Raw genomic sequence first — 524,378 nt, forward strand, 5'->3', positions numbered from 1 at the left:
TCAGGAGCAAAGGTAGCTGCAGCTGTGAATGGATGTGGCTACTGATGGAAGTTTTTTATCAGTTGTTCCAAAAATCAAGTCTCAAAAGTTCCAATAGAGCTTTTACTCTTAACTGGATCCTTAAATAAAGAAATAATCTTTAAAATGTGGATCCAAATCACTTCTGAAAGTGGGACACAGGCACCTAAATCACAGAGATTTTTTGGAAATATTTATTTGTTTTTGTTAGGCATTTGTGGCTAAATGAATCTTTCCTAAGATATACAATCTGGTTTTCTTTTCCAGTCTGTGTTGCAAGTTGGGAGGAAAATGACCTGAAGGTGATGGAGTGGTGTTGAGGTAAAACAGAGTTAACATTCAAGGTGCATAATTTGCTGTGAAGGCCTGGCTTTGTGTTTCTTTCTTTTTTTCTTTTTTTTTTTTTTTTAAGAAAACAAAAAATCAGAAATATCATGGAGAAAGGAAATGAAGATTTATAAACTCCAAAGAACCTGAAGGCAATACTGGAAAACAAAAGACAACAGTATTACCTGAATACCTAAAAATGCATTAACATTGAAATCACAGTCACTTAAGTAATTTGGTGGTGTGCATATGCACTTGTATATTCATCTGAAAATGCCCTTAGCTTCCAGTGGTGAGTACGAAATGATGGTATTGCATAGAGGCTGGACTCTTGGGTTAATCCAACCACTTTACTGGCAGATCATTATGAATGGCCTGATTTTGCACTCTTAATGTTATGTTACCTTCATGTCTTATGAATTTTAGTGAAACCAATCAATTGCTTCTAAATCAACCATAAAGACATCTCATGTACTGCCATCATCATCTGTCTTTTACACATGGGGCAGTGGTCTCAAAAGCCCTCGCTATGCTACACTGCCTAAATGCATGAGCAATATCTTTGGCTGCTGGGGAATGTGGGCTGCCAACATGTGAATCTCATGTCTGAGATCCTGTGCTCTGAACCTAACTTCATAGCCACCAAATGTAGTAAGTATTGATTAATACTGCTGTAAAAGTGAGAAGAATTGGTTCCCTCTTTGAGGAGCTGAGAAATTTAAGAAAAACATGCTAATTGCCATCTGCCTGGAAACACCATGATATAGCCATTCCTGTAGTATTCTAGTGTTTCTAAAGCAAATTTCCAATATGTCAGTGCAAATGACTGTGACCTCTCTGAGTTCAGAGACAGCTTCAGTTGGTAGAGTTTAAATCAGAGGTTTGCTATTTTACACCAAATACTGATGTAGACCAGCCAAGTGTAAAAGTCTTTTTTTTTCCATTCTCCAAAGAAATTCAGGTATATTTGGAGTCCTGAACAAAGCTTTGCGGTTGATGTAACGTAAACCAGGTTAGTGTGAATGGTCTAAATAGCAAGTCTTTCCTGATCTTTTGACAGGAATGCAAATGGACGGATGTGGACGGATAATCAGGCAGACTTGGGAGGCTGGTAGCCTTAACAGGGGTCTGAAGGGCAGCTGTAGACAGGCTGTAGTCTTAATCTCTTTAACAAGCGTAGCCACAACTGCAAGGCAAAGTGTGTACACAGCCTAAGGACTGCAATTATTTAAGTATCCAAGTGTGGATACTTAGAAGTAGCATCACTAAACATCTAGTTTGTCTCTTTGGATAACTAAATACTGTTACAAAAGGGACCCTAAATTACTCCTGGCTGTCGTAAGTAAGGGGCAAGTTATACTGCTGAAAAATACACATTTAGACTCCTGGAGAGATGTTTGTAAGAAGGCAAGAAAATGTAAGGTGAGAAGAATCCTTCCCTCCAGATAGTGGTTTGCAGCTTGATAGTTTATAGGCTTCCCTAGGAGGTCAGAGGGACCCCAAGGCTCAGCAAGAGCGTGCTGCTTTGCTAATGGGATAAACTCGTCTCACCAGGCCAGGGAAGAACAAACAGGGAGCCTACACCTCTGTTTTTTTGCCTTCTGGTACAGAGGCAAATGCAAAATATAACTACTTCCCCAGTGTACCAGCCCACAGCCTCTCTCCCTTCCAAGCAAGGAGGCACACTCTTTCCCTTAAATATCTTTAGAACTGCATATTAAATAGACTTATATGCTTTACTCTTTCCTAACTGATTCAAAAAAGAATTATCCCATGGTAGGCCTGAACCTTTCTATAGTTTTCTAGTGCTGTCCATGCCCCAGGTATGGCTTCCCCTAGAGCCATGTTATCAGTGGTGACTCTGTTCCAGAGGGTTAGTGAAAGTAGAAGCTTGGAGAGGAGACTTATTGCTTAGGATAATGTGTCTCAGATCTGCAGAGTCAGCAACACTGTGCTCATGGGAAGATACAAAAGTGTCCTGATATAATGCCTTGCAGTCTTCCTTTTCTTGTCTTTGCTCTGCTCCAGACCGTGCAGCGTTTCGTTGTGTAGACAGTGCGAACAGATAATGTGAGTGTGTGATAGCAGCTGCCTCCTGGCTTTGACACTCAGATATTAGCAAACAGCAGCCATGGGCCAGTTCTGCCACTGTTGTTTGCATATCTCTGCACTGACCTCAGCGGGAGTCTTCTGTTTAGATGTAGGTAGGGTATTTCCCCACCAGGAGCTTCTGGGGGTCTAACCAGCAACAGGAAAGGAAACTGGCAGTCTGTTAGCATAGAATGCAAAGCAAAAAATTCCATCTTAAGCAGTGGTAATAGTGAAGTGAGAGATAACATTTATTTTATGCTTCTCATCGTGCAATAAACCCAAGATCGGCCTTGCAGAGAATATGCCTACATAAATACTCTTTTTCTGACAACAGTAAGAAACAAGAACTCAGACTCAAATTAATTTGTCCCTGGTTGTCAGACAGGGTATTTCTTTTCTTCCTCCTATTTTTCCCAACTCTAAAAGGAATGAGCTTGTGCAGAAGGTAGAAGCCTCCTTGCCTGCAAAGGAACAGGGTTGCAGTGTAGGTGAGAATGGCCTGGAGCAATGTACATGACTTCAGCTTGCATTTCTTTCCAGGGAGGTGGGGGAAAGCCTCTTTTCATGTTATTGCAATGAGATCAGTGGGTATGCAAGGTGTTTAATAATAGGCACCTTAAACAATTTTGATATTTTTTCCTTTATAAAGCAACAGTATTGAAACCTCTCAAGACTAATATTTCTTATGAGTTTGAAAATTAGTGAAAAATGTGCATTTATTTTCTCTCTGCTGGCAAGTGGAACAACAGGTTGAGAGTGTAGCTAACAGGATAATGTCTTATATCCCATGCAAACTAATTCTTCATTGGAAATGAGCTTAGGTCATTATGCATGGGATTTTTTTTCAGTACTATCTTCTGCGTAACTGGCCAATCCTATTTCAAGGAGAGTGGGACAGTGAGGTGATGAAAGGATGACCCCAGTAAAGATGCTAGGGCCCAGGAAGTGGGGGCTGAGGGGAGACTCAGCTTGGGAAGAGGTCTTTGGACTACACCTAGCTGTTTTCTGTTTGCCTAATGGAGCTTCCAGGAAGCTCTGGCCCTTCAATGCTGTGTGTAAATTTGTAATTGGCAGACTGAAGGGGATGCTTACACAGCATTTCATGTTTCCAAAACGATTACCCATTGTCTTTGCACTCGTGTGCAGCCCAATTTGTAACAAATATTGCATTGTTTACAGCTCATCACTCAAAGTGAACAAGCCCCTTAGAGATGGAAGTGGAGGGGGAAGGAAAGAGGAGAATGATGTAAATGACAAAGTGTGTTTTTAGGCCAGCATCTCAAGTGCTAATCCTCAACTACTTAGGTTAGGGCTTCCATGAGGCCAGGGTGAGTTTTGCTTTAGCAAAGACAACAGGGATGGGATTTTTGATTTTGTGTAAATAAATATATGAGAACTTCCAGAATCATCAGTAGCAGGTATTGTGTAGCTGAACAATTTTCTCTGTTAGGAAGATAATATCTAAATGGTCTACTTATAGCCACAGTTCAGCATAAAAGGGAAATCTCCACTATTACTCTTTTGTAGCTGTTGCAAAGTTTCAGGGTCTGAACCATGACCTCCTTGTTAATTTATGTTTACTACAAAAGTGTCAAACTTCAAACTTTTCTGTTGGTGAAGAAAATTCTCCATTCGTACCCATCCTTTCTGTGTCTTGTACTGTGAAAAACTTGCATTAGCAGTAGATGCTGTGGCCCAGACTGAAGCTAGCCATTTCACTGAGCACACCAGTGGTCCTAGGAACCCTATGGATCACAGAAATACCAATGATTTTATTCATCCATCTGAAATACAGAAAGTCTCAAGAACTTTCTGTAGAAAACTTTAGAGTACATGTATGATAATGCATTCATGTGCTCCATTCAGCTTTTCTTGGCTTCCTCAGCTGCTCTTCCATGGGTGTGTCAATACAATGGCAATACCTGAGACTTTCTAAAGAGGAAAAGTCTTTGAAAGGTGATGTAAGCCACCTGTCAAAGGCTATGTGCCTGACTATTTTTCCTTCTCATATGAAAGATGAAGAAGCTGGGATGTGGTGCAGGAGAACAGCCAAAATGCTGTGTTAACTCTGGGAAAGGCTCTGGCTGTTGCTGGAGTCACACTCCTGCAGAAATTGTGACCCAGGGATAGAAATTGAGACATGGGATGGATTGCTAGGAAGCCAGATCCTTGGCAACAAGTCTGATGCACTCCAGGACATACATCTGAAAAGACATGTTAGTCTTGTAAAGAAGCAGTCATTCAAACAAGTCTTGTTAGAAAGTATTAACCCTTTGGATATTCCAGCCAAGCAAAACAAAATTAGTTTTTAGGCACATGTCTAAACCCTTACCAGGGGGGTTAATTGAAGTGAATTGTTTCCTTCTCCTATCTGAAAAGCATTCATAGACTGGGTTACAAAACTAGAGGAAGAAATCAGTGCTATACCCCCTCCAAAGATTTAGGGGATCAGTCATGAATACCATTCAGGTTCTCAAATATGAGATTTTAATCTAAATCCCTCTAGACTGCAGCTACCTTGCCCTGAATGCAAACATCTTTATTTGGCCTGTAAGTGCCACTATTGTATACCCACTTTTCCCCAGAAATGCCCTCCTTTCACAGCTGAAATACTTGGGTGAAATCTGAGGACTTTGGACTAAGATTTCTGGATGCCTCTCAACTGACAGCAGCTGTTTGCTGCAAATATGCAGGCCACTTGCGTGGTGCATGTTCAGCAAGTTTGGTTTGCTGGAGGTGTTCTGGATCTGCTGTTCACAGCACATGCATGAGTATCTCTCACTAAAGATGTCTGGAAACTCCCTAAGCATCTTCAGACTTGTCTTAATCTGATCTCCTCAATAACTAACTCCTGTCTGAGACTCAGTGGATCCGAAAATGGAATGGCATGCATGTATCTATGTATCTTATATGTATGTGTGTATCTCAAAAAATACAGTACACTTGATTTGGTTTTCCTTCAAACCTATAACCAATGGTAACCCACTCCCACAGTCCAGTGATTAGCACAGTTGACTCCAAAATGGTCTGGATTTGTCCTCAGTTCAGCGAGCACATTAAGTCTCAAGAGGGCATCTCCCCTTGTTAGAGGTATGGTACTGTCCATCACAGGATGCCAGGTTCCTGGAGAGAGCAAGGAAAAGAGCAGGTTGGAGCTGGATTCTGTAGCCTAATCATGAGGATACTTGGTGGGGAGGAAAAGTCCTGGATCTGGTCTCCACTCCTATGTATTACTCCTACTCTACTCCTCGTGTACTTTCCAATAAATTTCAAGTGGATAAAAATCAGAGGTAATCCTAGGACTGAGAGGAAGAGTACAGGACTCCTCAGTCATTACTCCAGACAGCCATTTCTGTTCTCACTCTCTTTGCTTGCTTAAATGAATGTTTTGCATTTATTTTATACACAAAGACACAGCTCCTTAAGCAAGGAGAAGATGCATGTCCAGAAGAGCCTAGAGTCCTTGATTAGGATACTGTAAAGGTTCTGTAGTTTTAAACTTGCCATGAAAAGAGTGAGATTAAGTCTAGGCTTCTTGCTTGGGCATATGCTCCTACCACTTTTGGAGGGGAATATTGTCCTTCCTATTTGAAAAGAACGCTACATTCAGTGGCAGTCCTGAGCAAGAGCATGGATATCACGTCTGCATGGGGAACACCCACCAGGTTAGCCTCCCAGCAAACTGGAGCTAGGCTGGACTTCAGGCAGGTGGCTACCCATCAGGATCTGAGAGTCTTGACCACAGCCAGAAATGCATGTTGCTGAGGAACCCACCTGGTAGATAGCAGGGTTAGGGGAGTGAATTCAGACCTGCAGGTTAGGATCCCAGTACCTAAATTCTATTTATAGCCCACGGTAAGCATTTTGGCCTACCTTCTCATTTCTGGCATAAAGATTCTGTCATAGTCTTTATCTATACCATAGAGTACCTGTAATATTTCTAGCACAAATTTTCCAGCACAAATATGTCTTCTTTAGGACTTTTCCCTCTAATTATTGATCCTAGATGATCATGCTGGTTATATATTTTTATATATCAAATACATTGTCTGGGTATAGATATACACATATGCATGCACAAGCATGCATACATACATGCATATGTATATATGCATATATACACACACACACACATAAATATGTATGTATAAGGGTATATACATATATATGTGTATATGAATGAACATGGGTGCACATACATGCATGTATGTATGCGTGTTTCTATATATAAATATATATATATGTATATATATACATATATATATAGCTCTTCCATGTGTTGAACTTACAGATTAATAAATAGTGATTGAATTCTACTTTCAGATAGAACCATCTTTCCCTCAGGCTGCGTGTGGCTAGTACCAACTCCAGGCAGAAACATAATCTCTCCTGCTGCAAAAGACCTTGACTGTGACGCTTGCTTTTACCTCCTCTTTTAGGATCCTGTCAAACCATGTGGATATCCATTAGGAAAAGCAATCCCAGTAACAAAAAATGCAAAACCAGAAGAACCTTTTAGCAAGGCACAAATTCTGAGACAAATCATCTCTGTTCAGGAAGGGTGCATTTACACTGGTGAGTGCTCCAACCTGCACACAACACTGTACTTTGCCCCTGTTACTATGTACCTGGTGTAGATCAAAAGCCTAAAACCTGAATCAGATGCAGGGAAATAACAAAGCCAGAATATAGTCCTTCATGAACTGGTTTATATAAAGAGCATGTCTTTATAATACCTAATAAAACTTTTTATCAATAAAGTACCAGTTTGCGTTGGTAGAGTTACTGGGGTCCTATTGCTTGTATAGTAACATTTGAGACAACCTGTCAAAAGCCTCTTTGCTGGTCTGCATTTGAAGTTTTGCCCTAATATAGCTACAGTGGATTGAAAGGAAAAAAGACAGCAGTGCAGGCAAGGAGAAGGATGGTTTAGTTGCTAGAGTGTTAGAGCTGGAGAGTCACTGGATGACCTTGAGTGAGTCACTTAGATATCTGTGTTTCCATTCCCCTCTTGTTAATGGATAAACAGATCTACTCTGCCTCACAGGAGTGTTGTCTGGATAAATATATCAGAGATGGTGGAGTACAGTAAGTCAATGACACAGCATGCCATAGAAAGACCTAAAATACCCTTGCCACACAAACTCTGAAGGCATTACAGCACTTAGCTCTCCTATAGTCTCTTCCCTGTGTGAATTTCAAATGAAATTCAAATGAATTACCAAACACCACTGAATTTAAAACTCACAGTGCTTCTCTTAGCCATTAGTCACACTGTATAATGAAGATAATAGGGGTGCAATGATTTTCCAGGGAAGCCTAGTGTAGATCCAGTTTTCCTGTGAAGGGCAGCTCAGCTTTTCACCTTTAGGTCTTTAGAGCCTGAGCTAGCTTTACAGTAATCTAGATGTTGTCCTTAGTTTCTCCCCCCCACACACTCCCACCCCCAAAACGCACACACAGACACACACACAGACACACACACACACAAGCTTCCCCACCATCAGTCCTGGCTGGCAGGTTCACAGAGGCTGAGTTGCCGCTCTCATGTGCATCTATCATACATATAGGGAGGATGAAGGCTTAATCACTTACAGTCCACAGCTGTCTTCAGTCAGTTTTCTACCAAAAACTGTGCAGAAAAGCAGGCACAGTCTTCCACAGATGCCTTGTAAAAAATAACGGAATGGCTTAGTGTATTATAGTGAGAAGAACCACAGGCCAAACCTGTAGAATGTATAGGGCAAACTCATATTGGAGAAATAAATTTTTGTGAGCCACAATCTTTGGAAAAATGTTAGAAAAAATGCAGTCCTGGGAGAGACTGTGCACTGCCACAAGGCACAGAATCACAGAATGGGTAGAGGTGGAAGGGACCTCTGGAGATCATCTGGTGCAATTCCCCTGCAGGAACATTTACAGGAGGTTGCCCAGGAAAATATCCAGTTGGGTTTTGAATATCTCCAAGAATGGCGACTCCACAACCTCTGTAGGCAACCTGTTCCAATGTTTGGCTGCCCTTACAGTAAAAAGAAGTTTTTTTCTTATGTTTTAATGAGGAGTTTAAAGTTTCATGTTTGGGCTAAGCTAAGCTAGATCACTTGAGCTACCTTTGCAGTGAAGCCCTAATTTAATTAAAATTCAGCCCAAGATGATAGTGAGCAAAATATTTTTGACATCTGACAGCTTTTTGGAGACCACAAAGGGAATTTTGTGTGGCTTAACTTGGTCTCCAGAGGGTAGCTGACTGGGAAGGAAACCAGTCCATGGGCTGGATGGGCTGGAAAAATAAATCATAACTTCATACTAGGCTCGAGCTCCTTAGAAAGGGTGACAGTGTGATGGCGAAGGGAGCTGCACTCAGCCTGGCTGGGGAAGTCAGGGCAGATGCAGACGCAACACTCCACATAGAAACTCCAGAATTGTAGTCACATAATGTGTCACAAGGAGAACAACAACATTTTTTATATCTTCCCATGCATCAGCACTTCCTCCTTTGGGACCAGTATTGCAAACAGAAGTATCAGAAGCATCTTGTTGGCAGTGTTTTTAGTCAACAGTAAGAGACTCGTGTGAACTTATTCTTCCTTGTCTTTGTCCTTGTCTTTGTCCTTGTCCCCTTTAAATGCAACAGAAATTATCTAACTGCTGGACAGTTTTATGAGCAGAATTTTTTGAGGTTCCTTTATGTCTACTTCCTGATAAAATGACTTGACTACAATACTGCAAGCCTAGAGCTGACTGAAGAGACAACTACTTATTAGGTTAAGGGTATAATTTCTGCCTTGCATGCTAAATGCTTAGTCAGGTTAGAATTCCTCGAGTTCCATGGATTGCCTTATTGCTCCATCATGAATGGTTTCATACACAAAAGCTGACAAAGGAAGATGAGAGAAGTCACAGGAGAATACGGGGTGGGGGGGAGAAAGTGTGTTTATGTATAAGGAATGTTCCCAAAGGTTTCAGAATTATCCAAAAATAGATGTGCACATTCCTAAGGGCAGCGCAAGTATGAGTGGCAAGATCCTCCTGCTACTGTTCAAGGAGCACTGGCAAGGGAGGTGGAACTGTATTGGAAAATACCTTCATTCAGCTCTCGGACTTGGCTTGAGTGTGAGAACAACTATTGACTTTTATCCCACACCAGTCCAAAAGCATTACTGCCAGGACCTGTGTTCAAAGAACAGTTTGCACTTTGACATTAGCTGAGGTCTTCACCTCAGCCACATAAGGCAAGAGCTCTCTGGTCCAGTTACTGCCTGGTGCTTTAGGAACACAGACAGTTTAAGTGCTTGTAACCTCTCTCTCTTAGTTTCTTAAATCACTTTTTTTTTTTCCATTGCAGTTGCCACTTATGGCATCTCTGGTGTTATATAATACCTGTACATTGAGTCATAAAATTCCTGAAATCAAGAGTTCTTTTCACGGACTGTTCCACTAGAGTGTGGGGGCAGGGAATTCTAATCTGTCCCAGTTTTAAGAGGAGAAACGTTTTTTTCATGTTCTTCGTTTTCCTCATTATCTTTTCCTTCCTGTTCCCCCACAGTTCAGAGTGACACCTAGTGTCAATAGCCTTGAGTAACAGCAAGGGAAAAAGAAAATCTGCTTGCATTTCTGCCATGGTGGGTGCCCAGGAGCACCAAAAGACATGACTTCTGCAGTAATGTGCAGAGCTGTGTTTTGGGCTGCTTCAAACAGCCCTCTTCAGGGCTTTTCTCCCTTTGTCTTCTTTATACTGAAAAAAATGGTACTTGAAATTTTGTACCTGGACTTGACATAGCCTTGGGCTAGAGACTTTATCAGCAGAGGTAGCCAGAAGACTTGAGCTTTTAGCTCATTTTGACATACTGTCCTATATAAAAGCTCAACTTTCCGCTGTTTTGCAGAGGCCCAATCCAACTCCTTTTAAAGTCAATGGAAAGCTTTCTGTAATTTTAATGCAAGGCAGGCAAGTGCTTAATAGAATATGATTTCCTCTCCGTTTTGGTCACAGTTTCCAAGGTACATGTTCCTGCATTTCACCAGAGAGATTTTCTGGAGTGCGATCTGTTATATATTGTGGAGTTAGGATAGAGTCTGGACTGAGTTCATTATTATTGTTTGCTGTATTTTTCGTGTTCCATGTTCCCTCATTTAATTGTTTTGAATAAAGCAAAAGAAAACCAAAAAGTAATTACTAAGTATTTCCCCACATTTCACAAACTTCCTTTTTGAGTCATTGTTTGTGTACCCTCCCTGGGAATTTGGTTCTAATATCTTCTGCTTTCTTAATGACATGGTTTGAAATATTTTGAAATCTGCAGTATAATTTAACCAATGTATATTTCTTGCCCAGATTTGCACCTGGTATCATAATAGCTTCTAAAATAAGTTATCACCGAATCTCTTGGGTAAATTCTGAAATTAATATTCAATTCCTTCATCTATGAACTCCAGAAATCAGCATGAATTTTTCAAGAAGGGACTTTTTTGTATTGCTATTGAGTTATTTTTCATGTCCATTGCCTAATTAGTTTAGACAAAATAAAGGAAAAAAAGTCCTCTGTATGGGGAAGGCAGGGAGAACTGGTTAGAAACTACTTTCTGATCTTACATCTCTAGAAGTCTCAAAAGTGCTGTGTGCTATAGCCACATCCTTCATTTGTTCTTCTCACATCTATCTTCATGTTAAGAGGTCTTGCAAAAGGGTCTTCAAAGAATCAGTTTCGAGCCTATGAAGTCCTCTTTGTGCCATGAGTACTCTTCCTTCGTCCCCCACCACCACCACCTTGGAACGTAGAAGGACCTTGGTTACTGTCCCCATTGAGTGGCTCTACTGTTTGCTCTTGAGCAGAGTGATAATAAACAAAGGCTTATTGAAAAAATCAGAGCTCCAATACAGCTGAGTGCAATAGATGCAATCCTGGGAAGGTCCCACAGCTGGGAAACAGACGGCATCTCTGTGGAAGGCTGGCAAAGTCTGCAACTACAGTCTCCACTCTGTAGTAGATCCCATGACTTGATTAGCTGTACCTCCACAGTGCTATGGGAGGAAGAAAGCTATATCAGAGGTACTCTCCCTTCTGAGAGCATTGGGACATATGTTCTCCTTTTCCCTTCTCCACACTGCACACTGCTCTCAGTGCCTCATTTCTGTCCATTTCTTTCCTCAGTCATGTCTATCTTTACAGCAGCTTCCCTGTTATCATTACTTACAGCATGATGGCGCTGCTCTGGCTCTTGTTGTCCTCTAAGCGGGTGCTTTCAATGGCCAACTTGAGGAAGCCTTGGGAGGGTTTCATGTTTTTCTGAGGACTTCTGACCCAACAGTTTACCTCAGAAATGCCTGATGTGTGTGTGGTTATGTTTCTGGGCCTTGTGTTTCTTGGTTTCTTAGATTAGTTTTCTGTTGTTGGAACACACTTTGCACTGTGATATGCAAGTGCCTGGCCCTTGGCTAACCTTGATAAACCTAAATAACATCAAATCATATTCTGTCACCTTTTGTCTTACCTCCTTCTCATCCCATAGAAAGTTTCTCACAGTAATGTGCATCTGGAAGGATGCATACGGAAGGCAGATTAAGGACCTTTGTGAAAAAGCAAATTTAATCATTTTATTAATCTTCCTCTTTTAGACTGACAAATGCATGGCACAGCATAGATTCTAGTAACACAAATAGACAAAAATTAGGTTAACTTATTTTCCTCCTATTTTTTTTTCCGTATATATTGTAGGTTGGTAGAAACAGGGATTTAGATGAGGTGGCCCATGACATATAGGAATAATTTAGGAATGATTTATACTTCTTTTCCAATTCCTTGGCACTTATGAGGCTTTAAGAACTAAGACAATACTTGGTCCCAGTGAAGTCAGTGAATTTGCTCTTTGCAACTGCATTTTTTACCCTGCATTTCAGCAATAAGCTGATTTTCCAAACTTACATTTCTTTCCTCAAATCACTTTAATGACTTTATGAGTGAGGAGGGAGGGAGTAGTGGAGGGTTGGTGCATTAATTTAATATAGATTTGTGTTCTGTTTGGTTTTTATCAGATTCACTTTGAAATGGTACAGATGAAATACAATATCTGGGTTTTCTTCCATTAGTTATGTTTTACATTCACATAAAAATGGATCTTGTACCAAGTAGTTCATGTTTATGCATACAGTAAAATTAACTGAGTAGTCACTCTATGCATAAATAAAGTGTATGCTTATGACATAAACTAAAAACAAATCCCAAATGCTTCAAGTCCTATCTTAGTATCTCTTTTTGGCACATGTAGCCATGAAAGCCACTTTAAACGTGTTAGGTTTGACATATGTCTAATTATATTTCTGGTTTCTCTGTGTAAGTCTAACTGTCTAAATGGGTTGGTGGGAGGTTATGATGCTTAACTGGCAAGAGAGCCGTAAACGCAAATGTGAAAATGAATGGAAGAAGGTACAGCAGTCCGAGCACACAGCAATCAGGAAAGCCAAACCCAAGCTGGCTATAGCTTACCTGAGTGACCAGAGCTATCCCCCAGTCTTAATGCTTGGGAAAAGAAGGGGAAAGGAAAAAAAGCTCAACTAGTCATCAGTACAGGGGCTGTATGCATGCTTGCAAAGCATGGCAGTAGCTGGGCATGGCTGAGCTGGAGTTGTAGGGCCCCTAACAGATGTCCAAAATATGCAGAGTAATGGGATAAAGGTTAAAATGTTAGATTCTAACTGCTGCCACTTGCTTCTTACTGAATGGGTTGGTGAGGGGGGGGAAAGCCAGCAATTGCCTTTTCAATTAACAGTGTATGCTGTGGTCAGAAGCTGTTTATTTTGACTTGGCTGTTGGTAGGAGGGATATATGTAAAGGGTTAGGTAAGACAGTGTCTGAGTCTGAGGTTCTGCCTGTGCTTGCCAGTTATCTACTCTCCAGTCCCTAGGACTGGGCACATTGCTTCTTCACTTGTGGCTTGATACCCAGATGGAAGCCAGTCTTTCAAGGTGCAGCTCTGCTGTATGTTCTGTGACCAAAGGAGCAGTGAGCTGTACAGAAATACAGGATGAAGAGAGAGGATGTAAAAGACAAAGAGTGGCAAGGAGCAGGCACTCCAGTTGCCTCTCTGCTATCGCTGCCTGTAAAGCTTTTCTTCTCCATTCCAATGCAAAGTCAGGTTTTCACTAAAGAATATGTTCATGGGTTATAATGTAGGAAATGTCACCTCAGGGGTGACATTGTAAGGACTCTTAGAAAAGGAGCAGAGAACAAGATGGAAATCCCCATTCTGCCCCTGTACAAATCTGTGATGTACCTGTATCTGTGAGCAGTTCTGCTCTTCCCATCTTGGAAAAGGCACACAGAGCTGGAAAAAGTTCAGTGAAGGATAACAAGAGTGATCCACGGCATGGCAAGGGTGATTCTTTCTACCTATGAGAAAGAATTCATTAAGCCAGATCTTTTAAGTTTTGGAGATCTATGATGAATTTATAAACACATGTGTCTTGGAGGGGGTAACTGTTCATTCTTCTCCAATACAAAATCTAGAGGCTGCAAAAGAAGCTGAAAGGGGGAAGGTCCAGAATAGCCAAGAATGAACAGTTCTTCAAATCAAGTACGGTGAAGCCCTGTGACTCCTCGCCACTATGTGTTGTGGGTGTCAAGAGTTTTCACAGGCTCAGGTGATCATTGAACAAGTTTGCAGAAGGGAAATCCATCTTGGTTATTAAATATAAAAATACCAGGAAATTCCTGAGTTCCAAATCATTAGAGGTTGGGAGAATACTCTTGGGATAAATATCACTATATGCTTGTTCTGTTTTATATTCTTCACTAAGAATTTGCTTTTAGCCAGTGCCAGAGAAAAGATATTGGAACAGGTGGACCTTTGGTCTAATTAGTACACTCTTATGTTCACACCAGTCATCATTAGCATGCCAGCATATAAAGATTTGCTAGGGAACATTCATTTCAGAAAACTCCACCATCCTTTAAAAATACCGAGTGCCCTGTGAAGGTGATGGAGATGGTCTCTGTGGTCTTCATCAGGTAGTTCTCTGCAGTCATACCAGGAGGGTAGAGCACAAGCAAGTGTTTAACCAAAGTGTAATTCTGACAGAAGGTGAACTGCAGAATTGATGGTGGATATTGAAAAATACAGGCAATCATCCCTTTGCCATATTTGAGGTGTTCTTTTAAGTTGGTCCTCCTAATATACAGCAGGGAGCTATATAATCTCAGTATCCAAACTTAAATGTCCTCAATAGAATTCTCTCTGGTAAACACCTTGGTTTATCTGAGATATTGCATTTAAAAAAATGTAAAAAGAATAAAAGATTGCATGGAATGTAATTCTCTCAGGTCCAGGTGAATTATTTTTCCTTAGGAAAATTTTCTGCTATTAGATTCATAGTCAGCTCTTTGGTCAACCTGAATGAATTCAGACTCAAAAGCATGCAAACACATCCTTTCCAAGTGAGGGCTTTTCATTTGCCCTGGCAATTATCATCCCACTGAAAGCCCAGAAGTTTAGAGGCCATGTAGCAAGCCTTGTTCTCTCAGTGAATTCTTCTGGCCACCCTTTAGATCTCTTTAGGAGTCTTTATCTCCTAAAAGTAGGGAGGGAAAAGATCTAATAGGTCAGTTAAGTCTTCCCAAGGTGTGATGTCCAGGATGCGGCTGCATCAGTCCCACACTAATATCAACAGTGGAATCCTATTTTCTGAAGTACTGCCCATTGCCACCATTTCACTTTTATTCTTTCAAGCTCTCCTTAGGCAGGGATTCAGGAGAGTGCACCTGCATCCTTCAAACAAATATTTAAGTTCAGTTGCTCCCATGGAAAGTTGAGTATATGCATGGTTGTTTTTCTTGATACAGATCTAAAGACTTTTATTCTGGTCTCAGGTATGGGTCATATAGCCCATCATATGGTTTTGTCACAAACAGGAGCAGAAATGCTCTCTCCTTCCTTTGTAGAAAGGAAGGTTAGCTAACCTATGTGAAAGTGCTGAATACTTATAAATGGAGAAAACCCTGTGAGCTCAGTCCAACGCCCTTAACCCCTGGCAAAAACTTCAGTTCATAATGGGACTCAGAGGTGAGATTACTCTTATAATAAGAGGTACAAAGGTAAATTAAAACATGAATGTTAATTTGGAGTGGGAGTAAGTGGGTGCAACTCTTTTGAAATGGATGAAACTGCACCTGTTTGCACTAAGTCTGGATTTGCTCCCGCCTCCCTGTGAAGCCTGTGGAAGAACAGGCACCATGCTCGGCTCCAACTGTGAGCCTGGGTTTGTGTCCTGAGCTGTCAGTCCTTCCCTCACCATTTCTTTTCCCCCAAAACAAAAGCAAGCCTGGAGGAATTTCAACCTGCTGTTTTTGTTCTGTCAATAAATACCACCTGCAAACCCATTTTTCTTGATCTCTTTGTGGGGAAGGGAAGACAGTGTTAGGGAGTAGAAGATGAAGGGGTGCATCAAAAATGATATTTATAATTGTGGAAGTACGGGAGGGCTGTAGGAAGGGCTAAACAGGCCTGGTCTGGAAAGCAGTGGAGAAAGGGAGCATGACAGCAAAAATATATTAAAAATAAAACCAAAACATAAAAAACTAGCTGCAAAGAGGGATTTAGGCAAAAGTGTTTCATGTTAAGAGTCATGCACACATATGGGATAAATTACTGGGAAGGGGCATGGAAACAAAACATCTTAAATGTGTGTTTTAAAGCAAAAGAGCAACGGAGAAAAGAAGAGACAAAGGTTTTTTCTAAAGAAATATGATGAGAGAGGCTGTCTAGGAGCTACCAGGAAATGGTAGCAAAATTGTTGCCAGCAAAGGGGTTGATGGGGCCAGTTGTGTTCTTCTCTCATTGCTCCTCATTGAATATCTTTGGGGTTTAGCTTCTGCTAAAAGACAGCAAAAAAGTCTGACACACCTGAGAACATGGGGAAGGAGAAGCATGGGGAAATGAGGTTGGGAAAGTGGAGGAAATGAAGCAAAACACCCCATCCCTCACCAAGGGAGTCCCTGTGGTTGCAGGGCAGGAGGAAGAAGAGCCAGTATGCTCTGCAAAATATTCCCCTTGGCTGCCTTCCAGGAACTCCTACAGGAACCAAAGATACTTTAGGCATGTGTGGTGCTAAAGCAGACCTTATTTATTAGAGCTGCACTGGCAAGGATATCTGTCTTCAAAATTATTTCTGGAGCATATCTGTTCTGCTCCCCATGTTTCTCCACATTTTCAGCAAGGTCTTCATCATAGTTGCTGAGACAGTGCTGAACTTAACTTGTCCTTGTCTACTCTTGCAGCTAATTCACATTCAGCAGTGGTTCAACTGCTTTGGTTGCTGACACCTGTTGTAAGCAGTGGGTAATTTCTTTTTTTAGGACAAGCCTACATTGCCCTGGAGCTTAGAAAGAGGGCCTTAAATTAGACCTAATTCTATTCAGCTGTAGTTAGCAATATTTAATTAGCACAGTCCTGAAGCAAAAGTCAGTCTATTCTATGGATCAATAAAGTGCATTTGGATACTTTCCATATTGCTGTAGGAATATGACTTTTTTATTTGTTTGTTTATTTATTTATCTTTAGTCTAAGAAATGTGCTGGAGCTTTTCAAGTGTTTTCAGAGTAGGGGCCACATGTTAATAGACAGATTCCTTTGCAGATGGCTTCTTGCTTGTTTGCAATTGCAAAACTTCACTGAGGCAATTACCATGATTGCAGACATGGGAATGTGACATTAGGAAAGCATCTCAGCATCTGTTACAGTCGTACATGGTTTCATAATGGAAACCATGGGGAAATGCCAGCGCTATGGGTAGGACTCATCTTGCCTAACTTTGACTGGCTAGAAGTTTGCATCTAGTCTGAACTAAACATGTAGGTACTTTCTGAAGAGAGTCAGGCATATCCAGAGGGCAATTCATCCATCAACTGATGTCCAAGGGAAGAGGGATGACTTGCCCTCTGATGGTGCTACGTTTTCTGTGAAGGTGACTATTTTAGACCATAAACCTCATATTAGGTTGCTAAAATTATGTGACATGAATCCTGTCCTCTGTGACCATCACAGTTTTTACAGACTACCAGAAACTGTCCCTAAAATGATGAGCCAATGCTAATTGTACCTCCACAGACTGCTAACTGACAACTTTGAGATCTTTTACTTGTTTTCAAAGTAAGTCTTGTTCTGTAATACAGAGCTGGCAAAGAATATGTTCAATTCATCCTCAGAAAATGATGGAAGAGCTGGCAAGAAAACACTGTACAAGAGTAGGAAGCAACAGGGGCATATCAGCAGTAACAGGAGACAAACCCTAGCTTTTGGACTAAAAGTTTTAGCTATGTAAACCCAGCAGAGAAGGAAAACAATCAATTTTAACTTTTCTGATTCTCCCTTCCTGCTTTTTCATTCCATTTCTTACCTATTTTTCGTCCCTTGTTTCCATGGAAATGACTACAGCACATGCCAAGAATGTCATCCTCCTTAAATCCATTTTTAAATTGAGGTTCAGAAAACACTAACAAACTGCTTATTTTAAGAGCATGTTTGCCCTTCTTGGGGGAACTAGTTTTCTTTTGCACTGCATAATTAAACATTCATGAGAAAGAAGAAACGGGCAGAGACTGAGTGAGAGAATGAATAGCATTCATTTGAGCATAGAAAAGAACCAAAAATTTAAGTTTCTGAAAGTGGAACACAATAAAAAAGCCCCTTGCTGGGCAATCTTGGGAATCGAAGAGGGTGGGGACAGGCAGGATCTGAAACAGGCATGCTGTATGAGCCCTGTGCTGTGGGAGAGGATTCAGCCAGCATCTGAAAGGTTGGATTCCTCCTCATATCTGCAAAGGAAGAGCTTGGGCATCTGCATGGCTGTGGGTCTTGACAGGAGAAAAGCATTATCTGCAACCCAGACCTGGCTGCCTCCATGGCACAGACTCAGCCAGCTAAGCAGGGTATTCCACACAGGTCAATTACCCATATTTGTGTGTGTGTGTTATAGAGGTGTTTTGCTTCCCTCACCTTCCTCCTCAGGTGGATTTTGTGGCTTGCGCTAAGCTCACTGCTTGCTGTAGTATCATAGTTACTGAGTTAGCTTGCAGCAGCTGTGCATGGTGATGTATCCCGGGACCTGCAAGCAGTAGGCCTCAGGCCACTGCTTTTCATTTCAGGACTTCCTATTGATCACCTAGCTAGATCCCTGCTCAGAGTGCTGGCTTTGGCGTATCTCCTCCTTGTAGGTCTGCCCACAGCATGCAATGGAGTGGGATTCAGTCACCTCTTAGCCAGGGAAAACCACTTAGCTCCCAGGTGAGAAGTTGTATAAATGCATGGTGCTGTAACAGCTCACCTGCTTTGGGGGTCTCTCTCTCTCTGGTACTGCATGGAGACACCAGCTTGACTGCAATCCCCTCTAAGGCAGAGCACCTAGGGCTGGGGCTTGATATTTTAATGGTCAAAAGAGTTACTGCCCCTCTGCATCTTTCAGCCCAGTTGTTGTGCCAGTGCAGTTGTTCTCACTCCTGGGAACTAAACTAAGGATTAAAAACTTCTTTATCCCTCCTTTATTGCTAATTTAACCTGGAGCATTTCAGGGATCTCACTCAAACCACAGCTTGCCAAACAGCAGCTTTCACTCCCTTGAGGGGAAAGTGGTATCAGGGTGAAAACAGCTATAAATGGTGCTAGTGGAGCAAATGTAACAGTGAAGGAGATTCTAAAGGTAATTTTTAAAAATTTCTTAAGCCTAGTTTTTAAGAAGTTAGCCTGAAGTGTGAACAAATGTCATTTATGTGTGATACAGATACTGTATCAAACAAGTTGTTTAGAGCAAAGGCCCTACTGTCTGTCCATTAAATGTAGGCCTTTAATCCCCTAGCAGTGGGAGCTGGCCCCCTAATAACCCCCTAATATGACACTGCCACTGAAATACTTCTTCATTCTTCTCCAAACACTTGTCCCCCTGTGCTGTCCCAAGCACTAGATCCAGCTGTATGCTGAAATAGGCTGGGGAAAGGTAGCCCTGAGTTTACTCCTAAGTTTAAGATATTCTTTCCTTCCTAAGGAAAGGCCACTTTTTGGCCTCCATTTCCATTTTCATCAGTTGTGATAGTGCAACCTTCTGTGTGGCCAAGCTCCAAAAGGGTTATTCCTTCCCTTTCTGTTCCTCTTTCTTACTTTTCAGCATCATTTTAGAGAACCTGGTGAAGCTGAAGTGTCGTCAAGAGTCGTCAAGAGTGACAAAGTTTGGGAACCTGTTCAAGTGCCCTTGTTGCTAGTGCAACTGTAGTGTTTAACTATACACTGATGATGCAGCGGCTGGGAAGAGTGATGGGCTGAAGAGTGGGGCTAGGCAGCCTCCTGGAACAGTGTGTGCTTCTGGCAGCATGTTGTCCCCCTCTCCTTCCAGGCTTTTGGGGAGATCTGTCAGGCTGTGGGACATGTTGGCTCATGAGGATTCCAGTATGTGACATAGACCATTTTTTGCTTGCTTCTGCTCAATTGTGAAAATCTGTAAATAATTGGGAAATCTGCTCATTTAATTGGATTGTGGTGAATTTGTACAGATGGGTGAAGTCTTGCAGGCCAATATTTTCCAGAGTGACTTGGCAGTCTGTTAGCTTTGAAGTGTCCAATATGAGACACCTTAAAAGGGATGGGTTTGCAGATCTTTTTTTTAAGAAAAGCATCCAGAATGAAGTAATCCAAACCACTGATTGATCATTCAGAAAAACCCTTGACCCAGAGCCTTAAATTGAGGGGTTCTTTCATAGTAGCTTCATCTAAGCCAAATTAAATTCATAAAAATAATACAAAACATCTTGGCACAACTCTATGTGAATGTGCATGTATGTGTGTGTGTACATGCATTTATACAGAAAATATAATGCATAAATGAATATTTATGTGTATTAAGAGAATGAGAAAAGAAAGACATTTTATTTCAAGTGAGAGCTGGCTGTTGTTGTTGTTATTTTTTTTAATAAGGTACAAAATGTTACTGTGGAACAGTGTCCCTGTGTGCTCTGGCCCTTTTCCAGGCCTAGAGTTAAGTACTTACTGGGGAAAAGAAAGCAATGTACTTGACTTTCTAAAGTATATGTTGTATCACTTGTTAGAAACTAAAAGCAAAAGAGTCAAACTCAGTAAAACTGTTCAGAAATAATCAGCCTGCTGGGCCTAAGCTACAAACGTCCATTATTTGAATGTACAAAAGAAAAACAAATTATTTGAATTATTATCATTTTTTTTTTAGAAATAATATATAGGGAGACAAGAAGGCTCTAATAGATGTTGCTGTTCTTACTGAAAGATTCCATTAAATCTTTGCAAAAGGAAACAATTGGCAAAAAGAAATAAAGGGCAATTGTCAAATATTGTTAAGGATATCTGCAGAATGGAGAGTACCCATCTAAAATAATTTTAGTTAAATCAAGAGAGCTTTCACAGGCATAAAAACTATATGGCTACATGATTTTGCTGAAAATATTATTCAGAATGTGGCCTTGGAAGGCTACACAATTGTAGTGAGCTGAGATGCCCTTGTGCCAAAGTCACTCATGAAAATAGGACTTCAGCCAGTTAATTTGCTTTGCAAAGTCTTCTCGAATCCTTCTATAGACCATATATTCAAGTCACCCCTTGACCTGCCTAACCAGATTGTACCTCAATTCTCACTGCTTTGCTCTGTTGATTAGTTTTTCTCTTAAAACTTGTGGTCTAAAAGCCATGCTACTACTTGAGAGTTTTGAATCTTTCATTTCTAGCAAAATGAGTTCCTGGTACTTGTGGATAAGGAGGAAGTCTCAAAAAGTAGATGACATTAAAAAGAATCACAACATGTAGCCTTTCAGAAACCTTATCAGTTCCAAAATCCTGAAGGGACCTTATACCCTCAGAGCCTTGCACTCATTAGAGCTGAACCTCTGCTTCCCCACCAGGCACCCCAAGAAAGCTTATTGCCAGCCCATCTTCTGGAGCATTAGAAACAGATTTTCAAAGGTATTTAGACACCTGAATGCCTTTGAGGAGTTGTCCCTGACCTCTCAGCAGGCTTAATTTGGCCTGGTGGGTGGCTGACTAGCCTCTGCTGTTGATTGCTCAGTGCTGAGAGTGGTTTTTTTTTTTTTTTTTTCCTCTCCTCACTGAGCAGCCTGCATCAGAGACTCTAAGGAAGTCTGTAGGCTCAGAGTGAGTAAGGTCCAATAGTTTGTTCCAAGGATGTGCAACAGCACATCAGAGAGGGCTCCCCACTGGTCTTTGGGTGCACTCAGATCTTAACACTCTCTGGAAACTACGCAGTGCTGTGGGCCCAAAAGCTGAGAGACCCACAAGGCCAGATGAGGGCTTGGATTGGTTTTCTGGCTGGGTTTTGAGGGGAGGGAGAGGGAGACAAAGGAGGTCTGAAAGGCTGCACTGGGCTTGGAGGTCTTGCAGAGCAGCAGGAGTAGAAGACCTTCTTTTAGGACCTCATTTTGACGAGCAGATACTGAATGAAATGATAGCTTTTGCTGCTTCTGTGATTTCCCAACCACTTGTTGCAGACTTGAGGGGTGAGGTGGCAGCAGAAAAGAAGAGAATTCCAGCTGTGAAGATGTTCAGAGACTGATCTTGTTTATATGCTGAGTGGAAAACACCTGTAGCTCCTGTGTATTTCAGTAGGACATAGAAGTGCCCTGAGGTCAGGCCTAGAGACCTATAGCATGAAACTGCAGTTTTCATGACAACTAAAATGTGAAGTATTGTATTGTGGGTACAAAAATACTGCCAACTTCTGATGATTTTACTATGCCTTGTGCTATTTGGTGCCTTTGTGGAAGTTACCAAAGGCAATACGAGCTTGTGAGCATAACGCTGAAAAAAAATCTGGATTTTTCTAATCCTTGCAGTTGTGTCAGAAAGCTTTCTAGGCTTAAGTACAGAAAGTAAATAAAAGGGGAGAAAAAAGGCTTGCAATGTGTTTAAAGTTAGTTTGCTTGTTTCAGAGAGGCCTTGATTATGGATTTTGAATGCAATTTCCCATGCTAGAGTGAAGTATTTTGAATTTCTACAGTACTTGCAATGCTAGCTCTGTCTTTTCCAACCATTTTGGAGTGACAGTTGATCTCAAAAAGTCTTTCAAACTAGAGATAATGAGGTGACAAATCCTTTAAAAGTGATGCTTTCAGGTTCTTGTCAGTTTAGCTGGTGGGAACCAGAACAAAGGGAGTAACAAGGCAGCTTGTTAGAATTAAAAAACAGAGCAGATTAGGCCATTGCCCCCAAAAAACATTTAACTCTTTATGAAGGAAACTCAAAACAAATGCTGATAAACACAGAAGACTCTCTTTTTCCTCTTTTCTACAAACCAACTGAAATCATGACCAGTGAAGGGAAGGAGTATTTTGTAATACACTGGCTTCAGTGAAGTAATTTTTGCCTTTTTGCTTGCTACCTTGCTCTACTATTTTAAGCACTGTATTGATTCAGATCAGCCATGAACAGGATTACATAAAAGTGAGGCACTGATACAGATGGTAGCAGAGCTAGTGCAGTTCTGGTTTCTCTCTGGGGAGAAGGAAGGAGCTGTATGTTTAGTTTAGGGCCATGAATTCTTACAGGATTGAGAAAAGGGGAGGAATTCTCTTGAAATTGGTATGTCTTTCCTTTGCAAGTTGTTTATGAGAGTTCATCTTTAAGGAAAATTCATTTTTTAATTTTTATTTTTATGTGGTACCCCCAAAAATAGCATTTTTGGTGCCAGTATGGTGTCATGGGTACAAAAGAGCCTCTTTTCTTTTGTCTTGAAGTGCCTATAACCTACCTCATAAGGATGCTCTTGTAGCCAGGGACTTGCAGAATCAACTTTGCAATTTTCCTCTGTAATAATGCCATATTATTATAGGTTAATGCCCTGACTTTTGCATCCTGGAGCTGAACAATTCCCTTACTGGGTTTATTAAGACAAACAAGGTATGATAAACTTGAAGTGTGATTATTACTGTTACCTTTGTAATTATTGTAGTACCAGGAGACCTCAGCTGAGACTAGATTCTCACTGTACCAGGTACTGCACAAACACAACACTTTGAACAGCTTAAAGCCCAAACAGACAGGAAAAGCCTAAGAGGAGAAATACAGGTGACAAGTGTTGAAGCAATGTGCATAAAATGACCCAGGAAAGCCAGAACCAGAACTCAGGTCTGAAGCCCTGACAGTAATCAGTTACTTAATGCTATCATCTTGTTTTGTGAGTTGGGTCATCTCCCTTAACGGGTTTAGAAAGTAGCCAGACCAGTTCCTCTGTTTATATAAGAAAGATGTTTGTAGACCTCTTGATCCTAGGGCAATTAATACAGCCCATAGGGGGGGAAGAAAAAAAGGAAAAAAAAAGTTAGGCCAGATTCTCATGTAAATGACACTCAGAATACCTAAAAATTGTTATAGATGTTTCTGTTTCATGTTATTTTTTTCATGAGCACCTCTGTTGTGGTCAGTTGTATGCATCACATTTACATAGTTCTGTATTTCTGAAAACACTTAGTGCATAAGGTTGGGATTTTACCAACTGAAACCAAACACAATACCAACAAAAAAATAACAAGTTCTTCCAACAATGTTCAGAAACTGAGTTAGAGGTTAGTGCTGCATTCTGGAAAAAAAAATCAAGCATCGCATGATTTCATGCGCTAAAAACTTTAAACATTTCAGACAAACATAACATATGACATAGGGTGTTTTTATTTAATGAATGGCTTTAAAAAGTAGGGCCAGTGTCCCTTCTCACAGATGTACATCTTGTGCCAAGAGCGTTGCTGTACAATGTGTCATCACTTGGGAACCTAAAGAATTGTACTTGAGAAAACATTGCTACAAAATATCTTCTTCTTCCCAGAAAGGTTCACTTCAGGCTTTGTAGAAAAACAGAACAACTAATTTCTACTGAATATAATTCATCTATTAAAAAACTTCTTTAAAGGTATAGGTTGTTGAGCAAGTGGTTAGAAAACTGTTTAATCTCATAGTAAAAATAATGGTTCATCATTATGATTACTTCTTAGCTCTTACCTATCACTTTCTATCCTCAAAGGGTTTTGCAAACATGAAGCAGTTAATCCTCACAACACCCTGGTGAGGTGGTAGAGTATTATTAGACCCTCTAAGGGATGTGTGCAGTGGTAATCCCAGAGGTGAAGATGGAGCTCCCTGAAGTTTTGAATCTGACTTGGGCTTGTCCTTATAGCTGTAAAAGCTGGGTTTTTTACCTGTGGCTAGCTTAAGGTACAGCTACAGCAGAGGCAAGGCCCTTCAGTTCTATCATAAATGTAAAGCCTGAGACTACCATATAGTAAACTAGAAGGCTTTGTCCAACGTATTTTTACCTCAGAGTATTTTGTATGTTACTCACATTGTGTTTGGGCGGGGAGGGGAGGGAAGGAAGAAAGGAAAAGAAAAAGGAAAAGAAAACAAAACAAAAGCCAGCAGGTTGTTTACTTGCTATGGTAAGACTCTAGTTAAGATTCTTGAGAAAATTTTGCTATAGTATCAAAGTTGCAAGGGATATACGATGTATCTAAGTGAAGATGGAAAAGTCTTAATGTATACAATATATATACAAATCAATATATACAAATAAAAGTGTTTTTGCTCATACAATGTTTTGTTCAGAAAAATTAGACTACTTCACAGCAAGCAATTTCTTTACTGGCTGAGACTGCATCTTCACAATAGTATTGTTTTCTGGGACAGCTACATATGTGCATGTGTGTTTATTTTTAGGAACTATACATGAACATCCTCTTCCTCATCCTTGTATGAAAATGGAAGAATTTATTACCCAGAAGCGTGCATTGCTGCTGCCTGAGAAAGCTCCCAGCCACTCATGCTTCAAGAGCAAATTAAGCTACACACTTAAGCAAAATGAGAAAAGTGAGCCATCCCAGAGGATACTTCCCTGAAAGGAAATCAGGATCATTTATAAGAACTGCTCCTCTGGCAGGTCAAGCAAGGATGGTGATAAGCAATGAGTAGCTGTAGCTCCAAAGAAAAAAGAATGAGTAACTTTGAGTGCTAATAATTTAACCTGTTTCTTCTGCAGACGTAACTGCATAAGCTGCCCTTAGACACAGTGAGATGGGCCAAGCCCTTTTGCTAGCGCTAGGTGTAAAAAAGGCAGTTCTGACAGATTTCCAGCTTCTTAAATCAAATTCCATTAAGGATGCCTTTAAGCGCTACCAGCTGTTGCAGTTCTGATGGATCATCACAAGGGCTCAAAATCACCTAAATGGTCCTTGTGCCCTGATACAATCCAGGGTTTCATTTGATGGGTGAGTCCACATTCTGGGCCTAATCACTGTCCACCTGCAGCATGGGAAATGGCAAGTGCAGGCCAAAAAGACCAGCCCAGCAGAGCTGCTGCCTCATGCCAACAAACCATTGGAGCAAGTCCCTGCACAGGCAGAGCCTCCTGGGCCAGCCCCATAGCAGCCAGGAGACCTCCAGCCCTGCTGCTTGGGGCTGGCTGGCTGGGCACACTGGTTCTGGTGTGATCTTTGTCCTTAGGCTCCCTCTAGAGTTTATATCAAATGAGTAAAAGGTCTTAAAATTCCAGTTGGCTTCCACATCTTTGGTCAGCCTGGGGAGATGAGGTCCATGGCCAGACACCTGCAGCCCTCCTCCTACCTGGAGCAAGGAGCAGGCAGGCAGAGCTGGCAGCAGGATCAGCTATGTTGTCTGGAAACTGCACTCTGTCCCTACAGTGAGTCAGGGGACAGAGGGTTTGGGCTTCTACTTTCCCACATGCACTTTTCTAATGCTGGTCACTGGTAAAATCTATCCAAGAGCCTTAGTAGAATAAAATAGCATAGGCCTGTTTCCTCTGTGATAGGCTACTGCTAAATCTCATAGGTCACTAATCCTGCTGAAAACAGAAGGGTTACTTTTAGGCATGTTAAAAATATCCCCAGTGACCTCTGGTGAGTTCTTGGGGCCTATGTCTTGCCTCTCATGATGGCCTCATCCCAAATTCCTTGAGAAAACTAGCATTTTGCCTGAGGAACTGGAGGTATGTGGAAACCAAATCAACCCAATAAAAACTGAGTTGGGTCAGAAGCTTTCTCAAGCCTTCAGCTTTCACATGGGTCACTTCCTACCCTGCTATCTTCATCCTTAGCTCTAGAAGAAGCATTGCGTGGAACTGCTCAAGTGTTATTCACAATTTACCTACAATTTGTAAGGGAACATCAAAACTCCCAAACAATGCAAACCCCCACCCTTTATGTGTATAATTTAATGTACTTTGCAGTTTAGTTTGACAACCTTATTAAGCGCTGGGGAAGGAGAGTGGCCAAAATGAGGATGGGAAGCTTGCTGAAGCAATTTTGGAGGAAAACAACATTGAGAAGCTCTGCCAGTGATAAAGCCCAAATAGAAGAGTAGAACAGAGCAGCGGGAAAAGAGGGGACAGGGCATTCCTCGCACAGACCTCCATATAAACAGTCCTTGATCCTTCCCAGTCCTCCCCTCCATTTTTTTTCCCTTCTCTAATTCTCTAATCCTCCATTCCCAATCTTTGCCTCTCTCTCTTCAGTTTTAAATGGCAAGAGAGATGAAATGAAATGAAAGAGAGAGAGCTAGCAACTTCGAGGGAAGAGCCTAGCTCTTCCTAGGGCTCGGCTTCTCGTCATTTCTAGCCAGCTGCACGGTCACGCAAGGCAGCGTATGGCCCCTGCTCGGCGGACGCGCAAGCCCTGCTCGAGCCGGGCTGCTGTGCCTCGCTTTTGCAAGACGATGGCGCTCTGATATTTCATGATCATTACTGCGGGGCTCTATAGTATTTTTTCACGCTTCATTGCTACTACAGCAGGCGCCTGCCTCTCTCACTATTTGCTGCAGCCATCGGGGGTGCCTGACTGTAAACAAAACACTTTAGATCATGGCAAGGTCGCTGCAGACACAGCCTTTCTCCTCGCAGCCGCCGCGATTTAAGGTGGACCCGCCGCGGCCGGGCCCTTGCCCGCGGGGGGAACCAAATGCCATGCCGGGGTCGCGCAACGTTGAGCCCGCCCCGCCCCGCTTTGCTTTGCTTTCTTTTTTACACTCCCCTCCCCAACAGACTCATTTATCCCAGCGCGACACCAGCGCGCCGCAGCTCCTGGCAGGGGAGCAGCGTTTTGCAGGAGCCGCGCAATGGTTGCAAAGGGGCCGCAGCGGGCTCAGGTGCCCCCCGCCCCCCTCACGAAGGGGCCTCGCAGGCCCTTCCCTCCTTCCCTGTATCCCCTCCAACACACCTGCCTCCTCCGTGGCCGCCGGGCTCGCCCCCCCCCCCGCTCACGGAGATTAAAAGAAGGAGTGATTGCCTCAGCCAGCTGCAGACCACTCCTACTGTGCTTTCACTGCCATCAGTGGCTCAAATGATCACCTCCCTCCCCCCCCTCCGCCCCAAACACGCACTTTTTTCTAGTTACTGGTTTTAATTATTAAGGTACATTTACTACTTTAGCATCCAGGGACTTAGACCTAGACCTTGATGCCAGGGGTGGTACAAGCTGGACAAAAAAAGAAGGAACTTGCCCTAAAATTTTACTTTTTCAAAGAATGTATATAAATCAGTGCTCCTTTCTACTCTAGTCATGCTCCTGATTCCTTACCTGTGGGGTTCACAGTCTTTTTCTCAGTGCTTGGAACCAATCATTTTTGCTCTGGTGGAAGTTTGTACCCGGGTACAACATCCTACTGATGAGGGCCTTGCCTCTCTGAGTTGATTTTTGTGGACTTCTGGAGTCCTCGTGGACTTGGGAGTTGTGCAGTAGCTCCCAATCAGCCAGGGGCCAGAGACTGGGAACATCTCAGCTAAGAAGTCACTGGTCAGATCTTCAGCAGATTATCAACAGGCTTTGTTGCATGAAGGTTCCATCAGCACTATGAGCCCTGGGTGTCTTTAGAGGGGAGCCGCAGGACATATTTTGCAATTACTTTCTTAGTACAACTCTGTTGTTTAAACATAGCAAACCAAGTGTCCTACACCTGACAGAGAAAGTGAAGAAAGGTTTGAAATGACACTTCCGTACTGATGACTATGACAGTCAAAGACAGGAAAAGCCTGGAGAAAGGAAGAAATCCTTTAAATAAAGCAGATGAATAGGCCTCACTTTGCCAGCTCATGCAGTTTTATCATAGAGTTGCAACCTCAAGCAAACTCTTAAGCTCCTGCAGACATGAGAATGTCAGCTTTAATTTTCTGCAAGTGAATTGCTAGAATTTGTGGTTGCTGCAAGAAGCTGGAAAAGAACTTCTGAGTGCTAAAAAAACCCAGCAAACAAATAGAAATAACATGGCTAATATTTTATTTCAACCTTGTGGTTTTTAAACTATTTTTTTTTTTTTTTTGGCTGCACACATCCTTTTTGAATTCAAGGCTGGCAATACTGAGATTACCCTGGAGATGGTAGGCTGAGCAAGGGCCAGGGGGCTGCTACCTCAGGGTTGTTGAAGGCCAGCAGAGTGCTTTAGCTGGGGCTTGAGTTCTGTGCAACTATTACGTTCCCTCTCTTAGTGTTTGCAGATTTTAGCTCATCACTTCACAAGAGCAATTACATCAAAGTTTCAGTGAACCATCAAAACTGTAGACCCCAAGCTACTGTCTGTGTGTGACCAGTACAGCGTGAACACCTCAATGTCTTTGAGGCCAAATCAGTTGACCCTGTTCTCTCAGCCAGTTATACCTAGTTGCACTGACTTCCACCTTATCGAAATAGTGTCATAGCTGCAGTCTCCCAGCAGCAAATTTTGGAGAGGGTTGGTCTGCTCGCAGAGCAGAGAAGAAATGGGCAGACAGACCAGTTTGAAGAGCTTCCAGCCTTACAAACTGGAGCCAGGTGCCTGGAGAGGTCAAGGCCTTCAGCAGTAGGCAGCAGCATCCTGGAGATGAGCTGCACCCCAGAGCACCTGCAGTGTCCTGCAACATGTCCATGAGGTCACTCTACCTAGCAAAGGGAGATGGCTGAGGAAGGAGCTGGAGACAACAGGGTATAGCAGAGGACACTGTGTGTCTCTTATCTCCACCATACCTGCTGCAGCTAGCTGAGGAAGTAGCTTAAAAAATCCCTGGCTGTGATTCTTGGCTCATCTAATCTTCAGAGCACACAAGCAGGACAAAAACTAATGCTTTTGTTTTCTTTCCCCTGCTTGCTGAGATCTGAAATCCTGGCAAAAGTTTTTAGAGCTGTTTCTTCACCTAATCCTCTCTCTGTTGGGAGAGCAGCAAGAGGTTATTCTTCCCTCCCTGTCTTCCTCCTTCCCTCAGAGCCACCAACCTGGCTCTGCAGCGCACTGGGTTGAGGTGCTGGTGGAGAGAGGTGCCAGTCCCCCCTGCACAACACGGTGGAGTGAGCCCCATGCTAGCCCCAGGCCTGCCCAGAACACCCGACTTGGAGTGCTGTAGCACAGGAGTCCAGTCCCAAGAAGAGCAGCAATGGGCCACTTCTGTCGCAAGAACGAGTGAAAATATAACTGGTTGCTACCATTTCTCACTTCAGTCCTTTCAGCCAAGCGTCCAGAGTTTTTGTTGTTGTTGTTGTTGTTTTTTTTTTTTTTTTTTTTTTTTTTTGGGGGGGGGGGGGAGGAAGGGGAGGAGGGAGCGGAGCCCAAGCTTAGCTCAGCCTGGGCTTTGCAAAGGAGGGCAGAGGCTCTGCGGGTTGAGGGGGCCCGGGGCGAGTGGCGCCTTTCCACAGATCTCGCCTCCCGCGCTGTCTTGCCCGCTCCGTCGGCTCTGCCCCCAACCTGCCGCCGTGAGCGGGCACCAGGGGCAGCAGCCTCGCCGGGGCCACCTTTAGAGCCGGCGGCGGCTGCGAGGTAGGGCCGCGCCGACGGGGCGGTGCCCGCCGCCGTAACCAATGGCTTGCCTCCGCTGTTTAAATAGACTTGTCCTGTCAATCATTTTCTTCTTCGTCAGCCTCCCTTCAATCGCCATATTGGGCAACTGAGAAAAGGGCTCGTCTCCGCTTGTTTTTTTCCGTCTCGCCCTTACTACGCGGCCGCGGGGAGAGCGGCGAGCCGTGCGGGAGCGGCGGGGCAGCAGTGGGCAGCGCGGAGCCGCCGGCCGGGCCGCGGAGGGCAGCGCCGTTTGCAGCCTTGCGCGCTCGCCCGCGCAGCGCCTGATCCGCCCGGGCTTAGCGGCGGCGGCGGCCGTCGGGGCTCTCCTCGCCCCGGCTCGGCGCTTATGCGATTCTTTGCCGTCGCCTCTCCTCCGCGGGCCCGAGGAGGTGCCGCAGAGCGGGGCTGCGCGGCGAGGAGGAACGGAAGAAAAGCTTTCACTGCGGAGAAATAAAAGGCGGGGGGGGGGGGGGGAGAGAACAGCGAGAAAAACAACCGCCACCAGAAGAAAGAGGGTTGGGGGGGGGGACATGTCAAACGTACGCATTTCCAATGGGAGTCCTACCCTGGAGCGCATGGAAGCCAGGCAGTCGGAGTACCCGAAGCCTTCAGCTTGTAGGAACCTCTTCGGGCCAGTGAACCACGAAGAGTTAAACAGGGACTTGAAGAAGTACCGCAAGGAGATGGAGGAGGCATGCCAGAGGAAGTGGAATTTCGATTTCCAGAATCACAAGCCCCTGGAAGGCAGGTACGAGTGGCAAGCTGTGGAGAAGGGGAGCTCCCCCGACTTCTACTTCAGGCCCCCGAGGCTACTGAAAGCCGTCTGCAAATCCGCCGGCCACCAGAGCTTGGATGTAAACGGGAATTGCCAGGCCGTGATTTTTGTTGGTTCTCAGGGAATCTCAGAGGACACTCACTGTGTAGATCAAAAGACTGATGTTTCAGAAAATCAGACGGACTTTGCAGAGCAGTGCACTGGGCAGAGGAAAAGACCTGCCACTGACGGTAACGTACCCTTGCGAAACCAGCGCCACTTTTCCGTGCGGGCCCCGGCGGTGTCAGTGCTGCGGCTCTCGGCCCCTTCGCCCGCACCTCACGCGTCCTCACTCCGGGGGCGGGAGGGGGGTCTGAAGGGCACTGTTTTGGGCCCCCCACCCTCCCCGTCTCCTTTCGCCTTAAAAAGCTCAGTTACTGTTTTTACGTCCCAGGAGGGTCCCATGCTCAATCGGAGCCGGTGGGTAATTTGCAAACAAAAGCCCTTCCGCACCTAGTAACACCCTCTTCTGCGGAAACCCTGTTCCTTCCGAGTAGAGCAGCAGCACCAGGGGTTTCATAACGCCTGGGTGAAGCAAAGGGCCGACAGGGATTTTAGATAAAAACAGGAAGCTTGTCTCTTTACCTAAAGAGAAGTCCTCCTATCGTTCTCCTTCACGTAATCGATAGTTGACATGGAGAGCCGGGAGTATTCCCTCCCCAGCCCCAGCTACCTCTCCGGATGCCGAGCAAAATCTGGCAGGAAAATATTTTAATATCACTGTTCCTTCCCTCCCCCTTGTTTTTAATTTTCCCCTCCTAGATTCTTCTCCTCAAAATAAAAGAGCCAACACAACAGAAGAAGAGGTTTCAGAAGGCTCCCCCAGTGCAAGTTCAGTGGAGCAAACACCCAAGAAATCAAGCCCAAGAAGACATCAAACGTAAACTGTTTAGGTAGGTTCCCACTAGGACCTAGCGTTAGGATGGCAGTAAGGCACAGAAAAGGAAAGCGAGGGGGTATCCTGACACGGTAGGGAGGATTCAAGCCACTCCGGGCTGGCTGCTAAGGCCTTTCTCCCCCGAAACTTTGACGGTTTTCCCCTGGTGCGTAGGCGTGGGACGCGGACAGGTTTTTTTGAGAGGAATAAAACGGAGCGCGCAGGCCCGCGCCGGGCTCCGCAGCGCGCCCCGCGCATCGGCTGGTGCGGGGGGCCGCGGCGCTGCGCCGCCGCCGTCTCTTCGCATTTCGCTCGCTTAGATAAGGGAGGCTCCTCTCCCAAAGGCTGCCGGGCCTGCGCCGGGGCGGAGGGATAGAGTTTCAGACGCGACAGTTTTATCATGTCAGGTGACAAGGCGGGGGGGGGCGGGGAGCGGCTGGGGAGGCCCCCCCCCCCCCCCCCCCGATGCTTTTGCACGTAGATTACAATGTCAGCATTGTCTTCACACGGAGCAGCCAACTTTCACTCCAGGAGGGCTGAGTAAATAAGTAGGGTTGAAGAGGAATCGGGGCGTTTTCTTTAATTCCGAGCTAGGCAACTTTCCCCCCACGCACACAGTTTTGGTTTTGGTTCAGACGGTGCCAGAAGGGTGCGTTTAGAGGGAAGGAGGTGGGTTAATGGGAGTTGGTTTTTTTTTTTGTTGTTGTTGTTTTTTGTTTTAAGGTGAGGGCTGGGGCGGAGGGAATTGGTAAATTCTGCCGGCGGTTTTGGAGTGGAGGTTAGAAGAAAGGTTTAGAAACACGATTTGCGATTGTGCCGGAGAGATTAAGCTGTGAAGTAGAAATTGCAACAAATTAGTCCTGCTGGGGTGAGCGGCGGCGGAGCACGTCAGCATGCGTGTCTATGCAAATACTGCTACTACCGCCCGTTTGTTTGGGTGGGGGAAGCTACTCGGCAGTAGGCAGGCGGAGAAGGGGTTAAACCTGGCCAAGAGGAGGGTTCTCGCCTTACTTATTTTTGCTCCCGCGGCACAAAATGCGTTTGTATTGAAGAAGATGAGGAAACGCAAAGGCGGCGCCGCGGGCCCGCTTACTGAGGGCCTGCAAAGCAGCCGCCCCGCCGCGGGAGCATGACCCGGAGCAGCGGGAGGCAGCGGGGCTGCAGCCCCGACGGGCCGCATGGCCTGTGGGGGCGGCAGCTGAGGGCGCCCGCCTCGTGCTCCACGCTCCGCGGAGCCGTCTCGGTCTGAACCAGTTGCGCCTTCTGGGCGGCCGCCGAAGGAAGAGATCACGTTTCTTTCGACGTTTCTAATATCTTCACCCATCTCCTTCCCGTTGCAGAGCTTGGAAGGTGCATGTCCTTGTTCATCGGATGCCTCGGAGGGTCCGTGAAGCAAGGGAGGTGTAAACTTGTAGTAAAAATGAAAATACATATCGCCGATCTCCATCGGATGGAGATCCTGTACAAGCACTGAAAAACAACAACAAACAAAAACAAATAACACTAAAATTTTAGGCACTCTTAAAAGGCCTGCCTTTAAAAGCATTGGATGTAGCATTGTGCAATTAGGTGTTTCCTTATTTGCTTCATTGTACTACCTGTGTATATAGTTTTTACCTTATGTAGCACATAAACCTTTCTGGGGGGAGGGAGGGCATGGAAGAGAGTGACTGATTGAAACTTGCTTTCACAATCTAGCAAGTAAAGAAGCGAATGAAGAAAAGCAGTGTAGGGTGTTTTTTTGTTACTTAAAGATGTATTGTCCCTTTAAGTGGGTCGACCATGTTTTTCTTTATTCCCCCCCCCTTTTTTTGTGCACCATCATGCTAACACTGGTTATAGCAGATTATTAGAGGCTGCTTGTTAAATTTCTACTTACTAAGCTGAAGAGGTGGGAGCTGTGATGATTCCGTTATGTAACAGCAAAAGGCTTTGTTCACCCGCCTCCCTCCCCTCCCCAGCTTTGAATTCCTATAGCAAATTTGAATGCTGGTAAAAGTTTTATAAATGCATCCCATTGTTACGTTGCCTATTAAAAAACAAACAAACAAACAAAAAACCAACTAATCTGGAGGGCTTCTGCTCAAACCTTGAATATTGTTTCCTGAGCTGACCCACTTCCCAATGTGTTTGTGTGTGAGCGAAAAGGGATACTACATCTTTAAACAGTATTTCTACATTGCCTGTGTACTTGTATGTAAAAATAAAAAAAAGTTTGAAGTGTACCTGTGTACATAACTCTGTAAAGACACTGAGAAATTATACTAACTTATTTATGTTAAAAGATTTTTTTTAATCTAGAAGATATTTTCCCCATAAAGCCAAAGTGGCATGTTTTTGTGCATTTGTAAATGCTCTTATTTGGTAGACTTTTTAGTTTTTTTTTCCTTTTTCTGATAATATGGCTGTGCTTAAAGGATTGCAGACTGAGCCAATTTAATATTTTTTTGTAATGTGTGGGAAAAAAATCCAGATTGATACTGTTTCACATCAAGCAATCAATAAAGAAAACTGCCATATATAAGAAATACGTTCTTTATTAGTGTGTGTTTCCACTTCACTCTGTGTGGCACAGGAGGAGATGAGACTACTTCAAGAAATGCAGCAAGTTTCCTTTGGGTATCTTGTCCTGTGTTTTGAGCACAGGTGAAAGTAAGGAATATAGCTCACTCTCTACAACCTTAGTGCCATGCTGTGATTTCTCCTTCATTGGGAATAAGGTGTACTCAAATCAAAACTGGAATTTCCTCGGGAATATTTTTTGAGTGAAAAGAATACGTAGTTTGAGGTACTTCTCACTTTGTTGTTTGATGCAAGACAAAACCTAAGTACACTTCTGCTGTTGGTTCTAGGTCACACAGTCATCAAACCTCTGGTTTATCGTCCCAGATAGAGTGGATTTAGACTGTTCTTCCATTGGCAGTGTGAACATAGGAAGGTGTCAGCAACACTCCTCTTACCTGAAGGTTTTTCTCCTCACAATCTGGTGCCTTACCACTGCTGTTATTACTAACAAAGATGGCGTCTTCCCCTCCCCCCCCCCCCCCCGCTCGTCCCAGCAGATGCGGATGCACAGAGCTGCGGGCGCTGCCCTGGCCCTACAGCCGAGCTGGCTTTCACTGCCCCGCCGCGCACCGCCAGGCTCCACCGTCCCAGGCTTCCCCCAGAGGAGCAAGCACAGCCCCACACGACTTCTGTGCAAGGTCGGGACGGGCGGGCAGCAGCACACCCGCGCAGCGCGCGGCGGCGGCAGCATCCGCAGCGCCAGGGGCTCCACACCCGAAGCGGGTGACACTGTAGGCCGGGGAGGCCGCGTTTCCCTGCCCGGCAAAGAGCGACGAAGCTCCTCCAGACTTGCCTGGCGGCAGAGCGCAGCGGCAGCGTTTTCATCCCTCGGGCTTGCGAGCTGCGAGCTGAGGAAAAACATCCAACTCACCAACCGGGGCTAGGGGGTGAGCCCTATGCGCCTCTTACCCGTCCCTCGCTCGGGTCCTCCCCCTCCCTTTCCCTAGTGCAACGCGATCCTGTTGTTTATCCCGGCCGCGCCTGCGTTTGCCCTCTATGTGAAACCTCCCCCAAAACTGTTTCATGTTGGTCTGGTGCTAGGAAGGGACGGGGAAAAGGCACCGACTCCCCCCCGCCCCGGACTCCTCGCCTCCGGCTCGCTCAACGCAGGGCGGATGCCACCGATATGGTTGTCCCAGGACCAAGGAGAGGAGCGGACACCGCCACGGTTTCAAATGGACTTTCCTTCCTCCAGCTGTAAAGGATCGCTGAACACCCTGCCCTCCGCCCTCCCCCAGTACACTCCGGTATCCCGCCCCCCACCCCCAATTTGACTGTACACTGCCCCATGGCGGGGAAGCGCTTACAGGAGGTGTATGCAAGTCAGGCCGGATACTGGGCCGGCAAACGTGGAAAACCCTCGCGAATTTAAAACAAAACCAAATCAAAACCTTTTCTTTTCTTTTTTTCTTTTTTTTTTTTTTTTTTCCCAGCATGAAGAAAGTGATCATGATGGAAAATAAACAGCGGCGCCTCCCCGAGCCAGCCTATCCTAGCGACCAGCGCAAACGAAACCACCCCTTGCAGCCGCCGCTGGAAGGGAGTTAGGGAAAGCCGCCCGGGGAGGGGGGGGGGGCAGGGCAAACAGGGCAAGGTCAATGCCGACGGGGTAGCCCCTAGACCCGGGCCACGGCAGGTGGGGGACAGCGGCCAGGGTGCTGCCTGCCTTTCCATAAGCTATAATTTGCCTTGCCTTCCTAGCGCCCCCCTCCCCAAGAGAGCCGCTGCGAAGAAACCAACCACGTTTATATTTTTATATATATATATATATATATATATATATATACATATATATATATATATAATTGCAGCCGATGGTGCTTTTCGCCTCCTTTTCGCTTTTCTTCCCCTCCCGAGCAGCGCCGCCCCAGCCAGCGCCCCTTTTCACCTGGGGCCGCGCCCGCCGGGAACGCAACACTCTGGGGGAGCGGCGCAGGCCGCCCGCCCCCGCCAGCTTCGAGGCCGAGGAGATCCCCGGGGAGACGAACGCAGCCAACAGAAAATCAGACAAACGAAAAAAAACAGTGGAAGGGAAAGAATATACACCAGCCCTGCCCGGGGGGGAGGGGCACGCTTGCAAACCCGCCCTACTCCCCGCCCGCGGGGCCAAACGCGGCGCGCCCTGCCCCTCGGCCCAGAGCACCACGGTCCCGGGAAGCTGGGGGGGGGGGGGGGAAGGGTTCCGCATCGCTCCCCCAAGCTCCCTCCCGGCGGCGGCGCTCCCCGCCGTGCCGCAGCCGGGCGCAGAGCCGGGGGTGGGCAGGACTTCTTCCCCCCGCCGCCGGTGTCGGGGCTTGTTGTGGCAGAGGGGCTGGCAGCAGTGGAACCCCGCGGGAGGAAGCAACTCGCAGCGCCGCAGGCTTCGGGCAGATTTAAGGTGGCGCTGGGTGCGGGGCTGTGTCAGGCCTCCTGTGCCCACAAGGGCCTACGCGGCGCGTTCAATTTATATATATTTTTATTTATTTTTATATATATATATGTATGTATGTATGTATGTATATTCCCTCCCCACGCCCTTTCCTGCGTTTCCTCCTCTGGCGGCTGGAGGCAACCTTCCCTCGTTGCTTTTCTTTGGCTGGCGGTGCTTCCCTGGCCCGTTGGGGCTGCGGAAAGAAGGGGCGGGGGGGGGGGGGGGGGGAAGACGGGCCTGGGCGGGGCGGCCGCACTTTGTGCGATGCTTGTTTGGGTTGAGCCCTGTGCCGTCAGCCAGCGCCGCCCGCTGCGGTCCGCCCTGACTGATGCAATAGGGCCCAGCCGCCGCGGCCGCGAGCGCTCCCCACGCGGGAGCGCGCACAGGTGCGCCCGCAGGCATGCGCGTCTACTCTGACACCCGTGCAAATAAGCGGGCAGGCGCGCACGTACGGAGCGTCACGCGCAGCGGTGCGCTCGTATGCCAAGCCCCTCAGGCAAGCACAGGTATGGGCACCCCCCCCTCCACAAACACCCCCGGCATATCCCTACACCCCCCCACACACACTCTCCTTGCACACACACATTAACCCAGGCAGACACAAGTGTGTGCACCCATGTCTACCCCCATGCACCTACAGCAGTGTGGTGTTGCATATGTGCGCTCTGCTGCAGGTGGCAGAGGTGTCCCTGTTCAGGGGCTCAGGCTGTGACACTGGTTGGGGCATGTCCCCACCTTGCTATGGGGCATCACCTGCCCTGTTCTGCAGGACCCCAAGGGGTATCAAGTGCAGTGGCACAGGGGGCAGCGGGATATTTGGCCCCGGTGTACTTGTGTGCAGTGCCATAAATGTGGAAACTAGTGGTGTGGTTCCTGGGGAAGGGTGGTGGGTTGAGGGCAGGGGCAGGAGGCAGGAGGATATGCCCTGAGCCATGTAGGCCTGGCCATGTTGCCCACATGCCCAGGGCAAAGGCAGAAGGTGGCTAGGCAACTCGAAAAGTGTCCATGGAGCTTCGTGTTGCCATACAGGTTCCTTGGGAAGCTGCAGAGCCTCACCTTCAATGGGTACCATAAGAGCCAGCCAGGAAAATCCCCAGACCTTCGCACTGCAGTCCCTGGTTTGCACTGTGGCTAATTTTAAAGTTCCACATTTATTTTCTCCTACTTTGTTTCACCTCAGGAATTTACATTCCCCCTCTTGGTGTGTGCCAGGCGTGGGAGCGTGTGCACCCACATGCCGCTGCACCTCTTGCCCCACCATGAAGGAGTGAGACAGCCCCATGGGAAGCAGGTTATGGTATGTGCAGAGGGCACCTATATGGAGTGTGTTGGGCTATACAAAGCACACAAGGTCTTCTATAGACAAGTTTTACATTCTCTTACATAAACCTGTTTATTCACATACCAGAGCAGAAGGATAGGACTGATTCCTTGTGGACTTGGATCTAACCATTTTTTTCTAGAGCCCTTTACTGGAAGAAAAAGTGCTTACAATGTATCTGTAAAGTCAATACTAACCCCTACTGTTATCTTTTCAAATGTACAGCTCCACTACTTTTTGTCAAATAGTAAAATTAAATGAAAATGCAGTTTTCAGAGATCTATATCCCTCTATCTGTTGAGTAGTTTCAGCTGAAAAAAAACTGAAGAAACACTGAACTTCTAAAGAAAACATTCCATTTCAGAAATGTCAGCATGATTTGTTTTGATATCTTTTTATCATGATATTTTGATGATGACATTTCCAACTTTGCAGTTTGAAATGTCACATTTTTGCATTTAAAAGGTGATCTTTTTTTTAATACCCACCAAAAGGAAATGTGTACAATGTAATGGTTGAAATAAAATGTTGAGTGTGAGCTGCAGTGAAATCATAACATTATGTTGCATGAAGTGTTTTGGTTTGTCCCTAGATCAGATCTTTTCTGCTTTGATTTTACTGAAAAACCTGGAAGACTTTCTATTCTATTTTGATACTGACTTTTCCCCCACCTTCAGTGTTTGGTTTACTTACTAAGCTGAAAAAAGATATTTCTTAGAGTGGTTGGGTAGTATCTGCAGTTGTGGTTTGCTGTGTTTCACACAGGCTAGGCCACCTCCTTGATCCAGGAAGGTTGCATGCATTTCCTCTCCCTGCCTGATTCCTGCCTTGCCCACATCAATCATTTCAAGACTCACAATTAGGCAAAAAGATATAAGGAAACATGTTTTTCTTCCCTGTTTGTCTTTTCTTTTCCATTTAAAAAGGAAATCATTACTAATTTGTTTTCCTTAAAAAGTAGGTAAATGTTTTTTTTTTTTCCTGTGTTGATTTGGCTGATAATATTAAAAGTACATCTGCCTAACTAAAACAGAATCAGACTGTCTACTCTTTTAAGTTTCATCTGCTTTTGCCTGAAGAAAGCAAACCAAAACAGGGTAGCAGTATAAAAAATCCCTCTAAGGGAGATTACTGAAGATGCAAAACAAGTGCTAAAATTACAAGTGAAAGATATGTTTTTACCACAAAGCTTTGTCCCCAGCCCTCTCAGCATCATCTCACTATTTCTTAGATCCAGCTGCACAGGAGCAGCAGACCAGATGTGGTGGGGTGCCTACGTGTCCTCTCTGCCCGTGGGGAGCCTTCCCCTCCAAGCTGGAGCCTCCTGAAGAGATAAAGAGGGAGAAGTCACTGCCTGCAGACAAAAAAATATTGCTGACACACAGCAGGTGAAAACCAAGTCAAGAGCTGACCTGTTTCCAGCTCTCCTATTACAGGGTGCTCTGATAGACAAGAATCTTCGTTACTTGTTACAGGCTCAACTTCCAGCCCTAAGCAGCCATTGTAGCATGTGAATGGAGAGACCCTGCCTCAAAGAGTTTATAGTCTGAAGCGTGGGTAAGAGAAGCAATATGTAAGTCTGATTTACTCAGAATATCAGACAGATGATCTGCCTTCTGGGTGTAAAGAACCAGGGCAGAAATGTGGCTGGTTTCTCTGTCATGCATTAGGAAGCAGTAGCCATGCTTCCTGAAGCCACAGTTGCTTTCCCTTTATAGTGCACCTTCTGTTTCTCTCAGCCTAACCTGTAGTCAAAATTTTAACTTGTCTTCTTTTGCAAGGAACAGACGTGTTCACATATGTCTGTCTCCAATTGAGATATATTTGAGTTAAACAGCTACAGCTGTTCTGCAGTTTTTTTGATTTTAGTTTTTTTTTTTTCCTTAATCCCCAAACCAGTGGTGCAGCTGTGCACCACTGCAGTGCAGTTACCATAAATATTGCTGCTCAGATGGGGCAGCACTGCCTCCTGGTGATGCCTTGCTCTTCTGTTATGCCCTGCTGACATTTGAGCTGCAGAGTAACTCCTCTGGACTTCACTGCTCTCTAGCTGGGCCTGGATGTGTGCTCCTGCTGACCTCCATAACTCTTTTTTATTCACAGGTTCTCTGCAACCAAGCGGCACATACAGTGTGTTTTCTACCAGAGGTGCTGCATGATCTCCTGTGGGTCACGAGTGGTTCTGGCACTACTGCAGAAGGCTGAGTTAAAATGCCGTTGATGTGAGAGGAGGTTCACGACAGGCTGTGCTTGCTGTAGTGAGCCCCAGTGGGTCTTGGCGGCTTGGCACCTGCTCTCTTCCTCCATCTGGAAGCGTGGAGCAACACACCTTGTGGTTTAGCATTCCCTCTCCACAAGACAGGCTGTGCCAGTTCAGGCTTTTATACCTGGTCCTCCTAATGCGCCTACAGCTGTTTGGAGGAGCTAGATGGCAAGAACATTAGTTTCATTCCAGTTTTATGCTTGGCCTCACATCTGAGACTTCAAGCAAGGATTCCAGTCGTGGGTAGTCTCCCCATTTTGTGTACTCCAGACACTACTCCCACAGAGACCAAGCAAGCCTTTACACACAGGCTAAAAAAATAACCATGGCTTGGTAAAGCCTTTCTGTTATGACTGAGTCTCCCCAGATTGCAATCAGGGGCTTAAATGTGCAGAAAGGAGTTCCAATCCCTTTGGTATCTGATTGGTTGGAAGAGCTTTGCAAGCACAGGGCCATTCCCCAGTGAGTGCAGTTGCAGCTGTAGTCCTCACATTTTTCTTGGGGACAGAAGTTGGAGGTCTAGAACTGTCTGTACTGTACTGTAGATTTTTCCTGTCACATGAGAAGCTTGAAGTCAGTGTTGTAGCATGTTAATCCAGTAAACAACAGACTTTCCTTTTTGTGGAATGAAATGATAAATTGTTCGTATCTGAGCTCCCAGTTTTATCTATTTCATTCCATTTGGGGACCAGTGTTCAGAAGGAAAAAACATGTGCGCACACACAAATTTAGATACATATTTATTTATTTTTATTAGTGGATTAATAGAAGAGAGACCTCTACTGGCTAAACTTGAACAGCTGCTGTTATGCTTACTCCATGTGTCTGGCTGACAAGCCAGGGTGTACTGGCAATGGGATTTCTTGCATACTTCTTCTTCAGCTACTTTGAAAATTTCCTACTGGATCACAGACATTTCCTGAGGAAACATAAGAAGGAAATTTTCATGTTTTTCATTCTTTTTTAAAAAAAGAAAAACATAGGGAGACACTCAGGACTGTAGCAACTGCTAGCATCTGATTTTGTGGCAGAATTCAATGTAAGAAGTGGCTTATTTCCTTTAGGAGGTGATGATCTTTGGTCACTAAAACATGGGAGGGAGTTAGAGGCTTATTGGAACTCGCGAGCAAGGCAGCAGTATGTTTTCATCCACTCTATTGATTTTAACTGCCTTTTATTCCCGCTCTGTTCCTCCTCCCAGTTGACTGTATTATTCTGTATGGCGGATAACTTGGCTCAGTGCTGCTTAGCATCCTGCCTTTGCTACCAGTTGCATAGATGTTAGCTCCTACCTGGGCCATCCATACACATGGAGAATAATCAGTGGAGGCTTGCCTTCTTCGGCTGGAGAAAAATTAATACATAGATTCTTTCTAGCAAAGCTTGCTTTATTTGAGCACAAGTAAAGCAAAAGAGGTTTGATGTTTGTAAACAGAGCTGGATGAGCCATGGCTGTTCATGGAGTGCAAGGCCATAAACTTTGATTGAAAGCAGTCTGATTGCCAATCTGATTGAAAGCAATGGAGGCAGTAGTTACCACCAGAGCCTGTACTGCTTAAGTGCTGCCATAAGCATCCCCTTCCTTCCTCATCCAGTTCACTTACTCCTGCCCCTGGCATTGCTGGTGAAGTTAGATTATGAACTGGATCAAGGAACAGATCTGTCAGAAAATTTTAATCCTCTCTTCTCTATTTTTTGTTTCTTTATTTCTTCCTTTTTTCCTTCCATTCTCTGGTCTGGTTTGTCATGTGATTTGCACCAACAGCAATATCAGCACAACATGGTGGGTGGGAGTGAGCAAGTTCGCACTGCCAACATGAAATTGTAGCCTGAGAGCTAGTAGTGTCTTCCTTGATCTTCACAGTGAAGCAAAAACTAAAGCCTTGTGCTGGACAACTGATGTCCTTCCTGCAGTGATGAGGCTTGCTAGAAGTTGCTGGGCAACCTCTGACCCTGCAGCCCAAGGGCCTGCCTTCTAGCTTTCATCTCACATCTCTTCCCAGAAAAATCTGAACCACCAGCCACCTGAGAGCTGCTTAATTAGGGAAATGGATGTTAGACAGGCCTGTATGAACCTGAGCTGAAAGCTCTTACTGCCATAGGAAATCTATGGATACTGGTTTCCAAGTTGTCCGCTGGGGATCTCTATCATGGAGATACTATAAAGAGATCTATTGTGTTTTTTTTTGTAGGTAACTAACCACAATTACAAAGGAAGAGAAGGGTACTACAGTGGCTTTTGGAGCTGGAGGCCCTGCATTCTTCATTGCCGTCGCTATGAAATCCTAGCCTTGAGCAAGAAACTCCTGTGATCACTTCTGTCCCACAGCCAGGGTCATGCCTTGCTCTTGTACCCCCAAGATTGCTGTCACTGTCTTCAGCAGTTGGCCTGGTCTGTGGTCTCTGCGTGATGTTAGGTCATGGTGTAGAGGTAAAGGGTACTGTGTCCAGACAGCCTGCCTTTTAGTGGCTCCTGAGCTGATGGACCTACCAGAAGGTACAAGCTCCAGCTGTGTTAAAACCCTTCCCTGCCTGTCTTTTCTGGCCACTCATTGTAGTAAGTGCTCTCAGTGTACTTTTCCCGCTAGATCTCAATAGCAAAAGCAGTTACTTTTGTTCAAAAATACATTGGAAGAAGCTGCTGCACAGCCATCTTTATGTCCTTTCCTCCCACCTTCCCCTTCTCCATTTTTACCAGTCACTGAGTGGTTAGAGCATCTGGGACATCAATTGCCTCTTCTGCCTTGGGAGGGACCGAAGTTTGTTTTCTCCCTAGAGAGTGTCCTGGGTACTGGTTTCTTGGCTTGCCTGGGGCTTTCTGTCCTTGGTGAGCTGCTCTATTGTCCAAATGACTCATTGCTTTTTCTCCAGAAATCTTTTGGGTAGGGGCTGGAACATGAGACTTGTATTCTGAGCTGAGTGTCCCAAATGCTAAGTATAAAAGTCTGCTTTTATTTCTTTTTTTTCTTTCTTCCTTCTTCTCTCTGTCTAAGTCTTTGAGGTTGTGGTCAGAAGACACATTTGGCAGACCCAGTCAGTTCAAATCTGAGGAAGTGGAAGCCAGCTCAGCTAACCTTACAGTAGCAAGTAAAGTTGTCTGTTTTCTATCATGCTCATTTAAACTCTAACTTACAACTGGTCCCTCAGCTTCTAGTGCTTTCTGCACGTCACTTTCTCCTGGTGCTACTTACTGCCCCTGCAAATTGCCCCTTCTAACTTGTATTTGTACTGTCCGATTATTTAGAAATAGCTCTTGATGCCATCCCATTATGTCTTACTTGTCACTCTCATCTTAATGTTAGATTCTGGTCTAAAAGCAATCATACAGATAGTTTTACTTAGCTAATCTCCTCCCAACAGCACACATAAGAAAAAGAGTCTCTGTGTTCCTTTCTTGAGCAGTGGTGGAGCAGCTTATATATCCCTCATTCATAACTAGCAAGGGTGTCACAGATGGCTTTGCAGGTTGACCAGGTTGTATAGGTGGTTTAATGGGATTTAAGTAATCAGTGTTACTTCTGACAAATATTGGAAGAGAGAGAAACCTGCCCCGTGTTTTATATCTCAGGGGCTTGGAATTAGGAGTGTTATGTCAAACTCATGACTTTACCTTCCAAGTGCTCAGTGACTTGAACATCTTCTATCTAAAAAAATACGATTCTGCTGTAAGGGTCATATTCAAAATGCATACTCTTCAGATCCAGGGGACGTTGTAGACTTGTGTGTCAAGGAGACAGGTGGTTTCTCAAGGACCAAGTTCAAGACCAAATGGAAGAAAATCTCCCAAGGAGAATTACAGACTTACTTCCTTCTGCTGTAAGGTATGTTTGTCAGTATGCAAGGGTAAGGTATGCTTCCGGATGATAATTTCTGCAATGAACATCCAGAAGCACCTTAAAAATATAAAACCCTGTTGCCAAAGTGAAATAAGCCACTGAACACAAAGATGTCCTCTGAGCAAGAGTGAGAAAGAGGGAAGAAACCTCATGTGACAGATGTTAGGCATATTGTTGAATGCAACTCTGGAACCTGCTCAGATGCTGTGCTGAGGTGGGTGGTATAACAAACCTTGCTTAGACTAGAAGAGAAACATTTTTGTAGTAAGTGGAACGTAAGTGGTAGAGAAAGCATGGGAGGTAATAAATATGCTGCAGAGAGCTACCATTGGGGAAATGGTTTTCAAGGTGAATCTGCAGTGTCATGATAATTTGTAGGTAAGCTCCCTGTCACTTCAAATTTGTAGAGGACATAGTATGCTTGTGGCAGCTTTACTGAGTCACAAAACAGACACACAAAAGGCAGAATTGCTCTATTTCAGAATAAAAAAGGGATACTGCTATCACAACAGCTTGCTTTTAACTGAAGAGTCAGATTCATATATCTCTAAGTATAATTTTGCCTGAATGTCCTGAATGGGTTTTGCAAGAAGCCCTGAACAAATGTTTAAAATACTCACTTTGAGTAAGAGTGGTTAATACTTTCTCTTCAGATTTTCTCTTCATCTTCTGAACAATGTAGTGCATTGAATTCCTGTTCCTGTGAATTCTTTGCACCATTTTTTAAGAGAAAAAACTTTTTTTTTTTTTTTTGGTGAAGCAACGTTTTATAACTTTGGAGAAATTATGGAGGATAGAACTACCAGACAAATGAGTATTTTGTCTGATGAGATGAAAAATTATGATGTTTTAGAGATTTTTTGGCCATCAGGCCTTTCCTCTTATAATCTCAGTATTGAGGATGCTGTGATGTTCTCTGGGAAAACCTTGTAAAACAGAAGTTGTGCTCTCTTCCCCTTGGTCTGTTCAGAGCTTGATCTAAGAACTCTGAACTGAGTATGTGGGTATCTATAAAGATGAGGACCTTCATCAGTACATTTATTTGCAGAACTTTGGTGCTAAGTAACTGTGAGGGAATGCAGTCTCCATTTTAGGTGTGCTGTAGGAAAGAGTAGGAGAGTACAGGAAGAGAGAGGGTGGGACCATATGAATTTAAAGTTGTAGATAAAATGCAAATATTTCTTTTTGACAGTGGACAAAAGCATACCATGGAAGTTCTGAAAACCATATGAAATGCAAATAGATGGGTTTTTTTTGTTTGTTTGTTTTTTTGTTTTGCTTTGTTTTTGAAGTCTGATAAATGTAAATTTTTCTCATTTGTGACAGACTCTCTCTCAGTCATATAAGAGAACACACAGGACGGTGGGGTTTTTCCAGACTCTCAGAATGTATTTCTGTCAGGAATTCTGTGTAGAGATAAATAATTCCTTTTATTGACATGGCCTATTTATGGCCTTTCAGTAATACATTATGGTAAACAAGGGTGGCATTGTTGAAAGACCAAAAGGACACTTGAATTATGCTGACGAATCTGAACATAGTTTTCTACTTTACACCAGCCACAAAGAAACAAAAAATTACAGCTTTTCTTGGACCATGTGATGGGCAAAAAAAAAAAAAAAAAAAGCCCAACAGTTTTCATTTTTGCATTAATACCCCACAAGAGGCTGAATGCCTGTAATTTTACAGGGATGATCAAAGCTGACAGAAGGCCATTGGTATTTTCTGTGGGATCTCAGGAGAGGTAGATAACATTCTATCTTTAATTTACATTGGAGTGGATTAGAAATGATAAACATGATTTGCCAAAGAAATGGCGAAGGATTTTTTTTCTTTAAGAAAAATTACAGACAACCTGCTCCCACTCTTCCCCAAATTTGGAGTGCTTATGCCTGGAATCTGGGCCAGGGCCCTTTCAAAGTCTTGCAGGAACTCTGGCCAAGAGCGGAGGAGCCACCAATTCTCCACTTCACTGCAATTTGTTGCCTCTTTGAAAAGCAGCTGTTGCCTTTGAAGTGAACTTTTCTGGGCAAATGAATATCAACGGACAGGGTGAGATTTTGGCTGCAGATGAGCAACAGCAAATTCCCTTCATGGGGGTACTCTACTGGCAGCAAGCTTGCAGGATGGAGATTCAGCTGCTCGCCAGCCACTCTCCACTGCAAACAGGCAGCAGTTGGGAAGAAAGTGGGGGCATAACAGAGCTGCTCTGTGTTAACTGCTCTGAGTCTAACATCCTTGTGAAGGGTAGACCTTGCTGCTCTGACTAGCAGCAACTGCTGAGTCTCTTTGCTGCCTCTCTGTGCTGATTTGGAGCTCAGGTAAAGAAAACGTTTCAAGTCCAGACTAATCTGTCTTTAGAGTAGAATGAGACAGCATGTTGCGTAGATTTTTTCTGTATTTGAGCTTATTCGTCAGTGTTGAGTCATTCCAGAGAAACACCAAGTCTTGAAAATGTTCCGAAGTCTGTGTGTTACTCTTCTTTCGCTTTTCATTCCTCATCTTTTCTTCTTCATCCAGTATGTCTTGTATTTAATTTTATGTTCTTAATTTCTCTGCACTTTTTCACTCATCCTGGAACTGAACTCTAAATCCCAGACCAGGCTTGCTGGTGGTTTGGGCTAATATGCAGGGCTGTCACTTGTCACTACTGAGGATCCACACGTGTATGCTCTGCATTTGAGTGGCAGTCCCTGGCTGTGGGCGAAGGCAGGCTGATGGAATTGGGGCCACTACTGCAGGTAAACCTGTTAGAGATTGGGAGCCAGAGCCTAACTTGCTGTGTTAGGGGCTTAATTCCAAAATGTTTGTCCTTACCATTCTGAGTCTTCTGTTACCTGTGCCTGTAGAGGCTTTAAGTTCGTCAGTACTTGCTTTCCAATGTGATGGTGCTGAGGTTTCAAGGTTGGCCCAGAACTATTGAGCTTATCTGTCTTACTCCCTGGAGATCATTCTGTAAGTATCTTGTTGAATCATTCATTGGAGGTGCTCAACCTGATAGGCATACTAACCATACTGAGGTGTTGGAGAAATGTGTGGTGGTGCCAGTTCTGGCCCTGGGACTGCCTCCCTCTCCAAAGGAGTGTGCAAGGCCGTTTGCCTTGCATGCGAGGAGATATCTTTCTACAGGCCTAAGTGCTGAGGCAGGCAGAGTGACAGGCATACCTTTTTCCTTTTGCTTTCTCTTTTGCTCAAGTCAGGCAGGTTCCCTCTCTGTATTCTTGCTTTGCAGCTGCTGTTTTAAGTATGTAATTCACCTTAAAAATATATTGAAAGGCTACATACCTGGTTCAGGCACTGTGGATGCTACTAGATGGCTAAAGAATGAGAATTCAGACACTCAGGCATGGAAAGTTTCTCCTCATCATCTAGTTCGATAGAACCATAAATTTGCTGAAAATATAAGTTTATAACAGAAAATTTCAGTAGGTTTAGCTATGGATATAGCTGCCATTGCTGTGTTCGATAGCCATTTGGAAAATCAAATCTGAAACCTGCTTGGTGGTTCTGCCGATTTTGGGGTTTAACCTGTACAGGGCGATTGCTCTAACAATCTTTTTTGTGAATTTCAGGTGGGCTCTCGCTGCTTTGTTTTTATGAAGCATTTTACAAGCCCTAGATAGATAACCATTTCAAAGTCCTAGACTTTTATGAAGTCCTTTCACAAAGCCATCTTCATGACCACTCAAATTTGTCTTGACTAAGCGCACCATTGCTGAATAAAGTGTATGCATATTGTTTTCAGACAGCTATAATCTCTCCGCAAACTGTAGGGTAATTTAATCTCTTGACATGACTGTGCAACTTCTGTTATTTTTAGAGATCTACATTAACAGAAGAAAAGGTCTATTTAATCTGAAAACATATTAGCAAGTTTTCTTGCTTTCACAAATCTCAACCAGGTACTGTAGGGAATAAGCTGAAAGTCATTAGTGTGATTGCTATTTGATGGCCAGAATGAAGCAGTTTCATACCACCTCCTTACAGGCAGATACTTTAAAGCCAGCTACTACTCCTGAAACTCATCAGCAAAGATCAAAAAAGCACTGCAATTACTTACAAAATCATACACAAATTCTTGGTTGGTACCAGCAATTTGGAATCTATATGTAGAGCAGACCTCTGGATGTGTGGGCATACCAGTGGAGGGGAGGAAAAAGCCTAAAATCTCATATGGATGACAAAGGCGATGTGTTATTTCCTTCTTTATGCACTGCTGAGGATGCTGGATTCTGCTGACTCTTTTCCCTGTTGTCATGGCCTAGAGGACTGCTACTAGACTCTTCCTTTCTCCTTCATCTTATGACAGCCTCCCTACTCACTCAGGGTAAGGATGTCTGGAGCTTGTCCAACTACAGGACAGAAGAAAGTGGTGGAGAAGGTGGGTATGGCCACTTTCATGGAGGTCTGAGGGAGCCCTGGCTTTAAGCCTCCCCTTTTGCACAGTAGGGAGTGAAAGCTCCTGTATCACATGGTGGTCCCTGTGCAAAGCTGTTATCCCCATCCACATCTAAGTTGAGAGTAATGTTGCCCCTCACTGAATGGATTGTTAAAGCTGTTTTCTAAAGGAGGCCCGGATTTAGTTTGCTTTTGAATACTCCTAGCAGGCCTTGAATACTCCAGCAGGCCTTGGGACACTTGATGAAAATGGAGAAAGAGGTCGAAGCCTCTGCAGACTCTCCTAGGCTTAGATTGGGTGGGAACATGAGGTTATGTGTGGCAAGCTTTGCTTATGACTGTGCTCTTTGAATATGAATGGGAGAAAGCAAAAGCAAAGGACAAAGTGAGAAAGAAAGTAAACTGTTGAGCTTCATGGGGTGGACTGTAGCAGCTAGCAGGAAACTGTTGATTGTTTGTTGAAAAGCCTCACTAACTGTGTTTGCTTTGGATACCACAAGTCACTGGGTCATGGTGGGGACTGTGAGTCACGCTCCTCCTCGTGATGGAAAACATGGATTCATGAATATGGTGCTGTGCTCCTTGCTCAGTTGCACTGCAGGCAGCTCTGGAAGATGGCACAAGACTGGAAGCATGTTCCTGTTGGTGGAGGTTTTCCCCTCCAAAGAGCCTAGGAAAGTATTTCTAAAGTATGTTTTGCTCTTCAGAGCTTGCATCTGTCTTTTGTCCTGGGGAGAATTTTACTGGAGCCTCAAGAAAGTGGCGTACTAGAATGCACTGGTTCTTGTCTATATGTGTTGCTATGGATATTAAAGTCTGTTTTTGTGTCTCTTGCTCAAGCTTTGCTTGCATTTACAGTGCCTTATATGCATTTTTAGAAGTTGGAGGCCTGTTTTGCTCTAAGCATTAAGCAATAAAATTGCATCTTCTGCTGCTTCAGCTGGGGAGCACCCTGATGGTGATGATGTTACCCTCTCCCTTTGGCAGAATGAAATCAGGTAGGGGTTTCCTTTGGTTTCACGAGGTATTTTTGTCAGCAGGTCAGTTAAGGTTCCCGTTCTTTGGCCCTCACAGAGAAGCCCTCTGTGAAAGAGAATAATAATGCTAATAGTTGTTGAAGGTGTTGGAGGTCTAACATACAGGTCAGCATGAAAGTACGCTGCCAGGATATTATGCTGACTTTGGCCCTGAATGCACAGAGCATACAAACCACCTTTGTCTCTGTTTTCCTCAGGTCACTCCAGATTTAACCCTTCATTTTCCTTCTGCTGGAAGCATAGACACATGTACTGGCTGTAGATAAAAGCATAAGTAAAGACAATCCCTGGGTACATTTAGTAGGAGAGAAAACCTTTGTGTTAGGTGGTGGTAAGCTGTTAAGTCCTTCCTTTACTTCAGGAACATGAAACTCTTGCCTTTCTGAGGGACAAAAAAGTCTTTTGAGCACCTTTGGTCTGCCACGCATTAATACATGCCTTAGTGTTACTCAGTAAATGGTGGAATAATAATAATGTGGTTACAGGCCATCTGAAATGAAGTTGTGGGCAGTACCTGTCCCCATGGGCTGCAGACTCCTGCCTTCCATGAAAGAGCATGGGGCTAGTAAAGAAGCTGTGTGTGGTAAGAGAATAGGTGTATTTAAGGAAATGTTTTTTAAATGAGAATTTAATTACTCATTTTTGGCCTCCTATCTGAGCAAAAATAACATAAACCCCTGAAATTAAGCACTTATTTAATTCCAATACAGGAAAGAATGCCTCCAGTATTTGAAAATAATTTGAAGATAAATAGAATTAATACTTAACATATAAAAGAGGCAGCTAATGTTTTGGCAGATAAGCTTCCCTTCTCAGAGCCAAGAATATACGTTACCTTAAGGAGGAAAATCTTCCTTTGTACTGAAGATTGCCAGGAGTCATAATTAAAGAACAAAATTAGTTAAGATGAGGATGTAATGAAAAATAAAAAGATTGTTATTTCTTAGATAACTATGCAGTCATTGCAGAAGAAGCACATACAGTTGCTAAGAATTTTTTCTTGATCTGTCCTTGCATCCATCAAAACATTCACTGCAGGTTTTTGTAGAATGAAATAAAATAGAAGTTATCACTGAGCAGGTTGTTTTACCATCGGTGAAAATAAGCTTACTTGTCTTCTCTCATGTAGAGTCTCTGATGGCTAATAAAGGGCTAGTTAGTTAGTTACTGTTTTAGCCTGTCTGTTACTAGTAGCATCATTACAGTTTTTTTCCTCCAAATTGTCACCTGTTTTATGAAGTGCAAGGGTGTATACTAGCATTGAGACAACTGTCCATCTGCAGATTTGATGGAAATTTCCCTTGCAGTTTAAAAACCCTTTGGAGGGGAAGGGAAAGGATAGATAACCGGAGAAACACAGACCCACCCACTTAATGTATGATTGCATAAGCCTCATTTCTTCAGGAAACTAACCTGAAATTCTGCAGAGGATTGGACCCATTTGTAGATTTGTTATTCTGATGTTATTAATACAGCATTTTGGCGATACTTTCCCAGATGTTCCCAAATGGTAGGAAAGAATAGCTAACAGTAATGCCATGTCCAGAGGAATAGTTAACTTGAAGGAAAAACTGAGGGTTTTCTTTCTTGTGGGAGAAAACAGTATCTCACTCGGATATGTATAACACACAGCCTTCTCCATTTTGCTCCTTTCACAGCAACAAACATGTAAATCTTTTCTACCGGGAGGGAACCCAGATGCTCATTACTTTAATTCAAGTGAGCATGAAATAGTCAAATTTTCTCTGCCTGGAACATCTGCAGAAAAGTCAGTGAGGGAATTGAGCCTGTTTTTAATGTATAAAATTGCAGAAGCCTTCTCAGTTCTTTTCTGTCTAGGTTGGACCACAAAATACGTTCAGCAGTCATAGGCTGTGGCAGGTTAATAGAGAGATTTTCTCTATAAAATGTCCACTACTCTTCAAGGCAGATTTATACTGTATAATCCATTATTTCAAGACTAAGGTCACTACCAAACATGTCAATCCACAGGGATATCATAACACATACATTACATAATCAATAGCACATGTTTTCCTCCTTTCTTTACCAATTAATGGATTATTAGAGAGCTTGGCTCATATTGTTCAAATCATGCAGGACAGGGGAAACTCTCAGAAAAAAGATTAAGTAAAAACGTGTTTTCAAATACTCAATAGAAAGCTAGTGTTTAAGATGTTCACATCAAGTCTTTCTTGCACAGTTTCCAGCAAGTGCCTATCAGCTGTATTTCTCATTCTGCTTAATGGATTCTGATATGCCTTGACAATTTTATTAATTCTTTAGAAGAATTAGCATGTTCTACCACAAGATATTCCAAATTCATCTTAGATTTGTAGTATGTTTCTCTGCCAGCATATTTTTCCTCATAAAACCATCTCATTATCCTTCACCTCCTCTGTTCTCTTTGTAGATTCTGACTTGAGCATTCTTCTCATTTTGAATGGGATTAAGACCAGAGTATGAGTTATATCAGCTGACGTGATATTTCCTGCTCTTACCTCAATGTTTTTGTGTAAATTAGGTATTTCTTTTTCAAGGTAATGAGAGTTCACACCTGGCTCAGCTCTTTACACTACTTATTCTTCCTATCTACTTACTTACTAAAATATAGTAATATAGTAGAATTGTGGAACTGAGTGTTTGTTGATGTGGGTAGTCCCATCGAATTAGTAGGCATACTTACTTGAATAGGGGCTTATCGGTGCGGTTTAGCCTTAATTTCTGTTTTCTTTCAATCAATATCCAGAGCAGTGTAAGTATTATTTTATGATGCTGATAGCTGATCATATCACATAGAAATGCATTTTAAAGAATGAATAGGGAAGAAAGTCAAGCACAAGGTAATTTTTCATTCAGGAATTTGTAACTGGTGTGGGCTTGACTTTGCAATCTTTACTTTCTGCTTTTGTTTTTTTGAGTGTACATCTAGTGTTCCTAAATTAAAAACAAAACAAAAGCACCCCCCCAACTTAACCACTTCTTCATTTGTCAACTGTGTTATGTGAAGAACCTGTCTAAGCCCCAAGGCTGGTTCTTCAGCAACTTTCACAGCCCAGATGGCAGCCAGTGAAGCATAATGTGGCAATTTTCTGTGAGCTGTCTTCTCCCTGGAGTGATCACTGAAAGGAAACCTATCCACTGGTAAGTTTTGCTGTCAGCAGAGGTGGGACTCAAGGGATCATTTCTCATTCCAAAGAGACATGTACTCTTAGACTTAAGGACTGTTCACTTCACGCAGAATCACAGAATGGTTGAGGTGGAAGGACCTCTAGAGATCATGTAGTCCAACTGTCCTGCTCAAGCAGGGTCATCTAGAGCATGTTGCCTAGGACTGGAGGTTGGCTAGATGGCTTTTGGATTCCTCTCCACAGGAAGGAGACTCCACGACCTCTCTGGGCAACCTGTTCCAGTTCTCAGTCACCCTTACAGTGAAGAAGTTTTTCCTCATGTTCAGAGAGAACTATCTGGGTTTAAATTTGTACCCCTTGCGTCATCCTGTCAGTGGGCACCACTGAAAAGAGTCTGGCCCCATCCTTTTTATACCCTCCCTTCAGATACTTATACACATTGATAAGATCCCCTCTAAGTCTTCTGTTTTCCAGGCTGAACAGTCCCAGCTCTCGCAGCTTTTTCTCATACAAGAGATGCTCCAATCCCTTCATCATCTTTGTAGTCTTCTTCTGGACTTGCTGCAGTAGCTGCACGTCTCTCTTGTACTGAGGAGCCCAGAACTGGATGCAGTACTCTAGATGAGGCCTCAGCAGGGCTGAGTAGAGGGGCAGGATCACCTCCCTCAACCTAACGGCAACACTCTTCGTAATGCACCCTTGGAGACCATTAGCCTTCCTGGCCACAAGGGCACATTGCTGGCTTATGGCCAATTGGTTGTCCACCAGCACTCCTAGGTCCTTCTCTGCAGAGCTGCTCTGTAGGTCAGCCCTCAGCTTATACTCATGCATGTGGTTATTTCTCCCTAGGTGCTGGACTCTGCACTTCCCTTTGTTGACCTTCATGAGGTTCCTCTTCACCCACCTCTCCAGCCTGTCTAGGTCTCTGTGAATGGCAGTACAACGCTGTAATGTACCAGCCATTCCTCCCAGCTTGATATCATCAGCAAACATTCTGAGGAGGCACTCTCTCCCTTCATCCATTGATTATTCATTGATGAGTAAGTTGAACAGGACTGGAGACAATGTTGAGCCCTGGGGGACACCACTAACTACAGGCCTCCAACTAGACTTTGCACCTCTGATGACAACCCTCTGAGCTCTGCCTTTCAGTTCTCAATCCACCTCACTGTCCACTCATTTAACCCACACATCCTGAGCTTATCTATGAGGATGTTAACGGAGACTGTGTCAAAAGCCTTACTGAAGTCAAGCCACAACATCTGTGGCTTTCATCTGCACAGCCAGTCACTCCATCACAGAAGGCTATCAGATTTGTTAAGCACGATTTCCCTTGGTGGGTCCATGCTGACTACTCCTGATCACCTTCTTATCTTTCACATGCTTAGGGATGGCATCCATGATGAGCTGTTCCATCATCTTTCCAGGGATCAAGGTGAGGCTGACTGGTCTCTTTCCTTTCTTCTGTCCTTGTAGAAGTGGTTGCCCACCATTTATGGACAACGTGCTGTATTATACATTTCTGTACAAAAGCGGAGGCTAAATGTAATGATAGGAAGTCAGAGATTGGAGACATTGCTTCTCTGGCAAAGGGTTATTTGCAGCAAGTAAGTGTGAGTGAAGCTTTTGCAGAGCTCAGAGCTTGGGAGGACAATAGCCATCATTTCCTTCAATTTCCTCATTCAAATGAGACGTCTCCCTTCTTTCCATCATAATTTGGTCCAAGGCTGAAGCATACAGGTGGAATTTTCAAATACTGAAAAGTCTTTCCTGAGCCTGTATGGACTGAGGTGTCTAGAAAGTTTATAGCAGGGCCAATTTGGACAAAACCACAGAGGCAGCAAGAGGCCCAACTTTGACAGCATAAATGCCATATTCCCTTTTTAGTGCATGGAGCCAAATCAAAATCCCCTAAACATCTCTTTTTTTATGTATATTTTGTAACAGGGACAAAAAATATTTTTCCCCTAACCTTGTGCTGAGAAGCGACTAAACCATTTTGCTGACACTTTCCCCAGAACCACGTAGCCTGGGGCAGATGATATGAATGGAAAAAGTCCAGCCCAAACAACTGAAATGTGGCAAAGTTGAAAGCAAGCTGAAACACATTCTTCTAATGGAAAGTGTTAGGTGATCTCTGCTAAGCAGAGTTCTCCACTCCACCTTACTGAGACACACTGGCAAAGTGTTCAACTAACTGTTTGTATTTATCAGCTGGGGTGTACGTACTCTAAACAATACATTTTATGTAAAAAAATACACTATTCTACATGCTACATAGCTCCACACTACACAGGATTCTTGACCACAGATCAAATGTATTACTCTTCTTATGTCATCCTGGCATATACCTCCTCCAGTGGTGTTTTCTGCTCTCACCCTACTGTATAGTCCAAGACTATTTTTTCCTCTCTCTCTCTTTTTTTTTCTTAATGTTTAGTTGCTGCCTCTGCAGAAAATTGGAGGCAGCCTCACACATTTGTCTCTGTTTTTCATTTTGTTTTGCTACAGAATTTAAAAAGAAAAGCTTTGGAAGGACCTTCTTCAGCACAAGTGAGGAAGCAGCTGTTTACCATGAAAAAAGCCCATGAGTTTGTGCTTCCTGAGCTAGGAAATAGCTGCCATCACCACCACTGTAATTTCTTTAGACATTTCTTGTGACCTGAGAGCTGACTCGCTCTGACACTGTGCACAAAAAGCTGGAGGACAGCACCAGGGTGGGGATGGGAGACTGGGCAAAATCATGTGGCTCTGACTCACAAGAAGTTATTTTTCAAAACCTTTACTAAGACTGTATGTCCAACAGCCAGTGCTAAGCCTTGTAAGAAATCTACCCTGTATTATCATTTCATTGAAAGAAGAGCAAAAGGAAGGATCAAACACTGTAGGAATGTAGGTCAGTGAAGCTTGTGAAACTGGTGGCTATGCCATGATGGGAAGTTTTGCCATTTATATAGAAGGTGAGAGAGCAAAGCCACTGTTATTCATTATTATGGTTGGCACAGAGATGTCTTAGTAGCTTTATCAAAAATCTCCATATACTTTTTTCCAAGTAAATGGAGCTGTATTCAGCAAAGGTCCCACAGGTGACTCAGCCACTGCACCTACACAGGTAACACAAGGGCCCCAAGGAGGAGAGAAAGGCAAAGGGGGCTCTGAAGGATCTCCTGCAGTCAGGGACAAGTCAGTCTGCAAGATGTGCTTTATGTTTTCTCCTCTTTGCACAGGCAGAAACACAACAACACAGGAAAAGTTGCTCTAGTTTCCTAGTTTATTTCTAAATATACTTCGCTTCCCCGTCTGGCATTCACGCAGACAGGCTCCCATGCTCCCTTCTTCCTGCCTCTCTTCCACAGCCCGGACTAGGCTATGACTCTGCTTACATGAAGCAGCACTGAGCAGCATTACTGCTACTTACCAACAAAGAGAACATTTATGAATGACTTATTGTAGCAGTGACTGGTTCTCTCAGGGTGTGACAGAGAGATCAGACTTTTTCTGGTATCTAAGGCATCTGTATGGCTTCCTTTACTTGCTATGACTTTTGAACACATCTCACTCTCCTGAGTGTGATCATCCTTGTGATATTCCCTTTGAGATCTTTATTTATAATGTAGTAGTACCACAAAACATAGCATGTTGCCCCAAGTGGGCAGGAACTAGAGGTCTGCAGTACTGCCTGGTTCTGAGAGAAGATCCGTATGGGCAGAGCATGTTCTGCAGAATGACTCCCCTGCAGTTGCCAGTCCTGGCTGGGGACCATGACCAAAGCTAGGATGCTACGTCCTTCCCAGAGCAGCCTGCCTGACTGCTCTCCCTGGCAGGTATGATCTTAGGCTCAGCAGCCACCACTCTAGAAGTTACTCTTGGACTATTCAAAATGTTATCTGTTCTCAGCCCTAGGGAGAACCCTTAGCTTTACCTTTTTTCTTCTCTAAAAGTGTTAGCTACCAAAACAATTTCTGCCTGTAGAGGGGGAACATGGCATGCTCTGGGGCAGGTAGTAATGCTAATAAAGAGGGCAGAACTGCAGAGGATGTAAACCACCAGGGAGAACTTGTGTTGGTCTTTCCTTGTGTCGGTCAAGCACTGCAAATGAAAAGTGACTGTAGAAGAAGACTAGGCAGGGAGGATGAGGTTGAAGGTGCATATGTGCACTTGGTGTATGACCTAGTGTCATGGATCTTCAAGCATGCTTGGCCTGTGGAGCTTGAGTCAAGCACCACACAGAAGTCAAGGACAGCTTTGTGGGGGTGGAATTTAAAGTATCTGCATATATATATATATATATTTTTTTTTTGTTATGAACTCCAGTGATACCTCACAGCCTTGTGCTGGAGAAGGGGAAGGCAGACACCTGCCAAAGCAGTATGAGATCTGTTCTGATGGCCCAAGGACTGTTTCCTGTAGGTTGTTTTTGAGATTATGGAAGAAGTGCTGTGGGACAAAGATTTGGTTCTCACATGCTCTAGGTTGGTTTGATGTATGGCCTGTTCTTCTTTCTTACAAACAAGGGGCATCTACCTACAGTAGGGTATGGCAGAAAGGGGGATATAAGCACACATCTGAGAGACATGATTTGGTGTGGTATGATTTAATAACCACCACTGTGATACCAGGAAGCAGGAACACTGAGAAATCCTGCTCTTGTTATATCACACTTTCTTCTGCTCTGCCCATTGGACCCTGCCCCTCTTCAGAAGACCTTACCTGTATGTGTTTCTCAGAAGGGGCAGCAGATACTTTTTCCCTTGAGGTCTTGGTGACCAACCTGGTAGGAAAAGCACTTGCCTTTTTCCAGGAAAAATGAGATAACCATGCTGAAGAGTGGCCACCTCAACAGTATCGTTGAGAAGGTGTGATTACTGACATGATACTTGGGGTTTTTGTCCCCCCTGTGCCAAGATTAGCAGCAAAGACCATCTGTGTTGTGGGTTAAATCAGCCAGGCCCTGGTAATGAACTCTATGGACTGCACCAGCTCAAAGTCCAACATTGGGACCACTCTTCCTCTCCACAGTGCACACTTTGAACATCCTCTCAGCCATAACTTGCATAATCTACAGTGAAATACAGTGTAAAGGCTGTAGACATCTGTCAGCAGCACAACAAATAGGACACTCCATTTCAGCTTCCACTTCATTTTCCTCTTAGCAAAGAAATCTTTCTCTTGAAACTGAAGTTTCGCAATGAATGTACTTTCACTGAGATAAGATTTTCAGAGCAATTTTGTTCAGCCTACTACTGAAAACACAGTAGTTGAGTGTATTTCGAAGTATTTCCTTATCCTCTGTGGGGGTGGGGTGGGGGGGGGGAGGAAAAGTAACATATATGGAAAGGAACTGTCACATAATTACTTTTTTTTCCACAGAAGATCCTGGTGAGAAGTCCTTGAAAGAAGGGGCTGTATGGAACTGCAAGTCAAGGGAACCCAGGTTGCCAAGAGCTTTCTGTGAAAAGGGGAGGATGCAGGAAGAGATTGGAAGGAGGGAGAGAAGAAACTAGGGGGGAGCTTCTGCCTTTACCATCTGCTCTTCCCAGCCTTGGTGCATGTAGGCTGTCCTTTCCCTTTGGAAAGTTCATGCTGTCCTCCCTGGCATCCTAAGTGGGAGGGCCTCCTACGTGGGAAGAGAAGCAGTTTTCTCCTTAGTGTATGCTCCCCACACACTTGCTGCAGGAGTGAAAGAGCCATGCTAGAGTCCTCCCTTTCATTTGAGGTTGGGATCCTGGGCCCATAGGCTAGGGCTGAGCTGGTACAACCCTGCATGGAGAAGTAGCAGGAGACAAATGAGGAAGCAGTGGGTTGAGTAAAGGCGTGTACTATAGAAATCTTTTTCCAGAAAGCCATGGAGGGGGAGGGGAGGAGAAAGCAGGACACTAGCCCTTATTGCAGCAGAGTATTTTCATTGTAATGCAAATATCTTCATGTAATTTGGGTCAGGTTCAGGTTCACCCAGTTCTTGTGGCTGGAACTGAAACCAGTATGTCTTCACTTTTGCTCATAGCTCTCAATACATCTTCTCTCTCTTGAGTTGGGTGTGATCCCAGAGCTAGTTTTGCTCTTGGGCATCTTCCATGTCTCTAGAGCACAGTTGTTTGGTGGAGCACATCACTAATGTTGGTGAGGTTGGTGGGATGTTCCTTGGAGCATATTGCTGTGCTATGACACCAAGAAAATTGGGATCAATTGAAAACCGTTTTTGTTTATTCAGAGTCATTCATACTAAAGTTAGACTGAAGTTGTTTGTGGTGCCTGCAAATGTAGCATCCAGCTATTCCACACCAGATTCTAGTCATGGAGGCTCTGTCCTCAGCCATAACTGTGAACAGCTTTGAAAATAGCAACTTTACTTCTGGGAAACATGATGTACAGATTGAAACAGGAAATTTACTGCCTTCTTACACGAAACTTGACTTCTCTTTACCCCCTGCTTGCAGAGAGCCTGTTAATGTTGAAGTCATCTCACTGTTATACTGTGTGGGGTCTTTGTCCCTTGCCTCCCGGCCGTATGTTGACCTAGCCTCATTTTTCTTACAGCTCAGCTGGTGTTAAACTTTGGGGGCACAGGGCAAAGGCAGGGCTTGGTCACTTCTCTCCTGCCCCCCTCAGAGGGGCTGACTTCTGCCCCTTTCTGATGTGGATTAGTGGGGCTCCCCTCCAGCACAGGCCATGAGCAGTCACCTTAGTTGCTCTCTCCTAAATCTAATTCTGTTCCGCTTTGTCCAGATTATAATGCTTCTTGGAATTCATTTTAAATGCAGAGCAGGGTCAGAGGAGTCTTTTGGGGCCAGCTTAGATGCTGTTAGGGCTAGGACTATGCTAAAGTCACTTTAGTCCTGTTTTGCAGAACTGGCTGCTTCCTGAATGGGCTGTTAAAGAAATCACTTTCAGTAAGCTGGGCTCTCTGCAGCTGCTGCTGTCTCTCCTGGTACCTGAGCTCCCAGGCTTGGCTCTGTGCATGACTCCTCCTCCCATCCACTCTAGCTTAGACCTAAAAATCTGTGTCCCATGAGTAGAGGGTCCTGCCCTTGCCAGTTCTCCATCCTTGCCCTATCCCTTATGCTTCCTGACCCTGGCCCTGACCTGTCTGGTACTCCTTCGACAGCACATCCTGATGGGGTTCAGGGCTCATTGAGCCACTCGAGTACCTTGGATGGGGATGGAGCACAGTGTGAAGGGTGTAAAGCTCAATGTCTTGTACTTCAAAACTGCCTCTTATTTTGAGGGAGCGGATTCTGCTTTACAGACTCTCTCCCTCCTGCAACACAGGTCAATTTCCCTGCCATTTAAATGCAGCTGCTTCTAGTGTGAAGTGTGGCAGCTGCTTTACACTGCACAGGAGAACGCTTTGGTAAAGGAGACTAACGATTGCATTTGGCTGAACCTGCAGAGAGGAGTTGAGGTAGAGGGAATGGAATCATTGGAGTTTGGCCAGGAGATTGGGAGAAAACACCTGTACTTTGGTGACATATGCTATGAGATAATCATTTGCAGCAAAGGGAAGCCGACATAGTAAAGGAGTCAGTGTTGAATAAGTCATTGCTCTAGATGTCCCTCTCCATCTGTAGGGAATGAGATTTTAATGCTTTATACATGACAACTATATGAACCAATCATTTTCCTTAACAGGCACTCATATATAAAGAGCTAGTGGACTGCTCCGGTTGTGTAGGGTGCTTGGGAATGTTGTTAAGTTCTCCTGAAATAACTGTTTTCCTAGGCTTTGGTTTCACATATAGTTACAGATGAAAACAAAACTGGAGCCTTGGATCTGTATGCCTGAACTGTTAGAGATGGAGAAATAACAGTTTCCTCTTTCAAAATGATTCCCTTCCACCCTGCCCCAGCTCAAAGCATAGTAAGTAAGGGACTGAATTTGAGGGTTGAGGTGGAAGTGCCTGAGAGGTTTCATGATCCTGAGTTTTTTTCTGGGAGCAGTGTGAGATGAACTAGTTCCTTGGCCTATCTGAGGTTGAAATCATGAATAGCTAGTTGAGCTTCTCTACTGTTTTTTCTCAACTCTAGCCCTTAAACAGTGCCAAACCTAACTGGTGTGCAAACATCATCTTATTGGCCATCTGTGGCCCTTCATGATCATTTTTGTGATCCTCTAAATGTTGTAAACGCATCAGAGAGGAAAAAAAAATACCATTTTCATGTTGTGTTTTTGCAGTGGCAAGTCTGAGAAGTGGTGAGATCTCCAGGCTAACTTACAGATTTCAATATAACTATCTGTAGCTGATATTGATTCCAGTTTTGGCATCATTTTGATTGGCTTCAGGGTTAGCTTTGCCTGACAGCTTTTATTATTTGAGCTGGAATCCTTTTAAAGTGAACAATTGTATTAAGTGACCTCTCAGTAAGTAAAAAAGGAAGGAAAGCTGCTCCAGGCTTCCTATCATCACTGAGAAAGCAACTATATTTTGGACTGGACCACAGGATTGCTGTAAGAATGAGTGACAACCTTTTTTTCTTGTGGAGCAGGAAGTGCTATATTTCTCAGAGAGCATGAAGATCCTACAGAAAATATCACTGGTTCTTGGTTAAAGAGCTGCTATTTTTTTCCTAACAAAATTCAGGAAAATTCAGGGGGATTTCCAAAGAGAAGAATTCTGGCTGTAAGGATCTCTGTCCATTCCAAACAAATAAATCAATCTCTGAATACAGTGATCTTCAAGAGAAATCATGCTAGTTTCTTCCAGCTATAATTGTTATCCCCAATGGGAAGGAAAAGAAGAGGTACTTATGATGAAATACTTAGAGACAGGAAAACCCCTTGGACCTTCTTAGCATCCAAAGAAAAGTCTAATTCTGCTGAGGGGGAGGTCAAGGATTTGTACAGGCTTTCCTTAAATCAGCAGCCAAGCAGCCCAGTTAGCTCTGTTCTTTTCCTTTCACACTCTTGGGCTCTTCAAGGGTCAGGTGAGTAGAGAGAGTCAGGAGACACCTCACTCAGGGAGTTGGACAGCATGATCCCTGCCACATGTGGAAACACAGCCTTGTCAGTTTGTAGCATTAACTCATGACTGGTTGGCTTTTTCTTTGATTTTATCTGTTCTATCAAGGGAACCATATCTCACACCTGAAACATCCCAGAGGGGCAAGAAAGCCAGTGCAGTTCTTCCTTACTTGCTGAGAAAATGCTGAGCAATAGCAGTTCAGACTTTCAACACTTCTTGGAAGCTGCTTTCAGTTTCCAGGACTGCATGTTCTTGGTGATCTCCTGCATATCTCTGAAGCACACATCTCTGCCTTGTATGTAAATCTGCAGCAATACATCCTAGATTCCTGTAAGCTAATACCCCCATTCAATTAATAGAAACCCCGAGTTCCTTTTTTTGCTTCCTCTACTGACCACAACTCACGTCATGAGTAAAGTCCCGGCTGCCATACTGTCTGCCAGTGTGTGTGTATATGGTGTGCAAAACATGAACACAGCAAACCACTTCACAGCCTTGTTTTCTTTTGCCTTTTTTTTTTTCTTCTGTCAGTGGAAACTATTAAAGCCTGAAAGCCTTTGCTAATAAAGTTCACGCAGCTGCTGTTGCAGTGGATGAAATCATTATGCCACAATAGGGATTTCCAGGCAAGAATGCCTCTTGCAAAGTGCACAGAAGAGGATAATGCATTTCCCAAGCACAGAAAGCCATTCCAAAGACATCTCACTCTTTTTTTTTAGCCACCAAATCTGTAAATGAAGTAGCCTGCAAGGTTGGTCTTTGTAGTCAGTGCAGGCTTGTAGTTTTCTCCCTCACCTCTGTGCAGGACATATAGACACCGAAACAGCTCGTTCCTCAAGCTCAGCTATGCCTTTGAGAAGTCAGATTCAGATGCCAATTTTGTCCTGAAGGTGGGGATAATACAGTTCACCAAAGGCTCACATTTGGATTGTCTATGGCTGACATTTGTTCTCTAAGCTATAAGCTCCCAGTTGCCTGGTAATGAGATATTGTAATCTAAGTGCTAACACTACAGAATGATTCTGCTTCAGGACAAAGGCAGTGGGGAAGACGATGTCCATTCCTGCTTTCCTCTTTCTCTTAAACAGAGTTGCAAATGCTGTTTTTTAAAAAAATATATGTATAAATAAAAATGACCTTACAGAGCAGGGAGTGGATCCACCCAGAATGGATGTCTGGGAGGAGTGACTGGCTATGCTACAGCAAAATTGTCATTTTCTGGTGGATCTGCACATGTCAGGCTGGACAGTCTCTGTAGGATTGTAGGCACCTTATCTTGGGCAAGGGTACTTAAAGAGTAGAAAAGAGGGCCATTTCCATGGATGACAGTGTTTCTGGAATTCTTTCCCATTTTCAACACAAGCCAGCATTTACCTGTAGGTTTTGAGAGGACAAATCATTTCTTAATTGGTACCGTTTTGTGTAAATTTAGTCTGAGCAGCAGACTGTTACTGTATCAGCATACTCAAGCCATCAATGCACAGACATATGTGTAAGATTACCAAGCCACAGGACTCTCAGTTCTTATCTCTTCCACACAGAATAATTTATGACAACTGCAATAGGAGTTTGCTTTATTTTTTAGCACAAGCTATCCTACTTGTACTAAAAGTATTGGGGCAGGAAGGTCTGTGCAGGAATCAGTGAAGAGAAGATGCTGTCCTATGTTGCGGCTTCTGAAGCTTTTGCAGATCATGCCTGAACTTTGCTGTGGCTGATGGCCAGAGGCCAGCTGTTTGGGAAGAGGGAACCAGGAAGCTGATATAGAGAAAGGGGCTATAAGCACTCTGGTGAGCCATTTGAAGTACTTAGTTTTGTTACCCCCGTTTCCCCCCCTGTAATATTAATGCACATAGTTGCCAATTTGCAAAAATAAATATTTGTTTCAAGTGTATATGTCATTTTCCCACATAGTGCCTCTTTTCAGACAAGTGTGGCATTCTGATGCAGCCAGTGAAGCATGCTGTGGCATCACTGAGGGGAAGCAATAGTCTTTAAAATATGTCCTTAGTCCTGATTATTTGTCTGTTGTCAAAAAGTAGATAACTCTAGAAAATGATCTATAATAAATATTCTCTCCTTCTTGCCAGTAGTGCTTCTGAATTATTTCAAAAGCTGGTCTCTGAGAGTTCTGTTCTTTTTGTTAGAAACTGCACATTCAGTGAGATACTCCGCCAAGTAAGGCTTGAGGCTTCTGTTTCTGAAACCTGGAAATGGGATGTGCTAGCTGATGTCTGTGAGTTTGATCCTGTAGCTCTTGTTCCCTTGAAGATTTTAGTCTTGCTGCTCTACAGGGTACAGTGCAAGTTCTGATTTAAACATGATTTAAACAGTGCCTTATTTAATACTTGGCTTTCCACAGAATTTGTGGGTGAAGGGATAGAGGGAAAAGAGGACTAAGTGAAAAGAAGCAGTCATTGACTTCAATAGGATTAGGCTGTCTTGCCTGGCTGAGGACTCTTTGTTTCCCTAATGATTGCCTCTCTACTTCTGAAGTTCATAGCATGTGCTAGATATGGTCCTGATGGAAAGTGCTACCTGCAAGTGCTGCCGTCTGTCATGTCTGCTTTTTACCAGAGAAATAGACCACCTTTTTCAGTGGTTCCTCTTTTCCCTCAGCCTGCTCAAGTATGGATACAGATGTCTCTCCTCTAACCCCACTGCAAGCCTTCTAGGCCCAGCTGTAGGTTGAGCTGTTACAGATTAGTTATCATGTGCAGCCAGGACTGTGACGGCTCTGGACATTTTGAATCCTAGGGGACACTTTCTGTCCTACCAAGAAGAGAGGGCTGCACAGGTCAAAATATCCAAGCTGGATGGAGATACCTGCTACTTTTTTGGGCCTCACTCTCCTACTGAAGAAGGCAGAGGTATCTCCTTTTCAGCCTTTTAGATGCAAGATTCTAGCTGCTGGCAAAGTACTATTTGGCCTATTGCTAATCACATTTGGGCAGAGTGTGAACCTTGTATATCTTATTGACAACTTCAGTCCTCATTAGTTAGCAACAAAAATACATAAGCTTTCAGTCCGTGGGGTTCTGGTTAAAGGTGACCAGAAGGTGAGATTTATCGAAGTAAAAAACTCAAGACTCTCAGCCATTCTGAATGTTTCCTCCATTTTGAGAAAATGAGCAATTTGAAGGTGCTCTCCAAGAAGGGAACAGTGAAGGTAACATATCAGAACCAAGGTTAGACAAATACTCATATTATGTACCTTCCTATTGAGCCTCTGGATGCTGAACAGGCAGGAGCTTGTATCATTTTCATTGTGACGACTCCTGCCTAAAACATATAACTATGATGACGGGAAGTCAGAGGATGCTTAATTATTAAAGTGTTACTTTAAGTGATGTTTTTCATGACCATTTTTCATGTTTAAAATACATGCATATGATACTGTTCTACAGTAAATGCTAGCACTTTTTGGTCAGACTATTCCACTCCTAATTTTACTATATTTTCTGTCTCTTTTGCTTGGTGTTTGCTAGAATGATGTAGTGAAGTGACAAGGGGAATTCTGCAGAAGGACCCAAATACTAGTTCACGTTAACCTCACACCTTTGTTTTGCTTGGAAACCCACAGTAGGTTTGTGCCAGTAGGGTTTCAAACATGTCCTACAGCTAGATATGTGCCCCACTCAGTTTTACTAGATCAGCTTTCCCCTACCTTGCTTGCTGGGACAAGGATATCTGAGACCTTGTTTTTGCTCACATGAAATTTTTTAACCCATTTTTAACCCATAGCTTAGCTGAGAGAGTGCTCATGGAGGCTGCCAGAAATCCAGAAGTCCTTCTGCCTCAGTGGACTTTGACCTATCTTTACTAGGTGAGTGTTTTGATACCCAGAATCTTTGGTGTTCAGTTTTAGGTTTTTTCAATCCCTGAAATTGAAGCCCTTCCATTTGTATCTCATCATTAGCTAGTATTTCAGAGTGGGAACTGCATGTCAGTTATATGACACCTAGATGACTCCTACATCGTTGTTGGTGCTAGCTTTCTTCTCCTTTCCCTTTTCTCTCTTTCTCTAGGCTCTCATGAACCTAGGTGGCTTTCCCATCTCCAGCATTTAACTTCCAGTGAGCAGCATGGAGGCAGTGAAGTCCATAACTCATGACCGTGAATCCCATCAGTCAGAAACTTACCATTATGTGTTGCAATGTGAGTGTGCTGGTCTGCCTGGTGAATGTGGCTCGCCTTGCTGAGTCCAGCTCACCAGTTTAAAAAAACAAAGATACTATTTCTTCTTGGGGCCCTGCAGAATGTTGCCTCAGAGTTTTTGGGATGTGATGATATGCTGTGTTTCTTTTCCTTCTTCTTCTTCTTCTTTTTTTTTTTTTTTTTAATAGTCTTTTCTAGTCAAGCATTTTCCAAAGCACAAGCAAAAGAACCCTTTTTATTTATCTTTTTTTAGCTTTCTGCAGTGCATGAGTGAGTCATGCTGATAGAGGAGCTCAAGGCCAGTGCTGCATGAGATACTTGCACTCAGCATGAATGCTGCATGCAGATGCTCTTTGTTGCAGTGAGTTTGAGATACTCTCCTTGCAGCTGAGCCAGAAGAATCCAATCATCAATATTTAGAAAAATGGTTTACAGACCTTCTCTACTAGTTAGAGAAGCTTCTTCTGTAGATGTTAAATGCAAGGACTCCTTTTCATTAAGTGTGACCGTATTTCCTGAGCAGTTCCTTAAGGTACCCTTCCCTACAAATAACAATACAGAGAGAGGGATGGTCTGAGGTCACAGTGTAGGAGAGATCCTTTTGCTTGTAAGGTCCTGGGGTAAGTGCAATTCAGCCAGACAGCACTCAGAAATCATTTCCACTTGACAGCAGGCTTTGCAGGCCCATGTGAAATGCCTTGGTTTTTTAACGGGCTGTTTCCTTAGGATCAGGTTTTCACATTGTGAAAGTTGTTATCACTAAAAACAATATTTACCACCATTTCAGCAAATTAATCAATGCTTGAGTGCTGGCTGGTCTTCACTGTTGTGCCTAAACCAGGGCTAGGCTAACACATGGAGACAGAGCATTTTTAGGGACGTCTCTTCTGGTGCAGAAGAAAGCAGTGGCTTGATAGTGTTGAACCAGAATCAGACTATCAGAATCAGGAGCTCCACTGCAGCATCTTCACTGTTGTAAGTTTAGAAGGAGAAAACAAAAAGAACCTCATTCAGAGGTCTAATGAATTTGGCTATTTCAGGACCTGAAAAAATCCTGACCCCCTTTGAGCAGTTGCTGAGATATGGGCAGAGATTTCAGCCCTAATATGAAGAGGTGCTGTGCAGGAATAAACACCGCTACAGGCAAAGGGAAGAACTTTGCTTTCCTCCAGATCACGCCCAAAGGAGTTGGTGTATTGTGGAAGAAAGCAAATAAGAAGGGAAAAAAGAAAATAATTATAGAGAAATTAGAAAGAGAGCAGGAGATTAATTAAATGGCCAGAAATGTAAAAATGTTTTGAAAGACAAAAACAACAGGAGTATTTTTTTCCTGCTTTACAGCAGCTGTGGAGGTCTGTCTCTCTCCCTAGCAGTGAAGCCTCCTCCTGAAGGGCTTCATCACTAGGCATCAGCTTCGAGATGAAAAAGACAGGCTGGTAACTGGAAGGCCTAGCAATACCCTCTGTGGATTGCAGGATGTCAGTGAGACTGGAGCAAAGAGTGTGCCCAGATAACACGATGAGCCCCTATCAGAGCAGGAAACCCTGGGAGGACATCCATTGCTGCTGGAGTGTGTCTTCTCCAGCTACTTGCTACTGCTTTGCTGAGCTGAACGATGCCACCAGCTTCCATGTATGGGAGAAAGGATTGAGTGGATGCCCCCTCAGGGATCAGCTGGGAAGTGCAGAAAGGCAGTCTAAAATGAAGCTGTACTTTCTTTCCTAGGCTGCAGTCCCTGTAAATAAGAGCAGGGAGTGGCATGTTTGTTTGCAGGCACCGCTAAATGCACATAAAGAAGCAGCAGAAGCTCTGAATGCCTCACAAAAAGGGGAGAAAAGGGAGGTTCATGGGTCAAAAAAAGCAGAGATGAAAGACTGCTGGTCTAATGCACCCATCTCCAGGGTGCCCCACTCAGCAGGATCCTTATATGGCAGTGTTTCCCCCACCTGCACTGAGAAGCAACAGCAGCTGGGAGGAAAACGTTTTTGTGCTTCGTTGGCCTCAAAAAACAATGAAAAGCCCTAGTGGAAGAGGTTGTAGGAGAAAACAGGGGTATCCCCTTAGGAAACTTGCTTTGGCCTTTATAGTTTATGAGACATGAGCATTTCCTCTGTTGTAAGCCATCAACTATAGATAATGCTCTCTCCTGCAGTGTAACATTTCTATCCTTCTCTCAAACCTTCCACTTGCGCTGCCTTCTCTACCCTTCCGTGGATCTCTCTCTAATGTAGAGCATTTTTAACTTGTGATTTTGACTCATCCTCCTCTCTGTAGTTTATGTGTGAACCTTTCCTTCTTCTGACAGTTACTGCCACCGCATCCCTCTCTGTTTGCAATAGGGCCCTTAGCCACAGCCAGCAGCATTTACAAACCCCATTCCTCTTCTCCTCTCCCCTGGGATTCTTGTTATCCCATTGCTCTGCTTGCAAAATATGACCAAGGGTGCTGAATGTGTTAGAGACACTGAATCAGGATATCATCCATCCAAAGAGTTTGCACAAGCCCATAGTGCGGGCACAAGTCCCAGCTACCAAAGCTTTTCTGCAACACTGTTTTCCCATCCCCTTCTTCATCAGCTAATGTCCTGAGGCTTTAAAGAGGGAGGACTTTGAAATCTGAGTCCAAACCATTGGTCACTGAGTACCCTTACTGCTACAGCTGCTACTTCTTCCCCTTCCCTAGTTTTTTATTTCTTCTTCCTGGCATGGGCTTCAGCAGGCATGAGTAGTACCATATATTCAATGACTTACAAGTTTTAATTTCCTGTGGGAAACATTTCTTATGGCCTGCAGGTAGATGCTTTGTTATTCTTCCTCCCTGCTCCCCACCCTTGCCTCTTACGTCTTTCCTTAACTCCAGAGCTTTTCCATGGCCCTGACTGCCCCCTTTGAGATCCTGAGCTCCCTTTGAATCTCATTTACTCCAGGATATAACGTGATTGTTTTCAGTGGTGCTAGTTTTCGTTTACATCTCTATAACTGACAGGGGAATCAGAGTCCCTGATTGCTGTGTTTTCATTGGTGGAGCATAGCAGCCTGTCCGTGTTGATACTGGTAATTGGGAAACCTTTGGCATTGGTGCATCTGTGACTACTGCAAACAACTGTGGGATAAACAAAAAGTAATGATGTATACCATAGTAATGTATTTAATGGTCTGGCTGTTCTGGGAAGTGGAGGATGGAGGTGGGGAGAATGGTCTCACTAAGGAATGCTTCTAAATTGGCATCTCCTACTGAAGAACAAAATAGTTTAAGTTTGTGCCTCCTGTTTCATAGCTAAGGATGACACAGAAATAGATGCACACATGGTAGTGGTGCAGCTGCTGGTTACCAGCAACAAGGAAGGGAAGGATGTACTGAATTTGCATGCAGAGGGGCAGCAGCATTTTTGGACTGCCATCTCTTAGGTTTGCACCAAACCCAAAGGCTTTGGGATCAACAGAAGTGGAAGCTAACTGTAACAATAACACTTTGTTTTTTTTTTTTTTTTTTTTCCCAATCTCTGCTTTCATTTCATCCCTGTATTCGTGATTTGACAGCTGATTTCCCCAAGAGACTGAGCTCTGACCTTCAAGTGGGGGTCAGGGCAACAAACTGTAATGTGTCACTGGGCTGCATTTACCAAAGAGGCAATAGATGAACACATGGGCATGTCAGTGTAATGTTGTGCATGATATGTTTGAATGTCTCAGAGATTAAAAGAGAGGCATATGTATATACACACACGTAGAGACATCTGTATAAATATATATATATGTACAGCTTGAGGTTTGAAATACATCTCTGCCTCACCCAGATTTTTCCATCTGGGATCTCAAATGCCACTCCTGTTTCATTTCACTCCAACCCACAGTTTTTCTTAGCCCTTAGGATACAGAGTAAGACTTGGTAAAGTGAACCATTCCCTAGGACTCTCATAGTCCACAGAGTTCTTGAATACCACTTACAAAGGGAGTTCTTAATTGTGGCCATCCTCAACATGTGTTATGCTGCCTGTCAGAGAGCTGAGCATCTAGATACTCAGTGGTCTCAACTTGTTCTTCAGAGTCCTGAGACGGACCCTTCCCACCAGCTATACTCTGACTGATTTCCCTGGATCATCTTATCACTCTGCACAGTAGGTAGAAATGATGGCAGGTCTATGCCTCAGCCTGGGCCAATGGGCCCTGGCAGAGTGGCAGAAAAGGACAACTCAGCCCAGCAAGCAGCCCTAGGTGCCAAGGAGATGGAGAGTGTAGTTGCTGAGGAGGTGAGAAGGGCCAAGTGTTGAGCCTGGGTTGATGCTCACTTTATTTTCTTATTCAACCCCAATCCTGACATCCGATGGATGTAGCACTTTTTTATGAATAGTTTAGGAACACTTGGCCTAAGCTGAGAAAAAGATTTGAACCACTTGGTTTAAGTGTAGCTTTCTGACCATTCACAGAGTGCATTCACCATGCACTTTTCATTGGGAAGAAATTTGGAGATTTTTCTGCAAACAAAAGCCTTTATTTTTCTTCCCAGTTCTTCCTTGCTCATTCATTAGCTGTCTCCACCCTGGGTATCTCAGCCCAGTGCTGTATGGTGTCACACAAACTCCATGCTCAGCAGCTCTGTAAAAGGCCTGATTTTCAAATGAGCTATGTCAAGTGTCGGAGCAGGTTCCACTGGTTTCACCTCATTACCATGAAGATCTTATTGAAACCTACCAGTCAGATCCATGAACATCAAAGGCACTATGCAGATTCACACCAGATAAAAGCCTAGCCCACCCCCCTTGGGATACACCCATCATATGCGCACATATTGCAGCTTTCCCACCCAGCCCACTGCAGGTATGGGAGCAGGGTGGGACCATTGCTCAGCATGGCAGATGCTGTCTGGATTTTGTCTATTGGCAATGGAGTGTGCTGCAAAAGTAAGAGAGACTCGAGCACTGCCTTTGCCTGTGGCCACTTCTATAAAGGCAATTTTACCGTTAGCGTTCTTGTTTGCAGGCATCTGCTGGTAGTGCAGAGCAGAGGTATATGTGTGCCTGGCTGCTCATGCGAGTGCTGAGTGCTGTCTCTGCAAGCCACTCTCTCAGCAATAAATGCTACATACTGTGGAATGGTGTAGCAGAGTCTTTTCTTGTATGCATCCAGTGAAATTTTGCATGGACTGGTTGAACAGTAATGTTTTACTCACAGATTCATGGGAATCCAGGAAGAGATATCTGAACTTCTCTTTGTTTAAGCCCATCAGACTGTCCTGAGCTCAGAGCTTGGGGAAAGGAGGGAATTAGCCAGCATGCAGCCTCTTAATTTTATTTAAGTGAAAAAAGGTCTGGAGCTGACTGGGCTTCCTGTGAAACAAAATCTTACAAAAAGGGGCTGGGCCTTATCCAAAAAGGCCCCGTTGTCAGCAAAATTCAGCTCAGAGTAGTGGGGCAGCATCCCTGTGTGGCATAACGAACTGCCTACAGGCTGGAAAGGTATGAGTTTGCACAGCTTAGCTTATATAAATCGAACGGCAAGTGCCAGCAAACTACAGCCGTGTGAGAGAGTCCAATAGGTTTGAAGTGCTTCAGAACAAAGCTACTTTTATGATTTATCCACTTGCCAGACAATCATCAAATTCTTTACTGAAACTGGAGCTTCCCTGGTAGCACCAGAAGGGCTGGCCAGCCTGCGAGGAATTCTTGGCATTGGAGCAGCTGTCCCAGAGTGGTACAAAAGGCTTTGCCAGTGTGAGATGGGGCTATCAATAGGAAGTCTATCAGGGTCGACAACAGATGGGCCATGGGCTTTGCCTTCCTCTGTCTCACCAGCTCCAGTGCATGTGATATAGAGTAGTAACAACCCTGTAGACAACTCTTATAATGTTTATGTACAAGATGTGGTAGCAGCAAGCTTTGGGCTGCCAAGGGGCAGAGAGAGGGCAGGAGCAGGTTGAGGCTGGACGTTGGCAGCTGCTGATGGCCCAGATGAGTGAGGGCAGAGGCAGCTGGTGTCTGAGCTGTCACTAGCGAGAGGGTGTTTGTATGGTCTGGCAGGAGTGAGGTGTAATTTGGAGAGATTAACTCTGGGTCTGGAAGTCAGGCGCGTATATGGTTTTGCTCATGTGTAGAGTTTTGTCTTAGGTCTGTTATGCTTCTGTTTTGTTACTGAGCTGTAATCTTTCTGGGGTGCTCTTTCCTCATGTGTGAAGTGTGTATGGTAGTATTTAACTACTTTATAGCTACATGAAGCATCTTTATAAAGGCAACAAGAAACGTGAAATCTTCTGAACTTTTGCCTAGTGGGTGAGCTTTAGCCACCATGTGAAAGTGCTAACAAGTATCCTGGGTGCATGAATTAATGTTTAGGGAACACATAGCAGTACTTACATGGGGCGTGGGGGAAATCAAACCTAGTTTGTGCCTCAAACCCAAGATGTCTTTGCTAGTGCTAAGCTTGTGTGCATTAAGACTTTGTTTAGAGAACAACTCTTATTGCTGCTGTTTTGCCAGCAAAGGTCCTCTGGTTTCTGCTGGCCTTGGAGCCTGAAGCATTAGAGATTATTTTCCACTTTTGTTTGCATATTGCTCTTGTTAGCATTTCCAATAGAAGTCTGTGGGCACAAAGTGAGGAGAGAGGACACAAAATCAATGGTGGCCAGACACAGGGATGTGGTATGTGAAAACCTCTTAGCAATGTGTTTGAATATTACCATAGGAAAGGTTTTTGAGGTTGTGCAAAGGTTGTAATGATACACAGCCATAGCTGGGGTGATCCCACAGCTTTTAGCTACTGTGGGCTGACTAGACAAAAGTTTTCACTTAAAGTAAGGAAATTGTGTTAGCTTGAAATGTTTAACAGGGTGAGAATCCAACTCCAGGCTGATGATAGTATCCATGGATCTCCTGTACCTAACAAACTGTCACTGGAGAGCACCAAATATGTGCACAATGTTATATAAATAGATAATGATACCTTGGGCATGGACTTTGGTAAGCCTGGCCTGTTCCTTCCTAATTGCCCTCACAAAATGCATGCCATTTGTGATTTCTGTGTTTGCTAGAATGGCTTATTATGCAGGAGTGTGATGGCTATTATGCTTTGTGGTGGATGGGGTAGTGAGAGAAACCTGTGTCAGAACAGAAACATGTCAGGCTGTTTTGGAATGGGATGAAGTGGGGGACTGGTCCTGTTGAAATCAATAGATTTTGCCTCAGACTTCCAATGCATGTTTTCTGGAGGTAAAAGAATTTGTTCTTCCCTTTGGGAACCATTGTTTTTGCCCTGCTAACCCTGTTTATTCACAGGCAGCTGACTTGTCTTCTTGTTGGCTTTATCACTTCTCCCAGCTAATTCAGACTGGCCATGTCTTCCACTTAAAAATAATCCAGCAGTATCTTGATGCCAGAGAAAATACCAAAATTTTGCTCTCAAAGCCCCAAAGAGGTTCAATTATTTTCTAGAGATGATACGAAGCCTATTGAATTGTAAGAGATGGTTATCGGCTCTTGTAGAGGACAAGGGCTGGGAGTGAGTGGAATAGAAATCATTGTGCAGGCAGCTTTTGCCTGTGAAAGTTACCCAGCTCATTTCATAAAATGAGGTGAAGTATGGAGTGTAGGAGGAGAAAAGGGTTACTAAAAATCTTGGCACTTTCTTACTCGTACCTTTTCTCTTGCTGTGCCCTGGGCCTGGGCTCCAGGGGTTATGAATGTGTAACAAGAGCATGCTGAGTTCTGTGCAGTGGGAGAGTCAGGGACATCTCCTGTAGGTGTCCTCTCCACTGCTTCTCCTGGTAACCAGAAGCCTATCATCAGTGGGGCAAAATGCATTGACTGGAGGGACAAGGGGAACTAATTAGCTGGTTGCTTGTTTTATTAGGTGGAGGAGAAATGGTTGACTATGTCCTCAGAGAGCAACAGAAGTGGGTGCCAAAAAAATATTTTTATGCCACTTTTTACCCCAGTTTCTTATATTCCACATCAACTGTCATTTTCTGATTATGGGAAACAGGAGATGTGTTTGGAGTCCATAGGCAAACAAGCTGAGATATGAGATATGAGATGGGCTATGCTGATGTGCTTGGGAGTGAAAAAGAGGCATATGGAAGCATGTGCATATAATGCCTGTTAGACTGGACTGTCTTTGTGTGGCATTTCAAAATAGTCCAGAGATTTAATTGTGGTAAAAAAATAATCTTTGGTGCAGGAGCAGAGAGGAACTGTGATCTACTTTTTGAGATAACCTCTGTAGCAAATAATATAAGGCTGTGGAAGGAGAGTTGAATTTATTTCCCCACTTCAAGCACTTGTATTTTGGATATTCAGTAACAAAGTAGCCTTTCTTCCAGAAACTTGGGTTTTATATATGGCATCTGTACAGTCATTTAAAAATAGCATTCATTAGGTAGCCCAGTAACACAGCTGGTACAAAGAGATTGTAGCTTCTGCAATGAAGCCCAGATAAGAAAAAACTGTTTGCAGACGCATTGCCTGAGATATAGCCCTTAATCCTGTTATAACAGGCAATGGCCTCTCCAGGTCTCCTTTAGTTTGCTACTATATTTTATTTTTACCCATGTATGATTTGGGGATTACTATATTGAAAAATATCTTTCTTTTTAAAAGAAAGAAAAGGAAAAATTTCTTGCATAGTAAATGTACTTTAGCCTTTTTATATTAGCAGCTGCTGTGGCCACAGCAGGGTTAAGGAGAAAGAAGGTTCCTTTGCATGCCAATAGGTGGGGATTGGAGCTCATTTTTCAAATTAAGAGTAACTAAGGAGAGAAAGCAATACCCTGATAAAGAGTCCAATATGGTGGGAGAGTCCAAGAACAAGAGATGCTGGTTTGGCTCAGCCTCAAGGAGTCACTCTCACAGAGGAATGCATGCAGGGATGGAAGATAAAGCAGGCCTCAGCTCACAGCCTGTCTCCAAGGTCAGGAGAACAGTCCAGGAAGGTTGGGGGTGGAGCAGTCAGTCTTCCAGCCCAAAGGGTATGAAATGCAGAGGCTGAAAGGGCAAGCTGCCTACTCTTGCACTCTGCCACTTTTATTGTGTGTTGCACTGTGGGGCCCAGTCCTGCAGAGAAGCCCTGAGCTTTACTCCTCAGAAATCAATGGCATCAAATAATCCTGGTGCTGTCAGCTGCAGGATGCATTTTACCCAAAACAAACATGCTTATCCAAATCTGACCCTTGGTGAAAATTGTAAGATGGTATTTTTCTTGCCATACTCCCAGTGCAGTGTGTGCCCAGGGAGGCAATATAATGCATATGAAGATTCACTGATGAGGCTGACTACGAGACTCCTAAGACTTTTGAAGTGCAGGATCTCCACACTGAATCACAACAGTGTCCTGTATGGAGATTGCTGGGCTGAGACCTTCCTGCCATTTTAGAGATGTCTAGTAAGATCTCTTCGTGTATGATTTTGATACACACATTGGACTTGGATCTTTCGGGGTATCCTTATGCTGTGTCTGGTTGTAGCCTTAGGCAGAACTATAGTCCCATCAAAATCAATAGACTATTTCTGGTTATGTGGATGCACATGTTTCTCTGCCTTGAAAATTTGTGAAATGTAATCTTGAACTTGTAGACATTCACGTAAAGCCAATATTTTCATGTTATCTACCTTCTGTTTTAGATTAGCTAGAGATAGAGCTAAGAAAAAGCTTTCCTCCCTGGTTAGATCCAGTCGCCTGTATGTTTTTATGTGAGGATTCAGAGCCCCTGGAGTGTCTGGAGCTGAACTGTGGAGTGCTAGTGGCATTTTCAGGCTTAGGATGTAAGCCATTTTTTTGCCCACTAAAGACAGCAGGGCATTTCTTGATTATGTGGGTGTCCATTCTTCGTTTATCTTACTCTTTCAAGACTTAATTCAGTAAATGCTGAAAATGTATCAGCTGGTCCTCCCTCTGCCTACCTCCCCACCCTCACTTCCTCCAGCTATTTACTTGGGCTTATTTGCTCAGGATTTGTTTTCCCTTTGACTTTACAAGTTTGCCTTACACAGCAAAGAAACCTGCTATTTTGTTCTTTCTGGTATTTGGCAGGAAAACAAGAAGAACACAAAGAAGAAAAGGATAATCATTGTTTTTTTCCTGATGATTTAACACAAAAGTGCTCTTTTCAGTGCTACTGTTGCTTCTGTGTTAAAGCATCTTCTTTTCTTAGACTTGCCAAGAACTACTGCAGAGAGAAGAAAATAGGACATCTCTTAATTGTGTTTCCTTGGGGCTAGCAGTGGGCTCTAAGCTGAGACCTGCCCATCTGTCTAGTGCTAGCCAATAAGGCTGCCTCACATGTTTTGATCCAGGTGATGGAATTGGACAGAGCAGCTTTTGTGCTGAGGTTTGCAAAACTCTTCTCTTTGTTACTCTGCTTCAATAGAAGTTGAAACAGGTGTGCTAGAGCTATGCTATTTATAGCACTTCTGCCTTTTTGTGGTTCATATGCTCATGCCTTGTTTTATGACATTCCTCATTTCAGGTTAGAGGTGACCTTGCTCTTCTCAGGACATAGGAAATGGCTAATGAAAGCTCCCAAGTGGCTTCTTGAAAATAACTGACAAAAACTGGGTTTGACAGCAAGGCTAGTAGTTGGTTCAGCAGTGTATCTGAGCAGCTTGAGCCTCTAATTTGGGATGCATACTTTCTGGTTTTGGCCATGGGACTAGCCTCTCATGATATTTTTATTTTCTTCTTCCACCGCCAGCTGTGAACAGGAAATGCATGGGGCACAATAAATGAGCAAACAATCCAGCCAGGTCAGTTAGGTGAACTCTCTTAGGGCGCTCATTTGAGAGCTAGAAGGAAGAAAGCTGGGAATACAGAAGATGTGAGGGCTACTTCTCTCCTTCCTTTCTCTAAAGCTCTGAGTGATCCCCTTACCTTCCTACTTGTATGAGAGAAAACTAAGAGTCCCTCACCTTCATCTTACTGCCCAGAAGAGTTGAAAGATCTTGCTTGCAGAAAAAAAGAAGAAGCAGGAAGAGAAATATAAACAGCTGGGTCATTACTGCAAAAAACAGTTTGGGAATGGGAAGGGCTGGAGGGGGTTGGCCATATAACTTCAAGAGAAACCACCCATATGGCAATGGTCCTTCTCCTTGGTTTAGCTCAATTGGATAAAGCGTAGTGCTGACAATGCCAAGGTCACAGGTTTGATCCCCATATGGACCACTTGCTTGAGGGTTGGACTAGATGATCTCCAGAGTTTCTTCCAACCTTACTGATTCTATGATTCTGTGATCCTTCAGCAGAAATAGGGCTATCGTGGCCCCCACAGAGCAAGTGGAGGGTGCCAGACAGCCCTCACCTGGGCATAGTGGCAGCGTTCAGTGGGTTCCAGCTGCTGAAAAATATGTGGAAATTACATGCTGTAACAACTAAATAAACGAGAAAATGGCTGAATCAGAGAAAGTGAAGTATTCAGTTCAAATGTGATATATACTGCAAAAATGCTTAACACAGCTGGAAATTCAATGGGCGTAGGTAAACAAGAGTATAATGAGGAGAGAACAAATTAAAACACTAATTAGTCCTGTTAGGAAGTTGTCCCTATCCATCAATGATAACTCTTAAATTGTAAACTATGGAGAAGACATCTGTATTGCTGTTTCAGCCTCAGTTCTATGTCTGTCTTAATTTTGTACTTCAATGCATAAATCATCAATGTGAGAAGCTTGCAGTGGCAAGTGTAGGTTATTGCAAAATTCAGGGCTTGGTCTTCCAACACTTGTGGATAGTTCATCAAAGAATGATGTACTGTGGAAGAAGTTATGCTGGTCCAGTTTCTGAAAGGAAGGACAACCCTCATATTCCCATAACAATAGAAATGAAACAGCATTGCTAGAGGTGAAACCGATTGCAAAAACTAAGTATTGACAAGCAAGCAGTTACCGTACTAATAACCATAATGAAAAACACAAGATAGTGCTTCCAGAAGACTATGCTTTGGAAAGATGGAAAGAGGTCTCACTCAATCCATTGTCCTGCAAGTAGAGTTCAGTTTCACCAGTTACTGATCTGAATGTTTACTTGGTCTTGGCATCTCTGCTTTTACCAACAAAAGCACTCGTGGAATGAGTAGGGCAGGGGGAAGCATCCATGTGCTTGCAAGCAAGAATCTCCTAGATTTCTGTGTGAAACTGTTTATCTGTGCATCTAGAAACAACCCTCACATGTTTGTATCTTAGATTATAAATGCCTCCTAGTATTAATTGTTTTTAAAGTATGATAAATCTGAACTTATATGTGCAATGAGTCACTTCTCCTAAGAGGCAGTAACACACCTACAACAGGAATATTATCAGGACACCAAAAAGAAGCCCTTTTGTATGTTGAAGAAAGTTATCTCAGACTACCATTTTGGCCTCCTGTATTTTCTCAAATCTCTGTTTCTTGAGTTTTCTTTGGAAACACTAATTCTTATATTCTAGAAACAAATACACTGCAGGTTCCCATTCAAGCTGCTGGCCACATTTTCATTAGTGCATAAACTAAATTGCATGTGGACTTCATATACTCTCAATTATTTTGCAAACTCCAGGGCAGACAGGCAGCACCTTGGTGGAATAGTTATATTGGATGGAGTCCTACTGAGAGGAGGTGAAAGGGGCGCCTCATCCACCCCACAACCAAGGTTTACTTCCCTCTCTCCCTGATTCTACAGTTGGGCACTAGGTCTTGACATATGAGCCCCAGGTGAATGTCACCATGTATGCCTCTGTAGCTAAGTTGTCCACCCAAAACCATAAAGTATAGATGATTCAGTGATTTGGTGGACACTATTTTGGAAATGTGCTTCCAGATAGTTTTCTCATTCTGCACAGTTTCTTGAACTTTGTATAAAGCTCTGCGGAATCCACTAGGATGAAAATTTTAGCCTGTACATCACAGATCTTGTGAGGAGTTTTAGAGTACATCTTTGCTTTACTGCTTTTGAAATCACAGATAAGTTATACATTTTGAAGCAGTACTGCTGCAAAGATGCATTTGTCACTATAAAGCAACCATAAAAATTGAATCCTTAGACTTTCTTCCTTTCCTCACATCTGAATCTTTTTCTCCTCCTCTGGTGATGCACTGTCTACAATGTTTTCTTTTGCTGGAATGACCGTGACAGAGCTGTTCTGATGAGGTTGTAACATCAGCCTTGCCTTGGAACAACAGCTCTGCTTTTTCCGTGCTCTGTATCCATGTGGCAGGGTGCTGGCCTTTGTGGGAAAAAGTGGGAAAAATCACCTCTTGAGAGGCATCTGTCTCTCACTTGTAACTAAGCCCGAATGCTAAATATAGAGCAGATGCTTTACTTTTAAATAGATGGCTAAAATTAGGTGAGGCAAAAGCCAGTTTGATCGGTTTGGAGCTGATGTGGAATGATGAAATGTGTGTTAAATTTTCCATTGTTGAGATTTTAAAAAATGTTGGGAAAATTAAATACCAAGTAACTTTTCATAAATATAATAACCTAAAACAACCTTGCAAACCACTGGCTCATAGAAACAAAACATCATCTTACAGCTTTTGTGTGGTGGAGATACCTCTATTTGCTTTCCTTTCAAGATACAGCTGCAATCACAAGGTATATGTGATTTTAATGTGACACCATAATCTATCAACCCTGAGAACCAGGGAGCAAGCCCATATAAGATAACTAGCTCAAACTCACAATGATAAACATGTCAAGATACAAAATTCAATTCTTCTTTTACAGATGAGAGATAGACGTCATATAACAGGAGATGTCAAGCTAGCTGGGATGAGCAACGTTCCCACAATTAATCATACCAAATACATTATGTAGTAGTTGTTGCTTAAAGACAAAGAAGAAATAAATACTCATGTAAACATGCTAAATATGAACTCTCCACAGATGTTGACTGCTGTTCCAAATTTAGCTCATCAATACTTGGAATACTCTGTATTCAAGCAGAACAATAGCTCAGGAAAGGGCTTACAACTGTGTGCAGAGGCTGCAGGTAATACCATAGCTGCTGTTTTTTCCAGGATCCTTACAAAACTGGACATTAGGAGCTCCCCTATTGAGAGCCATGCAAATTTTGCCCTTTTCTTGAATTAGAACTGCATTGGGGCACTGGTGAACAAGAGAGGTTTGACTGCCAATACAGTGCCTTAGATACTCAAGGCAAGTTCAAGACCAACAACACTTTCAAACAAGAACTTGGTGAACACAACACAAAAATGTCCATGTATATTTCATGGAATAAAAAAACAAACTAGCTTCAAGCTGGGTTTGTGATTCCTCCATGACTTGTAAGTTTACTTTTCATTAATATTGATTTCTTCTGACCTTTGAGTGCCTCTTCTTCATTGTACATGCTCTTTAATGAATAGCTTACTGGCAGTAACATCAATGACAACAGAAAATATTTACAACTTACAGGAATAAATGTGACCTTGTGAATATAGACTTTTTTTTAATCAGAAAATCTCATTTTGGGACCAAAAATGATACTGTGTAACTTTGTATCACAGTGAATCTGACCAATATTGCATGGATTTTGATATCATAACAAATGGCTGACAATGTACAGACATATGATCCATCCTGAAAATGGTTTAGACATGAGGCTGATTCACAAGATTAGGAAGCCATAACCTGTAGATGACCCATAGGGAAACAGGAGCAAGGCTAAACTCAGTGAATAAAATGTTTGCTTAGCTCTAGCTGAAATGAAGTGCTTTTAAATTGATTTAATTTTTTCCTTCAATTTTTTACAATTGCTGTTTGATTGCTATATCATCAGCAAAACTTCCATTCCCATTAGCAGCAGTGATTTGGGAATATGGTTAGAGAGTCCTTCTGAGGCATCTGCCAGGATTTCTGTAGCTGTGTTGGTCCCTTCCAGTCCTTGGCCTGGATTTACTTCAGCTATCTCTAGCTCCTAACTAACTGCCCTGATCTCCCTCTATCATCTTGGGAGAGAGAGCTAGGCATATCTAAAGGCCAACTCATCTTTTATTTTTGAAGTACCTATTTCAGGATGGGATGAATTGCCTTCTGGAGTTGTCTTTCTCCATTAATTATAATCAGGACCAAGAGATCCAGCCTCCTACACTAGACACATCAAATACCTAGAGTTAGGTGTAGTAACACCAGGCTTTGGTGTTTCTTCAGTAATTGAATTCGTGCTCCATGGATTACTCTGTTCAGAAAGTGAAATTTTCCTAGAATGAAAAAATGCCTTTTATTCTATGTTTTCCATGGAACAGCTTACTCGCCTGTTCCAGAAGTACTTTCCCTACCCTTCTTCCCTGGGTGAATAGTTGTTGTATTTTTTGTGTTAGTACTATGGAAAAAATCATCTTTTCATAAGAAGCATTAAACCCCAGGAATATCTTAGAGTCTCCTCAAAAAGCTGCAATAAAAGTTGCATGCAAGAATAATTTCTGCTTGTTTATTTGGTGCCCTTTATTATCCCTGTAGCCTAGAGCTAGCACATATGATAGCAGTGATGGGTTGTGGATATGAGAATAACAGTGCTGTTGAAACTTCTCCAAATTACAGTACTTGTGGTCTGATTTATAAATACAAACACCATGGTGTGGCATTGATGGCATAGAAACTGACTCCAGGATTTTCAGAAGTTGAGACCTAATGCTAGACTCATATTGAACATGGAAATCCATATTAGGTGCCATTTTTTGGAAAGTGTCAGGCCCAGATGCAAAGTGTGATGATGCATGCCCCACTTTCTTAGTCTTCTTGAAAGAATCCTAGCCATGAACTGCAATAGTAGCTACTGTGAGCTTGGAGCATTTAAAAATCGTATCACTGAGATTTTCCAGAGCTTTTAAGAAGTGTTCTACTAGGCACTTAGATTTCTGAATTGTTAAGATCCTTTTGAAGCTTTTACCCATTCACTTTTAAGCATCCACTTTTGAGAAGTTAGACATAGTTAGACATAGTCTATGTTTTGGAAATCTTTCCATAATTATTTACACATCTGTGTACTATCTTGTATTGGTCACTGGTTTTTATATGGGTACATGTGGTTTGTTTATTAGTTTGTTTATAGTGTACCTACCACAAACCTCAATTCAAATACAGAAAGCAAACAACTAGGCAGTCACTACCACGTAGGGACCCTATCCAGGGTGCATGATTTGTAGAGGATGAGCATATACAATTTAAGCAGCGGTGTTTTGTAGAAGATGCACAACAGGGTGTGAAACATTACCTATCTCAGTTATTTTTACATGACAAGTTCACAGCTGCTCTTTGACTATTGAAACTGATGTGATGAGTGCTTAGTGACAGAAACAGCAAGGCTAGTGATGAAATCTCCTATTGTAGAAAAGCTTGACTTTAACCTTCCCCCATAACTAAGCTCTTTATTTATTTTTTTAAAATTCCTTTGCATTCTTTCAAAAATTATGAGGCCCCAGAGACCTGAGGGAAAATTCATACAGGTCAGGTCATTTTACCAGTCTGTGCAGCCATTCAGTCAGTAATAAACACTCTAGTAGGGCAATGATTGTTGGAATAGTAGCGGGCATTCTAACTAGCAAGCCACATAGAAATGGACAGTTGCTGAAATCAAGAGAACTACAAAGTAAAGGAACAAAAGCATAAGTAAATGAGTCATTAGGCTGGGCTCAGAGGCATGACATACCAAGTGCTGTGCCTCCTATAAATTTGGTGAGTTGATGATTTACCATAGCAGGACTTTTCAGTAAAGAAAATGAAAACTTCAGGAGGGCTCTTCAATTCCAAGAAACTGCACCAAGAGAAACATACCCTTTATGTCACAACAGCTAACTTGGTATTAAAAGCATTGATACCAGTGAATGAAGCTGGAAGAGGCTTCAGACTCTTTCATTCCTATTAGGGTTTAAAAACACTAGTGCCAGATCCTGCAGTTCTTGTTTTCAGCAAAGCTCCCATTGATTTGTTCTTAATCTGGAAAAAGTCAACATGGTTATTTATGGAGCCATGGTGCCTCAGGGCTCTAAAAAAATCTGTGCTAGACATTGTACCTATATTTAGTAGCAGCCAGTTCATGTCTCATAGAACTTGTGGTCTGCATAGACAAGAATGATAAAGCAGAAATGAGGTAGGAATTGCTGTTATTCCTGTTTTACAGATGGAGAGTGAAGGTTAGAGATTGCAGGGGGGATTTTAAAGCCAGATAGGCATGTAGAATATTTATTTCCCATGCATTTTGGAGGAAACTGGACATAGAGATCCTTAGTTGTGTTGAAAAGCTCAGCCTATCACAGTCATCCCAGTTTTTGTGGGATGATGGGAAGTCTGTGATGGATGTGTAATTAGTTTAGATCTAGACCTTCCAAGACAAATCCTAAGCCAAGAAAATCCATTTTTGGAGAGAGTTTGTCTGAAGTGAGGGCAGCAAAATTAAGACCTATGGACAATGGCTGTGGTCAATATATGGAGATAAAAACAAGTAGGTATGAAACAGAGTGAGAGGGAAATAGGAACCCACAGAATCCTGATTTCTCCAAAATCTCTTTTGACTTGGGTGCATGTGGTTTCTTCTTGCCTTTTGCAGAAGCCATCTAAATGCAACCTAGCCTGGATTTAAACCCAATGGACACCTAAGCCTAGGATGGTTAGCTGTGGAGAATGGTTCAAGTAAAATTGGCAGTTGTGTGTGGTATTTCATACTAGGTCCTTGGATACTAACCAGTCACAGTTTTTTTTTCAGGGAAGTATCTGCCAATCACCACCCTCATGTTTTGCATAATCATTCAGCCTATTTGTAACTCTGCAATAAAGGGGACCAACAACACAGGGAAAAATGTTTGGAAAATGGGAAAGCATTCACAAAAAAGAGTTCACAAAATGATTTGAAGCCTAGAAAATCTGCCTTACATTGACAGTCTAGTTCAGTCTATGTGGTTTACTCAAGATTACAAAGTGGTTAGTAGAAATATCTATATGGAAAGTGACTATTGAAAAGAAACAACTTTTTTTTTTTTTTTTTTTTTTTTTTTAAAAAAAGTCATCTGATTCCTCCCCATAAGATTCTGTGGCTGAAAACTGCCCTTAGATGAATTTAGACTAGAAATAGACATAAAATTTTACTTATTTTAAGGAAGATTAATTTAACCACTGGAACAACACAGGGATCTACAGTGTATTCTCCATCACTTAAAGACTTGACAGCAAGCCTGAAACTTTTTCAGAGCTGTAGTCTTGGTCAGGCAGAAGTGTTGAGTTTGATCCAGGAGTTACTTTGCATGGAACAAAGGATAATGCTATGTAGGAGTCAGAAAAGATGATAATTACACTTTTTAAAGTGTAAGCTTACAAGCCATGAAAGTCAAATAGAAAAAGAATTTTACCAAATACTGCTTAAAAAATTCTTTTCATTTCTCTCTCTCTCTCTCTCTTTTTTTTTTTTTTTTAAGATTGCATATTTCTCATCCTCATACAAAAGACTTGGACTGGAGCACTTGCAGTGTCCTGCGAATTTATTAGATACAACAAATTCCTAAATATAATCAAATTAAGAATGCGGTCTCTCCTAAGTCTCTCCTGTCTTTGAATGAAATATACAGAGGTCCCAAACAGGATTGTCTAATGTGTTCCAGGTCACTGTGGGGCCAGATTTTCAAAAGCACTTAGTTTGCAGCCATTCCCATTGCAATATTTGAGTTTCGGTGCAGAGCAGCATCTTCTCTGCTGTGTTCTTTTGAGAAGGGGGACTCATTTGTGGGTAATGAACTCTTGAAAAATGACTGCATGATTTGCAGATACTCTGCTCTCTACAGTATTCGGCTCTTGATAGGCATGTCATGGCACTGCTGAGTTTACTCTTACTTGAACTTCCACATCTGAAGTGCTAGATCTTTCAAGATTCACTCATTTCTAGTCCTAATTTGAATGGAAGCTTGTTTATATATGAATATTACATATAAAAAATCAGATAAAACCAGCAGTAGAATAATAGTAATAATAAAAGTTTGAATTAGCCAAAAAAGGGAATCAGAAGCATATGAATGCAAGTAATAAACTACACTGATATGTGAACTCAGAGCCACCAAATCTGTATGTGACCTCGGAGCCAACAAATCTGTATTTTTTGCTGCAGTTTACTAGTCTGTTCTTAAAATTCCCACTGGCTTCCGTGGATGAGCCCTCAATCCTACGGAAATGAAAAAACTGTAATATGTCATTTTAGCGACTTGCTTTTCTTTCCTAACATATCATCTGGAAGATACAAAGAAGGGCAAAGGTTTATTGCTGGGGGGGGGGGGAGGGAAGAAAGCCAGAGCCCCCCAAAACACTCAGGCAGCACCTCATGCATGTTGAAGGCCAGGCAGGAATGCTGTGTGCCATCAGCTGCCGGCTTCTTCTGCCTTCTGTCTAGTCCCCACCTGTTCCCCAGCCTCTTTGCAAGCATGAGATGGGATTTCAGTGAGTGACATCTTAGGGGTGGGCTGGAAGGGAGATGGGGCAAGCCAGGAGGGAGGCACATGGCCAGATTGACACATCCAGCATGAAATGACCAGGTGCAGGGAACATGAGCAAAAAAAAAAAAAAAAAAAAGATAAGACGAACACACTCGTGAGCATTCTCTCTCTCTCTCTCTCCCTCTCTCTCTCTCACACACACACACACCAATAAAAAATGTAATGCCATTCAGTCACCAGCTCTGTCAGGTGCTGACCTCTGCCCTTTTCCATTTTGCTGACTGGCACAGCTGTTAGTAAATCACCTGCTGGTGCACCTCTCCAGAGCTTTGAAGGTCATCTGTCGGTGGCTGGTGGGGAAGAGATAAAGAAAAACAGAACCAAAAAAAAAAAAAAAAAAAAAAAAAAAAAAAAAAAAAAAAGAAAGCAAAGCTGTCTGAGTGCTGTGCATCCAACCTTTCCATGCAGCCAGCTGCGCATGTTTCTGACATCTAGGGGTGCAAGACCATTAATTCATCCAATTCCTCCCTCTCTTTTATATGTATCTTTGAAGCTCTTTTATAAACTTTTGTTTTAAGCCTTTCTATCCTCTAGGCAAATCTTTAGCCCTGCTTCGACAACACTGATAAGCTGCTGGAAGTGGAGCATAATTCCTGCCAGGAGGGGCTGCGGATCCCCCTCTTTCTCTTAGGAGCTGTCCCTGTGGTGCCTGCCTGAGCTATGCTGCAGCCATGCAGCTGCAATGCCTATGTCTGACCATTTGCCCCACTGATTTGGACCTTGACCCTGTCTTAGTGACTTCATTCCCCAGCTTGATGTCAGTCCTACTTCACCACCATGGCCAGGGCAGGTAATTGGGACTCTTAGTTCAACCTAACACCAGCTGTGCTCTGCTTGTCTTACTGAAGTCCTGTGAGCTCTTGCTGGTAATGCCATGGACTCTGCCAGCCTGTTGTCATCTTGGGCATCCGGCTTCTCTTCCCTGGCCAAGTAGCCTACTCTGGCAGCCCCTTGACACTGCACACTAGGTTGTTTTTGGCAAGCCAGAAGAAGTGGCACAGCTTCAGACTGCTGTTTCATTCCAGCCATCCACAGATCTAGTGAAATGCTTCTTTAATTCAGTGATGTAGATAGGGACTGTCTATTGAGAATCAAAGATATGACTTTACTCAAATTTGACAGTGGGTTGGATGGAGGGAGAAGTTCATGTAGCAGCTCAATCTCAGGACAGGAAAGAGAATAACTGTCATAGGTGACTCCTTGCCACAGACCACTCTTTCATCTATGCTTGAAGGCATAAAGCAATTTTATGTGTATTCATCAATTCCACTTTTGTCTTAAATTTTAACTTCAAGTAAAATATTATTGATGAATATCATCTTATTTTTATGGAATGGGGACATGGGTCAGGCCCAGATAGTTTGGGAGCTTTTTTCCATCTGATAATGTCAGCCATATTTTCAATAATTTATCATTTTAATTCAGTATCAAACACATGTGACTTTCTCAGATTTTGATCCCAAGTTAGGCAGAATGTGATTCCAGGGCAGCAATTTCTTTTCTTTTTCTTTTTTTTTTTTTTTTTTGCTCTGAGTTCATTCATACATTAAACTCAAGGGAAGCCCAGGGGTTTGGGGACCTACCCAAAGCAATATCATTTGCAAAAACTGACCACAGCCATTGGGAAGCTCCCATCAATCCATCTCTATTTATTTCAAAACACATGCATTTTACTTGGAATAAAAACTGCTATATGCCATTCTAATATTTGTGGTTTGCAGGCATTGTAACATGTTGAGTCTAATCTGGAGCTCCAGTAAGGTCAGTGGAACCAGGTCTTATTTTAACCTACCACGTGTTTATTCCAGCACATGGTAAGTGAGATCAAACCAAATTTAGCTGTGGTGAATTCCACTAACTCCATTCAATTCCTATCTGCATTAAATTTAGCCTGCTCTGACCATGGCCCCACACAACCTCTCAGTGGTCTGTGTCTCTGCAGTGATTTTTATTCTTGTCCTTTATGCTCTTCCTGTAAACCTTAGGGAGAGGAATGAAAACTTCAGCCCTTTGGACTAGAACTTGACTTTTCCTGCAGTTTGTTCATACTGCTTTTATAGCGCAAGGATCTGGTTACCTGGACTGTCATGTGGGAAATAACATGATAACAAAGAGGAGATGAAGTATCAGAAAGGTTAAAAGGACATACCTGGCTCTGAGAATGGAGACTTTTTTGGGATCTTACTGCACTCTGTTGATCCTTGACCAAAGCGGTAGCCCCCTGAAAGCTGGCCAACTGTTTTGCTGGAATTTGAGAGTGATGACATTCATGGTTTAGCCAAACTGAAGAATTTGGTGCAATATTTCTGTGTCACCGAAGCTGTCTCTAGTTCTTTTTGGCCTCCTGACCTGCTATCAAATGAAGGGAAACTTGTACGTTACTATGCCAACCCTTAGAAGTAGAAAGGATAAAAAAATCCTAATTGGCAGAGTCATTTGTTTAGCTTGAAAGACATAAACTGTTTAAAATTTCAGAAAGAGGAAATTCTTAGAAATGAAAGCAAAAAGAATTAGGACACTACATCAAGCAATTGTTCTTCCACTGGAAGTGTAATGAACGGATGCTTCCTCTCCTGCCCTGCACCATGACAGAAGGCAAACTAGCACCTCAACCACAAACACAAAAGTACTTGAAGGACTCTAGTGACCAAGCTTGTAAAGGACCTATCTCTGCACCAGAAATGATAAGAGCTTCTCTTCACAAGGAAAGCAGGGGTCAGTTGGATCAAGGCTTGAAAGCTACTTGCAACGTCTCCAAGATGCCAAAATTTAGGAGTGCAGTAGCTTCATTTTACACTGCAAGATGATGGCAAAGGGCAAGCAGTAGGCAGAGAGGAACTGACACACTGCCTTTGTCTATTGTCACATCACACATAGTGTTAGAGATGAGTGAAAAAAGAGCTAGCCTACCTTAAGGAAATCATAGCTCACTTTAGTTAGCAGGGGCCAGGCAATGTGGAAGGGAATCCTCTCCTGTTCCTTCTGCAACCCATAGACTCTCAACACCTTCATGGAAAGTGGTACTCAGGAACACCCAGTGCTGTGCTACCTTGACACCCTCAGTTCAGGTACTTACACACATGGATAAGATCCTCGCTAAGTCTTCTTTTCTCCAGGCTGAAGAGGCCCAGCTCTCCTAGGTGTTCCCTATAGGGCAGATGCTCCACTCCTCTGATCATCTCTGTAGCTCTACACTGGACTCTCTCCAGTAGTTCCAAGTCTCTCTTGTACTGGGGAGCCTCACCAGGGCTGAGTAGAGGGGCAGGATCACCTCCATTGACCTGCAGGCAACACTCTTCCTAATGCATCCCTGGATAACATTGGTCTTCCTGGCCAATGTCCACCAGCGCTCCCAGGTCTTTCTCTGCAGAGCTGCTCCCCAGCAGGTCAGCCCCTAACCTGTACTGGTACATGAGATTATTTCTCTCTAGGTGTAGGACCCTGCACTTGCCCTTGTTGAACCTCATGAGGTTCCTCTCCACCCAGCTCTCCAGCCTGTCTAGGTCTCTCTGAATGGCAGCACAGCCTTCTGATGTACCAGCCACTCCTCCCACCTTGGTATCATCAGCAAACTTGCTGAGGAGGTACTCTGTCCCCTAATCCTGGTCATTGATGAATAAGTTGAACAGAACTGGCCCCAGTACTGAGCCCTGGGGGACACCACTAACTACAGGTCTCCAACTAGACTTTGCACCTCTGATGACAACCCTCTGAGCTCTGCCTTTCAGCTAGTTCTCAATCCACCTCACAGTCCACTCCTCTAACCTGCACTTGCTGAGTTTGCCTAGGAGGATGTTACAGGAGACAGTGCTGAAAGCCTTGCTGAAGTCAAGGTAGACAACATCCATGGCTCTCCCCTCATCTACCCAGCCAGTCATTCCATCATGGAAGGCTATCAGATTGGTTAAGCACGACTTCCCCTTGGTGAATCCATGCTGACTACTCCTGATCACCTTCTTTTCCTCCATATGCCTGGAGATGACATCCAGAATGAGCTGTTCCATCACCTTTCCAGGGATGGAGGTGAGGCTGACCAGCCTGTAGTTGCCTGGGTCCTCCCTCTGGCCTTCTCTGAAGACTGGAGTGACACTGGCTTTCTTCCAGTCCTCAGGCACCTCACCAGTTCTCCAGGACCTTTCAAAGATGGTGGAGCATGGCCTGGCAACAACATCTGCCAGTTCCCTCAGTACCCGTGGGTGCATCCCATCAGGGCCCAAAGATCTGTGAAGGTCAAGTTTGCCCAGAAGATCTCTAACCTGATCCCCTTTGACCAAAGGAAAATCTTCCTTTCTCCAGACTCTCTCTCTTGCCTCCAGGCTCTGGGATTCTTGAGGGCTGCCCTTAGCAGTGAAGACTGAAGCAAAGATGACATTCAGTAATTCTGCCTTCTCTCTATCCTTTGTCACCTGGGCTTCCACTCCATTCAGTAGTGGGCCCACATTTTCCCCAGTCCTCCTCTTGCTCCTGATGTATTTGAAGAATCCCTTCTTGTCCTTAACATCCCATGCCAGACTCAATTCCAAATGGGTGTTAGCCTGCCTTGCCGCATCTCTATATACTCTGACAGCATTCCTATAATTCTCCCAAGTAGCCTGTCCCCTCTTCCACATTCTATGTACTTTCTTCTTCTATCTGGAAAACCTTCGTCCTTGGGTGAAGTAGGTGTAAAATGCTACTAGGTTATTTGACTATGTTAATGCTCATGTAACAACAGATGTGACAACTAAGGTACACAGCAGTAGAGAAGAAAATCTGCATTTTAGCTGTTCATAAGGAGTGCTTGACAGGTATTTTTGAAATATGAATTTTCTTTCCATGCACTGTCTGAGGTAAGTTTCTGGCAAATGGTTAGAAAGCTTCATTCCTGAAAATTATGCCTCTTTAGTTGAACAGGGAACAAGCCACATCAGTCTGATTCAGTACATGAGCTAGTAGTTACGTTGATCACAGAGTTCAAACATCCCCTTTTCTTTAGAGCTTATGACTCTCTTCCCTCCATGCAGCTCTGCCCATCTCAAGAGAAGATCAAATAACATCAGGAAGATGAGTTAGAATTCTGTTCACAAATCCACATGTATCAAATCCAAACCCTGAGACAAACAGGTACACAGCCAGCAATCTTAGAGACACCGTACTTTTATGGAGTCATTTGGGAGCCATTGTAAAATAATAAGAGCTAAACACAACATAGTGAGTATTTTGGCAAAACAGCTCATTGCAGAGAAGATGCTCTTTGCAGTGTTACTCTTTCATGTCTGACAGACACTGTTAACCGAATGACAGGGAGAGAGAGTGAGAGAGTATGCACATTCTCAGCACCAGTAACATAAATATAATCCAGAGCTTGAGAATCACTGAATTTTAGAAAAGCATGTGGTTTGCAACGGGAAAGAGGATAATGACAACTAGCAGGGGCTTCAAAAAGTTAGTTTACTTTTTTTTTCTTGCACTGTTTAATATTTTCATCTGCCTTTGACTGTGCCTTGACCAAGAAAAGAGGTTGCTTTTCAGGCAAGCTCAGAGAAACTCAAACATTTTCCCATCTAAAAAGTAGAAAAATACCATCTTGCTCAGTTCTGTTTGCTGTGTGCTGCTTGAGCTAGAGCTCATGGCTGAGAGACATCTGCACTGTAGCTCTTCACCATGCTTTTCAAGGGCTATCATGATGACCTTAATATGTTCCCCTTTCAGGGTACTAAATGATGCAATTTTGATGGTTGAGATTGTTCACTCTAGGGCACTTTATTTCCTAAACTATGCCTTTCCTTTTAGACATAGTTATTCAGAGACTCCAATAAGATACTCTTTGAGGGGTACTGAACATGTCCTGTCATTTGGGGCTCCACCAGATACAACACATCCTAAGCATCTTGGGTTATGAGTGCAGTGCCTTTGTGGCTTGGGCTTGGATGACCAGTGAGAGGAGAAAACACCTTGAGGTACTGAAAAAAGAAATAACAAAAGAATTCTGTGCATTCTCCACAGCTAGAGAGCTGGGAGCTGAGGCATTGCCCTATGGAGGTGAAAGGGTCTTCCAACAAAGGCTTCCCTGGTGACTCCAGGTCAAGGTGTGTGGCTGGAAAACCTCTGCAGCCACTAAAAGGACTCACTTCTGAAATGGCCAGCTATGAAAGAGTGAATCTTTTCTTACTTTTTACTCTCAAGAGGTGTGCAGAATGTTCCAAATTTTGGAGGAGGCTTCTGATCTGTGACCCATATAGACTGTTTTGGGGGCTGAACTCTTAATCTCCCTCACTGCAGCAGCTTTATCATACACAGAACTGTGATCCCACATATAACTTTGGAAATATCGTCATTAAGGATCTGCATATACATTTGAAGATAAGATTGGCTCATGATAATATTACTGACTGTGTAGTTATGGAAATAAGAAAATAATCCCTTCAGACTGTGTTGTAATGACTTCTGAGCATCTTACATTATCACAGGAAGACAGTAGCCTTCAGGATGCCATGTGTTATTGAAAGGAATGTGGAAAATCTTATTCTGGTTGGTGCTGATGTCTCTAGTAAGGAAGGACACCACATATTTTCACTGCAAAACTGGATTGGATAGAAAATCATGTGATCTTTTTGAAAATAAATAGCTAGTCTTCCCTTGATCTCTTGCAGTCCTGTCTTTTGAAGCGTCGTTAGAATGCATTCCTGACAGCCACCTTTGCTGAATCCTCTTGCATTGTGGCTTTGAGGGATCTTGACTGCAAAGTCTATGTCTTTATTCTGAATGAAAAGACAATGTGAGACCACTGCAGATCTGGCTGCACAGTGCAGGTAACTTCATTGGTGCATATTGTTTCTTGGTATATTATTATTTTACAGATATGAGAAGAGCTGCTGTAGTGATGAGCTTGGCTGAATGAATTCTTTGATCTGAATGGATATATTATGTGTGCACTGTACTCCCAGCATGAAGAAATTAATATGAAGAACTTCAGATCAGTGCTGAAGTATTATAGACTACTCACTGCACTGAAGTTAGTGGAACTGGTAGTGAAAACACACGAATGCACTTCCCTGAGTATATGTTCTGTAATTTTGCCTTGTATTAGAGCCGCTGCTGAGAGGGAGCATTCAGTACATATGGTGGGACCATATAATCTTCCTGTCTCCAGAGCAAGATTTTAATTTCATTTCAATTGCATGCAAGAATTATGACAAGGCTTCCTTAGAAGAAACTATTCTAGAGGATAGATTTGGGTAGCATTTGGTCCATCCATGTTGCCTTACCCAGTTAACAAAATCTGCTGTGGTGCAGATTCTGATCTTCTGATACTGTTCACTGATGGACTATATCAGCTGATAACTTGATGAGACTCGTGACTACAAGAGGACTCCTGAAGGCTTTGGAGCTGCCTGAATCTCATCACCTGTGCTTCTCCCCTGCTCTTTTTCTTTCCCTGCATACTCAATGACTTAGATATAATGCTGTTACTACCTGTATAGTGAATGGTGAGGCCTGACAAAAATTCAGGTAGTAGGAGTCAATGATTATCTTGAGAAATCATGCTTGCTGCTGAATGTTTGCTGCTAGTGCATCTTGGTAGAGGGGCACTCAACTGCTGGTGATATGCGAATGTATTAATATGCAGTCCGTTCACTGTGCAAAAACATCGCTGCTCAGGAGAAGGGTCAGGTAATATTACCAGATGGCTGTATTACTACTATTCCTAGATGCTTTTAACCCTGGGCAGTCAGAAAGGTTTTGGTTAGATGGTAATTGATGTCTTCTGTAGCTGTGGGTATGGAGGAGATTTGCTTGACTGTGTTAAGTAAGGCTAAGCTGCGTTGCTTTTATTTTTTTACCATTAGTCTCATCATATGGTATGAAAGTGGGTGTCTCCCACCTGCTTTCTTCCTTCCTCACTGCAATTTGTACGGGCCACACCCTTATCTCTCCATCATTGCAATGGTGATGGTTGCCTTCATGTATTGTGGGTGTTGTTTGAACATGTTACACCACACAACAGTGTTCACAGTGGCCAGCCGTAAAGCGGGTGGTTGGCAGCATTGCTGGATTTTCAGACCCTTAAAGACACAGGCTGTGGCCTCACTGAGGGATCTTTGGCTTATATTTAAAAAAAAAATCACACACACACACACACACACACACACACACACACTTGCACACATTCTTTTTTTCTAAAGTGACCACAGTAGGCTTCATTATCTTTTCCTTTTACTTACTCTGTGAGAGTATTCTCTGTAGCTGACACTACTCATATTTCATCTAGCTGAATCTTCTGTGGGAGAGCATTCACTATGTTTTTTTCTTGGCTCTTTAGAGTAGTAGGTGTTACTGTATGAACTCTACTTTTGAGACTCATTAGGAAGCAAAATATTGTTGCATTAATTGGTCCGCAAGACAGTGTCTATGCATACCAGTGACACAAATGCCTGCTGTGTACTAGAAGGAAATGTCTCTTTGCCTTGACCATAAAAGTCTCTGAATTCTTCTCCTGAAGGCAGAATGGGTTGTCTTCTGACTCTTTGTGGAAAAGGGATATTGAGGGAAGTTTTCCACCTGTGGGTAATGCAATTCTATATCCCCCTTGGTGTTCAGTCACCCATTTAGTTGTATTGGCCAGAATCCCTGGAGTTACATCCCTGGACCACTCCTGAAATTCGTGGCCCTGTCCAATAGCTAGGAGCAACTCAGTGCTCTGACATTGATTATTTACCATTTTCCCATATTACATGCTGTATTTGGTTCTGTTCAGTAACTCTGTAGTAATCAGACAAGATGGAATGGCAGCTTGTCAGCTGATTTAATTAAAACCACATTGCTTTTTTATTGCCTCTCACACATCATTAATATTCTGTCTAAGATGCGCCTGCAATCTAAAGATTGGAATCAGTCTCATTGTGCTCTATCCAAGCTTGAATTCCCAGACACACAAACCTGAGAAAGAGTTTTAAAGGGACAGGTAATAGAAGCTAATTTGATTATATTGAAATGGACCAGTTATTGCTCCAGATAAATGATTACTAAGGGAAAAGTCTTTCAAGTTGCTTTTAAGTACAGCGTAGGATTTGCTTCCATGGATATGAATGGGAATAGAATATATTTAGGATTTCCCAGGAATCAGGTCTTTGCTCTGCAGACTCCTTCATTCAAAGGCTTGGTTATACAAATATATTAAAAAGACTTGAGTAAATAACACTGCACCCTTTTTACTTTGGTTTATATTTACATATTTGGCATCAGTGTTACATCGTCCCTTTTCTGGAGTGCCAGGTTAAGATCCATTTCATAGTGACAGTGTATCAGCCAGCATATGCATTCGATTAACAATCAAATTACCAGGAAAAAAAATCTAGCATTTTAAATGATATATAGCAGTTTATTTAAATAGCGATTAGCTTTCGTTAACAATGTGTACATTTTTATTTTCTTTAAGAAACCCTGCCACTCTCAGTCTTAGCTGCAGCCCTTCTGGAGTACTGTGTTACTCACTAACTCGAACAGAGCTTTGCAAACACTTTGGCAGACAATTACCATATAGGTTTCTTATGTTCAAATTAAGGCAACTGGAGTCAACAACCATTGCTGAATGAAGGTAGAGGCTTGAGAGTGTTTTACATAAGAGTCATCAGTGTAGCTGATACCTATTACACTGTTCTTGTGCAGTAAGCCTACACAGACTCTCTTGGTTGTCTGTTCCAACATGCATCTCATCTTATTTGCAACCATTTTCTTTAATTAACTGAAGCCCTTACTGCAGTCTTTCATATGTCAACCAGCCTCTGTACATTTCCATATTTTTAATCAGTAGCCTCTTGTCTTTACTTTGTCATTCACACTAGTGTATAAATTGCCCTTCTTATGATCCTCACTGCTTGGTAGAAGTCAAAACATGCTGCTTAATTTTCCTGTTCACTGATTTCCATTTGTTTCATGTTCAAATGCTGGCTCCTTTTCCCCTTTTGGGCATGCTGTGAGCATTAAACTTAGTGATTAAATGCCAAAAAAGCAGTATTTTTCCCCTTCCTCCCATGAAGGGGTCATCCTAACCCTTGCTTGAATGCTTACCTTAACAGAATGCTCTGTGCATGTGCAGTCAGAATAAATAAAAATGAGAAGAAGTAGCAAAAAGCTAGTCCTACCCCTAGGAGAGCACATAAATTTTGTATCTGTTTTATTAACCATCATTAGCTAACCTATACTAGCCTGTGGAATTCTAGTGCAGCCACCCCGTTTAGACTATAGCAGAATAGTTCATTTCACCAACACATCTGAATCCCGAAACAGCAAGACTTAAAAATAAACAGACCTAAAAAAAAATGAGATGGTAGCATGTGGTTGTCCTCTCAGTTTTACATTTTCCAGTTGACTGGGAGGGAATCCAAGGCTGTCTGTAACTGTCTGACAGGTGGATGGCTTGTCCTGACAGCTGTGCCCATGGCTGATCCCCAAGCTGAACCTGTAGCATATTCAAGATGTCATCTACCTTCTGGTCCATCTGCATGATCTGTTAAGGAATTAGAAAACAGATGAGCTGTCAAATGGTTGTACATGCATATTTACTGGTGAAAAGCTCTGTTGGGGGGGATAAACCTTGGCAGTGGGCATTGGTATCTCCAGGCCCTCAGCACCAAAAGCTGTTTCAAGTTTTATCAGGCCCCTTGTGTTAGCTAGCGGTAAGGTCAAAGAAGTCTGTGAAGTTACCAGGAAGGGTATAAAACACTGCCAAGTTGCTGCAGAAGGACAAGAGGTTGGTGGCCTCAGTATTTGGCCACTGGAGTCAGCCATTTCATCTTTCAGCGTTTTCTCAGTTGCCAACTTCTCTCAGTGATGATGCATCCTGCAAACATCTTCCCTGAAAATCTATTTCACTCTTCGATTTATCATGAGTATTTTTTTCCACTACCTCTCCCGAAACTTCACCACTCTCAGCTTTAGGACAACATGCTTTCCATTAAAGTCTTGAGAAACTAAACAGCTCCCCTCCCTTCACACTGCAAATAAATGCCTCTGCTCTGTGTCATTGTTAAAGATTCTACCAGATACAATGTCTATTCCCACTCATTGTTAGAAGGATGGCCTACTAAAACCCACACTATAATACCAATGACTTCATTAGAAAAGAACAGCCATTCTATCAGAAGCTTGACATGCTAATCTTTCCTCTCATTTTATTGCTTTCCAGCTGAAATTTCTCATGTATAGTCTCTAGACAGAGAAGTATGTATTATTATTGCTGTTACAGAGCTCAGAGGGTGGTCATCAGTGGTGTGGAGTCCAGTTGGAGGCCTGTGGCTAGTGGCGTCCCCCAGGGCTCAGTACTGGGTCTCATTCCGTTCAACCTTTTCATCAATGACCAGGAATAGGGGACAGAGCACCTCCTCAGCAAGTTTGCTGATGATACCAACGTGGGAGGAGTGGCTGATACACCAGAGGCCTGTGCTGCCATTCAGAGAGACCTGCACAGCCTGGAAGCTGGGTGGAGGGGAACCTCATGAGGTTCATAAGGGCAAGTGCGGTCCTACACCTAGGGAGGAATAACCCTAGGCACCAGTACAGGCTAGGGGCTGACCAGCTGGAAAGCAGCACTGCAGAGAAGGACCTGGGAGCGCTGGTGGACAACAAATTGACCATGAGCCAGCAATGTGCCCTAGTGGCTAAGAAGGCCAATGTTTTCCTGGGATGCATTAGGAAGAGTATTGCCAGTAGGTCGAGGGAGGTGACGCTGCCCCTCTGCTCCGCCCTAGGGAGGCCTCATCTGGAGTACTGCGTCCAGTTCTGGGCTCCCCTGTACAAGAGAGACTTGAAGCTACTGGAGAGACTCCAGCGTAGGACTACAAAAATGATCAGAGGAGTGGAGCATCTGCCCTCTGAGGAACGTCTGCGAGAGCTGGGCCTGTTTAGCCTGGAGAAGAGAAGACTGAGGGGGGGATCTTATCAATGTGTGCAAGAATCTGAAGTGAGGGTGCCAAGGGGACGGGGACAAACTCTTTTCAGTTGTCCCATGTGAAAGGACAAGAGGCAATGGGCAGAAATTGAACCACAGGGAGTTCTGCCTGAATATGAGGAGGAATTTCTTTACCGTGAGAGTGACAGAGCACTGGACCAGGTTGCCCAGAGAGGTTGTGGAGTCTACTTCTCTGGATATATTCAAGGTCCGCCTGGATGCAACTCTGTCTAACATGCTCTAGGTGATCCTGCTGAGCAGGGTGGTTGGACGATCTCCAGAGGTCCCTTCCAACCTTACTGATTCTGGGATTCTATGAATAATAACACCAACAATAATAATTTTTTAAGGAGGGAAAGAAAAACCTGGATTTTTAAGGCTTAGTCACTCTCCTATCTCCTATCACTTTCAAAAAATCCTGACCTCTATCTAGGAAGCCCAAACAGGCATTATTCCATTGTTGTATTAGGGCTTGCACTCACTGCAAAATGGCATCCTGTTCAACTTCATGTAAGCAACTGGAATTGCTTGAAATAATGCTTGAATACAGTGCAGCTTTGTGTAATAGATGATTCCAAGAAAAATGAGTATTTTTAAGAACATGAGATGGTTCACTTTTCAGTTATGTACTGTGCAACTCTGAGCCTCTGAAAACTCTGATCTGTCCCAATGGGTCTAATAAACTTTGACAGTAGACCTTTTAAAGTAATATCAGATCTAAACTGAGCTTTCATTAAAAAGAGAGAGACAGAAAAAGAGAAAGGCTCTAGCCTTTTTCTGTGCAAATATAACTTTGGAAATAACCAGTGGCAGTACAGACCAAACGTTTAGCAGGCTGAGATTGCTTTAAAAACCAAGGCAAAGAAAATCACCTTATCCACTTTCTCCTCCTTTACCTTTTCTCACTCCAAATGCCTACTCCCCTGGGGGCCCCTCAGACCTCAAGGTACCAGGAGCTTATTTAAGCTATATCAATTTGGCAACCAGTATTCCCTCCTATACAACCTGCCGCTGGCCAGGGAAAGGAGGAGTGGAGTATTTCTCCTATCTCATGAAGGGAAACACATGTTCTTGTCTCTCTTTCAAAAACTTCTCTCTCTTGAAAACAAGATTCAATGTTGTTTTCATGACTGCCGTGTTCTAGTAGAAAAGTCCCTCTCCCTCCTTCTGATCTGATGTGGATCACCTAAGGGTACAGGTTATCTCAGAAAGTATTTAAAAGCAATAAAGAGGAATTATTTATGGCATGGGTTAGACAGCGTACCCTTTCACTAAGATTTCTGCTGAAGCACTTTTGACCATGTTCAGGGTAGAGTGGGTACCATCTGTGCAATAACAAGTGCAGGGAGGGCAACGCATGCACATGTTGGAGATTTGGGGCCATTCCTACAGCACTGGCTGTGTATGTGGCCATTGCTACCAGTCCAGGCATACAATGAGTCACAGTCTAAAAGCAACTCATATATACGTTCACAGTCTTCGGTTTAGAGCAACAGACCCTCACAGAAGTTCTAGCTGGCAGAGGTCCAGCCACTTCCTGGTCAACATGACCCTACACCAGTAGTGGCAACTGGTTTTCCTTTATCTAAAGAGCTATGAAGGTGAGCATGGGTGAGGATGTTGGGGCAGGTCTCACTCTTTCTCTACTGTGGTCACTGACAGAAGCAGTCCTTTTCTCATTTCTTAGTCCTACATCAGTGAAATGGCATGGAGGCATTGCACTTGCCTAATTTTTCTACCCCTTGCTGCCATTTTCTCTTTTTCTAAAGTGTTCTGTTTCCCTCCTGACATCATCAAAGATCTTCTTTGAAGAGTGGGATTTGGGTTAGAGGGAAAAAAGGAGCAATCGCAGAAGTTGTTCTTTTCTTGAACAGCTCTCTTGAAGGAGTATGACACCACAGTGCTAGACATATGTGTAAGAAGTGTTTTCAATGTGTGGAAAAAAGGCAGAACAACTGGTTATTCTGCTAAACATTAAGTTAGTTGGAAACCTGGAAGTTACTAGTAGTTTAAGGGTTAAATAGCATGGAACTGATTTAAATACCACAGCCTTTATTTTCTCCTCCGTTCTTGAAAAGCCTGTTTGGCTCATGCTGTAATGACTCAACAAAATCTTTCTTAAGCAGAAACATAGGGCAGAAACTAAAGCAGAACTAATATATTAGAGTAGAGTAAAAGAGGTGTAGGCAGGGAAATGAGATCAGGCAGATGAAAGATCTCTTGGGGCTTTCTTTTGTGAGGTTTTGTTGATCTGCATGATCAATCTTAGATAAGTTATACCATATATTCTGTATCATTTAAACATGCTGTATTTCTCTATATTTTGCCAGTTCAACGAAAAGTGTAATAGGGAATAATTTTATGCACTTTTCTTTCCAGGAGAGGAGAGGAGTGGAGAATGTAAATATTCATTTGTAGTGGAGAAAAAAAGAGAAATACGTACACAAGGGAGTAGATGGGACATTCTGCACTTTGGTCATGCCTGTCATGCAGAGATCTGCAAATATTTCCTGAGCATTAACAAATGAAGTTTCACAGTTCTTCTGTATCAATAGCATTTTAATTTTCATTTCTGAGAACAGAAGCAGGACTCTGTAAAATTAAGACTGTATTAAGTGGCAGATCTCTTCTAATCCTTAGCTTTTTCTCTTACATACACCACTTTCTGGCTTCAAATACCTTACCATACATCTAACTGACTATGCAACTAACCTGGTAGACCTTTAATTAGACAGACACATTCTTCAGTACCTCTTCGAATTTGAGCCTATATTTGGAGGCTAGTCAACCAGAATTAAAGGGCTACAAAACAAGAACTTAAAGGTTTGACTGAAGTCAGGACGATGACTTGCAAGATTAAAGGACTTTTCACATGGGTAAAGGTTTTACAGAGGGAAGCCCTAATTTTATATTTGTCATTTAAGTGGCTACTACATTTCTTAAGTCTGCTTTTGAACAGGATGAGTTGTCAGTGTCAAATAACACATCCAGACAAGCACACAGGTAAAGGGTTAAATTTTGCAACATGTTTCTCAGCTGAGTAAAGTGAGAAGTCATCAGGGCCAGCCACTGAGTTTCCAGAGAGACCTGATATGCCCCTTGCAGGCTCCTTGGAGACAGGTGAGTTTGGCAGCTGTCCACAGGCAAATGGCAACAGAACTTTTGTTCTCCCACATCACAGAAGAGCTCTAGAGACAATCCATAAAATTGTTAAAATGTTTTTATATTCTTTCAACTGCTCTCCAGAAAGGAGAGGGCAAAAGCAGTTTAAAATATTACTCAGTTGTTATTGGGGCTATCAGGTGAGCTGAAGGAGTGTTGAAATGTATAATCATTTTAATATCCTCCATGGAAAGTGGCTGGATCCCATGGTGACATGCAGAGCTGTTACACAAAGAAAATGGCTCAGTGAGTCACAGCAAGCTGTGATGGGGACCTGGCTCAGGCAAGCAGTGGGACCCAGTATGTCTCTGCTCTTAACCATGAGTATCAGCTTTGTTTTCAGTATTTGTTATTCGTCATTGCTTTTAAGCCTGTATTTGCAAAAGCTGGTGCCCAACTCCTTATTTAAATACCTCATTTTAACTCAGTGTGTTCCTGTTGCAAAAACCCCTTGTGGTGGAGAGGAAGGATGGTAGCAGCATGGAGGAGTGGATTGTCTTATGGATTTGCCACAGACTGGCAGATTTCCAACTCCCCTGAGAGCCTTCCAATATGTGTTTGTAGGAGCACGCTATGAACAAAATGCATGTGTGGAAAACTCAGTTAGAGTAGTCACATGATCTCTCCCAAACACTCTCATTCTAAACTAGAAAACCTCCTCTGCCAGGGTTGTGTCTTTCATTTTGATATTATTTCTGGAGGCTGGAAAAGCCAGTATCAATTATGTACACAACACACTGACTTGAAATATTTCCAGAGGAGTAGGAGAAGGAAATAGTTTGCTGGAGCACTGAAGTAAATCTCTAAATCCATGAACATGCTCATCTGTTGCTAAGTAGAGCTTTGTATCAAAAACTAGACCTCACAAATCAAATAAAGTTGCTGTCCCTTCTTGAGGCTGGGCTCTCTCCTTGCCTGTAGTGGTTCTGCATGAAACAATGCAAACGGCTGAGCTGTACAGCCTTTATGAAGTTGTCTCAGTTGTCCGGCATACATGCATTTGTCTGACACATGTCTAGAGTACTGGTATCAGGGTGCAAAACAAAATGGAGGTGGGAGAGTAAACAGTCCAATTTCTGTTAGCAGCCAAAAAATGTCACAGACTAACAGTATGTTCTGATTTTGGTTAAGCTGGATTGACTTTGGCTTACTGCTTGTGTAAGAACTTGAATGAGTAAAACTGAAGCTATGTCCACATGACACAATGGATGTTTTAGTTCTGTAAGTCCCACAAAATACCCAGGCTTCCTCTTCCCAATGTGCAAACCTCATCCTGCAACAAACTGAAGATCTGAACACAGATGGCCAAGAGGCACCAAAGCACAGCATGTGACAGAAGGGGAGCAAGGGCAGTCCCAAGTTCTCTGCAAGGTGTTAGTGGAGTTTCCATCTGGTACAACAAAGTGAGCCATATCTGCTGGCCAGAGCTGCCCTAGCCTGCTGTCCCAGTGTTTGCGAATACAGAATTCCAATCCTAGGTTTCCCACACCACCAGAACTCCAGCTCAGCCCACCAAACATTTCTTCTCTAGCCTGACTCTGAGATCACAGACTTACCACATCCTCCCAAGACCCTACCATTACTTTCATTTCTAGCTTGTGCTGCAGTTCCTGGCTCCCAAGCCAGTCAGCATGAAGCAAGCTCCACTTGCTGCAACTTTGAGTTATAAATGCTGGATCTGATGAATCTAAACCCAGATGCTTGGGAAAGGCTAGACTGATGGATAGGATTTATTTTGTATGGAAAGAAGACCATATGTGAGCCTTTGTCTGCCATGAGCTAGTCTGTCTGCGTTTACTTATTTCTGACTATGCCCAGCTTGTTATCTGTGATAGGTCACCTAAGAACTAGTCTATAGGAGAAAATCATATTCATTTAGTAGAATCAGACATGATTTAGTTAAACTAGTACAATCCCTTTTATAGATGCTTCTATTTTTGACTCATATAAGATATACTGATTTGGCTTACATTAGTGATCTAGAAATTGGTGCCATTCTCTCATGCTGACAAGGTCTGTCACATGATTGCTCTTGTACCAGATGGTGGACTGATTTGATTAGATCCTGTAAAGCCTATGTTCAGTTTTATATGCACATCTGGTCTTGTAACTTCTTTCTGCCTACAGTTACATGCAATTATTCAAACGTACTAATAGCCTATTGTACAGTTTGAAGTCTGACTTGTTTGTTTTAGGAACTGCTTTATTTCTTAGAATGTTCCTATGTGGATTTATTACTACCCAAAGACTTCTTATTTTGAGAAGGGAAATCTTTCCTCCAAAACACTGTGAACCAAAATTCTGTGCAAAACTCCCTCTTTTACACCTCACTCATCCCCCATCAGAGAAATTTCGCTGGAGTGAAATGCTGAGGCCACTGAAAACATTTTTTATTTTCCTGTTTAACATGGCCAGCTAACATGCATGTTGATATAGCCTGATGTTGTGCTGTAAATAACTGTCTGTAGAAAGCAAATTGCTACACTAGCCATAGAGATCACCATCAGCTTGCACAAGCATCTCTTGTGCAAGGTGCAGAAATCTGTGGGTCTGGTCCAGCAAAGCACTTTTGTATATGCTAGCTTAAAGTATGTGAAGAGTTCACCAAATATTTAAGTGCTTTGCTGGACTGAAGCCAGAACGATCAACAGTTTTCAAGATAATACCATTAGGAAGAGCTTTCTTTGTCTTCTAAAATATTCATACACACAAATATATCTACACCACCATTTTTTTCAGTTTCTGAGAAATGAAAATTCATGTCAACAATAGCACCCTTCATGAAATGACTTAGGTATTAATGTTGATAGAGAAGTGGCAGCTTGCCTTTCTTCTTAAAGCAACAACAACAACAAGAGGGCTTTGATGAACAGGCTCCCATTAACTGACTGCTTTGGGGATGAGATGTAACAGATTTGGAACTGACCTGAACCCTAAAATGAAGCTGAATCCCTAAGCAAGGCTGCCAGATGGCATAGACACAGGGAAACATCTCACTGTGGTATGTCAGTGTCTAGTAGCCAACTACCTGCATTCCCTGTCTCAGCAGTAGCCCCTGTAGCTCCTTGCTTCATTCTGTTGAGAATGCAAATAGTGCAAAAAGACCAGCTTAAGTCAATGGGAGCTTTTCCCACTAACTTCAAAGGTGATCTAACATGTACAAGAGTAAAAGCAGTACAGAGCCCTTTTCCATGAAAGCCTGTTGTTCTGGTAGACCCAATTCTCCACTAGCACCAAAAAATATATAAACCACCAGACTTTCACATTTGACTTATTCCACGTACCCCTTGGCAGATATCAGTTGTTTATTTTCATTCCATGAATTTTATCTAGATATGTCCACAATTTTCCAGGCCTCCCTTCCTTTATCCCAAACATCTCCACCCATTCTTAGGTCAGGTGTTATAACCTTTGGTGGCCTAGAATATAGTAATCTTTATTTTAAGTATAGCTTCATTTGTTTTGCTTTCCATCTACCTTTCCTGTTTAAATGAAAACACAAAAGTCTATTCCTCTGCACTTTGTTTCTGGGGTATTTCCTGCTGGTACTGTTTCGGTGAGCATTATATTTTTATCTTTCCTATGCCACAGTTGCAAAGATGAACCTCTGCAATAAGAACTGTGTTTGTGGACTTTAGTTCTGGTGCTAGAGGTTGTTTGCTTAAGTCACTGGGCAACTCACAAGAGTTCAGCACTCAATTTCTGGAAGAGTTAGTGATTGTGTTAGATTGTGATAGCAATGTTACTGCTTTGGTAGCGGTGATCTTTTTAATGAATTCTGGCTTCCAGAGTAAATGAGGCTTACCTGATCATCTATCTGTATATATGTTCCCCCAGTAATTCAAGAGTAAGCTGGCCAGTTTCAAACACACTTGACACAGAGACACAGTTTTTACAGATGGAAAGTTTGTACAATTTTCTAGAAGTCTGGCACTTGTGCAAAAGAGAAACATTCAAATTAGTGCCTCTTTGAAGGAAAGGCAGAAGAGGAAGGTGAACTGTATTATTAGACCCCAGAGAATCCACACAAAATGCCCTGACCACAGGAAAAGCTTTATTCAGCAGTTGCCCCTTATTAGCCTCAGATAATCAACCACAAAATACAGAGCCACAGGAAACTGGGCAACATAATTTCTACTGTTCACAGAACTACTTGATTCTGGCTGAAGTAATTTGACTGGTGCCACTCATGGAGTGAACACAATGATGGCATCCCGCAGCTGCAGCTGTGTAGCAGCATGTTGCTGCTGGATGTGCTGCAACTACTGTGGGAGTGCTATATGCACATGCACCTGTGCATCTTTGTGTAGCCAAAACTTAAAACAGTTGGGTTTTTTCATGATTTTCTTCTAGTAGATAAATCAGACTTTGTAAAATGCTCTTTCCCCTGGTTTACATATACAAATGGTTATTTCTGTTGTTGCAGGATGTTTCATTCTTCACCCTTCTCACCATCCTGCTCAGATCCTCCCTGTAATCCTGCCATCTCTCTTTGTGACATTTTAGCTCAGCCACACCCTGGATGACGCACTGCTTTTCTTAGCTCATTATGTTGTGTGGCTGCAAGTCCTGCTGCAAAACCAGCATGGAAAGAAACAATATTAAAAATAACAAAGCTAGTCCTTTCTCAAAGGTGGATATGCGGCTTCTGTAAGTTACATCTTAATTTCTCAATAAAGCAAGCTTGCAATTTATGCTCTGAGATGCTGATTTTTATTTTTAAGTCTTTGAACAATACTGGACAGAGAGAAACAAGAAAAAGTAACAGTGAATATTTAAATGGTGCCAGAAGAGCATTGAGAAAAAAGTGTCATTAGCATTCCATTAGATGCATGTCGTAAGCTTAGCATTTGTAGATGGATGTGATGGACTTAGTATTTGTACTTCACCTAAGCCTTTGAAGAAATGGAACCAAGCCCTCTATGATCTGATTATTTTGCCTTTATTTTCACTTTTTTTGAGCTCTATTCAATCTCCCTTATGAGAGAAAAAAATCTTATCCCACCAGTTTCATGGCTGAATAGCTCGAACAGTTCCTGTCTTGATGAGGACACTTTGGGATGTGCTGCAGTTGGTTTGTGTCTTTCTTAGTTCAGTTGCATGGATTACTTACTCAAACTGAAATCAGTGGGTGAATTTGCTTAATCGAAGTCTGCTCACCTGACATCCAGTTAAGTTAACAGCCTCTAGGCAGAAAAAAAGGTTTCCCAGCACAACTGACAGACTGCAAATGACAAGGTGACATTTATATGCCGTGTCGCCAGTCTTGACTCACAAGTGCTTTCTGTTGACCCTCCCATTCACACACAGAGAAATCTTACTTCAGATAATCTGTCCATACTTTGCTATAGCTTGGCAAGAAAGGCAAGGTGAGAGAGGGAGTGTTATTATTGGGAGGAGCACAAGTATTATGGTGATGCTGATTTAGATAACGAGACATGTAGATACTAGAAAAGTTCCAGGCACTTCTTGTAGGACTAGGTTGGGACTCCATAAACCTTGGCTCCATACTGCTCCCCAGCATGGACTTTTTGCATTCGGAAAAATCACTTTCTGGATGTGCCTCACCAATATTTGTTAATCTCATTCATCACATGATCTGCCATTTCTTACCTTGCTGACATGAAATCACACAAAATTGGATAGGCTTGAGTCTTGATACAAAACAGAAGCCACTGATCCACAATAGATAAGAATGATCTAAAATATTGACTGAACCATTGTCTGTAGGAAGGAAATGAATCTATAATGGAAAAAAGAAGGGAAAATCAGCCCCTATTGGAAGAGGACCTGAGGAGAGAAGGTGGCTGGAGAGTGTTTTGCCCCCTCAGACCAGTGGCTGATTGTTTTCATTTCCGTGGTGCCACTTTATCTTTCCTATCCTTGGCACTTTGCGCATTGAAATGGGCATGGCAGAGCAGGGCACTGCGATCATGCCAGGGAATAAATTTAGTCATAAAGCAAAAGAATAATCTAGACATTAGAGGGTGTTACTGGGAGGCCACCACTTTGGCTTCTATTCTTCAGCTCTCCAAGGAATCATCAAACATTTTTGACCAAATTCTTTAGCAAAGCTAAAGACTGGTCTGTATGCAGATTTGTGCTGATGTCAGAAAATCAACTGCACAACACGCCTTTCAATGTTCCAGGAGAATCTCTGCCTAGACACTAATTTTCACTTGCCCTATTTCAATTAAAGTGATAAAATAAGCTTGATAGAAGTTGTGCACTATTGAAAAGCATGAATAAAAATTTCTGCACTTCTCTTCGACTCTACATGGGACAGGCCTCTAGAGTCACCTTCATATAATGAGTTTATTCAAACTCTCACACCCTCTAACAGAAGCTGCTGGTCTTGCTTAACACATGCAACAAAATTTGAAGAAGCTACAGAAACAGAAACTGGTGCTACATATTTAAATGAGGATTATGAAACACCTTTAAAACACACACAGAAACAAAGCAAGTAAAATACTATCAGACTATGCTGACTGAGGTTGTAGGAGTTCTTGATTCCTCCTGATTCAAACATGCAAAGCAAAGGCTCCACCCTTTGGTTTTAGCTTGTCTTGCTTCTCTTGTCATTTGACAGATATTACTAGTTTGCTTGTGTATACCAGGTCTGATTTACAGCGTTGCCATACATTTATTTTAAACTAATTCTTGAAAAAGTCATGGGGATTGGGTGGGTCCTGAACTGTCTGATTTGGATTTGCAGCTACAGTGACCTCACATTAAGGTTATCTGTATATCACTTCAGTCACAGTAAGCTACAGCATTTGGCCCAAATCAGCAAAGCCATGGGCATAAACTGTGCAGGAAAAACAACTGCTTAGCAAGAAATGGTTTGTGAGCTTAGATTGCTCAGCACTTGGTAGGGCCTAAGCAGGTAGATGGAGTGTGGATCCATGATAGAAAAAAATCAGTGCATAAACCAGATATAGCTACCATCGCTCTGGGTTCAGAACAGCAGAAAAGATTGCAGGGAGAATGAATTTGACTGGATTTGTCTTATTTCTCCTTCCCAAGCTGGAGAACTATTTGCATAACATATTCTGTATCTAAAGAGGTGTTTGTAGGTATTTAAAACATTAATTGAGAACAGGACAATCGGTGAAGCAGATTTTCCAAATCCAGAATCTAAATTATGGACATTTTCCTGTCTCTTTTTTTTTTTTTCCCCCTTGAAAAGTAACAAAAGAATTTTGAAAAATCAGCAGGGCTACATCCCCAGGGGAGACTCAAATAAAACATTAATTAAAGCAAAGAAAGGGAGGTGTCTTATTTGAACACTGCTGAGCTAGATGGATTACCTATGAAAGCTGGCATTGACAGGACAGCTATAGGAAGAAGCATGTGGCAGAAGTACTGATGTCTTATACAAACAACAGGAGACAGGGCGGGAGACACAAAGTCATAATTGCCAGATAGATTTCTTCCTCATGAGGCATACGCAAAGTCAGCAGAAACCTGCATGGTTTTTCTGTTGCAAAGCACTGCACTGTTAATTAAGGAAAAAAAGCCTATTGTACCTACTATCTCTCTTACAGTTCTTTGGCCTTACTTTCCAGGGAATATTGCTGAAGAGAAGCAATATTATAGACCCTGCTTGGAAAATAAACATTCATTTTTCTCTTTCATGTCTCCTTCATATTACATCATTGCAGAAAAAAAGTATAGCAATAGAAAGGGACATGTATTAACATGAACATTGAGTTGTAGGAATAAGGGAATGGCCTGCTGAGATTTCACTGTCCCAGTATTTAGTCAAATTATTTGAATGGGTGCTGCAGTTTAATTAAGATTTTGGAATACCAGTCCTTTTGAAGTTCTAAAGGTAAAACAGGGTAACCACGGAGGTCTTTACACCAATGTCTGCTGTAGGGGAAAACAAATCTTTTTTCAGGTCCAAATGCTAAAATTCATTCATAAAATAGATACTTGCTTGGACTATCCAGAACTCTATAGTTTTAATTGCTTTCAGCTTCACATCTACATTACTTTTACTGACCATGAACAATGACTTTGATCTACTGAGCCAACATAGCCTGTAATACATCACATGGCTCTAAGCTGTATTAAAAAATGCCTGTGTTATTTGTTGTTGTGCAGTGTTTCTTGCCTCTTTAAAGCAAGCTTATTTACCATCATATGGAAGTAGTTATCAATGAGAAAGAAAATAAGATTTTCTGTCTTTTAGTTAGTTAATACTTTAAAGAGGTTTCAGTTTTATATTTGAAAAATATATTTAAAATCCCAGCTGTGACAGGGGGCTCTGGGTCTGCACCAGTACAGTGTAAACCAAAAATGACTATCATCATGAATTGAGGCACTGGTTTTGGCTGCATGACCACCGTACTTGGCTTCCTTCATTGCATGGAGTGATGATCTTGCACAGCACTGAACTGGGCTAAAAAAGAGTGCTCAAGCCCTGCTGCTGCTGCTACCACCTGAAACCAGAATCAAGGATATTAGTAATAGAGGATTTTAACCCTTCTCTGGCTTTGGCTGCCATTGGCCCACGGAGGTCCGGAGGAAAAGAGTCCTGGAGCTGTGTTGTAGCTGAGATTGTGCCTTGGAGAGGTCTGCTGGAAGAGGTACCTTGTCATAAAATAAAGTCCCTGGGCAGCATCTTTTTTTAGGTTTTAATTAAGGTTACTCACAAAATAGATTTTCTATCCTGCAAAAAGATTCAAAATAAAAACTCCTTGAATGACAGAGCATCCCAAACCTGGCTAAAGGTAGATACTTGTTACAAAATGTAAATTTGAGCCTTTTTTATTTGCTTCTAATCTGCAGAAGACAAAATCACAGCAAAATACATCCCCTCCACACACAATTTTGCATTTTGAAAATACTGAAATATCAGGATTCAAATCTCATTTTCCCTGTTGTTCCTAAAGAGTTCATCCAAATCAATATAGTTTTGTGAAAGATAGCAGTTCCCACAAAATTTGCCGAGGGGAAGCATATCGACATAAAAGTTCCTGCTAGCTCCAGTGGTAGCATTTGTGACTCAATATACACCAAAGGGCATGTGGCCTTAGACGCACATGCAGGAGCCCCAAGGGCCAGACTTACTTGTGCAGCCAGTATAAAGCATGTCCTAGTGGGATCACGAGGCACCCTGGCATGCTGCATGAAAGCCGCAAGGCTGTCCAAGCGCTAATGGTCTAAAATGTGACAGACGTTCTGGGTAGCAGGGAGGAAATACTGTAGGATTTATTATGAAGGTGGGGACTGAGGAAGAGGATGGTGATTTTCACCCTTGTGATCACCTCAGCTTGGATGCAGCAAAGCCTCTATGCACTCGCTTAGGGTAAGCATGTGAGGAATCACTCAGATTTCCCCCCATGCCATTTTGTGCATAAATGTATATGTATGCATACCTGACCACTAAGATTAAATGGGCTTCTGAGTGGTTTATTTACCTGAAAAAAAATCTCTTTTTGTCTGTGGAAAAGGATATGACCTTCAGAAATCTGACTGGCTGGCATAGATAATTTTGGCATAATGTGGGTTTGCTAACTCATAAGGATTTCAAGGGAATACTTCAGAGGCAATTGAGGAAGTCACATGAGCCTTTGCTTTGAGCACTGTGCCACCAACCTGCTCTTGCTTGGCTTCCTCTACTCCACAGTCCCATGGGGATTCGGGCAAGCAAGACAAGGGATTACTCAGCTGAAGGCAGCTGTGGTGCTATGCTAGGGGTGAAGTGAATATCTCCGTACAAAACTACGGACATTTCTCTGTTCACTCACAACAGCTGGGCACTGTCAATGAATACAGTGATCTGAAATATTATTTTAAAGCTAGCCATGGTGTTCATAAGTGGGGTAGCCAGGGAAGATTAAATCCTCTTGTTAGCCACAGGGCAGCATGGTGTGGCAATTAGTATGTTAAGCAGAGTTGAGAGAGACTTTTGTAATGAAACCAAAAACTTGGCTGGCCCTCAAAATCTGCAAAGGTTCAACAACTTTTCAGTAAACCTGGATTGAGCCTTGGCAGATTTATAATTTGAAGGAGGAACCTAAAATACCCTAGTGGTGCATGATTTTGAGCCCAAACCAGGCCACACTTGGCAGTTCAGGAGTTTTACTTTGAGTTTTTTGCATACAAATCCAAAATACAATGTAGACTCAGCAGGGAGGAACCAATGCAAACCAAAACTGCTGAGTTTTGCAAAGCTCTAATTATAATCTCTTCAGTCTTGCTTTTATTTATTATTGTTTGTACTGTGGTAGCAGTGTAGGGCTCCAATCAGTTTTGGGGCTGCGCTGTGGTAGGGACTGTAAAGATAGAATAAGGAGGCAGGATCTCTGGGCTGAAGAGTTTATAATTTAAATAAACAAAATAGATAAAGAATGAGGGAAAGACATAAAACACGTAAGCAGAGTGATTAGGGGTTGGCAAGGCAACTGCTTTTATTCATTTCTCTCTCACCCACAAAAAAAGTCAGGTCTATTTAGCCTGGAAACTCTTTGGAGTCAGGGCTATATTTTCGAAAATGCAGAGGGAAGTGGAATGTGAAAAGGACTGGGAAAATGAAGAGCAGCCTGAGGCCAGCCAGCCTGAGGCTGACCACTGTAGCTGGATTGAAACAACGAGGACAGGAGCATGAGGCAGGTGATAGTGGGTCCAACTGGAGGAGTATGAATCAACTAATTATTCAGCCATGGGTAAAATCCAAACCTCAGAGAGAACTCCCATATGCTCTTCCTCTTCCCACAAAGTGCAAGTCCCCATTTTGCAAGAGAAGTTCTTCCTATGAGACAGTCACATAACCAGCAACATGCACAATATTGACTTTGGACGAGTCACTTAACCACTCCACGCTACAGCGAAGTACACAGCACTCAAATGTCAAGTAGGACTAAAAATACTTCCCTATATGGCTTAATTCCTTCATGAGGTAAACTAGTTTGAGATACTCAGGTGAAAGGTGCTAGAGGACTGCAAAGGTTTATTTTTCATGAACCTCCCCACATATTATTTTCACTGCCAAGTGAAGACCTGAAGCCAGGAATTTTAGAGATGCATACACACACACACACACACACACACACACACACACACACGTATATATATTTGTATGCATGTATGTGTGTATACTCACACATATTTATGAAAGAGAAGGTATATTTTTTTAGAAAAGAAGTTAGATTTCCTAAATCCATCTATAGGAACCTAAATGAATGACTAGATTGAAAATAGGACTTATTTGTTTAAAACTGGATTCAGGAATCTAGCTAGAAGTTCTTACAAGAAAATGCTTGGCCACAAGCTAACTGGAAATTGCATATCTTAAAAGAAATTTGTAATACCTGTTTTTTCCCTTTTTTCAGAATTTGGGTGAAGATTTGGGCCAGTTATTTTCTCCCAATTATTCGCCATTCTGTGATTATTAATTAAAACAGCTATCTAAAGTAATTTCTCACAATGGAAAGATTTATATCTTGAAACCAAAGCCTGTTTTCTCACAGTGTCTATTTTCTACACTGCATAAACATCCAAATTTGTTACTGCAACAATTACCAGTGCTATTTCTCAGCGCTTATTGCCAGGTTTGCGATATTTAACTCCAACAGAAGAGGAAAGTACATAGAATATGGAAGAGGGGACAGGCTACTTGGGAGAATTATAGGAATGCTATCAGAGTATATAGAGATGCGGCAAGGCAGGCTAACACCCATTTGGAATTGAGTCTGGCATGGGATGTTAAGGACAAGAAGGGATTCTTCAAATACATCAGGAGCAAGAGGAGGACTGGGGAAAATGTGGGCCCACTACTGAATGGAGTGGAAGCCCAGGTGACAAAGGATAGAGAGAAGGCAGAATTACTGAATGTCATCTTTGCTTCAGTCTTCACTGCTAAGGGCAGCCCTCAAGAATCCCAGAGCCTGGAGGCAAGAGAGAGAATCTGGAGAAAGGAAGATTTTCCTTTGGTCAAAGGGGATCAGGTTAGAGATCTTCTGGGCAAACTTGACCTTCACAGATCTTTGGGCCCTGATGGGATGCACCCACGGGTACTGAGGGAACTGGCAGATGTTGTTGCCAGGCCATGCTCCACCATCTTTGAAAGGTCCTGGAGAACTGGTGAGGTGCCTGAGGACTGGAAGAAAGCCAGTGTCACTCCAGTCTTCAGAGAAGGCCAGAGGGAGGACCCAGGCAACTACAGGCTGGTCAGCCTCACCTCCATCCCTGGAAAGGTGATGGAACAGCTCATTCTGGATGTCATCTCCAGGCATATGGAGGAAAAGAAGGTGATCAGGAGTAGTCAGCATGGATTCACCAAGGGGAAGTCGTGCTTAACCAATCTGATAGCCTTCCATGATGGAATGACTGGCTGGGTAGATGAGGGGAGAGCCATGGATGTTGTCTACCTTGACTTCAGCAAGGCTTTCAGCACTGTCTCCTGTAACATCCTCCTAGGCAAACTCAGCAAGTGCAGGTTAGAGGAGTGGACTGTGAGGTGGATTGAGAACTAGCTGAAAGGCAGAGCTCAGAGGGTTGTCATCAGAGGTGCAAAGTCTAGTTGGAGACCTGTAGTTAGTGGTGTCCCCCAGGGCTCAGTACTGGGGCCAGTTCTGTTCAACTTATTCATCAATGACCAGGATTAGGGGACAGAGTACCTCCTCAGCAAGTTTGCTGATGATACCAAGGTGGGAGGAGTGGCTGATACACCAGAGGCCTGTGCTGCCATTCAGAGAGACCTGCACAGCCTGGAAGCTGGGTGGAGGGGAACCTCATGAGGTTCATAAGGGCAAGTGCGGTCCTACACCTAGGGAGGAATAACCCTAGGCACCAGTACAGGCTAGGGGCTGACCAGCTGGAAAGCAGCACTGCAGAGAAGGACCTGGGAGCGCTGGTGGACAACAAATTGACCATGAGCTAGCAATGTGCCCTAGTGGCTAAGAAGGCCAATGTTATCCTGGGATGCATTAGGAAGAGTATTGCCAGTAGGTCGAGGGAGGTGACGCTGCCCCTCTGCTCCGCCCTAGGGAGGCCTCATCTGGAGTACTGCGTCCAGTTCTGGGCTCCCCTGTACAAGAGAGACTTGGAGCTACTGGAGAGACTCCAGCATAGGGCTACAAAAATGATCAGAGGAGTGGAGCATCTGCCCTCTGAGGAACGTCTGCGAGAGCTGGGCCTGTTTAGCCTGGAGAAGAGAAGACTGAGGGAGGATTTCATGAATGAGTATAAGTACCTGAAGTGAGGGTGCCAAGGGGACGGGGACAAACTCTTTTCAGTTGTCCCATGTGACAGGACAAGAGGCAATGGGCAGAAATTGAACCACAGGGAGTTCTGCCTGAATATGAGGAGGAATTTCTTTACCGTGAGAGTGACAGAGCACTGGACCAGGTTGCCCAGAGAGGTTGTGGAGTCTCCTTCTCTGGAGATATTTAAGGCCCGCCTGGATGCAATCCTGTCTAACATGCTTTAGGTGACCCAGCTTGAGCAGGGCAGTTGGACTAGATGATCTTCAGAGGTCCGTTCCAACCTTACCAATTCTGTGATTCTGTGATTCTGTGATTCACTTTCTGTTAAGCCCCAGCTCCTGGACTCTAGTGATTAGATGAGAACCTCAACTTGCTGTTAAAAAATTGAAGTAATTTCGTGCTGGACCACAAGGTTGGGGAGAGAAATGGAAAAACATGAGCAGAATGCATAGTAAATGTTCCAAATATCTGAAGGGCAGGAAAAAAATGAAAACCCCGCATGTATTATTATTTTTCAAATCTCAGGACTTTGAAGCCAATCTTCCCCTTATAATTTGGAGGGAGGTGGCTGACTCATGACCTATGATTGCCAAAGCATGGCAATGTGAGGGGCTGCTTATCGCCTTGTGGCTGCATGAAGGTTCCTCACCAAGGGGCTGCTCACCCCAGTGCTTAGCTGCATGTGTTTGTTATTGCCAAATGTTGGGTTCCTGCCACTTTTTCTTTTTTTAAAAAACAACCTTACTGAGGCATTCATTTATGAAAATATCTTGCCCAAAGAATTACACGGTCTCGGCAAATAGGTCAATTTCTGGGCTTCCCCAATCTGATAGGATCCCTTTAGCTTAAAAAAAAAAAAAAAAAGAAAGAAAGAAAGAAAAACAGAACTATTAAAAAGTCTCAGTTACCAAATAGCCAGTAAGTCTAAAACAATGTAAAGCCAATGTAAACATTATATGATAAAACATATTTTTAAAAGCCTTCTTTTCTCAGCAGTAAATGGGCTTTATATACAATGATAAGATTCATTTCTGAAGATAGCCCCAGTATATGAAACCCCTACATCACACGGTCTGAAATATATATTTTTCATGAAACAGTAACCAAAGCATCTGACTTTAGCTTGAGAAAAGCTCACTCTGTCCTTTGATTTATGAAAGCTGCACTTCTCCCTGATCTCTTCCCCAGTTCCTCATGCCTAGGAACGCTCTGGGCAGAGGAGAAAATTATGTCTGCGGTAACTGAACCTAGTTATTACCAGGGAAACTAAGGGACATTAATAATGGAAAACCAATGTGAAGAGCATGACAAAAACACAACCATGAGAAAAATAGCTATACAAGGTTGCTATTTGGAATGTCCAGAGGCCTGGTGTGCCGTGTTCATCATGGTATTACTGGGGGCCTGGCCAGTGAGCCAGGGCCCTGGCCACTCTTTGTGCAATAACCGAGTAGGTTGGGTGCCCTGCACCAACCCTGGCCAGCAGGAATGGATGTGATCATGGAAAGCCATCACCATCCCTCACCCTTCACAGCCAGAGGCCTGCAAACCAGCAGGATAGTCAATTTGTTTCTGCTGAAAGCTCTCCCTCCCTTACCATTGTAGATATTATCTGTAGTACATGGCAAGAACATCAGAAACAAAAAGGCAAAGTGGCTCCCAAAAGAAATAGTAGGGAGGAACATGAGCTTTTTGGTTGGTCGGCTGCACATCCTACCACCATGTTGCAATGGATATGGTCTACATTTACCCATTTACATGAGTACAATTCATATGCCTGTTTAGGATGTAATTAAACCTAGTGCTTTTATCTCAAGTTGTGGCTTCTGGAGTCAGGACACTTACAGAATAGCAGTGGATACAGGCACATGCAGTGCATGAATGAATTAATGATAGACACCCTGAAATCCCACTATTTATCAGAGAACTTGGCATTAATGTTTATGAATCTCCATTGGAGGTAGGCTTAGGTATGCATTAATGAACTAGTATTATCCCTACTGTTTGCCACATAACTTCATGAGCTGGTGGAAAGCAAATGTTGGACTCACTAGTGCTGTCAGCTGCCCCTGTACAGTTCAGGAATGTCATTCTTTCTATTCCTGCTGTTAATTCAGCAATGCTGTCAACAAATCATAGCGAAAGCTGTTTCACAAGTCATCATGACTACATGACACCAAGCAGCTTGCCAATGCCAAACAACCAACCCAGGACAGTCTGGGAGAGTCAAGTTCTAGTGACGATGGCAACTCGTTGTCTAGTGACTTCTCCTGCTGGGAGAAGTCCTGGGATTAAATCCTGAAGAATTGAAACATGCTTCCCAATTTTCTAGAGCCATAGCTGATCAAACCAAGGATGCAGGTTAATATAGTTCTACTGCTCTGGGCTTGCTCTCTTGGTCCAGGACAACTAGTCAGCACTGGGGGTTTCCACAGCTGATCAAACTTGTTTAGTGTCTTTAATGTGCCGTGTCTCAACATGCAGGATCTGCTAAGCAAGGTTCATCATGTCTTCTCAAGGCATCTTCTCAAGGTACAGCTGAAATGCTCTTCAGTCAACCATCACCTACCAAATGCTTATTTCTAAAAAGATGTATGAAGTTAAAAAGCTTGAACAACTTGTTCCTACTGGAAGAAAGGACATGTCAAACCAGAGCTTTCTGTCTATTATTCTTCTGCAAAAGGATCAAGGGAGAAAAGCAAGATTCCCACATAGCTTAGGAAATACCTTAGTACGGTGCTCAGGGCTGTGGGATGAGCCTTCACAGAAAAGCCCATCACTTAATGCAGTTGTTGGCACAACTATGCAATTAAACTTATGCACCATTTAAGCCTGTGAAGGCTTAAACTCAGGAATGCCAAGTCCAGACAAATTCTACTGTAAAGACAGAGTCAAAGTGAATTAGACAGATTTATAGATTAAATGCCTTCACTGTTCTGATCACTTACACCATTTTATTCTGTCCTTCACTTTTAAAGAGAGATGTTGTGTGAGCAAACAGAGCTTCAGTTTTCTTCTTGAAACTCCTGATGCCAGTGAGCCTCCACTTATATGCAAGGCAAAGCTATGCGTAAGTCATAGGGTCAATTTGTTTACCTTGTCTATGGAAAGAGTTGGGTTCACCAGGTTAATTTCAATAGTTGCTGAAAAGTCTTGAAATTTTTTCTGGTATCATATAGCTTTTGCTGTTTTTCAGAGCAGGAGGTAACCATGGATTGTTCAAAATGTAATGAAGTAAACGTTTTCATGCATCAAGTTCATCCTGCACATCATTAATTAATTTGCATTATTAGCCCTCTCAATTGCATGGAAGTCAAACAGATGTGAGCAGCCATTTAAAGATTTTAAGGGTTGTGGTTCACATCATCCAAGATTGGTTCCAGGACTACTCATTTATGGAAATAGGAAAAAGAAGGTGGAAATGCTGATATGGTGGGAATAGTGGGAGACTTTTAATTAAAGAATTTTTACACATGTCATCTGTTAAGTTCAAAGCCTTTGGGCACACTTTGGGCACACACAGCTATAGTGCACACTGATATGTGATGAACTCGTTCTTTGTTGCAGATTCCAGGACAGCTGATTTCATATTGCTGATGTGTCTAACGGGTTTGGACTACTCTTGTTATCCTTTCAGATAGTGGACCACTGAGGCTGAAAACAAATTTTCTGTCTGCTACCATCAGCTGATTTACTTTAGATTTCAAAAATTAATTAGTTCTAGTTTTTGCAGTTTTGTGTGTGCAGTGAGAAGTTCATGAAAACTAGAGCAACAAAGTTCTCTTTTGGTCAACAAGAAGAATGGCTTAAATGTTGCAAATGGGAACAAGTTAATGCTGAAATAGCTCTCTTAATAATTTGCTGTTAACCATGGCTATTGATTCTACTGCCTGTCCTTAGGAAAAAAATGCTATGTACAAAAAAACCAGCGGTAATAACAGCAAAATATAGTGTTTTCTGGCAGACTCTGCAAGCCCCCTCAATGAAGGAAGTAATAGATTATAAACAAGTTTTATTTTAATCCCTGCAGGATATATTGTGAGAGTCCAAGAACAAGAGCTATTTTTCTCAAAGCCCTCCAGAGAAAAGTTCTTGAGATCCCAATACAATATCAAAGACATTAGCTAGTAAAGAAAGAAAAACTATCTGTTCTTGGCAAGACATCTAAACATTTCCCACAAGTTTATAGTTGTCCCACAAGTTTATAGATCATCAAAGAAAAGAGTTTTGGTTGGATTTGGGGCTTCTTAGTGCTAAGAGGTGTTTTTAATTCAGATGCCTGGTATTTTGAAGAATACCAGCCAAATGACTGCTGAGGGAACAAAGATGGTCCTTACTGTGTGAAATGGGTTATCTCTGGGCTATTTTATGGGAAAAAATGTTTCTTGTGTGAGCAAAGTGTTTACTTGCATGCACAACGCAGGCAGTTACTGTGCACACAGAAGCTCCTATTTGCACACACCACCGTGCATACAAAAAATGAGAATGAATGTATTTACTGTAAGAAAACTCTAATATCTAATTCTTAAAAATGCATGAGTCTACTTATTTCTACTGTATTCTTTTTTAGGTAGGGAAATATCTTTCTCTGAAGCAATGAGGAATTAAATGGCAATGGTTTGTGGCTTAGCTGTGAAGAGATCCAGGAGCCAGTATTATAATTACTTATTTGTAACACTGTAAAGTAGAGAAGCTCAAGTCATAGGACATGGTCTTCTTGTGCCATGTACAAATACAGAAGAAAAGCCCTATGTGTTAGATATTGGTATGGTTGAAGATTCCATCAGCTGAGTTCCTGGATGAGCCCAAATTAGAAAACAGCTATCCCGAGGAGAAATGCATCATCTATGAAAAAAGGCAGTGCATTTCCTGATATAGCTTCTACCAAATTGATGAGCAAAATAATGGCAAAACCATGTTTATGCACATACAGGTGGAGCTGGCAGAGCTTTTAGCAGCAACAGGATGATAGAAAGCAGTTCTGGGAACTGCTACAGCAGCAAAGCTGGCTTTCCTAAGGGATTGCATCTCATGGCTAGGTATGTGGGCATCCAGGGTGGCATGAGCACTGAGTGAGGCTTTCCCTGCCTTTGGAGCCTGTGTAATAGCCTTGTTCCCTGCAGATATGTTGGTTTCACTGGACATGTATTGTACTCCACTCAGAGAGAGGGAAGGGGTAGGAGGAACAGAACACAAGGGGCTCCTGCCTCTGCTCAGCCAGATATTTTTATAAAACTTACAGGCACTTAATACCTATGGGACCTTTACCACTCATTTGGTGAAAACCAACCAGCAAATTCAAGACAGACAGACAGACAGACAGAGGCTTGTTTCCTTCAGAAATCAATCTGTCCTTCATCACTCCTCCCTCTATACCCTTCCAGCACTTTTTGCTTCACCCTGGCCTACCTAAAGAAGCAGCAAGAGTCAGAGGAAAGGATGAACTATGGCCCCAGCCTGGTGACAAAGAGCTGATTGAGATGCCACTGGGCACCTGACAGTTGCCCTTGGGCCGAGTAGCGCACCAGTGGCAAGAGACCAATGCACACCCTCTGTGGGCTTGCAAGCAGCCATTGTGCCAGCAGCTGGGCATTCAAACTGAATGGGCTTTCAGAGAAAAAAAGCCAAAAGCAGCAAAGAATCTCCGGTTCTGAATTAAACTTTCATTTTGAAGTCAGCTGTATGTTTCATGTCTCCTAGACAGTCATGAGGTCAAAGTGTGTCTGGGAAAACATGAGCCATGGCCAGGGCAGTGCAGGAAGGCTCATGAGGGCTCTCAGCTGAAGAACATGCCTGTCTGCAAGAAATACTGTGCCTCTGGGAGGACAGCCATAGGTGTTTTGGCAAATCTACCTTGCTGTAAGTATAGGTTTCTACCCCGGTGATGCTCTAAGGCCTCCTTCCTGTTTGCACCCAAATGTTTAGACCATTTTCGACCTTCACACAGGATAGCAATACATCTAATTCTCAGAGATGACCAAAGCAGTCACTTGAATGTTGATAGCCCCACATGCTGGAAGGATTGCAATTCCTTCCCATCACTTCTGACCCTCCTGCAAGTTGTTAGGGAGCACCTTGGTTGCAACAGCACAGAACAAACGTTTCTTGGCAATATATTCATTAGTGAAACATTGTACAGCAGTGGATGCTTGCATATGACTTTGCACAGTAGCTGGAATAACCACAACACCTGGGTTGACCCAGCCATGGAGAAGGATGCATACCCTGGCACATGTAGAGGCCATCTGCCATAAGGGTTTCACAGATAGTATACTGACAGTCCCAGCACTGAAAACTTCTCACTTCATAACCATAACAAATCAGTTTCCTTAGCAAGGATTCAGCCCATCTAACTGTAGAAACCTAACTAGAGCATTTAAATTAGTAGCTTGTTTCCTTCTACAGTCAATGGCAAAAGATGGTTGCCTATGCAGGACTGTTGCCTTCTGGAGGAGCTCCTGGTTCTCCCATGGCTGTGAGGAGCCTCATAGAGCTGAACTCCTCTCTGACGCATGTGCCCTCCCTCCCTCTCATGTCTCATTTTATCCCTGTTCTTTCTGATTCATTGAATGACGTTGATCCTTACCAATCTGGAAGCTGAAAATGTTTTATTTTCTGCCTCAAATAATAACATTTTTAAAAAAGATTAAAAAAGGGGGTTGGATGAGAATCTCCTAGGAGTGGAGATTTCAAAAAAAAAAACTTAACTCTGACGATGGGCAACACTTACTTGAAGCATTGCCAGAAATTTGACAGGCTATTATGTTTGCAAGAGTCCGGTGAGATAGCTATTCCATCTTCCTTTCAAATGTGACTGTTTCTGTCACCTGTCACAGTAAGTACTGCCATTTTGCTGCAGCCATTTGAAGTCCAAGCTGTTGAGACAGGAGTCAGAGTTTGGCAGCAGATTTGTGTGAGCAGGGAGTAAAAAAAGTACCAAAGTGGAAACCTGCCAGCAGAAAAATTACAGTGCACTGAGCAAGTGGCAGTGCAAAATTTAAGCAAACATAGGGCAAAGCCATTTTCAGAAGTCTGCCCTTGCAAGAGTAAGATAAAGGCAGATGATCTGCTTGATGTACAACTCAGGACATGGTGGTCACTGCTGTCAGACATGGCAAAAAGTGTTGAAAATGGTATGAGGCAAATCCTGGTTTCCATAACAGGATGTGTAGTTTTGTAAATTAGTGTGAGTTGCTGATTCTCAAAACTGATTTTAACTTTATTTCATCTTTGATGAATCAAGCTATGTACTTCTTCACCAAATATGAGGGAAATCAACACCACGGCAAAATTTATTCAGTGATTTTCACAAAACTTTTCCCTATGTAAATATACATTTGTGAAGGACATAATAGCATTTCATTTTGCTGCAGATTTCTTTTCTCATGTATGCTAGCTATTGAGAATGGTAAATTACCCTACTCTATATACACAACACTAAAATAATAGAAGGGTTGAAACGTTTTCGTCTAAATGGTTTTGATGAAACTATATTGGTTACTAACTTTTTTAGAGATGTAAAGTATATTCAGAATTTCCTGCTTTCCTTTTTTAAAACAAAGTACAGTTAATTCCATAATTTTCTAACTTGTCAATTTTTTAAAGTCTCTTACTAAAAATGTGGTTTTTGCATGAAAAACTTTTCTAAAAGGAAACAAAAAAGCTAGTTTCAAGTTTTTATTAAAAAGGAAGAAAATTAATAGAAAACAGATATTAACAAGGAACCCCTCCCCACTGCATCATCCCACACGTAACTGCCGTTTTTTATCAGCTCTGCAACAAAGGCAAATAAAAAGGTGAATTACAAGCATCTATGACTTAAATCAACAACATGATGTGGCAAAGTGGGTACTTACACTAGGTTTGTGCACTTTTTAAGTGGTAGAAAACTCTTGGATTTTTGCCACATGCCTTGCAATGTACGAGAAGTGCGTTGTGAGGGGTCCATGGACACCTTGAGGTAACTTGACCTTGATGGGTGCAGGCGCAAGTCACTTGCCTTGCCTTTCCACTCATGCTTTTAATGCTTACGGCACCTATATTGTTTTCTCATTCACGGGGTCTGATAATACAACTGGCTACAGTTTTAATACTTTTGTTTGCTATTTAGAATGACGTTTTATTTGACCACCAAAATTTTGAATATAGCTTAATCCTCCTCCCTGACCTGCATTCTCCTTAACATGAATAATGTTTAGGCTTCAATTCATACTCCACCAGGCAAATATAATCGAAGTCACTGAAGGCACTGCTGGGGGTGGGGGGTGGGGTAGCAAAAAACAAAAGGAGAAAAAGCCCTAACAAAGCGAGCCACTCCCTCCCCACTTCAGCCCTTTTCTGGGACAGAACAAGCATTTTATGCCTCATTCAGGCTGTCTGGCTGCCGCACTAGCTGCAGTCGGGTGTTCAGGTACAGCAACCTGTTACTGTTGCTAATAATTCCCAGGAGCTTCTATGATTTGGGGAAAGAAATTCCCCTTGGATGGACACGAGGAGCCCTCTCCCATCTCAATGCAGCAAGACAGCTTCTCTCAGCAATTGATCTGCAATGGCATGCTTTGTGTGTGTGCGTGTGTGTGCCACTGTGTGCATATTACTGGCAGAGTATTAGAAGTATTAAAAAAAGAAAAACACTTCCAGGGACAGCACAGAAAATGGTGCAAGAGTTGCTAGAGCAGTGTGCATACACTTGAGAGGAATCCCTTTCAGTTCCTTTTTTCTTCAGCTTTATTTAAAAAAGGTTTGAAGGCTGGTTTAATTATGAAAACTGGCTCTCTAGACACCAAACAAAACGTCAGCCTAGCCTAAGCTGGCACCAGGACAGATGCATATTTTGCACACTTTTCCATGCCAATCGGCTGTAGCTCATCCAGTATGTCAATTCAAGCTGTCTGTCTGAAATCCAAGTTTAGTGGCCTGAAAATATTCCAGTCCAGTTTTGCTTCATGTGGTAAACAGCCTGCTCAGGCTATTTCTTGAATGTTGAAAACAAACCCCCCCCCCCCCCAAAAAAAAAAAAAAAAAAAAAAAAAAAAAAAGTTACTACATGTTATGGTAACAGCCTCCCTTTGCATTTTACTCCACTGGGGTAGGATTTTCTTTTTTCTGTCGCTGCACATGCTGACCATGCAATGCTAGCAAAACGCATTACTTTTCTAAAGATAGAGGGTAGGCCTGATTCTGTCAAGGGATGAGCTCCCATCAAAGGCTGAATTCTAACTTAAAGCTAAATTGAATGAATCTCATAAGAAAAATTGGAGGAGGATTTAGTGTTTGCAGCTCTGCCAATGCCTTTGATCTCCCAGACTGAGCTCAGGCAGGGCCTTGAAGGTGAGCAACCATCAGTGAGACGAGACAGCTCTGAGGAATGGCAGTGATGGCTCTGCAAAGCTGGGTCTTTTGGGGGGTATGTAGAATGCAGTGGCTTCTTGAGTAAGCAGAGAAAACAATATAGGTGCCGTAAGCGTTAAAAGCATGAGTGGAAAGGCAAGGCAAGTGACTTGCGCCTGCACCCACCAAGGTCAAGTTACCTCAAGGTGTCCATGGACCCCTCACAACGCACTTCTCATACATTGCAAGGCATGTGGCAAAAATCCAAGAGTTTTCTACCACTTAAAAAGTGCACAAATCTAGTGTAAGTACCCACTCAGTGAGAGTTTATCATGATTTACCAGGGATGTAAATTCCCTGCCCTCCCTTTCCTCCACTGCTGTTTTAGTACAAATAAAGGGGCCCAGGCTCCCTAGCTGGCAAACAGGATTGAGACTGCCAAAATAAAACAAATCAAGTGCACAGAGGCTGCCCACAAAGTCCAGGCTTAGTCAGTATTTCTGAGAAAATAAAAAAACAAACAGCTTGCTGAATGCCAGTGATGGGGTATGGTTTCCTCAATAATTAAATTCAAGCAAGGACTCATCTCTCTTAGTTTCCTACTGGCTATTTCCTCCCAAAGGAAATTGAACGTCTCTGAAAACCTGAAATCTGGTCCCCACTAGCCAACTTTCTAAGCAAGCATCAATTTTCCACAGTGTACAGCTATACCCCCTGGTGACAATTAACAAGCCAATCATCTAGTTTCCACCTTTCCTGATAATTTTGCAATTGCCTTGGTGTTTGCTGGTATGTGTAGGGAATATTTTAGGAGGGGAAAAAAAGGCAGAATGTGAAGAGATGAAATAGATATCTAGCTTTTAAAAAAAGAGGTTAAACATGTCAGGGAGCCTAGAGAAATTCCTGTGAAATCAAGAAATATTCCCAACTATTGCCTTTCTTCTCCCACCTTCCTAGAGAGTAGTTACATGGCACTCAAACAATGCAAGAGCACACTATCTTTTAGTTAGCATCCTTGTGTGCTTTATATAGGCACCTCATATAGTGGAAGTGCTGTGCAAAGATTAACTTTGACTCATTTCAGCCCTTGGTTTCCAACAAAGTGACTTGGCAGGTGTGGGGAAGCAAGCACTAGGAGAAGAAATTCAGTTCCAGTTATTCACCTCAATCAGCTTGACTATAGCAAAAAAGATTATCAACTTGGAGGTGAATTCACTTGTGTCTTCTCCACTTCAAATCCATATTATGCTCTCTATACCGCTCTATACTGCTGTGCATTTTTGCCCTAGAACAACCTGTACCTTACACTTACAGAATGTAAGAACAGAAAGTCAACGCAAATCTCTGTCAATCTGGAGGTGTAAGATCTGTCCTTACCTGAATACGGCTTTACCCTTCCAAACTGCAAGACAGAAAAATAGTGTAGGTTTTGCATTTGCCTCAGCAGGTTTGGTTAAAATGTCTCACTAGCAATGGGCAAGCAGCCGTGCCCCATGATGCTGGCTGGGACAGGGAGGGGCAGATGCAGCTTTGCTTGGGAATACCTCAGCCTGTTCCCTGAAAACAGAGCATTTCTTGGACTTGGTTACACTCCCTGCTGCCTGATGGCCCCAGCCCTGCAGCTGGGGAAGAGGGAAACGATGATGCTGTGTGTGTACAGCTGATGAAATCTGTTGGTCCAGCCATTCATCTTAGCCCAGGGCAAGAGTTGGCAGTGTTAATCCTCACCACTGCGCGTGCTTCTCCCTGCCCCTCCTCCACAACGAAGAAGCATATTTCCTGCAAGAGGATGACTTTGCAGTGCCCTGAGCAACTCTCCCAGAGGCCAAGGGATTTTTTTTTAGGTATTTGGGCTGGTGCACTTTGAAAGTATGTGTTTTTCAATTTGTACTCCACAAGTTCACATGCAGTTGAAGTTGCTCTGGTGAGGAACACACAGATTTATTAGGCTTCTGTACTAATCAATTAGGCAAACACCACTGAAAATTAGGCTCCTAACAGGTGTCTGCCTATTTGCAGTCATTTTTCAGGAAATTTGTAATTGCCACATATACACGAGTGAAATGAGAACATACCTGCTTGTTGAATGAATCAGGTGGAGCTTTCATCTTTTAGGACAGATTCACTGCATGCTGAATCTCATGTGTTTTATTCCCTCGCTGTTTTCCTGTAATGGAGCATCATCATCAGATGGTATGGAAGGAAGAGGAGGGGGAAGATAGAAGGAGAAGAATAAAGAAAGCAGAAAAGAAGAATGGATGTTATTTGGCCAGCGAAGTCTAACCAGGAGGATTTGGGCTATTTAAGTTATATTGTGAGGTGATCAGTAATTTTGAAGCAACTGGAAATTTTCTGCTCCCAGTCTCAGGAACAGGATGGCAAAGCCTGTACAAGCAGAGACATCAGCCCAGGGTGAGAGTTAAGGGTGTGGTGTATCATACTGTAGTCTGTTAAGATGTAGGCAGCCTTGCTAGCTTTGGGAAACCCATCCTTCTGAAGTAGGAGAATGGCAATGAGATAATGTATCCTGTAGTTTAAAGAGGTCTATGGGGCATGGGACCTTCAGAGGTCAGTGATACAGAGCCAACTTCCATGCTGACACCATTCTTTACTGGTCAGAACTGCAGATGAAGGCCTCCTTTTAACCCAATACAGAAGCACAGCTCTAATTAGCAGGATGCACAGTCATCCAGAGTCCATCTCAGTCTGCAGAGATGCTTGTTACATTTTCTTTCTCTGCAATACCTGGCTATTCAGGAGCAGAGGCTGACCCCCACCTCTGCTCTCAACTTTCCCTTCAGAATTCAGTACTCAACATCTCTAAATGTAACTGGATTTCCTTCCTAGAAGGAGTGGGGCTATGGGAAGGGGTTGCACAGTGGCAACACCTCAATCAGCATTGAGATCAAACCTATGATCATCACCTTTTCAAGCCCAAACCCTGGGGCAATGGGCATTTAACATTACATGTGAGGGAAATGCTGCAAAGTGCTCTGCTACCACCCATTGCAGGGGAGATGGTGAAAACTCTGCATTGGAAGTGTATTAAGAGTCTACTTTCACTGAAACCACTAGTCAGTTTGCAACCCAGACGGTTAAAAGAGGCCTCTGAAGCCTTAAAGGTTTTTAATTTTGTTTTTTTGCTCACTTTTCAAGAACACTATTTAGATAACATACATAACGTAATGCACATAACAAAAAAGCCCCTTCTGCTTTTGGAGCACTACAGCTGTGGGACTTTAAGACTTTTCTCTGCAATCATGTGGACGAGAAAGTTCCTTCTTATTTCGAAAGAAAGCTGACACTCTTACACAATCACTTCCCTGAAGGAGCTTTTGTCTTAGCCCCTACCCCAATCCCAGCCCTGCCAAATACCTTGAGACTTGCAATTAAGTCATGGCTGTTGGCAATAAAATCGTGATCATTGGCAACACAGTGTCACTGAAAGAGCTTCTACTCCTGTAGCTGAAGGATTTGGGCACTCTCTCTATTTCACACCTGCACTGAAGTAGAGGGCATAGTGTTCCTTCTTTGTATAATAATGTGTTATATGCACAGTAATCTCTGCTATGGAAAGGAAATGTCTTCTCTGGCCCAAGATATGAGCTCTAAAAGTCTAGCAGATTCCATGCTAAAGGTAACTGCCTTTCACTGGCGGGAAAAATGATTTTTATATTGATCTGGCAGCGTTCTTGTAACTGAACTTCTGTAACATTTCTCTTTGAGATCCTGGGAGTTTTGCTTTCTCTAGGCCTGTGTTGCAGGGCCATCAGTTTGAAAAACACTAAAAGAATGACTGGGAGGAATGCTATAATGAGGTTTGTCAGAGAATCTTTTTGTCCTTATGTTTGGTTTCCTTTGTGATAATTGGAGTTGACTTTTGCATCTCACACTCAAATCTTTTTTGAAATTAGCAGTGCTCAACTGGACACTTAGCTCACTTGTACAGTTATGTTACTGATGTGTGTTTTTAATACATTTGTATGTGCAAATGGTTATTCCCTGATGATTTTCCTGTGTAATCAATAATATTTTTGAACACTAATTACATGTGCCACTAGCTGCAATTTAAAATCTGATCCTTTCCAAGGCAGTAGATAACATTCACCATGAGGACTTCATAAACCAGCTTAAACAGCTCTTTGCTCCCCATTCCTGAACCTGTGGGTGCTTATTTTTGCTTGACACAGAGCAGACCACACATTGGGCCAGCACAGCTGTTTTCACGGTCATGCAGGAAACTGGAAGGGGAAACTGATGCATGTGAGGGAGAATTCAGGAAACAAAAAAGGTTATTTTTCAGCAGGATCTGTTCCCTGACCTGAATCATCACATAGTCCTACAAATATCTGTGCTGGTGCAGTGAAGAAGATGGTGTAAGGGTACGACAAATTGTCCAAGTGTTCCTTCACTGCTGCCTAAGACAAAATGCAGAACCGCAGCCTGACTTACTTGTCACATATTCCTACGATTTTGTCTGATGGTGTGTTTTTAAACTTTTTTCCAAGGAAAGTTCTCACTATTAAAGAATTAACAGATTATCAGAAGCAAACATGAACACATCTAGATGTGTGTAAGAATGTACAAATCACACAGTGCTCAAGATCACACTCTGTTTTGGACCCTAAACAGACCTTGGCAGAACAGAGGGAGACAAAGACACCATGGCAGCCATTTGCTTCTGATTTTTGCTTGTACAAGTTAGACCATCAATGTTATTAAGAACAGGTGCTCCTATAGCAGTGGCACACAGTAATTTCACAGTTGCTGTGTAAGATGTACTACACAATCTTGCAAGGTCTCATGGGAAAGCCATTTAGTTTCACTGAACTTTTACTCTGTATCTTGTCTGTCTTGTTACACAATTCCATTGGGAAACTGGATTTTTGCTGGTACAACAATACCAAAAAAAACCCAAACCCACTGAAAGGAAATCAAACCACAAACAAGTATATTCAAAAAAACAAAGGGTTTGGCTGGTGCCCAAGAAAACAAGGAAATTTAAAGATAAAAAAGACTGTCCTTATTTCACCTTATTGTGCCTCAGGATTTTTGAGGTTTCCAAACAAGGCAAGCCATGATGTACCTGAATGAGTGGGAGTGTTCAGGGTGCCACACAGGGCTGAGACCTCATTGCAGACAATCTAGACTTTCCCCTTGACTCTTTAAGTGGAAAGTCATGTGGCAAAATTGAAACACTTTTGAAATTTGAAAGCCCCTCCTAGGCGTGTGTGCGGCTGGAATGGATTAGGACTAAATAAAGCCCTAAGTCATCGACAACACAAAGAATTGGGAAAGACTCAAAGAAGCTACACTTTACTTGAACTCACTCATCTGCCCAGCTCCCCAGGCCTCTTGCCTAGCTGAGGAAAAGGGGCGGTACCCAGCAAATCTATGACATGAGCTGCTGTTTGCAGCCCATGAATGGAGGAGCTGGTGGCTAGGAGCTGGTGTAGTAAAATCAGGAGGCTGCAGAGCAGCAGTGGTAGAAAAACTGTGGTGCTCAGAAGACTTCCCATCTCTGGGGCCGCAGTGACTCACAGCAGTGGACAGCCTGGCTTCCCACGGCTCACAGTGCTCATAGGGCAGGACAGGGCAGGGCAGTGAAGGTAGAATTAGCAAGAAACAAAATCCAAAATAAAGAAATCCACTTGTTAAGCAAATACTTGCCTCAATTAGTGTTATTACTGGTTTCATTATGATAATGCTTGGCGGCACAGTCTGTGCTTGTAGACCACTTTGATGTCCTATTTCAAACATGTAACATTGTGGAAGAGCAAGTTTATCTTCCCTCTTTCTTCTTCTTCTTTTTTTTTTATATATAATACTGATTTCTACTGGTTTTATTATTGTCACATGCCTCCAGAGAAACTCCAATGTCCACTCATAACTCATCATTATTATAGCATGATCTATTTTATTTACTCTTTGATATTTTGAATATCAAAAGATTTCCTTTATCCTCTTTCTGAGCCTGTGTGGCCCCGGTGAATTAAAAGGCATTGGTAGTGGCCTTGAATGTGAAGTTGTGTCAAACCATTGCAAAACAAGATACCATGTCCTCATCCTTGACATCTGCATCTCTGAGAAAGCTTCTTGCAGCTGCATGTCTCAGTACAGAGTAAAAGCCAAATATCTGATTTAGATATTCACTTTACCTACTGAAATCTCATTAAACAAATGAGCTTCATGTTTTTTTCTTCTCACTGTCATATACATTCAAGCTTTACTAATTCCTTTGTTCTGACTTGTGCCCCGTCAATATTTTCTGCCATGAAGCAAAAGACAAGCATGAAAGCTATTGAATAATCAAACCCTCTACATCTTAAAGACAGAAATTATTTCCAAGTGATCAGAACATTGCATTGACTTTTTTTTTGATACAGTATGCGCAGGGTTCAGTAATGGACTCAGGTCTAAGAGTGCTATTCATTTCTAACTGCACTTTGCACTTTGGGTGCAAAGGCTACCATGTCCTTGCTGCTCCATTGGCAGAGCCAGAAGCCCTATAATCCCAAGATTTTCAGCAGTTTGGAGGGAAGCTGGGAACTTTGAGGCCAGCTCTGAGGCAGCATTCATTGCATTGAAAAGCCAGGCTCCCTCCCTAGGTTGCCAGCCAAGAAACTACTGGAGAACCTTGCCTCTCAAGTGGGATGAGAACATAAGGAGCTAATTTGGGCCTCATATGTCCTAGCTGACAGCCTTAACTTCAGACCTGTTGGTTGTTCTGGGGTCTGGCTTTCTTTTTTGACATGCAACTTTTCAAAAGGTCTCAGTTTCAACTCAACATGAATGAGGGAAATTTGTGGAAGCTTGAAAAAACTTGGCAGGATGGAAAAGCTCTTTCTCACCCATCTAAAATCTTCTGTTTTCTCCTGGATAAGAGTAGTGGTTTCAAGATTATCTAAAATTTTCTCAGTGGAAATGGAGACTCCCACACAGTGAAAATAGCTTGCTCTTCTCACTTATCTCTTGCTGAGCCTTCAGAAGTTGTATACAGACCTCCCTGTGCTGTTGATACTGTTGAAAGAGAAGGGTAAATGTTAATATCCAGCATGGGGACTCCTGTGTTTGATTCTGCCTAGAGGGACTCCTTTACTGTGCTCTTCAAATGTCTGTATAAAGATATTGCCAATTATTAAAAGTTACACATTTTATTCTTTTGGTCAAATGACTCAATGTACCTACCAGAAATGGGAATATCTGTAGCACTAAGAGCCTTATTATTTGAAAACCTAATGTCCAAATTCCTGCTTGTTTTTACCAGGTGCTACATAAGAACACGCTTTCAGTTCCAATCATATGATGCATCAGAAGAGTGCAGTGCTTCTCAAGCCACTTGACACCTAGGTCTTATCACATATTTTTCAGTGGTCTGGTCACAACGCAAGAAGCTATGACAGTTAGTTTGAATTGGATGTTCACACAGATTATTCTGCTAAAAAGTGCTTCTTCTTGAAAGCAAATGTGTCTGGTGCCACTGTTTGCTAGAAAGTTTGCAGTGTGAACTTTCCCGAATGAAGGCTGCTTCCAAGCCCTATCTATGTATAGAAGCTGTCATGGAGTCCTCACTGAAGATGACTCAGTAGGGAGCTCATACAACTGTGTATATCCCAGGTATATAAACAAGCTTCAAGCTTCAGCTATTTTCTAGCTAACCAGCCTGCCAGCATGCATCTTAACTGCATTTCTCTAAAACAGAAAGACTAATAGGATGGGATCTTTGCATCTGTTTTTACCCTGACATTAATACAACTATCAGAGTGCCACAATGCCGCTGTATAAACTCGGTGCTTTGAGCCAAAGCCCCGACTCACTCCCTTCATGGCTCTTACTCAGCAGCATGCAGAATCTGACCTCCTCTGCAACTGGGTGATGGCTGTCTGCTTGGACTAGGATTAGGCAACCACAGGTGGCACCACCCGCTACAGAGCTCTCCCTTCTGGGTTTGCTCTGCTAATGATTCCTCAGTATTTGAAAGCCTGCTCAGTTATGGGAGGGGAAGTGCCCAATGGGCACTTTTAGCTGATCAGCAAACAGTATTGCTCACTTTTATCATTTACTGATGTTTAGCATAGCATGTTGAGCTGGATGCAAATGATGCAAGCAGTTGGCTGTGCCTATCTAGAAAGGTGGAAGGAAGAGTTACAGGTTTAGGATGATCTGTAACACTGACTATAGCTTTCTCTTTGTCACCAAATCTACACTTCAGATGGTGACGTGAACTTCTGCAGCCTCTGCCACAGCCACTACATATGAATAGTGTGTGTTAGATGCTTTTCTTTTCTCCTGTGCTTTCTTTAATGTGCTATCTCCTCATCGTGGATGGAACATCTACTTAAGCATGTTTCAGCTAGGAGAGCCTACAGCCTCACTAGAGCAAGGAAGGTATGCAATAGAAAATACTGCTAGGCTACCTTGTCTGCAGCCTGATGATTTAAGCCAGTGGTGTCACTCATTGATAAGGCCACCAGCAATGTGGCACTGTCACTGTCTGCTAACTACAAGTCCATGGCCCATTATGAGTGAAGGAACTGGCATGGGTCACTGCTGTGGAGACCAGCACTCCCAAGTGACATCTCCAGAACTTGCAACTTCCCTCAGACTTCACTTGGTATAAGACTGAATGATGAATTTATCCATAACTTCAAGCTTTGTCCTCAATTAAAAGAAAATTCAAGTAACTTTCTCACTGTAGTCACAAAATGAAAAGAATCTTTTCTACGGCACATGTGTATGCACACACTAGTGGGAAACACTGTAGATAGGATTTTTGTATTTAGTCCAAGGTAAGTAAGAGTTTGAAATTTTTGGAAAAGAATGTATATTCATTCACAAATCCCAGGGGGTTCTTAAATCCTGAATATTAAGAACTGAGCTGTAACTCAAAAGTCCTTGTCAACATGAACAATCTGGCATCATTCTTCAGAGTCTCTACGTTAGACACTTTAATTGGGATCAATTTGATTTCAATTAAGCCAATTGAGAACAGAGGAATTCCAGCAAAAACACACCTCTTGCTTTTAGATGAGTATATGTAATTTGTAATAATAATTGCAGCTGCTGTGTGTTCCCTAAAAGTCCATTTCTAAGCACGAGGACATATTGATTTACTAGCACACTTATTTGTGTGACTCTAGCGATGGCTTTATCTTGTGGGGCTATTTTTCAGTTCTCCTCATTCAGTGAGAATCCTGCAGTGAATGCTCAAGACCTAAAAATCTACTGACATTAAAATGCTCAGATTCATTTACTTCTTTGAGTATCACGCAGTGGAAAGACAAGAAAGATTTTCTTGCCTCTGGCCCAGTCCCCTCTTTCTGCTCTGAATCTGTCGGTGTTGCTAAAGCATCTTGGCATTTGTTTTATCTCATGTTGCAAAGAAAATGTTCTGTATAGTACTTTATTTTTCTGTAGTACCAAACAGCTGGATATTAAAAGGGAAAAAATATCAGTGGAGAAGACATTTGTCTCTTCTGAAGAACAATAAACAGAACTAAATATTGATCTACCACCTCCAGCTGTCCGGTAGACTAGCTGTTGTCCCAAGCTGCAGAATAGTCTTGCTTTCCAAAGTCATTCTTGAAACCCTCACATATATTCATACACTGGTTTTCCAAACAACATTGTACACATCAGGGTCAATTATTCAAATTACTCAAAAGTACCCAACACAAATTAATGCAAATATTGACAATATCTGTAGCCTTTGATTCAGTTATTCAGTTTCTTTTGCTGGTCAGTTCAAGTTATTATCCTTTTCTGTACTGTAGGTTTATAAATGAATGCCACTAAGTTAAAGTTGACAATTAATGTCAGACAGGGAGGCAAGAGGAGGAAGAAAGGATTCCACTATGACACAGCATATTTGTGTTTAATAGTACCAAACAATCCATGACTTTTGAATGCTCATTTCCTTAATAATATATTGGCATACTAACATCCTTCTTTCTTTAAGATATTCAGTTAAAAAAAAATGACTTCCTTAAAACCCAGAACATTCCTGTACTTTCTTGTATTTCAAATCATAAAAAGTCAGGAAAAGAAAATAATGAGATAGATTAATTTGGCTATGTCATACACCTCTATTTAAAAAAATCATATGATACTTCAGTTGGTTAAAAGAAAAGTTAAGTATTACTATTTTTTCTTCAGTGACAGTCTGGAACTCTCCTGAAAGTAGGTGGCACCCCTTTTCTTCCAGAGGACTTCTCAGGGCCACCTCTAAGCATAAACACAGACTGCTCCCACTTATACAAGTGCTCAGTGGTCGAGGCACCTCCTGAGGATGGGGAACACTGAGATGCGTCCACTATCTCCTTTGCCCAGGGGATGGAAACTTGCATCTCCAGTGAGGATTGCTCTCACAGTTGGGAAAAAAATTGCACTCATGCTGTCTCCAGTGTAACACATTTTTCATTGCTAGAAGTCATGCAGAGTAGGCAGAGCAGAAAGGCTAGGAATGACCTTACCCTCTCAGGATAGCCCAGCAAGTGGGACATTTGGAGGAGAAATACTTGTCTGACCTCTCAAAGGAGCTGAAATCAGATCCCCTACACCCCAGGGAATACAGTCATTATTAAAGCAGTAGTCATGCCACCACTGTCACTTGCTGTTCTCTGAAGAAAAGCCACACTTACCACAGCATTTCGTACAGAACATCATTCAACGGGTATGCTCTGAGATCACTGAATGAATTGAGTCATTTGTTTTGGAGTATGTAGAAAAAGGCCATGTCTGTGATCATGATAAGCCTAACTATGAGGCAGGCACTGAACAGCACAGTCCTGTCAAAGCTGAGGCACTTTTGGACACATCTAGAAGCACAGACAGGGGTGCATAGCGAGTATTTGTACACTTCTGGTCACAAGCTGTGGGTACAGGGTCTAAATTTGGGGAGGGAGGTGCCAAAGTCTTATTTTAGGCACCTAAATCCTTGTATAGTTCCATATATGACTACAAAAGATCCAATTAAATCCACAGAAATATTATTTTTAATGACAAGATCAAGCTACCAGCACTACACTGACCAGGACTAATATAGCTAGGGTGCCGTGTACACACTTAGATGAATGCTGAAGTCCACGTGCTGTATCTACAGATACCACCGTCAGTGACAGCAGCAGCAGCCCCTTTCAGGATGTCTGCTCAACCTCTTACTTTCCATGCCCCAACTACCAGTTAGCCCACATAACCTTCCTACTATGCATCTCCCTACAGGCTAAGTCTAAGTGTACACCCTTATCTTCCCAGCCATACATGTCTCCTTATATATCTAACATGAAGAAAAAGTTCTTTACTCTGAGGGTGACAGAGCACTGGAATAGGCTGCTCAGAGAGGTGTCCCGTCTCCTTGCTTGGAGATATTCAAAAGCCATCTGAACACAATCCTGTGCTTGAGCAGAGGGTTGGACTACATGACCTCCAGAGGTCCCAGTGACAAACTGTCTAAATACTCAGATGCCAGAAAACATTTTAAATCCATACATCCCCTTAAAAATTGCTCACCCGCAGAGCTGGGAGATTTGCTACCATTCCCTAACACAATACTAAGAAGTGGCTTATGTACTCATTAGTGAGTGAGACTTATGAGATGAAACCCCCTGTGTTAATGAAATCACCCCAGGATCAAATGTTACTAGCTGTCCAACAGTGCCTAGCAACACTCAGGCAAAAGTGTAAAGCAGTAAATGAAGACCACTGTGTTCAACAGAAATTAAAGAGCTGATGTAGGACACTCTGGTATATCCAGCTACTAATGCTGGCTAAATTCAGTATAATGCCATGTAAAAATCTGTTTGCTGTTTCCAGATGCTCATGTTTGTAGCTAGTTGATGGGCTCGGAGACCTCAGATGTAAGTATTTAACATCATGGCCCTGTTAACATTTTACTTTCTTTCGTTCTGATGAAGCGTCATATTGTAAAGCACCCAACAATGAAAAACATGCCCGTTTTTGAATTGTTTAAATATGTTAATCAAACAAACCAGAATTGATTTTAATTAATCATTTTTAACTTGTGTGTGGGAGGAGGGATTAGCTGACAGAACTGTGCAATATCACTGCCAGAAGTCCCAGCTCTTTTAATAACTGTGTATGAAATTAGAGAAAAAAATCTTTGGCTTAGTGACCAGACCAAAATGTATTTTTGCAGCTGCCAAGGTTCTCATTGAAGATATAAACCAGAATCTAAAGGGATTCTCTGTATGTGTGTGTTGCATTAAGATATCCTACTTACAACAGCACTAACATTAGTTTTGTTGGAGGCTGAATGGTGGAAAGGAAGAGTGAAGGCTTGGCAGCATTCTCACCAGTGCTCTATGAGTATATCCAAACAAAATCATTTAGGGAGATAAGTTTCATGTCACAAGTTGCTATTTTATTTAGCTTGTGCGTAAAGGCTGGAGGGGCTGGAGTCTCTGCTGTGCTCCTCCGGTGGTGCAAAGAGGTTGGGACTGGCCCGTGAGGAGGTTGGTCTCCTCTGAGCAAACTCCTCTCTGTCAAACAGACAGGCTTTGGTCTCTCAGCGCATATGTCCGCTTTCCCACCTTATCTCAGCACAGAAGAGATGTCAGATGATGTGAGCTTGGCTGCACTGATACTCTCTCTATGCTATAAAGCCTTTTAAGGAGTCTCTCCTACGCACAGTATCCCATACACTTGCATAGGTAAAGGAAAAGGCAGGGCTACCTCCTTCAGCCCAGTATTAGAGCATGATACTGCACCCTTAATTTTATACCCTCTGAGTTCTGTGTATTTTCTGGATGGGAGCCTTTCTGAATAGGATGGCAGACACAGTAACATGCTTCACAATGTCTAGCCCAGTTTAACCTGAGGAGCTGTTGTCCTCATATTTACCAGTTACCCTATTTATGTGTAGGTCTGATGTTGACTGTTATAGTCCCTCCAATCCAATTTGCAAAACTGAAGATGACAGTTACTCTCTTAGGTTGCATTCACGCTGCTTAAAATTATTGAAGCCACTATTCCATACACTGAAGTGTTACCATCTGTCTGTTGAGACAAACAGAAACAGTAACAGTGGAAAATCTTTAAAATGTTGGAGCTGGTTGTCTTTCAGCAGCAGAACTTGATGCATTAAAGTATTTCTCACAGGTCTCTCATCAAGTAGGAATGATTTTCAGAGAATAAACACATTTTGATTGTCCAAATCCAAATTTAACTGAAAGATTTGATATTCTGTGATCAATCCAAACATCTCCACCTAAAGAACAAATTTTCTTTTATTGAAGCATTTTTTTTTCTTAGGGCCATATTTCCTTTTCATTTCTGCTTTACACGCTCCAAGAATGATCAAAGTCAAAAATGGAATCCCATCTGAAAGTGGTTAAAAGAAACTGGAGATAATAAAACAAACATTTAAGTCACCTAATATTAGGCGGTCCTTATAAAAAACAAGCAATTAGGAAAATCTTTGCAAGTCCTTTTTAAAATTCCTTTAACACAAATTCTGAAGATCTAATGTCACAATTCTCAAAAAACATAACACTCTTCCTAAAAAAGCTTTGAGATTTGGGGAAAATTTTAAAAATAAACAAATGGCTTCATGACATGTATTAAATTCAAAATGCACAAGACAAAGAGATACCAGAGAAAAACAAAGTACACAATGAAAGGATAGTAGCAGATTATAAACAACAGTTTAGAAATCACAGATAACAAATCACAATTGTCCTTCTACCTATATTTTTTCATTTCATTTCTAGGGCTGATGATCTAATTCCTGTTCAAATTACCACTTGACGTATGCAATAAATCTTAAGATGACTGGAAAAAGAAGCATTATTTTGTTCTATTAATTATATTAGACAAAGCTATGGAGGATTTGAAATATTCCTGCTTAGATGAATGGAAATCAAATATCTCCCTGGTCTTTGACAGTCTATTTCTCTAACTTTTAATGGAAAAGTTCAAAGAAACAAGAAAAGACTCCGGGGGGCAACTACAACTGCAACGTATTTTCCTGGAGAAGGGGATAATTTGTTCTTTTTCTTTTTTCCTGAAAATTGAATCTGAAGCACACTTGAAAAATAGTCAGGAGCCATATGTCTGAGATCTTCAAGGAATATTAAGCAGGCTAAATGTCCGCTTCTGAGAGTCTCTAGAGGCTAAATGATGTCCAGCCTTCGAAAACCTGGATATGCTCCAAACTGATGTTTGGAGAAAAAAGCCTTAAAGAGTCTTTACTATCAGCTTCTATTGTTCAACAGAACATCTTGAGCTTGGTAAAAGATGGATATAATTTGTGAGGATTTAAACCCAAGGCAGCAGCTCTTGCCCTTGTATGCACTGCTTCAAAGACTTCCTGTGAAGCCTTGAAGATCAAGGAAAAGGGAAAGATCAAGAAGAAGGGAACAAACTATCTCAATCTGACCTGCGCTTTGGCCAAGCAGTCTGAGGAGGTGGCACGTGGAGGCTTTTAAGCCCTTCTGTTGTCAGAGCCAGCAGGGGAGTACAAGATTCATTGACCGATAAAGCCGGGTGTTGTTACTTAACAATCTGATAGCCTTCTGTGATGGAATGACTGGCTGAGTAGATGAGGGGAGAGCCATGGATGTTGTGTACCTTGACTTCAGCAAGGCTTTTGACACTGTCTCCCATAACATCCTCCTAGGCAAGCTCAGGAAGTGTGGGCTAGATGAATGGACAGTGAGGTGGATTGAGAACTGGCTGAAAGGCCAGTCAGAGGGTTGTGATCACTGGCATGGAGTCCAGTTGGAGGCCTTTGCTAGTGGCATCCCCCAGGGCTCAGTACTGGCTCCCATTCTGTTCAGCTTTTTCATCAATGACTCGGATGGAGGGACAAAGTGCCTCCTCAGCAAGTTTGCTGATGATACCAAGGTGGGAGGAGTGGATGATACACCTGAGGGCTGTGCTGCCATTCAGAGAGACCTGCACAGCCTGGAGAGCTGGGTGGAGGGGAACCTCACGAGATTCATAAGGGCAAGTGCAGGGTCCTGCACCTAGGGAAAAATAACCCTATGCACCAGTACAAGCTGAGGGGCTGACCTGCTGGAAAGCAGCACTGCAGAGAAGGACCTGGTGGATGACAAACTGACCATGAGCCAGCAATGTGCCCTTGTGGTCAGGAAGGCCAATGGTATTCTGGGGTGCATTAGGAAGAGTGCTGCCTGCAGGTTGAGGGAGGTGATCCTGTTGCTCTACCCAGCCCTGGGGAGGCCTCATCTCGAGTACTGTGTCCAGTTCTGGGCTCCCCAATACAAGAGAGACATGGAGCTACTAAAGAGAGTCCAGTGTAGGGCTATGAGGATGATCAGAGGAGTGAAGCATCTGCCCTCTGAGGAACGGCTGTGAATGCTGGGCCTGTTTAGCCTGGAGAAGAGAAGACTGAGGGGGGATCTTACCAATGTGTGCAAGAATCTGAAGGGAGGGTGCCAAGGGGATGGGGACAAACTCTTTTCAGTTGTCCCGTGTGACAGGACAAGAGGCAATGGGCAGAAATTGAACCACAGGAAGTTGCACCTGAACGTGAGGAGGAATTTCTTCACTGTGAGAGTGACAGAGCGTTGGAAGAGGCTGCCCAGAGAGGTTGTGGAGTCTCCTTCTCTGGAGATATTCAAGGCCCACCTGGATGCAATCCTGTCTAACATGCTCTAGGTGACCCTGCTGAGCAGGGAGGTTGGACTAGATGATCTCCAGAAGTCCCTTCCAACCTTACTGATTCTATGATTCTATGATTCTACTTCTGTCTTTGTCCACCTCATACCTCACTGACTATACTCTCATCAGAAGGGAGGTTGTGCTTATATACTGTTACCCCTGGGGAGATATGCTCTTTTGCTCCTGTCCATTCTCTCCTGCTCATTAAAAAAGGAAAGGATTTTGCAGGTCTACTTCTTTTTTTTACTTTTTTTTTTTTTTTTTTTAATCATATTGACCGTGAGAGAATGTTCAACTGCTATGAGAAAACATTAAGCAGGATCTGGGGCTAAGAACTAACAAGGAGGATCTCAGCTCAGGAGAAGTTTCTGGAAGCCCTCAGCTCTAATGTGTTGCAAACTGGTAAGCAGCAAAAGAATGTGGACAAGTATGGTCCATAGCTCCCTTGACTCTCTGCAGTCCTTTCAACTCTGACTGTCCATGACAGAACAGGCTGATCACCAAGGACATCTCTCCCAGCTGATCTAGGATGAGTTGTCAGACAGAGCTCACAGACTCATTTTTTGCATCAGAGCAGGAATATACTGTCAACTTTATTCCAGGGATGCTCCATCACTAGGACTCTACCCTCAAGGGTGGAGTGTCAGAGGAAACATGGTCTGACATAAAGCTGCAGGAGCTTAAGAGAAGGGGCTTGGATCTTCCCCAGCCTCCTGGCCAAAGAGACACAATCGCCCTAGGGGAGTGATGTGAAGGTGTGCATGTGCTGAATGTTTAGGGGAGGAGCTGACAGGTGCCCCCATGCTATGTGCCTGCTGCAGCTGATCTCAGGATCAAGATGTACTTTTCATTTCTCAGTATCTGAGGGCTGACCTCACAGTGAGCACCTCAGTATCTCTAGGCTGTCTGGCTGGGCATTCCCCCTGCTGAAGTCCTTGACAGCAGAGACTCACCAGTGCTGGCAGTCACCTCTGCTGCCAGAGGAATGATGAAGAAAAAGATATGAATCTACTGAACTACATGCAAAATTTTTAGTGCAGTCTTCAGAAAGATGATTAGTTGGAATGCATTATGGAGACTTAGAGTGTAGCTGAAATTACCATCAGGTTTGATTAGATGGTTGAAGGTCACCTTGAGAGGGTGAGAGGCCTAATATGTTATGAAGTCCTAAGTGATTACAAAATTTTATTAAGCCAGTATGAAGACAAACATGGAAACCAAAAAAGGAAGCTCTGCTCATGCTTATGTCTCTAGATGGTCTTGCTTCCAAGGAGATACTGCTTCTGACTATCTAAATTGTATTTAGAATGGGTTGTTTTTTATTTCTATTTTGCTTCACAGATGTCCCCAAAGTGAAAAGTACTTCAGATGAAACAGAAAAACTGATTAGCAAGTCCTACCAAGTGTGCAAAATTCATCCTCCTGAATTTGGACCAAGCCAAGAAATATAATGGAAATTTCTACTGTGTATGAAAACTATTATTGTCATAATTTCAAAACTAATCAACCAGTTTTATGTATACTTAATCTGCTTTTTTAATTTCAGTAGTATAATCAAAATATATTTCCAGTAAGTCCAACCATTACAATAAACATACATAGATTGTGTTGGCATCTAAGGCACAATAATTTGCTTGTTTGCTTTTTAAAGTATAAAGTAAGCTATGCTGCTTTTCCTGATACTCAAAGACAAACATTTACTCTTTTTCACAGAAAGGACATACCAAATAAAATAAAATTTGCTTGAGAGAGTCATAAGCAAGTAAAAATTTGTATATATATATATATATGTATGTATATATATGATAGAATGAAAATTGCATTCAGTCTTCATTGCTTTGATTTGCTGGTGCACAGCTATAATAAAGCATCTTCAATTGGCTTTGATGGAAGATGTGAATTTCTTACTCTAATGAAGGCCACAGTAGAAAAAAGCCTTAGTCTCAGATATGGAAAGGTCTCCAGCATCCTTTCTGAACAGCATTGGCCCTATACATCTGTAATTAAAATCTTTAATGCACCCATGGAAAATAATAGGAATGAAGCTGCATGGCCAAAGATCCTATCCTGCTCTGTGAAAGCATTTTGAAAAAGCTTGCTGTTAATAGGCAGCACTGAATGCTTTCATAAAAGACATGAAATCTGGGCTGTGGTATAGCCCCCGATGTGTTAAACATGAATGAGAGAGAATACAAGATTTATTTTCTTTAGGCTGGCAGCAACAACAGTGACTTATCCCTTACAGAGCTGTGCTTCTGATACCCAAATCAGTTAAAACCAGCATGGATATCTCTGCAATGGATAGTCCTTCTTGATGCTCTTAAACAAAAGGGAAAATAATCCTGTGAGCTTTCAATTCAGATCATCCTTCCACTAGGTGAAAATTAGAACCTTTCAGATCACATTAATGGTATTTATTTTGCATCATCATTGCAATGAGAAGGAAGGTGAGCATGGACCACGGGCTCACTGCACTGTGTGCTGTGCAAGCAGAGAACAAAGGAGCTGCAAGGTGACAGATAGTATTCAGCCCTGCATTGCTACACTCCTTTGTGATTTTACTTCTTTTGTTCTGCTGAGAAGAGACAGCTAGGTCTTGTTAATGTTTGGCCTTAGGAAGAAAGAGTTAATTGCCCCAGTTTTTGACAGCTGGAGAGGCTGGAGCCAAGAGAGAATTGTAGGGGGAAGCATGACAAGTAGCTCTAAGGAGCTGGAGGGGAAAGAGACAGCTGAGCCTGCCAGACGTTGTTGTTTGTGTTTGTATTTCTGTTTAAGCTCTGCTTTGAAATAAAATGTATTATTACACCTCTGCAAACCGCTGAGTTTTATAAAGCCAGCCCTGAGATGCAGCCTACAGTCTTGCAACAGCTACAGAGGCACACAGAAATACAAAGGGAGAAAAAGATAGGCTGTCATCTCAGCAGCTACTTGTGCTGGCAGGAACAAATCCCTGCATAAAAGCAAACATAGAAAAACATTCATTTCATATACTTTCCAAACTGCAGCTTGATTCAGTCAAAGTTCTATTCATGCTCAGCTCCTCTGTTTCAGTTCTACTCCAGCTTCCTTTTCAAATTGACTGTTTGCTGCAGGAATTTTGTTTTAATTTAATGGGCAGCTGGAACTTATTAAACATAGTTTTCTACAGTAGTATTTTATATCAGTACTTGATAATGGCACACCTGTAAACACCCTTTATAACTTGCACCTTTAGGCACTTGCAGGATCTGTCTGCTATAGTCTACATGTCAAGAATGCTGGGTAATAACTGCACAGCAGCTTAAGTCCAAACTTTCTTCAACATATTTTTACCTACTTGTTAATCTCTTCTGACATAATGTTGAAAGTTATTACTTAGCTGCATAAAGAAAACCATCTGTCAATTATTTACCTGTTTGCATGTGGGACCAGGTACCCAGAAGCATTTACTATAAGCCAAGGCAAATGCCCAGCTTCCAAGAAAGCAGAAATCCAACTACAGTCATCTGTCTCAATTGTCTATCTAGGGTAAGTCAATAAAAATCTATTCCCCTTCAGAGAACATCTGAGATTCCTCCAAATACCATTTTTGATATCTAAATCATGGCTGAATAGACCTTAAATGTCATTTGAGAGCTCCTGGAAAATTAGATTTTTAGAAGCTGTATAGTGAGTATTTAAATGTATGTCTTGTTGAATAGGTGCATAAATACTGTTATGCTTATCTATGAAGTGTGTTCTTTTCATGCTGTTTAACAAAAATGTTAACATCTGAACCCAAATGGGCATCCATAGTACTCCTGTCATAAGTGATCAAAGCTGCAAATTTTACTGCTTTTATTGTTTTTCTTGGTATGAAGGTTGGATTCTTCAGAAGCACTCAAAGTCTGCTGAGGGCTGTTCCTGTTGAAGTCACTATGAGTTTATCATTCATTTCAGTGGAAGTAGAGTCTGAATAGAGGGCTCTGGGTATGGGTGCCCTGATGAAAATACCCTTTCTCTCCCCCTCCCCCTTTCTACTGCAAATAGCAGACAAACTTATCAAAGGTTTGGTGAAACTCCTCTAGGAGGAGCAACTGGGGGAAAAAAACTTACTCTTGGAAAAACTTGTGTTCTTCTCTGATGACTAGTAGGTAGCATTTTGCCAATATTACTTTATACTAGATATTTTCAGCTATGGATGCTAGACCCCTCAGGTTTCTGGATTTTTTATGAGAGCTATAAGGAACTTAAAAAGAGAAAACTAGGACTCTTGTTTTAGGTTTATTGTACTTTGAATTTGCTTTAGAATGGTCTTCAGAGGATTTTTCTTCTTTTACTTTCTCTCCTCAGGGGTTCACAGAATTGAATGAATTGGAAAACCATCTTTTTAAAGCTACCTTTGCATAAAATTAAAGGGTAACTTCTGATTAAACTGAGACCCTGTCACTTACATATCTGGTTCATATTGTTATTCTTTGTCTGTTTTTCTGTTGCCATTTCTTTCTCCCTCTGGTAATCTCTAAGGAAAGGCTAGCAGTCCTGAAACATAAGAGTTGTCTAGATGGCTCTTTACTGACACCCTGAATCTAAGCTGAGTGATCAATTTGATGGGGCTGCCTTTTCTGAGACTTCAAAAGGAAAAAGTCTACTTTCCAAGATATTTGTTCTATAGGTAAGCATCAATTTTACAAGTGCTGAGGGTTAAAACATTTACTAATAGATAATTTTATGCATACGTTACTCATGTCCCTGTACAAGGTTTGAAAGCTTGAAAAACTTATTTCTCTCCCTCCCCCCACAACTGGATTGATTAATAGAACCATTTCCATTAATTACTTATGAGATACAACAGTTAATAACTTGAACTTCCAGAAATAACAAGCTAAAGATTTTGTGGAAGATAAACTCAGATTATAATTGCTACAAACAGTCAGCATTCATGCAGCACTGTGTTAGCTAATGAAATAAATACATGCTGGCCTTAACTTTGCAGATGATACTTTATTTGTGGATGCTTCACCTTCTCAAGAACAGAAAGGGGAGAAGAACAAAACACACTTAGTGCTGGTTATGATGAGACCTGTTAGGCTAATGCTGAGCATTTTCAAGCATTCCAGGTAATGGAAGCTAGAAATACTTATTGTACTAGCTGGAGAGGAAATATGTAGAACCTATAGAAGCCAGAAGCAAAATGGACAGATTAAGGCAGCATTATCAGCAGCTGCTTTTCAGTCAGAAATAGGAAGGCTTTTTAAGGAAGTCCATTGGGAATATTCCTAAAAGTAAGTGAACCCATAATAGAGAATTGCTGATGACTAAGTAAATGGAGACAGAGGAGGAAAGTTCAATGGCTCCCAAAGGATTTGCCATATTTCTTTCTAGGATTTCTTGGACAGAGGTACATGTGTCTGAGTTGTTTGTGGTTCTTTCAGAATGAGACTCTTTTTCAGACCTAGTAGGCTGCTCATATGTCGTGATGTGTGCAATGGGTCCAAACTGCTTGGTGCGCCTCAGGTTCAGTGGGCTCATGTATGCTTGTAAAATAAGGCTAAGTTATGTCCTGAAGACAGGCACCATAATGCCAAATTGCTAGCATGATGCTGGCTCTGCCTTAATCTGGGCCAGCAGTTATCCTTCTGGACAATTTGTGGAAGAGAGTTTGAACGTGTCTTCCCTATTTTGAAAGGTAAAATGGGATGAGTGGGAACTGTGCTGAGCCTATTGTTGCCAATGCAAGAGAACAGGCTCTGTCTCATTTTGTTTACTACTAAAAATATGACCACTTTGTATGGGCAGTAAAGATTAGCTGTAAAAGACATCCTTTGCTGCTTTACAGGGGGCCTGTCTGAGTTGTGCAGTAAAGGATGTTTTTAGACATTTGTACAAAATCTTCAACTTTTCCTGGGACAAAAACAGAAAATTAGAAGAGTTTGCATAAAAGATATTCCAGGATTTATAACTTTTCTTTCAGCTGTTTTTTAATGAGAGTTTTTTCAGCATCTTGTACTGTGATTGCATGTACTACATGTGATATTACACAGTATAATGCAGCAGTGAAGAAATCACTGTGTCCATACAGCATGAATGTAAGCTCTACTTGCAGGTTTAAGGGTACTCAGATCTGATTGTAGTTGCTGGTAAAATCTAGATCCTGTTGTGTTTGGCTCTTACTCCACCTCTACTATTCAGGCCATGCTCATCTCTAAATCCACCTCGCTGTCTTTAATTCTTCTTGAGACTACTTTGTTTTTACCCGCAGTGGGAGCAGCCTGACAGCACAGAGGACTACTGTCAGGGGCACACATGCTGCAAATGCCATTGGAGGCAAGTGAGCTTTTTCAAAGACATTGTTTAAATATCATCCCTACAGCTTGTGTGGCCATATGTTAAAAACAAATGGCATTTGGGGAGTCTGGAAACCAGGAGCAGCCATTAGGTGGATCTAAAATATGTGTCATCTGTTTAGTGTTGTATCCCCTTACAGGCTGTCTCTTCTCAGGCAGCCAGTCCCTCAAGATTTGAGATCAGAGAGAAATGGGAGACACGTCTGCAACCTGCTGATTAGTGAGTCATCAACAGATTATCTTGTACAAAGGCCTGGTTAATGCGCTGAGGCCAGCTAAGTGCATATATGGTAATGAAAGCACCTGTGCAACAAAGATGGGAAAGACCAGATGACTGACTTCTAGGTAGGGCATCTTTAAAAGGAATGAAAAAGAAAAAGAAGTGTGGGATTGGTGGGTGAATCACTCCAGAATAGTTGGTATTGATATCAAATCAATGGGTTTAGTCTGGTCATGCATTTTCCTTTCTTTCTGGCATGAATTTCTGCAAGCTGGAGGAACTGGTGGGTGTATGGTATTTGCAACCACTTTATTTTCTCTGAGCTAAAAATACTCTGCAAACTTTGGTTTTATTTTCCATTCCTAACAGCTGAGTCCTGGTCTGGAGGGCTCAGGAGGGCTGGAATGTGTTATCCCACTGCGAAAACATCTAAGCAGGTGGAAAGGATGAGGGAGGGTAGAAAGGGAGGGTGGAGAGAGAGAATCTGGGTTTAGGCAAAAATCCCATTTCCTTTCTTAAAAAAAAAAAAAAAAAAAAAAAAAAAAAAACGACTCCTGCAGGTTATTTTAAACTAGAACTTGAAAACTCCCCTTCTCCTCTATTTGCATGTGTGAAAGAACCTTATGGTGGGAGAAACCAGGAAGAAAATGGTTATGGAGACATGGGCAGAGTATTAAAGTTATGGGTACGGGCAGAGTATTAAGGTTATGGACACTGTGCTACTGTTTTAGTCAGGCCAAATGACCATTCTGCCAGCAAAGCTCATTTTTTACCTGTAAGTTCTCTATTATGCCAGCTGGAATTTCCCATGCAGCTTTGGTAAAGTGCTTCTGTTCTATGCTCTTTATGAAAATTATCCTAGTTCTGAGACAGCTCTGTCTAAAGTATCTCAAGGCTGTCTAATTGTGCTGTTGATTTAGCCCTCTCTGTGTCTCAGCAAAGAGCAAACTTATCAAACCAGCTGAATTGTGCTAAATATTATGCCATTTTTCACTATGGAGGCCTTTTCCATTGAGAAGTGTTATCCTGCCTGGCAAAGCTTTTTAACTTGAAATCCAGATGCAATGGGAACCAAGTCTGCAAAAGTAAAGCTAATCCATTCTGGTACTGTATTTTATATAGAAACTTTTTTAGAAAAGAAAAATGAGAATAAAGGTCTATATTTGAACAATATACAGTGTAATCCAAAAAGCTGTTCAAAGTTTTACACAAAAGCACACGCAGAGATGATTAGGGCAGAAACTTTAATACACTGAGGTTTAGAAATGAGGAATTTCTTAAGTACCACCTGAGATTCTTCTTTCTCCCCCCTCCCCCCCCCCCGCCCCGATCTGTAGGGCTTTGTGGATTGTAAATCATTCCAAAACACTTTTTCAAGTCAAAGTTGGAAGAAAAAGAGGAAAGGAAAACCAACTGAAATTTAATAAACATCCCTAAGAATTCAGCCCCTTCAGGGGTCATTGACTATTGTCCAAAGTCCTCCCTTAAGTGAGGTAAGTTGGTAAATAATCATAAATAGTGGGGAGAAAAAATAGTGCTAGTGAGAAGAACAAAGCTGTGCTGGTTTCGGCTCCATTACACCTGAACCTTTGCATATGCTTTAGATTTCCTTATTCTTATCATTGATACTTCTGCATACAATGTAACAAAGGCTGGCTACAGTTCCCATGTGCCCTTATTGAGGGACAAGTTAGGGCTGTGCTAGCCCTGGATCTACCTTGTCTGACTGCAGTTTTGTATCTTTCAGGGAAGGCAGCTAAGATAGGGAAAGGCCAATGGGTCAAGCATGAAATGCCAGGCACTTTGCCTCTGGCAAATGAGCACAGTTTTATGGGTACTCTTAAGGGCACTGAGTTTTTTTCAACACAACTACCAGTTGGACTGCACTGGAGCCAGCCCTGCAGGCTTGCTAGCAGATTAGAAACACAGATGAGTGATGCATTTGCCCTCTAGTTTAGTCTCAAGACCATAGTTGCACACCACTGTTATGCATGAAATCTGTAAGTCTTTGCAGCTTCATGCCAGCACTGGTCTGGAGGGGAAAAGCCCAGAGGTTGGCATGAGGCTGCGGTAGCTCATTGCCTCTTGCTCACATGCAGCTGTCTTGCAGAGTGCTTTTGGCCCAGGGATTTTGGCCACACAAGTGGCTCTTTTGTGTGACAATTCACCGGACCTCAGATGTGTGTCATCTTGGTGAATGATGATTCCCTCCTACATCTTCCGAAAAATGAATGAGACTTATGAGAAAGTGGAGACACTGTGGGGCCCTTGTGAAAGATGGTGTCAGGAACACATATTACCTTGTGACAATTGTTACCACTGTTATCATTCTTGGATCCTCTTGGGCAAGGGCAGAGAGGACTCTCTAGCATGCATGAACTATGCAATAAATGAACAGAAAGGCACATCTAACCTATATGTTATACCTAGCCTTTTGCATATGTTGCATGTATTTTATTTGCAGTAATATTGACACCAGACTTTATGTGCTCATATAAGTTTTCTGTATTATATTCATGCAGTAGGTCTGGTGGCAGAATAACAAAGAAGCCATGATATATGATCTTCCCGTTCCACCAGAGTAATGTCTGTGGCCTCTCTTGTTGAAAAAGAGGGATCTCTCTGATGTAGATCAGTGGGGGTTTTTAAAATGGCTTGGTTAGGCTGGGTACGTGATCTACAGATGTCTTGAATAGCCATATTAACTAAAGACTTGCAGACTCGGTAATTCTGTGAGATTAATCTGGAGTTCACTTCAAAGTGCTCCCAAAAGCCCATTGGCCCAGCATGGTTGGGGATGACTGATTTAGGCTTGCTTGGAGTGTCCTATCTGCTTGCGGGTAAGGAAGGACCTGTGTCAGAGCTCCTCAGAGAACGCTTCTGCTTTGTGCAAGCAATCAGAGCAAAAGCAAATTGGCAAGTGACTGTTACTGCTTTTGGAAGATCAAGGGAGAGTTCAAACTCCATTACAGAGCCGTGTCACTACTGGTCATTGAAACAGATTCAGAATAAGATCAAATAAAGTACAAGCAGAAGAACTGTTTGGTTATGTCAGTAGCAACAGCGGTGTTTTGACTTCTTCTTGATTATAAGTACTGAAAACTGACATTCTAGAGGACACCAGTGAATTAGGAATCAAGGAAATGAAATATGGGCAGAGCATGGTATAACTAGTCATTCAGGGGAAAGCCAGGAAGCAACTGACTGAGAAAGTAAAAAGGAGGAAAACTGCTGGAGGGGGAAAAATGTGAGCAGGGAAAATGATTTTGCTGCTTGACTGCTGGTTTCAAGGTCAAAAAGGAATGATGAAATCAAAGCATCCATTAATTCTAACTATTTAATATAACTTAGTTTGCTAATGCTGCAAAATCACTGGTTCACTTTTATCTAAAATTGAAAAGGTATAATTCAAAGCCTGTTCAAAGAGCATAATGAGATAGCCTGGAAGACCAGTAACTAAAAACCAGTTACAATTACATGTTGTCTCCATGGACTCGAATTTATTATTAGTTTGCTTTTTGCCCTTCAGGGCATCAGACAAAGGCCATCTATTTGTTAGGTTTTAGAAGAGAGCTAAAAAGGAGCAGATCTGGACAGAGTGCAAGGCAGGGCTCCCATATCTCAGTCTGGGATTTTCTAGAGTGATGTAAGCATGCACGATTTGTGCAGCGTATCTGCCATGTACATGTACTACAACAATGAATTGCAAACACATAGTTAGACTTGGCTGGGGTTTGTAGATGTCCCTGTGTTGGTTGTAGTAATAGTGCTGATTTGTCTGTAAGACTTCCAGTGATCCCAGATAAATGGCCAAAATTGGTTTTCTACCTGGGCAAGATTTCTGGACAGAAAAACTGGAATTATGGGGTGGATATGGGGTGGCTACTGTACCTCCCTGTTGGTTAATTAGCACTTGTTCTTGTGAACTGGTTGCTGCCTGAGAATCTTGTTTAAGTTACATATATAACTGTGGTCAGAGTATTTTATGACTTGTGTAGAGGCAGTATAAGTATATTAAATCCAAGTCAGTTCATAATATATTGGACAGTTGAAATCCACTAATTCTTACTTTGCCAATCATAACCCAGTCTCTCTCTCTCTGCAGCTGTGATTTAGTAATAGGGTACTGTTTTGCAGCCTCAGATGACTATGGCTTTGAGTACAAAATCAATTCCCTACGTAACTCACTTAAAATTAATGGATTGGTACTGACAATTTAATGTTAAACATTTTATAAAGAAAGGAACATGTTTAATGGTATATTTGATTGTGTGCTATGGAGAACAATTACAATGATTGATTGAATTACATTATGAAAAAAAGATCAGGACAAGTAGCATCTTGGCTATTATCACTGTCTTTATTTTGTTTGAGTCCTTATGGCCTTCACTGGTTTAAGTTGCCTTTGCATCAGATAGTTACTAATTCATCATCAAATCCCGATGAAAATTACAAAGGCAATTTCACTGTATATGAGAATCCCCTAATCTTCTGGGAAAATGTTTGGTTTACATGGTAAACCAGAGATCTGAGAGTAAGTTCTGAGGCCACTTCTGACACCTGTTAAAAATAGTCACTTATCAACCATCTGATGTATTTCCTTGCTACATTGCTAATATAAGGAAAAGTACATCATGTCTAAAGCCACTGTTAGGTAGCCATTGGTAAATAGTGGCTTTCAGTAGGCATCACTACAAATAAAAAGACATGTAAAATCCTGTAAAAAAATCCATTTTAGACTAAAGAAAGACTAAAGAAAATGACACTGAGAAAAATTTAAAAACTGTTACTTGAATGTCTAGTGCTAACACATCACATGTGAGAGGGTTCCCTTTATTTAAGCTGATTAAAATAAATAGTGCTATGGATCTGGACTACATGAGCAGATACAAATTTCTCAGTGCTTTCTAACACTTGAAGATAGATCTAGTAGGAACCTCAGTCCAAAAAAAAAAAAAAAAAAAAAGAAAAAGAAAAAAAGAAAGAAAAAAGAAAAAAGAGAGAGAGAAGAGAAATAACCTTTCTAAATTCAGCTCCAGATGAAGGTGAAGGCAGATTGGGGGTAGAAACAACTGCTCCAATGGCGCTTTGCATGTGAGATCACGTGCTGTCACTGTTCTGTCGCTTGGCCGAGCTAGACTCTTACACATTCTGGCCTACGTGATCAAGCCAAGTATTTCTTCCACTTGATCGTTGCTTCTCCAAAAATATCAAATCACAGTCTCAGGGGAGAATATAGAGTTTTCTTTATTTTTATTGCACAGATGATTATATTTCACATGCCAATTACTGGAAACCTGTTTGAAAACCTATAGATCCCCACAGAGCAAAAGCCAGAACCCAGATCCAAAAATATCTCAAAAGGCTGCATAATGGCAAATGCTGTGTCATTCTGAAGAACACGCGAACCATGACTGTTATTTTACTGTGCTAAAAATCTTAAAAAAAAAAAAACAAAGAAAGAAAGAAAGAAAAAAGGGGGGGGGGAAGAGAAGGACCACAAATAACAGGGATGAAAGCCTAATCTTTGTCAAAGATCCAGACACTGACTGTATTGTAGTTTCAGCATGGGCATGTGTCTGACATAAAATCAAGGAGGCAAATAAAAAAAGGGCAGTCAATGGATTGTGCAAAACTGGGATTTAACCCTTTTTCAGCCTAGTCAATCACATCCTGGAGTGAATGGTGACCCTGTATTTTGTGAAGGAGTTATTGTTTTTGTTTTTGTTTTAAAAAGAGAATTCAGATCAGCTGAGTTTGAGCCAATACTGAAAACAGAGCTGCCGAATTTGTCACTGACCAGAAGATTTTTATGGGACCGAAGGAGATTGGTACAGAGCGATTAGAAGCAGATTATCAGTGTGCTTTTAGCTTTATCTTTTTCTAGAACCAATTAATTAGCCTCAGATGCAATCTCAGCTTTAAATAAGTTTTCAAATATTAAATTATTGGCATGAGAAAGACTGATAAAAGAAAAGTTATAGAAAATATTATTTCTGCCAAAGGAACTTCTTTCTCAGAGGTATTCATTTCAATTAGCCTGGTTTCTGTAACACTGATATATTTTTGCCAGGAAAGACAGTTGTAAGAAACTCAGTTTACAGTGTAACCTGCCTTAAGAGAATGGAAAGAGGAAGCAGTTCGGACATCAGAAACTGGCTCATTTATCTTCTGGAGTTTTGTTACAAAACAGAGGAAAAACGATGGTTTCATAATGAAGTGGAGAAAACCTAACGGCTTTGTAGTAGACCAAGCTGCTTGAGTCATTCTAATTTCTGAAGTGCCCATGAACCAGAAAACTCCAACTGAAGTGTGGTGACTGGGGCTCTGCATGAGTCACACCAGTTTACACTGGACTATGTCAGAGCCCAGGGAGTGTGGAAAATGCATTACTCCTGGAAAACACTGGCCTTGCCATGGGGGCTTATCCCACACACAAGGAGGCTGCTGCTGATGAAATAAGCATAATGTAACTGCAAAATTATATTCATTTGTCATGTGGGGTACTAAATTTGGCCCAGTGATGATTTTGATAATGAAGGACATGCCCATGTTTTGTCAGGAATATTCAGGTTTCATTATAATATTGTTGGCAACTCAGATATTTGAGCTTAAGCAAGCTTATAGAAAACTTTATAAAGTCTTGGTAACAGTGGGGGGGGGAAAGAGTTATCTGATTTTTAAACTGCTACGTTTCCATTTTTTTCAAAGCAATGAAGATTCAAATCATTTCCTTATGCTCTTTTCCCTTCTGATGGTTTGAAAGACTCAATGATACAGTTTAAGGGCCTTTCTGGAGAACAGGGCAAAATCTTTTTTCATGTTTAAAAATTATAAGCTTTTACTGGAAAAAAATGTATTTAAAAATATGGTAAAAAATAGGTTCAAACTTAGGCAAAGTGATATGGCTAAATTAGAAATGAAAGAAAACTTTGTACACTGGTCTAGACACCACACGTGATCTTTATAAGACAAATCTTTATGTTGCTGGAGGTCTTACTCTGAAGAAAAAACCAACCTGAAGAAAAAAACAGGCCTTTTGACCTACATAATGGGCTTTTTTTTTTCTTTTTTTTTTTTTTTTTTTTTTTTTTCCCCAAACTTGGGCATTGCTGGCTGTGTCCAGCTAAATACAGATTGAGCTCTTCTTACTCCTGGGAAAAGGTTTATCCGGTACTATTCTGTGTAATAATATTATTATATTGTTCTTCCCTTTTGTTAAGGAGAGTGGAGATCACCTTAAATGACAGACCTTGATGCAAGATGTAGTTGTAATTATCTCTGTGACTGGTGATCAGTGCTCTTAATTTCCCTGAGCACAGTGGAGCTTTCTGTCTCCCTTTGGCAGTTCAGTCACATATGGTGATTTATGAACCAACTACTGCTTTTTTTCCTGAACTGTTTTGTCTTTTAGGTTCACTGAGGTTTTAAATCCTGAAGTGACAGGTTCAGTGGTAAACACGGGGTCCAGCACAACATTATACTTAAGGCACGACCTGGCATGGTAAAGACTTCTGTGAATGCCCAGTGCTTGCTTGGGTTGCAGCATCATACAACAGCATAACCAGTGCTAGCTTCAGAGCGCTTGACGTGGCTTCCCCATGGAATAAAAACAAAACCACATTTCTTAGTTATGGTAAAAGTGTTTACAAATCTGTGCCCAAGTGGTGATGGGGGGGAAAAGTTGACACAAACGGGGCCTGACGTATGCCAAATATATGAGCTGTTCTAAAAGTACGATGTGTCATGGGCTCATTATTCATCAATGCTTCATCACACTGAGTTTATGGTGGCATTAAAAGTGGAAGAAAAAAAGATGTCATTTACATGAAACACTGGAGACACTCCCTCCACCCTTTGATTCCTTCAGTAAGCTGGAAGGAGGTTTGTGTGCTCATGAGAAAGTGTGCTATACAATGCCGGCCTTTATTCTCTTTCTGAATTACTCATACTGTGCAGTATGTAGCCAAAAAAGAAAAAAAAAATGGGGGGACTTATTTTACTCTTAAGAAATAACATTAAAACACTGGAGCAAAGCTATAATGTGAGCTGATGCAGTGGACAATTTTGGTGTTTATTTTGCTGGTGTTTTTTTGAGTGTTAGTATCTCTTTCTGTGAACGTCTCACAGTGTACTTTGTGCTGAAAGTTGTTACTTTCCTACATACACAGGAGAAGCCAAATTCCTTCCCCAGCCCCCAAAGTCTTGACCTTGACAAAGGAATTACTGTTGTCCCACGGCACAAGGTTGTGCAGGCCGTTAAGCAATCAAGCTAGAACGCGTGGGCCAAAAGGAGCTGGCACTGATGAAGATGCTGGAAGTTTGGGGCAAGGTGAAGAGCTTTACATTAAAAAAATCTAATCATATTGTAATTGTCTAGCAGAGGACTTAATTCAGTAGCTGAGCTCCTTCTCTTCTTTTGTGTGTTTTTTCCATCCAATTTTCTGTGTTTTCGCTCCTGGAGAAAAGAGGCACACTTTAAAATTCCATCCACCCAACAGAACAAACAGAATGCGAGTGCCTGAATTCAGTGGGCTTGGAATGGGAAGGAGGCCTGAGACCTCATGCAGTCACCTGAAAGATTAAACCAGGGGTGTGTGCATGGATATTTACATCTTGTACTGACTTCTACCTTAAAAAAATCAAGTGGGTGTGTTCTAATGGAGCTGTCTGGACATCAGTGCAGGTTTTAAGATCATTCAATCACTCGTTTCAGAGGCTGTTTAATTTTTCAAAATTCGTTTCCAAATATAGGCAAAAGACTAAATATTTTTTCAAACTTTTTTTTTTTTTTTTTTTTTTTTTAAGAGGAGAGAGCCGACTTCTACTATCTATGGTATTATCTTTCTGAGCTTTCTTGAAGCTCATGCTCTAGTCTGACATAACACAATAGATTGGGCTGGCTCCAAGGGAGTTTGTTTAGTACCATATACAATTATCACCTTGTAAACAGGATACACCTTTAAGTTACAATTTAAATATGATAAATGGAGTTTTATTGTCCCAGGACACAGTTATTACCAATTCAACAGGAAACACCTGTGAGTTATTGTTATAATTAGAGATGGCTGAAAAACTGAGAAATCATTTTTGGAAAAAAGAATTACTGAAGTTATTTCCATTTTGAAAGCTTCAAATGTATGCACAGTGATGCACTGCAGCCAAAGCAAACTGCATTAACAAAGGCCTACTATTTAAATGTAATAAATACATGTTATTTGGGCTGCCCTAAGATTTAAGGTGCTCACATAATCAGTTTGGCAGGAGCTTGGAGTGGAGTAATCTCTGATTGCAGGGAGGCTGGAGGTGACAATGTTGTCATGGGAGGAGAGGGCATCATCAGCCTGTCTCACTGCCGCCTGACTGACTGGCTGCTATAAGTAGTTGTAGTGGAGATGGCTTCAAACTTCAGCCTTCCCTCCAAACCTCACATGTGCTGCCTGGTTTTGGAGCCCCACCATTTCCTGCTAGTCATTGTCATCCCTGACCTGAAATGCTGTTCACAACAGGAGTTGTTACTAGTGATAGCAGACAAGAGCAAAGAGAGAGATTATAGCTTCCTATGATGGCAGGGACAAAAGGCCAACCTGGAAATTAGTCTTAGTCTTGGAATTAGGACTCAGACAGGAGTCTCAGCTATGGGAGGCATGAACTGTAGTGCAGAAGATTTTGGCATAGCCACCGTGGTCAAGAAGCAGATAGCCATCTGCAGTCATTAAGCAAGGGGGCTTTCCCAGTAACTCAGAGTTGGGATTCTTCTTCTTCTTCTTTTTTTTTTTTTTTTTTTTTTTTTTTTTTTTTAAAAAGCTGTTTCATTTCAGAAGCTTCTACAAATGAAAGCTTTTGGCACTTCAAGGTTTTACTTTCATATTGTTTTACTTGATGTACTACATTGATCATACAGGAGCTGAAATAAACTATTTTATTTTAAAATCATGAAGGGTGTGCAGATTTATTATGCTCTCTTCCAGATTAAAATGCCTACTGTGTATACTGTGCGATAGGAGGGCATGATATACCTTGTCTCAAAGTTCTTCTTAAATTTTGCTGCTGCATTAATGTGCCATTGTCAGAAGTTTGTCAGATATATATATATCACAAATGCACATGCATTTAAAATGACACTATTACTCTAAACATTGTGGGAATGAAATGAAATATTTAATAGAAATATTTTTCTATTTTTTGAAAGAAGGTTGCATTGAATTAAGGGAACATTAATAAATTAACAGTGAATACTGAAAAATACTTAATGTTGTTTTAATGAATGGCTCATCAATTACAATAGACTATTGTAGAGTCAAACAAATATTTACTTATGACCTTTTAGGGATAGGCTTTTCCATGCTATAAAGTTTTGAATTTATTAATACTTTTTCAATAGGAGAACAGGACACAGTTTGTGAGCAATTTCATTTAAAAAGTCTTTTAGAATTAATGTAATATATCTGCAAGGAATAGTTTTGAAAGTCTATGAGTCTTACTAGACTTTCATATACCTGGGTCACTTAAACATGGGACTGAGGCCTATCAAGTCACTAGAAAACTTTACAGATGGTAACTGGCATGTATTATTTATTCCCTCTTCCTAGATTAGATTAGGAAGAGTATATTTTATAATTGTACTTTTAATATAAATTGCATTACACTAATTTAAAGCAGGATTTTGTTTGGATGAAAATACTTGTCCTTTTTGTGACACCAACAAAAAAGTCACTCTATGTGAAGATGAGAAAGCCAAGCAGACTAGAAATTGCTTGAAATTGGTTGAAAATGCAATAGAATTATCTGTCCTTTACCTCCTGCATATTTAATTTGTCATTTCCCTTTAAATTCAGATTCCACTCCTAAATGTATAATGGTAAAATGTCTTATTACTCCCTCTTGTTATATTATAATTATTGACTTTTTGGTTTTGCTACAACTAAATGGTGAATAACAGAAGTGACTTGAACACATGCTGCTTCTCTTTTCTGTGGTACCATCAGACTTTCCCATTGTGCATGCATACGTGGAAGAGACCATGACTCAGTAATCAAAATGAGTCACTTTCTATCTTTAGTGAAATAACCCTCTGTTCAGCATTCCCCCTTGCCAAGTAGCAGCCAGCAATTGCAAGTAGGTAATTGCACTGCTAACACATGCCAAGGCTCAGATAAGAACCAGTCTGGGTACACGCGGCGTATTAACAAATTCTCAAGCACTGACTCTCCAGAATAAGACTCAGCATTTTTGTCCATGATAATATGCTCTAATTAACCTGTGCATGGCACTTTACACTAAATTCAGGGCTTGAATAGTACTTCGGGAATGGGATAATGGAGGCTTATTAGGTTAATAAAGAATCATGTGTTTCAAGGCTGACTTAAATCACGATTAGACTTCCTTTAAAATAGGCCAAAGTATTTCAGATTTAATCAATCCCCTGGAGGTTATTGAAATTATGAAATAGGTTTGGCAAATGATAAGTGACATCATTTATGCTGTACAGAAAATGGAAATGCTCCGAAAAACACCAGGAGATTTGGTGGCTAAAAGCCACCTTAAAGTTGCCTCAGAGACTGAATGTTTTTTGCCCAGCATTTAGACAGAAAACATCTTATCACAAAAGTGAGAACTAGTCTTTAACGCTGTGTAAGATTTCTATGACAGAAGGGAGGCTATATGTTATGCCATTTGGCTTTGTTAAGATTACTTGTTATTCATGGTGAAGATTCCCCCTCTAGGTCTTTGACTTGAATTTATAAACCATCACAAATGACTTTGAGAAACTCTGCTCAAGTCTAAAAGACACAGAGTGTGTTCTGAGATGAGGTTTACTAGTTCATATTAGTTAAGTCTAGATATCTGGTCAGAGGATGTTTTCACCAAAGCAAGGAACTTCCACTACTTGGATGAATTAATGACATCTTGCAAAATTCTTGTGTATCGTTGCTCTTTTCTCATCAAACTTTTAACTAGAAAAACTATATAGTTGTTTAATGTAGTTCTGTGGGTGAGTTTTGGATCATTTGATCCTCAGCTTTCTGTTTCCTAAGTGGTCTGCTGTCTGTGACCCACTGCTATGATACTGTGGTTATCTGCCCACTGGCCTATGCTCGAGACTGTGGGGCATCTACCTGATATCGCTGGGGTGCCTTCAGATGGACACAGACATCCAGACACGAAAGTCAAGGCGCAGGGAGCCCATTTCAAATTTCTGTGCTAAATTAGTAGCACTTCCTGAATGTATGCAAACACTCAGAGGACTTTGTCCCATAAAATATGGAAAATTTACTTTCTCTTATCAACTTTCTCAATAGTTATGATAAGCATGAAACAACTGACAGACTTAAAATGTGTGACATCTCAATTTTCATTTGACAGAATTGTCTAAATCCCTCCTTGAGTCTTCTACTGTGCCTGGATGACATAGTAGCATGTGCCACATTAACAACCTATTTGGTTTTGAGGGAGCAAGTCTTCTTACACATGCACTCCGTAATGTATTTGCTATGCCAGTGGCCTGTGCCATTAACTACCTACCTACATTTCATCAACTCAAATTTTTCTTAGCTGATTACACTGCAAGCAATGAGCCAGGAACCCCAGAGCCTGATCATTAGGCAAAAATCTCACTTGAAATCAAAGGGAGTTATAGCTCATGCTCCATTGAGATTTATAGGACTATCTGTTATGAATATTGAAAAACATTGTCAAAATGTATCATGCCATCAAGTATGTATAATCTGAAAAGCTAAATGTGTTTTAGCATTTTTAGTGGAAAAAGTATGTAAAAAGAAAAATACTGGGAGGGTGGGAACATATCTGAGGAAATAGTCTGCTAGTAAAATTTGGCTCATGTGATTAGTTTCATACACTTACAGGGGATTATTTGTAGAGCTAGAGCTGGTAGGATTTAATCTTTCTTTTGCAGATCTCAGATCAATGTGAATTTTCTCACACTTGTTTATCAAATATTCACTCAGCTTTTTTCAGTTTTTCTCCACTTATCACCCATCTTCCTCCATCTCGGCTGAAATTAATCTCTAGCTGACCCATAACTAATATTTGAAAGATTAACTCTCAATACTAGGGAACAAAATGTCTTAGAACAGTCCAGCCTGACAGGGCACAAACTGTACTCCTACTGAAGCCCACAGTGTCTCTAAAATGTGATGGAGATATTAAATTCTAGGATACCCATACACTTTGCACTGAGCCCTAATTTCACCGTATATTGTTAACTCTTTATACAGGCAGATCAGTTCTGAAACTCTTAGCTAAGGGATATGGAGACATCAAATGCAGATTTGACAGATTTAGCACCTGAATATTATCCATGAATATTTTCCATATACCTCATTGCATCCCATTATAGGAACAGATATGAACAAAGCTGTCCTTAATGAGGAAAAACCCTTAGGGAAAACATTCCCTAAATTATGTACGATTTCTAGAATTATGTTAATAATTTTCAAGACGGTAAGAGTTATTCTTAATCATGCAATGTCACCCTCTTTATATCAGCTGTAGAAGAACTAAAATAACAAAATCTATAGTTGTCTTCTGTTTACCTCAAATCACGTTAGAATACAATGAGATAAGCAAGCAAACCTTGCTTTCATCTTCTTGAATTCTGTTTCCATCTTCAAATTACATGTTTGCTAGGAAATAGTGACTTAGGCACGTTTAGAAGGTCATCATCAGCCACTTTGTTCATACAACAAATGTTTGTATAATGTTTTACTAGAGGGGGGGCTTTTGCTCTTTTTCAGGGCATCATAACAACTGTCTTTGGAAAAAATGGAGAAATACCACTGAGAGAAGGCACTAACTTTGCTCTCCTTTTCTCCTTGCTCTCACAAGTTATATTTCTGTAGCTAAGTCTTACATACTAATAACAGTGGTGATTCCTGCAGGCAGAGAAATTTGATTATTTTGTTCTCATTAATATTCTTATTTGTGTCAAGAGCAAACGTTTCTTTACAGGGAAGAATAGGCTTTACAGGCTGTGTGGGCCCCATCCTTAGGTCCTTGCATTTTGAAAGGACACTCATGAGGGATTAAACCCTTCATGTTCAGGCCAGTGGAGCAAGGCTAGTTCTGCTTGGCCAGGTCTGGAGGGGGCAGATTGCAACATCTCAGGTCTGACCCTCTTAAGTTCATGCTAGCCCTGATCCACTGCTACACAAATTCTACTCTTAGTTTTATATTCAAGGCACTTGAATGGCTGTTAAAGTCTGTTCTGGCCCCAAATGGTCAATCTACCGCTTGTTTTATTCTGTCACAAAAACTTGGAGGGAAAAAGTTATCCTATACAGTGAATTAAGCAGAACTTGGGCCCAAATTCTCTTACTATTGGGTGCACGTAACTAAGCACATGTTTCTACACTGGGGCACTGGTCAATTCAAAGTATCCTTCCCTCAACAGGAAAGCCAGGCATATTCATAAGGCAGTAGAGGTCCTGAATCACTCCTTGAATGTATCTTTCTTGAGTATATAGGGCACATGCTTGACTGAACTGGGAAATGTTGCCTGGGTAGAGGTCATGAAGTTCACCTTTCTTGAGCTTGTGTTTTAAAGGCCTGTGCAACCGTGTCACTCCTACTTTATCTGCTTTTATCTCTTCTGTGCTGCCCCCACCAAAGGGGTCACTTTTCTGTCACTGACGACAGTATCATCTGTCATCAAGATAGGAGAAGCGAAGTCCGCTGATGGTGATAGTCCCATATCCCCCAAGTCCCAGCGATAACATACTTGTTCAAATGCTGTGCTGCCAACACATGGCTGTTGCTCATGGCTAGTGTTCAGGATGATTTGCTTGTGTAACACAGCTTTTGTTCCATTGGCTGTTGATTTTACAGACCATCAGCTCTGCGGAACAAATGATCTTCCTTATGTCAGACTAGGGATTGCTGAAAGGAGCAGAGGTATAATAAGCAGGAATGATCTTACCAGAAAAGAGGAAGAAACTCATATGAATAATAGTAAATGGGAAAACGAGAGAGGGTGAAAGTGGCCCAGGACATCAGATGATGTGATGACAGTAATGACACAAACCACTGTGCAGGACCTGGTGTGAGCATGCTGGCTGCACTTGCTGCAGGAATGGCTCAGATCCAGATGCAAAGGGGCAATGCCAGCTACCTATCATGTGTGCTCCTCAAAGCTCCTTCCCTGTACCCTCCAGCTGCTCAGCTGAGCTCCATGGGTTATCCTGATGTCAGGAATTAGGCCACGAGGGAGCTCTCCATGCAAATCCTGCATGCAGCACACTTCTCCCATCGTTCCTGAAACTAAATAACAAGTCTGGATATGAACTGTAGTGGTTTTTGCTCAGAGAGCCCAATCTTACGAGGTGCAAGAAAGAATATTCAAACTCAATTAAGAGTTTTCAAGAGGCAAGATTTTACTCTTTTCCTGTCTGTAATTCTTCATCCTGACTCTTTTCAGCTGAAGCCAAGTCAAACATCCCTAAGATCCAAGACGGCTGCGTTCAGCAAAGCCACATGCAGCAACTTTTTAAAGATGCAACAAGCCTTTTACCCCCTCTCTGTTCTGTGGCTACATTTGGGGCCCCTTTTGTTTTTGAAACATTTCAGATCTCAACATCTGGAGTTCCGCAATGCCCCGCTGGGAGAGGCGGGAAAGGAATACGTTTATGGCAAGTGTAAGCATAAATATTTACCAGAATTCATCTGTAACAACAGAACAGGAAAACTATTTAAAAACAACAACAACAATAAAGAAACCAGCCAAGAAATAATAGAGTTGTTAATCCTATTAGTTGGATGGATCTATTTTTATACTAGAAATAACAAACAGATTCGCAATGAATTGTACTTACTATTTTCAATATAGCAGCGCCAAGGGCTTCTGCTCAGAGATCAGAGTCTCACTCAAATCTCTTGATTTTATATTCAGACCAGAAACATCATTTTCCAGCATAGACTGTGAATGCTCACAAAACAACCAAATGCTGAGGATCCCATTAAAGTGGATTTTAAAGCTTCCACTGACGTATGTGGGAGTTGGATCAAAGCCTATAGCAACTGCTTATGCCCAGATGCAACATATTGCTGCTGCAAGTGGGGATAAGCTTTAGATTTGTATAGTGATGATGATATTTTATGATATTTTATTTGAGGAATCTGTGTAAATTTTAGCTGGTTTTTCAGAACTGCTTTTATCCTTCAGTCTTATAACGACCTTTTACTAGGCTCCTACCTTACAGACTGTAGGTTGAGGGGGGAGTGAATGCCACCAATGTCTCTGATAAGGAATAGCTAAAGCATTAAAGACTACTTGTATTCCAGTTGTACCAGGTGCAGAAGAACAAAGTAGAAATTGCTCCCTAGATAGAGCCATTTTGTCTGAAATTTTTGCACTGAGAACAAGGATTTGAAGAAGCGGAATTTTCCCAGAAGGGAGACAAAGGATTCAGATGTTCAAGTCAGAATTTAAAACCTCAGAAGGACTTTCAGAGACAAAAGGGAGGATGGTACAGTAAAAAGGCACCCCCCTTTTGGGGAGGAACCTGTTAGAGCTTGAGGAATCTCATTGCAAGACTCAAGGGGAGATATGGCAGCCATATAAACCAGGTCTGCTGTGATTGACCTGAGATGACTTGAAATCTTTAGAAGATGCTGGCATAATTCACAAAGAACACTAGTGGATAAAGAGGAAACAGAAGAAGAGTGTGACTAACAAGTGTGTCTTAATTTACCCAATCTGTACACTTTTATGCTACTTTTAAGAAAGGAATAATTGCATTACAGGCCTTTTGCAAAGTCTGTTTCAAAGCTCCAACTAACATGAGGAAATTTGTAAGATGATCCTTTTAAAAATGGAGAGTATGCCCCAAGAATAGAAAGAAGGCTGCATTTTAGGAGATCAAATGTCCACCTACTACATCTTATATTTCCAGCAGTGACTGGCAGCAGATGTTTAGGGGAGACTATAAAATGGAGGATGTGCAGCATTATTCATTTCCTTGTATAGCCTCCTAGTTTTGGGTAATCAGCTCTTCAGGGACTTCCTGAGGTAGGAGGTTCCTCCTGGCCAATCATGTCCCACTGATGCAGCTTTCCTATGCAAATTTGTCTATTGTCTTTTTGAACTTATTTGAATATATTGAATATAACCCTCTGGACTGTGCCATGGCAATAGGTTCGACAAACTTACTACATGATGCCCAATGACATATAGAACTTTTTTTTCCCCAGACTCTAATGCCATTTTTTTGTGCCCTGATATTTGTATTGCAAAAGTTAGCGACAAGTTGTTATGTGTCCTCTTTCTGTCCCTGTTTATGAATTTAAAGACTTCTCCCATGTCTCCCCTCAATCAGCTCTTTTCCAGAGAGAAGGCTCCTACTCTATTCTGCTTGTGTGGCAGAACCTCAGACATCTTTGCTCCTCTTTATGTCCTTCTCTGTATCTTCCCTAGTTCTCCTGTCTCCTAAAATGGGTGGGGATCAGATCTGCATGTAGTATTCAAGCCTTTGGAAGTGTTTTTAAGGTATTGGTGAATTTGGAAATGCTGGCAGCAGCCTGATGGCTAAGGTAGCAGAACAAGGCTTCAGCTCCTACAGCTGCCTGAGAGTAGGCCCACAAATCTGGAGGCAGCACTTCACAGTTGCTCAGGTTGGAAAATTTTAGTGGGTGGGAAAAATTTGCTTGGAGAGCCAAGACCTCCTTGATCTAAGTCCACAGTAAAATAATGGGAGGCCTTGTCCTAGAAATCCTAAAATACAAGAATTTGTCTCTCTGGAGATCCTGCACAGAGCAGAGTGAAGACAGAGGCTTCTGTCCTTCTCAAATTTGGATGTGTGGAATACACACAACGTTTCAGGCAGTATTATTGGTAGCAGCTTCTGTTCTTCCTTCCAGTGAACCTGTGCCTACAGCTAGGTGCTAGGGAAAGAGTTAAGCCATATTCCAAATTTCTTGTCATTTTTTTTTCTTTCTTTTTGCTAACTGCTTCCATTTGATCTGGAGTTGTGAAGTATATGTAATTTTGCCCAAATATTAGTAAAGATATTTATCTTATATGGATCATCCTGATATAATTCATCCATGATAAACTCTTTCCTGCGTGATATCTATAAGTCCAAATTATGTTCCCAAGGATCAGTAAGTTCAAGTAAGGCCCTTTGAGCCCAAAGGTATTGCTGATGTCTTCAGAAAAGGAAATGCCCATGGGAGACAGAGAGAAATCACGTAAGGGAAATCCTAGAGTGTATGACTGAGAGTCTCAAATTCAACTTTTGTATGACTGTGGAAAGAGCTATAAAACATATTTTTTTTTTTAAAAAAAAGAGGAAAATAATAATTTGCAAAATAGTATTTAAAAGGGATCCAATGACCACTAAACGCTCATGATTTCTTCACTGTTTTGAGCTAGCTAGTAATTTAAGTAAAGAAGGTAGAGAATTCAAATAATGGGAAGACTGCCTTTTCCCCACTCTTTTATAGTTGATTCAGAGTCCCAACCCTGTTTTCTTGCAACTCTTTAAATTCTAATGTAATTCTTTGACAAGATACAGTGTGGAAAAACTATCCTGAAATAAACAGGCTCCTATATTTATACATATTCTGCTTTGCTTACAATAAAATTGATCAAGAAGATGCATGTTTCTGGAAATCAAAACATTCTTTTCAGAAATAAAGATTAAAAAATGAAAGAAAAAGGAATCCAATGTTATGTCAGTGGTTGAAGGACAGAGAATGGATAGCAAACAAATTTTGCTCAGAAGTTTGATAAGCTGTGGAAAAGCTATGTAGTAGTAAAGCACAGAAACCCACCACTATCCATGTGATAATGACATAAGCACACAGGATAAACAATGAATAAGTAAAAGTTTATGTAGTTAAGTGAAGCTCATATTATCTTCCTGCAGCATTGACCTATTAATCTGTCCCACTATCCTTTCCCTTCCAACTCCTACCATTATTCATGTCTCAATGAGTTTACCTGTCCTCAGCTGCGAAGATTGCATATAATACTTTCTCTGTTTTGACCAGTTTTAATTACATGTTTTAATTGAGCATATGACTGCTCTGATGAAGGACATAGATGGATATTGCAAGTTGCTGAGTAGCAGACTTGGTATTTCTGGCATTTGCTTCAGTGTAACTCAGCTACTCAAGTCACGTCCATATGGGAAGACTAGTTCTCAGGTGGTCTTTGCAACCATTTATTTTAGATTTCCATAAAAGCAAAGAAAGAAGTAGCAGCGCTGGAAACAAAGCTTCATTCATTATTACCCAGTGTTTTTGTCAGGATTATAAACCTGTTAGTCAACTGTTACTTACTGTTCATCATCTCAGACCAATGGAAAACACTGAGTAGGCTTATTACCTATTAAAATTTATATAACCAGAAACTCCTGGCAATATTTAAATCATTGAAGGAAAATTCTACTGTCATGATCCAAATTAGGTCATTAGACATATAGAAGAGTTACAATAAAGGTTATTGTTGGTCTCTTAACACAATAATAAATGAAATCTGTCTCCTGGTGCAGCTATATAACCTTACTGAATTCAGCAGCAGCTGAATGAAAATATTGCAGGACAAAAACTAACCAGTGTTAATGGAAGAGAATAATATCCCCCAAATTTAAGGATATGCAAGTATGTAGCCATGCATATTATCTGGAAATGGACAGAGCCAAAGAGACATAAAACTGTAGGACAATACTTAACTCCAGCCAAATAACTAATAATGATTTGTATAACTAATTTTTCCCTTAGTGAAAGAATATACTCTTACTGTTACAATAAGTCCTAACTGTGGCCTTCTGGCTATCAGGAATAGCCAGAAGTGACTCTGCTCAAGACAACAGAATTGTGTTTGTAGAATGTGCTCCCTTAGAGTGAAGTAAAGACAATGTCTTTATTTCTAAACAAGAGCAATTGTACCATGATACAGTTCTCTTACAGATGCTATACTTTTCTGGCAGGCTAACTGGACAATGTTTTTTTTTTTTTTTTTTTGTTTTTTTTTTTTTTGTTTGTGTGTGTGTGTGTGTGTGAGTGATTCAGTTTTCCAGCCACTGGTGAACTGCTTCTTTCTTATCTAGGAAGCAAATCATCATCTTTGCAGCATTGAAAACAGAAACTGTTTTGCCATCTGAGGTGACAGAGAACTAAGCAGAGGAAAAAGTTACTGCATGTCTGGGAAATATAAGAGGCCGTAAGCACACACACACAGAAGCAAGTAAGGTGATACTTTGCACACAACCATATTTAGGACTGCGGTTAGTTTAAAAGAGAAAAGACAAAAGATGGCAACTCAAATCCAGATTGCTTTAGAATTGAGCTGTTTCAGGAGCAAGTTCTCGAGATTTCTCAAACAAGAAAACAAAACACCCTCAAACAAACAAAAAATGCAATGAAAACCAATCTTAGACCCATATTAAATAATAGTAGTGTCTTGAGACAAAAGTGTATTGGGGAGAAATTAGAAAGGTCATCACCGTAGTTATCTTGAACAATGGCATTCCTAGCTATCCTATGGTTTTATTTTCACAGGATCCCCAAATTCTAAATTTACATTAAATAATGCTTAAATCACTCTCAGATCATCTCCCATAGGAAAGGCATGAGTTAAAAAGAGAACCAGAAAACATAAGCAAACTGAATGGTGCAGAATGGTAAATAACAACAAGTAATGATCCTAAAGGAATATCTGAGGATTTCAAGGAGACATGGACTCATGCAGGATGTGAGTAACTCCCATAGACTTCCCACTATCTATAAGTGGGCTCCCACTGACGTTAGTGGTATCCTGTGGTGAGAGAACAGGACCCATATTTTTAGATTTGTGTACACTAGCTATTTTCTGGAGTTGTTACCACACTCGTATATTTTTAGTGGTTCGTTATACTCATCAGCAATGTCTTTGTGTTGTGTTTTGTCATATCCACTGTGTGAACTTCCTGGCACTCCTCTGTTTCTTTGATCCTAGGAGCTACAACAGAAGTTGCACTGACTCACCAGCCACTGCTATTTCTTCCGTAATAGGCATTCCTCAGGTAGACTGAAATGTGCCAAATAGAGGAAGGTACCAGCCATATTAGGTCTGAGCCCTCATATACATGCAGTTCTGATACTCTGATAGCAACGAGAAATTCCAGGCTGGGTGCTGTCATTTTTGCTTATGGATAGGTGATGAGGTTTATTATACAGACTACAATGTCTGATGCTTATTTACAGCTCATAACTGAATACATCTTGATTAATAGTTATGCATAGAAAAGTAATATTCAACATAGAAAGTCATTTCTAGGCTTTTTTCTTTTTTAATGTATGTTTCCAGGAAAGATTGATGGTCAGGCTCCCTTTGTAAAGTTTCTTTGAATTTTCCCGTACTTACCCACCTACATTTGTTATTCACAGTAACAAAAATACGGACTTCTCCTCAGTTTATATTTTTCATACTGCCTTTCTTTTCAGCAGAGAGCACTTAATTTGTGTCATCAATTTCATAACCTAGCTCTAAGACTAGAAGTCAGATAAAATTTTGCTGGAAGCTAGACAAAATTATACAGTACTTCATGACTTAGAAATACTATTCTCCTCTCAGTACTATACAGGGGATCCATGATGACTGCTGTTTAAGATACATTGTGCTGATTTTCTCTATAATGCCAAGATCCTGTGTGAATTGCCTAGAAAACTAACAGAATATTATTGTAAATTTTGAAAACATAAAACTAACTGAATTCTAATGTACAAAGTTTTGAAAAAAGTTATATTAGTATAATTTCAAGCACTAAAAGAAAATTTGCAAAATACAGTCATTCAAGAAAGGAGATCACACAATGTATTTTAACACTTACGATTCTTAAAAATATTCAGTTTTAATACATTTTTTAGCCCAAATACATCAACATAGTGTATCTGAAAGTCCTTCTGTAGTCTATGAAGCAATGTGACTATTATCTGACTCCTTATCTTTCCATTTTGCTGTACAGCTTTCTTTCTTTCATTTTTATTTTTATTAGTGTACGTTGTGATACAAGTTTATATCAGAGAAAGAAGAACTGAAAAAGAACACCTACTTTTACTTGGAGCAGCAACTGATGAAATCTGAAGTAAAGCAACGCTTCAGAGACATGGATGAGTGGACAGTGAGGTGGACTGAGAAGTGGCTGAAAGGCAGAGGACAGAGCCAGAGCTCAGAGGGTTGTGATCAGTGGTGCAGAGTCTAGTTGGAGGTCTCTACCTAGTGGAGTTCCCAAGGGCTCAGTACTGGGTCCCATCCTGTTCAACTTATTCATCAGTGACCTGGATGAAGGGACAGAGTGCCTCCTCAGCAAGTTTGCTGATGATACCAAGGTGGGAGGAGTGGCTGATACAGCTGAGGGCTGTGCTGCCATTCAGAGAGACCTGCACAGGCTGGAGAGCTGTGCAGAGAGGAACCTCCTGAGGTTCAACAAGGGCAAGTGCAGAATCCTGCACCTAGGGAATAACCCCATGTACCAGTACAGGCTAGGGGCTGACCTGCTGGAAAGCAGCTCTGCAGAGAAGGACCTGGGAGTTTTTGTGGACACAAATTGACCATGAGCTGGGCCTGTTTAACCTGGAAAAGAGAAGACTGAGGGGGGAATCTCATGAATGAGTATAAGTATCTGAAGGAAGGGTGTCAAGTGGATGGGACTAAACTCTTTTCAGTAGTGCCCAGCAGCAGGACAAGGGGTAACGGCCCCAGCTGAAACACAGGCAGTTCCACCGAATATGAGCAGGAATTTCTTTACTGTGAGAGTGACAGAGACTGGAGGAGGATGCCCAGAGAGGTTGTAGAGTCTCCTTCTCTGGAGATACTGAAAACCTGCCTGCACACGATCCTGTCTAGCATGTTCTAGGTGACCCTTCTTGAGCAGGGCAGTTGGACTAGACAATCTCCGTAAGTCCCTTCCAACCTCAACCATTCTGTGATTCTGTGATTCTGTGATATGAAAGCAATAAGTTATCCTGGTTGAAAATTTTTTAAGATACCATTTTCATTGGTTTGCAACTAAGAAAGGTTGGGGCTTGTTAGTGCTTGGATGGGAAATCTCTGAACAGCATTAAGATTTATTTCAGGAAGTGGCATTTGTGACTTAGTAGCTGCTACTTTGAATCAGTGGTAACTCAGTGTTTAATATGTTGGTAGGGAGAATATATTGTTATAGATAAATGGCCAAATTATCAACTTCTTCACACAGTCCTTGCTTCAGTGTAAGGAAGTCCATTGACATAATTTCTGATTTTCAGAAAAGTAAGAAAGAGAAAAATCAGATCCAGAATCTTAGAGATGAGAGAGAATCCTGCCCGTGTTTTACCCCCAGTGTTGCTATTTAGAAGTACAGAGGAGCTTTTATTCTAGTGCTGTCGAAGCCTGTAATTGGGTTCTTCCTATCCATGAATCTAGTTTAACACAGAGCTTGGGTCAATCTAAAACCATGCTGCTGCTGTGATGTAGTGGATCTGATCTCCCCTCCCAGCTCATGGGCACACACTCCTTATGCTAGTTAACTCCAGCTGAAAGACAACCCTACAAAACATGTAAGTAATGCAGAAATGATCAGCTGGATCAATGAGCTGCCCAAGCGGAGCATGCAGCTATGTGATTTACTAGTGCCAGTGCAAGTAAAGTGGTGGGGAGCTGTGGCTGGGAGCAAAGCAGGGCTGTCTGCTCTACTGTGCAAAGGATGTTCCTGTTCTGCAAAATGAAAGACCTCATTTTCTCCTGCCTTTGTTTTCATAGCAGCAAAATCCACTGAGATCAGAGAGCTCCACTAAAAGCTGCTGCAGTCTCTCTGATGGCCCTGCAGAGAATACTAGAAACCACCCGGGTGAGCTGTGACACATTGGTCCTACTTTGAGCATAGGAGCTGCCACCTTGTTTTTTCAAAATGCATCAGGACTCCAAAATGTCTTGCAGTGCATATGAGCTGTCTGCCAACAGGCTTTTCCCCCCTTTAGGCTCGTTTCTAGGGGAAAGTCTGAAGTGCCCTGACACAATACTTGTCCTCATAATATGTGTATCTATGTATATAAATAAATAAATATATATATATATATATAAAAAGAAGCTAGCTAAAGAAGCAACTCTACCAGTATATGCAATGTAAAACTTAAATAGCTTTTTCTGAATAACTTATTATTTCTTTGTTCTGCTTTGATACACATCAAATTCAACCAAAAAAAAGGGGGGGGGGGGGGAAGGAAAAGCCCAATTAGTGATGGAAATGGAAACATCCCTCTGTTCCTTCTAAATATAATCTCCAGACCAGTCTTCCCTCACACTACTCTTTCAGGCAGCAGTATGTTGAAAACATGTCATAACAGCTTCAACTGTTTTTTCTATGCACAGGAGAGATTTCTGATCTCAGCTGTGTAAATGTTTTAACTGAGATTCATGCTTGGCTATTCAGGTTATTACTTTCTTTTCAGGCCCACACAAGCAAAAATGCATCTACATAAGCATAAAGTGTCCAAAACTAACACAGTATTTTTCACTTGAACATACCCATAGCACATGGCTCACTCAAAGTATAAGGTACAATGCCAGGCAGTTTATCTGTAAATTCACTTGATATGAACTTAGTATGATATATAAAAACATGCAATAGCCCTGTTGCATGGCTAGCCAAATCCAGTTTGGCAGAAACCCTCTTCAAAGAAGGAACCCAAACAAACCAAACTCTCAGTCCTGCCTTAAGAAAAGGAGAGCCTAATCATTCTCCTGTAGGAACGGCTTTAAAAAAATATAATTTATGTTCATGATTATTATTTATTTGTATCTGAATTCAAGTAATCTATGGTTCTTTAACTGTGTTGAATGGAAGAGCATAATCATTCTCTCTCTGCTGTTTTGATCTTATTGCATAAAGGTTTTAGTCACACCTTGAAACTCAATAGCAGTTAAATGACTAAAACACCTTTACCTACAGATAAGCCCAGCGAGCTCAACAAGCAGGTTTAATCAATGCACAGATTTGTAGAGATTGTGTTCGCACATTTTCTCATTCTACTTGGAATTCTTTGAAATGTGAAAGGGGGATAAGGAATCCCAAGTCACCTTCTCCTCTGGTACCAACTCTCTCATTCCATGATGTTTGCCCAAGCTTTTTTTTTTCTAAAAATCAATTTAATAATAAGAGCAGGAATTCAAGTATTATTTTTACTAAATTTAATAAGAAGGTCATGAGGTTTTTCTTAGTTTAAACTCGATGACTTTCTAAAGTCAACATTTAGCTGTTGAATTCAACCGAATTTCTGAATTCAACTCTTTCACTGTTTGACTTCTTCCTTGTGGGGTAAAGAGACTACATTTTGGGAAACCAGAAAGTGGTTCTGGTGTTTAAGTTGTTAATTCATTGCCACACATACTTATTCTTGTTGCTGGCTGGTCAGTCCTTGAAACTGTAAGGCATTTAACTGACTGTTGAGCACCCAGAGAAAGGTTCCCAAATGATGGTCAATGAGGCCACTGCTTGCAGCTGGTTTGGATTTCATGCAGGCCTCACTGACACATGAGTGACTGTGCTACTGCCATACCCTTGCAATGGGACTGACAGCCCAAACATCTCCAGCACAAGGCAAGCAAGGCAAAAAGGCTTTTTTATTGTTTGAGAGACTGAAAAATAAATCTAGGTGGCCATAATCTTGGTATTAGTGCTTTTACTATTTTAAGTTTGAGAGTATATACATAAAAAATTAACACTGTTCTGCTGTTGATCTTGCAGAACAGGAGGGCTTTCATCTCTCCTTAGACTTGGAAAAACAGTGAAAAAAGGAAAGATCTAGAGTGGAGAGATTGCTATAGCTGTTTTAAACCAGCTCCATCTGTCTATCATTTTCACTGCCACCATTGCCACAAACACTCCTTTCTCTTTGCCAGCTGCAGTCTAAGGAGGGAGACGGTACATATGAGCCTCACCTCCCTAGGACAATCAAGGTGTCTTGCCTACAGCCTAAGAAAGGCCCTAGCCATTACAGATACCTTTAAATAGTTGATAAGATGTCCATATTTTCTACTCTAGCTTTGTAAATTTATTCCATATCCATGTTCTATCATTATACTTTTTTCTAACAGTAATTTGAACAAATTTGAGTCAAAGCTGGAAATAGCTTTGGCACAACATACTCCTCATTTCAAGCACATCTACAGTTTAGCAGAGGAAAAAACCCCAAATATTTCTTTGCTTTTGATAAGGGAAAAGTTGATCTGATCTCAAGCTAGTCCAAAAGCACATTTGTGTGCTACGCTATAAGGATATAAATGCTTTCAGGAAGCAGAATAACATTTATTTGCACTGAAAAATGCTTACTTAATCTCCTTTCAAGGTAATGTTTACTCACTATGCACCTTACCAGCAGCAGGGAAAACAAAGTATTTGTTACAGGTAGATATAACTGCTTCAGGTGCCACAAGAAGTAGATGATTGACAGAGGGGTCCAATTAAAATGTTGATAATAGAAGAGAATAATCAAAACAACAAAGAATAAAAAATGTTTTTTCTTAAGTTCCTTTCCTCCACGTAAAATTAGTTCGGCTTTTATGCTGACATTTTAAGCCAACTATCATATTTCCTCAACTCCTTCAACTCATAATTGCCTCAACGTCTTCAATTCACTATGTACTTGTAACAAAATATATTAATATGGCCTTAATGCTGAGATGGATTCAAAATGCTATACAAGGGCAAATTACTAGAATGTGAATGAAAAATACATTATGTTTCAACTTAACATTGAGATATGATATACCAAGGGAAGTTTGCGTTGGTGCAGAGATACAATGTGCTGTCCTCAAATTCCTTTTAGTTCTACTTGATTGCTTTTTTTCACATCACTTAGGTACCAGTCGCCACCTTTGATTTAGAAATATGTGATGCCCAGACACTAAGAATAGCCACAAGAGAAGACACAACTGTATAGCTAAGTCCCTTTTACTATTTTTGGCTAACTTATAGAAAAGCAATAAAGCCACCCAACAGTTCATGAAGTAGCCCAGTTCAAACTGACAGGATCATTTTCGTAGGTCAATTCACTTCTGTGAAGACCTGAATATGTATGCTGCCTGTATATCCATAACTAAATATGGAGGAGATAGAAAAAGTGAAAAAAGCAAGCAATAGAAGTGGCTATTTGTTGATGTGCTCACTCAGCAGCTGGGACTGGTTGGGTGACTTGCCTAGAAAAAGGCCGTACACTTTCCTGGTGCAGGATCTGTAGTCAGAGCAACACCTCTACATATTTTAACTGAATCCCAGGGTTCTGTTTCAACTGTTTAATCACTATTTTTCTGAACTGCTTTGTTTGTCATTTTATACCTGCTATGCTTTCTCATCTTCATCTCTTTTTTTTTTCGTTATGATGTCCTTTGCCAGGAAGATTAATCTGCTCCTATTTTGCCCAAATGCTTCACTTTGCACTAGCAAGATATTTAAACTCTATTGTTATTTCTATCTGAACCTAAAGTTTCACATTGGAATTTTTGGAATAGAAAAGGAACCAAAAAGTTAGTGTGTTTTCTATTCACATCCAATCAGTTTTTAGTCAGTACATGTAATGCTGTCTTCTAACAAATGACATAGCAAGTCATGCTATCACTGTTTCCCTTATAGCAACAGTGAATGATACATATATACTGTGCTGAGTGCCATGGAAACTCACTTGTCCTAAAGGTTTTACAGAGCCAAGACTAGCGGAGAGTAAAAGGAAACTTGGACACCCTTTTTATGGATATAAAATCAAAAATACGAAGTTGTTTAGAGGTTTTCCCAAGTTCAGATGGGAGGCCTGTGTCACAGCTCTAGTTCCATTAATGCCAGATCAGTGTTTTATTCACAAGAACTATCCTTCTTAGGATAGTTCTCTTCCTTCTGAGAATGCACTGTGAGCCAGGTCAATGAATTTGGTAGATGTTCCCCAAAACAATATGTACTTTTTAAAATGTAAGACAGCTTATCATTCTCCTAGAGGTAGAAATGAGAGATGTTATACTCGAAAACCTGAAATTGATTGTTTCTGCTGTACACTCTCTACTCCGAAACCTCTAATGCAGCAAGAAAATAATAGGAAATTTCATTTAATAACTGTGATATATGTTCTGACTACCACCACACCCACAAAAGACTAAGTGAGTATAGCTCTTAAAATGAGCCAAATGTAATGAAACATGCAAGCTGAATGCCCCTGCCCCCACCATACTTCACTGGGCTTTGTCTTAATTTGAGCTGTGAACTTTTCCATGCAACAAAACAGCCATGAAGGCACATGTTTTACTATGGTCCTAGGGGAAAACATACTATTACTATTACCACGCTGATTTGGAGAAGATGGCAGATGTGCAGAATACGTTTGCAGATTGGAGAGCTGATGTCTTAGGTAGGATACACATTGTGAAAAATCTAAAACAAAAAGAAAAGAAAGAAGATGCTAAGCCCCCCTTAGAGCTACTTTATCAGTCACACATTGCATGCGAGTAAAATGCATAACCTATACTCAGACTATTGTCAAGGTATCTTTAAAGGAGGGAGAAAGAAGAATACAAATCTGGTATAGAAACTAACATAGCCAAGCAGTCAAACTTCCACTTAACAAAACAGCAGCAAATTCTAAAACTGCTGACAAGAAAGCCTATAGAAAGTGTCAGAGATCTAGGTGAAGCAGATAAATCTGAGAAAGAAAATACAACAGCACATTGTTACAGGTAAGAATATCCTAGGTCCATATAAGCAGACATCCTGTATCTGACAGCATCTAGGAATAGAAAATGAAAAAGAGTTTGCTTTGCTATTCCCTCCCCCCCAGCAAATTGTCACCAAAGGGTGTATCCACACCACCAGAGCACTTGCTACATCATTCTTCTGTTAATTGGTTTAAATTATCTTTCTGAAGTCATTTATGCATATCTAAAGCATCTTACAATGGTGAGTTCAACATGCTAGTCATGAACATGGTATTTCCTTTGTTTAAATGACTAACTATTGTCTTCATTTGCTATCCTTTATTTCTTATACAATTAGAAGGAGGGGACAGTTATTACCCCTTCTTCTTTCACATGTTCTGTTTGATCTGATGGACCCTCTTCATGGCCTCTTTTCCTTGCTGAAGGGTCTTGGTCTATTTAATCTCTTGTTTGCGCAGAAACCTCTCATATTTTGATCATTTATGTTCTCTCTGTGTATTTTTTTTCCAATTCTACTATACTCTTTCTAAATAGGGTGATTACAACTGCATGTAGGATCCTCAGTGTGGTGTCATCAGGGATTTATATTGCAGTAAATTGATGCTTTCACTTTGCTTTCCTTTTCTCTCCCACTAATTCCCAAATGTCTTTTTCACTGTTACACTGAGCTGACTTTTTTGGGGAATGGCACAAAATGACTCCAAAGTCTCCTACATAAAAGCTTACTGCTCATGCAGCACCTTCCCTGTGCAGGAATTTGTAGTGTTCTTTCTCTTCATATATATTATTTTACACATATTGATGCTGAAATCAGTCTGCTGTTTTATTTTCCTGTCAATTGGGGCTCTTCACAATCATTACAGTTTTGGATACCTTGAATATTTTTGTAGCCACAAAATCTCTGTCACCCATAGAACAATAAATGATCTTAAATTAATGTTTTTTTGTTGCCATTACTTACAAGAGAGAAGTGTCTCATTAACATGTTTATCACATTAACTGTATATTCTATCAAGCCATCCTTTGTGTAATGCAGTGAAGGAATAGATAAACAGAAAAACAGACACACTGTCAGAAGAAAATGTCTGTACTATGGAAATGATTTGCCTGTGGCAGCTCAAGTTTGTCTGAAACAAAAACAAACAGCAAAACAGTCAGTGGTGCAATTTAACTATATCAGCATGTATTAGTGGAATCCAAGGATTTCTCTCTCCATCTACCATGGAAGTTCAGAGGAACTTGATGTATCTGCAGCTCCTAAGGCCTTGCTTTGGTTCATACACACAAAACTGTTGTCCCAAACTGATCTTGCTGAGAATTATCACCACCAACATAATAATCCTCCTTAATTTGTAAGCCTAATATGCTGGACTGTGTGTGTGTATTATCCATTGCGTAAGAAGATAAACCTTTGCTAGGTAACTGTAGCAACTCTTCAGCGACTCCATTCAGAAAACATGCAATAGAAACCTTGTGTTGTGACTGCCTCTGATTCTTTTATGTAGTTAAAAAGCAAGAAATTTATTCTGTTGTTCGGCTAACTCCTGCTTCTTATCTTCCTGACAACTAGTTGTGATATCTGTCAATGTTTGTTTAAGAATGCACAAAAATACAAAGAATGCTAAGATAATTATTCTGAGCTCGTATTGTCACAATGCTCTTGTCTTGGCTTTGGGAAAAAAAAAAAAAAAAAAAAAAACATGTTCAATGGGAATAAGATAAGACCATGTGACTTTTTTATGGTTTAGAAAGTGTATGTTGGCAAAGGCTTCTCTCTAACAAATGCTGTTCCTCCTTTAAATAACATCAGGGGAAAGCTGCATCATAACTTACTTTAACTATTGTAAGACAATAAGCTACTCTACCCAAATATGGCATCTTTCTTATTTCAACCTGCAGTATATCTATTTGGCAGACTTAATAAGTCCTCTGAGTCACAGGGGGGCAAAACTGACAGATACAAAGCTCAGGAAAGTAAAATGAATATTTTTCAATTGTTTCAATGGAGACAGATCTTGTCAAAAGAAGGAATTATCCTTTTCCTTCTTTTAAGATGATGGAATTCCAGTTGATGGAGATAGATGGTCCTTCTGCTGCTGCAGGGAGCCTAATGTTTCTACTGCTAGCTGCAGAAATAGGTTTATTTCCTGAAGGTTCTTTCTGTTGTGTTTTTCAAATGTTTGTGAGGTTTGGGGACAGTTCTGTTTTGATGCTTACTCAGTGCTGAGAAGACAATGAAAGTGCAACTTACTTCACCTCTAAACTGACAGCAAATTCAATACACAACAGATCCTTTTAAAAAAATTTTTTGGAAGTAACTCAAGTGTCAAAAGTAGCAATTAAAAACACAAATACGAACAAGCAATTACTGTTGAGTATCATGAGAGCCCCAATTCTGCACATATTTACGTAGCAGAATCTGGAACTGCCTCCTGCAATAACTGCAGTAATAACTGCAGCTGACAGAGCTGACAGGCCAGAAGCATATTTTATGTGGGACAGTTTGCAGGACTTGGGCATTAATGTACATGTTGTCACAAATTATGACATTTCCTCATTGATCTAAGCCTTTATCCAAAGCCCAGGAAAGCTAATAGAAAAGCTCTGTCTGCTTGAGAAGTCAAATTAAGGCCTTCAGAAGGCCCCCTCTTAGGTATTCAGCACAGCGCCATGTGTCCACACCTTGGATTGTCCCATTTAGAGCCTTCTAAGAAGGCAAATGTACTCTGGATGATGGTTAGGTAGGGCTACCCAGAGTCTGCAATCCAGTACAGATATTTCCAAGCTGGGTGGATGGGGCTGGAGACAGACTCTTTTCAGTGGTGTTCAGTGATGGGATGGGAGTTAACAGGCACAAACTGAAATACAGGAAGTTCCCTCTGAACATGAGGAAAATCTTCTTTTTGTGAGGGTGTCTGAGCACTGGAACAAGTTGTCCACAGAGGTTGTGCATCCTTGGATGAGATATTCAAGGTATACCTGGACACAATCCTGTGCAATGTGCTCTGGGTGGCCCTGCTTGCGCAAGTGAGTTGAACTATGTGATCTCCAGAGGTCCCTTCCAACCTCAACCACTGATTCTTGCTGCATCCCTGCAGGGCCCTTACTTTGGAAGACGTGAAAGGGAAGAGGTGGCCCCATTGCAGCTGCATCAAAGGCTGAAAAAAGTTCAAATGTTTGTGAGGTTTGGGGACAGTTCTGCTAATTGTATTGCTAATTGTATCTATAGTTGCCAAATGTATCTACAGTTTAAAAAATTATCAGAAAGTCCAAATCCCCAAAATTCTACAACTAAACATGCAAACGATTACCAGGCTTGTGTGTCTGTGTGGGTGCATGAGCTGGTGAGTGTGTATGTCAATGCTCACAGCAAATCCACACCCACCTTTGCAGCTATTCACCACTCTGTGCATAGGCATTCCCAACTCATGAGGATGCATGAAGAGAACAAATTTATGGTTTTGCCTTGTGTCTGAATGCATCAAATTACAATTTTTTTTAAGTAGTGTTTCTTCACCGAAGAGACCTTTGACAACCACACAATTGTACCTATTCCGTTTACACTGTTTCATAGGCTGATAGGTAGAAACTACTGAAGATGTAAACTCTGTGTGATAGAGATCATTTATTGTTACAGATGCCCATGGCAAGCAGAATCCTATTTATGGCCAATGGAAGAACCTGGGATTAGTCCAATACAGGGCTCTCTTCGGTCCAATTTGGCCTTTTTGCTGTCTCTGTCCCTAAGCATGACACATGTTTAGATCTCTTATGTCAGACTGCCTAGTTCATATATTGATGACAGTATGAAAAAATACAGAACCTATAGCGATTACCTGAAGGCATTTATACTAGAAATTCTGATTTTTGCCAGAAGGCTAGTCAAAACTCATATACCCATCAGCATTCCACTCCATGCAATTCTTTTGGAGCAGCCCAGAGAAGATAGATGCTATGCAGTGAACGAATACCAAGCAAATTCAACTATTACCTACATAGGCAGGAAGAACAGTAGAGGGGAGTTGTTTAAGCAAGGCTAGGGGCTGACCTGCTGAAAAGCAGCACTGCAGAGAAGGACCTGGGAGTGCTGGTGGATGACAAACTGACCATGAGCCAGCAATGTGCCCTTGTGGTCAGGAAGGCCAATGGTATCCTGGGGTGCATTAGGAAGAGTGCTGCCAGCAGGTCGAGGGAGGTGATCCTGTTGCTCTACCCAGCCCTATGAGGCCTCATCTCGAGTACTGCATCCAGTTCTGGGCTCCCCAGTACAAGAGGGACGTAGAACTCCTGGAGCGAGTCCAGCATAGGGCTATGAGGATGATCAGAGGAGTGAAGCATCTGCCCTCTGAGGAATGGCTGTGAGAGCTGGGCCTGTTTAGCCTGGAGAAGAGAAGACTGAGGGGGGGATCTTATCAATGAGTACAAATATCTGAAGGGAGGGAGTCAAGTGGATGGGGCTAAACTCTTTTCAGTAGTGCCATGTGGCAAGACAAGAGGCAATGGGCAAAAATTGAACCACAGGAAGTTCTGCCTGAATATGTGGAGGGATTTCCCCACTGTGAGAGTGGCAGAGCACTGGAGGAGGTTGCCCAGAGAGGTTGTGGAGTCTGCTTCTCTGGAGATATTCAAAGCTCACCTGGATGCAACTCTGTCTAACATGCTCTAGGTGACCCTTCTTGAGCAGGGAAGCTGAACTAGATGATCTCCAGAGGTCCTTTCCAACTTTACCGATTCTGTGATTCTGTGAAAGTGTTTTCGCATTAGCAACCACTGGAGAATCTAGCCCTACATTTGGATATTTCAGGATGGAAAACTATGTTCCAAGTACAGCTAGCAGATTGACAATCTCATCATGTGAGTCCTAGAAAGCACACAGAGTATTAACAATTTTACACATAGTAAGTTGAAAGTTCGAATGCATCTTCATCCACCATCCTTTAGTGGATGATAAGAGACCTTACTGTAGAAGTCATTACTATTTTGCTGACAGATATGCTCACTTTTCTGTTTTATGTGAGAGATGCTTAAGGGACAATCTGGAAAGAATTGCCCTGAATCTCTGGCTGACAACAGCTTCATATTGGTAAAATTTAGGCTCAGTGATTTCAGGGGAGCTTACTGGAGTCAGTCACGTTAGTGGTCTATATCCACATCAAAGAGAAAAAGAATTAGGATTCAGGTATGATGAGCTCGCAGGAGTTTTGCTTTAACAGAAGATATCCTAGACTACACTAATAGTATTTCCTTGTTTGGTCCTCTTCTCTTTTAGTCTGCACTTATGCTGCAGGGGAAAAATGCCTTTTTTATATGAGGTCAAGTTATCAGGTTTTCAGAATGTATGAGCACTGTATAGGGAAAAAAAAAATAAATAAATAAAAGAAGTTCTCAGAGACTGCCTAGAATAACCCAGAGACTGCCTAGAATAACCAAGATACTTTACAGAAAGTATAATGATTAGATCAAATTCTTAGGAGACTTGGTGGAACTTTTGTTGCCCAAACACAGGTATGATTTGGTGAGACTACTGAAGCAAATCTATACCGAGGTTGTGTGTGACACCCTGAGCAAGAATATTAGTGCTGTAAAATGCCACCCAAATATCTATATTTAAGGAGATGGCAATCCAGGGTTACAGATCATCTTCGTGAAAATGCAGTGGATAACACACCACAAGCATCATTTAAAATAATCTTGACCCACTGTGAAACCCACTTTTGTTCTTGTTAGTGCCTAAGTTGTATTTTTAAAATTTTTATATCACGCTCATATGGATACGATACACACACATATAAATATATTTGAATGTAACAATATATTGCACATATGTGTATATATATCTACTTCCATGTGCCTATATAATAGCTGCAAAATAAGGAGAACCGGTATGTGCTGGTATTAGGATATCAACTTGGATATGAAATAATGATGGGGCACCTGAAGTGGTTAAAGATCAATTTCTTCAGAGCAGCTTCACTCAACAGTTGGAAGAAATGCAGAATAGTGAACTATCTGGAAACAGTCTCAATCTCTGTTGCTCCCCAACTACCATATTTGGAAACCAATTGTGAAGCATACAGAAGATTCGGCATCATTTCTCATTTTGACTGCTTAATGTTTCCAAGAAGTAAGCTATAGACCTATACACCTGGATGACACCATATCCAGTAAAATAAAAAATGGAAACTGCTTGCCTCTGACTCTAGCAACTAATGATTCACTCTAATGACTAACATTTTGAAGATGTAAAATTTCAGTAATACTGTCTAGCTGCTAGGACACCCTAAATACAGTACCCAGAATCCTGTTTCTAGCCTGTTACTTTATAATTTGTCAAAATGTTAAAATGCTTTTTCACTCAGATATTAAAAATATTAATTTTCAGGAAAAGTCTTCAGAAGGTTTTCAGCTTTAATGTGTTTCACAGAACACTCAGAGTGGAACAAAGGTGCAAAAATCCTGCCAAAGGCTCAGTGAATGGATGAAGTATTAGAGGTGAGGTGTGCTTTCAAAACACATTAGATAGTATGATTTCAAATTTAGGACAGGACATTCTCCCCTTTTCAAGCCAAAGGCCAAGTGTTAAAGCATGTGGGTAGACTGTGCTGGACAGACTTCATCATTAGTCTTTCCCAGGTAAGATATTCAGAGGGTGAAATGGATAGGACAGGACAGATGCTCAACCTGGGCTTCTTGAGATCATATATTAAACCTGGACAACTGTCCCTATACTTCTCTTTTTTAAATGCCAAATACTAGTCTATCTCTATCATAGTAAATGAGTACATGTTCTGATTTATATATAGATTTCAGTGTTCTCAGGCATCCTGCTTAAACGTTGGGTCACATGCCTATTCTTCTATACCAACAATATTCACTGAAAGTTGATGGAGTTACACCATTTTCATCTGGGATAAGAGAAGAAAGACAGACAAACATGAATGTGCTCAAATCCATATTCTGGATTTGAAAAGTTGGAAGGCTGGTGAGGACGGAGCAAAGCCAAAGTCTAGATGTGAGTTTTGCAAATGGTACAAATTCCAGCTCAAAACACTCCAAATTTTTGGATATTCAAATTCCACTTCCAAATCTGCTGCTGTGCCTTGAGCATAACTTGAATCTGAAGTGAGTGATACACCATGATATACTTCATGATAGCAAGAAAGTCTAACTTCCCTTACATTCAATGAGGTTGTTTTATACCCAACTGTTCTTGATACCTGCCTTTCAGACAGCATTTGTAGCTCTCTGTTTCCTAGAAACCCCTGTGGCTGGCCATTGCACTTGATGTTTTCTTCCTAGCCAGCAGGGAATGCTGGTATATGGAAGTAATTCTCCCTCTCCCTAACGTATGCAGACATAGCTCTTCATTAGTTAGGAGAACACAGAAAACATTCCCCATGCAATCTGGGATGCATTTGTTTTTGGAATAGTGGTGTTCAGAGAAAATTCCAAACTGGTTTTCAAGCGCAGAATATGTTTACATTAGTCTACCCCTCTTTGCTAGGGTTTCTAGCAATCTTAAAGCAGAATGTCCTATTTTACAGCACTAATGTTTCAGCCAAGAAAGATCATTGTACTGCAGTAGTAGAAAACCTCATTTGTCTCCAGACTGGATGACATACTGGCCTTTAGCTTGCCAGCCTTATGTGTTTCTTTAACACATAAATGGTCCAAAGATCTCTCAGAGTTTGACATGATATGACAAAGCAGAGGTATTTATGTTCCATGATTATTCTCCCTTGTCAGGCTCAGTGAAGATAACATACAGATGTATTTTAAGACCTTCAGTAGTCTCAAGAGAGAAGGCACTTTTGGCAGGCATTCTTACTTTTTCATAAACATAAGGTTTTTCTAGATTTTAATTTACAGCACTGAAAGTTAGTAGCTTTTCCATTCTGTAGTAATGGTGCTGAAAGCTGGAATTTAATAGTACCATAAAACAACTAAAGCCTTATTTCCAAAACTTGTATGCATTCTTTATATTTTACAAATGAGAGGATATCTGGGAGCAGATTCTCCAAAACAGCCCCAAGAGAAATTTTCATGGGGATATTCCCTTCTTTGCACTCAAAAACCATAGGTCCCAAGAATAAGTTGCTCCATACTTACTGTGCCCCTGAAGGGTACCAACTGGCAATGCCTCCTAAAGAGAAAGGAAAGAAGGCAGATACGGCTTTTGGGTGACAGTTGCAAACTGACTGGAAGGGAAATGAGGCAGAGCTCTTACTATGGACAAGTGCAGCCACAGGAAACATGGCAGTTTTATCTGACTTACCTTCTCAGATCATAAATCTGCTGATCTTGTTCTGAAAAAAAACATTTGCAAACCTCTGGCAAGCACTGGAATAGGGATCACTGTCAATATCTACAGCAGCAAGGGTTCTGATTGGAGAGCTTGGCAAGGAGTGGCAGAGTTTCTATCACCTTGGGTTTTTTTGCTTCTTTCTCAGCTATGGTACCTCCAAATGCTGAGGGAGAAGTCAACTAGAAGAGTGTTCAGGGTCTCAAACACTGTATGAGAGATGCAATGCCACATGACAGGGGATGTGGTTGCTGCATGCGACCATGTAGTAGCAGGGGCCATGCATCGCATGTGGTCAAGAAGGAGGTGCCACAGCAGAAAGGAGAGAGAGTGTTGTCTCCTGATGACCCAGGCCTGAGACTGGGTTCCCAAAACGTCAGGCACTCCAGCTGTAATGTCACAAGGACACTGTCCCTATTCACTGCATAGATGAGGAAAGTACTGCCCTTCCCCATCCTTCCCTTTGGATTTGTTACTGTCTGTGGTGGAGATGGCTGATCCACACATCAACAGCCATGATTTAAGCAGCTAACTCTCCAAGTTTAACCCACGTGTACTTGTGAATCCACAAGCTCTTCATGAGCCTGCCCAGATCTGAGCAATTGATACTGTGCCCTGACCCTTAGGCTGCTTGGTGATAAAGCAATTGCCCTAGGGGAAACATCTCAGCTGGGCATTATAGTGCTGCATTACATATTTTGCAAACTGCATTCTGGGCCTTTTTCTGAAGCATTGACACTGACAACTCGGTATGCTCCAATTATATTTCAGCTGAATGAAATGTCATGAAAAATGCTCTTCAGTGCCACTCACATACTGAAAACATATAGGAACATTTTATTCTGGGGCTGAATGATCAGGGGTAGATACTGCTCTAGAGGAGGACCATAGACAAGGAAAGCAGATACATGCTGGACATTCAATCTCCTCTGATGCTAGTGACTAAATATCTCCATGATACCAGAAGTTTTAATTCATGTCTGAATAGCCATAACAACTCAACTGGTTTCGCTAGCAAATAAGCAGAAAACTTTACACTTTGTTATTGGTTTCAAAATTGACTATGCTTTTGCTTGCTGCTGTTCACATCACCATGGAAGGAAGCCAAACAACTTTAAAAGGTCTGTTTGTGAAAAAATGTAGGCATTTATCAACCTCATAACACAGGGCAACAAGATACATACTGTCCGAGTGTTTCATTCCCTGCACTGTTTTCCCTCTGAGCCTCCATCCTGTCACTCACAGCCTTCCTGTGACTTTTGGAGCACCAACCCTGCTACAGCCATTTTCCTACGTGCAGGTTACCTTCTTCTCTTGCTGCATACTCTTGCCAACAAGGGTAGACCTGTAAGTGCTAGGTATGAAGGCTTCACCCAAAGAAGGATGAAGGATTTTCCAGTTGCTTCTGAACCAAATGAAGGATGCCTTTATTTTATTTATTTATTTATTTATTTATTTATGAAATTTCTCTATCTGAATAGGCCACACTTGCACAGACAAGTAGTGGCCAAGAAAGACCATAATGCTCACTACTGCATCTTTATATTTTTAAACACTTATCTTCTATCCTGATGGAGGTAGCTAGTCAGAGATAAAGTTAAAGAGCAGTTTCTATTAAACTGTGCTCTTAATTTTTCTGATAGGATACTGAGGAAAGCAGTGTTAAATTTTAAATGATCTAGTTTAGCATATCAGTAAAAAGTAGTTCTAATTAGTCTCTGATTAGCTTATTGTAATTACTTGCTACAAAGCAAACTATCAGCCCAGAATACTAATTAAGATGATAGCAGAGAAAAAAACACCAAAGGTACTACATTTAGAACTGTTTTGGGGAAATGAACCTAAACTGGAGCTAAGGAAGATCAAAAATACTGGAGCTAGATTTCTGTAAGTTTATTCAGATGCACATCTGGTTGGAAAAGCTCAGGTAACCTTCGCTCTCACTGAATTCTCCTTCTGCCCCCTGAGATACTACTTTCCTGGGTTACTCCATGGCATAAGCAATTAGGCCACAGAAACAATTACTTATATCATACTGGGACTGCAGTGATCTTCTTGCAGCCTAAAAATTAAATATTGGGGTTGCTCTGAGGGAAGGAGCTGTCACTATTACTCTATAGATGAGGAAGGTGAGGAAAGTGTCAGAGAGACATTTGTTCAGGGTCACAATCATCACAGGGGAAAGACTATGCCAAGCTATGAAAGTGAGTTTTATTTCTTTTCTGACCCTACAGTTTAGCAGTTTTGGTGGTATTCCACACTAAGGAAACTTAGTGATATATGTTAAGCTCTTCAGAGCATAAAATATTCTGTTGTATGCTTATATTGCAATTGGAGATGCAGCTCCATGTGTATGCATGTGCCTAAACTATGCTAAAGCTCCCTCTCTCAGCCCTGCAAGTGGAGTGGTAGCAGCCCAGAATTCAGTGTGCACCGCCTGCAGTGGTAAGAGGCACTGGAGCTTGGGCAGGCTCCCAAATTTAGCTTGAAGTTAGCTCAGAGGCTGCAAGTGCATCTCTAGGTTACAGCTTAGATGTTCTGGATGCTCTTTACCTACTCTTTATGTTGTTGAAGCCTTGTACATGTACAAAGTAACATACACATGTGTTACATTATATACAGATCACATGAACTCATTGCCCAAAGTAATATAGCCTGACTTCCACATTGATATTGAGCCTCCTTTGCACTGCCTTGGAATTAAAAATTAAAGCATGTAAAAAGATTAATATGACTGAGTTCTGAACAGCTGTAGTTTTCAAAGCTGACAAAATGCAAGCTGTCTTCATGCAAAACTCCTTTGTTGAATCAGTTACACTCAGTTATGAATAATCTTCATTGTTAAGATCTCTTAATGATTTTTTTGTTCAATAGTAATAGCCAGAAGGCCTAAAGTTCCCATCTTTCTAAATAAAATAGTGTCTTTCTTAAAGAAAGGACTTGACCCTGAATCTTCCACACCTCAAAGAAATGCTGCAACCAATCTCTCACTGTCTCTGAGAGGAGTGGAAACCAGGCTGAGAAGAGGGGATATTCAGAGAAGCCAGTGCTAAATTCCAACAAAAGAACAAATTTGCAGGAAGTCAATATGGTGTCATGCAAAGCACGTTTTGCTGAAAAAATGGTTACCAGCTGCAGTCTCCCCATTGCCCAGCCCCAAAGTCCTCTGGCTTGTGGTGGTGGGAGGCAGGTGATGTGTTGTAAAATCACTCGTGTGCTCTGGCTGCAAATCCAGCATGTGGGCTGATTATCGTAGAGGCACACATCCTTCTTCAGTGCAGAACAGAGGGACTTTTCAGCAGAGGAGTAAATCTCTCAATCATTCCTGTGCTTTCTACAGATTCTTTTTCCACCTCTTTTATGATTTATGAACAACAAGCTAATGGCACTGCCCACATAAAAGGCTATCTAAGATTTTATATTGCCAGAGAGAAATTAATGTATAAGTTCCTACAAAGAATTTAAGAAAGGGTCCTTGAAGGATGCTTCCTCTGCATGTACACAGGAGTGTCAAAGTGTTGGAGAAGAGCACGAGTTCATGGAGCACACACCTTTGTTAAAAGTCACCGAAAAAAATGTCACCCACAAGAGACTCTCCTGAGTCAGAGTGCACACACATGATATCTTTACTGACATTGCCTATGTTTCACTAGTTCTGCAAATAAGCAGATAAATTTAGCTTTTAGGCTGTTAACTTTTCACAAGCAGTCAATTCTCACTGAAAATGCTCAGAAACTTTCCTCTCATAAAATGATTGTAATAAATGAAGCATTCTTACTCTAACAGAAGAGCATATCATGCTTTTTTTTTATAAAAGCTTTTTTTTTTTTTAAAGTCCAGAAAGGACTTAGACCAAAGAGTAAGGAAAAATAAAGGATACTGAATACTAAGGGCTCAAATGTATGTGAACAATAAAAAAAAAAAAAAAAAAAAAAAAAAAAAAAAAAAAGAAAGAAAATGCAACTCACTTTGGAAAAGGAAGGTGCAAGTTGGAAGGTTGTTTGTGCATTAACTTGTCATAGTCACTTTACAAGTGGGTACCTGCCTGTTTATTTATGGATGCAACCAGAACTGTGTTTTTCATGGCAGACTCTGGACTGCAGGTAAGAAACACAGATAGCTAGTATTGTGTTGAGAGAAAAAAGCATCAAAAACTGTGGGAGCTTTGGGGTTTTTACAAAATGTATTTTAATGAGGAAAGATATGTACAACAACAAAGTCATCCTACTAGTAAGTATTTAACATTTCTCCTAATTCCACTAACACTAATTCTTACAGCAGGAAAGGCTGGCCTAGTTCATTTGGTTTTAATTAGAGGGGTGAAGTAATAGATGACTAGGGCTTGCAAATCAGTCAAGTTGTTTTGATAAGTCTTCAAAAAGTAGTTTACAAGATATTTTCTTCTTGCAACTTGTTCTCTTAAGAAAAAAAAAGGAAAAAAAGAAAAAGAAAAATCTATTTAAAGCATGCTCCCTAGCTTAAATGAAGCTTGTGATAAGCATTAAGGATGAAAGAACAACTTTAAGTGCATTAGAAATAATTATAATTTTAATTTTCTTTTTCCTGTTTCAAGTTTTTGTCCAGGCTTTATGAGCTCTTTCCAATGCACGTTTTCAGTGCCCATCACCACAACATGGTCTTCTCAAATATCAGCCTGTTCAACTGACAAGGAACACAAGCAGTCACCCACTTTACCCATTTTTCTTAGTGTGTTTTTTTCTATATTGTGTGAGCTGTGATTAGAAAGAGTGAGAAGAGAGTGTTTATTTTGCTGTTTAGGACCTATACGTCCAAGCGAAAAAAAAAAAAAAAAAAAAAAAGTAGTTACAATGAAGGCCATAAAGTGATTTTACTAGAGTTCAGCTCTTGGTCAATTAGATTCATGTTTGCATATATACCATTAAACAGCCAGGATCTTGTAGCAGGTGTTCAGTGGGGCAATACTCAGTGTTATGATGGTACCTGTGCCAATAAAGTCCTGTTGCTGTTGGTCCTGTTGGTCCCAACCATCTGAAAGGGGCTGAGAAACACCAGGAATTTTAGCACCATGGAGACATGACAGACATGTCCTTTGTCCAGCTGCTGCTGTGCAGTCAGGGGTTGTGCTGGCTCCAGGAAAGAATCGGCTAGGCAGAATTAATGGCAAAGTGGCTCTTTCCTCTTTTCCTTGCAACAACAGCCAACAATGAGCTTTTTGCCTCACCCTGCCATCCCTGCACAGAGATAATAGCCAGATTTGGCTGCAGCTGGCTAGTGAGTGGACATAAAGCTGAGCACTTGGGGAACAAAATTTGCAGGAAGGGGGAAGGGAAGGGTTATAGAGAGAGGGTAGTCAATAAAACACAACTCAGGTTGGGGAGGCCTTCAAAGGGTGCATGCAGCTGGGGATGTGCATGTGGGACATGGCTATGAGAGACCCTCCCTGCACCCTTCCTGGGAACCTGTAGGCATGACTGCCTCTCTGAAATGCCTATACACCAATGCACGCAGCATGGGGAACAAACAGGAGGAACTGGAGATCTGTGTGCTGTCGCAGGGCCATGATCTCATTGCAGTTACAGAGACATGGTGGGATAGCTCGCATGACTGGAATGCTGTCATGGATGGCTACATGCTTTTTAGGAAAGACAGGCCAGGAAGGTGAGGTGGTAGAGTTGCTCTTCATGTGAGAGAGCAACTGGAATGCATTGAGCTCTGCCTAGGGATGGAGGAGGAGGCAGTCGAGAGCTATTGGGTAAAGATCAAAGGGCAGGCTAACACGGGGCCCACAACCCTGTTGTGGGTGTCTACTACAGGCCACCTGACCAGGAAGAGGAAGTCGATGAGGCCTTCCACAGACAGCTGGAAGTAGCCTCATGATCACAAGCCCTCGTTCTCATGGGAGGTTTCAACAACCCTGGTATCTGCTGGAAGGAAAACACAGCAAGGCACAAACAGTCCAGAAGGCTCCTGCAATGCATCGATAATAACTTCTTGACACAGGTGGTGGAGGAGCCCACAAGGAAGGGTGTCCTGCTGGACCTTGTCCTAACCAGCAAAGAAGTAGTGGTTGGAGATGTGAAGGCTGGGGGCAGCTTGGCTGCAGTGACCATGACATGGTGGAGTTCAGGATCCTGCGTGGAGGAAGCAAGGCAATAAGCAGGACTGCAACCTTGGACTTTAGGAGAGCAGACTTTAGGCTCTTCAGAGACCTTCTTGGAGGAATGTCATGGGTTAGGGCCCTAGAAGGAAGGGGGGTCCAGGAGAGCTGGCTAGTATTCAAGCAGCACTTTCTCCAAGCTCAAGAGCAGTGCATCCCAAGAAGAAGGAAGTCCAGCAAGGGGGGCAGGAGACCTGCATGGATGAGGAAGGAGCTCCTGGTAAAACTCAGACAGAAGAAGAAAGTACACAGAATGTAGAAAAGGGAACGGGCTACTTGGGATTATAAGAACGCTGTCAGAGTATGTAGAGATGCAACAGGAAGGCTAAGGCCCATTTGGAGTTGAGTCTGGATGTTAAGGAAAACAGGAAGGGCTTCTTCAAATACATCAGGAGCAAGAGGAAGACTGGGGAAATGTGGGCCTGTTACTGAATGGGATGCAGAGGCCCTGGTGACAAAGGATACAGAGAAAGCAGAATTACTGAATGCCTTCTTTGCTTCAGTCTTCACTGCTAAGGGCAGCCCTCAAGAATCCTGGAGCCTGGACGTAAGGGAGAAAGTCTGGAGAAAGGAAGAATTTCCTTTGGTTAAGGAGGATAGGATTAGTGATCTTCTGGGCAAGCTTGATGTTCACAAATCCATGGGCCCGGATGGGATGTAACCACATGTGCTGAGGGAGATGGCGGATGTTGTTGCCAGGCCACACTCATCTTTGAAAAGGTCATGGAGAACTGGAGTGGTGCCTGAAGACTGGAAGAAAGCCAGTGTCACTTGCGTCTTCAAAAAGGGCAACAAGGAGGACCCAGGCAGCTACAGGCCAGTCAGCCTCACCTCCATCCCTGGAAAGGGAGGTGAACAGCTCATTCTGGATGTCATCTCCAGGCATATGGAGAAAAAGAATGTGATCAGGAGTAGTCAGCATGGATTCACCAAGGGAAAATCATGCTTAACCAACCTGGTAGCCTTCTATGATGGAATGACTGGCTGAGTAGATGAGGGGAGAGCCATGGATGTTGTCTACCTTGACTTCAGCAAGGCTTTCAACACTGTCTCTCATAACACCCTCCCAGATAAGCTCAGGAAGTGTGGGTTAGACGAGTGGACAGTGAGGTGGATTGAGAACTAGCTGAAAGGCAGAGCTCAGAGGGTTGTCATCAGTGGCATGGAGTCCAGTTGGAAGCCTGTGGCTACTGGTGTCCCCCAGGGCTCAGTACTGGGTCGCATCCTGTTCAACTTATTCATCAGTGACCTGGATGGAGGGACATTGTGCCTCCTCAGCAAGTTTGCTGATGATACCAAGGTGGGAGGAGTGGCTGACACACCTGAGGGCTGTGCTGCCATTCAGAGAGACAGGCTGGAGAGCTGTGCAGAGAGGAACCTCCTGAAGTTCAACAAGGGCAAGTGCAGGGTCCCACTATAACCCCAGGCAAAATAACCCCAGGCACCAGTACAAGCTGGGAAAGCAGCACTGCAGAGAAGGACCTGGGAGTGCTGGTGGATGACAAACTGACCATGAGCCAGCAATGTGCCCTTGTGGTCAGGAAGGCCAATGGTATCCTGGGGTGCATTAGGAAGAGTGCTGCCAGCAGGTCGAGGGAGGTGATCCTGTTGCTCTACCCAGCCCTGTGAGGCCTCATCTCGAGTACTGCATCCAGTTCTGGGCTCCCCAGTACAAGAGGGACGTAGAACTCCTGGAGCGAGTCCAGCATAGGGCTATGAGGATGATCAGAGGAGTGAAGCATCTGCCCTCTGAGGAATGGCTGTGAGAGCTGGGCCTGTTTAGCCTGGGGAAGAGAAGACTGAGGGGGGATCTTATCAATGAGTATAAATATCTGAAGGGAGGGAGTCAAGTGGATGGGGCTAAACTCTTTTCAGTAGTGCCATGTGGCAAGACAAGAGGCCATGGGCACAAACTGAACCACAGGAAGTTCTGCCTGAATATGTGGAGGGATTTCCCCACTGTGAGAGTGACAGAGCACTGGAGGAGGTTGCCCAGAGAGGTTGTGGAGTCTCTGGAGATATTCAAGACCTGCCTGGATGCAACCCTGTCTAACATGCTCTAGGCGACCCTTCTTGAGCAGGGAAGCTGGACTAGATGATCTCCAGAGGTCCTTTCCAACCTTACTGATTCTGTGATTCTGTGACATGGTAAGCCATTTTTCATCCAATACTTCCAAGCTTCCCCTTCCAATCATTTTCTGGGTATAGCTGATACAGAACAGAACTATTTCCTGTCATGGACCATCTAGATTTTCCCTCTAGCTGCACTAACTTCAGGGAATATACACTCACTTTTCTGAACGCCCCCTTCAACTACCACTAGCATACTGAATAACTATAAAGGAAGAAATCCCTTTGTAAGAAGACAATCCAGAAACACCAGAAAATACTAGCATAAACTGAAGATTTTCTAACATCCTGGATGTAAGTGTTAACCCAGGTTTCCTGTGTAATGACGTCACCTATACCTACAAAGTTATTCACGCACTTCCTTTTGCACCAGACACTCTCCTTCATGTACCACAGAGACTTTGGGCTCCCACCACAAGCAATCAGAGCAAAAGAAAGATTTAACAGTGGGGAGAAAAGTAAAAAGAAGAAAATATTGAAGGTTATTTAAAAAAAATAAAAGAGAGATGGACACAAAGTGCTGGAAAAAGTGTCTAGAAGGAAAAGGGTTTGAAGTGGAAAGGAAAGGGGAAATACAGCAAAAAAATGTGTAAGTCAGAGATCAGCTAGCCAGTGCAGCTCCACTGAAGTTAATGAAGCTGAACTGATTTCAAAGGAGGATCAGTCCTAGTCAGTTATAATAAAGAAATCTAGAACAGAAAATTTACTTTATACAGAAACTTAAACTTTTGAATTAAATGTGATTTAGCTGGATTCTAGAAAAAAGTCAGTAAGAACTCCCAAATGCCCACCATTCTATAAATGATATCCAATTAGATTGACTGTATTTCACAAAAGTTGGTGTGTAGAGACTCTGGGTTATTCCTGAGGGTGCCCAGGTGTGAAGCATGAGTTTCTGCATGTGTCCAAGTATATCAGGGAATATCTGCAGGTAAGCAGAGTGGGATTTGCAATTTACATCTACACATTCAACACAAATCACATAATTTTTTCCTAAACCTTGATGTTTGAACTGCCAATCCTCAAGTTTATCACAGCAGACAGAGATGACAACAAATCATACTTTCTTGTTAACTGTTGCTGTACCAGCTCATTAGAAAGTTTAGCAGTGCTGCTATCCCAGCTTTGGAGGATAGTTCATAGGTTAAATCATAAATCAAATAAAACAAGACCCCATAATTAAGTCTCATATAAAGTTGCCCTTCTTGAAAAGACACTATAGACAAGGCTAAAGCCAGCCCTACTTTCCTCTTGGGGTGGCGGAGTCCCCCTCTGGTGCACAGCCTTTCCCCTCACTGCCCTCCAGCTGCTGCATGGTGGCAGCCATCCATCCACCTGGAAATGCTCTGAAGTTTGGAGAAAGCTCCAGAGTAGCAATGCACAGCACTCCTTCTCACAGCCTGGGGAGCTGAGCCAGAGACCACGTTCAAGACCTGAACAATATCCCCCTTGGCTAGTTGTTTGAACACAAAAAATTAATTTACAGCCGAATTAGGGAGGAGGGGTAAAATTCAGAGGAATACTGAAGTCCCTGGAAGCTTGGCAGAAAAATTCATAGTGCTGCTGCTGTTGCAGCAGTTGAGATTTCCACTTGTTCAGGTAAACAATTGCAAAACTTTATGCACACGTACTCAGGTAGCCAAAACTACTGTACACATCACACAATAAGCTGTCACTGTGTGCACTAGCTGAGTACTGAGGGCATGGTGCAACTTTTCACTATAACTATGCTTAAAGTTAGGTCTCCTTTCTGATCTACATGACAGGTGTTTAAAATGAGGAAAACACAGACCTGCTAAGAACGGTAATGTATTACGTTCAATTGCAACACATGGAAATGCATCTTCATATTAAACACAAAGGTAGGTTCAAGAAGGTCTTTTCCTAGAGGCTAAGTGCAAATTCTCAGGCTCCTGGAGGATAACTAGTATTTCTCATAGGCAAGCAGAGCAGGAGTGTCTGGTACAGTCTTGTACCACGTTTACATGTACATCTAGCTGCCTCTTCTGTTTCAGCACATTTAGACAGCAGAAGCACTGCCGAACTGCTATGCTCGAGGAAAACATCTGCAGCCGGCTCAAGTGAAGAGAATTATTCTGGCAGGTTCAGCTTTGGTTTTAGCATTTCTGAAGTAGCCTCTAACATTCAGCCCTCCATACGGAGACCAAGGTCACTGTGACATGAAGCACTGGGAGCAAAGGGAAGAGGGGAGGTTAAAGACACTTGACTAAAGTAAAGGGAGATGTTAATGATTTCCTGGGGGAAAACAACAGCTATTTCAACAATAAAATCTTGACATTTTAGTAAGGTACAATATAGATCACTGGTCAAATATGAAGAGTGTCGAGTGAATATTTCTGAAGAACTTTCAAAACATTATTTAGTATTTTTACCTAGATGGCCTATAAACATAGAGATGATGCATGTTTTGGCATTGAAATATGGCACAAAAAATTCTTCAAAATTAATTTGACTTTCTGCATTTTAGGATTAAAGAAGAGATTTTGAAACTGCCAGCTGAAAAGAACCCACATTCTTGTCCATGAGTACACGGCCACTAAAAATAGTGGCCTCCTGACTCCTTACCTCATTCATTGCTCTTAAAAGATGCAAGGGGGACTGTGCACACAGCCCTTGCTTGCAAAAGGTGTGCCAAGACTGTTCAGAGGAAGTTGCTTGTGAAATAAAACTTTATAGCTAAAAATAAAACCAGCTTTTCTCAAGTGCCTTGCTTAATATTTGCTCTGTTATTATTCTAATTATTCTTCCTGTTACTTGCATAGTTGAGCCAATGTTTCCAGGAGATACTTGAAGGTACTCGACATGAGACATGAGGTATTATGAACGATGATTTTGATTCTTATTTACACTACAGCCTCACTTACACCCAATTTTAAAGTCTCTTCACACTCAAAGTGGCATGGAGGAGCTTTTTGTAACAGCATTAGAGGCTTCCTGAATGTATCATCATACTATTATTATTTTAAATCATAATCTCTACTATTAAAGTTTTGAGATTTTTCAGAAAGAACTCAGTCCTTGGTAAAAAGTCCACAGAAATAAAGGGCATGATGAAAGGAATGATTTTGGCCAATTCTTTTGATTATTTTTAATAATTTTTGTACTGCATGAAATAAAACTGAAGAGTGATGTAATACAAGTTAAGGTACTTAAAGTAGATTCTTTCTAAAGTGTATATGAAGGACTCCTATCAGCTTTTCCATACTTGCAAGAAGAATTCTTAATCATATTAATTCACTCCATAATTTACTCATATTTCTCTCAGGTGAAGACAAATTATTAAATGACCTTTCAGCCTAAAGGCAAGAAAATTTTCCCTCAGAAACTGTAGCTTTTTAAAATTAATCTTTTAGTTAGCAGTGCAGTTGCAAAGTTAATCTATCCGCGCTCCCTCACCTGTAAGCCTGCCTCATCTGGTTTCAACTGGCCAGTATATCAGAACTACTCTCCTTCCTTTTTATAACTATTGGGAAAAATACAAGAAAAATAATGTTTACCTGTAATGATATGGTTTTTTTTTGTGAATAAAATAATCTTATGACATTTAAGGTATTTTTCTACTTAAACATTGCACTAGTATTTTATTTTAAAACTTCACTATAGATAAAAACAAAAGCAGATATCTGAAATTGCTGTTTTTCTATCCAATTTTCATAAATATCCTTCTCTTCCTGTGCCTTCTACTTCATTCTCTATCTCCCTCCCTTTTCCCCTCCCTTTCTCTGGCTGCTGCAAATGCACATTCCCTTAACATGAGAATCTCTCTTAATGAGAACTCATGAAGGTTTTTTAAACTATTATTTTCATAGGGATATATTGAGTCCAATAAACATGACCATCCATGTGGAGATTTTATTTAATGATATAGTATGAAAGATGTCTTCTGTTTGAAGATAGTCATAGGCTGAATTGTGCTCACATCATATATTCCAGTAACACTTGCACTGTAAGGGATGACATCATCCGAAATGGACTTTTGTTACTGGGAGAAGAGCTGGTTAAGAGCATGGTAAAATGGAGTCACTCTACTGACCTCAGTGGACTGATGATCAAGTCCTTAAGCATCATCTGTAGAAGACAATTTCAAAGCACTCCTTTTGTTTAAAAAAGCTTAAAAACTCTCTGGCATACAGCAAGGCTTAAGAAACATGCATACACTCAGTAGGCATGTCCCTCTACCTGGTCACATCGTGTTCTAAGGCTGCAAATTGCACTCAATGTTTATTTGTCTAAGAAATATCAGAATAGTCATTGTACCATTTTGACAGCTGAATGCAGAGTCCCCTTGAGTCAATAAAATATTGGTAATGTGCCAGAGGCTGAAAAGGCTTTGCTCCACTTTGTCTTTCTATTCCTACCAAATTGTCATTCACATTTCAACAAAATTAAATATCTTTCTGTTTATGTGCCAGCAACTGATGGGAGCAATAAAAGAAGTTAATCGAAAGCTATTGGCTGTTATACCCAAGCAAGATTAAAAAAAGAAAGAAAGAAAGAAAGTAAAAGAAAGAAAGAGAGAAAGAAAGAAAGAAAAAAGAAAGAAAGAAAAAAGAAAGAAAAAGGAAAAAGAAAGAAGAAAAAAGGGAAAAAGAAAGAGAGAAAGAAGAAAGAAAAATAAAAAGAAAGGAAGAAAGGAAGGAAAAGAAGGAAAATAAAGAAAAGAAGAAAAGGAAGGATGGAAGGCAAGAAGGAAGGAAGGAAGGAAAAGTCATGGTTTCCTAAAAGCAGCAACACAAAGTTACTTAGGAATATAAATTATAAAATCCTCATGTTCTATTATTGGGCTGTTTCATTACCTTGACTCTTTTTTTTCCATTTAAACAACTTGTTTGACTTTACAGTAATCTGTCTCAATTGCAGCTTATATGTCAAATGTCTCCCAATACTGTACTGCTTACTGTTTTGAATTTTTTTTCCTCTTATACGAACTAGCACAGGGCCAGGTATTGCCCATCCTTACCCATGGTGGTAAATTTCCTCCTCATCAGTTATTTCTAGTGAAAGACAAGAGTCTGTTTCTAAAATGACAGGCAGCTCCTTTTCAGAGGGAAAGGAGACAGGATTAGGCCCAGCAGCTGGGCAGAGGATCCCCAAGGCATCTGGTGGAGAAATGCCATACCATGGTGCTGCAGGGAAATGTGAGAAGCACCAGTGGAGCAAAGCAGGAGGGAGAAACTAGCTGGGGAGAAGGAATAATAAAGGCCCATTACCCTCCTTCCAATAAAAGGATCTCTGTCAGATCTTTAAGGTCCTATTATTAGCAGTGTGTAGGGAGACTGCTGCACCCTTGTGGAGCATCTCTGAAACTCATTGTGCACAGGCAAGTCCAGGACTCAACCCAGACAGCTTTGCAGCCCGTTGGACTAAACAGTCAGGAAAGCACCATGACCAGTAGCAAAAGTTTGTGAGAATAGGCTCAAAAAAAGCAGTTTTACCAGGAACAATTTTAAACTACATGCTTTGGGCTTGAGACTTGGGAACAGGGAAGACAGCTGAATGGGAAGGAAAAGCAGATTAGACCTAAATCTGTAGCCAAACCTATGAAATTCTGCAACATGTAGGAGTCAAGCAGAAGATGACTTCATGTAGGCCTCTGGTTGTCTTTGCTCGCTGCTGCTGTGACTTGCTGCTGCTGGGACTCTTGGCTAAGGATGAAGCTGATGCTGATGGAGCTGCTTCTTGTCCCTGCTTTGTCCTTGTGTCTCTCAGGGCAACCTTTTTGAAATAGGAAGGTATGTGTTGCTACAGGAGAAGAACAGGAAAAGGAACAAAATAGAATAACAGAAGAAAAAAAGAAGGGGGGAACTAGAAAAAGAGAAGCAAACTGGGATAGAAAAAAAGGAGTTGAAACAGGTGAAGGTGACAAAGTTTAAGGGCATCATGAATATCAGCAAGGTAGTTATCTCTGAGCCATTCCTGGAGGCAGAAGAACAATGAAAAGAGCAAAACTGAATGGAGTTTTAACACATAGTTTTACAGAATATAATAACTGCTATATATAAGCTTTTGCCTTAGGTCTCTGAAATGAATTTCAAAAGCAATTTTATAGTTCAGCACAGATGTTATTTTCTTTCTTTGTTATACTTCACTGTTCAGGAATTTAGCTGGACTTAGTCCTCCTTCTTCTGCACCAGTACAACTCTATGCATTTGGGTTTTCCCTGTAAGACTCACCTTACAGAGCCAGACCGATCCTCACAGGTCCAGCTAGTCCTAGTCTGTCTGACCCTAGCTAGCATCAGCTTTCCGAGGAGAGCTCAAGAAATCCTGCAGAAGGCAGCTATGCTCTGGGTTTTATGTTCCTTTCAATTTTTAAGACTGTCTATAGAAATTACAATTAGCAGTATACACTAATACCTTCTTTGAGTAGTGTTAAATTCTCAGCAGCTTCCTGTGGCAATGAATTCCATACTCTAATTACACAACATGTGAGTAAGCATTTCCTTTTATCAGTTTTGAATATGCCGCCTTTCAGTTTCACTGAGTCTCTCCCTGTCCTAATATTTTTAGAAAGAACTTCACTTCAATCAAATGGTTTAAACTCACCAAATCAGCTCTGCACTTACAAAATATACACAGACTGCAAGAAGACTTCCCTCTTTCTCCTCTTGGTCTTGGAATTTTAAGCAATAAAATAAATTTTGGGCCATTCTGGCAGCTACTTTCTGTGTCTCTTGGGCCATTTGTGCTTAGATAATCTGGACTACTTGAGAGTTTTTTCTTTTTTTTTTTTTAATTTTAATTCAGTACTTGGCTAAGTGAAAAGATTAGAAACATTGCATAAGAAGGACTGATTTAATTTCTAGTCATGGGTCTGTAATATTCTGGTTTATACAAACTATTTAGCAAATCTTTGAGAGTCTCGTCAGCCTCCATATGGCCAAGAATTCTAGTTACATCAGTGGTGAAAAAATACCTCATATGAAAGTTTTGAATCAGAAACGATCAGAGAAATAAGCTCTTTGCATATTGAATGATCTGAAGCTGTTGAGAGCCTGAAATTATTCAGCATCTCCACCTACATTTTGCTATTATAACCAAAGACTTACCTGACAACTTTGTAGCCAAAATTGAGGCTTGTTACTAGTGTACCTTATAATCTGGCCATGGCAGAAATGCTGATTTCTGTTTGACTAGTATTCAATCTAGTACTTCAGGATTTCTTCATATAGGGCTACTGCTGAGCATTTAGATTTTTTTTTTTGAGGGTTTTATGTTCCCTTCAATTTTCAAGACTGTCTATAGAAATTACAACTAGCCATATATATATACACTAAAGGCCAGTATAATTCTCCTAAAGGCCACTGTAATTCTTATGCGTAGTATAGGTGTTTGTTAGAAGTTAATAGGTTTCATCAGTTGATCTCACTTTACGACAACAGCTGCCAAAAGATCTGCAGTTTCAAGTAGGAACTTATGCCTCCAAGGAAGGGCAGGGCAGAGATGGGACACTAAGACTGGTTCAGGTTGACAAACAAGCTTGTTCTCTTTTTACTCATGATATAATCTGTTAAAACACTCTGTTTCAGTATCTTAAACATCACAGTGAGAAAACAATGAAGTTAGATAACTAGCTACATTACTTATTATTAATATTAATCTGTTCTATGCTTATAGCTCTCAGGAGTCCAATACTATTCGATATGCTCCCAGAATGTTCATTGAAATGTGTCCAATATTACACTAAGAGTTAAGATGGATAAACTAGTTATTATAAAGTGAATTTGTATGTGAACTTGCAGCAGTGCAATAACTGTTGCGTACATGTGGCAGCTTGTTTAGCTGACCATACCTCAAATTATTGAAGATCAGTCTGATTAAGTAAAAGATTTTTGCAAAAAAGCAAAGGCAAACTACATAATCCTCTGTACAGAATCAGCAGCCTCCTTGGAGTTTGTAAGACAATCTAAGCAGCTGGTTTACAAACAAACAGAATATATCTTAATTCAGTATGATGCTTTTTAAATGAGTTTGTTTTAAACAATGAATTATGATCCTTGAAGTACACTGCTCACTACTTTTCTTTTTGACTCCAGCAAAGACAAGCTCAGGTCTGGATGGACTACTCTTGGGGTTATGGAAGACAAAATTTCTTTTTTTCAAGAGATTGAGAGACTTTACAGGAAAAGGGGACAGGAAAGAGTAATTAGAAATCTCTGAAACTGGAAAAGAAAAGCTTTCTTTCATAAATTCAAGAATGAGGGCTGGAGGAGATGTATGTAAACTCCATTCCAGGTCCTAGTCCACAGAGCACATGGAATAGAGGAAGGCATTACAATAGCTAAAAGAACATGAGAAAATACATGAATGGACAGTAAAGATGAGAAGAGTACCCACATAGATTGTAGTTCGTGATAGGTACGGCCAACTGGAAATAAAAAGGAAAATTTTGTACAGAAATCACGAAGATATCTTGAAACGAAGAAACCAGAACATATGATGCAGGACTGCCAGCAGATTTTTGCACAGATAACTAAAACCTGGTATAATAATGGCTGGAATATGGACTATGGTTGAAGCACAGCTACAGCAGGTACATGCTATTCCACAAAAACAGACATAATGATAAAAGCCATGGGTAACCCTGTACATTTAGAGCTAACGTGGATAAACAGAAAAACTATGACTGTCTGGTTACAACCATCTCAAATGGAGATGGGAAAAACCTGGGTTACTGACTGGAGTTATATTTTGATATGAATAAAGATCCGTGTAATGCTAATAGAGAAAGAAACACTGCTAAGCATTGTCATGTTAAGATACTGTAACTTTCCAAATATACGTTGAAGAAAATTCTACCAATAATGTCAGAGCCCATGGTGGTACTTGACAGGCCAGCAAGAGGAGATCTTAGACTTAGTTTTGGTGAGCAGTGAGAAAATGAAAGGCAGACAGTTCAGAGAAATAGCCATAGCCTGAATGTTCATGAGTATATAAAGAAGGACAAACTTCACAAAGTAAGGGAAACAGTGACATAGTCTAAGAATGTCTAGGATTTGAACGTGGAGGAAAACTAGAATATCTTTGCATTAAGGTACACAAAGTTGTCTGGAACTTGTGTCACACTTGTGTTTGGAGAAAGGCTTCACAGCCACCTCAAGACAGGATATCAGGAATAATCAGAAATCCTGAAAGATACAGAAAGAAGGATCCATCTTCAAAGAAGATGTGTCAAAGAAAACTGTTGTAGAACTGGGGAATTGTAGGGCAATTATGAAAATTTCCCAGTAAGCTTCTTTCAGAAAATTCAACTAATTTAAAATTTGACTACTTAAACAGCAAAAGACTCCTCAGCAATGAAAACATATGAGAGGATAAGGGAAAAAGTTGTAAAACTTCTTTGATTAAAAATAAAGTAGGTATGTGATAAAACAAAAACTGCCAGAGATTTTAGCAAGTATATGGCATTGACTGTAGTGCCAAAGGCAGGAGGGGGAAGGGATGACTGGTTTGGAGAATGTAAAGAACATGGAAGTATTTTCTAAATTTACATGTTCGCTGTTTTTCTACCTTTCAGCGTGATATATTAGAAACAGGAATAGGTTAAAGCCTTGTCCTGAGGTGAGAGACAAGAAGTCTGGAGATATTTGAATCTCACTGTTTTACTTGAAGTGGGACAAGCCTTCAGACTTGAATAGTCCCATTACCTGATAGAAAACATTTTTTTTCTCATAGACAATGATTGCGCCATTCATTTGACGTTACCTTTCAACAGGGTATCCCTGGAGTATGGATAAACCCCAGTCATCTGAAAGACAAGTTACGTAAGGAGAGAACAGGGAGGAGGAGATGCAGAGAACAGCTAAGAAAACACAAGAATGCAGAGGATACTGGATAAGCTGGAGCCTGCAAGAGAGAGATGCTGACACTTGTTCTGTGGGTTTTCTCAAGGACCACAAACAGTTGTTCTCTGATTTACAAAGACCTTTCTAAGATGGCTTCTCACTGAGGACTCTATTTCAGAAAAGTTTTCTGGCTAGCTGTAACTTCTTTCTTAATGATAATCCATCTGGAGGGGCCTATGTTGATTCAGATTTCTTTCTGGTAGGACCATGGAAATTGCATGCTGTGACAATCACAGCAGAAGTTGTCAGGCAGAGTCCTAAGTCCTGAAAGCTGTAGCCAACTTTGAGTTACGCGAGGAGGTTGCATCAGTGTTCGAGTCAAGAGAAAGATGCATCTTTGTCACAAATGCACAATGGGAATTACCACATCACAGGTGGATGCAAAAACATTTCTGTGCCCTACTGAAGGGATTAGCTTTTGGGCTGATCTCTTCAACTATTTTCATGAATGATCTTGGCACAAAAATAGGAATGTAAAGGAATGTATTAATCAAACTTTTTGATGAAAATTTGGGATATTGCCAGTACAGCAAAGGATCAAATTGTCATATGTGAAGAACCAAACTAATGATGAGAATAAAAGAAGTGTAGTAGGTCCTGCACTTATGAACTAATGATAACAGTTGCTGGTCTAAACTAGGAACTCTTCACTAGAAGACAACTTAGGAAAGCCTGAAAATGCTGGTCAATATCGCACAACCAGGACCCACCATGTGAGGCAGCTATGAAGAAGACTGCTATAAGCCCATGACATCTATTTCCATTCAAAACAGGAAAGTGTTAGTACCACTGTAGAATGTGGGGGCAACTCCACACAGTCCCACTCAATCCCACACACTTTCTTGTGCTCATGCAACCATGTAGTGAAACACAACAGGTAAGAAACAACTTTTGAGGCAAAGATTATCATTGTAAGATTTCAGGATGCAGTTCTTGTGGAACACACAACACTCACTGACATGTTTTGCTATTTAGGAATTTAAATTGATTGATTTTTAGGGATATGTAGCACTCCTTATTTTAGTGAGAATTTCAAATGTTCAAAATCACCCCCAAAAATATTAACTACCATTTTCCCAAACCTTCTCAGCAATGGAAACAATGTGAAAACTGTCAAAGAGCTGAATATCCATTAAGGAACTGAAAACAGAAGTGCCTTGTACCATCCTTGTTTTCTCTTCAGATGGAAATGGAGCACTAGAAAAAGCTGAGTACAGACAACTTCTGACACTAGTCAGTTCAAATAGCAATGTTAATTGTACTGTTAAAGAAAATGAGTCCCTTCATTACTCTGGTGGCCTGCATGGAAACTACTGAATGCTGGTTTCTTATGAAAATCTGGTCCTCTAATGGATGGCCTGGGTTCATGAAAGGATCAGTAATCAATAAACAGGGCTTATGTAATGTCCTGAAAACAGTTTCATATAATACATAATAATATGTAAACAAATACATCACAAAAATCAATTAAGCTGAATATTTTAGCTCAACACCTTAGTAAAATCCTATCCCCTCCAAAATAAGGCAAGTATTTCTGCCTAGGATGTTTAAACCTGAGATTAATAAGTGTAAAAAGGTTAATGCCCAGATTTTTGTAGGAGCATAAGCATTACAAGTCCTTAGATTAGCTCCACTGCCTCCCATTATGCAACAGCAAGGGACATGAAACAAAATCATCAACTAGTAGCACAGAGAGAGCAGCTCATGTGGCACATAGTTAAACTGTGATACTCTGCCACAAATCGCTCTGGATGCCAAAAGTTAACACAAGTACAAAAGGTGGCTAGACAAATATATGCAAGAAAAGTCCAGCAAGAGTTTTGCGTTTAATACAAAGATAGCATTTCTTTCTCAGGAAGTTCCTGTGACAGGTTGTTGGAGGCTTAGAAAATGTTAAGGGAAATATCATTATCCATTTGCCCTGATCTAACATTCTTCTCTGGGCATTCGCTACTGGCCCCTGCTAGAGTCAGGATACTGGGTTAGTTGGACCTTTGGTCTGATCTAGAACAGCCACTCTTACATTTTCGTGGAACATAATTAAGATAACTCATAACAAAGAAAACAATAAAACTGTCTCTCTTGCCGAGCCTTTCAGAGATAAACTTATTTTCCTTCCTAAAACAAATTAGGCTGCATGTATTAATACGAACTTCAGACAACAAACAACATCAACATATTAATGGAAAGCTTATAATAACAATTAGCAGGTGTAAAGCAGTAGCTTGTAATGCCTTCTAACTTCTTCAAGAAGATCCACATATGCAAAAATTATTACAAAGATTCTCCCCAGACCCCCAAAGTCCCTAAAGATAGCCTCCTAATTCCGTATCTAAGCATCTGTCATTTATTTAGAGGTGGCGAGAATCCAAACAACTTCAATTTTCTCCATTTGTTCTGTCCAGTAACTGGTCAGTTGCAGCCTGTATTAGGAGTCTAATTACTAGTTTAACACAGAAACTTAGAAGCAGGAACAATGCCTCTTTACCTGGTCATGGGGAATGAGCAAGGAGAATAAGAAAGATGAATATTACATAGTTATGTTGCTGAAAAAAATGGATTTCCTTTTCCCCTCAAATTTGATAATGGTTCAGCTGTTTTCTTTTCAAATTATAGAATAAAGCTGTTGCTTTAATACTGATAAGTTATTTGTGTACAATTTGCTGTCTTTAATCATGTTGCATATGGGAATGTATTCATGGAAAATAAACCACTCCTACAAACGAAATATATGTTTGCAGGGTTGATGTTATCTTCTGCTTCATAAATAGCATGCCCTCCTGACAAGCTCTGACAAGGTGAAACAAGTGTCCATAAAAATGTTCAGCCTGGGAAAAATCTGATTTTGAATTTAAAAGATATCTGTTATCACAGCACTGGACAGCAATGCAGGCTGCACTTTCAAGACCACTGTTGAGCACCTATGTTAATAGCAGAAATGTTTCAAGGCAGTGAAACTCCAGTGCAAGCACATGAATAAATGCTGAGCTCTCTGCAAAGCTTGACAGCAAGCAGGAGATGCTGGCTGTTGTATAAATATTGAAAGTCAGGCCTTTGTTTAAGAAAGAATCAAAGATTATGAAAAAAAATCGTCCTATCTGTGGGTTTTAGGAAGTTGCAAAGGTGGTCCTTTACATGCACGTTAGTATGCATCCAGAATGTCTTTCTACCTCAGAACCTCAGAGAAGGTTGTGGTGGTGGCATATAAACAAAAGAAATCTTGCTTTGTAAGGCTTTTTCCCCTCTCTTGTTTGTATTTTTTCTACTTTCAGACTAGCTTCTTAAAATTAGACAGCTCTGAAACATATATGCTTTATCACAACAAATTTACCATATATTCACTGACCTATTCATTCTTTAAATGAAGTCATTTATTGTAATAATCAATATGGATTTTTATAGATCTACTGCAATCCAAGTTGGGAAAAGTTTCGGGTGCCAGACTGTATCATGGTATCATAACCTAAGTGCCACCTTACTAGTGTAATTTAAAGCAAGGTTTTCTCTAACACAGGGAGGACTTTGTGTTAGAGCCTTCTAATAGTCATTCATGTAGATATTAAGCATGATACTGTAAGCCTGCTGCATGCCTGAGACTGAATTAGAGGACTACTGTATAAACAATAGTAATAGTAATGCTATATGTTAGATATAACACCTGGTACTGTAACAGGCCTATTCCCATTTTGTACATGTAGAGCCAGCCAGCTGCTGTAATCTGAGAAGAAACATCTGGTTCACTAGATTTTGCTCTTTATTTTCTAATTGGGAAGGGAAGGGAAGGGAAGGGAAAGGGAAAGGGAAAGGGAAAGGGAAAGGGAAGGGAAAAGGAAAGGGAAAGGGAAAGGGAAAGGGAAAGGGAAAGGGAAAGGGAAAGGGAAAGGGAAGGGAAGGGAAGGGAAGGGAAGGAAAGGGAAGGGAAGGGAAGGGAAGGGAAGGGAAGGGAAGGGAAGGGAAGGGAAGGGAAGGGAAGGGAAGGGAAGGGAAGGGAAGAGAAGGGAAGGGAGGGGAGGGGAGGGGAAAGGGATGGGAAGGGAAGGGAAGGGAAGGGAAGGGAAGGGAAGGGAAGGGAAGGGAAGGGAAGGGAAGGGAAGGGAAGGGAAGGGAAGGGAAGGGAAGGGAAGGGAAGGGAAGGGAAGGGAAGGGAAGGGAGGGGAGGGGAGGGGAAAGGGATGGGAGGGGAAGGGATGGGAGGGGAAGGGAAGGGAAGGGAAGGGAAGGGAAGGGAAGGGAAGGGAAGGGAGGGGAAGGGAAGGGAAGGGAAGGGAAGGGAAGGGAAGGGAAGGGAAGGGAAGGGAAGGGAAGGGAAGGGAAGGGAAGGGAAGGGAAGGGAAGGGAAGGGAAGGGAAGGGAAGGGAAGGGAAGGGAAGGGAAGGGAAAGGGATGGGAGGGGAAAGGAAGGGAGGGGAGGGGAGGGGAGGAGAGGGAAGGGAAGGGAAGGGAAGGGAAGGGAAGGGAAGGGAAGGGAAGGGAAGGGAAGGGAAGGGAAGGGAACCCTTCAAAACCCCACTCCTTCAAATGCCCATGGAAGTGTCCAATAACAATCTGTCTTTTTAAAATTAGCAGAGAATCACTTGGTTGTGATTAAACTCATTTCAAACCTGTTCCTCAGGAAATGTCACTATTAAATTCTGTGTAATTCTTTGGGTGAATCCACTTAGCATGCAATAATAGAAAAATACATTTGTTCCAGGTGCTTTCTTGCCAGAACCTGACATTCGAGTCTGTTTATCCTTTCTACTATCTCCCTAACCTCCTTCAGATTTTGTTATTCTATAATCCTCCAGGGTTGCCATGCCTCTTTCTCATGCAAGAGATGACTGGGAAGGGAGGAAGCGTTAATGAAAGGAGCATGGGTTGGAGCCAAAAAATGAATCCAAATACGGCCTTTGTTTTCTTATTTTGCAGCTGACCTACATGTATCCACATGTATCTTCCATAATGACTGTTCCATAACCACTGCCCCATTAAAAGGATATTTAGACTATATTAGGATATTTAGAATATATTTAGATATATTCTGTTTTTTTCTTTTCATGGGACTTGTTTGCATGCCTATTTATTATCTGATTTTGTGCAAGGTATTGCTTTATACAATTATAAAGCACAAAGGAAAACATGCTATTTTCTTCAAAGGACTTGCAGCCTAAGCAGACAGGCAAAGAACAGACACAGAAGCACTGTGGTCCAGGAGATGCTGGAAATCAGGCTACAATGCTCAAAATAACTCAGACTTCTGTGTATTTGTTTTATAAAAAAATAAGTATTTTATTTAGTCATTTTCAGGGACTGTGATCCGCAGGTGCTGAAAATGAGGTGCATAGTCTTGAGAAGGATCATTAAAAACGAATTCACTCTAAGTATTTCATCACTTTTAAGGCTTGATATTGGAAATTTTTATTTGTTTGTGCATTCCTTTAGCTTCATTTGACATTTCAATAACAGATGGTTATAACACTGTATTGAGTATGTGAAGATATCTGGCAAGTTTTGAGAAGTAAGTTTTATTCAGAAGAATTCTTTTATTACAAATTAGCTCCTTCTCAATCCAAAAGTCAGTGTTAAAAGGGTTTATACGTTCTCTGAGTTTGAAGGGGAGTTTGAGTACAGCAAGATGAACACTAAATTTGGGGTGGAAGAGTCTGTTAGAAAGGGATTTTACACAAAATGCAAGACTAAGCCAATAGAGATACTGAGGGAGGAGAGTAGTATGATCCTCAAATTTTCCATTTGGGTAATAGCTTAGATCTCAAAAGCTGAGCCACTGAGTTAGTCTCTTATCTATTATATGTTTTATTCTACCTCTTACCTTATTTACCACTGAATAACTTCAGTGTAAATTCTCTTTCCAGGTTACAGTTGCATCAGATTAGGACATCTGCTTCATGCTCTGAGTAGATTTTTATTAATAATGTACTTCACAGAACTGATTTTCAATCAACAAGGTAATTGTATCTGGAAAGACAATACAGTGTATCTTCTTTCTGTTTTTCATTTAATGAATTTGAACTGTGGACAGAATCTTATGTGCAAAAATTAAAAAAAGAAAAGAAAAGAAAAATAAAACCCTCTCTCCTTAGTTTTGCATGACTAAAGCAGGCAGAGCTTTGCCCTTCAAAGGCAGTGATAATACGTATCATTTTTCATGCTTTCAACTCTCAGAGTGATGAACAACAAATCTCATGTGTGCTATTCTGCAATGGAAGTGTGATTCTCTTGTCCTACATGATAATCAGGAAACCACTGGACTTAAGATGTCACAAGGGAACAACTTAGATCACAGCATTTTTAGTCACACTGTTTTCCTCTCTTTGCTTTAAAAATGGAATGACAAGCTAGATAGATGAGAGAAGAGCAGTGAATGCTGTCTACCTTGACTTCAGCAAGACTTTCAACACTGTCTCTCATAACACCCTCATAGGCAAGCTCAGGAAATGTGGGTTAGAGGAGTGGATAATGAGGTGTATTGAGAAGTGGCTGAATGGCAGAGCTCAGAGTGTTGTCATTAGTGGTGCGAAGTCTAGTCGGAGGCCTGTACCTAGTGGAGTCCCCCAGGGCTCAGTCCTGGCTCCCATTCTGTTCAACTTTTTCATCAATGACCTGGTTGGAGAGACAGAGTGCCTCCTCAGCATCTGAAGGGAGAGTGTAAAGAGGATGGGGCTAGACTCTTAGTGCTGCACAGTGATAGGATGAGAGGCAATGGGTACAAACTGAAACACAAGAAGTTACATTTGAATGTGTGGAGAAACTTCCTTAGTGTGAGGGTGACTGAACACCGGAACAGGTTGCCCAGAGAGGTTGTGGAGTCTCCTTCCTTGGAGGTATTCAAAAGCTGTCTAGACATAAGCCTGTGCGATGTGCATTGGGTGACCCTGCTTGAGCAGGGGGGTTGGACTACATGATCTCCAGAGGTTCCTTCCAGCCTCAATCATTCTGTGATTCTATGATTCTGTACAAAACCTTTTAAACTCCTAAGCCAAATGAGTATTTAAGGAGAATTCTAAATTCTCTCTTCTCTGCAGAAAGGCTTCACATTGTCCCTCTTGGTCTTTCGGAGACCATGTCAGACCTCCAGAGTAAACACAGACTGATCATACTAAGGATCCTTGGCATTTCTAAAGTTCCATGATAAAAGAAGAAACGATATCCAAAGAAAAGTACAGAATCTTTTAGACTTTCACTCTGGGCAACATTTAAAGGGCATATGCAATCATTTGAAAAAGATTTTTTTGGCCTGACCTGCAAAATTGCTCCACATTGCAAAAAACAAAACAAAACAATATAAAACATATGATCATTGCGTTAGAGAAAAAGACTTTCTATTTCACAGAAAAGTTCTCTCCTTAATCTCTTACTAAGAAACATGTTTTCAGGGTTAGAACTACCATGGAAACATATTATGTGCACTCACACATCATCTGTCTACAGGCAAGCCAAATATTATTCTTCACAGCAGAAAAAGCCCAGATTTTTAAATCTGGATACATAAATTAAACGCTCAGATTTATTTGCCTATAGAAATGGCTCCATTTCCTGAAGTGCTGACTAGCCAGCAGCCCCTACTGACTTTTGAAAAGTTCAGGCCTTCTTCATTTAGTGAGTTTGATATGAAATTATGAAGCTAACTTTAGATACGTGGGTTGGAAAATGTTGTGGCCTGTAGAAATTATCATATGACAGACACAGTGCAATTAAAGTTCCAAGGAAATAATATTTATGTTAGACATGCATCTATTTATCTGTCTCATTATACATACACACCCATACAGACCTGACTGCTTCCCCTATCATGAAATTAGCACCAGGTCCATGAAATACATCTGTCTCTGCTTAGTTCTCATCCATTCCTGCTGAATGAAGTTAGCTACCTAAGCATACTCATTGTCTATCTACATGCTTTGAATTTGGAAAGTAAATGATATATGATGCTTTTTTGCCCATCCCTGGTTACCTCATTGAGAACATTCTCATTGAGAAGCTCCCTACCCATCTTGGCACCATCTTTACATGACAGGAAGCACAAAATTGTGACTACATAGGGTAAAGGTGGTGCCCCAACAAAGCCACAAAGACTCTAAATTTAAGCCTACCATAAGTGCTTTGAAAATGATGACATACAAAGAAGGAGAAACTATGGGGAAAGGAACACCTTAATCTTGAAAAACCACAGTGATCCACCCAGCACTTTTAGAGCTTTGAGCTCAGAGGCATGAATTAACCACAGGCAATGTTTTTAACCTACCAAGCAGACACATTCATTCTTTGTAGCTTTACAGCTGCTTGAAATGGGATAGATGTATCTTACAAACATAAAGTGGACTCTGGACATGTCTATGTCAGTTTAAAAAAACCCTACACTCACAGCCCAGTAGGCTGGGCACCCGGTTCAACATATATCTGGGATTCCTGAAGGTGGGTTTATGACCCTTCATTCTGGAAGGCAAAATTCACGATACTCGACAGGCACCTGATTTCAAAAAGCCCAGAGCACTCTTGTTTGGTAAAACAGAGTTCACTGCCTCATTGTAACTGGGCTACACCAAGATGAGACATCTGAAATAAAGCAGTCAGTGTGAAAATTTTGGCCTGGAGTTTATGATTTCAAAACTTTCGTAGGTTGGTCATTTTCCACAGAATGGTGCTGACACTGTATTTAACTGTTACCATAATTAAATCCATTATTGCATCATTCGTTATTCATTTGTATTCGTTAGTCAATTATTGTTATTATTTAATTGCTCTTTGGACTCTCCTTTTATTTGAATAACAGTCTTTAAAGGAAACCAAATGGTGTGAGGTGTCTTCTGAAATATTACCCTATTCAGAACCAGAGTAAAAGCTGTTATGTATATTAAGCTAAGCTCTTCCCTGTGTTGCTGAAATGATGACTACTGTTTCTTCTGAAGTTATATTTTTGAGGAACCTCCAAGTGCTGCTGAATGTGACTATCAATGAAAATAAAAGCCCACTTTCTGGATTCTTCTTCCCCTCAAATCAGTCACAGTCTAATCATTGCTTTCCTTGGGAGCAGCACTGTGTTTTTTCATTTGTATGCACTCCAAAGACAGGGTGAAATTATAGGAGTGGTAGGGAACAGAGGAAATCTGAATGGAAACAAAACATGTGGCATGGCCAAGATGCAGTTTATAGGCTTTACAGGTTACCACACTGAGTCTTGCAGTCAGCATGTGCCAAGGAGCCTGAGGAGTTTCTTTGCTGAAAGTCATTAAGGATCTACTGCCTGCTGCCACACCAACTGTTTAAAAAAATCTCAATACAGGAATTTGTAACAAACAGCAGCTCTAAGTCCCTAGGAAGTCTGATTATGAAGCTATTTTGTTAATATCAGAAAAGAGCAACTTGTGGCTCTGATGAGAGTTGCCATGAGCACTAGCTTCAAACATGAGTAAGCCCCTTCTCATGAGTCAGAAGATGAGAAAGATGAGGAAGACTATACAGCACTGGGACGTGGCTGATGATAAAATCATCTACTGTGGCTCCTTACCGCTGGCATCTGGATCTCTGCCTTGCTCTGTGACCCCATGAGGCAGGCAAAGCTGGCCATTAAAGCAAGGAAGAAATCTAGCCCTTCAGAAGACAAAACTCTATCACAAGGAAAAAGTCTGGAGATTTTGTTCTAACTCTTGCTATGGCCTCAAAACTTTATCTCTGCAATTGTCAGCTTTTTACTGAAATAAGCAGAGGAAGGTTAAGTCCAGAAGTTTAAATGAAATTTTGGTGCGTGTGCTTGTGTACATGCATGTGTGTTTGTGTACAAACAAATGTTTTAAAGGAACTGTTTCCAGAAACTACATTTATTATTGGCATGTGATGTTACTCCATCTATCACTGACAACAGAAGCAGGAACACTGCAACTCCAGTCCATCACAATCTCAAGACATTAGCAACTTACTCAAATTACTTTAAAATCCCCGTAAAATACTTTTCTTTTTTTTTAACAGATATGAGATGGGAGAGGGGATATATCATTCAATAGTTAAGAAAGTTAACAGATTCTTGTTGTTGCAGTCTGCCCACTGCACTTACAGGATCTGTCAAGCTGTAAGGAGAGGAGAAACCAATCCCAACTCTGTGGGAGCTGGAGATAGACCTCTAAAACAAGCACAGGTATAGCATAGGACCCCCATTTCAGGGATCCCCTTGCCAAGACACAGTTTCCACTTGAGAAGACCCTTATTTTGCTCACTTTTAACTTTAGCCACAGTTGCTTCTTTAAGGTATTTCTATTCTCCCTGGCAAGCTCATGACATAAGCAGGTTTGTACTCAGCATGGGATGCCACAGAAAGGCAACCCCTCAAAAGAGCTGCCCTTGATCATGGAGGAATTCCAGGGAAGTGCAGTTTGTCACTGCTGCCTGCTGTGCCTTGAAGCTCAACTGACCAAGGAGAGGAAAGAGAGAACTACAAGTACTAGAGGGCAGATTGCCTGGGCTTTAAAGGAGGTGTTCTGCATGGCCTCTCATTGCTGGTAGCTAGACAGAGAGGACTACACAAATAGACACACACACTCATACAGATGCTCTTAACAGAACCTTTATACACCCCTCTTCTTCTTTTTTTTTTTTTTTTTCCTAAAAACACATTTCCATTCTTCACCTTCAATTATGGAAAAGCTCTCATTTCTATGACCTCAGTAAAGAACTGTATTCCAAGACCAAAGTGCTGACTCCTCTACAGTGGTGAGAGGGTAGCTGAACCTTATACATCAGCCTGGAGATGGACTGTGTTTCCTCTGTGCAGTTTCTAAAGGAGGATTATACTATTAAGAGGCTTGTCTGCAGAAATAAGGGCAATAATCTGACTGGAGCCAGTCGGTCTGTGACCTTAAGTGCACCATTTGAAAACCACGCCTTAAGCCTTACCCTCATTTTTACTCTACTGAACAAATCACACCACTCCAGTTTCATAACATTCACTCACACTCTGGCTATGATGCTGTCATCTACTTTGCAGAGGATGGAGTTAGATGTTCTGGATAGCTTTAAGACATAAAATCTTCCTTCTGAATTTTCCTTTGATGCTACCTTGAGTGCCTCTCCTTCCTTTTCACATTTCCCTTTCACAGTTTGACAGCATGTCTGAATGAGTTTGCACAGGGTTTGTCAAGAAAGGCATTACAACCAATATATTTTCATGGGTCATAGAACAGCTTATATCAATCCAACTAATTAGCTCTTTTTTCATGAAATATTTATTCAGTTTCTTATCTACTGGAATTTGTGATGTGCAGACAAAGACTTACCAGAAAGAGACATGTTATGAAAACCAGCCACCACTGATCTTTCTTTGTTCACAAAAAACTTTAAAAATTAATTTCTCTTAAGGGACGAGATGGAGAAAATTGAAAGAAAATGAAGATAAGGCAGATGGAAAGACAGATCAAAATTCTGCACAATAACTGGATCTGGCACCTCACTCTACAGACAATGCTATTTGAATTCTTTTACTTTCTGGCTCTTATTATGTTACTATCATTTTAGGTTGACTCTAGGCCATTTCCTGGCAGTTCTCAGAAGCCACAGCCTGCTTGAGGACTTATTTTCCCCTGCAAAGTAAAGTCCCTATCAGCCTTTCCAGGCCTAGGTGAGTGCTGGAGCCGTGCTGTGCTCTGCAACAGCCTCTCTGGTTGTTGGCAATGAGCTGAAACACATGGCACAGCACAGCTGCAAAGCTGGACAGTCACCCAGTTCATGCCATGCCTGTGGCAGGACTGGCTGCACCCATGGTCTTCCTGATACATGTTTATCAAGTTGATCTTAAAGATCTCTACAACTTCTTCAGGTGATCTAATCCAAGGCTTCATTTTTTTTTTTTATCACTAGAAAGTGGTATATTATCTGCTTGCTCCTGTTTTGTAGCATGAAAATGGAGAACAGAGAATCTTCTTTCTCCTTTTAGCTGTCTTTTACGGACTTATGGCATCATGTTGCTCCTTCAATCTTCCCTTTTTCAAACTAAATAATCACAGATGATTCAATCTGCTTGTAGGCCATTTCTCTAAGATCTTTGATCATTCCCTCTGCTGTCCTCTGCTTTCTCCAATGTCCCAAATGACAGTACCCACAACAACACAAGATCCTGGAATAAAGGATTTATGAGTGCTGGAAGATTCAGAGTGGAAGAACTGTTTATGCATCCAAGGCTGGAGTTTGCAACATTGCTAACTTTCTTTTCAGTCAGATCTGGTATACCACTAGCAAGCTTTCTCTGCAGAATCACAGAATTGGTAAAGTTGGGAGGGACCTCTGGAGATCATCTAGTCCAACCTCCCTGAGCACATTAGACAGGATTGCATCCAGAGGGATTTTGAGTATCTCCAGAGAAGGAGACTCCACAGCCTCTCTGGGCAACCTCCTCCAGTGCTCTGTCACTCTCACAGTGAAGAATTCCTCCTCATATTCAGGCAGAACTTCCTGTGGTTCAATTTTTGCCCATTGCCTCTTGTCTTGCCACATGGCACTACTGAAAAGAGTTTAGCCCCATCCACTTGACTCCCTCCCTTCAGATACTTATACTCATTGATAAGATCCCCCCTCAGTCTTCTCTTCCCCAGGCTAAACAGGCCCAGCTCTCACAGCCATTCCTCAGAGGGCAGATGCTTCACTCCTCTGATCATCCTCATAGCCCTATGCTGGACTCGCTCCAGGAGTTCTACATCTCTCTTGTACTGGGGAGCCCAGAACTGGATGTAGTACTCGAGATGAGGCCTCACAGGGCTGGGTAGAGCAACAGGATCACCTCCCTCGACCTGCTGGCAGCACTCTTCCTAATGCACCCCAGGATACCATTGGCCTTCCTGACCACAAGGGCACATTGCTGGCTCATGGTCAGTTTGTCATCCACCAGCACTCCCAGGTCCTTCTCCGCAGTGCTGCTTTCCAGCAGGTCAGCCCCTAGCCTGTACTGGTGCCTAGGGTGTATCAGCCACTCTTTCTAGTTTGGTCTCTTCAGCAAACTTGCTGAGGAGACACTCTGTCCTTTCATCCAGCTCATTGATGAACAGGATGGGAGCCATTACTGAGCCCTGGAGAACTGCACTAGCCACAAGCCTCCAACTAGACCCCGCATCACTGATGACAACCCTCTGAGCTCTACCATTCAGGCAGTTCTCAATCCACCTCACTGTCCACTCGTCTAACCCACACTTCCTGAGTTTGCCTACGAGAGTGTTATGAGAGACAGTGCTGAAAGCCTTGCTGAAGTCAAGGCAGACAACATCCATGGCTCTTCCCTCATCTACTCAGCCAGTCATTCCATCATAGAAGGCTATCAGATTGGTAAGTATGATTTTCCCTTGGTGAATCCATGCTGACTACTCCTATTCACTTTCTTCACTGTGAGACTGACAGAGCACTGGAGGAGGTTGCCCAGAGAGGTTGTGGAGTCTGCTTCTCTGGAGATATTCAAGGCCCGCCTGGATGCAATGCTGTCTAACATGCTCTAGGTGACCCTTCTTGAGCAGGGAGGTTGGACTAGATGATCTCCAGAGGTCCCTTCCAACCTTACTGATTCTATGATTCTTTTCCTCCATGCGCCTGGAGATGACATCCAGGAGGAGCTGTTCACCTCCCTTTCCAGGGATGGAGGTGAGGCTGACTGGCCTGTAGCTGCCTGGGTCCTCCTTGTTGCCCTTTTTGAAGACGCAAGTGACATTGGCTTTCTTCCAGTCTTCAGGCACCACTCCAGTTCTCCATGACCTTTCAAAGATGATAGAGTGTGGCCTGGCAACAACATCTGCCAGCTCCCACAATACTCGTGGTTGCATCCCATCCAGGCCCATGGATTTGTGAGCATTAAGTTTGCCCAGAAGATCTCTAATCCTTTCCTTCTTTTTGCTTTCTAATTAATTTCTGTTCTTCATGCCTGCAGTTGATTACTGCTGTCTAAGTGTAGTTTCTGGCATTTGTTCTTGTTGAATCACACCCGGTTTTTTCAGCTTATTTCTCTAATTTGTTAAGGTCAATTTGAATTCTCCTTCTATCCCTCAACATAATTGCAGTCATCTGAAAATTTGAGAAGTGTGCTTTCCTCCTCCATCACTAAGATCATTAATGTGAATCTTGCACAGTACAAGACCTCTTTGAAGCTTTCTTTAGATAGCTATCATTTTCAAAGTGAATATCTGGTAATCCCCCTACAAATACACCTGTTTTTCACCTAGATTTCTAGTCACTCTATAGTAGGTGTCTCCAGGTCACATTTCCCTTGCCATGCTTATGAGAACAACTTGTGGGACAGTATCAAAAGACTTGCTGAGATTCAGTACTTTTCCAGGAGAAGATAGCATCGGGCCTGAGTGCCTTTGGATGCTGCCCTTTAAGTAGCTTGGCCAAACCAGAAAAGCAGAGCCTTTGTCTCAGCACACTGCAAAACCAGACTGAGAAGAAACATATGAAATCAAAGCAGTTGCTACCTTTATGTGGGTTTTGAATTGCAAATAAGAGGCCAGATTCTAGCCCTTGGCAGAGAGCAGTGTCCATTTCCCACTGCTGTTAGTGGGGGCAGTAGTTAAGTACACATTCCTTCAGCTATCACTCTTGAGATTTGGGATTTTGTTACAAAATTAAAAAAAAATGGTATTCTAAAAGAAAGGTCCGCATGCAAAATATTACAAACCTTTGGCTAGTCTCAGATTTCCTTCAAGAGCTCATCTTTTACCTTTCAATACAGACAAGGCTTTTACCGAGTCCATAAAATGTTTTTGCTAGAGGAAGGACGTACATATCTTGCATAATAAGACTTTATTATTTTGTTCTGCCCCTGGCTTGCCATTTATCACAGTGGAATTCCCAACTGCTTCTTACAGGTGCTGCCAACAAAGATTCATGAGAGCTCTATTAACTTTCAAAATGCCTGCTAACATTATTTGGGGGTTAGGTTTAGCATTGGTTAGAGCATGGTGCTAATAATGCCAAGGTTGCGGATTTGATCCCTGTATGGGCCACTTGCTTGAGGATTGGACTAGATGATCTCCAGAGGTCCCTTCTAACCTTACCAATTCTATGATTCTAAAAAGCTGCTTGTTTTCATCTTGCTGCCCTCAGGCAAAAAAAGCAGTACTCCTCTTTTTAGCAGCTCATTAAATCTTATTAAAATATACACCTGCGAAATAGGTAATTTAACTCCACAAATCCTCTATGACAGTGTCCAGCTTTTTTTTCCCTTTTTGTTCCTTGAAAGTAGTGAGCAACTAAATTGTTGCTCACTACATACAGACTGTCTGTATGTCTCTGTCTCCGTCCGTCCGTCTGTCCGTCCATCTGTCTGTCTGTCTCTCCCTCCCTCCTTCCCCAGGTTTACTTAATTTGAGACTTCACTAATTAATGCCAAGGAGATTTGGCTCTTCACTCCTTGCATGAGGGTGACTCCTCTGACTTTTTCCTTTACAGTAACTCAAATAGAGCAAAATCAAGGCCCCAAGCTTGCCTGCCTTTAGACAAAGCTTTTCTGTTAAGCCTAGCTAATATGTAACAAATGTTTGTAGGTAATTTCACTTTCTTTCATTTTTCTTACATATAGATAGGTATTGTGTATGTGCCCGCCAGCAGGACATTCTCAAAAGAGCAGCTTGAGTGTCTCCAGCTTACAAAGGACAAAAAAGAACCACTGATTTTGAAAGCAGCAGTTTTGATAAGAGGAGCTGATTAAGTGAAATACAGATGGAATAAAAGTCTGCCGTCTGCCTTCTTGTTTTAATTTTTGTGGTCAATTCTGAAAGCCTGTATCTCCCATTTATGCACATACATGTACATGAATCATAGCTGCAGGGTGAATGAGGTGTACATGAGCATTGTTAATTTGATAAAACAAAACACAACATGAAAAGAAAAAAATTCCTTGTATTATTTTTAAAGAGACCTTTATCTTTTGTTTGAACTCCAAACAGAGCAAATGCCAAGTAACCCAGCCTTAATTTACCATGAAAGGCACTGATACCCAGTTCTTCACAAAATTACCCACAATCAGCGTTCTCTGTAGGATCTTTGAAACATTCAGTGGAGATTTTTCTTATTGTTTTCTGCTTGTGAATCAGCTGCAGTTTAGGTGAGTGGGGAAACAGCTATCCACAGCACACAAGCTGCTAATAATAGCATTATGACAGGTCTGTGAGATCTAATTTTATTTCTACTGCTGTCCATGCTTTGGTGTGCATAACCTGTTGCCTGTAAACAAGAGGCTGTCTTGTTGTGCAGCTCGTTGTCTGCATTGTGAAGAAACACAGTGGCAGAGAAAGGAATACTGTCAAGAATATCCTGTATAGTATATAACAACTATGGAAAATAGATTTTTGTTTTGAATACTTGAAAGTTGAGACCATTTTGATGTTTGGGGCAGAATCTAACTTTTAATGTGATTTTTATTAAACAACAGAAAGAAAAACATGCTTATTTCTGTGATTTTAAATCTAAGAAGTCCTTTGACACAACATTAAGAAATCCTTCTCAGCTGTGCCAGTTCCCTGACCAAAGAGGAGAGAAAGATTGCAACTGAGAGCAACCCTTTGCAAGCTCCTTGTGAAATGATGCTCAGCACACTGGTAACTGAGGATGAGTAAGAAATCTGGAGCTGTATGAAATACCAAGTACCTTCTGGATAATCTCTGAGCTCAGCGAAGGGAAATAAATATCTCTTCCACTACAAGAGCGCAAGAGCCCATTATTGCTTTTCATCTTTAACTCCCTAATGTAACTAACATTATATAACCCAAACTGCACAATCTTTCCTGAGATGGTAAATGAAGCAGCACATGTTTCAAGCTAGTCTTTTTACTGCATTCAGTGCACAAAGATCTTCCCTGGTCACTGCTGTGGATTGATACAACCCAGTGCACAGGTGAGAATGAGTCTCCATCTTGCCATGCTGTTTAAACCTCATGTTTAATTGTATTGCATTACCGAGATGCATGTAGCTTTTTAAAACTGTAAATAAATGCTGACTGCAGTAGCTGAAGTTGCCTGCTAACAACTTTGGTGACACCAGCTAGTTTCAAAGAAGATTAGTCATTGCTATTGAAAATATTCATTGAGAACTCACCATTTCTATCTACAGATTACAAAGGTTTACCAACAGTTCTAGTAACCTAAACAAACTGGGGTTGTTTTAACTATCCAGTTGCAGCTAAAGCTCTCTGGAGCCTGTCTACCTTCTAGCTTGTAGCCTGTCTAGCTTCTTTTAGCTGCAATAAGCTGCAGAAAGGAATACGACTCATTTAAGACTGATGTTAGCCAAGGAAAGTAGGCTTAGGAAGAGCTACATCATACATTAGCGGTAATCTCCATTCAGTTCTAATTAGGCTGCATAAAAATGTCTCCAATCATATTTAACTTGTATGTAGTGGCATAACGTTCAAGACTTAAAATTTTAGTTTATGGGCTTGGATAGGTGCCTGATACTTCTAATGCTAAATGAATCTGTCCTCACTTGGCAATTTGCCAATGGTGATCATAGAGTTTGTGTATGCCCCTAGGTATTTATATCTGTAAAACTGATGGTGTGTGAAATGTCTTATATTTGACAAAATATGGCTGTTTTATTTTCTTCTAAAATGACATAATTACTCCTACAGGACACGTGGTCAGTTGAAGATTTGCAATTTTTTGTGTTAAAGAGTCCTATATATTATTTCTGACAACAGATGTTTTATTTTTTTGAAAGATTCAAAGTCTGTTAGCTAGTGGCTGTATGTTGTTTAAGTCTCATGTAGGAAGTTCCCTAGGACAGGGGATATCTTTGTGCTGTAACACAATTGAGATAAATTTAAAAAACTCAGTAAAAATGGGATTTTACACATATTGTGATTTGCTAAAAATACACAGACAAAGTAAAGAAAAGTGGCAAAAAAGCTGCTAAGAGTAAACAAAAGTTTAACAAGAACAATAAAATTTCCTAGTGTTTGCTCAAAAAGAAAGGGACAAGGAACAACAGAAAACTCATAGATGTTAATCAAAAAAGAAACAAAGGGAAAAATCCCTCTGTTATTCCAATAGGTCTTTAAAAATATTTTTTCCCTTCAAATGCAACCAACGATAAATATAAGTGAAATTATCACTCATTTCCAATAGCTACTTAAAAACTACAGTGCTAAAAAAAGGCAGAAAAGCAAAATCAGAAGGTAAGCATATATGAAAATAAAACCTATCTGAAGCTCTTTGCATACCACCTAAGGATTCAACAGTGTTACAAAATTAAATCTTTTGAAGGCCTCCAAAGTCAGCCTGGTTAAGAAAAATGATGGTGTTGTTGACTCCTCTGTACTGCTCTGGCCTTTATGAGATTAGCCACCATAAAAAGTCAAAGCAGCTGAATTGTCAGTGTTTACCCAGGTCCATCCCGCTGTAAAAGTGAGCTTGCTCATGTCCCTTTTAACACTGTTGTCCAAATCTAAAAAATCTAACAAAGATATTGTCAGTTTGTGCATTAAACAGTCTCCCTCTTAGTCTCTTTAAAAAAAGAAAACAATTTAAAAGAGACACTTTGTTGAGATGACATCTACCAGGTTGTGGTTGGTTTTTTTCTTCATAATAGTTACTAACCCTTACACAGTGCTAGTCCGGCCTTGTCTGTGAATAATTTGCTGGTAAAAGGGCTAGTTTGTTCCAATGCTAATGGGAAGCAATCACGAGTTTTATTACAACAAATACGAGTCCTTACTGACTGCAGCTCCCATTATTTTTGCTGAGCTGCATTTCTCTTTAGTAAAAGAGAGTAAAAAACAGTAGGTAGTGTCACTCACTTTTTCTCTTCTTCGGATTGTCAGGAAAAGTCTTACAAATCAAAAGTTTGGAACTGCTTTTTGTAACAAATTTGTTTGCCTTCCTCTCTAATGAACTACTTCCTGAGTGTGATAGAGATGGATTTTTAAACTTCTTTTAACTACATCTTCCTTCTCCATAACTCTTGTTCTCCAGGGGATCCCCCACCCTTCTGACCGAAGGATACTGCAGTTTGCTCAGAGCCTAGCAATATTTTTTGAAAGTTTGAAGAATTACTGTTGCTTGATGTGAAACTCCTACTCCAAGGGCTGACTACTAAGCTCACCATAAGGCTTTAACCCAAGTGCTGAAGACACCTGGACCAAGCACCAGTTATTTCTGTCCATGTCACTCTCACATTTAAAAATTTTAATGAATAAGATTTAGATTGCTTGTTGTTTTCTGTTTCAGGAATTCTTGCAACTGATTATATGCTCCAGAAGGAATTTTTGTCTTTCTTAAGTCAAAATTTGACTTGTTTCTTTGTTTTTGTTTTGTTCATTTTTTTTTACCTTCAACCCACAAAAATCAAATAGCTACAGGAAAGAGTATTGCAGACTTTTAAACAACAAAACACAAAACCTACTGACGCTGTTCTGAGCTTTTCACTCTAAATGTGTTGAATTCCCTGAAATCATTGGTTGATAAATGACTTACATGTAAGTGTAAGAGTTTCTCTAGAGAAACCAGGCAATATTAATCACTTTAGATCAGCATTAGCAACATCTTTTGCTATGGAATGGGTTCTTTATGGAAGACAGTATCATCATAGATATCCACTGAAGTCAATATTCTGAATTATTTCAGCCTCTTTACCCATTAAAAGTTTTTATAGATTTGTATATCTGAGTTAAGCTTTCTCTTGGACCAACACAGAGATACTGAGGATCATTTAGCTCAAGAAATACAAGTTATTTATTTGGTCTACTGTGTCACTTGGTTTCCTCAGTAGAACAGTGACCCATTTTGGCACTGAAAACATGGTGAAAAGTCAGATGATTCCTAGGAGTTTCCCTTTTCTTAGTAAAGTTTCCAGGCCAATGCCAATTTACACTGCCTTCCAAGGCTAATTCAAAATTATACAGATTCATGGTGTCTTAGCTGTTGTTAAAGCCTGCAGTAACTAGAAGACTGAGCAGTCTTATTAGAGATGACTAAGATTGTGACTGGCTGTGGAAGTTATATAAGATTTTCAGCCTCAGAGATAGGTTGATATTTGAACCAAGGCTCAGAGATGTTGATAACACACACACAAGGGGGAACTTAACTGGCATTTCTGGGCTATTTCTGTTCTCTGAGTAAATAAGAGATGGATAAGGCTTTTATCAGATCAAAATTTCACCTAAGGTAATGAATTATTTGCAAGACGAATATAAAAGGGTAAATATATAGAAATGGACATGCTTGGCATCAGGACTTGAACTAATCCTTCAGTATGTTCACAAAAGCACATGCAGACACAAATGCATGTGCATACATATACATACATGCATATGCATGCACACACTTCTTCAGGCTCCAACTGTTGTACACACTTCTTTGAAGTTATATGAGTCTCAGAAAATGCTACAAAATCAAATGAAAATACAGTGAAGAGATTCATATTTTCCAGATCCTATATATTGCAAATGTTGTTATGTTTGCTTTCTGAATCAACATACTTTCCATCCCAAGTGCCTATTAAGGGGAAGAAGAATGGAAAAGAAAATGTAAAAAAGATCCACAGAAAAGTCGATGATGATTCTGGTAGTACTGAGTTAAGTGAAAGTGAGTAATATTCAAGGTATGATGTTCATATATATTTCTTTGCAAAGTAAACCGAAAAAATAGTCTATTACTGTTCTCCAAACCTATCATCATACTTCACTTCTAAAAGAAGCGCAGGAAATACAGTGGAATATGGATTGCTTGATAAATTCTACTGTGAAGAATGGTTGCAAGCTTATGTTTCTCCTAAATTTCTTTGGCCTAAAATAACTAATGTTCCTGGCATATTTCAGTTTAGTAAAAAGTTCTCACTGCTGAGCAAAGCTTTTTTTCTCCTTTTTTCTCTTCCCTTCTCCCTCTTTCCTTTTTCAGTCTGATGATAGGATAAAACCTCTGTGATTAGCTTTGTTGCCAGCAGCAAGCCTGATTCTTTAATGTAGCTGCTATGGTCTTTAGCTTTGTTTTCATTATTATTTGCATTGTGCTGCAGATAACTAAGAGATAGTCAAAAGATCAAAGGTTTCCTTTGATGGCTTATATTACAGATTCCTGCTGTATTAAAAAGGATCTCAAGTCAGAACATTCTTGTTCACACGCCGATCTGAACAAGGGACTGCATGAGGTGATGAAACTGGATGAAGGCTGAGCACATCCATCAAAGGGCTGCCCACACTGGCCCAAGCAGAAGAGGAGGTTCTGCTTCTATAATCTTGACATTAACTAGCGACAGATGGCTTTGATATGCCATGTCTAAGAAGAACCAGAGAACCTGCAGAGGTTACACATTCCACATTACTCTAGAACCATTTCATTTTAAAAAATCATATTTCATAACAAGCAATTTCTAAAAACAGAGTTTTTGTTTTCACAATGCCACAGATAGGTTCATCTTGTGTAACCAGACCACGTATCTGGGACAGGTCACAGTAGGTATGTCTTACAGAGTGCATTTAATCTTGAAAACATTCAATAAACAATAATAAACTAGTCATTGCAGTGCCTCTGTGAAGTAAAGTATTACCAGAAGACAGATGGAAATGGAGACGGAGATACTGAGAAGGAGCATAAGGCCTAGTCAACAGAAGGTAGGCTGGTTTAGTGTGTCCACTTTCATATTTAAAACTTGTGGCAGTTGGCTATAATGATTTTGTGGTTGAGTGTGTGTGGGAGTGAAAGGGTGTGTGTGTGAAAGGGTGTGAGTGAGGGTGATGACATTTTATACCAGTCAGGATATATAAGCCAAAGACTGCTTCTGCAGCTACCCCTCTACTAGTCATGGCCACATTTAATTACTCCCTGCGCTGCTCTCTTGCTACGTATCTCGTCTGTCTGCCAAATAGGGTGATGGCCTCTCTTCTCTGTGACTTGGCTATAGCACTTTGCCTGGATTTAGGATACACTTTAGAATCCCAGTTGTATCTTGGTTGCAATTTCATGGAGCAGAGAAGAGACTGCAGCCTGGGCTATATCAAGAGGGTGTAACACCAATCAAACCCTGTTTCAAAGAGGGTCCTCTCTCTTTGTCCCAGTGCTAGGTGCAATAATTTCCATTTTCTGTAGCCCAGAGCAACATTTCCCTGCAATTACTTGCATCAGCAGCATGAATGATAAACATCTCAAGGAGCAGGATTCATCTCCGAAAGTGCCACATGAAGCTAGGTGTCTTACCTGAAGTGCATGCTGAAGCTATCTCCCTCACATCAGAGAGACTTCTTATTCATAGCAGTGGAGAGAAATAGTCACTTACAAAAAATAGTTCATTTTGCCTAGCTTATTACCTGTGTTTTTAATGCCACAGAGGAATGCCCTGGTGACTAATCTAGACCAAATTTAGCTTGGAGCTTTTAGATGTCAAAATTTAAACAAATTGAAACCCAGTGGAAAGCACTTTTCATCACCTAGCTGATGTCAGAGCTGGGATTACAGAATGAATTCCTTGGGCTGATTTCATATTTCCAGTGGTATGCATTTGACAATGGGGTACAAAATCTTTGAAATAGCTCGTTTAATTGTGTTACATTCTGTATCTTTAAATAAACAAACACACACAAATAAATAAGTAAGCCCCACATCCCTCAGTCCAGGCAGCAGACCCATAACTAGAAGAATCTGAAAATAAAAGAGGTAGTTTAAACAGGGACTTCATTGTTGAGTAGCTAAGTAGAAGTATGAATGAGGAGGCATAGGTTCTTAAAAATGTGGGAAAAAAACCTCCTTTTCTATCATCTGAGGCAACTTTCATACTGGACAACTATATGTATCAGTAGCAGGGACACAATGACCTGAGTGTACTTATGATGTGATGGAATAGTTCAACTCTTTATTTATAGACTACTTAAGTTAAATGTGGCCTTTACACTAGCATCAATATTACCTGGATTAGCCCCATAGTTACTTGACTTAAAATCTGAGCTGTAAGCCTTTCAAGTTTTCGGAATTTATTTGTCCTCCTCCTCTCCACTTGATAAATTACCTGACATCATAGCATGTTTTATTCTCTTTTCTCTGAGCATTTGGGCAGTTATGACTGGTATTACAATAAATACATCAAGGTGAGGAAAGGGGTCCTGCAGTATCACTCTGGTGCCTGCTGGTTATGTTGCTCTTAGCTACATCTGGAGCTATGACTGCTTGAAGCAGTCAAAAGCAGCAGAAAGTATTACTGAAGCAAGAACCAGTAACAGAGTTATTTTTCTGTCAGTACCAGTATTTGACTTGTGGGTTATTTTTCTGTCAGTCCTGGTATTTGACTGGTGGGTAAAGGAGAGGAGATTCTGTTTTTCTACCCATGAACTTTTGTATATAACGCCTTGCTTTCCAAAAATTATCATTTTTTCAATGCTAGTGAGGAACTAGTATTCATATTTTGGCACACTTATTCACAACACTGAGTGCTTATATTTTCAGTGAAATTAGTGTGGTTATTTGTAAAGTAAAAAAGAGTTACAACTTAATCTTGAAATTTTGTTGTTTTTAAGCAACCAATTAGTCGTGCTAATCAATTACTCATCTAAAGTGGAAGCAGATATTTGAGGGCTGAATCAATTATAAATTTTTAGATGAATGTTCTTTATTTGAGGGCTACTTATTATGCAAAGTCATAAGGCTTATAAGCAGGATTCTGGTACACAGTAGTCTTGTGGGTTGCTTTTCCGTTTAATGTAGGTGCTAGATTTATGCTGTTTCTTGCAGAGAGAATGTTTGGCAAAAACACGAAGGCAAAAGCACATTTGTTTATGCACGGACTATATCCCAGCCTGTCAATGACTTGAAATAACATGCAAATAGGTGCCAGTACATCTGTCATTCTGTTTGTTGTCTTTACTCACTTTTAGTTTGACTTCTCATACAATTCTGGCTCTAACCAGCTGATAAATACCATCAGACTACTGGGTTTTGTTTCCCACCAACATCTTTATCTTTTGGAAAGGCTGATGAAATACAAACGTGTAAGAAAAACTTTATTGGCCAGGGTCCCTGTGACTTGCTGTGATGTACTATGGTTGATTTGTATCTGTTGCACAAAGTTTGTTTGAGTGACAGTCTGACAAATGGTCTTTTTAGCACTGAAATTTAAACAAGGAGCAGATTTAGTAAAATCACAACCTGGATTGGCTCAAAGTGACATATCAGGACCATTTTTCAGTGGTCAGTTTCCTGACGGTGGAATTAGCAGCAGTTTTATCTTGCTCTGTATTAGCTGTTTTACCTCACTTTCACCAAATTGCTTTCTTATCATCGTAAACACTACTAAATAATTGTAAACTGCCAAAGTGGCAGAACGCTGCTATCCACCCCATGGGTGCAGTCACTGGATTTTCCTCCTTCAGTTGTCCATTGTATTTGAAATCACCTCAGAAGAAGCAAGCCAACAAAACCATGATCTATTTTGATCTGTACAAACTGTTACACCACGAAAGAACTTTATTTTCATCTGCATGGACATGAATTGAATGTGCAAACATATGCCAACTACATATCAGAAAATAACTTTGCTTGATCCTTGTGTGGGTTTAGGTGGGTATAAACACAAACAGACTTCTACGAGGGCCTCTTATTGTCATTCATTTTGAAGTTGCCAAGTTCACATCTGGAGAAGACCGAAGGAAAGCATTTGAGATTTTGACACGACCAAGCTCTCCCATGAGGGTAAGCAGTCTTGCAGATCTTGCTGATGAGAGGCCAAGGTATAAGATTCTGCAAATTATGGGTAAACTGTGTATCTTAATCATTTCCCACGTCCAAGGAGGAATCAATTCCTAGGCAAAATTTGCTTTTTTCTATGGGAGAAAAGTCCCCTAAAGAATAGGCTGAGGAACATAAAGTCAGCATCACAGCATCTAAGAAATGCAAGGAAATGTCTGATTTTTGGAAAAAAATGTAATTGTTAGCCTTTTGTCCTTAACTTCCTTGCAGGAGAAAGTTGAGGGTTCTGCTCAAGGAGCAGAATACCTGTATCTAAAATTTATCTTGCCTCTTCAGTGCCAAAGAGTCACCACTGCACTAATTTTCTGACCAGCACACATGTATTGGTTTTATGATAATAACAGACCTGTAGGAACTAAACCTATTTCCCACTGGAAAACAGGAGGAAGATGAAGATGAGTAAATATAACCTGAGAAGGATGCTGAAACACACAGCAAAAAGTCGGTATTAGTATTAGTTCATTACACTGATTCTATGATATATTCCTGAACACATCAAAACATTTCTCCGGTAAAACTCCAGATATTCCCAAACTGTCTCTTTTACTAGGAAAACAATATCCATAAAAAGTAGCTTGAGGAAAAAGCCTCTTTGTGGAAAGTTGTTGGATTTTAGGAAATAATAGTTTGTGGTTCCAACTTCAATTCATTTTACTTGGCTTTAAATGGGAGACTGCTTCTGCCTCTTTCCCTTGCTGCAGTGTAGAGTTAAGAGGAAAACATGCATCTAAAGAAAAAGATCAATTTTACTTTAGTAAATAATGTATTGGGACCTGGCAGGAATACCAAAGAACGTGTGTGTAGATATGATTCATAAGCAACTCACAAGAAGCTGTCTTAAATATGTAATAATAGCACAGTACTGGCAAAATGAGACAAACAAACAGACCTGTCAAGAATACAGGATTTATATACTAATGCCTTATGTAAAGTCCTTGAACTATGATTTCTAGGCTGGTTCTCCAACAATTTCATGTCTGTATGGGTTGTTCTGCCATATGGTGCCCATATTTTCCTTGAATCTGAAAATAAGAAGTCACTGTAAAAGATCCAGTACAAAATGGGACAGGATGTTAAACATCCACCATTTCATATTTATCAATGATCACTGGGACCGGGGAGGAAGTGGTTATTGCAAAGTGGGGTTGTCTGGGCTGCTGATCTCCACTTAGATTATGGTGATGGTGGCAAAATCTTTTTCAGCAGGTTTGTGAGTCATCAATAAGTAAAAAAATTATAGATTTTGTTCATCAGAGGGGTTTGTCTCCAGAAATAGCAAAGAATGGGTCTATGGATGTTACACAGATTGCCTTCCTTGTAAAACTTAATGATTCTTCCTGTGTATTTTCTAGTAGTACCTGTTTTTGAGCAACAGAGTCCAAAACCCGTTAGCAAAGCTGTGGTCTCTTAATGTCTAATAGACATTAAAAATACATTCTTAGAAGCAGTTCCAGTAGTGTCTCTTTATATTAGCAAAAGTTGAAATTGTGCTTAAAAATGAATCAATGAGCTTATGTATAAATGCTTGATTTTTTTTGCTCTAGTTCCAGTAGGAAAGGCTTCATCGTTTGTGTAGACTGTTTTCTTTCTAAATGTGAGGCTTTCCGAACTCCACCTTATCAACTCTGAAGCACACAGCAAAAAGTCAGTATTAGTATTGTATCATCACACTGATTTTAGCAAGCAAGACTCTTGCTTTGCTGCCCTGGTACAAAAAGCTGGGGCCCTGAGTGCTCCCACCAAGAGGTCTGGCTGTTGGTGTGCAAGGCCAGTGTGATACGATGCAGCCATGTGGACTTAGATCAGCCCATTGAGAGAAAGTGTTAGCCCCATTCATCCAGGAACTGCATTTAACCTCAGGTCTTTCCTGTAATTTTAGCCTGGATGTTTTCTTGTACTGCCACTCTGCTCACTCCTGCTGCCACTGTTCACCCCACCACTTTTTCTTCCTGCTTGACATCCATCCTTAGGCTACTGTCCATCCTTAGGCTACTGTCTCATCACTCACTACCCTGAGACATTGATTTAAGCTTATCACTGTTCCCTGGAGTCCTGCTTCAACCTCCTCCTTGTCCCCTACACTGTGCATGACTAATGAGCCAAGAAGACCATAGTAGCTTCATATTAACTTCCTTCCAGGCAAACTTTACCTCTACTACTTCTGCACCTCTCTAGTGAGGCTTGCTGTAGCACCGAGACATCAGTGAGTGTGACCACAGTATTGTATTCTAAGGTAATTTGAAATAAAAAATCAAAGTTCATATTATAATGGATAAAAATGATGGTGATGGTGGTGGGGAATTGCCTAAAAAACACAGCCCAGCTGCCTAAGTGGGAACTATGCTTGCACACCGGGGACAACATCTTCAGAAGTGTTCTCTGACACAATTATGACCCAACTGAGCTCTCCCCATATTTAATAAGACAGGAATTGGATAGGATGTAGAACAAGGAAAAGTAGTTGGGCCTTATCACAGGTCAGATCTGAATTTAGGACATACCATACACCTTGCACACAGCAAGATAGAAAAGTGGCAGTTGATAAGTTTAACAGAAAGAAATAGTGCTACTGAATAGTTTTAAGACTCCAAAAATACTGTTTTAAAAAGGAAATGTTTAATTCTTCCTTTTTTTCCCCCCTTTGGGAAAGCTGCATGCCAGAATGGTTTAGATGATAGGGATGATCATTATAAAAAATGAGTAACCTATGTCAGATACTCTACCTGACTGGGAGAGTCTGCAGCTGAAGCCAGGTATCTGGGTCTGCACTATACAGTAGGGATTTATGTCAGCTGTCCAGGCTAGGGCTGCACCAAGACCACAAAATATTGCCTGATTTTAAGTGTGTAGACTGAAGGCTCCCCACAGCAGCAGAGATGGGGTGGCAAGGCTTATGGACTGGGTTTGCAAGAAGACTCAAAACATGAGAGAAACTAAGCAGATTAGCATTATGGCCCACCCAGGTTTGATTATGTGGGTTATCACAGATTATAATGTAACTGGAGCTTAGAAAGTTTTAATGATTACTGCAGTGTTTAAATAGGTATTTAATGACTCACGAGAAGCGAGGAAAGACAGTTAAGTAAAATGCAGTGCTGAGATACCCTTCTCAGGTTTGGGGTAAAATCATCCATCACCTTCCAGGGATGGAGGTGAGGCTGTCTGGCTTGTAGTTGATGTGTCTATCCTGGGTCCTCCTTCTTGCTCTTTGAAAATGGCAAGGAGGAGAATCCATGAAACTACAAGCCAATCAGCCTCACCTCCATCCCTGGAAAGGTGATGGAACAGCTCCTCCTGGATGTCATCTCCAAGCACATGGAGGAAAAGAAGGTGATTAGGAGTAGTCAGCATGGATTCACCAAGGGAAAATCATGCTTAACCAACCTGGTAGCCTTCTATGATGGAATGACTGGCTGAGTAGATGAGGGGAGAGCCATGGATGTTGTCTATCTTGACTTCAGCAAGGCTTTTGACACAGTCTCCCATAACATCCTCCTAGATAAGCTCAGGAAGTGTGGGTTAGATGAGTGGACACTGAGGTGGATTGAGAAGTAGCTGAATGGCAGAGCTCAGAGGGTTGTCATCAGAGGTGCAGAGTCTAGTTGGAGGCGTGTACCTAGTGGAGTCCCCCAGGGCTCAGTAATGGCTCCCATTCTGTTCAACATTTTCATCAATGATGCAGATGGAGGGACAGAGTGCCTTCTCAGCAGGTTTGCTGATGATACCAAGGTGGGAGGAGTGGCTGACACACCTGAGGGCTGTGCTGCCATTCAGAGAGACCTGCACAGCCTGGAGAGCTGTGCAGAGAGGAACCTCCTGAGGTTCAACAAGGGCAAGTGCAGGGTCCTGCACCTAGGGAAAAATAACCCTAGGCACCAGTACAAGCTGGGGGGCTGACCTGCTGGAAAGCAGCACTGCAGAGAAGGACCTGGGAGTGCTGGTGGATGACAAACTGACCATGAGCCAGCAATGTGCCCTTGTGGTCAGGAAGGCCAATGGTATCCTGGGGTGCATTAGGAAGAGTGCTGCCAGCAGGTCGAGGGAGGTGATCCTGTTGCTCTACCCAGCCCTGTGAGGCCTCATCTCGAGTACTGCATCCAGTTCTGGGCTCCCCAGTACAAGAGAGACGTAGAACTCCTGGAGCGAGTCCAGCATAGGGCTATGAGGATGATCAGAGGAGTGAAGCATCTGCCAAGCATCTGCCCTCTGAGGAACGGCTGCGAGAGCTGGGCCTGTTTAGCCTAGAGAAGAGAAGACTGAGGGGGAATCTTATCTTTGTCTATAAGTATCTGAAGGGAGGGTGTCAAGTGGATGGGACTAAACTCTTTTCAGTAGTGCCATGTGGCAAGACAAGAGGCCATGGGCACAAACTGAAACACAGGAAGTTCTGCCTGAATATGTGGAGGGATTTCTCCACTGTGAGAGTGACAGAGCACTGGAGGAGGTTGCCCAGAGAGGCTGTGGAGTCTCCTTCTCTGGAGATACTCAAAATCCGTCTGGATGCAATCCTGTCTGACATGCTCTAGGTGACCCTTCTTGAGCAGGGGAGGTTGGACTAAACGATCTCCAGAGGTCCCTTCCAACCTCAACGATTCTGTGATAGAATGGCTGCAGAATGAAGAGCCATCTTAATACATATTCACTTAAGCATTTGCTCTTCAGTCTAAAAGGCAGACTCTCTAGAACTTCTTTGAATAAACCCAATGTTATCAGATTAATTTCCTTGAAAAACTGTTGTTCAAGAAAAAAAAGATAAGTTCCTGTAAGATCTAAAAGGTAAGCTATGTTTTTGCCAGAAGTTCCAAGTATCAGAAGAGTACATTTTTTTGATTACACATGTGTGGTTTCCCAGTTAACCAAATCTTTGGTAGTTCTAGCTAATCTGTGAGGGTCTATTTGTCCTTTGAATAGGATTCCTAGGCCCATAAAACAGTGATATGGTGGTAATTCATCTGTTTGATGTATAAAAGAAAGAAGTGCCTACATGCACTGTGAGCCAAATTATCATTCCATTTATCTGTATGTTCATGTTTGGGGAATTTTGTGCATATTTCTTTGGACTGTACGTATTATATCTGACTAGTTTTCATTGAGTTGGAAGTTATTTTGCTTTTCAGTTAGTACCTGCACATCCTAGAGGGCTCGATAACTCTCCTGCCTCTATGTAGATTGCTTTCATGCTGCAAATATGGAGGGACAAGCCCTTTTCCAGGGTAGAAGCAAAAAGCTCTGAAAAGGTATTACAGCTGAAGAGGTATGGCACATAACACAGGCAGCAGTAGCCCAGCTCAGACCTTACAGTGTACAATGTAGTCTGCTGAACAAAAAGTGAATTTGATGTAGGCCTGAAAAAAACTCAGATTAACTCTTTAGGATCTATCAGACATAGTGAAAGGTTGTCTAGAAGGCAGTATCTGCAGTCTTCTGCAGACTTCTCTGGAGCTAAGTGCCTGCTTTGAAGTATCCACACTTTAGGCTCTAGCACATGTCATGTGATGCTGCACCGATAGCATTTGCTGCTTTCTGCATTAATCTCAATAATAGCTTTGTGGTTTTTTTTCATATGCTTCTTAAAATATTTATCTGAATATCTGGAAAATATCAGAAGTGAAAATGTAGTTTCCCTTCCAATATGCATATGAAAACCCATTGCCTTTCGTGGTGTCAGAGCATATATTTTTAGACTCAGGTCTTACAATTGTCCTTGAAATGACCCAAATATGATAGTTCCTGACTTAGCTACCCTTTTGGGTTGAGGCAAGGAAGAAATTTGCAGAAGTAAATTAAAAAAAAAAAAAAAAAGATACATGATAATTACTTCCATTCATCCATCTAGAACACCGTGAGAGGATGACAAAAAGTCTTGGAAGGTCCATTAATTTAAAGCTTTGCTAAATTTCTCAGTGTGAACACACATACAAATGCGGGAGAAAAAGATAAGATGATGAGTGAATCAATTCTTGTAATTATCATAAGTCTTCACAATCTTTTGTGCTGCTGCAACATTTCATTTGTTTGTGAGACTCCCATGGGAAGCAAAAAATGCACCTGAAAGGAGCTGTTAAGCTCCGAGACAGCTGCATAACCTGCTGGAGCATATATGCTCCAGAAATAGAGAGAAAACTCTGATTCCCCCTATTCCCACTGTACATTTAAAGTCAGAGGCAAAACAAAATAATATGAGGGACTCAAAAGGTTCTATATGCAGAAGGATTTAAAATACTGGGTACAATTACAGAATTTTAAAGGTTTGTGGGCATCTACATGGCAAAGGTCTGGTTCAACAAATTATGCTATATAACCAATCCAGTTTAAAATTTAAAGTGCCAGCTTAATGCCATGTTAGCAATCTAATTAGAAAGCTCATTTGTAATTATTCTGCAATTAATCAAGTATTTAGTTTTTTTCAATGAATAAATTGATTTAAAATTTAGCTTCTGATTTGTAAATATTCTTACTCACAGCCAAAATGGTTTCACTTGGTTTGCCCCAATTTAATTTGGAGGTCAATTAATTTTGATTAAATTAAAGCCAATTTAATTTTAAGTGGCAGCATCTGTATGGGATCATAATGCAGTTTAGCTTTAATACATTTTAATCCACTTTCAAATTCATTTTTTTCCCCCCTCATGGTCCATGTAGGTGAATCCTAACTTTGACACTAAAGGTATTTATACAGAATCTATTTTTTTATCTTGGTTTTCCCTAAAGGAGTGGGGGATACTCACAAGTTAGGAACAGGCAGAGGGGGGAGATCTGTATGTCTGATTTTGGCACAGAAGATGTTTTCAGTGTCCTGCCTTTTATTTGCATCTAGCATTTTATTCTCCTTGCAGCTGAAACCCCTGACAAAAGGGGAAGAATGAAACGAGACAAAAAAGCATCTGCTCTGGATGGAATTGGGCCAGTCCAGCCAAGTTTAAAAACTTTGAATCATTTGAGAGTATGAGACTGGCAATTTTCTAATGACTACAACTTATTAAAAAGGCATGAAAAGCTCCTTACTTACATATTTGGATGCTAAGTGGCCATTCTTGGCTTCAGAGAGAGCATGACTTCCTCTTCTAATCTTGTCCCAGACTACACATTAAAACAACAGGCATCATAAAAAATCAGACATTTTAGACTCCAGAAACTAAAATATTCCAGAAGATTTAACCAAATTCTTACTTAAGGCTTTAGGTTAGATGCTGGTTTAACTCTTAAAGGTTAAAAAATTTCGGTCATCTTGCAGTACATGCATTTATAAATGTATTGTAAGTCTCCCTGAAATTACCAAATATCCAAAATGTTTTCAGATCTACGTAGTACATTAATCCCAATCACCTTTTCTACCTTAACAGTGTAAGATCACTGGATCACTACTTTAATATATTTAGTTTTAAACACTAAGAAACAGAAACAAATCCTGAAAGGCTTAAGGTCATAAAGCAAATATTTGAAAGTGAGGAAATACTAGAGATAATGTTGACCACACCCTTAATTCAGCTTTCTTGTGAGTATTAATTATGACAGAGTCTTTAATTACATGATCATATACTCTTCCTTTCCCCCTCCCCCGAGGAATCTTTCCTCATTCAGTGCAGGGAAATCTATTTACAATTCTTATTATACAAACTACTCAGTGTCTTTATTTACTTGTTTACTGCACATCATCCAAAACCATCACTAAATAAAAAGTTATTCACTTCCTCATGAGATTTTTTTTTTTAATAATGTATCGACCTAGTGTTGGACTGCTCCATAAACTTTTTTTTTCAATTTATCTTCAAAAAACACCCTTGAAAGATGACATTAGTACTATCATGGGTTCCAGTTTTCCAGGTCTTATCCTTCCTGCCCGGAACCCATGGAGAAAGGCCAGTATTTTCTGGAAGTGTTTGGTTTATTGTGCATGTGTTGTACAGCTGAGCTGTACAAAATTGCACATTGCACAAAGTCCAGTATAAGCCACATGCACTGGACTTGTAGTTTATGAGCAAACCATCTGCCCAGCACATAGATATAAACTAGCACTTTTTAGACATATTTACCTCTAGGCTGCAGAGGGGCCCTCCACATAGTGCATATATTTTCCTCTACTTTCCTAGAAAGGAAATGAAGTGTAGATATTAATACTGTTGACAGAAGACAACAGTTTATGTTTTTAAAATACAGAAAAACCCCACCAAGCAAGCACTCAGTGAAAATCAGTTAAAATCTGTGCAGCAAGTGTTAAACACAACGCAAGTATATGTATAAAAAAAATGGACAACAAAGGAAAAAACAAACACAAGCAAAATGAAGCTGCATGATGGCTTCATGAGTACTATACACCCACTTTTTTACTATAGCGACACTCAAATAGCAGTAACTCCTTAAGAGAACTTTTTTTTTTTTACACTCTATGTGTAAAATTCATATGAACTGATTCTGCTCTTTGTATGGACATGTACAGAAAAGTGGTTTGCTTTCAGGAAAGACAGAGAGAGAAGATTTGCCACTAAACAGCAAGTTTTCTGTGACCAGTCACATATGTGAGTAGGGCCCAAAGCACAACCAACAGTTATCATTTCAGATTCCTCCTGTGATCGGTGGAGATGGGACTTCCCAGGGAATGGTTTTTCACACCTGTTTTGGCTGAAGTGCAGACTATAGTCAGCCAAACCATATGAAGTGCAGTTTGCATTGCATTGTTGACTACAGTCAGTGAAATTAGACTTTGGCAAAAATCATGATTCTGAAGACTCTGTTGTTGTTGTTGTTGTTTATGGTTTTCCCAAACTGAAGAATAGTGATTGTTTAAATTTATCATTATCCAGAAGCCTATACCTCTCTTGCTATTGCAATTCCATTCACGAGGAAGCAGGTCACAGAGTGACCCACCAAGGCTATTTGATGAATCTTCATGTACGTTTAAAGTCTCCCATCAAATGCAGAGCCAGGAGCTATTATATCCCAAGGTGCAATCCTTCAATGGTGGCTGCACTGCTATGTGCAGTCATTTAAAGGTATCTGACAAAAGTCACGTTTGTGACAATCTGTGTTACCCTCTTCCTTCTATAATACAGCCTCAAACTCATAGGAACAGATGTCTGGCAAAGACTTTCTGAGTAACTCAGTAACACAGAGGAGTCCACGTTAAGTTAACACAACAGATCTAATTAAAATATCGTGAAAGGATTGCTCTATACAGGAATAAAACCCTTTAATGCCTACCCTCTAACCTTTCAAGGACTCATGCAGCCTTTTGCCTTTTTCAAAGAGATGGTTTGGAAGCTGGAAAAGAAATAGTAAATGGTTAACAGGCAGGCAGTACTTCTCTAACTTTGTCAGAAAAACTGTCACTGAAGTTCAGGTTGTTTTGCACACAATTCACAGACATTCTCATTTTCCACAGAAAATCTAAACCTTGTCAACTATAGAATACACATGATATAGAGGTGGAGAGATGAGATGAGGGGAGATTTCCTGATTATTGTCTCCCTGAAGAGACAAGTCGTATAAAAAAGGCCTAAAGTCACTCACGTATGGGCAGAGACAGTTTGAAGACATTTTCTGGAGAATGCTTCAATAAACTTGAACCGAAGCCATATAGTATTAAACCTAAACAAGCATGAACACAAATTTCTGTTTCAGCTGATTGAAGGACAATGAAGAAATAATAGTACAACTCACAAGTACTGCAGGGAAAAAGGGTAAAGATTATAAAAGTATTTTTGGTTTTGGCTGACACTTCTATCAACCTAGGCCAAAAATCACAAGGAAAAGAATAGCTGCTTTCCTTTATCCACATAAAAGAATTCTACACTGAGTAGCGCTTCAGAAAAATGATCAGATTGTGATCATATAACCCTAGCATGAACCTGGTGACCAATATAGTCATGTCAAATTAGGATGCATTTTTCAAGCAATAGGGAAGGATGAAAGTGTTTATTATCAGACATAAAAACTCTTCACTTCTCTTTCTTCTTACCTGCTCTCTCCATTTTCCTTGCCTTTGCTGACTATGTTGGTGGGCTGATGCCTTACTGTGCCAGCTCTCCTTCAAAAACAGAAATTATCAGAAACAGATGGTGAGGGTAACTGAAAGGGAAAGGAAAGACATCCAGTCTTTATTTCCTCCATCTGCCTTTACCAGAGCCTTCCATCTTCTTCCCCCAGCAGGAAGCTGGTTTAATCCTTCTTCCTCTTCCTTGGATCTTCGGGCATTTGTTCCCCCTTTTCTGTCATATCACCCTCCCGGGTCTCTCTTTATGCCAGCAGCTGTTCACCTCTCTCTTTCTTTACCACCTTTTCTTATTTCTATGTACAGCATTGTGTTCATCAGTATTTAGACCACACCTTGTCACTTTTTTGTTGTTAAAAAATGAATAGACTATATGGTGAAAGACATAGATGCCATAGAGTTGCACATAATAACAATTACTGTCCACGTCATGACAGCTAATATGTTTAATTTTGTGATCACTTTACAGCTTTGTAAAATAGTAAAATTAGAATTTAAGCCCCCAAATGGTACAAAAACATAGTGTCAAAGCCAGCTTTGGTATTAGTAGGCGGACCACCACAGAAATAGTTTACATCCCATATGAGTTTACCTTACACAGTTTTTACCCTCCATGAATAACTCATAATTAAGAGTTTGGAAATTCCAGTTAAATATTTTTCCCAACAGTTAATTCCACTATAAAGTTGGTTTAGATTTTCTCTGTCCTTTTATCAGTCGATCAGTAATAATAAGCTACAGGAAAAAAATAGTTTTCTGTATACGATGGAATGATATGTGGACATGTGTGTGCCGGTATGCATAGATTCAGACACACATAGAGGAAAATTTCCTTTTCAGGTACTTTCTGTAGTAACCACTTGCCAGTAAAACTAAGCTTTTTAGGCCTTGGATACGTATGCTGTTGAAATAATGTGATTACCTAGTTCCAGAATTGAGTTAAGAAATTTTTGCTGTATAGGCCAATTCCCTCTTGTATAACTTTAGAAAATGCACTGGCCTGTTCTTCAGGCTAGGAGTCACATAATAAGATTGCACACCTTTAGAGGGAACTGCACAGGTACCAAACAGTATTTGTTAGAGCCCTGGGCTGAGCTAGACTGAACAAAATGAGACATTGATGGCTCTTAAGGCAGGGAAAATAGTTAAAGTATACCCATCCACCCAGCTTCAAGATTTCTATTGTGACTTTTCAAAAACATAGGTAAAACAGGAGGAAAGGGGTTAACTTATGATAAATTTTAACATATGAAGTTACTATTTTACCCGGTAACATGATACTTGTCCTGAAACTCTTTAAGCAATATAATAAATTGGGGACATTATGTTACTAGAGACCCGAATAAGAATATGATGATACTGTCTTAGCTTTTCATTGCAAATGGTCTTATTTCATGTTTATTTGTTTGTTAGAAATATTATACCCAGAAATCAGAACCATCAAACCTAGAAAACTATTGCTCAGCACAGAAATAGTCTGAGTCATCTGCTTAAGATACATTTCTCTAATATGATGGCTTTTGTTTTGATTCTCATGTCTATTGTAGAAGCTCTTTGTGCAGCCTGCATCACACAGTACACTTCTGCAGCCAACTACTTCAGAGTGAAATCACATTCCACCAGTGGCAGAGGGCAGTGCAATTTCAAGGAGTGAGCCTAAGTATTTTTTAGCTGGAGAGGCAGGCCATTACTAGCTAACTCCAAAGGAGATCTTGCACACCATCTCACACTTCTCACTCCCACCATCCTTTTTTGTTTGTTTGTTTGTCCTTTCAATGCTTTTCTTGGAATCCTCTGACATTCCAGTAGACTGACAGCTGAGCAGCACCTCACTAATGTATTACCTGATTACATTAAGTACTTTGACATGTGGAATTTTGCGCATCTAGTATTTAGCCAGTGACAGAAACAAATAGGGTATTAATTAGCAACAAAGTGATTAAAGACTTAGGATTCCAACATCTATAATAAATATTCCAAAGATATTGTCCTTGTATCAGGGATCTGTAAATGAGAGTGCTTGCAAAATCACCTCTGCTCTTTCTCAGCTCATTGCTGTTCCCTGATTGCTAAGAGGTTAATAAGGCAGAGCTGATGCATTTGTAACAATCCTTACTTTTTCAAAGGACTTAATGAATCATGACCAGACTATCCATATCATGTGTTTTTCAGCAAGAAGGAGAACTTTATTAAGCAGTTTACTTACTGCATAGTATATGAAAATCACATGAAATATCAGAGGGAACCCAATGTAAGAAATGCTTTTATTTCCCTCTCAACATCCATTTTGATTATCTCATTATGTCTCACCACAGTTTGCCTAACTTAGCAATTTGCTTCTAGATCATTTCATTCTTCCTTTTTTTTGCCTACCATTAAAAAACTACAACAGGTCAGATGGAAATTCCTTCTCCAATAGACCTTCAGTTTCAAAGATGAAGTTGATTAAAATGTCATATATGTAACAAGGATACTGGCATTCAGTCAAAATCTGACAAATTAATTATGGCTTGTCTAATCCATATTTAACTATAAGCATGATTTACTGAATATATAGATCTAACAAAGGGTATTAGATTTCTTACTGAATTCCCTCCATTTGACACTGTCATAACATGTAAACATATATGGATTTCATTTTTTTCATTTCTTTCACAATAGAATATTTCAACTTTTTAATGCATACACAAATACTGGTAATCCTGATAGCTGACTGAACTTCATTTTTCTTTCAAATTATATTTTCTGCAAATTTTTTTCCAGTTTTCTTTATGTTACACAATTTTGATGAATGGATTTAAAAGCAGGCGCATAATGAAGCACATATTGTCTCAAAGAGAATGGTGGAAATAGGCAAAAGATCAGGATTGTAAAGAGCTTTTTTTATTATTTTTAAGTTAAAGCTATTACCATCCTAGTGTTTCTCAGAGTTCCCCGGAGAAACAGCTAAAATTTCCAAGGCTTCTGCCATGTGAAGATTACATGAATCCTAGAATAGTAATGCTGCCAAAATACAAATACCTTCAAAGGCAAAACTAAAGACAAACTGGATATGCATCTGTTAGGACCACTCTCAGGTTGGTGTCCTCTGTACGATGGAGATGTGAAACTCAGTCTGTGACTTTAAAGGGATCAAATAATGATGCTTAATACTATGGAGCAGGCAGAGACTGTTTTTACACTGTCTTGAACCTTAATGGCTTTTGTTAAGGTCTTGATCTTTATCTTGTTACAAAAAAGTTTGTTAATCAAAGGCATCTCTTTTCTCTCTGGATGTATTATATTAAACTAGCTACATACTAATTTCCCTGTTAGGTGATATCAGAACCAAGAATGTATGACAAGGAAAATGTGCCTCCTTTGCCCTCAAATTATAGTTTTTTTCAGTGCTGTTCATTTTCAAAATAAACAATAACAATCATACCTCACCATTTTTTAAGATAAACCATAAAACGATTTCCCCTCTCAGAATAGATACCACGTGTCTGATGCTGGGACCCTGAATAGCCAAGAAAATATGGGATTTTGTGTAAAATGAAAATAGAAACAATAATTGTAGTGGTCATTTGGAAAAATCTATGGATGGAAGTTTATACATTTGGGTAAACACGAGAAAGTCAGCTATGAAAAGTTGTTATAGCACAGAACATATCTAGCTGTCTCCATTTCTGACAACAGGGCCCCCACCATGTACGTACCACACCACAAATAATGGAAGGCATTTAGAGGTAACAACTGTACTTCAGCTAAACAATTGATTTTCTAAGGAAGTTGACTAAAGCTTAAGATAACTCCTTGCTCCAAATGCCTCTTCAGAAGGCAGATGTCTGGCAAATGGAAAATTCCTAGATGCAAAATGACCAGGCAGGAAGCTATAAGGGAAGAAAGAAAGGGGGTAAGAAGCACAGGGATTTTCTATGAGAAAGGCAGAGGAGCTTGGTTTCTGCAAGGCATTTGTCACAGTTAAGCTTAGCCAGAACATCTCTCTGGTTCAGAAGGCAAGAATATAGATAATGGGCAATCTTTATCCAAATAATGCTTCTGAGCAGTGAGGTGAATGAAAGAAGCATCCTCTCCAGTTTGTTATTTTTATGCCACAGAGAGAATACAGTAATATTTTAGACCTCAAACACAGTCCATCTGCTCATTGTCACCTATGGCCAGCCATGTGTCACCAAGGAGGGATAATAGCCGGAGTAGCCACACACCTGCACTTCTGGAAGAAGACATGCTCAAGCTCCTGGGGTTACTTGGGGGGTCAGATTAGTCTGGGAATCTAAGACAAACTGTCATAGGCTGCAAGTGTCCATTTTCAGGAAATGGTGACAGAGAGGAGATTCTATCTAGGAAATGTGCCTGAAAAGGCAAGGAAAGAGCAAATACTAAAATCTAATGTAAGTCACAGGAGCTGAGGGCAGAGGTCTGTCCATGATGGCACTGGTACCAAAGAGTGAAGATTTTGAATCCCAATCAGCAAAGCCAAGGCAATTTAGGATCTGTGAGCTGTGAAGCCTCAAAAGATGTACACAAGAATCAGCTGCTCCCATTCATTTGATCTTGGTGCCAGCAGACCTGAGAGTTTCTTGCCTGCTGTGGGCAAGGAATTGCTCCATAAGTGCTGACAAAGCTTTGTCTTTTTGAGACACATACATCATCATCAAGTTCCCACTAAATTCTTACCTGCAGCAATAATCCCTAATTTGAGAATTAGAGGAAAATATAACCTGTCATACATGTGTTTGACATGGTTAGAGTAGGCAGGCCTGGGGCCCACCAGTTTGGTGAGCAGCCAAAAAAGAAAGCTGGGTCAGCCCTTTATCACCTGTGTCTTTCTTATTCTTCAGCAAATCGTATCTCCCTCTCCCTGAAGCTATGTGTTCCCAATGATTTCCTTTCTGTGTCTCTTTTCCCCTTGGCAATGCTAATATACTCATCAAAGTTTTCTGCTCCATTTCGTGCTTCTTCTACCTTCTCTCAAGCCCTTTCCTTCTCCACCACTCTTCTCCACTCTTCGGTTTCCCAGTTGTTGATGGCATTTGCTACACTCTACTATTCCCTACTCAACCTGTCTCTGCTGAAGCTTCCAGCTTTGCAGATCCCGTTCACAGAGAGCATGCAAAATACATGCAACCCTCTTTTAAATGTTACACTCTCCTTTTATACAGGTTTTCTTCTGACATCTAGTTCTCTTTCGCATAGAGAGTTATGTCTAATCAATGAAAAATGACTTCTTTTTAAAAAAATTACTTGGGAAATTCTCTCATCTTAACATTGGAGCCATGCCAGGATAAAAATGAAATTAAGAAGAAAATAGCTTGAGGCTTCAGGAATCATAGCTAGTCGAAAAGCTTAAGCAGAAGCCTCATTTTATGCAGTGCTCCTTGCTCCTCCATGCACTCTGTGGAGCAAACTCATTGATGTAAATGAAACATAACATCTTAAGAACTGGCAGTTCAGAGCTTCCCCTCCAAGAATGCACTACAGCCACAGAAGTGGGCAACTGTCAAACCACCTCGGAGAAGCAGCCCAGCTGACATCTTAGATTTAGGCAAGTGTTCTCCAGTTGCAGGTCATGACCCCACATGGGCTGGGGTCAAGAGAGAGTTCACACAGGATCACAAAGTGTTAGAAAAAGCTGAAGAAATATATAAGCTGAAGAATTTCTGTTCTCTTTTCTCCTGCTTGGTGGGATAAGGGAAGACATGCAACAGATGATTCCAGAGGGCTGTTTCAGAAATCCTGACTTGAAAAACTGGGAGTTTGCCACTTGAGGAAAATTAAGTGGATCTGTGGCTCATGTGCAGGCGAACTACTTTGTCTGTGCATGTTTTTTGATTTCCCGCCCCCCCCTCTTTTTTTAAGTATTAGTTTGAAACTAGCCAGAAGTCTGGAAAGGTTTCAGTAATCTTAGAAGAGAGACTAGCATCAGTATCCTAAGAGACACCAAGACGTACAAGAGACACCAGCATCAGCATCCTAATAGTAGTACCTGGCTTTCGTCAGAAGATCTTGAAAGAGTTCTCAACAGTGAAAGCATTTATCCTTCCAGTAGAATAAGGAGTTTTTTATTATCTAAATCTTACAGAGAAGAACCAGGTTCAATGACTTGCTCAATGTCATGTGAGTATTCTGTGTCAGAGCTGAAAACTGAATCCAAAACTGAATCCCTTAATTAAGCTACTGCCCTAGCTGCAGGACTGTTCTGTACTCCGAGTGTCTTGAAAAGTGCATTTTCAATCATATGGATATCACTAGCACCTGAGTAATTAGAACTGGGCAATTACAGCAGCATTGCAACAGACCTTGGGGTCATGGAAGGTGTGAGAGAGATTAATCTGGTGACTGAATTTTTTGATCACACACAAAAAATAGAGATACAGCCAGAGATAGTAACTTGCCAATATGACTTCATCTCTAAGAGGAGTACCTGTAAAATCTTGCCTTCACTTGATTTTAAGGATCAAATTCTTTGGCTGTTTGTCCTTTAGTAGCAGCTCGGCAGTCAAAACAGTGTCATTATGGACATTGTGGCTCTACCTAGTAGCCATGGTACTGAATTACCAAAGGTCTTCCTTACCTAGGCCTTCTGCAGACTATTAGCTGCTTCCTGTAGCTTTTGTTATCCTGAGATACATTCAAATATGGGAACGGAAGCAGTATGGGACAATATACTATGGTAAAAGAGCAGTTTTACAGCAACTTAGCAACGTGGGGTTTCTCAGGCGTTCCGGTGTGGTCATCCTTGTGCATGTAACCCAGAGCAAGCTGTGCAACATGGACCCTGTCTAGGAGTAGACAAACACTCTTTGGCAACATTTCTGAACCTGAGCAAATTGCAACAGCAGCAAGACTTACCTCTATGGGATCAGCTAACCATGACCAGAACTCCTTGGAGCAGGGACTAACCAGCACCAGAATGAGCCAGCGTTGATTGCATTTACCAGTAAACATATCTTCAGTTAGCTGATATTTGGCACTGGTTCATCAGCCCAGCTGATGGCACAATTCTGCTTTCTTGTGTAGATAAGAACTTGGCGTCACCCATTACAGACTGATTAGTTAGCTGGGAAAAGATCATTTATTGCATTCACATGATTGCTTTATCAGTCCTTTGATAAAAAGGCTACACAACTTAATAGTTAATAGTTTTCTGTTTGCAGTATTTTCTTGATGTTGCATTCTATATATTTTCCTACTTACTTCTTGTATTTTCTTATTTACTTTAAAAATATTTTAAGAACTTCTAAATAATTTTCTTCCTGTCATTTCCTAGTGATGAAATGAAGTTTGCAAGCACCTTTGTACGTAAAAATAAGCCTGTTGTAAGCTAAACAGATGCATCCACTGTTTTCACCCTTGAGTTTGGGAATCTTATCTCTTTACAGTCACCTCTTTCTGCAGGGGAAGTTTGGGAAGCCTGATGGCTTCAAAAAAATATTTATGCACGCGCTGAGTGGAGTGGGGTAGGACTGGATACAGACTGGGAACATTTTGATTCCAGAGCTCTTAGAAAACTGCTAATGGGATGATGAAAGCTTGATCTCACAGATCTGTTACAGTACACTGGGCAATTTCATAAGTTTTCTTTGTGTATGGCAATTATTAAGTAACTTCAAAATACCTTTAAAATTTTCACCTGTTAGAAGCTAAATCACTTTTCTTAGCCCAGACAAACATAGTGACAAGGGAGCTTAAACATAAGTGTCCATGGCCACTCTAGTCTCCCTCCCAAGTTATCTCTCTTGGTATCTCTCTTACTCGGGTAGACATGACTTAGGTTGTATTGAAGACTTGTACCCTTCTGGAATAGAGGCTAGAGGTCAGCTGAGATGAGGTACAAACCTGTGTTCTGTGGCATCTGAATCCCATATGCATAGCTTTTTACTTGTTTATTTTTAATAACAGAATGACAAGTATTATTGCTCGTTATTTCATCATCATAGGTACTGGTGTGTGTGTGTACATTTATAAACATTAAGGTATTGTGCTGCAGCAGCAGGAAGGAAAATGCTAGCAAGTAACACAGGCTCACTGGCAGTAGAGGAACTCAGTGGAGCTCTTAGCCATTCATTTTCAAAGATCTGGATTTTTTAAAATGTTAAATTTTGTTTAGAATGGTTAGGAGTTTGAAATCAATGGTTAATGATTTAATGGTAAGGCTCTGAAAAAGACCTAATGTTGAGTTGTAGCTAATTGTTACGGAAGGTGCTTATTACATACACATATATATGTATATTACCACATAATTTCAATTATTTTTATGTATATGTATATTTAAGTGGCAGCAGAATCTGCTCTTCAGCAGAATCAGCTGAGTTGCACTGCTCATCTAGAAGAGGCAATACGATTAAGCACAAGCTCAAAGTTTCTGTTAAATATTATATCTATGTTGCCAAGACAGTGAAAAGTTTAGCACAGAAGCACAGAGACCAAAGGAACTGAAGAAGTAAGACTTTCAGCTCACATTCACTCTCTTGTTTTTTTTGTGCAAATTCTCTATTGTTGCTCAGCTGCACACTACTGTGCTTCAAAAATTTAGGGACAGAGCAAAAAGAGAGCTCTGTGCTTTAGACGTTTAGATCGTAACCTAGAAGTAGCAATCTTAAAGAAACTGTTCTAAAATCAGTCTTAACTGATAGCATACACAATATGGTAACAACGATGTGGTTGTAAGGAGACATGAATTTGATAAAATATATATGGTCTCAAGATTCCTAGATCGACTAGTGAGGGGATTTACTTAAGGTTTTCTTTAGATTTCTAAGTAAAATCTTATCTGGAGAGAGATCTGGGCTCAGCATGTCTTTCTATGCCTTCAACTGGAAGGAAAGCGCAGCTCAGCTATCTTTATTGGAGTCTAAGCAGGTTATAAAAAGATGAATGATTAATTTTCCAGATGGGTTAGTGGTTTCCTATTTACCTGATACATTTACAGGAATTGGGCCAAGAAACAGGATCCTGGTGAAGGCTTGGTCCCAGTGAAATAAATCAAGGCAAAATTTATATAAGGTGTATATCTCAAAGGTGATCTCAAATAGCTTGGATGGTGAAAGGGACTTGAAAGGGGCTGTGAAGTCCAACTCCACGTAAGTATAAATAGAAAAAATAAAGATTCCACATGACAGAAAATAGGGTGGGGGAAGGGTTGGAAAATTCTGCCACCCTCATTTCTGCAGAGAGAAGAGCTAATACAGATATAATCAAGAAAAAAGTGTAAAGGCCTTTGAAATTGTAATAGCCAAGGCCACACGTTTAAAATGCATCACAATGGCTGTTAGATTCAATTGGTAATTACCTAGAGTTAGACAATAAATATATAACAATAACTTTCGTTTTGAATGTGAGATAGAGCTCATGGAAGGAAAAGAAAAATGGAATCTGGTGTTAATTAATGCTCAAAAATTAACAAATGAGAAGATAAACAGAATGAGATCATCTTCAAATACTACGAGGAACTAAACTATGGCGTATTCCCAAATCTGAGTCAAAAATACAGTGGTAAATCTGAATCAGTTTTCTTGGGCATCACAGTAATTTTTTTGCAAAGTATATGAAATATATGTTGCATAAATATTCCTACTACCTAATTCCAAAAAGCCTGGTGCCAGGCATGGTGATTTGTTTTAAAACCAGTATATTTCTTCACATCAGCAGAATTCTCACAGTCATAGGCATGCCCAGGATGTTGACTGGTTTGACTTCACATAAAAACATGATTATTCTTGTGCTCCAAATTCATAAACAAGAGTTATATAAATAGCACAACTTCATGCAGTGGTCCATTTGAAGCAGCTGGTAGCTGTGCACTTACCCACACCAGCATATCCAGCAACAACTCAGCCTTTTCAAATATAGGATTTGCATTATAGCAAATACAATTGATTTAAACCTGAAATTCTTTGCACAACTGTGTGCTTGGATCGGACTCAGCAAGTGCTGGTCCTAATTATACCAGCACAATCGCACTAGCACAGCCATCAAAAGACATTAGGCAACTCAGGTAATTTTCAGCAATTTGACTCTTTGTCTCAGCAATCAGTGTGGTGAAAGAAATAAGATTGACACTTAGCCTTTATTTATTTGCATAGAGTGAAGTGCTATAGTGAGGAGCTATAGGTAACGTTCTTTCACAGTCTGATCCGTACAGTCTCTGGAAATGACAATGTCCAGGGCTCAAAGTCCAGGGAAAGTCTGCTCTTTTTTCCATGACTGTTGGTTTGCTAGCTGTCATTCAGCTGTTGAATCCTACTGCTGGAATGACACTAAGGATGCAGATATGAAGATCATTTTCATCCAGTCCTGCAGACACCAGTTTGGCAGGAGCTAGAATGAGGCTGTGACTACTTACTAATTAATTTGAGACAGGCTGCTCTGGACCACTGCTTTTTCACAGGCTCAATCCGACAATTAGAAGGCACAGATGCTTGAAGGGTCATCCATTCATTTTCAGACACTCCAAACATGCATGCTGCTTTCTCTTCCCCCTTGCTTTTCTTCATATTATATACTCCTGTTTACAATTATTTTCTCAGATGAGACAAACCCAAATGTTATGGATTGCAGTAATGTGAAAAATGGCTCCATTGTGAGTACTCAAAGTTACTAATAAAAAAATCTAAGCCAAGTAATAAAATGTTATTTAACTTGAGTAACCTAAAACTAAGCTTGAGACACAGAGAGGGGAGATTTCTCTCTTTCCTCCATAAAACTCTTCCAAAGTTTTGTACTGTCAAGTCACATAAAGGGAACATATTTCATTCCCTTTGCCTTTACTCCAATAGGCATTTTTTTTTCTCTTATGGAGAAAAATACAAGTGAAGCTTTAATAGCAGCTAAATCCATTGATGAGCAGCACAGCAAACTTTGGTTCATACTGTTGTCTCAGTGTGGTTTTATTCTATTTGTTTAAAAAATTATCAGAGGAGCTTGCAGCAGGTAAAGAAATTATTTTTTCCTGAGAAAAACTAATGACCGAAATGAAAAAAAAATAGTTTTGCTTAAAAATAAAACCTATTCTCCAGAAATCAACCTTCCAAATATCAAACTTCTCTATGACAAAACCAGAAAAACAGTTTTCCTCAGAACTTTGACATGTTAGCAACACTTAATATAAAAGTATCTGTTTTTGTAAAAAGCATGAAATAAAATACAGAGGAGCTTGTTGTTCATTAAATATATTTCAAAAGCTGTTGCACTCTTCTTGTTTGTGGCTTTTTCAGCCTCTGTTAAAAGCTTAACAAGAAATGAGGAAGAAAGCACTGTAATGTTTCAGAGAATTAAACCAGAAAAGCCTTAGTCACAACTAAGGCTGGCTGGTAATTGTGCGCGGTTGGTCATGTTTGTTAGAGGTAGAAGCAAAGCATAACAGAAGAGAAAACTCATGTAGTGCTGGGGAAGACCTAGAAGTAGCAAGTGTAATGTACTTGTGAGTTTTCCTGAATTTTGCTTTTTCTTTTCTCTTATATGGGTAAGCCCATGGCTGGTGTAAATCACCTCCTCAGAGGAAGAACAGTTAACCTCATGGCATAGGTGAGCTCTTGCAGTAGAACAAAAGCAAATCTTTGCAAAACTGGATTCACTACTCATTCTGCCTCAGATTTCTAGTTTTGTAAATCACATAATCTTTCTGTAACTTGGTTTTCACTTTGAAAAATGCAAAGAGTAGCTTTATCTGCTAGAGGTAACCCCAAGAAAAAGCATATTTGTAAGATTTGTGACTTAATTCTCGGTGAGAAAAGCAGATGAGGCTTGTATAAAAAATCAAGAGGAGCAATGACTAAAGGCTTTAGAGAGGTTTACTTTACACAGAGTTGCCATTTGGACATTGCAGTCTTGGCTTGATTACATTTGCTGGGGGCTTTATGTTCTGGGCTTTTGCACTCCTAGTCCTGGATCTCTTCCATAGTAGAAATAGTTATCATGCATAATTTGCAAAAGTACATCACAGTGTAGTCTTCTCACCCACTATGGACAATATTTGGCAAGACAAAAGATTTGGAGGGGAGTAACTCCGGACTTGGTGAATAAGCGCACATGCGCTGAGAGGAGAAGAGGCTTCAGCAAATGTCAGCTCTCAGGAGTAACTTCTGGAAAGATTTCTAGGACTTGGACTCTTCCATGATTAAAACCAGTTGTTCCTTTTCTTATCTTTCATCAGACTTGAGAAGTGTAATGACAGCTCTTAAAGATCCCAGGACTGGGAATCCTCTGAGTGGCATGGGAGTTAAAGAGTGTTAGGAAGATAAAAAAAAAAAAAAAAAAAAAAAAGTGAGAATTCCCTTCTGCATATTGTGGAAATGTGGCCATGCTTTGTTAGAACCTTCTATCTGATAATATAAAAACATATCTTCTTAGAATGTATTTGTCTTTAAAGAGAAAATCTAAAAGGCATCTATTGCTATTAATATCACAAACTTAGCCTACTGTATTGCAAAGTGATTTTGGGGGGCTCATACCATGGAATGACAACTTAGAAAATAAGAATGCTCTGTTATGGTGGCCTTTGATTGTTATATGTTTATATGCATCATGCACACAAATGTATGCACAAAAAATCCATTTAGCCACTGCCTCCAAAACAGGCGGTCTTTGAAAAGGTTACCACTATACCATATGCAGGACTTTGATTTATATTTATATTTTTCACAGCACGATACACATTGTTGGTGAACTGAGGCTGTGATAAAATCGTGAAGGTGTAAAGTTTCACTAGCTGGATGGTAAAGAGCCGAGTCAGGGAGAGTGTAAGGCGAGTCGAGAGCTGCACTCCAAATGAATGAACTTGTATTGTGGATCTAGTTACAGCCGGCACACTGCCCTAATCCATCAACAGCAAGTTCACTTACAAACCAGCCTTTGTTTTTAATCCATGAGCCTTTGGGAATTCACTATAATCAAATGACCAATCAGAAGAACACGTAAGAGGGGGGAAAAATTGCTACAGTGAAGTTTACTTTCAGCCACAATCTCTGCCTCAAAACCTCCCAGGCAATGCAGATAACAGTATAATGCACAGTATTAAGCTTACAAGCATTAAGAGCTCCCCAGCTTGAAAATTAAGGCCTGGAAAAGCAGATCTCTATTTTCAGGGGTTGCTTCTCTGAGGTTTTGATTTTGTACCATATGTGCTCATGACACACACACTGATTAGAGGTGGAAGGGAACTGTGGGGCTTAAGATTGCCACAGTACACTTGGACTTCTCTCTTGTTTTGAAGAAATGAAAAGAACATCCTGGATGTGGCAATTCAAATGTGTCAGGCTGACATAATGTATGTTTCTTGGCAAGTATGTGACATTTAACCTTAGGGTGTGTCTGTGTATACATAAACAAATGCTTATATTTAAAAATATGTGTTTATGTGTGTTTTATTCTTTATCATTTGAACATAAAGCATTAACAAGAGTAAACTTGAGTTCACTTTGCTTTTCAGAAGGCCAGGCCAAACATCCATAACTACCTGACAAGCTACATTGGGGTGACCTGGCACCTGTCTTCAGATGGTACTGAAGACAGACTATTCCTATAGCAGTATAATAACATTACTTTTTCTACTCTTAAACCCTAATTCTGGGCTACATGGTCCATCTTATCTAGCTGCTGTCACCAGTAATCCCTCAAAATGGACCAGAAGATGAAGATGGGCGTCACCGTTCATGCTGCACTACTTAAAAGCAAGTGTGTGTGTGCAGTGGGAGGGGGGAAAAGGTGGCAAGTCGCGCACACTATACCCATGAAGGGAGTGACAGATGGTGATGAAAGTGCCATAAAACCATGAGCCCTGACAGCTCTGGGCAGTGACTGCAGCAGCTGCTAAGGCATCACATTGTAAACAATCCTGGTTAGGTCACCTACTGCGTGGTGATGACCAACAATGAAACAAACTTTCTGCAAGGTGCATGGAACAAGCTGCCTTTGGCCAATAAAGAAGCTCTGATACAGCAACCTCTTCCCAGGAAAAGAAAAAAAAAAGGGGGGGGGGGGGAAGCAATGCTCCCAAGAGTCAATCTCAGACATTTTTTTCTTCTTCTTTGTCCACGCACAGCCCCATCGAGCAGGATGACCAGCAGCACATAATTTCCCCTGAAATCCTTGAATCTTGCTCCACTCAGCCACTCAGCTTGGGGGAAGTTGGCAGCTTTGTGCAGTGGGACACAGAAAGGGATAAATCAGTGACTCCTTGCACTAGATCTCTGAGTATTTCTGATGTGGCTGCCCTCAGAGTAAGAAACCAAGGGAGCTCTATAAGACCTTTTCCATTCCCTCCTTTCAGAGGAGCTTCCAGGCTGGCCAGCACTTGGAGATTGCCTCTACCCCACAGGTGCCCACTGCAGAGCCCCATCCTGCTGGTGCAACATCTCCATAGGCTGCAGTCCCTGTGAGGGGCAGTCTTATTTGCTATAATTTAAAGAGCTGCGTCTGACTTTCATCATTCATAATCTTCTTGGACTCTGGCAGTCTTGCCTTCGTTCCTCCCAGGCTAAGCTGAGCTCTGCAAGATGGACCTATGAATGTGAACAAGGTGGTTGGTTGTCTTAATGCTGCTTTACCAGACTGAGCACAGGTCCAAGGAGGGTTGCAGAATTATTTCATGTCACGTGCATGTGTCAGGAGGGAGTTAGTTTAACAGCTATGAGCTCATCCCAATGTTAATTAATCTTAGCTAATTTAGGGTACTTAATTTAGGTGCCTAGTTTGCCTTTGTCTTCCATGAGAGGCAGGCATTTCCAGAACAACTCATATCATGTACAACCTGAACTGCCCTCTTCAGTTTTCCCTCACTAACCCAGTTTTATTTTTGTGAATAATATGCACACAGTGTTTGATTTCCTCTACTTACTGGGAAAGAAACTGGCAGCTTTTTCACTGTGTGAGTACCGTGCAACAAGCAGTAAAGTATGTCGAGAAGACTTAGCTGGAGTATTTTTCTTACAAAAAATGCTATTCTCACCAAAACATAAACTTAAAAAATATATTGAGCTCAAAAGAAATATTAAGATAATTTGTTTTTTATTCTATTGCTCTTTCATTTCAGAGAGTAATTTTTTACTAGCTGACTTTTAATTTTTTGTGTTTTTTTCTTTTATTCTTTTATGACATAGTAGGAATAGCATGTCATAAAAATAGTTCAACGAGTTTGTTTCTGAAATAAGTTTTACTACTTAATGCTGACAGAAACCTCGTCTCCTTTTCTTAACTTATTTGTTACAATGAAGAGTAACTTCATTGTACTTAAGTCAACACATAACTTTAGGGTGGGAGGAAAAGGTCTGACAACACCTACTGGTACCTATCTATGCATGATTTTGGCATGTAGTTTAGCTCTCTGTTTCCTACCCTGTTCTTTACCTGTGCTGGAATTCTTGAAATGTTCTTTTACCTTTGTGTGTCCTTCCTTTCCTTTTTTCTGCCTTGCCTGATCACTAAGGATTAGCAGTTTATTCCAGCTGCCCATCTCTTCCTCCGCTTGGAGGGCAGCCTATACTGCAAGCCCTATCTAAATTAACATTAGCACCCAAAGTGGTTTTGTTGCAGCAGGACTCTGTCTGAGGCGGCAGCCCACCTCCTTGGCAGCCCCAATAGATCCATGCAGAGTTTCATGTGGTGGTTTCTTAGAAAGCATCGAATATTTGGACTTGTTTATTTAAAGCCACTTGCATTGCATGTCAGTGTGCCAAGAGACAAACCCATGGTCTCTTTGCTACTTTAGTCTCCTGCAATCTTCTTGGATGTGCCTCTGTTTTCTCCACTTCCACATCTTCCTCTGGACAAGGTTTTTCAAATTTTTCAATTTATGGATGACTACTTTTTGTTTGATTGTTTGTTTGTTTGTTTGTTTGATATAGGTCTGAACTTCTGCATTAAGATTTTAACTTAATGACTGCATATTTATTCATTGCTAACTTCTGTGGCCACCCTAGAAGTTATCTATGGAGCCACAGATCACAAGCTGAAAAACACTGTTCTGCAGTATGTACACACTTACGTTAATACTTAGGCATGAATTTGGTACTTATCAATGAATACATAGATAACCAGGCTGTAATGTTACAAATACTCATGATTTATTAAAAATCACTGCCCCTGAACCATGATGCCAGTACAGGAATCTCAGTTTTCTTTAAAATGACCATAAAAGAAAGCCCTTATGAGTGCTGAGAAAAGTTTCCAACATGAACTCTGCATACTTCTACACAAGAAGACTTTGTAGAAAGCAGAAAAAAATCCCCCCATCCAGCCCCCTCTCATTGTATTCATTTTTAAGTCTATCACTTTTGGAATGAGTTAGACTTCGCAGCCCTGGGGCTGCAAAGGAGAAAGAAGAAAAAAGTTTCAGTGTCACCATCAAGATACTGCAACTGATCTGTCATATACTGGAAAACAAGACTGAAGCTACATGGTGACAAATGAAAACACACAGTCCTGGTGATACTGCAAGCAGACATCAATTCTTCCAGTGTTTTCTGACCTGAATCCAGACAAATCTGGCAGAAAAACTGTGCAGATTGATTTAGTATCTTAAAGGATACCTGAGTATGTCAGAGGCGGCATGGATTTACAAATGGATTGCTCAACTCTGTTTACAGTTTTAGGCTGTTTTACTGAATTTATTTCTTATTTTATTGCATTCTTTGGTTATACCACTTTATACCATATGGATAAACTAGATTAATAACATACACAAATATTTGACTTATGGTTAAATATCACTACCAAGGCTAAAAGAGAACTAGTAATTACAAAAACCTCTATTTGCTTGTACCCAGGAACTGAGCCTTAGTTTGACTGAGAACTAATATTTTATTAAAGGTAAGAAAGTTAAAAACAGATAATGCTGTTTTGTTACCTTGTTACTGATAAACATAGACTACTAGAATGTTTTAACAGTGATCCAGCTGAGGAATCCTCTACTCATGCATACTCTGTGTGTAAGCTTAGGCCCTTAAATGGTTGAACTATTCTTAGCCTTATGTGGTGAATATCCAGGAATGTTCATGGACAGAATATTAAGGACAGAAGATGGCCCTAACAGTACTTGGCAAAGGGTGATGGGATTTATGGAAAATTTGCTTTGATATTGTTGACTCCTAACTGATGCCTTCTAATGCAGTACAAAATTACCATTAAACCTGCATTCCAGATAAATAACAGAATCAAAATCTAAAGGGTTCTGAGTTAAAGCCTATGGCAATAGATTCACATCCATGGCCTGGCTAGGTTAAAAACTAAGCTGGATCTATTTAGCTGGGAATTCCCTGACTGTGAAAAGCTTTCTAGCCACTTCCTAAACAATATCCTTCCTCTATAACCTGCTTTAAAGCAAACACAACATACCTGATACAAATACTATTTGTGGCTGGCACAATTACCACTGGATGCCACAAAGTTGCTTTAAAATTGCAGCCATGTTATATGGATACCTCACTTCAAGGATCCTCTTGGATCTCAAGGAGGCTCTTACTATGCTCAGTGACTATGGGAATTCTGTAAAAAATCTCACTCTACAGTTGTGTTTTCTTGTCATCACTGAAGCTAGAGGAAGAAGACAATGAACTTCTACAGAGAACCTAAAAAACTAATCTAATATTAAATTACAGTGTAAAGCAAAGCCACATGTAACTAAATAGTACAACCATATATTAATTTATGCTGCTTAACAGCTATGGGAAGTGATGAAACTCCATTTGCATATGAATGCATTTCAGTAACAGATGCCAGGTATTTTTGTTGTAGAGTTTTGTGACTACTGTACTGTAGATTTCTATAAGAATATTATTTCACAAGAAGAGTGAGTCTGTTCTGAACTTGCTTTTATATAATTGTAATTACCACTGTACTGAGTTGAACAATGCTTTCTTCAAGCTAGAGATGAGGAGTTGCCCAGTCTACACATGACAGAGATATTTGGCTTATCATTTTTCAATTTTGCTCAGCAAGAACAGAGCAGCTATTAAAACAGCACCACATAAATATGTGGTACTTTGAAGGCAGCATGTCAAATCCTCACCCTCCAAAAAATCAACTAACCAAGCAAAACCACCTCAGCCATTTCGAAGGGATGAAGGCAGGCTGAATTTTTGCCTTGTGACCAGAATATGGAACCTGGTGTCTATCACTGCTGGGCGGTGAAACATATGATCTATAGTAATCGCAGCTGACAGGGCTCTTTGCTTTACTTCTCATTAGCCCCAGAGTCCCATATAAGGGTGTTGATTTAGTAGTGACATAGAGGGAATAGTGCCACCTACTGAAGCAAGCATTTTTAGCACTCCAATTTCTTGGCCTAAGCCTTTCTCAGCTGAGGTCTAATGATACTGCAGCATCAATAGGGCATTCATCACATTAAATACCTCCTGCTCCCCCGTAATTTCTTTGGGACCTGAAAAGATCATTGCAAAAAATTAAATCAAATGAACACTACCCATTCTAGATATGAACTGGTGCCTCAACAGACCTCGCAGCTAGACCAGAATTTTGGATTGGCTCTGATTCTGCTTACACCAAAGAAAAAGTACAAAATAATTTTAGTAGCAAGTTCCTTTCCTTACATTTTTATTTCAAGTATATTTAGTGTTGGCCACTAGCCTTGAAATATGAATTTGAAATTATTTGATAAACGGACTAGAGAGGGCTTTAAAAATCCTAACTTCAAAATGTGAGGTTATATTTTAACCTCTTTTTTTAGAATAAACAAAGCTTTTTAAAAAAGTATGATGATAAAAAGGTCTCCCAACCCTATACCAGTGAATGTGTATAATGTTTTCAAGCTAAAGAATAGCACTTTCTCTTTTCAATAGGTGAAAGAAATACATCGATGCCCTGTCTTCAGATATTGATTAGGGTACTGCCGAACAGGTATTTAGATTCACTTCAGAGGCAGCTACTTATCAGCAATCAGTGAAGTGGTCTCTAAAGTTTCCCATGTCTCTAAAGTTTCCCTTAGCCACTGTGTAAATTTAGATAGTTAATGCCTGAAAAGAGTTTTGAGAGGCTTGTTAAGAATGCTATAGTAATACACTGAAATAACAGCTAAATCATGCACTGTATACCAAACTTACTGGCAGAATTATTAATAACTGAAGTCATAAATAACAATAATAAAATATTGCAATTCAAAAGTCATCTCTGGATACAGTTTCTGCTGCTCAGTAATTTTCTTGTTAGCTGTTGCTTAAGGACTGGAGTTAACAGGTCTTCTGAGCTGTTAAAGCTGACTGTGCTAAAGAAAAATCTGTGCTAAGCATGGGGTGAGGATATGTCTGATTTGGGGAGAGACAGCAAGCAATCATCCGGTATGGAGAAAAATATCAAATAGGCTTCTTTTTGTCCTTAGAGTTAACAGAGGACTACTTTATTAGACTCCTCCTGGCTAAAGGAGAGTATGATCTCTAAATAGGGATCTCTGCTGCTGCCTGGCTGATTTTTGTCCTATGTTTGCCAATCAGTTGAATAATTCTAACCTATTCAGCATGGTCACATGTCAAAACTGTCAGTCAACTATCAAACCGTCAAAACTTCACCTTTAGATGAAGCAATTTGTCCAAGGCTACACAATCAGTCTGGGAAAAAGCCTTAGTCAGGCTACAGGTGTTCCTCAGTCTTAGAAGTTTGTTTGAATAACCAGTTGGAGTAGGCTCATATTACACACAAACTCAGGTGAGGGGTATCTCTTTTTGGTATCAAGGAAGCAACTGAAAGCTAATCCTGTGCCTCTGTTTTTATAAAAATACTTGACAAATATCACGAGCAAATAAACAGCTGCCTTTGAGTTATTCACAGTGCTATTAACCGGTATTTAGGTTTCAGAATTGATCACCAGAGTTAACAAAGGGTTGAACAAACATATCCATGATTGAGTATTTGTATTTGAGATTAAGTACACATCCATGACTGTGAATGCACATGTTTAGCCAAACTATTCAGGCTAACTTTGGAGAGAGACCAGATTGTGTATATTAAATAACAATTTGGTCAAAAGCAAACAAATTGCTCATGCATATAACTTATACTTGTCCACATCTTTTTGATGCTAAACTAAATACTTAATTGTGACTCTTGTCAGCAATTTATACTTAGCTTTGGCCCAATCATTTTTAATGACCTACTGTTGGTTTCTGGTCTTTAAGCTCTTTTCCTCTTGCTGTTGATATCTTGTCTAAAGCCTTGGTGTCTCTCGAATGCAGTATGATGACAAAGATTGCCTCCTCCCATACACACACCACAAGCCAAGCAAGGAAATACACCATACAAATCCTTGTTGTAGCTCCTTTTGATCACAGGAGAGGAGCATCAGGAATAAATTCAGTGAGGCCCCTTTCTATTTCAGGCTTAATTTTCAATACTGCAAATAAACTAGCACCACAAGTACTTCAGGGGTTGAATTTGCTCCTCTGCAACAGTGGGTGAGTGAGTGTGTTTTCAGATGGGCAGAGCCAGAAATAACCTGGTGGTAAACCCAAAGCCAAACAGTTTGGCTTTTGCATTTGCGTTTACCTCTTTTATCCTTCAGGGAGCCATAACAACCTGGTCTTTTCACAGCACATCCACCATGCAGGAACTGAAATATCAGGGGATCAATTCTGGCAGTATTCAGGCTTTACAGGTCACTCCTCTTAGACATTTAAAAAAGACTATTAAAAGAAATCTGTCCAAATGTGAGAATTCGTGCACCTATTGGCATATGAAGATTTTACATATGAAGTAGGATCTTGTTTGGAGAAAAGATGTATATTACATGTTTAGGGAATATTGAGCAATATCATGCTAGAACTTGTTTTTATTCCTTTACGTTTGTCCTCAAAGAGATAGATGACTCTGGTCAAGTGGGATTTAGCAGAGCAGATGCTCTGCTAGGCTAATCCAGGTTCCCAAACCCAGAATAACTCTGTGGGAAAGGCAGCCACATGTGAAGGGAAAATGACCACCTGCCGCTTGCTCACATGAGTAGTCCATTCCCTGCCAGGCCATGCATAAACACTTCGTGCAGGTATCTGTGCCTGTCCCTCCTTTGGAGTCAACTGACAACACTTGGGATCCAATGTAGGTCATCAGCAACCAATATTTATTTCCTTATGGCAAATTTTTAGCGGCCTACTTGGAACTCTTTTGATATTCCTCCCAGTTTGATTAGGGTCACTCTGGATTTAGCATCAAAACCCATGTCCTGCTGCTTAGTATGTGTTTGGAGTGTGTTTGTCTTGACTAGCCTTGCAGCCAGTTGTGCTAGTCCTGCCAGAGACACCGTGTGAGCGAATAGGCCTGCTACAGGCTTTGCGATTTAACTAAAGAAATACTTTAAATGGGAAAGCAAGCAGAGGAGCAGAAAGATTAAGTAATTTGCCCCACCTCAGTGGTCAGGCAGCAGCAGAAAATGGGTTTCCTACATCTCAGGAGAGGAGGGGGTTATGCTGTCTTTTAGCTCTCAGGGGTTCAGATGATTGCTACCAGGTCGGTATCAGTGTCACTGTAGGTGCTAACCTGGTACCCTTGCTGGATGTCTCAGCACCAAGGCTGGATGCTGGACACTGTCCCTACTCTGCCTTCCCAGGGAGGAGACTGGGTGCGGAAGCTCACTGTGTCACTGCCTGAGCCAGTCCTATTTCTGAAAAAAGGAAGACTCATTTTTCTGTGGCTGCTGCTCCAGTACCTTTTGTCAGTGTATACTTTCATGGGATGGAAAAAAAAAAAAGGAATTAAAACCAAAATTTTTCTTCTCTTCTGTGTAAGAGAATTCAGGTGTAGGTGTTTGCATCACAAATAACAAGCTACTTGACTAGAGGCTGATTTTTAACGCATTCTTATACTCAAAAAATCCCAAGCTGTGTGCTCTGTAGCTGCACACTCTGCTCCACTCAGGGTCTGTTTTAACAGGGGTTTAGAGTTATTTCACCTGAGTGCCTGCTGATTAGCATGCTGAATTTTTTAAACCAATCAATTGAATTCAGTTCCTTTCTGTGTCCACAGTGCCCATTCACTTATAGAAATATACAGACAAACAAGGCCACAGGTGCAGAAAATTGGGCCTTTCCTGCTGTTTATTACAATATCGACTTCAGGGATTTGTTCGGGGGTAGGGAGTGCGGAGGGAAAGAAAGAAGAAATATACACTTTGCAATAGGATTCTGTCTTCCTTTTCTTGCAAAGTTAAAACAAAACAAAACAAAAGAAAAAAGCTAGCTGCTGACAAAGACAGACATTGAATTAGGAAGAGATAAAGTAGGAGCAGGGCTGTGTCTTTTACATTGACGAAGGGATTTTGGAGCAGTTGCTGCTGCCCAGAAAAGCTGCCCTTCACTCAGCTCCCCTGCCCCTTCCCCAGTTTGTCTTTAGGTTATTCTTTAGTGAAAGAATTTGCTCTGCCTAGTGGTCCCTGAGCCTGCTTTCAATCAGATGCATGCAGAAAGAAACAGCTACCTGTTTGCCATGTCAGCAAAACACCATGTGCTAAAGAAGGCAAGTCTGAGGAGCTGTCCTCTCGAAACACATGGCCCAGATCCTAAGCCCAACTGCCACATACCAGCAGCAGCGCTGACTCCCTTCCATCAGCTCAGTGGAGATCCCCAAATAAGGTGGACTTGGGCTATAGGGAGAATTCAAACCTTTCTCCATTTAAAGTGGGACAACTGTTGAGCATGATGAATTAAAAATGGCTTTGCCACCTGCATAGGGATGATTAGTGGGTTAATGCCACACTATTTACCTGGGCTCACTCTCTAATTTTCTCTGTCTATGGCAAAGTTCAGCTTCCTCCTTTATCTACAAAGTAGTTTCAGACCAATTTCTAGTGCCTAGGATTTCTGCTCAATCTTAGTATGTAATATGAATGCACCTAACAAGACCTGTATCCCAACGCAAAGATGTTGCAGTCAATATAAAAATCAGAGACCATGGATGGGAAAAAGAATGTTTCATTCCCAAATTAGTCATTAAGATATGATATGCAGAGAGAATAAGCAGCTTATTAGAGGAGAATCAAAAATCTGGTTCATCTGGAAACTGAATTCAGTTCTACTCAGTAGCAGTTCAGCACCTTAATTAGAAGACTTTTTTTAAAAAAAAAAAAAAAAAAAAAGTAATGCAATTTTCTTGCAGGTTCACACAAATTTAGACTGAGATTCTCAAGGCCATTTAGGTGCTTCGGAAACTATTGTGCATCTAATCAGAGTGATCGGAAGGTAAAGACTACAGCATTGGCTAGTGAAGACAAGTGCTGAAGCATTTTTTCCAAATAAATATGTCTAAAGCACAAAGCTGATCTTCAATAAATTAATAAATTACCTGCCCCTCCCCCTCGAGTTCACTCTGTTTTTCAGCTGTCAGGTTTTCACAGACACTTTAGAACATTTTAGAAGGTTTACAAGATGGGAATATGTTTTGCTTGCCTTTTTAGAAATGCCAATGGAAACTTGTTTGTTTCAATGGAAAGTAGGTGCCAAAAAAAAACCCTCTAAGAGCCTGGACTGGAAGTCCTGATCCCATAATGCATTAAAGCATATGCTTTGCAAAATTTGGTCAAAATAGCAGCTTGTCTAAGCCTTGTGTAATCCTAGTCTTTGGTGAGCCGTGATGACTATGTCATGACCACGGCGACCTCAGCTCCTGAGACACTAATAAAAGATTCTCATTGGTTGCCACTGATCTTACACTTTATTGGTGATAATTAACACCAATGCTCAGAGCATGGACTTCTTTTCTCCTCTAAGCACTATATTTCTGGGTCAAGAATATAACTTGGAATTTGGTCAGCAAATTTACTATCCTGCTTGTGTCCTGCCATACAGTCACCCTACAGAAATTTTTAGCTAGTTATTTAGTTAATATGTACTACAGGCCATGAAAATTAAGCATGTCTTTTCTGTAATATAGGCAGGACCTAGTATTACTCTTCTGTACAAAATTTAGGTTAGCCTTTTTTATGCAAAACTGACATTCTCCATTTCTCTTTTTCATTTGTTCAGTTTTCTGAATTGGAATCATTATGGTATTTGAAAAAACATGTTAAGAAAACAGTTACTGTAAGTAAACACACTGGAATTTTCATTCTAGGATCTATCACTTCATGAAAACAAACATCAAGAAACTGGACATTCTGGGTCAAATAAATGCCCCATGTAACCCGGTATCCTGTCTTCTACCATGATTAATAGAGGAAAGTGCAGAAGAAAATAAAACTGATCTTTTTCCCTGCTGTACCCTCCCACCTTCTAGTAATCAGTGGCTTACAGACCCAAAATGCTGTTGCATTGGAACAACAGAAATGCAATTTTTCCAATAAATTAGAATTAAATTCCTCTTTGCTTACATTAAGTCACTCAGTTTGATTTTCTCATACTATCTGTTTTTTATCTTTTTTTTATTTGTAGGAAAAAAATGCATATATTTATGACAGAGAATCCAGAAAATTAAGCTGGAAATACTGCTATTAAATTACAGTACCCAGGAAGATGAAAGAGGGCTACAGGTGAAGAAGAAAAATCCTTAACTAATGGCGTGATCCAGTCTATCAGAGTGAGGACAGGCCTGAACTTGCTCCCATCTGGAACTATACAAACTATCTGGCCATCAGAATTTTTTCTCTCTTTTTTTTTTTTTTTTTCCTGAGTCTCTCTGGGTTGTTTCACACACTTTCATTCTTCCTTTTTATTACTCCTTGTTATTAACTGTATTTCAATTCCCAATGCCTCTTTTTTCCCAGCCAGTTCTTAGGAGATGCAAGCATGAGTTAAATCTTCAAACCTGTAGATACACATTTGGAAAACATGCACAGATTTCTCCCACCTTAAGTCCTTTTTCACCCTCCCATAAACAAACATATCTATTTAGACAATTTGTTTCTCTATCAATCTGCAAAAAGTTAATACAGTTTTGTGCCATTTTTATTATGAAAACAGCACTGTAAAAATACCATATGCTCCACTGAGGCCTGCCCTTATAACCCTAATAAACACAAAGCTAGAACTTATTACTGTAGCCTCGAATATGTAGTTAATGTTGTAATCTCAAAAATCCTTCACAAAAAGAAAACTAGCTCCTTTTAAATCCCCGACTTGCTGCTCTTGACTTCAGCTATTTGTTCAATATTTCAACAACACTAAATAAATGTGCCAGAAATATTGACCAGCTCTGAGTCACCCTCTTGCTATCCTAGATCCAAGACCTTCCAAGGTAGTGACTATCTTAAAAAGATTAATGTGATTCATTTCTTTTGTTTCTTTCATTTCAGGATTGTCTTCAGCACGTCTCTGGGGAACTCCTATTATCAGTGCTGCCTCATTCTGGCTAATCTTTCTTGATAATTCATTTCCCATCTCCCCATCACAGTTCTTTTCAGCCATTCTTTGTTGCATCATTTCTCTCTCTGAAACATTAGCATTATTAGTGGCAAGCAATACTATATATTCTGTCTAGCTTATGTCTGATGCCAGAGTCGATGTTTGTGTTATTTATATTCTGTCTATATACACCTATCAATAAAGTTCAAGTGACATATGCTGTAGAGGAGCATTACATTCTCTCACCTCCTCTGTAATATATCACAATATGATCAATTAATTTACCTTTCAATGCTTATTTATCCATATGTATTTTAAACAACTAGACTCTTCCGTAATTCCTTGTGATTTATAACAGGATAGAATAATAAGCTTCAAGTAACAAATCTGTCCGCCCCATGCAAGAAAAGATGTACTCTGGATATTGTGAATATTCCAGAGAATGTGATCAGACCAATTGCATCATTGTATTTTTAATCAATAGTATTTCACTATTGAATCTCTGGAACAATTTTCAAGTCAGGGGACACAGTATAATAAAGTAATTTTCAATATCACATTAAAATGGTTCTGAATTTGCTGCTCTTTCGGGGATGCTCCAGAGCTTAGTTTCAAAAGTGGGCAGCAGTTTTTGTGCCTTTTTTGTTGATATGCCTTCACAAGGCCTGATTGGTAGAACATACTTTTTCCTATCAAGGGGTTTCTACGTGGATATCTCAAAATAAAAAGCAACAAAAAAGAAATAGTTGCTTCTGAAAAATCTCAGTCTTCATGTCTCTTCTGTCTTCTCAAAGTTTGGGTGAATGGGAAAGAGAAACAATACTGAGGTCTGTGGTCATACTGCACTTCGATTCACAAAAATTCATACAGGAAAGCTAGGGTAAAGTAAATGAATTTATCATGAGTTAAATATGGTATATGATAATAAATAAAACTAATCTATAGAAAGAAGAAGTAATTACTTAAGAACTGAAAAAAAAAATGCTCCTTATGCCTGAGTGTATGCCTTTACATCCCAAGCTTAATGCTTTTTGCAGATAGCATATTACCAGGTATGCCTAAGAATATATGAGAATAACAAACATGCAACCTTCTTGTAAACTAACTGCAGACATCTCTAATTATTGAGATCTGATATATGGCTGATTATATTCCAGGAAATTTCTTGACTAGCTGTTTAAAAACAATAGCCTCTTTGCAATCACTTCATTTATGGATCCAAGAATAGCTGCCAAGTATAAACACGTCCTGGGCACAGAAAGAGAGAGAAAGAGAGAGAGAAAAGATTAATTTGTGCAAAGGTCAGAACACTAATATCTTTCATAAGGATATCAGTTCTGAAAGCATTGAAGAAGTGATTTTTGCTGTAAGTTACATATGCAACTTATGTACATTCCTGTGTGTGTGTGGTAAAAAAGACCTTAACTATACTATATTCAAATATAGTCCATTCTAAGAAACAGAAGTAAAACATAAATAATTTATATTTTACCAATAACATCTCTGCAACAAAATGGATAATATTTTTTTAAAAAATGTTACAGCTTATAACTTGGATCATTTATTCTCAGTAAAGACTATATAGCTAACTCCTTGTTTTCAGGACAAAAATTTGAAGAATGACTTTTGTCTTTCCAGGTTATGACCAAGTATGTTCCTTAGTCAAAAAATCACTGTAAAGCCTTTTCAGGTAGTGGTGTATTGCAGCTGTGTTATTTAATGTACTTCTTGTACGTTCTTTTCTCAGTATGAACTTGTTTTCTTGCATCATGGCCTACACCGGCTCTTTTAAACTAGGCGTACTTTTATTTTCTCTAAAATTAAGTCTTCTAGTGCTATAAAGCAGTATGTCTGGAAGTGACAGCAAATACACTAGTGGTCCCAGTATTTGCTAAAAATTACTTTAATATAACAACCCTCAGCAGATCACAGAGTCAAATGTAGCCCAGAATCACTGTTAGGTGTTTTATGAAAAGTCCATCCAGAAAACCTGCACAATTCAAAATTTAGGAAAAAAAAATGTTATCTGGAAAATTTACTTCCATCAGATACCTCACTAACAGGTGTAAACATAATAACTCAGTATCTTTTTGTAGATTTCTGTGCTGAGCAAGTGCCACAATATGTTTATATCTGTATGCATTTGCATTTTCAATACATCCTTCTTGGTTCTATGTATACTCCTCTTTGGGTTTGCCTTCTGAAAATGACAACTTCAGGAAATAGCCAAGAGATTCAAAGCAAGATTCTTCCTCTCATGCTTTTTGGAAACTGTCATTTTAACACTTGCCTGTATACAATTAAATGAGCCAGAAATACACATGTATGCAAGCAAGAAAAAATATAATTTAGTCTGCCTGAGAAAGTACAATTCACCAATGCAGCTCAGACAGAAAACTATCATGAGGAATTCTTCAGAGTGAATGCAAAAATTTAAAATTATTTGACACATAACAAATAGATCTTAGGAAAACACAAATTCAGAAATATTTAGTCCATGTTCTGGAAATCTGAGGACTTCCTTCTGTTTTTTAAGGACTATGTCTTCATGTGTACTGTTTATTTGTTAAAAGAAAATTCTCCATTCTCTTCAGCAGCAGCGTGGTATACAAGAGGAAGTCTACTGCCACCTCCCCAGCTTCCTCTGCATTTTTACCCTCCCAGTGCCTGACTTTCAACAAGCTGCTCTCTTCTCCCTTGAAAGCTCCTCTGTTTCTGCCCCTGATTTTGTATAAACTTTCTTATGTGTGACTTATTAGTTCACCTATCACAAGTTACAATATTGTGACAGCAGAAAGCACTAACTAATGACCAGAAAAGGAATTTATATCTGAGGAAGTTATCCTAATACACACTTTCAGTAGGGATGAAAAATTCTGCCTCTGTAAATCTGTCCTGTGCCAAGTGTTCCCGCAAGTCTGTGAAACATGTACATGTAAGCAGCTTGCAGATGGGGACCCACATGCGGCCCCTTACTGTGTTGGTGTCACTGCCCGTCAGTGCCCATCCTGAAGTACTTAACAGAGAAGGTGTTAAGCTCTATTTAGGGGTACTGTCATTAGAGCATCTCAGACATTCCTGTGTTTGTGACTGTGTTTACAGGAGGGTGGAAATATATCTGCAGGACATACCTCTGTGCAAAACAACTTCCTGCACACTTCTCGCTTCTCTCATTGCTCCCATTCACACCTAGGCATGGTTTGGCTGTTATTAATTTGCTGTTGTCATAGCTGGGGGTGCCCTGGTTGTGCAGCCATTGGGCTAGGTGCTGTACAGAAGATACAACTAAGAAGGTTGTTTCTAATCTCAAGAGTTGATTTTCTAGGATTTTTATCTTCCTGTCCAGTGTCCTCTTGAATTAGTATACTGCAATGCTGCAGGAAAGTCAAAGCTAAATTTATGATGCTACAATTGACTGTAGAGGAGCAGAGAGCAAAATTCTAAAGCAGGAGTAAGCAAAAGTGTATATAAAGAGTAGGGAGGAGCTCTACAGCAGGACTTACCTTTCATTCCCAAAGCCAGACCTGGTAAAAAATACTGTGTTTCTTGGCTTGAAAATAATAATAGTAAAAGATGAAATTTTAAAAACTAGGATTGAACTTCAGGTAAAATGCCTTTCTTCCCTAGCAGCTGGAAGAAGAATATGAGGTAAGGAAGTGATAATCTACTGCTTGTATATGATGCATGGAATGACTACTTTCTTTAACAAAGAAAAAGTCCACACATGAACAACATTTCCTCTGCTTAACTATTCCATATACTGCAATTATTTGTTCGCCTTTTTTTTTTTTTATCAACTCTGCTTTCTGCCCCTTTTGCTATGCAGTAAATGCCACCACTAATGAGATAATATCAGTGTATTTGAGAACAGACTGACCCTGTTGTTTTCAAGCAGTTTCAACTTCTCGACAGTCGGGAGCCTGCCTAATGTTTTGTGGCTGCCTCTGGTCATTGACATGGTACAAACTGCCTTATCTCCTCATGGGAGAGAGGTCATTGCCAAACCCACAGCTACTTGACTGGGGAAGAAGGCAGGCTACAGCAATTCAAGTACATAGCCTGAGCCAAGCAGAGGGCTTACAATGAATAGTTTAAAATAGCTCCAGTCTGAACACATTTCAATTTTTCTCTGTATATCAACAGATGACATGCATTGTCACAGCACTATGTGTGAGTTAAGAAGCTCACTTAAGTATTTTATAGTAAGAAACCCCCATTGTTTAAGATTTTTGTGACTTGAGCACTTTCTCAAATATCCTCCTTTACTTTTTACAAAGCTCATTCACTGGCCCTTTTCATGTCAGTAGAGAGCTCAGCTCACAAATCAGTTGTTCTATTTTTATTCCCAATATTACACTTCCTTCCATAGTGATTGTAGGATGCTGCTGTGTATATCACCAAATTCTGTGAGAAATCTCCCACTGGGCTCAAGATTAACAGGAAAGCACAGGTGGTTGCATAAGTTCAAACAGTGTCAGCCCTCCTCCTCTCTAACCATTAGGCCCAGGAATGTAACAGATTTATTTGGGAGATCAGCTGCCATCAAGATGGGGTAATGTCTGTGCAGCTGACCATACAGGATCTGAGGCAAATAATTCCAAGACAGTTTGTGCCTTATGGAAGCAGGATGCACCAGGACTTCTGCACATGTATTGCTTGGTCTGCATTTCAGTAAGTCCAGTTCATTCAGAGCTTCCTCAGCTCTGCCCATGCACTGCAAGGTTAATCTCACTGTGACTTGCTAGCCTTATGACTTACTGTACATGAGGTATTTTGCAGAATAAACCAACATATTAGAGTAAATATTAAGTTGCTTCTGACCTCTGTAAAATGGAGATGTTGGCATCCCAGACAACCGAAGAAGCAGATCAAAACTTGGTGCAACAGTTCACTGTCATGTGTGGTGTCACACCACTGAAACTACTATATTTTTTAAGGCTGAAGTCTGCCTTAAGGCAAGGATTATATTGCTTCTATTTAATTCAGATGGATGTGGATATTAGCAGCCAGGGATTTATTCTGATCCAACATACGAGAGTTTTTCATCTTTTACTGTTTGGAGAGCTCAAGCCACAAAATGGTATTCTAACTGATTTTTTTTCTTCCTTAACTACATCTCCATTTGGTTTCTCAGGAGCTGAAGACCAACAATATTGACTGCTGTAGCAACTGAAAACCAATTATGGATGGGAATATTTATTACGAAAATGACAAAATCGAACAAAGCAACTATCACACCAAATTACACGGAATTTGTAATATATCCACCATCTCCATATAGGGTCACCATCACTGTAAGATACACTTATTTCACAAGCACTGAGAATTTCATCTGTCTCATGCCCAGGTCAGTTAAAGGAATTAAGTTACTCTCTCCTTATAAATGAAGATCTGAGGAATAGAGACATTCACAGACTTATTCATGGTATCCTTCTCTCTTTCTAGATCTTTCTCTAGTCATAATTCACTGCTTCTACCAAAAGACATTCATTTCCTCTTATGACATATGATAATTCAAAGGAATTATTATTCACCATTCAAAGGAATAGAAAAGAGCCAGCAGAAGGTGACAGGATGAAGTGTGGTTCAGGGCACACAGGTCAAGGATTACCAGAGCACAGATTCAATCCTTGCTCTATTGCTGAGCTTCCGTTTGACCAGGGAATATAGCAAATGACATAGTACCTCTAGAACATGGGGATAGTAGTAGACCTGTCCCTTACAGTGTGGTATGAGGGTGCTTACAGCTAAAATAAAGGGTGCACAGAGGTGCTCAGACTACAGCTCTGGCACACTCTGTTTCCTGGCACACCCATTCTGGGGGCTAAGGTTCCTTGCAGTGGGGCAGAACACCTGGTAGGTGGGACCCTGAGAGGAAGCTCAGGGCTGTGGGTTTCCTGATGGGGAGGAACAGTCAAACCATTTTTAGGCAGCTGCAGGCAGGGAGATGCCTTTGTTCTCTGTTGGAGGCACCAGCAGCTGCTGCCTGGCTGCTCACCTCACTCACAGCCTCGCTGGGGAAGCCCCAGTGGCAGCTCGACCACCATGGCAGAGAAGCCTTTCCTGCTCTCCAGCATGTGTAAGAGCACCCACTATTTGCTCTGGGGTAATGAGAATAAATGCACCTAGAGGGGATCAATGACAAGATAAGAGATCCAGCTTCTGACCTGTAGGTTGCATGTCTTTAAGCAACTTGTGCTTCAAGAAACTAGACAGAAACATCTAAGATCTCTCACAGCTGGTGGCCTTTGGCACTAGGCTTCATGTTTGCTGCTATGTTTTTGCCTTGGTCTTTACCAAGCACAGTGTGTTGCTGTGGTGAGTGGTGCTTGGTTCCTACCTTTCCCACTGGCAGTGAGACTCAGCTGAAACCCATGTCTCAGCACAGACACATGCAAGCGAAACAAGGTGTTCCCGCTATGATCATGTTCTCTCTTTGGGATCCCTAGTAGAAATAGATACATCTGCACTTAGATCCTTGTGGCCTTTTGACTTGCTTACCTGATACCCCTTTCAGTAAGGCCACTCATCCTCCATAGATCCTGCTGTCTGACTTGGTCTAAACCCTTGTGAATATGATGATAGACAAACTATACACATCAGTGAATGCTGGAACATATCCTGTACCTGGCTTCTCTTGAGACTCAAATATATTCAATGCTGGTAATGGGAATATAGCAAATGATTCACAAGATATTCTCTTTCTTGTTCACATGTACTATTTTTGCTAGTGTGTCCCATGCCGAAATCATGATGAAGGGACATTGATTTTTAAAAAGCTAATAATTTAATTTAAAGATATGTTTTTTCATCCATCTTTGTACTGAAAATAGTTCATCTTCCTAAATAAAAATAAATAGAAAATAGCACCTAAATCTGTGAGAATATTTCAGGTAGAACCTTGTTGCTTAATAACAAACAGATCAGGGATCTGCAAGGCTGAACAACCTGTACAATATGACTAGCAAAGGGTAGTTTTTACCACTCTTAAAAGGTACCATGATATTGGCTAATGACTATCAACTACCATAAAGTGTCATCCTGGTCAGAAATTTATCCCCTTGTTTAAAGAATGAAAGCAAAGCACTATTATAAATAGCTCTTAAACCTTATTTATGTCAACAAAATAGCAAGCTTATGTCAAATCTGAAGCCAAAGCTCATCAAAAATAAACAGAGGAATTAAGAAAAATTCATCAGAAGAATCAAAACTCAATTAATAAGATGGCACAATCCTAAATAAATCTGTTTCACAGTAAATTTTTCTTTGAAGGAGAGAGAAAGAGCAAGAGTGCAAACTATGTACTTATTGTGTTCTTAAGCAAATGTAGCAAATAGTAAGAGCTTGTATTTTCTCTGGCACAGCCTTCTTTCATAATCCCATTGCACACTTTCAAATGTATTTTTAAATTGCTCAGCTTCTGTCAACAAATTCATTCAGAGCTATGTTATTTAGAAAGTGAACATGAAATTCATAGAGCTTGCAGTGTCCACTCTGACTGACACATCTAAAACAATGAAGCACTAAATCACACTTTTTCAAGTGAAAATAAAATGATGAATACCTGATACTAAAAAAGGAAGACAATCTCTTCCAAGAGAGAGCATGCCAAGGTGATGTCAAATATACTTCAAGAGTAATTTCTATTAAAAAGAAGAAAAAGAAAAAAAATGTACTTGCCTTGCCTGACTTTGCACAGGTAAACATTCCTGCATCAGATGTAAGGAGCTTTCTTTAGAAACATATCCTTACCATGAAACTAGCTGAGCTGCAGTGAAAACAAAGTAGTCCTGGGCCTACTTCTACCACTAGCAAGATGGATGAAGCCAACAGGACTCCACCTATTGTGCTTGAGCACAAAGCTGCACTTAGAAACTGTTCCCTCTCTTACCTCCAATATGGGGCAGAGCTTCCCCTCTGAACTGCACAGATGGAGGAGGAAAGCTTAAAGCCGTATGAAGTAATACCAATTATTTAAAAAGGAACAATGTTATTTAAAAAAATGTTATACAAGCAGTGGTAAACCTCAGTGGTCTGGGTTTCAGACAGCAGAAAACCCTTTTGACAAGTAGTAAACACACTAAAAATAGGACTTAGTTCTTTTTAAACTCAGCCTAAAATATTTCCCTTTGCTGTTTGCATCCTGTTTTGCAGCATCACATTTAGAGGACCAGCTATCTTTTACCAGCAATAAAAATGATATGGGTCTTATTCCACTATTTGGAGCCTCATGCAAATAGAGAACATAGGTGTGAGGATCACATCTTGAAGGGAAAACTTCAGATTGTGAGGAATATGCAAATCATGGTGATATTTTGATGCACAAAATGCATCTGGGAACAGAAAAATACTAAACTTATCCTGAATAAGCAGTGGGACAAGACAGAAAGGATATGGATTAATTAGACTGCAAATTTTTATAATTAATCTCAGCAGTAACTTGTCCAGAACAGGTCATGACTCTTCTGAATCATTTCCCTCTGGTTAAAGATTGTCACCCCCTTGCCAGGCACTCCTCCCCACCAAGTCTCAGCTATCATTGGGAAGTCATCATCCTCTGTTAATAAGAGAAAGAAAGTATATCTCCTTCTGTACTAGACATGAGGAGTGGGACTAACTTCATCTCCTTCACACTAGAGCTAGACATCTAGGCTCCCTCAGTCAATGGAGAGAAACAAGTATTTCCAAAGAAATACTCATCTGGCCTGTGTTAGACACTTATTTTAGCATGCATTATACTCTAGGAATGTATATTTTTTCTCCATTGAAAATAAAGCTTAGGTGTAAACTTAAGTGTGATAAACTTCATCCTGGACGACCTAATTTCATCCCTTGCTCTAATAGGGGATGTCTTCTGCAAAATCACTTTAACCTGAATTTACTAGGTGCTCAGGGCATTTATGACATCACCACTTGTGATGTATTAAATTGTGGGAATCCAGCCCAGTCTGTGGATTGGTTTCACAGGGTGCAGGCCTGCAACACACTGCAGCTCACTCCTTCAAGTTTGGTGGTGAGGGGAAAACTGATCAAATGCTCTCAATAATACATGAAAACTAGCTTTTGAGATGGGAAAACAAGAATTCAGGTTTAACAGAGAACTTGGGAGGCAAAGACATGGTTTCTACATCTCCTCTTGGTGTCATGGGCATAAATTAACCTTACTTGTGTGCTCTTTCAAGTGTTGAATCTTTGCAGCCTACTACCCCATCCTTTCAATCCCAAATGGTAATATCGTAGAGAAGTGAATGGACTTTTTATTTTCTTACCAAAGCAGACACCACCAACCATCTTTGAGACTAGGAGAATTACAGTCTATACTTAAAAAAAAAAAAAAAAAAAAAAAAAAAAAAAAGTTACTTTGGAACATACATTAGTAAGTACATTTAATAAAGCATCCTATATATTTCAAAGGTTTGGCATAAGCTCGTCTCATTTTCCTTTCACTTTGAAGTTGTTTTTTCTTTCTTTTTTTAAATTCTGTAATTCTGACAAGAGTTTCCTTTTCATTTTGACTTAACAGTCATTCCACCACAACCAAGGATTCTGTGATCCCATCTTCTAATTTAGTTACTGTGTATCTGTAAGATATACTTGTATTTCATTGTTCAATCTCCAGTGCTCCAGCTACACTTAGTTAATCTGTATCTTAAATCTGTGTTCTTGAGTTTTCAGTTCATTAATGTTCACTTTAGCTTTTCTACTGAAACAAAAGAAATGTTTCCATGGTCATAAAAGTAGTAGCTGCAGGGAGAAAAAAACCTTTGAACATTTGGCAGGCACAGAAGTTTGTTTTTTAATATTCTCCTTGTGCATTAATTTAAAAGCTAAGCTTCAGCTAAGAAAGTAAACAAAGATTCTTTTAAATATAGCTCCTCAGGCAATTATAATGCAGATTACAAAACAAGGGTGGGAACACACTAACATTATACTTACTATGCAATGTGCAACCATACATTTTGAATAAACAGCAAAATTACCATAAAAGTCAAGATCAGTGCCTTTATGGGTTGTCTGGTGTCACTGTCTGTCGCTCAGAGTTTCCCTGAATGTTGAAAATTCTTTGGAAATAACACTGTTTTCAGCTACTGCATACTGTGTCTGCAAAATACAAAACCTCAAGTAGCAAATTCATATGAATATTCACCCCAAAACAGAAACTCTGAAGCTGTAAATCTAGAAACAAATAGTTCCCCTTTTTAGTCAATACTGGGAAATATCTTAGATACAGAATGCTCACTTCTAGAAGACATACATGCCTGCCTGAACTTAATTCAGATTTCATTTGCATTTTATACATACAGACACAGACTTTTGTTACCTAAAATACTGAATATAGAAACATAGCATAGAAAGATAAGAATCTGAAAAGGAATAAAACATAAAAGAATTGCAATGGATTTTAGCTTTCTGAAAGAAAAAAAAGGATGAATATTAAATATTCTCTGCTGAGGGCTTGTCAGTATTTTACTAATCAGCACATTATTAATTAACCAAGACTCACAATGTATCTGTCAGAAATATATTCATTTATGGACTTTCATTAGCTTAAAAAGATGAGATAATGCAGAGAGTAGGGCTTGTAGCTCAGATGTCCCATCTGAGTGTCACAGTTGCTGAGCTCAGAAATAGGTGCTGCTTGTCCTGCCTCTCCTCTGAGCCCTTCCTCCTGTGCTCTGTCACAGCATTTCAGCTAGGAGAGGAGGCCTCCTCTGGGAATCCCAGGTGGTTTCAGGCAATTGGTAGATGCCTAAATATTCAGCCCAGCCAAGACAGCACTGCTGCCCTCAGGGTACTGTAGCAGAATTTCAAGCATCTACATATATATTCGTAATCAAACCTAGGTGATTTTGATGGGATGGTAAAAATATGTTGTGTACTATATTGGGTCATCTACTCACCCCTGAAGAACTCATGGTTTGGATGAGCTGAACTCACTGTTAAGCTCAGCTCATTATCTTAATTTTGCAGATAGCAGTGTGAATGATTTGCCCATAGAGGAAAGGGAGAGGTATAGAAGCCATGGAGGAAATCACCCATCTCCAGCTGTCACCTTTCTGTAGCATTAGTGATGCGTGACCTTTGTCAGGTTAAACTTCCTTACTACCTTACTAGGAAATAAGGAAGGGCCCATGCTGAGCTATCTGAATGTACACCTTTGCTAGAGCAAGGTACTAGCCCTCAAGTTGTTTCAGCTTTCCTTCTCACCTAGCAGTTACTGAAGCACAAACATGTAATCGCAGGCAATGCTCTAGTTAACCATAAATCTCTACTTTGAACCAAAGGGCACTGACATTTTATTTTTGTGTGATTGAAAGCCTGGAACAAGGACACAACTATTGTGGAATCTACCTTTGAATCAGTGTCTGTCAGTGTGCTGTGCTTGCTTTTTTGGTCTAACCCACAAGTTTGTACTTGCATGGTTAGCCAAAAACTGTACATTATTTACCAACATCAGCATTAAAACTCAAGAATCTAGCAATGCTCCATCTTGGAACGAAAGAGTTGATACTGTACACTTAATTTAAGAAACATGACAACTACGCCTGAAAATACTGTCCCTTGTATAACTGCATACATAAAAAGTTGAGGTGAAATAGAGTTTTCTTAAAGCTTTCTACCTTTTCGTCCATGAAGTGAGAAAAGAAGATAAAATATTCAGAGAAAAGTGGTCCTGGGGTGGACAGGAACCACCATGGGGGTTTTGGGGTTGGACAATTACTCAGAGATCTGCTCTTCAAGCCTTGGTGCCTGGACCAGACAACATCTTTGCACAGCAAAACTACCATGAAGATTCATCACTGAAACTACTATAAAATATTGGTGCTTTGGAGACCTTTTCCCCTTGCATATAAGCTTTTCCAGAGATGGAAGGATATTAGATATATCTATCCTTTAAGTTTGAAGCTACTGTGATCTCATGTTCTCCCAAAGTATTTTACTTCAGCCTATTACATTGCCACAGCCCTACAGACGTACGAAGATCATTTTTTCCCTCAAGTTATCTGTACAAGTTTGGTTGAAAACTAATTTAGCTTCCTTCTTTTATTGTCTTTTAATTCAGACATTTATTCAGACCATCAAAACTTCCTCTTTTGCCCTTTGATGTCATCTTCGTTGCTTGTTAGGAACCAAGATTAATGTTCTAGAGGGGCAACGGGCAGGCACCACAGCCTAAACCCACCAGGAACTTCAGAACAAATGCCTCTGGGAAGGAAATGAATCAAACCACAGCTCAAAGAATCAACTGATATTTTCCAAGAGACAGAAAAAAGTAGGTCTCATGCACAGAAAACTAAAAAGACAAGTTCAGGCTATTCTGAGGTAACAACCATGAATAGAAGGGAACTCCATCTACTAGCAAAGGCCTATTAACCAAAGAAATTGAAGTCAAAAGAGCTATCCACTCCTCCCCATCTCTTTCAATGACAAAATCATGTGCAAGTCAAATTCTACAGGAGAACTCACCTGTGCTGTCATGAACTTCTAAGTAAGTTCAGGGAATTTACTGCTTTTCTCTTAGAAATCCTATAATTTGTCATCTAAAAAACACATAGGAGGGTTGTTTCCTTTCTCTCTAGTCTTTTGTGGGATTTGGTTGTGGTATGTACAAAATTTTCCTGGCTCTTCATACCAGAAGTCTTTGACCAAGCTCCAGCTGCCTCTTTTCCTTTCAAACACTTCCCCTCCAGTATCTGTTTGGAGTTTGCTGAGGTTTTATCCCTGCCTGTCCCCAGAATATCTGGAGAGTGCCTGGTCATGCCCTGTCAAGTGGCAGAGATTGGTATGCCAGAAAAAGTGTGGATCATCCTTAGAGTTGCAGAGACTGTCATTTTTGCAGGGGATTATTCACTGTTTTCCAGAATCACTGGAGATTTTGTCTAGAACCTACATTTTCATGCTGGATTATTGCAACAGAAATATAACCTTCCTACACATGCTTAAATTGGATCTTTTGCCTTACTCATTTCCCTGAGCTTTCGCAAAATGCCACTTCTTATGGCAAATTGATGGAAGACAATATTTTGGCATTTATTCTTGATATGAATTCAAATGTTGTATGAAAAGATCTGACAGTTAACACCTTTGTTGAGCTATCAAGGCACAAAACAATACAAGAAACCATTGTCTGTTGTCCAAAATGCAGTACTAGCAGCCACATGCCCCCCATTATCATTTTAAGTGGGTTGCATTTTTCCCAAAAGATTTGTACGTTGCTCCTTTTCTTTAGAATTTGTCCCAAAAGTGTAACAAGGATGCTATAAAATCCTTTCCATTTTTTGGTGTTTCTCTCCGCGTCACAACCTAAAAATCTGATCAAACTCCAATCTTTTTAGAAATGAAGATAAAAATTGTAAACCTAAAACCACCTCAATACCTTAAAAAATGAACAAACAAACAAACAAAACCCATTATCGCAGCCAGGAGTTCTTACCCAAAAAGTAAAAAGTGACAAAAGGGATGTAATTATCTCTATTGATATTAGAGGCAACTTGCTCAAACCCTATTTTGGCTGTAAGCAGCTGTAAAAGAGAAAAAAAGAGAGGCAGAGGGAATAATATGTTAAATGAGATGTTAAATAATACGTATTAAACAAACACAGTAACCAGCTTAACACAGACACATGAACTCTTACAAGAAGGCCCAGTTAAGCAACCAGAATTTAGAAAAACAATCAAAAGATCTGCTGTGTAACTTTTCCAACTTATTTTTCCCTTTTGCCCTGTGCACTAACAGGTTTTTTTAAGAGGCCAAAGGTATTCAAAGTGAAATGTCACCATTCTTGCAAACGTAAATAAATTATTTATTAGAGGTAGACTGAGTATTCAGGATAAATTTATTTACCCTGGCAATAATATTTCTAAATGATCTATGAAATATTATGACATGGTAGCATGGCAGTTTACCTTTAAAGATTTTGTTCCAATCAGCAAGTGCACTCAGTGGGGGCAATATTTCTGTGCAGGGTCATCTAAATGTGAAGGCAACACTTACAAAAAGATGAAAAGGCCACAAGTACAATCTTTTCTTTGACACTGGTAATAAATAAATATAGAAGCAATAAATAAATACATCATTCAGCTCAAAAAGAAATGCAACCATTTTATGCTTCCCATCAGTCGAGTTTCTGCTGCTTGTAATTGAGAGGTTTAAAGGCAGAGTGGCTGAAGCAGGGACTAGAGCTCCCTAGCCACAGGACCAGGAATGCTACAAGGCTACCACTGGCAAAATACAGGTACCTATTGAACACAGGGAGACACAGGCTGCTCTTTACGCTTCTGTTTTTTGACCAAGGCAGTAACAACAACAGAAACCTAGTAATTATGTATTCCAGACAGAACTACTATTTTAAGAACAAGAAACTTCATTAATGACTTGGTGGGGGGGGGGGGTTATAAGTGAAATGCATGTGTGTACACAAACATATAAAAATCAGATCATTTAAATGCTAATAAGGTATTTGCTACACTTAAGCCCTTCTCCAAAATTACACAGAAGGCAAAATCTATTTTGTTGTAACATTTAAATCTATTTTAAAAGGTGTCAGTTGTTGATGATGAGATATTTGTCCTTTATCACAGGCCCGATGAAAAAAATAGTAAATAAAGTGAGACAAAAAAATTGATTCATTCTAAAATTGGATGTCATATCCTCACATCCTGATGGGAATTTCAATGATGGGGAGAAATAAGAACACAGGAATACAGAATTAGGTTCCTGGAGCATTTTCAGTTAAAGTCTTACTTGATTTTTTTTTAATATATAAATGAATCAGCATATGCACAACAAAAGATCAGTTCTTGTCAAAAGAGCAGCTATCACACAGAGACACATCAACAGAATACAGAGACAACTAAAAACAGCTTACATCTCTCCATAAAGTTATATGAGGAAACTCTGTGGCATAAACACAGATATCTTTTTAATCACAGGAGTCACCACTTGTAAGATCTACAAATTTTGCATAGAAAATTCATTTCTGAACATCACATTACTGAAACTATATTTTTAGAGTCACTCAATTTATGCTAAATTTGATTGATATATAATCCAGTAGTTCACTTCCTGTGCTGCACTAATCTGCATTATAATATCTCCCCATAAAATCTATATTACTTTGTATAAATGTTATATCACAATACTAGTGTAATAATTATGGTGAATATTTATGTGTTCATAAATAGGTTCACTGTAGGTATCCTGTGCACTTCAGCCATGTAGGCTGAGATTCTTAATTTTCAGATCAACAGTGATTTTTAAAGACATTGATGATACAATTCTGTTTACTATTCTTTATGAGAACCAAATGGGCAAATAAGAAGAAAAAACAAAAATAAAATAATTTTAATGGCATTTAAATAAACTGTAAAAGCTTTCTTTTTAAAATATGGATTTTGGTATGTGTATAGTCCCCAATGCATTATACCTAATGGATTATATTTAAGGAAAGCCTGATGAAACAGAAAGCATCTGAAAAAATGACACTAAAATCTATTTTCTTTCCCTCTTCCATCAAGTCTGCTTTATTTTGACTCCATTGTGATGTGGTTAGAGAGACATAAGGTTGATATAGTGATACGAACAAATGCAGCTCCAGCCCCGGCAGGACTTATACCATAGGACGTTATACTAGAATGCAGTGTACTTTAAACAACATGTTTCTGTAGTTTCTGTAAGTGTTATTTTTGACCTGGATTTTTTTGTTTGTTTTTAAACTGACCCCCTAGATCTTTGTGCATAAAATTTTAACATTCAAAAGGTAGAAAAACATGCTGAGATATGGATAGGTGTAGGTCTTAACAATGTACAAGTCCCAGGGTGTGTCATGATTTCCATCTCCATGAAGACAGTAAGCCTTAGCTTCTCCAGGGAAAGGCCTTGGGGATGAACCCCTACAAACTTGGCCCAGTTTTTGGTTTATAACTGAGTAAGGTGTCTTTTGCCTAATTTGCAAAACAAATACACAACTACTCTACTGCTAAGCTTTAACATGCATTTCCCAGTCCCAGCTCTCACACCACACAGCTCTCTGCTCTCCCATGCATATTCATCAGGCCCATCTGAGTGTTAAGTAGGTAGGAACAGAAGGATCTTTCCTCCTGAAGAAACAGCGGCCCGTTTTAAATGCAGACACTTCTACTGCTGTAGAGCAAAGTATGAGATCACGGTGGCTAAGGCAGCAAAAGAGACATTCAAAATCTTGGTATTGCCTTAAAAAATTCATTAGGATTCTTCTATCTTTTTGATACAGCTCCTTGCTTTTAAGTCTTTGTGCTACACCTCCACAAGCACTGAAAATTTTCCTTGTGTGAGGCCCAGAAGCTGCCACACAACCACAGGTTAAGGGAGCAGTTACCAAACTACGGGACAACCCTCTTGAGCTGGGCTTGGAGGAAAGCCCCCAAGCAAGGGGAGACATAAAATGAATGAATGTCAGCCTCTTTTATATGTTGGGGCTTTGGCTGCAGGTGACTCCTGGTGGGTGAGACCTGTGTGCCAAGCTATGGGGAGTAAGGGGAGGCAGCAGATGTGATATGGGAACATGCTACCCAGTAAGGCCCTGTTAAGCAGCACACTGTCAGCTGCAGTAGAGGGCTACAGCCTTTCTCCTGTCCTGTGACATCAAGCACAGAAGCCGGCAGTCAGTGATTTACAGATCAGACTGACAAATCTGGCACACAGAGGTCTGGTGTAGCCGTAGCCCAGGGCCGTAAATAACCAAGATTCAGGTCAGGCTGGGGGGACATGAGGCAAGGTAGCACAAGACGTGCACCCTCGTACGGAGACCAAAGGGTGATCAGCAAAGGAGCAAAGTCTATTTCCTCTGGAAAGCAACATGCTTTTGGCTGGATTTATTTCAATAAAGCAATAGTTGTCAGCTTCAAGAGATAAGCTTCCCTCAGTTTCCTGCTCTTCTTCCTCCTCTCCCCTCCTACCCTCTATCAAAATTAACATGCTGCCCAGCACCTTTCTCCAAGTCTTTGCGCTGGGGCTTTGTGCAGCTAAGAGGGGTGTGTACACCATGACAACAAAGAAATAAGAAAAGAATCATAAATATAGGCTGACATATTAAAAGGTGCAACACAAGATATATTTTGTTCACTGCTGAATCCAACTTGGTTCACTCTGCCCACTTATTCTAGTTAAATGCACATGTCAACATATAAAAAGTTTTTTCAGACTGTAGCATTTTGTTACCCGAGCCAAGCCAAATGAACACAGGAATAGCAACAGTACACATGCCAAGGAAAATGAACTTTTTTTTCCTCCTACTGTAACATTTTTGGAGGCAGCCAATTATACATTTAAAAAAAATCATGAATGAGCAGTGTAATTTTGGACCTGTAACTTAAAGTGAAGCATTCCTTTTAATATGAAATTAATATAATCATGACATTTTAACAGTATTTCATGGTTCTGCAATCTTCTATGAGGTCTCATTCTAAGTAAACCTATACACTCTATAAAAAGACCACAATAATCTTTTCCCACTACTAAAATTGCTACTCTTATTGACTGCTACATATACAGGATTTTTTTCATACATAAACAGAATGTGGTCATTTCTGAGATCTGTAGATTACATTGGGGGCATATTAAGGGAATAATGCATCTGCCAAATTTGTTGGTGTGTTTTACAACGTCTAGATTTTTCTATCCTATGTTACTCTGTATATTTCCTGCCCTGATAAAAATGACCTCATTAACAAGAAATTTTAATAAGTACATATATAGTTTATTCTGTCTCAAAATCTGAACTTTTCTGGCTGCAGCTTACTTCTGTTTGGTGACATTCAATTGTACATATAGCTTTGGAGAAGGAGGAGATAGGAGAAAGAAATGAAATAAAATTAAAAAAAACTCATTCCACACAAGGGATTTTTCTTGCTGAATGACATAACCATTACTTCAGTCAGTCTGAGCTATGGTCAGCCAGCCCAACCATCTCATGAAATTAAGTAAACACAGAAAAGATATTTTTAGGATTGAAAATTACCTTCCAAATACAAGAAGTTTATTTTTGCCTTTCAAGGCAAAGAAGGAAATCACACAGCAGCATATGCAGTACTCCATTCCCTATATATTAAGGTTGTGTTAGTAGTTCCTGTCACCATTCAGTATCTTACCCCCCAAGCAGATAGATTTTACCACAGGAGAAAAGTCTATTTTTACGATCCCAACTCAGGGCAAAATTTCACTGGGACTCTAGACTCTGACTTACTTTCAGTGATCCCTGCAGTACTAGTTACTCTGTAGCTGGGGCTCAAAATAAATATTGTTCTCAATGTCTTAAACAGTGATATTTTTCTATGGTTATTAAGTTGTGCTAAAGAATGTAATAAAGAACAGGAGCTATGAGTACGTAGCAAAAACCCAGGCATAAATAATAATAACATTCTGTCTTCACAGAGCTTTATAGATTCTAAAAAACAGAGGCTGAAAGGCATGAAATGCAAAAGACAACCAGTAAAAAGATGCAGATGTAAAAAATGCAAAGAATATATATATATATACACACAAACACATATATACACCTATCGAGGTGTATATACAACTACATACCCAGTTAACATATAATGACTACACTGAAAAATGTTCAATAAGCATGCAAGGCTTCTTACAGCACTAGGCTTAAATGAAATATGGCCTGAAGCAAGATGTGTAGGTCAAGGAGGTCAGACTCCAAAATCCTCTAAGAAAATCAACTTTGTTTGTATTTTACACATCCAGCAAGAGTAGCTCCTTTTTCATTTCCAGTCACCTCCTCTGCCAAACTACCATCTTCCCAGGCTCATATTCCTGCACAAACTTCATCCTCTATAGAGCTCATCAGTCTCACGGCTGTCTCCTAGGCATGGCACACAAGCTTTTACCAAGGGGCAGATGTCCGCTACAACAGTGTAATGATAAGGGTGAACAGACAGGCCAGGCCTAATAGAGTCCTGGAAATGCAAGTTCTTAGGAAGCTACTCTGGTCTTCAGTACCTGGCCACACATTTTTGAAGAGGAGTATCCAATTTCTAAGGCAATCATACGTATAAATTGCAAGATGAGCATACTTGGTGGATACAGTCCATCTGCTCTTTGGAAATGGTTTCTGAATGACTTACCTGGACTAATTTCAGATGTGTATGGTAGTGCTGTGATAGAACGAGAACCCCTCTTTGCCCCAGCTCCTGGGCACTTGCTGAGGGTACATCTTCCTGCAAAGGGATTACAGATTTTAGATACAATGAGAGAGAAAATAGTTATTTCGTCTCTGATTACAAATACCGAGGCACACTGAGCGCTGCACAAAGATGCTAACACTCCTTGTACGGCACCCACTCAGTCCTGTAAGCCTTTCCCTTCACAGATGAGAGGTCTGTCACAGAGGAAATGACTGTTGTGGCATTAGAAGCCCTCCAGATACACAGGGTGACAACAAGCTCTGCAAAGTGTATAAAGGCTGCAGACACTAAACACTTTGAAAGACAGTAATTAAAATAACATTAATGCAGAGCTCATGTGAAGGCCGTGGAGGAATTTTAAAAAATTGTTGAGAGAGAACATGGGCTTCTGCTGCCTCCTAGGGTATGTCCTCATGGCAGTGCCTGCTACTTGTGAGACACCTGGACTAATGTTGAATGCACTGACTGCACTGAAGCTGGAAATGTACTTGCCGTGGCAGAGAGGTGAGGATGCTTTGGTTTTGCATGAATACTTGGCCTCTCTGATGGCTTTTCTGTTTCCCCTGGGAATGTGCAGTAATATCTACCAGTGACTGATATAGCTGGTTACAATCATTGCAACTAGATTGCCTTGAAAAAACTGTCATTTTAAATAAACCCAATATATTTGATATTTATCCTAACTGTCTTGATTTTGAGACTTCGGGGTTCCTGCATTTCATGTGTTTATTCACAATGAGGGCTAGAAACTAGAAATTTTAAAAATTCTCACGTAATTACATATCTCCATATACTGATGCCTTTAAAAAACATGTAGATAGTAGACTTGTGATAATATCTCAGAGCTAATATATTGCACTTTCTAATCCTGCAGAGACAGGGATGCCATATTAACCAGATCCTAAACCAGATGAAGTTCTGATCAGACTTTTAACATGACTTAGTAGCAGAGAGTCTGGCCCTGTACTAGCCCAGAATTAAGTGACAGTATTTTGGTTGTTGTTTTTTTTTTTTTTTTTTTTTTTTTTTTTTTTTGTATCTGTTAAATTTGTTTTACACTCCATTGCTGCAGGCTTCATCTCCTGAAAAAATATAGTCCATTTTAACATTAGCTATAGTCTCCTATTTTTGTTAATATTTTCCAGAAGAGAAAATATCACAGAGCTTACAGTACTTATAGTAGCCAGGTTTTGAAAATACTGAGGCTCAAGCCACTGGCATGTTCCACATGTGGATTTCAGCAGTGGGCTGCAGATCTCCTGAACAAATACAGAGCTCCCAAATCTGTACTTCAAGATGTACCTTCAACACGAGCAAAATTTGTCAGCATATTTTTTAGAGAGTATTTCTTCATTTACATGCTACCTGATAGTGCTAGACCTACAGTAAAAATGGCAGGATGCTACAGTGACTAGACAACCACCTGAGATCCCTTCCAACCTGAATTATCCTGCAATCCTGAAACCCTGGCAATTTCAGATGAAACAGCAGACCATTTACTTATTGCATTCATCACACAACAACTGCATAGGTAGAGAGAGGCATTTTAAGTTCAAAGATTGAAGGAAAGATCTTCTGGAGCTGACAGCCTGTAGAAGGGCATCAGACTCCTAAGAAAGCATTATTTCATTGAGCTCTAGAGGCTGAGTGATATCCTTCTCTGTGAGTTATTTTTGCAACTCTCTGTCCTGCAGTATCTGAGTAACCCATATCCAACTGAAGTAGCAAAGTATTATTTCATAGAGGGGAAGGCTATGTCTTGTTTATATTTAGGATGAGGATCTCTAGCAGAGCATTCCAGCTTGAGTCTGAGCTTGGTATGCATGCCACTAGACCATGCCTCCTTTTTTCTTCAGTGCATTCACAATCATCACAATTCCACACAAAGCCATTTTAACCTGCAGAAAAATACTTACTGATAATCAGAAAAGCATGATCTTCAACTGCAAGAGCCTGAATAGCTCTCTAGATAAATCACTTACAGAATTATTAATATTTAGTTGTATTCTGGCATTGCATAGAATTACACTCTAGGATCAAACTAAATAAACTAAGCACTGTACCTACATGATCAAAAGGGGCTTTGAGGTAGTCTGTAGCACCTCACCTCCTCAGACACAGACCTCAGTCCCCCTCTCCTGCTCTCAAAGGACTGCATGTGTAGCAGAGACATTGACTAAAATGTTTTTCACTGAAACATCCCAGAATACTGCACTGAAATCAAAACCAAACTTCTAAACAGGAAAAATATGAATACTGTTCATCATATTTGTTAGTAGAAGAAATAATTACATTACAGAAGAGAGCATAGGATCGTGATTTGTTCACTATTTTGCTCGTATAAAAAATATAAAGCTACATGTTGCAAATAACAGTGTGGTTGTGAATATAGAGTTTCTAGGTTTCTCAGCATTTTACCTCTCTGCCTTTCTCATCTCATATGCCATTATGTGGAGACCATGAATTTACTGATAAAACGGGTGACCATGTCCCTCCTTAAATACAGTCTCTGTCATGGAAGGTCATCAGAATACTCCTATGTATATATGCACATATAAATTTTTTTTTCAGAGCTATGTCATCCTGAAACATGCCTTTTATGGTGGTATTCTTTGTACTATTTATTATATATAGACCACTGCAAAGACCCAAAGACTAGTTCTAACAATTTAGACACAAACTATTCTTTTTGTCTGTCCCTTGGCATATGATACAGGTCATCAACAGCAGAAGCATAGCCCCAGGGCTAAACAGACATTTGCTCTGACTCAGCATCACAGTTCCTGCATGAAATATGAATCCAGCTGCAAGCCTAGTAACCATTTGAATAATATAAATCTGCTTTTCTTTCCAGAGTACTTTCCTTGATTTAGAGGAATTTAGGGCCTACATTTTATATAGCACAGAAATAATATTAAAAATTGCCTTTTCAAACACTGATCTGAAAAAATGTGGTAGGTGGAATAGCCACAGTAATTATGAAATGAAGAGGATTATAGGAAGATTACTATTTTTCCTATACGAAAATTATAATTTGCATTCTGTCAGTTCTTTATGATGCTGGAATGTCTTTCATTCTGAATCAGAATGAAATAATATCAATTTTAAACAAAATATAAATATCAAAATTCAGTTCAAGCAAAATTTCTACTTCAGAAAAATCAAAAGATTTCACTCAGTTGAGACTTTCAAAAAGTCATTTTGAAGTGGAAGATTAGAAATATTTGTTTTTAATGTATTATTTAAAATAATTCCACAGAATGTGACATCTTTTCACGAAAGGTTCCATTATGAGCAAAATGTTATTTTCTGATAAAGAAATATTCAAAAAAAATTCTCAACTTGTACATTGTGCAACACTTGCAGCATACAGTCATAAGCAATTAAGAGCAGTCACAAGGTCTATTTTTGGAAATAGCTTTCTATGTTAAGCTGTTTAAGATTGATAACATTTGGAGCTGGTCAAAAATGTTTCAATGAAACATTTTTCTATCAGAAAAAATTGTTTTAAGCTATTCATAAGAAGAAACTGGTTTTAATGAATTTCTTATTCTCTTTTTATCTGAATAGGTTAGAATAATTGCTGAAATACTTCATTTTTCACATTTCAAAATGAAGACATTTCATTTGGGGGGCTAGGATAACTTTTGATTTAAAAATATAATTTAGGAGAACCCATTAAAAGGTAGAAATAAAAGGTAGGAAAAAAAAACTCCAAACTTATAACTGATCTGATTTCTGTCATTTGTGGACTATCAACACAAAGTACATGGGGGGTTTGACTTTTTGTCCAAAAAGTAATAAAGACCTCAAAAATGAGGTAGGTAAAAATACACTTTCCCACTCAGCAATAATAGGTAAATTGTTTTAAGAGTAACAGAAGTGATTGGACTTTGATTTCTATGCATTTATTGCTGGACTCTCTAGCATCTGAGCAGAGCCAAGCTCATACTGTCTGTTCTTCTAGGAACAGGGGGATTAACAGAATGTCTGTCCTCTACTCAGGAACTGATTTTCTCAAAATGTGGAGGGAACCAACATCAGTAAGATCATGACATCTTCTCAGTTTTGGTTCAAACTGACCATCAGATTCAGAAGTTACTAGTGGAGAGCAGCCAGAGGCAGACAGGCTCCCTCACCAACAGCTTGTGTGGTCATCAACACCTTGTCTCCAGGACCTTGGGCAAGTGACAATAGGAGCAGTAGAGCAGCTGTACTGTCCTGATGAATGCACTTTAATAAAGAATTGCTGCATTTTGTATTGCTCCCTGGTCAAGCTGAGGGGGAATGGTTTGCTCCAACTGCAAGCAGTTCAGCCAGATCCCTTGAGTGACAAGTCAGCAGAGAGCAGTGGCTCAGGCTTCTCCTCAGAGTGTTTCATTTGAACACAGTTTCAACTCTTTGCTTCGCTTTGCTATACAAGCTACCTGTATACAAGCCACAGCCCACTTTTAGTAACTGACAGTTTCATTATCTGCTATTAATTATTGCAACTGATAAGTATGAAAATCTTTTCTTCTGAACTGTCAAATCAAGCTTAATTAATAATTTTATGTCAGCTAAGAAAATGCTGGGCTGCATTTGGATGGACTGTTGAACTTACTCCACATGACTATTAACTCCCATAGGAGGAGTCCTGGATTCAACTAGCAGAAATGACAACAAGCAGCACTGGGAGCAAGATTTCCCTCAGGTTAAACAGCTCGAGCATATCAATACGGATTAGATTTCTAATGTCATAATAGCCCACGAAAGATCGCATTACCCAAAGGATCCATTATTTACCAGCAGGTCTAAATCACTTTACTATTTCTATCTTCTATGGTATTTACAGTTAATTTGTGTGCTCGTCAAGGAACGTTAGTAGAGAGTATATATTCTTCTCCTTGCTTCTTATTAAATGAAAGGTAGCTGCAAAAGGACTGCAGGCTCCTCCACAGCATATGATTGCAAGCCCTGGCATCCCCCCACCCAGCATGCTCCAAGATGTCACAGACAAGAGTAATTGTTTGCTGAGTGGTTTTGGTTCCACCAGAACAGCTTCAGCCAAGATAGCAGAAAAGCAACTCAATTGCACCAATTGCCAAATCACAGCAGTTCTTGAGACTGCTCAAACGAGACCAAGCTGTTAGAGCTGGATCCTAATAAGCAGTCAGTGCAATCACTGGGGAGCAGACACTGCCATCTGCATGCTCGTTTAATGGGCTCTGGAATTATTTAACATTTGATTTATGGTGATGAACTGCGTATTGGCAAATGTTTGCTCAGCCCATTAAAAATAAGGGTCTGATCCATGTGAAAGCCTCCTGCTGAGTTCACTGTGTTTTGGATCAGGTCTCTGGGTCTCAAGACTGGCAGAGAATGTTCCATTTCTGTCCAATTGTCTTGCTTAAATTTAGAAGAAGATCAAGTATTTTCCATCAATATTTTTGTGTTGACTTTTGGGATGATCTTCACAGTGGGTCAGGTTACTGCAATACAGAAAGGATGACCCACACTGATCTATACATTTTCGCAAAAAATTTAGTTGAAGTAGACTTGGAAAGCCTTGGAAAATTTCAGCCCAGATGGCTAAAATTTGATAAAGATGTACACAACTGAAAAAATAATTTTATAATGGAAAGTAATGTACAATCTTAATAACAGGAGGGCATATACCACATAGGATAATATTCCATAACAGGAGCCATAAAGGAAGAATTTAGGCTACACTTCTTTCACATATTCTTCAGAAAATACTATCTATCCATATTTCTTCTTTTTGCTTGAAAGGTATATCAAAGTTAGGTCTTATTTTTGTCTGATTCTTCGGATATTAATGTAACAACTATGCAGCTCAAAACTAGTCTTTCCCTCTAAACTTTATTAAGTAAGGTTTATCTGAGAAGTATAGAACTATGTCAAGTGATCAAAAGAAGTCCAGGTTGCTATAGTTCCTCTCTGCATTGATAAAGTAGGGAAATCGTGTGCTTAAATGTTGCTGAAATCTAAGCTGTTAAATCAGCATTACTTGGTGCTCAGATAAAACATTTGCCTGCATGTTTCAGTACAAAATATACACAGTTTCAGGTCTACTGTACCTTAAATCACCAGCATACTGTAAGGATCCTCAAAACACTAAGGCGTAACACATGAAAAACATAATTTCACTCAGGATAATGCTGAACTTCTGGGGTCCCAATTCTGCTTTCACCTCATCCCTATTGATTCAGTGCTCTTGAGCAGAATGTGAGGACAAGAGCTGGAAAATGGTTTAAAGTCATGCAAGAATTTTGCTGTAATTTACACCTGCATAAACTCAGAGTAACTCCACTGGCATAAATGGCTTGAAGTAACAAGACACTGACACTGACTGGCTTGAAGTGTCAGCTGCAGCAAGCTTATTTTTATTTCTTTTAACCAGACAATAGTTTTAAAATAAAAAATCTAATGACCTCATAGTCAGGGTCCTGGACTGCTACAGAGTAAATGAGATAAGCTTTTGACCTGGCTATTCGCACCCTCTTTCGAATACACATTCATAGCATCTTTTGCTGTGAAACTCTTGTCCTTCTCTTTGGACTGAATACACTCCAAGAAAATGTACAGCAAGCAAAACCCATTCTTCATAAGAGATCTACCATGAACTGCTAGTCTGTTTAGCTAGGTTAATTATCAACACATGCAGATTTGTGTTGAGAAGGTAAGCTTCAAAAATCAACAGTGTTCTTGCATATCAGTAGAGGGCCTGGATGAAATGCATAATAAAATTTATTTACAAGAACGAATGGTGGTGCATCTCCAATAGCTACTTTTAAACATTATTGAACATCCTGATTTAGTAGCTAACAGAACCCACATACTCCCATTTGCAATAAGCCTTCTGAAAAACCTTATAATAAGGCATGATTCAATCTTTAAGCAACTGGGGGCAAAAAACCCATGAACATGTTGATGCCAAAATATGTTTTTATTAGCAAATATATTTGTTGGGTTTATTTTTGACATACTCTTGAAATCACAAATATGCAGCACACTCATTTTGCAACTTACTCATTGTACACCAATTTTCAACCTTTTCCTTTTTTTTTTTTTTTAATACAGTTCAGTTATTCTCTTCATCCCATCAACAAATTAGGGGTTTATTATGGAAATTCTTACAGAGCCTTCACTATAGTGGTGCTTGCAGGCACTGTCACGATAAATAATTTACTATTTAATGACTCCTGACATAATAACAGGTGTGATTACATTTACCAACATCAATCTCCGTATTATTCAGGAGGAAGAATATGATAGGGAAAAACTACTCTTCTCTGAGTCCAGCTTTTTAGCTTTGAACTTTAAAATGAGTGTTCAAATTGGTAAAGAGAGAGTTTACCACCACAATCCAACCTCTACATTTGTTTTTGTTGGATGATACTGTTGGATGCTCTGGTTTGCATTACTTAGATGGATAAAGCTCAGAAAGGTTCTGCTTTACTGCTTTCTCTTAGAGTTTCTGCATTTTTTTTAAATGCTACCAAATGGTTGCTTTTGGCTTCCAGCATTATCACATGTTGTCTGTAAGTATGGAAATAGTTATGGTAATATAGACGTAAATCATAACTGTAAATACCACATAAAGAGGACTGCCATATAATTATAAAAATACCTAATAGATTTCTTTTTCAAAGAAAACACAGATGTCCCTTCTAACCTTTCATTTGTAGATTTTTTTTTCTCTCCTGTTTTTATTTATAGGTTGCCATGCAGTTTGACACAGCACACCAAAATTTTGTTTCTAATTTTGAAAAAGAAAGAAAAAGAATACTTATTTCATCATAAAAAAGCATTAGTTTACAATTTTAAAAAGAAACTAATGCCAGCTCTAGAACATCATCTTGGAACCAATCTCCCTTTTAATACATTTCAAAGGAATCTGTCAATGGCTACACACCACAATTTAAAATTAAACCTTGCATTCGAACTAAAGAAAGGGTCAGCCAAATGTCACATGTTGGGAAAGAAGCCCCATTCTTGCTCTAAATGTCTCATTGTTTTTAGGAAAAGAACCACAATAGGCTGTTATGCTACCCACAACAAAATATTTTTTTTTATACCCCACTTATAGAAAAACAGGTTGAAAGGTGCTATGGGTAAACTTGCACTACGCAACATGCCATGTTAATGAAAGGAGTAAAGCCTTATGCAGCATTTATATTGCCAAAAAAACAGTTTTACATATTTTCTGGAAACTGCTGCCATACATTTCATCCCTTTCCAATTAGCTTGGGAACAATTAAATGCAAACTGATACAAATGTATGTTAACCCTCCTTTACACTGGACTTGCACATTGCTTTGTTGTACACTGGCTTGTTCTTACCTTTTCATTGCTACCTTAAACTTAAATACAAAGCCCTGAGAGCCACAAAAGAGTGGCTGCAGACAGCACTGCTTGTGCAAAATAAATAGGAGGCTGCTGTCTTTGACTCTCTGAAACATTTTGGCCTCAAAGCTTTTATCTATCACTAAGCAACCATTTCAGAGATCTGCATCTATGCCTTCTACATGGCAAACCCCACATTTTAAACCAATCATTGAGACATTTCAAGGGAAGGAAGTTCCTCTTAACCATCAGAAATACACAATTCTCTATCTCCATCTCAGAAAAAATATAAAAAGAATTAATATGGCTTAATATTAATACAAATTACTATGCACATTTCTCACTAGATGAATTATATTCTGATTCCCTTTTGTGCAAACAGCTGAAAACCAGAAAATACTGGTGGGAAAGATCAGCCTGAACTAGAAATGTGCTAACTGCTTATTGATACATATTTTAAAGCTTCATTTTTATCAGTCTGCACCAACTGGCCTTTGCCCAAAAATGTGTCATTTTGTCAGATGTGTCACTTCGTTGGGAGGCTGCCATGACTGAACTGGGTGACTGAATGTTAAAACAATTTCTCTGGGGGATGAAGTTGCTCCCAAAGGTTTTCTAATTCCAAGACAGAGATCATTTTTCACCACCAGCTGCAGTCTGTTGTCAGACATGCCCCTGCATCATTTATTCTTCTCAGAGGTTGAAGCCCAGCTTGTCCTTCCTGACTCCAACATTGTTTCATGTTTGGGCACATATCAGCTACTACACAGTGAACTTTAAAGAAGGAGAGCCTGTGTGACATGGTAAAATGGCTTATGGGAAGCAGTTTGATGGCAGGATGTGGTTGTTTCTCTTGTCCTATTAAAATAGGGATATCTGGGAAGCTTAACTTTGTTTTCACTATGTAAACATGTATATTTTAGCTTGTGTGGCAAAAAAAATGCACATACGCACACCCAACGCCCCCCCCCCCCCCACACACACAGAGCAAATGTTTGCCTTTTAGTATGGTGTCTGCTTTCTCGACAGAATGAAGTCCTGTGCACCTAAAAGAAAGTTAGTTTTTACTGAAAAAACAAATGCCCTGGGTTCCATATAGGTTGAACTAGTATTTTGACTGACACAAATCAAACAACTTGTTGAAGAACAAGGAAGCTGCAGCGATTGAATGTCTTTCATAATGTCATATTATGAAAATATCTTGATGTATTTTTATTCCCCTCTACTTATTTTCTCCAGAATAATGAGTGGAGCAATCAAAATCACTGGTTCCCATACAATATGCTGCCAGTTAAAGTACTACAGTTCAATTCTTCAAACAGAATAGTGGCTAAGCCTTCCCCACACTAATGGTTGAAACTGAGCTTGCAACAACTATTTTTAATTATGCTTAAAAGGTGGATATATTATTTTTTTTTTAACTTGTGTGATGGCTGTTCCAAGGACATTGTTGGAAATCCATGCTACAGACTGGTTACCACATTCTTACAATAAACATTTGGTATGGTAAAGCTAAACCATATTACTTTATCTCTGCATCACCCCTGCATCATCAACTAAACACCTACATTGAGACAGTATTGATGAAAATGATAACCTTTTGCAATCAGCTAGAGTTTGGTTTTCTAACAGGTTAAAGTTATAAAGGCAGAGCAAATATCTGCAATTGCGATCATTCACTGCAGCATTTACCAAATACACAGGCATCTCCTGTACCATTTCTGCTCTTACACCAAAATACTTCTGCAGTGCTTAAGTCAAAGGTTTGAAATAAAAAGTTATCAAATAAACACCATATGGCCCTAAAGCTGGACCAGCATTAAAACTTTCTGAACTCTCTTTTTCATAAATATGGAGAAAACCATGAACAACTGCTTCATAAATATTTACAATGCTGGTAATATTTCCCATACAAAGTAATTCAAATATTATCACAAATAATTTTATTGCCAAACTTCCAAACCTGTATTGTGGGTTTCTCTCTATAGATATATTAAAAGACATCAGAACCAGTGGTGTGAATTTAGAAAAGATGCAGAGGTTAGACAGCAATCACAGAATCAGTAAGGTTGGAAGGCATCTTGGCCATCTTGCATGATTAGAAAACTTGCATGATAAATCTGAGCAGGGGTGCCACTTTTCTAGAAATAGTAGGACTTCAAGAGAGTTGATCAAAAAACCATTTAGAGAAATAGACTCCTTCTTTAAATCAAACTTTTGTTATCACTTGAGTGGGAAAAGCTCTTGAGGATATTTGTAACATGCCTGAAACAATAGGGCCTCCCTGGGCTTTGGCCTTTTGCTATACGTCTATGCAATTCTAATTAAAAACAAAGATGAATAAATTATTGGAGAGAAGAAAGAGGGGGTAGTGGGAAGGGCAGAACTGATGCAGAGATAACTGCACAGGGGAAAAATATGTAGTAAAGACTAGGGAATCTCAAGATTATTAAATGAAGTATCAGCCATTGCTGTTTACAGAGAGTCTTGATAACAGACTTTTTGTTTAGTTCTCTGATCCTGGTATGACAAACACTTTGTCAGTTCATTGTATTTATCTATAAGACATGCATGACTTGGCCTTAATGTGAAAGTTGTTCTTTTTTAAATTGAGAACCAAATCTGTATGGCAGGTAAATGGTTAATGTTGAATAACATGTACGTGATACTTCATCAACTCCCTTACAAAAATCAGGATATTATTCTTTATTATGATGCCCTGTAAGTCTAAAGTAAATCATGCTGAGATACTATCTTGAAGGTCTGTAGATCAGATATCATTACCCAGAAAAAAAAAAGAAAGAAAGAAAAAGCTTTCATGCACTTGCCTTATCCTCTAGGCGGATCAGTCTGGCTCCTACAACATAGTATCCTTTGTCTACTGCCTTTTCTAAATAAAAACAGAATAAAAATGGACACTTGTTAGACGGAGAATAAACTCAAACTAAGAATCATATCTATAACTGTTCAAAAGAGAAATTGGTAAAATGTTAGGGCAGTATCCGTAACATCAACATAAGAAGGGAAAAATTCTTCATCATACACAGAAGTGAAGAGAGTAGTGGATGAGAAGGGATTTAATTTGTCTGACATGTTTATAAAGAGTCTAAAGGGCAACTTGGACTTAGGTGGAGGCAGTCTGTGGACATGAATGACTAGAGAGAATGTCTGAGGTGATTTTATTCCTTGTTTAATTATCTCAATTAGCTGCACATCGTTAAGTGGAACAGATAGTTCTCTGAGCATACACCCCTTTTAGGATTTCACTTACATGACATGTGTAATGCATACTACCTATCCATAAGCATGTAACGTATTCATATAAAATACATATCCCCCTGTGATGGCTCAACAAATGAGTCACACTGGGTACAGCCCTCACTTCTCAATCCTCATCTCCCCTCCCAGTTTTTTTGACATCTGCTCTTTTAAGACCGGTTATGCAATTTATTTTATTTATCCTCTGAGAATTGTGGAATTGGGACGCAAAACTGAAAGCTGGTCAAAATTAATTTATCTTTTGTATTTACTTGGCCAATTGCAAGTGAATGCCCTACGCTAGAGGTGTTCTTTTGCAGGAAATAAGGCACAAAAATTCTGAGATAGGAGAAAATGTTCATGAGAAAAAAAATAACAGATACTTAAGAAGGCTGTGTCAATGGTACTTGGATACACTTCCAATTACTGAACTATTTTTCCAATAGCAGGATGAATTAATTGCTTATTTTTCCCATAAATTTTTCCAGGTTTTGAGCAGCTGAGCATTTTTTAAAGTTATTTCTGTCCATCTTGCTTAGGGAATGAGCACAACATGAAGAAGGGTTTAGAGGAAGGCAGGCTGAGGTATGAATTTACAGTGCATCAGCTTCCATAGTAACTGTCCATCTGTGTGTTCATTCACAGTGAACTCGCATTCTTGCATTACTCTGTGGTTGTTTTTTGCTCTACAGTAAGGAAGGTATACTACACAACACAAAAGCAGTGTCTATTTTACTAATGTGGTATGTTTGGTTACACGTCTGCACCAATGTTCATCTGGAGGTAATTCAGACTGTATGCAACTGACCTTAGAGGAAGACCCTAGTGAGAAGCAATGCTGGCAAAGTGCCCTTCTTGCTTCTCCCCTCCTACAGACCATCTAGAAAGCTAAAATAGTTCTGATCCCTTGACAGCTCCTTTCTAGAAAGCAGAAATATTTTATCAAAGCATCTGGAGGAGTAAATTCCATACAGAGAGACAATTCAAAGATTGTTCAAGGACACCAAGTGGGGACAGAAAATAAATGACACAACTTGGCTCATGCAAGTGTGCTGCTCATCATTCCTTGGTTCGCAAACACAGAAACCTCTTAAAATATGAGGGGCTGAGGCTCAAATTTATCTCTGTATCTGTCTCTGCCTGAAATGAAATAATTCTGCAACCTGCTCTGTAGCTCCTAAATCTGCAGAAACTTCGTCTTTCAAAGTGTATGTATGAACAACCATGCATATTTTTGTGTTTAAGGATTTCTAAACTGGGAAGTGATTTGCAGAGAAGAGGGGAAGTAGTGTTTCTGCTTAGCTCTAAGACATTCCTCCCTCCCCCCCCCCAAAAAAAAAACAGAACAAAAATCTGCCAAACACTTGAAAAAATATATTTTTCTCATCAGCTCTAATAACATCCTTCACATATTCACCAAGAGATCTAAAAACAACCAAACGAAATTAATAATAGTTTTTACTTCAGCTATTCTAGAATGAGATATGGAGCAGAAAACAAGAGAGCAGCAGACAAGTAGTAAGAAGCTATTTTGTAGCATTACCAGAGGACAAGAAAAGCATGATGTACACACATGTAGCTGTGCTATGTCCACCCCTTTACTGGCATGTGTGCTGTATAAATCACAAAAGGCTGTATTCTTTCCCACTTATTAGCCTCCATTTAAATCAGTATTCAGCTCTAATTTACAAGCATTTTCCTCTAATAAAGAATGTCTTTAGTAAACAGGCTTTATATTCAATGTGCTGAGTGCTATAGTAAGGAAGGTGGGCAGACTTTCAGATAACATTGCTGTAATATATTTGATTTCTATCTCATGTTTATACCTTCTTTCTTGAGCCTCTTCAAGATACAGGATTTTAAACTTCCTACATTGGCTTATTTGTTTTTAGATAGTTGAAAAGATTGAATGGCTAACTGTATGTCTGAAAGGTCTTAATTTTTAGGTTATTTGCTTTGCCAAAATAACTTCTTTAGTACTGATTTTTGTGTTGGTCTGTAATAAAACAGGTATTGCTTAGTAAGAGTGTGCAAACACAAAGGAAGTATTCATGATCATCATAAAAGAAGCTATACTTTGATATAACAGGATGAAGAAACAGATGGACAAATTTTAACTCAGCAGAAAAAAGAAAGAAAATCCTGAAATCAGCATGTGTCACATGGTTGGTATGATATAAAACCTTCATTTTGTATATTTAGATTTGAACGATATAAAACACTAGTATATCAAATAATATGTATTATACTTAAGGAGACTGAATAGTTCTTGAGCCATCTAGTCCACTTGTCTTGGCTAATATATACTTTTCCCCCCAAAGGCCTATACCTTCCCACATATACATACTATACTACTGCATATGCATGCTACACTACTTGTATTGCTTTGAAAACAACATGATCCCATATTTTTTTCCTAACATTTTCACAAAGGTGTGGCATCTCCTTTCCCGATGATCATGATGAGATGTCTCTTATCTAAAATTTTAAAACTAAATTTGTTGAAAAAACAAAAGTCATCCCAAACCATTTCTCCAAATGGAAGCACATGAAATAAACAACATACTACTGGTTATTCAGTTTTATTTTCTTTTATGAAAGAGTAGCAACTGTAATCTGAAATGAGTTCGAGGAAAAGAGCAAATCAAATGAGGGACAGTACCACAATCTTAGTTTTTTTGTTTAATTACTGTGTTCCATCTTATCAGAATATATCAGACTTTTAAGACAATAGATTTTTACTTTGGTTAGAAAAAGATATTCTGGAGGAAAATTAAGACAATGAATGAATTGCTGCCAGATGGTCTGAAAATGATGAAAGCTGGAAATGATCTGCTCTAGTTTTACAGAGCAAGAGACCTTTCTTGATTTTTAATTTTATGGTGTACACATCTAGAAATATGCTAACTCAAAATGTTTTAAAATCTATTTGAAAGCCATTATTTTTTTTTAAACAGAAAAGGAAATATTTGGGCTTTAAGACCCAAGGATATTCTAGATTGCTAAAGACATCTCAAACCCTTAGGAAGTCATATCAACTACAGGATTGGGACTACAGGAAGTGAGATGGTGCGAGAGATACCACTACCTTTCTGTGTCTAATTTAATGCAACTGAAACTTCATAGATCTGTATTTGTTCTGATTCTGTAAAAACTCTGTGTAGGCAAAACGGTAATGAGCATATGGCAAAATCTAGGCTTCTGTGTCTATAAAGTGAGTGTCATGTTTATCCAAACATGTCAGGAATGTCTTTTTAAACCTAGAGTCCATAAAATAGCAAATAATAAAGTTGCCTTAGTATCATGGCTTTTAATTGACTCTCTTTTCTTGTCAGCCAGAGCCCTTTACAACTAATAGGCAGAAAGGATTTAAAAAAATGGAATACATAAATCCTATGTTTTTGGATTTCTGTTTGGTAGCCTAAAAAAAAAAGAAGGTATAAAGACTAAACCACTACAATATTTTTAGGTTGGAATGCTATACGGTAATACAGAAAACTAAGTGATAAACCTAACTTTTCCATGATGAAGCATTTGCAGTATACAGTAAAAGTATGAATTTCTAGTTTTTTCAAGTTGCAAAATTCTAGCTGCCATCACAGTAAGCAACTTGCCAGCTTAAAGATATACAACCATCTTTCTATTAAAAAAAAAAAAAAAAAGGCCTCTAATCAGGAGGTCCCTCTGCCTCTCTGCTTCATTTACCCAGCCTTTCAGATGACACAGTTTGCTCAATCAGTACATGAGGAATAATATAATCTATTTGCTAAAGAAAAGCCATAAACACTGAATCCACTACGAACTACATCACATTTCTGCACTTTTGTCGGAAGGTGCTAATGGCAGCATTTAGTTACACAGTCAGGAGAGTAGTTATAGAACAATTAATACAGCAAATGCAATATAAGTTTATTTAGTAACTTTTTATCAGGAATGAAATTCAGAGCTGTAAGGAAGATCCAGCTGTAAGGAAGATCCAGACAAGCTTTTAGTAGGTTCCATGCCCTGAAAGCAGAATAGATGAGATATTCCTGCTGACTCTTTGCATTGAGATGGACTATCCTCAGAAACAAGAATAACTTGCAGAGACAAGACTGTGAGCAGCTGACAGCTGCTTGTTCCTAAGAGTCTTTATTTTTGACCGAGTTGCCTTTGATATCATCTCCAGAAGGGATGGAATAAATCAGTTCATGCAGAAATGTGGATACCTCTCATTTGAAATATTAACCCACCTTCAACAATAAAATTAAACAAAGTATATTTCTTATGCTTTACAAGATTATTATGGTGCAGTTTTTCCTTACTGGCTGGGAAAGCACGAGCATCAAAAAGCTTAGATGGCATTTAATGGAAATTTCAAAGTTTCAAATGAAGCTACTTGGAATCTGGACCAAAAAAAGCAAAGGGGGTTGATTCTTCATAAAATATGTATGTGCGAGTTAAATCAGGAATCTCCTTATCCCAGGATACTACAGATATTAGAAGTCTACATGTGATTCAGAGCAAGCTTGTTGAGGACAAACCAGCAAGATCTACTTAATTCACAGAAACCGTGTCAGGAAGTCTCTGGAAGGAAGTCAGGAAGTTTAGACCCTTTTGCATGCCCTTTTCTTCTACATTTCCCAAAGCACCTTGCTCTTGGTTCCATTAGAGGCAGGACTGCTCCAACCCAGAATGGCTGTTCCTATGATTTTGTACCTTAATCTTGTTCTAATCCTGCTTTTAGTGCTTTTTATCTTTGAGAAGCTGACTTAATAATAATCTCTTCCAATGAATTCAGCTTCTGGATCTTTTACGATATCATTTACTTTTGAAAGGGAACAATACTGTAGATACTGTAATTACTTCATACAATATTATCAATGTTGACAACAGGGTTTCAATAGTAGACTGATCCAAAACCCACTGAGGTCACTGGAAAGGTTCCCATTCATTTCAACAGGCTTTGAATAAGACTTTAAGATTATCTGACTGGAGTATAATAAAACAGAAAAAAAAGGGGGGGGGGAGCTGGAAAGGAAAATGCCTCTCATTTTTCTCCTTGGTGGTTTGATTTTCTTTGCATTGTCATTTCTCTTTTGCTTGCCATCAATACAAAAATAACACAGTCTGGAGAAAACACCCATACTGCTTATAAGTGAGGATTTTAGCAATGTCTTTGAACTAGAAAAATATATCATATTGAAAATACTTTTGATGTACAATTGGCTATCCATTCTGAGAAAAACTCAGGAAGGAGGACAGTGCAAACAGACTGTTACTGCACAAAACAGAGGAGGAACTTCTTTACTGTGAGAGTGACAGAGCACTGGAACAGGTTGCCCAGTGAGGTTGCCGAGTCTCCTTCTCTGGAGATATTCAAAACCTGCCTGGATGCTATACTGTCTAACATGCTCTATCTAGGTGACCCTGCTTGAGCGGGGGTTGGACTAAATGATCTCCAGAGGTGCCTTCCAACCTTACCAATTTTGCGATTCTGTGAAAACATAAAATAACCATTGATTATTGCCAGGCTGGATAATACCAAGAATAATTATGAAGTAACCCCAGTTTTAGTTCTGCAAGTCATTTATCTGGAACCACTTATTTTATTCTTAGATTTGTGGAGGGTTTAGATAAAGTAAATATTAGGTCAAATTACTTCTGGTTTTGGTCTTGCAAAGCCAGAACAGTTTACTAGGTTTTGCAGCCATAAGAGCCATTTTACCGGTCCCAATCAGTATTTATTCTGTCTATATGTGGTCAGAGAGATATGATTTTGCAAGAGGTATAGCTTTGTAGAATTGCCATGCTGTAAAGGCAGACATCATTCCCAGCAGTGACACCTTTTTGCATCTGATAGAACCATCTGAAAGCAGCTATTCAGAAGTAATGCTGTTGCAAGAAGACTTAACACGGAAAGTTAGTTGTGTGATAGAGATGCTGTATTCTTTTCCAGAGTACAGTACATTATTTTCCTAGAGATCTCCAAAGTCCTTAGATGTTCTCTCAATAAAATTTTGCGTCATTAAGAATTCTGAAGATAAGCCTACTCCAACTTACATGTGAAAGCCAGTGGGTTTTTTTTTCCAAATATAGAGTCAAAGCAAAAAAAGAAAAAAAAAAAAAGGCTAAAAGGTCTCTGGTGGTCTTTGACTTGAACTTTTCTTTTTATCATCTAGGTCTGTATTTATAGGCTGTCTCTCCAGGATCTAGCTGGTGCAGAGAGTTTCTGCTGTGTAACCTCAGGTCTACATGCAGTTCCTTCACATTAATTCTTTGGTCTTCTAGCACAGGCTTTTTATGTGGGTTGCTCTGCCTGTGAGGGGCTGTGTGCTCTGTGAATCTATCACAGCTTGCAGACACAGAGCTCTGCCTCAGTAACTAGCAGCTCTGTTCAACATGTGAACACTCTAAACACATGTGCAAATCCACAGACCTATCTAGGACCCTTCAGTCCTTTTCAACCTAAGATTTGATGCCTAAAGCTCCTGAACATCTTCAGCACAATCTAACAATTAATTAGTTGTGGAGAACATTCAGCTCCCCTAAACTGCTAGGAACATTACTTTCCAGTTAGCTTCTTTGCAATCAAGCATCTTTACGTCCCACTTCTGAAGCAAGAAGGCATTTCATTTAAAATGCTTCAAACATCAGTGTTTTTGAGCACAAATTGCAATTCTAATTTAGTAATGTTAAATTCAAAATAAAACAATACATGCTTAAAAGTAAAGCAAAATTTTCTCATAAATGTAGCTTGTGCAGATCACATTGTGGAATAAATTCACAAGCATAAGTACTTACAGAAGATGTATTCAAGATGATGATTGATTATTTTCCTATGGTCCCAAACCAGCTCAGCTACTGGGAAGAGGACTGTACTACTTAGTCTTTTCTGCAGCAAGGAGATGTTAAAAATTCACTCTGTTTTAAGAGACATCTCTTGTACTCATGGCATAAAACGTTTTAACCACTGGTAGTGTGGAGACACTTTTAAAGGTTTTGAAATAACTTTGGCACCCTTTACTCTCAGTTACACCTATGTCCATAAGTATTTAAAGTTGCTTGGGGATACAGGACTTCAGCTTCCAAGTAATTTTTGAGCTTTTAGTAATACTAAAAGCTCAAAAAGGTCCCGTCACCTTTAGTGACAGGGCCTTTGGAAACTTCAGGCCACTCTCTTGCCAAAACAAATGATGGCTACTTTAAGTGCACCCCTATAGAAGTGTTCAGATTTCTGACCTCTCTGATTCCCACTGGAAGGTTATCCCAGAATCTCACTGCTCTGAACTGGAGGAACTTTCCTTCAATCTTTTGCCTAACGTATTTATGGTCAGCTCACCGCCATTTGTTCTTTTGCCTGACTTTCCCTTCTCTTATGTACTTCTTTTCCCTCACACACAATTACTTCCCTTGCAAAATTAACTGAAATGATCCTTTCCAGCCCTTTTTTTTTGTAGGTTAAAAGAGGTAAATTTCTGTTTCTCACTTATAGAACATATATTTCTTCCCTGTTTCTGTTCCAGCTAGTCTTTTATAAACATATATAATAAGAATTTTACACAATACATAAGGTCTTACCTGAGGCTTGTGTAATGACATCTATACTTTCCTATATGTCTTGAAAATCTTTCTCCCGATTCAAAGATCAGACTAATTTTTTCATGGTTACATCACAGCAATGGATTACATTCAATTAGTTCACAACTAATTAGCATTCTCTGACATACCAGACTGCTGACCCCTACTAGCATATAGGAGACTTTATGGGGGGTAGTTTCCCTGCATAATACTTTGTATTTTTTTATGACTGAAATTTATTCCACTTCTATCACTCTAGCTTTCAAGGTCATTCAGTATTTCCTAAATGATACCCTTGATCTTCCCTTGGGCTTTTCAGAACTTAAATTTGTAGGTTGTTCAAAAAGAAAGAAATATTTTAAGTGGAATAAACACATATTCTAACCTCAGTTCAGAAGATTTAGAAAGAATATTTTTGTGGAAATTTTTCTAGTAAGCTGTTTCCAGGTCTTCATGTGCTGATACACATTTTTAATAGTTATTCTCAATTTCCATTTACCTCACTACCACCTGAATGCAAGGTATTTGTCTTTCCACAGCTGTTCCAGGACCTAATAACAGAATTACATATTTATTGATAATTGGTTGTATTATAAATCTACTTTACTGTAGCAGCAGGTATTTTCACCAAGTTGTGAAACTAATCATTTTGTATAAAATATAGTCACTATACCTGGCAGGAAAAGGCCTGGCTTTCCCAAGGAATGGTCCAATCTGAAAAGCAAATGGAGAATCAAAACCAATGGAATTACCAAACAACAAAGAGTCAGTTGCTGAGAAGAGAACGGAAGCATAATTTACATGAGAATTTACAGTAGCTTTAAGCCCAAAACAAAGCAGATAAAAGCTTTAGGCTTTCATCATTTACTGCATATAAATACAGTCAACAGTTTGATCCTTTATAGTTTATTTCCTAGGATCAAACTATATTATTACTGTTGTTTTCATGTGTATTAGTATTTTATTTCTTTGATTTTCATGTTTTGACTAAAACATAGTTGTCCTATATCATATGTAATCTAATAAGAAGGCTATACAAGCAGAACGGCTTCTTAATAATATTTGCAACTGTTAGTTGAATCATATGCAGGTGGATTTAATATCTCTAAATGTTGACACAGTAGATTCTATTCAATAGGATTTTTTTTTTCCTCTTCATTTAGGGGCCAGAGGAGTTCAGTCTGATGTCATGGTCCATTGTTAATTTCTAAAGAGAAAAGCACTTTGTGCCAAAACAGAGGAGTATAGTTTTGTGGCACAATATTTCAGTGGCAATCCCCAAACTCAGAGAAAGTATGTGCAAGGAAAAACGTGGGAGAGGAAAAACTCCAGATAGCGAGGGGAGTACAAGTGAAACAGATTTCTCTCAGCTGTGCAGAACCACAGAGATGGGACAGAAAGGAAAATAACTATTGGAAAAGTTTGGGTTTTTTTTTTTTCTAAGAATAAGGCAGACAAGCTCACTGCATACTATAAACTTCACAAAATATACCTTAATTTCTTCTAATTTCACTTAGAGGAAGAATGGAGGAGGATAAACAATAATTGTAGCCTCAGTCATAAAAAGTGTTAAAAATAACTCTAAGTTAAATCCTCTAGATATTGTGCTCCTTGTGGTGCTTGCAGCTTCGGACAATTGCTATTCACACATCTCTCCTAAAGCCAGCTGGCACCAGAGAAATCAAGTATTTCAGAAGGTAGACAGGGCCTACCTTCTTTGAACTCCTTTTATCCAAACCATCATTTTGAGGTGTCCTTGTGAGTACTGTTCAATCACATCATGAACATCATATGGTTTCCGAGAGTGCTATGAAAGAAGTCATACAAGACACTGAAAGGTAAGTTTAGTTTAAACTTGATTATTTATTTCAGACAGACTTGCATTCTATTTTTATGTTTCAGAGGTCATTTGGTTGCCATTTTGCAATGGTCTTTGCAATGAATAAAAATATATAGGCATTGTAGGAGTGCATATTTATCATGGAGATGGAGCCAAGTGATCCCTATTATGTTAGTTACAGTCCTGTCTTCGTGTTACTTCAAACTGAGTAAAATATTAGACTTTCACAGTCTATTTAAAACACATAAAACCAAGATACATAATTTATCTAAGATTGCCATGTGTGATTGCTCTCAGCTCATTCCAAAACCATGTGCTAATCATAATATCAGAGTACAGAACCACAGAGATAGTCCCAAATCATAACACTTGGGTCTAGAAAGAAATGACTCCAAAGACTAAAGATGTCTGGTGTCCCAATTCATTCATATACTGTTTTTTTTTTCAGCCGTAGTGTCTTTTATTTATTTATTCATATTTACCCCTCTGGCACAGATAGAAGTCTTTTAATTCTGTTAGTCTGCCATTTGATGAGTTAACAAACCAAATTCTCCTACTCTTCTCTCATAAAATGGTGACAGGAATATTATTGCTTAAAACACTGACAGGACAGCTGCTTTGTACACAGCTGCACGTAGATTTTGTTCGGAGTGTTTTGCTTTTAATGATACCTACTAGGTCAGAAAAAAGGTACAATTCAAATTAATAAAAATAAAAGATAAAAAAAATGGAAAGGAGCTAAAAATCTGTCGTTTACTTGGCTTTATTATCATTCTAATGGGAATCCAGATGCCAAACTCCAGATGCCAAACACCACTTTCTTGCTGTAATGACTAAGGAAGAATTTAAAAACAAGTCTGGAGAATTTGCATAAAATGATGTGATTATAAAAAGTCTACCATGACAAAATAATATAAAATAAAAATAACTAGGGGTGAGGGGAAATATAAATGAGATCCTTTTGAAAACACCAGCTTTTTCAGAACCGTACCAACCCATACGTGAAATGTGGAGTAAGATGCCTCTTTCTTGGCTCCAACTCAAGAAAAAAAGAAAAAGAAGAAGAAAAAAAGAAAGGTAAATTGCAAATCTAGTAATTGGAAATTACTGAAAACAGCTCACTAGTCATCTTGTTGTCTGTTTCCACTCTGTCACGGCTTCAGCCAGAGCCATTAGCATGCACTGCTGTACACATGCATTGAACACCTACAGTATGTGCTGGAGTCATGTTTGGAAGGCAGCCACAGGATCCTAGAAATTTCAAATTAAAGCATGGGACTGGAATGGAAACAAATCCGGTGAAATGAATGAAGAAGCAAAACTCTTCACGAAAAAATGCCTTCCTTGCGCTTAGCCATTAGAACATACCTGCATTATACTTTCTGCAGAGTTCATGGTTTTGATATCGTGTGCGCATTTGTGTATATTTGTCAGAAGAGATACTTCAGCGGGAGGAAGGTTTCAGCTTTCAGTTCATTGCCTTTTTTTTTTTTTTTTTTTTTTTTTTTTGCCTTCCCCAGCTTCACTTGCAGATGCTGACACATCACTATTTCTGGCCAGAAAAGCAGCCTATTGTCATCACCCAAAGAAACAGTGCCAGTATCACTCTTTAGATTGACTAGCAGGGGTGCTTTGAGAGTGTTTTGGCTAAATCCTCTCTCCTTTCCTTTGGACACTGCCTATTTAAACATGATGCATGGCACAGAGCCTAGATGTGCTAGGGATTTTTCCCCATCTCCCTCCCCTCTCCCTCATGGGCTACTATGTGCATAATTAATTCTAATCATTCCCAGTAAAATTTCCTTTCTCCTTTTAAAAAAGTCACTGTCTGTTACCCCTTCTACCAAACCATCCACCCTGAATCCTTCTGTTGCAAAGTACTGTACACTGTAGTCTCTAATGCATAGCAAAAATACACTTCCAACACTTTGCGGTTTTTTCTCCCCCTTTCACATAAACCATTCTATGTGAATAACTTGTGCCCTGCCAGACTTTGGCACAATTTCCACAAGTGTGTCTGAACTTAATACAATCTCTTGTCCTGTCTTTTACTGAGAAATACTAGGATGCACAATACAACTCAGAGAGGGATGTAATGGACTTCCAGGGAGGTTTGGTGAATGCAGAACTTGATGAACTCATTTAATTCTCAGCCTGCCCAATTCTTTTCCCTTAAATACATTCAAAATCCTTGGTTGCACAGGCTCAGTATTCTATATCCAGAGTATTCAGTGTTCCTAAGGCAAAATTCAGAATAACGTCCTGGCTTTGAATTTCATTATGAACACCAGCTTACAGAATTCTTTCCATAAACTGTTTAAGTTCAGTGTTTAAAGTCTGGCATTACTGCTTTTGGATAACTGCTTCAGAATATCAGTTCTCTGATGTTTAGAAATCTTCTGAATTTAATCCCAACTCATTCATATGCTGTTTTTTTTCAGCCGTAGTGTCTTTTATTTATTTATTTATTTATTCATATTTACCCCTCTGACACAGATAGAAGTCTTTTAATTCTGTTAGTCTGCCATTTGCTGAGTTAACAAACCAAATTCTCCTACTCTTCTCTCATAAAATAAGGTCATCTGAAGATACATGTTTGCATGAGCTTAGGAAATGTCTCTTCTATATTGTCAGCCCTAATTCCGTTGTCTGAGCACTGCAAGATTATTTCAGACTTCTATCCCTTGCAGTTCAGTACTCAGTTCAAGCCAAACTTGCTTGAAATTTGGGTTCTTGATTTATCTTTTTAAACCTCTTCAAAAGTACAATGAGAACTGATTAACTTGCTTAGATGAAAAAGCATGACCCTTTCACATGAAATAACAGGTGTTTCAAAAATCAGGCCTAGAGTTAATTGTTCATTTCCATGACACCTCCAGCACATAGGTGATGACAATGCTCATATCACAATCACATTACAAAAAAACTTTTTTTATCACAGTGGGCCTTTATTAGGTAGGCAAAATTCATTTTTTCCAGTGTAGCAGATATACTTTGGGCACTTTGCATTGTGATTGAGAAATTTGACTTAAGACTTCATAAAGACAGCATATTTCCAGAGAGCAGATGCTTCACAGTTTCTGAAAACAAGGTCTCACTATGAAGTCTCAAGATGGGAAACCAGCATGGAAATACAGACCACAAATGTGAAAGCAACTTTACACAGCATACTGCTGATCAGTAAGGTCTTGATATATAAGCCATGCAGAGCAAAAAAATCAGTAGAATATTTTCTAATTGGCTGTTAGAAAATCAGTGTAGACAGTAACAGTATTTTAGCAGATACTCCAACAGAATATTTTCTTCTTTTCTTCTAGTAGATGGGCAAGATGACTGTATATTGGTCAGTATAGTTAAAAAAAGGAAAAAAAGAAAAGTAAAAGAGAAGTGAAAAATAACTGCTGACTCTACAAGTTCAGAATATTTATGTATCATGCTATACCTATGTACTAATGGTTTTTCACTCACTATGAAAAACATTACACAGGGTAGATATGAAGCCTGGAGTCTAAATAGAATCATGACTTATTACAATTATATGCTCAAGGACCCAGAGCATTTTCAACAACTTACACTTAAGCTTACAATTGTACTTATTGTTAATGGTGCTGCTTACCTGAAATTTTCTTTTGGCTACAAAATACTGCATTCTCCTGATTACTTTTACAGCTGTTTGATGCATTTTGGTTAATCTGCCAAGAAAGGAAAACACCAATGGAAATGGAAAAAGACAAACACCAATGCACTAATAGTAAAAGAAAAAAAAAACACAGTAAGAAAAAAAATTAATGGAAGATGTTAACTCTGAGCACCAAAAACTACAAATATGTTGTGTGTCTACAGTGCAAAATTGTGGCATCAAACATGCATGTGTATTTTGTTTTGCTGCTTTACCCTCTTGTGGCTCTATGTAAATTGATAATGAAGACAGTGGAAGCAGATGTACGAAAATACGTGTGGAGGGGATTAGGCAGGATTATTGTCAGTGCATCCAGCTGGCATCAGTTTGAAGAATGTGAAATGTTTTTAGAACCATGACTGGGTTCCTTATTTTGTTGTTATTGAATGGTTGCCCATGAGCTCCATTGCACAGAAATTAAGTCTTTTGAAAACTTCTTTGATTCTCTGGGAAGGAAAGAAAAATTAAAGTATCACATTTAGAAAATATAAACTTAACACAACATACCCGTTTGGCACATCTGCGTGTGTGCATCTGTGGCTGCAGAGGTACTTCAGCATGGAATGCAATATATTCTAACTGAAACTAACTTATCAATATCATTTCCCACAGATAATACTGTATTTGCACAGCACCAGTTATGCCACTTGACTGGCAATGAGGAATAGTCTACCAGGTGATTAATTACCACACCCACTTCTTTGTGGTAAATCTTTTTGGGGGAAGGTAGAGAGGAAGAAAGAATGTGGCAATTACCGAAATAAGTATTTTGTTTAAGGATTGACTCCTTCACAATGGACTTGTTCATTTGTTCAAAATGAGTGAACTAAGGAAAACAAAATTTTCCTTTTAAGGAGAAAAAAATGTTATGAAAGTCTATGTTCTTTGACATGTGATGATAAACCTAGGAAAACTCACCAGCAATTTTCTGTTGTCTCCTGAAAACACAATCTGCCGCCTCTTCCCAGTGTATCTGAGTGGGGAAAGAAAGCAGCGGCCAGGCCACCTACTTGGATATCACAGCTTAGAGATAAAGGCTTTAAAAAGAGGAATGATTCTAGTGCATTGTTTCAAAGTGAGGTAAATAAAAGCTAAGCAAACAGGGACTGTATTTAAGAACTAGCACCATTTTTCTTTTTTTTTTTTTTTATTTCTCTGTGATAAAATTAGTGTTTCTGATTGGGTGAGATACCACGGTCACAGGAACAGGATTTTTTTAATTAGCTTTCAGTAAAATGCTGTTTCTATTTCTATTTCAATCCTAGTTTATTATTAAACACAGGCACAAAATATGTGTGAAATGTGTCTCAACCACATAAATCCTCACACTTCACACAGTTTTGTATGTTCATGCACATATCTGTATATATATACACAGATACACAAACACCCAGGAGTTGCCACAGAGTGAGCAGGATTCAAAAACTTGTTGAATACAATCACCAGCATTGTTAAGTACCAAGCTTTGCATTTGTGCAAGCCCATCAAAGGGATTTCAGAAGTGTCACTGACAGCCTACCAGTAGTTTAGCCTACGGGACCTGCATTATAGCAAAAGAAAAGCAGTCAGCTTGACACACATGACCCCAACTGAGTTCATATGGCTGCTGACTAAAATGGAGACAACGTTCTACTTAAAATGGCATATATTTGATAGAGAAATCTTTGTCTGTCAGTACACTGAAGTTTATATAAAGATTTTTATTTATTTATTTATAACTGGAGAAGAATCACAGCTTAAGGTTTAAGGTTTGTCCTACTTGCTTCATCTATCATTAAAGATAGAGCTTGAAATTATCCTCTAGCTTTGAGTGACTTGAAACTTTTTATATGCCCTTACAAGTTTTTTCCAGGGTAATCCATATGAAATAGTTCATGTGTTGTGTTCACATCAAATAGATAAGCCAACAAAAGTCACAGACAGAACAAACCAAGGCAGTCTTTTACTCCTAATTCCCCTGCTTCAGTGGAAATCTGCTCCCTACATCACTTTCTTTAATGTGTTGTCAAGTTTAAGCATCCCAATCCATGAGGAAGCTGACACACCGTTGAACCGACCTCATTTCTAGGAACAAAACTGTGTGCTTGTGAAATATAGAAAACAAATCACTGGACTATAATTCAAAAGCACTCAGTATTGGCCTGATTCTCTTCCAGCTGGCAAAATTCACACTAATTTTATTGCAAGCTAATTCTGAAAAAGGGTAAGTTACTGTTCACATTTATTGCTCACTGCTATTAAACTGAAAGGCATAAATACATAAATCCTGACTTTAGTGGAAAAAAAGCAGCATGAAAAGGTGCAAATCAATAGACTGAGATATGTAGATATGTTATCTTAATTGCCTCAATAAATCCCAGGGGTAGAGTGTCTCCAGAAGACAGAGAATAACTAGCAGATGAGTTAAACTCCCTATTCTCTGTACTGAGAAGAGTTATCCTTTCAACATGGGGATGCAGAAGTGTAGCTTACTGTGACTGTAAAAATTATAGAGTTTTTAGGTGATTTTCATAGGTTTCTAGCACTTAAGTCTGGAATAGATAATCACATCTTTTACTAGCTAAGTTACAGTTATCCCTATATTTATCCTTGGATTATACAAAATAATTTCAGTCTTGAGGTTGTCAGGCTGTTATGCCACAAGTAAATATCTAAAGAGACCAAAAGGCCAGTGATGCTTGAGATCAGGCTTTAGCAATGTTCGATGGAAACACAATACTGCTTGCAGTAACTCTCCTAGATATTTGGGGATAAGTAAGCCACAAAACAATAATCTGGGTCAATCCAGGGGGTTTTGTGGTGGTCACCACATCTTCATACCCCATGGCATTCTCAACTGGCAGCAGACAGCAAGGGCCAGATCTTCACAGGTGTTGTGGTGCCTGATGCCCCCAAAGGTGAATATTTAACTACTTACACAGGACCTTAGCACTTGATCTAAGCAGGAGCATGGGTGGGTGGGTGCCCAGCACCTGGCCACCACAAAAGCCTCTGAGCGCTCGGGCCTCTATGCAGCGGAGGGCAGTGGCACACATATGGCAGCACACTAAGAGATGACTTTAAATTGCTTAAGCAGTTTTACTCACAAAACTAAGCAGAATTGCTCACCCTCGTTAAGGATGGAGCCTGTGCTAAGGAGTGTTATCACTATTATGTATTTTGTCCAAAAGAGTTCTATCAATTGGCAATCATGTAATTCCCTTGCCTTTTAATCTAAATAACAGCTAAGGTTTTTTTGAAGCTTTCCCTAAAAACCGCAAAGGAGAACAAAATGAAATTTCAGCAGAAGTGATCAGGGTTTTGGAAAGTTATGAACACATAAAAAAAATAATAATGGATGCTTGTAACATCTGTAACTATAATAGATACTAAGAAACGTCTACTGAAATAACATGTACTTGGAGCCATAAATGATACTGACATCATCTCAAGCTAGTTCTCCAAGCAGAATCAAAATCTTGGATCAGTTTGCAAAAAAAGCATGTGTTCCCTGCCTCACTGTTAACTGATTGCTCAGCAGGATGCTCAGTTTTAAGAACAGTCAAGGCTACTCTTAAATACAAACAAGTCTTTCCTGATTTGGCTTATGGACTTCTGGGCTGTTACATCACCATGGTAGGGCAGGGGAAAAAAGGCTGGGTGGATGGCCTGGGATGTATATTTTACAAGCAGTCCCCACCCTAATTTGATGTTAAGTAATGCTGCAGAAGCTATACTGGAGGGTGAGGGAAAAAGGGGCCCTTTTGCTGGCTGACTCACCTTTCCCCTTTGCAAGTTTTGAGCATGCCCATGTGACTGCACAGCCTGGCTGGAGTGGAGGCAGCTAGAGCCCTGGCTTTGGTCTTCTGCTTGTGGCATGGAGAGCACTATGAAAAGTCACTACATTCAGCTTTAAAAAAAACTTGGACATATTTAAGATTTTTTTTTCAACTAAAGAAAGCCAAATATTTTCAACCAGTGGAGTAAAGAGAGATGATCAAATCCAAAGCAACTTTGGAAACTATCCACAGGGATTTTTTCTTTCTTTTATTTTTATATACCACCCTGTTTGTTAAAAGCTTGCATCAGCCAGCTCAAACCCACTGGTGTTCTTGTGGCTCTTGCTCTTATTCTTCCTTTCTTTTACGGAGTTAACTTTCAGCTCAATGTTCTTCAGAACAACCAGAGAATATTTTAAGAGAAAAATAGATATGTAAATGGACCCTAAATCCAGGCAAAGTTATAGTTATTCCAGATCATTACAAAGCATAGCACCAAAGAGTCTACAAAGAAGTCTGTTATTGGTCCAATGCGCCTTTCAATCCAGAAGCATTAGAATTCACTTCACTGCAGAGACCCAGGGAAGGACTTTACATGGCATGGGCTGCAGTACAGCTGCAGATAGGGCAACATTCATTCCAGGCTGATTTTCCTGCCATTTATTCAGGTGTCATGAATTAGAAGAGTTATTTAGTGTAATGTAACTACATTGATCACGAACTGTGGAAAAGAAAAGCCACTTCAGTAAGGTATGTTAAGCTCTCTGTCCCAATTTACAAAACTGGTTCAAAGATATGCATTTACAATGCTAGGATTACTGTTGAGATTCATTCATTTGTAACACTTTGACTGCTTAGCAGGAAAACACATATAAAGACATATTAACTATATTTTAATACTGGTCATTGGATAATGCTGTAACTCCTGCCAAGAGTAACATACAGTATCATCTATTCTGGAGCTGTTCACTTGACATTACTTTTTTAAGCCAGCACAAACACTGACTAGGTCAGTGATGGCAACTGAAAAATAAAGGAATTATTTGAAAATGTCAGCCCTCTCTCCCTTTTATTTTCCCACCACATTTCACTAAGCATATTCACTTTCAGGCTCTGTTTCTGGGAAGGAACTTTGATTCTCAACCTACCTTTAATTTTTCTCATGTACAATTACCTCTAATAGGCTGATGTTTTATTAGCTAAAATATAAAGCAAGTCTTAGATAATATTTGAATTGAAAGCATGACCAGAAACCAACACAAAACATGATACCTTGACATCACAGGGTGCTTGTTGTCTCCAGATGTGTGCAGCACAGTCTCACTATTTTCAGAGGGGAGATTTTTCATTAAGCTGCAGCTACTCACTGTTACTGAAGGGCAAAATTTAGCTGAGATTAATACCTCCTATATTCAAATTTAGGTAAAATATGCAAATATCCCACTTTATGCACCAATAAATTGATGGAGGAGAAGGACAGTGGGAAAACAGAAACCATAAAGGACTTAAAAATAGAAAATGAGTTCTGCCGTTTATTGCAGACAGGCACAGCAATCTGTCCACATGCAGTATGTGGATCTTTTATTGATGGGGAGAGAACATCAGCAACACAAGAATCATAGAAAAGGAACTTATTTAATAGGTTTTAAATGCCAAGGAAGTTAAAATGTCCAAACATTAAAGAAGAAAATCTTCCTACCAATAAATGATAATAAATTAACATTGCCTTCAGCTACGCAGAACCAGACAAAATGCCTGGAGCCTATTAAATAGCTCGAGTGAAGAGAAGGTTGCAGCTTGAATCTAAGGTGAAAAATCCTGGAAATATCAGGCAATTAGTTCAATTTCAGATTCTACTCCAAGCCGAAAACAGCAGAGTACAACATAAATTCAGCAGAAGATGTTTGCAGTCTTGTAACATTTCATCAAAGCCTTGTGAACAGCACATACTACTGGAGAATTTCCATCACTTAAGTGACAGAAATTTCATCAGATGCCAGCTGAACTGGAACCTGAGAGAACATTGCAGAAAATGTCAGGACCAGTTTATTTTTGCCTTTATTCCCAATCACAATCCCACCTTAAGCCTACTTCTTCTCTGTTACAAGTATACCCTTATCTGAACTTTTTCTTTCCTAAAAGAAAGTACAAAACTACAAATGAATTAGGATTGGCTTCTCTCTGAACAGAGTGATCTGGAAGCCCATTTGGCTTCACCAGACTCTGTTGACAGCCCCAGTTCATGAAGGGCTACTCCAAATTGTGCATCTCCCTCCTGAGTAGGTACAGTCCCTGTTCAGGGGACATCACATCATCACATCATGGACATCATCATCTATCACCATCCATCACCATGTATATTATTACCTTTGAACTCATTTCAGGACATAGCTGCCTCTGCTTTTCTTTCCCTTTCCCTAAGTGAATGAGAAATAAAACAGATTTCCTACAGCAATGCTCCCAGGGCTTTGGGCAGAGAAGACAGCACAGGGGCAGGGGAACAATTCAGAGTAGAGACACTGCTGGAAGAGGAAGAGCTAAGACATCATTTATAGGGAGCAACCAGCAAGAGAATGTATGGGCAGAAGAAACACCAGTGGGAAAAGAAGCAGTGCAGGGTATATACTTTACTTGATGTTGTCCATGAATTAAAAAAAAAAAAAAAAAAAAAAAAAAAAAAAAAAAAAAAAAAAAGCAGAGAGCTTTTGTTGTGTTAGTTGTGTTAGTCTCCTGCTAATTAAAATGCATAATTAAAAGGAGTAATTAAGCTTACTATAGAACATTCTTCTTATGTCTGGGAGCCCAAGTGCCCTTGAAAAACAATTCATCTACTGAACTGTCTCTGAGAACTAAAGTAACCATTTGATATTTTGGTTACATCTTTCCTCTATGGTTTGTTGGCAGCAAAACAAAAGTTCCTGGTCTCTTTTCTGTCATTTTGTTCTTCCATTCTTCCTGCAGTGTCAGAACAAACAAGATGATGTCATAGGGATATCTTTTCAGTGTGAAAACAGAAACACTGGGTTTTTTTTTTCCTTCTCCTTGAGCTGAGCAAACTGCTTCTAGAAATTGCCACAATAACATCTTGCATTGCCGCTGTACCATGACTACCTCTGGTCTCCATATAGGTGGAATGCTCTTGTCCCCAAGCCAATTCTCATTTGATTAGAAAATAGACTTTTGCCACTACTAACTTCTTGGAAGGCTGACAAATCCTTGCAAATAATGACACATTTTTGCCCCACCTATTAAAATAGTCATTGTTCCTATTAGACAAAGGTACTGTTTTGTTTCTGTAAGACTTGGCCTTTCCTCTATTAAAAAGAAAACTTAAAAAAATACAAACAGCATTGAAAGCCCTGTTAGTAAAAGGCATCAGAAAGTGAGATCAAGCCCATCAAGCCCAGATATTTCCTAGCAGAGAAGTTTCCCTTCTGAACTCTGAACAGGGTTCACAGCAGTGCAGTAGGAACTAGAATGACACTTATTCCTCAGGTTCTGGTTTATTCACTTAAAAAATGTTATGATCCAAATTCATGCAGTTTAAGAGTTCATTTTCCTTTTCACTGTATTCAGCATTTACAGGAACAATGTGGTGTTGTTAATATACACCAATGACTGAGTGCTGTATTTATGCCTCAATGATTTTCTGTCATGATGCCTGGCAAAGACCGAGTCTCTGAAATACCAGTTTGTTTGGGCTCATTAATCTTAACTCCTATCTTGCCTGAATAGAAACTGAATAACAGTCAAATCAGGGAATAGTTCAGAGAATTAAAACTTCAACAGCTTTCGGGCTGCCCAAGGTTTCATATTTCTTTTTAAAAATAAATAAATAATTAATGTGCACCAAGTACCAGGGGAGAGACCCTGTGGAACTGAGTAAAATGCTTCTTGTGGTTTCAGAAAACAAAAAAACACTGGCTTTTGGCATGATCTTCTCTTAGGAGCTCTTGTGATTTAGTGGTTTCAGCAGGGGCTAAGGAAACACAACTACTGGACTCTAGACTTGATCAATTTAACTGTCCTTTGTCTCTCGATGATCTTTAACCTGTCTATGCTCTAGTTTGTATGTCTATAAAGTGAGTGTAAAATCTAACTCATAGAAGTGTCAGGAGGCTTACTTCATTGAGGATTTTAAGGCAGTTAGAGATCCCAGGTGATTTTTTTTTTTTTTGTTTTTTTGTTTTTTTTTTTTAATTTATGGAGTGACTCAGCAGAAAAAAGTAAAAATATTATGTCTTTCCCTTTAAGGTGATGATAAAAAAGGAAGAACAATCTACAGGCTTGGGATAAAGTGCCATTCCTCTTTTCCAAACTAATCTCCTTTCTCCTCACCATCTAAACCTCTAACCCCCCCTCCCCTGAGCACCTGTGCAATCTGCATTGGAAGCAGCTCCTTGTCTACCTAGCAATACAGCAGCCAACAGCAGCCAACACCAAACAAAACTGCTAGATTAGTCTGACTTGCTCGGTAGTGCAGGGAATTGCATTTCACACAGCTGCCCTTGCCTTGAGCCAAGAAGACTTGTGTAGGGCTAAAGTAACTTTCCAGAAAGACATCTGGCCTTGATATAAAGATCTTTATATACTATTAAGGATTACCTTATTTTTCATTTAAATTTACCAGAATTTAGCTTCTAGCCTTCTCTCTCCAACCTGAGTAGCAGCAGTTTTAGCCTTTTCTAGCTCTGAGAAGACTCCCAGGGAATCTCTCTACAAGGAGCATCTGAAAGCCTAAAAATATTCTATAACTATTATTTTGCCTGTGATTAAAGTCACAGCATCTGTAATTATAGCAATTCATAATGGAAATGCTTAGACTGGCAAGAATGAAAGCAGTGAATGTTGTTGACCTTGACTTCAGGAAGATTTTCGACACTGTCTCCCAAACATCCTCCTAGATAAGCTCAGGCAGTCCAGGCTAGACAAGTGGACAATAAGGTGTGTTGAGAATTTACTGAATGGCAGAGCTCAGAGGGTTATGATTACCCTCAAGAGTGATGCAGAGTCTTGTTGGAGGCCTGTAGCTATTGGAGTTCCCAAGGGGTCAGTACTGGGTCCTGTCCTGTTCAATTTATTCATCAATGGCTGGGATGAAGGGACAGAGTGCCTTCTCAGCACGTTTGCTGATGATACCAAGGTGGGAGGAGCGGCTGATACAGCTGACCTGCCATTCAGAGAGACCTGCACAGCCTGGAGAACTGTGCAGAGAGGAACCTCATGTTCAACGAGGGCAAGTGCTGGGTCCTGCACCTAGGGAAAAATAACCCTAGGCACCAGTACAGGCTGGTGGCTGACCTGCTGGAAAGCAGCACTGCAGAGAAAGACCTGGGAGTGCTGGTGGATGACAAGTTGAATATGAGCCAGCAATGTGCCCTTGTGGCCAGGAAGGCCAATTCCTTGGGTGCATTAGGAAGAGTGTTGCCAGCAGGTCGAGGGAGGTGATCCTGCCCGTCTTCTCAGCCCTGGGGAGGCCTCATCTCAAGTACTGTGTCCAGTTCTGGGCTCCCCAATACAACAGAGACGTGGAACTACTGCAGAGAATCCAGCGTAGGGCTACAAAGATAATCAAAGGATTGGTGCATCTCTCTTACAAAGAAAGGCTGTGAGAGCTGGGTCTGTTTAGCCTGGAGAAGAGAAGACTGAGAGGGATCTCATCAATGTCTACAGATACCTTAAGGGAGTGTGTCAAGGGGATGGAGCCATACTCCCCCAAGTAGTGTCATGCAATAGGACAAGAGGCAACAGGCACAAACTGAATCACAGAAAGTTTCATCTGACTATGAGGAAAACATCTTTACTGTGAGAGTAACAGAGAACCAGACTAGATTGCCCAAAGAGATTATGGAGTCTCCTACTCTGGAGATATTCAAAACCTACCTAGATGCGATCCTGTCCAACATGCTCAAGTGACCCTGCTTGAGCAGGGTGGTTGGACTACATGACTTCCAGAGGTCCCTTCCAACTTCAACCATTCTGTGCTTCGGTGATTCTGTAAATGGAGAATGAATGGGGAGGTCCGTGTGTGGAAACATCAGAAGGGAAAACAGCAAAAAAAGGCTCGCAGGTGTTGATGGCTCCTGGATCATCCACACTACAGCACATTTACATGCAGCTTGGTAGGGTACCCAAACCAGGAACAAAAGGACAGTGTACAGGAAGGGACAGCTTCCACCTAGACTGAAGAAGAGACTCTGGCCACTAAGAGGTGGCAATAGGAAGATGCGGAACAGAATTGGAGCCTTAAGACAGCCTGCTTAGGAGACAAAGGATGGGAAGTAAATCCTAATAATTCACAGAGGTGGGACAGGATGGAGAGAGAAAAGATCCAGATCAGTGACAGCTTCTAAAGATACAAAAGGTTCATCAGTACTTGGTTATCCAAGAAGAACCCAGAAGACATGATGAAGACTCAATAGCCAGTGTCCTTTTGTCCTCCATGCAATTGCAAGAAATCCTGAACAGCCCACCTGGACACATGCATCTTGGATCTACACAGACTTGACATACTATGCGGGCACACACATTTTTGTGCTTGTGCTTATGTGGTTCTGGTAGTGTGAATCACTGAAGCTATCTATTTTAAAATAAATTCATCATGTTGTCTCATAATGGCTTATACTGAGTTTTGGTATACAACAATCACTTTACACCAGCAGAAAAGATTTTTGAAAATTAGGTCGCATATTGCATCCATTCCGGTATCCATTTCTAACATCACTTGTGCTAAAAATGAACATTTATTTACCATGAGAGGAACTGGCATTTAAGAAACAAACAAAAATCATGATATTCCTGTGTTTAAATTTTAGTGTCAATAAATTATTTTGCAGACAACAGTGATCATACTCAGAATAGCACAGGAAACTGAGTGTCTACAGATGCTTATCATTTTTCCATATTGTTTCATAGAAGAGCATAAGAAATGTACAGATATCATTTTCCTACTACTGAAAATATACAGTGTCTACCAATAGTTTATCACTCAAAGTTGCAGGTGTCTTGTGCAAAATTATCACTGAAGCCAGAAGACATTTTATTTAGCCCCTTATTTTAAGAGATTTCACTTGCCCATTAAGAAGCTACCTTCCATTAAAAGATTGTGCATCTTTATTCTATCATGAGAGAAAGATGCTATCTGTGTTTTTTTTTCTTGCAGACCTTTAGCTTTATCAGTGAATGAACAGAAAAAAAGTGTCCATATACTAATTTCTTGTGATTTAATATGATTTTTTTTCCAGCTAGCTGAGAGGGGAAATCTGTGTTTTCATTCTATGGGGAGTTCTGATTTTCTTATCTGTGTTTCCATCCTAATACATGAGAAAGATATGTGGCTGGGATCCTAGCTTGAAAGCATATCCTCTACAATGCACCATGTGGCCGAGGCAAAGTAGAGATCATATGCCTCACAGGAGGTGTAATCTGGTTCACAGGATATGAAGAATGGTACATCCAAACTATGAATCCTATGAAACAACAGAATAGATACGCTGGGTGTATCCAGTTCAAATATTGGTATGGACTTTAGCAGTTTTCAACTAATAACAATGTTCTGCACTGTACCTGCAATCAAATGAATTATTGTTTTAACTTCTTCTGCTATTAAATCAAATGAATCCCAGAAAATCCTCAAATTTTTTTCATGGAAAAGCTCTGTTTTAAAGCAACTTTTTCCCTTGGAAGTTATCAGCTCTATGGTCACTGAAATTTATTAGCTAATTAAGATCTCATAGAAGCAAAAGATGTCTATGTAGTATTTAATATATATTCATATGAAATCACTTAATTATCAGAGTAACAGCTGTTGGTATTAGTGCTTCAAAGTCTCAAAAAAATTCATTGATCTTTTAGGATACTGGTACTGCAATCAAAAGTGTTTCTAAATAATTATGTACTCATTTAGATGGCTAATCACCTAAATTGCTGTAATTACAACACCTAATACTTGCAATCAATTATGTCAGCAATGCTGGAGGCCAGTTATAAGATTTTAGATACAGAAATATGTTTAGACAAAAAGAACTGGATCTTAATTTTATTTGACATTCTTCTACTGACTGTTCTCTGACAACACTCTGAGAACTTCTCTTGGAAGTTCTGTTTAAGAATGAAGTTAAAACAGAGGAAGGTTCTATCAAGACTCCCATTCAAAAAGAAATTTTGTTTTATGCAAAGAACAGGCATGTAGTTGTCACCTCAAATTAGCTGAGTCTTGTGCTTCAGTGGTTGGCTTTATTCTGGATCTGGAGGAACTTGCTCTAGAGATGAAGCTTCAATGGTCAAATACTCAAGGCAAGTATTTTTAACACTCAAAAGTAAGAAATATGTTATGACTGTCTATCCATTTCAAGCTGAAGTAAGAGCATGCTTATTTTGTTTCAATATACCACTAATACATGGAAGTTTTCCAGTGTCCTCCCAGCCTCCAGCAAGTCCTCACAACACTGAACTGATCTGATAATGAATTACAGGCTAAGTATTCTAACAGTTCATAAACCTGTAAACTTTGGCCTCATTCCAAAGAATCCTGAAACAACTTATCTTTTTGCTTGGAAATTATGCAAAAAGAAATCATGCAAAATCTGCGGTTTAACATGAATTTGAGGCAAAAACACTTGAAACACTAATTCAAGCTGAGTTTTCTTTGACAATTTCAGTTTTCCCAAACTTGAAACTCAAAGCAAACCTCAGGGCAGAAGTGTAACCCAGAACAGACAGAAATCAACAAACATTTACACAACACTCAGTGAATCAAAGATACTCCCATTTGACACAAAACAGAGGTCGACAAAATGGGAATCTGACAGGAACATTTTTGAACATAGTTTACGTAGTCTGGATTAAACACAATGACAATTCACCTCTCTTGTTACCATTCTGCTGAAATATGAAGCACCAATATCGCTTCAATATTTCTGTTTGTAAGGCACACAGGACATAATATAATTTTTAAGCATCATGATTAGCTATAGGGGAAGTAAAGACAATCTCCCCTAAACAACTTTGAAATTGTTCGCAGTAGAATGATTTGGTTAACAACTTTGTTAACCAGCTGAGTTCAAGTGATAGCTGATAATTTCCCTTGATTGTATAATGTCACAAGTGATTACCAACTTGACCTGATACTACTATACTATTAGGCAAACAGGACTGGGCAAAGAGTTCATAAATACCTTTTATTTTTCTTTTTATATGGATATTTTTGGTGAAATATATGAAAAGAGTTTCAAGCACAAAGTCCTTTAAACAATTCTTTCTAAATTATTAGTAGAATCCTTGCCTCCTCAGCACATCAGATGAAATGTTAAATTTGATCCATCTTATAATATATTCCACTCCATTCCTAGATACCAAAACTGACTGTGTACATGCCTACAACATATTCTCCTTAAGCCTCTTAATTTCTACAAACTGAGCAGAGAGCTAAGGACAGAATTAAGAACGATTTTTGAGTATCCTCAAAAATTAATGGAAAATGAGAAAATGGTTCTTCAAAGCCAGTATTCATTCATATCTATAAGGCAGTGTTAGAATGTGTCTATGCTACATCTGTTGTTGGTTCCTATATATTTGCATTGTAAAAAATATTCATGATAGAGAGAGCAATAGTTTGTCCAGGGCATTTATTAGACTTGAATTAAATATTTTAGTACATCATCAGTTTTATAAAGAAATATTGTGAGCACAGAGTCACTGGAAATTCCGTCATGTATGGAACTGGAATATAGCTGGAAAATTTTCACAAAACTGGAAAGATCATTTTTATGTAACAAACCAACAGATAAAATATTCATCCACCCAGGATTTGTTCAACTCACTTCCTTAAAGAAGTCTTTTGTCTTTATCCTACTTGTTTCTCACTTACAGGAAGCCACGGCACTTGAAACTCTGGCACTCCTCCCTTCCCTTCTCTCTATAGAATAGCTAAACATTTACAGTGCTTACACAGAGTATAAGCAGCTCTCCAGCCTAGTGGTTAAGACATTCACCTGACCAAGGAAAGAAGACTGGTTAAGTTCCTGTCTCTATGTACATTCAGCGTGGAATAGCATAAGTGGGACACTGACTTGGCCTCCGAAACCAGAATGTTGTGCGACGTGGTGGTGGAGGCGTGTTTCTGGGGAACAACAAGCTCAGAGCCCTTCAAACAGACGGAATAGTTGAATCTGAACATCTCACTATGTGGAAAATTTCTATCAAATAACAGAAGGATGCCTCCGCCTCTTCTAGTTACTTCAAAAATTCAGTCCTCTGCTACAGTTGTACGAATATGGGAACAAGCGGTTTCTTTTTGAGTCAAATAAATCATTTAACCCAACAGGAACCCCCTTTTTGTGATAAAACTTAAAATAATGCTCATTTTATTTCACACTGAACATTTTTTTTCCCAATATTTGACTCAGAAGCTACAATGTAAAACAAAACAGTTAGCAGCAGAGCTGTGATGAAGTCAATAGGTATCCCCAAGAACAGATTCTATCAGCTAACTACTATCTGCTGGAGTAACCTAAATTAGATGGTAAATTGTCTGGGACACAGATTATTTAAATTAAGACTTTAGTATTCTTTTGAGGACTGTATTCCTGGCTCATCAGAGTGCTTCTGCATGCAATTTCTGTCTATGCTATGCCAAGAAATCAGATGGTCTAAAAAAAATCCATTGAAACATTGAGCTTATTACACAGAAATGCTCTCTTCTAGCTTAAAGACCTTGCAAAAACTTCGTGACAGCCTGTGATGAAGGTTTTCAGAAAACAGCAAGATAAGATGTTATGTGTATGCAAAACAAAACCAGCAGATTTTGTTCCTATACAAAGCATCCCAGTGACACTGCTATTACAGACTATGGCATCTGTTGAAGACTTTTTTGCATTACTGAGGTTATTGAAAATACACAGGGAGTTTTTAAAAATATAGCATCTTTGAATATTATTTTTCAAATGTCTCAGGTCACAGTTTAGAACTGCAGTTTTCTGTTTCTTGCAGCCATAGCATTAACCCCTGAAAGTCTTTACTCACCTACTCACCTCACTTAAACTTTCAAAAATCTCTCTTAAATGGAAGTTCCTGGAGAAAGAGGAACTAGCTTACTTTCCAAAATGACTGATGAGAAATACCTACACAGGTTATTATCTGATCAGAATTAATGAAGGATTTGATTCTATAAACCCACATGAAAGTAACTCTCTGAGCATGAGTTATCTCACTAAACTACATGGTCTGCAGACATGGATAAAGCTATGATCAAAATTAAGGTTTGTAAAATTTGAATATAATTATGTTATTAAATGGGGTGTTTGGGGAATGTTCCTCAATTATTTAGCCTCACTATTTTTAATGTCTGCAGACTGGGACAAATATTATCAATGTTGTCAATAACATCATGCCTCAGCTGCCGAGCCTAGATAAAGCTAATCCTGTACTTTAGTAAGGATTACTAAATCTTTCAAGTAATAATAGGCAGCTGTCATGATCCTACAAGATTCTTACCGCCCTACCTTATCATCTATAACTTACTTTATCTGTGTTTTATCTATTCATTATATTCACACACAAAAAATTAGTATTTTGGAGACACATCCATACATTACTTTTATATATTATTTATATTTTTATATATTATTTTTAATATGTAAACATAAATGATATACATTCATGAATTAAGCTCAGCTGTCCGGTAACTTTTCTAATAATAAAATAAACATTTTTTACACTTTTAGGTTGTGAATATAACACGGAAAAAACACAAACCTGATTTATAAACTCAAAGTAATCTCAACAGTGACTTAGCTATAGTTTTAATGGCATGAAAATGACTAATTTAAGATCAAGAGTAATTTAGTTTTGACTGACTTGGCAATCCATGGTTCTCCAGGTCATGTAAGTGTTGAGTAAATTATAAACCTGTAATTCTATCCTGAGGTCAAGAGACTTCAGAACTGATTTGATATATTGCTCTCCTGGAAAGTTCTTCCAAGACCAGTACCTTCTAAACTGTATTTATGCATTAATAACTAATAGAGTCATATAAAATGAGCAGCAGTGAAATAAACCCTTTCAAAGAAGAATACACTCAAATGCAGTATTTTTAAATGAAGGGCATGAAATTCATTTTTTTAAATGAAGAAAATGAGATATATCTGAAAGCAGCCAGTTTCTACAGATTACTGTAAAAATAATATGATTGCACTAAGGTGTAGATATTTGCCTTCAGGAACAAAATCAGATGTGTTCATGAAAATTGTATACAACAATCCCGGGTTTGCAGAGTAGAACCTATTACCTTGATTATCTTATTCTGGAAAACCCAGCAGCTACATTGATGTACTATGTAAGGAGCATCCATATGTAAAGAAACTAGCAATTGATTTCAGCAGGAGCCCTACTTCTTTATAACCTCAGGATTTCATCCAAGGTGCTAAATACTGAGATTCTTTATGGAGAACGGCCAAATCCCTCACAAACACCTGAGAATACAGCAAAACAAACAACCTTGTAGAAAAGCGTTTAAAAGATGGTTACAACTTGTAGAGAGAATATAGTGAGACTGTCCTGATGCAGCAGACAAAAGAGCCCAGTAAGTAAAGGGAAGAAATACCACTATTTCCCCTTTTCATGATTTGTTAACAAAGGCCTTACGGATAGCCTGAGAACCCTGGAGCTGGTTATTTAATGTAGGCTGTGCACTAATTTTTGCCATTGAAAAACTGAAATTGCAACTAAACTGAGATGTTTTCCCTACAAGATTGAGTATGCATTATGTAATATTCCATACAAGATTGAATATGCAGCACTTGCTAATTCTGAACTTCCTAATGTTTCCAAATAAAAGTCGTCACACTATGGAAAAAAAAAAAAAACCCATGGTGTAAAACCTGGACACATGGCCTAGAATATTCTGTCGTTTCTAGGCAAACTTCAAAGTTAATGGTCCTCAGAGTGTTTAGGATTATTTCTTTTACTCAACATTACAGTCCTGAATTCATTAGGACTCATTTTCAGTTCTGATTTAAAACAAATTCCACAGTAATCACAGTATGAAATCTTGAAATCATTAGGAATACCCTAGTGTCACCTTAGAGCAATGTTAGAAGTGTCAAACAAGTAGGTTCCTCTTCACCACCTTTCAAGGCCATAAATTTCATATGAATTATTCTGGTATCTATGGTATTTTGATTCACACTAGGAGATGTTTATTCTGGACTATGTACTCCTTGGCTATCTCCTTTCCCTGTCTTTGAATTCCTAATAAAAGCACTAACTTTGTTGTTAATGCATTTACATTTACAGTAACTCCTCTGTAGCTTAAAAAAAAATAGCTGGTTAGATTAATGATCAATAAGCAAACCAAGGTTAAAGAAATGTCTGCAACAGAATTAAAATTGCAACAGCTTTTACTGCAGTGAATAACAGCATTTGACCTAGCCACACAGTAGGAACCAATTTGTAAGCAGGTATCATAGTTGCTTGGTAAATAACACAACACAGGAACATAACCAAACACAATTAAATGCCATGGAATACATTAAAGTAGCCTTGCTGCTGTAACTTCAAGGGATTTTTGAGCAGGCCTTTAGTAGGTTTTAAAGATATAAGCCAACATTCAGACAGGTATTTTGTGACTGGCTTAGCTCAAGATAAGAACATGCCATTCCTGAGAAGATGCAATCTTACTTCCTCTGCAGTCAGCTCTTCCCACTGCTTGCTTGTACCTAGGACCTCACAGCTGTACTCACAACCAGATTCCATTGCTGATCCATCTGGAAACTAACTTTGAAGGGGGGGGGAAAGCATTTCCCTTTGGATTAGACCACTGAGTAAAATCACTTGTGCAAGTTAGATGACAACAATAGGTGGCTGGGGACAGACGAAGGAGGAAGAGGAGGTCTGCAACAGCTCAGAGGTAAACTAGCTTAAGTCTTCATAAAACTTTTGAGATAAGCAAACAGCATCCATGATCCAAGAAAATACTCAGAATCTAACCTGACAGGTTTGCTGCAAAAGCTTTTTTGTGTCTAAATGTGAATTTCTAGATTGGGTTACTAAAAAAAAAAAAAAAAAAAAAAAATTCTAGCACACCATAAAACCCTCCAGAGTGACCACCTAATCATAATCACTTTGAAAATGCCATAACTGATAAAGAACAAGATAGGGAACAGATAAGTTTTTACTGTGATTAACTGATTCAGCTGGAAGAAGCAGATGAAGTTTTGGGCACAGAAGGGCTTACTCAGAGCTGAAGAAACAGTAAAATTAAAAATGGATACTGGCCAAAAACAATTGTTCTGAAGGCAAATTTAAATTATTTAGTCGAGTCAAAATAACATTTAATTACCATAGAGAAGAACAGCTTTATCCCATCTTGTTTCCCCTTCCCACTGTCTCCTGGACCTCACCATATACCCCCCAGGCTCAGTAAGCCAATTCAAGGCACTGATCTGGCGGAAACAATTCATGGCTTTTTGTCAGACTAATTTCATCAGACTAATAGCTATTTGAATGGGCTCAAGAGAGCATAACATGATAATCAGCACAGGGCAGATGAGTACAGCTGGGAGTAGGACCTGCTCCTGTTAGTGCCTTTGAGCTTGTGGATTGGCTGGGTGGATCAGTCCAACCTGATTACTTACCCATGGTAATGTACTTACTCTGCATGTTGGAGCAGATGCTTAACAGCTTGTGAAATAACAGTTGAATCTTGGCAAGTCTGAGAATCAAGTGTTGTGTTGTAAATGCGTTTGGCAGGGAAGGAGCGAAAATTAGCAGTGAAAACAGCTTGTTCTGATTTGAGCATGAGGGTATTTGAATTGACTGTGTGTAAGCACACACATCTAAGTATATTTATATTACACAGAGATGTAAGGTAGAACATAGCTCCCTTTGCTGAACTAGGTAGCAAGTTTCTGGGTCTCGAGTCAGAGGCACTTAGAGTCAGGCTTAGGCTTTCTCAGTGTGAACAGGAAATGGGTCAGGGGCTTGAAACAAGGAATCAGAGCTGAGATTGCCTTGCATTGCAAACCTTCCTCCAACAGCCTGTGAGTAGCAGCTGGTGACTACTTACTATGAAAAACAATAGAGTTGGGTAAATTATGTGTGGGATAGAAGATCTAGTGGGTAAAGGCACAGCCTGTCTCCTGTAATGCAAAAGTTCCTATGGTTGCCGTCACTTTGATATTAGCTAACCTTCCTTAATTATATATCAGCATTATATAACAGCATCTCCTTGATTAAATAGGCTTTTTTTTGGTTCATCAACACTACAAAATGAATTTTCTGTGGGCTAACATTAATCAGCTGTATTTTAAAGGACAGTTATTTTCCTAGATAAACTGAAAAAACTTCTCCCTTCTCCCATTTTGGATGCTATATATTGTATGGTGATGATATGCTGTATTGTATATTTTTTATAAAAACATTATATTTTTAACTTTCATGGGACCATGTATATAAATATTGGTACATGAAATTATACATTAAGCTTTGAAATTTATGCCATACGTTTCTGTTGATGTTACAAAAATATTTGTTTAGGCAAATGAAATTGCAGTAAAATATTTTACAACAGATCAGTCAAAGGTTCTCATAACTTTATCTTCCTAAAAAACAATATTTCAAGCTGTAAAACAGAGGTCCATTTCAGATTTATAAAAGGCAGACCTAACCAGCTTGATTTGATTAATATCAAATAGTTGAACATTTTTTAAACACTGAGGTTTAAGGTGAAATAAAGTCAAGATGTAAGCATTTTCTTTTTTTACATATATGATTTAGTCTTGTTTTCCAGTAACTTTACTGTTAGAGGCAATATGCCTATACAGTATTTTGGGGGGTTATGTGCATATTTCCTATTACCATTAACAATAATGAGACCAAGGTGCATTGCCCAGCACAAAAAGCTTCAAGTTTACAAATTGTTAATAAATCTGACTTCTCACAAAACAGAAAATTAATACTATGGTCAGAATGATGTGTGGTCCAAGGTATATTTTCAAATACGCTCCTTAGGGTGTCTCAGCACCTTTAATCAAAAGTGCAGCAGCCATCTGGTGATTCCCAGTGGCTTACCACCCACATTGGAAGCCTCCTGGGTAGCCGCCTACAAGCCTTGCTCTGCACTAAGAATTCTATAGCATAGAAGTTCCTTTAATGTCAGTAGCTCTGCATCAAAAAGGTTTCAAACACCACCCCCCCCCCCCAAATCATATGTACAACAGTTTTCCTGGGTTGTGCATGGGGAGAGATCCTGGGTGTCTTTGCAAAAAGCTGTTTTTTCCTCCTTTTCTTCCTCTAAATCTCCACCAAAAGACCTACCAGCAAGTGAGCCTGAGCATTACCAGCTCACACCTACTTTTACTGTATGCCCAACATACCTACAGACAGCTCTTTAGGAAACCTCATACTTAACTCACAGTATTTTGTTCCACTTGGCTGAATCCCAGCTCCTATGAGAGTATGCTCCTCCCCAAATGTCCACAATTCCTCTTTTCTACCCCTTTCACCTTTTCAGGCCTCTCCACCTTCCAGTGCCATATGCCAAAACTTATTTTCCCATCTTCTCTATAGATCTGCACTGCAGAAATACTTTGCATCTGATTGCAAATCTCCCTTCAAAGGTGTCAAAGGTAGGTGTGAGGAAGGCAATCAGCAGTGAATGGATGTTTCAGGTAATGGGTACCAGGGAGACAGCACAGAGAAACTCATGGTATACAGGCATAGACTCAATTATGGAATCTGCACCTGCAATTTGCTAATCACCACAAACCTTTTGGATCTGCCCAAATATTTCTTTCCTTTGCAGCGTTAGCACATTGCCAGAAGTTGGAAATATTTTTTTTCTTTCTCTTGTTCACATGTCACCAGCAAACAACATTTTTTAATCTTTTAACAACAACATTTTGTCAATCTTTTCAAATTTGAATACCATTTTCTTGAAGCTCATGTATCACATTTTGAACAGAGCAATCCAAGGATTATTAAAATAATCCTAAACCAAATTGACTGGACATCCTTACAGATGAAGAAAGGTGGTGGGAAAATTAACTTCCTGGATTGAACTAACAAAGGAGGAAGGCTGAAACATGTAAAGATGGACTTGCCACATAATTCAACTGCTAATCAGCTTCAACTCTGAAAACTTGAAGCAACTTAGGATTGGTTGTGCATACACATGGTTGTACATTGCAGCATCAGCTCAAAGAAAACTGAGAACTGTATTTTTTAAGAAATCTAAACCAATATGTGTATGGGAAATTCAGTGTAAGTGCAAACACTGTACCAAACTGACACTTAAGTTATCAATTCAGAATAATGTCTGTGCAACTTTTTCAGTGACCTTGCTATTTTGGGTTTTCTCCACTGTCAAAGGCCTTACTTTTCTCCAAGCTGAACACAAACTGAACTACCAACAAAAGAAGTTACAAGGAACTACTTATGATATACTTTGCTCCCATATAAAAAGCCAAAAGCAATGAAAAAGAAATTTAGTACAAAAGCTTTCTATTCGTGCAACATCATGGTAGACATTTTTAGATCTAAAGAAGTCAGATAGCTCAGTGCATTCCCAAAGAAACCTAAATTCAGCTCTTTTATACACAAGTGCTCATAGCTTGCAAAGTTAAACTCCAGTGCTGAACAGAGAAGGATTTGTATTAGAAATTTAGAATCAAAATTTTTGACTTTCTCATACAATAAGGATCAGATACACACTAACAGTTCAGGATGGGAGATATACATGAAAGCTAAAAGTGTCATGAAAAATGTACTAGTATAGAGCTGCTGTGGAAATATTACTCCTGAAACTTCTAACTCCAGTGCTTTTGACTTCTTAATCATAAGGCTTTACTAAAGGAGTGTTTGCATTGAATATATTTTCTTTTCTTTCTTTTGAGACAGATTTGCATGAGAACCTTTGTTTCCTGAGACTCCATCTACCCCTTGCCCACCTGAAGCTATAATCCTCTATGTGAAGCTCTATGTGACACCATTGCGGATATGAGTAAGGCCTTTAAATGTGGAACCTTAATAAGTGTGGAACATGAATAAGATGAACTCTTCAGATAAAAAGGTCTCCTTTTCATGAACAATTTCTTGGTAATAAAGAATGAGAGAATTTAAAAAAGTAGCAACAGAAAACATGACAGCTGCTGAAATGTTTCTGAACAAAATTTTCTTCTGAAGTTTTTCATGGGAGCGTCACCTGCTTATGTAGGAAGCTGTCATGTCAGGAACATCTCACAAATAAGATGATGGAGAAGACTGCAACTGGTAGGCGGCATGTCCCACTTCCTCAGTGTCAGGCTTATTGATCTGACATGTAGGTATGGCACCTGCTATGAAACTATACAAGGAAAACACATTTCACGCACAAGGTGAGGCAAATTAGTAAGCTTACCAGAATGGCAAAAAGCAAAGAGTGTCAATGGTTCTCCTAAACTGTCAAAGAATAAAAGCAATGGGTCCAACCAGTAAGTGAAGCTGAAGGTCTTGCACTGGGTTATAAATAAAACCATGGGCTAAGCTGCTTGCAGATACTGCACTGGAAAAATAAATAAATAAATAAATAAATAAAACATAAAACTACTTCAAAATTAGACAATGTTCTGTCCAAGTTATAGTGTAAGAAAAAAAGTGGCTGACTCATTATTAAAAATAGAATCACAGGTTCATCCAGATTGGAAGTATAGCTCAGTCGCTTGCTTGGTGCAGGACTAATGTCGAAGTTAGATTTGTAAGCAAAAAAATCTTACTGGGAGTAAGATTTTACGCTAGAGGGGACTTAAAAAAGGATATTGAAGACAGATCAAAACAGGTAATATACATGACTTCAATTAGCACTGCAGTTTAAGTATATTCAGGTCCCTCACAGTTCAGGATATCCTAAAACAATCAACTGTTCTAACTGACCAAGAAGCGCCTGAATGCAGTAAGTTTATAGCAAGGATAGAAGGAGAAATAGCTCATTTGGCAGCACTGTCTGGAAATTATGCAAGAGATGTCAGTAGCAGCAGAACATTAGTACATTAGTAAGGAACATTATTTTGAAAATAAAGGTTTCCTTCTTGGTGAAGCTGTTTTTTTATGTCAAAACTGTAGTCTTGTTTTTACAGTTTGTTAACATCAATGTGCAAAGGCAGAGACCAATTTTGTGGCAAGCAAATAACTGGCATACTAGACAAAAATAAAAGTAAGAGCAAGATTTAGGCTGTAAATGTTTAAGAAAATTCCAAGGTTCAACCTTATCTCAGGAGACGTCTGTTCTCTACACACATCAAGAGTGGTGACAGCTCATCCTTCCCAGAAATGAATACCAGGAAGAAAGTGAGCTGCTTAGGAGCGTTAAACCTTCCAAGCCTTTTACACAGAGGCTCCTTGTATCCTCATTTGCTGAAGTCTATGAGAATTTTATTGTTGTCCAGCAGAATTTTTAGCTCCTTTCCAGGGATGTTTCTAAGAAGAGGGAAGAATGTCTGGAGAATCATTCAATTATTTTTTCGTGCCAAGGGAAAAAAACAATCTCAGAAGGAGGTGGCAGATAGTAAGCAGATAGATTAAGTGGTCTTACTGGAAATATTTATACTTTCTTCTTAAAATACATTTTAAGATGGTCTGACTATGGTCTCAAATCACTTGAAATGAGAGGTTAGGGGTGATATTTTTGATGTTTGTCTATGAGGAACACTCTTAAAGACACCTTATACCTGGTGCAGTTTGTTTCATGTCAAAGGCAAATATTCACTCTTTAGAAATATCCTCTGCTAATGGATGCAAACCTACAGAGGCAGAAAAATCCCTCTCACAATTGTGACCTCCCTTTCACAACATTTTTGGAATATATCCATTGCCAAAAATTGAGTTTATTCTCATGTAGTGCACTGAAACCTTCTATTGCTTATATTCCTTAATCTACAAAATTAAATCTTAAGATTTTAGATTTACAACATTTTTGTTGAAATTTTTGGTTGAAATTTGATTTTTGTTGAAACAGTCCCCAAGCCCCCCCCCCTTTACCATCTAAATATCCCAAAGATTTCTAAGTCCTTTTCTACCATATTTTAATTCAGTGACTTATAGACGGAATTACTTTTCTCCGTAACATTAGTTACTTCTGTCCCAATGTAAGTTTTAGAAACCAGAAACTGTGCAGAAACTGAGGAAAAACAATGAACAGGTACAGAGATCTGATTTAAAATGTACATGAAGATCGATACACTGTAGTTTTGGTTTATTGACAAAAATAGCATATGCTCTTACACGTTTTTGACACCAAAAAACCTGCATCACGTCAAAGGTTACATACTTTTTTTTAAAACTATAGAGCACGTGTGAGTGGATATGTGTAATGCTGTATATCTGTAGCTTTTAACACTGTTAAATGGTTTATCTCTTTACCAAGTACTGCATAATTTCAGATTAAAATGCTAGAATACAAAGAGGTCAAGTGTGAAATATTTTGGACTCATTACAGTTTGATGAGTAAGCTTATGTTTTTGGCTATATAAAATTCTAAAGTCTTAGGGAAACAAACTCAGAAAACCTCCACTCTCTGGAATTTGCTTGCTTTGTCTTTTTTCATTAGAATCAATTATTTTTCTTCTATGCTGTTTTGCCTATATTTACATAAGGCTGAACTGAAGAGCTATATTCAGTAAGTTTTTTATTTTTGTAAGATCTCTTGTTATAAATATTTTTCCCACGGGCTAAAACCAGTACACTGAGTTTTTCAGATTTTAATAATAATTATTAAAAAAGTAATACAGAACAAAGCAAATTTCAACAGTAATTGACGGTGCATTAAATAACCTCATCTTGTACTGAAATACTTGCTTGGTACCCACTGAATGGCCAATGAAAGCCAGATTGCATTAAAAAACTTATATTCTAGCATCAGTCTTGTGGATTATGAACCCTGAATCTGGACTCCTATATTTATGTAGTTTATAACAATGGTCTGTCTGAGCTCAAAAGGCAAGTACACAAAAAACAGTATTACACTAGGAGTCTTAAAGGTGAGAAATTGATTATATTTTCATTTTGTTTTCTAGCCTTAAAGCTATTGTTTTTAGCTTGTAATTCATGTATAACAACAATAATAACACTCATCCAAGAGAATTATTAATAATAATAAATGATAACAATAATTTGAGGAATCTAATAAATAAATAAACTATAACTATTCAGCACAGTGGAATATGGCTTAAAAGAAGAGTTATTAAATACATAAACATTATTGGTTATACGACAAGTAATACAATATGCATCAAGATCAGATTTTCCCTGTTCTTGATTTTGACCATAGCATTACGCAAACACAAAGTTAGACTCCAGATCTGAATTTTGCTGGAAAGAGTAGATATTGTGTTCTAATTCAAGCCTATCTTAAACATCAGCAGCCTTCTACCATTGCTGAATGATTTGGGTGGCATTTAAAATATATTTTATTCTTTGTTCTACACAGATTAAGTCACATCTGAACGTAACTAATAGCTCTTCTCCAAGTTCTAACACCACCCTAGCACTTCAGAAGACTAACTGGCAGAAGCAAGACAGCTCTTGACTTAGATTTGAATGGTCAAATTTACACCTTCAGGCCAAACATCAGATTTACAGTGTTTGCTGAATAAGAGGCAAATTCTAAGATATGTCCATGTGAATAATTGGGGACCATCAGACATGAATGGATGTTTAGAGAATTTCTATTAGAAAACAAAACAAAAAAGGCAAAGTAAACTCTCAGTGTTAGAACTGTAAATAAAAAAAGACAACCTGAATGAAGCATGATAGTGATATTATAATTTTATGCTATATTTCTGAAAATGATATTGTATTTCTTAATAGAAATATCATCTAGAAGAGAAGAGGAATTAGAAAAAATATAACAGGATATTCACATTTTTAAGTGAATAGAGCAAGAAATTTTTCAGAATGTGGCTGAGTATGTCCCGCAAAATAACCAAAATCATGGAAAGAAAGAACAGAACCTCTCAGCATCTGCTAATGTCTCACAACAGCCATTGTTATTCAAACCTACCCTATCTCTACTGGGAGGGAAGTGGGACTGCTACCGGATTTGCCACTGCCTGCCACATACACCACCATTTCCCAACGTGTGCAAGGAAGAGACTTATTTGTCCGAATCAAAGACAGGAGCATCAGTGCTGTGCATAGCCTCCGAGCACTGACAGACATTGACTTTGCCTGCAGAATGCCCTTCTATGACATGGACTTGACTTCCTACTGGGGAAGTGCAGCTTTCTTTCCTAACAATGGGCTAACTTGTTTTCATAACAGAGATAAATGCTCCCTGTTGTGAATTGTAATAGCAAAACATGTCAAACAACCAACAATAAAAAGAAGTACAGCCAAAAGATGGGCTTTTCCTGTTTTTATGCACAGCACAGAGGAAACTAAGCACGTGAACTGCACTTGACTTCTTGCAAGTCAAAATATCCCTTCTTTTAAATGAAAAAGAAAAAAAATAAACTTATTTCTAACCCTTTTCACTTTTAGATGCAGACATGAAAATCAACCTATTAGCACTCATTTGCCAGAGGTTACAATGAAACTCTGAATGTGAAAGTCAGATACCTTATTAGAAAGAGAAGTGATTATTCAGTTAGGCTTTCTCCAGTCTTTTAAAAACTGTTATAGTTATGAATGATAATGATATCCAGCTGCTGTTCTCATGATCCTAGGGCATTCACTAAATTTTTACACTCTCTATCTCTGCAGACAAAAGATAGTCTGCTTTAAGCCCCCTCCTACTCCTCTTCCATCCCATCATTTTTTCACTTTTGCCAGCTTTGCATGCTTTCCTTCTTCATTGTCCTACTCTTTCCCTCGACTCCTTTTTAAAGCCAAATAGTCTCATATTGTTGTTCTGATTAATTAGTGCTGTGAAATTGCATTGTAAGTCTTAAATGAAAATCATAGTTTCTATATCATCACTTTTTGTTCATTTGGCACATTTGCAACATATGCTTCCCCTTCTTGCTGATCTTCTTACCTACTTAAACTGATGAAAAGCAATAGTGAAGCCTTTTTAGTGAACATGGATGATTCTACTTATTACTATTTAGTATTGGATCATCGTATTTTGGGTTAGACTGTGCAGAAGGTGATAAGATCAGTTCAGTCAATTCCTTTGATCTGTTTGACCCTTTCTACCTCAGATACATACATCATTATGATTAAGGCAGCCCTGGTTTATGGTATGCCTCTAGTAATGGTTGATGGCCAGGTACCTCGGCTGTCATTTGTAGATCACAAGAGTGCCTAGAGTCACTAGGTGTTGCTTCAACAATAGTGAATATGGCTGTTCTTTACTGACTTTGTTGTTTTCTCAAGCAGAGATGTCTCCTAGCCTCTTTTTCTATTTCTCTTGTTTGTGATCTGTGTCACAATCCTGGAAAAGAAAAATAGTGCATATATCACACTGCCTAGGCACACAGAGCTTCATATAGAGTGGACTTGCAAGATTTAATGTACGTTAAAGGAACACCAGTGCACATACAGGATATCTGATACCTCCAGGTCTCAACAGACAAGCATAGACTAATGTTGCAGCACATGTGTATTTGTATGCATATGACTCACTGTACCTACAGAGCGAATATTTGTTTGGGATCTGAAGAGCTTCACAGGTGCTGAGAAGCTGAGCAAGTGGCACTGTATGCTTGTTCTCTTATTTTACTCTGAGCATCTACATTGCCCGCTGGAGGCAGGAGACTAGGCTAGATGTACTTTTAATCAAGTATGCACTTAGCGCTTTAGCAGTCCTGTTGGAACAAATCAGGCTTGTGAGAGATGGAGATTGAAGGGCTAAATCCTCTTAGTTATCTCTGATGTCCAGCATCTCAGCCAGTCCAAGCAGTACTTATTACTTCTGGTTCCAATACGATGAATCAATTGCTTTTGATTTTAACTCAAGCATTTCAGGCGGGCAACAGTAACAGGGATGTCATTTAATGCTGCTGTTTGTGTACTGTATTTTAAGTTTACCATTCTCTCTCTCCAGATGTAAAGCCAAAATCACACATGTGGATACTGCTTGAATACTTCAGCAAGGATTTTGACAGTCTCCCATAACATCCTCCTAGATAAGCTCAGGAAGTGTGGGTTAGATGAGGTAGATTGAGAACTGGCTGAAAGGCAGAGCTCAGAAGGTTGTCATCAGTGCCGCAGAGTCTAGTTGGAGGCCTGTGGCTAGTGGAGTCCCCCAGGGCTCAGTACCGGGTCACATCCTGTTCAACTTTTTCATCAATGACTGGGATGAAGGGACAGAGTACCTTCTCAGCAGGTTTGCTGATGATACCAAGGTGGGAGGAGTGGCTGACACACCTGAGGGCCTGGAGAAAAGAAGACTGAGGGGAGATCTTATCTATGTCTATAAGTATCTCAAGGGAGGGTGTCAAGGAGATGGGGCTAAACTCTTTTCAGTCGTCCCATGCAACAGGACAAGAGGCAATGGGCAGAAATTGGACCACGGGAAGTTCCGCCTGAATGTGAGGAGGAATTTCCTCACTGTGCGAGTGACAGAGCACTGGAATAGGTTGCCCAGAGAGGTTGTGGAGTCTCCTTCTCTGGAGATGCAACCCTGTCTAACATGCTCTAGGTACCCTGCTTGAGCAGCGGGGTTGGACTAGATGATCTCCAGAGTTCCCTTCCAACCTTACTGATCCTATGATTCTATGATTTTATGATTCCTCATTCACTCCTGCAGTGGATGCCTGTGCTTTGGGAATAGAAACTGCTGGACTGGTGTTTATAAATGTGACATTCTGGACAAGCACAAATTGTGAGATTAGAAACAATCAATTAGAGAACATATATACAATGTCTGTTACTGCAAGCAAGGGTGATTACAACGCAGCCAGGTTGTGAGTGGAATGGAAGAGATCAAGGAAGAAGTGAAGGAGAAGCAGAAGAAGAGGCCTCAAAAATGTGGTTATCAGGAGAGCTGCTTCCACTTGGCTAAGGTTTCTGTTAATGAGGCGAAAGCTTGGAACCCATCTGAAATGTCTGAAATATAAATGCATTAAGGTACATTAGCTACTGTGGCTACAAAGAATCTTAAGAGTTGTGATGTTATCAGATATATGGGACAAAGAACAGATGCTCAGAGAAACTAGAAAAAGCAAGCAATTAATTGCATGAACAGCCTGCCTGCATGTTATTATTCCTGGATCTAAGCCCAATAACAAAAATTTTAAGGCACAAATTTTATTTTAAGACACTTCTAACTAGGGAAGATGCTGAAAATCAATTCCATTTGATTTTAAATGGAGTATTCTATAAAAGACAGTCCTGTATTTTTTATGCAGGGTGTGGAAACAACAGGAACAATATACTTGGAAGCATCACGATAATTAAGATCTCTGGGGCACTGGAGAAGACCCTGGAAAAAGAACAAAAGATGGAGGATCTTTTGAGCTGATACACTTGGATCGAGGTGGAAAAGGGGAGAAAATGGGGAAAGAATAAAAAGACAGTTTATAGATGGCTCTTTCTTCAAATAGCAGCTGACAAATACAGCATCTAAGAATTAATGTGCCATTGAGGAGAAGTTTTTTGCATCATTAGATCAAATGCTAAATACCACTACTATTTTGAGTAGATACAGTTATACTGGTCAATACTAACCACCTGTTTGTTCACATTCCAGATTTCTGACCTTCAGAGTGAAAAAGAAACAGACATTGTCATTCTGAAGGTTTATAGCATATCAGAGAGGCGGTTAGCGATACATTGTAAGGGCTGGACAGTTTCCATTTTCCATGAATAAGCAGAGAAAAAAAAATTATTCTAGGTAGAAACGAAGACTGGTTTTGTTTGCCAGTGCTTGCCAGCTCATATTACCATGTTTTACTGAATTGTGGCCATACTCATGAGCTGTAGGAAATGGTATCTGTTGGAATAATTTCATCATCCATACCCTGAAATTTGGTTTGCAATTTTTAAATTCAGTGAACAGATGTAAATAAATATTCCACTGCAAAGGAGTGGAAATAAGCAGCAGTGCTATGTTATATTTGAGAACAGAAATGGAAATTCAGTGAGTATAAAGAAAAGGAGAACTAGATAATTTGAATTTATCAGTTCTTGAATGCCTGAAAAGGGGAAAATGTATTTGAAGTACGTGATCTTTTTTAAATTTATCCAACTATTAACAGTCAAATTTCAGCACTTGTTTAGGACTCCATTGCTTAAGAAATCTTAAAGTTGAAGGTAGTAGAGAGGTTTACTATTTCAGGTTGCCCAGGACTCCCATATTTTAGAGCTCTGCTAGAACTTGCTGGCAGTGTACCTATCAGAGTTAAAATCAAGCAGAATAGTGATGTGGCTTGCACAGGTGGGTTTCTTCTATAGTACATGACCAATGCCGCATACACCATGCTGGACAGAAGAAAGAAAAGTTATTCAATTTGCTCTGAAACTGACTCTTGTCTTATGCTCTGCAAAGCTGATCCATCCAGGACATGGAGCTCCAACTATTGAAATAAAGCTCTGACACTTAATATTTTGCCAGTATTAATCACTTGTGTACCCATTAGTAGTGATATGATTTGATGTATATCTGAAGATTTTTTTTTCTCTTTCCATGTTTGAACTGTTTTACCACACTTTTACAGTCTGTAAAAATGTACACAGAAAGGAAAAGGGGAACTGGATGGCTCCTAGAGACAAATACATCATGTGGAATCACTTGTGCAGGTTTGAGCCCAGAAACCCAGACCTGCACACTCTGCATTTCATGCACATGAATAACGCTCTTTCTTTCAATAAGATTTCTTGCAAATTGACATTAATGTTTGATGGATAGAGGCTTAAGCTTCATAAATATAGATTGCTTACTCATAGCAATGAAACCCTTCTGAGGTTAAAAAACAAATCCAGTATATTCATAAATATTCCCCACTTTTTGAGGACATATCTTTTTTAAATTTAATGTCCTTAATATGGAATGCCTCTGATGATCTGTAAGCATCATTCCGATAGCTGTAGGTAGTTTTATTACAAAATGTGTTTGCTAAATGTAGACAAAAATATAAAATATTTACAAAATTTACAAAAATATTTACAAAATCACAACTAAAAAAAAATGCAGAAAATCCTCATACAATGATGTGCAAATGTGACCTGCTTTTACTGCAGATCAACTCTTTATTATTATTATTATTTAATTCCAGATTGTGAAAATTTTATCTTCATCAGACACTGACCCTCTTTTTGTTCTTACATTCTTCTGAATACAGCTCTTCCTTTAAGGGAAAGACAAGTAGTCTAGTGACTTTTCATTTTCCTGTTATACAGCAAGTTTTGCCCTCCTACATGACAATTCAGTCACTCAGTCTCCTAACAGAGGTCTTCTGGGTGTGGGAGAAGTTTCCTGATAACAGTGGTTGGCTGATGGTCATCAAGTTCGCTGCACTCTGTGAGAGATTCTGCATCTGTTACTGGGTTCCAATCTCACTGTCTGTACACAGTCAATAACCCTGCTTGCTTCAAAGACAGATCAGTTAAACTACACCTAAGCACTCATGAAATTTATGAGTAGGCTTGTGCAACAGAGTACACTCCCATATTCAAGTAAAGACAGAGTTCAAATACCAAATGCCCTCTATGATTAACTTGAATGGCTCATATCTCCCTAGCATAGATCCAGTAATGGGCAAAAACGATAAGCATTTTATTGCTGTGAGTTGTCAACATAGAGATTCTAAGAAGCAAATGGATCTAGATGGTAGTAAGCGAAGAGAGGAGGGAGAGTGGAGGCATGATGGAATAGACAGGATTTACCCAACCTGGAAAGGACCAGAGGAGAAGATGCTAAGGATCATGCAAAAAGAATAGTTTTTGTAGGGAGAAGTAAGCAAGGATGGGAATGCAAAAAAGGTCAGAAAAGATGTATCTAAGTGCTGTATTTAAGAACGGCAGAAGCATGAACACCAAGGGATTAAATATCACATGGTTCAAGCCATGAGAGATGATCAGGCTGCATATGCTATGCTTAAGAAAAAGCCTACTCACACTTCTAAATGGAAAGGGTCACTTGGAGTGCCTCAAGTAGTATCTACTGAACTACTCCATTTCTTCGATTGCCATCTCAATGAAATATCTCTACTGTTACAGGACTTAGGGTCCTCACTCACAAAAGGGGGCCCCTGTAATAGGGGCCAACAATGCATTTCAGCCAGTGGCCTACAGGAATTTGTCATGTGTGATAATACATTCACATGCACGCACTGATACTCACAGAGCACAGGTTTTCTATTTCCTATTGCTTTGAAATAGCTTTGGTATCCTGCTCATTAAAGCGTAGGAGTAATAGCATTTCAGCAAAAGCAAGGCAGGATCTTCTGTACAGCTTTCTCCCATGCATCCCTGCCAATGCCAGTGACCTGTTTCACCTCCCATTATTGTGGACTTGGGCCTCTGTGCTACTCTGCCAAAACACCTCAATTCTGACCTGTGATGCCCTTTGTTATTCTGTCCCAGGGTTGCCAAATGGTGCTGCCAAGACCTCCTTTCTGACCCATGCCGAGCTCCCTGCCATTTCATAGTTCTGCACCAACGCCACTCCCATGCCCTGCAGCACCTCCTGCCCTCCATGCAGTCTGGGGCCCCTCTGCAGCTCTACAAATAACCCTCCATCCTGACCTGTGGCAACCCTTGCTGTTAGCATCTGGGGGGGCCTCTTCTGAGTATAGCCTGCCAATCACTCCAAACTACTGCCTGGGGGGGATGAGGGGAAATTTTTCTTCTTTTCTGAGGGTGAGGAGAAGAGAGGGAGGGAGAGGGATTTTTAAAGCTTAATAGACTCAATGAAGAATTTAAAGAATACAATTTAACGTTTCGAAAACACAGGCTTTGCTCTGGTTCACTGCAGCAAAAGCACATGAAATGACATTTTTCTACTTATGGGAACACAAGTCACAGATGAAAATGAAAGAAAAGATCACACAGGAAAGGATTAGTCAGAAGCAATCAAAGATTTTGATAGACAAAAGAAAAACATAAATTTCTCTCTATATATAAGTTGATGTATGGCCCTGAATGGCTCAGTCTTGCTTTCTTTTTTTCATGTGCTGTTGATTTCTCACATTCTGCATTGGCCCTGTCTCATGATGGTATGATATCTCATATTCAGCTCTCCCCCATCTTTTGTATCCTTGCTTGCATGGGCCATAACCCTGCAAATGCTGATGTGTGCTTAGTCTTACTGAGTTCAAGTAGATTGGTTCACGCATCTAATAGTGATAATAGTACTCATGAATGAAATGACTGACAAATATTGAGGACTCCAACTGTGAAATCTCTGAGATAGAGATTTGTAACTTTTGTCTGTAAAGCTTTATACATTATATGAAAAGACACATCAACAGTAATATTACCTCCAATCACATTCACATACCAAATGTCAAACTTTAAATCTATTAATCTACTTTTAGCACTAAGGTAACGCTTTTTATTGCATTGTTTAGGATGTGGACATGGCTTTTTTCTAAGTCTTTTGTAGACACTTGCCCTGTAATTCAGCGTCTTAGCTCTATCATCTAGATACTTGCTTTCCTTCCTGATCAGTATCAGCATGTCTAATACCCTTTTTGAGATCACTTCTTACAGTAGGATCAGTTTGTGTACTTCTTTCTTGTTTCTCAAAAAAATGTAGTTTTCATACAGACCCCAATTTGCCCCACAAAAGCTCAATGTGTTTTGTTTCCTCACATTAGCAGGAGAATGAATTTGCTACGAAAGTTTAAAAAATCTGACTGGCTGGGTAGATAAGAGGAGAGCAGTGGACATTGTGTACCTTGACTTCAGCAAGGCTTTCAACACTGTCTCCCATAACATCCTCCTAGATAAGCTCAGGAAGTGTGGGTTAGATGAGTGGACAGTGAGGTGGATTGAGAACTGGCTGAAAGGCAGAGCTCAGAGGGTTGTCGTCAGTGGCGTGGAGTCCAGTTGGAGGCCTGTGGCTAGTGGAGTCCCCCAGGGCTCAGTACCGGGTTGCATCCTGTTCAACTTTTTCATCAATGACTGGGATGAAGGGACAGAGTGCCTTCTCAGCGGGTTTGCTGATGATACCAAGGTGGGAGGAGTGGCTGATACAGCTGAGGGCTGTGCTGCCATTCAGAGAAAACTGGAGAGGCTGGAGAGTTGGGCAGAGAGGAACCTCCTGAGGTTCAACAAGGGCAAGTGCAGGGTCCTGCACCTAGGGAAAAATAACCCTAGGCACCAGTACAAGCTGGGGGCTGACCTGCTGGAGAGCAGCTCTGCAGAGAAGGACCTGGGAGTGCTGGTGGATGACAAACTGACCATGAGCCAGCAATGTGCCCTTGTGGCCAGGAAGGCCAATGATCTCCTGGGGTGCATTAGGAAGAGTGTTGCCAGCAGTCAGCCCTGGTGAGGACTCATCTTGAGTACTGTGTCCAGTTCTGGGCTTCCCAGTACAGGAGAGACATGGAGCTACTGGAGAGAGTCCAGCGTAGGGCTACAAAGATGATCAGAGGACTGGAGAATGGCTGCGAGAGCTGAGTCTGTTTAGCCTGGAGAAGAGAAGACTGAGGGGGGATCTTATCTATGTCTGTAAGTATCTGAAGGGAGGGTGTCAAGGGGGTGGGGCTAAACTCTTTTCAGTTGTCCCATGCAACAGGACAAGAGACAATGGGCAAAAACTGAACCATGGGAAGTTCCGCCTGAATGCGAGGGGGAATCTCTTCACTGTGAGAGTGACAGAGCACTGGAACAGGTTGCCCAGAGAGGTTGTAGAGTCTCCTTCTCTGGAGATATTCAAAGCCCGCCTGGATGCAACCCTGTCTAACATGCTCTAGGTGATCCTGCTTGAGCAGCAGGGTTGGACTGGATGATCTCCAGAGGTCCTTTCCAACCATGATGCGCATGAATGTTACATTCACAGAATTGGTGTTTGAGGATGGATATCAACAAATATTCACTCTTTTACTGATATAACTTGTCTGATTAAGGATCTAATATTTTTACTGAAATAAGTATGTGAATATAAGTATTAATGAAATAAGTATATGAATATAAACCTTCCCATAAACATAATTTTTAAGGTGCCTCATACTGTTAAAGTGGCAATTCCCTTACACGTTTATGAATGCGTTCATCTCTAAATCTAGATGAGGGTTGCTTATACTAAATAACTATACAAGGCAAGATAAACTACTTGAGCTCTATGAACTGGGGCCGTTGTTTCCTCCAGTTTTATAGTGTCAGACTAAACACAAGGTTGACAGTGAATTTGTATGTAGCTTCTTAGTGACTGTTCTAAGCACTACCCCCTCCAGTCCTCCAAGACTATTTTTACATGTATGATACCACACTAAGTACACCTTCCAGACACTGGTCTTCTTTCCATTTCAGACTTGAGGCACTAGTGTCATAGTACTAAATTCACTTTATAGAGCTACAAACTTAGGTAGTGCCAGGACATTAATTGCCAAGCTAAGAAATAGCATGTGACAGAAGTTGGCCACGTTGGATAATGCAGATCTGGGAGATGCTCGTTCACTGCAGCAATGAACGCAGTATGAGAACCTGTGCAGAAGGGAATATTGAGTTGTGCATTTTGCAACTGTAGGAGAGTCCTCGGAGGGAATATCTGTTAGAAACAGAAGATGTGGACTTACAGGTTCTGTTTTTCCAACAGCCCTGTAGACCCTTCTTCGCAATTAATTGCTCAATAACAATTCAGTGCTATATTTATCAGAAATGACAACTAGCATGTGATCTTTTGATGTCATTCATGTACAGTAGTGGTGAACCACTATTTTAAATTTAGCAAAAAGTTTGAGATTTCTTCAGTAGTGATTCTTATTTTTAAATAAAGCAGTTTCACATGTGCAGAAACAAATCCTCCTCTAGCTCTATCATTTCAGAAACTTGCAGGAGTCTCATAAACTTCCCCCCTAGTACTAACTGAGCATCTACCAGGCCTGAGATGGGTGCAACAGTGAAGTGCAGGGACACAGTAGCTGCATATTCTGCTCTCCAAAACAGACTACAGAGTCTTTTCAGCTTCACTCCTCAACTTAAAGGATGGATTTTTCCAACTTGCCAAAGAACAAACTCAGGGTCCAGAGCTGGCCATAGCTACCAGGGTTATTCTTTCATGTATCCAGGCACTATCAATTGTACACCTGAGTATCACCTTCTCTTGACTTGGTTAAGCAAAACTAGAAACTTTTTGGCAGCATGCTTTGCACTTTAAATAGCACAATCTCTTTGTTTTCATGATCTTTCTCAAAGTTTGGAGGTTAGGTGCCGACAGGCTTCAGTTACAGTGTACCTTGTCTGGTGATGCAGCAGTGAGTTGGTTTCATATACTTGGCTGTGCTATTCTGGAGATATTGATCACCTTTAATGTTACTCAGAGGGAGTGCAGAAAGATACTTCTTCCTCACCTAATGCCATTTAAAGCATGGGGGAATGCAATTCTCCTTACAGTTACTTGGTTGTAAACCTTTCCTTGACTGTTGCTTACATCTGCAAAACAAAGCCAGATGATTCATCCTCCAAACCTGTCTCATTACAAGTGAACACATTTTTCTGATAAGGTAAATTATAGAATAAGGGGAGACACACTACTTCAAGCTCTTCTTTCCCCATTAATTACCAGTGGCTGGAGACACAATTAATTATGGAATTAAGACTGTCTGCTTTCATAAAAACATACCCTTCTTTGTCTGGCTAGGGTTTTTTTCCAAGCAAAGTTAGCAATTATCTTCTGGGTCACCTCTCAGTTATCAATAGGCTATCCATGTGCAATGCTGTTCCTGTACTCTTTATAACAACAGGCTGTTTGTGACAATGTGGCATGGCTAGGAAGCTGACTGAGTGACAGGAAAAAAAACTCAAAATACTTCAGCAGGGTTGCAGAAGCTGATATTACAGCATAATTAGAGATGTCATACAACCTGATAACATCTTTGCAACACAGGGTCTACTAATGAGCATAACACTTAGAGCAATTTTTTTAGGTCTTGAATGTGTCATCATTATAAAAATACAAAATCCCATCTCTGAGCTAACTAAATCCCAAACATGCATTTCACAAGCTTCATACAATCCTTAAGAAAATGTCATCACTATCTACTCTGCATTAGCTTTGTGGGAATTCACAATGACACAGTTATGGATAAAACCATGTACATCAGAAGGAGTTGGGGTTTCCTGATGGTAAGATAGGCTGCATTAATATCTCTGGAGAATGGAGTTCTTCCCATAAAATCTCTGCCCAGATCTGAAGGAACCAAACCTGGAAGTGAGTTGTGACAGGGTAATTTTCTCTATATATGGTCGATCTCAGTCTTTGATCTCCCTTTGAAAGAGCCTTAAAGGCTATTTGTTACAGTAGTTTGGCCCTAAGGATAAGATTTGAAAAGAAAGAGTGGGACTGGGACCACAAGTAATCTGAAGGTGAGTTGTAAATACATAATATGAGCTAGATTCAAATCAAAAGCCCATAAAATAGAAGTATCATTAATCCACTACCACTGGCCAATGAATCCCTTTTTTGTTTCAGTCTCAGAAATGTTACTCATATATCTTAATTGTGCCCTTCAGAATCATACCTCTGTGGCAGTCCTTTACCTTTGAATTAAGACAGAGAGGAACATTTGCAGAAGACAGACAAATAGAGAGCACAGCCCACTCATGCTGGAAGCTGAAGCAATACAGATCCTAAACCAAAAAAATTCTCTTCTCCTAGAAAAATGAGAGCTCAGGTGACCTATGAATCCAATAGGTTTTATAGAGCTAGGGTTCTTGTTAGCCAGAGCAAGCTGTTGTACTAGACTGCAGTGCTAAAATATAGTTCTTCGGTTTGTTTGTGATACAGCGATTAAATGTTGTTAGTTCACTAAGCTGTAATACAAAGTTTGTAGAAATACTGGCTTACTCAATGGTGAACATGATTTTATGCTTTTACCTTGCATCCTTAGTGCTGCTTTACAGTTGAATTTCTAGGTGATCATCTAATGGAACCATTCCAAATTCTGATAGACAAATCTGAAACTCCTCCCCCCCACCACCTTAGATGCTTATGTGCTGGAGAGCAGTTTACTATCAGAAAGATCACATTATTTGTCTTTTAGCAAGTTTATGTTAGTCTTTGGAGATACTCCATGTGACGTGCGTGCGTCCTGCTAAGTTAGCAGAAGAGGCCATCTGCTTGTGACAGCTTGGGCTTTACTACCTTAAATGACAGCCAACACAGCAAAGTTGCTAGCACCTGGTTGGACTGCTATGGTAATGCAAGCAATAAAGCAAACAAGTAACTGTCATATCAGGTCCCCATTTCAGTCATCTCTTGTCTTAAGTTCTCAGTGATTTACGTCAGCTTTGGTCTGGCTATTGCTAAAGGGGAGTGTTTGTGCATATGAACTGCAATGAGAATTTTATTGAAGTTCAGTGTCAGAGAGCAGAGGTGAGTTTGTAGGTCAGAAAACAAGTTTGGGATTACCATGGAGAGGACTAGGGTGGGCAAAGAGCACCTATGCAGTCCGGCCTCGATGCCATCAGTCACGTTAAGTGTAAGGGGGTTATACAGCTCATCATGATTACATCTAGCACTGTTCACAAATACGTAAACATGGCAAAAAAAGGTGTTGCGCTTCATATGTGGCTCGACATACTGATTCTTGACCCTATATTGTTATCAGCACCTTTCAATATAATTTTATTTTCATTTATCCTTCCAATTACAGTGCTAATCTGCCAATATAAAAGCATTCCCATCAGAAAGTATACAACTTTCTGTTCTCAGTTTAGCTGACAATGACCATGTTTATCTGCAGACGTTAATGACCTTCACAAAATCAGTAAAAGTTACTATTACAATATTATAGGTGGGAAAAATAAGTTACACAATTTTCCCCCAAACATGGATATAACAATGTCAAATGTGGAAGTAAACTGCCTAGATGTGATACAACCTCTTCACCATACAACAGCTGATTTCTAGAGACACAGGGATAGGCATATTGTCAAGAACATACAGAACTCAAAAATGTTTATTACAATAACAATTGTAATAATTTAAGAGACTCACAGGTCTCTCAAAAAACTCATGAATGTACAAGTCCACCATTTCCAAGATGATCGAGGAGAGAATTTTTCTTTCTAAACGTTCCCATCAAGGAATGTCTGTGCAGGCCAGGATGGCTGATGATGCCAGTGGTATTTCTACTTATAGATCTGCCCTGTACCAAGTTAGATTATGAAGTGTATTTCTTCAGAATCTAAGTACTAACCAAACAGCTTAAAACAATGGATACATTTAAAATATTTGTTTCTTTTTTAATAAAATAATGGAGATAATTGTAAAAATCAAAACTATCAATTAGGAGGAAGAACTAAATATGTTATAGTGATGCCCATTGAAAGAATAAGAGGCAATAGGCACAAATAGAAATACAGGAAATTCTATTTAAACATAAGTAAAAATGTTACTGGGAGAATGCTTGAACAGGTTGTCCAGAGAGGCTATGGGATCTCCATCCTTGGAGATAGTCAAAACCCAACTGAATAAGGTCCTGAGAAACCTTTTCCAGTAACCTTTTTTTGAGCAGGTGGACGAGACTATTTCCAGAGGTCCCCTTCCACCTCAGTGACTGAAGTGCAAAGATTTAGGTAATTATTCAAATGGGAAACTAGTGCCCCACAGAACTGAGAACTCCATTTACAAGTTATCCAACTGCAGCATCTGAAGAGGTCATTTTACCCAGCACCCTACTAAATGGGGGCTGCTTGAACGAAAGGAAATGTTCCACCTACCAACCCCACCCAGTTTCCACAGCATTGCTCTTCTCTTAGAAGTCTGTGTATTCAAGATTTGACTTTGTTAACACTCTGAAATGCAGTTACCTTACAAATAATTCAGGAACTCCTCTTTAACATTTACCAACTTTTCAAACCAAAGAAGGAAAAACTTTTCTAAAAAGTTCATGCATGAATGTAGCATGTTCATGCATGAATGCAGCAAATAATGGCCCACTAATAAAGCATATAATCCAATCTACCTGGCCTTCTAAAAACTGAATACTGTTGAGAAAAATCTCAGTAAGTTACATCATAGAAGTTATTATTTTCTAACATTTTGACATTCCTAATTCAGCGCTCATTTTTCTGAGCTGCCATTCACAGTCATTCTCTCACCATTTCCCTGAAACCAACTGATCTGGGGCCATCTTATTCATGATCTTTAAAAGAAAGATTCCGCTTGATATTTATGCAAGTGGAGCTGTTACACTAGATGAGTCTGTGTCTTGAGCCATATTTCAAACTCTCTTGAAGGGAAAAAGAAGATTCCAGAAATGACAAGAATACATTGCCGTCAAAAATCACTCTTCAATAGAATCATGCTTTATTTCACTTTTGATCGTGTATTTGCAATCAACAGCAACTTGCAACCCCAAAATATATCCACAAGCAGACAGTGATGCCCTATCAAAACGGATTGCATTTGTTCTACTGACTGTGTCTAATAAAAATGCTGAAAATAGTTGGCATGGAATATAAATAGTTTTCACAGCTAAATAGAGAAAAATGACTTTCCTTACATGCACATTTATATAATTCCCGAAGTGCCTGATCATGCAATGTAAACGCATCCCAGTTGCTTTAAATGATAAAGTCCTCTTACTAATCATTCCAACCTGAAATTACTACTGTGGAGGATGGTCATTTTGCCGATGTTATTAAAACATCCAGTTATATCTACCTCCATTAGCTATAGTAGCCCAGCCCTTAATAAAAGCTGTGTGGTGCCTTGCTTAATTAAGTCTTAAGCTTTGTAGTCAAGACATTAAAGTGCAATATAAATAAAAGAAAAATATAAAAAACACATTCTGCTAGGCCAGCACTTAAAAAAAAAAAAAAAAAAAAAAAAAAAAAGGATTGTTTTACTTAATTAAAATGGTCATGCATTACTTGTCAGCATTTTCTGTTGCATCACACCACAAAATAAATGGAGGCTTACAATGCCAAGCTGAAATGGGATAACATTCTTTCCTAAAATCAGAGCTTAAATAGCCCAATGTAGAACAAACAGGCAGATTCCTCCTGCAGCTGATGATAGCTCAGTTAAGAGTTTTACCAAGAGCATCAATTATTGTAGCATTAAATAGTTTAAGTTTGTCCAAAATCTGGTATTTGCTAATGTTTAGGAACATGCTTCACAGAGCAAGTACAATTAGTAAGCATGTAGATAAGCGGAGGAGAAAAGATGTTACTTTTATTAGCTTATTTGTGAAAGTATCTAAGCTAGTACCTGCAGTAATTGGATCTAATGGCCTAAAATATTGCTTCTGCTGGACAATATACAACTGCTCCTTTCATATGGGCAAAATGATCATGTGTCTGTTATTCCAGTTATCTACTGCTACCAAAGGAGTCATAGAAATAAAGTAAAAACATGGAACCAAGTTCAATGGCTACATTGTAAGCAAGGGATACAGTTTTGTCTAGTTATCTGGGATTGTGTAAATTCTCAGCCTACATGACAGGAAAATACCTCTTCAGCATCTCAAGCTCCATATAGGAAACATCCAGGAGCACGAGAAACAGTCTCTGTGACTGAAGGATCTGTTTACAAAAAAACAAGACAACTTCTGCTACTTGCAGTGCTTAGATATACGAGTGACTTTGAATTCACACATGAAGAGCAGCTCAAGGATCAGATGCTAAGTCCAGAGAAAGGGAGATGCATTACCCCTGCCATTATAGAAAAGTGTGGAAAAATGGTTACTACGGTCCAGCAGTCACATCTATGAGCTGGTGTGTCCGAGCCTTTAATACACCCAGAAAAAATGAAATAAAGTGACATAGCATTTAACAAAACTCATCAATATAACATGATTTACTATTACACTATTACAGCAACTATTCTAGGCAGGAATTAATTCAATAGTCAACTGAAATTGCATCAGAGGTGAAGGTAGGTCTGTAACGCAATCATTCAAGCGGCGCCATGGCCAGGCCACCAGGATTAACACCTTCAGCTCCTTCAAAAACACCATGGGAACTTTAAGAACCACAGGCAATCAGGACTTTGTTTCCACCTCTCAGCTGAACATGCTCCTTTTTGAGTTAAAAGTGCAGTTTTGAATGAACCAACATCTACCCATACTGTCTTCTAGAAAAACAACAAAGGAGTTGCAATAGTTAATCCTAGATGTTAACAAAGGAGTTTCAGTTCAGTTCAATACTTTTAATTTGCAGCCTTTGGAATTCAGCCAGGTAGTTGTGACTTAATAGGATCTGCAGGTTAAAATTAAAATCCTGCATGCCTGGCTGTTTCAGTTCTTATCCTGTACTTCCACTTAGGGCAAAACACTCCATTATTACTGCTGTATCCAGAGTCTGTCTTATGTCTTTGGTCTCCTTTAACTTGTGGCAACCCTTACTTAAAAATAAAAACAAAAACAAAAAACCCACTGTGAATCAAGCATAGTGTGACTGCTTGGGATAGTTAATTTAAAATAAAGTGATACCCTTTTAGATCTCAAAGAATGTTGATTCAGGTCTTCAGAATCAAAAAATAGACAACATATAAGCTCAGTAGTCATCGAGCTGTATGGAGGACATTATATTCTGGATGTCTGAATGTGGTGAAAATCATCCAATTTAGGAATTTTTTGGTGTAAAATTTGTCAATCTTTTACTTCAAAATAACAAAGACAGGGGATCCTGACACTTGTTCAATTAAGAGATCAGAAATAATCAGCAATTGTTGTATTTGAATGTTATTTTCTTACATGAAGTGGGTCAATTTATGTCATGTAGCATAGGCCAGCAGAATATACACAGAAGCACTATAAGTGTTGAGGTCATTGGGGTAACACTTTTTATTGAAGAACAGCTGAAAAGTCTTCTCTTCACTTTTGTATTTACTTTCATTTTCTTCCTTTAGGCTTTTTCTTTCCTCCATCATTTCCCCCCTTGCACTTCTATTTAGACAAGACAGCCAAATATTTTAAACAACCAAATGTGTAGCAAATTCAGTATCTGGCAGCTCCTTGTCAGTTCGCACCATAAATACATTCTTTGTTTTCTACTGCAGTCCCCAGGTTTTACAGACTGAGGAATCACTCCACATTTGTAAAACAATAAAAATAACTATACACGTATTTAAAAACGGATTCAGTTTCTCTTAGAAGAGCCCAAAACCAAAATACTTTCATGCCTTTTACTCTCTAGTAAACAAAATAAAGACTAAATTTATAAACAACTGAGAAATGCTGAGGTTAATGTCTCTAAAGAGTTGCTATCGAGTAGTCCTTTATCTAACATTTATTATTCACTATGAATGTTGTATAAGAAAAGGTTCTGCTTGCCTAATAAAAATTCTTATTTCAAGGCATACACACTTCATACACCTTTGCTGATAACAAAACGACAGGGGGAAGATAATAAGTTTTTATCCTTGGTTAGTTTTCTACTTAAGTGGAGTGCCCCTACTGTGCGCTGCACAAGGCATTTCACAAAACATTTATCTACTAGAGAAAAGAACAGAAAGAAATTCAGACAGAGTGATTAAATCTGATGTCTCCTTTCTGTAGACACGTGCACAAGCTTAATCAATCTGACGCCAGTGGTCTCCACTTTCACATTGCCTTCTGGCTTCATGCCTGACAGATTCCACCTACTGTACGTCTTTGTAGGCAGAATAAAGATGTGAGATAAAGCAAGCAAAGTGAGCCAGCAAAGCAGACTGCATAAATTGCATACTGCTGGTCTAAGCTGCATGAGGCTCTGATCCCTGCGACTATTGTTGCAGCTCAGCTGCCCTGTCTCAGCTACCCTGCAGTGTAAATAGAGTGTTTATGAAGAGTAGAGGTTTGCTCCTGAAAGCCAAAGCTTGCAAAAAGTTAGACTTACTCATTTTTTTCCAAACTGTGAATGGTAATGCTTTCAACATTAAAGAGCCTGCCTCCTTTAAGCGTTGAGTTGTCTATCTACACATACTGCATTAGTCAAATAGGAAACATACTGTGGTAACAGAGGTTCTTATGAGAATTTACCAATTCATCTTAGACACACTTAGGAATTCTCCTAAGGGGCAAAAAACAAACAAAATCCTGTAACTAAATCTCTAGCATTCCCTCTCCTCATCCAAAAAATGCAAACTGTTGCAATTTGAAATTTAATAAGAAAAACAGTTTGCATAATAAATTGCTCTGAGCTTTACATGTCCTTGCTGAGGGTAACGTTATGCTCTCCCCCTAAATAAAAAAAATCCCTTGAGGATAGACTGCTTGGATACTAAAATACTAAAATACTGTGTTTTAAGAGTACAAGAGTACAAGTACCTGCCAGCATTTTTGTGCTGAAATCCAGGAAACAATCCCATGTCTTTCTCCTGTCCATGTATACTTTAGTATTCCATGACCTAAATGAGGGACCATAATTGTGCACAAGGTGCAAAGGAAAGCAGTGAAGAAAATTAAAGACCGTGGGAAACTTTAAAAAAGTAAAGAACTTTTTGTTTCAGTTTTATCATGTAAACAGTTTGCAACAACAGTAGTAATGCCACGTGTATCTGAAATGACGGCTCATTCCTTTTTAATGAAATAAATGCCAGAGGTGTGTTCTCATTAATTCCAACAAATCTCATTCTTATCACTGTATTATTAGTCTATTGGGAAAAAATATAGAGAGAACTACAGATCACAGACCAAGCTTTTATAGGTCTACTCTTCTCCAGTGGTGTACACTAGCATTGGAGAACACTAATTTACTACCTTTCCATGGAAAAATTCCTAATAAAATCTCAAATGAGAAAAATGCTTTTCATACAGATATGTAGTAAGTTGTAAATACCTTCTATGTTGGAAATTTCCTTTTCATTTCATGGGAGAAAACTGTTACATGAATGAGATCTATTCTTGGTGCTAAAACATACGGCGTCCCTAATTCAGGAAAAGCAGGATAAAGAAAAAGGTTCTTGAGAATTACAGACCTTCATATACTATCCTAGTATAAAAGATATCATTCACTCATATGCAGGAGAAGATGAAAACATCAGGTGTCTCAAGCCCAGAATTTTAATAGTGGTCATATGGAAAGAGCCAGACGGACAATCCTGTTCTAACAAAAGGTTCATTTGAATTCTCTCTGTAAAGATTTCACGAAAATTTAACAGGACAATGTAGAGTGGGTTCTGTAGACCTGAAAATTAGACATAATGTCATCCATACTCCTGTGTTTGCTCTCATGTGTAGGCAGTCAAGAGGATTCTTGTAAATATAAGTGTTTCTGCTCTATTCGTAACAGAGAGAGGATGGCTATCACAGGAAGAATACAACATGTGAATCATGGTCATGATGTCTATTATCACAGATCCATTGTCACAGATAACTCAAGCAACTCAAGCAATTTAGATCTGAGCAGTCACACTGTATATATTCTAATAGTCTACAGAAAACAGGAAGGCATAACATTTCATCTAAAGTATCTTGAATGTCAAGTGTTGCTATATTTAAATATGAAATACAGCTAGCAGCTATCTGGATGTATAGCACTTGGTTGGGCACGATACAGATATTTCCCCCAGACCTCCCTTGAATCTTTTGGATACTGAGAGGATATGCAAAAAAGAAAAAAGAAAAAGAAAAAAGAAAAGAAAAAAGTAAAATGTGTTTTTTTCCTTATTTTTTTTTCAAGATTTTCTGCTTGGTTGACAGCTCAGTCCTACAGTTTACCTCCTCTATTTCTGCCTGGTCCTACCATTCAGTAATCGTCCCAGGTTTGAGACACTGGAATCTATTCTCAGAAAATAACTGTATTAATAATATTGCTCCAGTTAAGGACTGCCACAGATGGATCAAATAGGAAAACACAAACACCAAGAAAGAGCTCACATTTCATAGAATCATAGAATCAGTAAGGTTCGAAGGGACCTCTGGAGATCATCTAGTCCAACCCCGCTGCTCGAGCAGGGTCACCTAGAGCATGTTAGACAGGGTTGCATCCAGGCAGGCTTTGAATATCTCCAGAGAAGGAGACTCTACAACCTCTCTGGGCAACCTGTTCCAGTGCTCTGTCGCTCTCACAGTGAAGAGATTCCCCCTCGCATTCAGGCAGAACTTCCCATGGTTCAGTTTTTGCCCATGGCCTCTTCTCCTGTCACATGGGACAATTGAAAAGAGTTTAGCCCCACCCCCTTGACACCCTCCCTTCAGATACTTATAGACATAGATAAGATCCCCCCTCAGTCTTCTCTTCTCCAGGCTGAACAGACCCAGCTCTCGCAGCCATTCCTCGTAGGGCAGATTCTCCAGTCCTCTGATCATCTTTGTAGCCCTACGCTGGACTCTCTCCAGTAGCTCCATGTCTCTCCTGTACTGGGAAGCCCAGAACTGGACACAGTACTCCGGATGAGTCCTCACCAGGGCTAGGCAGAGCAACAGGATCACCTCCCTCGACCTGCTGGCAACACTCTTCCTAATGCACCCCAGGAGATCATTGGCCTTCCTGGCCACAAGGGCACATTGCTGGCTCATGGTCAGTTTGTCATCCACCAGCACTCCCAGGTCCTTCTCTGCAGAGCTGCTCTCCAGCAGGTCAGCCCCCAGCTTGTACTGGTGCCTAGGGTTATTTTTCCCTAGGTGCAGGACCCTGCACTTGCCCTTGTTGAACCTCAGGAGGTTCCTCTCTGCACAGCTCTCCAGCCTCTCCAGTTTTCTCTGAATGGCAGCACAGCCCTCAGCTGTATCAGCCACTCCTCCCACCTTGGTATCATCAGCAAACCTGCTGAGAAGGCACTCTGTCCCTTCATCCCAGTCATTGATGAAAAAGTTGAACAGGATGCAACCCGGTACTGAGCCCTGGGGGACTCCACTAGCCACAGGCCTCCAACTGGACTCCACGCCACTGACGACAACCCTCTGAGCTCTGCCTTTCAGCCAGTTCTCAATCCACCTCGCTGTCCGCTCAACTAACCCACAATCATTTCCACTGATGCTTTCAATGAATAGACAAACAGAAAGCTAAATTTTTGAAAAGCAAACAAAAGAATTCGTATTTAAGGAATGATGCTGTCATCCTGCTAATAATCCTTGAGAAAACTTTACATGAGGGGAAGGAGAGGAGAGATTATATTCTTTGCAGTCAAGAATTGGGGAGTCACCATTGCTGCTGCTGCTGCTGCTGCTGAGAAGCAACCACTATATTCATCCTTCTGCTTTCTCCAAGGAATTGGAGAAATCTGGATTATTTTACCAAGTCTGTAGGTAGAATATTTATTTCTGAGGGAACATGCACTTCATGAACCTTTGGCTTCTTGTAGCTTTTATCTGCTACTCAGTTTGGTGGTCAAGTCTTTTTGTAATGGGATCAGAAAAAGAGGATGTCAATGGCAAAATCCCTGTCCTGGACAATTGCAATCCCTGTTCTGAGGGAATCAAAGCAGTTTCACTCAGATCTGAATCACTCCACAGTGAGTACGACTTATGTCTGGCATGTCTGAAAGCCTTCTTGAGTATGAAAATCCTTCCTTAAAAAGACCAAACTAAAGGGAGAGAGAAAGAAAGCTCCCTGAACAGTAGAAACAAACTACCTAAGTAAAACAGGCTCAAGGTTGAGGCATGTGATTTAACTGGGAATGTATTTAGGCTGTCAGGAAATGCCACTGATAAGAAGTTAAGGACTAAATGGACGATGTTTTCTGAATTCTTTGATGGGCCCATAAGGCAAAAGTCCTTTAACAGGCTCTGCTGCGGCTCGAGTTAATTATGGATTTATAGATGTGGATAAAAGGTTTGATAGTTCTCTGTAATAAGCCTAAATTGGAGAGAGACAACCTGAGGTCAGAGAAGTTATTAGTCTGCCACAGATAACGTCTAGCAAATCCAGGAAAAAAAAAAAAAAAAAAAAAAAAAAGCCATCCCCCCCCCTTTCCTTTTAAATTGAAGTAACACTGCCTTCATCTTCCTCCCTTCCTAGGTGATATGTAAAATCAATCAAAGCTTTCTCCTTTCATAGTGCCTTTTAAATTTACCTCATCTTTCTCCAGATACAAAATACTTCAACAATTACTCTGTTACCGCACTATCAGTAGAGTCACAAATCAGGCAGTCAGATGGAAATCTAATAGAGTTTAGGAATATGGGAATTTTCCAGGATATCATCTTGTTCTGAAGACAGAAGTAGTCTTTCTCATATATACAAAAAAAAAAAAGTGCATGCAGGCCAAAAACAATAAAAACAACAAATACAAGTAGTTAGTTCACTCCCTGGTTAAGCTTTTCCTACTCTGAAAAAAGTTGGAATGTGTGGTTTAAGAAAATTCTAGCTGTGACAGGATAGTGATAGAAAAGCAGTGTAGGTAGAGGATTGAATGCCAGTTTTGATGCTGTCATAAACATGAGGTATCTGCAAATGAACAAACAACTTGCTATAGGGCACGCTAACCTAATTTGTTTTAAGCATGTTAAATCAAATTAAAAAAACTTGTCTTTCCAAAAATTTACTTTCCTGAATTTTCAAAGATGCAGTTTGATGAACTAACTTTGATTGCACCAGAGGCCAACACTGTGCCTGCCAAATCTTCAGGCAAAAATGCATTTATCTCAAATCATAGCTTCAATCTTTCTGGCTTCAAATGTTTGCTACTCTGCACTTTCTGAAGTATAATTCATTTGCCCACTGAGAGCTGTTAAATCTAAGCATCACTCACAAATTTCATGCAAAGGGCTGAGACTCACCAGAGCTCACAAAACTGGACCACACTGTCCTCATTCCATACAGACCCAGCCACTACACTGTGGGAAATGAAATGTTGGCCTCAGGCTTGTGCTAGGGTGCCAAGAGATTTCTGAAGGACATCAATGTGTGCGTGTCATGTGTCATGGCATAGCCGCATCTTATTGTAGGAGCTGCACTTGATCAGAGCCCAGCATGGATGAAATATTTTGTTCATGGACTTTGAGGAGATGAATGATGTGCAGTGATCAAGGAAGGAAGATAATCAAAAATAGTAAAAAAATTTCTGAATTATTTGACCAGGTTTGTAGGTTTACATAACTGTTCTTAAAAAGGTTGCCCAGCCAGGGCAGAGAAGTACCTTTAGAAGTACAGATGTAACAAAATAGACAGTTTTAAATTAATTTCTAATAAATACTAATATTTCTGCATTTCCAGCTCTCATTACTTTCACAGTAATGAGAGCTGGAACAAGAAAATCTTGTTTCTTTATGAAACTTCAGTTCTTGAGTCATTTGATGACCCTCATGAAATCTTAAAAATTCTAAAGGATGCATAAAGTATGCTCCAGCAAAGGAAGGGATGACCACAGATAGATATCAGTTAGTTGTGTCTGGCCTCTGAGCTGTTAGGGTACAAGTCAGTTCTGGTCCGAAAGCTCTTTGACCAAAGTAATGCTGAACAGGACCTCATAAACCTGAAAGCTCAGTAGGGCTCACAGGCTGGGTTCAACATGATCCTTGCAATCCAATGTATTGCCTGTAGAAACTATCCTATTTTCCAGTGATCAGTGCTGGGATCATGCTATGATTTTGGTAGAGTAATGATCATATATCATTCAGAAATGCCAATGCTTAGGTGACTTCTGAATACTCAGGCAATACTAGGATCAAATTCTTACTCTTGCACAAATTTTCCCTTTGCAGATGAAAAAACTCACAGAAGGGAGTCCAAAGTGTTTCCCCCTTCCATTACCAAATCATTGCACAAGGAGAAGGGGTTGCTGAATGACAGTGGCCTCAAAACAGCTGCCCAAATAATTGCTGGAGAATCTAGATCTGGTGTTAGCTACCTCAATGGACCCATCAGCCCTGCACATGAACTCCTTCTGGCTGGAGCAAAATTTGCACCACAGAAGGCTGTGAGGTTGAAGCAAACAATATTATATTCCCCATAATGCACCATATCAGTCACCTCTGTGGGGAATGTATGCTTTGTAAGTGACCTTGTACTCAAGCATTGAAATGAAGGAAATTTTTCCTTTTGTGAAGACTGCAGAAAACTTCCAAATCAGGAGCTGAAGATTTGATCTCCACTTCATACTAAGAATAATTTGCATTTGCAAGGCTGTCTGAAGCATGTCTTACTGTAGGAGGCAGACTTCTGCTTGTGCTTTGCCAAGCTTAGTGCTGTTTCTGTTGAGAAGTACAGCACCGACAGTGGCAGCTTTGCCAGCCTGCTGATCATCAGGACTGAACTTTGGCCACATCTCCACCACTGCACCAATGACAGTAGCTTGGTCACTGTGGCTTATTCAGTCCTTTTTGTCTCTCCTGCATCTGTTCATAGGACCTTGAATACTGTCAACTGGGAAGGACTGATTTGGTTAGAAAGTAGAAGGGAGCTGAGTACAAAGTTTTCCTTTGCAGATCCCTAGGACTTGGCTCTTCAGAGCTTCCCCTTCCAGAGAAGGTTTCTTTGGTGCTCCTCTCTTCCCGTTCTAGTGAAGGCCATAATTTTAATTTGAATTATGAGTGGGATAAAATATATCTTTAAATAAGAAAACGAGCAGAAATAACTGGGGAGCCTGGTTTTATGGGTCAAATATTTCAGAGCAGTGAGACTGCAAGAATATGTGCTTACATTAGAAACACGTGTGCTGAAGACTAGGCAAAATCCTTTTGCTGCTAATGCTGCCAGATACTTGAAATCAACTATTCATACCAAGATCATTAAGCTAAATGAGGATGCTTACTAAAGACATGATTCCTAACTTGAAAGAGTTTTTTCTTTTCTTAATCGACAGGCCTAAGTTTTCGTTTTCATATGGATAGCTGTTTATACAATGAGGGAGATGAACGTCTTCCTTTCATTTGGGAAAATACCAAGGCCTGTATAAAGTATTGTCTGAGACTCATATTAAACATTGATTTCATCTGTCAGTTTAAAATTATACCAAAGTTTATATAAGCATATTTATAAACCCTGTAATTCTCATGATTGATAGCAGTTAGAACACAGTCAATTTAAGTTATGCACACATTTCTTGTGGAAGATACAGTAAGAATGAATAACAGAAAGCAAATATCTGCCGCAACCTTTGGTTTAGAAGAATTAATGTCCAATTAATTGTCCAAATAGTTGATTTAGAAGAATTAATGTCCAATAGTTACATGCTGTTGTATTTTTGACTGTGACATTGCTCTCTTGGAAGAAAAAGGTGTCAGCTGGACTGCAAAGGAACTTAACACATTTCCAAAGATGGTTGGATTTTTTCTTTTTTTGAATGCCAGGAACCAATATTAGACTTTTACCATATTCAACATAAATACATAAAATTTTGCAGTGATCTTTTCACTGGATATGCATTTCAAAACCCATCTGAATACTTCCAATGCCAGTATGCACTTTTAACATCCAACTACAGTAATGGCTCAAGCATGACTCAAAAGAAGGACATTTCCATTAAGAAATATGCACTAGTTCTGAAGTAATTAGTATTTCCTTCATGATTTCTCATTCAAATAATGATAAGGCTTAGCTTTAATAATTTAGCTTGTAATATCTGGTGAGCGACATATGATGACATATCAAATAAAGAAACTTTCTTCCTCTCTATATAGTTTTTTTGTGTGATGATTTCCTTTCCTTTAATTTTTCAAGGGCTACATTAAAACAAAACAAAACAAAAACAAGAAGTGTTTTACAGATGAGCGAGCATGAAAACTTCCAGTCTACAGCACACTGTTCTGGAAAAGTTACACACTGACAATAATTGGTTTTGTAACAGATACGCTGAGTAAGCAAGAGTGATTATGATTATAGTAAACCAGAAATGCTAAAAACTAGTACACAAAAAAAAAGTAGCATGGTATAAAAATTACAGATAAATTCACAAAGGTTATTGGTCTCATAACTACTATATACAGTTCACTCAATTCAAAAAAAAAGTCAGAGTGAATCAAAATTCTAACCTCATTTAAATCTCTGGACTATAGAATTATGGAATTTCCATATGTCCATTCTAATTTACGAATTAAGGTATTATGTTTTTGCTATTTTAAGCTGTCCTTTCAAAACATTATAATATATAAACACTTGTTCTAATTTAGGAAATGTCTTTGTAATTATAACCATGCAAATTACTTCTTGCAGAAATATATTTTAATTAAAAAGAGATTTATCTATAATCCAGCCCCCCATGAGAAAGACTGCAAACTGACTGGCGTAAAAATTGACACACAGATAAACAGTTTATGTTTAAGATTGTCTGGTGCTTACCATTACAAGACCCTAATTTCATTTCCTTGCGACTTTGCCAACTTCAGTCATTCGAGCATAAATTTTCAGTGATGGATACCTTTTTGTAGTTGAGTTTTATTTTTAAATTTACCAAAAAATGATACAATATTCTCTGAGAACTTCAGGAGATGACAAATACTTATGACCATGTAACAAATAAAAGCTTCTTTCACAAAAGATTCCCCCAACCAACCAGTCAGTCAAAAGATTTACTAGCACTCTGCTGTAGAGAAAACTCATGTTTGACAGAAATTTCACACTACTGTCAGAGGTTTGCTTTTTACTATCCCCAATAAATCGCCCAGATTTGACCAGCCTCTAAGCCTCTGAAAGATCTGAGTTTATTTTTGCTCATCAGAGATTTCTTACAGCTAGACAGCTCAATGACCTAATGATTTCACTTGTACTGAGCAAGCAATATTTCTACAGAACCTTTCTTCATGACTGTACAGACACAGGACAATCTCAGACTCAGGACTGCAGATGGGAACAAGATTTTCTTTGCAATTGCTCCTCATAGTTAATTAGAAGGAAATGAGAGCCTAAAATGATCTCTACTGTTTTTACAAGATTCAGTCTCTACTCAGAGCTAATCATGTAAAAACTATCACAAAGGAACATGCATGCAGTAACAACACTATTATTATTATGTGGACATACGAAAGAAGAGACATAAATATGAGTCAATTGATATTCCATAGCCAAAATGCTCTACTAGAGGTTTTTTGAACAGTCTAGCCCTGCTATTTTATCAAACAATTGTAATTTATGTCCAGCACACATATTTGCTAAAAGTTTATCTGTGTTTGCCATTACTTTGTCACTTTCAGGTAAACTAGCTACATCCTCTTTTACATTAACATGGTAATTTTATACGCTAAGTATCTCCATCCTGCATATATCTCCATCTCCATCCTCCATAATTAAAAATTCATTGTTTCTAGACACTGGAACATTAAATGAAGCTATATCCTTTTGCCTTGTGATAGACAAAGGAAAGCTGCCTACGACTCTCAGTGCAAGAACTTCTCCTGATCAAAAATGGCACCAGTTCACAGCGATTACATAATCATTTTCTAAAATATTCACAGCTTACTCCACAGCAGCTCAGCAAGTCTGAATGGCTCATATTGAGCTAACTGCTGTTTTTCTCTCTTACATGAAAAAGCATTCCACTTCACAAATCCTTCAGAGAATTACAGAGTATTTAAGGTTGGAATGTGCCTCCAGAGCTCATCCAGGCCAACCTCCTGCTCAAAGCAGGTTCAGTTTAGAGCAGATAGCTCCAGGCCTTGTCCATTCCACTTCTGAATAATTGTAAGGATGGATACTCCACATAATCTTTGGTTACCGATTCTGCCCTTATGGTGAAAAACTTTTCCCAACATCTAATCAGAATTTCAGATTTTCTAACTTGTGTCTCTTTTCTTCTTAAGGTGAACAAACCCAGTTATCCCAGCCTCTCTTCATGCTCTGGTACCCTAAACATCTCAGTGGCACACTACTATTTCAATAACTGAAGGCAGAGGGACTAGATGAGAGCAAAATTCCAAGTGAATAAATGTATTAGAATCTGGTTAAGTATAGAATAAATAAAAGTTCCAAAGTACTCAGTACAGAAAAGTTATTTTACAGAAGAAAAAGATCCATTATATTTCAAAGTTTTTATTTCTTAGAAAATGACGATGAATATCTCAAGCGTTTCTGAGGCCTATCTTAGTGAGAGTGGCTCCTTAGAGACACCTTTCACAATTTATTATTATCAGTGTTATTCAGTAGAAATTAGAGATTGTAATACTTAGAACAACAAGTTCAAAACTTGATTAGCATATACTTACTACATTTGAGCAGGCAGTTGAGGCATAGATACAAAGATCATGCTGGTGATTCTTCATTCAAGTGGAATAACATAGCAGAAACTGATCTTTTATGATATGCAGCATTGTTCTATAGTTACTAAATAGGGGTATAAAGACATATAGCAATGCACACATATATAACAAGAACCATTTTAGAAACATGCAGAGAATGTATAAAAACACAATTATTTGTACCTTTCCTCTTACCAACACAAGGGCATTCACTATCGTAGCCTAACTACATTCTTCAATCACATTAAGCCTTCTTAAATACATAAAACTTTCCCGCACTACAGATGAAAAAATTAACAGTAATACGAGCTGCCTCCTAATGGCCGAGATACTGCACTCATTTACAACAAAATAACAGATCTATTACATTACCATTAGTAATTTTCTTTTTTTTTTTTTTTTGTAGTTTAAAAATTCTTGTTTTAATAATCCCACAAAATCCCTTAAGCAAGCCAACTTCCCTTACATTATTCATCTTTAACAGTTTTGTCACTGAAGAATTTAGGAATCCTATACGTTGTGCTCTCCAAAACTAACAAAAAAACCCACTAGGAAGATCTTCACTATTTTAGTCTAATATACGAATACAATTCTGAAATTTAAACCACATTTTAGTTCACAAGGTATCAAAAATGGAGACAAAAATAGTGCTCATTGGCAGTTTGGATACTAGTTTTGAAGTTACCAGTACCTCTCCAGGACATGGCTAATTAACAGCAGACACTCAGAGAGATTTGGATCATTTCCAGGTGTTCCAGTACTTCAGCAAAATCTAAAGCTTTTCAGATACATAAAATCATCATTACTATATGCCCCCCCTTTCCTCCAAGGTAATTTGAGCATAAGGTTATAATAAAAAAAAGGAACACAACTAATCAATTAGTCTCAGATTTTAGAAAAACAGTTTATTGCGCTTGATCAACATATATGCATTTTAATAGTATGCTGGACCTTTCAAGATCAATTCAAAAGATCAGCCACAACATAAAAAATCTTGTCACTATCATGCCAGCGTTATCAGGTGTCAAAATATGACTTTAAAATCCTCTTCTAAGAATATATTTTTATTAACATTTCAGACTCATTTATTTATTCATTTCTAATGATTCAGAATTACAGACTTGTTCTCAAAAGACAGAGTATTGCTTCCTACAGAAATTCAAACAGGTTTTTTTATGCTAGCTACACGTGACCTAGATACAAGTTACCTCCAACAGCTACCTTTATACAAATGGTCCTGACAAAATATTTCATTAGCTTTATCTGGGCCCTTAGGAGGTCGTTCCTGTTACTGTTAATTTCTGAGCTATAGTTCAGAGAAATGTTATGCATTTAAATGGCTTAAATGCTTAACAGCTCAGACTTTAACAGTTCAGCATTTTGTCAATTACTACACACAGTTTTAATGGTTTTAGTGATACCAAGCTCTTGATGAAAAAACATGTAGGCCAGCTGAACTGCAAATTCATTTTTTCCTACTGGGGTCATAATTCAGTGCCCTTCTTACATTTTCTCTCTTTGTCAGCCATATAACTCCCAATGCATCTAGTTTTCATAAACTGCAGATTTCCTAGGGAATGGAATGTAAGGTATTTCAGGGTCCCTTCGCCTTAGAAGGATGACAGGAATCTACAGATTCCCTGATAGAAAGCAGGGAATTTTCAGAAAGAAAGAATGATGTAAACAATATGTTACTTCTGAGGCCCTCTTTTGCTGTTACTTACAAAGGTGCATCTTCTGTTAAAATAAGTGAGCAAGAAAGTAAATCCTCTAGATTAGGCTATCTGTACCTGTCACCTATATATAAGGGTGGGCATCTTTGTGCTGAAGCACAGAGACTCATAGAGAATCACCCTACAGGCTAGAGATATCTAGTCCACAATCCCACACAAATTACATCAGGTTGCTCAGGGCCTTGCTCACTTGAGTTTTGCATATATGTAGGGATGGAGATTCCACATCTTCTTCAGATGCCTGCTCCACTGCTTAATCACACTAATGTGATGAGCTTTTTCCTTCTTTGTGTTTGGAATTTCCCTAGTGTTCACCACCTCTTGTCCTTTTGTTGTGCACTGCCAAGAAGAGTTTGGCTCTATGAACACAGTGATTTATCTTACTGTCCTGAGAAACTGCTAGTTAGTGGTAAAAAATGCCATTTCATATCTAACGCTGCTTAAATTACTGCAAGACAGTCAACACATGTACTGGATACAACACGATATTCACTGAGATTTGCACTCCAGTCATGAAATGATGAATGTTGCAACTCATGAGGTTACTTTGGCAATTGCAATGCATACAGACACTGTCTGGACTGATAGCTCTTCCTATTGAAATCTACTTTCTTAAAAAGGCTATTTTTTATAAACTTCACTTATGTGAAGTTAGAGTAGTAAAACAGTAACTCTGTAACTTCCTTTTGCACAGATGCATGTTGAGGAGATACACAGGTCTCTCTCTCTTTCTTTAAACATATGTGCATATGTGATGAACTGTAAGATATTAGAATTTCCACAGTAATCAAAGGTTGACATAACTACTTACTATGAACATCAACTGTATAGCCAGATGTAACAACATGGCCTTTGCACACCTCAAAGAAAGAAACTGTCAGTGCAACAGCCTGAATACAAAACTAAAATTTAACTGAGAATAAAGGATGTCAGATACACAGTCAGTTTCGTATTAGCTGACCTTCAGTTCCTTCTATTAAAGTTTGCTTGTTTTGAGGAAATACAACTTTTCAGTAAGATGTCCTTTAGCATTCATGCTTTTTCACTTAACAGATATACTTCTATCATTCCATCCATGTCTTGTTTTGTATATACCATAATAAGAGGTCAGAAGTGCACTATAAAACAGAATCCTAAGGTCAGGAGGCCTTGAACTAAAGCAAATATTGCTAAAGGCAACACATCCTTAACTGCTAAATGAGTGGAACTAGAAAAACACCACATTGTCCTAATCAGAATATTTTTGCCTCCAACAGCTGAAACTTTTCAGCTTAATTATTGCTAGAAGAGAGTGGTATAGGTATATTCCTGCTGGGAATGGGGAATGTCCCCATGCTCCAGACACCAGTCTTCCTCCTCTTGCTCATCATCTGTTTGGTGACTGTGGTTGGGAATATCCTCATCCCTGTGCTCGTGCTGGTAGACCAGCATCTGCACACCCCCATGTACTTCTTCCTGGGCAACCGGTCCTCTTTGGAGACCCACTGCAGCTCCATTCTGCCCCGGCTGCTGGCCAGCTTCCTGACTGAGGACAGCACCATCTCTGCTCAAGGCTGCACTGTACAATTCTGTTCTGTTGCCTCTTCTGTGATTGCTGAGTGTTACTTGCTGGCAGTCATGTCCTATGATCAGTACTTGGCCATATGCTTATATTAATTCCATATGCTTAGAAATTTAGTCTAGCTGACTAATGTAATTCTGCCTCACAGAACTTCTGATCTTCCTTCATAAACCATCTAAAGGGGTTGCCAAGAAGGAAATATTGAATATCCAACTCTCAACCTTGAGGAGACCAGCTCTTACAGTTCTGGAAAATTACACTTCCATGGGCACCAGGAGTTTTCCTGCATCTTTTCTTCTTTCTGGCCATAAAACATATTGATATGTTTTATCAATTTACATGGATAGCTATTCTTAGAAGCCATGATTAGGTTGTTGCAGTGTACATGTGATGGTAGTTGGAAGCAGCTGATATGTGGAAGAGTCACATGGCCTGTGGAAAGTGAGTTAAGTAAGGCATTTCAATATCTTTAGTCTGTAACAGACTTGCTTCACTTTTCTAAATAAGCAATGATTAGTGACAATATTAAAAAGATCAAAATTATAATGAAATATGATAGTTAATTTGATTAAGCAATCTGATTATGGTGAATGGTTAAAACACAGAAGTCTGTCTTCAGGAATGCTTTGTAGAGATAATCACCCTAGAAGCAAAAAAAACCCAACATCATACTCTTCCTGACTTTGTCCAAATAAGCTTTCTGGGGAATCAAGCTATCTTTCTGTCTCTACTGCAACTGCAGTTTTGTCAGGTGTTTATATTTATATTTATTTCTGAATACCAGGTATTTTCTAGGGAATCATAAATCAGGCATCTAATTAGCAGTAGAAAAAATTAAGACACTACTTGTATATAGCAATTGTCTTCTGCATAGCTTACTACAGGTGCACAGAAGACAATCAAGATTGTAGTCTCCTTATCTGCAGTGCAAATGGATCGTGCACACAGTCTCTCATTCCCACATAAAGTTCCAAAAGTTAGGGTTATCATAGGTTTTGATCACTTCCACCACAGTTCTCAGAGCCCCAGTTCTAAGTCTCTATTCCTAAAGCCTCCTAAAAAGCTATCTTGAAGATCTGCTTTGATTATACTACATCAAAGAGAAGTCCATTACTGCAAGTTTATTCTTTTTCCAGTATGTGATTATGTGACACTCTTTGGGATGAACTGGACAGTGGAAATGAGTAAATTCAGCATCACTACCCTAGGGGGTCATTACTGAAAGTCTTTCTAAAGTCAGCATCAATGTCTACTCATACATCAAGATCACAGTGCTTACTGAGGTTTAGGTACTATATTAAATTACAGCTATGTGTTGTACTTGAAGTCTGCTTCAACATTTAGAGAAAAAGATCACCATTATTTTTCTGTAGAAAACCACTATATGATCCACTTAAGGATTTTCTAATCTTGTGTAGAAGATGGTCTAAATTTTTGTCACAGTTTCAGGAAGTGTCAAGTATGATCATTACTGGTCCTCCCTCCCAGCTAGTCCTATTTGTTTGGCTAGGAATACCACTGAATAGGAATATCACTTTGTTTGTGTTCCCCCGCCCCTTCCTCCTCCCAGAAAAGAGATTGGTGTTTCGATGCATGTGAAATGAACAATCTACCCAACAAAGCCACTGCAGCTCCTTCGTTCTAGAGCTATGATCCAACAGTGACAGAGCAGTGAGAAAGCACTGAAAGACATATTTAGTCTTTCTTAAGTATAATCTGCTAAGGCTTTATGATGGAAAGACACAAAATCATTTCCAGCACAGGAGAAAAGGAGTAGAATTCTAATGGAATTGGTGGAAATGGTATGTCTTAAGTACTAATGTATTACCTAAACACCAAGCAGATAGAAGTTGTCTCCATTGTCTTTTTCTGTGGGTCTTAATTTACTGTATTAAGACCTGTGGGAGGAGACAAAGTAGTTGGCCCAGAGGCAGGTGCAGCAATCACTGAGCAACAACTAAATCTGCTGCCGTTGCAGACATCCAGTCACCCTTTTTACCCTTCTACTGCTGATGTGTAATGATTTGTTTATGCCTACTCATGTTTAGAGGAAAGAGCTTAAGCTGAAAACCACAGTAAAAACAAAACTGTTGTTCCATTTTTATCTCTAGCCAGAAACAAAAACCAGTAAGTTTGTTGTGTTTCTATGATTCTCCTGAGAATCAATGTCTATGTTCCAGTATGTTTTCCCAAGCATCTGTATTGTAAAGATGTTTGTTTTGAATAGAGAGAGATCAGAAGAGCTTCTCTAGCATTCCCATGGGAAAGTTAAGATTTGTGAAATAAATATTTTCATTGGCTGTGCTAAATTATAGTTTAATTTTTTTAACCAAATGCAATTTAAAACCCATTGCTATTTTGTCAAAAATATGTGGATTCAAGAGAGTAAAAATGAAATTGGTCCTAAGAGTTTGTAGTTAATGACTGAGGGACTTACAACATTGTTATTTGTTCACAGATGGATAACAATAGCACATACTCTAAATGCTAGCAGTGGTTAAATGTTTAAACAAACAGCTTATAGAAGTAATTAACTGTTCAATCACTTTTACTTTGGATAATATCTACTCTTTCATTTCTAGTACAACTGCCTGTCTTCACAGACCCTGCTGGTACTGGATTTGTTCCATTTCTTAGTTGTTCTTATTATCAGCAGTAAGTCTAATAATTTTTACAGATTTGACAGCAGCCCACGTGATCATATTTCATCATTATCTCCATTTTGTATACCATCACATAAATATCACTGCTTATTCATGTTTTACACGGAGAGAAAAAGATATGATTCTTGAAAGACTAATCTAATTTTTAGCCCAATCTCCCAAGGAAATTAAGCTGATTGTAAAATTTTATATCTTTTGTTGGCTGCCCATCTCAGTATTGGCTTTCTCAATAGCTCTTAAATCAGTCTGACAGAGTGATCTCAGATAAATTTTGTTCTAATAAACTTAATGTATATAAGAGGCAAAAATGATTTTCTTAAAAAGAGAGACCCCCATTAGAGATGCCCTATGAACAGGAAAGAGTGCAATATAAGCTCCCTTTCTATTAGACACTAGAGAATCCAGACATACAAGCAGCCCTGTAAATATCCCAGCTATGGGAAAAGCTTCAGTTGGAACTTAAGTTTTACTGGATGTCAGAGAATCCAACACTGAGACCCAAATCCATGGGAAACCAAGCTTCATTCATTCTGCTATTTACAGAACAATTTGTTCAGAACTAAAAATTTGTCAGGAATTTTATTCTATTTTATTCCCACCCCTATGTACATGAAAATGTACATAAATACTATCAGCACACACACAGCTGGCAAAAGATACCATCTATATGCAAGAACAAAGCACTACAAATTAGGAAACTTTAGCACCATTCCTAATTCTTTTACCAGGGTTCAATGTGTGATCTCAAGGGGGGGAAAAAAAAAGAAAAAAGAAAAAAAAAAAAATCAACAAACACATTCCCATGGGTCAGGCCTCCTTTATCCATAAAGTTTATGTTTATACAGTACTTTCTGATTCTCAATTAAAAGATGCCCTGTAAAGAAGAGGAAGTTTGGGAAGGCTGCTAATCTTACTCTGCTCATTTTCCTACCAAATGAACCTGACTCTTGGATTACTGTATGACTATTCGTCTTTATTTCTACAGTAACTTAACATCTTCTGCTATCACTTCTTCACCATAAGAGGTCCTCCCCTAGGACAGGAGAGGAGAGAAAACACACCTATGATTCTTCTCTCCATATTTCTCTATCCAGTTTCTCAAGTCCCCTCTGAGTCCCAAATTTGAGCTCTCCCAGCTTGAGAGTTCCTCATCATTACCCCATTCCCATCAAGTCCTTTCATCTCAGCTGTCTCCTGGTGTTCCCCAGCTGTTCCAAGCCAGACTAGGGGCAGCCACAGGGTCCTCTTGTGCAAGGTGAGACTAGTTTCATGCAGATGCAGTTTTTTAACAGGTATGTTCCAAAAAAGACCTGATAAAATTGCAGTTTAAACAAGGTCAGGTACTGACATTTTGTTTAACTAGGACTACTGCCTTTGCTGCCATGACCAAAAGCACTGGTAAAGAATTAAGAAGAGATATCTAGTGTAGACAAAGCCACAATGAGTCTCAAATCTGAACTTCTGGCACATTTTTTCCCAGCAATAACTAAAATAAAGGGAAACTGTCAACTATCCCTACCCACTAACTCTTTCCTACATGGAAATAAAGGAGAATACAATTAAATTACTTCTCAAACATTCCCAGCATGCAGAAAAGTCTATCCATAGGAGGCATCTGCAGAGGTCTATGTTAGAAGGTCATGGTCCTTTTTTCCCTCTAGGTATATGAAAGAATTGATTTATCAAGCTGTAGTTGGAAAACCACATTTTCATTTCTAGTCTAGGATTCAGTTTATTTGACATATGTTCAGCAGAAAGGTTATCTGAAGCAAATTTATTGTCTATGCTAAAAGGCAAAGGTCACAGTGAATGAACCAGAATAATATTACTATTTGAAGGATAGATCATGCAATTCCTATATTACCTAGTCAAACCAGTTAAGTTTTAAATGACACAGGAGTCAAATAGCAAAAGAAAGAAAATAGTGTTTTCAGCATTTTGATTTAAACTATCAACTGTTTTTCAGTAATGTCCTCAAAGCTACAGAAGTTACACTGAATCATATTTGGTGCTACTAATTTATTTACAGTAAAATGGTTCTGGCGGGGCTTAATTTAGAAACTGAGACTATTATGGGATGGAATCATGTTTCAAGCTTCTCCTTAGTTCTACCTAAGTCAAATGTATTTTAAAAAAAAATCTTTACTAAGAAAAAAATAATGCAAAGGTTAGTAAAGTAGAAGACTAAAGGAAAACAATAAAGTAGGAAGAATAAGTAGATAATTTTATTTCAAATTAAATCTGTTATGTGGGTTCATATTTTCCTTACAAAATATGTCCTGACCCTAAAACAAAAGTATAAATTCTTCACTGAAGATTACATACTTAACAAAAGGAGATTATCTCTGGATTTTTACCATTACTATAAATCTAGTCTTTCAGGCTTATTTCAGTTGGGATCTTAATGATCAAACGAGTAACTGAACCAGAAGCAAAGTTTAGTTCAGAAATTAAAGTCAATTCAACCACCAGAAAAGAATTCTCAGACAATTCTTGGTTAGGACAATCTATTAAATTATCCTTTATCATCAAACCCTTTCTTCACATTCCTATTTCATCATAAGCCAAACTGTTCAGACTGAGCTTATGGTGAGGAAGAAAGTCTTTAGGATATGAAACACCATGTGAAGGACATGACTTTAGTTCTTTGGCCTTGACTTAGAAATGCAATATTAAAAATGAACAGGCAAAAACAGAAATATGGAGATTACGTTCATTTTCTGATTGACAATGAAATAAATTCCTCTTTTTTCTCTTGCCACAAAACAGGAACATGCAAGCAAATCCAAGGTATGTGCACAGATATAGTGACATTTGTGTGCAGTGTAACATAGTGTAACAACATCATATATAAGGTACTGTATTCCTTTTTTTATTCTGTTGTTGAAGAAATAAGATATTTGGAACAGAGACAGATTCTGTAGAGGATTTTGAAAGGAAAATACAGCTAGGAGTTCTAAATATAAACTTGTCCCATATTTACATTATTGGCCTCAAACATTTTGGCCTCAAAGTGCTGCATTTTACCTTTCACTTTCAAGAATTCCACCATCAAAATGAGTTTTGAGGAGTTTATGTTACATCAGAATTCATTAGAAGTCACTGTCATTACCCCTACTTCAAAAACTTGGAACCAAATCCTTGTAATAGTGAAGCACAAATATATTTTTTAGGAAGCAAAGTAGTTTAACGAGGAACAAAGCTCCTGTATGGAGTAAAGTTATATATATATATATATGTTTAAGATTTTGAGTAATCAGAAACTTATGCCTAATAGTGATACCACTACATACATTTTGCCGTTCATCTATCAGATTAAATGAAAATAATTTCTTTAAGGAGAAAATAGGGGGGAGAAAATATTTGAAAAGGAGAATATGCTTTTGAACATAAGAGCTAATATTGTTAATAATTTAAAAAGTTAAAAAAGAACAACAGATACAAAATTGTTTTTTACTATGAAATATCATTTTACTTGCAAGACAAACATTTAAAATTGGGACTTTCGTTGTATTTGCTAACAAAAGTAATACATCATAATTTTTATGTAATTGCAACTCTTATCATTAAAGAAACAATTTAAAAATGCCTGTGTCTTGTAATTCTTCTAACCAACACAAGAACAAGTAATCCAGCTAAAAAAATAGAAGGAAAATAGAGTTCAGTAAATATTGTTTTCAAACTTACAAAGGTTAATTATAAAAATCCCATTAAACTAACAATATTATGATAGTATCCTTAAGTCTTTGTTTCTGCAACTTTATTTTCTGTCCTGTTTTTAGCTGAAGCTGTAGGTCAAATTCTCCTCTGAGTATCTACAGGTAAGGCAGAGGAATTACAGCAGGGGGTATATTTAAGCTTTTGGCAAGTGACCCTTCCAAAAGTCATCATGTGACAAGAGTAGTTTTACAAAGCTAAATAATTTTATGTCTGCAATACCTTTTTCTAGCAATCCTTCCAGCTCCATTGAGATGTATCCAATTAAAATGCAACGCAGTTTAACACACTATAAAAGTGTAAAAACATATTAAAAGCCACATAGAAAATCTTTTCTATAAGGGCAGAAAATTCTACAAGAGCCAAATGAAAAAATGAAAATAACTCGGGGGTAGGGGGGGAATAGAAAGTATTTTTGTATTTGTTTTCTTGAAGGATCTGCCAAGGCAGCTGTCCAAGAGGAATAAATTTTATATCTCAAGAATCATTAAAGGAAAGGTTTTACCTTGCCAATCAAAGCTCCAAGACTCAAACCCTTTCAAAATGAATGCCATCTTAAAAATGTTAAAAAAGTAGATATTGAATGTCTTAAAACATTTCTTTGTGCTAAAGACTCTTTTCTTAAAGGCCAATTTTAAATCAACCACTAGCTTTTTTTTTTTTTTTTTTTTTTTTTTAGGAAGCCATCGTAAAGAAGGCACAGCAAGGGTAATTTGATCACGGCTCTTCAATCGAGTGAGGTAGGCATGCATTCTTAGCTCTCCCCAGCATCATGCTAGAGGTGAGCTGCAAATCCAGCTAAAAGAGAATTGAAATAAGGGAGTCTTGTGGTCACCAGAGCATATGTACTGTCTCTGAGAGGTCATCCCAGGATACATATGGATGAAGTATGCATAAACTGCACAGCTGAGAAGGAGATTTCTGCAGCTCTGACACATGGTTTTCCATGGGACGTGTATGCTCAAGGATATCACCATGTCTTAAAGTTAGCTCACCACTTCTCAACATTGTCCTTTCCAAAAGGCAGAAGAGCAAAACAGCAGACTTGCTCCTGTTTCCCTTCCAAGCTCCATCTCTTTTGCACTGCTCTATACCACTCAGCTATCATCATAACACTAACTTATAATTTACACCAAACAAGAAGCCAGGAAACGGGCTTAGCAGCATGTTCGCTTTGTATACCTGTTCTACAGTCAATGTAGACTGAAGTTCAAACTTAATAGGAAGTGTTTCACTGTTATGACTATTCCAGAAAAAGCAAGGATTCACCTGAAGCAACACTGGCAAGGACACTATTAATATAGTACATAGTCAATTAATGAGGTAATCTCTACATCATCACAGCACTTTTCTGTTTGTCCTGATGTCTGACCTCAGTAGCCAGCAGAAAGGAAAAACAAAAACTCCATGACAACACAGCTAAAAATACACAAAACCCAACTGTTTGTGTTGGTCTTTTATTCTGACTTCCACTGCTGAAGTTATAACATCAAAAGACCAAACATAACCTAGACACAGACTGAATGGATGTTATGGCAGAGTAATGGAACCGAATAATTACTTTAACAGTTCATCAAAATTATTCATTCTGGCAATAGTAATATATCTGCCCATTTCCAGGCTAATGTTATGATTTTGTATTGCTGGCTGTTCATGAATTGCCTATCATTACCGTGTGAACAAAAGCCACAGTCTTTCCAATGTAATGGGTAAGCACCCTGCCTACTGATAGCTTTTTGTTTAAAACTGATAATTGATGTGTTGAAACATTCCCAAAGCCCTTTATTATATTTTACCACAGAGGGCAAACAGATAATCAGAGGAAAATTCTGGCAAAACCCAAGAAGTCTGCTGAGGGAGCAAGCACTAATGTAATTTTATCTGAATATATAAATAACCCCCGAGTTTCTCGGGTAAGCATATGCAGTAAAAGGAGCATGCAAAGGTTTTTTTCACACAACTCTTCCATTGCCATAGAATAATTAATCAAATAAAAGCTTCCAGAGCTCTGGCTAATGAAAATACCCACTCCAAATTTGCTTTGGCATTCAGACACCAATATTACGTTACTAAAGCAATTGGACTTTAATATAAAATGAATGAATAGAAGGGATCAGGCTGGAAGATGAAAGATGAGAGGAACATGATGGTGCTAAATTTCTACAACATGATTGCTTGGAAATACTGTTTGCCCTTCTTTTCAGGAAGGTCTCCAGATCTCTGTCTATATGAGACCATCTGTGTGGAAATAAATGTAGTGCAGAAGTGGTTACAGACTAACATTTCATCTCCATATTATCCAGCTATGTTTTTCTTCAAAAAAAGTTGTGACCACATGTAATTAATTTTTATTTGATATGATTTCATAAGTTAATTCAAGCTAGTTTCTCATCTAGATTTGCTATGTATGTGCTCCCAGGCATCATCATCTAAACACCACAGTTACTTGGGCAGTAGCATAACTACCAAGCACATGTATACTACAGGAATAGGAATTGCATTGAAGGCATACAAACAGTGAGCTAAGAGTTGGGGATGTTTAGCTGAATGAGAGCTCTTTCCCTCTACTAAAGTCAATGCTGACCATGATGTGCTACACACTTATTGCCATTAGCTACAGAGACATCCTTCTCTGCATCAAAAGGTCTTGATATTTCAAACCTAAATCAATATATATTAAGGAGACTGCTGCTTATATCAAGTAAGGCTTGTTTACTTCTTCTATCTAATACACCTTCAAGGTAAACATGAATACCAAGAAAACTAGAAAGTATTAAAAGGCAATTTTACTTGAATTTCTATGACTATCAATGTTGAAATATTTCAACATTTCTTAGACAAAAGCATCTCATTTCAATTTATTGAGCTGACTCACTTCAGACTAGTTCATTTCATCATTAAAAATGTATCTCCCATTGCCACAGAGGAGGTCCAGCTGAGAGCCCATTTATGTTGGGTCCATGCAGAAACTACATCTCTCATAAAAGATTCCAGTTGTATTACCCCATGACGCATCATCAAAGATGACTTGTTAATGGGGAAGCTGTGCCACATTATGGGAGAAATAGTCTTCTGGTATGCTCAGACAATAGGAGACATAGGGAACTTGAATTTCTGCACCCAAAGGGAAATGTGCTGGTAGGAAAAAGCAGATAGTGTGCTGTTTTAAAATTAAATGTTTTGAGTCCATTCAGACAGATTCTGATCCACACCAAACCAACCTTAAACAATACACTACAATTTGAGTTTCCTGCTGTGCAACAATGCTTTGGCAATTTCATATTTTCACATAGAAAAAAATGTATTTTGTAGAAACCACATTTTCCACCAGACAGTGATTCTCTAGTAGGTCATTTCAGTGACTGAAATGTATTCAGCATTTCAGTGTATTCAAAAGCTATGCTATCAAAAAATAAAGGGTAATACAGACAAATGATAAAGGATAAAATCATATAAATTGCACCAGATATCACATGGCTCTTCCTGGTCTCACAGTTCTGTTTTTAAGATCCCCTATAAATTCTTCCTTCAGTTATCTAATAGACACAAAACCTGGTCCTAAACAGTGATAAGTTTCATCAGGCAGTGCTCCAGATGAACTCACCAGCACACCCATACCAAATCTATTATTCTTCCAGAAACATTTTCTGTTTCTGAACATCTCACTAAGAATGGTCCTTTATTGCCAGTTAGCCTGAAAGTTAGCAGTAATGTAGGCTATGAAGAAACATGTCTGATGAGCTTATCAATGTCAGTTTAGTATTAACCTTTGCTTGCTGAATGTTGAGTGGATTTGGCCTTGACCAGCTCATAAAGTGATAAACAGTCCAGCTTATACAAGACCCCACAGAAAAGTATATGAGTTCCCATATGCTTACATAACTCAAGATTATTTTTTCTTTTAATTTGCTGCATAAACAGGCATCAGAAGTTCAGCTTCTCAATCAATAAGACAGCCTTCAAAATGTGAGGCAAATTAAAATGTCACTGCAAGGTTTAGTACTTGCATCCACCGATTACATGAAAGTTGTGCAGGTAAACATCCACCCCCTAGAGTGCTGGCTCCAAATCTCAGTGACAATTTGTAGCAGTGGTATTAACTGTTTTCCTGCCCATGGGTAACTAATTGCAGAGGGAAAGATGGGAGCAATGTGGCAGTCAGAGGTTGAGGTGGAGAAAAATGAAATTATATTTCCCATTCTCTACAACTCCTGCTTTCTTCACTCCCACACAGAGGTTTAAAGTCACCTTGGTTCAAAAACATTGGAGGAAAAAAGAGATTCTTCTTACTCACAGAACCAAAATATATCAATATTTCTCAGAGAACATGATCAAAACAACCTCACACACATGTAGGTTGTCCAAAGCACCAGCTATTATCTCTCTACCAGTAAAATCCTCCAGCCTTACCCAGACGTCCATTACCCAGCAACTGACTCATTCAACACAGTAACTTTGAAGATGCTGGAAGTTAAAGTTTTAGCTTGATGGACAATAAAAAATAGAGCATAACAACAGATAACTAAGATTTATTACTATTTATTATTATATTTTTATATTTTCAGTTAACTTCCAGGCAGAAGTGAAACATACAATGCTTTAAACATATTTTTCTTCCTCTAAACTGAGGTTCAGGCTTCATCTCAGATGAACTTTAAACACTCTTTTAAATTCTTTTTCTTCAATATCCTTACTAGACTTCATATGCAGCTCGCCTAACCCAAGGGAGAAATGTCTCAAGCCAATACATTTATATGAAAATAATATGGCTGAGTAGCCCAGTTTCTCAGTGATATAAGTTGGCAGCAGTAATTGTGAATTTTAGAAATTTTACTAAAATATAAGTTTTATTGTGCCAAAAAAAATAAACAAACATATGCATTGAATTATAGAACCGATTTACATGCCTGAGGAAGAGTTGATCGTATAAGTGGAAACAGTACATAATACCAGGAGAATCTGCAAACAAGCCCATTTTATAGGATAACTTCTGTATGAATTTAAATTTCTGTATGAATTTAATTTTTTCAAATTAAAAAAGGGTGAATAAAGTATTATCTTCTGTTCCAAGACAGTACAATACAAAGTAAACAGTTTGAAACATTTCTAAGACTTTTGGATACTTATTTGAGTAGGATACACCTGGCCTTCTCCTACTGACATCGGTACACATACAAATAAGCAGTTATGGCATAGCAGAGCCCATTGGAAGAGAAAAGGAAAAAACTACTCAAGAGCTTTTAAAATGTCATTGATCTGAGGCACTCTGGTTGAGAGTGCACTCTGGAAACACTTTTAAAAGGGAGTTCATTTTCAGAACACTAATGTAATTTTTGGAATAAAATAATTACATATTTTATATATACATGAGTGTACGAAAACATTTGTAAAACATGCACAAATAACATTAGTTTGATGCAGCTGACTATTTTTAGTGCACTAATAAACAGTGAAAGTTCATGCAGTAAAGAGATATCTGGAAGAGTTTCAAACTCAAATTAAACAGTTTGATCATTTCAGGCAAGAGAATGGATATCTGCAAAATCAGAAGTATGGAAAAAGGTTTTTTATGAAAGGTAGCATTTTTATGTTTTTGTGCAGTTCTGAATAAAATGGATACTGCAGTACAGTGCACTAGTGCTGGGACCAAGAGGCATTATAAAAACAGTAGAACATAACAGAAAATAAATTGTACCTGACTTTTGAATATGTTGTGTATTAGACAGTGTACTCACGAGATGCAATGTTTCACTTCACATAAAGCATTCATTTTTGGGCAATATACTGAAAAAACGTATAGCATTTATAAAGACATAAATACATAAACAAAATTGATATCATATCGTACAGCAACTAGGAAGACAAGCTGGCGATCCTAGGTGAAGGTACTCTGTCACTATGTAAAACAATAAAATACAGACAATATTGACTTTACTCATCTGAGTTTCTGCAGAGTTTCTAAGATGAGAAAGCATAGCTGAAAGCAGAACTGAAAATGGGTGCAGGAAATACTTCTCATACAAATCACCTGTAGTAAACTCACACACACATACAGAAATCAATATTAATATGCAAAAATACCTAGTGAAACAGAGAAAATTAGTAGGTGGCATACTAGAAGAATGACTTAGAAGTATGAAAGTGGGTTTTACAGACATTCTTACGCTCTTAAGAACTCCTCACTCGTTGTTGCTCACAGTCTGCAAGTGCAATTCTCAGGAACTTGGACAAAAGGTGTGTTACAGCCTGCAGATGTCAGGTCCTTGTGACAAGACTGCAGTGTTTCACTGAGCATCAAATGAGACTTCAGTTTCAGCAACCACAGCTTTAGCCCTGCCATTACTTAATGCAGGGAACTGAACACCCTCGCCCTATTACACAAAACGTGCAACAAAGAGTCTATCAAGTCTTCAAAAGAACTATACCAAAGTGTTAGATAATGTTACAATTAGCTATCTCTAACCTAGACTATACAATGGGACTTTGATGATGCAAGAAAACTAAAACATGAGGCAACGGATTAAACATTTTTAACCTAGTAGCACTGTTAGGCTAAGAGATTGAATTTACTACCATTGGATACTAGAGCACCTGGTGCAGCACTCACATTCCTGAAAATGTATCACTGAGCATTCTCAGTGATATATGCTCCTAACAAGTCAAGAAAATAATACTCTGTAAAAAAAAAGCAATTTCATTCAGAAGAAAGATCATGTTAATTGCTAGGAAAAAAAAACACAACAAGAGACTCTATTAGCGACTAAATATGTGATCGAAAGATCAAGGCACTCTTTCTCAGCTTCAGCACCTTTAAAAGGAACAGACTGTCATATAAAGGGATCATCTACTGTTCCTTCAAAAGGAAAAGCCCCAAGATATCAGAAAAATAAAAATGGTAAGCTTTCAAAAGTAGCTACCATTTTCTTTTCATCTAATCTTTGTTCAAAATCAATCAATGTTTTAGTGAGAGAAAACTCTTCCATGATGGTCCAACTTCTTTAGTGCACTGTGCAAGATCAAGTTAGAGGATACTCTAGATCAGGGTGGTGCATATGTGAAACCTGGAGTAGTAGGGTGCAGGATAGTGAATTGTCCAAGCTCCTTTGCTTTATGGCTGACCAGCATGGGGAAATGTGTGAAATTCCTCAAGTCTTTGCAGCTGAACTTACATGGGAGCATGGCCAAAGACACTACAGGAGGAGAAACAGGAGGCAGTGATAGCTTCTTGGTGTCTGATCACCCTCAAGTTTCCCAGCAGTGCAAGAGCAATAGCTGCCCAAGAAACACTCTTTAAAATAGACCCTGGCCTGAAGAGGTGGTTGCCTGCTGAGGTAACCATGAACAACACTCTGCAGTACCTAACCTTTTAAGCTAACGTAGCCACTGTTCCTTCTGAGGTAGAACTATGTCCTGCTGAGCTATATTTTCTTATCTGTCAAGCAAAGAGAAAGTTCTCATCTCATGCCTTAGGTCATATCCAGTGACTCTAAGGCTAGATCTAACCTGAGGTTGCTGGTTGGATTCTGTGTACAATATAGATGCCAAGATTTCCTTGTTATTGCAACAGAGTAATTAGCTTAGGGTTGGAGGAGAAACATCTGTTCTCAAAATGTAATATTGGTGTCTAAAAAGACAAATCATATCTGATATCCAAGCTTATAGTCCATCCTCAAAAGACTGAATACTTATTTACATAAGAAACCCCAAAGAAGCCAGGTAAATACTTGAAATGCCCACAAGATAGTCAAACATTCTTAGACTTTTAAGGAGAAATGCGTTTTAAGATAGCATTGATGAAAGCAATTGCTATGCCCAGTTCTTTGAGACCCTTAACTTGCCATGTCATTTTGGTTTTGCTTGTGTTCCTACTCCAAAACTTAACTGGCTTTGATTGAAAGCCTGTGCCATCATGAGAGAATATGTAGATTAAGTAAATAAAAATAGAGAAAAATAGTTCACTTCTTAACCTGTGGATTCACTTCTTAACCTGTGGAATCTACTTTGCATTCAAATATATGTAATTTTCTTTGGATTAAGAATGAACTATGTGAAGCAATTTAGTCCTGCAGTTTCTGTATTGGCTAGCCACAGATATGGCATGCAAACATACTAGGTTCACATAAAACAACTGGATTGAATTAACCCTTTTGAAAATAGAAAGGTTGTGCTTTTAAGTTTTATTGTAGTGTGGGATTTTGAGAGAAGTTTTAGTGTTTTCTGCATGAGTTATACTTAAAAAAAAAATACTGTCTAGGACTTTATTGTTGCTTTTTCTAATGGATGACATCATCACTCCTCCCAAAATACTTAAGAAAACAAACAAATCAACCCACCCACTCAAACCTAGAAAAGCACGGGCACTTTTCTTCCTCCTAAATAGGGTCTTTTGTTTTCAGATTCTTTTCACCACAGTTCCTTAGTAAAATAGCACAAGAACCACCATGATTCAGCTAGCCCTCAAGCATCATCTAAGGAAAAGTCTTTTGTCTCTGAAGTCTGACACTCTTTAAATTAAGGTTTGCAAGGAAAAAAATGGTTATCCTAATAGTATATCTTTATTTGTAATAATGATACTAATAAATAATTTATAGTACTATTCTCATTGGTGACATGAAGAGGTAAAACACTGATACAAATAGTCTTTTGGTGAAATGCAAAATATTTCAGTGGACAGGGACTGAGGTAAATAGCATATGATTCATTGCAGAGGATATAACATGCAGCAGATCATTTAATAAATTCCTCCTCAAAATAAAATTTTATATTAGTGTCAGTGAATTTGCAGGTCCGTTAGGCACTGAAAGTAATATCAGTACAAATTTAAATGTCAATACAATGTCAGTACAAACATATAGAGCACAAAACCTTTATTCTTCAGTGAATATCATTAGTTTCTTCATCTTGCGTACCTGGTAAATATACACTGAAAACTATAATACCAAAATACACACATCACATAACAAAAGACATTGTCTGTTTAAATATATTCAGCAATGCCAATTAAAACATGAACTATAAAAGAAAATCATAAAATAAGCACATTGAATAAAGAGAAGCAGTCAAGGGCTTTTTTAAAACGATTGGTGAGAACATCAGAAACCCTCTTTGATTTCTTTGTGAGTCTATCAGTCATAGTAGTGCTCAAAAAGCAGCAATTCTTTCCAAGAGGACAGCTCCTCACCCATCTATCTACAAGACTTTCATAAATTTTGTTTTGTGTCTTTATAAAAGACAGAAACAAAACAAAATATACTGCTAAACATCATGACAGAACTTTTTCAAGATGTTTTCAGAAATGTTGCCCTTTGATTAAATGTCAGCCTTTTTGCTGGTACCAGACCCTTGCTGAACAGTAACATATAACTGTCATCATTTTATTTAAATAAACACCAAACAGCAGTGCTGTGTCTAACAGTATTGATGTTGATGGGAAAGAGGCGAGATATTAAAAAAAAAAAAAAAAAAAAAAAAAAAAAAGTTGTCTGACTAGAAATAACCTGCCACTGAAGCACTTGTTTTTCGCTGTTTTTTTGACAGTATTTGGCAGTACAGATAATAGGTGGGAAAGGCTCATACTGATCCCAGGCACTTAGATTCTGGATGTCAGAAATACTCACATTTTTGAAAAGCCCATACAAAACCATATTCTTTAAAAAGACTATCTGTTTAGAGATTTTTCCTATTTGCTTGATCAACTAAAAATATATTAAAACCCCACAAATACTCCTTCTTTGATCCATTAGTAGATATCTTTTTCCATTCATCTCTTAAAATGATAAAAGGAAGTGCAAGTGTTTAGTGGGTTTCAAATGATATTTAAGGATAATTAATTTAAATAACTAAACATCCACGCATACAGGCTTAGAAACAGAAAGGATATTGATTTTCTAGCTTTAGTCATGAGTCAACCTGCACACTGAGAAGAATTTGGGGGCAAGGAGAGGATGTTGATAATTCTTTGGATTGCCTTCCTTGGTGTGCTTTCCTTGGTAGTCACATGGTTACTGACAGAAATGGGATACTAAACCAGAGACACCACTATTTTGGACTTGTATGGCAAAAAAAACCACGTTCCTATTTAGCAGGAATAAGGAGAGAAAGCCTGAAGTGCATATTTTTAACTCAATTTTATATGTATATCTACCAAAAAAAACACAGTAAGGTTGCTAGTAGGTGAAGACAAGTACAGAATACAAAAAATATATATATTATATTTATATAGTGGGATACACCAATGAAAGAAACACTTTCCCATTTCCTAAAATATGTAAAGCAGAGGGAGAAGAAGTGAACATATATGTAGAAATGTAGAAGAAAGCAGACTAAGAGTACCTAAGTGAGTATATAAATTGTGTTATCTGTGATTTTGTTCTCTGAACTACACCATTAAAAAAGTCACGGAAAAGGCACTGAATGAAAAGAATATAAGGAGAAACAAGCAGCAGGCTTTCATGGTCAGCCTCAGCCTACTCATTTGGAAGGTGTTGATGGTACAACAACATTGAGAAACACTAGTTTAAACAATAAACTACTCAAAAAAAATAATGTTTCATTAGCACAGACAAAAGTGCTTATTTCTTTGCCCACCCGTCATTGCGTAGATTCCTTTTTTCTTTAAACAAAGCAGAATTGCATATTGTGTACACATGTCAGGAAGAGGTGGTATGATTACCAGATGTTTGGGCCCATCTTAGTAATCAGACACCCTGCAGACTGGAATAATAGGTAAAGACTCCCTTTTCCCACAATGACATACGCTTCCTTCGGAGATGACAGATCATTTCAGCTGCAATGAAAGAGATTCATCATTTTGTAATGACGAAGTAGAAAGGAATATGTTGCTCTCCCTGTTCTTTACTTTTGCATAAATGAAGGATAAAGTGGCATCAATTAATTATTAATTATAGAGATCTTTCTAGCAAAGCACAATAATTTATCATCCTGCCTGTAACAATAGTTCTTTCTGCATAAGACTTCTGAAATATCTGAGTACTTTACTTCATATTATATACAAAGATTTGAGAGATTAATTGCCCAGATGTTTCCTTGGGTTTTGTTCTCTCTTTCTCACATAATAAAAATCTTTCAGCACTTCCCCCCCCCCCCCAATAAACCCACAATCCATCTGCTATACTTTTCTGGAGATATAAAACAGTGCTACATGTATGTCACAGTCATCCTAAAAAGTAAATCTTGTGAATCAGGAATAAATAGGCTGAACTAGATAGATGGAGATTTTCTTACCCAGTAAGAGAGATGAGGAAGACCAAACAGAGCATTGGCTGACTGACATTTTGGAAAGTGGTGAGGGGAGCTGAGTTACAAGAGATTCTCAGAACTTTTCCGTGACTTTGCATTCCCTTGCAGTACTTTAAAACATATCTCACTGCACTGTAAAACACAACAGTAACCAATAAACTTTTGGCTTGGCACAAGTTGGTGCAAAATTCTTTCTTATTTATAGTGACACAAGCTCGATCTCTTTTTGTTACTATTACATACACATAATACTATTTAAAAACTTACCAAAAAAGCAGCTGAAAGCTAGATACTACTATCTCTGTAATCTGACACTAAGTTTAGGTGTCTCTGAAGGATGTCATAACATTAGCTTTTTAATAATGCTTAATAAACATGTAGCAACATCTATTATAAATGATAGGTACCATATGCAGAGTTGGGTGGGACCATTCTTTATAGTAGCTTACCATATGGTATTCCTGTGAATGTGACACTGATAAAAGCAGTCTATTGAGCCTGAATGACTTACTCTGCTGCTGTAGTATTAAATTACCTTCCTTCCTCTTCCCCATTAATTTGCACTAGGAGTAAAGTTGATTCACCTGTCTGTCTCCCATAGCAGCTTCCATGTTCTCCAGCTGCTTATACCACCATGATTTAACAGGCTGCCTTATATTATTCTATTTGTGTTTGATTTGCAGTGTAGGCAGAGGCTGGGGGGGGGAAGAAACATGGGTTTGTGTTTAGAGAATTCACTAGAAGGACTGGATCCTATGCCCTTCCCTCAGCTTCCACAACTGTGAGGAGGCTACAAGATTTTTACCTGCTACAAGATTTGTTCCTGGGTCAAAGCGGATAGTTATAATTCAACCACCATGGTATTTCTCCTTTTTGTTTTGTTTCTGTAGAGCATAGAGCACCTAATTACATTAAAGAGGCCTGAGATCATTGAAAATGGTCTCATTGAAAAACAAACAACCTCTCCATATATGATCTGACTGGAGGGCAGGTAGCTTACTCTCATTAAATTGGAGTTTATGTGTAAATATAGAGAAACATTCTGTTCCATGGATAGCACCTCTAATAAAGACTGTTTCTGTCATCTGCCCTCTAGGTTGGTCTGGATCTACATAGTTTCTTGCTGGCTACATACCTGGGTTAACTTGACTAGCTGATTCTTCTCTAACAGACTGGTTAATAGTCACTTCGGCTTTTCCTTCAGTAGAGGCCTCGCCTTAAATTTAAGGTTCCTTTTTTCATTAGTGGCTGATCTGTTCAAAAATGCACAAAAGCATTGCTGTACGTCTGTCAGTTTTGGTCAAAATTTACCATGAGTTTAAAGTTTTAAGGAGAAAATGTTAATAGACAAAAGACATTGATCTCACCTAAGACTTACTGCTTTAGGAAAGTAGACTGAAAATATTTATAGTAGTAGTGTCCCAGTATATATTCCCCAAGTATGTGTATTCTTTATGCCTTAATTTTCTCTTCTGCTTGCATAAAGTAAGTTACAGAAAATGATTCTGATATATATAAGCAAATAAAATAATTTTCTTGATAGTAGGCTTATTACTAGTTTTATCAAAAAACTTTTAAAAGACAAAATAAAATCTGATTAAACTATGAAAAAACACTTAAATCATAAAGAGATAAAAATGCTCAGGTATCTCATTCCATACCTTATTAGTAACAAAATGAACAAGGTGACCTCTAACAGCCATGTCACTGATGTTTCAATTATTTTTTTTCCTTCTCTCCTCTAATTCATATCATGTTTAGTTTTAGGCCCTAAACTTTTAAACCTTTAAGTAGTGTATAATTTTATCTACTCAAGAAGTTCTAATGAAAGCAATGAAGCCATTCACAGGAGCAAATCTATGTATATGGTTGGGTGTCTGCAAGATCAGGAGCTTAGATAATGACCATTTTATGGCAGCAACTTTGTGCTATTCATTTGGACTACTCAGCCACCACCACACTTTTGAACACTGAAGACGTTAATTTGAACTTATATTAAAAGATATGGGAAACTAGCATGTAGGGCACCTGGAAATTTTAGCTAAGACTTAAATATAAAATTTTTAGAAATATCACACCAGTCACACTGGTTATATGTCAGATCTCTTTTTCCTGCCTCTGCCTGTGTTGTTTGCATGGCTAGTAATTTGCAGGCTGAGACAGTCTAACTTCTTTGTGCACTATGTAAGATCAATCACTAAACAATACTGTAGCAAAAACAACTAGTATGTAGTAGTAGAATACTCTGCACATACAACATTCCCCTTTTGAACAAGGCCATAAAAAAAAAAATGAGTGTTTGATACACGTCACTGATTTTTCAGCATTCCTGTGGGTTTTAGCTTCAAGATAAAAGATAAATTCTCACATTTGTGCAGGTTTAATATAACAGTCTCTTGCTCGGTATGAGGTTTAATACAGCAGTCTTTTGCCCAGTATGAGAAAAAAAATTTCCATGTTTTTACTGTGCATTAAAATAAAGAATAGTAATTAGAACATTTCTTACAAATTCAATATTTTTAGAGCAAAGCATCTTAATAAAATACATAAACATTACAGAGAGTTATCCAATCCCACAGAAAGGCTGGTTGCTGAATCTAATGGCAAAAGTCCCATCGACCTCCATGTGAACAAGATATCACAAACAGCTTAGCAGAAGTACTGAAGCATGTGTGACTATTGCTTTATTAGAAAGCAAAAGAAAAGAGCAAACGGGAGGCAAAAACTGTGAAACGATTCCTACTCTCTTTTCAATATGAATATTAAACAAGCAGGTACACAGGTGAGAGAACAAAATACATAGCATCCAGAAGCAGATACTGAAGATGACTTGAGGCTGCAACCTCTAAGTGGCTGTCCCAGCGTTAAAGGACATTTGCAGTTGTGGTGGGCAAAGTCATATAACAAACAACATCAAAAATGCTGTAAATTACCTGATAAATATCTATATTAAGCCACAGTGGGAATTCTTGCCATTTAAATTCCCTCACACTGGAAATAAAGACCAGACATGCATGGGGAACAGAGAGGCCACTGATGAGGAAAAAAAAGGTGCTGAGCCATAGCTGTTTTAGCTGGAGCACTGACAGCAGAATTGTCCCTGGGAAGCTTGGCTGCTCTTTTTGCTATCTTTATTCAGGGCAAATTGGAACTGAGCATATTGTATATTCAGGATAACAGCTACATGATCCATGTTGCATGAATGATGCACTGCAGACACTGCCCTGATTTCTGTTTTCAGCAGAGGAAAAGCAACAATGAGAGAAATGCTACATGAGCAATCACAAATAGTGACTCCTCTAGAAGGAACAGTCGCTGTGCTTCTATTTGGTCTCATATTTCTGGGGACATAAGACATAACTAATCAGCCCTAGCTAAGAGTTCAGGTCTGCAGTCTTGCGCTCTATGAGACTTATTCGTTTCCCCAGTTTCTTTACATTGGCTCTTTCTGTGAAACCCCATTGCAGATACTGCTATGATCTGCTGAACAGCTGACTCTGCCACAAGGGATCATAAAAACGGCATTAAGCTGTGGCACTGCACTATGAATGGAAAGTATGATCCTCAGATACTCAATCACAGGTGGAACTGGCCCTACTAACTAGCCTACTTAACTCCATGTCAATCAGAGACCTAGGACAGGACAAATACTTCTTAAAGCAGCGAAATTTGAACAAGCTACAGTCTGAACACTGAACTGCTTGTGCTGTTATTCAGATGTAACACAGCACAGTGCCTGATGTAAAAAACCTATACACAATATGTACTAGGACAGCAATCAAAATATTTCTTTAGAGCAATAAAGACATAAAGTGCATCAGTTTCTCTAATTTTGTCTCTCCCTCAAGGAAATATTACAGTTTTTCTGTCCTGTTCAATATATTCAATGCTTCCTCGCAACCCATTGTGCTTCCTGCACATGTCAAGAATTTGTTCCTGCTTGAGAGTAATTGGCTTTGATCTTTCTCATTTGTGTATTTCAGAGAAACATAACAATTTTGCAAGAGGAGAGTACCCAAGGCTCTTGGACAACCAAACTAGCACCTAACTAAAGTTAATGAAAGAACTACCTACACACAGTCCTGGCCCAAACTGGACTATTGAAATCCAAATTCTGTACACAAGCCTTACAGCACTTTGAAACACCTGGAAGAAAAATAACCCTGGCATATTTCACCTACTCCTGCCTCCTGCCTGAAATTCCTTCCCTTTTGGCTGAGTTCGAACTAGAGGAAGAAAGATTAACTTGGACTACAATAATATCACCCTCAGCTTGATGTCTATAAGTGATTTCTACCTGCTCTTTTTAAAATGAAATTTGGTGAGATGTGGTCTGCTAAAGAGCAAGCATAAAGCATTTTTGACTAAATAAAAAAATAGGAAAGGAAGAGGAAGGGGAAGTGGGAGAAGAAGGAGGAGGGGAAGGGGAATGGGAAGGAATATGCAAGAAGTTTTAAACTGGGTCATAGCACAGATTCAACTCACCACATTGGTGTTAGTCTTAAATGGAGGGAAGAGGCAGGATGCACAGTCAAGAGGTAGGGGGAGACAGGTCTTCTCCTTTCAGGAACCACATGCTCTTAGCTTCTCTTAAATCACTTTGGATCCACACTCTCAGTGTATGTTTTCTAAAGCCTTTCCATTGATATCAATATAATATTACAGCTAGTCTTGATCACTAAAAACAATCTTGAATTGTTTTACATGGAGAGAAGAAAGGTTAGAGGGAAGGGAGTTATTCAAATATGGGTTTAAAAGAGACAAATCCAAAAAATGATCCTTACTGGGGATAATTCATCAGTCCTATAGTTTACACAGAAGACCCCCCCCCGGGTGGTGGAAAGGAATGAGAAGGAAGTGGAGAAGGAAGAAAAGGAATAGGAAATCAACATCTGCTCTAAAAAACTTCTGCTAGTTTTTTCTCAGATAATTTTGTTATGTTCTTTCTTTTTCTTCTTCCAATAACTGTAAGAATTTTGGCAAGCTTTTTGTTTTACTATGTGTTTGAATAATCTCTGACTCAGGGGATGGAACTGTAACACATCAGTCATATTCTCATTATACAGAAGCTTGAAAAGTATTTTTCAAAATTCCTTTTTGAGACCTAAAAAAGTTCAAAGCCTTTAAGCAAATTCTGGGCAGATTTAATAAAAATAAAGTGCAAGAATATTTAAATAATTTTATTTAAATTATTTTAATTAATTTTAATTTAAAATCAATTTAAATAATTTAAATAAATATAATTTGAATATTAAACCCTCAAAAAGTCTTGTTAGATTGCCTTGAAATAGGTTGAGGAATCCAGGGAAGAGAGACACACAATCAAATGACCGCAAACTACTGTGGGACTAAATTAATTATTCCCAACACTCATTGATTAGCGAGTACCATTCTGTCGGTTGTCCATATCCCTTTTATAAGGTTCAAAATGGAAAAACTTGGTTTATTTTGAAGAGTTTCATTAAGTGCATTCCAGAATACATATTTTCAGTGTTCCCCCTTTTTTTCCTTTCTTCTTATCATTTCCCACACAACACTGAACAAAATGAATGCTATCCAAGTTGGGATCTCCCTTGTCCCTCCCCCAGATATTCAGAACTTCCTCAACTCGTTTTCTTCCACAGCATTTCTGCTGCAGGCCTACTCCTCCACATGCCTAGGAAATGCTGAACAGAGGAATGCAAACCAATTTTAAGGAGCTGTTGGCAAGACAAATAAAACACAGTCAGATTTATCGGGCTCAAAAGTAGCAATTCAATTTCATGAAAGGAGGGATAGGAAGCGGTGTCTGCAACTCCCAGGCTCTTTGACAAAAAAGATCACCTCAATAGCTGTATCTCCATAATTATTGCTTAACTAGAATTCAAAAAGTAAACAGTCAACTTGCAATCAAACTCAGAGGGAACCTAGCAGCACATTCTGAATTTCAGCCTCTCTCTCATTATTCTATCTCAGGGAGAGGCATATGGATTTCATGGTTAAAGTATGTGGAGTAGCAAGGAGTAGGGTCAGTTTTATTTCTGCTTTCACTAAGTTCCAGTTATCTGTTTATGCTATCCCTTAGCTGCAGAATTTTATAGAAGTAGGAGGTAAAAAATGCACAGTAACATTATACCCGCACAGATCTACTCTGCTTTGAAAGCATAACAGCCTGGTGAATGTAGTAGTACATCACAGCATAAAATTTCAAAACTAATGGGGATTTATCATAAATGAAATAATTGCACAAATGCATATTTAAATTATAAAAAGATGCAAAATCATATATTAAAACAAATTTAAATTTTATTTACATAGTATAAATAAAATATTCAACAGAAGTCACAGCTATGTTTTAAATAAGCAGGAGTATCTCTTCAGATACACAGTAATTACTAGTAAAGAGTATCTCTGAATTTATTAGTGTTATGCAAGATGTTGTATTATTTCCATATGTTTTAAATCACATTTATTTAAAATAATCTATTGTTTAATAAACGTTTTCTCTGCAGGGAAGTTTTATCATTTTGATGTGTTAACTGCCCTTTTCACTCATCTGAGAGCCACAGCTCACTTGAAGAAACCAAATGCAGACAAAAAAAGGTAAGACAAGCAAAAGGTAGAACTAACCATACAATTGGAGAGTCCAAAGGAACAATGAACTGAATGCTTGAAAACTTGTTATCTTCTACACTTCTAGTCATGCCTAATGCAAGATTTCTCCTTACAGTATATCCCTAAAACTGTCTAGCCTAGTTCTAAGTTTTTTTAAAAGGTAGAAACAATTCCCTTTTTCTTAATAGACTGTAATATAAAAGGAAATACATCAAATGTTCTAGTTTTTCCTAATTAGATTAATACTAGACCCTACTTTCATTGCAAAATGGAGTTCTCCATTTTTGGTGCTCACACCCTTCTAAAATAAGTAGGCTTTGGTCTTTTACTCCCTTTTCTTATTGGAATCACCACAACCTAGCTGTTTTTGTTGCTTTTCTTTAAGCTCTCTGAAACAGGTCACCTAGGTGTGTTCATAAAGCAGTTTGATATTCTATATGCAATCACTCTACAAGATCTATGCTAAGGTATGTGGGCAGCCTCCATTCGGTTTTTATGGACAACTGTAATTTAGTGCAATATTTACAGCTTCAAAGTTTCTTCTAGAGCTACAACTTCTCAGTTTTCTTCTTATTATTGAATACCTGGATTTTGGATTATTTTATCTTAAGTAGCTTCTTACTGAAGAAAACACTTCAGTAAAACTTGTTTTTAAAACTTCATGAGCAACAATGTATTTATTGTGCATATTAGAATAGCATCCATTCTATACAACAAGAACAGTCATTGAGGTATGATCCCGAATTAAGTTTCTTTAAACCAATTACAAGAAGCATGGCTACAGAGTAGATTTTTTTCTCCATGATACAAGAATTTAAGATAGCTTTGGGTCTTTTGCTACCAGCTATCTGGGAAGAGATATTTACACAGAGTGTACAAAAAGCAGGGAGGAGGAGAACTTGAAAAAACACATGACTAATTTAAGGATCTAGTCTGCATAGATGTAGGACAGGAAGATAACTGTGACAACAGCCCTGAGAGAAATAAAATCTAAAGCCACTGAACTGTTCCTAAACCAGAGACAGTATCAATCTAAAGTTTTAGTAGTGTTTAGGAAGATGAGAAAACTCTGGCACTGATACGAGGTTCAGCATTAACAAGGGACCTGGGTTTTCTCAATGGCCATAGCAATAATACTTTTAAAAGAAATTTGTCATAAGACACCAGAAAAGTCCACCATCAATAACCTGGGCTGTAGAAGCCTCTTACTAAGAAGAAACTCTTACAGGCTCGATTCTGGAATGCATGGTTTAGAGAGACAAGACTTTTGCCTACTGATCTCAGAGGTTTGGTCAGTTGAAGACTAGATCCCTGTGCCTGCAGCCAGTTTGGCTTGTCATTGCTTATTCCCTAATAAACTTGTGGACTTGAAACTGCTCTGGTTTTTTTGTTTGTTTGTTTTGTTTTTTCTGTTTGTTTGTTTTTTCACATCATCTTCTGCTCAAGTAGTGGAAAGGTGCACAAGATGCAAGGGGAGTAGAAGCTTGAAAAATACCAGAAAGCCCTCATGCTTCTGTGGAACAGTCCTTATGGGATAACAGCAAAGGACTGTTATGCTGGTTAGTGAGTCATGTTAGATAGCCATATTTCTCCTCTACATGCATACATGCTGCAAATAGTTGCTTTCCACTTCATCTCCAAGAACATCTGTGAAAAATTCACAATTACAAGCCTGAAACTAAGCTTTCTGTTGGTAGCATGTAACAATCAACCTCTTTCTAAATAATATTCAAGGACTGAAAGAAATCAAATTAAATGTACTTTTAAGTACATTTATCACCTAAATATGCCATAAGCTAAAAGAGGCACATTATCAGAAAAGATCAAACTCGTAATTTCAGAGAAAAACATTGAAGCTCCCTTGAATTAGAATTTATTACTTAAAATATCTTTTCAAAATGATTTGTTCTCTCCAAATGTTACAATCTTTACTATGAAAAAAGATACTTGTTTTTCTGTTACACCCCTTGTATGGAATGGAAGCTGCATTTCTGACCTGTTTTGCTTAAAATGCCAACTGTATTCCACCCTATTCAAACTTGATCCCCAAACCATAGGAGTTTCAAACTTTGTTTAGCATGATATGTAAGAGTATGACACATGGTTTTGCAAACTTCTCTGTATTCAGATGATCTATGGATATTGGATACCTTTTTACAAGCTTCTAAAGACATTGATGACACCGTCATATATCACTATAATCCTGCACAGCTCTTATTCCTCAACAAATATATTTTTATTTCTGAGAGGAAGGAAAACTACTATCTAGGTCAGACTTGGCTCAAAGTGATTAGCGAACAGAAAATAAGTTGGCAACCTCTGTCTAAAACAGCTTCAGCAGTAAGAATTCAGAGAATAAAAATACATGCCCTGAAACAGAGCCAGGTCAGGCTAGACCTAAGCTGGCATGAAAATATGAGAAAGAAGTTGTACAATGTCTAAAAGTGCTTTAAGAATAAAATCCAAAAATGACCAGTCAGATAAAAAGCAAATGTTTCCACTGACAACAGTGTGAAATTACACTGTATTAATGAGCAATGAAAATTATGTTGGATACATAGCATGTTTTTTTTTTAAAAAAAAGTTCTTCCTCAGGACTGTGTTAAAGCAAGATTTAATTTCAGAATTAAAGAACACTAACAGCAGACTGCTTCTAGTATGTGGTGTGCACATTAAGTTACAATATTACAATTCCTAACTTACCTAATGTCTTCAATGTACTTATGTCTTAGTTATATCAGCAGGGTATTCCCTGCCTTACTAATGACACTCTTTAAGGAATCATGGCACAGATTTCTTTAGTAATAAGCACTGCACTTTGTCAATGATTTCATTTTCAAAAGATCTTAACTTTCTAACGATCTGCTTGTTGTTACAGAGTATAAAAATTAAATTAACAACTCTACCTTGTATAAATTCTTCTATCTTCTTGGAAAAAGTGCTGATCCAAACTTTTGCACCATTCATGTGTCCCATATTTGGCTTCAACACTCTGTGGTTTGCATATTTGGACTTGTGATATTTTTAACTGCACTTTTCTTTATCAAGGTCAAGCTAAAGTGTAAGCTATTTTCTTGGGTCAGCTGGGTACTTTGACCAACAAATCTCCCTTCTTCTTGTACCAGTGAGATAGCTGTCAGTTAGAGGTTTGGTATGCTTAGAACTCTGCTTGACTGCCCAACATCCCAGGAAAATAAAAGCTGTAAAGACAGGGCCATAAATCATAGGAAGAAAGAAAACATTTGTATTATACTGAGAGCCCAGTAACACCACTGAACTTCAGAATCTGGCAGTCTTTATGTTATAATAGAATTTTTGGAGGCCATAAACATTCACATTGGACTGAAACTTGGCATAAAGTGATGTCATTTGACTGATACGCATTTAGCCCTAAACTCTACTTCTCATTCAAAGGCAGTGATGGTGCACAGCACTCCTTATTTACAACATATTTGTGAGGTTTGTGCCACTGTTACAGCAAACTCTAGTGGCTACTTAAAAGCAGAACTCTGGAGAAAGGAGTTCTTGCATTCACATAAGGAAAATTATTGCCATTTTGTAATACCTTTTTTCACCTTCACAGAAAAAAAGGAGACTGACACCAAAAACTACCCACACAGCTCCTCTTTCAAGAAAGACTTGCAGATAACAGTGCACACTAAAGAAACTTCTGAGAACGTCCAGTTAAGTTTTACAAAATGCCGTAACAGCAAGTGTAGCTGAGAGCTACACTGTAAGGCTGTTACTGAATTTCAAGATACAGGTGCCTCTCTAATGCACAGTGCAGCATATGCAGATTTATGTACCTACGTTAGACTTTTTTATAAGCTAAGACATGCTTTTTTTGCAAGTTGCTTGGCAGGATGCTGTTTCTACTACAGTCATTCAATATGCTATCTTGGCACAGGAATACAGACTACTTGATTTTGCAAACTGATCACAAAGTACATGACTTGTCTGGCTTTTAACCTATATGACTTTTTCCAAAGTGATCTTGCCTCTATTATTTCTGACTATGAAGAAGATTTCTGTATCTCGGTGAACCAATGTTTAAAATAAAAGTGACTTCAGGGATAACTGTTCCCTATGCCTCTGATAGATAGGATTTATTCCAAAATTTAAAATGATAGATGATTACTTTTTCCTATTTTGTTCTACCAACAGGCTGATTTGGCCACTTCAGTCTGGAAATTTCTAAAAAATTGAAGAGTGGGAAGCTTGATAGGTTTTTTTGGTTTTTGTTTCTATTTTTTTTTTAAGTTTGCGATCCAGAAACAGAGACTTTTTTTTCCTTCCTTCCTGTTCATTCATCTGTCTACTAGATATAGCAAAAGTTTGAAGTCAAAGACAACCTTGGCCAAAGGCTATATGAAAGTCTCAACCTAGGTGGCATGAGATCTTCACAAGTCTGCAAAACTTGATATGCCTGGACCTGTCTATGTTCAATGTATCATCATCAAGACCAAGACAATTCAAGACATTCAAGACAATCAATCCTTTGTGCTGGGATTCAGAGAAAAATAAAATTTGTTGATTATGTTGCTTTTTCCCAAGAGGTCCAAGGCTTCCAGATACTTTCTGCTAGACAGAGCACTAGTGAGCTTCACTTCACCAGCTTGAAGCATTGCTATGGTATTACCTTAATGGACTTTAAACTGACTGAGGCTTCTGCTGCTCTGTGTCAATGAGCAAAAACCACATCCAATATGTCAAATGCACCATGTTTTTCTCTTGTAGGAAGCGAATGCTGGACCATGGGCTATATTGTCTGATTTCTGAAAGTGGAATCAGACACTAGCTTTTCTCAGTATACCTACATCCAGCATTTTGGCACAGGGAAAACAAGCCATTTCACATGAGCAAATGAATTATTTAGGTCATCCCATGGTGAGGTGGGGCTTAGGATTTTATTGTACCATTGTTTGCCATTACACTGATGCCTAAAAATGTTCACTATCTAATGAAGTGTACAGTGGAAAAGAGCTACAGCTGAAAAAGAAATAAGTATAGTATCCTGCTTGTTTCAGTGCATCCTAGTTACCTATGGAAAAGAATTTGGTGGTCTTAGGAGGTGGAAGAAGCAAGTTAGATATCAGCCTCCATGTTGAGATGTGGAAATACTGAACAAAATGAAGAAAGCTCCTAAAATGCACAGATAGGTCTTGGCTCTGGATGTTTGGAGCAGAAGGATGTTGCCTAGAAAGCAGAGAGAAACCTGGTTATGCTAAAACAAACTTTGCTTTGGTGATAATATTAAAGTTTCCCAGGATGTCAGACCAACGTGCTATAAGCAACTCAGGATTAAGTGAGAACTAATTCCAACATTAAAAAGTCTAAAATTGAGTGATGACCTCAATAAAATGCTTTAGAGAAGAAAATCACCACAGTGTAATGTAAATCAGAAAGTGACAAGTGAAAAATTATCCATAGCTGGATGAAAAAATCATTTTCTACATTTTCTTGGTATAAGTAACAGAAGACATCAATTCATATCAATCTTCGGAAATTAACGTAGCGATAGTCACAGATGTATTAACTAAGCTTGAATACGCTTTTTTACACTGTATAAAAATGGATTCAGTCTGATTCAGTAACTACGTATCATACATTTTCAGCCTTTCATAGATTTACCTATCTTGAAACTTTGCTTTCAAAGACCAGATATCAATTCATACCATGGTAGTATAAATTTTGGAGGCTTGTTCAGAAAATGATAATAAACTATGTGCTTCCTAGACCTGTCCACATGTCCAGAGTTTGGAAATGTCACAATAAAAGATTTTCTTATGAAGCCCTGAGCCACACTTATTAAGTATCAGAGCAGAAATAACTGCAGGAGGGGTGAGATGGGACAAGGTAAAAAGTGATAATAAATGAAAAGGGATTTTTCTCAGTTTTAAAAGTTTTGATTCAGGTTCTGACTGAGAAAAGGAAATCTTTTAAAACAGTTCTATCTGTCAGTTAAGACAACCTACGAAATAGTATAGTTATATAAAAGTATTAAGAGAAGAATATCTTTCTCTCAATATAGCATACCATAGTTTATGTGTTAGAATCTTACCACTTTGCAGTGGGCGAAAACTAAAGATTTCAAACTTCACTTTTCATTGCTTTGCAACAGTACACATGTATTCTTGACATTTGAAAATTAGTAATGTTAACAGTTTGACCAGAGAGTGGCTTACTTGTTAATGTTGGTGTTCAGGATTATAACTTTATAAACAGCTAAGTCCTGTTACTGGCAGATGTATCCTTCAGATCACTACACCATACCTATGTCTGCTAACATAGTTGAACACTTTTTAGATATGGAATATTATTTAACTGGATTAAAAGAAACAAAGTTTTCCTTTAGGAACAAAAATTCTCTTTTATAAACTAACAATGTAGAACACCATTCGTTACATACACATTGAAATCTCAGCATAGATTTCATATCACCATCCATGATACATGTTACTTCATCATAGCCACAGATAATCCTCACACTCTATCACATCTTAAATTCACTTTAAAATGAATGCATTTCATATGAGTTTGCTATGTCATATTGAGATTCAGATCATAGTTCAGACTGAGTGAAATACATTTTCCCCCTATTTATTAAGAGTTATGAAACCAGACAAGGAACAAATAGCAATATATGGAATAGCTTGCCCAGAATAGTGCATGATTTACAAATAACTGTGATCTGTAAAAGAAGTAACAAGAGTTCAAATATATCACTGAAAAGCTTTCATTTTAGCACTCAAAAAGTAGATTACCAGAAGTTAACTTTTCTTTTCAAAGAAGGCAAGCTTGAGGTAATGCCACAGATAAATCGAAGTAAGCAGAAAATCAGGAGACTAACAGACATGTCATGAAATATTACGCACAAATATGCAAGTCTGGGCACTTGTGTGGTCACATTTCATGCTAGCAGCTCGAGGAAGCAGAAGAGATTCCAAGGTGTCAAAGACATCTTTTCCATACCACAAGCTACATGGAAGTCAGCTTTTCTTTAGCTTTACATCAAGAGCCCTCAGCATGTCAAATCACATTATAGGAAGAGATCCCTATATGTGGGATGCTGTGACACAAAGCCGGGGAGTCCCTATTGGGGCAACCACCAGACAACTATGACTGCTGTGGTTATCCGGAGGAACTCTTTCCCTGGCACTCTGGAAAATGACTGGCATGTTATCAGAGAGGGAGATTTAAAGTGAATTAACCAGATGGTCCAGAAGACAAAATAGATTTATCATCTGTCTCCCCACAGGAAGCCAAACTAAGGTTACTGAGTCTGCACAGAAAGTCAAACAATGTCACTGACATAAAAACTTGCTAACCTGCAACAAAGGACATGGAAGTCTATACTGGTTACATATTAAGCAAAGTGAAGGGTTACATACATGACAGTCAAAAGAAACTATATCTAACTGTGTGAACAAAAAAGGCTTGTAAGCTGAAATACACAGAAGTGTTCCAAAGACAAGTCCAAAAAGCCCCCAAAATTCTAGAATGAGAGATTTTATTTTTAAACACCACTTCATGTCCTGGCAGCTGAGACAATACTTCCTTGCTAGGTCGTGATTTTCAGCAAGAGGCAATGAAGAAACAAGGAGTCAATTAAGCTAATTTTGTCTTCTAAACTGGAATGAATCAAAAATGACCCACAGAGCATCAATAACATAAAGAACATTGGCTAACTAAAAAAATCAGATTCTTGAAAAACAACTCAGCTGTTATTTTTCTGTTCCTTTTTTTTTAAAAAAAAAAGGAAAAACATATTATTAACATACAGCATGAAAATCATCTTACTATATTAATGAGTTTTTACATTAACAAATAAAAATCTAACAATTTCTCTCCTGGGACACATGCTCTTAACTCACAGCACAGTGGAGAGGGTAGGTATCAGAGAAAAAAAAAACATCTGACACCTATCTACTGAAGCAAGTAAGGAACAGGAAGGCCAAAAGAACGGACAATAACATTCTCAGCTGTAAGAAAATGAGACCAGATGGACTACATGTTTTTGGCCTCCAAGAGAGGAAGAAAATATTACTTCTTAAAACAAAGGAAAAATAACAAATATATATAAACAAATATATACAAAAATATATTTATATATATATATAAGTATGGAAAATATGTAGGTATTGAAGTTTTTTCCAATGTACTTCAAGATACTTAAAGTCTGACCTTGAACTATTCTAGTTTGCCCCTACTTGGCCATAAGAGGCAGGGAATCTTCTGGCATGAATATCTTCATTGTGGATATTTTTGTGCCTATTTCATGAAGAAACAGCACTGTATAAACAGATTCATCATGACAGAAAATTAGTTGAAAGCTTTTCAGTTATTCTGCAGATAGCCAACAATTTGTCATGCAGCATGTATTACTTCACTGAGCTGTGTAATGAAGCCTGACAAAAGGACAAAACTAAAAGAATAGCAGTTGGCTAAAGATTTAAATCAATACATAGCCATTTTTGAAAAGCCAAGCTGCTGTTGGCTACTACTAAATCTTTTTTCAGCTGCAGTGTGACCCTGGTTCGGTGTTACTTAAAAACTGTTTCCTTTTGTGTGGTTTTAATTGCTACAAAGCTCCAAAATCTCAGCTACTGAGTCTATACAAATATCAACTACAACAAATATCTCTTCCTATTGTTCAAACAGGCATCAGATACCTCATCAGGACAGAATTGCCACATTTTCCTTTGTTTTCAGCCTGGCTAGTCTTTCTCTAAACACACAGCAGAGCAGCTTGATGTGCTGCATCAGTAACCAGTCTCCAACCCTTGACCATCCTGGGACCACAACAGAGAAGGGAGATCCTGAGGCAGTGAATATCATTTCTTACCCATTAAATGCTCCTCAACATGTCAGAGACACATAGAGCACATGTAACAATTCCAACTTATGCAAAAAACACATGCTCATAGTCCTGTGGGGCTTGGGTACTGCTGAGATAAACTAATAGGTCACACAAGAGACAGTAGGTAGCAATGGCTACCTAATCTTCTTTCAAAGAAGAAAGAATGTAGCAGAAAAATAGCAAGTGGCAAATGTTTAAGGGTTTAATTATATGTCTACTACAATGGTCTGAAGCCAGCACAGCCTCCACTTTCATCACAGAGAATGCAGCTCATGCAATGAAAGACAAAATAAAAGGTAGTCCTGAAAATATAGCATATTCTGCAGGTATTTAATTCCTTCTTCCTCTGTGGATACCTTTGTTATTTTCAAGGAATATCATACAAGGAAAGATTCTGGTCAATAAAGCAAAGATTGGGCTGGGGACAAGAACATAGTGTGTTCCTTTGGATCAGAGGAAAGGGAATCCAGGCCTCAACACATTCGATGAATACTACAGGACCTCATGGATATACTGCTGGCTCTGAACACAGCTCACTGCTACACAGTGCACACTCTTTCCAGTGTTGTTGTGAGTTTACTTGACAGCTGTCACAGGACTCTTGTTGCATGAGGTTTCTGACATTTGGATCCAAAGGACAAATGAATGTTTCTAATGCTTTTAGCCATCCTGTATCCTCAATACCCTAGTTCCAAAGCTGAGTGAATTTCAAGTCCTTTTGGAATTAGTTCCCTTAGGAATTAATATGTTTCAGTGCTAAACAGTGCCAGGTCTCAACTTGGTTTTGAAATGTACACTAAGCTCCCAAGTTCTTCCCATGCTTTAGGCCTCTGCTGCTCATTCTGCTGCTGCTCTATAGGACTGCTATTAACTCTTTTTATCTCCGTTTATTCATGGAAGATAAGAATGTGAATGAACTTGCTTTTTGGACCAGCTCCCTGGAATTAATGCTCCTGGAATTATGCTACAGGACTCTGGGAAGCTGGTTTCTGGCACTTACTATGGCTTTGACAAGAAGGACAAGAACTTATCAGGTATCCTAGGATGCAACTAAAAGAAGTGTCAAAATGCAATTGAAAAACTCAGAGTGCAGTAAAAAAAGTGATAGCTAAACAGAGAAGGAAGAGCTGTTCCAGGTTAGGGTTCAGAAGGGGAGAGTGGAGGAAGTTTTCCTTCAAAAGGGAAGGGGGACAGGTGGAAACACTTCAGACTGATTTATTTCACCCATTCCTGTGAGACAAACTTCCATATTGCTTTAGAACTGCACCATTTGCCTTTTTCTGTGTCATCATGACTAGATTCCTACAATATATTATTAGGTAAGAATTTAAAAAATGAGCATTGAAGGGAAAGAATCAGCCTAAGAATGGCCCACCCAGAAACCAAGATATTGCTGGGTGGTCTGTGTCTGCCTCTGTTATGTTAGGATAACACTGATGTGTTGCTGTAGGTGGGTAGGTGCATGTATCACCACAGGGCTCCCAGTTTCTGCAATACTAACACAGTATAATACTAACAGTAGAATACTAATACTAGTCTAACATTGGAGACCACTCTTTTGTACACTACTTACTAGAAAACTACCACTTCAGTAAAGCCAAGAGCATCTATAGTTACCTTTAGCTTTACTTTCCCAGTAAAAAATAGAGATTAGTAATCACAGAAGGGAAAATCCTCTTCCAATGTTGAAGTTCCCACCTTATTAAAAAGATTGCTGGTTTTGAGTTCAAAGCAGTAACATTAAGGAGATCTTAGGATGAAAGATAAGTGGCAAGGGCAGTTCAAACACTGTATTTACCAGGCTTCATTTTTGGATTAAATTAACAAAAATGTATAGAATTTAATTTTAATCTCATCTCACAGGTCATTGTCTAGCTTGCTGACCATTTTCACTGCTCTCCTCTGGACTCTTTCTTAGTCTATTAACTTTTTTCTTGAAGCATGGTGCCCAAAACTGGACGCAATACTCCCACTGAGGCTTTATGGGATTATTTTATGTGTCTTCAAAGTTACTTGCTGTTTATACATCCCAGTATGGTGTTTGCTTTCTTGCAATAGCATGACATTGCTGACTAATGTTCTGCTTGTGTGCTGAAATAACATCTGTACACTTTTCCATAAAACTGCTCCTGTTTCCCATCCTGCACTTATGCACTTTATCATTCTTGTATTCGAGCCTCAAGCCTCAGTGCAATGCTGTGAACTTGTCCATAAAAACTTTCATCCTAATTTTTTCTCAATAATTTTCCCTGCATCTCAACATCACTTGAGACCTCTTTCTCTCTTCTAATTTAACTCATAGCCTGCCATACTCATAGTAACCTACTTGCAGGGTATGATTTTCCAAGCAATTTGCAGATTCACACAACAGGACCTTCACGTGGATCACATTGTCTCTCACACCATAGACAAGTTCAGGATATGTCAAGTGAAAACATGGCTAAGATCAGAAAGTTATACCTTCTCTTCTACAGGGAGCAAGCCTTTTCTGAGAAGAGATGCTCTTCTCTCCGTATTTCAGATCTCAGACAGCCTTTTTGTCCTCACTGATGTAAAAACCATGCTACATTGCTCTCCTTTGGACATTTGTGTTCAGCACTGGGAGCAGGGCCATTTTGACAAAGTCCAGCCTCAATCTGTTGGATGCTCACTGCTGTTTGCCCACTGCTACTTTTAAAAAATTGCAATCTAGCTTTGAATGAATGTTTTTTTTCCCCCCACCAATACAATTAATTATCACTGACATTATTGAAGAATGGTTTTGTCGTCTCTGACACACATTCCCAATTACATTGCCCCAAATTAAACTCTTAATGCCATACATAGCACTAAATGAAAGTGACCTAAATTTCAAAGAACTAACGTAAAGACCTTATAGGCTTATTTCAGACCTGATGGAATATAACAAAAGAGTAGATAAGCATTAGTATACATTTGGCAGGCTTCACAACACACTGCTTTTAGTCAGCAAATGTCTAGAACATGCAAAACAAAATGACTTATTTATTTTTCGGGAGATAAAATAAATTGGTAATCTACTATTCCATTACTAACACCAGCATTTTAAAGAGGTCATTCTCTCTTCATATATATATATTCACATAAATGAATATATAAATATCTGCTGGAAACCTTTTCTAAAGTATTTTCAACAAAAACAAGAACTTTTAAGAAGAATGACAAATGTTTGAGTAGTTACACATTGGCATAGAATAAGTCCTCTACATTCCTATGTACATTTTCAACAGTCAAAACATTTTACAATTAAAAATTTATGAAAGTAAAAATCAGTCAATTTTTAAAAGAAATGTCCTTGTATAGTAACTGTAACTGTGGAAATATATTTCTGCATTGCATATTTAAATAAAATATTCACTACCTAGTACTTTTATAATTAAATAAAGCAGTATGGATATATGAATGGTAAGCTCTTCATTCACTAAAGCCACATATATCGCTTGAAAAAAAACCCTACATTGCATCATGAAAAATGGTCACCTTTCATGACAAAACCTGAAAGCTAGCATACAGCTTCATTTATAAAGACAGAATAAGTGCATTTCCATATGTACTATGAAGAATCCTTAGATAGAATGTCCCTCAGAGCAATTAGACTATAAATTGTATTTTTAAACATTTCCCCACTTTGCCACCTATCCAGAGTTATTCCATTTTATTGATGGAGTTGTCACTTGCACACAGTTGGCCAAAAAGACCTTTAATTTTGGTGAAAGTGAAACTGAAATCATAGCATATTTTGTAACTAATATGTTACTGTACAAAGGCACAGTTTTGTTTTGTGAGACTTGATATTTTGCACGGCAGCAAACCATAGTGTACCACAGCCAAACTGAAGAGGAGGCATTTCTAAGGCCTATCTAGCAGCTAGATGAAAGATACAAGTCAGGTAGAAAAGCTAAGAAAGATTAAGAACAAGAGATTTTATTGATCTTCTATATTTCCTCCCAAAATCAGTTTTATTAATCAGTATTCTGTGTCAAAAATAAGGAACAAATCAAAACTAAAGGCAGTGGTATTAAAAATTAGGTTAAAAGTCAAGCCATGATCATGTTACTAGGAAGAATTTTACATTGCAAAGCATATTTTTTTAAGGAAAGTGAATTAAATGAAATGAAGAATAAAACTTGAGCATGCATTTAAAAATGCAAAGGTAAATATAAAAAATACTTAAAATGTTATCACAGAATCACAAAATTGATAAGGTCGGAAGGGACCTCTGGAGATCGTCTAGTGCAACCACCCTGCTCAAGCAGGGTTACCTAGAGCATGTTAGACAGGGTTGCACCCAGGCGGGCTTTGAATATCTCCAGAGAAGGAGATTCCACAACCTCTCTGGGCAACCTGTTCCACTCTCACAGTGAAGAAATTCCTCCTCGTATTCAGGTGGAACTTCCTGTGGTTCAGTTTGTGCCTATTGCCTCTTGTCTTGTTGCATGGGACTATTGAAAAGAGTTTAGGATGAGGCATAATCATAAGGGAGGGTGTTCCCTTGACAGCCTCCCTTCAAATATTTATACACATCGATAAGATCCCCCCTTAGTCTTCTCTTCTCCAGGCTAAACAGGCCCTGTTGTTGCAGCCTTTCCTTGTAGGGCAGGTGCTCCATCCCTCTGATCATCTTGGTAGCCCTACGCTGGACTCTCTCCAGTAGCTCCATGTCTCTCCTGTACTGGGAAGCCCAGAACTGGACATAGTACTCCAGATGAGTACTATGGGGCTGAACAGAGCAACAGGATAACCTCCCTCGACTTGCTGGCAACACTACAGCACCATTGGCCCTCCTGGCCACAAGGGCAAATTGCTGGCTCATGGTCAGTTTGTCATCCACCAGCACTCCCAGGTCCTTCTCTGCAGAGCTGCTTTCCAGAAGGTCAGCCCCCAGCTTGTACTAGTGCAAGGAGTTATTCCTCCAAATCCTTAGCGCAGCACTTGCCCTTGTTGAACTTCATGAGGTTCCTTTCTGCTCAATTCTCCAGCCTGTCTAAGTCTCTCTGAATGGCAGCACAGCCCTCAGGTGTATCAGTCACTCTTCCCACCTTGGTATCAACAGCAAACTTGCTGAGGAGGCACTCTGTCCCTCCATCCAGGTCATTGGTGAAAAAGTTGAACAGGATGGGACACAGTACTGAGCACTGGGGAACTCCATTAGCCTCCAACTAGACTCTTTGCCATTGATAACAATCCTCTGAACTCTGCCGTTCAGACAGTTCTCAATCCACCTCACAGTCCACTCACGTAATTATGACAGATGCTAAATCATAAACTTATACCAAGCAGAAAATGGATGTGGCATGAATAAAGACAAAAACAAGTGTTCTATGACTGATGGCATTATATTGATATATAAGAAGACAGGAAGCAAAGCAATTTTGTGTATTACTATAAACAAATAAGTCATGTGGGATTTAAGTACATTGGCACAAAGAATAACGTATACCTAATTCTAGTGACAAGGAAATTTTCTACAGTCAACAGCAAAAGCTGTTATAACTAATCCTCAGATATGTAAATACCCAGAGTGCATATGAGGTTAAAAGTAAATGTACCATCAGCCAAGGCATACTCACCTCATGAACTGTTCAATGAAGTCACATGCTCTCTTTCCTCATACTGGTAAATCTTATTTTGTAAAGATCACATAAGAGCATTCTTAGCTCCATTTTACACATCAGGCTTGTCAGACCCATGTATATAGTTGCTTAATAAATTAGTCAGGATTTATATGGAAAAGATTGTAAAGGATAGGCTTCAATTTATTAATATGTGGCTGGGGCAATATATACATGCCATCTATTCAATTTGGCCCACTGAAGGCTTACAGAATACCCAGCTTATAGCAAAGAACATAGAGTAGGCCTGTCTGAATTCATGTATTACTAAAACTGGGAGCCAAATGTTAGTTTGAAGCAAATTAAAAAATCTTCCTTACATAGCTAGAACTCCATGTCTGGAACTTGCTACTAGAGGAGATTGAGAAGGTACAGACTATCAGCAGGTTCAAGAATAGATTAGAAAAACTAACAGAGAAACAGTTCTTAAACTGTTAATAAAGATACCAAAAAACAGGCACTAAGAAGACACATTCAGAAAGGTCAGTTTTGGAAAACTTCTGTCCTTTGCACCTTTTCTTGAAGTTCTGAATTTTAGCTCCTGAATTTACCTTGCACACTGACCCCTAGTTCCTGCTTCTTACCAGAGGCTGCTGTATATATGAGCAGAGTATGCCTTTTTAAAGACTAAGAACACCAGATATGCCCATCCCAACTCAAGAAGACATATTTGTGCACAGATGTTCTCTTGTTCCCCACTCTGTCACCCGCACATTCACCCACTCTCTTCCATCTCCAGAAGATCATCTGCAATCCAGCCAAATGCTTTTGTGTTATTTGAGCCAGATGTGGGGTATGGTATGGCTAAACTTTAAAAAAATGCTTGCAGAGGAAGCCAAGAAAATAGCAATGCTGTTAACTATCATAAGAATGTGCAATCTTATTTGCAATAAAATGGAGCAGAAAAAAGAATAATAGGGGAAAGAGGGGAACTGTACCATATGATTACCAGCTGGAAGAGAGAATTAGCATAGAACTGTCCATTAGAAAGCAGCTTCCAACATTTGTGTTGTTCCAAATTTAAAGGTCTGGATTCAAGGCAAACTTGGAAATCACAGTAATAATATCAAGAAAGGTCACCTTTGGGAAAATTCTTATGGTACCTACAGATACTATTAGATCACAAACATTTGTAAGAAGTGACACAAATGAGTAATAGCCAAAAGCGTCAAGTGTTGCTTTTTGTATGACCACTATGAACTGAATGTAATCTAATTTCACTCCTACTGCTTTGCAATATGCTCACAACCCTGATTAGTGTGCCCCAGTGACCTAATATGCTTCAACATTCATGTAATTTCTAGTATAATTCAATTCTGAATGTTTGTGATTTAGTTTTTACCACTCTAATGTACAGCTATCATTTGTGGGCAAATCCTTTAAACAGTTTTCCCTTCCTATAAGCAGATTTTGAACCTTCTCAAAAAGAAAACAACCTTTCATTCTCGTGATTGATTTCAAGCACTTGTTAACACTTTTAGTGTGTTTTCCTAGTAGATGGAAGTTCCGGCTTTCTATGTCTTCTGTCTGATAAACTGACTTTCTGTGTTATATAATCTCCATTAGGATCATATTTTCCATGTTATAAGTAAAAATAAAATGATTTAGATCAGCTTTGTATTTGTTTTTCTTGTATATAAATGTACATTAAAATGTAGAGATTCATGTCTCAAAATACAAACCAGTATGTATATAAATTAATAAAAAAAAATCTATTTCATATAGGTAGAAATCTCCAAGTGCCCTCATTCATTATACAATAGATTACAGAGAAGGAAGAAGAACCTGAAAAAGTATGATTATTGTACTGTTTGGTAAAATTAACTATTTCAGGGTGCTTAACTTTACCTGGGAACACTCTCTCTAGGACTGGAGCTCTTATAAAGAGGAATCGCTGCAAATTTAAAACTTGTCTGCTGCTTTTGAAAAGAATATTTGCAAATACTTATAAATTGGAGCCACCTTCTTTCTCTTTTATAGATTTGAAAATGAGTCACATACCAAATCCTTATTTTCATGAGTCATCCAGAGGGGACCACCCAAAGTTATTATTTTTTGAGCAAACTTTCAGGTTTTCAAACCTGCAATTGTTCTCTGTGCTCATCCTCTCTCGACTCAGTCACAAGTGTTAAGTAGGACAAAGAGCTATATGCCCCACATTCTTTACAAACACAAAAGGAAAGGAAAAAAAGCCTCTATAACCTCAAGATGAATTTATTTTAAAAGATTGGGAAGAAATACAAGAATTATCCTCATTTTGTTTTTTTTTTTTTTGTTTTTTTTTTTTTTAATCTTTGCTGCTGCAATGACAGAGGCCAAAAGCTTCAGCTTTAACTAATCTCAATAGATGGTAGAAATCTGATGCAGAGATCACCAGGTAACACAAAAACTAAATCTTAATGCTTAAGCACATGTAAAACTACGCTTAGATCTTATCCCTGGACTATTACTCATTTAGAAACACATACATGCCAAACAGATAGTTAAGAATTAAAACAAAGACATTACATTCCATTATATTACATTTTTGTTTCCAATAAATGCATACATTATATTCTCAAGACTGCTCAGACCATTAGAAGATTTGTTACGCTTTCAGCTTTCCCACTAGGACATACAGTATGTCTGACTAGGACATACTGAACTGCCAGCAAATTCATCCAAAGAAATTTCCTCTTTTTGTTAGGTTTTCTACTCGTTTGATTCATGTTTTCCCCATTTGCTTGTATTCAGTGATAGAGGTTTAAAATAGACCGCATACTCATGAGAACTGTTACATAAGGGAAAACCTCTCAACATGCAGGAATTATTGGTGGGTAAGTCCTGAAGTGAAAGTTGATTTCTCTGAGAATTATCCTCTTCTGTGTAATATATTTTTTGTGTTTATATTGACCTTTTAGTTATAAATGTTGTTTGTAATAAGCAAAGAAACAAAGCTATGTCTTGTTTATTCCTTAGCAATTTAGCAGAAAACAATTTTAAAGATTTTTTTATTTGAGAGGGACAAGTATCCACATGGGAGACATACAATTAAACTTCTGTGTTTTTTCTTTTGATGGTTTATGCAGTAAGATACACTTGTTTCCTAAACCTAATGCTCTAAAGTATCTAAGTAATAATTGGCCCAAAATCACTGTAATTCAGTTGCTAGTACATTCTGTCATCCTAAAATGGATTGTTAGGATTGTTTTCTCTCTACTGTGAGATGGGAAACCAGTAGTTGATTACTTGCATCAGGTGAGTAGTAGAAATTAGACAGAACCTCAGTATCAGGAAACCACAGACACTAGAAATCAAAAAGTGCTACTACTGAAATCTAGGCCTCAACACTGCAAATGAAGCACTGCTCACTTCTGAGAGCATGTATTTATCTGTGTTATTCAGCTACCCTATGTCAGGCACAAAGTATAGAAGAGCTTTCATCCTATGAGATCTTTTAATTTAAATTAACAGAAATACAAAATAAAAATCCACCATCAGGCAGTCTGTCACTCAGTTTCCAGAGGAAATACTCTTATGCTAATCTTAAAACCCCATTCACTACAAGATTATGCCTCATCCTAAATCTTCCTGTGTCAATATATTTTGATATATGTATTTTGTTTCTACTACTGATTGACGTAAAATGTCGTGTATGATACAATCAAAGCAAAACATATACTCCACTCACTGAATCCACCTGACGCCTCTATACTTCATTCACAGCAATCTGATTTGAACCAAGTCTGCTACAAAACATAAGGAGTGATGGGAGTAGTATTGATGGTATTGAACACATACGGGAATATGACACAGTGGTGCACACTATCACTTGGCAACAGAAACTTTCTTTCTTATGCTGTAGATCACACAGAAAAATACACTTTCAACACAAAAGGAAAAGAAAAACAAGTTGAAATGACAGCATATATTTTCTTAAATATACGCTTCCTTTTTATTTCTTAAATAAAACTACAGGAACTACAGGTGCTAAAGGAAATATACACTGAATATTCTGAGATAGTATTTGAACAGCAGCATCTCTTTCTCAGTGTCCATAGCCCGCTTGCTTAGTGGTTTCACATAATTACTGTAATTTAGTATTATTGTGGAGGAGTCCACACTGCTTTCTCTTGATGTCTGAAGACTATCAAAGACAAAGGTATAAACTGTTGCTATAAGGTGATGAGTTGAAATGAACGATAGAGATGGGTTGAAATGAATGGTGTTTAATATGCTGGAAGCTAATGACAACTAGATAAAATCATAGTAAGATGAATGAGAAACATCCGGCATATAACACCTAGAGACCACCAATATAAGCATATACAGTAGCAGGTCATGTATGTGGAAGCTCCTTCAGAGACCGTAGAGGAGACCTACCAGTGGACCTGAATGCTAGTTGGAGAGAAGAGAATAAGAGGTTCTTGCCATACTGTGTGCCTGAGGCAGAAGAGTCAGCTGGTCTCAACGGCTAACAGGGTCCCCCAGGTTCAGTGACCACTGCCCATCCCTGCCAGGGTGGTTTTCTCCCCTGGTCAACAGTGAGACCACCACTGCTCCAGTGTGGCCATGCTGGTGTCTGGGAAGGTGATGGCTGTGGAGCTCCATCAGTGTGTGACTGAGCCAGAAGGATTTGTGTTCATATGGCTCTCTATGGTGGTGTTGTTTTGGGCTAGATATCGAATAGAACTGAAACATTTGTAATAAGATTAGCAATAACAGTTAGAATATTGTTTTATCAAGAAAGGATAGTATAACTCTACATTCCTGGTGTTGTTCATCATCCAGTTCAACTGTAAGTCTCTCTGGGCAAACCAATCTTTGTGTTCCAGAGCTTTGGTTGGCCTGTGACAATTCTATTTAAAAATTTCAAAATGTTTACACCCTAAAAAGCCTTTCAATTTAGTAAGACATTGGGAGAGGCCTCCAAGTAACATTTCAGTTCAAATACTCTCCTCAGGTGTGGTGTTGAACAAAGAGAAGGAATTAAGGGAAATGAAGTTATATACTTTCTTTACTAGATGAAAGGAATTATTTAAATCAAGGAATACAAGTTGTTTGTTTGTTTTTTTTTTAATTCATAAAGTATATAATTAGTGGAAGTCTGTTGTAGTCCCTTAGCCTCTGCACCAAACCCCTTCTATCTTAGTCATTACAGTAGAATAGATTCAGTAGTTAATGTTCTGTTGGTATTTTATAAATTGATATTTAATTCCAAAAGAATGTCAAGGATATCATAGAACTAGAAAAGGAATAGAGCAGAAGGATAAGGATAATAATGGGTAATGGAAATATTTTGTTTATTTGGAACCATTTGTTCCTTTAAATTAAAAAGAATATGAGTGGGATATGATAGGTGGGTGTATAATAAATAAAATCACGAATAGCTGGAGAAAGTGCAGCAACAATGGCTATTCACTGCTAGTTACAAGGCTTACAAGACTTATAAGACTTGATCAAGCAGCAGTCAATGAAATTGTCAGGTAGTGGTTTAACATGGACATTGTGAAACTTGTTGCCATGAGTATTTTGGAGGGCAAAATAGTAAAGGAATGAAAGTGACAAATTTGAGAAAGTAGCTCCATTAGTAGTATAAAATATTATAATCCAGACACAGCCTCTGATTCAGAAAGCAATCCCTAAATTCCTGATGCCAGAAGGAATACAACTGGAAAGACAACTTTTTACTCTCTGCACTTGGTCTTTTCCCAAGGGTCTGTTCCTGATCATATTTAGAGATAGTGTACTAGGTTATTGGAGCTTTCAGTGTAATCCATTAGTATAATTCTCAAGCTCTCGTATAAATCAGATTCTAACTAAGTTTAATAATACAACAAATGGTTATTTGGAAACTCAAAGAAGAGGAAGATTTGCTATTTCATGTATCAGCTGTTGGCAAATCAAAGGTGTACTCCTAACAGAAAGAACACCAAGCTGGGAGTACTGCAGGAATGTAATGATGTAGCATGTCAGGCAGCTGAGCCTTCATTGTGTGGTCTTTCTGTAAGAACGGAGTAATTTGAATTCATCAGTAGCAGAAAGAGCATTCAGCTTGAGACATTGGAGTAAAGATCAGCCAATGTAACTGTTTCATTGGAATTAAATCTGAATAAACTGACAAGTTGTTAAAACATGTTCATATATCATTAGACATGTTTGGAAGGCTAGGCCCTCTAATGGGATATTTAATCTATCCCCATATAACACATTTAGGCAAGACTGATACGACTGTTCATAAACCATTCTTCCTTAATATGTTTCATGTGTTGGTTTACATGCACACTTTCACTATCAATGGATCCTGCTGTGAGCTTAGCTGGTTTATCTGTTCCCTAACTATTTTTAGTTTTTCCTCAATCTAATCTAAAAAATGCCTGGTACTAGGTAGAAGGAGAGAGTCTATATATCTACATTTTTTAATACATTTAATTTATGAGTTCCTAGGAGATCACTTGAAAAATGTGAGAATCAACTTTATAGTCTATAATCATCATCATAAACCATAACATTAAACAAGTGTTTCTTGCATTCTGCTTAAAAACATTAAGAAGAGCAGATACATTTAAACAAACCATTGCTTAAAGACAGTATCACTTCTCTTTTTAGACAGGACCACTGGAAAGCAGTTTAGTACAATTATGACACTAAAAAAATCAATAGAAAAATCATAAAACTAAATTTTATGAAATAGCTATCTTTGCTTCTATTGGTATATATCTGGTTCTCTATACTCTTGATAATAAAATTGAATCTGTATAACCAGACTGCTGTGCATGTCTCCACAGGCCAGCAGTAGCATCCCAACCCAATGAGGGTAATTCTTCAAGTTCTTGTATGGTCACAGCTCATTGAACAGGCCAGCTAAAACAATCTGAGATACTGCTTCGAAAAATTACTGTGAACAAGTTTCTTGCATGCATACACCTTCAGAGAGAACATATGACCACTTTCTTCCCCATTCCCTTGTGTCAACTTGAAGAAAGTTCCATTTACTTGCTGCCCTACTCTGTGTGACACCCCTTTTATGTCCTAGCAACAGGCCTTCATTTATTGGACTATCGACAATTCTGCCTGCAGGAGAAGTGCTCTTCAACCCTAGGGGAAAGGCACAGATCTGTAGGTCTCAGTTTTCATGGACTTGAAATTCATTCCTATGGCTGGTCGACTGTAAGGCTGGATTTACTAGAAAAAAGTTTCCCCAAGTTGTGTTTATGATTAATGACTCTTAGTTTTAGCTTCTTACCCCACACTCTCCTCACCTACCTGCCTGCCACATCACTTGCTCTAACTTAATTTTAAAATTAAAAGCTCTACAGCATGGTACATTCAACAGCAAATGCTAACGCTCTCTATTTAAGTGAGAGGCACTAATCAAAACAAGTGAATCATTTTTATATCTTAGGCATACTATATTCAGCTTCAAAGTGCTAGAAGAGTAACTTGGCATGGCTAGCAATTCGCATCCAAACAGAATGGCAACGCATTAGCTTTTTTTCACTTTCCAAAAATGCTTTGCATCTCAGTCCTTTGAAAAGCTCATGAGAAATGCCAAGGAATTGCAAAATGATAAAACACAAGAAATATTATGTTAAATCTGTGGTCTCACAGACTTAATAAAAGTCCTTCTAAATACAGAGCACTATATATTCATAAAGTCACAAAGTCTACTGAAAATACAGACTGCTGAAAATCCACTGAACAGCATTTTCCATACTTGTTTACCCTGAATTGCTTCTACTCTTGTTTTCACAAAAAGTCATCTATAATCATGACTTCTGACTTCAGTCTAAAACAGACATTTTAATACAGGCTGAATGGAATAAATTAACTATACATGAAATGTAATAGCCTCAAAGTACTCCAAAAAGGACAATGCATGACTTGTTAAACATCTTATCAGTCAACACTTTAATCTTTCATTAAGGCTGTAGATAAGTGCTTTATCTATTAATACTTTATCTTTCTAACAGACAGCATTTGCCTTTTACTATTAAGCTGAAAAAAAATATTATGATACCTATTTGGCAACTAATTTCTGGATGCTAAACTTAGGTTTGAAAGGTCATGAAATACTTTTTTGAGAAAAATTGAAAACTGAAATCAAGATTTCAAAAAACTATTATGAAACTAAAAAGAAAAGTATTAGAAAATCAAGACATTTCATTTCATGTTGATGTTAACAGGTTTTAATTTTTTTCCAGACTGCTGAAAGAAACTGCACTTCATCAAAGTTGGAAGTGAGGAGGAATAGAAAATTTACTGTCACTACTTCAAACTATGAGATGAACAGTAAGCAATTATAAGCGATGTTTCCTTGAAAATATTTCCTTATACATGCATGAAAATTCAAAATTCATTTAAAAGATACATCTATTATCATAGTGAAATATGTAGCATTTCAAGATAGTTTAATATAAATATTGAAGCAATATTTGTCTGTCACAAAATTGGCTGAAAGTGGTGATATTTGTTTTAATACATTTACATTTTCAATGTTATTTCTTTTTTAACTACTGTACTTTTATAAGATGGCAAAAGTGCAAGTCCTATGTGAAATTACTAAGTCCAGACTACACAAAAGGAAAAACAATTAGGATAAATTAAGGAAGAGCTGCATGTCAAAAGAGAAGCTTCATATATGTATTATTTTCTCCATTTTACTAGCATAAGTTAGGCATAAAATAACCACGCATTTTTTGACCGAGCCTCTAAAACAATGTTATTTGCCGTATCTATTCAGCAGTGGGTATAATGATGTCCCTATGCTTTCCATAACAATGCAAGAACTAGTAAGAAAAAATCCCTTCTTTCTCATTGATATGAAGTAAAATAACATTAAAAACTTGAAATTATAATTTTTAATTTATTCTTAACATTTTGATTCCACTAACTGTTACAATGGACAAGTAAATGTAATATGAAAGTATTAGGTCACTGCAAACCAAATGGAGAAATCAGCATTTAGATTCCCTTAGTACCTTTAACTACTGTTGGAATGAGAAAGAAATAAATCCTACTTTTACCATGAAATTGCACATTTTGTGCCCGTGTCTGACGAGCTGTGTCTCTAAGCTGTTTCTACATATTGGTTGATGTTACAACATTATTATTCAAATAAAAACTAATTGATTAATGTTTTGGGGGGTTAGTTTTGTTAGTTTGTATTGATTCTGTCATGTGGGTTCACCAGAGGTGTGTATGAACATGAAGAAAAAGAATAGGAATTAATAGGTCCCAAACAGGATCACTTCTTTCCATAAAAGCCCAAAATATTTTGGCCTGAGAGTCTAAACTAGTATGGTATTGGAAATGAGAGATAATGCTTCTTCAAGAATTGAGAGTGTGAAAAAGAACGGATCCAAAGAAAAGTCTTTAGGTCACACAAGAAGTCTAGGACAAAAGAGAGGAACAAACAACCATTTTTGCCAGACCTGGAGGGTCTGATGACTGTTAAGCCAGTACAACTTGGAGAACATAAGATGAGCTGGGAAGATTCATCAATGCAGAGGACAAGCTATAAAGCTTCAGGAGAAGGATGCTGGAAAAGCTCAGAAGAACCTGATACCAGCCAAAAAAAGGCCAAAAAGGTGAGAAAACATATATAAGATTCTTTTTTTTTTGGGGGGGGGGTCTATATATGGACATTTCCATTCTATGTCAAGGACAATGTTGTTTTAGAACCTATGGAAAGTGCACATGTTGGTGGGAGAAAGTATGCAATATGCTTTCTATCATGTATCTCTGAAGCAGTAAACCACAAAACAGAAGGCTAATATCCTCCGTAGTGAGTTCTCAGAGAAGGTGTTCAGCTGTAGTATCTTGAGATTTTTACATTAATCCCAGAGGACTAAAGAAATTTGACTTTAAGACTGCATTTTGAAAGTGGTGTAACAGAGAGAACCTAACTTAGGAAAACTTGCTCCAAGGCTGCGAGAATAACTAGCCTACCAAGACTGAAAAAGCTTAGCGCACATGCGCTAAAGCTGTGATCTGACACAACAGTACAGGGACAGTCCAAGAGGGGTAACTTGAATAGTCTGTGACAATATTTCACAATTCTCAGGCCTTTTGTATGTGCTCATATTCACATGCACTTATGTGTCATCAGATTTGAAAATTACAACTCATGTAAAAACCAAACTGGCTGCTGCAATTGATTCCGCTTTGAGCCAAGTAGAACCAAAGAGGAATAAGCACAACTAAACTAGCAGCACAGCAGGCAAATTTTAATGACCTACCTAGGTAGAAAGCTGAAAGTTTCCTAGAAAAATTCAGAATTTCTAACATAGGTCTAGCTTAGTATGGAAAAAAAAAAAGGAGTCAGCAGCAACCAGTAACGTCAACCTAAAAAACAGTCTACTGTGGGCTCCACATTAGGCAGCACAACGTGTGTAGTAAACAAAGATGATGTGCTGAATGCACACAAACACATTTGTGAAAACTTGATAGCTTAACTGCTTAACTGTACTAATGGCAACATTTACAATAGTACATCATCATTTTGGATTTCTATGTCATTTATGGGGTATTCATTTTGAAAAAGTTACAATTTTCAAAGCATAGAAGCCCACAATTTTCTGAAAAGCTGAGTCTTTAAAAGGCACATCAAGCTTGAAATCCCATAATTAAAGAACGTAACATAGTTAACTAGTTGTGAAAGTTTTGGCTTAAATTAACTCCCTTTTTAATTATTATTTTAAAATTTTAATCACTTTATTTGCTTATCATCAAAATACTGCAATAGTCCCTCAAAAGAGCTAGTTGTTTCAGGACATTTCTATTGCACCATGTATCAGTAACTTGTTCATATTGTAAACTCTCATTAAGGTACTTCAAATATTGTTGTTTTCTGAAATATTTTCCATAATAATGAGCCTGTTGTTACTTCAGAAAACCTATTATTCTGAAATAGTCTGGAGAATTGGTTGTGCGGAAATAGCTCATCTCAGAAGAAAAAACCCAAAAGCTTCAAGTTGTTTCCCAACTTCCTGCTCAATAAGCTGATTCAAAAATTGGCAGAGATGTTTACTCTGCATGAGCCTAAGTATGCAACCTTTAGTTAGAAAAATGAGTTAAGTCACATGGAAGCTAGTAGGCCATTTTTTAAAAATAAAATTTGACCATGTGAGCAAGTTCAACTCAGGAAATCATCTTTCTTTATCATAACTGAAAGAGAGGGTAACTTTTACACACATAAATCCCATTCCTGAACTGGAATCTAAATCATATTCTATAAACAATTTTATAATAGCACTCATTTTAAAACTCAAATAAAAGCAAATTTTTATTTTAATGAAGGGCAGATTCTATACCAAAAAAGAGGTTCTACATAACCACTTGTTTAGTAAAATATACTGAAATTATTTGTTTATGTTGGTTTTAGTTTATTTACTTTTGTTTCAGGAATTAGTTTCAACATTTTTATATGACACACTGTCACACAGATAGTATTAAAATGATTAAGAAAAAATTTCTTTATTATAGCACTAATATTGCTTCTATTTCCCCTCTCCTCCCCCCCAAATTAGCAAAAAAATGCTCTACTGACATCTAAAAGCTGGTGAGTTACATAGGGAAACACATCCAAACTTCATGTTGGAAAGTGAAGTCCAAGTTGAACTAGTAAATTAAAATCTAATCCAGCCTTTTACAGACAGGAACTGTATTATATTACCTGCTATGAGAAGTGAAAAATCAAATAGTTACATTACGTTTATTAAGTTTAGCATGGAGAAATCTGTTTTGCACTTTTATTTATTTTTAAATTTATGGAAGAATGGCTGACATTTCCTGAATTCACTCACAGAAGAAAAGCAGTCCTGAGAATTAAACTATCCTCAAGTAGTAATTAGAAAGCAGACACTGAATTTTGATGGAAATCACATGTACAGCTCTGCGGATATGATTTGCCCCTCATTAACTCAGCAGGCAGGCACTATCCAAGAAAGATCCTTAGGGAGTTAGAGGGGAAGAAATGTATTAACACAGCTGGACTCCATCTCTGTTTGGGATAGTTGAGCATTATTCCAAAATAAACATTAATCGTTGTTATGTAGAAAATTCTGTGCACTTTACACCAGAAAATATGATGAATGGCTTTTAGGGTTATCATTTACACAAAATTAAATGTTGTATCAGTTTATCTAGCTTTTAGGGCTCAATCTTTGGCAACTTAACATACAAGTGCAGAATATTTGTCACCTGAAAGAAAAATCCCATCTTAACATTAACATGGGTTTGTACAAATCCCAAAATTCTACAAATCTGCAAATCCACCTGCTTTTCCTATACAGCAGCCTCTGAACAGAACTCATTCAAATGTGAATGTATTCTGTGAAATATACACAAGACTTTCATAAAAGTATGATCTGACAGATATCTTAGACTTTTATAATCCCAAATATGACAGCCTACTAATACACATACATACTATACTAGAGAGGCATGTTGTAGGCAAGCACTGCATGCTAGTCCATCCCTTGCCATCACACATATTCCCGTTCACAAATTTTATCTATTTTTGTATGCATTAGACAAATTCACAGTTAACCTTTGACTTCATTTCCTTCCAGTTCCCTTATATTCATTCCCAAATATCCAGTCAGCTTCCTCAGATACAAATTAAAACTTCCCTTTTTTTCAAATTGTATTTATTTTCCTCATGAAGGACTACTGAATATTCTAGCAGAAGATTACTGCAAATCTAATGTAAGCCATAGTGAACTGTAGTATATGGCTTAAAGATAGTTCCAGATTATTTTTCACGTGAAACTGCTACACCCAGAGGGGACAAACTGTAGCATTATAAGCATCCCTACTTGAAGGCCAGCATGTGTAGAGTTGATACATAACAAAATTTTTCTAAAAAATATATTAAGAATTACTAACATTAATTGAAAAAATGCAACTAGAGATGTTACTTTTACAGTGCAGAAATTAAAAAGAAGGGAGAGGGAAAATATAGGAGCCTAACAGAGGTAAGAATAAAAATTCCTTTGGAAATAATCTTCAATAAGGTCATAGCTTTTCTTTTTCCATGTCTTCCTTTCCAAGTGGAGAAGTGTCCATGCAGTCAGTCTGTGGGTCTTATAATCACAAAGAATAAAAGCTTTTTCTGTGGTAACAGCATTCTTGCAGGTTCATAACATGGCTAGGATTTGGGTATAGCACTGATATGAGGGGCTGCAAAAGCAGGGAAGAGTCCTCTCTCAGCTGTTCTAGTTTAAGCATCCCTATGTTAAATCTCATGATGAGTGGTGTTTGCACAGTGTGGAGCTGCCAGGATGGAAAGAGGCAGCATAACACAGCATCAATGTGCAGTCACATTGAATCTCCTTTCTGCAGCCCTTCCCTGGATAGAGAAGAGTGAGAGAGAAACTATAGAGTTGCAGAGCAGCTGGGAGGGCAAGTTCTGACGGTGGCCCAGAAAGCAGGGTTGAAGCTCTCCTTCCACCCATCCTATGCAAGATAAATATATACACTGGCCCAATGACAGGGACGAAGCACAGTTACTTTGATGTAGTTTCAGCAGATCAGGTCAGTAGGAGATAATTTTCCTATTGATAAAGTCCATTATTGATGGGAAATTTACCAACTTTGAAACTCAAAATTTGCTTTCGTAAAAGAGGCTTGAAATGTGATGCAGGAGGCTATGTAAGCTTCATTTTGAAATATACATACACACCCTTATTTACCCCTGTGAGCAAAATATATTCAATATCATATGCCAATTATATGTTACATGTTATAATGATATCTGACTAGCACATTCACACCATTCCTTAGTTCCCAAAGTATCGCAAGGTTAGGGAATTTCAGCCTGCTCTTTTTTGCCATATATCAAAATTGGCAATTAATTGCCATCGGAAGTTCAACAACTACAAAAGGTTTGGTGACATTGGTGACAGAATATGACATAAACCTCCAGACATCATTAAATTTGGAGACAGATAGTTGGCCAGAGGCAAAATAGAATTTCCATCTATGAGACACCTCTTATCATTAGATTGTCATCAATAAGCTAAAAAAGTGACCAATGCAGGTCAGGTCAGGAAGTACGTGGATTAGCAGAGCATGATAAACATATTAGATCTGAAAAACAATTGAAAAGAAGGTTGCCTTTTTAAATTAACTACTTTACTGGCATGAAAGTAGAAGAGGTTATGATGGTGAGGGATAACCCCCAGCTTATGCTAGTAGTACAAATTTGATTTTAAGATTCCAGACTTCTGCATAGTAGACTTTGTAACAGCTGGCAATTAGACCCCTAGTGCTTTCCATTTTTAATTCCATTTTTCTGAACAAACAGATACAAAGACAAAACTTTCGCAGGCTTTATTAACTTGTGCTAAATTGCTATGTGCATCAAGTACCATTTCTGAAAGAACCTTTACAGCAATGTTCTGGATTTGGTACAATGTCCCATTTTGTGTCCCGAGCAGCACTCATGTCCTTAGTAAACATTTCTGTCAGCTCTCCTTCAGCATTACAAACATTCAGCTAAGCTTTTGGCCTTAAGCGGTTTCAGAATATAAATTATTTTTGACTAGACTGAAAACTGAATCCCTTCTAGTGATAAATACATTAGGAAAAGTATTGTATTCTGCTACATTTTGGCTATATTTACTTTAGCAAGTAGTGCAACAAAATAGAATCAGACTTATAATGAAGTTTTTCTGTTGAGGAATGAACATTTAAACTATATGCATCTCCAGGACTAGGTCTAGTCTAGTCCTGTAAACTAAAGGGCCATTCACAGCTGGGACGCACCTTCTCATTTATGTTAATCAAATCTATCTGCATGCTTGGAGACCACTCTACAACACATACTAAAGCACAGTAAGTGGGGACAGTTCAAACTGCACTCCTACACTGAACCAAAATGCTAACATAGACATAACTTTTATTACAGGCAGAGGATGCCACAGGTCTACATTTACATTGGCATCCTTACAAGGTATGGGATGGGGCAAATCTACAACATTTTAACATGCCATGTGTTAGTGTGTTCACTTGATCTCCAAACGATGACATCATATTTTCTTAAACAATTGCTGACTAGCAGCTATTTCATGAATATGGTTACACAGATCACATACATATACACTGACTGGGTTGCTGATAACACGTGCAGGGAAACACACCTAAGTCAGGTGCCAGTGACCTTTTAATTCACTGACTCTGTATGATAAGCACACACAGTTTTAAAAAGAAAAAGAAAAATCAGATAAAAAATATTCTTCTTCCTCCTGCATTTTCATGTGTTCCCTGAAATATCAGGATAATTCACTATGGACATTGCCAAAAGTGCTCATAGTCTCTGAGTCTCCGTTCAATAACAGAATAGCAAGCTAAGGATCCAGTACCCTTGTCAGTTAAGAAGACAGTGGCTACAATGCAAGCTTTTACACATGGGAAAAATAATGATTGAACCGAACTTGCCATGCTATAATGTTCCTGTAAGCAAGCAGAAATTCTGAAGGGAAGAATACAACAGCCTGGGAAACAACCACATGCAAAAAAAAAGTTCAGTAAAATGTCCTGCGCAAAGGAATAGTGATCACTGAGTTAGTTTAAGCAAACTTTTTGAACTGTTTGATGAACTGAGACAAAATATACAATTCTCATAAAATTAGTGCTTCCCAGCTGCAAATGGTGGAAAACTGTTAGTTTATGAACAAGGTGTGAGAAAAAGGCAATATCATCTTGAAATATCAAGATGAATGTTCCTGGTGACTACTGTTTATTTATCATATCAGCCGACAAGGACAGAGGAAAAAAACTCTCATCATCATAATCCTGTCTTTATTGAAACAGCCAGTCACAGTATGTCATTATCTCCAGTCTCATGATACTCATTCCCAACAAAGGACCACGAAATTACAGAAAGAAGTTTGCAGCTTTGGGGAACTAGATAGGAAAGAAAATAAACCTCCAAGCCTTTCATCTGAAAAAGCTTCTGTTTTAATCTGGTTCAGGTCACAGAAGATATGATTTCAGTCAAATGCTCTTACCAATGAGCTACTACGCAGTTCAGTGTAAGAGGTACAGACCAAGAACTAAAACACCAAAGTCCTTGACAGAGAAACCAAAGTGCTTTTATCAAGCCATTTGGAGAAAGTCACACAATGCTTTCATATCCTGTACTGTGTATTTACAGCGGTTTCAGATCCAATCAATCCCCTCAGTGCCTGCTGATTCAATGGTAAGGTATGCTCAGCCATGTAAGTCACTCTGCATCTCTATGGGCTGTATCCCATATTTCTAACTCAAAAGTTTATATCAGCAATAAGTCATCAAAATCTGATTGTTATTTTAAGTATTGACTGCTTACTGTACTCTACAAATGCTACTCTGCAATGCCTCTGTAACTTTAATCACATTTTTTGCACGCACCTGATTACACCTGTATGATCACAACTGAAGGGCATAGATAACTTTCTAAAACTGGAAGAGGCCTTAGTAAGAGAAATTTTTAAAGTCTACATCAATTGTAGGACATTTTTCTTGCCTGTTGTCATTTAGTAGAAACTGCTAATAGGAATCTCTCTGAATAGTTTTTCAGATCTTCCTTCAAAGGTGGAAAGACTGACACCGAGACACACTTTTTAATTCTGAAAAGTTCTGCCAGGAAAAAAAAATAACATACATTTATCTCAATTAACAAAGCATTAAGCAGCAAAAGAAGCTTCCTTTTTCCGCATATCTCAACTCTAAAACAAAACAAATACTGATGCAATAATGTTACATCAAACACTGTGATGAATTTACACTGGCAAAGGGTTGGCTGTATGATGACAGCACTCCCCCAGTGCATTGTCCCTTCTGGGGCTCAACTTCAAAGCCCTTGAAAATCTCCTTTGAGTTGTGAACCTTCCAGATCAAAGCTTTGGAGTTCATTTATACTTTTAGGATCACATGAAGACAGCCAGTAAGACAGACGTGATTTAAAGGATAAATCACTTCAGAACAATGTCTATGAACATTCTCTATGGCACTACACTTACAATAAGTTTACAAAGTAATACAACACAGCCACATATTCTTCTTCAGGAAAACTGAGGTAAAATAAACATTTTTATTTTATTTTTAATATACCCAGAGGAGTGAGATTATTTTGCTATCTTGCAAGTTTATTTACAAAATAACTCCCTGCCTAAGCCAAACTTCTTGATGGTTCACACCTACATCAATTTATATACAGATTGGGATTCAATGTATTTTTGTTTGCTTCTTCTGACACAGACGAAGATTACAATGTTTCAAAAAAACATACACAGAAATCCAAAAAATAAACCTCCCCCTTCAAACAAACAAACAAAAGCCCTCTGAACCGAGCCTAAGTTTTGATGTACATACAAGCTAGATCAAAGCATGCCTCATCCAGTCCTGCCATACACATGGCTGAAAAAGACAAAAATAAGCTTCACAGACCACTCTGTTCACATTGTCACAACATAAGCCCAAATACATTGTATATATTAATGTCAACATTTATAGACCCTTCTGGTCTGTTGTGTTTAAGTAACAGTTAACTCTGCAATCTAGACTCAGAAGCATTTATATTGCTAATGAAAGATTACTTCTCTTGACTGGCCATATAAGAGATTCAATGTTTAGCCACCCAAGACAACTGATGATCTGAACTGTGATCTTAAAGCAAGATGCCCTTGAGTCTCAGCACAGTTTTAAGTGACTTGGTATTAGGAAATTTGCAGCAGAATTCAGAATGGCTCATACCACAGAGAAGACCGCTAGAAGAGCTCTAACCACAACCCCATGCTTTCCTCATTCCTCATGCACATGCTGTGGTCATCTACAAACTTGTGCAAAAATAGACCACTGCTGCTTCTCTGTTCTTGTAATGTATAAATTACTGCTGCAGCTCCAGAATGCAAATCATGCAGTGATTTGGTTAATTCCTGGCAGATCATTTCACTTTTACTACTAGCAGCATTCTTCCTTTTATAAATGCACTGAAGAGTGTATCCTACTGGGTACCGATTTATAAGGAATAGCAACCTCCCAGTATGAATACTGTACTGTGACTTCATTATGTAGAACATATGGTAATTTTAGTGGCCTGCTAAATCAAAACTCTGTTCATTTCTGATGGTCTATGCAATTACAAAAAACAATGGAAAAGAACTTGAAATCTGCTTTTTTTGAAAAAAATTTAGTCTCCTCTGGATATATTGTGAAACATTTGCAAATGGCTGTGAAGATTTTCAGATGAAGGCTTTTTAAAAAAGATCTAAACAATATTGACAGGATTTACTGAGTTTGGGTGAGAGTTTGGGTTTGAATCATTTGCAAAAGTCTATGTGGACAAGAACTGGACAGGATAAGGAATGGACAGAGAGCATGTGAGATTTTGGAGGGTGTGGAGAGAAGAAACGCCAGCTCTAGCTCCCTAGTCTTGTCCTCTAGCTATTCTAAAGGGTTTCATAGCTAATGTTTTGAACTTACCTTAATTAAGCAGGTGTATACTTACCTGCTGATATATCTTTGCCAGGGACCTATATGACCAGAGTATACAGCTACCAATTTTGATTTTTAAAAGAACTCAAATGTTAATACTTTTGCCTATTCTCATTTAAGTTAAAGAAATTAGGGGATTTATTTCAGAGTTTCATCTATTTTGCTGTAGAATTATTCATCTTAAATGGACTGTCTCTCTTTTTTTCTGGCAATGTATGTGCTTTTGTGTGTTCATCTTTTTTCCTGTAAGAATTACAGCTTCCTGTTGAATTTTCATCATGCAAAGGGGGAAAAAAAAGATCATTTAAGACTACTTGCCTATTATCTCTTAAATCAGACTACTCTAAAACCTTACTAAAGAGATTTAAATAAAATTTATACAATGTTTATAAGTAATTAAATTTCTAAACTGTAAGATCAATCAATAAAATTGGACAGTTGTATTCAGACTTTTTGACTTTTATGTCACTAAGACCAAATATAACAAATAAATATGCACCTTCTGGTAGTAAGAGTAAAGTACATTGTATGTGTTTCAAAAAACAGATTACAGTGTGTTCAGATAAGTTTTGACTAACTACTCAATACAGAGAATCACTGCTGTGCTCACTAAGAATTATATGTTCCTGATGACATATTTTACTCTGTCAAATACAAAAAATACCTTGAAAGAAGCCAAGAAAGAGATGAATGGAGGCATTTTGTTTCTCTTACTGTTCATCTATTAAGTATTGCAAGCTGGTAGGTGAAAACAGTAAGTATAATTTACTTTCATATAAACAAGATAAGATTTACAGAGGAGGAACATTTTAACCTGACCAGTGGGAATACTGGAAGCAAATAGATTCTGCAGTTGTACTAGAAAGTTTGGGAAACTTTTTTTTCCCCTTCATTTTAACTGTATTGATTAGTCTAACAAAAGATATTAGCCTTTCCTTAGGAAACTTGCCTTATGTAGGCCTTCAGTCAGTCATGACTACAACAGTACATGCACTCCATACAGATGAACTCTTTCCCTGCCCTCTCTTCAGGCTATCAACATACCTGTATCACATTAGGGAGGTTTTTTAGAAACACTTGCTGCACTGATAAATGGGAGCAAAGTTAGGCCAATCCTAAACTCACAAAGCTTGGTTCTATTAACAGCTGATCTTAAATGTTGAGGCAAGATGTTACTTTCTAGAGGAAAGCAAACAACATGCCAATACGGTCAGCTGCTCCTGAACTACCTGTCTCTAGATAAGCATAAACACTGTGAGTAGAATTCACCTAGCTTATCAGCCTTTACATAATTCAGTTGCTCGGACTTAATCTGGTTTTTTTTGTTTGTTTGTTTGTTTTTGTTTTTTGCAGAGGCAAGAGGGGAAGCTGAGTTTGGAGGTTGTCCTCTCAGATGCAGGGTTTCTGCAAGACGGCTTGATAAATGAAAGACAGAGCAGAGCATGGAACATTCAATCCCATAGGAAGCTTGGGCAGTATCTGGAAAATGTTTTGTATGTATTCCTTGTGATCCTCACTGCTGATCTCAGTTCAGATCTCTCTGAACTGCTGCACTCTCAGCTGACCAAAGTCTCCCACTTGTAGGACACATCTAGCCAGGCAATTATAAAGATACAGATAACACGCTCTGGTTATGACAGAGCATTTTAACTTTTAGTCAGTTAGTAGATTGTTGCTTAGTTAAAGACAGGCAGAGAGTCAGTAATGAAGATACAGGAATTCAAGGAGCAGCAGGGACCCAGGAACATCTGGAATCAAACACTTTCTCACAAAAATCAAGACACAATATGCAATTTTCCTTGTGTCTTTTACTCCCTTCTCACTTGTGCCTGTGCAGAGCAACAGTCTCTGCTGTATGCCACAGAAGCAAAAGCTAAATCAGCTAGCCACAGCCCTGAATTTGTTCAAACTGCTGTAATTATACAAACTAGAACCTAAAACTACTTTGTCAAATTTTTGCCCAGGACAAGAGGCGATGGGTAAAAACTGAACCACAGGAAGTTCCGCCTGAACATGAGGAGGAATTTCTTCACTGTGAGAGTGACAGAGCACTGGAACAGGTTGCCGAGAGAGGTTATGGAGTCTCCTTCTCCGGAGAGAAGTCCGCCTGGATGCAACTGTGTCTAACGTGCTCTAAATGACCCTGCTGAGCAGGGTGGTTGGACTAAACAATCTCCAGAGGTCCCTTTTAATCCTTCACAGCAACACCAAAGGATATAGGGAGAGGAATGAGGAGAATGGAAAGAAGAGGGAAGGGCAAGAGCCTGCAGGTGGCTTCTTGGAGAAACCTGCAGCTAATCTACACATTCATGCTGGTGGACCTTATCCTATCTATCACAGCAGACAGACTGAATCATTATCTAGTCAGCTTAAGGACATACAACATACATTGTATATAAAACTAACAAAACATGTTAGTTAGGGAAGCATGTCCAGTGATATACTTTCCTAAAGTGAAATAAAGTGGAACTTTCCTATACTTCTGAAATGTACCATTTTGAAAAATCCTCATTAACAAAACAAATTTTAAAATATTAGTTAAAAATATTTTCCTAACAAATTTTGTTTTCAATTAAAATTACATAATAATTATTTATGTATATTTACTTGGAAATCGTCCAGACATGGATAACAAAAACAATTTATTGAATCAGCATTCTGTGGACATGATCACCAAAGAGAAAATATTAATAACTATTTGAATACTAAATACTATGGTAAGTTCAAGTAAACCATTTCTCAAATGCAAAAATAAATATATTTTTATGTATAGTTTTTAACAGAGGAATCTAAACTCACTAGATAAATTGTATGCTGAACCTGACAATAAGCCATAAAAGGAATGCTTTTTTTCTTGTATACTCTAAAAATTCTTTCATCTTCTCAGTTGCTCAGTTACATGCAAACCTGTATTTTATGTTGCCCTTCACCCTGTAGCAAAAACTGTACATTGATAGGTCTGGGAATTTGCAATACCTTGGAGATGAAAGATGAAAATTATTTAAAATTAATAAAATATTCTGTATCAGAAAAATGCATGGCAACTCTCTGGGAAGAATACTAAAAGCCTTTACTTTATGAAAGGCTTTATATTTTATTGGAAGAATTAAGTAAAACATTGGAACGTTATTCAGATGATTGATAAAGTTAAAATAAATAGTGAACAAGCATATACAAGCAGATACTGCTATGGTGGATTAAAATAGAGTGAGCTTTCAAAGCTTCATATTTTCTATTCTATCGTGTAATGCATTCATTAGCTTATTTCAGAAAGGAATGAAAAATGTCAACTATTCAAAGCCTGGATCATTGACAAAAAAAGAAAAAGGTACTGCTTGACTTTGAAAACATGGATTTTATATTAAACTTCAGTATTTAGGAAAAACAGAGCAATAGTACCTATGTAGAGTCCTTTGGTGCTCAGAATGTCAAAAGAGGGCATATTGAGACTACAACTCCAGTATAAATTACAGACTAGGAGCAATTTTAACTCTCAAAATTACATTGCAGCAATTATTCAAAAGATTACTTTAAAAAAGTAAGTGTACAAAGCAGGGGTTTTAATCAAGTATAAGAACAGAATAGAGTTGACAGAGTTTGTTATTCAAGGGAAATGACGAAAGCTAAAACGGTTGAAAACAGATAGCTTCCCTACCTTTTCCTTCTCTTATGTGAACAAGGGTGAGGAAAAGGGACACATTAGGTGGAAGATTCTAAAGTGAAAAACATCTGAAGTAGGCAAAATTCCATCTGCCAACAAGCAACATAACTGCAGCAGGTGAATTACTGAGCATGTAGTTCCTATCCACACCTACTTTCTTCTGCAGAAAAACCTGGACATGGTTCATACTCCCTGTCTTTTTCTCTTGGCACATACAAAGACATACACATGAAACTCCATGGATTGTCCATGTTCCTCTTCGGAGTCATTTATTTTTTCAAATTAATTCTTTCTGTAACTCTCATTCACTGACCAGAGGCAGGCATGGCTGTAAAATACTGATTTTGTCGCATAACATGATCTCCAAACCTAAACTCCATTAAAATTACCAGAACTGATGGACTATCTCCTCTCCTGTGTACTCTCTCTGTTGTTCATCCTCTTTCAAGTATTTGTGCTGAACTACCCAGTTTAGCGATTCAGCCTTAGATCCTCATGTTAGAGGTAGTCCCAGCACATACGTCTATACTCGAAGGCCAAGAAGAAAAGAATGTGCAGCCAGCTAGTTCAGAGCAACTTTTCTCTGCAGGACATCCTTAGCCAGTAAGGAAGCTTTTTGTGCCTTGACCTCAATGTTGCATGCTAATGCTGCCGCACTAATGACTTCCAAGAGGCCCTGAGTTTTGACAACAATCTAACAAAATGCTAGTAAGTTGAAGACCTCCCAAATGTCTGTGCCCTGCTAAGCAAATCTGCCGCAATCTGCTGATTAGTAACCTCTCAAAGACCAGTGCTTTCAAAAATAAAATCTTTAGAGATCAAGGAACAAAAGAACAGACCTCACAGAAACCTTGCTCAGAAAGATAACAGTGATGAAGAACTGATTTAAAACTGTCTTCTCCCAAATGTCAGATAGGCAAATCAGAGACGATACTACTCTTAATCTTCACCTTAGAAGGATATCTCTGAGAAGAAAGAATACAGAAGTGCAGAGCCAAATTATCCTTTATCCAACAAGCTAATAATTATGACCAACAAACTAATAACTATGATTCACACATTTTAATATAGTCTCTGCGTATCACCTCTGCAATAAATACATTTCATATAATAATGCACAAATTTCAACACTATGTCTGAGAACTGAAGATTTTGAGGTACTACTTTATGCCATAGCTAGGGCATAAAATGCAGAGCAAATACAATCAAAAAAAGGATATGGAAAAGAAAGTTTTGCAATCTTGTTACAGAGACTTTTCTTTTCATCAAAAAAGTATTGTAATTTTTTCAAGTGAAAAAAAATAGACTGACTTTATGGTTCATGGTAAATCAAAAATATTTTACTGAAAGTTTGCAAGGAAATTATTATAAACTCCTTAAAAGTCAAAAAAAAAAAAAAAAAAAAAAAAAAAAAGAATACCTGCTGCTGCCATGGACAAAGACAGACATTAGATAGCCCTTTGTTTAAATTAGTATTGCCATTGCTCTATTCACAAGGATGCTACCTTACATTATTTCACTAAATACGAGTCCATACACCCCCTCTGAAGCACCAAGTCCAATGATTTGTGCTTAGGCACTGTTTTTTTCCTCTTTATGCTGCATATCTGGTTTTGCTTAACAAGATTTTGCAATGTCATATTACCTATAGGTGTTGACATCTGATACGCTGCAGGTGAGCACTATTCCTTTTTGGATTAATGCTGATGTAAGAAAATCTAAATATTAGCATAATTGTACACACAATTCTAATTTTAACATATTTTCTAGATTGCAAAGTCACTAAGTGTGGATTTAACTGCCTAGATGTAAGCACTAGTGCCATGAGACCCTATCAGGCATCTGAGATGTTGGCACAGGGCTTACAGATATGAGAAAAGATGTAAAGAGGACTTGTATCTTTCAGAATCACAGACTCACAGAACGGTCAAGGTTGGAAGGGACCTCTGTAGATCATCTAGTCTAACGTCCCCTGCTCAGGCAGGGTCACCTAAAACACATTGGACAGGATTGTGTCCAGGTGGATTTTGAATATCTCCAGCCTGTGGAGTCTCCTTGTCTTTGAATAAGGAGACTCCACAACCTCTTTGGGTAACCTGTTCCAGTGCTCTGACATTCTCACAGTAAAGCTGTTTTCCTCATATTCAAGTAGAACTTGTTGTGTTTCAGTCTGTGCTCACTGCCTCTTGTCCTGTTGCTTGGCACCACTAGAAAGTGTCTGGCCTCATTCTCCTGACACCTTCCCTCAAGGTATTTGTAGACATTGATAAGATTCCCCTCTCTATCTTCTCTTCACCAGGCTAAACAGGCCCTGCTCTCACAGCCTTACCTCATAGCAGAGATGCTCATCTCCTAATCATCTTCGCAGCCTTCCATTGGACTATCACCAGTAATTCCATATCACTCTTGTACTGGGGAGCCCAGAACTGGATGCAGTACTCAAGAAAAGGCCTCACCAGGGCTGAGTAGAGGGGCAGGCTCACTTCTCTCAACCTGCTGGCAACACTTCCTAATGCACCCAAGGATATCACCGGCCTTCTTGGCCACAAGGGCACATCGTTAACTTCTGCAGCAGGACTCCCAGGTCCTTCTCTGCAGAGCTGCTTTCCAGAAGGTCAACCCTCAATCTGTACTGATGCATGAGGTTGTTCCTCCACAGGTGCAGGACCCTGCACTTGCCCTTGTTGAACTTCATGAGGTTCCTCTCTGCTCAATTCTCCAGCCTGTCTAGGTCTCTCTGAATGGCAGCACAGCCCTCAGCTGTATCAGCCACTCCCCCCAGCTTGGTATCATCAGCAAACTAGCTGAGGAGACACTCTGTCCCTTCATCCAGGTCACTGATGAATAAGTTGAACATTATTGGAGACAGTATTGAACCTTGGGGGACATTGCTAGCTACAGGCCTCCAACTAGACTCTGAGCTTCTGAGCACAACCCTCTGAGCTCTGCCATTCAGCCGGTTCTCAATCCACCTCACTGTCTACTCACATCTAGCCTGCACTTCCTGAGCTTACCTGTTGGGATGTTAATGGGGACAGTGTGGAAAGCCTTGACGAGGTCAAGGTACACAACTTCCACTGCTCTCCCCTCATCTACCCAGCCAGTCACGCCGTCATAGAAGGCTACCAGGCTGGTAAAGCATGATTTACCCTTGGTGAATCCGTGCTGACTATTCCTGACCACCTTCTATTCTTCCATATGCTTAGTGATGACATCCAGCATGAGCTGTTCTATCACCATGGAGGTAAGGCTCCATGCAGACCAGTCTGCAGTTTCTTGGAGCCTCCTTCTTGCCCTTTTGTCACACTGGAGTGACATTGGCTTACTTCCAGGCCCCAGGCACCTCTCCTGTTCTCCATGACCTTTCGAAGATGGTGAAGAGTGGCCTAGCAATAACATCCACCAGCTCCTTCAGAAGTAGCAGTTGGGAGCCAGGTGTGACACCTTTGTGTCTCAGATAATAAGAGGTACCTACATTTGGGTAATCAAATCCCACTCTGACTAAGATCTATAGAAATTAACATGCAAACAACTTAGTTTCTTGTGCATGCAGTCTGTACACATTAATGAGGTTGTAAACAGATAATTAAGGAGAGTATTTGTAATTAACCCCAACTGAAATAAGTATCTCACTGAAACAATTAGTGTTGCTTCAGTCTTGCCAAGGTACCGCTTTGACAGAAAAGTAGATTTTAAAAAAATTCTTTCCTCTAAGAGATTTTATGTTTCATTAATTTTTTTAAGTGCAGAATTCTAAAATATATAATGCACTATGAAATTCAAACAAAATGTCTGCTACTAAATTATCAGCCAGCTCTGATCATTTTGCCTGTGTGTACAGTGACTGAATTAGCATCCAAATACTTGCCTCTTCAAGTATGTGATTTTAATGTGGTCTTTGTAATGAATATTCCTTATCTTTATAGCATCAATACTGTGCAGTATAATTTATGGACAAGTTAAGTCATGAACTCTGCCTGCTCCAGAATGTCAGTGTGAATGAGACCTAAAATATTAAATATCAAAAAGTACAACTCAGCGCACAAAAAACCCTCCTCCTTTAAGTCTGAGATAAACAACAGATCATATAATTCCTGAGATCGGCTGCTAGTGAGTCATGGCTGCATACCCAGGCATTTTTATTTTGTGAGATGTATAGACAACATGAGAAAAGAGAATACTTTGACACTAGATAGGAAGAATTAGCACATTCTTTCTTTAGTGCTTTTATTAAAAAAGACAGATAGATACACGTGTGTGTGTGTGTGTGTGTGTGTCTGTGTCTGTGTGTCGATCTTCAACCCTGCTTGGGAAGATAACAGTATAAATAGGCCTTTCAAAAGTATGTAAATGTGTCCATTTCTTCCTATTTTAAGTCCATTGTTTCTCCTGCTTAACTTTACATGCTATCACCATTCTTACTACATTTTTTATGTCTAGTAGTCAATGTTGCAGGATATTCAAAAACTCTGGGTAAATGTCTCTTGCACATACACAGAGTGACTCTGCTCCATAGAGGTGTCTGTTCAGCTGTCCTGGACACATTGGATGGTTGATTGCAAGACTTGATGACGTTAGTGGGTAGGGAAATCATTTGCCCTCAGTCAAGGCCTCTGCTGGCCATCACCTGGAGCATTACCAATGACTTACAAGGGAGAAGAGCCAAATTTTCTTTGGGAGAAAGAGGGAGAAGGAGGAAAGACTCACAAAAACAGAGACACAGACAGGATGAGTTCATAAACCTCATCTCCTTGGGAAACCATAGAAGTATGATTTGTACAGCTCAACAGTGAAACATAAGAGCTGGATTAGAGTAATGACTTGTTGAAGTGCTTTCATATGCCACAAATATAGAATACTCACTTAAACAAAAACCTTATTACAGCTTTTGGAAAAATTTTGAAATAAATATTAATAAATAGAACACATACACTTGAGTTGCAGAGCACAAAAACAAGGGGCTTTCACCTTGCAGATCTTATCCCCCAGCTCAATGTGCAGAAATGAAAATTCATTCAGCTTACTTATACTTGTGTGCACAGGATCAATGGAACAGTGAATGATCCTTGTGAAAGACAAAGATCAAAGGGGGAAAAGTATAAGAAAAGCTGATGAGTGTGCATAAATTGTTTTCATCAGACCCCTACAACACAGTCATATCAAAACAAATTTTCTTAAGATGCATGACTTGGGATTATGACCCTTCTAGAGCACCAAAACTCTGTAGGCTGGAAGAGATAAATATTACCAAAAAATAAAAATAAAAAATCCCAGCAACTTAAAATATACTGTGTCTGTGTATTTGTGTACATGCATATATAGCGAAGTATTTTTCTCAACAAGAAAGATAAATTTTAAACTGATTCAAATTTTCAGAAACATAGCAAAACAAGTGGATAATTTCAGAGTAAAGTAAAAATATTTGGCAAAGCTATAAACATCTTAAAAAGATGAGTGAGAATGAGAATTGAATCCATCTTCACTCCCAGTGTTGCTCCTTATGCCATCTCTAATTATGCAAGCACATCCAAAGACAGATTAAAAAAAAAAACACAGCACCAACAACAAACAACACCAGGAAACCCAGCACAGCTAAATAGAATCAAAAAGGTTAAATCTCACACTTCCATACCAAGTGAGCACAAAATACAGATTAACACTGGATGCTGAGCTACAAATCTGGTTTAAATAAAAATATGAGAGAGAAGTATAGTATATTTCTATTTTGATCAAGCTGGGTTTTGAAGCCTAAATTTAAGAGAAGAAAAGAAAATATGGTATTGATTACTGTGTGGAGATGCTGCAGTAAAATAGACAGCTGTCAAGAAATATTAGGCCAAATATCAATACTACAGCAAGTACTAGACTTTTCAGCCCTTAGTATCTCTTCCTCCTCTCAAAGGGATGCCCAGTTTTTGGCTTTACATACTCTAGTACACAAACTTACCTGCTTTTAAATATTTTATCAAAAGACCAATTTATACTTCTAAACCTAAAATACTGTCAAAATTTTAGGTACAGTGCACCTAAATATACCTAACAAATAACATAATACTCAGTATTTGATGAGGACTGAATCTCATGCTTAAAATACTTTTCTAGTATTATTGCCATTTCCAGAGTCCAAGAAATCACATCAACTTATATATTTATCTGAGTAGCTTTTATTCAGGTGAAAACAAAAATTTTCCCTGGCAAGAAAAAAAGAAAACCAAAACAGCAAACCAACCCTAGAAAGAAACACTGTACCCTGTCTTGAGTAAGAAAAAAAAAAAAGATTTTCACTTGATGGTTTAATTTCACATGAAGTTGTAATCAGTTGCTTAGTAAATTTAAGTACAAAATAGAAAACAGTTTGCACCACACCTGCAACACAGATTAAAAAAACATAGTTCAATGCAGAGCACATTCTTTTGGTGTCTGAGCACCCTCTGCATATTTTGAGTTGCACACTGGTTTTAATTTTTCCTTTAAATATATCACAAACTGCTTTTTTCTCCTTCTCAAACCCCTTTCCAACATCAACTTTATTTCTCCTTGTCTTTTGAAGAGTAGTGCAAAGCAGGAAGTGCATTTGTTTGCTTTCCCTGGGAATAAATGCAATCAGTGACTACACAGGACAGGAGGTTTTTTTTTTTTTCTTTTCTCATTACTCCTTCTTTACACACTGAATTCTGTGAAGTGGCAGTTTGTGACATCACTATATGGCAATGACCTTCAAAATTTGTTGCTGAATGAAACTTCTCACCTCATAGACCGAATGACCAGGTCCAAAATTGGGTGCAAGGGTATAGAGCAGCCAGTGCTCTCACTTTAATGTGCCAATACATGCTGGCTGCAATAAGATCCAGTGGGTCCTGCTTCCAACTTACCAACTAGATTGCAGCAGACAGGAATAAGTCATTATTAGCTCAAAGGTTCAGCAACTTTGTTTTCTTTGTAAGATGTTTATCTCCACTGAGTAATTGTCTACAGCAGAGATAGCTAGAAAAGCAGAAAAACACCTGCTGCATGCACTGCTTGTAAAATATTTCTGCAATCAGTGAGCTATTGGACTTAATGACTGCAGAAGGGCTTTTTTTGTATTGTCTGAATAGCTCGGTTCTGGGTCTGCTTTTACTGAACTGCATTGCAGCAACAGAAGTTTGAGGAGTGCTGACACACAGCAGCAAGGGAGAACCACTACCATGAGGGAAGACACGTGGTAAATCCAATAGGAACAGGCTCATCCTGTCCTGCAGCACATGCAGCCATTCATCTGGCCTACTGACCAGATCTGAGTCAACTCATTCCAAGAAGATCCTGGCATTGTTATTAACCGAGGAACACAGTGTTACATTTGGTTTCACTAACTCCTTGGAAGGGGAGAAGTTTTGGGTAAATCTTTGCCTGCTCCTCATAATATAACACTCCTCTAAGAGTGTCACTGTTCTGCTGAGGAAAGCAGAGCAGGGCTTGGATTCAGCACAAATTCTGCTGTGAACTGGGGCACACATGTGAAAATGGATACTGGCTGGGGCATCTACAGGTAAAATTCTTAGGTTGAGCTACTTAAAGTAGCTAGTAACTAAAGGCACAATTCTGTTATGTCCCACTGGACAAATGCACCTCCTTCTGTATTCCTTCCCTCCTATATTATACCCCTCTTTTGATGTGGTATGCCTCATTTTGAACCTCATTATTAGCTCTTTGAAGCAAGAATGATGTTTTCCTATAAGTTCATAAAGCACATATTACAGCTGAACTTGCAGGGATGTTTCCAATAACAGTTCAGTCATTTAGATAAGATTCTCCCCAAATGATCAAGAGTGATGCCAGCCATGTGCTGAGCAATGCTCTCTACCAGTAAATAAAGAAAGTTTGCATGAAGTACATTTCCCAGAAAGCCTACAATAATCACATTTGGCTGGTTGGCTCCAGGGAGACAAAAATCTGACATCTGCACTACTAACATTGGAAAAATCCTCCTCCTATTTTGGAGTGCCTATGGTCTGCTTATGCTGCCACATATCAAAAGGGCAATAAACAGCAAAGCTTAGTGATTTTACTGCTGCAATATGTTATGGTGGGAGTTAACAAATAGGTAATAAGATAGGTTTCCATTTGTAGTTTTTAGGTTACTGTTAGACACAACTCAGAGCGATGGTGACCCAAGAAATACCAATAAACACATTTGCACTTTTTATTGCAAATTACACAGAGATTTATGTGGGGTTTTTACAAACCTAAAATGTCTGTGACAATTTATGACAACAAGATATTGCTTATAGAATAATTTTCAACTTCTAGGTACAGCCTGCCAAAAACTATAAAATCGAGTACTGAAACCTTGAAAAAAAAAGCAGAAGGCTATTCAGTTTGTTCAGTTTGTGTGCTAAAGCACACACATGTGCAGCATACAGTATAGTACTTTAATGACTAAATGGTTCCAAAATTAATAACCTGTAGCAAAAAAAAAAAAAAAAAAAAAAAAAAAAAAAAAAAAAAACTTTTCAAATTGCTGCATTTCATGCTTTGTACCTATTCTAGATCTATAAAGTTATTATTTTAAAATATCCAAAAACATTACTCTTAAAAAAACCTCCTTATTGGACAGTCACATCCAGACCCCAAAATCCCTTGTCAGTACATATTATCGCAAGTCAGTAGTCATTCCCTATTTTAAGGCAACAACTCTGTTTCTGTCATAAGCCAAACTTTCCACCAAAATACATCAGCACATGAATATCAATCTCGCAGGAGTGGAAATTTGAAATCTGGTAACCAAGATACAAAATTTTATTGAATTGTCAATGGTTTAGACTAACAGGATTTTTTAATAACAGTCTTGAAAACAAATGTCCAGTGGAATTCAGAAGATTTGGAGTATCCAGATCTTGACACAAAAGCAGAATTTAGTTTACTCCACTCTAACTTTTTATTTTAAAGATAAGACTTGAAAATAGTACATAAAACCCGCATTTTAATTCTGGTCCTTCAGCAACAAAAGGTCATTAAAGATTTAAGGTTTCAAAGCAAAATAGACTGGATGCATGTCACCTTGTCCTACTACCTACAGAGAGAGAGACAGGGAGGGAATGGGAAAATATTTCTTATGAGTATAAAAAAAATGCAGTTAATCAGATGAACTACTTATAATGTGTAATAAGGGATGGCAGATATTACAGTGAAAAAAAATCCCCTAATTTATTTTTACTCTGGTGGTCAGCAGAGCAGGGACAGTGGAAAATAGACTGCAGCAAAGTCTGGCATTCCAGTCTCATTCCTACCCTAACAGGCTTGTTGGGGCTACTGTTTGCAACTCGCAAAACTCCAGGAATTACCCCACAATATATGTCTTAGTGGCCTCGGCAGGAGACCTTGCAAATAGCCCTCACCCACTCAAAGCTGTAATTGCAGCCCTCCCTGCCAGACTAAAGGGGATTGTTAGAACCATGGTAGTTTTGTCATACAATCCACAGATGCATCAACTAGGCAACTATTAGTTCTGCAGAGAAGATACGATTTTGAATACCATGTTCCACTTCAGTGACACATTATTGCAGAAATGCACCTTTATCCTTTAGAAGAGCAGAAAAAAATGTACATGTTGGAGAGTGTGTGTACATGTACACAGTGTTTGTTCATGTAGATATCCCTCTTCTAAGAGGTCTAGAAACAGTAAACAACATTAAAAGCTTTCTTTTTTAGAAACTGACAAAGCCTTTACAAGAAAGTCTTTTCTTGTAAATTAAAGTGAAAAATATAATCATAAATAAATGTAGCAATAGTTATTTTTCTCTAGGTTGTCAAATACTGTGAAAACTTAGTTTGAGAATAAATTAATTTGACACCAATGTTCGTGAAACAGCAGAATTCCAGAAAGATTAATCTAATGGTCAGCTTCTAAGTTACAGTTAACTACAGAAGTTTCAACTTTTGGGTTGTACAGAGCCAATCACCCCCTAAAAAATGACTGTGTCCACGTTTTTACAAAACTTCAGTCATTGTAAAATTTGTCATGACCGTCATTGTTCACAATTCTCAATCTTGCTTCTGTGGTAGGCGACACGGGGCGCTGCGGAAGATCACGGGATGTGACGTCCTGACGAGGCAGGGCTAAGACAGGAAAAGACAGTGCGAGCGCGTATATAAAGAATTATAACGACGCAATAAACGCCATTTGCCGCATTCTCCTTAGGGAGTCAGTGTGGTGTGGCCCAGGGGCGGGCGGGGTTGCGGGCTCCTGACCTCACCCTAACTCTGGGTATTGTTGCGACGGCAACAGCTTCTTCTAGAAGTAGATAAGAAGTAATAAATTAAAATTGTACAGCCTTCACAGTCTTTCAGCAAAATGTTGCATTATTACAATACTAAAAAAGTTGTAATTATTCAAGATTTCCTACAGCAGAATAAAAGAGATGTTAAAAGTGATGTGACCACCCCATACAACCTCTCAATGTCACTAGCATAAAAGAGATACAAATCATTGTCTTTACTTCATATTTGATTTTCATATCATCTAATTTGGCTAAGTTTTTGTGGTATCTGTATTTTTGAGGGAAAGAAAGAAGGAAAGTTATCTGCTTACAGAAGGAAGTAGAGTGCAGTTAAACAGAAAAAAGAAAAATGTTAAATGTGCTCATGAGATGCTGTATGCAATTATTCTGCTTGTTAGTTAATTAAATTAGAAACTAGATTTAATGCTGCACATAAATAGAGTTTTTACACATTAAACAATTGTATAAATTACAACCAGTGTCACCTTAAACTTTTGGGTTTAATGAGATTCCTTTTTATATCTGTAAGGAAAGTAAATGCAAGGAATACATTTGTACCTGTGCACTATGGGATCCTTGTTTGACAAGTCTCTGAGGCAGCAGCTGAAACAAGATATCATTTTACCTCCTGCATATGAACACTGTGAAACTGCTCAGGCTCCACTTAAGAGCAGTAGTGAAAGTGCCACTTAAGAGCAGTAGTGAAAGTGCTAGTTCACTCTGTAAATTTTGTGTATCAACGCAATCTATTAATATTGCATTATTTTGGCTATTGAACTAGACTGGCAACAAATTTTTTTGTGAATAAAATGGAAATGAGTTTGGGATGTACTAAATTGTTTCACCCAATCCAATGGAGAAAAATGTTACCCTAAAGTCAAAATCTTAACCTATTCATAGGTTTTCAGCTCATATTTAGAATGGGTTTTCTCAGCTTTATTTATGTTTATTATCTTATCAAGGCATTTTTCCCCTTCCTGTCCCCAAACCAACAGGGTGTATAATCACAAAAAAGGTGTTACTTTAGACAGCGATGCCTACAGTATGTAAAACAGCAGAGAAAATACATAATAAACTAGAGACCTACTTTTAATACATGCTTGGAGATCAGCAACACACCGCTGCCCATGATGACATTGCAGTTCCCTTTCTCCCTTAATCTCAATGCCCAACAAAGTCACAATCAGTTTCACAGAACGCCAGCCTCAGCTGGCAGATAGACACGGTCATATATACTGCAGTAAGAGATGTGGACACAGTCCGCACAGAAAAGACAATAGTTTCTGGTCTGCAGAGCTTGTAAACTGAAGGACAGAAGAGAAAAAACAAAGGACACGCTGTAGCATTACTACGTGGCGTGAGCACAGCCAGGACAATTGTTAGCACATGCTGTGCTATGACCTTTCATTAAGCATAGACAGCATCAGTTTTCAGATATCTTCTTATTTCACAGGACAATGTTGCTAAAATGAAAAGCAGTTTGCTCAGGATGCTGGTCAAAGGTACTGACAAAAATGAGAAGATCTAGCTTCTGCCACTGGATCTCCAATAGATCCTCTACCAGGATGATGTTGGTCTGCCAAATTCTGTCAAGCTCACCACTGACTCCACATGTTCACACAACATAGAAAAACATGGGGTTTTTACCCCTCACTATGTACAGAAAACTGTATTTATTTCCTTTCAGTTTCAGGGCATATCACAATGGTCTGTGGTTTTCACAGCTCAGACTGACAACATTCTGCCTAAAACAATTTGTTCTGTTATTTTCATAACAAGTACCCCCCAGTGCAATTCCCTCCCATTTTAGATGATATTGAACAAAATCCGTGGTGGTGGGGTATGGGGTGTGTTAGCAGTTGCTGAATCCAGAAGCTTGAGACAGGCAAGGATTCCCAAGGGCCAATGAATAGCAAGACTAGTGTGAATACACAGTAGACATGCACACATACACACACACATATACAATACATATGAATACATACCCACAGCCAGCCACACAGATCCACTGACAGAAACACTCGGCACTCTTGCAAACACAAACAACACTCATCTCATTCCTCTCTCTGGCTGTCTCAGTCCCTCCAGTAGCCAGGTCGCAGAGCTGGTCTCCACCTGGCTTCACCAGCCACTTACCCTACTTGCCAGTCTGGCTTGATATTCACTAGTGATCACAAACTGACAGACTCACACGTGCTTGCTCCACTTACTGGCACCCAGAAATATGGGGCCCTATGATCCGTGGTCTCCACTCCAGTTGCTGGCACTTAGACCTCCTACAGAACAGAGCGCCCCTTGCATGGAAAAATAGCTAGAAATTAAGTTTAATGAGGCAGGACAGATTGTGCTGAACAGGTATAGACACCATTTATCCCTTCATTTTCCCTTGCTCATTCCTCCTAAAACTACCTTGATCCCTTCCTTTCCATTCCTGTGGTTCCTCCCCTAAACATCCTTTAATAAGTCTTGTACAATCCCCAAATACTCTTCCTATTATCTTGTAACGCATTCCATACCCAATTATGGGTCAGTAACTTCCCTCAGTCCAAAAGGTGACTGGGAGAGCTGCTCCCCTTGACTCATCTTGATGGGCTTCACACCTGGACCCTGGGGCTGATGGCTATCCCGGGACAACCCCAGGAGGAGCTTAGTGGAAAGTTCCTTTCTCTGATTAGTTTACTGGAACTCCCACACCTGCCATTGCATCTCTGTGCTCCTTTGTGTGTGTGTGTGGAGAGGAGTCTTTTATCACATAGCCTAAGAGGCTGTAAAGGTTTATCAGTGATATTAGCCAAAAGGCTGCAAATCTCCTTTCAGAATGATAAAACACAAATACTGTGATATTTAAGACAAGATGTAAATAGCAGATGGAGAGAAGAACGTTGTGGGCAGAAATATTTCTTTACTTAAATTTGGCTGCAGCTACAAGAATGATACAACTCCCTCTAAAGTTCCCAAAAATGCTTTGTACCCCTTCGCCTCCACAGCCAAAGCTAACCAGAGTATTTAAAACAAGAGTCTTAGTACTGGTACTTGTAAATCTGGAATATGCAAAAAGCCTCAACAAATCCAGGTTCTTGTGCTGAGCAGACTGAATATCTTAATCCTACTGTATTCAAAAGAAAGCCACTTCATTTACATAAATTTACCTTTCATAGTTTTTCATCAACAATCTAAAAAAAATTAAATCAGTGAAATATGTAGCCAAAATTAAGTTTCATTTTACAGAAAGCCTAAAGGGCAGCATCCTAACAGACAACAAATCTTCCTTAAACTGCAAACAAAGGCTAGGGATTATTTTGTCATAAGAAAAATCACTACAGCAGGTCAAGATTTGCCAGATAATCAGTTCCAACAGCATATGCAGTCATGGTTGCTGTATCTGCCTTCAAGTTATGGTTGAGATATCACTAGACACTGCACAAAAAAAAGGGAGAAATGATTGAGAAACCGGGTTGATGGTCTGTAACTGAGCAGCAGAGAGACTAAATGTAGCCAGAACTCTTAATTCCAGGCAAATCATTTCCAAAACCTCATAAGTCATAGAAGTATCACGGTGCTTTAGGCAGCTAAGGAGATTAGAAATGCAAGGAGAATATATCATTTGCTTGTTGCCCAACAATAAACGGAAGCAATAAATGATCGAAAGGCAGCTTTTACTAACACAGACTTCCAAGTAAGCCAGAGTTTTACTTCCTGAAGGATCGATGTCCTTATTTCACAGCAAGATATTTGTGCAAATGTGGTTTCCTTCTTTTCGCATCTCCCAGCCTATCTTTTCATGTTCCAACAGCCAAAAAATATCCAGTGACAGTATAACAGTATAAGGGTGAAACAGGGGTGAAAAGAAAGGGAGTTACAATTAAAAAAAGAAAAAAAAATGGACTACATTTTGCAATAAAATAGCCTCCAGGTTCTGCTCCAGCCTAGCTTGTTTTTTTCTACAGCTGTCGGTTATTCGGTCCTGCAGAAAAGGGCCATTATTTTGCTCCACACAGGTGCATGGAAAGGCTCCTAAAGAGAGCTCCCATTGAACACAAGGCATAAACAAACTCAAGTGTGGTCTTCTCTTCAAGAAAATAATTCAGCCAATGTGAACTCCCTCCTTGTAATAAATTAGCTCCTAAGAGTATTCAAACACTAACCTTTGACCTCCTCCTGTATTATTCTCATGACCACCAGTGGGAGATGAGGTCAAGTTGGTCAGTTCTTCTCACCAGTCACTGATGCCTCTTTAGCAAAGGAAGTGTGGGGGAGGAGGGAGAAGAGAAAGAAAAGAGAGAGGGAGGGGGAAGAAAAATCAGATTTGCTCCTCCACTGAAACATAAGCTTAGTAAGTAAACCAAGGAGGCCCGAGCCTCTCCTGGCAGGCGTCCAATTTTACAACACATTTGTAAGTGTGTGGTGTCTAAATATACTCAACCCAGAGAAATTCCACACCATGGCTACAGCAAACGGGCCAGCCCTCTGCTGCCAGCTGCTGCAGGATTTTTCAGTGTTCGGTTTGCAAACTAAAACCATGGAGAGCTAACGGAAAGGTTACAACCAGCAGCTTGCTTTGGCTGCCTCGCCTGCATAAGACTCATCTCTTGATTGGAAGCTTATGAAAAAGGTTAGAGTGTTAAAAATAGAATAATTTGTTAAGTGGCACATTCTATCCACCCGTGGCTGGCACATGCTAAGTTCATTCATACTCACAAGACATTCGTTGCCAATTTGTTTTGACATTTTTCACTTACTTAGTAGGTAGTAATTTTTAGTATAACAATAACATGATAATATATAGTATCAGATAATCTTTGCTAGCATGAGATAAAATCTCATGTTAATTTGCTGCTCATGTCATGTGCAGTTTCATAGAAGCCCTTTTGAGAGTCAGGATTGTTACAGAATTCTTGGTAAAGGGAGTTCTCTGGAAAGTATTCCAGCTATCTGTAGCTGGCTAGTGCTTGACTTATTTTACTAGTGCATATATCAGACTAGATTGTGAAAACAGTCCACTTTTATTTTTATCTGAAGCACAAAAGCTGTCCTGTAGTTTCAGTATCTCTGATTGGCTAGACCCTTCTCTGTTACTTCTTCTGCACTTTGCTTTGCTGAGGGGAAAGAGATTTAAGATTAGAACTTTAAACAGATAAATACATGGAATAATTGACCTATGAGAGGAATATTCATCCGGAAGTCAATTTAAGTAACTCACAATAGAGACATTTATTTTTGCATTCAATAACGTATTACATGATCTACTTGGCACATCATCTCTGCTTGTCTTCTAGTTTCTCCTCCTAAATCCATAATAGTTTTATGAGAAACTGCTCTACAGAACTGCAAACAAATGCTTGTCCATCAAATAAATCCAAATTATACAATTCTGTTGGGTTTGAAATGATAATACAGTTAACTGGAGATGAAACTGGAACATATAAAATGTAAGAGAATAAAAAAGGTAAGAAATCTCCATGAAGACAGGACAAATAAAAATATCCTTTTTTTCAGTATTATTAAGGTCTTCACATATTTTGTAAGAATAATCATAGTCTAGAGACAGAAGAAAATATCGTGACATCTCTTCCTTTAAGAATTCCAGTTCTTAAGCTGTGCAAGTCTTGTAATCTGTTCATGTTAAATCCAAATATTTTTTTCCTCTCTGATCCATGGTTCATTCAGTTTTGTAGAGTATCACTGTACAAGACTACTTTATAGTCTCTCATTTATGAGAGTTTTACAAAATTTTCTAATTTAACTACCAAGGTGTGATGTTCATCTTACATTTTAGTAAAACAGACAAAAAGGTTAGACGTATGAATGATTGCATTTTTTCTAACATTAAATAGTACAGCTATCTTCTGATAGCTTTCACTTCATGATGTCTCTTTCCCTTTGAAAATAATGCAGTAATTGTTCAATAATATAAATAGATGCTGTTGACTCAGACATGACTCATCCTAGATCATGACTCATTCCTAAATCTTTAAGGTGACATGTGGTAGACTTAAACTACCAGCTTAATTTTCAGAATCTGAATATTTCAGAATAAAAATGAAATTGTGACAGTATCAGCTAATTGAAATATGAAGCTATTCCAACGTAAAGTTACTGCTGATCTCATAGCTCTCAATGATCTGTGTAAAACAAGCACAGTGATTGTATATCAGCTCCCACGAGATAATTCACAGTAAATCACTGCAAGTGGGTCACATTTGTATCATACTCTCAAACAATGCACTTTCTGAAGTTTCAGCAGGTTAGTTTAGCCTCTCAATGGTTTTACAGTCAGCTTTTCCTTTAACTTTTCCTCAGGAATGTAGCTACCTGTTTTCAGTGGCCATTCATAGGCAAGATGATTTCTGGTTCAAGGCAAGGGACTGAAGAGCAAGAGATCTGAGGCATTTTGAGCAGTAGCTTGCCAGGCTAGGTGGAAGAAGACAAGCTTGCATGCTTTACTACTTGCTGTCTTTGCAGGTGTTTGCAGCAAGGAACATTCTAATTAAAGTAATTGAAAACAAGGACATGAGTACAGGATAAAAGAGCAGCATTTGCTCCAGTATGCACTGAGTGACCATTCATTTTTAGATGTTTTGGAAAATAAAAGCTGTAACATTTGTATCTCTGACAGCAGGCTAATCCACGGTTCAACCCGACAAAAAACTTGCACAGATGTCCCCAAGCAAATACACAATCAGATTTCAGGATGCTTCTTGTTGTTTATTTATTACTTTGTTACTCAATCTCAGATAAAGCTCCTCTTACAGGTGCTGGCCACACAAGGAAGAGGAATTGGCATGTGCTGAGGCAATGTGGATTGCTCAGAGTACAGAGCAGAGTTGCTGAGAGTTTAAAGCATTTCTCCCGCACTTTAACTCCAACCAGTGGATGTGTGAGATGCTGAAAACCTTTAAGGCAAGCTCTTACTAGCTCAGCAAAGGATGGCACAAGGATTAAATTGCACCATGCAAGGGAGAATTTGTACTTGTACTTTCTGTACTGTTCCTTTCAAATTCTACTTAGACTTACTGAGGCATAAACTAAAAGCTTCTCTATATTCATTACCAATAAACTTACCAAAGAGACGCACAGTTTAAGAGAAGAACATGTTGGGAATCCTGTATATCTGCTGCCTGGTAGAAATAGATGTTAATCATGAGAACCATAGGGCCATTGACATCCTTCCCCCATTCAATGTCACTATTCCCCAGGGAGCGCCGAAATAAGACACCTCTCTCATTTACCCCATGCCCTGGCCTTCTGTGAGAGCAGAGGGAGCCTTAGAGTCAAGAGGGATTTGACTAGTAACCATCATTCTTTTCTCTCAGCCCACTTGAAAACTGCTCAGAAAATGCTACTTTATGCATTTAAAAAAAAGTAGTAGTAAAAACAAGTATATTTTCACCCATTAAATCAGAAGGAAAAACTGTTATTCATTCACACACACAAAGGAGATGTGATCATTCATAAAATGTCCATGTGTCAGAAAAGGAGACAAATAATAAGCAAGCAGAGAAGAGCTCTGATAAACATACAGTAAGCTCAGTGCAGAAAAAGCTGAAGTGAGCTGGTATTTCTAATATAAGATTTTTGGCAATATGAACAAAGCAAAACTTGCCTATATGGGCACAATAAACCTTCTGGATGGCTACAGGCTTGAGACAGGTGCTACTGAACAGCCTCTCCCATAGCCCATCATTTTGGTCATGAACCCATGCAAGTTGCTGCTTCAAGTGTGTTGTTGGTTTCCCTAAAGTGTCCTGAAAAAAAATACTGAAGCTAGTGCAAAAAAAAACCATCAGATACATTCCTGTAATGTTTTGAAAACATTACAAAGCAGTCCTAAATTCAAACTCAAGTTATTCCTGGCTGAGAGTACAGTATTTGGGAGAGGGAAAAAAAAAAAAAAAAAAAAAAAAAAAAAGCAAACCTTCACATATAATAAAAAGAAGTGTGCAGTTGAGATAGCTAACATTCAAACAGAAGGAAATTTACTCCTGTAAAGAGGGCCAAACTCCTCTAGGTTTTACTCAAGCCTTCAAAAGAAAATCTGAACAGCACAAAGGGATTTTGCCCTACCTATAATACATTTTTTTTCTCCCAAACTCAAAATACTTTTCATAAGATTTAGGAGTTTTGGAATGTGCCAAACATACAGGTGCACATACTCTGTGTTGTGTCATCGAAAGCCAACAGGATTAAGACCTAGAGAACTGTTCAGATTTTTTACAAAGATATGAGATGCAAAGGTTACAAGCATAACTTGCACAAATCCAATAGCCACTTCCAGTTCCATATTACAGAGATAGAAAAATCGTTCATTTAAGAGACCAGATCTTAGTGAGCCCTTACATAGATTTTTCTATTCAGATTTTTTTTTAATCAATTTAACTTACTTCAAATATCGAGCTGCATAGTTCAGAGGTTGGTTAAAATTTCTGAATGACTTCACCTTGGAAGTGCAATGCTAAAATATTCTAAAAATTAAATGTCTTTAAAAATCCAAATTAGATATGATATCAGGTTCATAATTATTTATGCTTTTTATTTAAATTAAAATTAAAAATCTTTTTATCTTAATCTATTCATAGAAAATAAGTTTATGCTAAAAACATCCTATCATTTGTGAATAATCCATAGTAATTTCAGCAAATTATTATTTTAGCATGATTTCTATGATTAGTGAGTGAATTAAGTGAAATCACTTAAAGTTTCTTTATACTGCTAAAATTATACAGTATATTTTAAAAATTATAGAGAGTTTTTTCAAAATTCCTAGATCTCTAGTGCAGAACTTGTATGGTTTTAGTGAACATTTATTTTATTTCTGGAATGAAACAAGTTTAGTAAAGTAAGGAGGACTACCCAAACCTGACCCAACAATATACTATGTTATATAATATAGTAAACAGAGAATTTTAATTAGATTGATTCCAATATAAATTTTTAATCATTTTCAGGTTAGCCATTTTTACCGAGATATTTAGAGTGAAGATGAATAGCACAAATTTAAAATAATGTCATGAAATGATTCAATTTTCTTTTCCTCATCCTTGACCGAAAATACTTGCCAAATCATATCCAAATTTATGCACGCTTTTGGTTGTACTGAAGCTTTAAGGTTTTTTCAGTTTTCTCTCTAAGGAGAAAAAGGAGGTAGTTTAAATTACATAGAGATAAAGGCTCAGCAACAGATTTTTTTCACAGTGTGAAATTTGCCAGAATTTTAATTTTTCATCCGTCTCAATTTAGAATAAAATCTCCAAAAATGTTGTGAACCACAACTGAAAACAATCAGAATATTTTATTTAGATGTTGGCTTTTTGCTTCATTTAAATATTTGTATTAATTTAAAAAATATTTTAAATAAAGAAAAGTCAAATAAAAACCCTGGAATGCAGGTAGTTCTTTGAAGAACAAAATCCAAATATTTAACAATGACAAGAAGATCCTCTGTAATTTTTTTTAAATATCAACAGATATAATTGTCTGTGGGAAAAAAATGATCCACAAAAGTCACATATCACTTTTGTAAATCTATATTTTGAGACTTGTAACTTGGCTTAGAAAAAATAAAAAGAAAAGATTTGCTTCATTTAAAACTGTTGTAAGTCACCACTGGACCATACCATGTTTTCATAAATAGAACTAAAGATGAAATTCAACCATAAAACCGATCTTACTGAGTTCACTCACTGAGTACAGATATTTGGATGGAAGGAAGGATCTTATGATTAAAACTATTTTGTTTGAGACCAGGCCAGCTTTATCACACAGGGATACTGCTGGGTACTCCTGCTCATCATAAAGAAATGTACATACTGCTTCCCATGTCATGTAACTTACGTGCCCATGCCATGCCAGCTGCTGTAATCGAAGGACTTAAATCCTTTAGTTTGGGGAGAATTTAGGCCTGTTGTCACACAGATCCTATGTAATCTCCAGCAAGCCGCCTAGTATCTTTGTATCTTGGACCTTGAGTTAGATCTCTTTGCCTTGTGAAAGAAATAGTGCTTCCTTTCTCCAGTCTTTTAGCTACTGAGTCCTAGCTGAATTTTAAGGTAGGCATTCACTTTTCCTCCCTGCCAGAGCACTAGAACCAACAGCAACTAATTTAGTGAATGGGTAAAAATAAAGCATTTCTCAAAGTTGCATAGTAATACGATCAGAAAAAGCTGATTAATTATTTCTGAAATTTGCATCCTACTAAGCTTCCCATTTAAAGAGCAACCAGTGCGCAACAACAACAAAGAGTTTTGCCCGGGTTTACAAGCAGTTTGCCAATAGCCCCTGCAAAAGGGAATCAGGGCAAATATTATCGGCTGTAAAGTGCCAGTGAAGCTATGTGGTGTCCCTGTTTATGAATGAGTTTAGAGCCCAGTGAACTAGAAAGGAATTGTGCCGTTAACAGTCCGAGCGAGAAGGAAGACAAATATGCTCTATTCTGGGTGTCCATACCCTGCATACAATGTTGTGGAGTGATCAACTCCAAATGTCTCTGTTACAATTAAGTGTAAAGGCTGTTTTATGTTTCTAAACTTCATAGGATTTTTAAATGCACTTTTTTTTTTCCACTGCAGAGATGTTCTTTTCAGAAGTGTTTGTAGGTAATTTGTTTTAAAAGGGCTCCAGGGGGCTTTTCCCTACTGTGTTAAGCTGTTTTGATATTCTTTACAAGCACAGTCTTAAAGTTGTTCTCCCAGATGCATTGTCTTACTAATCAGCTTTATGAGGTTCAAGGTTCAACATTAATTATTCATTGTACAATTCATAGCTGGTAATGATTCTCAAAATGGCAAATAATATGAATACTCAAAAACACTTTGATAAGACATCTTCATAAAGCTTCCGATCAGAAGAAATAAGAAATTGGAAGAATAAAGAAATAAGGTTAGTGTATGGCACTGTGGTAAGCATGCATTTAAATCACCTCCAGAAACACTTGTGGCATTCCTATCTTCAAATATTTTGAGTTACCCTAAAGTTAACTATACCTGAAAAAGGCAGATTGTGGCTACTGGTATTAAAACTGTCCAATGCCTAAACTAAGGCAATCATAAGCAAATGGCAAGGAATAAGCTGGATGTTTAATATGCATTGTTCAACGATTTAGTAAGTCAAAATGCTTGAGGAAAGAAAGAAAAAAAAAAAAAAAAAAAAAAAAAAAAAGAACTCTTCTTGAAAGAAAGCTCCCAGCATAGAAACTGGGTGCAAATATCTTACATTTATACGAGGCCCTGCAGTCCTGCAGTATCCATTTTTGAAAGTTTTTCTTTTTCTTCAGGCAGGTCAAGACTTATCACATTTTGACAGTGGCAGGAATGATGTCATCAGCAAAAAAATAAATCTTTTTTTTAAGGGCAATTTAGATTTTTGGCAGACTGGTATGGGCAAGCTGCTACAACAGATTCTGTCTGCTCTCTCCTCTGCTGTACTCATTCCTTTACGTATTAAGAATTCAAGAACAGCTGAGGCTTTGGAATAGAGAGGAACCACAGCCAAAAACTTCTATTATAAGTCTAATTATAGACAGCTCTTTCAATACACATTCTAACAAACGTAGCACTTCTCCGTGTACAATATACTTAACTGAACCTTTTTTTAATGATAGTGCCATATTAAAGACCTTCTCTTTTCTTCTCTGCTGTCCTGTTTTACAGTAATTACAAAATACTTGCTGCCTCTACTCAATCACTCTTCTGCAGTTACTTGGTGCAATAGTGACAGTACTTCAGCAATTATTTTTATCTGCAGCTGGAATGTTTTTCTTTCTTTTACATGTTAATTTCTTGTTTTGTTTAGAGAAAATATGTTAAGCTGATTTCAGAAACATGTTTCACAAAATGCAGGTCACCACCAGACATTGTTTAATACTTTCGGGCTGATGCTTAGTGTCCAGGAAAGCAGGTCCTGTGATGATTCTCTTGTCAATAACTGCTGAGCTGACATTTAACAAATGAATTTGATTCAACACAAATATTGAAACTGATATCTTCTGATATCTGGCAGAAATGCATTGTTTAGATTCATTTCAAAAGCAAGAGACAACTTAGATAAGAATTTAAACTCTATCACATTGTACATGCTCACACGCAGGTGGATATTTGTGTGTGTCAGGAGGTATATGCATACACAAAACTTCATACAACTATCAAGCATCCTCTAATTTTCTTCATTGATGATTGCTTATATAGCTTAGGTAAAAAACTTTAAAACATATTCTTTATGCTGACAGTATTCTATTTTAAAACAAAAAGTTAAAGCACAAAATTTCCCTGGCAGCAAAACAGGCAGTGAAATTAATCATATAAATTCATTTCCAAAAGAAAAACCAAGCTTGACTTCCAGCTCTGTTTTATATGGGAATGAAGTTGTGAAAATATATTTTCTCTGAGTGGAGAGACTGTAATGGTTTTTATAAAACATTAAGAATGTGAAATGCTCTAACTTTCTGTAGCTATTGTTAAGCATAATAATTCTTCATTATCATTATTAACTTCAGAATTTTATACCCCTAAAAACTGTACTTTTTCAACCCCTCTCTAAAATGTATATCTTTTCAATAATCTAGTCAAAAGACACGTAGATATGCTGCAAGATAACAAGTTAAAAACCTCAGCTATCCAATCTGCCAGATTTCTTTCCCTGTTTAGTTATGGTTGTTGGGGTTGTATGGGGTATGGGTCTGTTATATGGAATCTGGTAGCATCTCTAACACTCTGTGCAACTCTTGTTAAGTGAGCATGGCTTATGTTTTAAGTAAGAGCATGGGGAATAATGGTTGTATCAGCATGTATTTTGAATGCAAACAATACTGATGACACCGAATTCTTGACAACAGATTGGTTTTAGGAGACCACGTTTTTACCTCTGGGTTTTCTACAGCTTTTCACTTAATGGACTTAAGGAAATGTGTGCCACCCTTACTCACACACACAGAGTTACACATTCTCCTGTGAATAGTTCCTGACCCTTAATACTAAAAATCAGTTTCTCCAATATTAAACTGGAAATGAAAAAGAAAGCATTAAGTTGTAGCCTGCTCTTACTGAGAATCCCTTCTTATGCAGTCACTCTAAAAGAGCAGCTTTCATACAAAAAAGAAAAGCTTGAAGAGGTTTCTGTATTTTTTGTTGCATTTGTAACACATATTGGGCTATACCACTATCAGTGTGCAGCTTAACCTTTCTATTTCTGTCCTTCCATTTTCCCTTTCATTTCCGTTGACATAAAAGGCAGTAAGTGTCTGACTTTAAAGAGTAGCCAGTCTGGATATTTGTTGTTCAGCATGGTGGTCCTTGCTCAAATGGCTGCTTCTTTTGTTTTGTTTTTTCTTTAATTAATTGATTTACTGTATAAACATGATCTTGGCCTCTCTGTCTTCCTACTTATTCTTATAAAAAATTATACAATGTTATGCTATAAATTATTTTATAGACAAATATAATACATTCTCAGAATGTTTTCCATTTATATAAAATTGTAAAATTACAATCTGTTTTCAAAATTATTTGTACTCATATCAAACTTTTTTTCAAAAACTTACAGATAATTAAACTGTTATGGTTGTACTAGTAATTACACTCTGAAACTTGGAGGGAAGTGGAAAACATATTAAAAGGTTAATTACCTTTCCAAATTTTACACTAGAGACTCACTTTCTAGAAATGAAAAGAAAATAAACGATTCTCTGGTCAAATTAAATCTATTTTTTTACCATAGCTATTTTCTTTTATATTTGTCATCCTCACATTAATTGCATTTCACACCTGTGTGTCTAAAATATTCTTCCCTTGAGAAAAAAATGAGGAAAAAAAAGGCAGAAGCAACTTGAGTGCAAAAGCTAAGGTACAAAGAAGTAGCAACTGCCAACAGTGCTACAAATGTGAACTGCTGATGCTATAGATGACTGTTTTTCCACCATATATACAGAGCCCTGCATATTGGAAAGCTGGGGTCACTATGCATCCCTCAGCCCTGATAGCTGGAGTGGATAATGCTACTTACTCTGCATCCTGACCATAAAATTCTGGAGAAGCTTCTGCTGTGGGATATGATATTTTTCACAATTCCAACAACCAAAAGCATCGCTGAGCACTGTAGGCCTTCTTGAACTTTGGGAAAATGTACAGGCACAGTTCTCATGAAACTTAAATGAAGAAAAAAGCAAGACACAGATATTTTTATACTGACTTCACCCTTGAGTAAACAGAAAGCTCAGGTTAAGCAATGTCCCCAAGTCTGGCTGAATCAGTGTCAAAGTTAGCAACAGAATCTAGCAACTGACTGGTTAGTTTTGCTATCTGACTAGAACAGGAAATCCTTCACAAATTGAAAATTATCATGAAATTTCCCTTGCTCCTCTTTGGGAATCAAGGTGGTAAAATAGGCTTGTGTTTGTCCATGTGGGAACTTTTTACTACTCCAGTTAGTTTTTGCTAGCTGCAGCAGTTCTCTAAAAGGGTCGCATTCAGCACCACTTTCTATATTGCTTCCATTGTTTGTTGAAGTTTGAATGTGATTTTGGTATCTCAGAAACATAATAAGGAAGAGAATGGAAAAACAAATCCAGATTTAGATGACTGAAAAGGTTTAATGAATAAAAGACCTATCATTTATATACAGTAGGACACATCAAGAATAAACCTAACTTAAGAATCTAAGTTGGCATACCAGTGAAGATCTCCTAAAGATGAAACACAACTCACCGTACAGAACATTTCAGTGATACATCACATGCATCAGTATTTAGCTTTTAAAAGTGCACGTAGGTGAACCTATCAGGTACATAAATCTTAATATATGACTCCATTAAAAGGTATATATTTTATATGGCCTTTAGAAATAGATAAAGAAAAAGAAAGTCCCTGCCATTGTCACTACCCTACAGTGATCAAGAAAAATATAGAATATGTAAAACCAGGGTGAAAATCTTCCCTCCCTCCATTCATTTTTTCTGACAGAGGTTCTTCATTTGTTTGTACAGAGTTGTATCTCTCAAACGGAGTTTGCTGACTGTTCTAAATACCGAAGGAAGTGAAAAGCCACCAAAATGAAACATTCAGTCTAATTTTACTTGCAGTTTCTGAAGTGACATAATGCAGTCTTTTTAAAGATTTCTTGAAAAAACAGTAACTTCCTGTGTTTACTTTGTCTTTTCTCCTTGTTTCGGGAAAGTGTCTCTGATTTGTGGCAGCAGATGTGATTACTACAAGACAAAGATTTTACCAGTGAGGAGGCGTTTTAGTTGGTATGCTCACTGGCAAAGTAAAATCACTTGAATATGACTGCCCTTTTAAACGTTTTTAAACAAATATTACCACACAGGCATTTCAGAAGACTGCCATTTAATTTTTTAAAAAAGAGCAACCTCAACATTTAGTTACCAGGATGATGTTATAACTACTTGTGATCTACTTTATGCCTTAAAGAACAACTGGATCCATTTTATTTGGCTGAGAAGAATGGAAACTCATATGGTATTTGTTATCATGCAAGAACTGTGACAATCTGTAGTAGGGTTTTTAATGTTTTTAAATTACAATAGCAGCGAGAGTAGAACTTTCATCTGCTCATCTTATTGAGAAGAGATTTCATGGACAGAATGAGAGCCAAGTGGACGAGATTGTAAAAGAGATTTTAACATGCTTTTTTACTGCTTTGACTTTCAGACAGAATATGCATATTAAAAAATAATAGCTGTTTCATTTATAAAGTGGACTATTGCCTGAGGGTACAGCTGTCCATTGGCAAGTAATGCAAATCAGGGTCTAACTTTAAATAAACAAGCAATCAACTAACAAGCAATAGGGAGAACAGATAGCTACAGTCAGTTGCATGAGTTGTCTAAAAGCACGATTTTGTGGTGACATATAATGATCAGCATTAAATTCTGAACCAGAGTTTTGACAAATCAAAAAAAAAAAATCCAAAGGATCTTTAACAGATACTTGCACAGTGTGAGAGAGGCAAAAATGGTCTTTGTACAAAACACTCCTCCCATAAGAATGGTCCTATGAAGACAGTATCCTCCCTGGTCACAGAAATAAGCATGAACTCAGGTCTGTACCAAGTATCAGCTGTGACACTGCACAGCTCCAGCTAGCTGGAGAACCATGGGATTGCATTTCAGGCATGGAACCTGAAAGAGGGAAAATCAAAAGTAGTTGACAGGAAATCAGGAACTACAAGAATGGCTGATACATTTAAAATTGTAATGACAGTTAATTTACTGCATTAACAGAGCTCTGACATATTTCTTCATTAATTAGGCTTTATTTTTTTCCATCTTTACCTATTCTAGGATATGTATAACTTAACAATATTCAGAAAGGATAAAAAATCTGTAGATTAATTGTATTTTGTATATCCAACTTTAAGATATAAGAACAAGCATGTTTTCACCCTGACTAACATAGGCATGTCATTGTGGTTACCTCTCTTTCCCCTTCCTACCCACCCATCAAACACAGAGCCTCCCTGTGAAAATTCCCAAGTTTCTAAATTAGTACGTTTTTTCTGAATTCGCACAAACTTAAGACACGAAAACCTCACAAACAGAGAACTGGAAGAGGGGAAGTAAGTGCATAAAATAAGCTGTCCTATGCTTATTTGCCACTAGCAAGAAACCAGAAGGAGGTATTTCAAACACAATCCATGTCTTCATCCCCCCATGAAACTCAGCATTTTGTTCCTGTTCTTGTTTATAAAGTCACAGTTAACTTGACTATCATCTACCCTAGCAAAAACAAGACATTCAATTATTACAGGGATCAAGTAAAATAAATCTGCAGATGCTGCACTTACCACCCACAAATTCATGAAACCTGTAAGCACTCAATAAACCAGAGCCTAATGTTGAGGAGGCACAACTACAGTGAGAGTTTTACAGTAAATAAAAAGACCCGCAATCACTAAGTAAAGTCAGCTAGGAAAACCTGTTCAAATCCTAAGAATATAATCTTAAGAGAGGGAAATTCCCCTTCGATTCACTAACTGTTTATTCTAAAACCTTCAAAGGCCTATAGTTTCGGTGATTGCTCAACATAGAGCACAATTCACTTCAGCTATTGTTTGGCTCTTTACTTTTTGAACGGACAGGTAACAAAATTACTATTTTTGCCCTTGCACCAAAAATTCTTTGTTACCATTCTGGCTCTACAGAGCCAAACTGTCTTTCTCCACACACATGACCAGTACCTCTCTACAGGGTCGATGAAAAGCTCCTCTGTTCCCCTCAGTGGATGGGAAATTGCAGCCTCTTCCTCAGAGAAGTACTCAGGAGGGCTTGCTGCAAAACTTCTTCCTAGGGCAGAGTAGGACTTGTTATACCTGGCATTGGAATCAAATTCTACATTGCCACTCTCAAAACCAGGCTCAGAAGGAGATTAAAATAATAACCAAAAAAATATTTTTGTCTGAAATATATTTGTCAGTATTGCAGCCACACAAAACCTGCAAAACAGACAACTTTGACAAAACATTCCATGGGAAGCTTTTAGGGGAATGCTATGCCATCACACATATGCAGCAGATACAGAGGTAATTTAGTTCAATGGTTTTGCCATAAAAGCTTTACACACCTTCAGACACCAATATATTTAGCAAAGTCCCATGCAAACTTCTTAATGTATTTAAGTTCACTTGAAATTCATCACAGCCTGATACAAGAAGAATCTTACTCAGTGAAAAATATAGAAAAAATGTACGCTCTTCAATGTCAAAGCAAAGCAACTGATTTGAGTTTACACACAGACATATTGAAAACAAACTACAGTAAACCAATTGGTAGGGATGGTGGCTGAATAGCTGGTGAAATATGGGTGGTAGAGGAATTTGTACTTTAAAAAAGAGACAACACTGCATTATTCTTTAATAGCTTGGTTCAAGACTCATGCAATATCTCTGCTTTTAATACCAACCGTCTGCACTAAATTGTCTGTATATCAAAGCTGTGCATGTCTTACCACAGGAAAAAAAATGAATTATGTAACCAATGGTCACCAGCCCAAGGGCCTGTCTGCTTTATAAGAAACACAAGTTTCTGTTACTGAAAAGTTGCCCAAGCTGTAACATTTTGATTGCCAAAGCAGAGAAGGAAACAATTTTCTGCAGTCACATGAGAAAATATTAAATCACTGACAGATACTTACAAAAATCTGTTGGGTCTTAATTTATATTTGAAAAGGATAAGAGAAAAAACTATTAAGGGTTCTGGAACATTTCAGACTTCTACTAGCATGAACATAGACCTTACTCAGGAGTATTGCTTATTAGTCTAAAAGCTGTTCAACTTTCAGGGTGAAGGAGTAGGAGAAAGAGGATATCTACCTCTGTAAAACCTATGGACCCAAACAAAAAATAAACCTGTTTCTCCCATTCCCCTGAAAACCTATTCAGCTTTTGTTTGTTTGTTCTGGATTTTATCAGTCTCTTTTTCATGCTGGTGAATCATGTCTCTGCCACAGCTGATTCCATTTATCTATCCTAGTAGAAAGCAAAAGCTAAAAATAACTCTTTTGGGGTTTCTGCTGGTTTTTGCACAAGAAGGGCCTGAATACGTTCATTCCAAGCATGCATGTCAATGTTTTGCTTTATCTTTGCCAGGTTTGATTTAACTCATAACATGTTAGAAAAAGAAGAAAAGAAAGCTTTTTGCTATCCGTAAGATTCCAAGCTGGCTAAAACTTAACATGTGTGGCAAATGAAAAATAAAACTTTCTTTAAGTACAAGTTAGGATTAGAGGATTTTATGGACAAGTGGGAACATTTCTTTTTCTCTCCTTGAAAGAGCTTTGCCATTTCTTGTAATAAACAATGCTCAAAAGCACAGGTTCTATCAGGTCACAGTGTTTGTGTTCAAATGTTTTTTTTTTCTACTTTGAAATATTTAAACCATTCAAAAACAGTCACTAAATTTAAAAAATCACTGGAACCAATAATCAATTTCATATAGCGAAAGATATTTTGTCTGGACTGGGCTGGAAATCTCGCAGGAACATTTGTTTATATGAACTTCAGTACTTCTTTATTTGGACACACCTGCCTAGCTCACTATGAACACAGTCCCATGAGAAGTGTTTTGATGTACAGGGCTTATTCTATAAAGGGCAGTGGCTGTATCTATTTCAGGGCAGGGGGGAGTTTGGGGCTGAGTCTAGTATGAGTTTGGATCAATACTTCATTTGCTTCATTTCATCCATTCAAAAATCTAACCACAAAAATAAGATGCTCAAAGTTGGGCATGTGCTTATGCAAAAACGAGGTTAGGGATAGATTTTCAGAACTCTATTTTTAGAAATCTTAGGGCATCTGGCATGATTAGTGACAAGGGCTCCAAGCCATTTGCTCTAAGTGCATGTGACCTGAGTAGCCATGTTCTTGAAAATTAAGCTCAAAGTTTCTACTCCAAAAACCACACACTCAAAATTAAATACATATTGCATGCAACAGGAAAAGCTGTATTCTTCTACACATCTTAAATAATAATAATAATAATAATAATAATAATAATGGTTAAAGGAAAAAGAACAAAAGACTCAATATCTTCAGATGGTTTGTATGCATTAGCATGAGTCATTGAGCATGATCATTGAGGGACAAAAATAGGAGTAACAATTCCAGCAGTTTTTTATCCTAGTTGTGTCCATTCCATGCTAACCCTTATCACACATACCATTTAAATTTGCTTATGGTGAATGTAGTGATGGAGGCAGAGTGCACCCTAGTACAGCCTGCAGATACCGCTCAGGAGGTTGAAAACACATAGGCAGGGAGCTTCATACACCCTCTATGGTACCACCACTGCACTGCCATGGCACTACACAGACTCCTGGTTTCTGGTTACCTCGTAATGTGACACAATCACAGAGGCTTGCTAGCTTTTAGCTTTGTAAGAGAAGAATGAAGCCTCAGCAGGACTGGAAGAGTTTTAAATGAGTTTCAAGGACACGGTAGAAAGAGGTACCAGGGGAAAAGTGGTGCTATATTTAAAATGAAGGTTTAGTTTTGCTTTCTAAAATTAAAAAAAGTGACTTGCACAGTCACTTGCCAAAAGCAAGTAAGTTTTAAAGAGTCAAGGAAAGAACACATTTAAAAATAAAAAAAATAAAAAATAAAGCTAGTATTTAAGAAATAGTAATACAATAATGAAGATTACAACTTCAATTATGACACTACTGGTAACTGTTCGATTTAATTGGGCTTTCTCTCTGTTTCTAAATATTTCAAAGGATGCAGACTGAAAATCATAGGCAATACACCCCCAAAAAATATCAGCGTACCACCCTGGGCTATAGAAAACAATATGGGAATGGCAGCATTAACATACTTTACAGTCCAAATCTTGATGGTTCTCTGAGACAAATACATTCAAAGGCAATGCCATGAAGTATAGAAGGACTTCTGAAAACAATATTCATCAAACAACAAAAAGTTACTCCTGTAAGTCACTTGGCAAAGTTGCCCATGATATCACCACAATCCAGGCCTCTTACACCAAGTGAGCTGGAAGCATTTGAACTCCAGCCTCCCATAGCCATTCTTCATGCAGTTAGTTATTCTAACTGGGGCCCCAGTGTGCTTTGCAAAATATTCCAAATCTAACCTTGAAATGGATGTGAGTTTTTACCTTGGAAAGGAATAGGTTACTCTTCCTGCAGTCTCCTAGTAATGTTCTTGCTCTGGTCTGCATTAAATGTTATGATACACAGAGAAGCAGCTGCTTCAGATGTTTTATTGAAGGGACTGCTGCAATGACTACTGCTTTACTGAGTTGTGGTTCTTGTGGCTGTTCAGTTGCAAGCAACCCTGTATTTCAAGATCAGAATGAACAGCAGAAGAAAAGGAAGAACAAAGTGTTCCCTTGTAGAGAGAGCAGTATTGAAGAAATTGAGAAATGTAATTTCTCATTACATTTGTTCAGACATACAGGTGCAGAAAGAATTTGCTGTTGCATCATTTAATTGATATAATTAGGCAAAATACGTTCTTGTTGACTCTTCCCTTATGAATCATCTATAAGCTTATACTGCAAAATTCATAAACTGCTACTGAAGCCAGAATTTACTCCAGTTCAAAATACCAAACTAATTTAGCAAGAAATATTCTGATATTCAGAAGATGAGTTTTTTTTCAAAACATTCATACTTAATCTGCATATACTTTGAACCTGAAACATGTGACACTGTTTTCCTGTCATTTTTCATCAATATTTTCAGTTTAAGAACTTTTATAGAAGCTCAGAGAAGGAGATCTATGAGCCCACTTATAGTACGGAACTTGGAACAAACATAGCAAGTTATATATAGCGCACTCATAATACAGGAAACAGCCCTCCAACCACAGCATCGTATTCCGTTTTCAAAATGTAAGAGATGTCTATGTACATATATGCAGGTAGAACACAATCAGAAGGAATAACAAGCCTGCCATTATTTATTGACATGACTGCATGCCAACAGCTATCTGCACATAAGGGAAAGTGCATGATACAATCAGTAAACAGGCATCCTTCTCCGTCACCATACAGATTATATCCAACACAATCTGATGTCTGATATAAAAAAATTGCTATGTTCTTCATTGCTGGAGAGAGTCATAGGTGGGACTGGAGAGCCTACTATTGCTGAGATATGGTGGGGCACACAGGAAGAAAAAGAGTTTGGGAGAGAGAAAGCATGACCTTTAAAAACACCTGTTTGCTGCAAGGCTTCCCTCTTCAATCTTGAAATCACCAGCAACTTTACAGTGAATGCCTGTTATAGTGCAGCCTCTATCATGGCGAGAAGTCATGGTGAAGCAAAACTCTGTGTTAAGCCATGTAGAAAGTGAACAGACTGTTATAAAATGGTCTCATCACTCTTTAATGCAGATCGATCTGACTCAGGACATTACAGCTGAATGGATTTATTAGTCTCTTGTCTTTAAGAGAAATAAGATTATTTCTCTTAAAGTATACACTGTACAGAAATATGCTGATGCTTAAGTGGAAATACAATGAAATATTTTGGGGTACATCCCTCGTAGGCAACTGCTTTGTTTCATGTGTACTATCCTTAAGCAGAACTTTGTAATTAAGGAATAGGAAATCATATCATCCTGAATTTCACGAAGTTTTGTAGGTCATCTCAGTAGAATTTATTAATCAGTGTATTCTGACCTGGTTTAGTTACAGACCTGGGCAAATAAAAGGCTGGCTGCACTGTTAAAGTGCCTATATGTAAAGTGAAATATAAGAAGGTCAAGAGTTTTAAATTTTGAAATTAGAAAGAAGAGCTCCATGAACCTTGCAAGCCTACATGTAAAAAACTCTGTCTTCATTACATTCACAATAAGGAACAGTCCCAAATCAATGAATGATTTCTTTTCCTCCTTGTATATTCTCAGCCTCTTCTACTGGTGCTTTTGCAGCCTTCACCAAGGGTTCGGTTTTGATTCAATTTTTGGCCTAAAAAGGGAGCAGTTACTGAGGGGGAAAAAAAGCAGAAATGTTCTTTGTAAGAGTAAAAAACTGCCTGGAGAAAATGCAGGCAAGATGTTTGATGAAGATGTTGCTTTGCAGTGGGATGTACAAGGAGGTCTGTCTAATTGAGTGATACGATTCTATGGCCAATTTCAGCCCATTTAAAAACAATACAGTCAAAAAAAGCAGGTCTCCTCTCCTACTTCTCCCAACTCTTCATTCCCCTCTGTCCCCTTCCTTGCATACACACTAATGATTTTATAGCCACAAAATGAGGCAGAGAAACTTATTGCTCCAAATGAAAATTAAACTCACAAGATATTTATAGATATATACACACACACATTTATATATATATATATATATATATATACACACACACACATACTTATTCTCACACAAACACCCCTATACCTCTCTCTACACATAGATACATGTATACACATAAACACACACACACATATGCAGTATTTATACTTCTACAAAATTAGATCTGGAAAGACCTTCACATATTACTTATGAAGGATAAAAAGAACAGAGAAAAGCTGCTTCTGATTCATCCTTCCTTATGCAAATTCTATAGGAAACCTGTGTGAACTCAAAAATCACATGTCAACACCCTAATGACTTGAGATTATCAAAAGTGTACTATCTTTGATTTTTCTCTGCTATAATTCATCTGTAGCTGCACTGCATAATCCTTTTGTTTACTGAAACACAATAGAAGTTTTGCAAAAACTTGTTACTAGTTATTAAATAGCTAATTTTTAACAATCATTTTATTTCCCTTCTCTAGCTCCATTTTAGTCCTCTCCTAGTGTGTTTCTCAATTCAGTGCTAAAAAGAAAGTATCAATACTAAAAAGTGTGTAGAACCCACAGCAGCCTATGTTTTATTTCAACAGTTAACTTTGTTAAAAAATTTTAGAGCAAGAATAAGCTTCTGCTGTAACGCATAAAACAGCTCATTGTATTCAATCTTCCTTTGCAATGAAAAAAGTCTTCACACAGATAAATGACCGTACATGATCAGTAAAAATATGTTTGTTTACATTTTCCTGAAGCATTATCTAGTGATCAGGAAAAAAATGTTATTTTTCACCCCAAAAAATCAAACTATTTTGTAGTTCTTTGAGAAATCTCACTACAATTCTGTAAGGTACATAGTCTATGTACTTTTACGAATGGATAAAATGAAGCAGAGACTAAACTACCTAGTGACAGAGCTTTTAATTATGTAAATGGATTTCTATAGGAACTTTTAGAAATAAGCAAAGATAGTGGACGCCCATGTAACATTAACCTTGGGATAGAAAACAAGAAAAGCACAAGAAAATACAGATAGAAATCTTCAGTCAGATGGCCATATGTTCCTTTAGTTCACAAAGTTCACATCTCATTTTTATTGTCAAATCGACAAAGTTCTACCCTTCTACCATCATTCACTTGGACTTTTGCCAATACATTAAAGCATTTTTTTCCCCAAAGAAAGCACAGTATCATTTACTACTCCCCCTAAAATACTTACAGTGCAACATTACAAGCATACTTTCAGCAATTTTGCTTTGGAAAGCATCATTCCCTTTAGCAGTTGGACAATAAAAGCTTTTTCATGCTAGAGAAGTACTGTTTTTAAAAGTGCTACTGACTAAGAACAGATAAACAAACAAGAACTTTCCTTAAGTTTATGTTCACATCTTGACTTTATAATCACAAAACATTTTACTGTTTGCAAGTCCGATAAACCCACAAAAACATTTAGCCTTATAACCTCAAGTCTCCAAAAACTTGCCGCATCAGTGTTGGGAAGTTATCTGCACTTTGACCTTCAGACAGAGAAGTAGAAAAACTGAATTTTATAGCAAGTTCTTAAGCCAGCAGAATTTTCTCACCCTATTGTCTCTAACTAAAGATTCCCTTAGTCAAAATTTATCCTTGCTCTACATGTCAAACTTTTTTTTAATAGTCAATTAAGTTAAAAAAAAATTCCAAGGGTCCTATGGTAATGATTAGTACCACAGAAATTTTTACAACCCTCTTCTGTTAAAGAAATTTCCTTCCACTTTGCTTCATAGGTCTTATGCAAAGTGGCACGTGCCAAGGAGGAAAAAAAAGAGGTATATGCAGAAAATTTAAGTTGACAGAACTTTACAACAAACACGATAAGCACTACTTGGTTAAGCAATGAACAAGCCCTGTGTTTATATGTCCATAATCATTTCAAGGGAATGAAGATAAGGTCTGTTTATTTCTTATTGATAAGTAACAGACTGATTTTAAGACAGGGAAGATTAAAGTTCACTATCAAAATATCTCCCTAACAGAAAAATATATTATATGCTTACAGGTCTCACAGTATTATGTGAGTATTAGAATATTAGAGTTTTATGAAATTTATATATTCTGGTAATGTCAAAGGAGTAACTACACGACCCAAATCAGTTGTTGCCCTTCTCCAATTTGGACTTTGTGTGTTGCAGTTGTACCAAAGCTATCTCCCCACAGGTTGTTTTGCACTAATCTCAACCATAGCAAGCTCTTCCTGAAGTTAGAAGCCTGCCTAAATAGTGACTGGGCCCAGCTAGCTAAACGGACTGCAGCTCACCGTTGATCAGCACGAGCTCACGTGTAAACAACTTGTTCACGTGAGTTACTACTTGTTCAATAACTTGAGCCTACAGCCTGCACAGACCCCTTCTCCCATTAGACACTGAGAATGATTCCCCCAACTCCCAGTGTTGGCAGCAGAGTCCATCTGCTGAGGCATGGCTGATCATTAGCCCAAGACAGGCCAATTCTGTATCAGTATTAAGTAAACCAAAGGGCCTATAATTTAAATTGCTTCATTCAATATTTCTTTTTTTTTCTTGGATAAAATGAGGCATTTTAAAAGAAATAAAGTATCTGTGGCTACTACTGCTGGGACAGCTGTTTCTGAAATAAGGTTGGATTAAGCAAATCACTTAAATTGTCAGATAATCCTATGATATTTCTGTGTCATCAGACAAGAAAAAAATATTGAAATTAATGAACTAACAGAAACCCCTCAAAATGTTCAGGGCATAACGATAGTACAACTGTTGCCAAACTTTTATACTTATATTAACCTTTTATACTTTTATTAACCTTTCTCAGCAAGATAGAAGGGTTTCCCCTTCTATGATCAAAGTCATCTGGTAAATGGTGATGTCTTGAATATCAAATTATATAATGAGCTCATGCTTCTCTTATTTGTGAAAGAGAGAAGAATTTAGTGAACAAGGAACAGCAAAGATAAGATTAAATATCTTTGGTCACAGCTCCAGTCCTTTATTATCTCATGCACTAAAATATTACAATTTATCTGCTGAAATAATGGATGTATGTTACTGAAGCTCAAAAAGAAACAATATTGTGTAATATTTATCTGAGGTAAAGACTAAAGGGGTAAGGTAGGGTATTTTGCTTTGATTTTGTTGTTCCCAATACAGTTACAAAGGTCTGACCTATAGACCTGTGGCAAAATCTGTAATCCAGACTTCTAGATGTAAGATAAGTAAGTTGTGAGCACTGGAGGACTCAGAAAGCTTTCCAATAATACCTATGAAAATGCAAAAAAAAAAAAAAAAAAAAAAAAAAATCTCTTGAAATATGTTTCTCATGTCAAACAAACTGTACTGTAAACTAACTAGTAAAATCTGTTAAATCATTGCTTAGATGTTTATTGAACATGAAGAAAGTTGCCCTTTTGAACAAACACTTAAATTTTAGTCCCCCACTGTATTTACTCATCTCACATGCAGACTTGTTGTAAAGCAAGTAGGAGGCTAATTCTGACATAATTTTAAGGTTTGAATACTACGCATGAGTAATAAAATTAAATTTAGACACCAAGTAAATATGCAGGAGTTCAAGCATGCAGGTTAGTTAAGAGCTTTCATGATTAGGCAAACAAACAGCAAAGAAATCTCAAAAAGAGTAATATTAATGCTGAAGAAAGATCTCAGTAGGACAATCATGAAATCTATTGCACAGAAATCCAATATCAGTCCAGATGTTATTTTCCTAAACTCACATTTAATCAACTAAATACCAGGCTGCCTGCCCATTGCAGCAAATGAGTGAATCTGAAGGGAAAAGAAGTACCCTCAGCACCCTGGCTTATCAATTACATCTGTACATCAGTGTCCTGCCAGGATGGTGATGAGGAAATGTGCTGATAGCAGATGATGAAGGCTTTTGGTTTTTCCCTCAGCTTTTCACATGCTTCCTGGGAAAAGTTGAAAATCCTCTGAGGATATGTAAACTCAGACACTTGACCAGTTAAAGAGAAAAATGAAGCTCAGATGATTGATCATTTACTCAGAAGACAGAAGCCAAACAATTCTTTCTCAGTTGCAGGAGCAAAACTGAATTTTGTTGCCCAGGGCTTTCACCAGACATATATACACACACTATTCCCATCCCATGAGGAAGAAGAGGAATATCTGGAGGGATCAAGATCAGTAAGGGATGAGATAGCTAAGGATGCGAAAGGTAGATAAGAGGAGCCAGAGCAGGCTCTGAAGCAGTCACTGAGGGTAACTTCCTAGACAGGCCATACTCTGTTTTATTTAGGGTTGACCTTGGGTTTACCCATGAAAGGTGGCCAAAGAGAAGGTCTTGAGGTTAAAAAAAAAAAAAAGTCAAAAAGCCTTCTATGATAGCATGACTGGCTGGGTAGATGAGGCGAGAGCAGTGGACGTTGTCTACCTTGACTTCAGCAAGGCTTTTGACACTATCTCCCATATCCTCCTAGGCAAACTCAGGAAGTGTGGGTTAGATGAGTGGGCAGTGAAATAGACTGAGAACTGGCTGAATGGTAGAGCTCAGAGGGTCGTCATCAGTGGCGGGGAGTCCAGTTGGAGGTCTGTGGCTTGTGGAGCTCCCCAGGGCTCAGTACTGGGTCACATCCTGTTCAACTTATTCATCAATGACCTGGATGAAGGGACAGAGTGTACTCTCAGCAAGCTTGCTGGTGATACCAAGGTTGGAGGAGTGGCTGATACACCTGAGGCTGGAGAGATGGGTGGAGAGGAACCTCATGAGGTTCATAAGGGCAAGTGAAGAGTCCTGCACCTGTGGAGAAATAACTCCATGCACCAGTACAGGCTAGGGGCTGACCTGCTGGAAAGCAGCTCTGCAGAGAAGGACCTGGGAGTGCTGGTGGATGACAAGTTGAGTATGAGCCAGCAATGTGCCCTTGTGGCCAGGAAGGCCAATGGTCTCCTGGGGTGCATTAGGAAGAGTGTTGCCAGCAGGTCGAGGGAGGTGATCCTGCACCTCTACTCAGTCCTGGTGAGGGCTCATCTTGAGTATTGTCCAGTTCTGGGCTCCCCAGTACAAGAGAGACAAGGAGCTATTGGAGAGAGTCTAGCTTAGGGCTATGAAGATGATCAGAGGAGTGGAGAATCTGCGCTATGAGGAACGGCTGCGAGAGCTGGGTCTCTTCAGCCTGGGGAAGAGAAGACTGAGGGGGAATCTCATCAATGTGTGTAAGTACCTGAAGGGAGAGTGTCGAGGGGACGGGGACAAACTCTTCAATTTCCATGCGAAAGGGCAAGAGGCAACAGGCACAAACTGAACGACAGGAAGTTCCACCTGAATATGAGGGGGAATTTCTTCACTGTGAGGGTGACGGAGCACTGGAACAGGTTGCCCAGGGAGGTTGTGGAGTCTCCTTCTCTGGAGATCTTCAAGGCCTGACTGGATGCAACCCTGTCTAACATGCTCTAGGTGACCCTGCTTGAGCAGGGAGGTTGGACTAGATGACCTCCAGAGGTCCCTTCCAACCTTACTCATTCTGTGATTCTGTAAAACCCTAGAGGTACCATAGCAGTGTCTTGGCTAGCAAGCTATCCTTTCCCAGTGCTTGTTTATTTCACTCTGACAACTTTGTTTTATAAATCAATTTACTGCAGTTACAATCTAGAAAGAATAAAGGAAGAGTTCATACTGTGCTTATCTGCAATGCCTGCAGGATGCTGCAAGTTCTGTGCATTTCTGGGGACTAAGTTCAGAAGTAACTCTTTAAAAATAATGCAGAATAGCTAAGTGAGCACAGGACCGTGTGGAAACCTAAAGGAACGTTGTATCCAAAAAAAACAAATAAGAATTACATTATATTATTGAATTTGCATTACTCAGGGACAAGTCACAGAATTCACAGGAGGATTTCCTTTGGTAACAACTATTGCAGTAAGAGAAATCAGTATAAGAACAGTTTTATTAGCTCTATGAGCTCAGGTTGGGAACATCAGTTTGCCTTATTTTCCTGATAATGAGCACCATATATACCATAGACAGCTGACTAAATAAAAAAGGCCATCAAGATTATCTATTCTTGCTAGTCTTTGGGTGTAGGCACTCTAACTAACATAAACCAGAGGAGATAAGTATCAGTAACTTATGAAAAATGCCAGTAGAGCATGCTGGAAGCAAAATAGCCATGTGAAATGAGAGGAACAGAACTCACTATAGCATGCAATGACTGTAAGCTTCAGTGCCCACATACTAAGCTTTCTGTACTGTAATGGTCTGATACATTCATTTTGAACCAGAGAACAGAGATAAATTGTCTTAGCAATACAAACAAACAGCTAAGCAATTAGGGCAAAGTTTTTGGAGAACATACTGATAAGATCTAAAAGCATTGTTGAGTGATGGGGAAAAACAGCTCTGGAGATAGAGGACTTAACCTAAAGTAAAGGGTAGTATGTAATTGTTGTTCCAAACTAGTGTGATAAAATAAAAAACAGACAGGCAACTGGCACTGGTATTTCCCTGGCATCTATTTCAGTATATCCAAACCTAAAAGTAACCTTCATAGTTCCACTGTGAGTTAATTGAGTTTTAAGCAGAAAAATGAAAGATTTTAAATGTGCAGTTGTGAAAGTGTTAGAGCCAAGAAATCCATGAGGAACTTCTGTTTTTTAAATAATTTCCACCTCTTCAATTTCCTTAAAGCAACTTATTAAAATAAAGTTTCAAGTGCTTAGTTAAAACAGCAGTCAAATGACCAAAGCACCAGTTTTATCTTTCAGCTTTTACATATCAGCCTCATGTGACATATATGGTCAAATACAGGTGTACACTGGCAGCAATGCAGAACATGGGTTGTAATGCAGAACATAGGTTGCAACACTGCAGGTACAAAAGTAGAGATAGCCAAAATTTAACACAAAACATACATTGATTTGGCAATAAGCCTTCAGTTGCTGATATAAAGCATTGCACAAAACATTATCTGACACAAAAACAAAGTATGAGATTCCTTTAGAAAAAAGTAAGGGACTAGAACACATGCTTTCAATCTGAGGGGTTTACCCAATAATTAAATTAGCCACAGCAGATACAAAACAAATTTCCCCAGTTTCAGACCCCAAACTAATATTTCAAGTGACAGTAAGAAAATTTTCTTAGATGGAGATGCTTGCTCATTGCAAAATATCTCAATTTGAATATGCTGAAAAATTTGCAAAATATGGAAGATGAATATATATTGTACTTTTATTGCAGCTGAACAACCAGTGGTCTCAATGTTCTCTTAAGGAATCAAAATGGTATTGTTTTTAGATGCATAATGAAATGAGGATAAATATAGTTCTTTTTTCCCCTGGATTTCAAAAGAGGAACATGCTAAAACTTACTTTTCCTTGTCATACTTTTATTTGAAATGTAAGAAATTCCATAAGAGATTTTGAAAGACAAATAATTCAAACACTTACGACACATTTCTGAATTGTCATAAATGGGCCATAGTGCTAACTCTATCCTATATAACAAAATAAGCTTCAATAATTCAATCAGATTATATGAATTCCAATGTAATTTTCTCTAGCCATACATCTAACTCTATTGTCTACTATTACTAGGATTTCCAGAATAAGGCTTATATTGCAATTAGTAAATTAGACAAGACTAAAACACCCACTGGTAAACATCAAATTATCACTGAAACACACAGCAAAAATCTTCATTCTTTCATCTTAGAGTAAACGGATACTCTAGCTATTTTCTGGGTAGAAATATATAAGAAATCCTTTTTTTTTTTTTTTTTTTTTTTTTTTTTTTTTTTTTTTTCATTCAGACTCACCATGAAACACCATGCCCAAATTATTCTGTCTTTACTATGATCAATAAATCACATTACTGGTTATTTTGAAAGCCTTTATTCAAAATTATTTTCATGACACTGTCAATCACTTACAAAAACCAGAAGAAAACACTCATAAGTAGCATTCTCTAGTTATACAGCTGTTCTCTACATCTGCAATAAAATTTTCACTCCTACCTCTTTTCTTCCTCTAAACTATTCATCACAACCTACCCCCTAACCAACACCAAGCTCCCTGAACTTTCATTTCCAGTCTGTGTATCTTTCTCCAGCTGGCAGTGCTCCAGAATTAGTACCTTTAGGAGAAGCATAATGTCAAGTAGCCAATATCACTTCTTTAAGAAAGTAGGGTATGGAGATGAAAAATCATTCTTTCAACTTAAATGCAGGGCTCCACCTTGCAAGCATGCACTGTCAACAAAACACTCAAGTATTAATTAGTTAAAATTTATACTCCCTACCTCAGGGAGAATGTTAGTTTGTTGTTGCTGCTGTTTTTTCCTCTCAGTCCTTCCCTTCACTGCCACAACTCCTAGTAAAACAAATGGTCTCTTCATGCCTTCAAACTTTTCTACACTCTTCTCCTCCCATTTCTAACTGCTTATACACCCCACCAGCAAATTCAGAGGTAGGTAGACTGCCTGGCTTCCAGTCACTGGAACAGTCCAGGGAGCAACTGCAAAAGGAAGAAGGAAGGACACCTGGCCTATGAAACTTCTGAAATAATTTCTTTTTTTTTTTTTTTTTTCTGTTGAATGCTGTCAACACGAAACATATGCTGTGATGTAACTTGCAGATGGAGCTAGCCTGAGTCAGGAACAACCTGTTGCAACCCAGCTGCACACTTCCCAAAGTCTTATCACTGTGTATATCCTTTTTCTCCATATTCATTACAGATATGGCTACAGTGAAGGCAATAGACACACACCTGTTCCTAGAATATCTGTAAGAACATATATATACACATTAGTCTCACTCAAAAAACATTAAAGTTGCCGACTAGCAAAAAAAACCCCCACAAAATTAAGACCAAAAAAAAAAATGCTCATTTATTTCGTAATATGTCACCACAGAAGACAGTCATACCTTGCAATCATGATTGCTTTCTTTTCTTTTCTTTTTTTTTCTTTTTGAGAAGCATACTGTATTTGACAGTTTGTTTCATTCTGTGTAGTAATAACAGATCGACAAGAAGAGTTCTCCAGTGTGTTCTGCAGCAAAGAAAATCACTCTAATGTTGCATCCTTCACACTTTCTTCATAGATGCATAGAAATGAAGCTACAACAGTACAGCACAGTTACTGACAAATAGCATGGAGCTCAATGGGCACAGTAAAATGCACATGTGGTCTCTAACCAAAAACCTTAAGCTATTATGAAGCCCTAACAATGCCTTAATAACGTGATGCCTCCCTTTCCTACCCTCTTCGTTACAGACAAAATATGCACGTATCAGAAACTATGAGTGCAGTCTACATAGGCTTGTGCTCCACACCCTTTACAATAATATACCATTAGGTGAACAAATCAGACTTGCCGTTTTTTCCACACTCTGCTGTGATAAATATTTGTTACAATATATTTCAGGTTACATTCATCATTTTGGGATAAAGCAAAGCCACACACATGAATCTCGAATTTTACTCTATCGGGGAAAAAAAAAAAAAAAAAAAAAAGAGTGACATTCTTAATAGCCTGGTTCTTATATAGGACTGATACTTTCACCTATTCATCTTTGGGTCATCTGACCCCACTCCATGAAGAATTCTATCTCAACTCTAAGATTCTGTGAAATGTATAAAAAATCTAGTTATTTTTTTAAGTATTTAACGATATTAAATGTTATATTTTTGTGAGACCTTCTGTTAAAAAAAGCCCAACCATTTTTTTATAGATCCACCAGATTTGAATCATTTGCTACATAGAAGTTTACATGACATATGCACTTAGTTTTATTTTGACAGTCTTGAGTGGGCTGTTAAAATATAGTCTGTTTTCCAGGAAAGAACATATACCCACAACACCAAGTTGAGTCTTTGGGGGTTGGTTAAGTTTCTCACTAAACTGATGTTCAAGTACATTTAGCATTTCTTCTTAGTGTGGCAACTTGCCAATTTAACATTGAGGAAATTCATATGCTTATAAATCAAGTTTATAAGTAAGTTTGTTGAAATGACAAATCAGAATTTGAAAACTGAAACTGCAATTTCTATCTCTCATAGTGTTATAGTTGCAATGCCCTCTACCGGCCAAGTGCCCTCACTCAAAAATGGAAGAAAAAAAAAAATACTTTGGAAAAAAATCCCTCTAAGAAAAACAAAAAGCAAAATGCAAAATAAATGAATTAAAAAAAAAATCACCACACACAGAAGCAGTGTCAGATTCTTAGAAAGATTACTACATAATAGCATCAACTTTTACTAATGCCAGCTTTCCTTTCTTTTTACATGGTAATAAAAACAGTTTGGTGCTGAAATAAAAGCTGAAACAGTCCTTTTAAAGGGTAGTAAATTAAAGGAGGCATTAAGAACTACAACTTAATACGAAGTTTTATAACGGCAAAGCATAGAACAACAACAGTAATTACTACTGTCCATTGAATTTATCACTATTTTACCTTTTTCAGTTTAGAAATGACAGACCTTCATCTAAATTTCTCTTTGCAGAAAGTAATAAAGTTCTTGAGTGCAGTGGGCAGAACTAGCTTTGTCAGTACTACATATATGGGATGTATCTGAGAGATTAGTGAGCATCAAGGATCAGAATAACAATGAGAGAGATGGTGGCAAGATGTAAATATCACCACCTCATCTTCCTTTTGTGTGTTGCTGTGTGCTGCCCACTTAGTTTTTCATCTCTCTCCTTCATTTCCTTTTCTTTTTATTTTCCATTTTCTTTTACGCTTGTTTCAGAAATATGAGTGAAACATAAATGCTGTGAAGACAGGGAAGCTGCAACGTCTTCCAGAATATTTTGAAATCCACCTAACCTTGCTGCTCTCATTTTGCCAACCTATACAATCCTTTCAGTCATTTTACCTCTTATAATATCATGCTTGTCACTAGCTACTCTACAGGCAGTAGGGCTTTCTAACTTTCTCCAAAACCTATATTAATTCAATGACAATATGAGCAATATTTATATGCTGCATCAAGTGCCTGAGCATGCTTTCAATACTTAAGAATAGTAGTATTTTAAAATAATCCATTAACATGTGCAAATGGACAATAGATAGTCCAGTGCATCTAGTTCATGGGTAGGGACCCTATCTATCCCATTCAAACTCAGCAATAGCAACTTTGTTAATAAGAGCTTTCAACAGACTCAGCTATCCTACACTCGATCACTGTAATTGATCTATTGGTATCCAATGCACTAGATTTGTTAATGATTAGGTGAACAGTTTCTTCAGTGAGACTGAATGTGGTAACTGTATGAGAAAGTTTTGATATTAATGAAATGGTGCGAATTAGTGAGAAATGTTGTACAGAAAAGCCAAAAAAAAAGAGAGAGAGAGAGAGAAAGAGAGAGAGAGAGAGAGGGAGATTTATACTACGCTTTGTATCAAAGAGTTGTAGGCTACTGGTATTTTCAAGTAAAGTGAAAACAGGTGAATACAAAAATACTCCTAGTCCTTGGTGAATGCCTCCACTGCCATCTACAGATGAACAGAACAACTGGAAGATGGAAATAAAGCTGAAAGATGAATTAACGCCTTTTTTTTTCAAGTGCTGACCAGTACCTTAAAGAGAGGCATACAGACCATTTTATTTGATAACTACTGATGGAAGATTTAAGTTGCTTAAGTTTTATAATTTCTTTCATTCACTTCATGTAATATGTCTTTGTTAGTGAGCAATGGAGGAAACTACTTGTATTTCATATCTGCAAACTGATAAATTGCTTGCACCAGAAAAAGATAGCCTAATACTGTTCCTGAATTTGCTTTTAAGGAGAAAAGTCAGGTGCCAAGACTAATCCAGAAGCATCTTCCTTTGACCACCTTTGGATTAGCATTACTATGGTGTTCTTTCCAGAGAACAGGAGTGCCGTTTCCGCGCTGTGTCTGTAGTCCCTGATTCTGGTAAAGGGCAGAACTGCTTTGGTGCTTTGTTCCTGTAGCCGAAACAAATTTCTACATGACTTGAGCAAGCACAAATGCAAACAGAAAAGAGTTCATTCTTTGCCCTTTGCCTCAATTCTCAGACTTTGATTCATCACAGAAGACCCATTTGTGATCTTCCTTTTGTATTAGGATTCACCAATTCTGACACAGCCCAAAGCGTTCAATCATCTTCAGCCCAGACTCTTAATTTCTCCTATTAGAGCAGAGTGGTAACACTGTAGACCTTAAGATTATGTGGCCATTGCTATGTCTGTTTGTGATGCTATGCGTTTCTTAGAAAACAACTGGAGGAGGGAGCAGTGGATATCTGGTTGCTTCCACCTTCAGATCTCAACCTATACTTCTATCACAACATTTTAAGAATTCAAACTGAAATAGTAAACCACATACACAGCCATGTTCCACACCAATTAGGTCATACAAAACCAGCCAATCTGTAGCACAAATCCTTTCTAAGCTTTTGCATAGAATTGTTTTAGCTACAATTGTATTAAACACAGTTCCCTAATATGATGCAACTCTACTGTGGACAAGGCCTCAGAGAAGAGCAACTGCAGTCTCACTCTCAACCCATGAAAAGTAATTAAGACCTCACTTTCCTATGCAGAACAAGTGTAGCTATCACTTCCCTGGCAGCCTGTTCCAACTAAAGAGTTGAACTACAGCTGTTCAACTGATGGCAATTACCACTGATGACGGTCATTGTATGTGGATCTCACCTTTTAAAGTGAGATGATATGACCCAAGAGAGATGATATGATGACTACTGAACTGCATGCAGCATTACATTGGTTTCTACTAACAAGAGACGAACTGACATTTACCTTTGCATGACCCTAATGAGCTACAAAATGCACATTCAACCACAGTTGCTTAACCATGCTGACATACAGAATTTCTAATTCTTGCTTTGTCTTACACTGTAAAGAGCTTTAAGCACCACAGTTCTAAACCACAAAACTCCAAAAAACAAAAACAGGATGTCTGCTGTTAAAGCTGGGGCTGTGGCTATTTTTACTGAGACTGTGCTATCCGGGACCAGGTTAGTGTAATCTTTCAATGCAGCCTATTGGCCAAATTCTCTCTTTCCTGCTGGAAGGTTAACTCTGGTGCATGACAGAAAATACTTTCATATTTTCATGGCCATGCATTGTTGTCATCACAGTCTGCCTAACAATAGGGCCAGCTGGAGACCAAAAAAAAAAAAAAAAAAAAAAAAGGATGATCTGGAAAGACAGATAGTATTTATACATCCTCAGTATGAACAATGATAGATGCAGATCACCTCTAGTGGGTGCTCTCCCTCACAGAAGATGCCCACTATTTTCCTGGACAAGCTGTTGGTCGGTAGCTCCTTGATAGATCATCCAAAATGTTTCAAGGCAGCAAAATCCATTTAGTGTCAGGGTGCACAAATTAATAGCCTACTCTCCTCTCAGTTACTGCAGTTTGAAACACGCAACTGAGGGCTAATACAAGTCCTCTGAAGAGACAAGAGCATGCCAAGGAAAATTAAAAGATAAGCAAAGGAGCAAGCAGAGGCTATCTGAAATAAGATAGTTCAGCAGCTTACATACCAGCAATCACTGCAAGTCCACAGCTAGCATCATGAGCCTCCCTACGGGCTTTATGTTGGTAGCAGTAGTGTTTTGTATGATGTTTCAGCTCTGTGCTTTTGGAGAGGGTTCCTTTCCAGCCAAATAAGTTCTTAGCCACCAAAGGCTGTGGTCACTTCCAGCTTCCTTATGCAGAGGTAACTTACGAGACTTCGCTAGTCCTGGGAGATCTCTAGGGATAGAAGGACATCTTCGCCCCTCTCCAGCACTGTTGTCATTTCCTGTAAGCAGCTTCCTCTCTTCCAAGTTACTCCCTGCTATAGCATTCAAGCACATACAAGTGTTTGTTAAAACCTAACAGGACCTCAGCAAGTTGCTTCTTCATGCCCATCACTTTAACTTCTATTTTTATCTTCCTCAAGAGGGGTTTAGATAGTCCAAGAACACCTTTTAGTGAAAGTCAATAGGACTTGTATTTGACTGTCTTGCATTTCAGTTAAGCTCCATATCCATCCCGAAAGGCTTAACACAGGTAAAGCATACCTCAGCTGTAATTTCAGTTTGAATAAGCTTTTGCAAGAGGCTGATCTTAAATGTTCCAGTTAGGACAAAGCATGAAAGATCCATTACTGTTTGGCCTCTGTGCTCATTTAGAATGTACGTTTCTCCTCCTTTCTGTCACATACGAAATGTACATGTACTTTGGGAGGTTTTATTTGCATTTGTGTTGCCTACGGACAGAGATCAAGGATCAGCAACCTTATCTTTCATTCATTTTACAGGCCAGAATGACATAAGCTCTTTCCTCAAAGGACATCGTAATACATACGGTAGGCTGCATCAGATAGATAAAACAGCACTACTGAAGATGGACAGGGAGGGAACAAATAAGATTTAACAAAAAAAGCAGACGTTACAGCCTGCCACTTGCTTAATCAGTGCTGTTCACAGTAATCTCTTACCTTTCATCAGTAACAGTCTGTTACAAAGATACAGGAATTTTCCATGTATCCTGGTTTCACATGGCTTTAAGTCACACTGCATACCTAATTCTATACCAGGCCCTCTGTCAGAACATCTGTGTTCATACAGTAGGAAATTAGGAAGAAGGAGACATTTCAAGATAAAATATCATGGAGAAAGAAGTGGTACCCTACATTATGTTGAGGCACTGAAATCTGTCTTTAACTTGTTTGATTTTACACTTCTGCCCAAAAAAGGTGACATAAAGAAACTGCTTATATTAGCAAGAAGATGAAAGTGAGAAAAATTAATGTTTTATCTCTAAAAATAACATACTCGAGATTTAGATCTCAGAATTTGCTCTAAACGTGATTTAATCTTGATACTGCTAGCAATGTATGTAGAAGATTAGCCCTAATGACCAAGCAAATGTACTTACTACTTACTATTCACTACTTATCAACTCATTCAAATTAATCAAGTCTGACAATATTTATACGGAAATAAATGTGTTAAAATCTGGCAATCTCATTCTTATTTCAACTTTGGACAACTCAGCCAATATAAATCAATGTAGCTCCACTGAGGTCAACTACAAGAGGTTTTGGCCCCTCAGAACCTAGGCCTGAGATATTCAGCAAGAGCTTCAGACAGCAACATAATTACATATGAAATAGGATGCCTTTGTTCCCTAGCGCAGGGAGAGTGTATTTTTCCACAATTTTAGTTTGATGGTTGAAGGTTGATGTAACAGAGATTTGTCCAAGGTAGTTGGGCTAAAGTGCAGCAACTCAGTTCTCCTGGGACAAAAATCTGCCTTCCCACACAATCCTTTTGCAATAGACTTGATCAGGCTACCACCAAAAGTAAAGGTTACCATCATTAGTGAATATTTCTCCTATCTTCTGCGCAGCAGAGAGGATTATAAAAAAAACACGCCATTTGTGTTACAGAAAAAGAATAAACATTACAACTGTAGGCCTGACATTTCATGTTTAAAAATTAATATGGCAGCCAGCAAAGTTTAAAAAATGACCAGTTATAGGCTTTGAAATAAGAACTTACTGAGAGCTTGATCTTTTAACTCATACACTTGTTGAAGGCAAGGAAAATTTTGCCATTTGGCAGCTTGACAAAGTCACGCTTGATTTCACGAAGAAGTTGCTCATGTGAGATTGTCATCATCATAGCATATTATCATTAACTGTTACTGAAAGCCATGTTTTCACATATTTTGCAAATGGAAAAGGTTCACTATGTGGTACACCCTTGGCAGAACTGTACTCTCAACAGAATTTTTGTATAATTCATTGACCGCACTGTGACTCTTGAATCAGGATTTGTTTCACTTATCACTTATGTGTAATTCCTGAATGAGTTAAACCCAATTCCATTACATAGTTCACTCCAAACAAACAAAAATACAACAACAGATAAAGCCACTACTTAATGAAACAGTGTCCTCAGGTGAGAAAAAAGGAATAACTGTTCATTCTAATCAGAATTCTACACAAGCAGAATAAAAGTGGAGCTTTTAATAGAAAAACAAAAAAAAAGCTTTCCCTATCCCAAATTCCAAGACCCCCTACAACATGTATGACTGCTTATCTGCTTATGCTTCTGCTAAAAGACAAGTCTAATAAGCACATCAAGTATAGGTAACATTCTGATTAGAAGACCTATGCATATCACAAAAATACAGTGTTAAAATTATCTTAATGTTTGTATTAAAACAGCAGTTTAAAAGAAGATCCATAAGTAGGCTTGTTCTGTATTTCTCTAATGAACTTTGCCATTTGAATAATGAAATGCTGCATTTCTACTCAGCAATCAGGACACCTCTTGAATTAATACACCCTTGTTTCAGTGGCACATTAAGTAGAATTTCAAGCTTATAAAAATGAGATTATTGGATACAAAAGTGAAAATTAGTAAGCTAGACTTCAAAAGCATGAAACATTACATGAAATGATAATTTGGCTTCATTTTTATATAGTACTTGTAAAACTTTATAGTACACCTATAACTTTTTTATCCTTACGTTTTCTGTACACTTAAAATTTATCATGAATTTTCAGAACTTAAAATTTGTATATGCATATGTAGTACATCTTAGAATTTAATAATTATTTTAGCATTTTCAGTTGAAAGCTTATGTATGTGTTCCATTTGTATGCACTTGACATTCACATAAAAATGTTATTTTAAACATTGTAACATATTATTTTAAACACTGTGCATATTTTAATTTTTTTCATATGTATATTTCATCAGCTTTCCACCATTCCTTTTCATATTTTCCACCCAAGAGAGAAATACATTTAAACTCTAAAATGACCAGGAAATGCAAGTACAGTTTGCAAGGTGCATTATACAGAATAACATACAATAACACAAGTTTTCATGTAATAAACAGCACAAATATTATAATTATTTCTATCCAGATGCAAAATCCCCAGGAAAAAAAAAAAATCAATTTAAGTAGAACAGTTTACAATTCTTCAATTTGAAGAAAGATCCAAAGTATGTTATCTTGGGAAATTAAAAGCACAATTACATCTTGTATAAAAGCACATTATAATTACTGTTCATTTAACACATGTATCATCTCATAAGTTACCTGGCAGAAGACAAGCATATAAAGAGAAAAAAAAAACATGTAAAAAGCAACCATACTGCAGATTGAAACAGCTTTACTTTCAAATTCATTCTGAACACCATTATGTATATTATTCCCTTACTGGAGACAAGCAAATGTGTTGCAATTGGAAAATATAGTGTTTGTAATAGTGGTTTTGAAAGATTCCTATGTGAAAATATTCTTTTTAGCCTTCCTGACATATCTTCCAAAGTAGCTGGGATTTTACTGAGGGCCCCTCAATACACTGGCAGAAGCTGAATTGTCGCAAACCCCTGATATCAGTTCATGATATTTCTACCCCATCCAGATATCCCAAAAGAACTTCAAGGGTCCTTTAAATCTATTTTTTCCTCCACAAATACAAATGTCAGTGATTTCTTTAGATCCATCTGCAGCTTCTCAGAAGAAAGGAAAAAAAAAAGAAAAAAAAAAAAAAGACCAGAAACAATTTTCTCTCCCACATGCACTGATTAGTTTGTTGGCTGTATTTAGCCCACCAAGATAATTTTATCTAATCACAGTGTGCTCCTAACTGCTTCTTTCCTTCAAAGTCACCTTGGAAGCCTACTGCATGGTATATTAAATGCTCTGGCAGCCTGTTCCTAAATGCCATTTTTCCCAGCGAAAAACCCTTCAACCACCAAAATAGAATAAAATTCATTCAATTTTAGTTTGATGACAAATCTGTTATGAACCCCACTCACATTCATATATAGCGAGCTTTCATCATATATCCACCCTCTTGAGCTAAAATGAAATAGTTGGAGAGGAGGAAAAAAAATCAGGAAGTAGCATTGTTCTGAGCACAACTCTAATCTTCCTGTAAATCTGTATGCCAGTTTCATAATATACAGTAAGAACCAAACGAAACAAAAGGCATGCAAGTTTAGTGTATTATATTCTTCTCTTTGTTTTGCATTTTTAAGAATTTTAGTATGCTGTACATTGTTAGATTGACAAATAAGATGAATATGTATTTTTTAGTATTCTTTTAGGTAACTTTGCACTGAAGTAGCACAAACATTTTCCTGATGTAGACTAACCGTCAAATTATTGTTAGCCCAGTGATAGGTGAAATAAAGATCTATGAGTCTAACACGCAAGATTTTGCCATCTAAGTTCTTTTCCCATTACTGAAAAAAAAAAAAACTCATACATAAAGTCTTTTCCAATGTCATATCTAAAAGAAATCAGTCAAAGTTTATTTCAGTTTTTAAAAAATAGTATTATAGTCAATTATTTTCCAAAGAGTTTTCCCAATCACAATTCCATACTTTCTTTTGCAAGTGTGAACACCGGACATTAGCATAGCATCCAAACCACTAGTTAGACCTTCATGGGCTTGTATCAGTTGTATTTTCCTGTTAGACCATACACCACTGCTAACTAACCCATGAGTTTTATTCACCAGTGTTCCTTATCTCAGTTTATGCCTCTAAGATAAAACCTAGGATGATATCTGGATGCTGTTCTACATCTAGTCTTCGCTGCATCTTCTAATACTCTGCTTCACATTTGACATTTACTCCAGTCCCTAACCCCAGCACTGAAATGTACAACATTATACCACAAAAGCATTGACATTACTCAAGACAATAATACAGAGGCATCCTGCATGCATAATACACTTCTTTCAAGGAATACCACCATAGACATTTGTTAAACCCAAGACAAGCAATGTGAAAGATCATTTAACAACTGTAGTGAACTTGCTATAATGTGGATGTTCTGTTCTGGGCAATAAAAACACCTTTAATAACACTACTTTCAAATTTTTGGTGTATCATTTCCTTACAGAATGCCTTCTTTGTCAAAACATTACATTTATTATAGCCTTTCAATATTTATACATGACCATTTCATTCAATTACACATATTAGGAGAGCTTTAAAGATCCAACTGATTCAGAACTCTGCAAAGTATAAATCTACCTGTGAAATGCAATCTTGAGAACCATTTTATCTGCCATAAAATGTAAAACAAGACACATGTCAAAATTGCAAGCCATCCATCACAGAGCAATTCTCTTTGCAAATGGCAGACGAACTCCACTGAACTCAAAAAACTTGAAGCCCATAGAAATGTTTGCAAGCAATTACATAAGATCATGCTTGTAATAGCTTCAGGTGTAGCCAAAGAATATTACTCTTATTCAGTGATGAGTTTTCCTCACCATAGGAGACATTTATATTATCGAATAAAAAGCTTTTATTCCACTTACTGTGCCACATCAGATACAGCTGGCAGTGGTGAATCTTCTGATATAAGGTCAATATCATCGATGAAACTACTGGTCCATGACATTTCATGAGGGTTCCCTTCCACACATCCTTTTACTGCACAAATAATTCAAAGAGGTCATAATACGTTAGGACAGCAACATGTATAAATGCTTTCCCTTGCCTGTGATATTCTGAAGAAGATTAAGAAAGTGGTTCAAATACGGGACATTATTTTTTTTCAGAATCAGTGAAATTGATGCTTATATATTCCATACAAAAATATATGTTTGTACAGGTCAAACACAGGTTTGTTTGTACAGGTTTTTCTTCTTGAGGGCTGTCCCCAGTGTAAGCAGAGACTCACTGCATCTAGAAATTTCACTACAGACTAAGGATGACAATATACAACATATGAAGGAGTTCACTCAGACTGCAAAACAGGCAGAGCTGCAGCTAGCTCAGTAACTGATGAAAATATTTAAGTTTCAAAAAGTAGCAACTCTGGTGCCCATTTCTGTCAAGTACAGAGTTGACTTCTTCCGCTATAAATGTGAAGTAAGCGTGTCTTCCTGAGTTCAGTTGCTTCGATATTCAGAAACAATTGCTCCATTAAAGTCTTTACTATATTTAATCCAAAAATCATGAAGTAAAACTAGCTTAATCGCTGGGATCTGAAATAGCAAATTTGTCAGGACTACTAAGGATCTTAACAGTTTCTAATAATGTTCTCTATTCTATTTTAATTTTGATCATTCTTGAGGGTTCTACTGGCAGAGTCTAACTTGGAAAAATGTGTAAGATGATGTATATATAATTCAAGGGGGGGGAGGGGAAAAGATAAATGTTTCTGAAGGGTTGAATCACTGAAAATAAATGCCATAAGTAAAACAAATACAAAGCTATGTAGTATCACTGAAATGCATACATTGCGACGGGGAAAAAATTAAAAAAAAAGAAAAAACAGAAATGAGAAAGATTGCTTCCTAGAAAATTTACTGCACTCCTAAGTTAGTTCTATAGCACCGTATTAGCTGGACTACACTCAAGCTAAACACTAAAGCACTCAGCATCAGAGCTTACTTTTGGAACAGCTATAGCATATATGCAGAATATAAGAAAAATGGCACAACCAAACACTGCCGCAGAACCAAAATTACAAAACTATTTGATTTGTTTGCTGCATTTAATCATAATTACTCTAAACTATGTTTCCAGGGAAAAGCAAGGCTTTCTGAAACTGGAAATAGGAAATTCTGTACACTTCCAGTATTACTGAAATGTTCTGGTTGCTCTACAGGAGTATGTTTACATTGTGAGACATGTCAGTTTTGCACTTGTGATATTATTCTATAAAATAATATGTAGCCTTATCTTTGGACATAGTCTTAAGATTAAAAAATTGATCTAGTATTTCAAATATCCTTGGAAACAACACAAGTATTTAGGAATAAGCTTCTTCAGTCTCAAGAGGAGTAACATCACCTATGATCACATCTGCACATTTAGACTGGGAGAGGTTTTGGCTTCAACTTCAGTAAGGATTGTTCCTCGCAGAAACCTAGCAGAACTTGAAAGAGTCTGCCAAAAGCGGAGTTAAATCACTGTGTGCCCACATAAGGCATGAGCATATTAAGAGGAAGACATTTTTGTTCCTACTAACTCCTATTACACATTGGACAGCTAAAAAGGCAATGGTAGGACTCAGTTAATTTGGGGGGTATGTTTATATAAATAAATTATATTTATTTATATTTATAGCATACATATATTTATTTAATAGACAGATATTAAAGATAGAGTGAAACTCTCACCTTCTCACTATTCCCATCTGTGCTACCCCTAGTTGTGCAGGAAAGCCCTGCTTCCCTGACCGCTCGCCCTGCAGAAACACGGAGAATATAATCCTGTGCTTAACATTCTTAGCTGGCACTTTATTAGCCATACAAGCATGCCAAACTTCCATTTCCTTTTTTTGCAGGGGGAAAGCATGCAAGTTTTCTTATTTGGTGAAGACTTTGCTATTTTTGCAAACTTTGCAACTATTTTTGACGGTTTGGCTACAGACTAGATTCATCTTAAAAACATGCCATTAGCATATATTAACAGAAAGAAGAGCTCTCCTGGAAGTGCTGTCCTTGAGCATCAATATCAAGTGGAGAGCATAGGTCTGAGGCTAGTAACATTTCTGTGATGATATTATAAGATTTCTTACTCCTTGCACATTGGTCCCTCTTTCCTCTCAGAGGCACCTGACCCACATTGGAGTTGATTCAGGTTAGTGGTTCATGAAGTATTAAGTCACCACTGGGTAGTTTAGGTTTTATCCTTGTATAATAATAAAATACATTTAACGCTAAGTCCCTCTATGCTTTTACCGCTCATTAAATTGTGTGACTCTCACTTTAAAATACTAACCTTTTACTACTTCAACATTTTCCTGTCCACAATTCCAGACATTAATATCAATAGTAAACACAAGTGGCATGCCCTTTGCTCTAAAGATTTTTCTGTCTTTAAGGTAGCTGTCACAGTTGTGAGCAGTTGTCTTTTTGGAAACCCTTTTTCAAAGTAACTTGTTTTCTGAAGTAACTGTCATTTGCACCGAGTAAACTCAGAGCCCCAAAAATCACATAAAAAGCAATCAAAATATTTTTGAGTGTCAAGAAGCCTTGAGCTTCTGAGCAGTGAAGTAACCCATAATAATGACTCACAATAACTGTTTTATTTTGAAAAAATGTTGAACATTAAAATACATTCACACATGGCAGAGATGCTTTCCAGGAAAAAAATCTGAAGTTGTAAGATCCAGCTGCTACATATGGTAAGTTTACAATAGCTGCAACTCAAGCCAGAGCAACTATAGCTTCCTTCCCTACATTAATTTTAATAAGCTTTCATTTTCCATGCTGACTTTACAGATACAAATATTTTTGTTGTTGCTGCAGAAAAGAAGGCATGAAAGTATGAAGGAAAGAGAAGAAAAGCCCTTTCCAAGGGCTACTGACAACATGAAGAAAATGTTCCTGTTCAGTTAAAGAATTCATAGCATCTTCGGAGCTTAAGTAGGAAATAGAAAATACAGAGTAGAATCTAATGCATCACTGAATGCCACAGACATAAGACTCCATGAAACAAAAGAACTCAGAAACGGAAACAACAAAAGGAAACCCAAATATCATAAGGCTCTGTATTTTTCTCTTCAGTATCAATTTTTAAAATGGTGAACACATATAATAAACATTCAAATGTGACCCAGAGCCATCGTCATCCTTGAGTAGGCAACAATGCCCACTTATAACCAGGATAAAATAACCACAAAGACTTTGCACTATTGTGTTTTCAGATAAAGTGTGGGGCACAGGGAGGTGGGGAGAAAGGCAGATCTCTTCAGAAACCTGCTCTATTATCAGTTCACCTACTGCAAAAATCTCCAATTTAATGTCTATTAAGAGGATTTTTTCATGTTCACTAAAAAAGAAAAGAAAAGTAAATTTAAAGATAATTCATGCCATTTCCCCCAGAATATTTTACTTGCTGAAAGTCTGCAGATGGGAAGCAAAGGGTAAGCTAAACGAGTGTTCAACTAAAGTGATAAATGATTAACATTCAGAGCACAGTGGTGAGGATAGCATCCCTATAGGATGAAAGAAGGGTAGGGGTGAGTTATGTTCATTTTATCAAAAAGAGACTTAAGAGACCAGAAGTAAATTCCAATATATTTCTTCAATGCTGCTTTTATTTTTAAATTACTTTTACCGGCTTCCATTTTTCTTTTTTGTTAGGAAAAAGGCTTCATACTAGCACTCAAAAAGCGGTTCTGTATAAAATAACTCTGATATAAAATTAAGTGTGAAAGAAAAGTAATAAGACAGTATTTTATACCATGTGATGTATTTTTATCACTGTTATATGCTTCGCAAAAACTTAGTAAAAATGATAAGAACTAACAACAAAGACAGTAGGATTTAGCACCAATCCATAACTAGCTTCTTGATTTACATTTACACAGCTGTAATGGAAATAAAATGGTGGGTTTTTTTCCATTTGTCCCAAACCACTGAACAGATTAGAAAACAAAACAAAGAAAACCCCTACAACTTCCCACTTCCTCAGTTTTTCTTTTCATTGAATTCATAGAATCACAGAATCATAGAAGGAGTAAGGTTGGAAGGGACCTCTGGAGATCATCTAGTCCAAACTCCCCGCTCAGCAGGGTCGCCTACAGCATGTTAGACAGGGTTGCATCCAGGCGGGCCTTGAAGATCCCCAGAGAAGGAGACTCCACAACCTCTCTGGGCAACCTGTTCCAGTGCTCTGTCACTCTCACAGTGAAGAAATTCCCCCTCATGTTCAGGCAGAACTTCCTGTGGTTCAATTTCTGCCCATTGCCTCTTGTCCTGTCATACGGGGCAACTGAAAAAGAGTTTGTCCCCATCCCTTGACACCCTTCCTTCAGGTACTTACACACATTGATGAGATTCCCCCTCAGTCTTCTCTTCCCCAGGCTGAAGAGGCCCAGCTCTCGCAGCCTTTTCTCGTAGGGCAGGTGCCCCAGCCCTCTGATCATCTTTGAATTCAGTTGGATCTGGCCCATTGTCAAAATTAATATGACAACTATAATTGATGAACAGATATGTTCAGAACAACATATATGAACATATATGTTGTTGAACAACATATATGAACAGAACAATATATGACAGATAGTCCTCTTTATAGGCTTTAATACAACTTTTCTTGAAGTTGTATTCAATTCATTCTTGAAATGAAATGAAATATTAAATTCAAGAACTAACTTTATATGTGGATCAAACTGTGTGTTCAACAATGAGAAAAAAAGCAAGCTTACGAGTTTCTTTACAGTGATATCAAGCGACATATTTTAATTAAAGGTACCCCAGATCAATTTTCTGGTATGACACAAACGTTCAATAAGGTTCAAGTTCTTAAATCCCACATGCATTTGAAAAGAAATCAGCTTTGCACTCTTCAATAGCACACTTCATTATTTGATTAATTTATACCCACAGCAATTATCACTTTAAAGGAATGTGCCTGCACAGAATACTCCATTGGCAAAATGACACGGGAGGGAGCTGGCGGGGGGGATGTTAAGAAAAGAAATGTTTGTTCATTTTTACTCTACAGCACTCTGAACCAGGAACTTCTACTTTCTTTAGAGTCAATGGAGAAAGAAAGAAATGGAGAAATCTCTGAAAAGCGATTCTGCCAAGTCAGTCTCAGGTATCTACATTAAGCTTATAAATTCATGTATCTTTCTTCCATGTCTAAGGTAGGTTGGACCAATCTAATCTAAATGCTGCCATATTGCTTACAGGCTTTCAAATCACAAGTTATCCTGTTAGAGCATTACCTCTAACAACACTGGGCTCTATCAAGGAAAAAAAATAAAAGAAAAAAAAAGAGATAGAAAGAAAAAAGACCTCAATCTACTATTATGTCTCAGTAGCCAAATGATATTCAAGTTCAGTTGAGCAGTCACATTGGACTTCACATTGGAAGAATAGGGCAAAACATACTACTAGTGTAGACTGAATCACTTCTTTATGAAAATTATATATGAAAGCTTCACTTCATCTTTATTGTGGAATTGAAGTGTCAGGAAATGCTCAGTCAGCGTAGGACTAAAGCTCAGTATGACCTGTCAGAAGAGAATCACAGATTAATGGAGCAAAATAGAGAAGTATGCACTGTTAGCACCACTTGTTCCACCCAGTCAGATAGTGAGTTACTTCCACTGTGCCCAGTTTAGATCCTTTTTCATTTTTTTATCATAACCCACAATAGAAAACTGGAGAAAGCTGTTTTCATTTCCATTTCAGAACAAAAAGATTAAAATTTGCTCCAAAAAAAGTCAGATGAGATTTTTTTTTTGAAATTAGTACTAAAGACAACTCATTATGAGTGAGCTGGATTCATTCCACCATCATTTAGTTTTACCACATACTGGCCTGTAATATGAATATTTACTGTATGACTATGGTCTAACTACCTGTACGTATCCTCTGACCTTCCGCTTTCTCAGGAGAAAGGGAATGGCAGTTCAGGAGTACCTACAACTTTGACAGCCTGATACCTTCTTTTATGGCTATGCTTAACCCAGCCCTTAAAGCCTCTACTTTTCACAACAAAATTTACCTCTAAAGCCTTTTGCTCTCCCTTTTAATACAAAACTAGTCTATCTTCTGGACTAGCTTCAACCAGAAGACTCAAAAGAAAAGGAAAACTGAGAAAAAGAAGGCCTATATTGAACACTAAAAGGGTTTCTCACTCTCAAGATACGTGAGATTTTTTTTTTTTATGACTCCATTTAAGATGCAGAAACTATTCACATATCCCAGTAAGATGCCCTCCTTAGGTTCCTATGCAGATACAAAAGTGAACATTTTTAACACTTCTTCACTTTGAGGTTTTTTCCTGCAAAGAGTAAGTAACACACTTTTATTATGAGAACTGTTTCTAAAGATAGAAGGGCAGGCATCTCAACCCAGTCAAAAGAATCTCTTTGTTATGGATAGACTGGGCCAAGAAGTCATAAAATGGAGTTTGCTATTTAGGTGGTTGGGTTGAGGGGAGCATTCAGAGAAAGCCAAGGAGTGAACTGCGCAGAGGTTACAGCTAGGCTATTAACTATGCCACATGACAGCAGGCAGAAACAGCAGGACCAGGATAGCAGGGTAATTTCAGTAACTGATACCAGCAGGAACAAGAACATCTCCAAAAGAGATGCAAAGCACCTACTTATCTTAAGGACTTCTCAGCCCTTGAGCTTACACTTCTTCAGGGAGGGTAGCAGGGACCTCATCTCTGCAAACATTGTTTAGCACAGATTTGCTCTCGAGATTGGTTGTTTTTAACACATCTCTATTGCCAGCTCAGCCCCTCTGGACAGAAATCAATCTTGTGATCAACAAGAAATGCCTGAAACAAACTCTTCAGAGCCAGTGAAGTTGCTTGTTTCCTCTTATGTGCAAACTCTGAAGTGTTTGCAGAAAGGAGCTTTCTCTTCTCCTCTGTTTATCCTTCTTTGCAGGCTTCCTCACTCACAGTCTTGCATTGAAAACCTCGACCAGGTAAACATGCAGAGTCACAGCACACTGCAGAGCAGCTCCACTTCTGCCAGTCATTCACATTTGCCATTAATACTTAAGAGCTGAAGCAGCACAGAATCAACCACCAACATCTATTGCCAGCAGTGAGCTATTTTGCTAGTATATATCAGATCCAAATGCTCCCACAAGTAGAGGACAACCATAGCTAGACACCTTTAGGACAGATTCTATCAAGACAAATCACATTCAAAGGATACAGAGAAAACACCATACTCTACAGCAAAATGTTCTTACTCATTTCAGCTTTGACAGGTATTTCATCTTTCTCTTCACTAAAATATCAGTCAAGTTCCTTTTGCTTATCTGAAATGACCACCCTGCCCACAGATATTTTTAACATGTGTTTTCAGAGCTGGAAATGTCATCTACAGCTTGCATAGGTTCAGAGATCAGATGTCCATGGGTAAATTCAAATCACCAATACTAATGCATCTGACTTTTCAAGGTAAGCAAAACATATACTTGATTGTTAGTTCAGTAATACTGGAGAATAGTGTACAGTAGGAACATTCAGAGAAAATATAAGACAAAAATAGCTTTGAAAGTGATCCCTCTCTGTTGCTTTTTCATCTTTTTTTTTTTTACAGAAGGAGGAGAACTTGACTTAAAATGAAACAATTAATAGCATAATTTGGCAGCTTGTTAGCTCTGCAGGGAGAGCCCTTAACATATACAAACTCTTAGAGTTACACATAGGTAGCATATCATATAATATAAATATATAGAGTTACTTTCCATTATGGGATTCAGAATTGCCATTAGAGTAAAAATGTTTATTTTAAAAAGGAAGTACAGTTTTAATGTGGCTATTAAAATAAAAATAAAAATGTTTTCAGACTGGTTTAATGACTGTTAATGTTCAAAGTATACACATTGTAGTGTCAGTAAAATTGGAAACATCACCTGAATAGTTGTCAGTGTTTTGACTCACAAAAACATAAATACTAATTATTGCAAATATAGTGAAACCTAGCACATAATTATTTGCTGGCCTAATGCAGTTTTGTTTCACACAATTGAATCCTTGTAAAACAATTTTCCATTCACTAGCAACTGAATTGATGATTAAGAAATACAACATTGTTACCAAACTGCTTATTCTCTATTGTTTGGAAATATACTGTAAATTAAAGTAAATCTTATCATTAGAGGGAATAATTGCAATATTTTTCCTAAAATTCAACACAAATACAGAAAAAAAAATCTTAGTAATTAACTGAATTAAATCAAAACTATTTCTACCTAACTCTCAACTTTTTTTTTTTTTGTTGTTACTTTGTACATTTCAGGTGAAAAAAAAAAGAAACTTTTTTGTGTGTGAATGTTCATATTCCATTTCAAATTACATACCTGCTTGAAATACTCAATTGCTAAATGTTGAATATGAAGGTATCTTAGGTCAGGTAGTAATCTGTTGTTAGCAACAAGTCTAAGTTACACCTATAAAAAGTCATCCAAAGTGGCCAGTATACATACATTGAATACTGTAAGAGTTTTGAACAACAGATATTCTCAGAGCATTTGTAGAATTTGGATTGTAGCAGCTTATAAGCATGCAAAAGAAAACTCGTAGTATGAACTTTCTAAAAATGCTGTAAACCAATGGATTACACTTTCTGGAAAGTTTAAACCGCAAGATCTTCAACCATGGACTTTGAAGCTCATTTAGGGTGAACACTCACTATTTAAGTTACATGCCCACTTTCTCACACGGAACTTCCATTAAGAGTTCTTTAGAATATTTTTCTAGCTTCTAGTTAAATTATTCTAGCTTTAAATGAGATGCTACAGAGCTTTTCTGCTACAAGTAAAACATGAATTTAATACAAAATTTTCAGACTCAAATTATTAGATTTAAAAGACCAGTACAGTTGGTGCTTTACGCTTCTGTAACAGCAATCAGTAATTGTTTATGACAAGTGAGCAACAATGTTTACAGCTAAGATACCTATCTCTGCAATTGACACATGCTCTCAGTCAACAGGTACTTAAAGTCTTTTTCTTTACTGATGACACTGTGGAAATACATTTGAATGTGTCCTGTAGCCGTTGAGGCTTAGAGCAACCTTGATTCTCACCTGGCATCAGGCCATAGTTTTGCCTGAAAATCATGAGAACAGGGACAAATATGTAAGCAGGCAAACAGGCCTACTATTCAAACTTCCTCTCTGGGAGAAGATTTGTGGACAAGAGAGTAAAAAAAATTCACTTATGGTTTTACCAAACCACTCTCCCTATAAAAACACATCTCCATGAAACAAAAATGCTTGAAGAAATGTGCAATTAAGCCTCAAAAACCAGAGAACTGATATAGCTGCCAGTAGTAAGACTGCTAAATACTGGGGTCACTATATTATCAATCAGTTGCTGATTACATCAATCCCAGTAAGTGAGAAATCCAAATGAATCTTAAACTTGAGGAGCAACTTGACCAGGGTTAATGTCCTTAGAGAAAGTAGATAATATGCAAATCATGATACAAAGTGTCTCCTTAACCCACAAGAATTACAAGGGTTTGATTTCATCAGCATTTCTTTAAGTAGTTAATCTTTGCCATAGTACTGAGGGCTGAGATAGAGTCATCTTCGTCTCCAGCAAAAGTGACACAGAGCTTAAGATTATCAAGCTGTTACTGCCATTGAGCTCATGTTTTATCAGAGCTGACTTTTCTATATATAAACACAGCTACAGATGTTGAACCATAACAGAGGGAGTGAGTATTATTTTCATTTCTGGCCAAAGATTTTCTCTTTAATAAAAGTAAAAACGTACAAGTTATTGTCTAAAACACACTATTGATTGCAGACATATTGTCATGACAACAGAAACTGGGACTGGTACAATCATCTTTGTGCATGGCAGCACAGTATGGCTAGTTCTAGTATTTGTTGGAAGGTAGAACAGAACACAGAATATTTCCTTCAGTTTTCTTGTGGGTGAAAGACTAGACATTGAGTGAAACTTGAATAATTAACCTGCAGAATCGAAATATTCCTAACTTCCATCTTCTACCTTATAATATATACTAAGAACAGCTGATAACTGAGCCAAGATGACCCTTGGGTCAAGTGTTTTAAGTAGCAAAAAAACATGCCCAGAAAATTCTTTGTATGTTTTCACATTTGTTTTTTTAATAAACTGGCAGAGATGTTTTTAGCTGAAAAAAAATGGTTAGGACTGAAGTTCACCTATAAAAAAAAAATCAGCTCTGGCAAACATTTTAATCAAAAATATTTTCTTCATAAAACATTTTAGCCTGCTGTGGAATACCATTCCCTTCTCCTGAAATATCAAATACTTGGTAGTTTAACTACCTTGAAGGATTTTCTCTGAATCACTTCAGCTTGATTTTCAGCACAATATATTCTACAATTTTGTTGCCTCAGTGTAGAAAAGGACCTTTCTTTGATGGTCACTGTATTCCTGGACTTATGTCCAGCATACAGAGCCAAGAGCCCACCTGGTTCTAGTCTCTGCTCTCTCTGAGCATGGTTGCTGGAGGTCTTCACCATAGGTAGGCTGGGTTTTGAAGGCAGATATAGACATTTTGTTCTAAGATCGTTTCTATTGAATTTAAAATTAGATTAGAATACAGCAGATAGTACCGCTTCTAGCTTTGCCTCAGGCAAATGCCAGGGATGCAGACTACATCAAAAACATTTCTGGTAAGACTTTTTGAGTGCTCATTTGTGAGCGGCTCAGGGTGCTGGTTGTTCTGCTTCATCCATTAAACCTAGACAAAATGGGTATTTCACTATGTATCATTTTTGGAGCCCTGTAAGTGGAAGGGGAGCAGGACTTCATGATCATTCAAATGGAATGGGATAGTTTGCAACTATCTGTGAAACTGAAAACTGCTGCTTTTTCATAACATCAATTAACAGCAGATGAGAGCAAAGATTTGTAGTATGAACGACATTATCTTCAAAGGTGAAGAGCAGATGCACAGGGAGACAAGACAAGTTTATGGTGCTACCTTCTCAGAGTACTTCCAGCAATCTGAAGCTGTGGGTCTTCAAGTCTGAGATGATATCCATGGATTCTTGGTGAATTTTCTTCAGTAAATTTGTTCACGTAAAGTTGAATATGTGTCAGTGAATTTGCCTATCTAGACTTTAGTAGAGATCTGTGCATTTGTCCAGTGAGTGGGAAATTGTTGCAGTGGCCTCAAACACTTGATACTGCTGTGAAAATTCAACACTGGTAAAGGCCCTTGTCAAAGCCCTGAGAAGGGAGGCTACGAGTAAAAGTAATTTTATTCCAATAAACCTTTAGAGACAGATGACATAGAGTCTCAGAAAACAATAAAGATATAACTCAAGGGATAAATTCCTTCCATTGAGGATGATGGGAAGACATTATGAAGACATACAACATATATAGATAGGCCTGTTGTTTTATGAATGCAATTTTATCTTATTAGGAACAGTACAACCTCAGAATGTCTGAAGATGCTATTTCTCTAGGAAGAAAGGCAAGAATACTTTCTAACAGTTACATTTCATTATACTAAGCAAGTTTGCCTGCACTTTTGCATGTACTTTCTGCTCATCAAGCTGTCTAATTTCATCCTTGTAAATCTTATGTTGCTAGGCCCCTAAGTACACCAAAATCTAGGGCTCTCTCTTTTTCAAGGTTATAAAAACAGCAGCCAATCTGAGCCCTTCAAATAAATAGCAGCAGAAACTTGTAGACTTCTGTCTAGGGCTGCCGGCATGCTTTTGCTTCATGATGGCTCACTCAGCACAAACTAATCTAGGATAGATTTAGGTCAACCTGACCTGAAATGGAATTTTATTGAGTTAGTACAACCAGGTCTAGAGTATCCCATTGCCACGGTCTGATTCACCCTATTAAAAAGCAGGGAGGGAAAAAGCCATAGCAACAAATACTGGCATTATACTGCTTAGGATTTTTTTTTTTTAATGGAATCAAGTTCTGAGGAGTCAATATAATGAAGGAACATAAGTGGATCCAAAGGATCAGAACAAGGTCGCAGTTTGTGTGCCCATGAGGCAGACTCAGAACCAGGCTGTATGCAAGCCAGAATTCCTGGAATTAGTTATCAGAGTTGTATTACAGGTGCTCTTCCCATAACTCACCTTATTCAAGATGGAAAATTACTCTTCCCTTACAAAGGGGTTTCTGAGTCAATGTCAGCTATACACAATTCTCGTGTTGGTGAGACCACACGGACTACAGACCATAGGGAGAATAAAAGAGATGAAAGTTACCTCGATGAAGCCTGGATAGGCACTGCTAGTAGATAACTAATAATGAGTACAAAGATAATGCAGAGAAACCAAAAAGCCTATGCTTTTATATTTCCAAGCTGAGTACTTTTCTGCTGTTTTGGATGGCAGTAACTGGTCACATCTGTCTTTTTTTCATAATACAGGAGGGTGCCATATAGGAGCCTACCTACGTCAGCATGGAAGGAAAAGCAAGAGAACTCCCAAATAGAAGGGACAGAGCAGAGAGGAATGTGTAAGGTAATTCCTTACCCTTTTTCCCTGCCTGGGGTCCTAACCCCAGAGGAATTTCCAGAAATCACTGCCTAAGTCAGCTGGAGTATTCTCTGCAAATTTCTTTGCAGGAGAAGAGTTAGGAGGATGAGACTTTCCTAAAGACAGGTTTATCAGCTTCTCATTTCCAAAAAATATATATATTTACATATTTAAATATTACATATATATATTTAAATATAAATGGTCTGCAGGTGAACAGGATTTACATTAAAAATGAGCATTCTATTTTTGCCAACTTCCCTTGTAGAGGGAGGGATGAATTATCCACAGAAGGCATTGCTTAAATGCTTAAATTATTTTTCCATGTATCTCCCACTGAGTGGTTTATAAAAAAACATATACTTTTTCTCTGGTATTGCTATCCAGTTCAGTGATTATTTTAGTTTTATTTAATAGAAAGATCAATTGTAAAGCAGTCATCAAACACTTTCACTATAAAACTCCAACACCCTTATTCTGCAAGAAAACCTTCAATTATTTTAACCTAAGCAAGTAATAAATCATAGTCAGGAGCTTTTTAAGTCTTCAAAGTTTGTTCATAATTAAATGATGCATTCTACCAAGTAAAGCAACAAGAGCAAATTGTTTTATCAGTTGTACTCAAGCAACATTGAAAAGTTCAGAATTTGGCCCAAGTCTAACAATACAGATAAGTGGTCTTACTCATTTGAAAATTTATTAACTCAATGGATTTCATACAGCAGCTGCACAAAAAAGAACAGAAACAAAAAAAAAAAAAAAAAAAAAAAAAAAAAAGATGAACAAAGCAACCTATAGGGAACATCATAAATCTTTGCTTATTAGGAAACTACAGTTGCTTCCTCTATTCTTCCTAAAAAACAATATTGCAAAAGCTTGTTTAGACAAGTATTCTAATGTTAAAAGTGCACTGGTTGTACGTACCAGATTACTGGACACTCCAAATGGAAGGGGAATCATTTCCAGATGTTTTCTACTGATTAAATTTAGCCCAAGCAAGGTTAAGTAAATGACAAGCAGCTGATTTCCTTTTTTTTTTCTTCCCCCTTCGCACAAGAGTCATGAAAAATACTAGAGTTCTGACTTCCTTTAACTGGCAGACATGCAGTGCAGTATCTTGATTAATGGGGAACACGGGCAATCTTCAGAGCAACTACTAATTCTTTTTACCTCCAGGCTGTCAGATATTATGCAGATGAGATTTAACAGGAAGAAGCTTGACAATGAAAATCACATATCTTTAGAATGCCTCAGATGTGCACACCCCTAAAATCAAGCTACTCAGCACAAACAGTCATAGAATCATAGAATCACAGAATGAGTAAGGTTGGAAGGGACCTCTGGAGATCATCTAGTCCAAACTCCCTGCTCAGCAGGGTCACCTAGAGCATGTTAGACAGGGTTGCATCCAGGCAGGCCTTGAAGATCTCCAGAGAAGGAGACTCCACAACCTCTCTGGGCAACCTGTTCCAGTGCTCCATCACTCTCACAGTGAAGAAATTCCCCACCTTATTGGTGCAACAAGAACAGGAAAACTGTTGAAGTGTCACTAGGCCATATTGTGGCTTAGTGCAACATTGGCATCAGGCCAATAAGCCATCATTCCAGCTCCAAGAGCACAAAGTACATTAATTTCAGTTATCAGACGTAACACTCATAAGACCAGTGGAAAGAGAAGCATAGCCAGAGCTGGATGGGTCAGGTAGGAATTCAAAACTAAGTGTGAAGATTCATAGCTTAATAGCAAGCCAGGTCACTTTATATAAGAGGATTACCTACAGCCTTGCCATCTTTCTCTGAAAAATATTTGAACCTTTACTTCCAAAAGTGCAAAGAGCACTGGAATGTGTCAGTTTTTACCACATATACAAAATCTCTTAGCCTTTTATTTTCTTTTTTTATATATACACAAAAATGCTAAGTACTTTTATACTTGATAGGAGTAAATTGACAGAAAGGTGCAAAAATATCTTGTGTACAGCTATAGGGAAGCTGACAGGCTGCATTTTTCATCACCGCACTTATCTCTGGTACTTCGTCATGATGCGGGGGCAGGGAAGCATTTCCAAAGCACAGAAGTGCAAAGCAAAGTTTCCCACATATTGCTGGTTGGGATAATCAAAGAATATCATGCATCCCTGCTATATCACACTTATTTATAGAGCATCTTCCATGAGGCTGCAGGCAGCATGACAAATAAAGAGACATCAATTAACGAAATCATTGGGAGAGTGGTACCTGGGTATCCAAAAAGGGAACAAAATCAAAAAGTAAGAGAAACCTGCACAAATATTTTCTCTCCCATTTTAAGCAATAGTCAAGGCTGCATATATGTATATATACGTGTACTTTATATAAAACAAAATTTGTTTTACTTCTAGGTCTGGAATCTTTTCAGCCTTTCCAGCTGACACATAATGTAAAAGACAGGCTGTTCAAGCCATGGTAAGCCAGACACTCAAGATGAAAGTTATATTTACTAGCACCTACTCCTCCATTTAAGTAGAAACAGTTAAAAAAAAATCAATTTTATCATGATGCCTTGATCCTCCACAGCAATATTTTGTCACTTCCATCAGAAAGAAGAAGTTTTTGCAGCTAAAAAGTAGCTTTACACTCTGGATTAAATCATAGTTCACCACTTGTTTTCCCCACTGAGCATTCACTATGTTTTATGCAAAAAACATCTTCTCTTCTTCAGAAAGCTGTCATTCCTAATTACTACACTCCTTGTTTATGACAGGACTGACTGACAGGACTTCTGTTCATTTTTAACTCTTTAGCATAAATGTGTCATTTACTACGTGCCTATCCTATGTCAACCTCATGATTAAGTCTGCAATAAAAAAGCTGGTTACCATGAAAAGAATAGGTTTCCCTTTTCTACTTAACTGGACCCAGTCTTACATTACAACTGGAACATTAGCAACTAAATAAAACTTCATGTGAAGGGACTGTCTTTGTTTTCCCCAGAAAACATTTTCACATGAGCAATCTCTAAAATCAATTTTACTGATATTTCAATCAGAAAAAGTTTGAGAGCCCCCAATACCTTTTCTCAGATTGTGCATACCCTCAAGGTCTCCACTTGTTTAAAGTCTCTGTTTCACATAATTCAGTGATTAGTGATTAAAACTCTGCTCCTAAATTAGGCAGAACAGGGAGTTTAAGAAACACAGAACAAAAATTTTAAAACCTCAAAAGCTGCCAGATTTAGTCAAAAGTAAAAGTGTGTTTGGCACAGACAGCTGAACTCTTCCTCCCAGATTCCATCTCCCCTTACACTACTCTCTTCCTTAGCTCTAGTATCCCCACTTAGTCATGGAAGAAGAAAAATACAGAATTCATATAAAGTTCCTGCTCAGGACAGCCAAGTGGCAACAACTGAAAATTTTCTAGTAGAAGCACACAAGCATGTTCCCACAATTTTTACCCACAAGCAAACAGCAATATACCCACAAGTCCTGAACTGCCAAATTTAGACATTAAACAGCTCTATGGTGTACATAGGTTCTCACTGTAAAACCACTGGCATTTGCTAACTTCACCTTCTTAAGAGTATGAAGTTTTTCAGAAGCAAGGTACCTGGCTACTTTCTCCTGCTAATTTGGAGCATATCTTTCTATTTACTCTTTTCTGCCTTATTGACTGTTATGCAGACCCTCAAAAGCTTTGGTGCTTGATTTCTTTAGTTATAGCTACATGTTTTTTCTCACCTTTCACTCAACTTATCAGCACTGGAATCTTTATGAATTCACTTTATTTAAAATATTTGCTTCTTTATATGCACTGTAGATTGTAATTCATTAACACCACAGAGGAAAAGCAGCTCTTTTCCCCATGGAAAAGCAACAAGTTTCTAGGAACAACCAATCAACTTGTAGCCTGGGTCAATTCTGGAATGTGAGCATCCAAACTAACATTAAAGAGAAAATAAATCAACATTGACACTATTATGCATACATATGAGAGAGGACTTACAAAGGTATTTTGAGGGTCATCCAAATTAAAGATCTTTCCTCCTCTAGTTGAATAACTATTTTTATACATTCTTGCTTTAAATGTGAGGGGAAATCACAGACTCATAGGACGGTTGAGGTTGTAGGTTTCTCTTGTACTGAGGGGCCCAGAACTGGACACAGTACTCCAGGTGTAGCCTCACCAGGGCTGAGCATGTGTGTGTGTGTGCATGCTGGGAAGGGGAAGGGGAGGAAAATGACCTCCCTCGATCTGCTGGAAACACTCTTCCTAATGCACTCAGGAAACTGTTGGCCTTCTTGGTCACACTGACTTATGGGCACATTGCTGGCTTATGGTCAACTTGTCATCCACCAGCACTCCCAGGTCCTTCTCTGCAGAGCTGCTTTCCAGAAGGTCAGCCCCCAGCTTGTGCTGGTGCCTAGGGTTATTTTTCCCTAGCTGCAGGACTCTGCACTTGCCCTTGTTGAACCTCAGGAGGTTCCTCTCCGCCCAGCCTGTGTCTCTCTGAATGCCAGCACAGCCCTCAGGTGTATCAGCCACTCCTCCCACCTTGGTATCATCAGCAAACTTGCTGAGAGTGCACTCTGACCCCCTCATCCAGGTCACTGATGAATAAGTTGAACAGGATGCGACCCAGTACTGAGCCCTGGGGGATGCCACGCCACTGATGACAATCCTCTGAGCTCTGCCTTTCAGCCAGTTCTCAATCCACCTCACTGTCCACTCATCTAACTCACACTTCCTGAGCTTATCTAGGAGGATGTTATGGGAGACAGTGTCAAAAACCTTGCTCAAGTCAAGGCATACAACATCCATTGCTCTCCCCTCAGCTACCCAGCCAGTCATTCTATCATAAAAGGCTACCAGGTTGGTTAAGCAGGATTTCCTCTTGGTGAATCTATGCTGACTAATCTTGATCTCCTTCTTTTCCTCCACATGCCTGGAGATGACATCCAGAACGAGCTGTTCCATCACCTTTCCAGGGATGGAGGTGAGGTGGACTGGCCTATAATTGCCTGGGTCCTCCTTCTTGTCCTTTTTGAAGACTGGAGTGACAGTGGCTTTCGTCGAGTCCTCAGGCACCTCTCCAGTTCTCCAGGACTTTTCAAAGATGATGGAGAGCAGCCTGGCAACAACATCCGCCAGCTCCCTCAGTACCCGTGGGTGCATCCCATCTGGGCCCGTGGATTTGTGGATGTCAGGCCTGCCCAGAAGGTCTCTAATCCTATCCTCCTCAAGAACCAAAGGAAACTCTTCCTTTCTCCAGACTTTCTCCCCTACATCCAGGCTCCAGGATTCTTGAGGGCTGCCCTTAGCAGTGAAGACTGAAGCAAAGAAGGCATTCAGTAACTCTGCCTTCTCTGTATCCCTTGTCACCAGGGCCCCCGCTCCATTCAGTAGTGGGCCCACATTTTCCCTAGTCTTCCTCTTCCTACTGATGTATTTGAAGAATCCCTTCCTGTTGTCCTTAACATTCCATGCCAAACTCAATTCCAAATGGGCCTTAGCCTTTCTCATCGCATCTCTACATACTCTGACTGCATTCCTATAATTCTCCCAAGTAGCCTGGCCCCTCTTCCACAGTCTGTGTACTTTCTTCTTCTGTCTGAACATGGCCAGGAGCTCCTTGCTCACCCATGCAGGTCTCCTGCCCCCTTTGCTGGACTTCTTACTCATAGGGATACACCGCTCTTGAGCTTGGAGGAAGTGATGCTTGAATACTAGCCCGCTCTCCTGGACTCCCCTTCCTTCTAAAGCCTTAACCCATGATATTCCTCCAAGTAGGTCTCTGAAGAGCCCAAAGTCTGCTCTCCTGAGGTCCAAGGTTGCAGTCCTGCTTGTTGCCTTACTTCTTTCCTGCAGAATCCTGAACTCCACCACCTCGTCATCACTGCAGTGAAGGCTGCTCCCAACCTTCACATCTCCAAGCAGTACTTGTTTGTTGGTTAGGACAAGGTCCAGCAGGACAGCCTTCCTCATAGGCTCCTCCACCATTTGTGTCAAGCAGTTATCATCGATGAATTGCAGGAGCCTCCTGAACTGTTTGTGCCTTGCTGCATAGATAGTCCCTCCAGCAGATGTCAGGGTAGTTGAAGTCTCCCATGAGAACCAGGGCCTGTGATTGTGGGGTTACTTCCAGCTGTCTATGGAAGGCCTCATCAACTTCCTCTTCCTGATCAGGTGGCCTGTAGTAGTGTTCCAGTTGGATTCCCGGGAGCCAAACATCCGGTTTGGCAAGCCAGCACAAACACACACACACACACACACACACACACAAACACTCTTCAGTAGCAAGCAGTTTATTAGTAAATATTTACAAACAGACCAACACGATGGTAATCTCGAGAAGGACCACCCCAATGCTTGTCTCGATCATCTGCATGGTGAGAGAGAGTCGGCAGGCACAATCTTTTCGGGCGTCCTCAAGGAGTTAACGTGGTCCTCTGTTGTGTAGCAGCTTCCCTCTCCTTCACAAAAATGCTGATATTTATGATTACTTGCAGTAGGCAGGAGTCCCAGCACATGGGGCCAACAAGTGCAAGGAGTCTAGCCCTACTCTGCCCCGGTTCCATAACCAGGCTATGATACTGACATGCATGCAGACTTATTTCGGGGGCCACATTGACTTTGGGGGTCGCTATTTCACTACTCTTCAGCTTCTGACCTTCATGTGGACTGCTTCTCTGTATGTGACCAGCTGCTGTTCTTTCTCACAGATTTCCAAGACCTTGTTAGTTACTTAATGGAATTCCACTTAACACAGAGTTATTGTTCTAGACACCAAAAAGTTACAACAGGGAGCATTCTCTCCAAGTATCAGGTAGTATGGATACAAAAGTTACAACACAGACCACTCCCACCAAGTATCACACAGTACGGATACAAGCGGACACCCAGTATCCCCCAGGTTAGCTTGCCCTCTGATCTTTACCTATCAGCTCTTCACTGCCTCCTCCTCCACCTCTAGGCAGAGCTCGATGCATTCCAGTTGCTCTCTCACATAAAGAGCAACTCCACCACCTCACCATCCTGGTTTGCCTTTCCTAAAAAGTACATAGCCATCCATGACAGCATTCCAGTCATGTGAGCTATCGCACCATGTCTCTGTGATTGCAATGAGATCATGGCCCTGTGACCGCACAGACCTCCAGTTCCTCCTGTTTATTCTCCATGCTGCGTGCATTGGTGTACAGGCATTTCAGAGAGGTAGTTGTGCATGCAGGTTTCCCAGGAAGGGTGTAGGGGGGTCCCCCATAGCCATGTCCCAAATGCACATCCCCACCTACATGCACCCATTGGAGGCCTCCCAACCTGAGTTGTGTTTTATTGACTACCCTCTCTCTATGACTCTCCCCTTCCCCCTTCCTATCTAGTTTAAAGCCCTCTTTACCAGGCTGGCCAACCTGTTGGCAAAGACACATGCTCTGCTTGTTGAGGTGAATCCCATCTCTCCCCACTAGTTGCTGATCTTCAAACCATGTTCCATGGTCACAGAATCCAAAATCCTGTTTCCAAGATGAGCGGTGCAGCTAGTTGTTAATTTGGAAAATTTTCCTACTCCTCCTCTCATGCCTCCCCCTAATTGGCAGGACTGATGAGAAGACCACCTGAGCTCCCAGACCCTTGACCACCATGCCCAAAGCCTTGAAGTCTTGCTTGATTGCTTCCAGCTTGCTCTCTGTATCAGTAGCACCCACATGAAAGAGCAGGAGAGGGTAGTAGTCTGATGAGCAGACAAGCCTTGGCAGCCTTTCAGTCCATCTTATATCCTTGCTCCCGGCAGGCAGCAAACCTCTCTGGAGGGGTCAGGTTGGCAGATAGGCGCTTCTGTCCCCCGCAGCATGGAATCAATGGAATCACCCACTATAACCACTCGTCGCCTCTTCCAAGTGGTCATGCAAGGCATACAAGTCAAGTATGCCTTGCTTTCCGGACCCTGTCAAGACATGTCAAATCTGACAGCCCAGTTGTTTCCTTGAAGTCAGGTCCAGGTCCTCCTCATCCTGGAGTGTACTAAACCTGTTCTTCAACTGTAAGTCCAAGACTACAGTAGGATTAGGGTCCTTTCTTCTTCTACAAGAAGCAACTAGTTTCCAGCCTTCTTCTACAGTGCAATGCTGTACGATTTCACTCTGCACAGAGCCTTCCAGCAACTCCCCTGCTGCAGGGGACTGGGACTCTCAAAGCAGTATGGTTTCTAAGAATGCCCTGTCTATCTCCTGCTTACTTTTTCAGATGCTTCGCAATCTACTAACTTCGTCCTGCAACTCCTTGACTTGATGAAACAAATTGCCAACAACAGCACACCTCTTGCAGGAGGGTGGACCATCAGTCCAGGCCTTCTGGAGAGGCTCCAAGCATTCCCGGCAGCCTGAGACCTGTAGGGCAGCATCTGCTGTAAGAGGGTCTGTCTGGGTTGAAGCTTCTGACACAGCTGATGCAGCAATTCCAACAGCTACAGGCAAATATGCTTTGCAGCGAGTTATAACCATGTTCATGAAAGTGGGCACTATTAGTGCTGGAAAAAAGAAAGATGTCCTGTTGCACCTAATTGCGTTCCTCCTGCACAAACTGCTGCATCTGTTTGCTGCGCTCCAGGCCTGGCTGTTATATAGACCTCTCCCTACTACTGACTCACAGGGTACTTATCCACCCTAAGCAAGGGCTATCTGGATCAAAAGCCTCAATTCCCTCTATTCAGAGGCAACCTAGACAGCTTGTTAGCAGCAGCTACACCCAGCTAGAGTGGGTGATAAGTGCTGGCACTTCTCCCAGGAGAGCTTAAGTCTTCCTGATGCCACAATATGAAGATACCTTCCGCAAAAATCTGCAATTACATGGTCAGCAAAGGCCACTGCATAGCTCTACCAGACAAGGGTGTTGAGAATTTACTGTGAATGCAGCACTCTTGAGATACATGTCTTTAAAATGGCAACTCTTAGCTTTTTAAGAGAGGGGAAAAAAAATCAACCCCATCTAAAGGCTTGCAGCCTGATGCTTCCATTTTCAAAAAATAGAAGCTCATCGGTTCTGGTAAAGAGAAATTTGTTAAGAGAAGGCAAGTTTAAGCTTTTGAGAGGTGCCAAGAATGTTCAGTCATTTGAGCAATTGAGTTAGGCAGGTACATTCCTGGCAGCTTTGCAACAGAAGAAATAAATCAGAAAAATGTCAAATGAAGTGTAACTTACCCTGACATGGGCTAAGGAAAAAAATAGATAAAAAAATTAAAACAAGCTGAAAGGGGAATAATATGTATGGTTGTGTCTCAGAAGACTAAAACATACGAACTAGAAAAATAAAAACACAACAGAAAGGCATTTTCAGAAAAATGAAAGAAGGAAAATGCCTTCATTTTTCCTCTGTTGCCAGGCTGTCAGGAGGAAAAAATAAGCAAATAAAAATACATGCTAGTCTTTTCAGTCCCTTTCATCTGAGGCACAGCACTTCATTTGGACAAACTATGAACATTTAAGGAATACAGCTTAAATGAATAAATATGTGCTGGCAGATGAATGAGCATGGATAGCAGAGAAGCTAAAGAAGTTGAGGACTAACAGTATTATTAAACAGTATTTAATTTACTTATACAACACTGTCTTCTTCTCTCTATCACTCTTCAACTGATGCCACAATATGAAGATACCTTCCGCAAAAATCTGCAATTAGATGGTCAGCAAAGGCCACTGCATAGCTCTACCAGACAAGGGTGTTGAGAATTAACTGTGAACACAGCACTCTTGAGATGCAAGTCTTTAAAATGGCAACTTTATTTATAAATCATGCTTTTCCTCTTCTTTCCCAGGGCCCTGTTAAAGTACTGGAAACATGAAGCAACAACAACAACAAAAAGAACCCACTGTCGTTGCTGAAAAGCACTCTGATCTAAACACAGGAGGAAAGACAGAATATAAGAAAGAACAGGAGGGGGAATGAAAACCTCTGTTAGTATAAGAATGAACCTCTTCTTCCCACAGAAAAAGACTCACATTGAACACTTGTACAAAACAGCAACCTGAAGTCTTCCTGAATTCCAGTGGGAGCCAGGAGCTATTACCCCTTACAGACATCTCGCAGCTCCATGCTAAATACTTCAGATTGACTGCTCTAGCACAAACATCATAGATTACTTTGACAATACAACCTAGAAAATCTGTAAAGTCAGAACAAGCCGGTGAAACTACCACTGCTTATAATGCACACAACAGACACAGCACATTCCCTTCGGAAACAAGAATATTTAAAAAATATTTTCTAAAGAAATCATCATGTCACAAGACTACCCACAGCCACACACACACACACACACGCTCACCCTCCTCAGGCTGAAATCATGCATCAGCCTCAATGCTGTGCAAGAGCCTTATTTTATACAGAGATGGTGTTCAGGTTTATCAGGGACAGGTGACAGTAAAAGTTAAAACATTAAACAAGAGAGCATAATATCCCTGACTAGAGTCAGCATCTTCAGATACCTCAATTAACTTGGCAAGGCTTTACATGCCTCTAGGTAGGGAACTCAATTTCTAGAATATGATGAAACAGTCTTTCCTTGACCTAAAGATCTAGAAGACCTACATATTCAGCACAAACTTCATTTAAAAAAAGAATTTTACAAACATAGCAATATCTGAGCTCAGCAACGAAATTCAGCCAGTTTCCAGGTTGAAATACAACAATTACTAACAGTAACACACATCCTAATGAAGAAAGAAAAGGAAATTAACACTCACCAAAACTTCCTGGTTAGCCTGTGCATAAAATATTTATGTTGTTCTATCACAATTGATTTGCATATTGCTTAAGAAGGTGATGTAAACAAGTAAGAAGTGAAGAAATTCCTTCCTTCAGGCTCTATATGAGATACAGTAAGTTTAAAGGTGGGATAGGTCTAAGTGAGCTTTCTGGCCGGCTCTAACGTAACTCAGAAAGCTAAAATTAGTTCAATTACAGTTTTTTGATATAGTGTTACATTGTAGTAAACAATAAGAACCCTCTTTTTGATGTTCACAACACATGTATCTAAAAGTTTTCCTTTATTGTGTTTGCTTTTGTCATGTTTTGTCCTTGTTTTCAGGCATCTTACTTACTGAATAGTTTTACTAAAACTATTACTACATGGAAATTCTCCTTATCAGATCAGTTCCCTTTAACATCATTTCTAAGAAAAATTGCTAACCTAAACATAGGTTCTTCTACATAGAAAGACACATGCTTTTTGCCTTCTTGTTCATTAATATGATCATAAGTGATCTGTGGAATACAGGGTAGTCTCTCCGGGGTTTATTACAGGTGCAGAACCATTACCACAGCCGTATTTCCCTTTTCTTTTGTATTGTCTGGTCTGTGATAATAGAAATGGCATGATATCAGAAGATATTATTAAAAAAGCACACACGTGAACTTCACTGTATAGCAAATTCATCTAAAGATTTTTTAAGAATGTGTTTGAAATTCCAAAAAATTGTTAATATGTTCAAAGTGGCTGATTCCAGATTCTCACCTTAAACGTGGTAAAAGATACTGACGGTCAGGGCAAGATGCCTAGATCTCTCTGAAAACCAGTCTCAATTATCATTTTTCAAACTGAGTCTAAAACACCAGGCACCCAAAATTTTAATCAATTGAACATACAATAGCTTAGCTTTAGGTGTCTTCTAAAGTGTATGTTCTAGTTAGATTCCCGGGGGCCAAACATCTGGTTTGGCAAGCCAGCACAAACTCTCTCACACACACACACACAAACACTCTTCAGTAGCAAGCAGTTTATTAGTAGATACTTACAAACAGACCGACACGATGGTAATCTCGAGAAGGACCACTCCAATGCTTGTCCCGATCGTCTGCATGGTGAGAGAGAGAGTCGGCAGGCACAATCTTTTCGGGCGTCCCCAAGGAGGCAACGTGGTCCTCTGCTGTGTAGCAGCCTCTCCCTCCTTCGGAAAACTCCGGCATTTATGATTACTTGCAGTAGGCGGGAGTCCCGGCACATGGGGCCAACAAGTGCAGGGAGTCTAGCCCAACTATGCCTCGGTTCCATAACCGGGCTATAATACTGCGCACGCGTGCAGACTTATTTCGGGGGCCACATTTGGCTTTGGGGCTCGCTATTTCACTGCTCTTCAGCTTCTGACCTTCATGTGGACTGCTTCTCATGGTGATTCTGTGGCTCCCAGCCACAGAATCTATATGTGTCCAACCGCTGTTCTTTCTCACAGAGTTCCAAGACCTTGTTAGTTACTTATTTGTATCCCTCTTAACACAGCGGTATTGTTGTAGGCACTAAAAAGTTATAGCACTAGACTATTCTCACCAAGTAGCAGGTGGTACAGATACAAAAGTTGCAACACGGACCATTCCCATCAAGTAGCACGTAGTACTGATACATGCCACTGCGTGGGCTGTTGTTGGAACACATCTCTACTCCACCACACGAACAACGTGGTGTTGTAAAAAGGAGTCCGTAATAGAATGTAATAACGATAGCATACAAGGGATACAGCTGGAAAGGCGAAGGAAAATTACAAATAGTAAGCAGTAAAAAAGCAATAATTTCTGTAGCCAAGGCCATGCCCTTGTCCACATCCCAAAAGGACACCACTCATTACTAACTTGCAGTTGCTCTGTTAAGTGGTGTAGTTCTTGAATCTTTGCGTGAATGGATTGCGAATGATCACTTAAACTCATACAACACCTGCCTTGAACATCTTGACAGCCATGACCATGGACTAGCAATAGAAAATCAATGGCCGCACGATTCTGCAATGTAGCTTGTCTTATGGAAGCTGTATCAGTCAGCAAGCTCGCTAAAGTGCTACCGGTAGCGTTATTAAATTTACTTAACCAGCAGCCAAGTTTATTTAGTGTGGCTAATGCTCGAGCACTTGCGACTCCTGGTACTAGCAAAGATGAAGCAATTCACTGTCCAGAGTCACCCAGACATTCCGTTGTGGCTGAGGTACGGTCCAGGCATACCTGGGAAAATAAGAGGTGGGAGAGGAAGACAACATACTTCTGTCCCTGACTACTCTCTTCGCCTAAGGTGCTCAGCTGGTACGCGCTTCCACTGTTGCTCACCCTGAATGACAATGGTTACCGCGTGCGAATCATCAGCTGCAAGTATTTCCGCCGGAAGTGGTACCTGCTATAAAGGGGGTTGGAACCAGACACGAGCTCCTGCAAACCAAGTTGATGGTGGCGGACTTGGTGTTAGGCTGTGGCCATAATACACATTAACCCATGGAGCAGGTGGTACCGAGATTGGGTGCCCAAACAACAGAGGCAATTTCAGGTTTGTTTGTATGGGGTTCAACAGCATGATACCCTTACTAAGTAATGTTGAACTTAGTTGCAGCACCCACATGCATGCAGGTTGAGCATTGTTCACATACAGATGAACGTCGGTGCGTAACCATGTTACTTCCCCGCTACTGATACTCCAGTCCTGTGTGTTGTGGACAATATATCCACCTTGCCCACTGGTGGCTTGGAACTGTGTGCCCTGCTTCACAGATATTACGTTCGTTGCTGTGCGTATAGCCCATATCCGGCCTTGTTTCATTAATAACAGTGGTGTGGTGCTGCCTGCAACAATTCTGGTGTTTAAGATACAAGCAGCCTCTGGAAGGTGGTCTACCCAGCCCTGAAAAGAGCCTCCTCCCAATCTCCGGAGCTGTTCCTTTAGCAGTCCGTTTATCCATTCTACCAAGCCAGCTCCCTGGGGATGATAAGGGAGATGCCACGTCCACGCAATTCCCTGCTCTTCTGCCCACTGCTGCGCTGCTTTATTTTTGAAATGTGAACCATTATCTGAGTGTATTTCAATAGGAGTGCCATAGTACAACTGAATGGCATTCAAGCACCGAAGAGCATTACTATAGCGCCTAGGAATAATGACAGCCAGCCCAGTATAGGTGTCTACTGCTACACAGGCATATCGCTGTCGTCGATGTTCCTTCAATGGACTAATATAATCGAGTTGCCAGATTTCCTCCCCCGTGATTCCTCATTTGATCTGTCCCAATGGATGAGATAACACTTTCCATTCCTTCAGCATCTGGCAAACGGAGCACTGGTCAATGACTTGCTGCACTAACGCTTGGATCGGGAGCAGAGCCCACGCTTTTCCCCATGCAACAGTAGCATCTCGCCCTGCAAATACCACTTCATTTTAATAATGGTAGCTTCCTGAGCGTGTCCTATTTTATGTGTAGTGGTGGGTGCGACTGCCCAAGCAATCACAGGGCTATCCGTTTGGACTATTACTTCGTGATTCAGGGTCTTGGCTTCTGTGTGGAGCAGAGCCCAATAAACAGCCAACAACTGTTTCTCAAATACAGCAGAACACTGCTCTGCTCCAACCAACTGTCGGCACCAACAGCCAAGAGGTCGTCGGCTATTTTCCTGTAACTGCCAAAGACACCCTAGAGCCACATCCTGTTCAAGTGTTACATGAAGTGCCACAGCACCATCCCTTAAGGGATGTAATTCAAGATACTCCTGAATCAGATGTTTTACTTTGTCAAAGGCCTGTTGCTGAGTGACACCCCAGTGGAAGCGAGCCCGTTTCCGTGAAACTTGATACAGGGCTTCAGGATGATGGCAAGGCCAGGTAAATAAGTCCGCCAAAAACCCACTGCACCTACAAACTGTTGTACTTGTCCTTTGGCAGTCGGTACAGGCCAATTCCGAATGGAATCAACCTGCTCTGCTCTTTGCTGCTTCCCTTGGTTCCACACGATGCCTAAATATTTGATCCTCTGTGCTAGGCCTTGTATTTTCTTTGGATTGACTTCCCATCCAGCTTCCCATAAGCACGAAACAGTCATGTCCAGGACTGTTTGCACTTCTTCATGTGTTAACCCCTGTATTAGTATATCATCAATATCTTGCCACAGTTGTACCTGGGCAGGTACATCTATTTTTACGAGTGTGCGGTGGATGACTTGGTGACAATAGGTAGGACTATGTTTATAGCCTTGGTAATCTCGAGAAGGACCACTCCAATGCTTGTCCCGATCGTCTGCATGGTGAGAGAGAGAGTCGGCAGGCACAATCTTTTCGGGCGTCCCCAAGGAGGCAACGTGGTCCTCTGTAGCAGCCTCTCCCTCCTTCGGAAAACTCCGGCATTTATGATTACTTGCAGTAGGCGGGAGTTCCGGCACATGGGGCCAACAAGTGCAGGGAGTCTAGCCCAACTATGCCTCGGTTGCATAACTGGGCTATGATACTGCGCACGCGTGCAGACTTATTTCGGGGGCCACATTTGGCTTTGGGGCTCGCTATTTCACTACTCTTCAGCTTCTGACCTTCTGTGGCTCCAAATCCCCCAAAACCCACCAGTGCCATCTAGCACATCTGAGAAAGCAGATTATGTGGAGACAGCAAAACTCTCTTCTGCTTTTGCTTTTGATTTGGTTGGGATAACTCACCTTATGAAGGGTCCAATGAATTTGGACAGCTGAAAGGGGCTTGTAGTGGGACACTCAATCACTTTCTTCATGTTGCAGAAGGATGAATTTAGTTGTTACAAAAATATTCCTGAGGGACAAATGTGTCTTCTACTTTTGAATTTGTCTCCTGCCCCCCTTGTTCCCTGGTCTGATAGGTGCTGATTCTCATTAGACTTTGAAGCCTTGTCCATCTTCTCAAAAGGTGGGAAAATCACTGACATTTTTCCCATTTTGCATTCATTTGTACAGTAATTCTTTCAGGAAGAAGGGAGAAAAATAGTTTTAAATCTTTGTCTGCAGTCAGAGCTTGGCTGACAACATCTACCTCTGCCTTGCTCAAGTATTGTTCCTAGGAGCTGGGGCCTAAATGCTGTTTGTGGTGATAAAAGCAGCCCCCCAAAAAGTTAATGACTTTAAGCGTTATAGAATATTTCTGTTTCTCCTTTTCTGCAGCATACCACATTTTTTTTTATGTGTCAAGTTAGTACTCTTTGTATGTTATGAAACATAATATTAGGGCATTTTTCTAAACTGAGGGATGTGTGTGTGTATAAACATTTATTTAAATAAGTATTTATATACAGGTATATATGCACATTCTTCACCTTGGATTTGGCAGATGCACAGGGCCTAAGGCAATATAAAAAGAAAGTGATCAAATAAAAGGTAAAGGAAAGATTATGATGAAGCCTTTTTCTTGCTGTATAGTTAAAATAAACTCTCTGCATCCAACGAGGATCATTACGCCTGTTAATGTCAGATTAGTGACACCTCCTATACTTACTCCTAAGAACAGGACAGGCAATTATCTAATTTTCTCGAGTGGCTGAAGAAAAAATAGGTGATTAAAAGCAAGTTTTAGATTTATAATAAAACCTGATAACTGTGATTCTCAGATAGTAATTCAACTGCTCAACCACACTCCTCTGTTAGTCTCTCTGTGTTACAATTAGGGGTCTTACCTGAATTAGGGAATTTTCTGTTGAAATGCTTCTGACATTGCTTCTGTTGTACTTTTAGGGCAAAACCAGAACCCAGAATACCCTAAAAAACAAAATTACTGATCAGACTCCAACAAGACTTTGTGTGCTAAACCAGATATTTGGCACATAAAATAAAAGGTTGTAAGAGGCTTATCAAGAAAAAAAAACACAACAGATGAAGTAAATTAGTCACATCCTTTAAATCAGTCATGTCGTTTCTGAATTTTCAAATGTTCACAACGATTGAAAACTATTTAGCCAGCAAATAAAATTATGACTGAGTAGCCTGATCTTGGCATCATATAAATTCAATGAACAGCATGTGCTTATTGCTACAGTCCACAGGTGCCATTAGTCACAGAGGCAGTCACATTACAAAGGCAACCTTGCACAATGTGCAGAAAAGCAAATGCCAACATCATATGACTGAACTACAGCTGTTCTTCGCACTTGTTATTTCTTCCTCACAACAGAATAACACAACCAAAAGTAGACCTTGGTTCAATTTTCCAGACAAATTGAGCAGTGAAGTCAAAGACATGCTATATAAATTCTACATTTCTATGAAAACTACTAGGGACTACAGGAATACCTTGTGTATTCTAATTGTTTGGTGATGTTATCTTGGTATCTCGTCCTTCAGTTATTTGGGGATCCAGAAAGCCCAGAAACAATGCTTTAGTGCCATATAGGAAAGTAGATGCAATTTCCTAGATCCCTGCTCTGTAACAGAGTTTCTTACCTTACAGTATCCTAACTTCTTTTCATAAGAATCAAAAATAGGAACGAAGCTTCAGCTCAGTGGGTTACGTGTTAGGGGGAAACCATGAAAACTCCCCCAAATTCCCTCCACCTTAGTTCTTCAAATGATGAAAACAGTCTTACTTTCTTCCTAAAATATTGGTTTTTTGTAAGTAAAAATGCTATGCTAGCAATAAATGAATGAAACAACTACGTGTGCATATACATGTAACAGTTACACAACACTATAAATATGAGTAAATGTTCACGTATAAACTTATAGTCTGAAGAACAGTCATCCATTTTCCTATAGAGGCATCAACTTAAAATTACTTAAGTGTGCAGCCCAGTTTGGACAGACAGCTTAAAAAAAAAAGATCGACATTCTACTTACCTCTGGCAGAGTGAAAAAAGATATTGCAAACACTGAAAAATAGGAAGCTATGGTCTTCCCAATTCACATCTGTGGCACTTTGTCTCCGTAACCAACTGTTGTGACTGCTAGCTAGGCCAGAAACAGGCATCTGATTCACTGCAATGCAGTTCAATTTATTTGTATGTAATAACAACAGCAACAAAATCAGGAGATACAAGTGGAGCTGTGAATTTGTACATAAGAAAATAAGGAAATTGCCAGAGTATACTGAGAAAGCATCACTGTAGATTTATCATGCTTACATTCTTCAGGAGGCACTCACAACTGACCACTATTTAAGATGCAATAGCAGGCTGGACCTGGGATGATTGTTCTCAGATTGCAGCTTGCCCTCTTGCATCCTCCCAAACTGGAAGGGATGGGCCCTATGGGCCTGAAATCACAGGCCTGCAGTACTTCTCTTTGTTCTTAAAAGCAGTCCCACAGGGTTGTGAAGAAAAACTCAAGTGCTGACCAAATACAACTGACCTGAAGACATCTCCTGAAGTTTGCTGTCAGCCAGTAATGATAGCTCTAGTAGGGCGAGCTGCTAGTCATCAGCCTGGGCCAAGATTCGATTTGGGGGTGGGGGAGGGGAAAGGAAAATGAACATGACCAGCACCATCCCAGCACAATCTATATACTTGGATTAGAAGCATGCAACTGCTCCAGGATGCTTTCCTTCTCAATGCAAACACAAGAGCAAAGAGCAGCTAAATACAGCTGAGCCCCATGCCCGTAATCTTGAACTCCCTCCACCCTCCCCGAAGTACAGTTCTTTGCCACTGCCACTTAAAGAAACATTTAAGCCATGAGATGCACTATATTACTGCACTCTGTAATGCGATCTGCTCATCGCCATGTAATAGTATGGCAAAGTGGATTTGAGCCCCTGAGAAGGAGAAAGCTTCCAGTGAGCACACAAATTCCATCACCAGCTTGAAACACTTGGGAGAGCTTCTTTTTTTTTTTTTTTTTTTTTTTTTGGAGGGGGGGAAAGCTTAAGAACATACTGGCATTTGAGAGTATCAGCTCCAAACACAGTCCCACTCCCCTTGTTTAGCCTTGAAGGGTAGCAAAAATGCATTCAAAATAGACTTAAAAGAATATCCAAGTTTACACTGCATACAAAAGAGAATGTGGAAATACTACCCTTTTACAGGAAAAGTGGCTGGCAAGTACTTAGATATTATGGAAAAATAGGCTTCCTGGGAAATAAAATAAAATAAAATAAAATAAAATTAGAAGCACAGGAAGAATGTTTCTCTTAACACATTTCCTGCTCTGGGAGTGGTTCTATCCAGAACTGGAAGGAAGATTTGCAGGAAAAAATGGACTTTATTATCAAATTGCAATATTACAAGTTCAAAAAAAATTAGGCGTGTATTCATTTATCATGAATTTCTCACTTTGTGAAGTCAGCTTTGTAGTATCTATATCCCCTAATATTCCCTAACAAATATTGCCATTCTACACTGTTAACTCCTCTATCAGGAGGAGCTCTATCTTCCCAGGTGTCTGTCCAGACTTAACAGGGCCTGCAATGTAGCAACTTGGCCACCGGGCACTACCAGCAGTGCAGGCAGCTTTCCCAAACCTCAAAATTAAACCAGTCCCCACAAAATTCAACCTTGAAATGCAGCATGAGCTAGCGAGAAGAGGAGGACGGTAAAATTATTTTTCTTTAATGGTACTGCAGCTCCTCAATGCACCCAGATGACCCCTTCCAGTCTGGGATTTTTCCTTCCTTTTCTTCTCTTTTTTCCTTATGAAAGACTTCTTGTTTTTTTGAATTCTCAGCACTCAGAAGTTAGAAAAAAGCTGCAGTAATGCTGCATTACTATGGAGGAGAACATGAAAGCTGTAACAGCAGAAAATATGATTTTCCATCTCTACAGCAGGCATTTGGCTGGCAGATTCCTACAGGTATGTTAACAAGTGTCAGTTTCTCCCTTGCTATCTTAAGAGGGTTTCTCTTTGGTAATCTAACTAGTGCATTGAACTATGTGGAAAGGATTATAGATAATTCAATTCTCTGGCTTTCTTAATCGCAGACAGATTTTTAATCTACATGTAATTTCCAGAATTTATTAGTTATTTGCTAAAAGAATGTTTAACAGACAGACTTTGGAAAATGACAGCTCCTTCTTAATCCAGATTTACCATGGCATTGCCCAGCTGGTATACATGTTTTCAGAGCCTCTGTTAGAACATGCATATATACTTAACTTCAAAACAGGAAGAACTACTTTAACTGGAGACAGAGCTTCTCACATACTTTAAGATAAGCAGGTGTCCTGAAGTTTGAAGAGTCAGAACTATACATCTTGAAAATACTTTAAAAATAAAGGGGTTCAGCAATTGCTCCCAAGCATCCCTAACACTAATTTACCATTTGACTTGAGTGCAGTAATACAGAATAGTCTCTTTTGCAGCATTACAAACAAGAAGCATTACCAACAGCAAGGAATGAGAGCATGGAAGGTCAACAAAAGGGAAGTCTCCTACATGTCCCAGGTTTTCTCTCTTGAAAAACATTCAGAAATGCCAGAACAGCAGTTGTGACATGGGCTGCAATTCTGGCAGCCTGACAATTCTGTTGGAAATACTTGTACATGTGTTCTGACATGATACTACTTCTAAAAGCAGCTTCAGGTAAAATCCCACAAGCTTTCGATATTTCTATGGAGTTTAAGCTGCATGCCTACCAAATCTTGGTGAAACAACCTTGCATTTAACTGGAACAAGTGAACTCATTTAGCATTTGATTTCAACTCTTTAAGTTTTTATTTTCCCTCTTATTCATTTTTAAGTCTTTCAGGTCATTTGTATCAAGTTCACCAAGCCTGCACTTTCTGCTGAAGGCAAAACATTATCCACAACACACTGCAGTTTTTGACATACACATAAGACTTTCAAATACTTGCCACCAACATTTTTTCCTATGATTGAATTTTGAAAGGCAAAAGTGAAATCAAATTTCTTTCCCTAGTAACTCCACATCTGTGTTTCTCTGTTACAGAAGACTTGAAAAGAAAAAGAAGCTAATTCACTTTGTCCTTTGTCACTGTTCCCAGCTGTGAACCGCACCTGCACCATGACTCACTAACGCTAAGGAGACTTAGACACTGGAAAGTTTAAACAACAATTTAAACAGTGTTCTTCATGTGCCTTACACAGCTAGGGAAAGACAAAGCTGATTTTATCTTGCTGTTCCACAAAACAAGTCAAGTTTTGGAAAACAACAACAAAACCCAGGGAGCACTTTGCAAGGCATTCACATGCACTTTGAAATATAGACTCCAAGTCATCTGTCTCAACAAGGTAAAGTAATGCACATTTAAAACTTGGTAGTGTTCATAATTGAATTCAAATTTTGTAAATCTAAAATATTAACCAAATATACGTATATAAACACATCTCAACTATTTGTCCTTCATTTTATACTCTTTACTCAAATTAAGGCCAAAGTTTCTAGCATTTAAAAATATATATATTTTTATCCATGTCATTAACATTCAATCCAATAATGCAATTTGCCTTCATTGCAGGCTGCATGGGTGTACTTGGGCAGAACTACATGTTAAAGAACACAGCTAGTTCCCAAACTGATTACTAAAAATCCTTTCTGTTTTTCATTGTACCATGCTCCCCTTAGTTTGACAAGCAGTTATTCCTTCCTCTTATTCAGGTCTAAATTTGGACATTTCTGGCAATTACAGGTCTAGAAGTTATTTTATGAAACTCCAAATACACATTGCACAGAGCAAAAATACAAAACACCACCATTACTGATTACATATTAAACTAAGATTTCTTTATAAATAAATTATACACAGTCCATTTCTTTCATTGGTGTTATTCCAATTCACATAGTACTACAAGTCTCTTTGGGACTTCACTAGGCTAGAAAGATTTGGACTATTTCTTGTAAATTTAGCTAAACCAGCATAAGCTTTTGTGGGTGTCCTGCTGCTGTTGAAATTCCCATAAATAATCCCACTTCTAATTAGATATCCTTTACGGACTATTTAATCTACAGCATCAGCAAAAACAGTAGCCATGTTCCACTGTTTTGAACACTGACATTTAAGCTGAACTACCAGCAGGATAAGTAAGCTTGTCTACTAGTTTGTTTTCTTTAAGCAAAACATGAAGCCTCTTTCTTGATGTCTATTAGACCCATATTGTTTTACTTCTTGCTTTTAAAATGTAGCACAAACTGAGCTTGTGGGGCATTTATTCCTTACCTTCATTAGTTAGAGGTTATCTCATTTTCATAATCATGAGAGTCTATGTTCTATTTCAAATATATATGTTTATTGAGGAGTTTAACTTTTTTTAAAAAAAAAACCAGAATAGTTAATGGCCAGATGGTCAGATAATTAGATCTATCTGGCCATTTAAGGGATTTTTTCTTTTTCTATTGGATTCTTTTTGGTTTGTACTTTGTTTTGCATAAGACATAGATGAGACTCTACAAATGCAATGACTACTTGACAACCAAAAGATAGGAATTTAATGTTTTAATATGTTTTTAGACTAAAATGTTTTAAAGGTGGTATCCCCAGAGTGTAGGTAATATAATCTATATTTATATAGATTTCAGTGAAGTAGAGGCTTATACAGCATCTTCCAATTTAAAGATAAGAAACATATATCCATTAGTTTCTCGTCTATCTACCCAGACTTACTCACTAGTTTATTTGGATGGAGGTAAACAATTGGTTTATTGACTGATAAATGTATCATTATTTTGCATCTCTATCATCTACAAATACAGTTTATTTTGTTTCAGATCACTCTTGAAATATATCCTTTTTCCTTTCTTTCTTTCTCTGGAAATCTGCTCAAGTCTGCTCATTTTTCTGTCACTAACAGCAGTGTGATGAACCTCCTAGAATTTGTTATAATGAGACAGCCAACTCAAAATATGAGGTTCCCTAATGGGGAAGAGCAAAGATGCTCAAGAGCAAAGATGGCTCATGCAATAGCTTACAAGGAGGGAAAACATGAGACACAGCAAGAAACTTGATGAGAACAGCTGTGCAAAGGGAGTGCAAAAGCAATCTGGTTTCTTATTCTCATCCTCATAGCTATCTATTCCCTTCTCGACTAATTCTGGGCATGCACATCAATGTAATAATTACCTCAACTCTCTCATATTCCCAATACCCTCTGCAATATTTATTTACTTATTTATATATTTTTTTATTTCATCAACAACCTGCACTGACCAACTGGTGATTGATATGCAAAGTAGCTGATGACTCTCAGAAGCTTTGTCAGCTGCTTTTGATGGAGCTACTTAGCATTACAGTAAATCATGGAAATATCATTAAAAAATAATTCCAAGGAACTTCTAACCTGCATTATTACTACATTATTACTGAGAGATGAAGCTTTACACACTGAGATCCAAAAATAAAATGGTAGAATCATTAATCTAGCTTCCACAAACAGAACATACTTTTAAAGTTATGCAACTTTTGCAGAAAATCAAGTAGCATTTAAAAGAAGTGGTAAAGGATTCGGAGACTACTTTTACTCTTTTCAAGTTGTAGGCTTCAAGGACTTTTTGTGTGTATAAAAATTCAGTGAAAGCTTTGATAAGCAGCTTCGCTCTTATACCTCCACAAAAAAGTGTAACACCAAAATATTTTAATTGTTTGGGTTTTTTTACTCCTCCTTTAAAAAATTTGCCAAGGTTCCCCACAGGAGTACCTTTTTCAAAGAACATCCCCCTCCCTCCCAGCCTCCCTAAAGCCACCAAAAAAGCAACCAGAATCTTGAAGAAAAATCACAACTTGAACAATCTTACGCATGAGTTTGACTACACATTTTGTTGGTAAAGACTTACCACACTCCAACAAAGGGTATCAGCATAACTGGAAAAACCTGTCCTTCTATCCTCATCAACTACATCTTTCTCAGCAACATAAACAAAATAAGATGAAAAGATTAATCCCAAGAATCCAGTGTACAGTATAGTTATGAGTTCCTATTAAATGAGAAGAAATAGGCACATCACATCAAACTTTTGATCTACCTAAACAATATTCCTCAATGCAAGATGAAATTTTTTAATGACTGTATGTTCAGGGACACAGAGAATTACAAAAGCAAAGATTAGTTCTTGTTCCCAACTTGCAAAAGCAATACTGCTTAACTTTCTAGGAGATGATGCAACTGCCTACCATAGCAAGAGAAATCTTTTAGCTACCCTTCTCAGATACCAATAGAAGGTGCATGTAATTGAGGAATGGCCATCATTGCTTTCTGAATTTTGCCTCAAGGGAGAGTTCGTGTGTGGACAATAATTGGAAAATTTAAATGTTGACTTTTTGAGAAGTGGGCAGAAACATACGATTTTCAGAAGTGTCTCATAAGTGATATTTCAAAGTGGTTAAAACATCTCCAGAACTACTTCAGTTATTTCACCATTGACACCTTTCAGGGCCAGTCCTATTCATCTAAAGATTCAACTCTTTTTAAACTGTAGCCTGTTTTCAAAGGCAAATTCCTCAGATTGATTTTAAATGTCACTCAAAGTAGCATATGTATGCAAAGACCAAGTACTACTTGCTTGTATTTATTTATTAATAACATTAGCAGCAATCTAATAAATAGTGCATTTAAGACACTACACAGAAGACTAAAATAGTATATGCTTCAAGAAATATAGAGGGAGTGCTGTCTACCAGTACCAATAAAAATAATTGATACTTAATAATTGATACTTTAATCTTAAAGCAGTGCTTTGCAGAAGTTAGTCCTTAAAATTCCCAAAAGATACTCATACTAATATGAATTTGTTATAGGTAAGAGCTTAAGAGTAAAGAACACTGCTTATTATAAATGATGACTATTTTCCAAGGAAACTTTCATATATGTATGCAAAAGAAATAAGAACAAAAAGCTTATGTGCCATCAGTAAAGAGACATAAGTCATATTTAACTTGGACAACTTTATGTTTTCATTTACAGCAAGTCCCACACAACATAAAATTCAGTACTTAAGTTAAAAAAAAAACCCTCATAGTCACAACTAACCACTGACTCCCTATTACAAGCAGTAGGAGAGCTCACAAAGCAAGGTGAGGAATATGTAAAAAAGTAGTAGGCTCAAAAACTGGAATAGGGTTGGTTAACTTCATTTTTTCAGTGTGCTGCATGATTTTCCATATCTTTCCACCACCACATGTAATAATGACTCATATTTTGTTGCTTTTGGCAAGAAATGCTTGTAAAAGCTCAACTTGCTGAAAATAAAAGAGTGTCCTAGCCAATCAGGTCTGAGTATGCTTAAGACAACCATATATAAAATTCCAAAACATATGAAAAGCTTTGGCGAAAACTTTAGTAAGTTCTTCTGGGTCCACAGAGATGCAAGTGCTTGTTATTTTCACAGGTATCAAAAAGCTGAACTTATTTTTTCATATTGTTTAGAGATTTAGGGTGCCATTTTGTTCTGAAGGCATATCAAACTCAACAAAATAAATGGGAACCTTGTGCTCTGTAAAGAAAAAGCAGCTGAGGTTTTTCTTTAAAAAAAAAAAAAAAAAAAAAAAAAAAGGAAATGCTTTAAGAGCCTGGATGGAGAAGAATAAAGGTTCCATTTTCTTTTCATTTACCCTTTGGTATCATGCTACACTTGTCCAATGTCAATACAGAACTGCATGTTTCATTTTGAACCAGTAATATGTTAGTGGGTGATCCGCTTTGACAAATACTACAGATCTGAAGAGTTTTATATATATAATCATAATCATGCCTTTGGGTTATCAGAAATGTAGGCACATTTATTTACGAACTGGCTTCTCCAAGAGTATGTTTTTATTTTAATCATTGAACTTGTTTATATTTGCAAAATTTAAGGTCTACATGTTATGTTCTGGAGATGCAATTGCCAGATTCTTGACTATAACTTTGATCACTCACAGAAAAAGGTGCTCCTAAACACTCCTGTCAGCAAGTTTAGTGAATGCTGAGAAAGTGTATTTGGATTCCTAGCTAAATATCCAGGCAATTCAGTCATAATAAATGAAATCACACTGACTTGGGGTATTAAAACTCATCTTGTTGAACAGGATGAAAGAAGAAGGCTTTCTACTAAATCACTTTTAAAAATGTATTTGAAAATCACGACTTGTGTGCTTCAACGCTGCTCATCCTTCAGGACAGTTCTTACAGTAATGGGGGAAAAAAGAGAAAAAAAGTAACTTTTAGTATTAAATGAGTCTTATGGTTTAATTCTCTCCCTTTCCCCATACCAAAAATAACACTAGAAAAAACAATTATGTTAAATACAAAGTGCATTAAACAAGAAAAAAATCTGTATGAAAGTTCATAACCATTTCTATATACCAAGCAGATAAAGGGCAAGTTAAAAAACCTCCCTTATAATCCTGATGTAAAGATTCATGGCACAGAATTAGCCTTCTACAGTCAAGATGTTCCATGAAATCCTGAAAAGAATCTTTGAGTTAGTCATTCAGAAAAAAAGTCTGCACTGAAACATTTATGTTTTTCCTGTTAAATACTCCCATACAAAGTAAGTCTCAAACAAATAGCTATTTACAGCAGCATTTACCTGTGTGCTTGACTGCCTACATCCTTGAAAAAGGTTGCTTTTCTTGCGTGTTATAACAACATATTTAATACTTTATTTATAGAATGGATTAGAGAACTCATTCCAGTAGAGAAAATAAAATCATTTAAATGGTTGATTTTTTGGTATTTCTTTTACTTCAGATCAAGCAAGCTAAGAAAATATCTCCTGTGAATATAAGGGACAGTATCTGGGATACAAGAGGTAACCCACACACCTGCCTTTAAAAAATTATACTGATAAATAACACCAAAGAACATGAAGTAGCATTATTCACAGCAGCTAATTTCCCAAATGTTAGCACCCTATTATCCACTGGCCTGAAGGAAACAATAACACTCCTGTTTCAAATGTAAGAAGAAATACATGAACTCTTAAAGTACTTTTCTTGCAGCAATTACTGTTCATTTAAACTAGGTTGTGATTTGGAGTCCAGGAAAATATACTAAATTAGAACAAAATGCTGAGGATCTTTTAAGATCTAGTACCTGAGAATGTATGAGAATGACTGATCTCAGCACTTGCCAGGTGCCACCCTGCCTATCTACATGTAGCACGCAAAGTATCTGGAGAAACTAGATACCTTTGTAAGAAAAATACAACATGAAATAAAAACAGTAATTGAAATCAAAACTGCTATATCTATACACAGTTGACTGTATTCAGTTACATACTGCCACACGAGAGTAGGATGGGGGGCATTGCCCGTAGCTACGGTTGCATCTTCAGGCATTTCAGTGTAAAGCATTTAGATCACAATGCATGCAGAGTATTCAAATATATTCAGAAAAACAGAGTAGTATAACAATTAGGTGTTTGTTTGTAAAGAAAAAAGCCTCTAACAAAGCATTTGAAAGCATTCAATCCTAGGAAACATTTTTTTTTTTAAACCTGATTCTCAAACACTTCCTTTCCAAGCTAAATTGGTGCTTCCAGCTTTGCTAACATGAATATGAGCAAAGTTTTTCCTCTTCACCAAAAGCAGAATGTGAAACAAACATGAAATTACTCAAGTCTTTATGTAAGTTACAGATATCACCTAACTAGAAAATATAATCCTAAAATCACATAGGATTGTGTCTAAATGAATCAAACTTTGAATATTTTCATCTAAAGAAAAACAATTATCCCTATGATTCCTCATCAAAAATTCAAATGTATGGGAATATTTCATTCTAGTTATCTTTCTACACTGTACTTTTCTATTTTCTTACATTTATTCTATTATCAGTGAAACAGAACAGTGAAGAGAAGGAAAAGGTGAATTCTGAGTTATATCTGAAAATATTTCACTTTTTTTTTTTTTTTTTGGTGGTTGTTCCACAGATCTTAGGCATCATCCCCCTCCCTGAAATTCAGCCTTATTTCAGCTAAACCGTAGCTCCATCTTCCTGGGCTACACCAGCTACATCAAAAGGCAGGAACTTCAATATGATACTATTCTACAGTCTCTGGTATTACTCAGACTGGGAAGATGTACTGTAGTCCAGAAAATCCAAATTCTCTTTCATTCAGAAAGCAAGTTTTGCTGAGCTTTCACAACTGACAGTTAAATACTTGTCTTTTTGGAAAGCACATTAAAATGACAGTTATGTCAGTAACTGGCTACACGAACACTGTTTTGTTACTTCTTCATTAGTTGCTGAATGATATTATTTAGCTGGAAAATTTTAAGTGGTTATTTTAAAATACATTATTTAAAGCCTGGATCAAGACTACCAAATACACAAGCACTAAGAGACTTATAGATAGATAGCTGATTAGTTGCTGATGTAGGAAGGGGGGAAAGTTACATGTAGCTTCCCATACACATTTTAGATGGACCTCTTGACATTTTGGCCCAGTTCTTGATTTTCCTATCTCTGTTGTATTTAAGATCTTTACTGCTATGTAGCATCCACCATCATGACATGCGTGTTACCAACTGGCAGTTTTATAAGTAAAGATTAAACCTGTCCAAAAAACAAAATACTGAACAAACGCCACAGATACATACCTTCTAAAAATGCATACTCTCTCTCTCTGAAAAAAAAAGAAAGCAATCAGTCAAAAACAGAGGAAAGAGAATTTAACAACTTGGTAAGCTTAATCAGTAAGGACAAAAGGTTCTAGGAATCTACACTGTGAACCTGCAGTTCTGCTAGGTTTCAGTCTCACTGCTTACTGCAGAGGTTAAATGTCATTCCTCCATACCTGATGGGTTTGGAGCTTAATTCTAGGAGAGAACAATCGTATGTCGATGGATCCATGCTTTTCTATTCCACTTTTCTGGGCTGAAGAGGACCATGACATCATGCTTTAAAACCAGTAAAAGCAAGGGCAAGGATACAAGACTTGTTCCTCCTCCTAATTCCAGGACAGCCACTCACGTCAGCAGAATGCATTCAGAGGAAACCTTATTTGACTGGGATTTGTCCAACCCAGATTGTATCCTCGTTTCTCCATAGGGGAATAACATCACTGCAGAGACACAAGTCAAGTTTTTTTCCAGCAGAGAGCATCCTGAGTTGTAGGACAGTGACCACATAATTTAACACCAGGAAAGGCTGTGCTGAGCCCAAAGGCACCTGGGGTCATATGCAATCATACAGTGGGTCTTTTCATTAAAGGCCTTCTCAATAATTACATTCTTAGTAAGATTAAACAGTTTTTGGAACTTTCATATTCAACCTCCTCTTCCCTTGGGCAAACTGATAAATCATGCTTGTGCTGCATGCATGGATCTTTATCATCATATTCTAGGTCAGCCAAGAATTAATAAAAATAAGGACTAATGTTCTAAGTTAAATATTTATCTTAAAAACACCTTATACATGTAGTTCTCTCTCTGCACAGCCCCAGGCTAGACAGTACTATACATTCTCGCTCATCAACAATTTGACTGCAGTGGAAATTATAGGTTAATAAGGGGAGGTGTAGCACATCTTGCAGGTTAATTTTGGACTAGGTACACTTTCTGCGCCCTCTCTTATCCTTCTTTTCCATTATTTATTCAGTTTACTTCCCAAAACAAGCTTGCAGTACTTGGTGCAAGCTGAACAAGCACTGTAGACATCAAATGCTTCTGGTTCCTGTATGGTATGCATTACTTGTGCCAAACAAACCTACCAAAGTATAACCGTACTGTAAACAAAGTAAATATTTGTACTCAAAAAAAGTACCAAGTGAGTTAAGTGCTGTCTGCATTCTTAAATAAACCAATGTTTTATAATATTCTTTTGTCTCATTTTTTTATACAGGACATGTTCCATAGTTGTTTCCTCTTGGTTTCAACATTCACACAATCCTATGCTTTGTCTTTGTGCCTTTTCCCAAGCAGTGAACCAAGCACAGTGACAGTCTTCCAAAGTCCAGCACTTCACTAAAATAACTTCTCCTGTACTGTATGTAGATCTCTGCATCTGTTAGAATTACAGCAGTAGAAGAACATACCTGATTACAAAGCTTGCAAACACCTGCCCGTTAGATACTACACTCAGAGCAATAATTGAGGCTATTACCACAATTAGATCTGTTAAAAAAGAAAAAAAGCATTAGTGCAAGCTTTCAGCATTGAAACTCATGATGAGCACAGATTGAGAAAAACACTTTAACAAAGAACATGAGTTGAAAGTTAGATGAAGTTTGGTGGATAGTAATACACACAGAGATAACTATGACCACAGCTGCTTCTGCTATGAGTTTTTGGTAATGCATGACTGAAAGTACTAAAAGAACTGTGAGACAGTAGGCCTCAAAAGCAAGGGCATATATATACACCCAAAAATGAATACATATTTTGGCTCAAACCACTTGATTTAAGGGAAAAAACAGTAGTTTGCTTCTATCAATAATGAAAGGCCTGCAGACAAATCTCAGGCACACACAGTTAAAAATGTTGCAAAGGTAAAGTTTCAAATGTTTAAGGAACTGTCAGAACAAAGAATGGCTAAAAATCAGGCTTGGTAGTTTACTTTGTTATAGATTTTTAAGTGTATGAAAATATATATATATATATACACACACATATATATACACATACACACACATATATGTATTTATCTATTTCCACACTATGCCAGCATCATATGGTACAAAGCATAGATTGTGCTCACAGCGCCAGCATCCCTTAAACATTTCCTCGTATCTTATTTCAGTGAACAGCTCTTTTGCTTTTAGTTATTGAATCATACTTCAAAATTATTCTGAAAAGACATTTTTCTAACTTCCTCATAGGCATTTGTATGGTACTATGGTACTCCTGTTTAGAGCATGTAAGTGCTTCACAATCACTTTCAAATTCTGACCACGAAATAAAAGACACTGTCGTAAATGGGGAGAAGTATACATAAGCTAAGGAAAAGTTTTTGTAAATTTTCACTGCCCATTTTGAAACAAACAGGACCTTATTCTTCAGAGTACTTAACATTATATAGCACTAAAAAAAAAAAAATAAAAAAATAAAAAGAAAGAAAAAAGAAAAGCAAAGTGCCTGCTGACTTCATTTGCAGCTGTGAGAGCTCAGAACTTCTACAACCTAACTTCAAAGTCTCAGTTTTGACATCTAAAAATACGGCACACATGTGAAAACTGATTTAGATGACTGTCAGAGTTTCCATGTGATGCCTAGACAAGATACAGGATAGAGTCCAACTCCAGAGACAACATCAATCACTTTCAACAAGTAACTCCCCCCCCTCGCCATCTCCTTTAAACACGCTCTTGCCTCATTCACAACCACACAGTTGTTTCAACAAACAGTGCATCAATTCTGTAACCAGCAGTATCCTTCACTCTCCAACTTGGATTAATTTCCAATGTCAGTCTAAAATCTGTTGTAAAAGCAGGATTCCTGCCCAAGAAGTAGCACTTAATTGTATAATTAGAGATTGCACCACAATACTTGTACATTGATGAATAAATATAGGGGAGAATAATTTAAGGTTACAGAAAGAGCTTCCATTTTGGAATAATCCAGCTTTTGATTATTTGACCTTCCTAATTTTTATGCTGTACCTTTATCATCTTGTATATTGCTTGTGGAGTCCACCCTGCCAACATGATATGGTATCATAATAGTAGTCATGCAGTCAGCATGGATTCACCAAGAGGAAATCCTGCTTAATCAACCAAGTAGCCTTCTATGACGGCATGACTGGCTGAGTAGATGAGGGGAGAGCAGTAACTACCTTGACTTCAGCAAGGTTTTTGACACTGTCTCCCATAATATCCTCCTAGATAAGCTCAGGAAGTGTGGGTTAGATGAGTGGACAGTGAGGTGGATTGAGAACTGGCTGAAAGGCAGAGCTCAGACGGTCATCATCAGTGGCGTGGAGTCCATTTGGAGGCCTGTGACTAGTGGCGTCCCCCAGGGCTCAGTACTGGGTCGCATCCTGTTCAACTTATTCATCAATGACCTGGATGAGGGAGTCAGAGTGCACTCTCAGCAAGTTTGCTAGTGATACCAAGGTGGGAGGAGTGGTTGATACACTTGAGGGCTGTGCTGCCATTCAGAGAAAACTGGAGAGGCTGGAGAGTTGGGCAGAGAGGAACCTCCTGAGGTTCAACAAGGGCAAGCACAGAGTCCTGCAGCTAGGGAAAAATAACCCTAGGCACCAGCACAAGCTGGGGGCTGACCTTCTGGAAAGCAGCTCTGCAGAGAAGGACTTGGGAGTGCTGGTGGATGACAAGTTGACCATGAGCCAGCAATGTGCCCTTGTGGCCAGGAAGGCCAATGGTCTCCTTGGGTGCATTAGGAAGAGTGTTGCCAGCAGGTTGAGGGAGGTAATCCTGCCTGAATATGAGGAGGAATTTCTTCACTGTGAGAGTGACAGAGCACTGGAACAGGTTGCCCAGAGAGGTTGTGAAGTTTCTTTCTCTATTCAAAACCTGCTTGGATGAAATCCTGTCTAACACGCTCTAGGTGACCCTGCCTGAGCAGGGAGGTTGGACTTCCAACCTTACCCCTTCTGTGTAATAATACAGACTTTCACCTTTGAGTGAATAGTGCAATGAATACTAAGTTATCAGACATGTATACACACCCATCTGGTGACCAGCACTAAGAGAAGAGACTGACTCTTTAGAAAAAAGTTTCTATTAGGTATTGACAGTAAATCTTCTTTCCATTTGAACTTTTCACTTTTCCAAAAGTGTGTTCTGGATGGTACAGATATTTATTTTTCCCCATTCCTGTTCTTCTATCCTCATCTCATTATTTTACTTTTCATCCCAGTTTCCAATCTTTAGGCTTCTGGTCCCGGTTTACTAGTTCAACCAACCCCATTTTGCATTCCAGCACGTCATCATACCCTTCTTCCTTTACTCTGCCACCTTCCAGTCCCACACGATTTCAGGCCAATTTTTCTCAGTCTCCTACTTGCTGTTCAGGGCAAGCAAACTTTCTTCACCCAGGTCCCAACATCAGTGTCCATTCTCTTGCTATTTCACTTAGATCCTGCCTCCCAATCCATTCCTCCTACCCTGCCACTCCTCTTGGCATACCAGCCAAGTATCTTCCTTCTTTGTGTATCCTGGGCAGTTTCAGGAAGAGCGCTGGGGGGGAGTGGGGGTGGATTCCCACTTCCAGCCCTAGCACACCTGCTTAGAGAAGCCTGCAATTTGAATTCTGCAGGTTCTGCACAGATGAAAACTTTGAAGAATTTAAAATCCATCTCTAGCACAGCTTTCGTAAGGAAAAGCGTTCTAGAAATTTTTCATAGACTTGTTTTTTAGATTGGGGTTGGTTTTCAGGGGTAATCCAAGAGCTGGGTTTTTTGTTAAGTTTTAGGTATCTTCTCCAAAGTGTGAAATTGTTGCATTTTTGATGACTTCTCACAGAGATTTGGGGGGATTTTTTGTTTTCTTCTCTCTCTCTCTCTCTCTTTTTTTTTAATTATTTATAAATGAAAATACTTCCCCCCCCAGCTGCCTTTTTCAGGAACCGCTTTTTGCATGTAAAGGTAGACATATGCACAGAAAGCTGGAACAACGTGTGCCATCATTTGTTCAAATAACTATTATTTCAGCTATAAAAATTACTAGTCTTTAAATTAATCTTAAATTAGTATTTACGTTATTTTAAAAATGCTGTCAGGAAACCTTGCTAAAAGCCTCTTAAATAAATGAAAAATTAAAAAAAAAAATGAGTGCCAATAATTTAAAAAGCAATGTGTACAAATCCTCAAACATTCTATGTACTTATGTATTTGAAAAACACATCTGTACATAAAATGAGGTGTGGTGAGACAAAAAATAACACAGTAAGTTCTATATATGTACACTACATATGCAAATGACAAACCTACAACAGATAACATTCCCCATAGTTTATATTTACCACACATCTTCAAAAATCTAACCTGCTAGTTTAATATTCCTAAGGCTTATTCTAATTTTCCAATTCTTTGAGCAGATCCAAACAGCTGCCACAAACAGTCCAGAAGGCTCCTGCAATGAATCGATGATAACTGCTTGACACAAATGGTGGAGGAGCCTATGAGGAAGGCTGTCCTGCTGGACCTTGTCCTAACCAACAAACAAGTACTGCTTGGAGATGTGAAGGTTGGGGGCAGCCTTCACTGCAGTGATGACAAAATGGTGGAGTTCAGGATCCTGCAGGAAAGAAGTAAGGCAACAAGCAGGACTGCAACCTTGGACCTCAGGAGAGCAGACTTTGGGCTCTTCAGAGACCTACTTGGAGGAATATCATGGGTTAAGGCTTTAGAAGGAAGGGGAGTCCAGGAGAGCGAGCTAGTATTCAAGCATCACTTCCTCCAAGCTCAAGAGCGGTGTATCCCTATGAGTAAGAAGTCCAGCAAAGGGGGCAGCAGACCTGCATGGGTGAGCAAGGAGCTCCTGGCCATGTTCAGACAGAAGAAGAAAGTACACAGACTGTGGAAGAGGGGACAGGCTACTTGGGAGGATTATAAGAACACTGTCAGACTATGCAGGGATGTGATGAGGAAGGCTAAGGCCTGTTTGGAATTAAATCTGGCATGAGATGTCAAGGACAACAGGAAGACCTTCTTCAAGTGTGTCTTCTTCCTGTGTCTCATAGCCAAACTTTAAACGTCTAGCTCTGGCAACCCAAAGAGAAGTTATCGCATAAGCTGACAAAACAAATGCTTGAGTGATGGACACAGCTCAGGCTTGAAATATATTCTCCGCAGCAGATGACATCTTTATTTTAAGTGAATGACAGTAGAGTAACAAAGAAAGTTTAAATCTTACCTATAATTGATATCGGCTTTCTGGCAAAACATATCCTTCCCTGGAAGCCAACATATTTACTTCTGCAACCTGCGGACCACAACTGGACCAAATATTCAGCACCAAAAAACATGACCAGAAATATTTCCTGTCAGCATTAAAAGGAGAAATTATCATTTTTTTTTTTTTAAGATGGACTAATTTGCAGATCTAACTTTATTCTTGCAACAAATACAAACAAACTTGTGGAGACAAAAAAGCACCATCAAAAAGAAGGATTGTACCTAAACTGTTCACATTTTCTATGCCTATGCTGACCAGTCTACCAAAGGCAGATACAACCTGGTCCTGAATTTGATTTTGCACAAATAAAAAGAAGGTTTAAGTTCCCTTCTACAAGTATGTTCCAGGAAAAAATAATAATCCTCTTCCTTTGCTTATTTACTGACTTTAAAAAAAGAATGGCAATTAGGAGCCTATTCATTCTTAAAACTAGCAAGTATATAAAGTATTTCAATATCATGAAACAATTTATAAAAAGAAATTGTAATGTCAGCTTTTGTATGTGCAGGAATATACAGCAGATTAAAATAAATCAGCAATCTATATTTTAATATTGCTTTCCTCTATAGTGCCTTTGCATTCTACATCAATAATATGCAACCAAAAATCCATACACTTTGGAGATACTTCTTCTGAAGAAACCAGATTAGTTGAGGACTGCAAGGTGGACAGATTTGCTGACATCTTTGCTCCTTACTTCCTTCTTTTCCTTTGCCACTGCAACGCACTAGCACAACAAAAATATAACCTTTAGGATTTGTTCCAACCCAAACTGTATCCAATAACTCCCAGTGATCACACACCTACTATTTAAATGAAAGCTTTGGAAAATATTTGTATTTTAATTTAAATATATTTGTGTTCTGCACTCAGAGTTTTCTGAAGTACCCAAAGAGAGAACAATTTTCACAGAAAAACAATAACATATCTTTAGAACTGATGCTACGAATGACTGAAAAGAGACCAAAGCATTTCAAAGCTGAAAAACAGTTTGGTTAAAAAATATATATACACACACACACACACAAATATACATACATACATATATATATACACACACAGACATACATCGATATATATATAAAAACCCACCACTACTCTAAATACACAAACCCTCACCTCAATTTTGGTTTTTAACAAAGTTAACGTTTCTGTATTCATTTCTACCTTCCTGTTTTGCCTGGAATGAGAAGCAAGGAAATATACACAATCTTCCCTCTGTTCTCATGGTACTTTCAGTCTCACTAAAAACATGGATTAGTAGAAAGCCAAGCACAGTTTAAAGGCAGAAGCACAGTACACACAACGAAATAGTTCTCAGTTTATTGAAACTTAGATTTACCAAAACTTTATTTCTAGAGCTGCTTCAGGTAATACTTCTTCCAAGTTTGTGTTGCCTGAAAACCAAATAAAAGTTTACTCTAGTACAATATCCAGTCTTCCAAACACAATTTAAGAATAATCTTGAAAGTAAAACAATTCTTGCATTTCAGAGATCTTGTAAAACTCTTCACTAAGTTATTTACATTTTTAGCAGATTTCTGGTGTCACCACACAGTGAAATTTGTTTACATCCCTTATTAAGGATCATTTATTTCCATCAAAGGAAGCAGATCATCATATCCCTATGGGCCTGTTGGAGGAAGAGTACTGAAGCTTTGCAACAGACTAATGGGGTGAGCACTTCTCTCTGTAATTAGGCAGAAAGATAGTACTAGACCTTGAACTAGAAGAACATTTCTAAATCAAACTATTCCATGTCCTCACTTGCAAACTATAATGGATGCCTCTACTGAGCACAGTCTCAGAAATACATTTGTTCATAGTCTTAGAGGAAAAAACATAATCAGGAAGCATAGCTTATGTAATTTTTCTGACAATTACGGTACCATATGTTTTTTAAAAAGTAAAGATTTCCATAGCAATTCACATGAAACAGAATTGCCATTGAACTGCATCAAAAGCATGCTTCCTTTACTCAATGGGGGCTTATTCAATGTCCCACTAAACAGGCAACACTAACATCAGTGAAAAACTATTTCCATAGAAACAGTGCATTAGAATTGCTGGGTCAGTTAAGTAAAAAATTCAGCAACAAAATAATTACCAAGAAAGCAAAAGACTTCCTACAGTCAGTATATTCCTTAATGACCCTCTGAGAGCACTTTTAAAAACTGGAATTAAAACTATATTCTGGCCTGAGTGTATTTTATCCAGGAGATAAATTGTACGACCTAAGATTTTATTTTAACTACCACAAGAACCCATCCTGGCTAATACAAAAAACCCTGCTAAAGTCAGTAAGGTTGTACAGTACATCCAAAGGTAAAATAAATTGTTATCAGGAAGGAAAAAGGAGAACAATCTTCTTCTATAAATTTAAGATTACTGATCTTAGTTCATTTTGTACTGGTCAGACTTCCACATTACCAAAACTACAGCAATTAACACATTTGTTGGCAGTCTCAGACAGGCCAAAGACCAAAAGAACATGGAAACTGGACAAACTCACAGCTCCAGGGGTGGTCCATCTATCACCTCCAAAAAGCAAGATTATGAAAGCTTATATTGCTATTGCGTCTATTGAAAGAGAGAAAACTTCCATTTCTAGGAAGGAAGAATCGTTAAGACGATTAAAGTTCACCTCACTAAATTCACCTTAATATTTAAAAAATTTGCATACTTTTCCTCCTATACACGCACACATACACACACAGACTCTAGCATCTTAAGTTTATTGCTTTTCATTTTTCTTCTGCTAAAG

The 524,378-nt window shown here is 39.3% G+C and overlaps 2 protein-coding genes across 27 annotated transcripts; one reads left to right on the forward strand and one right to left on the reverse strand.

Annotated features, from left to right (window-relative positions):
• Positions 1 to 30,728: 30,728 nt before the first annotated feature.
• On the forward strand, positions 30,729 to 34,002 carry CDKN1B (cyclin dependent kinase inhibitor 1B). Its single transcript, XM_062592900.1, has 3 exons — positions 30,729 to 31,257; positions 31,829 to 31,959; positions 33,284 to 34,002. Exons 1-2 carry the CDS (start codon positions 30,783 to 30,785, stop codon positions 31,948 to 31,950), a joined length of 597 nt encoding a protein of 198 aa, XP_062448884.1. The 5' UTR covers positions 30,729 to 30,782; the 3' UTR covers positions 31,951 to 31,959; positions 33,284 to 34,002.
• A 91,186-nt stretch (positions 34,003 to 125,188) lies between these two features.
• LOC134149675 (potassium voltage-gated channel subfamily KQT member 1-like) lies at positions 125,189 to 388,567 on the reverse strand. Of its 26 annotated transcripts, XM_062592924.1 has the most exons (13): positions 388,487 to 388,562; positions 309,203 to 309,302; positions 304,110 to 304,185; positions 300,366 to 300,460; positions 299,327 to 299,367; positions 290,664 to 290,725; positions 279,427 to 279,519; positions 235,011 to 235,079; positions 234,262 to 234,313; positions 233,089 to 233,141; positions 232,065 to 232,135; positions 173,562 to 173,651; positions 130,057 to 130,110 (listed from the first exon to the last, which is right to left on the reverse strand). In XM_062592924.1, the coding sequence occupies exons 1-10, from the start codon at positions 388,554 to 388,556 to the stop codon at positions 233,134 to 233,136; spliced, it is 666 nt and encodes a 221-aa protein (XP_062448908.1). In that variant the 5' UTR covers positions 388,557 to 388,562; the 3' UTR covers positions 130,057 to 130,110; positions 173,562 to 173,651; positions 232,065 to 232,135; positions 233,089 to 233,133. The 26 variants fall into 26 exon arrangements, with proteins under 26 accessions (XP_062448933.1, XP_062448908.1, XP_062448900.1 ...); XM_062592949.1 differs by lacking the exons at positions 130,057 to 130,110; positions 173,562 to 173,651 and adding an exon at positions 125,189 to 125,257 and having other exon boundaries at positions 234,254 to 234,313; XM_062592916.1 differs by lacking the exon at positions 130,057 to 130,110 and having other exon boundaries at positions 173,540 to 173,651.
• Positions 388,568 to 524,378: the final 135,811 nt, after the last annotated feature.

This window comes from Rhea pennata, chromosome 1 (genome assembly GCF_028389875.1).
Source record: "Rhea pennata isolate bPtePen1 chromosome 1, bPtePen1.pri, whole genome shotgun sequence".
Classification (NCBI taxonomy): domain Eukaryota; kingdom Metazoa; phylum Chordata; class Aves; order Rheiformes; family Rheidae; genus Rhea; species Rhea pennata.

Excerpts from the sequence above, each read along its gene's own strand:
- CDKN1B (XM_062592900.1), top strand. The coding sequence starts at position 30,783 with ATGTCAAACGTACGCATTTCCAATGGGAGTCCTACCCTGGAGCGCATG. Across the intron at positions 31,258-31,828 it reads GAAAAGACCTGCCACTGACG|ATTCTTCTCCTCAAAATAAA; the intron begins GTAACGTACCCT and ends TTCCCCTCCTAG.
- LOC134149675 (XM_062592903.1), bottom strand. The coding sequence starts at position 388,556 with ATGGGACACATGAATGGTGCAAAAGTTTGGATCAGCACTTTTTCCAAG. Across the intron at positions 309,303-388,486 it reads GATAGAAGAATTTATACAAG|TAACAGTGAGTAGCTGCAGC; the intron begins GTAGAGTTGTTA and ends TTTGCCCTTCAG. Across the intron at positions 290,726-299,326 it reads GCCAGGCCTTTTCCTGCCAG|AAAAGGCAGTAGACAAAGGA; the intron begins GTATAGTGACTA and ends GTTTTTATTTAG.